General features: G+C 41.5%; 3 protein-coding genes and 3 pseudogenes across 12 annotated transcripts; 1 reads left to right on the top strand and 5 right to left on the bottom strand.

Moving 5' to 3' along the window:
* Window positions 1-32,540: 32,540 nt before the first annotated feature.
* Window positions 32,541-69,192, bottom strand: Tgs1 (trimethylguanosine synthase 1). 2 transcript variants are annotated; one of them, XM_041657027.1, is made up of 13 exons: window positions 68,844-69,192; window positions 59,672-59,736; window positions 58,194-58,363; window positions 57,035-57,851; window positions 56,013-56,130; window positions 53,959-54,045; window positions 51,228-51,402; window positions 49,783-50,083; window positions 47,381-47,539; window positions 45,331-45,474; window positions 42,902-43,118; window positions 41,971-42,049; window positions 32,541-33,596 (listed from the first exon to the last, which is right to left on the bottom strand). In XM_041657027.1, exons 1-13 carry the CDS (start codon window positions 68,945-68,947, stop codon window positions 33,459-33,461), a joined length of 2,574 nt encoding a protein of 857 aa, XP_041512961.1. In that variant the 5' UTR covers window positions 68,948-69,192; the 3' UTR covers window positions 32,541-33,458. The 2 variants fall into 2 exon arrangements, with proteins under 2 accessions (XP_041512961.1, XP_041512962.1); XM_041657028.1 differs by lacking the exon at window positions 68,844-69,192 and adding an exon at window positions 66,727-66,788.
* Window positions 69,129-91,011, top strand: Tmem68 (transmembrane protein 68). 6 transcript variants are annotated; one of them, XM_041657030.1, is made up of 9 exons: window positions 69,166-69,252; window positions 70,736-70,848; window positions 72,464-72,508; window positions 73,624-74,012; window positions 77,039-77,203; window positions 80,111-80,304; window positions 85,769-85,829; window positions 87,920-88,059; window positions 89,177-90,721. In XM_041657030.1, the coding sequence occupies exons 4-9, from the start codon at window positions 73,688-73,690 to the stop codon at window positions 89,279-89,281; spliced, it is 990 nt and encodes a 329-aa protein (XP_041512964.1). In that variant the 5' UTR covers window positions 69,166-69,252; window positions 70,736-70,848; window positions 72,464-72,508; window positions 73,624-73,687; the 3' UTR covers window positions 89,282-90,721. The 6 variants fall into 6 exon arrangements, with proteins under 6 accessions (XP_041512963.1, XP_041512969.1, XP_041512968.1 ...); XM_041657029.1 differs by lacking the exon at window positions 70,736-70,848 and having other exon boundaries at window positions 69,129-69,252; XM_041657031.1 differs by lacking the exons at window positions 69,166-69,252; window positions 70,736-70,848 and adding an exon at window positions 70,950-70,968.
* A 7,938-nt stretch (window positions 91,012-98,949) lies between these two features.
* LOC121451680 lies at window positions 98,950-102,575 on the bottom strand (annotated as a pseudogene).
* Window positions 102,576-107,097: 4,522 nt separating this feature from the next.
* Window positions 107,098-107,659, bottom strand: LOC121452000 (annotated as a pseudogene).
* Window positions 107,660-171,436: 63,777 nt separating this feature from the next.
* Xkr4 (XK related 4) lies at window positions 171,437-512,109 on the bottom strand. Of its 4 annotated transcripts, none has more exons than XM_041656917.1 (5): window positions 511,301-512,109; window positions 315,820-316,019; window positions 183,957-187,539; window positions 177,897-178,157; window positions 171,437-177,254 (listed from the first exon to the last, which is right to left on the bottom strand). In XM_041656917.1, the coding sequence occupies exons 1-3, from the start codon at window positions 512,095-512,097 to the stop codon at window positions 186,593-186,595; spliced, it is 1,944 nt and encodes a 647-aa protein (XP_041512851.1). In that variant the 5' UTR covers window positions 512,098-512,109; the 3' UTR covers window positions 171,437-177,254; window positions 177,897-178,157; window positions 183,957-186,592. The 4 variants fall into 4 exon arrangements, with proteins under 4 accessions (XP_041512851.1, XP_041512852.1, XP_041512850.1 ...); XM_041656918.1 differs by having other exon boundaries at window positions 177,910-178,157; XM_041656916.1 differs by having other exon boundaries at window positions 171,437-178,157.
* On the bottom strand, window positions 353,460-353,862 carry LOC121451641 (annotated as a pseudogene).
* Window positions 512,110-576,716: the final 64,607 nt, after the last annotated feature.

The following is a 576,716-nucleotide window of genomic DNA, read 5'->3' as shown; positions in this document are numbered from 1 at the left end:
ATGCTCTTAACCACTGAGCCATCTCTCCAGCCCCACGTGGAAAGACTTTAAATGATGCTCGTGTCAAATGATAAATGAGTGGAGGAGGAGGGAGGGCTTTCTCCTCAGAGTATGATTTAATTCTTCAATGAGTGTTCTAGGGCTATCATAACAAAATACCACCAACTGGGAGACCTAAACAAAACTGCGCTGTGTCATAACTCCAGAGAAGTCCCTGATCAAGACGATGGCCGGGTCGACAGAGTGTTAGTGTCTACTCCATGACCTTGTATGGTTGCCTGACATTTCGTCTGAGCTGGTCTATGTAGTGCAGATGGTACTGAGCCCTGCTGGGAGCTGAGACGACAATGGTCACTGTATTCCGCTTCTGTGGAGGCTTTCTCCCCTCACAGAACTGGAGATCAAGTCTCGAGACCCATTCCCCACAAATCAAAGGGTCTCTCGAGAGCTACCCTGTGAACCTTCCTGGAGCATCAACTACGAGTGTGCCGCGTCATGGTTCCATCCCATGTGCACAGCAAACACCAAGCCAAAGGACAGGAGAGACTGAGGGTAGCGTGGTGCCAGCAGCCCTGTGATAGAGAAGACACCTCGAAAAGGGGAACAGATCCTTTCTACCTGATTGACATGCAGCTGCAGAGACCACCAACACAGGGTTTTCTAACCTCTCTCCAGAGTGGCGCTGTGTGGTATTCTGTGTATATGCCACAATACTTAAAAATTTGCTTCCCTTGAATGTTTGTTTTCAACTCTATTTTTTTTGGGGGGGGGGGGTTCGAGACAGAGTTTCTCTGTGGCTTTGGAGCCTGTCCTGGAACTAGCTCTGTAGACCAGGCTGGTCTCGACTAACAGAGATCCACCTGCCTCTGCCTCCCGAGTGCTGTGATTAAAGGCGTGCACCACCATCGCCAGGCTTGTTTTCAACTTTGTTCAAGAGTACCGCGGTGAGCGTCACGTCTACCTTAGCCTGTCTTTTTATTGTTTTTGTTTGTTGATTTTGAGACACTGTCTCTCTCTGTAGCCCTGCTAAGTCATTCTTAACATGCAGGCCACAAAAAGAAGGTGAATGGTGAGCGTGGCTCATAGGCTGTTGTTCGCTAAACTCTTACTAGAACTGGAAAATTTCACATGCTCACATTGTCCTCTGGGCAGTTACAGGAAACTGAAAATCAGCTGCCCGCTTAGACAGCGGTAAGATATGCTGCGTTGGCCGGGTCAAGACTCTTTCCAAGGCTTCTAGAGACCGGCAGTAGCTGCAGCTCATCTTTAAAGGCTGGGTCCTGGGCTTGCACTGCACCTGTTGCATGGTGGCTTCCAACAAGGGTCACAATATGTTTTGAAGCAAGCAACAAAAAACAACCCACCTACTTAACAACGCCGACGAAAGGGCAGAAAGCACATCACAGGAGGCTTTCCCATCCTGCCAGGCTTGTCTGGTAGAGACACTGAGAATCAGAGACGTGTACTGATGAGCCCTTTTTCCCACGTCTCCTTGAAGGCCCCACACGGTCACTATCTGGGGATGTGTATATCCTGTGTGGCAGAACCCAAGAAACTTCCTGCAAGTGGCCTGCAGCATAGACAACTCACTTCATTTGGATTCCATGCTCTTTCCCTTTCCTCTCTTTCCCTCTCTTCCTCCCCCTTTCTCTCTCTCCTCTTTCATTCTTTTTCCTCCCCTTCCTTTTCTTTACACCCTGCCCTCCTTCCCTCCTTCCTCTATTTTTGAGACAGGACCCTGTTATATTGTTCAGATGGCTGGGAATTCCCTATGCAGCTCAGGCTAGCAGGAACTCCATCTTTCTGATGTAGCTGACTGTGCTGGCTAGTTTTGTGCCAACTTGAGACAAGCTAGGGTCATCTGGAAAGAGGGAATCTCAGTTGAGAAAATGCTTTCATACACTTTGGCTATAGGACATTTTTTTTTAAATTAGTGATTGATGGGGGAGGGCCTAGCCCATGGTGGATGGTGCCACCCCTGGGCTGGTGGTCCTGAATGTTATAAGAAAACAGGCTGAGCAAGCCAGTAAGCAGGACTCCTCCGTGGCCTCTGCTTCAGCTCCTGCTTCCAGGTTCCTGCCCTGTTTGAGTTCCTGTCCTAACTTCTTTCAGTGATGGATTAAGATGTGGAATTGCAAGCCAAATAAACCCTTTCCTCACAAGCTTGCTTGGGCCATGGCGTTTCTTCCCAGCAATTGTAACACTAAGATGTGAACTATGTGGTGGCATCACAGGCATGGGACAGCGTGGACTCAACTGAGTCTCACTTCTTGAAAGATTTACTTGGGAAGGAACAGAAATGAGAACTTGCATTTTCTTCCTAACACTGGAAGGACACCACAGCACTGCTGTTGTCAGAATCCTCCAAATAGTTCTTCAGTTTTGAGGGTCTGCAAAGGGTTCTCGGCCCGGCGAACGCGGCAAACGACATCCATTTTTTCACTAGGGTCAGGGAGATGCCAGCTTCAAACACTGGTGTGAATGACTCTAGGGGGTTTGGAAACCATTACGCTACAGGGACTCTTCACTCGCCTTCCTGGTAATTTTAAAACGCAGGAATGGTTGTTTACATTTTAATAAGGAAAATGTCAGTCAGGAGTGTAGGCACACGTGTGTATAACCCCGGCACGTGGGAATCAGTTACAGGAGGTTCGCTAGTTCAGAGGAAGTCTGAGCTACATAGTGAGTTCTAGGCTACCTGAGGCTGCAGTCTCAGCTGTCTCTTTCTAAAATACCCTAAAAGAAAACGTGACAGAGACATCAAGTGACTTGCCTAGCATTAGGTTGTGCCCAGGCCAAGTCACCATTTGGGGCTGGGATGCAGCTGAGTGCTACAGTGTGCACCTGGCAGGAGGCTCCAGGGTCGGTTCCTAACATTGTAACATAAAAATGAAGAAAATTAGTAATAACCAACACTCTTCTGTGCTCAGCCCCAGCCTCCACTTTTCTTTTTCCCGGTTAAAATAATGTGATCATGAAGATAACAAAAATTATGTGAAGAAAAAAAATTGCTTATTTTCTGGCCTATTATTGGTTCATCTGCCAAAGCAAGGATAAATGAAATGTATCTTCTATAAAGAAGTGCAGGGTTTGTTATTAGCACTCCAGCAGCCATCACCAACCCTCATTTGTTCTTAAACCTAATGGTGCTTTTCATGACCATCCTGGAAGATAAACAACAGTGTGGTCTTCAATTTTCAAATAGGCCAACAGAGGTACACACCAGTAGTGTAGGGTTCCCAACGTGTTTGTTTCTGTTTGAGCAGAAGAACACAGTGCTCTGGAGACAGCTTAGCTTCTAATCCTGGCTACCCCATTTCCCAGTGTGTTTATAACTTAAATTAACCCATTTTTATCAATCTACGGGCTGTCACATGTTGTCCATACTGCTTTTTCTGCATCTTTTCGTGTCTCCTGCGCACTTAGATTCCTCCTCCTCTTCCTTTCTTTCCCTAGAGATCCCGCCTATCCCTCCTGCCTAGCTGTCCCACAACAATAGTTTAAAGAAGTCGTTTCATCTCAGTTTCACAATCCATAGCTAAACAGCTCCATTGCTTTGGGCATGCAACAAGGCAGAACACTGGCAACGGGACTCTGGCGTAGGCCCTGTTCAACCTCATGGCAGCTAGATAGCAGAGAGAATTAGGAAGGGGTTGGGATAAGAAAAGTGTTCCAGGGTGTGTCCCAATAATGCCCTGCCTCACTACTATTCCCTTTTAATGCTAGTATATCACGGATACACCCAAAAGATGAATTCCTTGACTAAGGCAGAACCCTCACACAAAACTATGTATATGTATGTTGTAAGTTAGGAATGCCGAGCCACAGCATAGATGAAAACACCCCGAGACAAACCTGCTCTTGACCTCCACTGAGATCTAAGGTATTTAAAAGTCTTCACTCTGTCTACACTACCACTCAGACAGGAACAGCGTTGGAAGTGAGTTAACGCCTGTGCTCCCTGCACTTGAGTTGTTGAAGTAAGGTCAACCTGGCTGTTACAGCAAGACCTGGTCTGCATTAATTTTTTCTTTGCTGCGGTAAGACTCGAACAAAGTGAATTGGGGGTGAGAAGGTTCCTTTCATGATTTTAGAGGACATGATCCATCAAGGTGAGGAAGGTAAGCTTGTCTATGGTTTCTGTGGTGAGGGATGCTTTTGGTGATTTGCCTATCTGTCCTTGGATTAGTAAGGGCTGCAAGGCTCTTCCCTCAAGGCCTGCCCCCCCCCAGCAACCTACTTCCTCCTCCTAAACTCTACTTCCCCAAGGTTCTCCAACCTCCCAAAACAGCATTGCCAATTGGGGACACCAAGTACTCAACTGCATGAGCCAGTGAGGACATTTTACACTCAGATCATGACACTGTCTAGAAAAATCCAAGGGGGGCCGGGCGGTGGTGGCGCACGCCTTTAATCCCAGCACTCGGGAGGCAGAGGCAGGCGGATCTCTGGGAGTTCGAGGCCAGCCTGGTCTACAAGAGCTAGTTCAGGGACAGGCACCAAAGCTACAGAGAAACCCTATCTCGAAAAACCAAAAAAAAAAAATCCAAGGGGTAAAAGAAAAGGAAAGAAATGGTGAAGGCTAAAGAAGCTCCATTTTATACCAGGCATTCATCTTGGTACCCACCAGCCATTTGTCTCTGACTCCAGTCCCTGGAAGATAAGTTCCCAGTAACCCTGACTCAGGGACCCCCACCCAAAAATGTATAGCATGACTATCTTGTTATATGATTAACTGATTTTTTTTCTCTAACTTGCTTACACAGATACCCCAAAATTGTTTTGAGTTGCCTTACCCACTTAACTTGGCTTAACAGGACAGTTTTGGTTAGCTTGCATAGATATTAAGGTCATCATGTGGTTTTCCCCTTTAAAAGTCCTTCCCACACCCCTCCTTCCCAGCAATCTCAAATTTGGTTCAGAGATTATTTGTCCTGCTGACAGCTGATCAATCAATCTTTAATTATAATTGGATTGAGTTTATGGTCTTTTCCCAGGTATCACAACTCCATAACATTTGGGGGCCCCAGCAAGATCCCTGGGAGACCCCAGACTTAGGGCCAAGGCTCTGGGATAGGCCCTAGAGGAAGCAGGTCCAAAGTGGGCTTGATATGTCATAGGGATCCCAGACCCAAATTTGCAAATCTGAAGTCAAAACTGCCAGCCAATGTGCTTCTGAAGCTTGGACTTACCGGTGAGCTGTTGTATTTTGTTTTGAAATCGGGACATATAGAGAGACAAAAGGTGAGATCTAAGGAGATTGTAGGCCCAGTTTCAGGGGCAGAGGGGACCCCCTACTGTCCTTCTGGTCTTGGTGTATGACTGAAGGTGGCCACCATGTGGCTGAGTCTGTATGGTTTTTTCCTGGTTGAGTTGTTATACCGTCTTTTCCCATTGTTCCCTGTTGTCTATTGGATTTGTGTCTTCGAGATTTGTTGCAGAGATGGGAACTGAACTCAACACAGCCAAATTGCCCTGAGCTACATGCTACATTTTTGGGATTTTTGAGAGGTAGGCTGCTCCTGGCTGCCTCTATCCTACCTTTCCCTACTGAGCTTGCTCCTCCTCGCTTGCTCCATCTCCCGTCCGTCTCATGGGCTCACTGCAGCCTGCTGTCTAAGTCCCAGGAACACCAGGCATTTCTCTACACCTTCCCGTTTGTAGTCTGTGCTCTATGTGCTAGACCCCAGTTCATGAGCTTTGGGAAAGGGGCTGGAGGTTGAGAATACAGATGTAGAGACAGACCGACACGCAGACCTTTTAAACACTGATTCAGAAAGCCCCAAGAATGCCCCCTTTATTGTGTTCAGGGGCAGATTATATAGAGATAGCCACGCCCCAGCCAAACCCACCAGAAACCACTCTCCTGCCATCAGGAACTCCTGAAGGTCTCGTGCTCAGAGCAGCTGTAGGCCCTCAGATCAGGGGAAAACAAGTTGTTTACAAAAAATCCAGGATCTGGGGTCTCACTGCTCCCAACAGTAGTCTTTCCCCTAGCTCTGCTTCTGAAGAATGTCTGTTTTTCCTACCTGCTCTATCTCCCAGATGGCATCTGTCTCTGACCACGGAGCTCTGACTGCAGCCACTCCCTGCCGCTGGGCTGGGGTGAGGTGGGTGCTTCTGTTGTGCAGCCTTGGTGGGCACCTAGGTCTCTGCTCCACTGCCTGCTGCTCGTTATGCACTGCAGCTGGCCTACACTCAGAATTTCTCTCTAAGCCTCCTTTCTTCTCTGGTTGCTCTGGTCACTGGATTCGGTTTTTCAGAGATTGTCTTTTGAGCATGGTCAATATTAAGATATTGTTTTATGCTGTTCTACTTTATTAAAAGCTGGCTCTGGATTTGGGATATGACCTCCATCTTCTGACCCAAGCCTGGCTGTTTAAAACTTGCCTCCACAATCTCTTTCCTATGTCAGAAGGCCATCTGAGTCTAGGACAAAGAGAAAACCAAAAACAGCCCAAGAAAGACTCTGTGCTTTAAAACAGCTAAAATATTAAACCTCTGTGTCTCAGGATTCGTACACTTACTGGAAATGGATGTGAAACCCTGTAAAACAAAAATCCATAAAGAAAACAAAAACAAGCTGATGCCAGCATTTTCTGTGTTCCTATAGATGTCTGGATCTTACAATTTCCTGTTTGATGGCCTCTAGGTACAGACTCTTACATTATTCTATAACTTCATGACTTTATAAGATAAAGAATATGTACTAAGCTTTTCAGGTTGTCAGCCTCCATCTGTAGAGAGACAGAATCTGGTTAGAAAATAAAATCTAGCCGGGCATGGTAGCAAACGCCTTTAATCCCAACACTGGGGAGGCAGAGGTGGGGGAAATCTCTGGGAGTTTGAGGCCAGCCTGGTCAATAGAGCAAGTTCCAGAATAGCCAGGGCAACACAGAGAACCCCTGTCTTGAAAAACCATAAAAAAAGAAAATCTGTCTAAAACCCCTCAATTACTCTAGATATGCTTGCTTAGAATAATCAGAGCTGGACTTGTCAAAAGGTAATATTCTTTCCAAAGAAGGAGACAAGCAAGGCCACTGGACCTAAGTAAGAATCCAGTTACTCTTTCCAGCTGGTTGGATGCAATGAGGCCCTTATTGCATGACACCTTAAGGATTTCTGGCTAAAAACTAAGCTAAAACCAGGCTAAAAACTAACCCTAAAGTATATTCAAAGAATAAGACAGAAAAAACCCCTAAAAACTAAGAATAAAATACATACATCCAGGTTAAAAACTAAGAATAAGAATGGGGTCCACCTTGGCAACAATTGGAGAGCTGTTTAAATACACTGGATGAGGGACCCAGATGCTGTCCAACAACCCTGGATAAGGCCCCAGATACTGCCACACACCCCAGGATAAAGGCTCCAGATACTGTCACACACCCCAGGATAAAGACTCCAGATACTGTCACACACCCTTAGGAAAAAGGCCTCAGATACGGTCAGACACCCCCAGGTAGGGGCCCCAGATACTGTCAGACACCCCAGGTAAAGGCCCCAGATTTTGTTCAACACCCTCTTAGGAAAAACTTCCTGCAATAGATGGTAAATTTGTCTGTTACTATTATGTCTCATGCTATTTCAAGGACTTATATAAACATTAGGGTGGGTAAATGTAATTAAAAATGTTTAGCTCTTTGTCTCCCCCCCCCCTTAGCTCTTGATCACAGAAATTGTTCCTTTATTCAAGGTCATGTATCTTCAAAACTTTTGGTAAAATGTAAACTTTCTCTTAGGATCTGTAAGATTGGGAATGAACATGGGAAACCTATAAAATTCCAAGCAAAAAAAATTAATTTAAAACTTCTAATATAGGGGGCTGGAGAGATGGTTTTAGTGATTGAGAGCACTGGCTGCTCTTCCAGAGGTCCTGAGTTCAATTCCCAGCAACTACATGGTGGCTCACAACCATCTGTAATGCAGTTTAGTGCCCTCTTCTGGCCTGCAGGCATACATGCAGGCAGAACATTGTATACATAATAAATAAATCTTTAAAAAAACTTCTAATAAAATGCTAACAATTAAAAGCCTATAATAGGTGATCTTAATTTGCTACTGTATGCTTACATGTAACTTGAAATCATCTCTGGTTATCATCTCCTTTTTAGACTAAGAAGACAACAGGTCCCTAATATATTTCAGATTAAGACAGATTTTAAGATGACTTTTAATTCTAAAATTTTAAAAACAAAGAACAATGTATGCTTAATAAATAAAATATATTTAATAAATAAAGTTTATAAATTCCTAAGGTCTACTCAGAGTAACAATATCTGACTTGGGAAGACAACCAGAGGCCACAGCCAGAGGCCAGCCTACGGCTGCTCAATGTGGGCGGAAGATAGCCATAGTGCCACTATGATGAGCAAGTATATGGGGGAGAGATGGGAGAGAGAGAGAAGCAGAGTGGGCCGGTGCGCTGTGAAGAGAGGCTGGAGGTGCGACACTGGTGAGACCCACCTGAATTCATGGTGATGTCCAGGCATGCTGCCACCGAGGGCTATGTCTGGGTCCATGGTTCTACCGTGGCAGGGTCTGTGTTGAGGTCCATGGCCCTTGTTACCGCTGAAGGCCACGTGGTTGTTAGTGGTCTCTACTGCAGCCTGAAGCCATGTTGACGACTGAGGCCCGTGCTGAATTGGCTCTGCCCCTTACTAGCCACCTCACAGTGGTTCCAGCAGAGATGTGGGTGAAGGACAGCTGGTTCCACCCCTCACCTGGGTAGTAGGGGAGATTTGGCCCTCATGGAATGGGCACGGGAAAGCCAGCCATGCCCCTTGCCCGGGTGTGAGAGAGCTGGCCCCGATGGCGTGGACGTGGGGCAGCTGGTGTGTCGACCAACTCAGCCACCACCCAGACCCAGATTAAAGGCTTTAAGTTGTCCCGCCCCAACATCTACCCCATCTAAGAACTGCTGGATCACGCGAAGGGGCTGCTCCAGCAGAAACAAAGCTGCAGGACCCCCATAACTCAAGAGTAACAGCGGGATATCCAAAAGGAGTTTCGGTGAGGGTCCGGTACTGATAACATAGCGGAAGTCAGAGACCGTGAACCAGACCAAGTGTTCATTGCAATGAACACTTGCAAGTAAAGCTGTTTGGACGAAGGGTCTACTGCATGGCACACCGCAGCTTCCAATACCTCTGAAATGAGTGGGCCTGATATGACATTCCCAAAGATTCAATAAAAAAATTACGTTTAAAAAAGAAACAACGTGCTATTTCAGCTGAGAAGCAGGTACAGAGGAGACCACATCACCTCTTCTCATTAGCAAAAGGTTGGAATGTTAGGTTAGAGGAAAAACAGTTCTTTTCCACCAAAGGAATCATTTCTGTATCATTGTCAGAAGAGAAATGACTGTCTACGGTGCCTTTAGCAGGCCAAAGTCATGCTGCCCCCGAGGCCCTGTCAGTGCTACAAACACCTGTTAAAACCAGAGAGTTAACAGAAGGGTTAATGATGAGGGCTGGGGATCTCTTCGAATAACTTCTTTAAAACATTAACCTTTACTCTTACATAAATTTGAATCGATGATTTGGTTCATATAATCTAGAGACAGAAATGTCATGGCTAAAGAAGCTTCATTTTATGCCAGGCCTCCATCTTGGTGCCCAACAGCCGTTTGTTTATGACTCCAGTCCTGGAAGATAAATTCCCAGAAATTCTGACTCAGTGACTCCTACCCAGAAATGTACAATTGTAGCTATCTACTTGTTATGACATGACTAACCCGTTTCTTTTCTTTTGCTCAGTAACTTGCTTACACAGATACCCAGAGATTGTTCTGACCTCCCTTAACCACTTGCCTTAGTTTAAGAGGACAGTTTTAGCTAGCTTGCATAGATATTAAGGTCTTCGTGTAGTTTTCCTCTTCAAAAGTCCTTCCCCACACCCCTCCTTCACAGTGAGCTCTAATTTGGCTCCAAGTTTGTCCTGCTAACAGCTAATCAATCAATCTTTTGATTATAATTGGACTGAGTCTCTTCTCAGAGGTCACAAACTCCATCACAGAAACTCGTGAACTTGGCTGAGACACAGCGCTTGCCTGGTATGCACAAAGCCTTGTCCTTCAGCCATGAAAACCAGGGCTGAACATTCAAGTTGTGGCTCCGGACGCATCTTGGTTTTATTCTGTAGTATGAAGCACAGAACTCATGGCACCTGCACACACTAGGGCTATACCAACACCGCCCCCAGCCTGTGGCTCCTGTTTCTGTGAGAACTTGTGCTTCAAGCTGACCCTAGGGCCCATTGCTAGAGAGAGCACCACGGAGCACCAACACAAGGACATTCAAAGACTCACTCTATTCCAACACAAGGACATTCAAAGACTCACTCTATGTGGTCCCCATTTGTGCTTTCGTAGGGACGTCCCGATTCTTTCTCTGTCCGTCTCTGTTTAGGATATGGGTGTTCATATTGAAAGACCCCCCCGCCCAGCTTGTTAAACAACTTAGCCCGGTAACGCCATTTTACAAGGCTTGTACTGAATATTCAGGGTTTGAACAAAGGGCAGTTTAAAAGCTGCCAAAACTAGCTAGAGACACCTGTGGCTGGGCTGGGGGAGGAACGGGAATACCGAGAATGTGGCTAGGCGCTGTCTGTCCCAGGCGGGGAGGAACGGTGAAGTCTGCCCTAGATAAGAGCCAAGGCAGCCCATATCTGAATTCTCGGGAACTAGAGACCTTGTCCCAACCTGAACTCGGCCACATTCAAACTGACCAATGAAAACCCTGTAACTACGCTTCTTGCTTCTGTACCATGCTTTTTGCTTCCAAAACATATATAAACCCATTACCCCGACCTGGAGGCGCACAAGTCCTCTGAGAGACTTTGTCGCCCCAGGTACCTGTGTATCTGAATAAACCTCTTGCTGTTTGCATCCGTACAAGTGGTCTCGCTGTTCCTTGGGAAGGGTCTCCCCAGAGGAAAGACACTCTTGGAGGGTCTTTCAATATCCATTATGATTCTTGTGAGACAGTTGTGCAAAATACATAGAACCATGATAACCCACATAACCATTCACTGCAACAACACACAGGTGTTGCTGTAAATACTCTCGGGATGGGGGCTGGAGAGGTGGCTCAGAGGTTAAGAGCACTGACTGCTCTTCCAGAGGTCCTGAGTTCAATTCCCAGCAACCACATGGTGGCTCACAACCATCTATAATGAGATCTGGTGCCCTCTTCTGGCATGCGGGCATACATGGAAGCTGAACACTGTGTACACAATAAATACATCTTTTTAAAAAAAAATACTCTCGGGATGGGGAGGACTGTTTTGTCGGGACCATTTGGAGTCTTGGCCTCCAGCTGCTCTTCCCTGTAGAGATCTTTCCTTCTGATTTGAGTTACTGAAAGCTGTGTCAAAGTTGTTGACCAGCTCTGCTGCATGAGCACGTGTTGCCTTGCCTTCAGGATCAGAGGATAAGGTTTTCACCTGTTGGCCCACCTGACTGTGTTAGCCTCCGTGGTGCTATTGAATAAGGGGCTTTTTACCAGTGACTAGAGGTCCGTGTCTCTGTCTCTCTGTTTCTGTGTCTCTGTGTGTCTTTGTGTGTTTCAACCTCCAGCCCCTTGCCCGAAGCTTGCGAACTGTATGGTAGCGCATAGAGCACAGACAGGCGTTGTGTGCTGCACTGTTTCATGGGTTTTGTTTTTTCCAAGTATCCAAATAGCTCATGAGCACGCTATGCCTGAAACATAGACAAGCAAATCTGTGTTCCCATAATGTCAGAATTCACTGAATAAGGACAAATAGACAAGGTTTAGATCTCTCTACCACATAAGTTGTTGGCTGCCTACCTTGGTACCCTGACTCGGGTGAACACAGGTTCCTTCATTCCAGGGTTAATTATTGGTGTCACTCCTGTCACATGTCACAAAGCACACAGTAAACACAGTTATACGCTGCTAGTTCCACAAATGTGAGGAGGAATACCACTGATCCAAATCATGGCCAAATTAATTAAAGCAAGCTTTTTTTTTTTTTAAATTCAAGTACATGGGTTGTCTTTCCCTAAGGGTTGGTGTTCAAGAGATCAGCATTGGACATTTTATAGTTCAGGAGTAGGGGGTTTCCAAATAGGGGATTTGGCAGACAAGTAGGCAAGGTTACAGAAGCAGAACAGAAGCATAACAAGGTGGTCGTAACAACTTTTTTTTTTTTTCTTTCCCCGAGACAGGGTTTCTCTGTAGCTTTGGAGCCTGTCCTGGAACTAGCTCTTGTAGACCAGGCTTAGTCTCAAACTCACAGAGAACTACCTGCCTCTGCCTCCCAAGTGCTGGGATTAAAGGCGTGTGCCACCACCTTGAAACAAAGATGTGGTTGCTGTTTCCTGGTTACAAATGGCGGGCATAGCCCAATCCTTGAGAAACAGATTTATTTACAAACAGGAATGAATCTAGTTTGTTTTAATTATAAGATGACTTCCAAGTCTAAGATGGAGGCAGGCTGGCTTATCAATGCACATATATTATCAATGCATATACATGGATAACAGAACGAATCCACATCTAGAGACTGCAGCCGGGTTCAAGAGGCTGTAGAAGTGGTTGGAGAAAGCGTCTGTAGATGAGATGAACTAGACCAGTGACGGCAGGGGGCTGCTGCTGGCTGGAAATGCCAGAGTCAGGGTTTTAGCATGAAGTGGTTCCAGCTCCGAGTGGAAGACTGAGAGCAGGAAATAGTCAATTCAGGTTCAGGTCCAGATGGGAGAACTGGAGACAGGCAGTCAGTGAGACAGGATTAGACACCAGCAGGGAAACAGGCTGAGCCAGAGCACCAAGGACAGTGGGTGAGTCCTCAGGGCACACAGTGGTGTCAGATGACAACAGTAGGGGACCATGCCATTGTAGAATAGTCTTAGGACCCATCACTTCATGGGTCCAGATGGAGGAGTTTTATACCTTTCCCTTGGTCTGGTGTGTCAGAAAAGTAGGTTTTAATATATCCGTGTGCCCCTACAGACTCAATGCACCCAATAAATGTATATATTGGCTCCCTTCCTCCTTCCGGCCAGAAGTCATTCATCAGCTGTGCTGGATGAGTGGCCCCTGAGACTGAGGTTTAGGTGTCTACCAGGGTACGCAGCCCCAGGGCACGCGGCCAGCCCTCTCCTCAAACCAATATCAAAATCTACTTGTAAAATAGAGTCTGAGCATGCAGTTTTATACAAAACGGAACAACTTGGAGCAGAGCACAGTCCAAACGTAACAGTTTCAATTTCGTTTCCTGGAAGGTGGCTTCATCTTTTCAGCGGGAGCAGGTCACTTTCTTCTAAAGAAAACAAGGGGGACAATAGTAAAAGTTCCTTCGTGGTGGCCATCTAAACAGACAAAAACTGAAAAAGAAGGCCAGATACTGGACATGCCTTTAATCTAAGGGCGGGGAGACCTCTGTGAGTTCAAGACCAGTCTGCTCTAACAGACAGTTCCTGGGTGGCCAGGATGACATAATGACCAACTAAACAAAACAAACAAAAAACCACCTGAAAAAGAAATTACCTAAAATTATAAAAAACAAATTTAATACATTTTTAGAAAATTTGAAAGCAGTAAACAATAAAACTTGATCTCTTGGGTTATTTTTTTCATGAGAGTGAAAAGCCTGACTGAAAGAGGCTGGAGAGCAAGCTCAGAGTTGTTGCTTGAGCCACTGCCAGGCCGTCACCTCCTCCTACTGCCATGTCGTCATCTCCAATGCCATGTCATCATCTCCACTGCCATGTCATCATCTCCACTGCCATGTCATCATCTCCACTGCCATGTCATCGTCATCTCCAATGCCATGTCATCATCTCCACTGCCATGTCATCATCTCCACTGCCATGTCGTCATCTCCACTGCCATGTCATCATCTCAACCGCCATGTCATCATCTCCACTGCCATGTCGTCATCTCCACTGCCATGTCCTCATCTCACTGCCATGTCATCATCTCCACTGCCATGTCATCGTCATCTCCACTGCCATGTCATCATCTCAACCGCCATGTCATCATCTCCACTGCCATGTCGTCATCTCCACTGCCATGTCCTCATCTCCACTGCCATGTCATCATCTCCACTGCCATGTCATCGTCATCTCCACTGCCATGTCATCATCTCCACCGCCATGTCATCATCTCCACCGCCATGTCCTCATCATCTCCACTGCCATGTCCTCATCATCTCCACTGCCATGTCATCATCTCCACTGCCATGTCATCATCATCTCCACTGCCATGTTGTCATCTCCACTGCCATGTCATCATCTCCACTGCCATGTCGTCATCATCTCCACTGCCATGTCGTCATCTCCACTGCCACGTCGTCAGCTCCACTGCCATGTCATCATCATCTCCACTGCCATGTCGTCATCTCCACTGCCATGTCGTCATCATCTATACTGGCATGTCATCATCTCCACTGCCATGTCGTCATCATCTCCACTGCCATGTCGTCATCTCCACTGCCATGTCATCATCTCCACTGCCATGTCATCATCTCCACTGCCATGTCGTCATCTCCACTGCCATGTCGTCATCTCCACTGCCATGTCATCATCATCTCCACTGCCATGTCATCATCTCCACTGCCATGTCATCATCTCCACTGCCATGTCATCATCTCCACTGCCATGTCATCATCATCTCCACTGCCATGTCATCATCTCCACTGCCATGTCGTCATCATCTCTACTGCCATGTCGTCATCATCTCCACTGCCATGTCGTCATCATCTCCACTGCCATGTCGTCATCATCTCCACTGCCATGTCGTCATCATCTCCACTGCCATGTCATCATCTCCACTACCATGTCATCATCTCCACTGCCATGTCGTCATCTCCCACTGCCATGTCATCATCTCCACTGCCATGTCATCATCATCTCCACTGCCATGTCATCATCTCCACTGCCATGTCATCATCTCCACTGCCATGTCATCATCTCCACTGCCATGTCGTCATCTCCACTGCCATGTCGTCATCATCTCCACTGGCATGTCATCATCTCCACTGGCATGTCATCATCTCCACTGCCATGTCGTCATCTCCACTGCCATGTCATCATCTCCACTGCCATGTCGTCATCATCTCCACTGCCATGTCGTCATCATCTGCACTGCCATGTCGTCATCATCTCCACTGCCATGTCATCATCATCTCCACTGCCATGTCATCATCTCCACTGCCATGTCATCATCATCTCCACTGCCATGTCATCATCTCCACTGCCATGTCATCATCATCTCCACTGCCATGTCATCATCATCTCCACTGGCATGTCATCATCTCCACTGTCATGTCGTCATCTCCACTGCCATGTCATCATCTCCACTGCCATGACATCATCTCCACTGCCATGTCGTCATCATCTCCACTGCCATGTCGTCATCTCCCACTGCCATGTCATCATCTCCTCTGCCATGTCGTCATCATCTCCCACTGCCATGTCATCATCTCCACTGCCATGTCATCATCTCCACTGCCATGTCGTCATCTCCACTGCCATGTCGTCATCTCCCACTGCCATGTCATCATCTCCTCTGCCATGTCGTCATCATCTCCACTGCCATGTCATCATCATCTCCACTGCCATGTCATCATCTCCACTGCCATGTCATCATCTCCACTGCCATGTCATCATCATCTCCACTGCCATGTCATCATCTCCACTGCCATGTCATCATCTCCACTGCCATGTCATCATCTCCACTGCCATATCGTCATCTCCACTGCCATGTCGTCATCTCCAATGCCATGTCTTCATCATCTCCACTGCCATGCCGTCATCATCTCCACTGCCATGTCATCATCTCCACTGCCATGTCATCATCTCCACTGCCATGTCATCATCTCCACTGCCATGTCATCATCATCTCCACTGCCATGTCGTCATCTCCACTGCCATGTGGTCATCATCTCCACTGCCATGTCATCATCATCTCCACTGCCATGTCGTCATCTCCACTGCCATGTCATCGTCATCTCCACTGCCATGTCGTCATCTCCACTGCCATGTCATCATCTCCACTGCCATGTCGTCATCATCTCCACTGCCATGTCGTCATCTCCATTGCCATGTCATCATCTCCACTGCCATGTCATCATCTCCTCTGCCATGTATTCATCATCTCCACTTCCATGTCGTCATCTCCACTGCCATGTCGTCATCTCCACTGCCATGTCATCATCATCTCCACTGCCATGTCATCATCTCCACTGCCATGTCATCATCTCCACTGCCATGTCGTCATCTCCACTGCCATGTCCTCATCTCCACTGCCATGTCATCATCTCCACTGCCATGTCGTCATCTCCACTGCCATGTCATCATCTCCACTGCCATGTCATCATCATCTCCACTGCCATGTCATCATCTCCACTGCCAAGTCATCATCTCCACTGCCATGTCATCATCTCCACTGCCATGTCATCATCTCCACTGCCATGTCGTCATCTCCACTCCCATGTCGTCATCTCCACTGCCATGTAATCATCATCTCCACTGCCATGTCATCATCATCTCCAATGCCATGTCATCATCTCCACTGCCATGTCGTCATCTCCACTGCCATGTCATCATCTCCACTGCCATGTCATCATCATCTCCACTGCCATGTTGTCATCTTCTCCACTACCATGTCGTCATCATCTCAACTGCCATGTCATAATCATCTCCACTGCCATGTCGTCATCATCTCCACTGCCATGTCGTCATCATCTCCACTGCCATGTCATCAGCTCCACTGCCATGTCATCAGCTCCACTGCCATGTCATCATCATCTCCACTGCCATGTCCTCATCTCCACTGCCATGTCATCATCTCCACTGCCATGTCATCATCTCCACTGCCATGTCCTCATCTCCACTGCCATGTCGTCATCTCCACTGCCATGTCGTCATCAACTCCACTGCCATGTCATCATCTCCAGTGCCATGTCATCATCTCCACTGCCATGTCGTCATCATCTCCACTGCCATGCCGTCATCATCTCCACTGCCATGTCATCATCTCCACTGCCATGTCGTCATCTCCACTGCTATGTCGTCATCATCTCCACTGCCATGTCGTCATCATCTGCACTGCCATGTCATCATCATCTCCACTGCCATGTCATCATCATCTCCACTGCCATGTCATCATCTCCACTGCCATGCCGTCATCATCTCCACTGCCATGTCATCATCTCCACTGCCATGTCATCATCATCTCCACTGCCATGTCATCATCATCTCCACTGCCATGTCATCATCTCTACTGCCATATCGTCATCTCCACTGCCATGTCATGATCTCCACTGCCATGACATCATCTCCACTGCCATGTCGTCATCATCTCCACTGCCATGTCGTCATCTCCCACTGCCATGTCATCATCTCCTCTTCCATGTCGTCATCATCTCCACTGCCATGTCATCATCATCTCCACTGCCATGTCATCATCTCCACTGCCATGTCATCATCTCCACTGCCATGTCATCATCATCTCCACTGCCATGTCATCATCATCTCCACTGCCATGTCATCATCTCCACTGCCATGTCATCATCTCCACTGCCATGTCATCATCATCTCCACTGCCATGTCCTCATCATCTCCACTGCCATGTCGTCATCATCTCCACTGCCATGTCGTCATCATCTCCACTGCCATGTCATCATCTCCACTGCCATGTCATCAGCTCCACTGCCATGTCATCATCATCTCCACTGCCATGTCGTCATCTCCACTGCCATTTCGTCAACTCCACTGCCATGTCGTCATCTCCACTGCCATGTCGTCATCTCCACTGCCATGTCGTCATCTCCACTTCCATGTCGTCATCTCCACTGCCATGTCGTCATCTGCACTGCCATGTCGTCATCTCCACAGCCATGTCGTCATCTCCACTGCCATGTCGTCATCTCCACTGCCATGTCGTCATCTCCACTGCCATGTCATCATCTCCACTGCCATGTCGTCATCATCTCCACTGCCATGCCGTCATCATCTCCACTGCCATGTCATCATCTCCACTGCCATGTCGTCATCATCTCCACTGCCATGTCGTCATCATCTGCACTGCCATGTCGTCATCATCTCCACTGCCATGTCATCATCATCTCCACTGCCATGTCATCATCTCCACTGCCATGTCATCATCATCTCCACTGCCATGTCATCATCTCCACTGCCATGTCATCATCTCCACTGCCATGTCATCATCATCTCCACTGCCATGTCATCATCTACACTGCCATGTCGTCATCTCCACTGCCATGTCATCATCTCTACTGCCATGACATCATCTCCACTGCCATGTCGTCATCATCTCCACTGCCATGTCGTCATCTCCACTGCCATGTCATCATCTCCTCTGCCATGTCGTCATCATCTCCACTGCCATGTCATCATCATCTCCACTGCCATGTCATCATCTCCACTGCCATGTCATCATCTCCACTGCCATGTCATCATCTCCACTGCCATGTCATCATCATCTCCACTGCCATGTCATCATCATCTCCACTGCCATGTCATCATCTCCACTGCCATGTCATCATCTCCACTGCTATGTCATCATCTCCACTGCCATGTCATCATCTCCACTGCCATGTCGTCATCTCCACTGCCATGTCGTCATCTCCACTGCCATGTCATCATCATCTCCACTGCCATGTCATCATCATCTCCACTGCCATGTCATCATCTCCACTGCCATGTCGTCATCTCCACTGCCATGTCATCATCACCACTGCCATGTCATCATCATCTCCACTGCCATGTCGTCATCTTCTCCACTGCCATGTCGTCATCATCTCCACTGCCATGTCATCAGCTCCACTGCCATGTCATCAGCTCCACTGCCATGTCATCATCATCTCCACTGCCATGTCGTCATCTCCACTGCCATATCTTCATCTCTACTGCCATGTCGTCATCTCCACTGCCATGTCCTCATCATCTCCACTGCCATGTCGTCATCATCTCCACTGCCATGTCGTCATCATCTCCACTGCCATGTCATCATCTCCACTGCCATGTCATCAGCTCCACTGCCATGTCATCATCATCTCCACTGCCATGTCGTCATCTCCACTGCCATTTCGTCAACTCCACTGCCATGTCGTCATCTCCACTGCCATGTCGTCATCTCCACTGCCATGTCGTCATCTCCACTTCCATGTCGTCATCTCCACTGCCATGTCGTCATCTGCACTGCCATGTCGTCATCTCCACAGCCATGTCGTCATCTCCACTGCCATGTCGTCATCTCCACTGCCATGTCGTCATCTCCACTGCCATGTCATCATCTCCACTGCCATGTCGTCATCATCTCCACTGCCATGCCGTCATCATCTCCACTGCCATGTCATCATCTCCACTGCCATGTCGTCATCATCTCCACTGCCATGTCGTCATCATCTGCACTGCCATGTCGTCATCATCTCCACTGCCATGTCATCATCATCTCCACTGCCATGTCATCATCTCCACTGCCATGTCATCATCATCTCCACTGCCATGTCATCATCTCCACTGCCATGTCATCATCATCTCCACTGCCATGTCATCATCATCTCCACTGGCATGTCATCATCTCCACTGTCATGTCGTCATCTCCACTGCCATGTCATCATCTCCACTGCCATGACATCATCTCCACTGCCATGTCGTCATCATCTCCACTGCCATGTCGTCATCTCCCACTGCCATGTCATCATCTCCTCTGCCATGTCGTCATCATCTCCCACTGCCATGTCATCATCTCCACTGCCATGTCATCATCTCCACTGCCATGTCGTCATCTCCACTGCCATGTCGTCATCTCCCACTGCCATGTCATCATCTCCTCTGCCATGTCGTCATCATCTCCACTGCCATGTCATCATCATCTCCACTGCCATGTCATCATCTCCACTGCCATGTCATCATCTCCACTGCCATGTCATCATCATCTCCACTGCCATGTCATCATCTCCACTGCCATGTCATCATCTCCACTGCCATGTCATCATCTCCACTGCCATATCGTCATCTCCACTGCCATGTCGTCATCTCCAATGCCATGTCTTCATCATCTCCACTGCCATGCCGTCATCATCTCCACTGCCATGTCATCATCTCCACTGCCATGTCATCATCTCCACTGCCATGTCATCATCTCCACTGCCATGTCATCATCATCTCCACTGCCATGTCGTCATCTCCACTGCCATGTGGTCATCATCTCCACTGCCATGTCATCATCATCTCCACTGCCATGTCGTCATCTCCACTGCCATGTCATCGTCATCTCCACTGCCATGTCGTCATCTCCACTGCCATGTCATCATCTCCACTGCCATGTCGTCATCATCTCCACTGCCATGTCGTCATCTCCATTGCCATGTCATCATCTCCACTGCCATGTCATCATCTCCTCTGCCATGTATTCATCATCTCCACTTCCATGTCGTCATCTCCACTGCCATGTCGTCATCTCCACTGCCATGTCATCATCATCTCCACTGCCATGTCATCATCTCCACTGCCATGTCATCATCTCCACTGCCATGTCGTCATCTCCACTGCCATGTCCTCATCTCCACTGCCATGTCATCATCTCCACTGCCATGTCGTCATCTCCACTGCCATGTCATCATCTCCACTGCCATGTCATCATCATCTCCACTGCCATGTCATCATCTCCACTGCCAAGTCATCATCTCCACTGCCATGTCATCATCTCCACTGCCATGTCATCATCTCCACTGCCATGTCGTCATCTCCACTCCCATGTCGTCATCTCCACTGCCATGTAATCATCATCTCCACTGCCATGTCATCATCATCTCCAATGCCATGTCATCATCTCCACTGCCATGTCGTCATCTCCACTGCCATGTCATCATCTCCACTGCCATGTCATCATCATCTCCACTGCCATGTTGTCATCTTCTCCACTACCATGTCGTCATCATCTCAACTGCCATGTCATAATCATCTCCACTGCCATGTCGTCATCATCTCCACTGCCATGTCGTCATCATCTCCACTGCCATGTCATCAGCTCCACTGCCATGTCATCAGCTCCACTGCCATGTCATCATCATCTCCACTGCCATGTCCTCATCTCCACTGCCATGTCATCATCTCCACTGCCATGTCATCATCTCCACTGCCATGTCCTCATCTCCACTGCCATGTCGTCATCTCCACTGCCATGTCGTCATCAACTCCACTGCCATGTCATCATCTCCAGTGCCATGTCATCATCTCCACTGCCATGTCGTCATCATCTCCACTGCCATGCCGTCATCATCTCCACTGCCATGTCATCATCTCCACTGCCATGTCGTCATCTCCACTGCTATGTCGTCATCATCTCCACTGCCATGTCGTCATCATCTGCACTGCCATGTCATCATCATCTCCACTGCCATGTCATCATCATCTCCACTGCCATGTCATCATCTCCACTGCCATGCCGTCATCATCTCCACTGCCATGTCATCATCTCCACTGCCATGTCATCATCATCTCCACTGCCATGTCATCATCATCTCCACTGCCATGTCATCATCTCTACTGCCATATCGTCATCTCCACTGCCATGTCATGATCTCCACTGCCATGACATCATCTCCACTGCCATGTCGTCATCATCTCCACTGCCATGTCGTCATCTCCCACTGCCATGTCATCATCTCCTCTTCCATGTCGTCATCATCTCCACTGCCATGTCATCATCATCTCCACTGCCATGTCATCATCTCCACTGCCATGTCATCATCTCCACTGCCATGTCATCATCATCTCCACTGCCATGTCATCATCATCTCCACTGCCATGTCATCATCTCCACTGCCATGTCATCATCTCCACTGCCATGTCATCATCATCTCCACTGCCATGTCCTCATCATCTCCACTGCCATGTCGTCATCATCTCCACTGCCATGTCGTCATCATCTCCACTGCCATGTCATCATCTCCACTGCCATGTCATCAGCTCCACTGCCATGTCATCATCATCTCCACTGCCATGTCGTCATCTCCACTGCCATTTCGTCAACTCCACTGCCATGTCGTCATCTCCACTGCCATGTCGTCATCTCCACTGCCATGTCGTCATCTCCACTTCCATGTCGTCATCTCCACTGCCATGTCGTCATCTGCACTGCCATGTCGTCATCTCCACAGCCATGTCGTCATCTCCACTGCCATGTCGTCATCTCCACTGCCATGTCGTCATCTCCACTGCCATGTCATCATCTCCACTGCCATGTCGTCATCATCTCCACTGCCATGCCGTCATCATCTCCACTGCCATGTCATCATCTCCACTGCCATGTCGTCATCATCTCCACTGCCATGTCGTCATCATCTGCACTGCCATGTCGTCATCATCTCCACTGCCATGTCATCATCATCTCCACTGCCATGTCATCATCTCCACTGCCATGTCATCATCATCTCCACTGCCATGTCATCATCTCCACTGCCATGTCATCATCTCCACTGCCATGTCATCATCATCTCCACTGCCATGTCATCATCTACACTGCCATGTCGTCATCTCCACTGCCATGTCATCATCTCTACTGCCATGACATCATCTCCACTGCCATGTCGTCATCATCTCCACTGCCATGTCGTCATCTCCACTGCCATGTCATCATCTCCTCTGCCATGTCGTCATCATCTCCACTGCCATGTCATCATCATCTCCACTGCCATGTCATCATCTCCACTGCCATGTCATCATCTCCACTGCCATGTCATCATCTCCACTGCCATGTCATCATCATCTCCACTGCCATGTCATCATCATCTCCACTGCCATGTCATCATCTCCACTGCCATGTCATCATCTCCACTGCTATGTCATCATCTCCACTGCCATGTCATCATCTCCACTGCCATGTCGTCATCTCCACTGCCATGTCGTCATCTCCACTGCCATGTCATCATCATCTCCACTGCCATGTCATCATCATCTCCACTGCCATGTCATCATCTCCACTGCCATGTCGTCATCTCCACTGCCATGTCATCATCACCACTGCCATGTCATCATCATCTCCACTGCCATGTCGTCATCTTCTCCACTGCCATGTCGTCATCATCTCCACTGCCATGTCATCAGCTCCACTGCCATGTCATCAGCTCCACTGCCATGTCATCATCATCTCCACTGCCATGTCGTCATCTCCACTGCCATATCTTCATCTCTACTGCCATGTCGTCATCTCCACTGCCATGTCCTCATCATCTCCACTGCCATGTCGTCATCATCTCCACTGCCATGTCGTCATCATCTCCACTGCCATGTCATCATCTCCACTGCCATGTCATCAGCTCCACTGCCATGTCCTCATCATCTCCACTGCCATGTCGTCATCTCCACTGCCATTTCGTCAACTCCACTGCCATGTCGTCATCTCCACTGCCATGTCGTCATCTCCACTGCCATGTCGTCATCTCCACTTCCATGTCGTCATCTCCACTGCCATGTCGTCATCTGCACTGCCATGTCGTCATCTCCACAGCCATGTCGTCATCTCCACTGCCATGTCGTCATCTCCACTGCCATGTCGTCATCTCCACTGCCATGTCATCATCTCCACTGCCATGTCGTCATCATCTCCACTGCCATGCCGTCATCATCTCCACTGCCATGTCATCATCTCCACTGCCATGTCGTCATCATCTCCACTGCCATGTCGTCATCATCTGCACTGCCATGTCGTCATCATCTCCACTGCCATGTCATCATCATCTCCACTGCCATGTCATCATCTCCACTGCCATGTCATCATCATCTCCACTGCCATGTCATCATCTCCACTGCCATGTCATCATCTCCACTGCCATGTCATCATCATCTCCACTGCCATGTCATCATCTACACTGCCATGTCGTCATCTCCACTGCCATGTCATCATCTCTACTGCCATGACATCATCTCCACTGCCATGTCGTCATCATCTCCACTGCCATGTCGTCATCTCCACTGCCATGTCATCATCTCCTCTGCCATGTCGTCATCATCTCCACTGCCATGTCATCATCATCTCCACTGCCATGTCATCATCTCCACTGCCATGTCATCATCTCCACTGCCATGTCATCATCTCCACTGCCATGTCATCATCATCTCCACTGCCATGTCATCATCATCTCCACTGCCATGTCATCATCTCCACTGCCATGTCATCATCTCCACTGCTATGTCATCATCTCCACTGCCATGTCATCATCTCCACTGCCATGTCGTCATCTCCACTGCCATGTCGTCATCTCCACTGCCATGTCATCATCATCTCCACTGCCATGTCATCATCATCTCCACTGCCATGTCATCATCTCCACTGCCATGTCGTCATCTCCACTGCCATGTCATCATCACCACTGCCATGTCATCATCATCTCCACTGCCATGTCGTCATCTTCTCCACTGCCATGTCGTCATCATCTCCACTGCCATGTCATCAGCTCCACTGCCATGTCATCAGCTCCACTGCCATGTCATCATCATCTCCACTGCCATGTCGTCATCTCCACTGCCATATCTTCATCTCTACTGCCATGTCGTCATCTCCACTGCCATGTCATCATCTCCACTGCCATGTCGTCATCTCCACTGCCATGTCGTCATCTCCACTGCCATATCGTCATCATCTCCACTGCCATGTCATCATCTCCACTGCCATGTCTTCATCTCCACCGCCATGTCGTCATCTCCACTGCCATGTCGTCATCTCCACTGCCATGTCGTCATCTCCACTGCCATGTCGTCATCTCCACTGCCATGTCGTCATCTCCACTGCCATGTCGTCATCTCCACAGCCATGTCGTCATCTCCACTGCCATGTCGTCATCTCCCACTGCCATGTCATCATCTCCTCTGCCATGTCGTCATCATCTCCACTGCCATGTCATCATCATCTCCACTGCCATGTCATCATCTCCACTGCCATGTCATCATCTCCACTGCCATGTCATCATCATCTCCACTGCCATGTCATCATCTCCACTGCCATGTCATCATCTCCACTGCCATGTCATCATCTCCACTGCCATATCGTCATCTCCACTGCCATGTCGTCATCTCCACTGCCATGTCGTCATCATCTCCACTGCCATGCCGTCATCATCTCCACTGCCATGTCATCATCTCCACTGCCATGTCATCATCTCCACTGCCATGTCATCATCTCCACTGCCATGTCATCATCATCTCCACTGCCATGTCGTCATCTCCACTGCCATGTCATCATCATCTCCACTGCCATGTCGTCATCTCCACTGCCATGTCATCGTCATCTCCACTGCCATGTCGTCATCTCCACTGCCATGTCATCATCTCCACTGCCATGTCGTCATCATCTCCACTGCCATGTCGTCATCTCCATTGCCATGTCGTCATCTCCACTGCCATGTCATCATCTCCTCTGCCATGTCTTCATCATCTCCACTTCCATGTCGTCATCTCCACTGCCATGTCGTCATCTCCACTGCCATGTCATCATCATATCCACTGCCATGTCATCATCTCCACTGCCATGTCATCATCTCCACTGCCATGTCGTCATCTCCACTGCCATGTCCACATCTCCACTGCCATGTCATCATCTCCACTGCCATGTCGTCATCTCCACTGCCATGTCATCATCTCCACTGCCATGTCATCATCATCTCCACTGCCATGTCATCATCTCCACTGCCATGTCATCATCTCCACTGCCATGTCATCATCTCCACTGGCATGTCGTCATCTCCACTGCCATGTCGTCATCTCCACTCCCATGTCGTCATCTCCACTGCCATGTCATCATCATCTCCACTGTCATGTCATCATCATCTCCACTGCCATGTCGTCATCTCCACTGCCATGTCGTCATCTCCACTGCCATGTCATCATCTCCACTGCCATGTCATCATCATCTCCACTGCCATGTCGTCATCTTCTCCACTGCCATGTCGTCATCATCTCCACTGCCATGTCGTCATCATCTGCACTGCCATGTCATCATCATCTCCATTGCCATGTCATCATCATCTCCACTGCCATGTCATCATCTCCACTGCCATGCCGTCATCATCTCCACTGACATGTCATCATCTCCACTGCCATGTCGTCATCTCCACTGCCATGTCCTCATCTCCACTGCCATGTCATCATCTCCACTGCCATGTCGTCATCATCTCCACTGCCATGTCGTCATCTCCACTGCCATGTCGTCATCTCCACTGCCATGTCATCATCTCCACTGCCATGCCATCATCTCCACTGCCATGTCGTCATCATCTCCACTGCCATGTCATCATCTCCACTGCCATGTCATCATCTTCTCTACCATGTCGTCATCTCCACTGCCATGTCGTCATCTCCACTGCCATGTCATCATCATCTCCACTGCCATGTCATCATCTCCACTGCCATGTCATCATCTCCACTGCCATGTCATCATCTCCACTGCCATGTCATCATCTCCACTGCCATGTCGTCATCTCCACTGCCATGTCGTCATCTCCACTGCCATGTCATCATCATCTCCACTTCCATGTCATCATCTCCACTGCCATGCCATCATCTCCACTGCCATGTCATCATCTCCACTGCCATGTCATCATCTCTACTGCCATGTCGTCATCTCCACTGCCATGTCATCATCTCCACTGCCATGTCACCATCTCCACTGCCATGTCATCATCATCTCCACTGCCATGTCGTCATCTCCCACTGCCATGTCGTCATCATCTCCACTGCCATGTCGTCATCTCCCACTGCCATGTCATCATCTCCTCTGCCATGTCGTCATCTCCACTGCCATGTCATCATCTCCACTGCCATGTCGTCATCATCTCCACTGCCATGTCGTCATCTCCACTGCCATGTCGTCATCATCTCCCACTGCCATGTCGTCATCATCTCCACTGCCATGTCGTCATCTCCCACTGCCTTGTCGTCATCTCCACTGCCATGTCGTCATCTCCCACTGGCAGGCCTAGCTCCAGATACAGCAAGCTATGTCCTTGGGTAACCCGCAGCCACATAATTGGACTAAAGGTCCCCTCAATAAAAGGCAGTTTGTGCCTGGTGCCACAAATGTAGTCCCACTACCTGTGCCTGGTGAGATCGTGGGTCTGAGGAAAGAACCGACTACTGCCATTTGTCAACCAATGTAATTTCTCACTATGATCTAAACACTCATCTTTATACCCACAGGGAAGGGCAGCTTTCACGCCTCCTCAAAGGGGCTATTTTTTTTTTTTTGTAGCAGACAGAGATCATTACAGATCACCACCACGGCTAGTCAAAAAACAGAGATCAGCTGACCATGGAGTGTCCAGCCCCATCTGATAAATATACAACACAGCTTTCACACCTCAGGCTCAGGGACCATGTGGAAGATGAAGTGAAGTGTGCGAGCCAGGGGACCAGGAAGTCTATGGTGAGACAGGGACTTTCTCAAATGATGGGGGGGGGGTACTATGACGCTTATGAAATCTCAATAATATGGCTGCCTACAGAAGACCTGAAAAATGATGACCCCAACTGAAATGCCAATATGAGTGGGGGACGTATCACAAGGTCCCATCCTAGACGAAGAGATATAGGCAATTGATGACGGCTGAGTCTTCCCAGGGAGGGTCCCTGTTGCGTTATCCATCCCAAGCAGTCAGCTGTAAAGAATACATATATGAGTAGCACTAAATGGTTTTACGATTGTGTGTGTGTGTGTATGAGAACAATAATAAAGACTAAGAGGCCATGAGTGTTGAGGAGGGTGGAGGCCGTAGGAGGAGTTGGCAGGAGGGGAGGGAGAGAGAAAATGATGTAAATAAGTACTTAGATATAAAATCTCATAAGTTAATTAAATAAAAGTTATTGCTTGAACACTAGCCACAGGTGACAGGAAACACTGACCTTTATCATAGATGGAACAAGAAAAGTTCCTTTAAGAGTTCTTATGGGTTTGAATTTTAGGTCTGGTTAAATGTTCACGTAGTCTCCTGAGCAGAGGTATCTAGAACGAACATACCCGGGGTTTGGTGATGCCAGATGTGTGTTGCCTTCCTCATATGCAGAAAGGAGAACTCGATGGATGTGTGAGCTTGTGTGGGGAAAGGAAGTGGTCCTAAGAGCTCCAGGGAGAAGGCAGATTAAAGAATCGTGTCTGTTAGCTAGAAGTGGTGCATGCCTTTAATCCCAGCAGGTAGAGGCGGGAGGATCAGGCCAGTCACATCTGCAGAATGAGTTCCAGAACAGTCAAGGCTATATAGAGAAACCTTGTCTTTACCACCTCCCCTCAAGTACCCCAAAAAAGAATTATGTGTGGCTTCTTGATTTTGAAACTCACTGGTCATGTGATTGTTGGGCAATCTCAGTTTCGCTGAACCGAGCACGTGCACGGTACCACAGTCCCTCACTTGCCATGTGTTTAATGGAGTAACTCACTCTGCTGTGTTAGGAAAGACACAGGGCACTGGCACTGTCTGTAGCTGAATCTGTGAACCGTGGTCACTAATGAAGGGTTTTCACTTTTTAGCAGACATTTTCTGCCCAAAGCTTCAACACAAAGGATAAAACTCCATAAACTGCCTCAAGACAGACACGTGAGGTTCTGATGGTGGCTAGTGCAGGGTATCCCAGGAGAGAAGGGAGGGGTGACTTCCCAGGGATCTCCACAGGGGCCTGTCTGGAAGGACCAGGGCTTGAGCTGAGACTTAAAGGCTAAGCTGGTTTTAGTGTGGTGCAGCACATAGAACCTTCCAGTCAAGAGACGGCTTATGCCGAGGCCGAGAGGAACTGACAGCAGCAGTTTCGGGGGAAGAGGGCAAGGCAGGGGAGGCCCAGAGAGGGAATTTACACTAAACCAACAAGGCACTTTTGAGGGAGGGCTCCAGAATGATACTGTAGATTTTTCCTCAAAGATAGATGGAGCAACTATTATTTTAAGATTGGTTTTTATTTTTAATTATGTGTAGGTGTGTGTGTGTGTCTGTATGTGTGTGTGTCTGTGAGTGTATGTGTGTGTGTTTGTGAGTTATGTGCATGTGGGTGTGTATATGTGTGTGTGTAGGCGTGTGTGTAGGTGTATGTGTGTGTCTGTGTGTATAGGTGTGTGTGACTGTGTAGGTGTATGTATGTATGTATATGTGCATGTGTAGGTGTGTGTCTGTGTATGTGTCTGTAGGTATGTGTGTAGGCATGTGTCTGTGTGCATCTGCGTCTGTGTGTATGTAGGTGTGTGTGTCTGTGAGTGGGTATTTGCATGTGCATGGTGTTGCCCATGGAGTCCAGAGGCACTGGGTTTTCTGGAGCTGGAGTTAGAGATGGTGGGAAGCTGAGAAGGGTGCTAGGAACCAAACTCGGGTCCTCTGGAAGAGTGCTAAGTGCTCTTAGTCACGGAGCCATCTCCTTAGCTGTCAAGAGAGTTTTTCTTGTTTATTTCTGCTGTGGTTTGAAGACAGGACTCATTCCTGCTGAGCTCAGTAGTACATACCCATCCAGCTGAACCACCCCCCCTCCAGTTGTGCTGGATGAAGGGCTGGGAGACAGACAGGGAATAGCCCGTAGTTAGGAGGCCTGGTCGAAACTGAAGCTAGAGATGAGATGGCCTACATCTCTGTGAATGGAGGGGAGAAAGATGCTTTGCCAGTTGCTGACCATTAACTCCATAGGTAAGACACCAGGGTGTAGCGAGAGACTCCACTGACCCATTGCATCTGGCTTGGCTTCTGGAATGAGAGCGCCCAGGCTCCAGGTGTTTATATGGTAGACTACATCGATAGATTTTAGTATGCTGAACCATCCCTACATCTCTGGGATTAAGCCTACTTGGTCGTAGTGAACCTTTTTGATGTGTTCTTGAATTCAGTTTGCCAGTATTTTATTATTTTTGCATCAATGCTAATGAGTAAAATTGGTCTGTAATTTTCTTTGTTGACTCTTTGTGTGATTTGGGTATAAGGGTGATTGTGCCCTCATAAAAAGCAATTGTTTATGTTCCTCTGTTTCTATTTTGTGGGATAATTTGAGGTGTATCACTGTTAGTACTTCTTTTAACGTCTGGTATAATTCTGCATTAAGATCGTCTGGTCCTGGGCGTTTTTGGTTGGGAAACACTTATTTACTGTTTCTATTTCCTTAGGGGTTATGTCTATTTCACTTGTTTATTTTATCTTGATTTTAGTATGTGGTACCTATCAAGAAAATTGTCCATTTTTTTTTTAGATTTTCAAATTTTGTGGAGTACAAGTTTTTGAAGTATGACATGATGATTATCTGGATTTCCTCGTCTGTAATGTCCCCTTTTTGTTTCTGATTTTGTGAACTTGGATATTCTGCCTTTTAGTTAGTATGCATAAGGGTTTGTCTATTTTGTTGATTTTTCTCAAAGAATCAACTCTTTTATTTCATTATTTCTTTGTATTAGTCTCTTTATTTCTATTTTATTGATTTCAGCTCTCAATTTGATTATTTTCTGCCATCTGATCCTCTTGGGTGTGTTTCACTTTCTCCTATATCTTTCAGGGGTGCTGTTAAATTACTAGAGGTCTCTCTAAATTGTTCATGAAGGCACTTAGTGCTGTGGACTTCCTCTTAGCACCATTTTCATTGTGTCCCACAGTTTGGGTATGTTATGAATTCATTTTCATTGAATTCTAGGAAGTCTTTAATTTCTTTATTTCTTCCTTGACCCACGTTACTCAGAGTTATTCAGTTTCCAAGAGGTTATAGGCTTTCTGTTGTTGAAATCCAGCTTTAATCCATGGTGGTCAAATAGGAGACGGGGGTTATTTTCAAAGAAAAATAAAAATTTCTTTGTATCTGATGAGACTTGCTTTGTGGCAGAGTATATAGTCAATTTTGGAGAAAGCTGCATGAGGGGCTGACAGGAAGGCTTATTCTTTTGCATTTGGGTGAAATGTTCTGTAGATATGTATTAGGTTCATTTGAGTCATAATGTCTGTTAGTTCTATTATTTCTTTATTGACTTTCTGTCTGCCAGACCTGTTCATCAGTGAGAACAGGTGTTGAAGTTTCCAACTACTAGAGTGTGGAGGTCAATGTGTGATTTAAGCTTTAGTAATGTTTCTTTTACAAATGTGGGTGCTGTTACATTTGGGGCATCGATGTTCAGAACTGAGACATCGTTCAGGGACCTGGGTGCTGGAAAGTGAACTTAGGTCTCTGTGAGAACAGTCCTGACTCCTAACCACTGAGCCACCCTTTCTTCCTCAATGCTAACTGATTCTCTAGCTGCAGCTGTATCTGGCTGGGCTTCTTCATCTTGACCCTTTGTTCTCATGCTGCCCCAGCATCTGCAGCCCTCTCACTCCTGCTGTGCATTTCTCAAGAGCTTCCTCCAGTTCTGTCTTTGGAATATGTTCCTTACCCTAATATTTCTGCTTCGCTGGGTCTCATGGAGGCACACTGTAGATTGAGGCACCCATTTTAGGGGTTCACAATCACTTGTAACTCCTATTCCAGGAGATCTGACACCTTTTGACTCCTGAGGGCACCTGGACAAGTGGCATCCATTTAGAAAGTCACAAATTTGAGGTCATGTATGCACACATACACAAAAGCCTTTAAGAAGAGATTCTAGTTAAAGCAAAGATATGAAAACAAACTGAGATAAATAAGCCTTAATGCAAGTTCAACTTTATTGAAGCAACCTGGCTGTATTTGTCAAGACTTAACTGTACATATAGACCTGTGGCCTCACTGCTAGAAACTGAAATACTTGTTCAACAGCATACACTGTAAGGAAACACAGCATATACGTCAGTAGTGGTATAACCATGCAAACTGCTTGGGTGCCTCTGCAGGGAACTACTTTATACACACAGGTGATGGGATACAGGACAGCCATTTAAAGCATGAGGTAGACTGACATGTGTGACATGGATGGACTGAAATGGAATGGCCTCCAAGATAAACTGATAAGCCAGATGTGGTAGGTGGAGGCAAGAGGATCAGGAACTCAAAATCATCTTCAACTACACAAAAATCTGAGGCTGGTCTGGATAATATGAGATTTCTGTAAAAACAAAGCATACCAAAACAGGAAAGTAAAAACATTGATTGAGTTAATCAAAGCATCTTGGGATGGACGACCAGAAGACCCAAGTGCATTTCCTAGTACCCATATTGAGTAGCTCACAACCAGTAACCCCAGCTCCAAGGGATCCAACCCCTTCCCTGGATTCTGTGGGAACAGGCACACACATAGTCATAGAGGTAAGGGCAGGCGTGCACACACACACTCACTCTAAAAACGGTATCTATTTTATTTAATAAAATATACATTAAGTATCTCAAAAGGGAAGGCACTGGATGAACGGCGTATGAAAGGATACTGTAATTCAGTCTTTTCTTTAGAAGAATTAACATGGGGATCAGTGGGATGGTTCGCAGGTAAAGGCTCTTGCCATAACTTTAGCCTGATAACCTGAACTTGATTCCCAAGAACTCACAGGGCAGAAATGGAGAACGGATTTCTGCAAGTTGTTCTGACCTCTATGCACACACAGGAAATAAAAATTCAATAAAAAAGTAAAACACAAAACACTGTTAACTGTGATTATATTTAGACAGTTGAATATAAAAAATAGGTAAGGTAGTGGGAGAGTTCTACCTTTCTTGTTATAGCATTAAATTGGTAACATTATTTCACCAGAGGTTAAACGTGCAGGCAGAACTGCTTTTCATTTTTCTTTGCATTTTAAAAAAGCATTTACACACACACACACACACACACACACACACACACACCAAAACATAGTTAAAGAACAGAAACATACAAATATACACAGATGCACTTAATTTAAGCACGGGGTCATTTTTGAGGCCAGTCCTCATGTAACTCAGGCTGGCCTTGAATTTATGCAGTACAGGATGACCTTGAACCTCCGAAGTGCTGGGACCATAATAGGTATCTACGATCACCTGGCCCTGATGCTTACCGCTTTAGAGTACTGAACACAGCTCAGTTAGCATTCCCTGAAAATCACAAACCACTTCACTAGCATTCGAGACCAGCCTGGTCTACAGAGCGAGTTCCAGGACAGGCTCCAAAGCCACAGAGAAACCCTGTCTCAAAAAAAAAAAAAAAAAAAAACTCAAAGGTTTCCATATCACACGTTCATAATATTAAGGAGCTGAGAAGACCTTCCCAAGTGTCTCATTCAAATGCCACTCTCATTCCGCATGATCTTGCTATCAGTACAAGGCAGAACAGCTCTTAAAGAGAGAGTAGGTGGAGTCAAGGAGATGCCAGGTGGCTGCCGAAGGGGAAAGATGCCAGAACATTACCATTAATCCACAGCCTCGTGGCGATACACAGATTAACAGAATGGGTTAATTTAAGATATAAGAGCTAGTCAGGAAGACACCTGAGCCGCTGGCCAAACAGTGCTGTAATTAATGTAGTTACTGTGAGATTATTTGGGTCTGGGTGGCTGGGAAACCAAAGCGCAATCTGTCTTCAGTTATCCTCCACTTCTGCTTCGGAGGCTGGTCTTCTGATCAAGTCACCAAAATATGCAGTGATTGTCTTTAATTTGTTGTTAAGAAAGTTCTGCTCTATTTCCACTTGCCCTCCAGGCCCAGCCAAGGATGCCACCTGCCAGGAAGAACACAATAATAAAGCATGCTTGCAGGACTTTTTTTTTCCCTTGAGACATGGTCAGATTAAGTAGTTCTGGCCAGTTTACTCACTCTGTAGACCAGGCTGTCCTCAAATGCAGACATCATGCCTCTGCCTCCTGAGATTAAAGGTGTTCACTGTCATGCCCAGCAAACATAATTTTCAAAACAGTTTTTATTCCCCCAACCTAAACTATCAGTAAGAGAAAGGCTGCCTTTTTCTGTTAAGTTCTTCATAGCAACACACTACTGCTTGCCAGGTTATGTATTAATGCAGTATCTGGTGTAGAAACCTGACAGTTGACTTGAGTCAGATCACTGTGCTATGCTGTTCTAAGATGCTGTCTTTCCACTGCCACAAATGAAGGATTCAGACGAAGAGAAAATGAACAAACCCTGCACATGTCACGTCTATTTTAGCACAGACATTAGGAACTCACTTTCCTAAAAAGCTCAATTTTAATTTTTTTCTTTTTATGTGGCAGCCAGAAGTCAACTTGTACGGGTGAGCTCTCTCCTTCCACCATGTGGGTCATCAGGTGTGGTGGTGGGCACTGTTATATGCTGAGCACTGCCACCTACTCCTAAGAAACCTTTTTACTCACCCCACTGTGCTCATGTTACTCTCTCGATCGCTCAACAAGCTTCACTGGCCTTTGAGTAGAGCCTGCACTTTTCTATTTATCTCGATTTTCTTAGATCTCTATGTCTGATTACTCCCTTTATCTACTGTTCTTTTGTGTTATTTTAAATTTAATATTTATATGCATCTGTATTACTGATTTTTAGGTCTACTAGAACATAGCTACTGACTCAAGGAGATAAAAGCATTCCTTCTTCCAGAGTTAATATCAAGGACTAGCTGCAAAGAGTCCTTTGCTCTGACAACACTCACATTGGTCTTTGCAGCATTTTATTTTATTTTATTTTTTACGTTTATTTATTTATTTATTTATTTATTTATGTATTTATTTATACTATGTCCCAGGTACTGGGGTACATATTTTATTTTATTTTTTTTATATTTAAATTTATTTATTTATTAAGGATTTCTGCCTCATCCCCGCAACCGCTTCCCATTTCCCCCCTCCTCCCCCGATCAAGTTCCCCTCCCTCATCTGCTCAAAGAGCAATCAGGGTTCCCTGACCTGTGGGAAGCCCAAGGACTGCCCACCTCTATCCAGCATTTTAAACCAGCAAATTTCTTTCCCTTCCTTCCTCTGCTTCCTTTTTTCTACCCTGGCTGTCTTAGACCTTACTCTGTAGACCATGCTTGCCTATAACTCAAGAGATTCACCTGCCTCTGTCTCCTGAGTGCTGGGATTAAAGGCATCAGTTCTTACGCTGATAAAGTATCCAATTAGCACCCCCAACATTTTAAGAGATTTATTAACTGGGAAATCTCTGTCTTCTAACACTATCTTATTCATCAATTAGATTGTAAGACTGGTAAAATCGGGGGCATGAAGAATGTAGTGGACAGGCCCACCAACCAGAACAGGAGTCACACAGTAAAGACACAGAAGCCCCAAGTTCTAGGGGCAGGCAAACTATGCCTTGGTAGCTGCCATCGGCAAAACTAAGTTGTGTATTTTGTAAATAAAGGTTCTAAATTTAATCTGGATTCAAAAGCTGACAGAACCTGATCTCACACCACAGATATCTGGTGGACAGGGAGAATGATTGCATTACTGGTGAGCATAATTTAAAGTGATTATTTTACCTCCCTGTTAGGAAACAACTCTGATATAAAAACAGATATCGAAACACATCATTCTATGATATGCTTCACCTTCCACACCCACCTCTGGTCCTACAGACAGAATTCAGGGCTCTACACATGCTAAGCAAACTCTCTACTGTAGGTCCAAATCCGTATGCAATGCTCTTAAAAGCCAGGTCTATAACTATAATCCCAACCCTCAGCAGGCTGAGGGAGGAGGGATGCTGTGAGCTCCGGTCAACCTTGGATATGAGATGGCTCTTCAGGGGAAGCATTTGCTGTCCAATGTGGTGATCTGAACTTCACCAGAGCTGGCCTGACGAGCATCTCCAGTCTATGGGAACAGGAGACAGAGAGTAGACTGTCTCTAGTAGTCCAGGGCCAGACATGCAAAGGTTGTGCTCTGATTTCTGCACAGGTGACCATATCCCCCACCCTAAACAAACACACTGCTACAAAATTAAATAAAAAGTTGTTCAATTAACATCCTCAAACCTCCTCCCCAAATTAAAGGCACTAAAATAATTCCTGTTTCTCATATAAGCCATAAACAGCAATGTTAAGATGAAGTAGTGCTTTCCCTTCCCCGTGCCTTTTAGGGTTCGTCCACGGGGGAACTGGTACAAGAAAGAGTAGATATGGGAGTTTCCTGAGAGCAGTAGCAGGACTTCCCACGTCACTCAACAACGACTAATCAAGAGCGGGGCAGTTTCTGTGCAGAAGAGAGCTAAACAGCAGCTTGCCTGCAGGGATGCTCAACAATCCAGCCACTCTGGTATGTTCCCAGCACTGAATCAACATGCAGGCCCAGAGTGGGAAAACTGATCTACACAGCATAGACAAGGAAGATCTAAGTCAACATGCACTTTCAAGTATTCTCACTAAAACCGATTTCTAACCTTAGACTTTCTTGGTTTTCCACCACACATATATTAAAGGCTAAATGAGTCAGACAAAATTTATACTCAAGTGAATAGATACTTTGCTTCAAACAAACTAATGCTGTCAATTTTGAGCTGTCCTTATTTTTCATTAGCAGGTTTAACTGACAAAAATTTCTTAAATTTTAATGGATTGAGAGCATGAATGTACAGCAAAGACAGGCAAGACGGGAAAGGCAGGAGAATGGAAGGTGGCAAATGAACTCAAGACCACATTCTATGCTTCTAGCACATTACCTAAATGCTAGCCTTATCAAGGGCAATACCAGGTGTAAATGGGCCCCAGGCCTTAGCACAGCTGACTCCACAATGGAAATGCCATTCAGGCCATAAACTCAGCAAAGACAGCACTGCCTGCTAAAACTAACACAAATACCTAATCCGTCAAAGTCCATAGTTCTCCGAAAGTTTCAAAACGTACTAACCTTGTTTTTTTAGCTTCTGTTGTTCCGCTTCTAGCTAACTGTTCTTGTTAATTGAAGTATGTCAACACAGGACATGCATGGCTTTTGTGCTTAAAAGCTCACCCTGAGGAAGGCTTGGGCTACAATGGGACCACAAGCACCCAGTGTAGTCGCTAGTTGGTTAATAAAGACTGTCTATTGGCTTAAACCCATGTCCAAACAGTGTTCTCTGGTGAATGCCTTGCAACACCAGGGGCAGGAGAGATGGCTCAGAGGACATTAGTTCACACAAGCTGAGTGGTTTACAACTACCTATAACTCCAGTTCCAAAGGATCTGACAGCATAGCACCTGCACCTGCACATGTGTCTGTCTGCCTCTCTAACACACAAAGACAATTCCAGTTCATTTGGACTACAATTATAACTAAGAACTGGGTGATTATTACTAACATATTATTTGAGGCAATAGTAGGAAGAGAAAAAAAGTCAAAATGAAGACAACTGAAGACAAACGATGTTTAGATAGGTTTAAAATAAACTGCAAATGAATTACTACAAAAACAAAACAAAACAAAACAAAAAACAAAACAAAACAAAAAAAAACTTGTGCTTAAGGCTGTATTTGATGCCTACCATTACCAAAGAGATAGAGATGACCAGGATAGGCAACCTTCATTTTAGGTCAGAATCCACAGGCAGCTGGGCCAAACCAAGGCCTTCCTCACTAGTCCCGACTGTCTCTTTGTTACAGACAACTAATAACTACATCTAACCAGAAGCACGAGTGCGGAGTGCTGAAGAAGGAAACACTTTATCTTTAGGCAAAATTCAAACTTAAAATCAGCTCCATTTTTCTGCACATAGTAAGCAGGAATGAGATTTCGATACTTGAATCTTTGCATTACAGATAGCTTTGTAATATTATCAAGCTCTGATTAAAATAAATGCAATTTTAAAGAGCCCCCATCATCAACTGACCTCATCTATGCTGGCTTCTAGGTGACTGATAACCAGGTCTACAGCTTGGCCCCTTAGCATTGATCACAATTTCATCCTGGACACATCCACAAAGGTTACTCTTGAGTTCAACAAGTTACACAAGGCACAACAGACCAAACCATCAGGAATCCCGAATCTGTGAAGAATTTTGAGGCCCTTCAGTTCTAGTCTTTCTGCATAAAGATCACAGCGCAGAGACATACTACACTGCTCCGATTGCCTAGCAGAAAATTCACCAAAGACAAAAGGGTCAATAAAGATGACCAAAGTAGCCATGGTTATCTGCACAGCAACAGTTAATCTAGACACCCGGGTGTCCGCAAGAGGAAGCACAAGAGCAAACTGACAGGGAAGGCCCAGCAACTGCCCTCTACTTGGTTCTATTTCTTAGCCCTCTATTGTCTTTTTCAAACAGGAACTGACTTAGCAGATTTTTTAAAAATTGAAACTACATCAATTATTACTTGTGTGTGGCTGCAGGGGCCATGGTCAGAGGACCACTTGTGGAAGTCTCTTTTCTTCTTCCACCATGCGGGTTCAGGGCAAACTCAACTGCAACTGCCTTTACCTGCTGAGCTATTCTGAAAACCCTTTTATAATCTCCTTTGTGTGCCTTGGCACTTCACTTCCTAATTATTACTCCCAACTACTCAGGTCATGGATGAGTGTTTTTCTCAGCAGTAAATGTTTGGCTCATGGGAGGCAGCAAGGTGCTAAGCTGCTGATGGCCACTGTGTGGCAAAATAGCTAGGCTTCCCCAGAGATCAGGGGGTAACCTCACACGCATACTCTAGAGCATAGGGATTATCCAAAAAATGTGCAGGAAGAGACTTACAATACACAGGGTGCCATCCGCCAAGCTGCCACGTTGTAAACTGGTTATTTTCAAGTTTAGCAGTCTCAAGTCTACAATTCCTCCATATACCGGAACAGCTAATCCTATCTTTTGCCCTCTTTTACGCTTCTGGTTTCTGGGCCTGGTGTTAAGGGTCTTCCACCTGCTGGAATGACTTTACAGTATTTACCACATGGATAGCATTTAAGATATATTTCTCTGTTAATTTAATTACGAATAATTGATAGGATCTTTCGTTAATTCTAACATTCAGAAACTAGTAATATTCCACTTAAAAAAAAACAAATATTATAATTACTCAGTACTAATACTTTGATAAAAACTGGTAAAAGTTTATTTAATTTAACCTAAACCACTAAAAAATGCTAATCTACTCAATTTAGTTATATTCAAAGTATAAATTTATAAATCTAAAAAAGTCAAGGAAGATTGAGTTATGTTAGAGAAGGGTCAGGAATTGCCTGGTAGAAAGCTATGGGCTTATCTTATTTTTAAGTATATGGGTATTTTGCCTGAATGTCTGTATACCACATATGTGGCCTGCAGAGGCCAGAACAGGGTGTCAGATGCTCTGGGACTGGAGTTACAGCCAGTTGTGAGCACGTGAGTGCTGGGAATCAAACCCCAGTCACCTAAGGAACAGCCTTACTTGCTGAGCTATCTTTCTGGCCCCCAAGTTTACTTTAACACAAGTCTAGGGATGCTGCCTAGGGTCACCTTGTTATATGAACTTGCATGAACGTGACCCAGGTGCTTAATTTGAACTGAAAAGTGTAAATGCTCCACAGATTCTCAGGTTACATGTTTTGTGTAGTTCTGAAAGCAAAAATGGGCTGGGAGGCTTGCTCTCGTTGTTCTCATGCCTGGTAAGAACCAAGACTCTTCATGTTAGGAGAGTCCATGCACAAGGATTTCATATAAAAGTGGTACCTGAAACTGCTGCATGCAGCTACCATTAGATGACTAAGGTGTTCAGAGGCTTCTATCTCTACTACATAGGCTTACTCTTCAAAAGAAGTTTCCATGTTTGCAAAGCATAGTGAATCCAAAGCTAGTGCTGCCAGGACTTCTAGAATGTTAAGAAAAGAAATGAAGGCTAACAATAAGGATAGGAACTAAGCAGCAAGATACATTTCCAACCGTGGTTTCTCCGAATCAAACCCAAGTCTTGATGAGTTTCCAAAGTAATCTCAGAGAGATACCTTATTTCCAAAGAGCCTCTCACAAAAAGATGTTTTTAATGAATGAGTTCTGGTTTTACAGTGAGAGTTTGGATAGCAGGGATACGTGTTCTAGAATAACTCCAAAAGAAAAAGGGAATGAATGGGAGGTCAAGGACAAGGGACCCAGAAGAATATTTCACCGGCTACAAAAACTGATGGGCATCATTTCCTACATGGAGCAGCTTCTAGGACTGGCTGTACAACCAATTTAGCAGAATGAATAGAATGTAACATAACCTCTCTGAACTGGAAATTAAAAGTTTGCTACAGACAAATTTATAGGAAAAATGCAGCCAGAATTCCAAACAGACTCATAGTCAATGCCTTATACTCTTTCAACCTGCATTACTATTTCATTTTAAAAGTATCACATTTGGATACATTTTTAGTTAAAAAACCAAAAACCAACCCCCCCCCCCCCCCGCATGCTTCCCCTGCAGCTTATTTCATACCAAGCGGTTTCCTTTATCATTTTTAGTGTCAGTGCTCCCTCTAGAGGCAGAAAACATGAAGGAACTACCAAGTCTACCACTGTGTTTGTAAATGGTGTCTACAGAGGAACTTGCCCACAGGTGAGATTGAGTGCAGGTGAACCGTGGCGTGCAGAGGACGGTGCCAGGTGCCTTCCTTTCCTAGGCTACTCCTCATCTATTTTCTTTACCAAATGAACCGTCTCCCTACTCCTTACAGATTTAACTCTCACAGGTTCCGAGGATAAAAACAAAAGTAAAAAGCAAGCTAAATTTTTTTTGTGTGTGTTAAAAAAAAGTTAATCCTGAAACTTTCATGATAAAAAGTGGCTTTCCAGCCTTTTATCCCAGCACTTGGGAGGCAGAGGCAAGAGAATCTATGAGTTCGAGGCCAGCCTGGTCTACAGAGCGAGCTCCAAGGATAGCTAAGGCTGTTACACAGAAAAACCCTGTCTCAAAAAACCGAGGGAAAAAAAAGCGGCTTTCCTATTGCTACTGAGATACCCAAATGAGTTTGTCTATATGTACTATCAAGGACCATGGCTTAGCCTATGAAGATTATGTAGCTGTTTAGCAGATAGTTTTGGAGTATCACGGCAGCCCAAGTCTAGAAAGCAGTTACACAAGTAACAGGTAATAGGTTCAACACGAAGGCTGACCTAAGACTCTCACAACCCTAAAAAATGTGAGTGACATCACACATACTATCATGGAAGGCTTAATGTTTGGTCAAGTAGACCGTAAATAAATGACAGAAGACTCAAAGTTTTACTCCCCCCCCACCCCCCGCATTTTGGTTTTTCGAGACAAGGTTTCTCTGTGTCTTTGGAGCTCACTCTGTAGACCAGGCTGGCCTTGAACTCAGAGATCTGCCTGCCTCTGCTTCCTGAGTGCGTGAGTCACCACCACCCGGCTAATTTATCCTTTTTTATAGCCCAGAGAACCTCAACTGTGGAGCACATTATAATTACGTGAGGAGCAATTTATACTTGGGCCTCATCCCAGAAAATAAAACAGAGGATCTTTTTTAGTGGATCAGGGTTTTTCAGTGGTTGGAGAAATCTATTCAGTCCAGACTACTGATAAGACAAAGAAACCCATATAGGAGTTGAAGGGGCAGACCGAAATGATCTTGAGATGGAAAAAGGAAAGTCTAAATCACTAAACTACACCAGGGGCCAACAAGAGTAACTGCTGCTCCAGCAAAAGGACAAGAGATGGTGAGGAGGTGGATCTCCGTGTGTTCAAAGCCAGCATGGCCTACAGAGCTAGTTCTAAGACAGCCAGAGCTACAGAGAAAAATCCTATCTTGAAAAACAAAACAAAAACCCAAACAAACAAACAAGATGGCAAGGCTAGTTAGAACTGTTCCTGGCCAAATTAAAGGCAGTTGTTTCCTTCTCTGTCTTCCAACTCACAGCTACCTTCCTGTCTTGCTCTACACCTTGGTAAGGTCTTATCTCTTCAGCTGGGTTCAGTACGGTGGGCCTCAGAGTGTTGCCACAAAGCACCTGTAACATGGTATCACATGTTATCCTATCACTCATCTGCATAGAACCCCAGGAAACATCGGCTGCATATCGGGCATGCTCAGAAACCGCGGAGGTGGAAGACAAGCCAGGGACTTCTCACAAGCAGGTTCTCTGGTAAGGAAACAACTCTTATCCTTTTCTGCCCATTGTTTCTAACAGTAAGTAAGTAGAGGTGCAAAGAATTTCCTCAGCAATGGCTTACCTGGTCAACGTCAGCATTTCTTGGAAGAAAATACACAATATTATTAGTGATCTTCTGGGAAAGCCTAAAAATTTCAAAGGTGAAAAAGAGTTAAGGATAAAAAGGCAATTTCTGAGCAGAGAGATGTTCATCATGTGTCACAGATCAGTGCATCTTGGTAAGTGCCAACAAGGCACAGATTAAACCCAGAGAATTAGAGACAAGATAGCACAGATGGGTTAGAATATCTGGCTGCTTTAGCATAAGGCAGTGTGAGCTGAAGATCACAGCCCACAGACCTGCGGTTTTAAGAAATCTTCAATCTGTACCAATTCCAATTCCACACAGTGAACACATCTCTTTAGTCTCAAGGCAGGTTCCGTAGAGGCAGACCCAGACCTTGGGCAGTTCAGCTATGCAGCTTCTGTATCAGTCAGTCACATCCTCAATCCTTCTTCACAAAACCCTAGCAAACACCACTGTTGTGTCCATTTCTCAGGAGCTACAGCTGGGCTCCTGTTTCATAACGGTGGAATTAAACACTAACAGGGGAACCGTATCTATAGATCAACCAACACATAGTTTTTACATTGCATGTCTTAAAAGTTTTAGTTATTATTATTAAAGTGTGTGTACAGACAGAACTTCCTCGGTGTACCAGAGGACAATTCTCTTCTTTCTCTTGCCTTTCCCTGGGTTCTGGGTCTCACACTCAGGTTGCCAGGTTTGTGTAGCAAGCGCTTTTACCAGTTGAGCCATCTGGTTGGCTCCACACAAACTGTTTTCTGTGTAAAATACAATGGAATTATCAAATGTGGATTAGCTAATACATTTCCTCTACATGCACACACACACACGCACACACACGCACGCACACACACACACACACACGCACACACACTTTTCCTCTCTATAAGCATTTATATAGACTGTTAGGACTTCCAAAGGATATCCATCAGGAAACATCATCGTCCTAATGTCGAAGGTCTCTGCAGTAGCATAATCTGGTCCCCCCCAAGGCGGGCTTAGAAACACAACATCAGCCTTTAAACAGGGAGCCAAGAGTAGGAAATCTCCACAGATAAACTCTATGTTATTCGCTATTCCATAAACTTCAGCATTATTACGAGCAAGATCAATCTTAACTGGGTCAATATCAATGGCAATCACTAAAAATCGAGAAAAAAAAAAGTCAGTTGACACTGAGAGTTCATCATTCTAGAAATCTGGTTTTCTGAATAAAATACCCAAAACAAGAATTAACCATGATCTACAGAACAGGTTTTCATGCTGTCTTGCCTAGCCATCATCCAAAGCAAGTGGCAGCAGCTGCCACAAAACATGGAGGTCTTAGGGGGTGAGAGCTATATATACACAGTTGGAACAGTAAATTCTTACAAATGTTACTACTTGCATGCAAAGCCCAATGCTGACATTCAGAAAAGACCAATGTCCTTAAGATGGTTCCACATTTCCAGCTCCACAGGGCAGAGTCTAGGTCATCAGAGCATCAGGAAGACCCAGTAGTGACCATTTGTTTTCCTTTCTTCTCAGGGGCTGGTCACTTGTGAGGGTGAGTGATAAAATGACACCAAGAGGTTGTAGAGCAGTGGTTCTCGACTTCCTAACGCTGCAACCCTTTCACACACTTCCTCATGCTGTGGTGACCCCCACATAAAGTTATTTCATTGCTATTTCATAACTGGAATTTTGCTACTGTTATAAATTATAAAGTGAATATCTGATGTGGTATCCCTGAGAACTGCTGCCACAAAGGGCGTAGACAATGAGAGCGCAGCACTAGCCTTCCTTTAGGACCCACACTGACATCATCCTCTATCAAAAGCACGGTAAGGTACACAACTTGGCCACAAACCTCCATTAAGAAATTAATGTATGATATGCATGCCTCCCATGATATTTAAAGAAAATTTCCAGACTTTATTTATTATGGTGCAGATATATTAACCATCTTATGACAAAATGCTATAAAGGAATGAGTTTGATAACTCTGGAGGAAAAATATCTTCCATGAAACATACATGTGGTTTATCTAAAAATAATCTGAGAATTTTGAAATACCGACTTAGTGGAAGACAGAGTTATTATTATCTGGTAAATGTGAGAACTGCTTTTATCTGGGTTACTGGAAGACCAACCATGTGAAGCTGGCAGATGTCATGCATGCCAAGAGCACTAGAGTAACAAAATCAAGTCACAGCACATCACTCTTATCTTAAAACCAATGGGCAAATACACCTTGTCATTTTCTGACTTCTATATTCTGCTCCCAGATTACTATTTTGCTTTCCTAATTAACATTAAAAAGTTCAAACCAATTAATGAGGTTCTGCCAAAATCCACTAAAATGAAAGCCACAAGTACTAGTGGGTATAATATGATGTGTGAAAAGTATCTTAGAATATGATTTGGCTCTTTTATCTCCAAAGCGCTACACTATAATAGGAGCCACAAACCCAGTGCACTGCAGGCAAGGGCTACGTCTTCAGTCCATCAAAAAAAAAAAAGGGAAGGGGGAGGGTGGTGGGGAGAAGAGGAGAGAAGCATGGTCTCCTGTAGCTCATTCCAGTCTCAAACTTGCAACCCACCTTTCTGTGTCCCAAGTGCTAATATGCATCACCATGTTGCGTGAGAACATTACATTAATTTTTATAAGTGTTAATTTATTTATGTGCACGGAGGCAAAAGTCCTTGCCCACCAAGGAACCTCACTACCAAACAGTCCATTTTTAAACAAAGCCTTTGTTTCCTGAGAAAAAGAACATCACACATCTGATAGTAATTGGCAGATAATATGGTGGAGATTTTTTTCTCCTGGTTCCATGGTCAAATAACCATGAGGATGGCATACTATTTAAAGAATTTTTGGAGCTTTGGGATTTTAAAGTTGCAAAGCATCACAAGACTATGTGAATTTAACATGACCTTCAAAGCCAAACAATGTCAAGTCATAAAGCTCCCAAGTCAGAGCTGAAGCTTGGTCCCCCTACATTGTTCTTTGATTCTAAAGAACCACAACATATTTTTGTTTTTACAGAGTGCTAGAATCTTGGCTCCAGAGATTAGCAGGTGTTTGCAAAATCCTGTGCAATTATTTATCTTTTTACATTTTAATCAATCTGTGAAATGAGAGACTGACTATAAGACATAATTTATGACTGCTGACTAAATATTCACAAATTAAGCGCTTATTAAACATATTATGCAAGATGAACAATAAACGATTAACTATTGCTTTAAATATTCAGCATGAAATTATCAATTATATGTTAAATCTCAGCAAAGAAATGAAAAAAGTAAACATATTCTAAGTATAAGTTGGAAATAAAAACAATTCTCTGCCACGAATGACCAGATTACCTCTCTTCCCCGTTAAGGCGAACTGAATGGTATTTCCTCCAACCCCACAGAAAGCATCCACTACAATGTCACATTTGAAGGACTGACTGACACGGCCAGCAATGTGCTCAGCAATCTTCTCAGGGGTAACTGAAAACCAGCCCTCTGCAAAGGGAGAACACGTTTAGAAAAACATTCATTTCCAAGACTTCAAGCGTGGAAAAGAAAACATTGCTCATGTTAAAGCACCTTTTTGGATCTGGAGAAATTGCTTATGAGCTTGGTTAAATCTTGTACGGCTCTTGTAAAGGGACCTGTTGGTTTTACATCCACGTTGGGTCGGTCACAATCACCTTTAGCCTCAGCTCTACCAAATCTGAACTCTCTTCTGTCTGCACACAAGTGAAGGTGCGCACCCACAAGTACTCATAAAAAAACAAAACAAAACAAAACAAAACTTAGTTTCTCCTTGCAAAAACTACTAATTACATAGCATAAGAGAAAGGTTCTAAAAAATTGCTAATTCCCGACTCATTGGTAAGATATCCACATTCCTCTAGCAGTCTATTTGAGGCACACCTACTACTCATCAGCTATGGAGAACAGCAAGTTCTAACTGGTAAGTTTCTCAGTTATTTTATTCACAATGGAGATTTATATTGACATTTTGAGAACATTTACATGTTTTCAAATTTTTAAAATGATTCTATGAATGCTTTGCCTTCATGTATGTCTGTGTATAGCATGCACGACAAATTTATATGCTCTTTTTTAAAAAAGCATCTATCTATCTATCTATCTATCTATCTATCAATCTATCTATTATGTATACAGTGTTAGTTTCCATGTCTGCCTGCAGGCCAGAAGAGGGCACCAGATCTCATTACAGATGGCTGTGAGCCACCATGTGGTTGCTGGGAATTGAACTCAGGACCTCTGGAAGAGCAGTGTTCTTAACCTCTGAGCCATCATCTCTCCAGCCTTTACATGCTCTTTAGTGTCAGAAAAAACAAAGAATGGTAGCCAATGACCAGGAGGCTGCTTTAGCACAGCAGGAAATAGTAGAAACCTTCAGAATGAATCTACACTCACCTGGAGGAAAGAAAATACCTGCCTCCCTTTCTACCAAAAGACCCTTCTTTTTGAGATAGAGATTGAAAGTTTCTTGTTCCCACTACATAAAACTTTAAATGGCTCTTCAGTACTTTAAGAATTCTAAACTCCTTTTAACATTGTATCCATCTTTTTCCGAGCGTTTTTTGCCTAATAAAATTCCTGCATACTTTTCTGTACCACACACTATTTACAAACAGTATAAGGGGCACAGAATCATCTACACTCCACAGCAGACCTCTTGATTTGGATACTTAACAGAGACAGTCTCAATATGAAAATGAGTGTCAGTCTGTGAGACTGTTAAGATCAGAAAGAAAATTCAATGAAGAATTCAAGTTTTCAGTGCTAATTCATTCAATTATAACTTTCTGCATTAGGTGTATCTTCATCAGATGTTTTTTAATCACCTATATACTTTTGCTACTTTGCATAAGATGCTACAAATACAGGTTAAACCTGAAGTTAAAACAAAGATAGCTGTATGGATGTAATCGAGTGATACTGCACAGAACAACCGACCGTCATTCTTTGAAAGACGTCAAAATGTGCTGGAGGAGTGAGTGCCGCAGAGGTGGAGTACTTGCCTGGCAGAGGTGAAGCCCTGGGCATGGGAGGCTGAGGAACCATTACAAATCAAAGGAAGCTAAGGAGACACGATAGTATATGGGTTATAGAGATAACCGTCTTTGTTTTGTTTTCTTGTGGTACTGTTGACTGATCCCAAGACTTTGATTATTAGAGAAGAACATCCTGTTCTTAGCAAATGCACACTAAGTTAGTAATGGGAGGTACCATGATACACGCAACTGATCAGAAAACGACAGCAGACTCATTGTAAATGTTGGAAATAGCTGAATCCAGGTAAAAAGGATGTTGCAATTTTGTTTTGCAACTTTTCTGTAATTTTTAAGTGGCTTCTAAATAAAGCTAAACAACACACACATATTTTATTTACCTTTGTCCAACTTGATCCCATCATCAAAACGAGAAAAGAGCCTGTACCTCTGGGCCCAGTATTTTGCCAGCTCAGGAACAGAGGCTATTTCGGGTGGCAGACCATTTAATTTTTTGCTCTTGTTTTTCTTCTTATTTTTCTTCTTCTTCTTCATTTCAACTAAAATAAGATGCAGACAATACATATCAGACCACGAGAACAGAACAAAGCAGTTCACAGAGTTCACAAGAAGCAGTCACATCAAACTATCACAATTTTGGCCTGTCACAGACATATATACAGTGACACTCTCAGAGAAGCATAAGAGCAAGACAAAACACCAGCACTTCAGGTCCTCGCCGGCTGTCATCGACTGGCTTGAGAACTTGGCTTCTATGCTCTAATATCTTACTCCTCCAATAGGAATGGATGGATGAATGCATAGTATCGTGCTAACTTCACTTATAGCAAAGATGGAAGATAAAGGCTGAACATCCAAAATCCCCCAAAACCAGAACCTGGAAATACATCTGGTCCTCGCCATGTCATATACAGGACACGCAATCCACATACGAAAGCACTAGCACAGGTCTAAACATTATCTGTAGCACAACAATGATTTAGCTGGTGACTTACAGAAAATATAGCCCCCTCTTTTTTTTTTTTTACTTCTTTTGTTGCTGCTGTCCTAGGGAATTGAACTCAGAACCTTGTGGTAGGCAAACACACTGACAGAGCTACATGCTTAAAAATCTTTCTTTTTAATTTCTATTTTGAGTCCAGGTCTGGGTAATTTAATTTGACCAGGCTAATGCTGAACTTTTGGTCCTCCTGCTTTAGACTGCTGAGAAGCAGAGGTTGTAGATGTGTGTGTGTTTAGCTCTTTTTCTTTAGGACAAAAATTTTTTCAAGGCCCACTGAGTTCTAGCTATATAAATTCTAGAGAATACAAGATGCCTCAGAAGTATGGTCAGGTTCCAGCTGATAATTATTTAAAACAATGAGTAGTTGATGATTAGGTTCCAGTCTTCAGAAGATCAGAAGCAGCAATGCCTACAGACGGAAAGCACCGCCACAGATCGTAGCAGACAAAGACTAAAGCTACTGCCTAGAGTGTCAAGGATCTTAAGGAACCGTCCATGCAAACAGCTGCAAACAGCTGAAGTGTTAGGACACCCCCCTCAGCAGGCTACTTGAGAGGTCAAGAACAAAGCCTCTCCAAGTAGCACATGCACGTCAGCTGTCACCACACTGGTAAGGAAAAGCCATAATGCCTGAAGCCTACAATTAAGAAGGTAGGAGACAGGTGACATGAGATTTAGGGCTCTGTTTACCCACACAAAAGCAAGGAATCAACTAGGCACGCTGGTAGTTTTATGTCAGCTTGACACAAGCTGGAGTCATCTCAGAGGGGGGACCTCAACTGAGAAACTGCCTGCAGAAGATGGGGCTGTGGGCAAGCTGTAGGTAATTTTCTTAATTACTGATTGATGTGTTAGGACCCAGCCCATCGTGGGTGCTGCCAGCCCTGGGTTGACGGTTCTGAATGCTATAAGAAAGCAGGCTGAGTAAGGCAGTAAGCAGCAATCTATCAATTCCTGCCCTGTTTGAGCTCCTTCCTGCCTTGGCTTCTCTCAAAGCACTGTGACTCAGGACAAGTAGCCTAAATCAACCCTTCCCTCCCCTACTTGTTTCCGCTTTGTTGTTCCAACAAGGGAACAGTAACCATCACTAAGACACTAAGTACTCTAATAAACAGTAAAGAAGAGTCATAATAAAGATAGTTGTTTCAGAAGGACAGATGTGAACACCAGACTAAGTAAAAATGTTTACCTGCCATGTTTCATCAAATACTTTCTTTATAAAAGGTCTTCATGAAAATGTTAGTTTTCATATTAGCGCCAACTAGTATAAATGTTTCGTTAATGTTCCATCAAAAAGTCCCAAATCATTACAAAAAAATAACTGTTAAGAAGAAAATGCGTGCCTCCCTAATTTCAGGAGGAAAATGCCACTGCCAACCAGGGACAGAGTGGCAGCGAAGCTCAAAGTGAAAAACACTCACAGTGCCAAACCATAGCCAATTAGCTCATTCACACTAACAGGCCTCCTCTCCACTTAAAAGTGTTTAAAACAAATCTGGAGGCATAGATGCTATGAAAGAGAACAAATGAAACATAAAAAAGGCCTTAACTAGCCGGGCGGTGGTGGTGCACGCCTTTAATCCCAGCACTCGGGAGGCAGAGGCAGGAGGATCTCTGTGAGTTCGAGGTCAGCCTGAGCTAGTTCCAGGACAGGAACCAAAAGCTACAGAGAAACCCTGTCTCGAAAATCAAAAAAAAAAAAAAAAATCAAAAAAAAATAATAAAAAAAAAAAGGGCCTTAATCGGGCAGAGCTGCAAGGAAAGGGTACTGATTCTTACCTCCTGTTTCCGCTTGGGGAGAGTCAGCCATTTCTTCAGGTACACAGTCCTGCTTCTCTGGAGCAGTTGTGGAAGCTCCTTCACTCTTTTCTGCTTCAGGTTCGCTGGCTGAAGAGATGGCCTGACATGTGTCAGGTTCTGGATCTCTGGCCTCCATCAGGTCGTCGGCTTTCTCCAAGGGCATGTCTTGCTCCTCAGAGTCACTGCTTGTGCAAGTGTCTTGTATCTTGTTATGAGGAAGCGACTCCTGGGATGGCTCCTCATCCACTGGTTCATGAACCCATTTTAGGAATTTCTCCACCTGCAATGTGAAGATCCCATAACAAATACCAACTAGGTGTAAGGAAGAGAATCTTTCCCTTTTAGCCACGTGTGATCTGATTAACAAGCAGTCCTAACTATTAGCTCAGAGAAGTACAACGTATCAAACAAGTTACAAGTACTTCAGGCTATTTGGAATTCAGGAGAACACCTAATGACCTTACAAAGAATTCCTTTAAAAGATTAAGAACTCTTAAAAATAGAGCCATGCTAGGAAATTATCATCACAAATATACCTACTCAGTTATTCACTGGTTTTTACATTTTTAAGAGCTTTCTGCAATGGCCCAGCTGCAAACCATGTCCCATGTTACATAATATCAACAGAATAGTGCCAACTTGTCTTAAAATCAGAGGCAGGAGAGATGGGTGAGGATGAGATGCTCAGTAGCTAAGAGCACATGCCGCTCTTGCAGATGTAAGAAAGGGCCATTAAAATATTCACTAAAGTATCACCAGCACTGATCAATCTGAAATATAATAATAATGATGATGATGGAACTATTTATCAACTTGTAGAATGCTTTGTCAGAATGCTGAAGTCAGAAAGTATAATACACCCTGAGACTACTACAAAGACCTTCAGAAGCCTGAGATTGTGCTCCCTGCCCTTAAAGGGTGACAACATCTAAGACATGAAGTCTCTGCTCATCATCAATGGCCCCTCCCCAGGGAAGAACTCATCAGTCACATGATTCTCTAACTTGTTTTCTATTTCTTGATAGCAAAGACCAGGAGGGATCTTGAACTTTGCAGTTACAGTGAGAATCAAATATGTGGGCTTGTATGCAACACTCTTGGGTCAAGCCTGACTTCTAAGTGTGACCAATCTTGGATGAGTTCAGATTCCACTTTGTGTGATACAGGTCAAAAAACTTCCCCTTGTCCTTGCCTGTACTACACGGGCAAAACAATCCAGCTGGCTTACCTTCCTAGGTGCTCTAATGTCGCAGTTTCAAACACCTTTCTTCATATTACCTCGATTTCCTCCCCGCTCCCAATCCAGTCTATGTAATATATACCTTCATAAAGCCAGAGAACAACAATAGAGGTACCCCTCGATTTTGAAGGAGGAGCCAAGTTACAAACTGTGATTGTGTCAGCCAGGGCAAGCGTGTGCACACCTTATTTCGCACTTTACTCTTCTTGAGAAGGGGTTTCCCCAACTCTTCTGTGAACCGGATGTGTTTGTTCTTCACAGTCATCTGCTTGCGCATATCCAGGTACTTTGACTTGTATTTCAAGTTCTTCTCTAGATATCTGACCTGCCGATGACTGAAATTTTGGATTCCACCATATCTGGATCAGACCAAAAGAAGTGACTCACATGTTAAATTCTAGAAAAACTTTCCCATATAGAAAAGCACACAACAAAACCCCCAAAATCAAATTAACCAAAATTAATGATTTTCATTAGTATTTGCTTGTTTTAAGCACCATTTTAATCTTCATAAATTTTGAAAATGAGATCACATATTACTTACAATTTCTTACACTAATGATTAGACTAGCAAGCCGATTTTTTTTCTGTTTGAGATAGGGTTATATGATGTAGCCCAGGTTTGTCTTAAATTCTTGATTCTCTTGCCTGAAATTCTTGAAAGCTGGGATTATAAGTGTACACCACCATAACTAAAATACATTTCTACTGTAGATTATAAAGTAGAAACTCTAGCCGACTGCAAAAATAAAACAAAAATGCATTTCCTTGTTAGGGAAACTTTCCTTATAGTGATGACAAAGGCTTTTGCAGTGGCATTTCATTTGTATTTTAATAAAGATTGCCTGAAGATCAGAGAGTAAAACAGCCCCACCAGTCAGTCTTGCAGACCAGACAGTGGTGACACACACCTCTAATCCCAGTAGCCACACTAGTTTGCCACTGAAACTGGGCAGTAGTGGTGCACACCTTAATCCCAGTCCTACAGAGGAATATAAGGGGATGTGGGGGAAACAGCTCTCAGACACAGTCTCATTCTGAAGTACCTGGAGGCAGGATTGCCATTTCGGGCTGAAATAGAGGTAAGAGCAAAAGGCTGGCTGTTTTGCTTTTCTGACCTTCAGGATGAACCCCAATATCTGTCTCTGTGTTTTTATTAATTGTGCTACAGGCTTCAAAACATATTTGGAGATGTTCCAATTAATGTAAAGATTCCCCTCTCTATGTTGTGAATAGCACTGGTTAATAAAAAAAACTGCTTTGTCCCTATAGCAGGGCAGAACAGAACTAGGTGGGGAAAACTAAATTAAATGCTGGGAGAAAGAAGGGTAGAGTCAAGAGAGAAGCCATGTAGCCCCACTGGAGGCAGACGCTGAAACTTTACCCTGTAAGCCAGTCACGTGGTGATACACAGATTAATAGAAATAGGTTAAATTAAGATGTATGAGTTAGCCAATAAGAAGCTAGAGCTAATGGGTCTAGCAGTGATTTAATTAATATAATTTCTGTGTGGTTATTTTGGGGCTGAGCAGCCAGGTACAAGGGGCCTCCATACAACAAAGAACAGCTTAGTCTAGAGAAGATCTGATTCCATTGTTGAGATTTTATCTGTTGGCCGCAGTTTTCATTGATGTATCAAGTCCCACAAAATTTCCTCAAGTCATCACAAAATAATCTTTCTCTTTTAAATAGAATTCTATTTCTAAATAGAAGAGACAAAAGTTAACTCCCAGGCAATAAAATTTACCTCTGTAAGTGTATACTACCAAGAGCTAAACAGAAGTTTAAACTAATTTTATATGCATTGTAAAACTGCACCCTCTTTAGCCTAATGTGACTATACAAGCTACTACTGTCTTTTGTACCTAAGAGGTAACTTTAGAAGTGATTTACTGATTTTAGTTTTAAGTATGTATATTTGAACTAATCTGGAGTCAATTTATACACTGATCACGAAGCCATTCTCATTTTCTTTCCCTGCAGAATTCATGATACACAGGTTATTTCCTAACACATATGTGACTCTAAGTCTGAACCCTTAGAAACATGTAATCAAAAGAACAGGAAAAGCTGACTTCCACAGTACATACTGAGGCTGTCTTACCCACTCAGCTAAGTCTTGCTGTCATGAGATAAAATCAGTTATTTCGCTTTAACATCTGGGCACTGAAACCTAGAGAAAACTTAGGTTTCTAGACACAAATTTTCACAGCTATTACACATTTTGTTTATGTGTAATAGCATAAGATAAGCAACAACCCAAATGCCCTTTAAAAGGCAAATGACTGAACAAATTTTGGTATGGCCACACAATGTACTGACCTTGCCATCAAGGAGAGAACAATGGGATGCATGGGTAATAGACATCATGCTTTGATCTTAGGGAATAACCTGGATGGTACTACTGTGGATGGAGAATTGAATACGATACATTCACTAAAAGGATGAGGTATAAATGCTGTGTGTGTCAGAAAGAAAGGGAAAACAGCATCAGCTGTGCAAAGCAAGCTGTGAACTATGCATTAGGCATCCTACTTTAAGTAACCTATGTACCCAGTTATGAAACATCGGAATTTTCATCTATTGGCTACATGGTATGCTTCCTAGTCTTTAGAAGCACAGAGGGGTAGTGCAACAAGATGCCAGGTGGGAACCTTAATTAGAAATTCTAACATCTGAGCTTAAGCCCTTTGTGAAATGTGATCTAGATTGGACAAAATGTCTGTGACCTCCAGCTGCTTATCTGTGAAACAGAGAATACATCAAATATATAATACGATTTTTACTGTTAATCTTCTAACAGAAGTTGGTGTTGTATTGTATTATTTGCAATGTTATCAATACAGTTCACACACACACACACTTGACATGAATATCAAAGAGAAGTTATTAGGATTTCTAGAGACAGCTCTTACTTTTGTCCTGAGCCATGCTTGAATCCTAGAAGGAAACCATTGTCATCAACTTCTGTATCTGGGTTTTCATCAATGTCCAATTCATGGCTAAAAAAGCAAAAATAAAAACAAAAATAGTGATAAGCCACCCCTTTCAGAGTGAACAGTATCACACAAACCTGGAGGTCTGGAGAAGGTACTCAATGTACTCGGCAGTGTTTGAAGCATACTAACAAGCATCATACCCTTTCAACTTAGAGATTTTATTTACAATCGCATGCATGTGTATCTATCTATGTAGGTGTGTGTGCATGTGAATACAGGTGCCTATGGAGGCAGAGAGTAGGCTCAGGTGCTCTGAAGCTGTTGTGAGCTGTCTGATACTTAGGGTGCTTGGGACCTAACTCAGGTCCTTCGGAAAAGCAGCAAGTGCTCTTAACTACAGAACACCTCTCCAGTCCCCGGTCCTAAAGTCTTTAAGTATTCTACCTCTAATCCTGAAGATGGTATAAATATGTATTTCTTGGGTTGCCTTTGGAAAAACCCCAGCAAAAGCTGAAGCCTGACATTAATTTTCTGTAGCGAAAATTAAAAAAAAAAGTTGTGAAGTATCAATTGGGCCAATTTTTTTTAAATAGAAGAAATGTTACTAGGAATACGATGGGGGCTCAGAGGTTAAGAGCACTTACAGCTCTCAGAAGACCAATGTTGTTTCCAGCACCCACACTGAGAAAATCACAACCACCTGGGACTCTAACGCCAAGGAATTTGATGCCCTCTTCTGGCCTCCTTGGGTACCTCACGCACCACCTTCTGAATATACACATAAATGGAACTAGAAAGCAATTTTTTTTTAAAGTTTTTTTTTTTTAACATTTATTTATTATGTATACAATATTCTGTCTGCATGTATGCCTGTTGTCCAGAAGAGGGCACCAGACCTCATTACAGATGGTTGTGAGCCACCATGTGGTTGCTGGGAATTGAACTCAGGACCTTTGGAAGAGCAGGCAATGCTCTTAACCGCTGAGCCATCTCTCCAGCCCCCTAGAAAGCAATTTTTAAGTAAGGCTGTGGTGCAGGCGCTAAGTGGCTGCACTTAGGAGACTCTACCACTTGGGCCTGTGATGGTAAATCTTTACTTTCGACTTTATTAACTTGGAACATTTAGAAAACATACCTCTGTCTATGTCTATGAGGGGTTTCCTAGAGTTCTGACAGGGAGGGAAGAACCACTCCAAATGGGATCTCAGACAGGAGAAAAAAAGAAAAAGAAAAAAAAAGAACTAGTTCTTATCTCTCTCTGCTTATCAATGCAATGCAAACAGCTCAGGTGTCTACAGTCAAAACCCCACCGAGTTGCTTCCATCGATATGCCTCCCCTGCTATGATGGGGCTGTACTCAAACCCCTAGTCCAAACAAGCCTTTTTGCCAAGCTTTTTTCATCACAGAATCAACAAGTGCCTTAAACAGGTGCCTTTATTAGAAACCCTGATTACATGACTCATAGATAGCATCAAGCAGAACACAGCAAGAAATGACTGTTTGTTTTCCAAGTGAGCCAAACTCATTACTTTATTGAGTACCTACTAAATATAAGCACAAAGTTCCCCTAGGAACTGGTACCAAATAGCGGACAATTAATAAGCGAAGTTTACTAGGTGAGGTAAGGCAGCAGTAGCAGTGGCATGCTTTCTGAACGAAGTTACTCAGACTTCAGAGTTTGCACATCACTGTTCTAGATGCTATCTGGAAGGAAAGTCTTATGTGGAACACGACAAAGAAATGCAATATCTCCAACTAATGCTCCAATTCTGTAGTGATCTATCCATTTCTTCTATCTACAGTGCCTGCACTTGTACATACTGGACTTTACAGTATGAACTTCAATAATTACTGTCACACACTGTGGAGAGCTCCAGGCAACCTAGCAGTCTCATTTTATAGATGAGGAACTAATAAATTTAGAGTTATGATGGGCAGAATTAGGATACGACTGTGTCTAAAAGCCTGACCCATAGATCCCCCTTTTGTTTACAGTACAGAGTTGCAGGCTAGGTCATGGGTAACTTACCCTCTCTTCACTCTGCTGGGCTTCTGCTCAGGTGGATCATCATCACTCTCATTACCATCAGCCCTGTTAGGGTATGCTGGATCTTTGCCTGTGTCTGGTCCTGAAGACTCCTTCAACTCTAAGGAGAGAGATTATAGTGTATCTTCCTTGAGGCCTGGCAATTTTTCTATTATCTCCAAAGGAGTAATTATAGCTATGCCTGGTAAGATTAAAGGCTTCATGATCTAACTACATAGTCAGGTATTTTCAGTCTATAAGGCACTGTGTATTTGAACAGTCAATGGTGGTTTCACGTGATCTCATCACAACTCAACTCATTTTAGCGTCCTCTGCTGTATACAGAGCATGAGATCACCTGGTAAGAAAGCACCCAGAACTTCATCTCCCTACCTAAATGAAGCACAGCTGTGCTTTAAAAAGCAAACTAAAACTACTTTGTTCAGATCTATACAAAGCACTCTACAGGCTACAACCTTACCTTTCTGGTAACTGCTGGCAGGTATATTCATTTTCCTAAAAAATCAATTAATCTGAATGGGTGGGATGGGGAGGAAGTATGCATGACCTGAGTGTTGAGGTCACAGGACAACCTGTAGGAGTAGGTCCTCCAACTATGTGGATTCTGGAGCTCACACTCAGGTTGCTAGGCAAGTGCCTTTACCTGCTGGGCCCTCCCACTGACCTGGCAGGCACATTTCTTAAGGTCAACAGTAGGGAGATATTGGAACATCTTCCAAGAGTCTTGGAACGTATTTCCATGCTCCTCCCAGATGTAGCAGATAGGAGTTTATTTCAGATTATTCATTACAACTGGCTATTATTATCTTTTTATGCGCCTATGGAAAACCACGTTTTTTGCTACCTGCACCTTGTCCTTGTGATACACTTTGCTCAAGTGACTCTCTTTTATTCCTCAGAGTATAAACTGTCTAATACTCTAAATAAAGCTGGCTATTGCATGAGACTTAGTAGACTGCTTGATAACCATTACCTGAAAGAGAAAGTCTGGACAGCCAGCCTACCTTGAGCTGGTTGGTCTGTGCTTCTGTCCCCAGATGCATTACTTTCCTTGGGTGTTCCATTACTGGGGTCATGTCCTCCAGAGGCAGGACACTCTTTGCCGCTGCTACTCTCACTCAGCTGCTGCTTGTCACAGTGTATGGAGGACTCTAACTGGCTCTGTTCTACTTCCTCAGAACTCAGAATTATATTGTTAATTCCAGCAAGTATGTCATCATGATCTTTATCGTTTGAGCCAGAGCTTTCATCATCAGCGGTGTTAGGTGAAGACGAATGAGTCAGTAAATCCACTTTCATGCCGCTCTCGTCTCTTCTGTCAGCTTCTGTTTGAGCATCAGCATCTAGACCACTGTCTTGTGAGGCTGCAAAAGTCCAACCCTGAGCTTCCCAATACCGAAACTGTTCCAGATAATACCAATAAAGCTGACTATAATGTTGCTCCCATTCTTCCTTTGTATCGGGGAGGTTCCAAGGTTCAGAAGATTGTGTCTGATCTGGATGCTTTTCCTGCCAGCTTTGCCACAACAGCCCTTCTCCATATACATTCCAATACCTTTCCCAGTTCTCTGTGACCTCTAGCTTTGGTGACGGTGTAGTTTCAACGGCAAGGTTTTCTGTCTCGGTATCTGTTTTGCTCTGGAGTTCACATGTTCTGCTGCTGTCACAGTGCTCAACTGATGGTGGGTCATCTGACACTACAGCATCATCGTCTTCACAGTCATCTCTCCACGACTCTTGGATCATTTCATCCAAGTACTTCTTCTGGTGCTTTCTCCTTTTCTGCTTCACTTTAAATTTATTTTTAGTATTCATAGACACCTACATCAGAGCAAGGATAACATGCCTGAGTCCACTATAACTATTTCTAGTATTCACAGACACTTACATCAGAGCAAAGATAACAAGCCTGAGTCTATTCGAAGAGTAATATAACCAAAACCGCACCCAAACTCCCAGGTGGGTCTTTAATACACAAGCGATTCTTATGAAGAATTCAAGTTACACATGGGATCTATCCCAACTTGCCATTTAGTTATAATATATATGAGTAAAATGTTCTAACAATGAATGAATTTGATTGTAAATAAAAACAGAATATGTTACACTGTTTTTTTTTTTTTTGAAAAGCAAGACATAGAAATAGTAAAAATAGATTAATACCTCAAAACTCTTATGGGCAGACACTCTTCCAAACTGAATTGGCAATCCCATACTTCTCATGAGTTTGGCCTCTGAATCAAGTTCACTTTCATCTGGGCTCATGTCTTTGCTGTGTGATTCTGTGGCGCCAAGGGAATGATCATCTTCCTCTTCTTCTGTAGCTTGGTCTCCTACAGACAGCATCTGTTAGCTTCATTGTAGGGAAAATGGAAAAGCAGCCTTTCTTATCCCCATTTCAGGATCTGAGATCCAGAACACTTACATGATTTGCCCACACTTGTTTTACATATTAAAAAAACCAAAAACTCAAAAATAAACAAAGTTTCAGGCCAGCTGATCTATATATAGTGACTCTGCCTCAAAAAACAACACAAAGCACACAAAAAACCCACATACACACACATTTTCGACTCAATAAAAAAGAAAAATACTCCAACTTCAGAATTCAGACAACAGAAATAGACATCAATAAAGAAATCTCATGTATGAAATTCTACCAAAGAGCTTCTTCACTGAGAAAAAAAAAGACACCTAGCTAAGCAGTGAAGGGTATTCCACTAACTACTCCATCTAACAAAATTGCGAAAGTCCAGGCCAGCACAGATCTACTAATTCTGTGGTCCTCTCATGAGAACACATCTTGTCAGGTTCAGTCGCAGTCTAGTGCTCACAGAACCCTTATTTCCACAGCACAGGAAGAAGCCTTGCTCCATCTTTGAGAAAGTATTGGAAGGCAACTCTGACAGACCACGCTGGGCGGTCTGGCTTTAACTTGTGCTGCAGTTCTGCTCACTCTGAGAAACCTAAGGTTATGTGGGAGGAGAAACGGACTAGGGAAGTCTGAGAAGGTATAACGTGAAGTCACAGTACTTCAGGCAAACGGCTAGGTGGAGATGGTTGCTAGGGATTCATCCTAATCTACCTTTACTGTAGAAATCAGACAGAGGACTTCATGTTTTCTGCTTTTCTAAACTTCAAATTCAGGCTGGAGACATGGCTCAGTGGACTGGCTGCTCTCCTGGGGGGTCAGGGCTGGGTTCTCAACCCCAAATGGTAGCCCACACCACCTGGGATTACAGATCGGGGGACTGGTGCCTTCTCATTTCTAAGGGTGCTCCATGCTTGCAGCACACTTACATACACGCAGGCAAAATACCAGTATCATAAAGTTAAAAAAAAAAAAAAAAGAAAGGCTTAAAAACGTTTCACATTCCAGGCTAATAGTTACAAATCAGGAAGGAATGGCGGAAAAAGGAAAGTCTAAGCCAAGCCAATACGAGCTACAGGAAAAGAAAAGACAGCTTTGACGGGGATCTAAAATGTGTACGCACGCAAGTGTGAAGGCAGGGTCTACAATTACAGATTTGCTTACTACTCATGCTATTCACCACTTTATGCCAGCAAGCACAACATATCGGCACAAGTTATATACATAAATATATATAAATAAAAGGGCCGTGCAGTCTTCTTTACATTACCTGCATTATTGTCACTGCTTCTGACATAGTAGCCTTTTAACCCCAAGTTGTATAGTTTTCGATCCCTGTGAAGCAAAATAAATAGTCCATTGGAATAAGTTAACTATAAACCCGGAAAGAAGAATGGGTTAACAGTCAAAAGATTAGCTAATAAAATGGTTAAAAAAAAATAGAATAGTAACCTGCTAAAGCATTTTTTTTAAAAAAATATTTATTTGTTATGTATACAGTATTCTATCTGTGTGTATGCCTGCAGGCCAGAAGAGGGCACCAGACCGCATTACAGATGGTTGTGAGCCACCATGTGGTTTCTGGGAATTGAACTCAGGATCTTTGGAAGAGCAGGCAATGCTCTTAACCAGTGAGCCATCTCTCCAACCCCTGCTAATGCATTTTTATTACCTACATAGAGGCAATAATGTCTCTCACGGAGTTGTAAAAATTGACTATATAAAACATATGATAGCACTTAGAATTACTGACCTTTAAAATCACCTGGAATTTCTCCTGGATATTGGGGGAAAATATGGTTTTTGGTAACATCTAAATATATTCCAATAGTGGAAAGGTTGAGCTTACCCATATAAAGCTGTATGCATACTGCAATGTACTTATAATAGGAGGAATATCTATTACACAATTCTTACTCAGCTTTTTCTCAGCACACCTATTTCTAAGTTTTTTAATTACTATAACTGGAATTTCATTACTAAAATAAACCTACAGAACACTATATAAACATGTACTACACATTGTAGCTGAAAACTACCTCCTCCGGTCTCCTTTCTTTGATAGGGTCTCACCATAGGACCACCCCCTTTGAGTATTACAACTGCTAGGATTATAGGTATGAATGACAATGCCTGGCATTGATACTAATTTCTGGTGAACTTACAATAAACTTCATAAAATAAAACTCTTGTGTGCTTGCTATGAAATATAAGGTAGATAGCTACTCACAGAACAGTGAACAGGAAGGAGATAAAGTGCAAATGCTAGTCCCACTATCCACCAGGAACACAAGCACTGTGGGTAAGGAAAGGAGTGGGAGCCTCACACAGGCATTAGTGTTTGTTTTGTCTACTGGCACCCACAGATATGGAGTGTCAGTATGATTACCATTATGGCTAAAATGAACAAATAGGGGAACATATTGAGGAAGACAGCTAAGAATTGCCTTGTTAAACGAGGTCAGCTAAGAATATATTGAATACAAGACATTATTTGGAAACCTGAAAGGCTGTGAAGAACCCAAGATATTGGTTCAGTATTATAAACTCATGGCATTACATACACAGCAAGTATAGAAGCAGTTTAAAATGTTGAATGTGTACATATATGCAAACACACACATTCCTATATATACTACAGTTCATATGGATACTGTGTACCTGTACTGAGAAGACACAGGAACAACAAACACAACGAACACACAGGTATTAGTTTTAAAGTTCTGGGACGGTTCTTTAATCGGCAATCTGACACGATTCAGAACCCCTGGAAGGACCCATATTTGTAAGGGTTATCTTAATTGCATTAACTGATGTAGGAGGCCTACCCACAAGGGGGTGGCATCATTCCCCAGCACGTCTGATCTTGGGCATTCTGAAGTTTGAAAATGGACAGAATAGCATGCATGCATTCATACTGCCTTTCCCTTCCAACTGTGGCCTGAATGAGATCTGCGATACTAGCCCACTTGGGCATTGTCTCTTATATATAAATGCAGCTGTAAAGCCTGTGTTCGCTCTCTTGCTTCCAGCTCTCACTTCTGGCTGTTAGAATCTGTTCCTGCTCCCCCTTCGTGCAGAGGACTGTGATCTAGGACAGTGATCCATAAGTCTCCCCTAAATAAATAGCCTTTTATTATACATAATTCTGAACTAATGTGGGATTATTTTGTATCTTCTGCCATCAGACTGAACCCTGGAGCTGAGAGCTGGAATGAACCCTTTCTCCTCTAAGTTGCAAATATTCCAGTCCATTTTCATCACAATAATGGAAAAAAACTCAAGGCAAGTACTGCTACCTACTAAAAGAACCAACTTGCCTGGACAGAAAAGTCTGGGCTATCTGTGTCAAGGGCATGTCATGTCATGTGGGCAATAACAGCCACTCCAAAAGGTCTCTCACTGGGAACATTAAAGATCGTATGAAAAGAAGTATCAACAACGGCAATGGACTATAACTTTCAATGAACTAAATGTCAGGCTAGGTAGAGTGTCACACATCTATAATCCCAGTATCCTGGAGGCTGAGGCAGGAAGAATACACAGGTTTGAGGTGAGGCTAACTTGGGATACATAGTGAGAATCTATCTTAGAAAAAAAATCTACACCAACATTAAGAAATATGAATATACAGAAATAGAAGGAAAAGCACTCCTTACAACGTGCTGATAAACCACAACCTTTAGAAATAGCTGTTGGAGGGGTAAGGTGTTAATGAAGGCTAAGGCTTGCAGGCCTTATTCTAAGCACACAATCTTACATCATAGTATAGATATTTTGTATTCTGATGAATGGCTCTTGTCCTTTATATGCTTTTCCCTTACTTTACTCTTCTCAATCCAATCCCCAGAGCTACTCATCCCCTCCCCCCATCCCTTTTCTATTGCCGTTTCTAATTTTAAAAATTGTGTTGTGATATGGTCTTACTATAAAGCCTATACTGGGCTAGCGATGTGGGATTCCCCTCTGTATGCTGTGAATATCACTGGTTAAAAAAGGAACTGCTTTGGGCCTATAGCAGAGCTATAGGGGAACAGAGCTAGGCAGGGAAAACTAAGCTGATACTGGGAAAAAGAAGGAGGGAGTCAGAGGAAGCCATGTAGGTCCGCAGCAGACAGACACTGAAACTTTAACTGGTAAGCCACAGCCTTGTGGTGATACACAGATTAATAGAAATGGGTTAAATTAATATGTAAGAGTTAGCCAATAAGAAGCTAGAGCTAAGGGGCCAAGCAGTGATTTAAATAATACAGTTTCTGTGTAATTATTTTGGTTCTGGGCAGTCGGAATCAACAAGCAGCCCTCCTCCCAACAGGCTAGAAACTACTATATTCTCTTCCCCACTCTAAGTTTGAGTGGTCCTTCTATAAACCAGCTGAATCTTTTAAAAATGTTAATGTAATGGCTGGGGCAAACTGATACAACCATTTCATTCTCCTGCTTAAAGTTTTCTTCTCTGGGGCTTTATTATTTTTGTTTTATTAGTGCTACAAAGATTCACTAGTAAATTTTCTGCATTTTAATGCTTTCTTTTAAAAAGTTTTATTAGCATAATCATTGCACACTGATGGATTTCAAATCTACCATCTACTTTCACCACTAATGTCCCCCCATTATCTTTTGCTCCCCTCCCTGCCACCCACTTTCCTTTTCTCTAGCTGTCCCCAACCTGGAAGCTACAGTGGTACAGTATTGGCACACATATTGTACCATGCACCAAATACTCCACATTTCTAATGTTGTGTAGATCCTATATGTGCACACATACATAAAATCTAGACTCCACATCTGAGAGAAAATGATTATCCACAGTTCATTTGCTTTCAAGGGACAACTTCATTTTCTTTATAGACCACAGCTGATTTACCTGTTCATCTGTTCAAGGATACCTAGACTGACTCCTAACTTGGTTATTGTGACTAGTACTACCACAATATACATAATAAGCAGTTACTTTATAGTACGTGAACTTAGATTCCTTTGGCTCTATTACCAGAAGTGGTCTATCTGGATTACCAGGTAGCTTTGTTTTTTTTTGATGATTTTCATAATGGATGATTCCATCCAATAGTTCCATAGCTTTTCTCACTCAATTCTAGAGAACTGCTAGGACTGTTATTTGTTTTCTTAAGAACAATTATTCCAGAGTAGGATGGAATCTCTAAGTAGTTTGGGTTTTAAATTTCCCTTACGTCTAAGGATGAACATTTTCCCATGCATTTATTGATAATTTGTATCTAATCTTTTGAGAAATGTCTTATGTGTCCATTTACTGATTAGGTTATTTTGTGTTAATTTCTCGACGTTTTAGTAGAATTGTAAAGTTCTACACTGTCTTTGAGATACTTCTTAGTTCTGCTGCTGTCAAGGGACACCACGACCAAGGCAACTCTTATAAAATGAAGCATTAGTTGTGGGTTTGCTTAGTCTATGACCATTATGGCAGGAAGCAGATGGGAATGTGGCTGGAGAGTTCTACATTCTGATTCTCAGGCAGCAGGTAGGGGGACGGGGACCCAACACATCATGACACACAACACAGATAAGTAGACTGATTCTGACCAGGCCTGGTGTGGGTGTCTGAAACCTCAAAGTTCACCCCCAGTGACACACCTAATGCTTCCCAAATAGTTCCAGTGACTGGATTCAAACATATGGGGCCATCCTCATTCAAACCACAATATTGTAGCCAAATTGGGTAGGTAGAGAAACAAAGAAATCAGCTCCAGCTAAGAACCCCTGCTGTGCATGCCTGTCACTCCAGGGTTTGGCAAGGACGGTCAATGGCCAGTCAGTCAGTCTGGCCAAAACAGCAAGCTGTGGGTTTCAGTGACAGACTCCATCTGAAAGGAATAAGGCAGAGAGGGACAGAAGAGAGCAGTAGGCATTCTCCTCTGGCCCCCTCAAGCAGACAGTGTGTGCACCCATTCATATATAAGCTCTGTATACACATATACAACACAAACCCAAACAGAGGTCATGAGCCTGTGGGTGCCACAAAGCTGTGGTTCAATGATCAATGTCCTCTATAGGCTCAGGTATTTGAAAACTGGTCCCCAGGTAGGGGCACTGTTTAGGAAGGTGGTGCATACTTGCTGGACAAAATGTATCACTTGGGGCAGGATTTAGCCATGCCCACCTCTAGACTGCGTTCCTGTGGTTTCCTGCTGCTGTGGTTTCCTGCTGCCGGGCCTTCCATTACGGGCACTGTTCCTCTGGAAAAGTACTCCAAAATAAACTCTTGCAAGTTGCTTTTGGTCATGGTGTTCTATTGCAGCAGCAACAAAGTAACTAATATAACTATTGCAGAAGGCATAGCAGACACTTGTGAGAAGCACAATCCCAAGTTCTTGGTGTGTTTCCTTTTCATAAGCAGTCTTCTTTCTAGGAATATTCATGCTTAACCTCTGTGTTAAAATCTTCTAACCTCCAACCCAGCTTCCTAAGATTCTTTCTTGCTTTTAAGTTAAACACTCTGTCTTCATCTAAGTAGCTGTCTCTAAGTAGCCTCTGGGTGTTGCTGGTAACACAGAGTTGTTTTTGCACTTTCTGACTCACTGAAACTGACATAAACTTTCTCTACAGACAGATTTCTTTGGAGAAATGGCCTTGGCGAGAGGTCTACAAGAAACAAATGGGGTAAGTGTGAAAAGGAAGAAGCTGTCCTAGCAACCTGAACTCTGAGTAAAGCCTACAGGGAATAAAAGGCAGCCTACGAAGCCGAAGGAAAACGGTCGAAAAAGAGGAGACAGAGAGGGAAGTAGGCAGGGGGTCCAAATATATAGGATGGTGTAGAAGCCTAGACTGTCTCTAATCTACAATTGTGGTTTAATTTAATTTTTTTTAAAGATTTTATTTATTATGTATACAACATTCTTCCTCCATGTATGCCTGCAGGCCAGAAGAGGGTGCCAGATCTCATTACAGATGGTTGTGAGCCACCATGTGGTTACTGGGAATTGAACTCAGGTCCTCTGAACCACTGAGCCATCTCTCCTGCCCGTGGCTCAATTTTATGACATGAAATGAATACCCACATTCAGTAGAAACCAAAGTTGAGATTTTGAATTTAAACTATAGTTCATATTTTAGATTTTTGTGACTCAAGACAAATCTCTTAACTGTACCCACCTTGCGAAATCAATAACCAAGCTATATACTTGCAATACAGAGTGGCACAGAAAGAAAAATGGGGCACAGTGAGGAAACAATGGACCAAAGCAAGACTGTAGGTCCATGTCCTGTGCCTTGAATTTTTAATTTCAAAGGGGGCTTAGATGGCTCAGTCCTCCACTTCCTTGCTGACTGCAACATCCACCTCTTGTGCTATTTCCAGACCCTGCATTAAGTCTTGGCAGATGTTTCATGGCTCTAGCATCTTCATTAACTGGGGTCTCCACTAAGGATTCATTTTCACTACAGGCAATAGCTTTTTAGGGCCTTCACTTTATACAGTGATTCCAGCCATGTAACAAATTGCCTGGCTTCTCTCAGAGGCTCTCTGAAACCATTCAGGAAGAATCCAGGACCCCGCTCTCTCACACCTTTCATGACTCCAAAGCTACCACCACATAGAGAACTGCCGCGCTTTGCTGCTTGGCTGGGATAGATCATGGGCTCCTGGGATCACAACTGCAGCAGCTTTTGTGAGCAGCTGCTTTTCAGGAGCAGAAACCTGAAACCCTTCTCTCTTACAAGCTAGGAGCTGGCTAGGTGAAGCCTATGGCACTCTACTTGTCCTGGTGCAGAGCAGGAGGCTCCCCTAACTGTGCTAACCTCATTAACTGTTATCGCCTCTCTCCCACCACAGCCTGGGCTGTAACATAAGCTGTCCAGCGATCCCTTTCTCTCCAAACTACATTTTCTATTTCCTTTTTCCCCACTGCTCTCTTTTTTTATTATCGACCTGGGTAAGGGCAATCAGTATCAATCACATCAGACTCAATGTCATGTACTCCTGAAGGTTTCTCTGCAAAAGAAATGAATCCAACTCAGGACACAGGCAGGAAATAGCTAGATTTTAACAAAACATCATAGGATTGGCTGAGTTAGTATTACAGTCCCTGTTTCCCTCGAGCCGGGCCTCCACAGTCTGCCTTACTCTCAACACTACAGCCAAACTCTTCTTATAGCACTCAACCTCTTATCTAGTCAAAGTCCCAAAGTCTTCCACATCACCCCGAAACAAAGCCAAACCCAACACGGCCAGGTTCTTCACAGCGACAGCCCACTCTCTGACACCAACTTCTGTCCCAATTACTTTCTGCTGCCGTGGTAAAACAGCACAACCAAAAGCAACGTAGGGAAGAGTTTATTTTGGCTTACGATTCCAGTGGGAGAGTCCATAATGGCAGGGGAGACAAGACAGCAGGCAACGGGAACAGGAAGTGGAGAGATCACGTCTTCAACTGAAAACATGAAGCAGAGAGAATGCAAACCAGAAGTGACAGTTATGAACTCTCAAAGCCTGCCCAAGTGATGTACCATCTTCCCAAATAGTGCCACTAGATGAGAACCAATGGTTCAAAGACCTCATCTTTGGGGGTTCATTCCTCAGTTGAACACATCAGCCATGTTTCTGGTGGCTTCTGGTGCTCTATCTCAGAGGGTCATTAAGAAATTTAGATAAGATTACAGAGCGGCTTCAGATGGTATAGGATTATAGCTAGGGCAGCGGTTCAGGTTGGTGTAAAATAAAAAAACAGATATTTACATTATGATTCATAACAGCACCAAAACTGCAGTTATAAAGTAGTACAAGGTAGTGTAAAGTTATAAATGAAAATAACTTTATAGCTGGGAGGTCACCATGAGGAACTGTATTAATGGGTCACAGCATTAGGAAGGTTGAGAATGACTGGTCTAGGGGAATTAAGATTTTTTACTGTAAGTAAAATTTCAGTCTTGGGTGCCATTCCTAGAAAGTATTTGGGAACTAGGAAGACCATAAATGCTTTTGCTTAAACATGGCTATTATTTTAGCATTCTCTTAGGAAAAATATGTACAGCACGGCGTGGTGGCACACACCTTTAATCCTAGTATTGGGAGGCAGAGGCAGGCAGAGCTCTGGGAGTTTGAAGCCAGCCTGACCTAAAAAGTGAGTTTCAGGCTAGCCAGAGTCACTTGGTAAGACCATGTCTTAAACTTTTGGGGTTGATTCCTCCCACCATGTGGGTCCTGGGGATTGAACTCGGGTCCTCAGTATTACAGGGGGTAAAGGCCTTTACTCATTGAGCCATCTCACTGCCCAGCAAGTTTTGTTAAAAATGCTGGCATTCTTGACTTTGACTTGACATAGTCTTCAAGAAGACCCTAGATGGAGGAGTTCTTTTCCCTTCCCAAGGCTGCATAATTTCCACTCTCAATCCTGCCACAGATTCATAGCAGAGCACCACAGGCCTGTTTCATAGCCATAACTAATTGCATAACTGTGTAGATAACTATCTTAATACAATATTGATCTCCTTTGCTTAGGAAGTAAATCCGTGTAGCCCGGTTCAGTCTCATAATTGCCCATTAGCACATCTAATAGGAGTACACACAAAAAAAAAACAAAACAAAAACCTTCACTGAATTAAATGCACACCCAACTACAATAAGGACACTATTTTTAGATAATAGATTTAACATGGTGTTTTATTTTGAGGAACTTTCAGAGTTCTTCCCCGAGTACATAATGAAAGAGCACCCATCAACTTAAAATCTTAAGCTATAAATTCACTTCCATAAAGATCTGAATTTATTGAGAAGCACGTGACACTGGGGTAAAAACACATTTTCTAGGGATAAACAAACAAACAAAAAACCGACTTAGGTGGCTTAATTCATATTATTAACATAATGAAAAGAATGTCTAGGTCCGAATTTTCTTTTCGGTGCTTTTACTACCAGTCGGTTCGTCCCACTCAGGCAATTTTTAACAAACATGTCCCCCACCACTGCTGTCAACAGACTTAAGGCTTTCATCTCAAATAATCTGTGAATTTCTGTTGGAAAAGATTTTACAGTTTGAAAAGGGGGCTCTGCCTCGAACTTTCGCCTCATTATGCTACAGCTTTTGGTTTACACTTCACACCTCTATCTTACTCGTGTAGCTGAAGCTGGTCTCAAGCCCCCCTCCTGATCCTGCCTCTGCTACTGAGGTGCTGTGATTACAGGCCCGGTCCACCTCGTCCAACCCACTCAACTTTGAGACTGGCCTTAGTTTATAAGTGTGAAATAACATATGAAAGCCACCACACGTTAAAAATCTCAGAACTAATCTTTCCTTTAGCAATGGCAGTAGGAGAGCACCCCGTCACGACTGAGGGGCTTCGAGTTTCCGTAGCCACCACTAAGGCCTAGAAGCAGGTCATCTGGCTTTCAGGAAAGCCTCACTCGACCTCAGCGACACCCCGAGTCCCGAGCAAGGAGAAAAAGGAAGAGGCCAGTCACGACTTACTCCACAAACGCCCGGGAACAGAGGCAATGGATCGTGTCCTCCTCGTCGCGGTTTTCAATGAAGAGCAGCATTTCGGCCACGTGGCTCCACTTCTCGCAGCACATTTTGTTCTCCGGGGTGGCTCTCCTGTCCCCGGCGGGGCTGGGCCTCTGCTCGGTTGCTGGAGACAGAGATCAGACTCAGCGGCCGGGGCGGAGGAGCCGGAACGCACCCGGGAACGCTCGAGCCCGGAGCCCGCCAGGCACAACGGAAGCAGCAACTGCGACTACCGGAAGGGGCGGGGAGAGGGCGGTGTCACTGCCAAGGTGGCCCGGGCTTCTTCCTCACAGGTGCTTAAGGGGAGCTCGCCGCGCGGAGTAGCTGCCGACGTCGCTGAGGACTGTCTGGCTTTCCGTGCCTCCCGCGGCAGGTGCGTGACCCCATCCCGGACCTCCCCGCGCTGCTCCAGCTTGTGGCAGGCGGGGTCGCGGGACGGGGAACGGAAAGGCGGGCTGGTCCCCTGGGCTGCGCTTCTCCGGCGGGGAGCGGAGTTACTGTCACACCCGTCACCCGCGGGCTTTCAGAGACCCGTGCGCATCCTCTCTGCTCCCGGACCTTCCCGCAGCTTCTCTTGTGAGGCTGGGCTTCTCTAGCGTCTGGTGATGGAGCTGGAGGGAAGCGTGAGGCTCTAGGGACGAGGATGGATGGGGTGCCGACCGTGCAGGCTTGGGATCCTAGTTTGTGCTCTTTAGTACCGTGTGACCTGGCGAGTGATTTGGCCCTTTCTGAACAGCATCTGATCATCTATAAAAAGGGGCCGAATAGCAATAATTACCCCGTGAGGTTGCGGACAGGATCAAAGGAAGCAACCCTTATAAACTTTTATATTTGCAAATTCGAGTCGGCCCAGACCTTGTAGATGCTGCGTTGCTTTGGTCGCTGGGTTTTCCAATCCAGTAAACATTTAGTAAGAAATAATAGTACATACATTGGATATAGAAAACTTAGAGTTGTGCTGTATTTGGAGAGAAAACAAGACATTTAGTGCTAGGTGCTGCTTGAGACTGACCAACAGCTCCTTCAAAAACAAAACAAGCTTATGCTCTAAGGTTGTTGGATCGTTGAGGACTTAGTTTATGCTACTAACTATTTCTGGGCTATAAAAGAACTGAAATGAAATCTAGATATTTAGAATGCTCATTTGTATTCGAGCCGCGTTTGTGAATCTATGGAGATGCTTTAATTTTGAAAGGAAATGTTTATTACCACTTTACTAACACTGGTTTATTTTAGGTCAGAAATAGATTTAGGGGTTAGGAAGGAAGAAGTACTGCACATGCAGGCACACCAGTCTAGATGTGTATTTTAGCGGGGCATGGTTGCACATACCTTGAATCTCAGATTTAGGAAGCAGATGGAGACAGATTTCTATGAGTTCAAGGCCTGCTTGGTCGCGAAACAAGTCAGGGCCACACAGACTCTGGCTCAAAGTAAATAGAAAGATAGATGACAGATAAGTAGATAGATAAATGAATGTATTACAGCATTATTGGCATGAGTGATTATACTTAGAATATACTGTAGCATAGAACAGCAGTTATCAAAAGAGTGGAAGATTTTAGCCAAAAGTAGAACATTTTTTTTCCCCCGAGACAGGGTTTCTCTAGCTTTGGAGCCTGTGTTGGAACTGTGGACCACACTGGCCTTGAACTCACAGAGATTCTGCCTGCCTGCCTCTGGAGTGCTGGGATTAAAGGCGTGTGCTACCACTGCTCGGCTAGAAGAGTATTTTTTATATTTAAAAAACAAAATCCTTGAAATGTAATGTATGTCAGAACCTGGAGAGAGAAGCTTGAACTCGCAATTTGTTTTCCCCTTTTCTTGTTAAATGCCACCTGGACACGGGGGAGAAGGCTTACTGGTTAAAGGTGCGTGCTGCAAAGCATGAACTGACTCATGAAAGTTGTCCTCCACTTCCACATCAACATGGAACATGCTCAGTCACGCACCCTCCCTATAGGGTCAGGTAATAATTTTTTTTTTTTTTAGACAGGGTTTCTCTGTAACCTTGGAGCCTGTTCTGGAACTAGCTCTTGTACACTAGGCTGGCCTTGAACACACAGAGATCCATCTGCTGGGATTGAAGGTGTGCAGCACCAACACCTGGCCAGACTGTGCTTTATTAGCTGTTTTGGGGTAGTCATTTTGTGAGAAACAGTTTTCCTACTAGACTTTCAAAGTTAACTCTTGCTTTTGGCTGTGTCCTCTACCCATTAGATCATCCTGTCTCTATCCTTCCTCCCCTGCTCTTGTCCTGGGCTATAGTAACCACTATTCTTTTTGTTTGTTTGTTTTGTTTTCCAAACAGGGTTTCTCTGTGTAGCCCTAGTTGTCCTGGAACTCACTTTGTAGAACAGCTCTCCTCAAACTTACAGTGATCCACCTGCCTCTGCGTCTTTGCGTGGTTGAGTGCTGAGATTAAAGGCGGGTACCACCACCCAGCACACTATTCTTTATCTTTGAGACTGATTTCGTGTATTAGAGCATGAGATGGTACCATCGAATTTAGCGTGAGACTTCCCACCTCAGTTAACATAGCCCTAAAGAAAAATCCTCACAGACCTTCACAGAGATTTGCTTCTTAGGCGGTCGACAGCCAGGAGTAGCTACAGAGCGATGCTGAGTATTTTTCTTCTGCTTGTTGGTCACTTGTATTATCTCCTGAGAAGTGACTATTCAAATCATTAGCCTTCTGTTTTTAATGGGATTATTTATACTTTTTGTTGTTGTTGTTGAACCTTTTGAGGGCTAAGTACAATCTAGAAATAGCCTGCTGTGGGGGAAACTTTAGTGTGTAGCTGTTTTTCCCGTTGTCACTTTTTTACTTTTGATGTTTGTGCTTTGGGGGGCACAGTTTTCCCTGTGTCTTTTTTTTTCTAGTAACTTTAAACCATAAAGTCTAATATTGCTGCTTTTGTTGAAAATAAAAGTTATGCTGTGTTCATCCTCTGTGAACAGAATAGACCTGGTTTTCTCACAGATAAATGCTATTGGTTACAAGGAAATCAGACCTAATACCCTGTTAGTTCAAGTGTGTACTGTCATAAAGCTAGCAAGGTAATCTTGATAACAAGACAATATGTAATTGCTCTTGTGCGAGGGTCTGGTTTAGTACCTCTCTTTTATTCCTTTCCTGACTCTCACAAAGAATCTGAGAGGACTTTCTTAAGATTATGCAATATGAAATGATAGTTAAACTGTTTAGATCAGACTTTGAACCAGTGAAAATATGAAAGAAAGAAGGAAACCTTGTGTAGATAATTATATAAGATTAATATCGTTGTATTGTCCAATATATTTAGCAATTTGAGTGACAGCCATTGAGACACCCTACATTTCTGTGTCCCCCTTATAGATGCAAATGCAGGTTCATGTGAGCTTTGGTAGAATAGTGTAATGTATAATCAGCAGTCTTCAGCTACGCAGAGGTGTCCTGAGTGTGACTAACCTGTGACACACCTAGGACTATCATTATTTGTCAGATTTGTGCCTGCCTCCTGCCACTTAGTCCATGGAAATGTAAACTTAGCTGTAATGATTTTTATTTAATGATATATTTCATTTGTTTACTGTGTTTTCAGAGCACTTATATTGAAGCTAAAGACAAGATATTTGTATAATTTCTGGTAAGTCAAGTACTTGTTTTAGACGATGACTTCATACAAAACTTGTAGCTATGTTTTTAGTTATTTATGTTTTAATAGAAATTTTAGTGACTGTAAAATAAATGATATATGTATAATTTTTAAAATTCTGTGTATCAGAAGAGCAGACAGGCTCCTATGAAACCTGTTTCTCCATAAAGAAAATATCCAAGCCGGGCGGTGGTGGCACACGTTTTTAATCTTAGCACTTGGGAGTCAGAGGCAGGTGGATCTCTGTGAGTTCGAGGCCAGCCTGGTCTATAAGAGCTAGTTCCAGGACAGGAACCAAAAGCTACCGAGAAACCCTGTCTCGAAAATCTAAAAAAAAAAAAAAAAAAAAAAAGAAAGAAAATATCCATACATGTATGTTATCATTTCCTAAAGCTTTGGGTTGCTTTACTGAAAGTACTGATGTTTTCCTTTGTGAGGGACACAGTTGGTCTCAGTGTAAAGTGGAAAATGGTGTGCATGATCCACGGAAGTTGAGCTGGAGTAACATCCGAGCTGTGCTCACTCTGCATTAGTTATCCATGGAAGATGAGCTAGAGTAACATCTGAGCTGTTTTCCTGTCTCAGTCACAGCTTAGGGGTTACTTTATTTTATTTTATTTTTTTTTTTTGGTTTTTCGAGACAGGGTTTCTCTGTGGTTTTGGAGCCTGTCCTGGAACTAGCTCTTGTAGACCAGGCTGGTCTCGAACTCACAGAGATCCGCCTGCCTCTGCCTCCCAAGTGCTGGGATTAAAGGCGTGCGCCACCACCGCCCGGCTTAGGGGTTCCTTTAGAAGCTATTCCCTGCCAGGTATGGTGGCGCATGCCTTTCATCCCAGCACAGGGGGGGGGGGGCAGAGGCAAGTGGATCTCTGTGAGTTCAAGGCTAGCCTGCTATACACACTAAGTTGCTGGACAGCCAGGGCTTCACAGAGAAAGCCTGTCTCGGAAACAAAACAAAACCAAAAAGCTAAACCCAACACTTTTCATAATTTCGTAGACAAAATGTTATCCTTGTCACATTAAAAATCTATCATCTTTTATGCAGACTAAAATATTTAACTTTGTGTATGTGTGAAGAGTGTAACTGAATTATTTTCCCTTCTAGTGTTGAGATTAAAACATATGGCAATGAAGAAAGAGACAGAATCTGGGGTTTTCATCTGAAGAAAATGACAGACAACAACCAAACCTGTGCTGCAGGCCAGGCCTCCGTGCCCTACATGACTTGTTTGATTCACGTGCTTGAGCAGTGGCTGGGTGTGGAGCAGTTGGAGGACTATTTGAATTTTGCAAGCCATCTCTTGTGGGTTTTTACCCCACTGATACTTTTAATACTCCCTTACTTTACCATCTTTCTTCTCTATCTTACTGTGGTTTTTCTGCACATCTATAAGAGGAAGAATGTGTTAAAGGAAGCCTACTCTCATAATTTATGGAATGGCGCAAGGAAAACAGTGGCCACTCTGTGGGATGGACACGCAGCGGTTTGGCATGGTAAGCAGGGATACCGTGGTATCTGTTGCCATGGTAAGCAGGGATACCGTGGTATCTGTTGCCATGGTGTGGAGCACTGACACCATGTTTCTGTTTCTTGATTGGGAAGTTACTAAAAAATAGGATGGAAAGGATATTTACAATTCCTTGTTAATCTGTTTACATGTATTGTGTATATGTATGTCTTTAAATGATGTTTCCTAAACACATTTGTTTCTGTTGAAGAATTACATAGCTCTCTCTCTCTCTCTCTCTCTCTCTCTTTTGTTTGTTTTTCGAGACAGGGTTTCTCTGTGTAGCTCTGGTACCTGTCCTGAAACTAGCTCTTATAGACTAAGCTGGCCTCAAACTCACAGGGATCTGCCTGCCTTTGCCTGCTGAGTGCTGGGATTAAAGGTGTGCACCACCACCACCCGACAGCGCTGTCAATTACAATGAACTGAAATATGAAAATTGATGCTTAAAGCATCTATAAAAACTACTTAAAATTGTCAAAATTTCTTCTTTTCTTACCACACAGAGTAATAGCTTTTCTTGTGACATTTTCATATGTATCTGTTGTTATACTTTGTTCTTCTTCATGGCCAGTTCCTTTTCCTCTCCCCATCCCCACCTCCTTTTTATCCCTCCTGCTTTAAGCAGTCCTTCTGCTTTTATTTCACATATATCCCATAACTGTCTTTTGTTCCCTTGTTCCTTTTCCCCTCAGGCCTCTTTCTCTCCTTACTGACCTCTTTCTACTTCATAGAAACTGCTTTTTCTTGTTGTTTTAAAATATTTATTTATTCTGATTGTGTGTGTATGTGTACGTGTGGGCGACTGTGCTGGTAGAGGCCGGAGGAGGATGTCAGATCCCTTGGAGCTGGAGCTGTGGGCTTTTGTGAGCCCCATCAATGGCTGTTGGAGACTGAACTCTGGTCCTCTGCGACAGCAGCAAGTCTGCCGAGCTGTCTTTGCAGCCACACCTGGTTTTATTTTTTGAGATGTGAAGAAGGTAGGCGGGGCGCAGGTGGGGGAGCGCAGGCAGGACGGTCTTGCTATGTAGTCTAGCCAGCCTGGAATTTTTAGTCCTCCTTTCGCTTCCTGAATATTATTGGGGTTATAGCCAGTGCCACCTTACTTGACTAGATTTTTTTTTTCCTTTTCCTTTTTCTTTTTCTTTTCCTTTTTTTTTTTTTTTTTTTTTAAGTTTTACTTCTTAGAGACAGGGTTTCTATGTAGCCCTGACTATCCTGGAACTTTGTGTAGAACAAACTGGCTTTGAACTCACAGAGATCCACATGCCTCTGCTTCCCAAGTGCTGGGATTAAAGGCGTGTGCTACTGTTATTCTGTTGAGAGTAAATTTGATTCTACCAGTGTGACATTTTTTAAAGAATGAACTATTATATCATAGTAGTAAACATAAATATAAGTTGTATAGTGGTGTTTACTTGTTTGTCACTTGATCATCTAAGAAGTTGGCGTGTCTCCCCAGATAAGTGAGGTGGGAGTCCACTTCTTTCTTGCTAATCCGGAGAAGCTGTGACACCGTGCATTTAGTGACCAGTGGCTCAGCTTTTGTCCGCCGTGAAAACTGCCTCCAGTTGTCTGCTTCCAAGGGCTTGTGCCTTCCTCTTTTACTTCATTTTCCACCAGTCCCTTATTTATAGGTGGGATGCATTTGGACTTTATAGAAGTGCCAAAGGTTCGATCTATATGTGCCACAGTCCCTGTCGTTTCCATAACAGAATACCTGAAATTGGGTAATTTGTAAATGGCTCAATTCTAAATGTTTTAAGAGCATAGGCGGATACCTTTGGTTCCTGGTGAAAGTCTCAGGTGGCTTCATGCATAGCGTAAAAGTGGAAGGGCAAGCAGGCGCCTAAAGAAAAAACATAAAGGGTAACTTTGCTTTATAAAAGCCTGCTGTCTTAAAAAATAGTTTCTAACACATATTAGCACTACAGTGGGGATTCGCTGAAAGATTCCCACGCATGCTTACATTGTGCGTTCATGTTGTCCATTTACCCCTCTATTTCACCCCTCCTTGTCCAGTCTCTAGTGACCGTTGTTCTATACTGGACTTTGGTAAATTCTGATTTGATGAATGGCTCAGCATTTGGAGTACCTGTTACTACTGCAGAGGACCCAGGTTTGCGTCCTGGTACCCACCACCGATCGCCTCTTTGGCTAACGTGTTGTGATAATAATATATTCATATTAAAATATCTGTAAATCCTTTTTCTTTTGAGTGCTCTAAACACTGGTAAATACTTTTATCCACTTTTACTTCTTTAAACCTTGTATTCTGATAGATGAAGTTTATATTCTACCTCTGTTTTGCTCCTCAGGAAACAGTTTCAAGCAGGGGTCTATACCCCTTTGTCCAAGACTGTACCCTCACTCTGCTTCCTAGTGTACCTCGGAAATAACTTCCCTGAACCTCTGTGCGATAGCCTAAGGTTCTTTCATGCTTCATACATTCCCGAAGCATGTACACTGTTGGACAGAAAAGATCCCTAAATATATTCATAGTAGAATCCTACTTATGTTAAATAGACATCAGAAGAAAATGTAGGTACCATCCACACTAGGCGGCGAGTCACGGGGAAGCTAAGGCAGTTTGCGAGGGATCCCTGATGGCTGTCGACTGCAGGCAGCCCTAGCCTAGCATAAGCTCCTCCACACTTGGCTCTAACCTCTGCTACCAGCCCATGCTGGGGTGGATTCTGCCCTTGTTTCACTCCCGCCCGCCCGTGCTGTATTTGTGCTGTCTGTCCTCCACTCCCTTCCTTTTCCCCAGCACCCATCACGTGGGCTACACTTCCCTGCTGAGGGCTCCCTCTCCTGAGCCACCCTTGCTGGTGACTCTGAGCCACTCGAGTGCCATGTTCATTCTGTCACACTGTAAGACCATAGAACCAAATTATTCTGTGTCCAAAATTCTGGGAAAGGGGAAGAACTATCCAAAAGAAGCGAACAGGGCAGCAGAGACCTATTTTAATTTACTGCATTTTATGTATCAGCAACTTGTCTTCCCAACAGGTTACGAAGTTCATGGGATGGAAAAGATACCGGAAGGACCAGCGCTTATCATTTTTTATCATGGAGCGATTCCCATAGACTTTTACTACTTCATGGCTAAGATTTTCATCCACAAGGGCAGAACATGCCGAGTAGTAGCTGACCACTTTGTCTTTAAAATCCCAGGTAAAACAACTGTGTGTAATGATCAGATTGTGTGGTAGTGTGACCTTAGTGTTGTTTAGAGTGTTTGCCAAGCCAGGCAGTGGTGGCACACGCCTTTAATCCCAGCACTCGGGAAGCCGAGGCAGGTGGATCTGAGTTTGAGGCCAGCCTGGTCCACAGAGCGAGTCACGGGACAGGCTCCAAAATAACACAAAGAAACCCTGTCTCAAAAAACCAAAAAAAGAAAAAATAAAGGCGTGTTTGCCTCCTAAGGATAACAGATTTGAAAACATCTAATTATCCAGTTTAAGAAGCCTGACCTGACTTGAGTGGTAACCCTTCCTTAGCTGCTCTAGAGTCCTGGATTTCTAGGTGTGGCCACCACTGCTGGCTCTAATTATCCCTGCTTCTTCCTCCCTTTCTTCCACACTGACTCCGATTATTCTCTTCCTTCTTCCTCCTCTCTTTTTGCTTTGCTTTTGGCTCTCCTGGGGATTGACCCCTGGGGATGAACTAGGAGGCAAACCTTCTCCCACTAAAGTGCAGCCCTCCGGTCCTATTTCCTGCTGGTTACCCAGCCTGGCTTTCAGCCTGGTTTCTCGAGTAAGCCTTCTGCCTCAGTCCACCAGGCAGGCGGACTGCAAACATTTGTGCCCCAAGGACAGGCTTAAGTCTTGAATTTTGTTTCTTTATTATGATGGTGCAGATGGGACATGAGGTACCTGCTCTGTATTCAGCTATATCCCTAACCCAAATCTTGAATTTTCAAGTAGAATTTTTAAGAAAAGATATATAATTTTGTATACAAGGTAGTTAAAATTTCATATTTTTTGTAAGATAATTTTTTCTTGTTTAATTCTGTTAAAGTTTAGTAGCAAATCAAAATTAGAGAAAAAGTATACAGGCTGTGTTTGTCCTCACTGTCCTAAAGAGTATGCCCATATATCATGTCTCATCTAGTCTGAGCTGCCTCAGGGACTCATGCTCTTCAGGATGAGCACTGCATTTTAAGTCTACTCATAATAGCTTTATAGTTTTTAAAAGTTACTCAGATTGTTTAAGATAAACTAGTTCTTTTTTTTTTTTTAAAAAAAAATAACAACTCATTGAATGATCTTACTGAAGATAAATCTTATTTTCTTTCATCACTAAATCATTAGAAACAAGCCAGGAGAGTTGATAGTATGCTCTCTGGAATGCTAAAGGCAGAGCTGGCCCAGCAAGCAGACTCAAGCCCAGCAGCAAGTTAAGGACCAGCCTACTCCAGTGCCTTCCATATATATGGTTAGTGTGTTAGTCTGTGCCGGAACCCCCATTTCTACTTTGTGTATACGCTAAATCAGATGAGGCTTTCCTCCAGAAAGAATGCGATGACGTTCTGCAGATTGGGACCAGAGGGTATTAGAATCGCACCATAACTAGTTATTTTGATTTCTTTAAGTGACATTTTCACATACTTACAATTTTGTGGGTTTTATGCTCCCAAAAGATTTAATGGTAAGCATTACTGTCTTACAGTGCCTTCTATACTTGTCCGCTTCTGGAGGTTAAAGCTAGGGCCCTTCCACATGCTAGCCAAGCAGTCGTACCTCTGAACCACACCCCAGCCAAGGACAGTTTTAATATCTGGTTCAAGTGTTGGCTTCACTATTGTTCTGTTACAGAGCATGGGTTTGCGTTTAGCTTTCCATTTTCCTAAATAAGAAAACTGAACATTTTTAGGTTTTTCAAAACATTTTTTCCTCTATCCCCATACTATATTTGACACTGATTTACCTTTAGTCATTTATTTTAATTCTTAGTGCAAGAGAGAAATTTTGTGTTCTACCTTCCCTTAGTTCCCTATGACATCTATAATGTTGGTTCTGCTCAGTAGGGCACTGGGAAGCAATGTTAGCCTGCCCAGTTCTAGGACCCATCCATGTCCTCGGTCTCAAGCAGGAAAATACGGAGATCACATGAAGGTCCACTGTAGGGTTTTTATTAAAGTACTTTTCATTGACAGGATGTCTTTCATGCAGGGAAGTCATAGTGTGAAAGGTTCTATGATGCTAAGGTTTGGAATTATTAGCTCTTCCTGGGTCAAATACCCTTCCTCAGTTGATTCAAGTTCTCAACGATACTTATTTGCTGTTGTTATAAAAATTTAATTGTAGGATTAGCATCATCTAACTTTATTTCAATAGATTTGATTATAGTCTTAGCTAATTTTAGTATGTCTGAATGTAGTCAGATTTACATTTTCTCAGGTGGTTCTTTGTTGCAGGGTTAGTGGGAGATTAGATTTGAGTTGCTGCCGGGCGGCAGTGGCGCACGCCTTTAATCCCAGCACTCGGGTGGCAGAGGCAGGCAGATTTCTGTGAGTTCGAGGCCAGCCTGGTCTACAAGAGCTAGTTCCAGGACAGGAACCAAAAAGCTACGGAGAAACCCTGTCTTGAAAAATCCAAAAAGAAAAAAAAAAGATTTGAGTTGCTGATGAGACATCATCTCTGATTGTTTTAACAGTACGTGAGACTGTATGTGGCCTGAAAGTCAGTGGCAGGTACTTAGGACTGGACATAGCACAGTGGGAAAGTCTATTGTGTGACTTGGAATACACTACTTAGCCTTTAAGCCTGGCTTTTGTCATCTGTAAAATGGGGAGAACGATCTCTGTTTTTCATGATAAGGTTTTAATTAAGAATTTGAAAATGTAAGGTAACCATAGTAAGGAGGTGATCAGGCAGAAAATAATCAATAGTAGATGATCAGTAAGATATATATTACTTCATAAGTGAAACAGGTCTTGTACCTTAAGAGCTAGTGGCTTAAAAAAGTTTATAAAAGTCTAGCTAGTAAATAGCATAGATCGTGATGAGTTTTGCTCTTAAATGAATCAAACGAGATAAAGATATATCTTTGTGCTTATGGTTTTTTTTTTTTTTACAGGGTTCAGTTTATTACTAGACGTATTTTGTGCTCTTCATGGGCCAAGAGAAAAATGTGTTGAAATCCTGAGGAGTGGCCACTTGCTGGCTATTTCACCAGGAGGAGTCCGAGAAGCCTTGCTCAGTGATGAAACCTACAGCATCATCTGGGGTAGCCGGAAAGGCTTTGCGCAGGTCGCCATTGATGCGCAAGTGGTGAGTCACACCGACGTCCTTGTCCAAGCAGATGCTTAAAGGTGGGCTGACGTGTACGAAGCCAGCATCTTTCCTCGTAATAAAGTCGCTGTATATAGCAATTTATAGGGATATAGCAAAAGAACACTATTCCTTATGCATAAGAAGCCTTCTTTAAAACCAAAAAAGTGATCTGGAAGTTTAGAAAGTATCCAACAAGGTTTTATTTTTTTCAGTTGTAAATTTCACTTTCTTTATTAGATTTGTAATTTTGTACACAGTCCCACCATTCTTTCAGTTATTATTATTTTTTAAATGACATAGTCTGCTCATCCTGTGTGTTTTAAACCTGTGGTAACTTTGGCACGATGACTTAGTGTGTTTCTTTGATGAATTTGGTTTGATAGTTATTTTTTGTATAATCACTTTTTATAACAAGTGCTGGCCGATTAATGTCATTTTTCATTAAAAACGACCAGCTATTTATAGTATAATGATAGGAAATGGATGGTGGTGTAATTTAGACATTTTAAAAGCACTTTTCAAATGAATTCAGCAATAAAATTAAATGGACTTGAGAGACCCCTGTAATTACTGTACTTCCCAGATAGTGGTGTGGATGTGCTATTGGTGTTTTCTTTAGCCTTTGGAAAGGATTCCTTAGTCTTTTGCTCTCCTTGGCCTGAGGAGCTGTATCCTGAGGAGTGCTTTCTGTCAGACGGGGGTATTGCTGCCCCTCACTGGACTCTTGTTCTTTTCTCCAAGCCAGGAGGTTGAGCCAGCTTCAGTAACTTAGCTTTTCAGGTTGCTGTCGTTAGGAAGGCCAGCCTGCATCTTTGGTCTGACTCTGAATCATGTCAGTGTAGACTGTTGGTCAAAAAAGAAAGATTGTGGGTGATTCATTCTAACTAAAGAAAAGTATCAAAGGAGAATGGATAGTTTATATTTGAATTACAAAGTTTACAGCAAAACAAAATACTCCAAAGCACTCTCTTCTCTCCTGTATCTACGCACCTGCTTATGGGTGGCTCCTGGAAGTCATTGCTATAGTGCTCTACTGTGGTCTCCTAGTTCAAATAAATCTACTTCCTAACTTTTTAAATAACACAGTTGTTCAGTAGATAAGTTCTTTAAATAACATAACTTTCTATTTAAATCAGTAGTGCAGTGGCCTACTTTGAGTAGGCTTTAAGTATTTGTGGAATTAACTGTTTCTTCTTTAAACACAGATTACTCAACTCAGCAAAAAGCTTTTTAATTTACTCATGCATTTGTCGCTAGTAATAAAGAAAATGGACTGATTGTACCCATTTCCTAAAGTTTGTAGGCACAGATGTGGAAACCAGAGTGGTAGACTGTGAGTTATACGGAACACAGAAGGCTGCCTGCAGCTGTGGGAAACTAAGATAATCAGTGAAATGTAGTATAGCAAGAATAAAATCCTAATTTAAAGCAAGACATTGACTTTTTTACATTTATATTTTGGAAGCTTTTTTTTAAAAAAATATATTTCAGATAAAGATAACAAAATAGTTTGAGTCTTGCAAGTTTATCTTGAATTCTAATTCTTCATCCTTGTGTTTACACTTTGAAGCAGGCTATTGCTTAGGAGACCTGGAAAGGAGGAATGACAGAAGAGCTGCTTAGATTCTTAAGTCTCCTGGTGACTTTTTATGATAAGCTAGATAATTCAATTAAGACTTTTTTGTAAAATTCCAAATATTGAGGAAGAGCCTTTATATAAATTTAAATAAATGCAATGTTTTAATGCTGTTAATTTACCAATAACATAAGTCCTATAAATAGTTTGCAGCACTTTTGAGGTCTCTATAGAGTCAGGATGTAACTCGTAATATTCTAATGCTGTAGTTCTCAATGTGTGGGTTGCAACCTCTTTGGGGGTTGAACAACCCTTTCTCAGGGGTTGCTTAAGACCATGGGAAACCACAGATATTTGCATTATGATTTGTAACAGTAACAAAATTACACTTATGAAGTTATCAACGAAACTAATTTTATGGCTTGGGGTCACCACAACATGAGGAACTGTATTAAAGTGTCACAGCATTAGAAAGATTGAGAACACTGCGGAAAAGGGTCTTAGCATTAGGGAGGCAACTGTATTAAAGGGCCTCAGTGTTAGGGAGGCTGAGGACCATTGTGTTAGAGGGCCTCAGTGTTAGGGAGGCTGAGGATCACTGTGGTAAAGAGTCTCAGTTTTAGGGAGGCTGAGAACCACTGGTTTCATGTTACAGGTGAGAGTCAGGCACAGGGGGAGGATGGGAGGATGTGGTCCCAGCAAGGCAGTGGCAGAACAGAGCCAGAGCAGAACACAGTTCAGGCAGCAGTGTTCTTGCCATCCCGACTGCATGTCACAGTGAGTGTGGACATCTGAGATTGAAGGGGCCTTCTAGAGATGTGAGGAAAACTTCAAAAAAACTTAAACAGTTGAAAATGATAATTATCGCTTAATAGACCAAACCAAATTTCCAAAAATGCAAGAAAACACTTAAAAATATGGAAGTATGGTTAGCTGTGTTTAAAAAGGAACCACTGGAAAAACACTTGTTTATTGTGTGCCAGGCTTGGAAGATTCCCCAACAATGCCCTTCACCCAAAGTAATTTAAAAAGTAAGCTGGACCTGCTTTAAGAAATAAAAGGGGAATCCAATTGCAGTTCACAAAACATCAGCAGAAGATATCTAAAGGTCATTTGAATGGGACAGACTTTTTATTTTTTTATTCTTCTCTCATATATTTCATCCCAACCGCAGTTTCCCCTTCTTCCTCGCCGCCTACCACCTCCCTTCTCCCCAAGATTCACTTCTCTGTCTCTCTTTTCTCAGAAAAGGGCAGTCTGGGACAGATTCTTTCTTTTTTTTTTTTCTTTTTGGTTTTTCAAGACAGGGTTTCTCTGTGTAACAGCCATAACTGTCCTGGGACTAGCTATTGTAGACCAGGCTGGCCTCGACCTCTCCCAGAGATCCGCTTCCTGAGTGTTAGGATCACCACCACTGCCTGGCTTCTGGGACAGACTCTTATTTGTACCATATAACTCTTATTTTGTGGATTCCTGAAAGTATTTAGGGAGTTCCACATCTAGGTTGGGAAAAATTACTTTAATTAGTTGGAAATAAATAACAAATATAAAAGAAAGGAAAGGAATATTGTATTTAAAAATTATTTGTGTTATTTCACTTTATTCATAAAAATTTTTGAGATAAAGGTAATTATAATTCTCCCCACTCTTCACATGAAGAAAGTAAGGCTTAGATTTGATAATCAACTTGTTTAGTGTTTGCTCTATTCTTAGTAGCCGAAGTAGGACTCTGTAATCATGCTAAATTGATGTTCCAAAAATAGTTTTACAAATCTGTACACTTGTGTACATACATAGGGAGTGATGTGGGCACAGAAATTATAAATTCTCTATTTTGTATGCAGCTGTCCTGTGTACAGATATGCACAAGGAAAGGGTTAAATGACTGTACACAATCAAGTTGATATAAGTTAGTGCTGTATCTTTAAGGATTGAAGTTTGATGCACTTAAAAACCATAGGTCCAAATTAACATGGAAGACTGAGCCAGTTGTAAGGCAAGCGTTCTTCTATGAAGTGGCTTCTAGAATGTTTTTCTGCAGAAGTTTAGCTATTTCGGAAATGGTGTTGAACTTAATCATGTTCATGAAGTGCACACTTTAATACAGGCTTTGAGGACCATGCCTGTCTGTAGATACTGCCAGCAGTTTCAGTCATGGGAGAAAACAGTATCTGTGAGCTGGAAGGGTTTCTGTTCCTTCCGTGCATCCTAAATTCTCAATTCTGGGAATGTAACTTTTAAAACACTAGGATTTCAGCCATTTCATTTTACAAAACTTGTCATCTTAGATAGTAGCGGGTTTTTTTTACAAAAGAATTCAGTGTTCATTATCATCTCTATGCAGTGGTTTCATGAATTAACCTCATTTTACAGTTTGACAGCTGTGCCTGCTTGTTGGCATCGCTGCTGCCTGTCTCTGACGTCTGTGTGACGTCAGGAGCATCGTTTTTCTGTATGTGCTCATTCCTTCCTTAGTTCTTCCATAACTTCCTTTTATCTCATCTGTTCCAGGTGCTTTTCTAAGTGCGAGGGACACAGCAGTGAACAAAGCTTGCATTAGGTGTCCCTGAACTATGTTAGATGTCGTCCCTCTGCTGAGAGGGACAGCAGGTGATGAGCTAGTTCATTGTGAGGACAAGTTGTGTGACGTTTATCCTTGTGTTTTCTTCTGCCCAGTGAAGTGAGTGACAAAGACTTAGAAGATCGTTATCTTTATCTAAGACCCTGCTTGTAACGGTGTGGAGTTCTACAGATAATGTGGAACTTCATGAACATGTGCACATACACATGTATATGTAGTCTTATCTATTCTAAACATTCAGCTCAGTGCATTTGTTTATATATGAAAGTATTTTATCCAATTTTGATATATTTTGCTGTTTACAATAGCATGACCTTCCTATATGATGCTTTATGATATTGCATTATTTTATGACATTGATCTAGTATTTCCATTATCAAATATCACATTTAACCACTGATGTTCATGGACTATCCTATAAATTTGTTATCTAAAATTCTTCAATTTATACACTTTTTAAAAATTTTTACACATACTTTTTGTTAATACTGAACAGTTTAGATTTGGCGGGCTCAGAAAAAAATGTATTACTAATTTCATGAGAACATCTTGCTGAAACCTATCCTTTAAATTGATACAAACTTTCCCTTTGTCTTAGTTACTTTTTTGTTTCTGTGACCAAATGCCATGATGAAGGTAACTTATAAAAGAGAACATTTGATTTGGGACTCATGCTTCCTGAGGGTTACAGTCCATGACCATCAGGGCAGGGAGCATGGCAGCAGGCAGGGAGGCATGGTGCTGGAGAAGGAGCTGAGAGTTCACATCTGATCTATAAGCTGGAAACAGAAAGCTCCAAGTCCACCCCCAGTGACACACCTCCTCCAACAAGATCACACCTCCTAATCCCTCCAATGCAGCTCCATTCACTGGAGACCAAGGATTCAAATATCCGAGCCTGTGGGGCCCTGTCTAACTGTCACCACACTCTTCAAAGTGTCTTCATCTCGTAGCTTCCCTAATGACATATTAGTTAGGAATGAGTTAAACTAATCTACCACATTCACTTTACTTAATGGAACTAGTGAGTATGATAGTCCTCGTGAGTTTCAAGGGTTTATATATAAGCCAAATCAGTAGATAAAATATTGCATGTTGCAACTGAATAGTCTTTCCAATTTATATTCTTATAAATTATGAAGTCAAATTTAGTCTGATAAATCATACCACCTTAGATATGCCTCTGGTTTCAAAATCTATTTTTAGTATTTCAAATGTGCCTTCAAAAAAGTTGCCTTAGTGATTCAATGGAGACCTTAAGTGTATTTATTTATTTACTTTTCAATTCAAATTCTTTTCTTTAGCCCATTATTCCTATGTTTACACAAAATATTCGAGAAGGATTTAGATCACTTGGAGGAACAAGTAAGTTCTCATTCCTATGGTTTTTTAATTATAGTAATTATAGTATAATCTTTAAAACATTAGGCGTTTTGAACACTATTAGGAAAACTTTTGATTTTTTTTTTGGGGGGGGGGACAGGTTCTCACTGTGTAGTTCTGGCTGTCCTACAACTCCCTAGACCAGGCTGGCTCCAAACTCAGAGAGTTCCATCTGTCTCTGGACCTCCCAAGTACAGGAATTAAAGGCATTGCTACTATGCCTGGTGACTTTTGATTTATTAATTTTAGAAAATGAGTATTTAGATAACTGTTCTCCATAAACTCTGAGTGATAGTTGGTTCCGAGTAGTGGCAGTTATTATTCTGCACGGACTGGGGACTGAGACTGGATCTTACCATGTAGCCAGGCTGGCCTCAAATTTGTGATTTTCATGCTTCAGCCTCCTGAGTTTCTGGTAGACAGTATGCTTTTGATAGGTGTATTATAAACATATTAAAGTTTATTTGAATGGGCTTTTAAAAACTTCAAAGCGATTCATCTAATATATTGTGTTAAATTATGTTGATAAGATTTAGAAAACATTTATATACTAGCAACCAAAGAAACTAGTTTTAAAATGGAACGAACTACATATTAAACTAAGATTGCCCTCAGAGGAAATGGGGATGTCATTTGCTTTGGTTTATCTTATTACTTAAAAAAATGATAAACTATATGTTTGTATTGATACTTTCTTTTATCTGTCTGTAGTTTACTAATTAAAAATTCACTTTTAATATAGTTGTAATAATAAAAATTAGGTTCTTTTTTCTTTAAACTGTCTCTTATTTTGGAATGTTCAGCTTGTTTTTGGCTTGTGATTCATATATTATGTTCAGTTGAATACAGTTTTGTAACTGTTGCTGTTCCTAGCCACATAAAAACCCCTTAGCAAGCCTTCAATTGCTGTTGTTTTAATGCATTTCTTATATTTAACTTTAGATATTATTTCTAATTTTTTGTTAATCTTTTCAAATAGCAAATCAGAATTTATTACAGAAATTCTGTTTCTTCAATTATGAGTTATTTTCAAAATTTTATTGACTGCTTTTCAGCTTCACTTAAAGTTCAGTATCTCTAAATTAAATGTCTATTGTCTTTTATTTTTCCTTCCTTCCTTCCTTCCTTCTTTTCTTCCCTCCCTCCTTCCCTCTTTCCATTCTTTCTTAGCTATTTATTTATTTTTGAGGCACAGTTTCACTGTGGCTGGCCTGAACTTATTAATAGGCTAGGCTAACCTTGACCTTACAGAGATCCACCTGCTTCTGTCCTCCTCCCCACTGGTGCTGGAATTATAAGCATACATCATCATACCTAGCTAATTTTAATTTTTTTTGAGTTTTAGTTTGGGTGTGACAGTAATTTTTCTGTTAGTGTATGTAATTAGTGTTTCAGTACATAACTGTATTTTGTGAAACTTACCTTTTTGGATTCCATTGTTGCTGTTTTTTAACCTCTCTTACTCATCTTTAATACCTTTAAATTCAGTCCTGCTGAGTTAGATATAGCTATCTCTAGAAGGCCAGTGTGAGGTGTCTGCATGGCTGGGCCTTCACTCCCTGGCCTTTGTCTTTGGTACTTGTCAGTGTCTCATTCTTTGTCCCTGAACGTTTCCAGGTCTGCTGGCGCCCGTCAGCCTTTGTTCTGCAGTGATAGTAACCTGTTTGTCTTTTGAGATTCTTAAATCTTTAAAACGTTTCTTGGTTTTTTAATGAACTGTTTAATTTTCCCTTTTATTTTTAAATTTATAGAAAAAACTGAGTACAAAGTACAGAAATTCTTGTATGTTGCTTCAGCGGTCTCTAGACTCAGTCCTCATGAGCACATTGCACCAGTACGTGATGAAAAGCTTCCCTTTAGGAGAGGCTCTGCTGGTTATGTAGCTTATTTACTAATATGTGGATGTGTGAGGACTGGATTCAGCCCCCAGCTTCAGAAATACACACACACACACACACACACACACACACTGCTATGAATTGTAGCAAGTCTTGTGTAATTAATTAGAAAGTTTACAGTTATATGCATAGCACATTTGTCCAATAAAAACGATTTTGCTTACTTTGAAACAGGATTATTTAAGTGGCTTTATGAAAAATTCCGCTTTCCATTTGCTCCAATGTATGGAGGTTTTCCTGTAAAGTTGCGGACCTTCTTAGGTGATCCCATTCCATATGACCCAAAGATAACTGCCGAAGAATTAGCTGAAAAGGTAATTTGTGTGTTCTTTCTTAGTCTTAGGGCAGATTTTGTTTTAATTATTTGAATGTCATTGTTTATGTATTATATGCCAGAAGTTCTCAAACAGTGATTTTGCCCCATTGGAGACATCTGGCAAGGCCCAGTGACATTTTACTCACATGAAAAAGTGGGGGTGGGGGCGACTATAGTCATTTAGTGTTCAGAAGCCAGGGATATATTTATAGGCACCTGCAGGATGACATGTTTCTGTATCTCAATCTTTAATAGTAAGAATGAGAAAAGGCCAGAAGTGATGCTAAAGACGTAGAATTCTGTCAGGTGCTATGTGTGACTGGAAGCCTTGAGGAACAAGCAGAGAGGTAAGCAAACACGATTTGAGTAGCATAAGTTAGTGAGGATTCTTCAAATGTTGGAGTGATCAGTTGTCTAGCAAGCAGATGAAGAGTCATGAGGATGAGAAAAGACTACTCAGCTTGGAATTTAGCATTGAAAGAGTCTTAAAATTATGAAAAAGGAGCCATAAGCTGGCCTGGCTCCTGCTAGGCAAACCCTCTACCACTGGACTACATCCCTTGCTATGTGTGCGTTTTGATTATAAATTTAGTACCAACCAATAAATACTATAGTAGTGAGGTGAGGTTCATTTAAAGCATTTTGAACTATGATGGAAACAATATAGATTTGCCGGGTATGGTGCTACACCATTAATATGATATTAACTACAGCTCTGGGGGGGAAGGGAGAGAGGCTAGTGAAACTCTGTGAGTTTGTAACCAACCTGGTCAAAACAAGATGAAATTAAACAAAACTAAAATAGATATACTTATAATTTAGTTCTGTTAAATACATCCATGTTGTTGAACAGAAGTGATCTTGAGGATTTTTACCATGAAAAGCTGGGTCTGTTCCCCCTGAGCACCATCTTCCCATTTCTCCCTCTGCTAAGTCACCGACAAGGCCCTGAAACCTGAAACACTAAAATTGCTAGAAGAAAGCATAGGCAGGGGCCTGCAAGATACGTGTGGGAGAGAAGTTCCTTTGCAAGTAGTATGGCATGGAGATTCTACAGGATGATTGGTGTGTACTGAGGCTGAACCAACAGCGGCTTTTCTTTGTTTTTTAACTAGACCAAGACCGCCCTTCAGGCTTTGATTGATAAGCACCAAAGGATACCGGGCAACATCAGGAGTGCTCTGCTGGACCGCTTCCATAGCGAGCAGAAGGCCGATTGAGAGGCAGTGTAGTGAGTCTCTAGTGACGAGCTCACAGCTGCAGTGCTGTCTTAAATTTTGTAGGTTGTATAATAGTGTTTTTAAAGCTTCATGTTAATAAGTATCTTTCTTAGAACTTGTTTAATTTATATTGTTAACCTTGTCCTTTCAATCAGTTGTGTCAAATTTATACGTAACTCATTACTTGCCTGACTCAGAAAGTGATCATGTTGCATTTGCAATCTTTAGTAGTATATGATAAGCATAGAGTCTTAGTGTTAAGTCTTTCTTGATATCAGCAGGTTAAGCAGACTTTTCTAAATTATGTCTGCCGTGCTGATCTGAACATTAGGGGCGCATGCATTAGGTGTAGCACTGAATTTAGGTGAGAGGTGCCTGTGTCTGTCTGTCTTCATTCCATTCACAGCTGCGGGTAAGTTGTGGAATGCTTTTGTACCTCAGTGATGTAAGCATGATAATATTGTGGTGATGAACATGACTTTGAGCTGCTTATGTCCACTGTGCTATCTGTAGTGTGAGAGATATAACTGAACTGATTCCTGAACCCTGAAGGAGTTAGATACATTTTTTTTGTCCATTGAGTGTAACAATTTCTTCAGGTGTGATGTCCAGTTGCCAAGCACATTGAACGAGCTGTACTGTTTTATAAATCAAGACATTGTTATTTCTTTAGTATTTATTTTAAACAAGTATCTAAGTAAACATATAGACTAAGTTGTCAGCATGGTGTTTTATGGGGTAAGGATAGAATCACGGTCACATTCCGCAGTTGGCGTTAGAAGCTGATTCTAGGCTGAGGAATAAGAACAAGAAAGCCCTGATTTTGCTTAATATCCTGGTTTATTTTGCTGTGCTCTGCAGCCAGTCATGTGGCTTACTATTTCAGTAAAATGTACTTGAATGATGAATTTCTGTAAACACGGAGCTCTCTGAAAATGTAATGGCATTTGATTTGTTGTCTCCCTAAAAACTGATTTTAAAAGTATTTAAACAGCAAAGTATCATAAATCCTCTGCAGTATGTCTCTTTCCATCTTTGTAGTACTTGGGTTTTATATGAACTTTTTAATCACAAGTGTATATTTATGATATATATATATATAAAAATATATAAAATGTATATAGAAATGATGTAAAAAATAAAGGTGAATTTTAAATCATTCTCTTGTGAAATTGTCTGTGAGACATCATTGCCACTAAGTTTACATTCAATCCTGGGGACCCACATGGTAGAAGGAAAAATCCAAAACCTGCACGTTGTTCTCTGACCACCATTCATGTTTACTGTCATTTGTGTTTGCCCACACATATACACAGTAAATCAATTAATTTTAAAAATTCAAGTTTTGCTGGGTGGTGGTGGCGCACGCCTTTTAACCCAGCACTTGGGAGGCAGAGGCAGGCAGATCTCTGAGTTCAAGGCCAGCCTGGTCTAAAAGAGCTGGTTCCAGGACAGGCCCCAAAGCTATAGAGAAACCCTGTCTCGAAAAACCGAAACAAAACAAAACAAAACCCAAAACTCAAGTTTCATTAGTTCTTCACAGTAATGGTTATACCAGATTCTCTTTGTGCTCCATCCTCCACAGGAGACTCACACGCTGTGTTTAGTTTTCCTGCCTCTTTAGTCTGTTTGTAATCTGGAGTAATTTCTCAGCCCTAGTTTGTCTTTAATAATACTGAGAATTTGTAATGGAAAGAATAACTTTCCTAGTTAAGCCTTTAATTTATTTTATTTTTCTGATTCTTTATCATGATTTGATTTAGGGTATGTGAGCCAAACCTGTGACGTCAATGATGTGGGTTTTATGTACACATTACAAGGAGGTGCATGTTGATTTGTGTCATTTGTAATGGTAGCTAACTGGTCACTTAAGACAGTGTGCACCATTCTTTCCTGAGAGTCATTGTCCTTTTAATTAGTAAGTATATGGACACTCTGAAAACATCCGTATCTCTGATCTACCATATTGTTGTGGAGATTAAACTCCAGTCAGTCAGCCTTGGCAGCAAGTGTCTTTACCTGCTAAACCACTCACAGATCCCATAATGATTATTGCTCAAAAATATGTTTTGTTTTCTTTTTGTAAAATATACATAGCTTCAAGTTTTATTGTTTGACCTTTTCAAATATTACTGGCGTGATGTGGGATTTCCTTTTGTATGCTATGAATGTGTTTTGTTACCATTGGTTAATGAATAAAGCTGTTTTGGCCTATGACAGGGAAGAATAGAGCAAGGTGGGAATTCCACCAGAGATAGAGGAGAAAGTAGGTGGAGTCAAGGAGATGCCATGTCAAAGGAGACAGATGCCCTGGAACCTTACTGGTTGGTCACAGTCACATGGCAATACACAAATGAATAGAAATGGGTTAATTTAAGACGTAAATGTAAGTTAATAAGAAACCCGAGCTAACAGGCCAAGCAGTGTTTTAATTAATAATAGTTTCTGTGTGATTATTTTGGATCTGGGCGACTGGAAAACGAACAAGCAGTCTCCACCTACACTGGTGTGCATTCACCCAACTGTGGGACCGTTGCTTCTAATAATGTTCCAGAACTCTCGTCATCTCAGAGATCCTGCAACAACTGAAAATCAGCTCTATCCCCCAACCCCTGAACACATGCTCAGTCCCAAGCACTTTTTCCAGTTTTTGTTTGAATATATTTGTCCACTCTGCTTAGCTCAAATAAATGGAATCAACCTGTTGTCCTCGTGTCTTATTTTACTTTGCATTGGTACTTGGTGCCCCCCCCCCCTACTGTCATGTCTAGTTTTTATGTGCATTTGACATGGGCTGGAGACATTGGGGAAGAAGTGCCTCAGCTGAGAAAATGTCCCCACCAAATTGGCCTATGGGAAAGCCTGTGTGTTATTTTCATAGTGATTGATGTGGGTGGCCCATCCCACAGGAAGTGGTGCCCCCTCTGGTTGGGTGGTCCCTAATGGTGTCAGAGAGCAGGAGCAAGCCAGTAAGCAGGCTTCTGCTTCAGTTCCTGACTCCAGGTTCCTAGCCAGCTTGAGTACCTGCCCTGATCTCCCTCAGTGATAGAACACAAGGTGTAAGATGAAGTAAACACTTTCTTGCCCAAGCTGCTTTTGGTTATGGTGTTTTATCAAAGCATTAAAAACCCTAATATACCTTAAAAACAGCTTCCTAGTCTACAAATTTAATTGACACCAACATCAAGATGTGAATACAGATCTCACCATGTGATGGCTCCTTCCCTTTATACTACCCCTACTTCAGATGCCAGACACAATTGTGGTCCCCCATGTACCCTTTTGTCTGTGCAATAACTCACTTAAAGGTTTTCACAACTTTCCTAGAGCAGCTCACAGAACTCAGGAAGTGGCTATATTGATTTCATTATAAAGGAAGCCATGCTGGAAATCAAGATGGAAGAGTACACTGAGAATTGGGTTGCAGAGCCTACAAGTCCTCTCGGTGTTCTAGCTGTCCAGTACACCCCTGTCCACACCAGTCTGGATCCCCCAGACTTCATGATGGAGTTACTGAGCTACAGGCTATACATGATTGAAATCTCCTTACAACCCTGTCCGTCTGCTGAGGTCGGGATGGATGAAAAGTACTTACTCTCATGATTGTCCTTTTCAATCTTCCTGGAGCTCGGTATGGATCCTCTGCTATGAGTTGGCTCATTACAGGCAAGAGGTATTTCTGTTTAGGAAATTCTTAGTGCTTTGAAAGTTCTGAGTTAGGTGTGGGGGTGCATACCTGTAATCCCAGGACCTAAGAGGTTGAGGCAAAATGAAAACGAAATGAGGCGAGCCTAGTTTACATTAGGCTCTGTCCCCCAAATTGAAAATACACACACATATCAAACTAACAAAGATTATATACGTATGTTTATATATTTATATGTGTGTATGTGTAAATATATAGATATGTAAGTGTATTTCCTGTAACATCAAAATGTTTTCATGTCTCATCCATGTTATGGCATGTTAAATTTTTCCTGTCTTATGGCTTAAATATCCATTGTCTGTGTATCCTATATCTTATTCATCTGTTGGTATACATTTGGACTGTTTTAGCCTGTCAGTGACTGAATACTATGTGTGAATGTTGCTATACAGGCTTGATTCTCTACCTTTAATTCATTTAGGCTAATACTGTTCCTAGAACAATAGTGACACGATGTCATGGGAATGAAAGTACTTAGCAGAGGATGGAGGATACGACTCAGTGGTAGATGACTTGTCTAGCATGTACAAGGCACAGTCTACAGTAGCAGGAGGGTGCTATGCTAGCTTGAATGAGAAAGGCTCCCACAGCTTCACATATTGGAACGCTTGGTTCCCATTTGGTGGAACTGTTTGGGAAGGATTGGAAGGTGTGTAAACTTGGTGGAGGAGGTATGTTACTGGGGGGACTCTGAGGTTTCACAAGGCCACACCAGTCCCAGTTAGCTCTCTCTACCTCCTGCTCGGAGATGGAGATGTGAACTCGCCACTCCTTCTCTGTTGGTATGTCAACATACCTGTCTACCGCCGTGCTCCCCAACATGACAGTCGTGCACACATCACCGTGCCTAACTTTCATTGTTGGCTCTTAGGAATCACATTCTGGTCCTTGTGCTTTTGTGACACGCAGTTTATCAACTGATCTGTCTCCTTGCCTCAGTTTTCTTTTTTTCCCCCTTTTCCACCGTTTTAATGAAACACCATGATAAAGGCACAGCGCTTAAATTGGGGCTCACGGTTCCCCGAAAGAAGATGGATGCTCAAAGAAAAACCTCCACCTGGAACTTGCTTTGAATGTGGCAGCGCCAGCCACTGAGCAAAAACTGACTTTAACCTTAACTGCTGCAGAGACCCCCTTTAGCTTGTGGACACCAGAATGCTAAGGAACGGATTGCTTGGAGTTGCCTAGACAAAGGTAGGCTGGTCTCCCACACGTTCCCAGTCCGCAAGAAGTCTGTTGAACCTTCTGGGCCCCGGTAGGCAGAGACCTTTCAGCTGAAGATTGATGTGGCCCCAAGACCTCTGTCCTCAAAGACTATGGAGAACCCTGGGGTAGCTGTCTAGGTAGCCAGCAAGTAAGTCTCTGTCATTTTCATCGCTAACTCAGGTGAAATTTATCTTAGAACTCTGAAGCTGTTTGAGGACTAGGCTAGAGGTAGCTTTGTCAGTTTCACAGCAGCAAGCAAGGCTTTAGCTTCCTTCTCAGTTCTCTGTAAGATTCAGGTCACAGGCCCCACTCTCCTAGAACTATTGAAACAGTTTACTTCATTACCAGACTCAGAAAAGAGATAAACTCACACAACAAATTTCAGTGCAACTTCTTACCAATCCCTTGCTTTGCAGTGAATGTTCTCAGTGGTCAGCCTCCTGTATCTCCTGGTGAATTAGAAGGCACTTTAAGGTGGTTTATGTGAAGATAGGAAAACTTACTTGGTGATAAGGAGAAAGTGATTTGAGATGTATATAAAAGAATGAAACGTACTTCAGATTCCTCTTTCTCGCTGTCTATAACTTAAACACTGACCGATAGAATTCTGCTAGGCTGTTAATTTAGCTCTGAGAGTACTACCCGCTATACCATACCACTGTATTATCACAGCCACAAGCTCAGGATCTCAAATTCCCTTTGGTTGCTTTTTAATGTGTCTAAAACGTATCTCTTTTTGTAAACCTAGAAATCCTTGAAGGTCCAGGGAATCAACTTGGATCCACCCTAACAAGTCAGATTCCCTGGTCTTGGGACTCCCCTCCCTCAATTACCAGGACCTAAAAATGTTTCCCCTAAACTTAACTTTATCCTCTGCTCTGCCAGCATCTTGCCAGGCCCAAGAGGCATCGGACTGTTTAATAGAGCCCGGATAGCAGTGCAGCAACAAGCTACCCCAGGAAGTGTCCAGCATCCCAGTTTTCTCAGGTCCCACAGGTCAGCAGGAAGCAGTTTCAAGAGGGAGATGCTTAGGGTCAGCCAGCCAGGCAGGCAGCTACCAGCTAGCCAGACACGGAGTAGGACATACAGAATGAAATAAAGGTAAAAAACCCCCAAGGCAAAACATAGACAAAGAGAAACAGGTTAAATTAAGTTATAAGAACTAGCAAGAAACAAGCCTGAGCTAAGGCAGAGCATGTGTAACTAATGATAAGTCTGTGTATGATTTGAAAACTGGTTGGTGGCCCAAAAGAAGTCTGCTACAGTAGCTGCTATCACAAAGGACTCTACCAGAACTACAGTCTTTCATAAAAACCACTGCAACTGTACACACACACACACACACACACACGCACGCACGCACACACGCACACACGCACACACCCCACGCCTAGAAACTATCATTCAACTTTAGACTGATTCTACTCTTATTACTAATTCTTGCAGCCAAGGATTATTATTTAAAAACTTCATGTGCAGCTCTTCTCATTTTTGTCTTTAAAGTTTTTCTTTTGCCTCAGCTTCCTTGACTATGCATAGACTCTATTGAGGAGTGTGTTCGTATTGCAAGTCTAGTCAATTCTCAAACCAATATCATGCTTCTGGGAATCTCGCCGATTATTATTTAGAACGACAGAATAGATATGAACTCTTATATCTTTCATATTGCACAAATTGACGACTTGCAGATATCATGCTGCCTTGTGGTGCTGGGGCTATTTCGACATTCCGGGTGGCTTTATGGTTTTATTTTAGATGCTAGTTCAGTATCTGTGATGCATTTCTTCAGCATTTGCATCCCGTTTAGATGCTAGTTCAGTGTTGGGAGCAGTGAGACCCCAGATCCTGAATTTCTTGTAAGCAACTTGTTTCCCCCTGATCTGAGTGCCTACAGCTGCTCTGAGCACGAGACCTTCAGGAGTTCCTGATGGCAGGAGAGTGGTTTCTGGTGGGTTTGGCGGGGGCGTGGCTATCTCTATATAAGCTGCCCCTGAACGTACTAAAGGGGGCATTCTTGGGGAATTCAAGGATGACTCGTGTCTCTGTTTCTCTCTCTCTCTCTTTTTCTCTGTGTCGGTCTGTCTCTGCGTCTGTATTCTCAACCTCCAGTCCCTTGCCCAAATCTCGCGAACTGGGGTCTAGCGCACCAAAAGCAGACACGAGGCAATTGGAGGTCCACACCGAGATATTGGCAACTGGAGGTCCCAGCCGAGATATCGGGAACTAGGGAATGCTGAGAGGTCACTCTCAGAAGGTGAGGGTGGATTGGGGTATGTGTTAATCCTAACATCCTTCACTCGGTTTGGCAGCAAGTGGAAGTCAACAGAGAAAGAGGGGTAAACGAACAGGGTTGTCCCCGGCTGGAGGGGACGTATGTATTGGGAAAAGATTGAATGTATATAGCTTAAAAAGATAAATGTGTACAGATGTATGATATGTTGATCGTGTTGTCTTTTGTGTTCTGGACTGGAGAAAGAAATTTGATTCTAGGAACTGCTAAGAAAAAGGTATCTTGACTTTAAAATATGGGCTTAAGAATTTGATGTTTTTGAAAGGAGGTTCTGTTTTTGTCTTCACAGATGATGAAAGCCTAAGGATTTATTCGATATTCATGTGGTTTGAATCCCCGAGACCTCTTGAAATGTTGCAGTGGAGTGTGAGTGGCTCCAAGGCCGAGTGGCTCCAGGCGGCAGGCACTGAGGGGCTGCGAGGTGTGCAAACCCTGGGACCTGTCTCGAGGACCAACGAGGCAAGAACGCTAGGCCTGCTTCCAGCGCGGGCCTCAGGGCGCAGAAGCGCAGCACGATGGCAACAAAGCCTTTTGGCCTCCCGTTGGCCTGGACCTCTGTCCGGGGCATCCGGCCGGGATGGGATCCGCCCAACCCCGAAGGGGTTTGGCCCGCCGCTCCACCCTGCGGCACCTCCACCTTCCAGCTGCCTCTCCCTCTTCGCGTCTGAGTGGAACGTCTGAGTAAATTGCAGTAAATACCCTTAAGAATGCAGCGTCCCCGCTCAGCAGGCAGTAGCCAGATTGACGAAGCCCAAATTCCCTAAAAGATTAAGTAGGGCCCCTTCAGTGGTTCCAGAGCAGCAAGCCTGCTTCCCTGAGTTCCGCTCCACTCAGGCACCAGTTTGGACCCAGAACGAAAGCAGCTGGGGCAGAAGGCAGCTGGAACAGAGCTTTGCTAGGTGGCTGTGGTGGAAGGCACATTGCCTCAGCCCAGTCAGTGCCTAGCCCGGCGGATGCCACAGCAGTGCCAAGAGTATCAGCAAACGCAATGACACGTGCTGGAGCTGAGACAAGCTGGAGCACAGACCCCACTGGGCTGCCCGAGAACACAGCAGAGGGGCAAGGAGAAGGCAGTGGCAGTTCCAGGCTCTGCATGCCAAAAGAGTCAGTGGCAGAGCATGGATTTATGGATTATTCCATTTGTATGACATCTGTTAATACCGCTAATGCCTCTCACGTGGTGAAACAACTCAATGGTTACTTGAATAGCCCTTGGAGTGTTACAATTAGCAATCCAGATTATAACTGTTTAGCCAAAGGGGATGGTTGAATACCATAGCTCAAATGGGAGGCTGGGTCCAGTGGTGATTGGAGACCCTGCTGCTGGCAATCTTAACGCCTGTTGCCATGGGCATTCATATACTGTACAAACTATGAAGACGACTCTGCAGACAGGCATTCTACAGAAGAGGGCCTCCCAAAGACGTGGTAAGGGTTTACTCTTCTGAGATGACCTAAGACAGGAGGGTCTTCTGTTTTATAAAAAATTTAGGGGGTATGGCACCTGAGGTATGTTATTTAGGGGACTGCTGAAGGAGCAGTGGTTTCTGACTGCTCCTGGGGTCATGACAAAGCCACTCCTAAAAGTCCCAAGTCTGATATGGTCACATACCTCTGTTCACTTGAGGGGAAAAGGGTGTGTGGGAGATAGTATGAGGAACCAACAGTCTTACAGGCTTAAGTTGCTCTCTTGTGTTCCCTAAAAGCCACTATTCTCCTGAGGAGGTGCTGTCACTCTCTCCTGAGTACAGGTTCAATAGAGTGCTGGCCTAGTGAATCTAGGTGCAGTAGAGACCAAAAGGCTGTGTGGTCAGGAGGGTCTTCTGCTTTATAAAAAATTTAGGGGGGGGGGGAGATATGTTGGGAGTAGTGAGACTCCAGATCCTGAATTTCTTGTAAGCGACTTGTTTTCCCTTGATCGGAGTGCCTACAGCTGCTCTGAGCACGAGACCTTCAGGAGTTCCTGATGGCAGGAGAGTGGTTTCTGGTGGGTTTGGCTGGGGCATGGCTATATAAGCTGCCCCTGGACACAATAAAGGGGGCATTCTTGGGGCTTTTGTATCAGTGTTAAAAAGGTCTGTGTGTGTCGGTCTGTCTCTGTATTCTCAACCTCCAGCCCCTTGCCCGAAGCTCGCGAAGTGGGGTCTAGCGCACCTAATGCAGACACGGGGGCACGGTGCGCGGCAATTGGAGGTCCACACAGAGATATCGGAAGTTCAGTATCTGTGTTGCATTTTTTTCAGCATTTGCATCCCGTTTAGATGCTAGTTCAGTATCTGTGTTGCATTTTTTTCAGCATTTGCATCCTGTTTAGTTCTCGGGCGGGGCTTTGTGAGTGACATCACCGGCTTCCTCAGTGTGTTTGAGCCACAGGCTGGGGTCATCCGGACTGCTGTGTGGCAACTGCTGTCAGATGAGCAGGCCCCACGAGGCAGAAGCTGCTCCTGCATCATGTCAACCAGTACATCACTGCTGAGGATTCAAGAAGAAGAGGCTTGCAAGCAGGCCGCTTCTTCTTGAATCCTGCCTGGGCTGGTAGATCTTACTAAGGTCACACTGAAGCTTGTGCGTGGTGGTCTTGTGGCAGGCGATATGCACCGGCTTCGGGTTCTCGGCCATGAAGAGCAGGCTGTAGAAGTACTCCCAGTTCACCTGCCTCCCATCCTGGACTGCTTCCACCAGCGTGGGCACCACGGTGCGCTTCTTCTCTATTCTGGCAGGAGGAACCAGCCTTCCGGAGTACAGAGCCGGTCGCACCTCGGTCAAAGTAGCTGCCATTGTACTTCTGGGATGTGAGCTTCTGGCACATGGAGCTGAGGACAATCTCGCATTCTTCCCGGGCCTCTGCATCCACCGCAGAGGTGTGAGCACTCACCTCTCTCAGGTAGCCCCGGATCCTGCTCTCACAGCTATATCTCAGGTAGCCAGACTTATTCCTGAATTGAGACTCCAAACCTTCAAACCAGGACGGGTCCTGCTCCTGGGTCTCAGCAGTGATGTTCTGGTTGACATGATGCAGGAGGTCAGCCAGCAGCTCCTGCCTCGTGGGGCCTGCTCATCTGACAGCAGTTGCCACACAGCCAGGATGACCCCAGCCTGTGGCTCATTAAACACACTGAGGAAGCCGGTGATGTCACTCACAAAGCCCTGCCAGGTCTGGCCAGCAGTGAGCAGCAGGAGTTCGGCGTTGTGGTTGGGGAGCCCCGGGAAATAGTCATCAGTCACCTCCGTGCCATCTTCGTACAAGCACAGCCGGGAGCTGGACACCGGGAGCTGGAGAACAGGAAGAGTAGCTTGTCCTGCCCACAGGCAGTCCTCACAGGGTGCCACCTGTCTACAGGAGCCCAGCGCCCGTCCAAGTCCCTAATATTTTAAAAGTGTAGAGCATAGTCGAATGTGATGGTCACATGTGTTCATCTGGCTTAAATTTTCTTAGCTTGTTTTTATCAGATTTTAATCACTTCTATTTTAGCTTCATAGAACTGATAAGTGAGCCTTTACTTTGGAGGGATTTTTATATTATTTTGGTATGTCTCCCTTAAAACAAGTAGGAAAAATCACTAGTTGGGTCATCTGCTCTAGGAGTTCTTTGTGGATTTTATTTTTTCTGTAATAGGTGCAATTGTTTGTCTTGGTAAGATTCTGAATTTTTGCATTCTTTATAAGTTTTGATTATATATATCAAGAAATTTGTTTTTCTAAAATTTAAAGTTTATTGCCATTAAAATGGTTCCTGTTCTGTAGACTTTGTAGTGAAACAGCCCCTCTTGTAGCTGGGATTGATAGTCTATGTATTTCCACTGTACCTTTCAATGTCTACCCTGCCTGTCCTTTTTTTTTCTCTGCTTCTGTCTTGATACACAGAACAGGGTTCTCTATCTTTATTTAGAATCAATGTATTCCTTCATAGTAACAAATTGTAGATTTTATAGGCTGCAAACCACTCCTAACAGATATAGCGAGTTTCAAATTCTATAGACTTTTGGGTCATGCATTTTTCATTCTTCAAGTTTTTAATCACTTGGTAGTTTTAAAATGTGTATTATGGCCAGGTGGTGGTGACATGGGCCATGGACGTCAACACAAATCCCAGCTGCAGAAGTATCATGGACCCAGGTATAGCCTTCAGCAACAGCTTGACCTGGATAGCACCATGACTGGTGTAGCATAGGCCACCCAGATCTGTATGGCCCTGCTGGCAACATGGCTCTCAGACACCAACATGGTCTTGAGTAGCTGACCAGATGTCAGGCATCCCCCCGGCCTTTGGTAGCAGGAGGCACTGACATCAACTCAGACCCTACTTGCTGTATGCCCATGGGCCCAGACACTGCCCTTGGCAGCAGGCCAGGCCTGGATGACACCATGGCCCCTGGTGGCAGCACAGGCCACTCGAGGTCATCATGCCCCCGTGGTGGCACGGCCCCTGGACACCAGCATGGCCACAGGTTTCAGCCTAGACCCCAGGCATCCATGTGGCCTTTGGTGACAACATGGGCCACAGATATGAACTTCTCTATTCTTATATACATATTTAAAATCATTGTTCCTCTTGAGACCTAAGCATGAGTTCTACCGGGGAGCTCCCCAGCCCCCAAGTCATCCTTTAAAGCATTCAACTGAAAATTGTATTTTTATTTCCTTTAGTGCTGCCAAGGTAACAGAAGTGCATTGCTTAGTTTCCAAGCATTTAAATTAATTTGATTATTTTGTTTGCAGTTGGTTTCTAGCCCAATTACTCTGTGATCAGTGAATGTAATTGAATGACTTAAATCATATTAAATTTGCATAGTAATCTGGCACAAGTTCCATGAGCACTTCCAAAGAAAGTGTTTGATATATGTACTATTTAGCTCAACTTTGGTATTTGGTAGTTGCTGTTCATGTCTCTTGTATGTTAGTGGACTTTTTGTTTCTCATTTTCCTCCATTTTTTTGCCTAACATATTTGGGAGTTTTTTATTTATTCATTTATTAATTTTATATGTATACTTGTTTGCCTGTGTAAGTTTATATGCACACCATGCATACAGGAGTTCACAATGGCCAGAAGAGGGCATCTGATCTTAGAAGGAGAGTTACAGATCGTTGGAAGCTGCTATGTTGGGGCTAGGAACTGAGTCTCTGCAAGAGGCTCTCCACTAGGGGGCAGTACATACGCTTAACCACAGAGTCATCTCTCAAGTCCCAGAAATTTTACTGGAAATCCATATGCACTGAGGATTTCATACCTTCCTGATAAATTGATGATTTTTATCCTTGTGGGATATCACTATCTCAAGTGGCAATTCTTCCCTTAAAATGGAGTTTGTTTCTAGTATACCTAATTTCTTTTGGCTAATGTTTACTTTTCATACTTTTGACATTTAATTATTCTATCTTTGCACTTTATATGTGTTATAAGCAACTTTATAAAATAAAAATTAGAAAATAATTGCCTGACAATCTTTAGAAAACTGGTATATTTCAATCCATTCTCATTTATTTTTGTATATATGTGTGTGTGCACATGTGTGTATGTAACTTGTGGAGGTCAGAGGACAATTTACAGGACTTGGTTTTCCTTCCACCATTTGGGTCTAGGGATTGAGCTCAGATTGTCAGACTTGGTGTTGTTGTCTTTGCATCTCTCCAGCTTTATTTCATTCTTCTAATGAAACAAATTACTGGTATACTTACTGGGCCTTATACCCATGAATCAATTTAATTAAAAAGTTTCTACCCTGTTTTATAGTCCTTAATCTCCTTTCTCTAGTCATTTCTTAGATTAACAAACCTTTTTCATTAGTCTGATTTCCCCACCCCTTTCTCCCTTGTCATTGACTTTCATCTCCAAACGACTAGATCTAAGCTGGAGACCTTGTGACTCAGCTCTCTAGTTGGCTTATTTCCCTTTGATATTTTCTGCCTTTATTTCTCTCACTTTTGAATAGGTCTTAGATATGTGATATAGTTTTATTGATTGCTGTTTTAGTTTATTCTGCTGTTTGATATAGTAGCTGAGTTGACAGATTCCACGTCAGCGTTGGTTTATTGGAATCACCATGCTGGGAACCCCCTCACCTGAAAAACAGCTACCCTCGGTTCCTCCATCTTCCTTTTCCTTCCTCCTCCTTCACTTCTCTCTCAGCCCTACATCATCCTCCCTTGCTCTTTCTCCTCTTCCTCCTTTTCTTCTTCCTCCTTCTCTTTCCTCCTTTTCTCTTTCTTCCTTATCGGCCTCTCTCAAGTGCTATCACACTGAACTCTGAAGTTTTCCTAAGAGTCTGGTCCTGCTGTGCACTTACTGCTCTACCCCAACAGTTATGAATTGGTCCAATTTTACCCTTGAGAGGACGTTTAACTCAGCCTGGAAGTATTTTGGCCTGCCATGCTGGGGAAGGGAAGGAAGAAGTTTATCTTCTTGTACAGGCCAAGGATGCTCACACAGATCTTGTGGTGCGTAAAATGTCACAGAATGAATTGCCTGGCCCAGTCCTGCCAAGCTCAGACTCCTACATCAGTTTTTTGGAGATCTATGCTTTTTAGTTTGAGCTTATACATTTTGGAACTTTGTATATGAGGCATTCTGAGAGGTCTGGTTTAAGTTTGTTTTCTAATGGATTTTTAATATCTGCCAGTTGCCTAGGGATTCTTTTTATTTTTTATTGAAAAAACATTTCCACTTCCTCCCAGCCTCCCATTTCCCTCCCTCTCCTCCCACTCCTCTCCCCCTCCCTCCACTTCTTCCTCCCCCTCCCCCTCCAGTCCGAAGAGCAGTCAGGGTTCCCTGCCCTGTGGAAAGTCCAAGGTCCTCCCCACTCCATCCAGGTCTAGGAAGGTTAGTATCCAGACTGGCTAGGCTCCCACTAAGCCAGCACATTACGTAGGTTCAAAACCCCGTGCCATTGTCCTTGGGTTCTCATCAGCCCTCATTGTTCGCCATGTTCAGAGAGTCCGGTTTTATCCCATGCTTTTTCAGTCACAGTCCAGCTGGCCTTGGTGAGCTCCCAATAGATCAGCCCCACTGTCTCAATGGGTGGGTGCACCCCTCACGGTCCTGACTTCCTTGCTCATGTTCTTCCTCCTCCTCATTGGGACCTTGGGAGCTCATTCCAGTGCTCCATTGTGGGTCTCTGTCTCTATCTCCATCTATCGCCAGATGAAGGTTCCATGGTGATATGCAAGATATTCATCAGTATGGCTATAGGATAGGGCCATTTCAGGTTCCCTATCTTCAGCTGCCCAAGGAACTAACTGGGGACATCGCCCTGGGCACCTGGGAGCCCCTCTAGGAGCCCTCTAGGTTCAAGTCTCTTGCCAACCCTAAGATGGCTCACTTAATTAAGATATGTGCTTCCCTGCTCCCCTATCCACCCTTCCTTTATCCCAATCATCCCGTTTCCCCAAGTTGCCCCCATCCTCCCCTTCTCACTTTTCTCTCCCCATCTCCCCTTACCCCCATCCCACCTTACTCCCAAGATCCCAATTTTTTTCTTGGACACTGTCACTAAGACAAAAAGGCAACCTACTGACTGGGAGAAGATCTTCACCAACCCCTATCATATGACAAGGGCATTTGTTCAACTATGTTCATAACAGCATTATTTGTAATAGCCAGAACCTGGAAACAACCTAGATGCCCTTCAATGGAAGAATGGATGAAGAAAGTGTGGAATATCTACACATTAGAGTACTACGCTGCGGTAAAAAACAATGACTTCTCGAATTTTGCATGCAAATGGATGGAAATAGAAAACACTATCCTGAGTGAGGTAACCCAGACCCAAAAAGATGAACATGGGATGTACTCACTCATAATTGGTTTCTAGCCATAAATAAAGGTCATTGAGTTTATAATTTGTGATCCTAAAGAAGCTAAATAAGGTGAACCCAAAGAAAAACATAGTTATCTTCCTGGATATGGGCAGTAGACAAGATTGCATGGCAAAAAATTGCCTAGGGATTCTATCATCAAGAATATGCTAATGTCTCCACCTGAGAATTATTGTTGACTTCTTTTTCTGAAAACATGATTGTTTATTTTCTCACCAGTCAGGAGTTGTCTTGGTTTTATAAAAATGAATACTTTTTAATGGTGATATTGGTGTCTGATAGAATATTACTTCTTTGGGGTCATAGTTTATTCTTCTTTAGTATACTCTACTGCTTTCATACTTAAGAGGTTCTTAGCAACTTTGTAGGATTGTTGTTAAGACTTGAAATTCAGATCGGAATGTACTTGTCACATACTATGAGGTGAAAATTCTGGTGGCTGGGCTGTGAATGCTTTTTCACAGGAGCAGACTCCTGATAGCCAGATCCACCCAGCCTCCTTCCTCTCCTTTGTGTGCACTCTTGCCCTTGGACATTCTGTTAGGGGTGATGTAGTACACAGACCCACTGTAGATTCTGATGCCAGATGTTTGGACTTCTCAGCTTCTGCAACCACAATCCCAGGAAAACTCTATGAAGTATGCTGTCTCAGGCAGAAAACAACCTACAATGGTTTTAAGGAGTTCAAAATCGAAATATGTAAAGTGCTTGAAAACCGTCCCTGGCATGTGGATATGTGACACCTGGTATGTGTCAACAGATGTGGGCTGTTGACACTGCATGGACCAATGCTCATCCACAGTGTTGATCATTGAAACTTACAGCATCGTCAGGTTTCTAGATAAGTTCCCTAGGTCTTGATAAAGAGCATAAATTGACAAGGTAGGTCTGACTGCTGGCCACTAAGGTAGTCATTGAATGGAGGGGAGACAGTTATAAATGGGTCTCATTAGCGGAACCCGACTCTGCAGCAGACTGCACACAGCTACAGGCCATCAGTGATGGAGAGTCATGTGCTACGATGTCTCGTTAGAGATGTATTGATTATAGGACTAGTGGTTTTAGGTGTGGCTTTTATTTCACCTTCTTCCTGGAGCTATTGCTTTTGGATGACTTTTCTTTTGCTTAACAACATAAGTATTTCTGTGTTGACAAAAGCATGACCTTGTGTTTTTATTAACTTAATAGTTCCAGGGGAAGACAGGTTTTCCCTTGGCAATGGGGTCTCTTCTTAGCCATTGTTGCGGAACTGCGGAGTTCAATAGTTTTTTTCCCAGGAAAGCCAAAATGAAATTTTATTTGACATTGATTGAAACTGTATAAAACTTTACATTTTCCCACATTATTGCTTCTGAATTCAATGGAATATTTCTTACCCCTAAATCAGATTCTACTGGTGTGTGTAACCGAAGTTTATGTTCTTTGAAGTAAAGCAAAATGATTGTTTGAAATTGTTTTAAATCCAGACAGAAGTGTATGGCTTCATTATTAACATTCTGTTTAGTTATGATCTCTATCAGCCAGCACCAGTTTACGAAGATGAATTTCTTAACCTCGCTGTGATCAGCTGGAAAAAAGCAAGAAAGTAACAACTCAGAAATAACTAGAATTTCTGCAGCATATTCAACCATGCAGTAACCACAATATATATGTATATATATGTATATATATACAAGGATTCCAAACAGTCCATGCTACACATATATTAATTTTAAAAATTTTCACCAGTATTCTGTATATTTTGACAATTTAATGTCAAACAATTTCTATTTTAATGTTTGCACAGATTAATTTTCAAATATTAACTATAATGAGTATTTCAAATTGTTTCGTTACCCAATTTGAAAAAATACAAAGGTTTCTGATTACTCATTTTGTATGGCATTTGATTTCAAGCATAACATGTACAGAAAATGTATGCTATAAGATGTTTAGAAATTACATTTTAAAACCAGTTTTACGCATTTCTGAATATGCCAAGCCATTATTTACCCTTTAAGTTTTTTTTTTACAGAAAAATAAAGCTACAGAATTATTATCAGAACTGAAGATTGTGATAATTCTACAGTCTAAAGATGGACTAAGGTGCTGTTCTTTGAAGTATGTAAGCCTAAGTCACATTTGGTTTCTTTTCAGATTACCTAGGTTTGAAATACCATATGTCTGTGATTCAGAGTGTCAAAATATAGTCTATATAGACAGGTTTTTATGGCAGAGGCAATATTGGTCTTCCCTGGAAGATCAAGAACCTTTTTTGTTGTTTTGTGAGAGGAGAAAAAAAATACAAGGAAAACAAAAACTTGGTCCCCTATAAAAGAGGAACTGAAGAAAATGTTTATTTTTCTTTTCTGACACTTGCTAGCATTGTCCCTGGTATCAGGGAGAATGTAATACAATCTAATTCTTGTGTGTTACAGTCACATATACGTGAATACACCTATAAAATACAGACCCTGCACGGTGACTAAACAGTGTGGAGTGGAGCCGTATTCACTCACAGCATAGCAAGTCACACACAGATATCTCAGCAGCTTGTTAGACCTCAACAGATTCTCAGGAGCACACTAGTCACTTTCAAATGATGTAATAAAACTCTGGTCGTGGTATTTTATTTTGCTGAATTAATTTGAAAAAAAGAAGCTCGCTGCATCTCTTCATCTACTTTAATCCCAGTATATTCTGGATTGTATAAAACAGATGTATGTTAAACTTAAAACTTAAAACTTAAAAGGATCATTTCCCATGAGGGAGACATCATTTAGTCTGTACCATTGGTATATATTTGAAAAATATTTTAATACTGCAAACATTAGAAGCTTTACGATCAGGCAAGGGAAGGGTTCATACTCTACTACGGTGCTGCTGGTGAGCATCTACACAAGGCCTCTTAGTGACGTCAATCAACTGGAGGTAGGAGTTTATCAATGAACTGCTTGACATCCATCATTTCCTGCTGACATGAGTTGTGCTTCATGCTTTTGTCATGGCTGCTTTGCCAATGCTTTTAGTTTCTCAATAGTAAGAGACACAGACATCAGGGGAAAAGGGTCACAATCTCCATGGAACAGGAGAACTGAAATGTTTGCTCTCAGTGATGTTGCTAGGACGGCGAAGTCCTGCAGGGGAAGTCTGTACTGAGTGCAGCGATAGCCGCCTTTCTGTTGTGTGGTGAGAGGCGTGCTTAAAGAAATGATGTCTCCCGGAGACAATCCGCCCCAAATAACTGTTAGGAGTCATGCCATTCTTCCCTTCTCTCAAGGCTTTTATATTTCCTGCTGCCTGTCTAATTCCTGATTCATCATCCTGGTTATCTGGTGAAAATCTTGGTGAATATCACACCAAGATGGCATAGGCATATTCATATTTAATGCAGCAGCCATAATGGGCACACGTGGGCAGACATATTGGAACTTTTGGCACCTTCAAGACTTTGGCCCAGCTGTGCCCAGAATCTCCCGACCCACGAAGAAAAAACCAACTGTGGCAGTGGCCTTCTGGTGAGCCCCAAGGTGGGCAGAGGGGCAGATAGGTCATTCTGAACATTCTCCAGCTGGCGGACAGCACTTTAGAACTTAAATTCAGTATTTTAATATTTGTCTTCACATTCATATGATTAATAGCTCCTGAATTATTTGCTGACTTTGTGACATTTTCACCCTCTGCGACTGTCAGTGGAAGTATCTGTTAAGATTGCCACACTCACGTGTGCGGAAGTGAAGATGTTCCTGTCTTTCAAGTTCGACACACCCACCTGTACTTAGCTTTTATCTGCAAGCTTCTCCTAGCATAGATGACTGTCCAATGAGTTACTAAGTAACTTATTTAATAAGCTAAAAGGTGTAAGAGTATATATTTTTATCAAAGATTAAACTTCAGTTAACAATAAACCAGGTCATGTACTAAAAATTTCTGTGTTTCAAAATGCTACTAGGGGCCAGGTCCTAGTTTGGAAAATGCAGCCTTCAGAAGACAGCTGTCTTACGTGCAAGCATGTGTGCTTGAATCTATTTGTGCATGTGTGAGGAGAGAGGCAAAGGTGCTTTTGCACACAGGGAAGTCAGGAGGTTGTGCCTCAGTTTCCCAGGCTCACAGAGGGTGTTGCTAAGGAAGAATGCACTTTTCTCTTGGGTACCATTGAACCATTCCACTACAAAGCATATTTTTGTTTTTGCATTTTAGAAGTCTGTTAGGGTTTCAATCAGAAAATTATTTTAACCCAAACCAGAATGTCCTTGCCCTAAGAACTCTTATTTTATCTTACATCTATATAAAAATCAAAGAACATCCAAGGGAAAGGGGTTCTGAGCCACACCAGGCTGTGTGTGTACAATTTTTTTTCTCTTTTGGAGATGGGGTTCTTGCTATGTTGCCCAGGTTGTTCTCAAACTCGCGAGTGTGAGTGTTCCTCCTGCCTTAAGTTTCAAAGCAGCTGGGACTTTATGTGTCCACCCCCTGTCTGCCTCTATTTTGTTTTTTGCATAGGGTCCATCAAGGTCAGGCCTCCTGAGGGTTCCTTCCCCAGAACGACATCATCTCTTTTCCAGGGCATGCGCATCCTCTGTTAAAACATTTTCTGAGTTCTCAGTATTCCTCATTGTCCGCTATGTTCAACTAGTCCGGATTTGTCCCATGCTTTTTCAGACCCAGGCCAGCTGGCCTTGGTGAGTTCCCGATAGAACATCCCCATTGTCTCAGTGTGTGGGTGCACCCCTCGCGGTCCTGAGTTCCTTGCTCGTGCTCCTGATTTGGACCTTGAGATTTCTGTCCGGTGCTCCAATGTGGCATTCGAGCAGATGAGGGAGGGGGACTTGATCGGAGGAGGGGGAGGGAAATGGGAGGCGGTGGCGGGGAGGAGGCAGAAATCTTATTAAATAAATTAAAAAAAAACAAAAAACATTTTCTGTGGCCCTGCTGATGGCAATTCTTGCGCGTTTGTGCCCAGTCCCCACATAGCCTCTTCATAATTGACCTTGGCCTTCCGTAAATCTCTGGATCCTAGATTAAGACCTGGACCAGACACCGATCCTTTACAGTTTTACCCAAGTCAGAGTTCAAAGCCATCACATGCTTGAGTAAGATAGACCGCTGTCTGGGTAGCTGCCTCCAGCAGCACAGGCTTTGGCAGGAATCCGCGGAGTCGGAGAGGCTGAATTTTTCTATCTGAGGGGTTAGGGAAAAAGGCATTCATAAGCCCTCTTGATGGGCTCCTTCTTTATTCTTAGTTCTCTTTATTCCTTCCCTGTTCTCTCTCCTCTAGCTCATGTTGTCACACAGCTTTTATGCCCCAACAGACTCTTGCAGGCAGCACAGGAGCCCAAACAGTTACATTCCGTTTCTCAAGTGAATGATTATAGGAAAAACATGTTTTTATCTCCCTCACTTGATTAAGCATTTTATGTGTTACAGGTGAAAAACAAATTATCCCAAGAACCCACACACATTTATACCCAAGCAACTTGTTACAGATTAACCGTGTGGCAAGCAAGGTGTTCTTGTTAGGTCTCTTACTGGCTGGCTGCATTTTGCAATTACAAAGAAAGGGCCAATTACTTTATTACTTATCTTGAAAGGTAATCTTATAAAGAATCTTTAAAAAAAAATCACAAACCTAAAAAAGAATCAGTCAGCTCTACTTTAAATCTTTAGGGTACATATCCATTCATTGATAAGTTTTTATATCAGGAGATTGAGGGCTTACATGGGTGTAAGGAATTAATCATCACCTTTGGTCATCAACCAAACCTAGCAAGGAGAGCACGTCAGCCAGTAATTGGGCTGTTTTGTTCTTGTTCCCTGACCTTAAAGAGTTCCACATTCAACTCTGCCTTTCTAAAACTTTAGGTTGTCTTCTTTGTTTTTTAATTTCAGAGTTTTTAACAAAAACATCTTGGTCTAACTTTGCTATTTTCAAAGCTTTGTTTCAGCTGTGATGCACTCTGAAACCTGCAAACACATCTCCCAACATTATGGTTAACAGAATTTAAACTAGCTGGGCTACTGGGACTCAACTGTTACTCATTAACTTGAGCTATGATCCATGCAGCTTTTTAGGTGAGACTCACAGACCCTGGCTATGAAACATATCCTTGTATTTCTTTTTATCATCAAAACTCTGTATAGGCTATCATTATTATTATCAAATTAGACAGTACAGCTTAGGGAGGGGTCTTCTTCTTGACAACCCACAGGTAAAAGTGCCCAGTAGAATGGGATGTTTGCTAGAGATAAACACACACCATATTACAGGCAGTGAAGATTCTCCCACATCCACTGACACCAGGCTACATATCAGAGAAAGAGAGCCGCTGCAAACATGTAAGGGCACACACAGCAGAAGTCTGTAGTCCCGTGGCCTTGGCTAAACGAGATTGGCCCATCAGTGGATTCTCTTCCGGTGAGATGACACTGGGAACTTCAGTTGCAACCCGCTGCTCCTCTGGCATGGCCCAGGGCAAAGACCATGTGCTCACTCTTGCCCAGAACAAGAGCAAGTAGGATACCTCGTTTCTGAGTGTTTTTCTTCACCAGACTCCCCAAATTCCAGTTCCTTCTTCCTTTAGTCTGGCTATTGCTCTGAGGGCCCAGATGAGGCTGCGGCCAACAATCTTTATATCACAGTACCCTTTCCTCTTCTTCATTTCCTGTCTGCATGTACTCTGCAAGCCTCTCCGGTGGTTGGATGTGATCAGATGACAGCTGGCCATGGGGATGTAAGCTAATAACTGGGAAATTCCAAAAAAATCTTCTAAGCCTGTCTTTCTACTAAAGACGACTCTACATGGCTAAACCTTAAACCATGTTGTGAACTGTAATCTCATTCTGGAGTCAGCAACGGATCACAGCTGAAAGATCTCAGACATGGGCTTCACGGAAGTGAAACGGCAATAAGCCTGTGATGTTTTGAAGCCACTGCTGTCCTAACCCCAAAGATACATTCTGAGGCTTCAAATCCTGTAAGATGATTATTCATTATGCAGGCTCCCTTCTTTCCTTTCCCTGCTTCCTTTCCTCTTTCTTTGTTCCTTTGTGATGCTGAGGATGTTCCTGACGATGCTAGACAGATGCTCTGTCTTTGAGCTGTGCCCTAGCCCTCTCTGAATGCTGGATTAGTATGGTTTTCTCCCTTCTGTTTCCTCATGGATGCTGACTCACGAATCCTGTTGAAACAAGTCTATCATGATTCATATGTGTTTTCTTTGCCACCAGGCCAATATTTAAAGTGCAAACTGTTTGATGAATAAAGAGAAAGACTTAGTAATACATAAAGCGAAGCGTAAGAAAGCAAAACAGGAAATGCTGCAGAGGGGCTGCTTCTGCCCATTCAAGGCGGGCACAGAGTTGAGGTGTACAGAGAAGAAGCTGTAGATGCCGGGGAAGATACTGAGAATGTTCTCTGCATGCAAACTCCTCTTCCTAGTTCATGCAAATGTGTCTGGACTGCTATTCTGTGTCTTCATGATGTCTTAAAGGCTGACGCCAGGAGGTCTCTGCTAGAAGCAAGTGCCTCTGAGGAAACTACCCTGGAGAGTGGGAGCATGGTTCTTAGTAGCAAAGGCGATAGTGTGGGGCCAGTGTGGAGCTTACAGCAGCGTGTGTCCATCAAACAAAGAGCCGGGATGCTTCAGTCTTCTTATTCAAACCGCTAAGTCAGGAAAACATTTTCACAACCAAGAGGCATATCAAGAAGTGGAATTAGTAAATGAAATTTTAATAAAGATCTAGTAACTCAAACCACCTTGTTACTTAATTGAGTACATAGATCACTTTGACTTTATGATGGAATGAAAACAATGGATACTACAAATGTTTAATTTTGATCATTTCCCAAGCTCAATACTCCCTCATGACCACTGGGTGGCAGCAGTGCCACAACAGGCGTCCTTTCTTGAAAATAAACCAACAGTTGAGATTCAAGTGTGTTGTGTAGCAAATGGTGAGACGGAGTTAAATGAAAATTCTTTTAAACGTATGATGGATGTATAGGTTGTAACCCCATCAGTAGCGCAACTGAGTCTGGAGATGCAAGCTAGGAATCCTAACTCTCAGAAGGTGGAGGAGAGAAGGTGGCCCACGGGAGGCAATTTGGGCTTTAGAGCAAGTTTAGACCAGCTTGAGTATTCATTCAGCAAGCCCTTTCTCAAGCTCTACCTCCCCCCAGCTATAAGAACACCATTTTGATAACTTTTTTTTTTTTTTTTTTGGTTTTTCGAGACAGGGTTTCTCTGTGGCTTTGGAGCCTGTCCTGGAACTAGCTCTGTAGACCAGGCTGGTCTCGAACTCACAGAGATCCGCCAGCCTCTGCCTCCCGAGTGCTGGGATTAAAGGCGTGCGCCACCATCGCCCGGCTTTGATAACTTTTCAATTTGTCACTAGAAGGACTGAAATGTTAAATTAAAATTATAAAAATATTCAAGGAAGTGCAAACATGCACAAAGGCCTCGTTTAGGGCCACACCAACCCCAGAAGGTTCTGTGTGACAAGTTCCACAGACGGAGGCGTTAGACTCCAAAGGGAGGCGGTCTCCTGGAACCGGCTGTGGAACTCTGTAGCCGGAGAGAAATATCGAGCCGTAGTTCTCATGGCAGTTTGTCTGCTTTTTCTTCTTCTATTCCTCTTCTATATTTACGAGATGTTCCTCATAGCCTGGGCGGAGATTCTAAGCGAGAAAATTGGGTAAGAAGCCACCCCTTGAAATGGGGCCACTGGCCATGTATCTGAGAGATTCAACGCAAAGCTTTGCTTCATAATCATTTACATAATCACATAATCATACTTTGATAGAATATCCTCAAAAGTATATGAACTTGTATGGCTGTGCGTGTGTCGATGAGGTTGGCTCTGACATTGTGGTGTAGAAAGCATTGTTTAAATATAGCTTTAAATCGAACGTTGAGAATTTTTAATAAGACAAAAACTAGATTTTAAGTAAGGATTACTCATGGAAATTTATTAACTTGATCAGGACCTAAGAGTCATAACCTAGAGCCCTTAAAGACTTTTTTAAATTCGCTCTTAAAAGTTTGCCATTAACTGTAAATGATTTTCCTGTTTTGATCTGTTTAGTGATTATGACGTTATCTGTTTCATTCATAATTGATTCTTTAAATTCACTGTTCAGAAAATATAATACCTGATTGATTTTGTGCTTTCTTGTGCTAGGTGATTATGATAATTAGTCTTCGTGACTGCTTCACTGGACACCTCTTTTAAAATCGTAATACCTGTTTTTCTTGTACGGAAACCCCTGCTTGAGGGCTGCAAAATACACGCAGATTCAAACTGCCTCTGTGTTCATTTCTGTTTGTCAGCGCCAAATCCTTACCCACCTAGTCTTCAAGGAACCACACCCCAAGAAACCCCATACCCAGCTGGGATGGCCATGTGACTTTGAATTAGAGTGAGGTCCTGTGTTATAACCACAGGTCACAAGCCACCCTGTGCATTATCACTCTCTTTTCCTTTGCCCCGACCACTAGGTTTTAGCCACGAGAATCTACTTTTACCAGTGTATGCTAACTGCATAAAATAATGGGTTTCTGTATATTCTACACGTAAACAATGCACTCAGATTGTAGCAGGTGATTTTTCAGCATCCCCATACTTTGTATCCGATTTTCTCTTTAGACTTGTCTAGGACGGATACAATGTCATGTCTATGGTAGTCAGCTCTGCTTTCTTGCGAGGTTAGACCTTAGGTTCTTTCTACTTCATGGAAATCCTTGCAGTCCCAGAGGCTCTATGGAGAATGGCTGTCTGCCTGCTTCCTAGAGCCGACCTCATTGAGGCTGACTGTTCCTGCTTCTTTAGCACTGACATCATCCTCGTATGTCTCAAGTTCCGGAGGAGATGCTGGTGTTAACCGCCAGCTGAGTGGTCTTGTGCAATGACAGACGCACAAGCTTAGCACTATGCCTGACACACACACGGGATAAGTACTAGATCTTACGAATATTAATTAAGGGACTGCTGTTCCTTTGGCTTCATTCTAGATATTTACCAAATTGTGGATAGTTGCTCCAAAAATGGACAAACAAGATGTAGATAGAATTAAAACATTTTATTATGCTAAATTTTTAACAGAATTTATATAAAAAGCAACTTAATTGATTCATAAAGTGTGCCAGTGTACATAAATCTCAAACAACAAGCCCTACAAGTGAGGAAATTAGAATCAGTTAAAAATCCTTTTTTATTTTTTTATTTTTGGCGATAAATCAGAGGAACTCAATTTCCCTGAAGATCAATGTTTAGGGCTACAGTGATCCAGAGCTCTCTGTCTGCAATGCATCGCATCGAGTTTTCTGTGAATTGAATTTAGGATTTGAATTCTATTGATTAGTTCTGCCATCATGCAATGTAATAAAGAGGTTTATGGTTGGCATTCCAGGACACGTCTGGACTGATTTCACAGCACCCATGTGAATAAGCACTAGAAAGAACAGGGCACGGCATGGCTGTATTCACACGTGATCAAGTCCGATAAAGAGTACTTTTCATTTGAGGTAACAAACAAAAGATTTTCTTTTAATACATTCGGCTAGTCTGTGCCCTTTTTTTGACCTGTGTTTTCCTGAGTTGGTTTTGTTCAATGTCGTGTGTAAGAGGGACAAGCAGTGGATTTAACTTCAGCAGCAGTCTCGGTGTGCCCCAGTCCGTGTGTGTGTGTGTGTGTGTAGCTGCAAGGCATTGTTTGATCATTCCAAAGACCTCAGCTAGCCCCCACACTCTGTGCTAGCTTTCTTCTGTTTTCTCAGAAGCACGGTCTCCTGCTTTCCAATGTCCATGCACAGCTTCGTGCAGCTGGGTGCTAATTTATGTCATTTCGCGGTAGCTTCTGCCTGCCTCCCTGCAGAGCTCTCACCTGCCTAATAAGATCATTTGAAGAGCTTGCCTCTTGCAGGAAACGAGATTCTTGTGTATTATGACACATTACATTTCAGAAAACGAAATCCGATTACACAATTCTGCCCTCATTTCCTGTTTTTATTTGTTTTCTTGTGGTGTGATTTTGCTGTCAATAATTAACAGAAAACCAAGCTTTGTGAAGCTATCATGCCATTAAAAAGAAATAGCATGATCTAACATTGAAAAAGCTGATGACCGCGTGCAATGTGAACCACTCCTGTATCTGATGCATTTTGCTCTTTGCTCTTCCAGGTGATAGTGATTTCTGGGTTTTGGCACAAGAATGTTTTTCTCTCTTTTCTTCTTTAGTTACTTGGATGAACACCCTCATTATTGATCTCATCATCACTCTTTCTGAGTGAATTTATTGGTGGAAACATCTGCAGATATATCGGTGGAATGCTTCTAAGAAAATGCCACATCTGGGTAATGCTAAAGATGAACTTTCAATAATTACAGCAACAGTATGATTTATTGAACAGTTTGAGTTCTAGGCATAATGACAATAGTAACATGCATGATCATATTAAATCCCTACATCAAAGTCCCCGTGACATGTTCACATTCCCCTTTTACAGATGAGAGACAGGTTTATGTATATAAGAGGTAAGTAACTCCCCAAGATCACAAATTGGGAAGTAGCAGAGTTGAAATTTAAGACCAAGAGTGCCACCAACTCAACGATTAGCAATCTAAGCACAAGAACATGTCACCTCATTTTCCAGCTGAACATGACTTTCCCCAGAGCAAAAAGAACCAAGGAAAAAGTTCCAGCACTGTTCATGGGGTTATCCCAGTGACTTCTTCTAGGTTCAGAATCTCGTGTGTATGAGGAATAAGAACTTTGGAGTATGAGGAATAAGAACTAGGCAGCTCTGGAGACACAGATTATTTGGTTATAGTTTTTCAGTGCTGGAATACTCTGGGAACAAATGCTTGGGGCAGTAACTGAGATGAGCATTGGGATTACATAACACAGGGAGAAAGTCTGACACATTGCTCTGTGGTTGATTGTTAGCAGAAGGAGTGGGTGTATGCCACGGACGACTTATTTTGTTAACTTTACACCTTGATATTCTCTGAAAGAGAAAAAAATAAATCATGGTACTTTTGGCAAAGTGTTTATTCTAATTTAGGGGCTGGAGTATATGAGAAAACATTAGGTTCCCAAAGAGAGTAATTACTGTTCTCTTACCGAGTAAGTGATAGGCCCTTGAAAGTTCCTTTTCACCTTTGCTCTCTGTTCTGAGGCAGATGAACAAGTAATAGAATAGGATAGTAATATGGTGAGAAAAGACAAATGACCCTCAGATCCTTCTGCATCTCTTCCAACTACTGCACACTGCCAGACTTCCACATCTCCCGCATCTAGCCACTGAATCACCCTGATCGCCAGGTCCACACCTTCTCTTCCACCTGCTAGATCCAGCCCCACTTCTACTGCCCCAGCCTAGTCTGGCCATCTCTGCCTGCACTGCTGTCATCACAGATTCCCACCACATTGCCCCACTTGCAACAACCCACAGGTCTCTTCTGTTCTACTTCCAAGCACCGCACACAGCCAAACTTCCCACATTCTCCTCCAAGACAGGCTCTAGCCTGGTGAGTTTCCCTCACCTACTCATCCATTCCATCTCCAGGTCTAGCCCAGTTTCACATCCAGTGTACCAGCCTAACCTGTCAATCCCGGCCTGTGCTTCAGCAACCTCTAGGCTTCAGTCAGGACCTGCCTTCCCTGCAACTGCCCACAGATTCCTTCTGTGCTGCTTCTAACCATCCCAACCAGCCAGACTTCCAACTTCTCCCTTCAAGGTCAAATCTGTTGTGGATCTCTGACCTCTTCATCCATGCCTTCTTCCTAACTCCTCAGATCTAGCCTGGATTCCATCTACATGCCCCAGCCGAGCCTGGCATCACCTGCCATCACTGCTAACCTCTAGGCTTCAGTCAGGATACTTCCTAATCATCGTAGAGCTTACAGGAGGCTTCTTGCCATATCCAATTTCCCCAACAGGTCTACATGCACACTTGAGCTTGGACCAGGAAGCACGCCAGCCGCCTCCCCACTGTCCACTGAACTTCATTCCATTCAAGTCATTCTCAACATTCCCACATATCTTCTGTCCCACCCTAACCTGCTCTGTCTATATCAGACTTAGAACTAAGAAAAGACATCTTATGCCCAACTTTGATCTAAAAATATCAACGATATGAAATAGCAAGTCAGTATCTTCTCTTTAAAAACTATCAGTTTTATAGAAATATTTGCCAATAAGAACCACCTAGGTAAACCCCAGGACCCAGAATCTAAAAGAACAATCATAAGCTTTGTCAAAGAATTCAAGGAGTTTAAAGAATACACAAACAGCTCAATGAAATCAAGAAAATAGCATAAGGAGAAAAAAATGTTTGGAATACAGAAGGAAACACAAAGAAGGGTAAAAAAATGATAAAGACCTCGATAATGAAATCCAGTAAGGAGATAGAAATATTGGAATAAAAACAAAAAAAAAAAACCCCAAACAAAAGGAAAGCCTTTTAAGTAGAATGCATCAACAGACGAGAACACACACTGCTCCCTCTAAGAGGCAAGGACAACCTAACAAAGACCCCAATATCATGCATAAGTCCTGCTTTAAGTTTTTAGACAGAGCTGTCCATGAGTGATCCAAAACATGCAACCTATTGCTATTGCTCTTGATTGTTCCCCAGAGGATGAGAGTAAGTTCCTATTCATGAAGACCCTATGCATTTCACACAAAGAGCTCAGAGTCCCCTCAGCCGGAATCACCTGAAAACCTACTCCCTGAAGATGAACTTTCATGGTACCAGAAGGTGCTATACAAACTTCCAAGAAAAGGATGGAACCAATAGTCCTACCTAGCTATGACGCCTATGAACTGCAACAAAGACCAGTGTGGCACAATAACCCTAAGGGTATACTCGTGGCATCCATGCCTTGGTAGTAAGCAATAGCCCTCTGATTGGATTTATAATCCAATCAACAAAAGATATTTCCAACCATATACAAAGGATCATCGTCCATATATGTGAAATTCCAAGCATTTATCAGCTGACAAACATGTAAATACCACATGGTTCCTACACACAGTGAGAGAATAGCCGGCCTGAAAGTGACTGATTTTGACCCCCGTTACATGATGCCGTGATACTATACAATTTTGAGGCTATGGTGCTAAATGAAATAAATCAATGGTACCTAGAGTAATCCAGTTATAGCAAGTAGAAAGCCAAGAGGTGGTTACCAGGGGGCGGAGGCTAGAAGGAATGGGGAGTTACTGTTTAGTGGGTAGAGTTTCAGAAGGAGAAAATGAAAGGGTTCTGGGGATAGGTGGTGGTGATGTGTTCAGCAATGGTAAAAATGTACCTAGAACACTGAATTGTATACATTCATGTTATGTACACAGTACTAAAATCTAAAAGTTACTAGTGTTGTTAGTGAAGGGTACAGGGAACATTGATAAATGACAAATTAATCATCAAAAGAAAATGATTGGAGTAAATTTACATATATATCAAGCTATCTTCAGACTTATAAGGTTAAGATACCAAAAATCCCCCCTTTAAAAAAAAATCACTGTTGTGTGGGGGTAGGACTAGCTCATCACTTTGAAATCTTATAATAAAAAAATTTGTGTAAGATAAAATATCATTTTGTCTAGCTTGAAGGATCTGTCTTTCTGTTCTTCTTGTTATGGTATTTATTTTCATGGAACTGGTTATTATTGTGTGTGGAACTTTTCCTTGATTATCAGATGAGATTAGATGGGGTCATTAAAAAGCAAAACAGTAAAACATCAAATATATTTGTTGTGGAATAAGAATATCAGCCAGGAATACTAAATGACCCTTTCCCTTGATGTGCAGTTCTAGCTGCTGAGACAATATCATATTATTTTCCTTGTCTGATTTTCTGAAAATGAAATTTGGAACTCCAAAGTTAGAAACATGTTAAGTTGGAATATAAGTAGTCTTATACAAATATGCATATATTTCCCATTTATTCTAAGGTTTTGCCTACATTTTCTGTAAAACTTTATTGTATGAATGTTGGCTGCATTCTTCTGCACGGACAAAATCACCCCAGACAGCAAAGAACACTATGAACCACTTCAATTGTTTTTCACGTCAGTTTTATTCATATCATTTTATATATACTCCAGCTGTCTATAACAAGCTGTCTATCACAAGCCCTTAAGTACTTGCGTGTTTTGTGAAATAAATAAATCCAAATTTATACATTTTAAAAGTTAAATCACCCAATATTCCAGTACTGATTGCAATCTTACTTAATCCAACTCCCGTTAAATAAAACCACAAATTATTATTGCGGCGCACCATGCCCATCTGTGTTCTATGCGCTACCGTACAGTTAGTGAACTGGGCAAGGGGCTGGAGATTGAAACACACAAAGACTCACAGACAGAGACACGGGTCATCCTTGAATTCCCCAAGAATGCCCCCTTTATTGTGTTCAGGGGCAGCTTATATAGGGATAGCCACGCCCCAGCCAAACGCACCAGAAACCACTGTCCTGCCATCAGGAACTCCTGAAGGTCTCGTGCTCAGAGCAGCTGTAGGTACTCAGATCAGGGGAAAACAAGTTGTTTACAAGAAATTCAGGATCTGGGGGGTCACAGCTCCCAACAGTTATAGCTACTCTTTCACATACCTTTAAAAAAGAGGACGTAGAAGTGTAATGAATAATTATAAAACTGATTATACCCGCTGATACTAGGATGAAATAGTTTATTTAGAATATCTTTCAGCAGTCATCTGCAGACATTTTTATAAGGAATGGGCTGGAGATGCAGAAGCCTGACTCTTTTTTCTAGTAATTCAGTTTCTCTTTTTAATTAAAGGCTTTTAACTCCATGTCTTTCAGGAGGCTTTTTAGTTATTTAAGTTTTTTTTTTGTATTTCGGATGATCCATCTCAAAGTGTATATTGTCTATTATTGTTATTGGGAATTGTGAGTGTCTTGCCCTATATCTGGCAAGGCCACCCAAAGTTTTTATTTTCAAGTGATTGAAGGGTTATTCTCCTCTTTGAGATTTAGGCTGTCACAGTGTAAGAAATTTTATGTGAGTACAAGCACTGAGAAATTGCATTTTTCATTTACATGGGAGGGCTCACAGTTCTCTGAGGTTCTTTGTAAAAGCATCCTCCCTCCTTTTTTTTCAGATTGAAGATTTCTATTTTTACTTCTTTGTTTATTTTTGACATTTTGAATCCTCTCAAGTTTAACTAATGAATTCCAAATGTCAAGTATTAAACTCTCAGACCCCAAGTTCCCTCCTCCTCCTCCTCCTCTTTTCCTTCTCCTTTTCCTTCTCCTTCTTCCTGTGCTTCTTCTCCTTCTTCCTCTTCCTCTTCTTTAAAAGTTTTGGCATTTTCCCCGTCTCTTCTGAGATTTTCTCTTTGCATTAATGATGAATGCATTTTCCTGTGTGCTGAGGACAGTCTTTGTGACTGCGTTGGAATCCTCATTTACTAACATCAGCCTCTGCATCATCTTAGAATTAATGTGTGGTCATTTTCTTTTAAATATGCATCACAGGTCTCATTTGCTTGTCAATCAATTCTGGAGTGTGTTTTGAATATTGCGAATGATCTTTTATGTGTTTTCTGGATTCTGGTCTCATTCTTAAAGTACTTATGTGCTCTCTGGGTCAGCAGCCTGTGCAGTGTGTAGGTGCTGACTGGCTGCTCTGTATTAGCCTGGGCTTGTGGTGGGCAAATGAGACTCGGAGGTTGGTACGGTGTGTGAGGTGTGTGTGTGTGTGTGTGTGTATGTGTGTGTGAGTGTGTGTGAATGTTTACAGGTGGAATTACTTTCTCTGGTGCTCTCCTTTCTGAGCCGTATCCTCCACCTTCCAGATACTTCTTAATCTTAGTTCTGTTATTCTTCAGGTCAGTGTGCATTAGAACCTTCCCTCAAGGCTGTAACCATAGGAACAGAAAACTCAGTGTCTCAAGGATGTTATTCTTTTATTGTGTTTTCAGGTGGTTGTCCTTACAGTTTATCCAGAATTTAATAGGTATTGCCTGCATGAAGATTAGTCCCATAGGAACCATTGTTGCTGCTAGCTCATCTTCGTAGGTTCAAGAGTTCAGCCTAACCTCCCTGATTCAGCATGATATGTGTTTCTTTAATTTTACATTTTAAAGTTTTATTATTTATTAATACTTCACTCTTATATCAGAAGTCATTGCAAGAGAAAGAATTTCTCTAAAAACAAGTTACTAATGCAGATGGCCAAGTCGTGTATAGATGTGCTCCTATATTATTTCGTAAGAAGTCCTGGTTGATACACCTCAGTTAACAAGGACAGTCAGCTAGAAGCAGAACTACAGAAGTCAAAAAGCAAGGTTAGTACATTTAGAGATACTCAGAGCTGTGGACTTTTCTTGTCGGAGGCTACTTGTTTGTTCCCAGCCACCCAGATCCAAAATCACCACACAGAAATTGTATTAATTAAAACACTGCTTGGCCCATTAGCTTAGGCATACTCCTGGCTAACTCTTATATTTTAAATCAACCCATTTCTATTAGTCTGTGTATCTTCACATGGTTGTAGCCTACTGGTAAAGTCCTGTCCGGTGTCCGGCTTCTGTCTCCTGTGGTGGCTACATGGCTTCTCTCTGACTCCACCTACTCTCTCTATATATATCTCTTCCAGCCTGGCTATATTCTGTTAAGCCATTGACTGAAAGCAGCTTCTTTATTAACCAATGGCAATAAATATATTCATAGCATACAGAGGGGAATCCCACTCAGACTTTGACAGATTGGCCTTTGTTTAAGTTTTAGTAGATGATGCTGTCTATTTGCTGAGTTTTACAGCCTGAACGACACTTCCATCATGGAGTCAGTTGTGCTAAGGTCTCGGGGTCTACTAAAGTCTGGGATGCTATTATATGACTTCATTAAATGTTCAGTGTCACAGGGGCTGGTGGAAATACTACCACTTTTCCTCAAGCTCTTGCTCTCCTGTCTTCAAAGGCTGTCATCAGAAGGGCAAGGCACTTTTGACTTCACCAGGTGGCAGTCTATTCTGACATGAATCTGGGTTGTTTGACTAATAATGTGTGAAGCGTTGATTCCCCAAACAGAGGCAGTTGAGACATAAACTTTGTAAGAGGCCTTGAAATCAGGGTTGACGTAGTCCCACAAAAATAGGTTGGTTCTGAAGCTGGGCTGTTCTGAAGAGAGCAGGGCGTGCCCTGCCCTCTCACACACCTGTTGCATCTCACACACATGTCTCCTTTTAACTTCTTGTAGCCTCTAGAATAATGAGCTGAAAGAAACCTCTGTAATTACCTGTTCTCAGATTGTCTCTTCTATTTTTGGTTATGAGCCCAGCCTTTAATGGCTGGGTTATCTCCCCAGACTCAGGTATTTTCTTTAGCAACAGAAAATAGACTAAAACAAAAATGGATGTTGTTTCTAGAGTTATGTTCCTCAAATTTCCATTTAGCTTTAAGCGTAGTTTTACTAATGTTGCAAAGCAAACACACGGATTCTACTGTATGCACCTGGAAACTAATGTATTACTCTGCAGGGTTGGCAGGACTGGAATGGGGCTCATGAACAAGGTGTTCTGTGTCTGTCAGTCATGATGTCAATACGTCTGTAAGCTCTATTAATCCAGAAGTACTTTCCTGGGTTAGAAAGGAGGAAAATGAAGATAATTGTTACAATAATAGCAGCAAAACTTGCTCTTTTCTGAGTAGGCACCTTTTATTTAAACTTATTTTTGACAGAAAACTTGCAAAGAATATAATACAGTTCCTATTCTAGAGTTAATGAAGCTGGGATGCAGACTCTCTAAACACCCTTTCTGTTTTCCAGTCAGGGTTTGAGTCAGAGTTTCCCTTTGAAACTTACACTGGACTTGAACTCGTTGTGCAGTTGAGGGTGACTTTTATCTCCTGGCCATTCTTCCTCCATCTCCCAAATACTAGGATTACAAACTCACCATCACACTTGACTTTAGGCTTCAAACACTCTGTTAATGATTCCTGGGGGGAAAATGGAAACACTTTGCAGCATGTTGTGAGATGAGATGAACCGTTCCTTCTTACATGATAAATGCAGGAGCTCTGGTGGTAGGGATACTTATGTTCACAAATACAGTATCTGTGTTACAAAAACAATTTCTGTGTATTTAACAGTCCTGGATAAAAAAAAAAAAAAACCTTCTACTCAAAAGCCTTTGCTGTCTAGGCTCCATGCTGACTGGTTCTCAGTTTTATTCTATTTCTTTCCCAACTGAGCCTGTTACCATCCATTTATTAATTAATCCCTCCTCCTCTGTAGCTCCAATTGCCTTCAAACTTGAGATTCTCTTTTCTTAGTTTCTACAGTTCTGGAATTAAAGCCCCACCACGTCCAACACTGTTAGTTCCATCACCATTTTGTCTGTGTGCATGCATGTGTGTGTGCACATGCATGTGTGGGCGTGTACATGGTGTGCACATATAGAGGACAGCTCATAGAACTTGATTCTCTCCTTTTTCTAAGTGGGTCCTGGGAACTGCAATCAGGTCATCAGGCTTAGAAGGGAGCTTTCACTGGCTCGGTTAGTTTCATAACATTATGTACAAAATCCTTTTCAGCTGGAGTGAATGAATACCCCTATTGAGAGTCACATGCAATTTGTTGAGTCAGTGTTGCCATGAGAGTCACATGCAATTGTGATAAGCCTATGGGATGCTACAAGCCCACAGGACTGTACAGCCAACAAATCTCTAGACTAAATCACGGGAGTATTCCAGAAGAGGAGACCGGATTTGCAAAACTTCGGGAATAACAGTCTTTTGAATAATTGCTGTCATTTCTGTAAAACCCTTGTGAGGCCATAGTGTCCCCCCTTTTCCATAGAGGGATTCATCCCAAAATATCCTCAGCGGTGTATTAATCATTTAGCGAGCATAACCCCTTTCCGTACTGGTAACTGGATGATCCTTTTCCACACTATAGGGCCCTGGTGTGGAAGTATTCACTCAGCCAAAGAAGCCTTTGTTCTCAGAGTCAAATCTACATAAAGGTAGATTCCATAAGCATCTTTTGTGCCAGGACATCTGGTAAGGAGAGAAGCCTTTCAAGCAGACCACGTAGAACCTCAAAAGACAGGCACTGAGTAGGAGAGACAGCACATCTGCCCTTACTGATAAGCAGGACCCGATGGCCCTGAATTCTCTAACAGCCAACTCAGGTAAGTGCGGTCTACTGGTCCTTGCTCTACCCTAACAAACTATTAATATTCTGTACCTATGCTCACCTCAGTTTCATTTCAAGATCTTACAGTAGGAAATTAACTGTTTGTGCCTTTACTCCCAGAGAGATAGGAAAAAAGTTTAGATGGCTAAACCAGCTCCAGAGAAAGGAATTCCTTCTCACCTGGCACCAGCAGGTGCAGCTCCCTATTGCTTAGCCCAGGACAGGAAGTGGCCGTCTCAGGGTTTTACATAGCTGCAACTTTCCAGTTAGACCTAGTATAAAGAAATTCCCTTTAATTCAACTAGCGAAAATGCCTATGCAAATCAGGTGCCTTCTGCTTTCCTCCTGAGGCTTATGCTGGTTGCTGTGGTTACCACAACGCTGTATTCCCAGCCCTAGTGGAAGGAAACAGAAGTGCTCAGAGAGTGTTGCGTTTTTCTTCCTTTTTTCAATATTTATGAATTACAAACTTCTAGCTTAACTAGTCACACTTAAGAAATGTAGTTAGTACACAAAAACCCTCTTTTTCCTCTTCTTAGAATTCTGTACTTTTTTAAAGCCCCATCATTAATCCTCCAGCCAAGGAGCTTCACAGCCGGGCACCCTCTGAGACACAGAAAGACAACAGGTGCCCAGTTGGTCAGACTTAGCTGTCTTTGTGACCCTGTGAAATGTTTGTTGATATCACTGCTATTGCCTAAAGAATTGCTCATTGTGTGTGTATGTGTATATAAACAGGCAGCCTTGTGGGAAGTGGGAACTTTTTTTTTTGAAGAATAAACAGACACGAGAAGGAAACGTGTTTGAGCTTTATTTGTTCATCCTCAGACTCTTTAAGCCAGTGTTCGCTTGCTGTAAGTGTCTTGTTCTGAACCCCGAGGGGGTGTTGAGGCTGGAACTCAGAGACCCCTATTAGTGGGGTTCTGTGAAACACTAATGATCTTACTCCCCAAAAGTCTGTATTCTCATTGTATATTTGTTTTTTAATTCTAACTTTTATTCATTCATTTATTTTTTGAAACAAGGTCTCATATACCCGAGGCTGACCTCAGAATCACCAGACAGCCTAGGGTGTCCTTGAACTCCTGATCCTCTGGCCTCTACCTCTTCGTTAAGGAGAGTACAGGTGTGTACTGTTATACTTGGTTTCTGTGATTCTGGAAACTGAAGCCAAGGCTTTGTGTATGCTGGGTAAGCAGTCTGCCAATGGAGTCACATCCCCAACCCAAGCCCGTTAATTAAAAAAAAAATTCTTTTTTTGCATATCATTTAGTACTTACTGAAGGAATGTGGGAGAAAACTGATTTTTTTTAATTAGTTGTCTTTATGTTTAAAACACGACTGTGCTTGTTAGGAATATGTCCTACCACTAAACTACAACCCCAGCAAGGTCTGAGTTGGTGGTTAATGTGTACACAGGAGAAGCTGCTGCGTCGTCTGCCGACCCCCTTTCTGATGGTGGCCAGCCAGTGAAGGAGCGCGGAGCGCGTCTGCAGTGGAGACAAGCGAGGGTGATCATCGTTTTTATTCTGGCGATTGCTTTCTGCTTTTCCAGGGTTTAAGGTAGTAACTTAGAAGAGAAGGCACTGGTGACACTTTGGGCTCATCCTTTTACCGCTCGTGGTTGCATCTTGGCAGAGATTCCTTTCAAAAGTGTGGGTGAGAAGAAAAGTTTGAGAGTCACAGAGAGCTGCAGACAGATCCGTCACTCCGGGGCTTTCCCAGTCATGTTTTTGCAGGCGAGATGATCCCAGTCCTCGGCCTCTGTCAGCGGTTCTGTGCGGAGAGCGCAGACGAATACCCTCTGTGCTGACAGTTCTTTTTATTTATGCTCCTGCTTGGAAACCCGGGAATTTGTCATAGTCCCCAGGCTTGTCCCCAGGGAATGTTTAGAAAGACACATCAGACAATTGAAAGTCACATTCCCTTCTTCACAAAAGAAGAAATCTGTTCCAGAAAGGAGGCTTTCCACACAGCTGCCCCAGGCATGGAGGCTGGCACAAGGCTTAGAGTCCCCAAGGAGGTTTGTGTGAGGTCGAAGTCCCCGGTACTACTCATGGTGTCCGTCTTCAGGAAAGATTTGCCCCTTGTACTAGCGCGCGCGTGCGCGCGCACACACACACACACACACACACACACACACACTCACAAACGTTCTCTGTGATCTTGCAGATTCTTACTCTCACAAGGTTTAGACTCTGTCTTAAAACCTGCCTTTTTTTTTTTTTTTTTTACCTGTGGTGACAAAGCTGGGATTGAGGAATAGGTGGAGGCCACAAGCTAAGGCATCGTTAAATCATGGCAAGACAGCATCTTCAGTGATGACCTCAAATTAGCTGTATTTTCTTTCTTTTTTTTACATTCTTGTTATAGGAGCCCCAACTCCTAGTTAGCTGTAGTTTCATATTTGACTGGTCCAGGTAGCCGAAATCAGCTGTAATCCACAAATATTAAGCAAAAATTTCCAGAAATAAACAATTCACAAATTTGGAATTGTGCATCGTTCTAAGGTGCATCCTGAAATCTTTCCCTATCCCACCAAATCTGCTCTGGGCATGAATCACCCTGCATCTAGTACACTATGAAAACTAATGCCCCATGGCAGATACTAGGCTCCGGACTAACACAACGTCTATTACAGTGTATTGCTATCATTGTTCTAGTTTATAGTGAACTATTGGGAACAATCTTGTTTAGCGTTCATCATTGGTAAGTGTGGATTTGTAGTGTTTGCAGTCTTGAGCATCCATTGTTGTAATTTGGAGCAGCAGGGCTGCGTCCCCAGCACCCCGGCCGCCTGCTAGCTTATGCCCCGAAATAACAACACACAAATTGTATTCATTTAAACACTGCTTGGCCCTTTAGCTCTAGCCCTTACTGGCTAATTCTGATATCCCGATCAACCCATCTCTAATAATCTGTGAGCACCGGTCTTACTGGGAAGATTCTAGCCCACGTCCATCCTGGGTCGGAGCTTCATTGCGTGTGCCTCAGAGAGCAGAGCTATCCCCGCGTCAGCCCAGGAGAGGGGAGCATGGCATCTCTCTCGGAGGCGTCTGCTCCCAAGAGGAGAGCTGTCGAGTCTGAGCTCACTTCCTCTTCCTCCCAGCATTCTGTTCTGTTTACTCCTCCTACCTATGTTTTAACCTATGAGGGCCAAGCAGTTTCTTTATTGCTTAACCAATGAAATCAACAGATTGATATATGACATTCCCACATCAATCCATGGCATTCCTGGACCATATCCTCCACGATAAGGAGAGACAAAACTGACACATCAGACTTAAATGATGGAGGGGTGACTGGTCTTTCATTTGGGGGCCAACTAACCTTACAAATAGCACATAGCATGGCTAGAAACACCTTTGTCCTCTAAACCCACAAGCCCATCCCATGCCCACCCCATTCATTCAGGCCCTTGTAGTCCAGAACATCATCTCAGTGCCCTGAGTTTAAAGAATGTCCTGATTCTCTGGATTTCTCCTGTGTCTGTTGTTATGCCCCTTTTCATTTCTCATTTTATTAGTTTGGATATTCTCTCTCTGCCTTTTAGTTAATTCAGATAGAGGTTTATAGAGCTTGTTGAATTTTCCTAACCAACTTTTTGTTTCATTGACTCTTTGTTTCTATTTTATTGATTTCAGTCTTCAGTTTGATTACTTCTTTAAGGGATTTATTAATTTACTCTTAAAAACCTCAATCATGTTTTTACCGACAGTTTTAAGGTCTTTTTCTTGTGTTTCAGCTATGTTGGAATGTTCGGGCCCTCTGTGGTAGGATAGCTGGACTCTAGAGAAGACATATACACTGACTATTATTGACTGTGCTCCTATGCTGGTGTCTGGCTTTAGATGATTATAGTTCTAGGTGCTGATTTCTAGCTTTGCTTTTATGGGTGGATGTTTTGTTACTTGGTTTCTCTTTTTCTCTGTGGATTTTAGGAAAGGGGATGACTGTGTGCTGTCTGGTAGGAAATCTTCTGTGGACCCGATAGGTCTGGCTGCTGGGGACTCCAGGTAAGTTGTGTTTCTGGGTATTAGAACTGACACGTAGGGATGGGAATAGGTCAGGCATCTGGATATATTCTCAGGAGGGAGGAAGCAAAGTGTTCAACAAGGATCTGATTTAATCTCCTTGGAATGGGGGTAGGCAGGGAAGTCACTCCAGAAGGTCTGCGTTGTTTGTTGTTGTCGTTGTGTTTTTCTGAGACAGAGTTTCTCTGTGTTGCTTAGGAGCCTGTCTTGGAATTTGTTCTGTAGACCAGGAGAGCCTCGAATTCACAGAGATCTACCTGCCTCTGCCTCCCAAGTGCTGGGGTTAAAGGCGTGCACCACTATTATCCAGTAGTCTGTGTTGTTTGATTTTTAATTTTATCACCATTTCTGTTTATGTGAGCACATACATGTGTTCTCTCTCTTTCTTGCTCTGTTATCTAACTTGAACAGAAAATATTAAGAACCAGAAGATCACTTGCTTTCATTTATTTAAAAATAGTTATATAAATTCACAATACACCTAATTATTCCATGCCTTCAATGCTGTGTTTCTTTGGTTTTATTTTGGTTAGGAGATCTGCTCCATCCCTTGTCTGCCTTCCTTACTCTCCCACTCGATCCCATTTCTTTCAACAAAAATTGTTGATTAATTTGATCAATTGTTGCTTAGAGTAAAGGATCAGTGGTATTCAGAGATTATTCTAGTGTTTTCACAGAGTTTAATTTTTTAGTTATCAAAGTCCTTAGGACTTTAATCTAGGATCTTCTTTTGGGGCTACTAAAATTCTAAATGTGTTTCTGTTCTTCTCTCAGCATCCGCGCATAGTGTTAGAACTTAATTTCCACACACTTATTGGTTATTAATTGTGTGATAGGTATGGTCATGGTTTCAGAGTTCAGGGAAAGGCAAGGCATGAGAAAGTTGGATAAAATTATAATAAAAAAGGGATGTCTTTTTTTCAAAGAATTCTAAAAGTCTCCATCTCTGCTTTCTTTGTGTCAGTTAATCCCACACACACCATCTACTGCAATCAGGAAGTGCCATGGTTGTCATTTCATAGTTCACAAAAAGGAGATATGCCCACAAGCCCACAAGGTGCTTACACTTACATGAACTCTCAGCAGGTCACTAGCTTCAAAAGGACCATTTAGGCTGGAGTTTTTGAGAAGTAGCACATAAAAAGACACAGGTTAACAAAAACAGGATCCATCCTTTTGCATCATACAAGAAACATACCTCAACTTTAAAGATGGACATTTCCTCAGAGTGAAGAGTTGGGAAAAGACTTTTCAATCAAACGGACCAAAGAAGCACGCTGGTATAGCTATCTTAATATCTAACAAAATAGATTATAAGCTAAAGGTAATCAAAATAGATGAAGAAGGTCATTTAATATTCATCACAGGAAAAATTAATCAAGATGAAGTCTCAATTATGAACATATATGCCCCAAACACAAGGGTACCCACATTTGTTTTTTTTTAAATATTTATTTATTTATTATGTATACATTATTCTGTCTGTGTGCATGTCTGCAGGCCAGAAGAGGGCACCAGACCTCTTTATAGATGGTTGTGAGCCACCATGTGGTTGCCGGGAATTGAACTCAGGACCTTTGGAAGAGCAGGCAATGCTCTTAACCACTGAGCCATCTCTCCAGTCCGGGGTACCCACATTTGTAAAAGAAATATTACTAAAGCTTAAATCACATATCAAGCTCAGCACACTAATACTGGTAGACTTCAACACCCCACTCTCACCGCCAGATAGGTCTGCCAGACAGAAACTTACTGGAGAAACAGGGAACTAATAGATGTTATGACTCAAATGAGTCAACAGACATCTACAGAATATTTCACCCAAACATAAAGGAATATACCTTCTTCTCAGCACCTCATGGATTCTTCTCTAAAATCAGCCACATACTCAGTAACAAAGCAAACCTCAGCATATACAAAAAGTTGAAATAACCCCCTGTATCTTATTGGATCACCATGGCTTAAAGTTAACTACAACACAAATCCCCAAAAGCCTACACACTCCTGGAAACTGAATAATGCTCAAATGAATCACCCCTGGGTCAAGGAAGAAATAAAGAAAGAAATAAAAGACATCCTAGAATTTAATGAAAATGAAGGTAGAACATACCCAAATTTATGAAACACCTTGAGAGTAATACTAAGAGGAAAGTTCACAACACTAAATGTCTACATAAAGAGGTTGGAGAAAACCCACAGTAATGAATTAACAGAACACCTGAAAACAAAAAGAAGCAAACTCCCCCAGGAGGACAGACACCAGAAAATAATCAAATTGAGTGCTGAAATCAATAAAATTGAAACAAAGAGAACAATACAAAGAATCAATGAAACCAAGAGTTGGCTCTTTGAGAAAATCAGCTACATAGAGAAACACTTATCCAGACTAGCCATAAGGCAGAGAGAGAATATCCAAATTAATACAATCAGAAATGAAAAGTTTCATAACCACAGACACTGAGGAAATATAGAGAATCATCAGATCATACTTGAAAAACCTGTACTCCATAAAAATGGAAAACGTAAAAGATATAGGCAACTTTCTGGATAGGTTCTACATAGCAAAATTAAATCAAGACCAGATAAAAATTTAAATAGATCTATAATCTCCAAGGAAATGGAAGCAGTCATTAAAAGTCTCCCAACCAAAAGAAGTCCAGGACCAGATGGTTTCAGTGCAGAATTCTACCTGAATTTCAAAGAAGAGCTAATTTTTCTCAGCAGGCCACGCTATAATTTGTGTCTTGTAATCTAGGCCAGTCCTCTTTATACATTCTACAGCCGTAGACTCCACCTTTTAGCCCTGGTGCACCTCCAGCAAGGGGCTGGGCACCGTGACTGACAGGGACACTGAGAGAATGAAGTGCATGATGGTTCAAGAAGTCTGCTAGCTTCCCTCCCCCTTACCGTTAGGAAACAGTTACTATGGAATTGTGGACAGTACTGCAAATAATCACAGTCGTAGCACTGACACAATGTTGGAGCCAACAAGAGAGAACAGATGTGGACTAGTTTTGCCTTCTTCAGAGGCGATATCCCGAGCGTTTCCCAGCATCCATGACAGGCACAAAAGTTTCTCCACTCCGAGATTGCCACCTTTAAACTGTTCAGTTCACTGCGAGTTCAACCTGAATGTGCTTAATGAAGGGAATGGAGAACAGACGAAAGCGCAACAGGTCGGAGGATAATTGTGTACTTGCTGCGATGCTCTCACTAATTAGAGCGCAGTTCAGCGAACTCGGCTTTGGGATTGCTCCTGTGGTAACGAGGAGGCACATCTGTTTGGTACCAATCTGCATATTTGCTCCTTTGCCAAAAATGTAAAGTAGAGCCCTGAATAACTTCAGCTCACTCAATCATGTTGAGGCTGAAGAATCAGCTGAACTGGCAGAATGCTTCCCCTCCCTCCACCCAGCTGCATTTCATCTCCACGAGAACATTCCAAAGAGGCAACGTGACTGCAGGTTGTCTGGAATGGAGAAGCGTGGGGATGCTTGTAGCCATGGAGGTGTGGATTACTCCCACTTATCCGGATAGGAGCTGGACGCGGACGTCGAAGAGAAGACAGATAAAAAGCTTTGTATTTACAGAGTGCAAAACTTGTATTTTTTTTTTTTTTTTTTTTGGTTTTTCGAGACAGGGTTTCTCTGTAGCTTTGGAGCTTGTCCTGGAACTAGCTCTTGTACACCAGGCTGGCCTCGAAATCATAGAGATCTGCCTGCCTCTCCCCATTGCTGGGATTAAAAGCGTGCTCCACCACCACCCAGAAAAACTGGTATTTTCTTGAAGGAAGAGTCCTAAATCTTCTTACCAATGCGTGCTCTAATAGACGAGGGCTTCATGGGCCCTAGAGTTGTGATATTCCAGCAGAATTCAAGTTGAACCTTCATTAGGCTCAGTGGTTTGCTCTCTAAAGTAACTTGCCATAATACTTTAATGCTGTGTTCATTTCATTTTATTATAGCTCTAAAACCACATTAATACTACGGTCATTTAGACTCACTGTAAACAATGGAACAATTTCATAATTGTGTTATGCTTGGTACACTCAGACCATCTTTAAATGTTCTGCATATCAGCCCCCCTGCAGCACGCACTTCGTGGAGGGATCCACATATCCCCCCCCTCCCTGCAGCGCGCACTCCGTGGAGGGATCCACATATCCCTCCCTCACCTCCCTGTAGTGAGCACTCTGTGGACCAGTCCGCATATCTGTCTACCAGCAACGTGCACTCTGTGGACGGGTCCGCATATCTGACTACCTGCAGCATGCATGCACTCTGTGGACGGGTCCATCTATCAGCCCTTCTGCAGCACGCACTCTACATCGCAATGTTATGAAGAAAGGGTTTGAGTTTCCTCTCCCAATTCAGATAGAGTGATTCACAGTGCTTCTGTTGGTAAACACATCAATGGCAGAGCACGTGGAACTCCAAGTTACTGAATTACCTTTTAGGCTAAAAGATCAGTTCTGGTAAATGTCTTCACGAGCTAAACTAGTTCTGTTTGGGTTAGCAGGGGCTAGAAAAAGAACTTGGTTCACCATATATGCAAAAGATGAGGGGGCAGGAAGCATAAGGAAGTGGTGGGGAGCCAGGGCTGGGGCAAGCGGCAGGGAGGGAGCTGTTTTACTTTCTTATGAAAGCACAGTTTTACACTCACTATCACTTTACCTGAAGTACTCTTCTCCTGGGTCCTATCAAGACTGGAACCTTTCCGTCTTCAGCTTCAAGTTAAATGGTGTCGCTTCAGTGAGGCCTTCCCAGAGCACCAGCCATTCTCTTGGATTATTTCTAGGTTTGCTTCCCAACAAAAGGCAGACACAGCATTTGTCTCTGTATTCTTAGATGCGGTTTGTGTTGCATCCTGGTAGGTTCATCATGTTGTACATGTTTCCTACTCCAGGAAGATACAGCCACCAAAAGAAGGTAAATAGTAGCCAAGGGGAGGGGGATGCCTACGGATGGTCTGCTACCATCTGTCTGGTGGGAAACAGAGACATAGGCACAGGAGGGATTTGCCTGAGAGGAATGGGGTGGCAGTGGGTCCAGGTAATGTACTCCTCACAAACCTGCTAGATTGCTATTGTTAAAGGCACAGCACAAATAATATTTCTATGATGTTTTGCCTGATCACATTTGATTGCTAGCCCCACGGGTGGCACATGTTGTGTACCATGTTGCTGTACCCTTGTCCACGCCAGTGACTGGAGGGCATCTGACCCCTCTGACATATATATACCTGTGTCCTTCTTTGCAGTGTGAGATTGTCTGTTTTTCTCATTTCGCCTTTGGAGTGCACCTGTCCAAAATGTGTTTGTTATCAACGAGTAAACAAATGAAGGTTGTGTCGTAAATACAGCTCTACCAAAGCAACACAAAATATTGACTGCAAACAAGCGTCGGTAGCAAATAGCGCATATCCTAACTGAAGGATGCTGAGGAAAAGAGAGGGGTGTGTTCCTAAGTGAAAGTCCAAGCACAAAGAACTAAGGACCAGCTGGGCAGTAGTGACGCTTGCCTTTAATCCTAGCACTTGGGAGGCGGAGGCAGGTGGGTAGCTGTGAGCTGGAGGCCGGCCTCATCTAGACAGTGAGTTCCAGGACAGCCAAGGCTACACAGAAACCTTGTCTCGAGAAACAAAAAACAAAAACAAAGAACAAAACAAAACAAAAAGAGAACACCACTCATCTAGGACTTCTAGTCCCAGCTGCACAGGCATTTTATTTTCCTCTGCTTTTGGACACAGCAGGTGGAGGACAGCGTGTCTGAAACCTTTCCATGAAATGGTTTCATTTTATAGCGGTTGGCCTTCACAGTTTTTTGTTTGTTTTTGCTCTAGCGTCCATCTGAAATGTGTTTCAACAACTCTGCCTTCAGAATTTTGCACGATATTCTAACAAAATAGAGAATTTTCTCTGGAGTTTAAAACTGCTGTAACGACTCAAGGCCATGATGATGTCCAGACCCCAATCTGTTTTGTGTTCTCGAAGATGCGGGAGGCTACTGCAGACTCTGCTCTGACCTAAGGGCAGGACCAAAATAGCTGTTCTTTGAATAAAATCTTAAAATAATTTGGTTTCCTCATAACCTGAACTTTCTCCCCAAAAGTCATAAGCCATAAACAATTCTGAGATCTTTATGCTGTGCTTCTGGTTAATCAAGGTCTACTGTCTGCTTTAAATTTAGTGCCAAGCGACACCCAGCGATCCTTCTTTGTTTAGAGAATTACAAGCATCAGGGCACTTAAATTTGTTACCTGGTGACATATGTACTCATTCTGAGGAGTCAGTTCATAACCCCCACGTTGTCATTAATTTCCTCACTGCTGCTGGGGGACCTGCAAGTCGAATCCTGATGAAAACTGGCTATTTCTTAATTATACCTCATGTTCTTGGGGTGGGGTGCTGTGCAGCAGTGGCTCTCTAGATTGTATCCTCCATTACTAGGTGCCAGGATGATCAAAAATGGTCAAAGCCAAAGATGAAACACCACCAGAGGCATCTCCTTTGCCCATCCACAACCCTAATCATGACAGAGCACTCCCAGGGATACATTACTGTGTCCACGGCAATAGCCGCAAATAGAACTGAGTCGAAGACCCGGATATCAATCCACATGCCTATCAGCACCTGATTTTTGACAAAGAAGCAAAAAAATATAAAATGGAAAAAGAAAGCATATTCAACAAATGGTGCTGGTATAACTGGATATCAACATGTAGAAGAATGGAAACAGATCCATATCTATCGCATTGTTTGTCATAACCAGAACCGGGAAACAACCTAAATGCCCCTTAACTAAAGAATGGATAAGGAAAATGTGGTACATATGCACAACGGAGTACTACACAGCAGAAAAAATAATGACGTTGTGAAATTTGCTGTTAAATGGATGGAGCTAGAAAACATCATATTGAGTAAGGTAACCCAGGGTCCAGAAAGACAGATATCATATGTACTAACTCATGTAGCTTTTAGACATAAAGCAAAGAAAAACCAGCCTACAATTCCCAATCACAGAGAACCTAGATAACAAAGAGGACCTTAAGAGAGACATACATGGGAAGTAGAAAAAGACAAGATCTCCTGAGTAAATTGGAAGCATGGGGGTCATGGCAGAGGGTCAAAAGTGTGGGGAGAGGACAGGAGGGAACAAAGAAAAATATATGGCTCAATAAAAACAGTAAATACAAAATATATAAAGAAAAAATAGCAGAATTAAGAAGGATGCCACAACCACAGCAGGGTACTTTAATATGTCCTCTGTAAGTAGAAAACAAGAATCAGCAACAATTGAAAACATCCAAAGCAACAGCAATTTAACAGAGCGAGATCACCAACAACTGTAAAAACTCATTCTTCTCAAGTGTCTCTGGATTGATCACTAAGATATGTGCTGTGGTATAGGGTTGAATCTATATAATATGCTCTTTCACTACAACAAACTAAATTAGAAGCTAATTTAAATAGTATATCTTAAAATTATCTCCACATTTGGAAATTTAATACTACATGTCAAAACAATTCATGAGTAGAGAATAAATCATAACAAAATTAGATATTAGTCTCAGTTAAATGATAGTAAAATGATTGCCTTTTCATAATCCCAGGTATTAAATTTCCAGAAAACAAAGCACAATGACAACAAAAACAATTCCAGTAAAAGAATAAAATGATAAATCAGTAAATTCCCTGAAGAGATGAATGAAATTGATCAACATAGTTGATATTAAAATGAGCCAGTTGAGGTGGCACATGCCTGAAATCCCAGCGCTCTAGAGGATGAGGCAGCATTGTGAGATTAAGGTCAACCATAGGGCTGTATGGCAAGCATAAAGCCAGCCAGTCTCCACGATGAGAATGCATCAAAATCCCAAAGGACACACAAGGAAGAGACACCGGAGATACAAATCAGCAAATGCCAAACATGAAAGGGAGACAACACTGCAGAGGCCAAAGACAGTAGGTGCTGTCTCCTGAACACTTGTGTCTCATTGAAAATCCAAACTTATCATCAAGGTGATGTTATTAAAAAATGAGCTTTTATGTGGCCTCCAAGCCATGAAGACTTTGCTATCATGAGTAGATTTGTGTATTATATAAGACTTTGAGTGAGCAAATGTGCCTCTTCTGTGTCTTATCACATGTGAAGACAGTGCTTTTCCTCTGTGGATGACACAGAGCCCAGCTGCCTGGCATCTTGAAAGCAGAGAGAGCAGTTTCCCACCAAGAACTCAAACTGTCAGTGCCTCGGTCTCGAATTTCTTCACCTCTGTCATTTTGAGAAATTAATTTTATTATTTATAAATACTCCAGTCTCAGGCATTTTGTTGTAGAATTGCAAAGATATCAGACGGTGAGAAAATGTTAAATAAACTTTAACATGTAATGGAAAAGGTTCTTGAAAGATACAAGCCGTCAAAGGTCATCAGGATGAAACTGAATTAGTTAGGTAGACAGCGCTTGTTATGCAAAGCGTGAAGATCCACTTTGAATCCCTATCAGCCAGGAACACAAGGAGTGGTGGGGCACATCTGTAATGTTAGTGTAGGGTAGGGTGAAAGGTAGGCAGGCCTGTTTGAGGAATTCTGTAGTGACTGATGTAAAAATACAAACAGTATAACTAAAAATTGATGGATTCAGTATTGATTGAATTGATTGATAGATTCCTTTTAATTCCAATTTAAAACATCTAAGCATATATTTTTTGGAAAAGAAGGTAGGAAAGAAATCATGCTCTGATCCTAATAATGTAACAAGAAACAAAATCATTTTTGAAAAAGAAAATTGAAAGGCCCTAACTGCTAGGCTTTAAGAACTAAGTATAAAAATATGCGTGAAATGAAATCCAGAAGCAGATACACACACACACAGTCAACTGATCTTCAGCAATGGAGCTGAGACAGCTAGGTGTGGAAAAGGATATTCTTCAACAGTTAGAAATAGCCTAATTGAATTTTTAAAAAGTGATACAACACTTACCTCACACTATGTACGAAATTAATTTGAAGTATATCGTTGCTCTAAATGTAGAAATTAAAACAAAAAAATAGAAAAAAATGTTCATGATCTTGGAATGGTCAAATGTTTCTTTTAGGTATAAAGCACTAGCAATAAATGAAAAATTATAAGTTGGAGTCCACCCAAATTTAGAAAAACTACTCTTGAAAATATACTATTAAGTCTAGGAAATACCAAACCACATGCTGGAAGAAAATATTCACAAAGCATCAGTGACAACCTTCCTTCACCTACAGCAAAAATAATAAGATAAAGCATTCTGTTTGGAAAAGGATGAAATACTTGAACAGATACATAAGAAACCAAGACTATAAACGTTCACCAAGCATATAGAACACAATCAACAGCCCTCACTACCTGCGAAGCACAAGCAGAACCACAGCAAGGCAACCCCTTCACTCAACTGTTCAACACTGACAGTCCCAAATGTTGTCAGGTGTGTGGAATGACCTGGATTTCCAGTTACCACTAAGAAGGATAGAGTCGTACAACCATGCAGCCACTTATGAAGATCATATCATACATTTGGATTTAACACATTCGATGACCCAGCCATTCCACTTAAGTTAGGCATTCACTTGAAGGGAATGAAAGCTGGGTCCATGAAAAGACTTCTACCCCAAATTTCTTAACATTAGCTTAATTCATGACAATCCCAACCTTGAGACAACCTAAAAATATTTATTGCTAAAATAATACCGAAACAATATATCCAGTATATAAGCAACGGCAGAGTCCATATGATACATGTTTCGGAATACCTCTGAGTCACTGCAGGGCCTTCGATCATTGCTTCTTTGGAGGTGTGATTGGTGAAGTCTACCTCTTCGTGGCTCCCAGAGGCCTTAGTAGAGATTCTATCAGACAGGAGACAGAATACGAGAAAGAAAAAAAAACTTCCTTACTTATGTCTCCCTTACTCTCAAGGGGCCTCTCAGTTCTCCCACAGCTGAAAAAGATCAATTAATAGGCAATAGATTATTATAAATAGGAATGCAGTGCTGATAGAAATTACAACACGGATCCTTGGAAATATTTCAGGTGAATGAAGCCAAACACAACCGGTTGATTTTATTTACACGAAATACTCAGAATAGGCAATTCCATAGAAATAGGAGGTACCCTGGTAGCTGCTAGGAGTTGCTAGCAGGGCAGTGGGAAGAGGGAAGCCACTACTCAAGAGTCTGTGTTTTTTTTTTTTCTAGATGCTAAAATATTCTGGAATTACATTGTACTATTAGGTACACAACCTTGTGACCATAGTGCAGATGAATTTTAATCAGGAAAATTTTATGTGATATGGATGATCTGAGTAAAAATCTCAATGGCTATTTCATTATATGTTCCCCCCGGGTAGCGTTTTTCATTCTTATCATGCTCTCTGTCTTCATTTATTTCTCTTTTGCCTTGTGACAGCGTATTCTGATCTTCTCTTTATTTCTCAGAATTTTCCCTTTTGGTTTCCATCGGCTATTCTGTATTCTGGTTTATTCCTTAAAACGACATTGTGGTTCCACAAGGCTCCTTGTTAGGTCCCTTCTCTTCCTAAGCATCTTACCCCTAGCACTCTAGTTGCTCTTTTTATGATTATTGACTGTAGGTTTCCACGCGGCACATGGAGCATGGCTGTTAGCATTATTCCCCCGGCCCTGCCCCAAGTTAGCTATTCCTTAGGTTCCCACTCTCAACTTTTTTTTTTACACACTTAAAGTAATATTCCACAACATAAACAAAAGTAACATAACTTTACAGTTAATGTAATATTCCACAGAATAACAAAAGTAACACATCTTTACACAGTTAATGTAATATTCCACAGAATAAACAAAAGTAACATACCTTTACAGAGTTAAAAATTACATAGCATAAACAAAAGTAACACATCTTTCATAGTTAAAGTAATATTCCACATTATGGACAAAAGTAACACACCTTTCCACAGTTAATGTAATATTCCACAGCAAAACAAGTAACAAACATTTACACAGTTAAAGTAATATTCCACAGCATAAACAAAAGTAAAACAAAGTTACACAGTTAATATTCTACAAGATAAACAAAAGTCACACACCTTTATACAGTTAAATATTCTACAAGATAAACAAAAGCAACACACCTTTATACAGTTAAATATTCTACAAGATAAACAAAAGCAACACACCTTTACATAAATATTCTACAAGATAAACAAAAGTAACACACCTTTATACAGTTAAATATTCTACAAGATAAACAAAAGTAACACACGTTTACATAGTTAAATATTCTACAAGATAAACAAAAGCAACACACCTTTACATAAATATTCTACAAGATAAACAAAAGTAACACACGTTTACATAGTTAAAGTAACATTCCACAGCAAAAACAAAACTAACATACCTTTATACAGGTAAATATTCCACAGCATAAACATAGTAAGACATCTTTCACAGTTAATGTAATATTCCAAAGCTTAAAAAAAGAGTAACACACCTTTACACAGTTAAAATAATATTCCACAGCATAAACAAAGGTAACACACCTTTATACAGTTAAATATTCCACCGCATAAACAAAAGTAACACATCTTTATATAGTTAAGTAATATTCCACAGCATAAACAAAGGTAACACACCTTTATACAGTTAAATATTCCACCGCATAAACAAAAGTAACACATCTTTATATAGTTAAGTAATATTCCACAGCATAAACAAACGTAACACACCTTTACACAGTTCTACATTAACATTCTACAGCATCACCTAATGCTACTTCTTCTGTTCTTCAAAGCCTGAGCTTTCCACATGATCAGACCATACTCTTGCTAAGGATTATCTGTCTGTCAGGCTCCTGGGTGCGTGGGGCAAACCAATTCACTCATTTTAACTACTGTAGCCGTCTTCAAACTGAAGTATCATACTGTACTTTGAGTTTTCTAGCTATTGTGACATAATTCTCAGACTGTAGAAACGTAAGTAAGCGGGGAAGGATTCCCAGTCTCAACTTTGTGCTGAGCACTTTACCTTTGTCCCAAACTCTCTTTTTTAGTCTTGTTGTTTTTATTATCCCAGGAATCCTGGGATCACCTTTGAAACGTTCGCTGCCCTCAGGATAGTCTCTCAGACTAGCTGTTAGCTTCCAGCCCGTTAATAAAAACTTAGTCTTACAGCATTTGATTCTTCCACAGCACCCAGGTGGCAGAAGAGGCCTAGAAGTCACTGTTCAGTGTATTATCCAACTGCACAATGGATGCAGGGCATTCTTCATCTGAATGATCAACTTGATTGGTTTGAGAGATTCTGAGATTAGTGAAGCACACTTCTGAGCATGTCTCTGGGGGCTTTCCCAGAGATGACTGGCATGTGGCACTCAACTGGAAACGTGTGGATTGACTGTGAAGATGGGCACCACCGTCCTGTAAGCTGGGCTTGCATGGAAGAAAAGCAGAAAGTAGCCCACTGGCATAGGTCCATGCCAGGGTTCACCACCCCCTTCTTGTTCACTTACGTCCTCTCTCCCTGTTTTCCCTGGATGACATGAGTTGGCGGTAAACAGCTTGCCTCTGCCATGTCCTGACCCCACATGTTCTGCCTCATGCCTGTAACAATGCAATTGAGCCAGCAAGCCACGGGCTGAAACCTTGGGAGCTGGGAACCACAGTGAATCTTTCCTGCTTTATGTTTCCTGTCTCAGATATTTGACACAGCGATAGAATGATGAAAACATCTAATACAACAGGTCCAGTTGTCATTGCCCCTCTCAGAAAGAATTTCAAAGAAAGGTAAGAAATAATATAGAAAATATCTTGCTTTTGTGGTTTATTTTTAATTTTGTGTTTGTTTGTATGTATGTCTGTGTGGGGGTATGCGCACTTAAATGTTGGTGCTGGTGGAAGCCAGAAGAAGGTTCTGATCTTTTGAAGGAGCAGGAGTCAGTCACCTGACATGGGTGCTGGGCACCTAGCTTGGGTCATCTGAAAGCATGATCTCTTGTCAGCAGATCTGCAGAAATGACTGTCTTGAACCAGGAGAAAAAGTTATTTTTAAATCGGTAAAGGAGGGCGAGGATCATGAAGACAGAAAAATTGTCCAAAATAGCGATATGATTTTAACCCAGTTTCTCTCATATTGCCTCATGGACATGGCTCATAGAATTCCCAAATGATCTCAGAAAGAAAGTACAAGCTATTTTTGCTAGGAAATATCATCTTCGTCTAGTCCAGTCATCATTTCAAGTGACAAAGTGAAACTGTGTCTGTCTACCCGTGAAATGAGTTAGAGAAACCTAACTATAGAAAGAGAGTACCAGTGTTTATAATGGCAGCGTGATAGAGCTGTAGAAAGCCATCTGGCCAGGATCAACTTTGTGAACGTATTGGATGCTTCCAAAATACCAAAGGACAGCAAAGCAGGAGACACTCAGGAAAGTGATCAACAGCAGGGGAAGAGTGAGTTAGAGTTCCAAGAACCAAAAGCTAATATCTCAGGGAGGTCTCTATAAGGGCTTTTCCAAGTATCTGCACACAATATACATAAAAGACAACATACCTTCCACAAAGTGGCCTTCAAGAACTTATTTCTGTTTATAAAGAAAATTTTTAATGCCTTGTAAGATGTCTTTCAGGCGGCCCCTGAAGCCCCCTAAAAATAAAGGTTCCCTTGGTTGTTCACAGAACTAGATGGTAAGACCCCATTGATAAAGATACTACACACATTGGTTGTAGGACATAAAAAAAATTCCAGCTGGAACTTGTTTTGCTACTCAGTAGGCCTCATAGTACCAGAAAGTACTATCCAGGCTGTTGGGAGAGAATGCTCATCACTAATCTTATTCAGTCATGGAATCTGTATATGCAACAATAAAAATTATACAGGGATGATAAGGCCATTGGCACAATCATGGTAACTGACTGCTTTCTGGTTGGATTTGATGCCTGCTCTGAAGAAATTCATATCTGGCGCTACAAACCATATCAGAAGCTTGTGGCTTGGGAGGTCATAGGTCTTAGTGGGGAATCTGCTGCTGTTTTGCTAAATGGCCATGATATGCCCGTCAGATTGCTACCCACACAATCATGCTTCTGCCCGTAGGACAGTGCTGCTGTCAGCTTTGGTCAGAAAGACTTCTTTCATAGTGGCTTCAGAGACTCATAAGTTGTCAAAGTATTGAGAATAACAACATGTTGACTTTCCAGTCATAAATAGGGCATCTATATCACCACCTCCAAGGCCAGAGAGGATCATGGAAGAGGGAGGAAAAGGAACGTAGGAGATGGGGGATGTAGGGATAGGTGGAGAATGCTGACATCTTGGCATGTGGGTACCTCTCTTATGAACTTCTAGGGGTGGAAATTACCAACACAGGATCTACATAAGTTCTGGGAAAGGGCTGCTCTGTCAATATTTAGTATGTGATTACTGACATTTATTTACATGTTTTTCTCATTATGTTTTTCTGAACTTAAACAACTTTCTCTGGACCATTGCTTTCTTTGCTTCATCCATGTATAAAGTACCCTGGAACTGAAGTCAGGCTGTCTGCAGCATGTGACTGCCGTCTGCCCCATTCTTTCAGGTCCTCAGATCCCAGGTCCAGCAGACAAGATCTGCATAGCTCAACTGAAAAGTTGACAGTGGCTTATTCTCCAATTGTCAACTATTTGTCTCTGGAGGTTTCTTAACTTCTCAGCAAGGTGTGACATTGGCTTTCCCCTGCTCTCAGAAGTAGCTGCCACAGGGTAGAACTGCAATTAATTGAAGACTGTGGGTGATGAAACCCTCGTAGCCACTGCACAGCCGTGAGCATTCTCCATCCAGTAGTGTCACCTGAAGCCCCAAGGGCAGCCTTGCAGGAGGAGCTGCTGATCTCTGAATTGTAGAGATAGAGAACTTGAGTCTCAGAGGCTGAGAAGTAAGAAGGCCGTGCGTCTACTTGAACCCTACCACAATTCTGTTATTTTGTTCTACTCAGGAGTCGTGGACTTAAAACTGTAATTTCCTTTATGGCATCGTGTGCTTTTTTCCCCCCTATGCGAACATTTGAAAATCCAATCAAACCCCTTCTCCTCGTACAGGAAGAGGCTTCCAGATTTGAGCTCCTTCAACTTTACAGCATCTCTTTGCTCTCTCCAGATTTCCTTGAATCCTTTTCTCAAGGTGTATTTTATTACTTTCCTTCTTTTCACAGAAGATACCAACTGAGACATCCCAGACAAGCAGAGTTTATTTTCATGCAAAATGAAAGCTAGCGAACAATTCCTCTTCCCCTTTTTCCTTCTCGTTTATTCTGTGACCTAGTGCAGTACAAAGCCAGTGTTCCCCTGCACTGGCTGGGCATGTCAGGGTGGAGGAAGATTCCTGGGCCCATTCCCACACCTATTCCTCCATCAATACTCTTTGTTACCCTCTATTTTGTAACGAATTTAACTCCTCAGGATGGAATTAAATCTGTTCCCTTCACTGATCTTTGTCTTCGAACCCTTGTCCTTGCTGTTTTCATAACTCTCCTCCACAGTTCTTTTCTAAAACTTGACTTTATAGAATGGCCTCGATGTGTGCGTGCTGGACACACAAATCATTCCTTTGGTGTTTTTGGACAAAGGAATTTGCAAGCTGCTGAAAAGTGGGAAACACACCTTGAATTCCATCATCTGGCACAGAGCCGGGAAAGCTGGCAGGGAAGGATAAATGTGAACGAAATGAGGGCTGAGATCTATGTTCTCTCAGAGACATTGAAATGTGAACCCCTAATGAGGCAGTGTTAGGTGGGGACTTTTGTGTGAGGGGTAGGATTAGACTGTGAAGGTTGAGCTTTTTTAATGGAATTAATGTCCTTATAAAAAGACCTGTGTCTTTTGCTCCTTCTGCTATGAGAGGACATAGGAAGATGCCCATTCAGGACTCTGAACTAGTCATCATATCTGCCTGTTCACTGACCTTGAATGTCCCAGATTCTAGAACCATGAAAAAGAAACATTTGTTGCTTGAAAGACCTAGCCTGGGGCTGAAGGGACAGCTCAACCATTAAGAGCACTTGCTGTTCTTTCAAAAGACCTGGATGTGGTTTCCAAAGCCCCTACGGTGGTTCACATCCATTTATATCTGGTGCCAGAGGATCCGAAGCCTTCCTCTATGTCCATGGGCACCAGACTTGTACGTGCACATACATATGTGAAGGCAAGCACTCATACTCATCAGCTTAAATTATGCAAATAATTCTAGAGATACCTAAACCATGGAATTTTGCTTCAGCAATCTGAGCGAAGATCAGGGGGATGCACGCCAGTACTGTTTGACTTTCCCCACGGGAATGAGAACAGCGTCCAGTCATCCCACATACGGCACCAATGTTATGATTCCACTCAAGTCTAGCTTGGTGAACTAATGAGGTATTGGAGAATTTATAAGAGCTTGGCTGAAGGTCACTTACAGGATCGGGGAGGGGGATTTCACCAAAGGGGAAGATGAGCTGAGAAGCCCACTCTAGGATGAGTGACAACTCACACTGGCTGCATACCTGAAGCTCTCTGCTCAATTTTCAAGCAGCTCCATCTAAGAATTCTCATCTCTCCAGCATTGTTTATTGCTTCTATAATCTTGGGGAGGAGGCATTGTGAACTGCATTAATTTTCTGAGTTTCCTGAGTCTTAGGAGCTTCCACCTCCTTGGGGTGGAAAAAGCTATATAACACTGGGGCACAAGATCTGATATCTGGACAGTCGATTATGAGAGCTAGGAGCTGTGCAAATGGCTCAGTGATACACCATATGATTAACATGCACAAGGCCCTTCTGCCTGATGCTAAAAACATTGAGTTGGATTTTCAAGATTAACTTGTGGCTTTAAGATGAGGAAACAGCGTTGGACAGTTAAGGACCTGACTACAGTCGGACAGCTAGGGAGTGAACTGTGAGTGAAGACCAGCCTCCGTTTCTCAGTTGTAGTTTTTATCTGCCACATCACAATTTGTAGAGTCCTTAGCAGCACAGTTTTTGGTTTTGAAATGAGTGCGGGAGACTTCAGTTCTTTTTAATCCCTTTCTGTCAAACTTTTCACTAAAGGTCCACACTAAAGGAAAGGAAGATATATGGAACTGAGGGTTCTGACATATTCTGTTTTCATCTAAAACCTATAACGAAAGTTGGCAAGGGTTGAGCAAAAGCAATGGGCTTAATGTCGCTGTCTCTCTGTGTGTGTGTCTCTCTTTCTGTGTGTCTCTCTGTCTGTGTGTCTCTCTCTTTCTGTTGTTTGTCTTTTGAATCAGAATCTTGCTCTGTAGCTCTGGCTGGGCTTAAACTCACAAGTAACCCAGACGAGCCTTGGACTTGCAGTGACTGGGGCTACAGATGGTATTTACCATGTCCAGCTGAGAATGTATTTTGTTTATGCAACTAGCAAGAGCAGTTCACATAGTCATAGGTACACTCTATGTCTCTTTTTTTGGCTTTTCATTTCTTTTCCATTGATAAACTATCTCTTCCCATCTGGAGAAAGAGCTTGAGCTTGGCTGTGTATCCTTTAGCAGCAATAACACTCTTGGAGGAGAAGGGAGGAGAATGAGATGTCCCGGGGAAAATTGGTTTCTTAGCCACTGGCTGCCAGTTCTAGAGATAACTCTGTTTGTTTCCGCAGTGATGGAGCAGAAGTCTGCAAGAGAATCCCCTGAGGGTTTGCTTGGATAACAAACCTTAAACATTATGGATTCCAAATGCATGCTTACTTACTGCCAAAAATCTGAATAATATTTCCAGACAAGTAAGAGGAGACGGATATTTTCTAAATTAAAATGGGTGAGGATTAACCGTGGGTCAAATGCAGAGCCCCGCTTTATTTTCCAAGGGTTAAATCTGAATAAAAATATCTCTGCCATGTCATGTTTATTACTTGTGATATGTATCTGTGTTAATTACTTTCCATTTGTGTGAAAGACAGCTTGAAATGCGCTAAAATGTGAAACAAGTGCGTCTAGCTTTCCTTCGTTTTCGTAGCCAAGACTTTATATCCTATTTTCCAAAAATACATTTCTTCCAGGAAGAAGTCAACCTATGCGGCCAGAGATGCTGAGAGTCTGAGCCGCGTGCCTATTTATAAAGTGCGGTGTGTGTGTCTGCCATCTGCTCTCCACACGCATCCCTTCCGTGTCCTTCTTTTCCTAAAATTCTGGTTGTGGCTCAGGAGGGAATTGCAAGTCTTTCTTCCTTTTCTTTTTCCCCTGTTTAAGCTTAGATCCCTTTAGCCTATCTGAGATCATACAAAAACTGTCTAATGAAGCTGTATGCACCCTATCCAGCTTTGAACTTTATACTTGACCTTTAATTTGTTACCTTTTGCCATTCCATTGGATCAGCAACATATATCTGCAAACTTTCCTTTTTCTTTCCTTCTTTCAATACTTCTAATGGCTGCCACAGGCCTCCGTTTGAGCTGGGGCACCACTGGGATGCCCTTTGAACTCCTCTTGCCAATGAAGGTCTTGTTGCCTGTTCCTGGGCTCATCTCTTCTCCCCCCAGGAATTTGTTTAATCAACTATGAATCCATTTTAAACCACTGACTATTAGATCAACATGATCTTTTTGTTGTTACAGAAAGCAATTGCCTCATTTTATTTGACTGTAGAAAGTAATATTCATGGTAAATGGTTTTTATAAAGGTACATGAGTACTAATAGAATACAATTAGCTAATAGATTATTACCCATTTTGGTGCTGAATTTAGGACAAGAAAGAGGAAAGAAAAAAGGATATTAAAAAGACTTAAAAAACTGCAAAAGCAATAATACTTTTAAAATAGTCAACTCTACTAGTCCCATGATAATTGTGTAGTAATTTTCCCTGCCTGTCATAATAAGATACTATAGACAGGTATATTTAAGCAATAGAATTCTTTAAATGTAAGGACTGGAGATGCAGAGGCAAGAAGAAATTTAAGTCTACAAATTTAAGGCAAGCTTGGGTTACATAACAAAAGTCCATTCACAGAACAAGGAGACTGAGGAGAGGGCTCAGTAAGTTGGAGCTCTTGCTATAGGCATATAAGTGAACGAGTTTGAATCTTCAGAACTTGTGGAAAAAGCTGAGAGTCACCAGGAATGTGGAGACGGAATGACTGGGGGAGCTTGCTGAGTGCCAGCCAAGCTCTGGTTGAATGAGAGAACCTGCCACAAAGGAATAAGGCAGAGAGTGATATTCTGGTTTTCATGTGTCCACAGGTACATGTATTCATACACATGTGGCTGCATACAGACACCACACATACACACACAGTCACACACAGACACACAGAAACACTCACAAATAAAAAGGAAAACAAAATAAATCAAATACACAAGAAACACTTAATAACAAATCCTAAAATTTCTTTTTAATGTATTTTTTATTATTTTGAGATTATAAGATAAGTATATTATTCTCACTCTTATTCCTTCCATCCAAACCCTCTCATGTACCCTCCTTTGTTTGTTTTCTTGCATATCCATGGCCTATTTTTTCTGTATATATATATATATATATATATATATATATATATACTCTTAAGTACACAAACACAACCTCCTTAGTCTGTATAACGTTACTTGCATGTATATGTTTTTAGGGCTGAACTTTTGGTATTGGACAAGCATTTGGTGTTCTCTTCCTTGGGGGAGATCCCACTCTTAGCATTTCTTGGTTGCCTGTAGTTCTGTGTCTTAGATTGAGGCCTCTGTACTTTTCCCCTGCCCATGTTAGCCATGTCTATTGCTCCCATCCTTATTTAGGTCATGTTTAGAAAGCCATATTGGTGAGACTTTATGAGTATAGTTTCTGATATTTCTGGGGGACAGAATCTCAAAGCAAACTCCTTGTTCTTCTGACCTTTAACAAACATTCCACTCCCTCTTCCCCAGTGAATTCTGTGCCTTACATTAGGGAATTGTTTTGTAGATGTATTAATTGGTATTAGGTTCCACAACACTGCATCTTGATTAGTTGTATTTTTATGCAAATATTCTGTATTTCTCTCTCTGTTGCAAAGAGAAGTTTCCTGGGTGTGGGGTGAGAAGTACACTCACCTGTTTGTATAATGACAAATATTTATAATATAGTTAGGGAGTAAGATGGTGTAGTAGCATGGTGGTGATAGGTTCTCTTCCATGTTCTATGATTTCCCTAGCCTTGGGTATTTGACTCTGTTTCCAATACCAGGCATAATTCCCCTTTTTATTGATTAGGTTGTAAGTTCAGTTATAGAGTGGTTAGGTATCACCAAATTTTGCATGCTGCTACTACAGTCTTAGGGTTATCATGTCATGCTGGCTTTTAGGTGTCATAGCTGGATAGGACAAAAATTTCTTGGAAATTAATGAAAACAAAAACACAATTCAACAAAATGTCTGGGACACAGTGAAGTAGTCCAATGAGGGAAATTTATAGCTCTAGGGGCCTCTATTAAAAAGCCAAAAAGAGCACAAACAGATGATTTAATGATACAACTAAAAACTTGGAAAAACAATTAGAAACAAAATGCAATCCCCATCAATAGCAAGAAATAATAAAAATCAGAGCAGAGATGAATGAAGTAGAAATAGGGAAAAGAATACAAGAATCAATGAATTTAAGAAATGGTTCTTTGAGAAGATTGACAGACCAAAAAAGAAAGAGAGGACCCAAGTTAGCATAATCAGAAAGTAACAAGGAAACATTATAATAGATACTCAAGAAATTCACAATTAGAAAGGAGTACTTAAAAAAAATGGTGCTTAATTTGGAAAACCTAAAGAAATAAATAAATTTCTAGATTCAGCTAAAACACAAAAAATAAACCAAGAAACCAATAACCTAAATAGACCCATAATAAATGAGTTTGAAACAATAATAAAGTGCTTGCCATCTAAAAAAAAGTTTGAGGTCAGGTGAATTTTCAGCAGAAAACCAGATATCCAAGGAAGATCTACACCCAATCCTTCTTACACTATTAAAAAGAAATAAAAGCAGAAGTACCCCAAACTCCTTATATGAAGCCAGTATCACTACAATATGAGGAAAAGATAAACAAACAAACAGAGGTCTATAGGCAAATATCCCTGGTGAACATAGATTAAAAGTGCTTAATAAAATTCTTACAAACTGAATTCCAGACATATATCAAAAAAACTTATCTCCCATCACCAAGTTGGCTTTACTCCTGAAATACAGGGTTGATTCAACACACACAAGTCATTAAACGTCATTAACCACAGAAATGGACTGGAAGACAAAGGTGACACAAGAGACACAGGAAAAGCTAACAAGCCTTTTTAGTAAAAGTCCCAGAGAAAGAAGGACTAGAGATTCCCTCAACATAATAAAAGCTATATGTTAGAGAACCATAGCTCACATCACAAAACCGCAAAATGGTTCAAGGATTAAAAAAAAAAAACCCACTATTTTGTGAACAAAAGGAAAGTAAAACTTTTGAGAAAAACAAAAACTTGCTCTTGAAATTAGGACTGTCTGATGGCATCTCAAAACTCAATACTCAGATGTCATTTATCCCATAATATCTAAAGGCCTGTGATAAGAACAGCGAATTGGAAGCCTCATATGAGGAGAGGGCATTTTGCCCAGAATTGCTTTATCAACCCGGGGCTCCACCTGATGGTCTCCAGGAGACTTCTCCATCCTTCTTGCTGAATGATTTAAGGGCCTGATCTCATACTTCTATCATTTATCTCCTCTTTGCTATTGCATTCTTTTACCTTTGATTGCTCTCTACTTACTAAATTCATCCAAAATCCAGAACACAGATGTCATGGACCATGCTGTGTAGGGAGTCAGGGAAACGAGTCCTACGCCAGGGTACCACAGAATACGTACTGACAGGGCTGTGAGAGATAGGATTTGGTAAAACCAGGATCATCAGGGTGGCCTTATTCTAATGCAGCTGATGTCCTGGTAAAAGGAAAAAACAGGGTGCACAGACACCAAGGATACTCATACAAAGAGAAAGCCATATAAGGGCACAGGGCGTGGCCAAGTACAAGCCAAAGGGGGCTAATTCTTCCAATGCCTCAATTCTATCCTTCTGCAAGACTGAGCAGAAAAAGGTAACAACTTTTCATTGGAACCAGAGGAGATTGCTACATTTCTGAAGGGGCTTCTTTTTCTTTAGCAGAGTGTAGCAGAAGAAGTGAACAGCTCTGCTAGAACAGTCCCTTAGTGGGACAGAAGAGAGTCCAGATGTAATGGCTCTCTCTAAAAGAGGAGCAGAATTGCTATATTCTATGGAGAGACCATCTTCCACTGTACTCCTGCTTTAGGTATCACCTGGCTTACCAAGTCAGGATACCTGTCCATCCAAGGCTAAGCTGTCCTATTGAGGCTCCAGCCTCCAGAGCTGTCCTATTGCGGCTCTAGGTATAGCCTGGCTTCCTGATAAGACAGGATACGGTTGCAGCTCCAGAGCTGTAAGGCTCACATTGGCTCACTGTCACTGTCAGCAGGATTGTTACTGTAAGACAATGTCAGTGAAACTGCAAAAGAAAAAGTCTAAGAAGGGCCCTTTCCACAGCGACAGGAAAGTGAAATTTTAATGCCTACTGAGGGTCTCAACTTGGGCACATTATAAACTCATGCAAGGTGAAAAAAAATGCCCCAAATTTACAGTGATAGCAAGTGTTTTTAAAAAAGATTTGTTCACTTTTACTTTTTGTGTATGAGTGTTTAGCCAGCACATATGTATGTATATGCGTGTGAACGGGGCTCATAGAGGCCAGAAGAGGATGTAGGATTCCCTGAAACTGGAGTTACAGAGGGTTGTGAGCTGCCAGATAGTGCTGGGACTCAAACCTGGGTCCTCTGTAAGAGCAACAAGTGTCCAAGTCATCTTTCCAACTCCACATTATAATATAAAAATAACAGCAAATTCATTTTCTCTGATAATTTTCCAGTCATTCAGTGAGTAAGAAAACACATCAATGTTTTAAGCCCTTACGTCCTTACTTTGAATGATTAACAAGCCACAGAATAAAATGTAAACTCATGCTGGGCTAGAGCTGTCAATGACAACGAGATGGAAGTACATTATTCTCCAAAGTAAAGCAGGGGGATACCAAGTGTGCCGCATTTAATGACAAGAGTCTGGAAAAGCAGCCTTTCTATCTTTAAAAAATTGTGCCAAGTCTTTGAGAATTTCGTACACGATTGCAATGTCCTCTGCTCTACCTTCATCCTTCCACCGAAATATCCTCCCATTATTCCTCCTTTCCATCTTCATATTGCCTGTGTTCTTTCATACTCCTTCCTTGATGACCATTCTTCTCTCTTCCCGTAAATGATCCAGCTCTGGTTTCCTGGATACACAAGTACTTCAAATCAAACACAAATCTCAAGCTAGGATCCACCCATGAGTAAGAACATACAATCATTGCTCTTCTAAGTCTGGGTTTCTACTCTCAGTACGACGTGTTCCAGTTTCATCCATTTTCTTGCAAACCCAAGATTTTGGTTTTCTTCAGAGTCCTTTTTAGGAGAATTCCACTGTGTGTTGGCAACACATTCATTATCTGTTCATTAGGGTCATGTTTTTATGTCCTAGGCTTTGTGACTCAAGAAACTGTAAACAGATGAGCTAGTGTCCTTTAGCCTATGTCCAGGAGTTATATCTGTGTATATGGTAGAGCTATTCTAGAGTCTGCAGGAACACCCACACTGATTTCCATAGTTGGGGCCCTACTTTGCACATACCATCTTTGCATGAAGGGATTCCTTTCCCAGAACCTTTGACCTTTGTCAGTATTTTTGTTTTTATGAGTTCTTCCTTTTACTTCTTTCCTTCCTTTCTTCCTTCCTCCCCCTCTCTTTCTTTCTCCCTTCTTTTTTCCTCCCTTCTGTCCTTCCTTCCTTTCTTCTTTCCTTTTTCTCTCTCTGTCTTCCTTTCTTTTTCTTTTTTTTTTTTTTGAGACAGAGTTTCTCTATACAGCCCTAGTTGTCCTGTAACTCACTGTGTAGACCAGGCTGTTCTCAAACTCTGAGAAATCTGCCTGTCTCTGTCTTCTAAGTGCCGGGATTAAAGTTGTTTTCTTAATGTTAGCCATGGTGATATGAAATCTCATTGCATTTCTCTGATGGCTAAGGATGGTGAACACTTTTAAGGATATTTCTTATCTATTTTTATTTGTTCTGAGAACTTTGTTTTATTCCATAGCCCAATTTTTACGCTAGATGTTTAGATGCAAGGCCCTGGGTCCAGTACCTAGAACTGCACAAGAGAACAGAATGTTAGACCTATGGTTTTTGCACAGAAGCAGTGTCTTCTAAGGTAATGGCATTATCTAAGTTCTACCACTAACCTCGAATGTGTTCCTCCTCATTCCCCAGACCACACTCAGTAAGATAGTCACAGTTCTGAACCCAGGTGCAGCTTTTATATGCTGTACAATAGTTAAGTATGGAAAGCAAGATGAAAAATTCCACAGCACGCAGGTTTTCCTGCAGCTGTGAACTTGTCAAAACACTGACTGAATGCCTCAAACAATGGCGGCTGATTAATGAGAACTGCTAGCGCAGGTCTTTCTAAAAAGGAGAGAGAGAGAGAGAGAGAGAGAGAGAGAGAGAGAGACAGAGACACAGAGAGAGAGAGAGAGACAGACAGACTGACAGAGAGAGAGAGAGAAAGAGAGGCACAGAAACTTATGCCCAAGTAGCATACACTTATTGCATTACTAATATGGTGTCCTGGTGATGAAATAACCACAGGGAGCTGTGCACAAATGGGATGTTTTTAATAAAGGTGAAGAGTGTGCACAGTAGACGGTGTACTCCTGGTCTCAGCTGATGTGATGTTGGTGTTGGACTGCCAGGATGTGTCAGCCTGTAGAGATTAGACCCAGCCCTTGGAACCTGTAACCATAACCTCAACATTTATGAAGGGTGCGGTTTTGGGGAGGAATGATTATGTCTTGTTTTGTTGGCCAAGTATTTCCAGTTATCGATAAGTGTGTCCATCCAGTGGGACTGAATCACGAATACTTATGTGTGGTGATCCTCTCTTGCACAAATTGCCTAGAATTCCTAGGAAAATCAATGCCTCTACATGAAAGTACTGGGGAGGCCATGTGTAGGAGGAGTTTTCAAGTATCGTTCTTTTTTTTCTTTTTATTATTAAATTTATTTTTTGAAAACAATCTTATCTCATTTTTACATGCCTTCCCAGTTCCCACTTGCTCCCCTCCTTCTACTCTCCCCACCTTCCCCCTACCCCAGCCTGCTATCCACTCCTCTGAGAGGGTAAATCTTCCCAAGTGGAGTCAACAAAGTCTTTGGCATCACTTTGAGGCAGGACTGAGGCCATAACCCTCTATTTAGGTTGAACAAGGTATCCCTCCAAAAAGAATGGGCTCCAAAACACCAGTTCAAGCACTAGGGATAAATCCTGGCCCCACTGCCAGTGGTCCCACAGACTGCACAAGCCACTCAACTGTCACCCAGTGATAGATTCAGTGGGCATAGTTTGGTCCTATGCAGGTTCCCCACCTATCAGTCCAGAGTTGATGAGTTCTCACTAACTCAGGCCAGCTGTTTCTGTGGGAGTCCCCACTATGGTCATGAACCCTTCGCTCCTCCCTCTGTTGGACGGCTCTCCAGAACCTCGGCCCAGTGCTTTGCTGTGGATCTCTGCATCTGCTTCTATCAGCTGCTGAATGAAGGTTCTATGACAATTAAGGTAGTCATCAATCTAATTATAGGGAAAGGGCAGTTCAGGCACCCTCTCCACTACTGCCTAAGGTCTTAGCTGGGGTCATCCTTGTAGATGCCTGGGATTTTCCCTAGTGGCAGATTTCTCGCTAGCCTTATAATGACTCTCTCAATCAAGGTATCTCTTTCCTTGCTCTCATGTCTGTCCTTCCCCATCTACACTATCTTGTTCCCTCATGTTGTTTTCCACCCTCCCCTTCTTCTCCCCCTCCCCTTCTGCCCTCCCTTCTCTTCCCCCACCACTCCCAATTTTCTCAGGAGATATTGTCTAATTCCCCTTTCTGATTGGATCCACGTATGTCTCTGTCAGGGTTCTCCTTGTTACTTAGCTTCTCTGGGTTGAGACTCTATTTCAGCCAAGTAGTGATGGCACACAGCTTTAATCCCAGAACTTGGGAGGCAGACACAGGTGGATCTCTGTGAGTTTGAGGCCAGCCTGTTCCATGGAGCGAGTTCTAGGAAAGCCAGAGCTGTTACATAGAGAAACCCTGTTGCCGGGAGGTGGTGGCGCACGTCTTTAATCCCAGCACTCGGGAGGCAGAGGCAGGCAGATCTCTGTGAGTTCGAGACCAGCCTGGTCTACAAGAGCTAGTTCCAGGACAGGCTCCAAAACCACAAAGAAACCCTGTCTCGAAAAACCAAAAAAAAAAAAAAAAAAAAAAGAAAAAAGAAAAAAGAGTGAGATACTTGTGATTTAATTTACATTTCTCCCTTTCCTTTCTTCCCTTCAAACTATCTCATATGTCTCTCCCTGCCTCTTCAAATTAATGCCCTTTTTTCATCAATTGTTATGGGATGCATATATGTATACACATATATATCCCTTAGGGGTATGTCCTAGTGGGATATACTGGGACTTTATCCCTCTCTCTGCTGTATACTGGTCACCATGAGGTTCGCCATTTTTTCTTACCATGTCTTTCCATGATGAAGTTTCTGCTTTCCCTGCTCTTGAAAGCAATGGTGTCAGCCAGCCAACCCCAGACAGAAATCTCTGAAACCTTCCACCAACATTTCTCTCCCCGGTTCAGGTACAGCTGACAAAAAGAACATCTTTGTTGGGAAGAATGGAGGCAATTCTTGAAAATTGCCTCTAATTCCATCACTGCAAGATGAAGTGTCTGACATTCACCCCCTTGTACGGCTTCTACTGGACACACTTCTCCATACTAATTAGAAATTATTAATAAGTTCATTGCCAAAAATGTAGCTTGGTTTATTTTATTCGATAGGAACTGGCTGCCTCTCTCTATCACCTGAGCACCGTGCAATTAAATGCTGTAACAATTAAATGTGGGTGAGAGGCCACAGTAGTGACATTTCATTTGTATTTTAATAAATAAAGCTTGCCTGAAGACCATAAAGTAAAACAGCCACACTAGTCTGCCATGCAGGTCGAAAGAGGTGGCACACACCTTTAATCCCAGCAGCTACACTAGTTCACCATAGAAGCTAGGTGGTGGTGGTGCACCGCTTTATTCTCGGCACTGAAGAGTCATATAAGGAAGGATGAGACAGGAACTCACTCTCTTTTTAGTCTAAAGAGTTCATAGAGGTAAGAACTCTAGTGACTGAGCTGCTCTGCTTTTTGGATCTTTAAGTTGAACCCCAATACCTATCTTTCAGTTTTCATTATTTATGCTACAATTGGCACCTTACGTTTGCGGTAAACATTTACAAAAAAGCAGATTTTTTTTTTTTCCTCTCTCCTGGCAGGCTCTCCCTGAACTCGCTCTTGGGCTGTTACCAATCTAGGTACTGCTTGGAAATCCAGTAAGACTTCCACTGTTCTCTGCAGCAGCAATAAGCCTTATATCTTTATTAACATTGTCGCCAGATTTGGTAAGACAATTGGAAGTTCTTAAAGTTAAAAGGAAGAATTTTCACCACATTTAAAAATGGAAAAACACCATTAAAATGGAAAGATTTGGGTCTTTGTATGATAATATGCTAGACAGTTTGAAAATGGAGTGATTAAGTGAAAGGATCTCTAGTTTATATGGGATTTATATGTAATGACAATTGTAAACATTATTAGCTTTATCATTTTTGTCTTATCACTAAAGGAGTTGGTTAATCTGAGTGCTAAAATACAGTTCTTAGAAAAACTTAATAAAACAGATCACAGAGATATTCAAAACCAGACAGAGGAATTTAATGGAGAACCAATTTCACTATTGCATTATAAGAATAGAAAAGAACAGCCTAAGATTTTCAAACATCTGACCTTAATATATCCAATAACCTTATGGGTTATCTTTTCAAGGTGCCAAAGTTGTATTTCTCTTTTAAAGATATTTCTTTGACTAGAGGCCCTGTATCTAAACAATACACCTTTCTGTCAGTCTGTCCCAGCCCCCTGTCATCCTGAGTTTTCTTCTCTGTTCTGTTTGTCAGCGTCTTTACAGCACCACATCCTGGCATGTTCACTTTAGATTGCCTGGTTTATCTTGCAAGATTCTGAACGTTCATATCTGCATATCTCCATGATACTTGTCTCGAAATGGAGGCTTGTAGGTAGGAAATCCTGTGTAAATGGTGTTCCCTAATTTCCCAGAAGTTAAAATGGGGACAGTACCATCAGTAACTGAGGACAAAGCTGTAATCTTCAGAAATACCATATGAGAAAGGATTACAAGGGTCTGTACAGTTAACTGAACATCACACACATGGGGACGCTTGGAAATGTCCTCGTTATGAGTCATTGCCCAGGTCATACTCCTGAATATAAGCCGGCAGCAGCTGCCTCCTGGGCCTTCCGCATTTTTCCCTAAGAAAAGACTGAAATTGTTCCCTGGGTTTAGGAGGAGGGTGTTAGTTGTTACTTATGTAGATTTTTTTTTTTCTCGAGTCAGGGTTTCTCTGTGGTTTTGGAGCCTGTCCTGGAACTAGCTCTTGTAGACCAGGCTGGTCTCGAACTCACAGAGATCCGCCTGCCTCTGCCTCCCGAGTGCTTATGTAGATTTAATCAATCTAAAACACAGGTTACTTATCAATGTTGGAAAATATGGCCTTGACTTTACCTCCTTATTCTCATGGAACTAGAGGAAAATGATTTAATTCATCGTGTCTAAACGAGTCTGGGAAAGAGAACCCTCTTGGAGACCGAAGTGTACTGGCACCTGTTCCCAATCAAGTGTGTCTGTGGTTACCCTGGAACCTGTAAATATGTTGCCTTATTTTGCAAAGAGCATGTTGCAGGTCTGGTTAAGGATTTTGGGATTTTTCCGGAAGGATGCAATCACAAGGGTCTTTATAAGAAGTATGCAGGAAACCAGAGTCAGTGAAGAGATACACTGATGGGGTCAAGAGGTGGGATGACGTACAGGAGACTCTGGGTTAAGGAGTATAGTCAGCTTCTGGATGCTGGCAGAGGGGAGGGGTCCAGTTTCTCTACTGCAGCCTCCAGAATGACCCAGTGCTGATACTTATTCTGTCTTTGGATCTGTAGAACTTCAGAAAATAAATTTAAAGTGTTTGAAGTCATCGGGAATATGGTAATTTGGTCTGGAAGCCACAGGAAATGATTATGGAAACTGCTTACAACAGCATCTATCTCCAGCACATCTGGTGATCTACTAAGCTGCCATGTAATTTCGCACATCCATCTGATATTTCGTGTTACGTTCCATTGAGTGAAATTCATGGGGGTGAAGCATAGGAAAATAATCATCCACAAATAAGCGAGCTTGGGCTTTGCTTTAAAGGCTAGCGTGACATGGAAGTGGGACACGCCCAGGAAGAGTGGGAAAGAATTCTTTCTCTGGCCCAGGTCTGCTTTCAGCCTGGCAGCAGTTTCTCCATCTGTGATGCACACACTCCTGCTGCCGCTGGGAAAGTGATGCTTGATTATGAGTTTCGCTCCTGAAATCGTCAGGAGCTACTTGGAGTGATTGTGATGTAATTGACCAGAGGGGGCAGTTTGCATCTCCAAAACAATTGTGTTTTCTTCAGCTATTTTGGTTGCAAACCACATCGATTCAATCAAAGTTACTTTATAGAATTAAGTTTTTATTGTAAATGGAAGATGTTTGTAAACACAGACATAATTTTGATTCATAGTATTGGGGAAAAAACTAAATAAATATTTTTTTTTGTAAGTGAAATAGATTTGGCCCCCACTTTGTGGAGTTGCTGAGCTGTTCATAATTTGTCATGTTTGGGACCTCCCTTTCCCCTTCCCATGACATTAGGTGTGTTCTAAGGGTACAAGCTACACTGTGCACAATTGCCTCTCCTTGATTCAAACTGCTGTTCTGCTGGCCACAATCCAAATACAAGAGAGATCTCACTCATTTCATTGTCTCCCCTCCACCTCATTCAATCACTATTATATGGATTGATTGATCTCCATGGGGAAATCTCTGTGGGACAGTGAAAGGCAGGCTGGGCACTGACTTTATTGTGAGAGGCTTGGATCTGAAACCTAAATTTGAATACTTCTCATGTTCTTGTATAGTCCAAGGTGGGAACCCAGTGTCCCACTACGGAAGTCTTCCCTGTTTTCCCTGGAGGATAATTCCTGTGGCTCCCCAGTGAATGGCTGAGATGGGGGATGGCTTCTAAACCTTGTACTTACTATTTATTTTCTTGTATGGGCTAAGAGTAGAGCATATTCTTAGGAAAGAAAAGAATGTAAAAAAAACCAAAACCTACTTATTTTTAGACTCTCAATGAAGTATCTAAGCCAAGGACAGAATTAACTATTGCATGTCCAAATGCCAAACAGAATATAAGAAGAATATTTTACGAGCTCATATTGACTGAACCGAGATGACTAGGACTCTGAATCTTAATTCCAAGTATTGGAAAATGCAGGATAAGTTTACAAGAAACCAAGAACCAATTATCCGTGAGAAAAGACCAGTGTTTTATCATTATTTCAGAGTTTCTTTCAGTTTTATCTGAAGTATGAGATAGGAAAATTCCACGTCTTGTCTCTTTTAGTGCTCACAGTTGGAGAAACAGTAGCTTTATCAATTTAATAAACAAAATAATCCATATCTAAGTGGCAAAATAGATGTGGGTTAGTGTGGTTGAAATTATTGAGTTCGGAGAACTTTGTTCTGGTGCTTTAAAGCTGAGGCCTTGGCAACACAGTCCTGTGTAGTTATAGTAGTGTTTAATTTCTTAATTTGGAAAAATGCATAATATCAGATGGAATTTATGAAAATAAAAAGCTCTAGAAAGGCGTTTGAGAGTGTGTCAATACAGGAAGAGTACACACACCGAAATAAACAGGACACAGGTTTCTAGGGAAACACTATAATAACTACACAGGACTATGTTCCAGGTCACAGAAACTCAACATAAAACAAAATATCTGAAAGCATTTTAGATGGGATTTGAAAGGAAGGATTTAGTGACATGTTATCTTAGTTAGAGTTTCTATTGCTGTGAAGAGATACCATGCCAATAACGCTTATAAAGGAAAACAATTAGGGTGGCTTAATTGTTAGAAGTTTAGTCCGCTCTTGTCCTGGTGGGAAGCATGGCAGCAGGCAGGTGGATATGGTGCTAGAGAAGGAGCTGAGAGTTCTACGTCTTGATCAACAGGCGTCAGGAAGAGGCTGGCATGCCACACTAAGCCTGGCTTGAGCTTCTGAGACCTCAAAGCCCACTCGCAGTGACACACCTCCTCCAAGGCCACACCCCCTAATAGTGCCCCTCCCTATGGCCTATGGGGGCATTTTTATTCAAAGCACCACGCGTGCCTAGAGTTTAGATCTTAGCTTCTTCTTACTACTTTTCTCGTAGACATCCGCCTCATTCTTCATAACCCATGGTATTGTCTAATATAATGTATTCATCTAAATAAGTTCACAGTTCGACCAACTTTCAAATGCTTTTCTTTAAAAATTATTTATTTCCTCTGTATGTTTATGTCTCCCCATTTTGTTTATTATCCCAGTAACATCCAGGTTTTTATGAACCGAATATTTCTATATTCTTAAAATTCATATGACAAAGCCGTACTTCCTACTGTAATAGTATTTGAAGGTGGACCTGTGGGATATAAATAGATTTATCTGAGGTCATGAGGGTAAACCTCTTTCCCCTCAGTAGGATTAAAGTCCTTATAAGAAGGGAAGAGGACCAAAGTTTTTTTTCTTCTCCAGGGAAGGCGGCAACTAAAAGGTAATGTCTGCAAATAAAGGAAAGGGCTCTTGGTCTCAGACTTGACAGCCTCTCAAGCTCTGAGAAGTCAGAGTCCGCAACTTAAATTACCCAGCCGATGCCATTTTGTGACAGCAGGTTTTGTCTTTATGGTTTTGAGGAGTTTATTAGCTTCTCCTGATATATGGAGTGTAAGGGAAAATGTTAGGCTGTTGTCCTGCAGGCAGGTGAGGACCATCCACAATCACCACAGAGGAGTAAAGAGGTAAACATTGGAAATATTTTTTGATAAAAACACTAGCAGGTTCTAGAAATAGCATATCAAAAGCCACGGCAGTTTTCTTGAAATGAGTTATGTGACTATACTGGTATTATAGTCATGGTTGTCTCATATATTTATATGATGGATTATTTATATGATATTAATTAATGCCATAATTTTATTATGTACACTTAAAAGTTATCATACTTATTACATAAATAAGCTTCCATATGAGAACATCTGTTTTGTTAGTCACACATTTTATTAAACATTAATTTTATGAACTTATAGCATTATTTCCTTGTTACTTCAGTGCCATTCTTTAGGGTCTGGAGAACTTAAGTCTATATAAACTCCTCGTTCACCCTGTCTGTCTCTTGACTCACAAGGTTCGGGGTCAGCTGTGTTGAGCTACTGTGTACATTTGAGGCAGATGTATTGATTTCAATTGTCCCGAAATCCATCTTAAGAATGAAGACAGGCAATCAAAGAACAATTATTAAATTGTCAGTAATTCTGGTCTCCCAGAGAGTGACCTGGCTGCAGTCCCCTTTGGATTGTTGCAGGGTTTGCCACTTAATGTTATCGGTTTGTGTTGATAAATAAGTTCCAACCAGTATTTTCCTTTTTGATTTAAACACTTGTCCCTGAAGAGATGATCTATGGGAAAGGCAGGCTTTCCAGTTGCAAAATTCCTGTAGATGCAATTTGAACAGAGTCTCTAGTTTGTGCAAAAATGATGCATGCCAACCACAGAGTAAGCCCTCAGGGCTGGATGGAGAAACGAAAGTAGAAAAATCACCTTCAGACATAATTTGTTACTGATGCACTGGGAAGAAAGTCTTTGAAATCGTGTGAACAATTCTCAAGGAGGTAATATGAATATTATTGGTCTAATTAATGATGACATTTATTATTATCAAGATAGGAGTGTGGTATGGCGTAAGGAGATTAGAAAAGAAAGAATGACAAATAAGAATTGTTCAGTATTTCTTGAATATAGCATAGTTTCAGTGCTTTCGGAAGACACATTTTCTCTAATCTGGGAATAAAAATTGATCACGAAGCAGTAGATCTTCCTGGTAACACTGCATTTTGGTTTGGAAATTGAAAGCTTGGTGTATGATAGAGCTCCCCTGTGAACACGTAGCCAAAATCAACAGAGAGCCGCTTAGGGGGAGAGCTCCGAGGGGCTGCTCGGGAGCAGGGCAAGTTTCATGTGGTGGCTGCGGAGGGACAGTTTACAAGGGCCAGAGCCTGTGCTGTCGGCTCTGCGATCCCTGTGTTTTCAACCATGGTGATTTTATCTTTGAATTTGTGTGTTGTACACGAAGTCTGAAAGGACATCAGAGCTAGGCTAAAGGCTGCAAGCTACCTCTTCAGTCCTTTCTGTATTGCTGGTCTTTCTGCACGTCCATTTCTTTGCCTCTGGCAATCCATCAAAACAAAAACAAATAACCAAGAGGCATTCCTACCAGCATTTAAAAATTTTAATTTAAACGCAGTCACACGATTTCCCTGTTCCCTCTCTTCTCTTCAAACCCCCTCTCAAATTTATGGTGTGCTGTCTGTCTGTCTGTCTGTCTCTGTCTGTCTCTCTTTATATAACAACAATAATATATATGTGTGTATATAAATAAATATATAAATGCAACCTGCAGGGTCTGTTTAATGCTGTGTGGACCACTTGGTATTGGGTAAGCATCTAGGGGCTCTTCCCTAAGGAAAAATAGTTTACTTTCAGTAGACAACTAATAACAAGTCAGATAAGCAGTACTTATGAAGAATAAGAATGTCTCAAATATATTTATCTGAAGTTCAAACTTAGGGAAGAGTCCATATTTTAACAAGACGCAGGGCAGTCTGCGTCAAGGACAGGAAAGATCTGTCTGAGAGGACTTGGCCTTGATGGATCCAAGACTGGAGTAGTTAGAGTTGGGTGAGAACCAACCCATCACCCACTTCTCCTTTGTGGGTCTCTCACTCCTGGAGGACAGCTTGGGAGCACAGTGGCCCTATGTGGGACTGAGGAATGCTGGGCTCAAGACCAGAGCTGTAGGTCAGTTGAGCTGGGGCTCTTGTCTAGGTAAGCTGCTCTATAAAGTTACATATAAAGTTTTCTGGCTGGTCCTAACATTATTTAATAAAGGTCTGTGATGTGCTTAGGGTTTTTGAGAAGCAGAACCTCAACAGTGGCAGAGATCTCAGCCTTTTCTCTGATTCTACATAAACTCTGACCCCAAGAGTCACCTAAGGGGAAACGGCCAGTGTGAATGGGTTAGGATGCAGTGTGAATGCTCCACGTTGGGTGGTGTGACTCTCCTTGACCAGTCACATACTGTGACGAAAAACTGCTGCACAGACTGTACAGTGAACTGTATCCTGACCATGAGAGTGAGCGCTAAGGGCTGGAAGCCACCTGATGTCAATGAGAGATTGCTTCCTTTTTCTACAGTAATTGGATTCCCCTGTATTTAGTTAGTATTACTCTCTCTCCTAGGACTTAAAAAAAACAAACAAGACTTCTGAACTGCTTCAAAACTATTTTTTTTTGTTTTTTTCGAGACAAGGTTTCTCTGTAGCTTTGGTGCCTGTCCTGGAACTAGCTCTTGTAGACCAGGCTGGTCTCGAACTCACAGAGATCCACCTGCCTCTGCTTCCCAAGTTCTGGGATTAAAGGTGTGCATCACCACTGCCTGGCTCAAAACTAACAAACATACAAGTATAATGATCTTAACCATTCTGACAGGTATAAGATGGTATCTCAGAGTTGTTTTGATTTGCATTTTCCTGATGGATAAGGATTTTGAACATTTCCTTAAGTGTCTTTCAACCATTTGAAATTCTTCTGTTGAGAATTCTCTGTTTAGATCTGTACCCCATTTTTAAATTGGATTATTTGATATTTTGACGACTAATATCTTAAGTTCTTTATATATTTTGGAGATGAGTCCTCTGATGTGGAGTTGGTGAAGATCTTTTCCCATTCAGTAGGCTGCCTTTTTGTCTTATTGACTGTGTCATTTGCTTTAAGAAGATTCTCAGTTTCAGGAGGTCCCATTTCTTTTTTGCTGCTCTCAGTGTCTGTGCTACTGGTGTTGAATTTAGGAAGTATTCTCCTGTGCCCATGCATTGAAGGCTGCTTCCCATTTTCTCTTCTATCAGGGTCAGTGTGACTCTATTTATATTGAGGTCTTTGATTCATTTGAACTTGAATTTTGTGCATGGGAATATGTATACATCTCTTTGCATTCTTCTACAGGTCTCTCTTGGCCCACTCTCTTTGTTGGCTATGTATTGATACTGAGAGAGATCAATGATCAATGATTGTTAATTCCTGTTACTTTCTTGTAGTCTGTAGTATTGTGTCTGTGTTTATTTTCCTTGGGTTTTGTTGGCATGAAATTATTTATTGTCTGTATTTTCATGAATATAGTTAACCTGCTTGGGTTGAAATTTCCCTTCTAACAGCATCTGTAGGGCTGGATTTGTGTAGGGAGACTGTTTGAAATTGATTTTTCATGGAACATCTTGTTTTCCCCATCTGTGGTGATTGAAATTTTTTCTTGGTACAGTAGTCTGAGCTAGCATATGTGGGCTCTTAGAATCTTCAGGAGGTCTTCAAGGCTTTTCTGGTTGGGTGCAATTCTAATAGGTCTGCTTTTATATGTTACTTGGCCTTTTCCCCCATAGATTTTTTTTTTTAAATATTCTTTCTGGGGCTGGAGAGATGGCTCAGAGGTTAAGAGCATTGCCTGCTCTTCCAAAGGTCCTGAGTTCAATTCCCAGCAACCACATGGTGGCTCACAACCATCTGTAATGAGACCGCACCACTGTAATGGTGCCCTCTTCTGGCCTGCAGGCATACACACAGACAAAATATTGTATACATAATAAATAAATAAATAAATATTAAAAAATTCTTTCTTTGTTCCGTGTGTTTAGTGTTTAATTATTATGTGGTAAGGGGACTTTTTTCTAGTCCAATCAATTTGGTGTTTTGTAAGCTTCTTTCACCTTTATGGTTAGGAAAATTTTCTTCTATGATTTTGTTAAAAAATATTTTCTAAATCTTTGAGCTGGGAGTCTTCTCCTTCTTCTATCCTATTATTTTTAGATTTGATCTTTTCATAGTGTCCCAGATTTCCTGGATGTCTTGTGTCAGAATTTCTTTAGATTTAAAGTTTCCTTTGAATATGAATTTATTTCTTCTATCATATCCTCAGCTCCCAAGATTCTGTCTTCCCTCTCTTGTATTCTGTTGGTGATGCTTGTGTCTGCAGTTCCTGCTTGCTCACCTATGTTTTCCATTCTAGAATTCCCCCAGTTTGTGTTTTCTTTATTGCTTCTATTTACATTTTCAGGTATTGAACAGTTTTATTACTTTCATTCAATTGTTTGTTTTTCTTGGCTTTCTTAAAGGAATTTATTAATTTCCTCTAATGTTTTGTTTGTCTTTTCCTCAATTTCTTTAAGGGATTCATTCATTTCCTCTTACGGGATCTCTATCATCTTTATGGTTTTATGGTCATTTTCTTGTGTATCAGCTGTGTTGGAATATTCAGGGAGAATATCTGGGTTCAGGTGATGACATATCACACCCTGGCTTTTGTTGATTGTGTTCTTACAGTAGAATCTAGGCACCTGGGTTTGGGGTGATTATAAGTCTGGGTGATGATTTCTGAGGTTGTCTTTATTGGACAGATGTTTTGTTCCTCAGTCACTATTTCCTCTTTGTTCTTCTGGTTGGATTGTCCTGTGGTTGAGTGAAAAGTTTCCATCTGAGTTGGGGGCTGGACTTCTGATGTCTGAGGTGACCTCTGGTTGGCTAGGGGGTTTCTTTCTGATTTGGGGCCTATCGTTCTGGTAGCCATTGTGGCCTCTGATGGATCAGGGGGCTTACACTGGAGATGTAGTCCAGGATAGAGAAGAGGAGGGACTCTTGAAGTTATCCTGGGAAGACACTCAGCATAGGGGAAGGCATCATAGGAATAGAAAGATACAGGGAGAAAAAGAGAAGCAAGAAACAAGAGATTCATCTTGTCCTCTGATAATGGCACCTACTCATGAGGGTGGAACCTGCATGTTCTAAAAGTCCAACCTTTAAGTACCATCACAAGGACAGTGACAATTCAGCAAGGGCTTAGGTGGTAACCTATGTTAAAACAGTAGCAGAGGCTTTGAAAATCGGCAGTAGTTCCATGGATGGTTTCGTTTATCCCTAGCTTCAAATTCTCTTACAGGTCATCAGAGACCCCTTGTGGACATTCTGTGCTGACATACTTGAGTCATGTTGACTAACCAACCCAGAGGGACTTCTCCCACATCGCCAGCAGGCCCAGTGTCTTGTCCAAGATGACTCTCATCTCTTATCACTTCCTTTTGTTTTTAGTTTGATTTTCTTTCGAGTGTATGAGTGTTTATCTGAATGTGGGCATGTGCATTATAAGCATGCAGTGCCTATGGATGTAAGAAGAGGACTTCCGGTCCTCTGGAGCTGGAGTTAGAGATGGTTGGAAGCCATCATGTGGGTGTTGGGAATAGAATCCTGGTCACTTGTAAGAGCATCAGGTGCTCTCTTAACCGCCGACCCATCTCTCCAGCCCCTCTTACCTTTTCTTGTATGTATTTAGTCTGAAAAACATTCTGACGTGTCCTCTAGTTACTCTCATGGACTTTATAAAACAGTACTGCGTACAAATCATTTATGTAAATCTGCGAGTTATCCTACAAGGTTTCCTTCCCTTAAAAAAGTCTGTCAAGAGGCGTCTGTTCACACCTAACATGGTTGTGAGCCCCTTACACTGGTACTGTGTGTCAGACGACATGACTCCTAGGCAGTTGTGTGCTTAGTGCCAGCCAGCTGTCTTCTTAGCAGTACTCTTCTCACTAAGTGGGCATTTGCTTGATACACTATAAACTTACTGTATTGTGTTTTGTTGATACTGTGTCATTATTTGTGGTTTAACCAAGAATAGCAACCCTTTACTTTCAAAATGTATTTTTAACAGTTAACATTCCTGTTTATTGGAACCATGTTACCGTGACAGTATTTGCTCCTGTTGTTTTGCCTCTCCCTGTAAGAGCAGCCATAGGTTTAGTTTCTTGTTGTTTACAGTTGTTCTCAGCTTTCCCTGTAAAGGACCTCTGTGTACTTGGCTTAGGACATCTGTTCAAGCAAAGGAGGTACAACAGCACCGTCACTTGTTTCCCGGACATCTGTGTTTAAAGAACTTTAAGGGAAGAGAAAGAAATCATTGTTCATATTTTCTCTTGCGTTTCATATGAAACTTGGAAGATAGTTTTCATTTTAAGACAATATAAGTACATCATTTTAGTAGCTGTATTTCCCACAGTATTTGGTTTGTATTTTTTTGTGCTTATAGTGTCTGCTTATGGATTTTGTACCCCAGATTGGAAGGGAAGGGATCCATCATGTCCTTATCTTAAGACAGCTGACCGTTCTGGGATGCTTACCTTGTCAAGCATTATAACACAACGCTGGTGCATTGTTTGGAGTTAAGTTTATAGATAACTCAGGAAGTTGCATTGCGTATTAAAGTGTCTCATTCAGAACTGTGGTGTGTTTTCTTTTTTAAAAAAATCTCCCTTCAAATATAAACCTAACTTATGTATTGTAATAGCAGTTCTTACTCTTTGTTGTAAGCACGAAACAGCATTAATATATATCCACTTCTCTTCACCTGTGGCTCTCAGACAGTGAATGCTGAGGTAATCATGTTAGTTTGTCTTTTTTGCACACTGTAGGTCCAAGGGCAACAGAAGCCAGGAATGACTGTGTCTATGCACATCATAGTGCCCATTGAGGGCCTACCAGGGTCAGGGATGCTGCTCTCCTCTGACTTGAAGATCCAGGCTCCTCTACACTGTAACTTTCATTGCACACCTTGACCTCTTGCAGACTGTGTTTAATGGTGTCAGAAAGTTCTGCTCATCTGTGCTGCTTTTACATCGATAGTCATACTTTGTATATCTTGCTTACTTTCCCTTCCAGGCTACATTCCTTAAGAATAAAGTGGTTTTATTTACACTTGTAACCTTCGTAGAATGCACCACACATGATTGTTCTAAAATTTGTCGAATCAACAGAGTGAAAAGCATCAATGCTTGCAAAAAATTTGAATGAACTCGTCAATCAAAATTGTAGGTTTCAAGTAATTTTATATTTAGCATATGCTACTATAATAATTGAGAAAAAAGGAAAATCTAAAAGTTACTCTAAAAATAAGCAAGGTTCCAGCAGGGAAGGATGTTTCCTCTGTAAGCCTGACACCAGAATGTGGTTTTGGAACTCATGCAAAAGCAGGGGAGAAGTGAGTCTATAAAGTTTCCCCCTACCCTTCATCCAGGCTGTGACAGGAGTGCTCCAATACACTGTCAGTGATGATGACAGGAGTGTTCCCATACACTGTCAGTGATGATGACAGGAGTGCTCCCATACACTGTCAGTGATGATGACAGTGACAGGAGTGCTCCCATATACTGTCAGTGATGATGACAGTGACAGGAGTGCTCCCATATACTGTCAGTGATGATGACAGTGACAGGAGTGCTCCCAGACACTGTCAGTGATGATGACAGTGACAGGAGTGCTCCCATATACTGTCAGTGATGATGACAGGAGTGCTCCCATACACTGTCAGTGATGATGACAGTGACAGGAGTGCTCCCAGACACTGTCATTGATGATGACAGTGACAGGAGTGCTCCCAGACACTGTCAGTGATGATGACAGTGACAGGAGTGCTCCCATACACTGTCAGTGATGATGACAGTGACAGGAGTGTTCCCATATACTGTCAGTGATGATGACAGTGACAGGAGTGTTCCCGTATACTGTCAGTGATGATGACAGTGACAGGAGTGCTCCCATATACTGTCAGTGATGATGACAGGAGTGCTCCCATACACTGTCAGTGATGATGACAGTGACAGGAGTGCTCCCATATACTGTCAGTGATGATGACAGTGACAGGAGTGTTCCCATATACTGTCAGTGATGATGACAGTGACAGGAGTGCTCCCATATACTGTCAGTGATGATGACAGTGACAGGAGTGCTCCCATACACTGTCAGTGATGATGACAGTGACAGGAGTGCTCCCATACACTGTCAGTGATGATGACAGTGACAGGAGTGCTCCCATATACTGTCAGTGATGATGACAGTGACAGGAGTGTTCCCATATACTGTCAGTGATGATGACAGTGACAGGAGTGCTCCCATACACTGTCAGTGATGATGACAGTGACAGGAGTGCTCCCATATACTGTCAGTGATGATGACAGTGACAGGAGTGCTCCCAGACACTGTCAGTGATGATGACAGTGACAGGAGTGCTCCCATATACTGTCAGTGATGATGACAGTGACAGGAGTGCTCCCATACACTGTCAGTGATGATGACAGTGACAGGAGTGCTCCCATATACTGTCAGTGATGATGACAGTGACAGGAGTGTTCCCATATACTGTCAGTGATGATGACAGTGACAGGAGTGCTCCCATACACTGTCAGTGATGATGGTGATGGTGACAGGAGTGCTCCCAGACATTGTCAGTGATGATGGTGATGGTGACAGGAGTGTTCCCGGACACTATCAGTGATGATGATGGTGGTGACAGTGATGGCAATGGTGGTGATGTTGTACACATTTTTAAAAACAAGCATTTTTGAGACTTTGTCATGTAGTCCAGGCTGGCCATGAATGTTCAGTGTAGCCAAGGGTGACCTTGATTTTCTGGTGTTGCCTTTATCTCTCAAATGTTGCCTTTTGGGCACTGGCTACCATACCTTATTGAAACAAGCAAATCTTGAAAACATTTTCTTACTTCTCTTACATCTAAACTTTTTCTTATCTGTTTCTAGTATCTCTACTTAAAATAATATTTCTGTGTGTATGTTTGTGTATGTATGTGTTTTTCTGTGTATGATATATATATCTTTGTCAAAATGACTGCAGTGTGTGCACTGTGTGTATATATGTGTGTATATGTCTGTGTCTCTCTGTATAAAGTATGTGTGTGTTTCTCTGTGTGTGCATGATACGTGTGTATTTGTTTCTGTGTGTGTCTCTCTCTGTGTGATATATACATATATATCTGTGTTAAAATGACTGAAGTGTATATGTGTGTGTTTCTGTGTGTATGTGCATAATGTGTGTATGTGTCTGCTCTTCTTCACTTTGGGTGAATAAGGGACAGACTCCTGTTAAAATGACTCATTTTGTGTATGTGTGTATATAAATGGAACTGGAGTAAAGTAGTTGTAAGCTGCTTAATGTGTATGCTGGGATCTGAACTCTGGTTCCCACAGTAATACAGCAAGTACTCCTTGTGCTGATCTGAACTCTGGTTTCTATGGTAACAGAGCAAGTACTCCTGGTACTGATCTGAACTCTGGTTCCCACGGTAACACAGCAAGTACTGCTTGTGCTATCTGACTCTGGTTCCCATGGTAACACAGCAAGTACTCCTGGTGCTGAGACCACCCAAGCCCATTTCTCATCTTTATCGATGGACATTTCCACACATGCAATTCCCTCTTCTGTTACCAATTCACTCAAACTTAGAGTGCTCTGTAAACCTGTAGGACTCATACTGTTTTTAGAACAGAGAAATTCTTCAAAAATAGACCAAAGAAAAAGAATTACATGAGATGTAAGACTAATATGTAGGAAAAGGAAATAGACACATCATAGTTTTGAAAGGACATTGTTTGTGGGAAATTTTTCTCACTTAAAGTCAAGCAATTTAGTTTCCTTTTTAAGTTTCTGTGGTTACAAACATTTCTTTCTAGTTTTTGTATTGGTTCTAGGATAATATTCTTTAAAGCTTCTAACAAATACAGTCAGTGAAATAAGCATTTAAAAAATGAAGCTGTGCATAGTGTGATATATCTGGAACTCCAGTGATTTGCTGCTCCAAAGGCTAAGTGAGGCAGGATGGTCTCAAGTTTCAACTTGGGCAACATAGTAAGCTATTTCCCTACAGAAAGGGAAAAAGAAAAATAGTGATATAGTTTCGTGTCTCAAATGTGTCAGAACTCAGGTTTGCTTATTTATGGCTTTGGGTCCTACTGTCTTGAAAATAAGTCTGATGTCCCTGACCATCACCTACACTAACTGTACTCTGTTCTTCTGGACTCGGAAAGAATGAGGAACAGACTTCTGTTAAAATGACCACAGTGTACTTTATTTAATGATTTTGGTACCTTGTGTTGGAATAAAATAAAAAAAATCTACAAAATCCAAATATATAAAATTTCAAGTTTTCTTTTTTTTAAAGTTTTACAAGAAAAAAAATCAGATAACCCAGGAGATTTATTCATTATGAAGCACTACTTTCCACTTCATGTCATCACAAATTGCAACTTGCTTAACTGACCAAAATAACTATAGTACCGCAGTAGATCAAATACTCCACGCACTGTGCTTTGAGCTAGGGCACTCGGGGCCACTGCCCAGGGCAGCAGCTCCTGCTGAGAAAGACATACGTATAATCAGAATGCTAAAGGAATGTCTGGCTATGCGGGGTTGGAATATGTATATCTCTCTCTATATATTTACAGGAAGGAATTTAATAACTCATTTAACTCTTTTTTTTGTTTTCCAAATAAAATTCCAAATACATTTGTACAATGTTTACAAAGTAAGAGCACAGGACCGGCAGGTTTGTATCCGAGGCCAGGCACCGCGCTGTCCAGGGGAAGTGTCTTCACGTTGCCTGCACACACCTTATTTCTGAAATGGAGAGAGAAACACAAAAATGGCGACTGTGGATCAGAATACTATGTAAGCTGAAGTTGGGAGCTGAGAACCCAGTGTCTGTTCTCTTCAGGTCGTTCTTCATCTACCAGCACTGTTTTTTTTTTTTTTTCAGAGATAAATTTAGAAAAAATAAATGGACAGAGGAAAAAACCCACAACATATTTAAGGCAAATTAAGTAAATATATACAACCTCTCTTTATGCTGGGTGGAAGTGGTTTTTATTTTTAATTCCAAACTATGCTTAGAAAGAAACCAAAAACAGTTGAACTGGCGGATGTCGAGCTGTTTATGCCTTTTTAAAACTTCTGAAAATTGTTTCACACCAAATAACATTTTGATATTTTCCATGAAATAATTTCATAATGGCGAAGTGAACGGTGTTTCTAAATCAGACATCAGTAGCTGAGGTAGTTGCATGTGAAACTTACAGGACAAAATCATGAGCGAATGAAGAGCCTATGTCAGCAGTCCAAACCCTTGTCATTTGGAAGCAGGTTCACCTTGTACGATGGCTTCATACACAGCAAAGCGGTTGTCCTCATGGATACCCTTGGTTCATTCAGACTGTCAGCGTGACTGGTGCTTTCCCAAGCCCTTGCTTGGATGTAAATACAGAGGAAGCAACCTTCCCAGTCTTCTCATTTGTAGCTAACTCTTTCACAATACATACATTGAAGTCATCATACAAAGTAACTTTATTTATCATTACTGGAAATTTCAACCCTAACTGCAAAAGAATGAGAGAGAGTGGTAACCAAAAGGAGAGACAGTATTCTCTCACATTAGCTCTAAATTCAGGGTACTGCTTGGCTTCAAAGAGGACAGACATTTTGGTTTCCTATTGACTCTCTTCCTTCTGAGAAGAGGAAGCCATATTCCCATCTATCACCGGGTCCTTTTGAGGCTACTGAGCTATCTGGCTATGGAGAAGAAAAGCAGGATTTTTTTCTTTTCTTTTCTTTTCTTTTCTTCTCTTCTCTTCTCTTCTCTCTCTCTCTCTCTCTCTCTCTCTCTCTCTCTTTCTTTCTTTTTATCAGAAGCAAGATTCCCATTCTTCCATTTTGCCCCACTGATGAGGGAAAGCGAGGCTTAAATAAACAGTTGACCAAAGAGTGGATGAGAAAGCTTTGTGAAGTTAATATATTAGTGATATAGTTGATATAAATAAACTGGGAGATTTTTCTTTTAAGCAGACGAGAATTTATCTCTGTGTGCCTGGGTTTATCACTTGTTCATTGAAAAGAATGTTAGCCAGATGCAGCCATAGAACTTGGCAGTTGTACTTACAAACAATCAGATATGTGGCGCTTGCCGAATGATGGGCCTGGAGTGAGTAATCACATGCATCTGTGCTAAAGGACGCGTTGTTGGCACTGTGCTTTTCTCTGCTGGTGAAAACCCTAAGCCATTGCTTCCCAGAGCTGTCCAGCCCTGGCATGCTTAGGTTCTGTGTTGCACTTGGTGATAAAACCTCTCCGTCTCATGTTCTCTCCACTGCCTCCTGCTAATCCCAGAAAACCCACCTGAAATTCAACCGAATAGTTGACTTCAGGTTTCTGTATAAAACTGAATAAAAACTGATCTTTAGTTTCATGATAGAAAGGATACACTTTTGCATTTTGAGTAGGAAAATATTGATATCGGAAGGGGATAGAAATTGAGGAATATTCAAATTACTTTTGACTCATGCCTGGTGCTTTACATGACCAGTCTGTGCTAACAGTTTTTTCTGGCAGTGCAGATAGTTTGAAGGTGTCACACAATTTTCTATGATATAATCATGCTGCAGAAAGCCTAATGTCATGCATTAGAAATGTTTAACCAATTTGAAAATTTAAATCTTTGATTAAGTCCAATGGAAAATAAATTTTAGAGTCCAGAAGAGATTATATCGGATGTCAACATAGTATGTAATTCAAGTGCAGTATGATTTTGAATTCATTCCTCAAGGGAAAATTTGGAAACTATTTCAATTTTTAAGACATAAAATTTATTTTGTAGATGAATATAATTGTTAAACAAGGGTACCCAAAGGAGCCACATCCTTAAAATATTACCCCCATTTTCTAGCATAGTTCCATGGGTATATTCTTACTTCACAGTATTGCCCCTATGACTCAAAACTTGCAAATGTTTATAGCCCCAACTCATATTATATACATTTAGTTCTGGTTAAGTTTAGTCATTAAAGCAAGGGGACACATTGCTTTGGTAGAGGTGTCCAGGATTTCACTGGGGCTGTTTTTCCTACATCTTCCTGCCTTTTTAAATCTTTCATAGGACTCACTTCTGTGTATTGCATTTATGTAGGTCCACTCATTTCAATATATTGCTGAAACTATTGTACAAGCACTTCTCTGAAATGTTTGAAATACATTTCTAACATGAAGCCAAATCAGCTCAAGAGTTCTAAACAGGAAGGGGGCTCCACATTCTTCTGTGGCAAAGGTGTTAGGAATGAAACACAAACCCAGTTAAATCATTTCAAATCAAATCTTTATAATATAGCCATCCAGGACTCGGTTCTAGAATTTCAGTTGGAATCACCAGTACTGCGTTAGACTGTACCTGGTTCTAAAAAAATGGGGGCGGCCATGCAACTCCTGAGGTATCAGAGAGGGCCAGGTTTTCTAGATGTATTTTTGAACACTTAGTACAATTCGATGTGATTAAGAAGAAAGAGGTCTATCTACCTGGAGACACTCCAGGTCTATATGAGAGCTGCTTATTCTCATTAAAGGCTTGTAATTTCTACCTAGACCTCTAAGGGAAAAGTTTCTTGTGTTAACTGGAACAGCTGCTATTTCTCAGACAATTGCGGTACCCATTCTTCTTAGCTCTGTGGCGCACACGGTTCTCCACGCTCCTGCTACTTAGCGTGGTACTCTCTAACCCAAGTCTTTGCCAGCTCTTGCATTCTTTAAAACGCCCTATGAGGTAGGTAAACAAATATCCTCACTCTTTTATATGGGATCAATGAGGCCAAAGTAAGTGTTGAGGTAAAGAGCTAGAGTAGGGGTCAGGACCCAGGTGTGGACAGATTCCTGGTTTCTTTACTGCTGTCTCTGCCACAAGCCCTCATGCCTGTACCCAGAATGGAATACACGCCATAGCGTAAAAAGATATTGTTTCATTTAATATCTTTAAACATGTGTAAGACAGTCACAATGTTCAACACAGGGATTTCTGCTTTTCAACTAACTTATAAATTTCACATCAATCTCCTCATAATCAAATATCATCAAGGAAACTGCTTTTCTGTGTGCAACTTCCAATCAATTGCTCGTTTTTTGTTGTAATATCACCTGTAACACAGGTGCAGAGACTGATGACTTAAAATCCCAAGAGAAAAAGGAAAGCCAAACCTTCAGGGTCATGTAAGCAGTGTTTGGGCGGTGGGGGTTGTGGGCACCTCAGCTGTGGCCACAGCTGTGTTCAGGGTAGGGTACAAAACAGCCGAGTAGCAGTGGACAAACATGGCTTAGTGGTGAGGTTTAGGTGTTCTAAACCTAAAGAAAGGAGAGACTCAAGAAGAAATTTTGTCATCTGCTCATGATGTTATTCTTGACTCTGAACGTAGGATTTCACACAATCAAAACCCTCCCTAGGTCCTTGGGAACCTTTGCTCTGTCTTTGGAAATCTTTCAAGATGTTTTCATAGCCAAATTCTTCTTCAAGATCTTTGTTCACCTACAACAAGGGCCTCAGAGTACACTGAGCCACTGAAGAGCTCTTAAAGGGAAATAGGTCAGACAGGTTGTGTGTTTTGCTGCCAAACTTCACTCGACTTGAGGACATTCGCATCTTCACCACCCAGCAGCTCAGAAAGAGCGGGATCAATTCCCCAAGTTACCAGGAATCAACACACCTGGGTCAGTGTTAAGGCGCGAAGCCCTCCTTCTGGAAGGCGGCTTTCCTTTGCAGTCAGCATGTCTGTTTCCCGCTCCTGGAGAAACGTGGCAGGGATTAACTAGGGAAACCCTCACGTTACAATATTCACAGTAAGCAGCGAGCACTTGTGAACTGGAATGACATCAGCAAACCGAATCCCAATGTTAGACAACTTGTTTGATTTGGGGAAAAAAGCCTTTCTCCTACAACTGTAGTCATAACATTCACCATGAAGTAATTCTATCAAACAATTTAAACAATTTTAGCTTCAAGAGATTATAAGTGACACGTAAAATAAAAAGTTGTATTTGAACAATAAAAAGTTAAAAATTTTGTATTTTCCTTAAACCATTCTGTTCGGTAGATTTTGTAAATGTTTAAGGTTTACAAACAGCAGAATAATGATAAAATAATAAAACATAATTCTAGCGAAGGCTAAAAGAAGTTTCCTTGTGTAGGAAAGCTGCTGCAAGGCCTCGAAGAACAGCCATGTTCAGGAGGTCCTCACGCAGTTGTGTTTAGCCACCCGACCCCTTCCACCCACACGCCTTCAGAAAGAAAATAAAAGTAGGCCACAATTGCTCTGCACGATTTATTTCTCTTTGCACAGCAAAGAGAACCATTAGCAGTAGAATGTCTCCAACAAAAGATTCCTACACCAGAAAGTTAAGTTCCACCGGCCACGCCTGAGCAGTTTGTCCGTGTGCACGCCAGACAACAGGATGGGAAACCATAGGCTTGGAACTTCTGGACTCTTGCAGAGAGTTTCCAGATACATGCCACGACAAAACCATAGGTGCTGCTTGAGCGGCCGACTTCTTGATTACTCCTAGGGGTATTTGCATTCAGGTGGACAGTCTTTACTTTTAAAGAACGCTACAGTGTCTACTTTGGTTTGGTGAAAATTGCTCGGTAATCATCTGGAAAATTCAAAGAAGCCAGTCATGAGGAACAGTCAGACCTTTGGGGTGATCAACAGTCTAGTGTATTTTGTCTCGGTGGGAAAATTACCTAACTGTCCTTTTGTTTTCTTCTGTTGTTCTGAAAATGACTTGCACAGACTTAGGAGTCTCGGAATAGGTGCACAGATCAGGTGGCTGACTGATGGACTCAAGATCCAAACTGTGTTGTGAGAGGATGATACTGGCTGAACTGGGTTGTGTGTGTTTGAACACAGACCTGTTGTGACTGACATATTTACAATGGGATGATGAGTAAGGCCATGGTAACCCTGAATCTCATTGTTATTAACAGAGGGATAATTAAATACTTTATGTATAATACGTAAGGGCGATTTATAATCTCTTGTTTTATTATTCACCAGCAGCTCTTGATGTACAGAGCATTACAGGATCACTAATCAAGGAAAACCACCAGAGCTAAGGTTTTCTTAGAAAGAGCCAGTCTTGAAATGGAGCTTCCTATATGACTCCCATCCTCCCACATTAGCCAGGCCTTGTTCCTTTATAAGAGGACATGTGCATTGCCATAATTACAGAATGGCAGAATTAGTTTATGTGGCTACTTTTAAAAAAAACTTAAGTGTTCCTAACAAGAGATGGACAGGTTTTTCTTGGCTCTGTACCTTGTTAGAAACCTTCTATCCTGGTACCCAACACTATTATGGTCACATGTACTCCTGAGCCTTATTAGGGAGCACTGTTATTGTTCCTATGTCCCCACAGTTAACCAGTTCATGGTACACTACACAGGAGGGTGTAGGGTTAGAAAACAAACATATTTCAGCATGTTAACCTGTGACGGTTACCTTTCTACCATTCAATTTTAATGGTTACATCCAGAGATCACTCTCAAAATAACTTGCCTGGGTACCAGCATGGATTCCTAGGAGTGCTCTCAGAAGCTCTGGGAACATCCTGCTAGAGCCACCAAAGTGCTTCTATGGGGACACAGCGATCCGCACTCCATCTTCTTCTTTCAAAGCGCTTAATGGACACACTTGACGACTTTTACTCTTTTATCTAGATCTACCTTCTAAAACCGAAGCCAAAAGAGTATAAGGAAAGTTTAATGAGGCCACACGCATATCACACTCTCGCATACTCTATAACTGAACTCTGACAACTTCATTTTCACCTTTATTTGAAAAAGAGAAATGAAAGAAATCACGGTTGTAAATTCTTTGTCTGCCTGTCTTCTTGTAAATGAAAATGTTGGCATTAATGCCATTTGGTTGGTCACCTTTCAGGTCATAACCGAGATTGTATGTGATCTGAGAAGCCATAGGCTAGTTGATTCCTTGTTGAAATGGATACTGGCTTGGAACTGATAATGTTACCACTTAGGAAGGCAGGCATCAAATTACTCTGTAACTACCCCTTTAAGTTCAAACTGCAGATTTCACCTCTGAAACTGAATTATCAACGAAAGCTTTACACATTGGTTATTATCATGCTGACATGGAACAAACCAAAAGCAGCGATGGTACTCAAGATCACTTATTAAAAGATAACAGACTCTTTTCATTTCCAAGTGGGTTTCCATCCCCTTGAAGCAAGTCCCTTTGACCCATATATCCATCTCTCTGAGCTATACAAGCCCCCAGGAATTCCTTGGCTTATTTTTTTTTTTTTAAAGCAGTTCTTACTAGAAAAGGTAAAGAAAGAGGATGGATACCACGGACACTGACGGCATTTGTGGTGAGAGACCAGGTAGCACGATTTCCTCAGCTCTGCTTCTCAGAGGTCGTTCTCTTCAGGCGTGGACACGTCAGGGCACAGCACTGAACAAGTGCCCCTCTGCCATCTGCTGATTCGTGTTCTCTCCTAGTAGTTTGATTATAATAGTACAAGTCAAGAATTTCCAAGGTTTAAGTGTCTGTTAGATTAATGAACTGCAATTCATCTCCAGTAAAACTTGACAAGTTCCAAGGTGTTTCTGTAAAAAAAGAAGGGGACCCAAGCATGAATAGTCTGAGCTATGTGGCAGCTTTGGCTGTGTCTGAGGGTCCTGGCTCGTTCCACTCCTTAGTTCTCTTCACAGAGCTCCATGACTCTAATTCTGACCAAGGACAATGCTTCCCCTTACGCCTTTGTAACCAACTCTGGAGACCTAGCCCTTATTATGCACAGCACTTTCGAAGGGTTCGCAAGGGAAGCTGAGTATGTCAGTGTTGTGAAAGCAAGTTCTAATTCTTTCACCAGCTGGCTGGTGTCCTCTGGTTACAGGGTGGGGCCCCATTTTTCCTGTTTTTGAGGAGAATAAAAAAAATAATCATGGGGGCTCCACAGAAAACCACAGGTCAACGTTTAATTGCCGTGTGAACTTCATGGTACTCAACACACTCAAATCAAGTGCTGGCTTGGGTTGCAGTGTGAGTGTGCGTTAGGACACTTTGCAAGTTTGGGATAAAAACAGAAATTACTTCCAGTGATGGAAGCTCAAAATGTATTTTCCACACACTTAGGGTATCTTAGAACTTACTGAGAATGAACTAATTTGAAATAATTAGGTGTTGATTGGCTACAACTCCATACCAGAATGCCACTACAGTAGTTAAATTAAATTAGCTCAAACCCAACATCTCCATTTGTTCCCATTTGCAACACTTGAAGTAAGAATGTGATTAATTCCATTTTAATGCAAATTAAGCAGTAGAGAAAGGAAAGGGCAAACCGGTTTAATCTGGTAGATCCAAGTATAATAAAAACACAAGACCTCGCATTTTCTGAAACTCTAATAACAGAGTAGGTGGCAGGTTTCAGTACTAGCACAAAAGAAAATTTTGTGTTGTACCATGTTGCTAATATTTGCTTATTATTTTAATTAATTAATTTGATGTTAAATGAGGTCTTTGTTCTGCAAGCATCTCATCCACAACTATACGCTTCTATTGTGTGCCTAAATGTCTAAAAAGTGATGACCTGGGGTTGGATGTAATGATGATGGCTTGAAGCTCTGCGGCCAGGATGTGGTATCACTGTTCCCTTCTCTTCCTTTGAGCAATGACGTAGGGCTCACAGTTATGTAGATGCTGCATGTCTGTCGGTGTGTGCCAATTGCTTATGGGTAGTTAGAGGGAAATCCTAGAAAAGTTCCTGTTTCTTTACTGTTCACTGTAGAGTTAAGTATAGATGGTGGTGAGGGCAGCATCAGTGTGCTAGAGCAGAAAAGGGTAGGAGATGAGGCCTGGGAACCAGCTGAGCAGCGGAAAACCTACTGTCAGTTGCTAGGACAAATGCTGCCTTGTACCTGTTTGCTGTCTAGGGGCTGTGGTCACAAGGGTCAGACTTGCTGAGTAAATGACCAAGGGAATCAATAAGGGTCTTCTACATGACCCTGATTGCAAAGCTTTCCTGATTCCAGTTGTTTTATCTACAAAACAATGGGAATTTCCTTTAATATTCTATTAAAATTACTGAGCTCTGATTTAACAGCATTTCTCCAAGATCTGCTTAACTTAAAGCAGGAGGATAGATACTGCTTCGCATTTGCCATTGAAACTGACCCTTGCGAGAATTTTAAAAACCAAAAGCATATTGGGAAATGATTTGGTTTATTATCTGTTCCTTTTACAGCATCTGATCAAGCTACACACACAGTTCCTATGTAATGCACGTTCTGAAGTAAGGGCCTCGATGGGCAGATTAGCCATGCCCCTTCTAGTTCACTGCCTCTAAACTGGAGGGGCGGGGAAAGAACATGCCAAATGTTTTAGAATTCAGCAACTATTTAATAAACATCGGTATAGTCTTTGAATCTAATTCTTCAACCTAAGATGATGTTTCTAGATTAGTGCTAATGCTTTAAAAATCCTCTTAAACTCTTGTCACATAAGATAGTAAACAAAATTTAATAAAAAATAAGCCAATGGGAATAAATTACTTTATAGCATGAAAATGATGTCATCTCAGAGTCTCTTTCACTAAGTAGATTTGATAACTTATTTTTTTAGTCTCCCTAATTGGGTAATGATGTGAGACATATGTAGACTATGAGGAAAGAAGTCCCAGGTTACTTTATATTTCCCAATTTTTTAGTGCAGATCAGGGTCATGGACTGGGAACTACTGCCTAAATGGAAAAACAACACTGATTCACACATAAGGAGTCAGAGTTGAAGTAGTATTCAGGTTCATGTGATAGAGACTTTTATTTCTTACCATCGGTAGTTCTTTGAGGTTTTCATTTTGGTAGACTTCCTTGAGTTTTATGAAATGTTCCTCGAAAAAATTGGGACATGATTTTGGTTTTCTGTTCGACTTGCTGAATCAAAAGTAGGCTTGGTGAGGTTGCCACAATTCTTAAAAATCTTTTAGTTGGTAGAAGTTGGGCCTAACTTTTATTTCTAGGTTTCCCTAGCCTAGTTGTGGTGCCTTTGGCAAGCCACTTACTGTCTCTGAGCTGAAGCTGTGTCATACAAAAATGCTATCATTCACCATTGGTTGTGAGGTGTTCATGCAACCCCAGAGGTAAGGGTTGTCAGCACAGCACCAGCATACAGTGAATTCTTCAAAATGATACTCTCATATGCTATGGAAATCAAACAGCAAGGAAAGCTACAGGCAAACAAGCTAGCCAAAGCAGCATTAACTTAGTTTGTTTTTGTGCTTGTGTTTGTCAGTATAATATGCAGACCTTTTACCCAATTGATTAGATAAGTCAAAGGCAGCAAGCCTCCTTGAGTAGCAAAGCCTGGGCTATCCAGTTTTCTAAGTTTTGCATTTTGGGGCAGGGTTACTGCATGCAATAAACAAGAGTCTAATTATTGCTTCCTTGTGGAATCCAGGGAAAATGTCAGGTAGAGGGTGAGGTTGCTGAATGCCTTGACCACCCTCTGGAGAGTTTCTGAGCCCCTCATTTCTGTGGGCACATGGCTGCTTGCCATGTCTTCCATTTGGCTCTCTGCGGTGGGAGCTGCTTGTGAGTAGCCTAATTGCTACAATTAGCAAAATTAAATGACTCATTATGTTTTTATCCAATTCCACCCACATGCAGCAGTTTTCCTTTCAAATGGCTAATGATCCCATTGAGGCTGTCCGTCACAAGAAAGAATCCAGAATCTTGCAGTGGGCCTATTTTCAGAATAGCAACTGGACAAGACCTGTTGGCAGAGAGCTCTGTCATTATCTGATGCTAACATAGGTGTCTGAGAGAGGAGAAAGGATGTCGTCTAGTGATTAGGTCATCTCCCGTTTGGATATACAGGCTGGGGAAAGAGGCTCAGCAATGGGAACTAAAGTGAAACCACCAATTCCTAGTCACATAGAAGCATCAAATGTTGGGTAGCAGAGGGCTGCCACGAGTCAAAGTTGGCAGATGTGACAACTTTGTTTATAAAAGTGTCACTGGATTACTAGTCAAAGGAGTGGGAAATGATTTGTGTCCATCAATAAACTGATAACAAGGTCCACCTCAATGCTGCTGTGTTGTCAGCTTCCGGCTCCCCCGTTCTCCCAGAGCTGGATTCTGATAGACAGTTGGAACTATTTTAATTCTCCTTGAAAACCTAAAAATGCAGGCATCTACTCCAAGCTTTATATAGAAACAGTCATGGCTAATGGCAAAGATTTGTGGGGAAGGCAAGGGAGTACGTATTTAGTCTGGAAAGTGGATCATTAGAAACAAATTCTCTGGAGTCTTGTCTAAACATTGTGTCAGAACTTGCATCTCCCCAGTAGCATCAGCTGCATTTGAAAGTGACTGCACAGCCATGCTCAACCGTGTGTGAACATACAGGCTTTCCTTGGCTTAGTCCAATGGATTCCATGAACTTTGGGGTGATACAGAAGTTCTTAGTCAAGCCACTTAAGTGATGAGAAGCTTAAGGAGGGTAAAGTTCACCCAAGCTAAAAAGCAAGGAATTGCATGTTTTATAGGCCTGGACCGTAAGGACAGTTGATTTAAAAAAAATGCATAGAAGATTCTTGTCTAAAAGGTTACATGTCAATAACATACCATTTCCTAGGCATTGAAGAACAGAATGTACTTTATTCTTGTCATCTATATGTTAGCAATAAGGGATTTCAAAGAGTCATGGAGATTTAGGCTACTCCATGAATTTCTAAATTTATGTGTGTGTGTGTATTTGTGTGTGTATACTAATATGATATGAGTGTCTGTCTTTCTGTCTGTGTCTGTGTATATATTACATGTGTGTGAAAGGACATGTGTGCTATGGTGTGTATGTGGCGGTCAAAGGACAACCTTGTAGAGTTACTTCTCTTCTTTCAACTTTACATGGGTTTTAGGGTTCAAACTGAGGTCAGGTTTACACCATTGTGCACTGACAAGTTTTATTACTGAGTCATCTTATAGGCACAAAATTTCAAAAATCTATTATCTATCTATCTATCTATCTATCTATCTATCTATTATCTATCTATCTATCTATCTATCTATCTATCTATTATCTATCTATCTATCTATCTATCTATCTATCTATCTATCTATTATCTATCTCTATCTATCTATCTATCTATCTATCTATCTATCTATCTATCTATCTATTTAATGTATATGTGTGTGGGCAATCACCTGCCATGACATGTATGTGGAGAGTAACTTGACAGTTAGCTCTCCCTTCTACCATGTGGGTTCTGGGGGACTGAACCCATACTATCAGGATTAGAGGCACCTTGGCCTGCTAAACCACATGGTTAGCCCATATTCACTTATGCATAAAATAAACTGTGTGCCTAGAGATTCACTGTTTTTCATTTATCCTCAGAGTTCAGTCATCTCCCAATTACCTGTGTAACTTGCCTGTTGCTGACACTTGAGTTACAGAATCTTAAGCTCTTAGTCAGGGAATTTATTTCATTTGTTGTGTCAGTGGGATTCATCACAGATGAGCTGTCCCAGAGGGTCTGAAAAGGTGGTTGCTGGACTGGACAAGACCCAGGGAAGCAAGATGATGTAAGTATCTAGGGAATGCCCAGGACATCGTTCTTGGGCAGCAGAGAGGCATGGGAAACTGCTTTTCTTCCACATGAATGAACTCTCAGCATGGTTAAGATGTATATCTGTGTGTTCTTTAAGTACGGATTAATTCAGAAACGCTAGTTAGGGAGATTTTCTTTCTGTTTAGAAAACATCACCATCCCATGCAAACAATGATTGCCATGAGATAGCAAGATTATCCTTTTAAGTGAATGGAAGTAGAGTCCGCCGAGGCAGTATTATCAGCCTCAGACAGAGCCCCTCGTTTCCACCTGGATGCCAGCCATTGCGCACCCTTTCTGGTTATTTTCCAGCTACTCTGTGCAGAGCTTCATGTCAGAGGAGAATACAATTTTAGGAAGAATTAAAATTGCTCATTTGTGGATTGATGCTGCCTCACTGCATCCCGCCTCGTAACTCTGGAGCCTGAGTTTATGTTCTACAGCAGTCTGAGCTCAGTGTCTGCTCTCTGAACTGGCAGAACGAGATTAAGTCCTGTTGGAGTGATATTATGATGGTTGCTTGCTTTTCTTACATTGGAGAGCCACAACTGTAACACGGCAGATAACTTGTGTTTTCAACAAGACTCCATCATTCACTGAAATGTCATGATCCTCCCACAAGTCAGACCCACGAATATTTACTGTATTTGGGGAATGACTGGAAATTCAAGCTTTTTACACCTATATTGCCACTGAGACAAAGTCCAGCACATTTTTTCCTATTTATACTACAGCTCTTTTAACCCTTAGCATGCTGCACATGAGATGAAGTTGAGAAGGAAGTTAGAACTTACGTGATCCAAGAGCGGGTGCTCCCATTGGCTTGTTTGGCTGGTCACTATGGTGACGTTAATGGCTGTACACTCACAATCAGAGCTGTAGATCCCTTGGGAAAGGCAGACTCCAAAGCTCATCAGTGAAAAGTTGTCTTGGAACTAATAAAGTTGATAGCGCATGGTTCTGCACACCGGTGGAGAACTGCCCAAATTGATCGTGATTTCCTTCTACACTGGAACAGGATAATGTCCACCATTTGCCTAGAAGACGAGGGTCCTCCTTGAAGCTTTACTGGCAGCAAGGGAATTTTCTCCATTCCAACAAAAGATTAGTGAATTGTAGTGGAAATCTTGCTTGAAGGGTCAAATCATTGAGTATTAGGAAATTTGTCTGATAAAAATTGTCTGTCTTAAAAAATTACTTTGAGCCCTCTGTCCTTTCCTGTGGATGTTACTTTGGGGACCACAGTCTTTGGATGACTCATTTATTATGGGTGGTGGCTCTAGATCTTGACTATTTCCAGTGAAGAGTTAAATGAAACTGACTTTCTTCCTTTTTTTTATTTTTGATGACTTGACTAATCTTTAATATATCAGTTGGGTTAGTATAAAACCAGGGAAGAAAGTTTAAGACATCTTCCACTGTGGTCAGATTGTTCTAATGGATGGATGAACAAAATCACTTCCATCTTTGATTTCCTGGGAGACACTGATCAGTCTTCGCAAGCCCTTTCTAATTAGGCCACTTCCCTCTATACTTGATGCTCTGATAGCACCCTGGTCAGATTCCTGGGCCGTCAAATTGCAAAAAGGAAGGTGATGTCTCCAGGGCCAAGTGTTTTCAATCTGTTGAGGCAGGCTGATGAATCTGTTGACTGGATTCTGACATTCCAAGTGAAGATGACATTTAATGTATTTTAAATAATTCCAAGTCTATAAAAAAAGCAACAATGCCTATATGTACACCCTATATTTTTATTACAAAAATATTGAAATAATCCATGAGTTATTCCACTCTGCACCAACTATAAAAAAATACTATCAAAGTTTGACCGGCACTTTTAATGCAACGCAAAGCACCATGACCAAGGACACTGAGAACAGAAAGCGGGAATGTTTACTTGCTGGACGGAGGTATTTAAAACTCAGAAGCTTGTGGTAAGAGCAAGACTTTACAGATGATTTGAGTACACATCTTAGCTGATGGAGTGGTACGCCCTCAAGCAGTCCAGGCCGTCTCCTTAAAGCATCCACACTGCATCTGTGTGCTCACGCCTGCTAAAAGGTTTCCCAAAGTCTCAAGGAGACACGTCACTTTGACCTTGAGTGGGAGAGGGTAAGTCTGTACAGAGTTGGACAACCTGATTATTCTTCTCTTGTCTGCTTTGGGATGCCACTTCTTCTCTGTTTTGGGGGATTCCATGTCAGTTCTGCGGACTGGACACAGTTTGACACTAGGAGGACGTGGCATGTGGTTTCCAGAATCACACCAGCTCGCCATGCTCACTCTGTACCTGGAAACAGCCCTCCCTCTCCTGCGGCTCTGTGGGTGCATTCTGATACCAACTGCACACACCTGAGAATCTGACTCTCCTCCTGCCCCTCTCCCAACTGCTCTTTGCATATAAACTGTATTTTTGCAATTGAATACTGAATCATGACTATAATTTAATTTCCATTATGGATTTGAGCTACTTGGTCTCTTCCAAAGCCACACATGGGCTGCATAGAGTTTCTGTCATAAAAGATGCCCTCAACTGCAAAACCTAGAGTAAGAACCAAATCCTGTAATGTGCAGAAAGAGATCCATTCGATCAATGCTAGTGTGTGTGTAAACACTTGAGTTTGCCATCCCCTGCACAGGCTTCGCCACATACGCTACTGGCTTCCAATGAGAAAATGGTTTATGACATCTTTCTAAGCACTGTTGCTTCCTTCCCAGAGTCTGTTGTGAACTTTACATCAAGGAAATCACCTAAGCTCTTATTTTTGAGATTTAATTTGATTTTACGTGTCTGGGTATTTTGCCTGCATATATGTTTGTGCACCATGTGTGTGCAGTGCCGGAGGAGACCAACAGTGGGCATTGGAGCTCCGGGAACTGGAGTTTCAGGCAGTTATGAGCCACCAAGTGGGTGCTGAGAACCAAACCTGGCTCCTTTGGAAGAGCAGTCAGTGCTCTTAACTACTGGGTCATCTCTCCAGCTTCACTTCAACTCTTGATAGAGCGCTGGTGGTGCTGGTGGTCATAGTGGTGATGGTGGTGGTGGTGGAGGTGTGTGTGTGTGTACGTATGAACATATTTATGCAAACATCAGTAAACTCCATCAAAATACCTTAATGATTAGAGGCAACATGTTTTTCATAATAATGGTACCTTCCGGTGAATGTGCTCCAAGCCTGTGCTGGAGGAATTTGGTAACAACAGTCATATTAGGCTGGCATTGCCCCTTTAGGTGGAGTAAGAGACTCTCAGCACTGCCCGCTTGAATGGGACACCAGCCACAGGCAGTCAGCTAATGGAAGATCAAACCATACCATGACAATGTTTGGACTAAGAACACATAGCTCGTTGCCCTACTCTTTGATGAAGGGTCACTATTGCCACAGCCCTGCTGTCATCTCTTCATGGGGACCTTGTGGCTTCTTCTGTTTTATAAAGTGGTTTCATACTCCAGCCTCTCCTGAATAAGGGCATCGTCCTTGTACTGCAGCCTTGGAGGAGATGGGGAACATTCAAATGCTAAAATGGCCTTTCTCAGGCTCCGGTCCAACACGTGTCTCTCCCACGCCGGGTACCTATTCCTGAACAGGTCAATTTTAATGACTGATTCTTCAATCCGTGGCGGTCGAGATGACGGTGTGGGCGGTGCCGTTGGTCTCACCTGAAACACAGGGACGCATCCATCCCGCTCTGAAAACTTCTGGTCGCGGTCGCCAGCAACACTGCGGTTGTTGGAGATGGACCGTAGTGTGCTTGTGGCCACTTCTGGAGGCAGAGAGAAGGCAGTAGCAGGGTCGTCACAAGCACAACTTGGTGACTGCCCAAATCTGGGCCCGTTGGGGTGGAAGAAGGCATAGTACATCAGCATAAAAACAACGCCTGTTAAAAAGCTGCTGAAAACCACGCACAGTGCCGGGATGGCAAAGGCGTCCGCAATCTGGGGAGCTTTGTAGAGGTACCAGAGGGCACTCAAGGCTGTGTTTTCCAAAAGGATTACAAAATAGTAAATGAACAGCCTGCAGCGTGTCCTGCCTTCCTTGACATTGAACCAACTGAAGATGTAGATGATGCCCACTACCATGTCAAACACAATCTCTTCCCATTTGGTGATGCAGAACTCCGTCTCACAGTGGACGATCCAGAAGGTCATGATGCACCAGTGGAGCACGATGAAGATCCCGAAGTAGAGCTGGAACACCGAGGCGAAGAGGGCGAACGTGATGACCCTGGCTGCGATGGTGAAGAAGTGCCAGCAGAACTGGATGGTGACGGCCATGTAGCTGATGGGCTTTTTGTCGTCTCGGGAGTCCCGCAGAGCCTTCTGGTAGGAGGCTAGGGCCCAAGCCAAAGATACAAGGGAGGCTGCCGCTGTGAAACCTGCAATGGCAAACAGGAAGACAGTTGTCAAAAGTGAGAGGCAGTGATGGTAGAGGAAGTCAAGGCACGTGGGCCTGGTGTCTTGGGATGGGCTAGCTAGACTGCATCAGATGCTATGAATGTCTGAGTTTTACTGGACTAAACAACCACATGGAAGTCCTAGAAGTTTTCTACGAAATGACAGAATTCTGAAAAGGTCTGAGTTAATGGGACCACAAAGCTGGCACAAGGTCTGAGATTGGGAAATGTCGTGGAACTAGCTTGTGTGTAAGCCGACCAAGGACCCTGCTTTGTTTAGTGGGGAAACAGCCATGGGCTGCTGCTCCAGCTTAAAAAAAAAAGTCTTGCATTCATATGTGACTGTTGCCTGTTTTTGAAACCAATATCCTTGTTTAAAAGTGCTGATCCCTTTCAGCTTGGAGTGCCTTTCTTTGTTTAAGAGGGACAGCGGTGGAAGAAGCCAGACGCACTAACAGTTGGTTTCCTTTCCTACCTCCAAGCAAGAATGATATGTAGCCCATTCCCAAAGGTGGTTCACTCCTTCTTTATGATAAAGACTTTTCCATGGGACAAATTTGTTTTTATTTTTTGTGACACCTGGGGTGTTGCTCCTCTGAACGTCACCCAGTATTCTCCCCGAAGGTTTTGTACCTGCCTACTGCCTTATCCTTGAAGAAAGAAATGTCTGCTCCCTGGCCTTTCACTCTTTGCTTTTCATAAATTAATAGTTGCTTGGAAATCACTTTCGTGACTTTGTCATCAGCTCTGTCTGGCTGATAGTCTCTCAGAAAGCAGGATCTTTCCATTCCACTTTATCATCAGCTCTGTGTGGCTGATAGTCTCTCAGAAAGCAGGATCTTTTCATTGCTTTCCTACACTCTAGCGCTACCCAGTGTCTCTCAAAGTTCACGTGTATGGTCCAGATGCGGACACTGTTAACCTGCAAACATGAACCTCTCTGGAAGACTTCTTTGGGAGAATTGTGTTTTGTCAGTCTGTGTGGCAGCTGGTTTGCTTCAGGAACAATGACATTTTTTTTTTCCTCCGAGACTAAGAAGGTCTCATGGCTTGTAAAGTTCATCTGACTTTTCCCTTCCCAGACCTCTCACCAATCATAGCTGGGCTGCACCATTCTTTTTTTTTTCTTATTTGGAAACAGATGAAATAGATACTTTTCTTTAAAAGTATTTTGTTGAAGAAACCTTGCTTGCTCCCACTAATGAGAAATGAATTTTAAAGAGCAGTTATGAAGGAAAAGAGTAAAACTGACTGGAACGACCACCACTTCTTACCAATCTTCTTTGAATGCCCCTAAGTATTCATAAATAATAGTTCCCAGCAGGCACTTCTACCTTGCCCCCCAGGAATCAAGCAGGAAACCTGTTCCTTTTTGTCAGTATGGAGACAGACCTTCAGATGATTTTCCAGCAAGCATGCACATTGCTAATGCTAGAAGTCTTCCTCAGCTCTGCATGTCCAGAGACCACCACACAAAGGAGTTTATGATAATTCTATTCCTGCACCATGGAAAGTATCAGTTACAGAAAATTCAGGAATGAAAACCGAAGAAAGAGTATAAAAAACAAGCAAGCAAACAAAGAAACAAACATCAAACAAGCAAACCAGAGAGAGAGAATGGGAAACCAAAGGTGACAAGATAATCTATGTGATGAATTTGATCACATTCTGATGACTTTATGATCAAAGATGGTGTCATTTTAATCTCAACATCTGTACTGCACAGCCTAGGGAGCTGTTCATCTTCTCTCTGTATCTGCACTTTTTGCAGACTTACAGCCTGCATCGCCCTTTTCTGGAGATGGTCCCACATAGGCTAGCCCTGAGTTCCAATCCTCATGCCTCATTCCTGACCACTGGGGTGACTGTGTGCTGTAAACAGCCTCTTGAGAAAGTTGTACTCTATGTATTGAAGGTGATTCCTGTTGCTGGGCTGTGAAGCCTCTGCTCTTTCTGCATGCTCCCTTTCTTCAGAAAACCCCAAGTGGAGAACACCTGGGAAAGACAATTGTTTAACGCCAGGTTTCCACAGACCAAAGATGGCTTTGATTTGACCAGGGAAGCTGTTACTAAAGTAACAGTAGCTTCTGTTTTCTGTATTGAACATCCTTAATCCAAAAAAGGAAAAAAATCCTAAAGGCTCCTAAATCCCTAAGTTTTGTGTGCTTACATGACATTGCAGGTAGAAAGTTCCCTACCTGGCCTCATGGGATTGGCTTACAGTCAAAATGCAGTTGCACTAAAAATACTGTGCAGAGTGACTTTTAGAGCATGCGTGCAAGTTTATGCGACACAAATGAACACGTTTGATCTAAATCTCATATTTAAGAATGTATAAGCAGAGCAAAACAGTTATTCTGAATTCTTGCACCATAATTCAAAATTTGAAATATTTCTGGTTCTAAATATTTTAGATAAAGTCTCAACTTGTAGTAGCTGAAGGACATGTCATCATAAAGGTTCCTGTTACCAAATGCAGAAAAATAGAAAATTAATTGCTTCCAAACTTCCCTGCAATCTTTATGAGCAAGTCTACCCATCTGACACACTGGGGATTGAAGATGACAGGCTGGAAGTACAAAAAAAAATGGAACCCTCTGACTTTTGCTTTGACTTCTGCACACGTGACTTACAATTAAGAGGATCTATACTGGAGAGAAATTCATGTCAACCTTGGCTCTTTTAGCCACGAGTGGGTTTCTCTTTTTTGTTTTTTGCTATTGATTAATACATTAATTTTTCACTCTTTAAAAAATGTGCTAACTGAAATAGAATTAAGTCACTTTCTTCCCCTTTCCTCCCTCCAGCCCCTCCCTGATACCCTCCCTTGAACCCTTCTCATGACTCCCCTACTCTCAAGTTGATAGCCTTTTTCATTATTGTTACATTCATATGTATGTATGCATATATGCAAGTATTTGTGTGCATAAATATATTACATATTTATTCACTTAGTAGTAAACTATTACAAGATAAATACAGATCTAATCAGAAGTTCATGACCATTTTAGAATTAAGCTACCTAGTGTTAATTTCTTTTCCTAAATATATCGTCAATAGCCCAGCTTCATTTCTTACAAATTACAATCGATCGCTTAGAAATTCACACCTGCCGTGGAGTGCTTCAAGTATAGGATTTTTATGCAAATACCATCAGTTTGGCTGTCTGCAGTGCTAAAGTAGACTCGTGCACCTCCCCCATAAATCCTGTGGGTTGTACATCCTTACCCTAAGGATGCCAGTGCTCACTTTCTCCAGTGGGGATATTTTCTTCCATTATTGCAGGAAATCTATCATCTTCAGCCAATTCCACATCAATACAATACATTTTACTCACTTCCCAGGGGTTTCCCACTTCTGTCAGGCGACCTAAACGGTGTCCACTCTAGGCTGAATCTAGGAAAAGGTTTTACATCCCGTAGCTCCCTCAATTTAGTTTTCTTTTGTATGGAATGATCCTTTCCCTTATCAGGACACTGGTCTATCCTGAAGATCGCAATACCTCAGGCAAGGACAGCACTATTCTTCATTTGGACTTTACTTTTCTTCCCTTATAATTACATCTGGGTTATACATTTCAGTTAGGAATTCAAGAATGATACAGAGCAATGCAGTTTTTCCACATTAGACAACTAAATAGAAAGATTCTTTCTACAGCCAGCCTCTGTGTGTCCATTTCAAAGCAATGCACGGCAGATATTTCTTATGGAAACTTTATTCTAATGGTGAAAATGAACTTAAGGGGTTTACATTATTCCTTAATGTGTTAAGATAGACCTCTGAGCTTTCCCAGCCACTATGGGTCTCATTCTGTAGAGAAGAAACTGAGCCTGACTTTGAACAGGTGTTTATCTCCTCGCCTTCATCTACCTCAGCGCTAATTCTTGCTTTCTCAAGAACAGCTGTTGCTATTATGTCATTTTTCTCTGTTTTCTATTCTTCTATTAATCTCTCGATGCGCTCCTTTCCTGGGCCTCCACCATCTTAGGGAAACACTACTCACTGGACCGCCACTTTTTTATTTCACATGCGCTTCCTGCTGCTTTTGTCTTTCTGCAGATCTTTGAGCGACTGACTTGGGGAAGAAACCTTGGGACAATTTCCCTTCCTGGCCTGAGTCATTCCATATCCTATAATGCCTCAAACCCAACGCTCTCCTGACCACACACATGTCTGCTTATCTGAGACCTCATCTCGAAGCAGCCTGGCTTTTTGGTGACAGCCTTTGCTCTTTCTTGGAAAGAACATGACTCCCCCCGTCATCCTCCATGCTGGTCAGTATTCTCAGAAGGAAAGAGAACGCGAATCAGGCAGGCTGCTGCAGTTCTAAGAACAGGGTCCGTGCACAGCTTGAGTGAAATGCCATGTTGCAAAGCCACCCAAAGTCATGTGTTCCCATGCAGTCTTAAGCACCCAGTCAGGCCATGTCCACCTGATCTAAGAGCTTGGCTTTGTCTTATTGTACTGCTGTCCAGAAACCAGTCTGGACTTTGAATAAAATGATCCCAAGGTTGGAATGACAGCTAACTCCATCATTCAAAGTTGGTAGAGATGGATAGAAAGACAGGTGGATGGGTGACAGTTAGAGATCGGTGCAGACTTTTTGCCTTTTGACTAGAGTTGATAAAGGTATGGCAGCCTTGGAAATACTGCTTCCTCAGTGTTTTAGTTTTAGCTCCCCAGGTCAAGAGAGGTCTGCTTGGGGACCTCCAGTTTGTGCCTTTAATACTGAAGAGTTTAGTAAGCCAAGGCAAAAATTGTTTAGAAGTTGGTCTATTTTGCATGAAGAGCTTCCGGATAATTGAATGTGTTTAATACTAATGCGACTCAGTGACCTGGTGTTGTTTCTGCCAGGCACTCGTCAGTGCACAGCAATTGTACTTCTCTTCCATCTTTCCCTTTGCTTCTTAAGAGATCTCTTTCCTTGGGCCTGCTTTCTCTTCCCTCTGTCCATCTCTTGATCTTTTCTCCCTTTCCTTGATTCTACTTTTATCATTCTTTCCTCCTGATTTGGGTTGCTATTGAATGTAACTTGGAATTGCAGTATCTAAAAATCAATCATTTTATTAGTGAAGTAAGTTTTAATGTGCCCATCCCTAACTTCAAAATTTCTCTCAAAACTTAAAAAAAAATGTATTTTTAAAAATCTGTGCAATGGTTGGTTGTAGTTTGAGCCTCAAAATTCTTGATTTTGAATCTTGGTTGCCAGTGTGTTGTTGGTGATAGGGTGGAAACTATAAGAGGCGGGGCCTGGTGGGGAAGTGATGAGGAGCCCCACCCTCATGAATAGATTAATGCTCATTCTTAGGGATGAGTCAGGTCTCTCCCACCAGAATGCATTGTTGTGAGTCTAGCAATTTTACACATGCCTTTTGTTACATGGACACACACACACACACACACACACACACACACACTCCTACCACTGTGATGCCAGCTGGCCTGAAGCTTCCTCCAGAAGAAAGTTGTTGAAGGCAGGCTGCTCCAGCGCTTTTCCCAGCGCTTTTCCCTAGGTCTTGATGTCTGGAGAAGGAACACAGTTCTTTTTGCTAAAACCGGGAACATGCTTGAGAGAGCCAGTCATGGCCTGGGGCCAGGGCCTTGGGTGAACTGTGACTTCAGGTCCTGAGAACACCTTCTCTTCCCACCTGTTAGTTATTGTTATCAGTCCCAACGGCCCCTGTGCGCTCAGTCCGTGATGTTCTTGTGATGCCTCATGTTCCCCTCGTGTAACATTGATTGATTAGTTTGCTGATGTCTTCCCAGTGTGTGGTAGTGGCTATGGATCTTTTCCCATTTTCACTTTCAGAAAACTCGTAAATAAGATGTTGTACTTTTTCTTTTCTTAGGACCCCGTCACTGACGAACCATCTGCTATTCCAGGTCGGGTGCTGTCACCTTGCTCCTCTTGAACCCCACAACCAAACCAAACCAAACCAAACCAAACCAAACCAAACCGAACCGAACCAAACCAAACCGACTCTTTATAAAGGCTACAGCTTCGGGTGTATTGCTACACTGAGAGAAACTAATAAAGAGAGAGCTTCCTGTGTTACTTCCCCACCCCTCCGTGTCCCAACTGTATTCCATGGCTTTGCTCCAAATCCTGATCCGCTTTCAAGGCTTCCCCTGGCTCCCATCCAAAGGACACAGCACTGTGAACCTTTGCTTTTTATCCCAAGTAACCTGTGCTTAAATAATCTCCCTGAGATTTGTGTCTCCGTGCAGCTTTAATGAGCAGTACAGGCAATTGTTTGTATTAGGATTTAAAAAGATGACAGTTTGAACTCTGCCTCACAGAGATGGAGAGTTGCAGCCCTGCCATCTTAACTTAAATCTTTCCTCTTGGAAATAATGAATATGGAACTGGGACCCTTGGGAATGTAATTGAACGGTCCCTTGATTTTGTAGTCTCTAGACTATGAAGGGGCTCTTCCTAGCTTTTAGCTGTAAATTGGGCTCTTTTCCCTGGGTGCTTTTCCATGTCAGTCACTGCCCAGTTTATAATTATGTTTGTTGTGTTTGTTCAGTTATTGTGGCTTCTGTTAGAGGAAGCTTTTAAGCCCTATATCACCATCTTGTTAACTGATTCTCCAGCCCTCAGTGCATCACACGTAATCGGAAGGAGTGAGCTAGGGAGGCAGAGAAAGCCTACGCCAAATGCAAAGTCAGACCACGGAGCACACAAGAGGTTCAGAAGGGTTGCACAGTGCTTTCTTGCCCCCTCCCCTAATCCTGCTCTATTGAGATTTCATTTTGGCTTGCAAATGTCCCACACACTATGGAAGCAAACCTGACTCTTTGTTTGTGGTCTGGCTGTAAACTAGCTTTGTGGAAAACCCTAGAGACTGCTTCATAGAAGTGATAGCCTGATTCCCTAGATGGAGGAGGCTCAAGGGAATTGAATCAAGACAATTCTTTGATTCTTCAACAAAGGGAATGGACCTGTATCCTCCTCCTAGGGGAGAAGAACACAAAATATTTTCCTGCACTGGGCATGCCAAAATTTGTGGTGTCTTTCATCTAGCCGCCAGCTGATCTATAACTATTCTAGCAGTAGTAATAAACAGACAGGAAATCAAACTAATCCTCAACACTTTGAAAGATGTTGCTGTGAAAAAGCTTTAAATATATACAAAATTGTAGAGGATGATCACAGTATTGCCTTCTTGTGGAATCAGTTAAAGATTTATAAAGCCCTGGCTATTCTTTCTTCTCTAGGGCAGGGCTGAACTAACTCACTGCTTCATTGCTAAGGAGAATTCCGGCACCGAGGCTTGCTAAGAAACTTTATAGTTTCCCCTAGAGTGTTTACAGCTCAGTTCACAAACACAGGCAAGAAATCCAAAACCACAGAAAGTGAAGGGGCCCAAAATTGTCGCCATATACATGTTGGAGTAGTTAGGATGGGACACAGAAAATGGCTGTAAGGTCTTGACTCTCCCATAAGCAAGATACAAGGGCTATCCACGTGACCAAGAGGTCCTATAATTAGTGCCACCTTCTTAGGCACCGGACTTCTTTTTTTAAAAAATTTATTTATTTATTAAAGATTTCTGTCTCTTTTCCACCACCGCCTCCCATTTCCCTCCCCCTCCCCCAATTAAGTCCCCCCTCCTCAGCCCGAAGAGCAATCAGGGTTCCCTGCCCTGTGTGAAGTCCAAGGAACCCCCACCTCCATCCAGGTCTAGTAAGTTGAGCATCCAAACTGCCTAGGCTCCCACAAAGCCAGTACGTGCAGTAGGATCAGAAATCCATTGCCATTGTTCTTGAGTTCTCAGTAGTCCTCATTGTCCACTATGTTCAGAGAGTCTGGTTTCATCCCAGGCTTTTTCAGACCCAGGCCAGCTGGCCTTGGTGAGTTCCCAATAGAACATCCCCATTGTCTCAGTGTGTGGGTGCACCCCTCGTGGTCCTGAGTTCCATGCTCGTGCTCTCTCTCCTTCTGCTCCTGATTTGGACCTTGAGATTTATGTCCGGTGCTCCAATATGGGTCTCTGTCTCTGTCTCCTTTCATTGTCTGATGAAGGTTAATATTCAGGAGGATGCCTATATGTTTTTCTTTGGGTTCTCCTTATTTAGCTTCTCTAGGAACACTAATTATAGGCTCAATGTCCTTTGTTTATGGCTAGAAACCAAATATGAGTGAATACATCACATGCTCCTCTTTTTGGGTCTGGCTTACCTCACTCAGGATAGTGTTTTCTATTTCCATCCATTTGCATGCAAAATTCAAGAAGCCCTTGTTTTTTACTGCTGAGTAGTACTCTAATATGTATATATTCCATACTTTCTTCATCCATTCTTCCATTGAAGGGCATCTAGGTTGTTTCCAGGTTCTGGCTATTACAAACTATGCTGCTATGAACATCGTAGAGCATATACTTTTGTTGTATGATAAGGCCTCTCTTGGATATATTCCCAAGAGTGGTATTGCTGGGTCCAGGGGTAAGTTGATCCTGAATTTCCTGAGAAACCGCCACACTGCTTTCCAAAGTGGTTGCACAAGTTTGCATTCCCACCAGCAATGGATGAGTGTACCCCTTTCTCCACAACCTCTCCAGCAAAGGCTATCATTGGTGTTTTTTATTTTAGCCATTCTGACAGGTGTAAGATGGTATCTTAAAGTTGTCTTGATTTGCATTTCCCTGATCGCTAAGGAAGTTGAGCATGACCTTAAGTGTCTTTTGGCCATTTGAAGTTCTTCTGTTGAGAATTCTCTGTTCAGCTCAGTGCCCCATTTTATAATTGGGTTGATCAGCCTTTTACGGTCTAGTTTCTTGAGTTCTTTATATATTTTAAAGATCAGACCTTTGTCAGTTGCGGGGTTGGTGAAGATCTTCTCCCAATCAGTGGGTTGCCTTTGTGTCTTAGCGACAGTGTCCTTTGCGTTACAGAAGCTTCTCAGTATCAGGAGGTCCCATTTATTTAATGAGGTCCTTAATGTCTGTGCTGCTGGGGTTATACGTAGGAAGTGGTCTCCTGTACCCATGTGTTGTAGAGTACTTCCCACATTCTCTTCTATCAGGTTCAGTGTGTTCGGACTGATATTGAGGTCTTTAATCCATTTGGACTTGAGTTTTGTGCATGGTGATAGATATGGATCTATTTTCATTCTTCTACAGGTTGACATCCAGTTTTGCCAACACAATTTGTTGAAGATGCTCTCTTTTTTCCATTGTATGCTTTTAGCTCCGTTATTGAAAATCAGGTGTTCATAGGTTTGTGGGTTAATGTCAGGGTCTTCTATTCAATTCCATTGGTCGACTTCTCTGTTTTTATGCCAATACCACACTGTTTTCAATACTGTAGCTCTATAGTAGAGTTTGAAGTCAGGGATGGTAATGCCTCTAGACGATCCTTTGTTGTATAAGATTGTTTTGGCTATCCTGGGTTTTTTGTTTTTCCATATAAAGCTGATTATTGTCTTCTCCAGATCTGTGAAGAATTTTGATGGGATTTTGATGGGGATTGCATTGAATCTATGGATTGCTTTTGGTAGAATTGCCATTTTTACTATGTTGATCCTCCCAATCCAGGAGCAAGGGAGATCCATCCATTTTCTGGTGTCCTCTTCAATTTCTTTCTTCAAAGACTTAAAGTTCTTGTCAAATAGATCTTTCACATCCTTGATCAGAGTTACCCCAAGATATTTTATGCTATTTGTGACTATCGTGAAAGGTGATGCTTCTCTAATTTCCCTCTCTGTTTCCTTATCCTTAGTGTATAGGAAGGCCACTGATTTTTTGGAGTTGATCTTGTATCCTGCCACATTACTAAAGGTGTTTATCAGCTGTAGGAGTTCTTTGGTAGAGTTTTTGGGGTCGCTTATGTATACTATCATATCATCTGCAAATAATGAGAGCTTAACTTCTTCTTTTCCGATACGAATCCCCTTGATCCCCTTATGTTGTCTTATTGCTATTGCTAGAACTTCAAGCACTATATTGAAGAGGTATGGAGAGAGTGCACATCCTTGTCGTGTTCCTGATTTTAGTGGGATGGCTTTGAGTTTTTCTCCATTTAATTTAATGTTAGCTGTTGGCTTGCTGTAAATAGCTTTTATTATATTTAGGTATGACCCTTGTATCCCTAATCTCTCCAAGACTTTCATCATAAAGGAGTGTTGAATTTTGTCAAATGCTTTTTCAGCATCTAATGAAATGATCATATGGTTTTTTTCTTTCAGTTTATTTATATGGTGGATTACATTGATACATTTTCGTATGTTGAACCAGCCCTGCATCTCTGGGATGAAGCCTACTTGATCATGATGGATAATTTTTCTAATGTGTTCTTGGATTCAGTTTGCCAGTATTTTATTGAGAATTTTTGCATCGATATTCATGAGTGAGATAGGCCTGTAATTCTCTTTCTTGGTTGGGTCTTTGTGTGGTTTTGGTATCAGGGTAACTGTAGCTTCATAAAAGGAATTTGGCAATGACTCTTCTGTTTCTATATTGTGAAATACATTAAGGAGTATAGGTATTAGGTCTTCTTGGAAGTTCTGGTAGAATTCTGCATTGAAACCATCTGGTCCTCGGCTATTTTTGGAAGGGAGGTTTTTGATAACGGTTTCTAGTTCTTGGTGACTAACAGGTCTATTTAGATCGTTCACCTGGTCTTGGTTTAGCTTTGGTATATGGTACTTATCTAAAAAAAATGTCCAATTCTTTTGCATTTTCTAGTTTTGTGGCATACAGGCTTTTGTAGTAAGATCTAATGATTCTCTGAATTTCCTCTGTGTCTGTGGTTATGTCCCACTTTTCATTTCTTATCTTATTTATTTGCGTGTTCTCTCTCTGTCGTTTATTTAGTTTGGATAGGGGTTTGTCGATCTTGTTGATTTTCTCCAAGAACCAACTTTTTGTTTCATTGATTCTTTGGACTGTTTTCTGTTTTTTTATTTTGTTGATTTCCGCCCTCATTTTGATTATTTCCTGTCTTCTACTCCTCCTGGGCGCGTCTGCTTCTTTTTTTTTTTTCTAAAGCTTTCAGGTGTGCTGTTAAGTCTCCGATGTATGCTTTCTCTGTTTTCTTTAAGTGGGCACTTAGTGCTATGATCTTTCCTGTTAGCACTGCTTTTATAGTGTCCCATAGGTTTGAGTATGTTGTCCCTTTATTTTCATTAAATTCAAGGAAGACTTTAATTTCTTTCTTGATTTCTTCCTTGACCCAGGTGTAGTTTAGTAGTTGACTGTTCAGTTTCCATGAGTTTGTTGGCTTTCTGGAGGTAGGATTGTTGTTGAATTCTAACTTTAATCCATGGTGATCTGATAAGACACAGGTGGACACTGATATTTTTTTGTATCTGTGGAGGTTTCCTTTGTTTCCGAGTATGTGGTCAATTTTCGAGAAGGTTCCATGAGCTGCAGAGAAGAAGATATATTCTTTCCTATTTGGGTGGAATGTTCTATAGATGTCTGTTAAGTCCATTTGCTTCATTACCTCCAGTAGTTCTCTTACTTCTCTATTAGGTTTCTGTCTGATTGACCTATCCATTGCTGAGAGAGTTGTAATGAAGTCTCCTACTACTAGTGTGTGTGGTTTGATGTCTGCCTTGAGTTTTAGTAACCTTTCTTTTACATAAGTGGGTGCTTTTATATTAGGGGCATAGATATTCAGGATTGAGACGTCATCCTGACAAATTGTTCCTGTTATGAGTATAAAGTGTCCATCTCCATCTCTTCTGATTGATTTTAGTTTGAAGTCAATTTTGTTAGAAATTAATATGGCCACACCTGCTTTTTTCTTAGGACCATTTGCTTGAAAGACCTTTTTCCAACCCTTTACTCTGAGTAGATGCCTGTCTTTGTGGTTGAGATGTGTTTCTTGCAAACAGCAGAATGTTGGATCCTGTTTTCGTATCCAATCTCTTAGCCTGTGCCTTTTTATAGGTGAATTGAGACCATTAATATTAAGTGATATTAATGACCAGTGGTTGTTTACTCCGGATATTCTTATTGTCTTTGGAAGTAGAATTTGTGTGTCTCCCTTCTTTGAGTTGTGCTAGTGAAGGGTTGCTAGATACCTCAGTTATTGTAGGCAGTGTTGGCAATGTTGGATTCCTTGGGTTGCGATTTTCCTTCTATTACTTTCTGTAGGGCTGGATTCGTGGCTACGTATTGTTTAAATTTGTTCTTATCCTGGAATGTCTTGTTTTCTCCATTTATAGTGAACGAAAGCTTGGCTGGGTATAGTAGTCTGGGCTTGCATCCATGGTCTCTTAGCTTCTGCAGTACTTCTATCCAGGACCTTCTGGCTTTCATTGTTTCCATAGAGAAATCAGGTGTAAGTCTGATGGGTTTACCTTTAGAAGTTACTTGGCCTTTTTCCTTTGCAGCTCTTAATATTCTTTCTTTAACCTGTATATTTTGTGTTTTGATTATTATATGGTGAGGGGATGTTTTTCTTTGATTCAGTCTGTTTGGTGTTCTGTATGCTTCTTGAATATTCAAAGGAATATCTTTCTTTATGTTGGGAAAGTTTTCTTCCATAATTTTGTTAAAAATATTTTCTGGGCCTTTGAGCTGTGACTCTTCTTCTTCTATTCCTATTATTCTTCGGTTTGGTCTTTTTATTGTGTCCCATAATTCCTGAATGATTTGTGATGAGAATTTGTTGGCATTGCAGTTTTCTTTGATCAGTGCGTTTAGTTTCTCTATGGTGTCCTCAGAATCTGAGATTCTTTCTTCTATTTCTTGTATTCTATTGATTATGCTTGTTTCTGTAGGCTCTGCTCGTTGACCTTGATTTTCCATATCCAGCTGGTCCTCAGTTTGTGTTTTCTTCCTTGCTTCCATTTCAGTTTTCAATTCTTGAACTGTTTCCATTACCTGTTTGATTGTTCTTTCTTGGTTTCCCTGGGTATTATGTACGTATTTACTCATTTCTTCAAATTTTTGGTTATACTTCTCATCCATTTCTATAAGGGCATTTTTCACATGTTGTTTAAGGGACTCTATTGCTTTCATAAAGTCATTTTTTTCCACTTCTGTGTTAGGGTGTTGAAGACCTTCTGTTGTAAGATCATTAGGTTCTGGTGTTTTCATGCTGTTTTTCAGATTATTGGGTGAATTCTTGCCTTGGCGCCTGCCCATCTCCTCCTATCGATGCTATCTAAGGGGTCTGTTAAAACTGGTTCAGGTTTCCCTGCTGGCCAGGGGCTCCTCTTACAAAATGCCCTCACTCTGTTTCCTGGTTCCTGCCGGGGGCCAAGATCCCTCTCACCTCTCAGAAGGGTCTTCAGGAATAGGACCTGGCTCCTCCTTTGCCAGGGACCTCCCCAACCAAAGGCCTACCTCTTTGATTTAATTGTAGTGGGGCGATCTGCTCTTGGTGTTGCGCGCAGTCCCTGCAGCCTGCTTCTGCTGTCACAAAGGTTCCCGCCGCCTGCGGCCTGTGTCCTCTGCTGCTGCTCCAGTCCCCGCCGGTCCCCGCCGGTCCCCGCTGGTCCCCGTTGGTCCCCGCTGGCCGCGGAGGGCATCCTCCATTCCAGCCACCTCAGCTGTCCGGGTTCTGGCCGCCTCCGCCCGGCACCAGACTTCTAAGGCTAAATTAGACTTCACCTGCTAGTCTCAGCCCAGAGCATCCGTGTTTGTACCTGGTCAAAGGTTCCCGTTTGAATTTCTTTTCATGAAAGGGATCTTAAGCTCAGGTCTCAGGGAGAAAAGCTTTCTTTTCTCTTTTTGCTTTCTGATTTATTAATATCACTCACTCAGTCTCCTTTAATTTCCATCTGAGGGAAAATATTGTTCAATCTGAGTGGAAACATGTGTTCCAAGAGTAGAAGACCACAGCATGTGAGGGTTGAGAACCAGAATGGTGTCCAATTCCTTGACATGTTTAGAGCATTCTTTAGCGTTGAAAGTCAGGTATAAATTCACCTTGTTAACCTGATTGTAATTGGAAAGTACAAAGTTTTCAGTTCTCTGACCTTTGCTGGGTAGGCACTCTGACAGTTAAGAAAATAATTCGAGGTTACCCGGCTCTAGCTCTCTTCCCTTTCCCTTCTTCATATGCAGAAGCCCACTTAATCTTTACTTTGAACCTTGTAGTAGTTCTGATTAAAGTATTCGAGTGTTCTAGTAAGTTTGTGTTGTAAGGAAGCCGCTTGTTCCTTTCCCAGCTGCCCAGACTCCCAAAATAACCACACAGAAACTTTATTATTTAAAACACTGCTTGGCCCATTAGCTCTAGCTTTTTATTGGCTAACACTTATATATTAATTTAACTCATTTCTAGTAATCTGTGTATCACCATGTGGCTGTGGCTTACAGGGTAATGTTCTGGCGTCTGTCTCTGGTGGGGGCTACATGGCTTCTCCCTGACTCTGCTTTCTCTCAGCCTTCAGTTTAGTTTTCCCTGTCTACCTAAGCTCTGCCCTATCAACAGGCTAAGGCAGTTTCTTTATTCACCGATGGTATTCACAGCATACAGAGGGGGAATCCCACATCAAGTTTAGCTTTGCTGGGGATACACATGCATTTTGTAAGCCATCCGAGGATTTCATCTTCTCTGCAATGTGAATTGTAGGGCTGTTGTGCTATAAAAATAGAAAGAGCAGCATGGCTGTGTTTTAATGGCCAAGGAGTTGAAGAAACTTGTGGGAAAAGGCAAGGTATCTCTCTTTCTAAAGGATGAAAATTCATTTCCCTTAAGTCAACTCTAAGAGAAATAAACTTTTCCTTAGAGCTCAGATGCATAATTTGAGCTTTGTAAGATACATGGCTCTCTTTCATGACCATTTAGATTAATAGGGAAAGGCAGCCACAGACACTATGCGCATGGGAAAAGAGGCAGTGATTTGGGTGCAACACTCATCAACACTCATGCTTTAGTGTCCTGCCTTCCCATCTTACGCTGGGCCATGCGTCTTATCAGCGGGACCACATGGTCAGCATCCATAGATTCTTACAATTTTTATTTTTCAATGTCCCTCTTCATAAATAGGAAAATTTGGGCAATTACAAAAACCAAAGACTTTGAGAAGATATTACATATGGCTATATCATGGTTTCTGATGGTATCTGCCAGCTTGGAAATTCAGAAGCCTTGTGTTCATCCGGCTAGCTAACTCAGCTACAGCAAATGTTTCAGATCCGCTTCATCCCACACACAGGCTGGAGTTGGAGTTGGTAGAGAGGGCTGCCTCTCCATCCCTATTGGGATCTAGGAAGGAGCACAGGGTGCGCAGTTCTGTAAACGTGCTAATTTTTAGGGAAGTGGGTAGGAACTTACTAAGTGAAAGGACTAGATAGCCCCTGGGCTCCAGCTGCCTTGTCACATGTCATATGCTCCATTCTGTACCCTGCTTTCTGGGAGGTGAGCTCCTTTTCTCAGCCTGGCCCCTGAATGCGCTAGTAACATGTCGGATGGGAGCTTTATGCTCCTTCTTACCAATGGCTCCCAAGGTGCCCTTGAACTCTGCCATGCGTGTCACCCACATGTTGCAGATCATATACAAATGTTAGCAGTATTAATGATTACTGCGTTGCTCTTGCTGGCACAGGGCCAATTTCACCGACTAGATTTATGCACTAGACATCCACACACTGAGGACCAGTGGGATAAATTTACCAAATCTATGGAAAGACTGAGCAAACAAACCCCAAGGAAGGTAGAGTAAAAAAATTAGCAGATAAGCTAGGCTTGGTGGCAGAGCACACTTGGAGCCCCAGTACCAGGGAAGCAGAAACAGGAAATTCCTGGATTTGAGACCAACGTGGCTGACATAAAATGTTCAAGGCCAGACTTCTGGGGTCATAGTTCAGTGATAGAGCACATTTCAGCCACGCAGCGAGCTCAAGGCGCTAGGTGTATCCCTAGTAAAGAAAGTTGATCTAGGAATTAAGACTCCCTCAGGACGTGTGAGCTCATTGGTAGATTTGGGAGAGTGTTTAAGAAGAACAGGATAAGCAGTACAAGAGATCTGCCTGGATTTTAACGCTGCCATTCTTAGCAAACATTTCCGTGTCCCCGCAGCTGGGTACTCTTCAGCTTTGGGCAGATATGAAGATTCAGCTGGATGCGCTGGCCTGGCCATTGTCACTCTCTCCTGTAGTTCTGGGAAACATGTTTGGATACTTTATAAAAACGTATGCGTAGCTCATCTAAGTGGATTGCTTTTAGGAAAATGGACTTCATTAAGATAGATGGAGAATCTAGGCGAATTATTCTTTATCAGGATCTTTACTCAATGCTAAAAGCTGACAATTCAAGGAGGAATTCTCATTCTGGATGCTTTAGAAGAATTTACATAAGCAAATAAATTTTTTACTTATGCCCATAAAAAAGAAGAGAAAGGCAAAAAAAAAAGGCATAAAGGAACTTAATGAAGCTTAAGTGTTATACTTGTTACACTGGAAGTTTCTGTTATGTTTTTGGCTGCTCCAAATCAGTCTCTTAAGGCAACACAGGTAGTGATTAGGCACAGCAGAAATAACCACTGAGAAGTGTGGCCAGGCTGGAGAACCACCAGGAGCTCAGTGTAGTAAGCTAAGGACCTGTTACGGTCAATCTTTCTTGAGTCTCGTTGCTATTGTCAGGGTACATCGTGCTGAGTCGCAAACAGAAACTCGTCAGTTCACCCTCAAGCTACTTATACTTCTCGTGTTCCTTTACACTTACATGTGCAATCAACAAACACTGGGTGCCTGGACTGGCTCCAGAACGCTCAGGGAGACCGTCTGTCTGCACCTGCACTGACCCTTTGGAATTCTCTGGCCTTGAATTTCCATTTTGCACCTTCAGTTCACACTCTGGGCAGATTGTTCACTGATATGCCATGAGCCATGTCCTCTAGGAATTCATCATTTCCTACCCCTCTGATACTGAAGCCCCCTCTTCTGTGTTCCCTTATGTTCCCTGTATGTTTAAATCTGGGATTCAACTATTTATTTATCAATCTTCCTTGCCTGTGGAATTCATGGAGGTAGGAATCGACTTCTATCTGTTGCTGTGTTCCCAGAGACTCGGAAAAGCCTTAGTGCTTTTGATAATTACTTGATAAATTGCACTGGGTTGAATTGAGTGGAATTTGGAGATGTTCTAAATTGAAGTATTTGCTTGGGTGTCATTCTTGCTCACAGTAAAGACACAAATGATCTGGCTCTGGGACTGTTTATTAGTGTCCCTGGGGATGAATTGGCCCTTGGGGACATCATCTAAAACACAAATCATCAGGAATCCAATGTGCATTTATTACCTGATGAAGACACACTGCTAATAGGGAAGAAGGGAATTAAAAGCATGCCACCAGCAAGGGCAAAAGTTTTTCAATTAGGATACTGTACGCTAGTGAGTGGCAAAGGAGCAATAATTTCCCAAGACAGAGGCCTCTGTGTGAAACTGATCAACTCCAGATTCAAGGCTCTTGCCACCCCCTGAATATGTGAGAACAGGTTACAGAAACTCTTCAAATGTGTGTGAGGATGGTTTTCAGAGAGCTGTGTCTGGATTATCCTTGTCTCAGAATTTGGAGGTTCATAAAGTGCAGTGAATTGTACATATGATTTAAACACACACACATACTTATGGCAATGGCATGTTCATTCTGAGTCAAATGTCACTATTATGTCTGTTTCGAATAATGAACTTGTAAGAAAGACTTGAGGCCGTTAACTGTAAAAGAGAAACAGAAAATAGCAAAAAAGTAATATCAGATTTCTAGACTGTTTTCCTTTTAGCTGGGCACTCAATTTAAGCCTGAGGCTCCAGAAAGCCAAGATGAAGGGAAAAATCATTGGTTAAATAATTTCCTCATTGTATAAAAGCAAGTAGTACTGGGTTTGGTAGACTATGCAAGCCACAGTGATTAACCACGGTCACCATCGCTGCCCCATTCTTAAATAACACAATGAGGGGGTGAGCAGAGTGTTGCTTGCATAAGGCATGGGCAGAATAAACTAAATCCATTCCCATTCATGGGTTTTCCACCTATGCAGATGAGATGTAAAGCAGGTAGAATGAGCCCAGCATCTAAGTCAAGAAAACAGAAAATCTGCTTTTATCAGATACTTAACTGGGGAGGGGACTGTTGATCTTGGACAGTTGGCTGGCATGTCGTCTATATTTCTAGCAATAGATTCTAAAACGAAGCTAGGCAGAGAATGCACGCTGACAGCCTGAGGGATTCAGCCAGTTCTTCATGAGACACTGAGAGAGAGCGAGTCACAGCTGAAGATATGCTTCCGAGAGCTGTGGCAGGGAGAGGCACTGCGGCCACACCTACTGTGTGCACTGACACACAACTGCGCTTTCTGGCAGTGGCCTTGATTGGCAGCGCTTGAGGCTAAAGAGAATTCTCCAGAAGTTTTTTAGGCACAGACCCAGGAGGTCGCTCCCCACATCATCCACCACCCTCACCTCTCTAAGTGTATCCTCGTGTGCCAGGAACCATGTGACTTCTTTGAGGGCTAAGGCCTGAGAATAGCATGAACGGGTTCTCCTTTTGACAGGGCCTTGAAGAATTTAGCCCATTTTTGACAAGGCTGATGGGTAGTTTGCTGTGTAATTCTGGACTTGACCCCAGAAGCGTATGTGTTACCTACTCCTCTTGCTTTCCTTCCGCAAATTATTGACGGTTGCCTTTAGTTTAACTCTTTTAGAGCCAAACATGAAATGACTGTTCTGTTAGGAAACCTTTCCCTTGATGATTCTCCTCTGGGTGAGTGAGCCAGAGGGGATGTTGTTAAAAATATACAGTGGATCTGAATCAGCCCCTCATGTCTTTGATGTTTCAGGTGTGACCAGGAATTCAGGATTCTCATGAACAGGACGTTGCCTTTCCAATGCACCTTGTGACTGGCCCGAAAGAGTCACAGAAGTTCATAACAATAGTACAGATTTGCATAATTATCCTGGAGAGAATGATTTTAACCACAAGAGTCTATGAGAAATGTTAATAAGTAGATGATATCAAGAGTTAATGGGAACCATCTGGAACAGGGAACGGAGCAGAATCATAGAAACCCACAATCATAGAAACCCTCATAGAAACCCTCATCTCTATAGCTGTACCAGCAGTGCAGGAAACGGAAAGAGACATGAGAGCCAGAGATAAGCAGTGCCAACTATTAAGAGTAAGTTTTTAAGTTATGTAGTTTACAGGATGATAGGAGAAAATCTGGTATATCCCCTATGGGAAATAGAGTAATACAGAATGAAGAATGGATTGGTTTAGGCTTGGCTGATGAGTTGACTGTGAGAGTTTAGATTTGACCAGAGGCAAACTTTAAGTTCTAGAGGCAAAACTTTCTTTCCCTTTGCATGATGCTGTAACCGCAAATGCTGCCAACTGGGTATGCTGTTCCACCTGCAGGTGTGCCTGGTTAGAAAACTTCCTTTGCTGCTTGCTGTACTGCTTATGCTTCTAATATCTAGGCTACAAATCAAGCTGGTAGTGATTACCGGTGGGGAAGCTGAGGGACAAAAAGGGAAGGAGATGAGAAAACCAACTGGCAGTTATTGTAACTGTTATTAGAAACTTAAGGAAACAAATACGATTGCAAAACTCTTCATGCAAACTATTGAAAGCGTGTAAATAAAAACAGCTCAGGCTACCCGAAGCCACCTGTTTGAAACAGGTGGTCAGACTTTTCTTCGTTTTGCTGACTTCACACAGCCATCCCAGGTCACCGGACGTGCTAACAGCAAGGCTCTCAGCACTTGTGTTCTGTGGGCTGTCAGAAAAAAACGAGTTGAGTGGTTTTGATTTTGAATCTCTATCAGGATACATGCCATGTGGTGGGAAGAACATAGTACTGTGTCTTTCTGTCTCACATATAAACGGGTGCCTGCTTCTTTGTTGAAAGTAAAAATAGCCCCTAAAACCCATATTGGTTTGTTCACAATTACCACTAAATCTGATAGCCCTCCTCTAATGTTTGAACATGCGTGTTTTTGCATGGCATGACGGTGTAATGATGATTTTAGAACAGATTATTTCAAGTATCCTCTTGTCTGATTGCTTTTCCCGAAGATTTTCTTAATATATTAGACATTAATGATAAAGAAAACTGGTAAGGAACCAGGAATAAAATGAGAATATCGACCAACTAAAGGGCATTGTTTGAGCTGGAGCAGTGTAGCCACACACAAGCTCTAAAGTGGTAGCGAGATTGAAAGTATACACAGGCACACACACACACACACCCCAATAATTATAGAGGCCATGGACTTGAAAGACACCAGAGGAGGGGTATATGATAGAGGTTGAAGGTAGGAAAAGGAAGGCAGGAAAATAATATAATTCTATTATAATCTCAAAAACTTAAAAAACCTCTCAGAAAAAAATATAAAGTACAAATTCATGCTTAAATAAAATGAATGACCCCTGGCAGATACGTGGGGGTTAAGTGACACTAAGGAGCCAGTAGGATAAAGCAGAAATTGCAAGGAAAACAGAAAATAACATAAAAAAGCATCGGATTATCAAGAACAATGAGGCACTAAAACAGCAACCTAATTTCATAGTGCAGGGACTGGGATTGTGAGAGAAATGTGTCCACAGCTACAGCACAAGGCACTGGGAAGGCTGAGAAGCTGGAGCAGAGGGCAGGGAAAACCAGGCCAGCAGAATCGCGGGTGGCACCGGATGTATCGGCTGTGGGTATAAATAATCAACAGAACTGGCTGATCTTTAGCTACATTGACTAGAAGAGAAGAAAGCACTCAAGCTGTTAAAATTAGAAACGAAAGTGACAATTCATGTGGCTTCATGATGAACGAAGGGAGTAGAAGAGTACAGCCGTCAGTCGTGACCCTGATGCTTGGAATCTAGAAGACATAAATATATCCCTTGTCACACACATCGCCAGGATTGAGTCATGAACGAATAAAGAACGTAAACAAATTTATAACTTGTGGGTTACTGTTAACGAAGAATAGTCAAGAGACCTGACCTAGTCACTGGGTGAATTCTGCCAAGCATTCAAGGAATAATCAGCAACAATATTTTGCAAACACTACCAGAAATTTGAAGAGAGTTGGTTGCTTTTGACTAATTCCATGAAGGCAACATTAGTCTGATACCCAAGGCAAACACTGTGAGAAAAGCATGCATCTAAATCACCAACAAGCGTTGAAGCAAAAGTGTTCAAAGTACTAGCAAGGGCAATAGAACAAAACAAAGCAATAGAACAAAACAAGGAAATAGAACAAAAGGTTTACATTCTGGGACCAAATGATGAAACGTGGGGCCAAGCAAACAGTCAGTGAGCCAGCTTGTCTGGTATGGCATGTGAGATCCTGCTTAGCTTTAATCCCTGGGATTTAGAACAAACAACAATGAAACAGAACAAATACCCAGTACATAAAAGCAAACTGATTTGGTACAACACACACTGACAGGATGTGGAGTGGAAATAATTATCCCAATAAACAAAAATCATGGGTAATGAAATTCAACAGAAATATTACTACTACTACTACTAAGCTCTTCCAACTGGGATAGAGGGAAATTCTTTTTTTTTTTTTTAGATTTATTTATTTATTAAGTATACAGGCCAGAAGAGGGCACCAGATCTCATTACAGGTGGTTGTGAGCCACCATGTGGTTGCTGGGAATTGAACTCAGGACCTTTGGAAGAGCAGGCAGTGCTCTTAACCACTGAGCCATCTCTCCAGCCCTAGAGGGAAATTCTTTACCACACTAAAGGCTGTATGTGAAAGGCTTGCAGTTGAGAGAACCACCAATGCTCAAAAACTGAAGGCTTTTCATTTTAAGTCCTTGTTAAAAACATGAGCTGGCAAATTGGTATTTAATAGAGACAGAATTTCAGTTTGAGAAGATGAGATTTTCTTTAGATGGTAGTAATAGTTTTGGAACAGTGGCACTCAGCCAGTGGATTGTTTCCCTTTGAGAGGTTGAACAACCCTTTCAGAAGGGTCTCATATCAGATATCCTGTGTATCAGATATTTACATTATGATTCATAACAAGCAAAATTACAATTATGAAGTAGTAACTAATATAATTTTATGGTTGGGGGCTCAGCACTGTCGGGACCATCTGGAGTCCTGGCCTCCAGCTGCTCTTCCCTGCTAGAGATCTTTACTTTCCTTCTGATTTGAGTTACTAAAGCTGTGTCAAAGTTGTTTACCAGCTCTGCTTCACGAGCGCGTGCTGCCTTGCCTTGAGGATCAGAGGATAAGGTTTTCACCTGTTGGCCCACCTGACTGTTGGGTATATAAGCCTCCATGGTGCTATTGAACAAAGAGCTTCTTACCAGTGACTAGAGGTTTGTGTCTCTGTCTCTCTGTCTCTCTGTCTCTCTGTCTCTCTGTCTCTCTGTCTCTCTGTCTCTCTGTCTCTGTGTGTTTCAACTTCCAGCCCCTTGCCTGAAGCTCGCGAACTGTATGGTAGCACATAGAGTGCAGACAGGCGTTGTGCCCTGCACAGCACAGCACAGCACAGCACGAGGAACTGCATTGAAGCTCACAGCATTAGGAAGGCTGAGAACCACTGTTTTAGAACGAGGTAAATGTGATCAATTTTGTGCCACTCACCTAACGTTTGTTAACATACTATAGACATTTTGTGCTATTTAAACTTTGGCCACAGTAAAAAATAATCAAATATTATTCCTCATTATATTTGGTTAAGTTAGAGGCTCACTAAATACGCAATTTGTCACAAGATGTGCCTAAATTTCTACAAAAATAAATCAAATTTGTTGCTTTAGACTGACTAGTCAGCTAGTCAGTTCCAACATTCTTGTCAAGACTATACCTTGCCTGCTTCTCTTAGCTCATTGCCTTCCAACACTCCAATATTCACAGGTCTGAAACCCATGTAATTCCCCTTCACCTTGCCAACTTCTATCATCCTTCCACCGTGAGTCTGCTGTGCGGAGATACCCTCAGTTACACACAGAAATAAAACGGCATCGAGAGGCTGGGTTGTCCTGTGACTTTAGATTTGAATTAGGCTCTGCTCTTATCAGGCCAGCACACAGACCTCAGTTTCCTCATCTGTAAAGTGGGAATGGCATCAGTCACTCAGAGCACTGAGAAGACAGAAGGAGGCCACAAGCACTTAGCGCCTGGCACTTGCTAGCAGTCTCTTGAGGCTCAACAAGGGTCAGCCTCCTAGTAACTGTGCCATATTTTGACACACAGAGAAAGGGGGACGCAGAGAAAGGTGGTTTAGTAGCTCATCTGGGGAGCTGACAAAATACAGCCATGTTAGACCTCAAGTCAAGAGGCAACGCAGACATGGCTCTCCTCATGCCAGAGGTGGGAGTAAATGCTTAGAAAATGTTACATTTTGCCAGCGTGATAAACTAAGTATCAAATGATATTTAGTCAGCTTTACTGACGGATCTCAGGGAGAAGAAAGTTGCCACAGGGACCTTTGTGAATACAATATGGTTTAGATATCGTTACAAATATTTTAGTGTGCAGAATAATGAGTTCATTATGATATTTTAATGTTAATATATCACTGTACTCTGCTCTTATTTGATACCACATAGCTTTCTCCCGTTCCTTCTCCCTTGTTCTTCCTCCTTTTTGGAGGTTCCCCTTGTCTTTCCACTTATTTGTAAAAGTTTAAAATTGTTGGTGTGTATGTGTGTGTACGTGTGTGTGTGTATAAGTGCACATGCATGCGGTGATGAGCTGGCATTGGGTATGTTCCTAGATTGCCCTCCATCTCACTTTCTGAGACATGTTCTTTCACTGAAGATGATGCTTATTGGTTCAGGTAAGCTGGTTGGCCACATAGCTTCAGGGACCTGCCTGTCTCCACCTCACTCCTAGGTTAGGGTGCCAGGCTATCATACTCAGGTTTTCGTGTGGGTGCTGGGGTCTCACGCTTGGGCAGCAGGCACGTTATTATGGAGGGGTCATCTTGCCAACCCCTTCTTCTGATTTTATGTCATATATGCATTTATGTGTATATATATACATGTATATATGTATATATATCTAAGTAGAGATACCACATATGAGAGAAAACACATTATGTTCTTGGTCCCTCCCTCTAGTTTCTTCCTTTAGACTCCTTTCTTCCCCGTTACAACTGTGTTTCTACTTCTTGTCATATATGTGTATGTGTGTATATATACTATCAAATGAGACACATGCACATATTCCTTATTTGGGAGAAAGCATGATGTTTGCCTTTCTGAATTTGGCTTAGGATGTGCCTTTAAATACTGGTAAAGATAAGGCCGATGTTTCCAGAAATCTAGATGAAAATTAATGCCAGCTAAAAGAACTTGTGGATGCTCACTTTCCTCTTGTTGTTGCTGTGTTTGTATTAGGTTTCTTAGCTGAGGGAGAAAATGTTTTCCCCAGAACTCTGGTTAATTTGCACCTAGGTGCTGGCTCTTTCTATGACACACAGAGCATCCCAGAGGAGATGCTGTGGTTAGGAAAACATCCCACCCAACTCTAGGGAAGAAAGATGGAAGAAATAAGAACAAAAGAGAGTATTACCAATGTCTTCCCTCTCTCTGACCTTCAAGGCCCACTAATGCTCTAGTTCCTACAGACACAGGAAGACACTCGTGCAGATGGGTAATTTCATTATCTGGAAGGAATCTCTAGGCTTTGTACTGAATTCTGACTTCAACACAAAGTAAAACAAGAACAGGAAAATGTGAGCTGAAGACAGAGCAACAGCTGAATCTTCAGTGGAAGATCATCCCACCAATCTCTACCTCTAAATCCTCTGGAGACAACCAAGGTATGCCACACGGCAGGTGGAAAGGCTTTTCAAGTGGGACCGAGAGCCCTGTAGCTGGCCCGAGTAGGCAGCACATTAGTCACTGATTTTCTTTAAAGGAACCAATATATATTTCAAGCACTTGAAATAAGACCAGCACCTTGATCTTAAATTTGAGCGTGTTTGCTCGCATGTTGTCTCAGTAGGTTTGATACAGCACACTCTCAGTTTTTGACTTTGGTGTCTATAGTGTCTTTAATCGTGAGGAGGGAAAGCCCTACTGAATGGAGCTGAGGTCCTTAGGGAAACAGGTGGTGCACTGGTCTAAGCTGCCCCTGGCTTGTGAACTTCTTCACTTTGAATGCCAGATGCTCAAAGTATGGTGCAGTTTTTCAGACTTCTCCCAGTTCTGTAGACACCTCAACTGCTTGGCGCACCCTTTTCTTGAATAATTTACTGCAAACGCAGATGCACTCACATGCGCCCCTGGTCTTTCTCCCCTCCAGCAGATGCTTCCCACTGACTCCTGACTGCCCAGCGTCTGCCTGAAGAGGCCCAAATATTTCTGCTGGCGCACACGTAATCCATGCCACCTGAATTTAGTGCCTCCCAGGTCCCTACTCTTCAAAAGACAGCCTGCTCATCTTGTGGGCGTTCAGTTCAAATTTACGAACATTATACCACTTTCTTCTGAATTTCAGAGATAGTTTTTCATCTAACTAAATAAAATTGACGGCCCTTCATCTTTTGTCTGAATCAAATGCCCACAAACAAATCGGCTTAACCTGTGTCTGGTGAAGACATTGCCTACTCCAGTATCAGCCCTTGTCAAAGCAGTGGCCTTCAGGCCAATAGCCTGTGAATTAGTCCTGGTGAGTAAGTTCCTCCATACTGCAGATGCCTGTTAATTAACCGTGAGATCCAATGTTAAGGGCATGGGACGAAGGAAACGAGCAAACCTGAATGGCCCGTGACCTGGGGTTGCAAGGGAGTGAAGACATCAAGAAAGCATCTGTGAGAGTGAAGGATTTCTGAAGAGTCTGATGAAGAATAATTGGAAAAATAATAGTGAGAACTAGCTCTTCCAATTAGGCAGAAAGTCCCAGGTAGGAGGGGGTGACATGGGCTCTGAGGAGCCATCTGTCCAGGATCATTAGCGAGAAACGGGGCATGTGCATGGAGAACACTTTGGTAAGTCAGTCCCCTGATCATGAGGCAGGTGGGATGAAACATTTATTTACCTTTCAGGTGGAAGGTGGGAGGGACTCTGACAAGTCCCGTTTTTCAGGTGGGGGTCACTGAAGAAGGGACAGATTGGGGAGACAGACACTTAAGTATTTTCCATATGGCTTTCTGTTCTATCAGAGAAGCCTGATTTGCCGGACAGTCTTTCCTATGATGTGATGATAGTTCATGAGAACACTTCAACTAGGTGGGCAAGTGTCAAAGGAAGAAAATCAATTTCCTGTTTTACTCAGAATATTTGCTATCATTTGAGATGCATCCACAGTGCACATTACACAAAAATATTCAGCCATAAAGCAACAACAGTACCTAGATGCTCCCTTTGTTTCCTGGGTCTACCTTTTGGCTGTTGTCCCATATGGAGGATAATTAGTTCACAACTTCCTCTAACTGTGGTTTGGTTTGACAGTCACCATGCCCATGGTTTATGTGAGAAGTGCTCTGTAACTGAGGTGTTGTTATCGTTGATCTTCATTTTTAAAAGGTAAACTGAAGCTCAGAGAATTTGTTGTTTTAAGGTCAAACATGTAAGGTACAAACCATAATCACTTAACACCTCAAAATAATGATGTCCTTAGAAAGCAATGTATAAGTTGTTGCTGTTGATCACTACCTGGAGATGTCCATATAGTCAACCCCTAGTCCAGGACTTGGCTCAGATACAGGGTAAGAGAAAGCAAGGCTGTTGGTAGGAAAGGTTCTAGAGTCTCTATTCTGTCCACTAGGCATCATTAGAAGCGTTTGCCTTCCCCTGGACATCTCCACCCACTCTGGTTTGTACACACTTATTGCCTGCTACCATTGCTTAATGTATGTCAATGCCTGTGTGTTGCGGAGTATTATTTTAACTTGGCAAATATGTGTGCCATTTGTTTATGCTGTGGAATATTACTTTAACTGTGTAAAGGTGTGTCCCATGTGTTTACGCTGTGGAATATTACTTTAACTGTGTAAAGGTGTGTTACATGTGTTTCTGCTTCATTTGTTTAACAATGCAAGAATGTGTATTTAAAGATGTGTTTGCTTCACCTAAAGCACCTGACTGGCCTGATAAAAAGCTAAACAGTCACTAGTTAGGCAGAGCAAGAACAGATGGGGCTAGTAGGCAGAGATAACAAGTAGGAGAAAAGAAAGGAGAAGAGGAGGGAAAAAGAGATATGCTTGGGGCCAGAAACCATGTAGCCACCAGCCACTGGAGAAAGCGGGAAAGTAAGACATACAGAAGTAAAGATGAAAGGCCCTGAGGCAAAAGGTAGATAAACAGGTTAATTTAAGAGAGCTATCCTGAAATGAGCTCAAGCTAGGTGGAGCATTCATAGCTAGTAAGTCTCTGTGTCGTGATTTGGGAGCTGGTTGGTGACCCAAAAAGAAGAAGCTTGGTATACTTGTGTGTCATGGTCTCCTTACAAAACACACGTCAAAGTCTTCCAAGCTCCAGAGAAACTTCTGGAAGACCAGCAGGGAGTCCTTGATTGAAAGACTGAATTGATCCCTAAAGAAACATTTCTGAGTACACAGCCTTAATCTAGTTTGACCTCAGTGTTATATCTGGGGCAGCTCTAAAGTCTTTCTCGTACGATGCCTTTGAGGGGTATGAATATGAGTTTTTGGTAAAGGACTTCATTCACTGTGAATATGCAGATACAAAAGTGATTACTTATGCAGTGTTTCAGGGCCACAAGCAATTAATAACCTGGTGGGCAGGAAAATCGGCATACTCTATTAAATTCCTGAGCTGGAAAAATGGGTGCTGTCCTGGATAGGTAGCACAGCTGGGTGATGTATATGGCCCTCTGTAGCCACACAAGCTGTACAGATGGACTTCATTCTACTGGTTACTCGTGACAAATGGCAAAAGCCGCCGTCATTTATCAAGAGCTTCTGACATGCTAGACAGTTACAAAGTTAAGTCTTTAAGTCCACAGTTCCATTCATTGTCACGATAACCCTATGAGGTACGGATTATGGCCACGGCTATTTTACGGATGGGAACACCGGATCTTAGTTCACAGAGTAGCTGGCCTCAGAAACTGTGCCAAGTGATGCTGTTGATTCGGTCCCGTGATTGATGTTTTCCACTCTCCTCTAAAATACCATGGCTGGAAAACTGTGAACTTCATTTTCCAGATTCTCTGCTCCGCTGGGATCTGTTGCTGGTGCTGGGAAGCACTCACAGCAAATAAATGTGGGAAGAAAATGGAAACAACCTGTCCTGGTAGTGGACAGTGTCCACAGTTACAGTATCCACAGAGGGAGGCATGGATAGCTTCGAGATAACCGACAGCAAAGCTGGATCTTCTGGAGCCTGGAGCCTGTTCACAGTACGAGGAGTGGTGTGTGTGTTGTGTGTGTGTGTGCGCATGTGCATGCTTGGTGACATCACTCTTGTTTGGCTTTCTTATGTCTGGGTGCCAACATTTCCTAGATTTGCTCTAGGGCCTGAAGAGACTGACATTTTTTTTTTTTTTGAGGGCAGCAACATCGTATCCAGTTGACTTGAACTACTTCTGAAGCCTACTTAGTCCAGTCCACAGGGATAGGCAAGATCCTTTCTCCAGTCCTGAAAAGAGTTTCCTATCACGATCACCACTGCCTTGTTACCGCGGTTCCATTGGAGGGGTGTGTGCACAACCCTTCAGGCCAAGTATAATGCTTGTGAGTTCCCAGAGCTATGCCAACAGAACAGGCTCAGATGAACAGCTATCAGCATGACAAAGCCACGTGAGAAGTCAAAACTTGAGCAGAACAAAAATATATCACCTGTAAGTTTTGAAAATGAAAAATTTACTGGTCAATAAGACATAAAGGTGTGTGTGTATGTTTGTGAGTGTGTGTGTTTGTGTGTGTGTGTCTGTCTTAGGAATGAAAAGACTTCCAGGTCTAATGAACTGGTTATCTGAGTAGGGTTCAGACTTTGACTAGAGGGATGAATTTAGGCAATGTGCTTATTTTAAATCCAGAGAAGACAACTTAACCGTGTTTCTTTTGAGTTACGTTATCATTTATGTGGTAATTACAAATGGGACCCAGCAAGTCCACTTAGGACCCATATTGTGGTTGAGTTCTGTTAACTAGGATAGTTACTGCCTGTCTTAATGGATGAGAATCTGCAATATCAGTAAGGTTGAAGATTAAGTATAGCAAAAGGTAAGGGAAGTAAGGTTGTGGCATTAGGGTTGTGGGTAAGAAATGAATTTTTATGAAATCTTGCCCATGAGAAGGCCAGTCTTAAGTTACTACTAGATTTATAGACATTGAAAAAATGGCTCCGCATTTTTTTCTTCCCTAAATATACAGATATGCAGACAAAGCATTTTAGAAACTGATAGTTCATGCAATAAGACAGCTCTGGGGTCTGGATCATAGGCAGAGAGGAAACCAGTCGAGACCAGCAGTTTCCCCTGTGTTTTGGCATAGGAAGAGGAGCTTGTGGGGCACTGCTCAGGAAGAGAATGATGCTGATGCTTTGGAGACTGAGGGATTGGAGTGTGTGAGGGGAAGCACTGGAGAGGAGGGGCTTATGCAGAGAAAGAGCTTCAGATATCTGCCATCTAGACTATTGCTGAACATTGTAGCAAGCACATGAGTAAATCAGACAGGAATCAATCACTGTGCACTAAGCTGAGCAATCCTGGAGCTTACAAGCAGCAGGGACACTGTGAGTTCTGAAAAACAGTGTTTAGAATATTGAGAAAAGACTCCAGAGTTGTAGGACATGGCAGCATATACTTGTAATCCCAGCATTTAAGAAGAGGAGACAGAAGGATCACCAGTTCTAGGCCAGTCTGGACTACATAGTATGTTTGAGGTTAGCTTAACCTATGTGACAAGATACTGCCTCAAACAGTCCTTCCCTAAAACCTGAAACCAACACATATACCCAACCACACACCTGACATGAAAGCAAGCAAGTTGTAAAGATCCTTTCCTAGACAGGCCTGAGAGTTAAGGATCTCTCAGAATTGTCCCAGTATCGCTTTAAATAAGTTCTTAAACTGCCAAGCTTATTCACAAGCAAGTTAGCTTCCTGCCAGGACAAAACTCAGCATCGTTCAGTTTGAAAGAAGAGAAAAATCAGATTCACAATGCCCAAACAGGAACCACTCACATGTATAGATGTTGAAAATAATAATTAAGTATGAGAAAAACACCAGTCGACATGAACAGAACCTCAAGGAACGAATATGATGCAACCACACCCTTGCTTTCTTACTCTCAGCTAGCTTTCTCCTGGTATATGCTGAGGACACCTTGCCTAGGCAATAGTGTAGCTTATAACTGGCTAATTGGCTAGGCCTTCAAATATCAACATATGTCAATAAACAAAACAAAAACCTATATACACACCCATAGGCTAACCTGATCTAAAGAAGCCCCTGTTATGACCCTCTTCCCAGGGGACTCTAGGCTGTGATAGGTTAACAGTTAAAGTCAAGCAGCACACGAGCCCCAAAATTTTCTTCTTTCCAAAACTGGTGGTCAAATCTAGGGCCTGTGAATAACAACCTACCTGACGCTCAAGGGGGGAAAACCTTATGACAACCCATCTGCAGATGGCAGAGGCCCACATAGAGCAAACACAAACAAGCAACTGTTCAAGACCTGAAAGTGGAAATAGGATGGAGGAAAAACTAAATTGAAGGAATTCTGGAAATGAAAAATTTGGAAATTCAAACAGGACCTAAAATACAGGCTTCCCCAAGAGATACAAGAAAGAACCTTAGGTGTTGAAGACATGCCAGAAAAAAATGGATACATCAGTCAAAGAAAATTTTAAATCTAAAAAACTTCTGCTATAAAACATTCAGGAAATCTCCAAACATAAAAATATAATAGGGAATAGAAGGAGCATATTCTCATCACAAAGCCCAGAAAACATCAACAAAATCATAGAAAAAATTAGAATTCTGTCTTTGAAATGTTAGTTTTTGGAGCTGCAGTAGGGAGCGTAAGGGATTCCAATGCCTTCCTGCTCCACTCTCACTTACCACCGACACCGAACATTTATTCCACTTGAAGGGCTGCCATGGATGCCTTATTGAATGCAGCCTTGCTATGTATTAGCATTCTGTTTCCTTTGTATATTTTATGGGCTTGGATGGATGTTCACTGTATTGTATTGTGTGTGTGTATGTGTGTGTATGTATATATATATATATATATATATATATATATATATATATATATATAATAGAATAGGTTCTGTGCTGCAAACAGTGTCCCACTTCCTCATTCCTCCCTCCATTTCTGCTAATCTTTGATTTTTTTTTCTTGTCTGTATACTATTGCTTTTCCAGGATGTTGTTTTGTTGTTGTTACCCACAGGCCAGTCCCACCTAGATTGTTCCTCAGACGAGGCTTTTCCTCTCAGATGTCTCTAGGCTGTGCCATGTTGACAATTAGACTAACCAGGACTCCTTGAAGGGAGAGATCAACCTCATAATCAACAAGGCCTATAGCACTACATTTTGGAAGGCAGAATAGTGTACAAATAAAGTTATCTAAAGTCGCCAAACTGTGGCAGAGGAGGAGGGATGCTTAACACTGGAGGCCCAGACACTGCACATAGTGTAGCACCAGAGTCAGAGAAAACAATGGATACTGAAGGGAGGGCTCCCGCCAAGCCGAACTCGTGGCCGACAGCCGAGTGGGGAAAGGAGAGGTTCTAAAACCAAACGTTGGGCGCCAAATGAAGGCGTAAGTCACAAACAATGCCACACCAATTTGGAATTATGATTAATAGGGTGGTATTTATTTAAAGGGGAAAAAACTTACAGATCGCCGTCCCAGACAACAGCCCTCTACACAACCAGGAAGGGAGTCTAGTAGCAGGTGCAGCAGGAAGTGAAGAGAGAGAGGAGAGGGAAGTGGCCGCTTTTTTAAAGGGAGAGAGACCACGCCCCAATGGGCTGGTATCTCAGCAGCTATAGGCTGGAGGAGTGGGAGGACCTCCTGCAACAGGATACTACGTGCTACAAATGATAAAAGTATAAAACGCCGGAATTCCCCAGGGTTTGTGCAAAAAATGCACAGGCTGGTTCTCTAGATCCACTGAGCACAATATGCAACATCATGACCAAAAACAACTTAAGGACTTGAAGTTCCAGAGGGATAGATGTCCATAATGCCAGGAAAGGCAAGGCAGTAGGGCAGAAAACCGAGAGATTGCATCTCAACCACACACACACACACACACACACGGAGCCAAGGGCAAGCAGAAAATGGGTCAAGGCTATAAACGCTCAAAGCCTGTTCCCAGTGACATACTTCCTCCAGCCAGCCAGCCTGCCCCTCCTGTAACCTGCCCAGACAGCACCAACAGCTGGGACCAACTGTTCAAACATGTGAGCCCATTAGGGACATTTCTCATGCAAACCACCACAAAGGCCTTAAGAGAAACTTTAATAAAAGATACAAATGATTTTAACAAGCACATGAAAAGCTGCCTGCCATCAGGAACTTAATATTGAGCTAATAAATGGCCAAATCAAAACACTGCCAGCACCTAAGTGTAACAAGGTAGAGCATTCACTGCTGGCGGGAATGCAGAGTGGAGCAGCTAGTTTGGAAGGTAGTGTAGTGGCTTGTTATGAAACTGATACTTCTTTCCCCTTATAATCCAGCATAGGCACTCTCCACACAAAAATGTGTATGACGATGGGACTTACCAGTGGTGTATTTCCAATTGCCACAGGTTAGAAGCAGCTGACAAGTCCGTTGGTAAGGGAACAGATAAGTAAATTGTGCTGCATCCAGATAACAAACTGTACACTAAAAAGGCTATCAAGCAATAGGGGCTGGAAGAAGCTTGGAAGGCATAACAGGAAGCAGGGCAGACAAAACTGAGGACCATGCTGCACATGATGGGTAGCCTTGACTGTCATCTTGGCAGAATCTGAGGTCACTTGGGGAAGACGGGCCTTGGAATGTCTGCAGGGAACTGTCATTAAGTTAGCTATGTGGGAAGACCTGACCTCTGCAGGTGGCAGCATTTTCTGGCTAGGCTGACTGCGCACAAGGAGAAGGGGAACTGAGTAGCAGTGTTCATTTATTGACCCTGCCACTCTGAGTTCCCTGTCATGGGGGACCGTACCTTTGAACAAATCAGATGGAATACCTGCTAGCCTTTAGAAAACCAGTTACTATTGTTATTAAAGTGTAATTATTTTAAGGAGTCAGCACAATTATGAAGCCCTATGAAGCAGAAATACCAACAGTCCAAGTTCCCATATAATTTGAAGTTTAAATGGAAGAGAAAACTGATATTCCCACACAGCATCAATGGATAGCAACACTCCCTTACTACACCTTAGAGTCAGTCTGTTCTTCAGTGGATTGAACTGGGGAGGGCAACTGCTTTGTTCAGCCTAATGATTCAAATGTTAATCTTATCAAGAAATACCCTTACGGACATGCCCAGAACAATATCCAGTCAAGGAACTGGTCACATTATTGTCCATTCAACTTGACATATAAAATTAGATAATTTTCTCCTTTTGCATGTCATTCAGGTGATTATATTGATTGGTTTTCTGATAGGAAGCCAGACCTGTATCCTTGGATTAAACCAGGGTTTAATATAAGCCAGAGTTTAACATGGTCATGATAAAGAATTCTGTTTAACATATTGCCCAACACTGGATGTTAATGTTCCATCAAGGGTGTTTTGCTGCTGTGCTCATGAGGAATATTGGTTTGAAGTTCCTTAGCCCCATATTGCTTTGGAATTAAGATGATAGCAGCTTCATAAAGTGAAGTTGGAATGTTCCTCCTTTGTTGCTGTGGGAGGGTCTCAAGCTCCAGTGTGAATTCCTGGGAGATGAACTAGAATTTCCAGTAAAGCCATCTTAACCTGGAGAGGTTCTTTTCCCTTCCCTCTATCCATCCTTCTTTCCTTCCGTCCTCCCTCCCTCTCTCCTTCCCTCCCTCCCTCCCTCCCTCCTTCCCTTTCTTTCTTAGTCTTAATGTTACCAATTCAGTATTATTCATAGATATAGGCCTAGCCAGATAATATACTTTATATGGTTTGAGTTGGGGTAGTTTTAGAAGAATTGATAATTTCATCGGAGATGTCAAAACTTGAGTGCAAAATGGCATTCCCAGTATTCCCTTATTTTCCTTTGGAGGCTGCAGAGTCTGTAGTGCTGTTCTATGTCATTCTTAACACGGCCTCTCTCTTAGCTAGTATTGCTGGGGATTTGTCAGTTTGTTGGTCTCTTAGAAGGTCTTTTGTTTTATCATTTTTTTCCTGTTTTTAACTACATTACCCCTTTGCTATGTTCTTCCCTTTATGACTTTAATTTTGTCCTTCCTCCTCATTATTTTTGACTTTATTTTGTTCTCCTAGGTTTATGTTCTTCTTATTTAATTAATTGATTTTATTTTTTAGGCAAGAGACCCTGAACCTCCTCAGCATTGCTGCAGTCACCTATAGGTTTTTACGTGCTGTATCTATATCTGGCTCAGTGAAATTGTTAAAAATAAACCTTAGAGTTCATTTTATACAGTGCATCATTTTGAAGTCTGTTTAGTTTTTAGCTGATTTTATGAGGCCTCTACTGATTACCCATGTACTTGGAGAGCTGCTGGGATCTTAAACACCACAGATCTGCCTCGATCTGTTTTATACTTCTGTTTACTACCGCTGCTTTCAACAGAAAGTTCATTTCCAGGCACATTCAATGTTTCATACCATGCTCTGAATATTCCCTGCTTGAGAACTTCTTGACTTCTCATTTTCGTTTATACCTGGAACTCTTTGACTATCAAGTTTTCATTTCATAAGCAACATTTGCAAAGAAGGAAATGCATGCTGAGCTCTGTCTGTTCAGAACAACCCTGTAGCTGACAGAAACAGAAGAGTGATGGTTCTTGGGAAAAACATGGTCTGGAAAGAGAAATCAGGTTAGTAGGCAGGACATTTTCCTGTCTATGAATATCAATTATTTGTACATAGCAGGGAACACTTGCTGGTCTTAGCAGCATGTGACCTGTCACCAACCTGACAGGTTAAGTCTGTAATCAGTTTGCACTCATGTTCTTTGGCTTTGAGAAGTTGAAAAAGTTTCTCATGTTTTCTGACTTTTTTTTTCTGAACAGAACTGATTACTATTCACTAGCAAAATGCCTGGAATAAGAAAATCTCGTGTCTGCAAAGTTTAAAAAATATATAATTAATAACAGTATGGCATGCAATTTCACAGAATATGATTATAGTCTTTAGCCCGAGAGAACAAATATATCTAATTGAGGCCTGCTGAAGAATAAAGAATAGAAATTCATTTTTAGAAAATACATTCCAGGAAAATTACTAGGTAGTAAATCTAATGCAAACAATCATCTTTTATTATAACCCTTTGAATTTATATTGTGCTCCTTTCTAAGTTCAGTGAGTTTAATTAAATGAATTTTTTGGTTAGTAAATGAATCATAAAATAATACTTTCCATGCAGGCTAGTACATGTGTTTATGACTTCTATTGAATGTGAAATTCACCAGCTAAAGTAGCATCTGCTTCTTGCCTTGAGTGGCTTCTCGACCTTTGGTGGGGTCCTTACAGGATCTCCATCCCCCTCTTTGTGTTGCTATCAACAGCAGAGCTGTGCCTACAGCCTCTTGACTGTTTTCACCTTTGTGCCCACACAGGCTGGCCTTGGGACAGTACCCTAGGTGGTGGCCTTCACATGGGGATCCCTGAACTAGCTCTGTCCTTGGGACAGTACCCTAGGTGGTGGCCTTCACATGGGGATCCCTGAACTAGCTCTGTCCTTGGGACAGTACCCTAGGTGATGGCCTTCACATGGGGATCCCTGAACTAGCTCTGGCCTTGGGAACAGTGAGAACCGTTTTCCAGTCTCTAAGTGCTGTTTGTATCAGTTGTTGAGCATGGGCATCATCGGTTGACTCTTCCTCTTGTCAGCTTTTTACGCACTGCCTTGATGCTCAGTCTTAGTACCACTGCTCACGTGGTATTGGTGTGTTATTTTGCATGTGTTCTTAGCTGCATAACCCATATGCATATTTTGTCTCTTCAGCCATGTTTTAAATTCCTCACAGACGGAGAGAATGACTTGTTTCTTTAGTATTCGGGACCAGGGCCTTGCTTAGGCCTCTGAAGCCAGCAGGTGTTCATCAAATGCATTTCAGTGGACTGGTTTTCCGCATATACACTGAGTTTCAGAAGTGTGGCCTTGCCTGGGGAGCACTATGTGATGCTGGGCCTGGATACCCACGTATAGACTACCTAATAAGACACACAGCGACAGCAGAGCGTGCAGGGCTCATTTGGCACTTTATGTGAGCAAAGGGACCCTTTGGATACAACCTTATTGGCGTCCAATAGGGACCTAGCTTAATTGAAAGCATTAGCGAGCACTGGTGTCTGAGAGGAGGAGGAAACGTTGCGTGGTGTCTACTGTGATTATTTCCTAAATGCCCCTCAGAGTTTGGTCTGTTCCAGTTCTCTATAAATACATCTGTTTGAGGAACATAGAATGACAGATGTCACTTCCCTTAAGCCAGTCATTTCTTGAAATCTCAGTTCTTCAGATTCTTTTCCTTTTGTGGTTTCCGGGTACACACGTACACAGGTATTTGTGCACCGGCGGAGATATGTAGATACTTAGAAAGGCTGCCTGACTTTTAGATCCCTGAAGAGCTAGCAGACTGCATTAATCTATGCTATTCAATGCACCGAGTTTAGTCACATGTGTGAACATTAAGATCTAACGCAGGATCCAAGGTTTCCCATTCCTGTGGCGGCTAGCCACCAAGTGATCATCCCATGAGGGGGTTTGGGCTTGCACGGCAAAGGCTGTTTTCACTCAAGGGCTCCTCCGGAATTTTCTCCAAAAGAAAGTAGGAAGAAGGCACCGGCCTTGTTTAGGGAAATGCCGTCTCTATGAAGAGGAGAACTTGAAGGCAGCTTTGGAACTTAGGCAAGGATGTACTTTGGCTCCTTCCTGAAATCAGGAACTGCATAATTGACAGTGTCTGTCTTTTTGTTTGTCTGCCAAAACACGGAGAGCTACATTTAAAGCTCGGTAATGCCAGTGTTGTAGCAGCGTAGCAGTTAAGTGTCTGTCATGTGCTTCTGGCATTCCACTCAGTATTTCTCAGGTGCCTCCTGTCTAAAGTCATCCATGAAGAACTACAGAGCGAATCCGTGAGTACAGTAGAGAGATGGGTGCTTGCTTTGCCATGTGGGGCAGGCGAAGATCTTGGACAAGTCACGGAACCTCAGTTTTTACCTGCAAAACAAGTATTGCTCCCCCCCCCCCCCCCCCGTATCACAGGCGTGCAAAATGGATTTAGGCCCCTTCATTTGTAAGGAACTATACGATTCATGTTTGTGGAAAGGTCCCAGCTGTAAAGATGGAGGCAGTTTGGCTCTAGGGATTCAGAATCATCCCTACTGGGTGGGCAAAGATGGAGGTCTCTGTCCATGAAAGGCAGAGAACAGCCCTGGGAAGAATTCCGCCCTAGAAAAAGGAAGGCATTATGAGCAACGTTTTTTAGAGGCTGGAGGTCAGTGGGGCAAATGATGCTATCTGTGACCTGCTGGCCCTTCCTGCCATACTGATGGCCAGGGTCCCTTGGGCGAGAAGTCCAGAAGCCAGGAGAACAGTTTCACTGCATCCCCAGCGAGACACTGAAATCGGAAGGCTACAAACAGCTAAGGCACTCTGTGAGAGAAAACCCGCTCTTGCTGCCTGCCTTTCCTCCCCTCCCCCTATTCTTCAGACAGCTGAGTCTCTCTGCTCTGGATTGATTGGCCACCCTGTCCCTCAGCATCTCCAGAGATTTCATTAACAAAGTCTAATGATGGCCTTTTAATAGCCAGGTCCAACATCTCATTGCATCAATTTCTTTGGAGTCTGGCAGGGTTCGCCGGGCATTCTGTGAATTCTTTGGGCTTGCAGCACTCCGCCCTCTCAGACTGGTCCTTCTCTTCCCTCTTGCCGGTCCCTGTACTTTTGCCCATCCCCCCGATACCAGGGAACACCAGGTTTCACCTTGCACCTGTTCCTTCTCTTTGTAACAATGCACTTTAGAATTACATGTATTTTCTTGACACATTATAAATGCTAATAATAGAAAAACAGTGCATGTTAATTATCTAGTTTTTAAAGTAGAATACATTCACAGCTATCTGACTGAATGTACATTTTGAGAGTCCTCTCAGAATAAGTGGAAAGAGGAATTGAAGTTGGAGAACTGCATGTAAGTCTAGATGAACCCCAGCCTCTATTGACACATGGTTTTATCCCAGTAGTCTAAAGGATTCAGGGCTCCCTAGCCCATCCATACCTGGCTATGGCCGTCTGGAAACACTAAAGATTCAACTCTACCTCAGAATTTTCCTTAGCTCTCGGGGGTGACAGTTCTAACTGGATCATGATAATAAATATCCCCTGGGAATTCAAACTCAAACTTTTCCCCTCTCACGTTTCTTCTTTTCTATTTAACAGCCTTTCTGGGAGTATTCTAGATAAATTTTTCTCTCCACACCACTTGTGTGGCCTAAAACTTACCTACGTATCCATGCTTTATTTTGTAAGTCTTTCTCCAAGTCCACGCCCCTGCGACTGCCAGCATCTTCTGTGGAGTGCCCTACAGCACAGATGAGCAGGCCTTAGCCCCAGGGGCCCCACCTGGCATGCTGGGGGGGGGGTCATTGAGAACATGCATTTCTAACAAGTATTAAAGTAACATTGAAGCTTGAGGCCCAAAACTTCTTGTGACAATGGACTTGTTCCTCCTGTACCACTCTGGTCCTCAGCTACTAGACACACGTGGCTACTGAGACATTTCAAGGTGACAAAGGCAGCCAGGATCTCAGTGATTTTCACTGTGGCTGGTGGATACAGTACTGTATAGAGGACTCTATGACTCTGTCCCATTGGCAGACTGTTCAGGAAAAGGATTCGTCCAGATTTCCCCTCCATTTAACAATCTCTGGTTCTCCCAGACTGAAGATGGATTACAGACTGAGTTAGGGTCAGCTCTGGGGTGAGTACATGGAGATAAAGTACTTAACGGAAATATTGCTTTCACTTGCTTCTCAGCCTCCTTCTCTGCCAACGTAAAGCATTCTTCAGAGAGATCACAGAAAGTGATCGACAGAACTCTTTAACTCTATAGTTACAATAATTTCTAAATATCTTTGTAAGATTTTCAAATCCCTTCTTAATAGGTGACAGTCTTTATTTCTAACCAAAAAGTTGTTTTGTCTTTTACAGTAACTTCTTAATTCTCCGAAACATTAGCATTTCCCACAGAGACTTCAGTCTCATGCACACTTTCCTGCCCTTGGCAGTATTGGTCCCTTGATGGTCCACCCAAAGGATTGTTCATTAAACGCTGTCTGCTTTTCCTGTACATCGGGTACAGTCAATGCATTGTCCCTGTCACCTACACTGTCACCGTTATCCACACTGATCTTTCGCTAGAACGTACTGAAGCAGAAGAGGACCCTCCTTCAGTTTTCTTGTCAGGACCCATTACTTCACGGTTGCTGAATGCTCAGAAGGTGGATTTAATTGTTCCCTGACCAGAGGAAAAGCATTCATACCTCTGCTTCAATATTGTTCTAATTAGCTATGTGACCTCCAGTGAGCCACCCCACTGTGACATCACAGCAGTCAGCCCAGTGTGACCTCACGTCAGCCCGCCCAGTGTGACCTCATATCAGCCAGCCCACTGTGACCTCACGTCATCCCGCCCAGTGTGACCTCACATCAGCCCGCCCACTGTGACCTCACGTCAGCCCGCCCACTGTGACCTCACGTCATCCCGCCCAGTGTGACCTCATGTCAGCAAGTCCACTCTTCTATCCTCACAGAAAGCAATTAGGGTCTCAAAAGTTTATTTACCTTTTCACAAACTTTGTATAGTCTTTTTTAATTTTTAAAATGTTATGAGATTATCTTATTATTTCTTCCTTTTCTTCCTTACAAACCCTGGGCTCCACGAGTCTGCATTTTGAATAGTTGTAGTTTCCTGTGTCTTGTCAGTTTCAAAGAGAAGTTTCTGTGGAGGGTGTGCAGAGATGTTTTTAAGATCATCCCTCCATTTCCTCTGATTCTGTGTTTATGGTTGACCAATTGCAAATAGAAAATATTTGGGGGAAATTTGCATCTGCACTGAGCACAGACTTTTTATTGTCATGATGCTCTAACCAGTGCAGCGTAAAATCTTCAACATTTTCACTGAACTCCACTTTAGAAGTAGATCAAGATGAGTTAGTTATGGGATAAAGAACATAGGTTCTATGCAAATATATTACTGTAAGTATGAACTTAAGCAGCCTTAGGGTTTTCCTTTGTTTTGTCTTTGTTTTGTTTTAAACTTCAGAGGATTCTGGACCCAATCTCATGAATGTCAAAGAATGGGCTACATTGTTTTTTATCCCATATTAATTATTGAGATTTATTTTTAAAGTAAGGGTTTTTAGTTTTAAGTCAAATATTCTCAAATATTTACAGAAATGTGAAACACTGAAAATTAGACTTCAAACACAAAGCTAAAAGTCAAATAACTGGCAAACATAGAGCGTGTTGAGGCAAGAGCAGGTATTTAGGAGGCTAGCATGTAGGCACCCTCCCGAGAGAAGACATCAGAATTTAGAAAACAAGGATTACCCGTACTGTGCAAGAGCTTTATTGCTGGGAGCTGCAGTTTGTTCTTATTTGGCAGGAAATAGGGAACAGCAGGAATGCTAAGGTGGTCCTAGTGTTTTGGAGTAATCCTATTAGGAGAGGCAAAAGAGATACAGAAATCTCAACACCATTCTCAGGACACTGAAAGTCTAAATTGATGTCACGGGAAGAATTGCAAGGAAGTTAAGGAGACAGAAGTTATTGTAGTGGGCAAAAAGTAGGGTGAGGAAAAGAAGGACACCAAGGAGGACTATGGTATAAATGCCGGGACTGTGGAGACCAAAGGGACAGAGGGGAGAGCCTTGTGGAATCCTCAGCTAAATCAAATAAGGAAAAATGGCAGAAAACCATGAGCCAAGGCCAAGTAGCGTTAGGATAGGAGGTTACTGGTGTTATCTCCTGTTTTATAGGTGGGGCAGATAAGGACCTTCAACCCTTTCATTGTGATTTCATCACCTGGGAATGAAGGAGGAATCTGAGACAACTTTAATGGAGAATTCATAAAGTGGTTAGTTAATGTTGCTTTTGGGAAAACACTTCATTATTATTTTGAGCACCCCCGGAGAGAAGTGATCTTGTCTGAACGCCATGCCTGTTGGGCTCATCCAAAGGTTTTTGTCTGTTTGTTTTTGTAACATGTGTTAGATCACAGATTAACATGAAAATGCAACAAGAAATAGTTATCCGGAAATGGAGAGAAGACTACAGCTCAAAGCAAAACCACTTTAGAAGACACAGCTTTATCTCTCTGTTCTCAAATACCCGGAGCCATAATTTGATAACCCAAAGCCAAGAATTAGACACAATTGGAGGTGACATCTGGGTCTGGAATGTTTACTGAGTGATGTGATGTATTTCCCGTCTCTCTGGCTGGGTACTTCAGGCTAAGAATTGGCTTATGTAACAGAAGCCCGGAGGACACATCTATGCCCGTTCCTTTCCACCCATCATCCTGACCATGGCCTTCTGAGATGGAAACTGGCATCCTCACTTGACTTGTAGAAACAAAAAGCTCAGAAAAACATGTCAAGCATAAAAAGTCTTGCGTGAGCACATTTTGGGAAGACGTCCGGGAATGGAGTTGCTCGTCATGCGTTAACTACACGCTTCATTTTCAAGAGACCACCACGCCGCTTCCCAAGTGAGCTGGCTATATTTTGCCGGCACTGACAAGGGGTATAAAGTCTTTGATGACTGCATTTGTACCAACACCTGACACCACCGGTCTCTCAGAGTGAAGCCATTCTGCTGGGTAATAGGGTTTAATTCCCACCTCCCCACCCCCAATTACTGAGATGTTGAATGTTGTTTCGTGAACTGACTGTCTTGCCACTAGATGGCGCTGCGGTGCAGAGCTCAGTCATCCGCTGGCCTCTCGCTGAGTTGCTTGGGCTGGAAGAGTGATTTAGCTCTTAGTACAAGTTTGATTTTACAGTGCAGTTTTAAAGTACTCTATCCCAGCCTACAGCTTCTAATCTCATTTCCATACAGCTGTCTTCTGGAAATGAGAAATTTATCATTTTTGTGAAATTTAATTTTCAGTTATGCTTTGTAGATGAGGCTTCTGGTTTCACATTCAATAAAAATTTGCCTAAATAACAGTTTTCCCCCTTCTGTTATCCGAAGTTTTTTACTTTCAGATCTTATATCAGGTTTATGTTCTATTTTGAGATTATTTTCATGTTTGACACGAACCAAAGGTTCCTGATGACTATTCTATTCTCCAAGCAGTTGCTTTGCCTAGTTTGCTTTGGCCCTTGTCAAGAATAAATTGGTCATAAAGGTGAGAGTTTATTTCTGGACTCTGAAGCTGTCCTGACCCCTTGTGCTTGTGACAGTATAATTATATTCTCCTAGCTTATTGTAGTCTTATGGTTAGTTTTGAAATTAGTTAAGGTATGTCCAACTAAATATGTGTTTATTACTCAATGTTTGGCTCTTCTAAACTTTATGCTGTACCTATAAACTTTTAGGATCATTTTGTCAACATTTCTGACAGAAATCCTTGGTCAGGTTTCCTAGAATTAATGAAAAGATGCAGATCATCAGTCCCAGGAGCAAGGATGCTTTACAGTTCATGACCATGGTGGACCCTGTTCCATGCACGTGTGTGGACACATGAGTGTGTGTGTGTGTGTGTGTGTGTGTGCGCGTGAGTACATGTGTGCGTGCATGCACAAGCATATTGGGGTGAGATTCTGCCGTTAGATGTCTCCCTCAGTTGTGCTGCATTTTCTTTACCCAAGCAGGTTCTCTCCTTGAACACAGAGCTTACAATCTGGTTAGCGTACCAGCTGTCTTGACTGGGAATCCTCTGCCTCTGTCTTAGGAAGCAGGGAAGAGAGGAACTGTTATTCATGCCTAACTTTTATTTGAATGCTGGGTTCTAGACACCAGTCCTCACCCTTGAGTGGCCTGTACTTTATCCACTGGGTATCCCTCTTAAAATAAAAAAAATCCCATGTCCTTCATACATGTGTGTATCTGTATTTTTCTTCCAGTCACCCATCATCCTCCCCTTATATCTTCTACTCCCACTGACCACCTTCTTCCTAAGAAGCTTCCTCTTTTTCTCTCTCTCTCTCTCTCTCTCTCTCTCTCTCTCTCTTTCTCTCTCTCTCTCTCTCTCTCTCTATCCCTCTTGTGACTCGAGCAGGTTTCAAGAATGTGTGTACGTGTGTGTGTCTGTTGGGGGGTTGTAGCGTGCCTAAGACTTATAGCTAGTTTCCTTTTATCTTTAGGAGGATTCTGAGTGTTTTTCATTCACAGACAGGCTCTTCTCCACTCCTCTTTCTACTTTCTTTTCGCAACTTCTATTTCCTGTATGTTGTTATGGTTACTATTTCCTCACACTTTGGGGTTGTTTTTATTTATTAGATACTTGTACGTATGTTTTCAATGGAGATAATTTCTATTCATCTGTCTTTCCATTCACTGCTGGGGATTTTATATCAAGACTGCTGATGAACATAGGCAAAGTCATCACGTTGTTATTGATTTTCAGTTCAATAATTATCATTTGATTCTCTTTTATTTTTAAATGTTTGGTTCGGTCTCATTATAGAAAGTCCCTGTTGGCTGGGCCACATCACTCCCACCTCACTTCTTTGTTGAGTTCCCATCAGGGTCTACTCAGAGTTATCGCTTTGGCTACATTTGTTTTTCTCCTTGGTAATTGTTCCACGTTCCTGATGCTCTGCATGCTTAAGTCATTCTCTTTGTTAATGGCAACTCTGAACTCTGGTTGATTTTTCTGACGATTTTTGCTGATACTACTTAAGTAACTTGCATATATTTAAACTGATCAATATTTCTCCCCTATGGCTCACAGCTCCTGGGGTTGCCTGGATACATAAGTGATACATTTGGGACAGTTTTCTCAAGCAGCTCCGGCCAACAGCTTCTTCCCACAGCTGCCTGATGGTGACATTTTTGAGCTCTATCACCCTCAGGTCGCCTTGGCATCAGCTACCTGCCAGGTCCCCAAGCATCCCTTCTGCAGATCAGGACTGCGTGGGTCCCTCTCTTCTAGTGCAGCCCTGGGTGGTAGTTTGAATGGGAAACACCCCGAAAGGCGCACATATTTAAACATCTAGTCCAGGTTGGTGGTGCTGCTTGGGGGAGATAACGGAGCCTTTAGGAGGTGCAGCCAGGCTGGAAGGAGATTCATTGGAGAGAATTTGAGGGCCTGCTATAAGCAAGCACACTGTTCTCTCTGCTTCCTTCAAGTGGATGAAGATGTGGTAAGCCAGCTTCCAGCTCCTGCCTCTGTGACATACTTCTCCTGCAGTGACGAATGGGCACTGTCCTCTGGAACTGTGAATTCAAATAAACCCTTTCTTCTGTGCTTTTCATTTGGTCTGGGTATTTCGACACGGTAATGGGATGGTTGCTAAAGCGTTCTGCTTACTCCGTCACTGTTCCCCTACACCTGCCATAACTGCACCGATGGTCTTGGCCTGGCTTGACTGCTGAACCTCTGGAAAAACTAGAAGTCTTATTTTGTTTTCTAATGGGTTTGTTACTGACAGTCGATAAAGCAGTGATTTTTTTTTACTCATTTCCTAACTGTGACAGCCCATGCCACCGATTCCAAGTCTAATTTCAGTTGGGAACAACTGTTCCTGCTGACTGAGTTGGGAGGAGAGATGTTTGGGTTTTGTGCAGAAAACCACAGGCTTCCGCTGTCCTCACCTGAAGCTCGACACAGTCTTTGCTCATAAAGATAGATCAATTCATATGTTGGTCAGTTTTGGACCAATTTCATACTTTAAAAAGATGAGAATTTACTATTTAACAGCAGCTGGGGTAGAAGCTACATTGTTTATATAATAAAGAACTATCACATGATTTACTGGAAAAGTCCAAGGAGAAGCCCTGTTTCCAGTGGACAGAGAGCCACCAGCACACACGTGGCCTTTGCGGCTGTCCTGGCTGCTTCACTGTGGCTCCCTATGATGCCACCAAACGTGAGACACATGCTCTGTCTCTAGCTTCCTCCTGTGCCAAGAAATAAAATGCTGGCCCACAGGCTGACCGTGCTGTATTTCACCAGTAACACCACGTGGGAGATCTCTAGCTGTGGCTGAGATGAGTAGTGAATAAGAAGCCCAAAATTCAAGAACTATGTGACTTTATAAAATAGCAGGGGCCAAATAAGAGAGCACTTAATAAGATGTAGTACTTAATAAACTCCGTGTAGAGCCTATTCCTCAAACCATGTCCTTTCCTCTGGATAAAAAAATCTAACCTGAGAGTTAGACATTACATAGGCAGGCAGATTTCTGTCTAATATATCAAAAGCTGGTAGCATGAGCTTGCTGGTTTCCTATGGATAGCTAGGACCCCTTCCATCATGATTGCTGAAAGAAATGTTTCCATTTCTCAAAGTAAGTTTTATTTCATATGAACTACCCTTCGTGTGAGTGACTGGCCACTGTTCATCCTGTATCCTGTGTCCTCTGACTGGAAGCCTGGCTGTAGAGGAAGGTGGCAATTTTATTGAGTTACTCTTTCCACAGCTGTTAATACTTTATACAAAGAGGATGGTGCTTAGTCAAATGTCTGGTAACACTGCGCTTGTGAACAGGAATGTAGGGAACAAGGAAGAGAAAATCAATTCCTGATCTCCTAAAAATAACCAAAAGATGGAAAGAAACTACAAAACCAGGGAAACGTGCCTGCTCTTTTTAGCAAACTTGACAGGCATCTTGCCTGCAGGGACTCTGTCACTGGGCCTTAGTCTTCAGAGCGAGGCAGGCGGCTGAATGTCTTTCACTCCCTGACTGATAGCGTACATCTTACCTCGAGTGTCTGACAGGAAGACTCCATTTACTGAGAGGTTGGTATTACCTGCTTCAAAACAGAGAGTTTAAGAAACCAAGTGCCTAAGTCAGGTTAAAGAAGCCTCAAATTCCCTGGTCTCGGGCTCCCATTTCTTTAGCTCCAGAGAAAGTGCAGGTGGAAGCAAGTGGAGCTCCTTAGCCACCCTGAAAACCCTAGGGCATTCCAATGGTAAGGGCCTCAGGTAAAACATCCTGCCTGAATTATATTGCAAGCTGACATGATTGATGGCCACCAGTAGTCCTTTTTTCTGCGGAGGGCAGCCTCTGGGCTATCTGCTAGACAGTGTGGGCAGGAACCCTTTTCCAGCACCCTTTTTTAAAGGAAAGAAACACGGTTAAGGAACACTCTGGCACTAGTGATGTAGTAAACACACTGTCAGAGCCTAACAGACCTTGCAGGTGGAGCTGTTAGTCCTGCACCTGTTACCATAGGGTTTTTTTCCCCTCTCCTTAGTCAACTGTTTCATTTATGCTGTTCTAACTGCTCTGTGTGGTGCTATCTTGTTTGTGATCTAACAAATAAAGCTTGCCTGAAGATCAGAGTGTAGCTAGCCACTAGTTAGCTGTAGAGGCCAGGCAGTGGTGGTACACACCTTTAATCCCAGCACTTGGGAGGCAGAGGAAGATGCTGAGGTCAAGGCCACTCTGGGCTACACTAGATTGATCCAGTCTCAAAAAGAAACAGAGACAGACTGTGGTGGTTCACACTTTAATCCTAGTACTTGGGTGTCACACGGCTTTAATCCCAACGCTAGGGAGGTGGGGACAGGAAGGGATATGCCTGGGCAGAGAAAGGATTATACGACTGGAGTAGACCAGAGAGCTCAGTCCTTTTGGTCTGAGGACTTGTAGAGACAGGGTACCCCTTACAGTCTGAGGATTTCTTTGAGGTAGAAACTAGTGACTGGCTGCTCTGCTTCTGTATTCTCTCAGCTTTCACACCCTAATATCTGACTTCAGGTTTTTATTATTAAGACCAATTAAATTTGCATTATAGCTCTGGGTGAAGAGCCCAGAGGCCTTTGGACGTCAACCTTGGGATGAGCCAAGAACTTAATCCTCAGCCTCTTCCCACTCGTGGATGTGAGCTGGTTTGTTTGACCTTTCAAGTGTCGGTTTTTCCTGGGTGGATCACTCTGTGGCCGGCTCTGAGTCCTGGGCTGTCAGGGTAAATAGCCTTCAGTGGACAGAAATAACTGCCTCAACCAGCTCGAGAGGTCTGCACTTTCGTAGGTAGCTACTTTCCGTCCCTCTCCCATCACTGGTCCTAGCTGTTCACCAGACATGCAGGCTACTCTAGCAATGAAAAAAAGAGGTAGAAGTAAGACTTTATTTCACTCTGATGCTAATGAGTCTTTTTCCTGTCCAAATTTTCCCTGAGGAATTGATGATTTAAAAAACAATAAAAGTGCCAGCGGTAGTGGCACACACCTTTAATCCCAGCACTTGGAGGGCATGGCTTTTGAAGGTTACAGAAGTCTCAGAATAGGCATGCTGGTTAAGACACTAAACCATTATCTCCAAACTTTATTAGGAAAATGCATTACAATGTAATGCAATAAGCACCAATCTCCTCTTAAAGCTGTTTGGCTCCAACATCACTTTTGAGTAACCCCCCAGTTACTCAAAATCTTGGAAGAGTGGCTGAGCCTCATAAGCAGAGCCCCATGGTGACTTAATCTTCAAGAGTGGCTAATCAGAAATCAAGCACCTTGATGTGACTCTTGGATCAGGCCTTCAACACACATGTTCTCTGCAGATCCATAGTGGGCATGGCTCGGTACTGGGGTGAGAAGGTAAAGCCTAGCAATATGGAAACTGCAGGCTGACACATTAATAACTAACAACGTTCTGAGCTCAGGAAGCACATAGAAACTTGTTCTGAGCTTTGCATAATAATATGCATATATTATATTACATATAACACACATATAATATATACATATAATAATATATAGCATATAGTATATAATATATATAATACACAATATATAGTATATACATATATAATAATATGTATATACGATATAAAAATGTGTGTGTGGCTTGCTCATACAGGTCAGAGAACATTTGTGGGAATCAGTTCTCCTTCTACCCATGAGTCTGGGGACTGGAACTCAGCCCAGTTTTCTTTAGATGTCTGGAGCCCTTCCTGGTAGGCAGTGTGGGTTTTGTACCCCTACCTCCATCCCCTGCAGAGCAGGGAGCCTGTTTTACTAGCTGCACAGGAATGTGACCAGGAGCCACCACTGCTCCATCTGGAGAAACAGCCTGTCATGTAGGTATTTCTCTTCTTCTCCTAAGGGGTGTGGTGGGGGGGGGGGGACATACAGATCATGTCTTCTGTTCTCAGAGTGGTCATTGTCAAGGGGAATTCCATCTTTTCCCCAGACTGGGTTGCTCTGAGAAACCACTTATTTTCTCTTGTTCTGATCTAAATATACATCTTGGAAGGGTATTTTCAGCCAGAGGGTTGAATCTGGGATTTCAGCTACATTCTCTGCTAATTACCCCTACAAGTCAATGTCATTTTGTTTTGTTTTGTGACCCACAGAGCTTAATCAGGGCTGTCTGTGTGACCATAAGTTTGGAGCTGATTTTTGGCCACGCCTATATAACTGAAGACAATGAATGCCTATCCCTTAGAATCCAACAGTAGCCAAGAGTTCAACAATGAGGGACAGGGCTGTGTGTGGTCTTCCCTGGTCCCTGACTGACTAATGACAGGCCTAGTCTTACGCAGGCCTCAGAGGAGGCAACTTCAGCTGATATGGGAATGTGTTTGTGTCACGCACAGAATGTACCACCTTCTGACCTCTACTTTTGGCTTGGATAGTCTTCTTGTTATCTAGTACCTTGTGCTCCTAAGTCTTACAGGGGGTGGGATAAATGTCTAGTTTAGGTCTGAACCCTCAACCAGCACTTTTTCCTTAGAACTTGAAGCAGCATGCGTCGACTTCCACAATTATTTGCTGCTTAGAGAAGCGTATCTAACTAAGGCTGAGAGTAACATTTGTCTATGGGTACAAATGTAGATATTTAGAAGGAAATTTGGGTCCATGGCATGTTACCAAGATAAAAAAAATAAGTTCCTTCATAGATCTGAAGTTCTCCGTAGCCATAGATTTAGGACTGGGTTTATAGTACCAGGCATGAATTCCTTCCTGTTGAGTATGCTCTAAGTCTGACTGGTTGGTTATCTCCATAACGGTCATGTCACTATTGCCCAGGTGGGTATATCTTGTCTTTCAGATTGGCATTAAAGTTTGTAAAATATATAGCTGATTAAGTCTGTTGATGCCTTTTCTCTCCCAGCAGCCCAAATGGTCCTTCCAGCACTATGAAAGCTAGTCAGCAGGGAGGAAGCTTCCAGCTCATTTCCAGCCTAATTTCTTCATGACTTACAACTAAAGCATATGTTCTTCAGCAATTTTGTCTTATTATTTAGTTCTGATGGCCAACCAAGAAGAATGTAAACCCCTGTGTTGTTTTGGGGGGCTTTTAGGGATTCCCTAACTAAAAACTTTCATAAAACTGGCAAGATACAAAATTACTCTACAAAAAAATCAATGCCAAATGCCAAACACACACACACACACACACACACACACACACACACACACACACACACACAGAAAAAAATCCATTCACAGTCACCTTAAGAAATACATTGGAGTAAATCTAATCAAGGTGGCAAAGGACTTCCACAAGGAAAACTTTAAAACTCAGGTCCCCCTTATTGTGTAGAAAGTGCTTTACCCACAGAGCCAGTTTTCCAACAGCTATTGCTTCTTTCTGGAGAAAAGCCTGACAGTTCTTACTTAGTAACTGCTGGTAACATGCTTCGTAATTGCTGTCCCCTCTTCATCTCAAGTTTGTTTTAGAAACAGAGTCTTATGTAGCATGGGCTGCTGGAGCGTGGAGTGTGGCCTGCTCTGACCTTGAGCTCTTCACTGCCTTCTCCTTCTGAGCGCAGATCTCACAGGTGGAAATCATAGCATGAGTGCTTTGCTTTTTACTCCTCTTGCCACTATTTTTATCAGACAATTTCTCTTTCCTCATTTGTTGTAAGGGTTTCTGTTCTGCCCAGTTCCCACAATCGTTAAGTCCCAAAGAAATCACACAGAGGTCTACATTAGTTATAAACTGATTGGCCCATTAGCTCGGGCTTCTTATTAACCCTTATAACTTATATTAGCCCATTATTCTTGTCTATGCTAGCCATGTGGCTCGGTACCTTATTCAGCGAGGCAGTCACATCTTACTTCTTTTGTGGCTGGGTCACGACTGCAGACTAGGACTTCCTTCTTCCCAGAATTCTCCTGTTCTCATTAACTGGCCTCTACTTCCTGTCTGGTTGTCCCACCTCTACTTCCTGCCTGGCTACTGTCCAATCAGCATTTATTAAAATATAATTGACAGGGTATAGACCATTGTCCTACAGCAACCATTCCATTTGAGGCTAGCTTAGAGGCCACCAGCTTTATTCTTATAGCTTGTCTTAGAAATCATCACCTGAATGCCTTGACCCAAAGTCAGAATCTGAATCTTTGTCTCCCTCCTACTTATCCACCAGACTGGGACTTTGCTCAAATCTATTTACTCTATACACACTTGCTTGCTATTCTTTTTACAGGATTTAAATAATTTTATCTTGAAATTTAAGTCCCACAAATAAGACTTTTTTTTTTTTTTTACTGTTCAGTATCATCATTGTATGCTTAAGTTTACCTGCATAGTAATCTCCTCCTGCCTTCTGCCTCATTACTTCCGGCAGATCGTGCTTTTTTTTACTGACTAGTTCTTCTATCTAAAGAACAACTGTTTTATAAGCTTCCTTAGTGTCTGTGTGTTCATGTTAAGTAGTCTTAGTTTTGCTTTTGCATCATAAGATGAAAACACACACACACACACACACACACACACACACTTCCGGGTTGATAAATTTCCCCTTCTCCTCCTTTTGCTCCTCCTCCCCCTCTTCATTCTTCCCCTCAGCGTCACACTTGGAAGACATTACCCTAAAACAATATGGCTTCTGTCTCTCTTATTGAGAGCTAGCACTTAGTCTAAAATATATTTGTTCTCAAGAACCTGGCTTCAGAGACAAATGTATTTGGTCAAACAGATTTTGAGTTTTTGAGCCAGAGGCTAAGTTTATCTCTGTAAGCCTTGTTTTCAGGAGCGAAAGACTGCTGGCTACTCAGCATTGATTTTGGCAGGTTAATTTCTTGGCATCTTCTTTATTAGATTTCCTTTTCATCCTGTCTCTGTGATCTGCTTCCCTTGTCTACAATTCATTTACCTTCTGGTGCGGGGAGCCTGCTTTGGCACACTGCTCACTGGGCATCGAGGCTATTCTGGTGCAGGGTGGCGGGTGGTCCCCTTTGGATTGAGCTCAGACTGAGTTAACTGGTCTCCCCTGCTTCTACGTCTCAGGGGGCTTCTCTCACTGAGGCGTTTTGTATCCAGGTCCTCTCTTGCAGTCACTCTGGCTAAATCATTTTCTCTTTTGGCTGTGCCCAGTGTACCTTCAACTTTTGCTCATTCATCTCACTTCTACTCCTGACTTTATTTACAGAAGACCTTACAAGTTCTTCATTGCTACTGTTTTGCAAGTCACTTAGTATTTCCTTTTAAAAGATTTTCCTGTTCTGATTATTTATACACGCAAACGGTCACCATCAGGCCTATCTGAAAGCCACATACAAAGCAATTTTTACCGAGTCATGCATTTTTAACAAATACAAACCTATTATTTATTAGTTTTCCTTCTATTTTCCAGATCTTCCTTAAAGACCACGTAGCATCGTGTCATTTAATCCTTGCAATCATCTCCTAAAGTAGATCATTGTTTTAAAAAAATCCTAGTTGTAGAGATGAGGAATTGAAGCTCAGGTGGTTAATACTATGTTTTCTTGCTAAGTCAATACTGTGGGTGGAGTTACCTAGACAGTGTGGTTTCAGTGACACAGCGTACTCTGTGCAGAATGGCGTTTGTCTGAAGTAATGGCTGTTAGCAGGTCACAGAGGAGTATTTGGCCAAGGCTGTCCCTCCACTGTCATCACAATCTTAAGTCTAGGATTTTGAGTGGTGTTTACCTTTTAACCACTGAGTCCTCAAGTTCACCATGTACGGGTTCATGAGCATCACCACGAGGAGCTCGGGAGGCTGCCACCAGCCCTGAGAGATCAGAATCTCTGGACAGGCGGCTGCTTTGCTACTTATGCCCAACTCAAGAATCATAGGTGAACTTCTAAATCTGATTTGGGTTAGAAACCTCCCACTTTAATATAGCAAATTTAATAAGCTCTTTGCTAAAATTATTTGTGGATTTGGTTTGGATAGTAGAATCTTGTTATCAATGCCTTTATGTTCAACATACTGCCTTAACAAAAACATTTTTTTTTCTCTTTTCTGTGACGAACTCATATTCAATCTGTGTTGAATGTTAGAACAGCAAAATCTCATAACTTTTTATACCACTGATTTCTTTTCTTTGTTTAAAAGGCCAGATAGAGAAGAACTAGCTGGAAAAGTGAAACAATCCTAGGAACAGACACAGACTCTGAGAGCCCCCAGACACACAGTCTATGGCATCAGGTACTCTGCCCGGAGCGTCTATGATATTTGGATCAATGAATTTTCCTGACACTCAGTCTCGGGGATCAGGTACCCTGCCCAGAGCTTCTATGGCATTTGGATCAATGAACCTGTGAAGCCTGAAAGGCCCATAAAGATAATCAATTCCAGCACCTTTACTCTGCAGAAGGGACATGGAGAGAGGTGGTTTGCACCATGGCCACCCTTAAACTCTACCCTGAACTCTGCAGATCCTATTACAGAGACATGAGATAAAGCCATACTTGATGACATGTACTTGGCAATAAATTGTCAATATCTGAGGCCGGAGGTCAAAAGACCATGGAAAGGAAAGGCTTCCTTGAGTTATAAGAGAAAGCACTGGCCAAGGAAGCAGAGTGCCTTTCTGAAGCCATGCAAAGGACTTCTGAGGTCAGAGCCGAACACAGCTCAGGAATTTTCCAGGATAGACATCAACTTTTGCTCAACACCATTCTAATTCCACTGTGGTAAATATAGGCTTCTGATCAGCAGCTTGTCAAATGCATTTATTTTTAAATCCCTCCTTCCTTAAAAACACATCTGCAGACGAGTCGCACCCGAGCTGCAGAGTCAGTGGGCTGCTCTTCCCTTCAGTGGAGGTGCTGGTGATGGATGGGCCAGAGTTACATCTTGGCTGTCTAAATATTGCCACTAAAAATAGAGTCGCGGTAAAGCTGAGCACCTAGACATTCCTTGGGAGTTGAGAACCTGGTAAATTGTCTGACTAAGAAAAACAGTTCTGATTGAATGTCTCAAGCAGCTCAAATAAAAATCCCACCCATAGCAGGATGTGTTCATTAGCGATTACCACAGAGCGAGAAAGGCTTGCATATGCGGGGGAAATGGTGTGCTTGATTAGCATGTAGCAATGGGGAAAGTACGCTATATTGAAAATGGTTTGTAGTAAGGTGCCCTGTTTGGGCCAGTTCGACAAGCACACAGTTTTGCAGAGCGTCCGTTGCATGCTCCATCCCTAAGCAGAATGCTGATATCTGCCAACTGTCACTGAGAAGATGCCAGGACCATGTAACTTATCTCTAGCATATTCCTTAACAGAAGACTCAGTGAGGGTTATAGGGTGCCCATTTGAACGACGTTATTGGGAAATCCATGAGATGGGCAAAATTTGCCTCCAAGTTCCATTCTTTTGGGCCACAGTGATGAGGCAGAGGCTTCATGCTGGTCTATGCATTGCCCTTTTGATATTCGCCGTGTTTGAGGGATGTACTGAGCCCCCAAAGTGTGTCTTCTTCTCTACCATTTGGTTGTTTTCCTCCACTGAACTCAGTTCTACAGAAGGAGACTCCTCTATCCTAAGGCACAATGGGTAACAATGAGCAGGCTTTCAAATTCATCCTGTTCAGTGGGTCATCAGATTAACGCACTGGCCTTAGAGACTGGCTGAATATTGGAGTCCTGAGCAGTTGAAACCAATGCTGGGACAGCTACAGACTCTGGTAGATGGTGGGGAGGAGCATATTTGGAGTGGCCAAGAACCCTGGTACCACTGTGAATGTGTGAGCGGCCTTGTTCACTAATCCTGGATATTCAAGGTGACTTTAGCATGTTTAAGTGTGTATAGTGAGCTCCAAACCAAAGCACTGCTGATTTTTGGGAGGTTATAATGGGCCCCCAGACCTTTGCACAACAGACTTCATCATTGAAGCACCATTTAGGCCATAAAACTTAGCACATAGATAGCTCCACCTGCCAAAATGACAACAAAGACCAGATCCATCCAAGTCCATAGTTCTGGCAAAGTCCCCGAATGACTAAGCTTGCTTTTTTTGCTTTTGGAATTTTGATTCTGGCTAAGTGAGGTGTATCAACACAGGACATTTTTTAAAATTTATTTATTTATTAAAAATTTCTGTCTCTTCCCCGCCACCGCCTCCCATTCCTCCCCCTCCCCCAATTAAGCCCCCCCCCCCCTCAGCCCGAAGAGCAATCAGGGTTCCCTGTCCTGTGGGAAGTCCAAGGAACCCCCACCTCTATCCAGGTGTAGTAAGTTGAGCATCCAAACTGCCTAGGCTCCCACAAAGCCAGTATGTGCAGTAGGATCAGAAACCCATTGTCATTGTTCTTGAGTTCTCAGAAGTCCTTATTGTCCACTATGTTCAGAGAGTCCGGTTTTATCCCAGGCTTTTTCAGACCCAGGCCAGCTGTTCCCAATAGAACATCCCCATTGTCTCAGTTTTTTTTTTTTTTTTTTTTTTTGTACTTAAAAGTTCATCCTAAGAAAGGCTTGGGCTGGTGACTGAAGTATAATCACCAGTCAGCTAATAAAGACTTCTATTGACTTCAGCCCATGTTTGATCAGTCTTCTTTGGTAGATACCCTACAACAGGATAAGGTGTTGTACATGAGGCTAGAGGGACTCTCAATCTTCGTATTCTTAAGACTTATTTATTTTTGCTTTAAGCATGTAAGTGTCTGTTTGGGTAGATGTCATATATCATGAGCGTGCAGTGTCCATAGAGCCAGATGAGCATGGATCTCCTGAAACTCAAGTTATGGACATTTGTAAGTCGGCCACCATGTAGGTTCTTGAGGGACAATATTAATCAGGTATACAGGAGCTGGCATGTGTGTCCACGCTGACTTTGAAGACAGACACATATCATGCCACGGGCAGCTGCAGCATTCGTGTGCAGCTGTGTGTCTTTTAATTTAGATTGTTTTCTCACGTAACAAATGTAAAAGCCCCACAATAAAAAGGCAGTGGAGATAATCTTCATGCTGAGCCCAAGGAGATGCAATTTCTACTAACAGAGTTGCAGGGACCAGTCTAGCGTATCCACGGCAGACTGTGTTTGCAAACACTGTATGAGGGCCATCGAGGACAGACCCCAGGTCTGCTGCCTGGTTCTCTGCATGCTGACAAAGCTCAGCTTTGTCTCCATGTCGCCAACCCTGTGAGGTGATCTCTGCTTTTCAACGTCACGTGGATGTAACAACTAGATTTCATCCAGTTCACGCATGTTGTTATGTCCTTTTTATATACATTTTTTCTGACTATTAAGCATGAGTAGAAATTTAATATCAAGGCAGAATAATGGAAAAAAGAAGATTTTCATGCTTATATAAAGTTCTTTTTGAAATATTTTTGAAAGCTACATTTATATATTTTTTTTCAGCTAGTGGGACTATTTAAATAGGCAAAAAGGCTCAACCAGGAAAAGTCCGTGCACAGCTTTTGAAGCAGAGGGAGGGTAGCACGTGATGATGCATGCTGGGATGCTCACAATGGGGAGGTCCAGGTGTGAGGCGTAGGGGCTCAAGGTCACCCTCAACTCAGAACTACACAATAAGATCAAGGTCAATATAATTAGTGATCCTAGAGAAGCTAAATAAGGAGAACCCAAAGAAAAACATATAGGTCCTCCTGAATATTAACCTTCAGCAAGCGATGAAAGGAGACAGAGACAGAGACCCACATTGGAGCACAGGACTGAAATCTCAAGGTCCAAATCAGGAGCAGAAGGAGAGAGAGCACGAGCAAGGAACTCAGGACCGCGAGCGGTGCACCCACACACTGAGACAATGGGGATGTTCTACTGGGAACTCACCAAGGCCAGCTGGCCTGGGTCTGAAAAAGCCTGGGATAAAACCAGACTCGCTGAACATAGCGGACAATGAGGACTACTGAGAACTCAAGAACAATGGCAATGGGTTTCTGATCCTACTGCACTCACTGGCTTTGTGGGAGCCTAGGCAGTTTGGATGCTCAACTTGCTAGACCTGGATGGAGGTGGGGGTTCCTTGGACTTCCCACAGGACAGGGAACCCTGATTGCTTTTCGGGCTGAGGGGGGGGACTTAATTGGGGGAGGGGGAGGGAAATGGGAGGCGGTGGCGGGGAAGAGACAGAAATCTTTAATAAATAAATATATTAAAAAAAAGAATCTAAACATGCAAAAAAAAAGATCAAGGTCAGCCTAGCTTAAAGAAGAGACCACATTTCAAAGAGAGAGAGAGAGAGAGAGAGAGAGAGAGAGAGAGAGACTAGGGAAAAAATGCTGTAATATTGTGGGTCACTGTTAAATTTACATAATAAATTGACTATATTTCACATTTTTGTGTATACATGTTTCTTATTTTGTAAAAAAAGTGTGTGTGTGTGTGTGTGTGTGTGTGTGTGTGTGTGTGTGTACTTTTGGGACTTGGTTCTCACTAATTATCTAGGCTGGATGGCCAGCAAGCCCCAGCATTCTTCCTGTCTCTCCATGTTTAGTGCTGGGATTACAAGTAGGCTTCTCTATGCCTGGCTATTTTCACGTGTGCTAGGGATAGAGGTCAGGTCCTTGTGCTGTCGTGGCAAGCTCTGTAGCTGTTATGCTGCTCCCCAGCTGCTGGTACATACATGTGGTGCTTTATGTTTCTAAGTATAAGATGTAGAGAGGGGAAGAAGAACAGGTCAACAGAAGGTGACTGAGGACCGACTGCAGGTAACAGACAGTTGTGTCATGAAAGAGAACAGGAGCCTATTGTTCTTCTAGTTTTAATTCTTACATGGATTTTTCTTTTCTTTTCATTTCTTTTTTTCTTTTCTTCCTTTTTTTGAGACAGATAAGTACTAAATTGTAAATAGTGAAAATGTAAAATTCAATTAGAAATTCCATAGGTTGGGAATTACTGTTTTCATTTCTCTTCTTTGGTTCCAGTTAGTTTCACTAAATGATAATTTTTTTTTTTTTTGAGACAGGGTTTCTCTGTGTAATAGCCCTGGCTGGTCCTGGACTAGTGAAACTATCTCTGTAGACCAGGCCGGCCTCGAACTCACAGAGATCCGCCTGCCTCTGCCTCCCGAGTACTGGTATTAAAGGTGAGTGCTACCACTGCCCAGTCTGAAGGATAATTTTTATTTGCAAGTAATTAATAATAAAGTTTTTAACAAATTAAAAAAGAAAATAAAAGGTTATGCACGCTATATTGAAGCTGGTTTCTTCTGGCAATTGCCAATCATTTAAAGAATGGAATTCCTGTGCTCGGCGCCTCTTTCCCATTCTCCCTTCAGCAAACACTGAGCTTGTATCTGTTCTGCAGCACACAGATCCTATCTTCATTTCTTCTGAATTAACTCATTCTTAAAGGTTTTGTCTGTTTAAGGGACAAACCCCACCCCACCCCACAGAGGATAGCGCCTTTTCCTCTGGGGTAGATTAGATTCTAGAAACTCATTTACAAATGCCAGTGGAGTCATAAGAGAGCTGTTCACTCAAACCAAGACCCAGTGCCCACGGAAATGAGAGCACAAAAAAGTAAGTAAAGCCCGCACGGATTATTTGCCCCTTTTGTCAGTTACTGTCACAGCTCTGCTAAAGGAAGCTGGACTCTGTGCAGTCCTTAGGTTGGCTTCTATGTGGATTCGTTTTTACTCTGTGCCACTGTCTCTGAGGCTGCAAGCCAAAGACAGCTCCTGTGTTAACTTGTTTAGGAAAGTACAGGCCTATCGGACTTAGGCATTGCTTCCTCTCTGTGATTCATTATTGAATAGGAAGAAAGAGTTCTTGGGCTGGAGAAGAAAACACAGCGTGAGAAGAGAGTGCCATGCAGATAAAAAAGTAAAATTGAACTCACAACTTCAAGTATTTAAAGCAGAGCAGATTTAAAGGACTCAAATTTAGCTCAACGGAAGCAATCTCCTGCAAGAGCTAGGTCTCTCTCCTTGTGGCAGAACAGGCTCAGGGAGGGAGTTGTGGCTGAAGGCCCAGAGAGGCTGGGCTGCCCACAGAAAGTCCCGTGCTGGCGAGAGCACTCGCAGCCATTCTCTTTTTTGTTTTGCCAAGGTCAGAAAACCTAAGTGAGGGCAAGCTTTGGTTTCAGAGGGTGAAATGTGACCCTGTCTTGGTAAAGGACCTGAAAACAAGAAAGCTTTCTCAAATGAAGGGAACAGTAAGAGTACAGCTAACAACATGTCTCTGTTGATTAGAATTTTTTTTCAGAACTTGGGATTTCTTCTGAAAAATTTTATCATATTCACAATGGATGGAGAAACTCATCCATTGCTGGTGGGAGTACAAACTTGCAAAGCTGCTATGGAAATCAGCATGGTGGTTTCTCTGAAAGCTGAGAATCGATTTGTCTCAAGATCTAGCTAGACCACTGTTGAGCATATGCCCAAAGGGCATTCCATCCTACCTTAAGGACACTTGCTCAATTATGTTAGTTGCTGCTCTATTCATAATAGCTAGAAACTGGAAACAATCTAGATACCCTTCAACTGAAAATGTATAAAGAAAATGTGGTATATTTATACAATGGAATATTACCTGGTTGTTAAAAATGACATCATGAAATTTGTAGGCAAATGGATGGAACTAGAAAAATTATCCTGAGTAGGTGACCCAGACTCAGAAAGATAAATATAGTGTGCATTCACTTTTATTAGAATTTGTCTATTAAATAAATTATAACTAAGCTAAAGCCCATAGACCCAGAGTAGATAGGCATAGAAGAAGCGAATGGGGGACACATGGATCGAAGGGAATGGGGGACACATGGATCTCCCTGGGAAGGAGAAATAGAATAGATTTTTATAGGTGAACTGGGGGTAGGGGAAAGGAACAGGAGAATTAGGTGGGAATGGGAAAGGGAAGTGGGACTGACAGAGGAAATGAGGGGAGAGATAGTTGAAATTGGGGAGGGGGCATTTGAGGGATGATATAGGAATTAGTGCAGTGGCAACTTCCTAAAATATATGAAGGTGATCATAAACCAAAAAAACAGTCAAAGTTATTTTTTTTCTAGATGATATGTAGGATACAGAAGTGATCCTAAAATTTCCACCAGGGAACACCTATAACTGACAAGCACTTTCAGCAAAGTAGTTGGATATAAGATTAACTCACAAAAATCAATTTTCCTATTTATAAATGCCAAAGGAACTGAGAAAAAAATCAAGTTAAACAACACCTTTCATGATAGCCTCAAAAACTATAAAATATCCTAGGGTATCAGATAGAAGGCTAATATCCAAAATATATAAAGAACTAAAAAACTGAACATCAAGAAAGTAAATAACTCAGTTAAAAACTGTGGAACAGATCTAGATAGAAAGTTATCAAGAGAGAACCCAGATGACTGGGAAACACTTAAAGAAATGTTCAACAGCCTTAGTCAGCAGGGATATGAAAATCAAAGGTACTTTGAGATTTCATCTGTCAACCACCAGAATGGCAGTAAAACTAGTAACAGCTTACGCTGACAAGGATCTGGAGCAAGGGGAACAGTCATTCATTGCTGGTGGGAGTGAATAGCTGTATGGCCTTTATGGAAATCAGTGTAGTAGTTCCTCAGGAAGATGGAAACTGATCTTCATCAAGATCCAGCTAGACCATTCTTGGGCATACACCCAAATGATGCTCCATCCTACCACAGAGCCACTTGCTCATCCATTTTTATTGCTGTTTTATTCATAATAGCAAAACATCAGAAGCAAACTCAATGTCCCTCATCAGAAGATATGGTACATCCCCAGAGTGAAGTGTTACTCAGCTGCTTAAAAAAATAAAATCATGAAAGTTGCAGGTAGGTAGATGGAACTAGGAAAAAAAAAACCCATCCTGAGTGAGGCAACCTAGACACAGAAAGACAAATATGGTATGTATTCACTCGTATGTGGATATTGGCTGCTAAGTCAGTGATAAGAAAACTACAATGGAAAAGCCATAGAGGTTGGGTATAGAGTAAGGGGTTGGGGATATAGATAAATCTCCTTAGGAAAGGGAAATAGGATAGATAGCTGTGGATGAATTGGGTGGGAAGTACAGCTGGAATGTGAGCAGAATGGCAATGGAAGAGAGGATGATGAGGGAGGAAATACAAGGAGGTACTGCTAAAATTAAGGGCCATTTGAGGGTAGTATGGAAACCCAACACAGTAGAAACTTCCTAAAATATCTACATATATGAAGGGGATTATGGTCGTTTGAAAGAAAATGGCCCCCAAAGGAAATGGCAGTTTTAAGAGGCATGGCTTTGTTTAAGTAGATGTGACCTTCTTGGAGGAAGTGTGTCTCTGTTGGGACAGGCTTTGAGGTCTTCTATACTCAAGATACTACCCAGTGAGGCAGTCTTCTTCCTGCTGCCTGCAAGATGTAGGATTCCCAGCTGCTTCTCCAGCACTATGTCTGCCGGTATGCCAACACGTGACATCATGGTGATGATGATAGGCTAAACCTCAAAGGTACAAGCAAGCCACTCCAGTGAAATGTTTTCCTTCATAAGAGTTGCCATGGTCATGGTGTCTCTTCACAGCAATAGAAGTCCTAACTAAGACAGGGATCTAAATGAAATCGTCAAATCATAGAGAGACAGAGCCCGAGGTGAACATCTCTTATCGCCAAATGAAGTTTCCAGTAGTGGGAATGAATTATATCTAACTGAGTTGTGGGTCTAAGGGGTCCGATGGGAATTTAGAAATGACTCAGAATGTTACCAAGACGACAGGTTGTTCTCCACAAACTTATGGCAAGACCCATTGCTAAAGACAACATTTGCATAGCTCATTGAACATGGAAAAGTTGAGCTGTTGCCTACTTTCACCCTTCCAAACTAACACCTTTGATAGAAAAAGGCACTCTACAAGCTACTAAAGAAATGTAAACACCACCACAGCTACAAACTCTGTGATATACGATGGTGTCCTGCCTGCAAGGCATGATTGCACAATGATGGCACAAAGTTATGGGAATAACCAGCCAATATCCAATTTGACTAAAGCCCACTCAGGAGATTGAGTCCATATCCAATGCTGCTTGAGGAACTAAAACCTGACACTAGATAGCACGGGGACCTATGGTAAAACAGAAAACTACAATTCTACTAAAAGATCATAGCAATAAAATGACTCTGATTGACATTCTGCTAACTCAGAACAGTCCTTGCTCAGCCATCATTAGGGAGGCTTCCTCCTATAGCAGCTGGGAGCAAACACAGTGAGCCAATATGAAGAGAATGAGAGACCTTGAAATACTCAGCCCTAAATGAGATGTCTCCATAAAATTCCTCCCTCCAGGGAATAGGGAACCCCGAGGAAGAGGAGGTAGAAAGAGTAACAGCCAGAGGATGTGGAGGACACCAAGAAAACAAGGTCTGGCAGAACTGGACCAATGCATGTATGAGCTCACAGAGCCTTAAGTAGCACGCACAGGGTCTGCATGGGTCTGCACCAGATGGGGTCCCAGGGCTCAATGGAGAAGTAGACATATATCCCATCCCTAGTCCAGAACCTATCTTTAAGTGGTAGCCACTTGCAAATGAAATTTTAGCTTTTCCCAAGGTAATCTCACTAGGGAAACAAACTATTCTTAAGGGCCAGCAGTAGAAGGCCAACAGAAGATGAACTCAGGGGCATCTTTGGAGGTTCCAGCTTCATACTGTCTTGTCAGAACTTTTTGCTTTTCAAATTTTTAAAATATTTTATCCTTTTGTTTTTTATTTCTATTTGTTTTCTTTCTATCTTTCTATCTCTCTCTCTTTCCCCTTCTTTTCCTTACCCTCCAGGTCTTTTGTGTGTATATCATGACTTTCAGTTTTGTGTTTTTTAAAAAATATTTATTTATTTACTATGGATACAATATTCTGTTTTGCATATATGCCTGCTAGAAGAGGACACCAGACCTCATTACAGATGTGGTTGCTGGGAATCAAACTTGGGTCCTTTGGAAGAGCATGCAATGCTCTTAACTGCTGAGCCATCTCTCCAGCCACAGTTTTGTGTTTTTATAGGATGCCCAAGTATGCAAATGAGTTGGTCTTTGCATCTCTATCTCTTTTTGTGTGTGTGTGTGTGTGTCTTTTTTTTGTGTGTGTGTGTGTGGGAGTTCTTTTCCTTCTGTTTGTTTTGTCCTATTCCAGTGTGTTTGTTTTTATGTTATTATATTATATTTTATTATTATCCTTTAGAAGCCTTTTTGCATTCTAGTAAGAAGCAGAAAGTGGGAGAATCTGAACGGGAGGGGATGTGGGAGAGACTGGGAGGAGCAAAGGGTAGGGAAGTTGTAATCAGGATATATCATATGAAAAAGAAATCTATTTTCATAAAAGAAAAATGATTTGCATAAAGGTAATAGTAATTTATTACCTTTATTTTTTATACTTTTTACTTTTTATATTCCATGAAAAAATATCTGTATCTATCCATAAAAAATATTAAAAATAGAGAGAAATTGTCAAAGAACTGAATTTTTAAAATAGTGACCCTAACAAAATAGTGACACAGACAAAATATTTAACTGTTTTAATGATAACGAATTGCCAAATTAAGACAAAAAGATCACAGTAAAAGCAAAAAACCAGCTCCCATTTCGCCAAGCTCTGTGGGCTGAGGTAATTGATCTTCAGCGGTAGCCTGGCTCTCAGTAAACACTGGCATTTAAACCACTTGAACTTTGATGTTGAACAACTTTTAACTGAAGTGAATTTACAGTCTATCTACACACAGCCCAACGTTTGAAGAAATAAAGAACTGTCCAGTGAAACCACAAGAGGCTTCTCCAAATAAAGCCGAGGACTGGGTAGTTTTTCTCTCCTTTGGAACCATTCTGCCTTGTCTCATGGAGGAGACCACACGTATGTGAGCACATTCTAATTATTTCTCTGTTTAATCAAGGTCCAGACTTTTCCAGGACATCTGAATTATTGATCAAATTCCTTTACTAATACTTTTAACTGGGGTTTCCATTTTGAGATATTATGGTTCAGATGCAGTTGTAAGAAACAATACAGAGAGATCTATGAACTATTTGTTCAGTCCCTCCCAGCCTCATGCTAAAGCTCTTGATGAATCAGACTGAACCATGTGCCAACACTCCACAGATCAGATGCTGAAGTCTTTGTGCCCAGATAACTCGAACATTATGGTGGCTGAAGACAGGATCTTTAACGAGGCCATGGGATGAAATTCAGTCATTACTGTGAGCCTGACTGCAATGTCACTGGTATAGAGAAAACCACATTGGGGACAGGAAAGAAGAGCTAAGAAAAGGAGAGAATCCTTAGCGGAAACCAACTCTGCCTACAGCTTGACCTCACATATCCACATTTGGCTGTGGGAAATGCATCTCCGCTGCTTAAGTCTGAAATCTATGATACTGTCACTGCTGTCTTGACATGGACACAACAGCATGTTACAGAATTATAACGTCACTGCACAGCCCCAGGCCTGAATGTTGGCACAGCTGAGTAGAATATTTCTCCATCACCAGAGCTCTTCCTGCGGCTCCTCATTGGCCTATCCACCTCCTCCGGCCTCTCCCCATCTCTACCCTGAGGGAACAAGTCATTCTCCTTTCTTCTTTCCCCTCCTCTTTCCCTCCCCTCCCCTCTCCTCCTCTTCCCTTCCATTTCCTTCCCTTTCTTTTCCTTCCTTCCCTTCTTGATTTTCTGTCTGTTTCCTCCAGCAGTGCGCGGGACTGAGTCCAAAACCTTGTATATACTTGGCGAGCCATGCTGCCACTCAGAGGTATACTCTTGTTCTCTTAATAATGTGTTATAGATGCAATCTTATAATCTGCAACTTTTTACAAAAGTGGTGGGATTTTGTTTGCTTATTTGTTTATCTTTATCACTTGTTTCTAGCTCATTTAGGAAAAAATGTTATGAATATTGGTCTATCATGCTTTTTGCGAACATGAAATTTAGTTTTTCAAACATCTATCTAAGAATGCAATGGCTGAGTAATATAATACAGGGACACTTAGCTTTTCATGAGCTTGCTAAACTGTTCTCTGGATGGGGTTCTTTATCTTCTACCTATCGTCTCTGCATGAGGAAGCGTTTCTTTGCATCCTCATAGGCATTTGGCATTGCCACCATCTTTTAGTTTAGCTCTCCAGAAAGGTACAATGAATTTAAAGCAGACAAAAATCCCAGCACAGAGGAAGAATGTGGACATGAAGCCCCACTCCTAGCCAAGAAGCTATCAGCAGTTGACAGTTGCCTAGAAAGGGAAAATCAGTTTTCATCAGTGGTGCGACACTGGTTATATTGACCACACTCTTGGATGGGCTTCATGCTCAGGAGTAGCCAGTCAACACAAATGTAAATTGGCCTCTATTTTTTTAAAGAGAAACAAACAAACAAAATGAACATCATTTTGGGTAAAAAGGTGAGGGACCTGGGAGGAGTTGGGGTGGTAATATGATCAAAATATACTGAATGAAACTATCAAACAATATATAGCAGCATTATTTTTACAAAGGTGTCTCCATGCAGTTGAAGTTCCACCTTGTGATGGCTGGTGACGCTGTGCATCTCCTCTCATGTGCATTGTACGTACATATTCTCTTTGGTGATGCATCTTTTTACAACCTTTGCCCATAGTTTCCATGGACTGGGTTTGAGTGTTACATTTTGAGAGTTCCTTGAGTTTTCTAACTACTGGTCTTTGTAAGCTGTGTGATTTATGAATATTTTCCACCAATCCACAATTTTTTTAGCCTCTTTAATAGAGTCTTTTTTAATAGAGGCAACATTTTTGATTTTGATTTAAATTTATAGTTTTTTTTCTTTTAATGTTTTTTGCTTTTGGTCCATCTAACTCTAGACACCAACGATTTTCTTATGTGTGTCTTCTAAATGTTTTGGGGCTTCAAGCTGTGCATTGAAGTCTGTGACCCATTTTAAAAGAATTCTGATTGCAGATGCATCTTCTCACTTGTTCTGTTTTCTTGCAACACCATCTGTTGCAAGACCATCTTTATTTATCTTTATTTATTGTCCTTCACATTATTTTGCAAAAAGAGAATAATTTGGGTACAGTTTTGTGTGTGTTCTGTGCTAGCTCCATCTACCTCTTTACCTCCCAAACAAACCCATGTAATCTGTATTATTATCACTGCCTTGCAATTGGATAGTCTAAGCAAGTCCTCCATGTTTCTTCTCCTTCCAAATTGAGACAGTCTCATTTCCTTCTAAATGAAGGTTTAAAAACATTATCTATATCTAGAAAGTACATGGCTGAGATTTTTAGGAACTTTACTCATCCTGTATTGATTAAGTAGAATTGCTGTTTTTATCACTTTCAGTCTTAAAATTAATAAACATGGTACATCTCTATTTATCCAATAATTTGGATTTTTCTTTCATTTATGTAACTAGGCCCATAATTTTTAACATAAGCAATACCATAATTGCATGCTTTGCTGGATTTATAATGATGTGGAAGGGTTGGAGTCCCATGTCCTCATAGGTCTCTGCTAACACAGGGAAGGCTTGTACAAAGTGATTCATTATCACCTGGTAGGGATGGAAAGCTCATGCCCCCTTTCCAGCACTACCCCAATGGAATTTGGGACATTATACCACAGCCTGGACAGTTTGGGCCCTGAACCTGGGTTTTTATTTGTTTGATTGTTTGATAGTATTTACCAAGGCATACTAGCTGTTGTCTTAAAGCTCTCTGTCTTGTTAGGAGTGGTTTTCCCTGGTCATTTTCTTTCCAGGGAGAGTAAGGTGGTGGGAGGGTGCATTGGATAGCTCTTTGATCTGTGCTTACTGGCATTGTGATGTTCCACTTTTGAGCTCTGTGGTGCATGAGGTAAAAATGAAATTTTGAGAACTAACCTCTATGATGCTCTGCTTACTGGCACTGAAGGCTCCTCCCTGGTCTAGATGGCTTCTCTATCTTTCTGGGCCTTCAAAAATGTTTATAGTGTCCATCTTTTTGTCTTACTTTGATGTGGGAGTCCCCTCTGTGTGTTGCTTTTCTTGGTTAATGAATAAAGAAACTGCCTTGGCCTGTTGATAGGGCAGAACTTAGGTAGGTGGGGAGACAGAGCTGAATGCTGGGAGGCAGGAGGCAGGGTCAGAGGAACGCCATGGAGCCGCCAGAGACAGATGTTGGGAATTTTACCCGGTAAGCCACAGCCATGTGGCAATACACAGATTAATAGAAATGGGTTAAATTAATATAAGAGTTAACCAATAAAAAGCTAGAGCTAATGGACAAAACAGTGTTTTAATGAATATGGTTTCTGTATGATTATTTTGGGGCTAAGCGAGTTAGGCAGCTGGGTAGAACAAGCGGGCCCTCCCCCTGCAACCTTACTTAGTGTGAGCAATAGGGGCAGATGGTGTATTTTATTGTCCTGGAAGTGGATGTGCTACAAGTATTTAGATATGTTACAAGTTATACAAACTACACAAGCTCTCTGTGAGTTGGAAATAGTCTCAATACTATTTATTGTTACTTTATATAACTCTTTGAGGTATCAGGGGTCAAAGCCAAGAACTCTACCCCACAGCTGCATCCCTGGTCCAGGCAGGATTAGTTCAGACAAATGCCAGTCTGCACCAAGCAACAACTGCACACTGCAAAACAGTGGACACCAAGCCTCCTTCCATCATTCTAGATTTGGAGAACGTAGTGGGGTAACACACACATATTGGATAAATACACTAATGGTATGCCTTTCTGAAGGAAGATATTTGTTCAAAAGCATTTGTACTTAAATATAGGAGAACCTGCCATTTAGTTCAGAAGACTTGGTTTCTAAACCTAAATATGATAACTTCACAGGGAAGCTTATATATAATGCATATATAGACTTTTCTATTTTAAAGGTTTGTATAGGAATAGTGCTAAATTTGTTCACATTGTGCCGAATTCTTGCCTGTTGGCTATAGTTTTAATACGAATTGGTTCAAATTAACATCATAAACTACAGTTCTAATATTCATGTCCAACTGAAAAATATTACATTATTATTAACATATCCTTTTATTTGTACCATCCTGGCAATAACCATCATATATACTTTTCTATGAGAACATCTCTTTCCATTATTAGATATTACTTCTATCATGGCAGAACATCATTTATTTAAACTGAAATGTTTTCAGATTACTACTGAATATCAAATTCATTAATGTTGTTATTCCCTGAAAACACAGTATTATAGTAATAATCTAAAAGGACTTTTATTTACAACTCCCATATTTTATATTCAGCAGTGACTTAATTTGCTTTTACTACTTGAAAATTCTGGTAAATAGTTCGCTGTGAATAGTCACTGTGGTAGGAAATCATTATTCCACAGAGGTTATTACATCATCCACGAACTTACAGAAAGTTAGTCAATATTTAAAGAGAGATTTATTTCTGCGACAGAGGGAGTCTATTCCTTTGTGTTCACATACTAAACATTTATACAATAAAGAGAAGATTTGACTGTTTAACCTTTTTAGTATGTCTTGGACTGGTTTCCTGATTTCAGATCTTTGGTTGACTTGATTATAATGCAATTTAGTCTACATTTCTGAGTCTAATTTTAGTGTCTGACTCAAGTACAAGTTTCTGATGTCAAAATTTGCTCGTTCATTCATTCTCTCATTAGTCTTTTGTGACTGACTCTAGGGATCAACGAAGAATAATACACTCTGATTTTCCAGAATATGTAAGTTCAGTAGAGGCAGGAATGTAAAAAGATGATGTGTAGATGTTTGCTAAGCCTGGTAACAAAGGACAACAGGGTTTGGAAGGTGGCTCAGTGGGCACAGTGCTTGTTGGGCAAACATGAAGATGTAAGTTCAGATCCCCAGAATCCATGTGAAGCATGAGTGGGTGCTGTAACCCACTATAATCCCAGTGCCTTGGGCAAGCTGGCTAACAAAGATAGCCAAATTAGCAAGATTTTGCTCACTATAAAGAGCTGTGTCAGTCGACAAGTTAGAGAGTTATTGAAAAAGACATTGGATGTCATCTGATGGCCTATCCACACACATGCAAACACACACACACACACATGATACACACATACATACATAGGCAAGAAGAAGAAAGACATGGATATAAAAATGTAGGGGGACTCTGTTAATAATGGGGGACAGGAGTGGACATTATAAATTTTAGGAAATTTTTCCAGAAGAAGATTCTACCTGAGCAGAACCTTAAACACTGAGCATCAGTGAGCTGGGCACAGAACACAAGGGAAAGGGACAGTGCACTGTAGAGCAAAACAAAGTGTGCAGCAGTCCACATCTAACTTTGAAAAGTCCAGATCTGTCCAAAGTAATAATAGATCTCCATTTCTGTGCTCCTCTCCTTTACAGAATTCTTCTCTAGTGATGTGTGTATGTGCGTGTGTGTATGTGTGTATGTATATGTGTGTGAATGCATGTGTATGTGCATGTGTGTATATGTGTACCTGTATGTGCATGTGTGTGATGTGGGATTCCCCTTTGTATGCTATGAATATGCTTTATTACCATTGGTTAATGAATAAAGCTGTTTTGGCCGATGGCTTAGCAAAGCAAAGCCAGGCAGAAAATCTGAACAGAGATATAGAGAAAAAGTATGCAGAATCAAGGAGATGTCATGTAGTTGCCAAAGGAGACAGACACCAGATCCTTACCAGTAAGACACAGCCTCAGGATAGAAATGGGTTAAATTAAGATGTAAGAGTTAGTTTAGAAGAAGCCTGAGCTAATAGAGCAAACAGTGTTGTAATTAACATAGTTTCAATGTGATTATTGGAGTCTGGGCAGCAGGGAACGAATGAGTGATCTCTGGCTACATGTGTGTTCGTGTGTCTGTGTGTATGTGTGTGTGCATGCATGAGTGAGTATGTGTGTGGATGTGTGTGCATGTGTGTGTATATCTGAGTGAGTGTATGCATATGTGTATGCCAGTGTGTATCATACAAATGGCTGTACTATGACCTCATATACTTGCGCTGCTTCATTTGGCTTTTATAATCAGGGTTCTGGGAATCTGAGCTCAGATCTGTTATCAGATCTGTGCTGCAAATGATATTACCCACCGAGCCATCTCTTCAGCTCTGGAATTTTATGTAAAAACATCCTACCATTTTGATCTTGGTATCTAGATTTAAAATTCTACTCTGGGACCCATGGGAAATTTGTTTTAGATGTTTACTGTCTGTGGTCTGCTACTTTGAGCTCTGCGATAGGTACCTTGGGTTGGAATAGTTGAGAGTACTGTTGAAGGCCAAGAAGTAATGATCATACTACATCCATCGGGGATTATTTATTGTATTCCCAGTGTGTGCCAGGTCCAAGAAACTTATTAGGAAATACAAGGAAAAAAATTCCATAAAATGCAATCCATAAAATACTTTTTCCCACTTGTAGTTATTCTCCTGGTGGTATTGATGTGTACTTGCTATAAACCTTTGTGTTTTTGGAGGAAGAATCACGTGGCCCTTGGCTACTTGAACCCTTAGGTTCATAATTAGTTCTTTACTTATCGGACATCACACACTCAATTTTATAACTATTAGATATACCTCAGAATGTTATGAATTTCTTTGGGCTTTTTTATGTCTTGCCTGTAAAATAAACATCATGAATAGCCACTGATAAATTATTTTGATAAAGTATGCTAATGTCTGTAAGGCATTAAACAAGTGCTTCGGCTGATACCAACTGGAGAAGTTTAGCTATAGCAATTATGAGGGTGACTGACTTGGCAACCTGCATATCTGTCACTAGAGGTTTTTCTAGTGCTGAGAAGTTGTAAATGTGATTTTTGATTATGGAACCATGAATAAGCATTTGAGAGACCAGCCGAAGATGCAAAAACTATAAAGACATTGACTTCAGGGTAATATCCTGAGGTGATATGAGGCAGGTGAAAAGTAGATTAATGGCAATCGGTTGCATACCATATGCTCGTACAAACAAGATTGCTCAGCTAAGCTCCTGGGAGAGGCTAATGTACATTCAGATGCCATAGGAATGGATGACGGGGCTGTTCTTAACAACAGGGTTGTTCCGTGAAAGAACCCAATGTTCCCACTACTACAAATTTTGTCTTCGAAGGAAGAGATTCATGAAAACTCCACTATCGTGGTGACTTGTAAGCGTCAGTAAAACGCACAGGTTCTGTCACATGCAATCAGTTTGATTGGAGCTTACAAAAAGCATGCAACTCAAAAATCTATCAGCATAAAGTATTTACATTGTTATAAATGCTAGATTAAAAAAAGGTCTTGGGTATACTCCTAGTTTTCATGAAGCTTATAGGTTAAAGAGGAAATCAAGACATTAAGAAAGCACTCACAGATGTTGAGGGTCCTAGGTAGTACATGGAATGAACATTGAACTTGAAGAATAGCAATAGTTTCCAAACAGAAGTGATCTGGAAAGTCGCTGTGAGCCACAAGCATTATACAGCAAAAGAACGGCTGACAGACCATTAGACAAACTCAGGGGAGTGGATTCCATCCAATGAGAAACTCGATTTGCAGACTTTCAGAAACACCTGTCTTTTGAATAGTTCCTGTCAATTATGTAAAAATCTTGTGAAATCATAGTCTTCCTCTTTTTCATAGTGGAATTCATCCTAAAACAACCCAGCAGTGTATAAATCATTTTTTAAACATGACCTTTGCTGTATTGGCAATTGGATGGCCTTCTCCCACACTGTAGAGCATTCACTCAGCCAAAGCTTTGTTCTAACAGTCAAATCTGTATGAAGATAGCCCCCACCATTATCCTTACTGACAGGACTTTCGACACAGAAAGGATCCTTGAAAATATGTGGTCACGTAAGAACCTCAATAGTGACAGGCTTTGAGTAGGGGAGACAGTATGTCTGCTCTTACTGATAAACAGGTCTGGGTGGCCCTGAATTCTTTAGTAGCCGACTCAGGAGGGTGTAATCTACTGTTCTTTGCTCTACCCTAACAAGCTATTACTTTTCTGTATTTACCCTTCACCTTGGTTTCAATTAACATAGCCCAGGAGATTATCTGTTTAGACCTTTACCCCTAGAGTTACAGGAAAAAAAAAAAAAAAAAAAAAAAAAAAAAAAGCTTGGGCAGCTAAACCGGCCTGAGAGAAAGGAATCCCTTCTTACCTGGGTGCCCGCAGATACAGCTCCCTGATGCTCAACCCAAGGGGTTCATGCACCATCCTAATCATCCTGGTATCTACAGGGGAGCTTCACAACCATGCCCCTTCTGAAACATAAGGCACCGACGTTGTCAGTCTCCATCCTCCTTGTTAGCCTTAAGAAATGCTTGCATGGTACCATTGTTATCACTAATGGAAGTTTAACTATGTCTGTATGGGTATACAAACTAGAAACTTTCTGGGAGGGAGGAACATCAAGAGGGAACATTGAAAGGGGACAGCAAGGAACAGTGAGGAATACTGAAAGGGAAATATCAAGAGAGCATTGCAGAGAGCATAGAAAGAATAAATGGGACATGATAAAAAGATTTATGTGAGCTAATTTGTTTACCCTCAGATCTATTCAGTCAGTTTTTGCTTGCTATTGCAGTTCTTCTGATTCCTCAGAGACTTATGGGGGCTGTTACCCCAACATAAACCTTGATAAAAAGTGGCATTTAAAGTCGAGTAACTGAGAAAGCCATATGAAGAAAGGTGATGAGGGCCTGAAGAAAAGCAGAAACAAGTATTTACTGTGTAGTCCAGGTACATAGACCACCTTTATTCTCAGCTGGCCACCATGTTTAAATACTTAAATTATGTATCAAATTTGGTATTAGAACGGGTTTCAAGGTGAGTGTTGTTGTTCAATGGATTAGGTTATTAAATTACATGTTGTCTTGAACCTAATTCCATTATAAATGAGCACACATGTGATGTGGGATTCCCCTCTGCATGCTATCAACATGCTTTATTACCACAAGCTGCTGGCTGAAAGACACTTAAGAAAATGCTCAACATCCTTAGCCATCAGAGAAATGCAAATCAAAACGACTCTGAGATTCCATCTTATACCTGTCAGAATGGCCAAAATCAAAAACATTGATGACAGCTTATGCTGGAGAGGATGTGGGGAAAAGGGAACACTCCTCCATTGCTGGTAGGAGTGTAAACTGGTACAGCTGCTTTCAAAATCAGTATAGCAATTTCTCAGACAATTATGAAACAACCTGCCTCAAGACCCAGCAATGCCACTTTTGGGTATATATCCAAAGGATGTTCAATAATACCACAAGGACATGTGCTCAGCTATGTTCATAACAGTATTATTTGTCATAGCCAGAACCTGGAAACAACCTAAATGTCCCTCGACTGAAGAATGGATAAAGAAGATGTGGTACATTTACACAATGGAGTAATACACAGCAGAAAAAAATAATGATATCTTGAAATTTGAAGTCAAGTGGATGGATCTAGAAAACATCATCTTGAGTGAAGTACCCCAGACCCAGAAAGACAAATATAATAAGTATTTTATGGCTTTTAGAATAAAGCAAACAAAAAAAAACAGCCTTCAATTCACAATCCCAGAAAACCTAGATAACAATGAGGACCCTAAGAGAGACATAAATGTTCTGTTTACATGGGAAATAGAAAAAAGACAAGATCTCCTGAGTAAACTGGGAGAGTGGGGATCATGGGAGAGGGCAGAAGGGGAGGGGAACAGAGAAAAATATATAGCTCAATAAAAAACACTTAGCAAAAAGTTACACTGCAATACAATTAAAGCTGTAAAATGACAATAAAAAGTAAAGACGCTGCTTCGCCCTATGGCGGGAAGAATATAGGTGGGAGGGAAAACTAAACTGAATGCTGGGAGAAAGAAGACAGAGTCAGGCAAAATGCCATGGAGCTTCTGAAGGAGAAAGATGCCAGCACCTTACCAGTAAGCCCCAGCCTCGTGGCAATTCACAGATCAATAGACATGGGTTAATTTAAGATATAAGAGTTAGCCAATAATTTGTCTGAGCTGTTGACAAAACAGTGTTGTAATTAGTATAGTTTCTGTATGATTATTTGGGTCTGGGCAGCTGGGAAACATAAGCCAATCTCAGTTTAAACACATGCTGTTCATTCTACACATCCCAAAAACATTCATGTATGTGTTGGTGTTACAGAGACAAGCAATTATTCTCTTATTTTCCTTTTTCTCTCCCACCACCACCACTCTTATTTAGAGCTTGCCACCTTTTATTTAACTAATGTAATACTGTCTTCATAGATTTCCTTACCTCAAGGTGTGTTTTCCTACTCCAATTTCTTTTAAGCTATGCTGCAAAATTGTCTCATGGACTATAATATTGACTCTATCATTCTTGTTTCCTTGGTCTGAGTTGCTAGTAACTATCCAATCACCCTGGCATTCAAAACCTCCTGTATGATCCCATCCTGCATTCTCAGTTGATTCTGTGCCACTCTTCCTGGGAGTCCGTGTATAATACTGAATCTTTTGTTGCTCTCTTGTTTCCTTAGATTAACCTTCGGTTTCAGAAGGATTTAGTTCTCTAGCTAGAATATGTTGACATATCCACCTCATGGATACCTATTCAAATATTCTTCTACTTGTGAAACTCTCCTTTGGCCTATTGAATTCACTTTGTATTCTCTCTGTCCCTTAATTTTGGGGTCCTGTACCCATACACAAACACAGTATTATGTGTATCATTGGTATTTCACTGGAAAGATACTCTGATGCACTGGAGATAGATCTCACATGACTCCATATTGTGTTTTGATATATTTTAGCTCAACCTTTTTCACATTGTAGATGATCAAGATTTACTGACATCTCTCAATTCTATAGCTTTTTCCCATAATTTATTTTATTTATAAATTGAGAGCCCTAATTGTATACTTCTTTTTTATTTTGTATGGTCTCACATAGGAAACCATTACTTTAAAGAGTTGCATATGTTATATGATATAGATTATAGGTAATTCTGTATTCATCCTTTTATTTAGTCCTGAGGCCCATGGGATATTACTATTTGCATCAATACAGAACCAGTGAAAGCACAGATAAAGAAAGACACAGTAGCTTTCAGAGATCATAGACTTGGTGAGTAGCAGAGTAGAGAGATTAGAACCAAGTTCTGCTCTGAGTTCTGTCACCATCTACAACTGTTTTTCCCTAAAGTTTCCTTCTGTCTTCTGAAGATTTACTTCAGTGTAAGTACCACTGCTGAGAGCAATGCTTTCATAGCATACACAAATTCTAATCAAAATTAAACATGGATGCCATAGCAAATTGAAAAGAGGGAGTACAATTAGCTTGTGTAGTTGGTGTAGGACTACTTTAAGATTAATAATTTTTAATTCTGTTGCATGTATGTCTATTTCCTAAGAATAGATTGAGAGAGGAGGGAGAGAAAGAGGGAGAAAGACAGTGAGAGGGACAGGGACAGGGACAGAAAGAAGGAGAGGGTTTAGATTTGAGTAGGAAGTGATTAGAAGGTCTGATACTTGTAAGTTACCCTGTGGCCCATTGGGTAGACTAGGAGTCTCTCTGTTTCTCTCTCTCTCTCTCTCTCTCTCTCTCTCTCTCTCTCTCTCTCTCTCTCTCTGTGTGTGTGTGTCTGTCTGTCTGTCTGTCTGTCTGTCTCTGTCTCTTATCTTCATAAACCATTTGGTAAGGTAGGAAGATTCCTAGACTTAAATCTCATAGCAAGCTTTTGTGTTTCATCTGGCTTCTCCTCAAGTTGTTTTGTGACCCCTGGAAAATTGCCTAAAATATCAAGGTTTTCGTGCCTTAATCTCTAAACAAAGTAAGTGAGAGAATCAAATAGGATAATATAGAGGAAACACTTGATAAACATCAAAGCTCTTCAGTAAAGTGAAGTGTTATTAAAGGTGTTATTGTTATTAGAAGAGGAAAATAAAGCATGAGCTTGAATTCAATCCTTTCTAAAGCCCCAATTCAAAGTCTAATTATTTGCTTATTACTGCCTTAGAGAAGCATTCTATAAAGTCAAGATAGTAGGGCACTTGCTGGGTTGTTCTGTGTATTTGTAAGAGCTTTATAATGCTCAATTTTATTAATTGTATTTGTAATTGCACCATGGGATATGATCCTTCATAATCTGTAGAGAAAATAAAAACTTAAAAATTTTAAACATATGGTTTAGCACACTGTCTGAAGAATAGCTAAAAGATACTGACAAATACCTTTATGGATATTTCTTGCTCTAGATTTCAGAAATGAATATCTTGTATTTTTGTGTAATATTTTTGAGAGTAGTTTACTTGACTCATTGTTTGCCTTCTTAGAAAAACCTATTTAATCCAATATGTAAAACAGCAATAAATTCCAAACAAAACCCAAATCACAACACAACAAAACAGGTTTCCTTTTTGATTGGAGATGCTGAGCTCTTTACTAGAATTATCTTGATCCTTTGTTCCCAAATCCTAGCAGGACCCACTTGGGACTTCACAGGGGCTTTGTGTTAAGAGCTGGATGTAGAAGAAAGCAATTGTAAGACATGAAAAAACAGGGAGTTAGTTTCTACCCTTCTCTCCAATTTCTCTGGGCACCCTGAGGAAAGATCAAGACAAACCCAAACAAAAACGTTCTTGACTCTATTTAAGATGAAGCGACCAACCAGCTACTGATGAAAATGAGTATCTTGACAGTCCTGAAGGACAAATCAATTCATTATTCATTTGATAAGTAGCAGGATCATAACTAGGCCCAGGATATCATCTGTTGATTCCTCATCTACTTAATAATGCACCATTCTGTTTAAAAGCCTCAGGGAGCTAGACCAATTATGTCATGCAGTAAAATATTTGGATACCATCAGTCTGGTAATAAAACATTAAAATAAAAATTGTTAGAACTCATGGAGGAGATTGGACCATGGAGCCTAGAACCATTAGACTAAAGCTGAGTCTAATACATTTGAATGACAAACCTCTAAGGTTTGCAATTCCCTGTTCTCTTCTTAGGTTTCATCTTAAATAACTGAGCTTGCACCGCATGCTACACACTGCAGTGGATGTTTGGAGATATTTAAAGTGCTCCCAAACTCTGTGTATCTGACAGCCTCTTCGGAAAGACAGTCAATCAACACATGTAAAATCAGAGGTGTAAGTCTGGTGGAAACAAAATACTAACGAGACAAGTAGGACAAGACCTTCTTCATGAGCACAAGAGGGAAGTGTGGACTGTGGCTCTTCCTAACGTGACGTTTTATTTAATGCCCAAAGAAGTGAAATAACTGGCCGTGGGTTGGGGCAGGGCCTTTGGCAAAGCACACAGCCGTGGCCACAAAGTCTGTGGGCAGACCATACCTGGGCCGAAGCTGAGGTAGTGGTTTTAGTCAGGGAGGGTTCAGGAAAACCCGAGAAGACACAGAACAGTGGTGATCTTGCTTTCCTTTTTCATAAGGTCAGTTTGGCTGCTGTGCCAAAAGTAGGGAGACAAAAGCAGAAGAAGAGAGACAAGTTAGACCATCAACCCAGGCTAAGCCAGGCTGTGCAGACCCTGAATCAGTCAGGCTTGTGAAGTGCAGGAGGCTGCAGAATTAGGGATCTCTTTTAAGTTAAAAACAATGGGCTTTGTTGAGGGCAGAGGAGTCCCTCCCTCCTTTCCTCCATTTGTGTGTGTGTGTGTGTGTGTGTGTGTGTGTGAAAATGGTATGTTATTATGGAGAGCAAGGCTTTCAATGGCAACACCTGGAAGAATAAATTTGCCATTAAGTGACATGAGAGAGTGTGAAGATCCCCAGATGCAGGGAGAGCCATCAGGCGCCCCATAACACACCAAGTGTATGCCTCCTGGTGGGCAGCTTGTATCCAATGCAAAGGCAGAAATTTCCTTAATGAGGGGCAACTTGAAGCCTCCACCTTCAGAGGCATGGCTGAGGTTTTTTTTTTTTTTTTTTTTTTTTTTTTTTTTTTTTTGACAATGTCATCTATGAAGCTCCCCTCCTGGCAAGTCCTGCCACCTCCACCCTTCATAGATCATTTCTGGAGCTCACGCTAGTAATGTTTCTGCTTTCAAATATCAGTCTGTTTTCCTTGGAGTCCACCTTTTCCCCAGGAGTCCACCTTAAGACACCTGCTTTGAGGACCCCAAGGAGAAAAAGGTTTTTTTTTTCTTAGCATAGAAGATGTTCTTCCCATTCTGTTTCACATCGTTTCTGGAGGGCCACAGTGACCTGACCCGGATTTGAACATGCTAAATCCTTCTTGGTATGTTCAGTAAGTATAGATGAACATTGGCTACAAAATCAACACATAGCTGATGTTTCTGGAGAGAAACAAAAGATGAGAAACTGAAGATGGAAAGCATCACTTAAAGTGACCCAGAGGCCGTTTCCCTCTTGACTCACACACATCAAGAAAAATCCTAACAAAGTTTAGCTAATTCTTTTCCTTCCTTCCTTCCTTCCTTCCTTCCTTCCTTCCTTCCTTCCTTTCTGTTTTTGATTTGAGGTTTTTATCTCCTTCTGGTACTGTGTTGACATCTTTGTAGTTATTTTTCCCCTTAGGCCTACAACCCATAATTGGATTTGTATTCTGCAAAGTATGAAAGTGGAAACATTTAAACAATCATCAGCAACTGCTCTGTTCATAGCATGCAGAGAACTCTAGTTCTGAGCGTGTCCTTCTGAGCGGACTGACCTGTGAACTAATTCATCACTGTGTGAGATGCTTAGCCACTTATTGAGCCTGGGAAGGGAACAGAAAGGCTGCATCTCTCATCAGCCTGTCCACTGAGTGCAGAATAAATAGAAAACTTCCCTGCATCCACTCTCAGACAGTGCACCAAGGACATGCCCAAAGGACTGCTAAAAGCTATAATTAGGAGAGAGGGGTCTGTGATTTACTGTTTACCAAGGGCTGGAAACTCATAGGACCCCCTCGCCCCGATTTCTATCTCTCTCTGTAGTGCTACATCTCTGGCCCATAGTGTATGTAGTCATTTCATTTTCATTTAGGGGTTCCTTTTCTGAACTCCATTATTACCCTCCAAAGCAATGGCTGTCAACCTCGGCTGCGGGGATTCAGGTACCGAGATGCCTTGTGCCTGGGCCCTCAACCAGAAACTCTGGTGCAATCAGTTTGCATATGACTTGGATGTAGAAATTTTCCCAGGTGACTTTGATGTGCACACCAGTTTGAGATCCTCTGCTCTTTGAAGTTAATTGTTTCCTTAACTAAATAGAAAACATTTAACTAGATACAATATAGTGAAAAGTTGTTGGTGCAATCAAGTTGCCTGATAGTTTCTGGTCATTGTCCTCTGACATATCCTACCTCTAGTCACCCCTTGGTCACTATCCTACAGCTGTGCTAGCCCCTCCAGCAGGCCCAGCTCGCACAGCTGCCCAGGATTATCTGCTCCAGACTGCTGAGCACACTGAAGAAGAACGCCCTCTCTGTCAACAGAACTTATCTCCGCCAAATCATAGACAGCCAGATCCCTGTGTGTGCTGCAGTCCTCCTCCTCCAGCAAGTGAAACTGCAGGCTAAGTAACTGGCAGAATAGGCAAGAGATGGGCATGGGTTCGCACTCACAACTGAAGCATCCTGAGAAGAGCTGGTGAAGAGCTCTCTTCTGTAATGTAGCCTAAAGAGAGAATCACAACCACGTGCCCACGCAGGAGTCTTTCTTAGCTTTCTCTTTTCCATATGTTTTTGCTTTGTTTCTTCCTGGCTTTTCTTAATGGCTGCATTTTGCAGCTCTTCGATCTCTTTGAGTGCCTTCCTATGGCGCTCTCTCCCAGCTCTGCATATTCATTCAACTTGTGACACTCCAGTCCAGGCCTTTAATTATAAATTAAAAAATTACGGTGAGAGTGTAAACATAATAATGTCGTATTGCTTGGTGCTCTGCCTGTTCCTAAAGGCACATCAAACACTCTGTGTCTGTGGCCTCAGCTTTGGCCTTGCCAGTACTTCAAACTACAGGCTGTGATGTTACTATGGTTTCTATCAGTACGATTATTATTGATAATTATAATGGCTTCTGTTTATTACTGGGTTATTTGAGCCGGGTACCAATGTAGAGGATGTGATTCAATTTTAACAACTACAATTTGTGTATGTAAGTATTGGTGTGTATGCACAGATATGCATGCAGGTGAGTGTGCTTCCATGCATGAATATGTGTCCAGGGCAGAGGTCTATGTCAGGTGTCTTCCTCAATCATGCGCTACCTTAGTTTTTGAGACAGAGTCTCTCAATGAAACCTGGTGATTCAAATAGACTGGCTGCCTAGCGAGTCCCATATCCAACCTCTACCTCCCCAGCACTGGAATGACAGGTTTGCATGTACATATCTAACTCTACTGTGGGTCTTAGAGAATTGAAATCAGGTCCTCATACTTGGCTGTAAGCAAATTGCCCACTGTCACCTCCTGAGCCCAAACGACTAGGCTTTGCCTGTTCCACCACAATCTCTGTCTCTGACTGCATAATCTATGAACTTCACTGCAGGCTCTCAACTATTTCCTAATGAAATCTTTATGAACTCTCTTTTACTTGCGATGAGATCTCACTCTGTAGCTCAGGCTGGCTTAGAACCTACTATATAGCTCAAACTAGCCTTGAACTCATGGCAATCCTGCTGCTTCAGTTTCTAGATCCTCCTGCTTCAGTTTCCAGAGTACTGAGTTACAGGTACTAGTCACTATATCGGGAGTCTTAATAAAGTATAATTTGTCTTAATATTAGAAAATAACATTATGTAAATTTGACTTTCTTCTTCAGTAGTGGCCTTTGAAGGAGCCTAATGGTTTACAAATACCAAAGGTGTCCCTAGTGTTCTGTAACAATAAATTGTAGACTTATATTCAGAGTTTCTTCTTCTTTTTTAAATCCCTGGTCTTAGTACAAGGAGCTCAATAAATGTTTACTGAGAGCAAGGCATGGGCTGAGGGACTTATTTCTTTTCCTGTACTACATGAGAGTAACTAAGATGTGGGTGGATTGAGGTTCTGACATAACTGTGATTCTTTACAGCAGAGTTTGTATATTCTTTGTTCTACTTCCTCTCCGTGTCTCGGTGTGACCTTCTTCAGTTCAGAATCAATGCCTTTGCTGCCTCCCGCAAACTGAACAAGGTAATCAGAAGCTCTGAAGGGCAGAACTTTCCCAGTACCTGAACTGCATAATCTTGGATATAAGCAGGGCATTTTAAAGGCAGTACGCACTGTTGTCTGGCACGTCATTGTCAAGCTGTCTTTAAGATTTCAGAGTTTTTTTTTTTTCCTGGATGATCGCAGACTATTGATAGCAATGTAAGATGTACTCTGCCTGTTTTGACAGGACTAAATGTTCTGAATGGGAAACAAGGAGAACAGAATATCGCTATCCTGGGTATCTCTCCTTAGTCTCTAGCCTGCAGGTGTTGAAATACCATACACTTTTCTTGGTGCTGGCTGGAAAAATAACATTTCCTTTAATAACATGTCGGAGGCACAGGAGGACACTTGGTGCTTTTGCCTTCTTCCCAGACCCTTGGCAGACTTATGACATGAGCTGTTTTTTTTAAATTTATTTATTTATTAAAGATTTCTGTCTCTTCCCCACCACCACCTCCCATTTCCCTCCCCCTCTCCCAATCAAGTCTCCCTCCATCCTCAGCCCGAAGAGCAATCAGGGTTCCCTGCCCTGTGGGAAGTCCAAGGAACCCCCACCTCCATCCAGGTCTAGTAAGGTGGGCATCCAAACTGCCTAGGCTCCCACAAAGCCAGTACGTGCAGTAGGATCAGAAACCCATTGCCATTATTCTTGAGTTGTCAGTAGTCCTCATTGTCCGCTATGTTCAGCGAGTCCGGTTTTATCCCAGGCTTTTTCAGACCCAGGCCATCTGACCTTGAAAGCTAGAAGGTCCTGGATAGAAGTACTGCAGAAGCTAAGAGACCATGGATGCAAGACATGAGCTGTTTTTAAAATAGCATGGGTCATGGCAGTGCATCCTGTTGTCCTGTCTTGGCATTTGAATAGAAAAGACAGTATATCTGTGTCAGGATTTTCTCTTACAGCCTTTGATGACCCCCAGCCTCTGGCCTTCATGAACTTGTGTAAGGCTCTCTTCCTGAGCACACAATGGCCTTAACACAAAGCATATGATGGAAAGGAGATTGGTTTATTAAACTCCATGCAGTGGCTTCTATCTTGGGAGCTCTTTCTTAGACTATTTAGCATGGAGATTTTCCTTTGAGAAACCCACAAGAAGAGCACTAAAGCGGGCTATCAGATGTGTTTGAGAGTATGGAAACAGACAATCCCTCCCTACTTTTGATGGCTAATCACCATTGCTAAATTAACAGGATTTGGAAACACCTAGGAGACACACTTCTAGGCCTGTCTTTGAGAGCATTTACAGAAAGATTTGAAGGAGAGAAGAGCTGCCCTGAAGGATGGTGACCCTGTAGGCTGGAGATTGGAATGAATGGAAAGAAGAAAGCGAAGTGAGCCCCAGCATCCATCCCTTTCTACTCTCAGATGGAGGGTGCATCTGGATCACTGTTCATGAAGAAAAACCACTGTTTTTGTTTTGGGGGCAGATCCTTTTTTATGTCCTTCCTTCATTCTTTTATTTTTTATTTTTTGGAGGCAGTATCTCTCTAGGTAGCCCAGTCTTGCCTGGGAATCAAAGTGTTTAGACTCTAGGGTGGTAATATTACAAGCATGCACCACAAAACCCAGCCTGATTGATTTTTACAGGTCTTAAGTACAACCAGGATTATTTTTATTATTTTTTGGTAAACAAAGTATTTGTTTCTATTCAAGGATATTTAAGGGATACCATTTTGCTACCATCACAAAAGTCAGCAGTAAAAAAGAGAGTTAAGCAAATCTAAGTAAAGTTTGTCACATATTTTTTTTTTGCCATGGAGTCAGTACAGAAGCTGATGTGTTTTTATTTGCTCTTATAGTGAAGGGGAAGCAGTTAGAATTGTGTCTGTGACCTTTTATGCACACAGTGTGGTGTGTGTGTATGTGGTATATGTGTGTGTGTGTGTATGTATGTTTCTGGACAAAATATTATTAACCCCCCAAAAAGGAGTGAATGCCAATAAGAAATGCAGGAGAGATGCAGTTTTGTCTCCTAATCCCACCCTTCCTCACAGATTTCTGTCAGGGACATCGTCATCTGACTCAAAAACGGGAATGATTCTGCCAGTGGCTTTAATTACTTTTCCATCAAAGTCCCCTTGAGCAGTTCCAGAAATTTCATCTTTGCTTCCGGGGACGCTTTAAAGGACAAATGATTCTCTGGACTCAGTTGCTCATCAGCAACGGCAAGAAATCACTTGGTTTTGCTTCCCTCCGTCAGGGTATTTGGGACTTGTACATACGCTATGGGAGAAACCTTGGGAGGGTTGGGCCATGTCTTTTCACATCTTTGATGTGTCTGGTTCTTACAGAATCAGGCTTCTCTGACTCAAATCAGATCAAACAGAGAGAAGGTACTTAAATAATCTTTCTTTCAAGTATCTTTGTTTCTAAGTGAAACATTCAAGTATCTCGGTTTCATTTTTTTTTTTTTATGGCCCATGTGACACGTACTTGGGGGAGGAAGGTCCTGATACACAGCCCTTGGCTGCTGGTCTGGATGGCTTAGATCTTCTCTTGCAGCTTTAAGGATTTTGCTGCTGTTGCGGTTTTGTTTTTTCTCTGCTTCCCCCTCTTCCTTTCCCTCCTTCTTCTCTGCTGCTGCAGCTGCGGCTTTGACATGTTGTTCTTTTTCTTTTCCTACTTAGGGGTAGGCACTGAAATCACAGTCTAATGAAACTTTCTAATCATAAAGCTATCCCCTCTCCACCCAGTTTAACAGAGCAGTGAATTCCATTTTCCGGGTTGATCACTGAAGCTCAGATTCAGCAAGAATTGGCTGGGGCCTTCATCCATAAACCACATGACATCTTCTTTGTCTGTTTTTCTTACTCATTAGCCAGACAAGGGAGTCACACACAACTCCACGGGCTTCTACATGGGCCCCGAGGTTCCTTTCCTGCCTCTAACTGAAGATGTATGTTTTCTCCAGTCGGTGAGCCTTATGGAACTCCCCGCTGCCTTTGAGATGCTGGAGTGGGGCACAGTTATCCTGGGTCCATTCCCATTTCTGACTTGAAGATACTAAGTTCGCGTTTGCTCAGGTGAGCAACGTTAAAGACTGGCTTTTCAGAGAAGCATAGGCAGGTCCAGTAGGTGACAATGTGTCTTGCCATTGATTTTCATGTACACCCAGCTCAGTGATGCCAGGAGTTCTAGGCCCGAGGGACCAGGTAGACGGTGTGCCCCTTATGTCTGCAGCTGGGCTATTTCCCTAGGTGGGGTGAGGGAAGCCTTCTAGCTATTTTGTTTCCCTCAGCTTGAGGGTGGTCGCTGGACGTCAGGAAAGGGGAGTGTTTGCCTCCTTCATTAACTGCCCAATTCCCTCAGAGCCAAGGTGCAGGGGCTTCAGTTTCTAGCTTGCTTTTTCAATTTTGAGTTTTGGGCATCAGTAGGTAAATGTGGAATAAATTAAGAACTAACAAACTTTCCAAGTATTCCCTGTCTTTTGATTAACTGCATGTATCCCGGGGTTCCAAATTAAACAGTTTTTTTTTGGATATATTTAGTTCTGACAGTTCACTACTTACTGTTCTAAATATACCACTAAATAATAATAAAAATTTTAGAAAATCAAAATGTATTTACTGAGTACATGTAATAGGCCAGGCTCTATGCTAAACAGTTTACAGGTTTTGTGCTATTCTATCCTGAAAAGAACTTGACAAGGGAGTGTCAGTTATAATCCTGATAATGAGGGTGGGTAACCAGTCTTTATAGCTTTCCTTCTTCGGCCACTGGAGTGGTAATATTACAGGCATGTGTCACAAAAAAGAGATGAGGTAGAAGCCTTAAATTTCTAGACACAGGGACAGCTTACATATAAGAGGAAGGATAGAGACAGAGAGCCCTTGTCACCAGCATAGGTGGCAGAAGGCTGGTGGAAGCTCTGGTCCAGGAAAGAAGACCCAGGGTAAGACCGACGATGGGAGCTTCATCAGATCAAGGGGTGCGATCCACTTGTAGCCTCAGTACATGTGAACGAATGAGACCCCACAGATCCCTGATGTGGGGGTATCAGTGTTTGCCCAATGGAGTCTCAAAGTCTGAAAGAAATCAATGCTGGGATGATTCAGGAAGACGATTTACAAAGTCAACATTGTGGGTCAATGGAAGAAGAAGAGACAGGTAAGAGCGGGTTGGCAGACACTTTTACCGCATTGAACAGAATTGATTCCAGAGAGATGACATATGTTTCCTTGTCACTGAAAAAAGGGAAGCTCCCTGCTCCCCACTTCTCAGCAGTCAGCATTGCTTTGTACACAGTATTTGCTGGCTGCTCGAGTTAAATGGGAAGTCTCATTTCTTACACAGGTTGATGTTTAAGAGAGATCCCAGTGCCATAGATTGTAACTATAATAGATTTTAAATGTTTTTAACTGATGTTTAACAGTGTTACACATCTGCAGGCATAATGCTACCATTACTAGCACGCTCACATGCGCGATATGGAATCTGGGCATTTAGCATCCCCCTTGCTTGGCGTATTTGTCAATTTTGTGATAAAGACATTTTAAATCTCCAGCTTTATCTATTTTGAAATATCCAATATACTATTAGTAGCTTCAGTCACACTACTATTTATGCTGTCCTGATGGAGGAAGGTCATTGGCTAATAAAGGCACTGCCCTGGCCCATTTTATTGGTTAGAGGATAGGTGGGAGGAGTAAAGAGAACAAAATGCTGGGAGGAAGAGGAAGTGAGCTCAGAGACTCGACCGCTTTGCTCTCGGGAACAGACGCCTCAGGGAGACGCCATACTCCCAGCTCCCAGACAGACACACGCCATGAAGCTCGACCCAGGATGGACTAGGCTAGAATCTTCCCGGTAAGACCGGTGCTCACCGATTATTAGAGATGGGTTGATCGGGATATCAGAATTAGCCAGTAAGGGCTAGGGCAGAAGGGCCAAGCAGTGATTAAATGAATACAGTGTCCGTGTAATTATTTCGGGGCATAAGCTAGCCGCCAAGCAGGCAGCCGGGGTGCTGGGGACGCAGCCCCGCTGCCCTTATTACTATACTGTCCGTGCCCTCTATATATGAACACCCTCTATATATGAACAGCAGGACTGTGTGCTGTTAACCTGAAGCATGCCCGAAAAGCTCACACCTCTCTCCCAATCCATGGATGAGTAAATCGCAGGTCCAAGTTCTCTTGATATCAACTCTTAAGAGTCGGGTGACTTCAAAAGCACTTTTATAGTTGCTGACTCATGATTGGTTGACACGCAGGAGTCATGTTGGTTTCGTTGATTCCCTCTACTGTCTCAGACACTCCAAATAGAAGCCACTGTCACGCTGCCTCTTCTTATCACCATTGGAAGGGACTCTGGTAAAATGACTTACCCAAGATCTTAGAGTTAGAAATTCCTGGGCATCACTTGTAAAACTCAGCAACTGCCTGCCACTGGTCTGCTGCCTCTCAGAGATGTCACCTCACTGCTTAGCTAGGTGAAGTTTTGTTCAGGAAAACGAGACTTAAAGAGAGTTGGAGCCATAGTCTGTGATGCCTTCCTGACACCAAGTTTATTCATATTGTCCACCTTATTCTTGTGGGTCAGTCCCCTTGCAATGGCATCAGGTACAGCACGTGGGTGGCTGCTTTATTTCTGGGGCTCAGTTTCTATTGTGGCCTTTGTCTATGTTATCATCTACTGGTCATCAGAAGTTACTTCTTTCCTCATCCTCTCCCAAATCTTAGTGCTGCCCACCTATCTATCTATGTATTGTGTGTCTATGGCTAGTTCCAGGAGTCCTGCCACATTCCTATAGCTTATAATCATGGACTGCATTCTCCAGTTGCCAAACTGCCCATCTGCCAGGAATCCTGAGGGCTCCTTCAGGACAGAGAGCCTAGACACTAAGATCTCTTTCTGCCTGATACTCTTAATCCTTGGGCCTTTTTGTAGTGTGTATGTGTTTTTAGGGACCTGCACTATCCAAAAGAGGGGACAGTTTTCTGGGTCCCAGACATGTACTTCTTAGTGCCCCAAACATGACCTGAGCCAGGACAAAGGAGGACAAAACTCCTAAGAACCCAGCATTCTTTTATCATGTCAGACTTTTTTGTTCATTTTCTACATGGTCTGAGTCTACCATTTGTATGTATGTAGGCATTTTGGAGGGAGTCATATTCCTATTGGAAGAAGAATTAATTACAATATCCCCCATGTGTGGCTAGGAGGATTAATGAGACAAAAGAGATCATGGCATATACTTGATCTTAAAAATTGTTTTATCTACTCCCACCCCGCAAAACTGCTGCTTCTTATCACACCATTTTCCCATTGGTAACGGGCTTCACCCCTGCAGCAACTGATGCAGGGGGACTGAGAGCTGCATTCACAGACAACCAGCTATGGGAGAAGCAATACATTCAGACCTTACGTTCGGCTTGCTCCGAAAGCAATCTATCAAAAAGCAAGAACCTAGAAAAGCAGTGGGGTGCTTTAGAATGAAGGAATCATATCTTCCTATTTTACTCAATGTTGAGAGCAGTGAGACCCCAGATCCTGAATTTCTTGTAAACAACTTGTTTTCCCCTGATCTGAGTGCCTACAGCTGTTATGAGCACGAGACCTTCAGGAGTTCCTGATGGCAGGACAGTGGTTTCTGGTGGTTTGGCTGGGGCGTGGCTATCTCTATATAATCTGCCCCTGAACACAATAAAGGGGGCATTCTTGGGGCTTTCTGAATCAGTGTTAAAAGGTCTGCGTGTCGGTCTATCTCTGCGTCTGTATTCTCAACCTCCAGCCCCTTTTCCCGAGGCTCCCGAACTGGGTTCAAGTGCACAGAGTGCAGACATGGGGGCGCGGTGCGCAGCAACTCAGTACATGGGCACCGGATAAAAGCATCATCAAATGGAAAGAGTTGGTCTTAGTTTCAAGGTCCCTCCAAGGCATTTCTCAGCCCACGATTTCTCCTATGGGAGAAGAGACCATAGTGATCCTTCTCTATGACAGAAGAAAGGCAGCAATCTCCACATGATGTGAAATCCTGGGAGTCCTCTCCAAGGATGCTTCCACAGAGGTGAGCTGCTGTGCAGAGCCCTGGGCTCTTTGGGCAGCTGAGTTACTGAGCACTGGCTGGCAACCATGCTCCATCTCCAAAAACCTTACTTATTCCCCCAAATTCTGAAGGCGGGAGTTTAACAACACTTTTAGGAAGGGGGCATTGAGTCTCAGAGAAGTTCTTTCCTGGGTGTCACAGGACGGAGTTCTAGGGTGGTGCTGGACTCTAAGCTTAGCACATTTGCTGCAGAGGCTCACCTGACACTGCCTATGCTGATGCCTGCTAGGTAATCATGGTCATGGATGGGCATGTGGTGATAGTGACATCCATGGATAGTGGATAAGAGGCCCTCAGGTGAGTTTGAAGCTCTTTTAAGCTAGTGACTGTCAGGTGGCTCACCTTGCTGATTAATGGACCTCCATAATCTTAGAGTTCCTTCCTTTATACTGGTCATGATTCAGGGGATAATAATCAGAAGGTCTCCACGAATCCCAGGGATCTCCTCTTTCCTGGAGACTCCCCTGGCTTAGATCAGATTGTGAGTAAGACAAAAGGTCCAGCCTCTTTCTGTGTGGGCCTTTCTGCTGTAGTCTGGCTGAGACAAGTGCCATCCCCTGGTGCCTCCCAGGTTCCCCCCCGGGTTGAAGATGTCGGCTAGAGTTCCGCAGTCTCCTCTGATCATCACAGAATGGGAACCCCCAGGTGTTAGTGATGTGGTGCTTGTTGATCAGAAAGCTTGCACAGGGAACCCATCTTCCTGCTTCCAGGTTCCAAGAAATCTGTTTAATTAATTATAAAATATTGTAAATAAAAATTCTAGACCTCCCCCTTTAGGCTGTCCCAGATTTTCTCTTCTGGCTTTGTGTGAGCAGCAGACACCTAGAAACACTTTCTACCTGGGACCTCCGGAGGCCACACTGGACTGGGATTAAGGTCTTTTTCTGCCCTTCACTGTGATCCCTTCAGTCTCCCCTGAAGTCAGGCAGCAGCCCACTTGCGGGTGACCCTCCTCTTATCACACTTCCAACTTCTAGGGGAGCTTACCACTTGGTGTAGATAGGCTCTCTCTAGCCCTGTTCCACAGCCTCCCTCAGACTTTTTCTCCTAGCCCATCTCTAGTCCAATCTCTAGCAGGAACTCACCCACCACACTTTCCTATCCAATGTCCTTCTACACAGCGAGAGTAGCCACTTGTGATGAAAGCTATGAAACATCACATTGGATTTTACACTTTCACTATCAAATAATTTTTATGGACTCATCGACTGCCACAAATGAAAAATCCATGACGGAATTAGAACACAAAAGCCAATTAGCTTTATTCCCTTCTTTTACAACTCGAGTTTATTACCTTCCTTGTTCCCTAATATTTAGCCTTTCTTGTGCTCTTTCTAAATGTTAAATGGTACTACATATTCATTAACTTCCTCTCAGCTTGTCCATTTAGGCTGCAGGCTCAATTCCTTGCTAGACATTTCCAATTTGACCATTATAATACTGACACCTTGACTTCATAAGGATAGGAAAAGTTTATTCCTCTTTCCAATGAGTGCTAAGACAGCCAGGAGAGTGCTGACAGCTAAGCCAACTTCTCCATGTTTCCAGGAAGTATAGAAGCACTTTAAAAGAAATGTCTAAATCATCTGGTCTATTAAGGCATCAAATTTTTGCACAAATTGTACCAGACATTTTTTCATTGTGGAGAAACCGGGACTTTGCAAAGATGTCAAACCACATAAGGCAGCAGGCACAACACAGCATCAAGACATAATTTGTGCTTGTCGTCCTGTGAGGCAGGAGTTACTAGGAATGTACCCAGCGAATGAAGCAAAATACAAGCACCGTGCGTTGCTCTGCCGTGATGGACAGGAAGATGCCTCGGCAAGAGTTACTGTGGTGCCTGCTACACCTGTTTATCTATTTTTTTCTTTCTCATGTACAGAGCAAGACAGGCAAAAATCAAGAGAGCTCTAGTCAAAGGCTTACACTGAGAAGTAGTATGTGTTTGGACTGGACAAATTATAACATGCAAACTACTGAACTTGTTATGTATTAATTATGGAGATTAGAGTAGCAAAACAGGTTAGGAGGATAAGAACACAGGGAACTTTCAGTGATCAGCATGGAAATCATATGCACTTATTCTTTCTTCCTGATATGACTCAACCGCAAGACACAGTAGAGTTCAACATTCAGGGACACTCAACAAGCATTCCTGATAATCTTTATTACTGGATACAACTTCAGTCTAATTTCGCAACCTCAATTAAAGAATGAAGGGCTTCTAATCTGAGGATTCTTATTTTAGAGACTGACAGCAGAGCATGGTGCTGCATACCTGCAACCTGCGCTTTAAGATTGTGGAAACAGTAGGATTATGAGTCCGTGGTCAGCTTGAGGAACACAGCAAGTTTCAGACTATAGGAAAAGATGTTGTCTCAAAAAATATTGTAGTGGTTGAGTGTGATTATCAGTTCATGTATCCATCTGTGTTTGCATCCATCCATCCATCCATCTATCCATCCATCCATCCATCCATCCATCCACTCAATTCTATCTATAATAAGTTATGTACTTAGGATCATTCTGTAATACCAACAGATATGTAGAGAAATTGCATATCACTATCTGGAAGCAATATGAGGACAGAGGTCTTTATTGATTCCAATCACTTTTTTGCTTTTGTAGTTTTGTGTGTTTTCTTAGTTTTTTTGTTTAATAATGATTGTAACCTGGTTTATGTTTTCCTTGTAATATCTTGGATATGTTTATCTTTCTCTTCAGTTTAAAGGATCCCCTCCCGAATCCTTTGTGATGCTGGTTTGGTTATGAATTTATTTGGTCTGACTTCGCTATGGAAAGTTTTTCTTTGTCTTCGATTATGATACTATTGCTGGATATATTAGGCTGGGTTGGCAAATGGATCTTCAGAATTTGAAAAATATCTTTCTAAGACCTCTGAATCTTAAAGATTCCATTAAAATTCCATTCTGCTATTCTGATGGGTTTGCCTTTAAAGGTGATCAAGCCCTTCTTTCTTGCAGGTTTTTAATATACTTTCTTCTTCCCATATATTTTGGTATTTTCAGTAATATATGGGTAAGGGATTCTTTTTCCAGTTCTGTATTTTTGGTGTTCTGTGAGCCTCTTGTGTCTGAACAGACACTTCTTTTCTTAAGTTTGAGGTATTTTCTCCTGTTATTTTATTGAAATTATTTTCTATTTCATTGGCATGGAATTTTTCTCCTTCTTGAGCCTACAGTTTATAAGTTTTGCCTTTTTCATGAGGTCCCAATGATTCCAAGTGTTCCATTCATAAGCTTTTTAAAATTTATCATTGACCTTCACCAAGTGCTGTCTGGAAATTCTGTCATCTACATGATTCACCTTCTTGGTGTGACTTTCTTTTGCACTTTTTCTTTGTCCGTCTGCATTTTTCATTCCCATCATCATTTCAGTTTTACTTTTCTTCAGCATGTCATTCCCTTTATTGAATTTTATTTCATATCCTGATTTGACTTACTGCTTGTGGATTTTAGGAATATATTTGTGTTCTCTTTGGGATGCTTGAAGATACTTATAATTTTTCTTTTGAATTGCATGTCTGGAATTTTATCTACGTTGTTTTCATTGGGGGCCATTTCTATGGGATTAGTAATTTTTTTGAGGAAATTAGTTGTCTTGGTTCTTCTTGTCCCTGATGTTTTTTAAAAGTACTGGAACCTGGTCATCAGGGGTCAGATCACTGCTTAATATTTTTGTTTTCATTTTTCCTTAAGACCATATTTATATTTTAATGGAGGTATTTTCAGGGTTTAGGAGAGTCCAAGTTGTAATAAGGATGACGTGAAATTTTTCCTCTTTAAATTGTTCTTCAGGACATCAGGCTCTGACACCAGACCTTTACTGACAGTTGAGCACTGTCTGAAACTATAGTAAATTTCCCAGTAGTAAATACACTGTGAAAATAGGGTCAGTTTACCACTGGGCAGTACCTTAAGTACCAACCATTTGGTGGAGAAAAGGGATGCTCGTACTGTACATATAATTAAAATGGTTAGTGTTGGTACGCGTGTAGAAAAATAAAAAGAAAGAAGAAAAGCATCTTAGTGGGACTAGGTTGCGAGAAGCATAGAAAGGAGAGGAGGCAGCAGACACAAAAGGAGGAGCGGAAGAATCAAAGAGAAAAGGTGGTGGTGGGGGGCGGTAGATGGGCATTTTGGCTAAAAGGTAGACTGAGAAGGATATACACTTAAATAACAAAAGAGTCTCATCTCTCAGGTATATGAGTCATAGAGATTCTGTAAACCAGGGCACCGCATCTGCTCTGTGAGTGGCAAAAGAAACAATAGGGTACAGAGAAAAAGAAAAAAAAAAGATGGGAACAGTGAGGGATGAGGTGGCCTGCTACACTGACCTTGTCTATTCCACAAATAAAGAACAACTAAAAAGGGAATCAGAAGGTGGATGGAGAATGATGTGAGGTCCCAGCCTTAACCCTTACCTGCTAGGGAGGCCTGCAGTGGGAAAGAAAGCCTCAAGCACTTGCTAACTTAGTGATCAGTGTCTGGACTGCAGTTCCGGTACTTCCTATCTCCAGGAGCAACCTACAGCTGGGACAGGAGCATAGGCATGGTCGTTAATCTCAAAGTTTTGCTCACTGTCTTGCCCATAACACAAGGAGTTCCAGGTTACACTGTGAAAATGGAGAGAGAGAGAGAGAGAGAGAGAGAGAGAGAGAGAGAGAGAATGTGTGGCTTTGGATTATCCTAAATGCCTCTAACAATTTTGAACATGAGCTGCATCCCTAACTCCAAGAAACTGAAATCTTAAATTCTCCAAACTTTAAAAACTTTTGAGCAACCACATGACGGCACCAGTGGAAAATTCCCTACTTGGCCTCAAAATGCAGGTTCACCCAAAATACTTTATAAAATAACCTCCAGGCTATCTATATTTGGACATTTTTCACTCATCTTGTGATTTATCCACTGGAATTTTAAATTCATTTAGTTTTGTCAAATTTTTTTTTGGGGGGGGGGGCTCATGTAGCCCAGGCTCACCTCGAACTCATTATTCAGATAAGGATTAAATTTCTGATTCTCCTTCATCCACTTCCCAAGTGATGGATTACAGGCACATACCCATGCCTGGCTAGCCATTAGGATTTTGTAAAGGCTACATAATGCTCTCAATTAATATAGTAGAGAAGAATATGTTATGTTATTGATCAGATGTGCAGTTTTAGAAATATAAAAAATATCATTTGCAATTGACTTCTTTGTAAAACAACTTTTGTTAACATGTAAATATTAACTTTATCATTGATTTAAAATAATTTGATAATTCTGTATTTAAATTTTTGGTTTAAATTTTAGTAAGGACACACACAAACACGTATGGATTATTTCTTTACTTATCAAATCAATACAGACAAAGGCCCTTTTCAGTCCTCAATAATCCCTTTTCTTTCTTTCTTTCTTTCTTTCTTTCTTTCTTTCTTTCTTTTCTTTCTTAAAGATTTCTGTCTCTTCCCCGCCTCCCATTCCCCCCCCCCCAATCAAGTCCCCCTCCCTTGTCAGCCCAAAGAGCAATCAGGGTTCCCTGCCCTGTGGGAAGTCCAAGGACCACCCACCTCCATCCAGATCTAGTAAGGTGAGCATCCAAACTGCCTAGGCTCCCACAATGGAAGGAGAATGCTACATACAAAAACCATGTAAATTGCTTGTCCCAGTGGAGAGCCACAGACCTGGGTGTTAATTCTGACACACCCCTAAGCATGAAGGACGTTGCAAGCTACTCTTCATTGTCTCCATCTTTGGATGTGGCTACCGCTCATGTCAAGAGCAATTCTGCAGGTTTGATAAGGTAGGAAAGCTAAGATGCCAAGCATCAGTAAAAACTGTGGGTACAATTGTTTGGTTGTTGGCCTGGCAGCTTTCTTCAGCTCTAGTAACTACCGGGTAGAGGTCAGGGGTTGCTTCAGTTTCTTTGTTCCCTGCTAGGTGAAAAGAGGCTGCCTTTGTGTCTTTCAGGGACATGACGTTTGCAGGAGCCTTCTCTTTACCTCTTTTATCTATGCTCTCTGGAAGCTCCATGGTAATCATGATACCTCCCACTTGGTCTATGCTCTGAGATGCCAGATGGAAAGAAATGGACCATTTCCCTCACAAAGGGAACTGTCCTCAGGATAGGCACAATAAACATCAGCACAGCCACTATGTCTTGTCAGTTCAGAGAAGAAAGTAGAGCATAAAGTACTTGGATAATATTTCCAGTACCAGAGTTGAGAGCACATTCCTGTATATTCTCTCTCTCTCTCTCTCTCTCCCTCTCCACACACACACAGAGAGACTTCTCACAAGTCTGTAGACAACAGGCATTTGGATGGAATGAATTGATATATATATATATATATATATATATATATATATATAGTGTAATATCTTATGATGGTACTTAAATACAAATTTTTTTTGTTACCTATATATCTTATGCAGTGAATGGAAAGACAGTCTTACAATGTAGTTTAAGTGTGCCTGCACATTGACTGAAATTGACACGAGGTCAGTCAGGTGTAGGTTTCCACCTGTGCTACCTCTTCTGGTACTATGGTTGTTCAAGTCTAGGAACAGTCAACTTCTACCTGGGGAATCCTTTAATCTCTGGGAGATTTCAAGGAAGTAGGGAATGCCATTGTTCTTCTGTCCACTCAAAAGCACATATGCAATTGGTGAGCATTTCAGGGAGTCATATCTATTTATGCTATTAAAATGTATGTTTCTAATCCAATTCCCCAAGTATGTCTATCTAAGTGGGACTAGAGGATGTCTTCTGGTACTAACTTTCTATTTTCTCTGTTATCTATCTATCTATCTATCTATCTACCTATCTACCTATCTCTGTCATCTCTCTCTCTGTATCTCTCTATATCTATACTCTTACATAACTATGCATGTTATAAAAATATATGCATATATTATATATTATTGTTATCTATGCAATTTATAGAATATATGTATTATAGAAAACATACTTACCTATAAACATAACTACTTTCTTTGTACCATATTACCTTAAAATTGACTAGATATGTTTCCCTATTACTGAGGACAGATGGAGTTGGACCAGTGTCAGACAGGATTGCAATAGGCACACAGACTTCAGTGTAACAGTACCCCAGGTGGCTTAATGGGAAGTCCTCAAGGTGGGTCTGACCCTTAGGAATGAGTAGCAGCAGGCATCTGCCCAGTGGCTCACTACTCATAGGATCCACTAATGTCTCAGTGGAGTGATTCCGCTTGTTATAGTGTCTGAGACAAGAAGGCATTGGGGCTCTTAAGGACCTTCCGTGAAGCTGGAGCCTGTTGGTGACAGGCTTAGTTGAAAACCCACTGGTTGTGACATGGGATGGAGACTACACACGGGAGTTGTGAAGCATGCAAGTGGGATGTCTGTGTTATGTGTGTGTACTGTGTATATGAACATTTGGAAGAGACAAGGGCAGAAGTAGGCCCTGAGAGGAGAAAAAAGTTACTGCTCCTCACTGGCCCAGTCCGGATGGGGCAAAGCCATGTCTGTTAGCTACACTGTATTGACTGTATTTGGTCCTGACTCTATCCCTGGGCCGTATACTCCTTTCTGTTCACATCCTCCCACATTCCACATTAACCCATTGTACACCCCTTCAAGAATTAGCCCGGGTTTGCTATAAATAGGTGAGTGTTGGCAGGCTGTCAAACACAAGAGCGAAAAGCTCACCCATCTTTCCTGAATGTTTTCCTGGAAGCCTTTCCAATGAGAGGACACAATTGAGGGAAGAGTTACCACGGAAACATTACATTTAAGTACAAGTTGCATTATTTAAACATGTGCAGTGTCTACTTAAGGAGTAAAGTAAGGACCCACAATTTTTAAGAACTGTTTACTTGAGAAGAAGAGAATAACTAAGAGAAGAAGCTAATTTTGTTCTGAGTTATGTGGACCATTGCTTTGCTTCACTTTTCTTTAAATATGAAGATAGAGAATTAGTCAATCAATCGCTGGGAAATATGGAGAAAGACTGACTTTCACATTGAAAAACCAGACTTTCAGGCTGAAGAGGGGGTGAAGTTGGCAAAGTGTGTTCGACTCCCTGCATCATATGAAAAGCTGGATGTCATGGTAGTACTTCTAATCCCAGAACAGCTGTGGTAGAGACAGGAGGATCCCTGGACCTCACTAATCAGACATCCCTGGGCAACCACCGAGCTTCAGATTCATTGAGAGACCTTGTCCCCAAAATAAGGTAAAAACCATAAAGGAAGATACACTGGACTGGCCTTTGACCTCCACGTGTGTGTACTTGTATGGCATTCAGGATAAATTCTTCTCTGAAGAAACTACGACAAAGTAATTGTAGTTTCTCTTTGCCTTCTTCTCTGTTTTAGTTTTTGCTTGGAATGCCATTCACAGTTCTGTGTCAAAGGTCTGACACCCACTTTCTTCTCCAGCCTCTGACAGTACTGAAAGACGATAGGACCTCTAGGAGGTGGGCCAGCAGGAAGAAGTTGGATCACTGGGGGTGGCCATATTGAGATACTGGCCCCTTTGACATGACTCTCTTAACTTCCTAGCCACTGTAACTAATATAACATGCTCTTACCATGATATGAATGGAAACTCAGTAGTCAAGACAAGCCATTACTGTTTATTTTCTCAGGAATTTTTTCATAGTAGCAGAAAATGAAAATTAACTCAGGGAGAAATTCTGGTTCTAAGGTACTGTGATACAGACAGACATTTTATTGGTGATGCTTTGGCCCTTCAGCTAGACCGTGCTCTCAAATGGGCCCCAATTGCCCTGAGTTTTCCTTCACATCGGTCTTTATCCTTTACAGAGACCCTCCCTTTTGAACATTTCGAGCAGATTATTTTGCTAGGCATGTGTCCAACTCAGTGATACTCACAGGAGTATGAAGCCCAGCTTTGCTACCCCTCACCAGTTACACGTGTGTGTGTGTGTGTGTGTGTGTGTGAGTGTGTGTGTGTGTGTGTGTGTGTATATATATATATATATATATATATAAAGATGTGAGTCCTGAAAAGACTAGTAATGCAAAAGGTTAGCATTGTACACGATGCCCAGTAGAAGATGGTGTAGGAAATGACACGCTATGACTTTTTCTTCTTTTCTTCTTGTTTTGCCTGCACTGTGCCTTCCTCTCGTCTCTGCTTGCAGAATATCAATGTTCTTGCTTCGGAGGGAGTCCACTGGGACCCCTTACGCAGGTGACTCCAACTCCCATGACTCTTCCTCAGTGGCTCCCCTGGGAAGAAGAGTATGCCTTCATCGTGTGAGGTGCTTGCTCAAGTTGTGCCTAACCCTTCTGCCACAACTCCCAAACCACTTCCCAGAGCTCCATTGGTGATCTGACACCTCTCAGAGGCAGAGATATTTCACACAATTCCTTTGATTTTTACAAGGAAGATTTCATTATCACAACCGATAATTACATTACTCTCCACAGGAGTGAAATAGCACTGAGAGAGTGACCATTTATAAAATTATTTTTGTAAGTCACACCCTACCTGATCCGCACTAGCATCTATATGGGCAGTTTATCTCCATCAGTCTTGCTAATTTTTAAAGGACAATTCGGTGCAAAGTGATTTAAAAGTAAAAGTGAGCATCGGGGGGAAGGGAGACCATAATCAGAATATATTGTATAAAAAAATCCATTTTCAATAAAAGGCAAATGGGGGAAAAGGAAGCAAAAACAAGGAAATGTCCTTGCAGACTTTCTGATGTTGGGGAATATCAAACCACACACACAAAAAAGGACGGTAGCATATAAGGGACAGATAACTGATGTAGAGCAGACTGAGCAGCATGGTAGATGTTCCCAGAAAGAATGATGGAAAAGCAGCTGAGCCAGAGAGGATTATGGGAAAGCTGGTAAAAACCTGTGTGTATTTTCAATAGCTCGCCATGACCATGCTGAGAACATCAGATGTGTTACATGTTACATCATGTTATCATATGTAATTGGTAAGATACACCTTTACACTCCATCAAAAATGTGTAAGTCTTTCTTCTATGAGTCAGTGCACAACAAAAGTCCAAGACATGTCTTATTGAACATAATCAAGCAAATTCATTTTAGTGGTGCTTGGCTGTATTTCTCAAGATAAAGATAATAGCTGTTTTATGATGAATGAGAACCATTCTAACGGGTTCCCTTTGGGCAGCAAGTTCCCTCAGATAGTAAGGGTTGTTCTATAGTTAGTGCTAGAGTTTCTAAATACTGTAGTGGATGGCAAGCACAGAGCAGTTACAAACTACTTCTTCATTCTAATATCCGTAGGATGCAGTCAGCATCCAAGGGAGAGCGGATGAAAGGAGTTAAAATTATAGTGAATGCAAACCCCGGTTGGATTTCTTTTGCTCGGGGGTTCTCTTAACTTCAGAAAAGCAGTCTATTTTTGTCATCTTGACTACCAAACTGAGAGGTTATTTTTGCCCAATCCATGCATCTATTTCTTACATTTGTTCTGTGTACTCGCAAAAGCAGTCATGGGTGGGGGTAGGGGATGCTTTTTATTCTTCAAATTCCACTATGCTCACAATGGCAAAGTTCTGAAGCTCTAGCTGCTCACTAAGTTGCTTGAGAATTAATATGGAGAGGCCCACAGGCACCACCTCCATGTGTCTGAAGAAAGTTTCTAGGACTGATTTACCTAGAAAAAGGGAAGCATCCATAGAGTACAGGCAGTGCTTAAAGACAGCTCCATTTCCTTAAAGCGGATATTTGTTTATTCTTACCAGCCAAGCTTCTATGCTTGAGAGATTTAGCTGAAACTGTCATTTTGTTTGCTTTTGTCTAACATTTACCCTCTTGCCAATTATAGCTTTTCTACAGTTGTGTTATGAAGAGCAAAGCAGGTCAAAATAGCTCCAAGGCTTTTATATACTGTGGAACAAAACATACCCTTAACTTTTTTATAAAAAGGGATTTTAAATGAAAACAAGCAGCTAGTATAACTTTTCCTATATTTATCATAGATAGACTCAACAATATTTTGCCACAATTGATTCTCCTATTGCTCTTCCTTCCTCCCTTTCCCTCCCTCTTTTCTTCTTTCTGCCATTTCTTTGAGAAGTATTTTTTTCAGTCACATGTCATTCTGCCTTTAAATGTTTCAGGAGGAATAGGACCATTTATCCTTTAGCAACCTCAGGCTGTAGAATGCCCTGCACCTTTAACCTGATTACAATTTTGTTCTTTTAAAACATGAGCCTGGTGATGTGCCTGCCTCTCCCAGTCTGTTATTTTGGGGGAATCACAGTGTCTTGCTGTCTGACTTTTCAGATTCTATCAATTTTCTTCAGAAGTTTCCATCCCCTTATTGATCTTTGCTGAATCGGTTGTCCATTGGTGTTTTATAATCTTGTCTATACTTCTAAACACCCTCAGACTTGTTAGGTAAAGTTCATTTTCTTGTTAGAATTTCACTCAACCCCTGGGGCATCTGATAATTTTGAAATGCGGTTCTTTTTGGAAAGTCAAGACAAATACTTCGTTCATATTTATAGTCAACTGTGAAATAAAAAAGTGATATTCTTGTCATTTCAAAGTTGTACTTCCCATAATTTTTCAAATAGTATTTCAAATTTATTTTTCAAAATAGTAAAACAAATATATTTTCTTTTTTCAAATAAATTTTGTATATTCAACATGTTTCTGTCGATGCACCTATTATTTTTATAACTAAACTCATCTTATTTTTGCCTTGCTCTCTATGACTTCCTTTTAAACAGGATCTCAGGACCCTCAAAAGTGCCATATTCTCATCTCCCCAGTATGCTTCCTCCATGGCCTGGAGTAACTCTTCCTTCAAGGACCCTCTGCTGGTGGCAAATGATGGGTAGAGACTGGCAGGCTCTCACAGTGACTCACTGCAGTTAGGTTGCTTTGTCTTCCTTTTATCTTAGTACACATAAATTAAAATATACATAGTTTAAAAATTCATTAGCTGAGTCGGGCGGTGGTGGCGCATGCCTTTAGTCGCAGCACTCGGGAGGCAGAGGCAGGCGGATCTCTGGGAGTTCGAGGCCAGCCTCGTCTACAAGAGCTAGTTCCAGGACAGGAACCAAAAAGCTACAGAGAAACCCTGTCTCGAAAAACCAAAAAACCAAAAAAAAAAAAAAATCATTAGCTGATGTTTTAAATTTGAATTATAAATAATTTCTTATTTATTTTCTTGGTTTTTAACTTAGAACGGTTTTACGCTTTTCAGCACTCTCTTTAAGTGTTTTTCAGCCATTTGAGATTCCATTGTTGTGAATTTTCTATTTATATCTGTGCCCCACTTTTAAATTGTACTATTTGGGTTTTCTAAATCTAGTTTGTTGATTTCTTTATATATTTCGGATATTTACTCTCTATCAGATATGAAGCTGGTAAAAATCTTTCCAGTTCTATAGGTTGCCGCTTTGTCTGAATGATGGGGTCCTTTTTTTAAATTTTTACAGAGCTTTTGAGTTTCATGAGGTCCCATTTATTCATTGTTCTCTTGGTGCCTGCACAATCAGTTACTCCTGCGCCATGAGTTCAAGACTATGCCCATCTTCTCTCCTATCAAGTCCAGTGTATCTGAGGTTTGCTTTTTAGTATAAAACATAAAACAAAACAAAACAAACCATAAACCCACTTTGGCTATGCCAATGTATTTTTAAGTTTATCAATCAGGAAGAAAATAATTCCAGGTTCCTCTCTTTCACCTATCAGTCTTTTGGGGGAAGGGGTTCTCCTTCAGTTCATTCAATTTCCCAGCATATCAAGCAATATATGATGGGCAAAACCATTCTCAGGGCTATGACCGCGATGCAAGGGGATGAGTGGCCTGCTCCTTGCCCCTCAGATCAAGGTCAAAGGTGAGCAGCAGAGGAAGAGCACAAGACGCTCAAGCATGTGTGTGAGAAAGTGGTGCAGGCCCACATACACGAGTACCCCATCCTGAGCTGCAGTGAACAGAGATTTTTCTCTCCAGTAGTCTCACCAGAAGAGTGAGAATATTCCCCAAAGATAATTCAACAGCTATCTGTAACATCAGATAGGAAAGATGTAATCCTCAGTTTGTAAAACCTTTTATTAGGACCTACTAATAAAAGAGTAAAACACATAGTACAAATAATTGTAATTTCTTTCTGGTATTAAAAAATGTATTTCTTATTACACTTTCTGTTGCTAACCATGTGTTCAATTGAAACTGACAAATTATACCCTTATTTAAGATACTCAGGCATCCATTGTGATTTACACAAACATCAGGAGAAGCCTAAGGCCAGTAAGTTAACTGGAGATAAATGCTTGGCTTTTGTTTGGGCTTTTAAATCTATCTTAGCCAGAAGCCTTCATCTGATCACAGATGAGTGGCTAAATTTATCTCTGGCCTTGAAGCCAACCTTTCTGCAAGCTTCAATAATCATGGACAGGTTGCTGCTTGTTATAGTTTTGTTTTTGCCCTTAGCATTTTTGTCCTACAATCAAAGTTTCTTTTAGGAGGTTCTGTACAACTTAAACACAACAATTAGAACATAAGAAACATCCCTGGTCAAGGATGTAGACCCTGAGCCTTGCATCAGAAGAACTATGAGCTGGATGAGCTTTCACAGGCAATAAGAACCCGAGGATATGGTTGTGTTTCCAAGGAACTGGAAACAGCAGTAACCAAGCAGAGGAGAGTGTTGCCATGGACGTAAAGATACTCTTTCAACTTCACTTTATTTTAGTAGACATTTAGTAAGCACTGGGACTGGAAGAGCCTGGTAAACCAGGGGTTCTCAGTAAATACTCACTAAATGAGTAAATGATTCAAACCCTGGAATAGACTCTCTAGGCAGATAAAAATCTAGTACCAACTGTATCTTTTCTTTCACAGGGGGTACACCATATTTCTTTTTGACTAATTGTCAGCAGATTTATTCCATCTTTTCTGGAAAATTCATATTAAAACGCACCCTTCCAATGCATTTCTTTTTTAAAAAAATTATTATGTATACAATATTCTGTCTTTGTGTATGTCTGCAGGCCAGAAGAGGGCACCAGACTTCATTACAGATGGTTGTGAGCCACCATGTAGTTGCCGGGAATTGAACTCAGGACCTTTGGAAGAGCAGGCAATGCTCTTAACCACTGAGCCATCTCTCCAGCCTCTCCAATGCATTTCCTGATGGATTCCCTGAGACAAACAGAATCCACTACTCACTATGCCTACTTTATTGTATTTCACATTTTATTTTAAAGAGTCAGTTTCATAGTGATCTGAAGTCCCCTGAACATGACAGAGGTTCTGAGCAGGTTACAGAGATTTGGGGATAACATGCCAGATATCAAGAATCATTTTTTATTACCATGCTCCAGTCAGGATAAACCTGTGTCCACGAGTCCTTATTCAATGACTCTGTGAAAAATAAACATAAAAGCACAAAGCTCCCACTTAAAATTGATATTTCTTGTCCTAACTTCCAATTCTTGACTGTTTTTCCCCCTTGACTATATCAGTGCATGGACCAAGGCTGAGTTTGTAGCTCACTTGGCAGAGCACTTGCAGGGGGTTGTAGTGCTGATCTCCAGCACTTTAGAAAGCCTACATGTTGGTAATGCTGGCATGGAGGAGGTTATGGCAGGAGGTCTGGAAGGTCAAGGTCATCCTTGGCTATATCAGGAGTTTGGGGCAACCTGTCTCTAGAAGCAAAAGGAAGAAAGAGAAAGAAACACATACACACACACACACACACACACACACACACCTCAGCAGTCCAAATGTAATCTACAAACATACTGTTTCTAGAACACCCTGCATCCCTACTCCAACCCTATAGACATGATCTGACAAGTTCAAAGTATATTAAATAAAGAAATACAAAATAAACAATACACATGCTGCTCTACACATTTATCCCAGCATGTATTCACCTTATCTTCTGACAAGTGATAAAGAGTTTTCCCTGGGGCTTGTTATCTGGAGCCTATGTATCAGTTAAGGAAGCCTGGTGCCTTTCTGCTTCTAATCCTGCCTGGAAGGATGAGTGTGACTCTTCCCAAGATTCTATCTGTTGTCCCAAAACAATGCCATGACACTAAAGACTTGTGGGAGAGAGCTCTAAATTCTCACTGGATGCCTACCTCACTAGTCACCCTTTATATCAAAGCTGAAATGTGAGACAGATTAATTAGTGTTGTCTCTGCGACCACATTTCCTGACTATCAACGTGGATTTTGCTTGCCTTCTTCCTAAAACGTTATACAAGATGCTTTTTATAAATGACATTGGGATCTCAAAATACCTTCAAAATTTTCTTATTCAATTCAAATTTATGCAATATGGATAATAATAAAACTTGGTAGGTTTTGGGAAGACCAAATAAATATATCAATCATATTGTAAGTAACAGAAACATAGGGATGATTCCTGAAATTTTCACTAAGCATGATCTTACTAAATCTCACATTACATTTCTAAAGTTCCTATAGTAAAAAGTCAGCTAAACCAAAAAATTAAAAACCCACACTGAAAGCTCTTGTTCATCCCAAAATGAAGAATAAATACACAAAGTACCTCCACATCCCTTTCTGTTGAGTGATTTAGCCTCCTTGTCCCTCTCCTGGACATGTCCGGTGCTTTTAGCCTCTGCTGTGTGAACCAAGGATCCAGACGCATCCTAGAGATTTGTGATTTATTTATAAAGCATTTCTTCAGGCCACAGCTTCCATAGGGCCGATCAAAGGTTGGGTGGACAGGCTTGCTTTTCCAGACTGTTTTAGTTGAACACTTGTCCAGCATTTGTCCTAGTCTGGGGTTTATATTTCTACCCATCTTGTTTCTCCTCATGACTCAACAAAGCTGAAATCATTTGGCAATGAACGAGTCCATATACCTAAGACCCAAATGTTGAATAAAAGAGATACTTTGTAAAAAGAATGAAAATCCCATTACTGGTGTAAACACATGAAACCGCAAGCCATTATGTCACATGACCAGCCAGACAGAGAAAGGCATGGACGCTATGGTCTTACTCATGTGGAAGCTTAAAAAGCTGATTTCAACAGAAATATCAGAACAGTTTTCACTAGGGCCTAAGAAAGGAGATTGGAAGGGTATTGGGCGATGGGTGCCAACTCCCTAGGCCCCGTCACAAAGGAGGAGTAAGGTCTAATGTTGTACAACACTGTGGGTGCTTATCTCACAAGAACATATATTTTAGAAGGAGTAAGAACCGTTCAAAATTCCAAACACATGGAAGTTTTCTTTTCTTTCCATTTCAGGTTTTGAGACTCTCGACATAGTGCTCTTTCCCGTCATCTCCCTGTCCTGCCACCTCCACCTTCTGTGTCCCTCTTATCCCCTCCCAAACTCATAACCTCATAAGAGCCAGAAGACCAGGCTAGCCTCCGCTCGACATGTCCTAGACGTGTGACAGAAAAGCCCTATTCAGGAAATCTCAACAGTGCAGTCACCTAAACAAATCAATATAATCACAATACCAGTTGACAAGCCAGTGTAGATAGGGGGAATCTCCCAAGGAAACACCCACAAATTAAGAGCTATCGGCAATGAATGGTCTGAAAAGCGAGAGCTAGTCTCTGCAGGGACAAGCCCCTGGGAGGGCTAGGTTATCCCTGAATAGATGCAGGAATAACGCTAAGTGGAACTTGCAAATATTTAAGGATATGGAATGATAACTATGCTGATTTGATCATTACATATTGTGGATCACACTGGAGCCCATGAGTACACAGAATTCTTATACATTTACGTAAAAGAAATAAATCATCGAGAAGAAGGATGCTTGCTCAGGACATACGCTGATGAAACTTGGTATTAGCTGGTTATCCAAATTATCCAAACTACCTAACTGACGTCTTCCAGAGCTAAAGTCCTGACTTCCATCTGCCCTTTCTTTCTCCTTCCTTTAATAAAAGTGCTGCGGTGGCCCTGGTGCCATTAAGAATCATCCAACTACCTTTATTGCTATACTGTCCAGAACGAACGGCCCCAGACAAATCAGCCAGAGGATATTCACCCTTCAGTGACTCAGGATCATCTTTATTCTGCTTTTCAAAAAACCCACTAGCTTGCATTTTATTCCTTGGGATAAATTCATAACTGCTTTAAAAACACGACCACCTGAAGATAAATGCTATCCCTTGTGTAATGGTGTCATGTTCAAAGTGATCTTATTCCAGGTCAGTGGCTTCCTCCATTGGAAGGAGGAATCCCATTAAAAACCGCGTTGGAATTCCATCAAAGACAAGCCATCGTTTAAGTCCTCCTAAAACATCAAACCTCAGCATCAGACAGGCAATCACTGCCTCCCTGGTAGTCTAGGATGAGGCTCATTGACAGAGGCAGCCCCAGGAAGATGTGCAGAGTAGCTCTCTCCTTTATGAGGGGCATTCGGAATTTGCATGCTGTTTGTATACTATTTACATTTTTGAGGTACTTTGCAAAAGAAATAACTCCTAGCAGGAAGCACGGTTTTTATTGCTGACTCTGATTTGAACTTTCCCTTTGTTCTGCTGTCTAATTTTCTGAGTCTCAGCTTTCATTTGGAAGGGGGGCAGGGACAAGAACCTGTAATACTCATGTGCTAGGAAGATAGATGTGGGGAACAAGTAGAAAGCTTCAAAGAAATGGTCCCATAAAGCATTTGTGACACCAGCCATAGTTAGAAATCAAAGATACCCTATTAATTATTCCAAATTTCTTTCATTTGTCTTGGTAACAAAATGTAAGATTTCTAAGTTGAGAGAGCAACAAAGGAAGATAATTCAGAAAAAAATAATAAGAATGTAAAATGAAAATCTAAGATCTGAAATACACCATATCCAGAATAATTTATCCTTTTCATTTACCTAGTGAGACCTTACAGTTAATTTTCCTTAGGTAGATATAGGATTGCTTTAAAGGTGGATAGTATTAAAATTAGATTCACCAAAAATAACAAATGAACAGAATATTGGTAAAGTTTAGTAGGCTTTCTCTTTTGGGCAACCAATGAGCTCCTAAATCATGACTCAGAGACTTATTATTATTAGTAATGAATGCTTGGCCTTAGCCTATGTTCCTTTATTGATACCTCATAACATGTCTCTCTTCATCTACCTTTTGCCTCAGGGACTTTTACCTTTCTTTCGTTCTGTATGTCTTACTTTCATGTTTCTTCCATGTCTGTCTGTCTGCCTATCTAGCAACTGCCTGGCTTCTGGCCTAGGCACCTCCCTCTTTCCCCTGTTCTCTTTTCTCTTTCATGCCTCAAGCCTAGGTTTGTCCTTACTCTCTCTGCCCACCAACCTCTCCTAGTCCTCCTCTGCCTAGCTATCAACCATTCAGCTTTTTATTAAACCAATAAGGTGCCTTAGGCAGGCAAGGTAAAACAGCAACACATCCTTCCACAATTCAAAACCCATAGCATAAACAAATGTAGCACACCTTTACCCAATTAAAGTAAAACTCCTCAATGTAAACACATGTAACAGATCTTTGTAGAGACAGGATAATATTCCACATTGGTAAAGCGCTTTATGGCTTGAAGTCAACATCATTTTACTTGTTTAGAAGACAGGGCTTAAAAATGACCTAGTTGGGCCGTTCTATCAAATGTGTGTATTTAGTCGAGCATCTACTGTGTGCATCAGTAGCAGGTGCAGGGGTGTGGCTAACAAAGGTGCACTGTGAGGTCAGCATCAGCAAGTGGGCAGAGGACTGGGCTTTCCTTTTAGTGACACAGTTTCATTTCTCTGTTAATTTGAGCTTCGACCATGCCTAGTGTCCCACAATAAATTACTTAGCAATTGTGTTAATAAAGTAAAAACATTAAAAATCATAAGTGAGTAAAATGCTCAGATATCTTCTATGTGTATACGGGTTTGTGGAAAAAAGATACCACAGAATTTACTTTGTTTACTGAAGGAATTTTTATGTCTTGATGGTTTTGACTATTACAAGGCTAGTTTGTATTACTTGTATGTTAGTATAGATATTTTGCAAGTTTTTCTCATTATCCCTTAAGTTTCCACTCAAGAAAGTTGGAGTAACAAGTGTCAAAATCACTTTCAACCAGGGTTTTGGTAACATCAGGCCTTTGATTCTCTTTTCCAAGATGCCACAATGGATTTAGGGTCAAGCATTCTTCCATTCCATTTAAAAGCATGGTGCCTTTCATTATCCCATAAGGATGCTTGGACATATTCACAGAGAAATGAGGTTTCCAGCATCCCTCCGTCAGGATCTCCGCAAAGCAAATGGAATGTTAAGGCAGCAGTGAGGGGGCATAGTTCCTCTACACACATTTTCCACTGAAACTGTTACCTGAGCAGCAGCATGATGCCCGAATAGTGGCAGCTGAGTCTGGTTAGGCTTGTTGTGGTTAGAGCTTTATGGTGCAAGACATGGTCACAGGCTACCATGGTGCTCATAATATTTGAGCAATTTTGGATTTTGGCAGCTCCGGAGAGCATGAGCAATTCGCTTCACTTTTCAGTTTGATGCTCAGTGTTAGGTCTCTCTCAGTAGGGAGAAAGTGAGGAACTGAGTGAATGTAGAAGGACTGTTTCTGGACTTCAGGGGCGTGAGAAAAATAGCAAGGATGGACAGTTAAGATTGCATGAGATTAAAAACCATCTATATAGCAAGTGAAACGCTGAGGAGTGCGAGGAGAAATATAGATCGAAACCACACTGAGTGCCCATCTCTCCCCAGTCACAAGGGCAAAGATCAAGAAAACAAGCGAGTGTTGGTGAGCATGAGGAGGGAACTTGCACACTGTTGGTGCAAATGTTACTCAGTGAAGCTACTGTGGAGTGCGGTGTGACGAATACCTCAAAGAACTAAAGAATCATACTGCCACATGGCCTGACTAGGTCCTGCCTTGGTACTTAATACAAAGAGGCCAAGTCAATAATAAACAGATACCTGCATGCCTGCTTATGGCAGCAGAGATAATGGTCAAAGTCTGAATCAGCGTAGGTGTCCATCAACAGATGGATGGGTGAAGAGAACGGTGTGCACACATATACAGGAGTACTCATCAGACATTAAAAATGAGATGATGTCATTTGTAGGAAAATGGATGGAATGATGAGCAACATATTATGTGAAATAAGCCAGATTCGGAAACATAAATACATCATGTGTTTTATTCATATGCAGGATTTAGAATTTAAAAAATAGAAGAGACACTGAGAAGAGGAACAGGAGGCTGAGTATGGTAAGGGGAAGGCAGAAGAGGATAATGGGGGAGTGGATGGAATTGAAGTACCATATATATATTGGACCTCATTAGCTAGAACAATGACATATGCTAATAAAATGAATAACACAATGGAAAGAACAAAAACATGAAACAAAATAGACATTTACCACATCTTGATGTAGAGAAGGAATGTTTCTGCAAAGCAGTTCCAAGGGATTTCGTGATGAACCTAGCCAGATAACTGTAATTCTTTCTCTGGTAATAGGGGCCGGGGTGGAAGGTCCAATGCCCGACTTCATCAGAGGCACATTGGATGAGCATGAAGCAGGATGCCTCGTGAATATATTATATACTGCTCTTTTACATTCAGAGAAGGTGAAAAAACCATTGACAGAGAGCTGGAACGTTGGCAACAGACACTCCCTCTGACTCCTTGGCTGTAAGCCCTCTTGATGACTTATAATGTCACACCATTGGAGGAATCTCTGTATGTCTGCTCAGCCAACAGTGAGGGTTCCTATGGAAGGTTTATCTGGAACAGGAGACTAAATCATGCAATGAATCATTAGATGATACCTGTCAGGGATTTTGTTTGGTTTGGTGTTGTGTGCTGAAAAGACCACTTGTCCAAAAATTAGTATAGCGTTGTTGTATTGGCACTTTTCAAGCTAGAAGGAAGACTCTCTGAGACTCTGGTGGTAGCATGCCTTCCCTTCACCAGTGAAAATGCAGGCATCTTCCATGGTAAAGGATGCTCACTCAGCAGCTTCGTCCTGCTGAGACTTGCATCCATTGCCTGCAGTCTGGTTATTGCCATATTCTACTTCCTCTCTGTCTCTTCTTAAGTCAGTTTTATTGAGATGAGTAGCAACAAGGTCTACATGGAGGCCCAAGAAAAATAAATACAATCTCCTTCAACTTAAGGAACTGAACATTACTGATATCTGGGAGGCCCTTCCTCCCTCCTTCTCTGTCCCTGGGTGGTTTTACTTCCTTGAATTTCATATTAATCATTCCCTTGTTTTGTCTATAGCAAGCCACTTCTCTTGATTTTCAATATTTCTTTTATTATGAGAGCCAAATGCACAGATGTTCCCCGAAGCACAATGGATAGTTTATAGCACTAATATAAAAAGAGAATACTCAAGCTGTAAAAACAGCCCAATTAGGCTTTCAGATCAATCTTGCTCCTGATCTGCCCATTTCACCACGAAGTGTCTCCGGCTCTGAGATGACACCACCGATTGTGACCATTAACACTTGCTTTCTGGCTTGTCCACCTTGCTTGATAATGTAAATGTGTAAAAATAATGAACTCCTCTGGGAAATTCTGTTTTTTTCCCTCTACACTTCGAACATTCTTTTGTACCCTACATTTTAACACACTGTTGTTCCAAAACCAGAACACAGTAACAACAAAAATCCTGTGCAAGCATTAACACTGCTTGTAGGGACAAACAAAACCGTGTGTACTCCAACGCTGTCGGGTTTAATTTCTATTCCCCGGTGAAGACAAAAATCTGATTGGTACCATGGCAACATGTTGCCTCAAGCATTGAGCAGGTATTCCTCCACGTAATCGCCCTCACAAATTCTCTTTATAAGTGTTCAGAGAGGTGTGATCTGCTCCTGGAACTCACTAAATTAAAAAAGGCTGGAGAAAATCTAATTAGTGTTTCCAGAAGTGCATATCTGGGTCTGGCAATATCAGATTGCGGCTTCACTTTCTGCCCCCTGGGTCCACAAGGTGTAAGAACGACTGGGAAGTGTTCCAGTCCCAAAAGAAGAGTGGAAGTCCCCCCCCCCCCCGGGCAGCAGCCAGGGGCAAAGACACAAGCAAAGCTGGGGTTTTATTTGTCTTGTCTTTGCATACTACATGGTCTTAAGGAGTTTGGTTTTTATTTATATTTTAATATATTATTTAATTTATTTGTATTTTAATACTCCTCCCTGTCTTTCGTCCTCTTTGCTCTGAGGAAGCAGTAGTGACATGCCCCTGACTCCGCTTTGATAGTGCAGTCTGGGGTCTGAGGTGGACACTTTGACTTCTGAGCAGACTGTGTCTGGGATCCCGATTGATACATCAGAGCCCAGCATTCTCCGTGTGATCAAGAGGAAAGAAGAAGTCCCGATTACTTGTCGTGTGTCAGGGTGACACATGGTACTTGCCTCTCACTTGACTGCAGTAATTCCTCCCGGATGCCTGCCTATGGGGTGCACCTTGGTCTCTCACCGCTCCAAAGAGGAAACACACACAGGGTTGGAGGGAAACCGAGGTTCCCAACAAGGTCTTTTGACTGTGAATTTGCTTTCCATGACAAGTGGAGGAGGGAAAGTAGAATCCTCTCTCTCATTCTCCACGGTGCAGTGGGGGTGGGGGCAAGTGCCCTTGTCATCCTGTATATTGACTATCATGGTTTATGGTTTATGTTACAACTTTTCTGTTCTAATAAATGCATTTTTTTTTTCAGAAAGCATTAAGGCTAAACTATTTGGTGCTAAGAATTTATGTCAGCTGCTAAGTTCTCAGGAACATTTCTGTGGTTTTGCAAACCCTGTGGGATAATTTGGGTTAAAAGGATGAGATCACAACAAAGGCAGGCCAGACGGAAGAAGCTCTGGGGAAGGCCAGTTAATATTTCACCTAGTTAATCAAAAGGAATTTAAATTTGTGTACATGTGCTTAACAGAAATAAAATGTGAATTAAGAAATTTGTTGCTTGATAAATTCAGAAACATACTGAGGGCTCTCTTCCACTGAAGCTAGAGAGAACGAAAAGCGACACAGGTGGTGACGTTTCCGGGTATGAAAATGGTTCACAAAGTACACAACGAAGCCCACTTCAAGAGTATTATTAACAGAGGGAGAGGGAGGGGGGAAAGAGGGAAGTGAGCAGGCTCACAGCATGGTGAGAGATAGGGAGATGGAGCTGGCGAGTCTGCTTTTAAATGTTGTCTAGTGCATGTGCACAGGGGTTAACATAGCTGCGTCATGCGTAGATTACGTGACCACGCTGTGTGTAGATTACATGGGGGTGGCCAGGCAGTCTGCTTGAATGCTGATGTGCTTCGCGAAGCGCCTGGGGTGACTACACAGTTTGCCTGAATCCTGAGACCCAGTGGGGGCTCTGGATGTGATGGGAGATACCAATAAGTAGAAAGGGCAGCTTCCAGCCGTCAGCATGCGTAGATTCTTCTTCAGCAGTTGGCAGTATTACTTGTTCCCCATTATAGATGGTGCAGATGTGCGGAGTCCAGTCCCAATGGATACATCTACAAAACACTCCTGTATCTAAGGCTCAGGGAACAGTTCCAAAAACTGTAAAAGCCATAGGACCAGGAAGCTTGCTGTGAGACGATGTCTCCTAGTAACAGGAGAAGCTACACCCATGAAGCCTTACCATGACTGGCCAAATGTGAGCTGAACAGGGATGGCACCAATAGATGTGTCAAACTGGATGAGGCCTCAACCCTCCACGAAGGACTGAGTAAAACAGGGAGCAGGAGAGGTGCTCTCCCACAGGGAAGAGCACACCACTGGGCTGTCCAGTGCCAAGTGGTCAGCCCTGAAAACACACATGCAAGTAACATTTTACAGACGGAACAGGTCGTATTTAGGAATACATACGTATATGCATATACATATGTAAATACAATAACAATCAGTGAAAAACGAAGACATGTATCTGAAGGAGAGCAAGGAAGGGGTGTATACATACAGGAGGTCCAGAGAGAGAAAAAGAAGGAAGAAATGTGATTATATTATAATCTCAAAGAATTCTAAAATGACATGAAAATAAACACTATAAAATCCCCATTTAATTATCACAGGTGCACAGGTCAACAAAACTGAGTTCATCCATATTTTGTGTACCCGTCACCACCACCTACTTCTAGCAATCTTCATTCTGCCAAACTGAGATCACCCACTAAGGACCCCCCCCCACACCTCCTGCTGACTGGGGAAACCACTGTTTTTCTTTCTACTTTCAATGAATTTGGCTCCTCTAAGTACTTTCTATGAATGTGATAGTGCAATTATTGTCTGTTGTGATTGGCTGACATTTAGCACAGTCTGCAGAGGTCCTCCAGGTTGTGTGTATAAGGGTTCCCATGCCTTCAGTGGTGCCAAAGCTTGCGTTCAGGCTCAGCACTCTCTCTGCCTGAGCCACAGCTCTGCACCTTTTGGTTTTATGGTTGACTTGCTTTTCATTGTGTGCACACTGCACATGTTGCTTATCCTTCATCTGCCAGTGGGGGTTTGGGTTGCTACAAATTTGGACGACTGCAAATCTTTCTGGTATGAAAATGATTGTGCACATGGCTTTTCCAGACCTCATTTTTAAGTTTTTGGACAAATGACCAGAGGCAGCCTTGTTTGATCATATTGTAACTGTACTTTTAATTTCTCCATGTCATGCAATATAAATTTCTACAGTGTCTGCACCATTTTATATTCCTATGAACTGTGTATCAGTGCATCAAGTCCTTAACTTGCTTCTATGTGAGACATGTACTTGTCTGTTTTTGAGAGTATCCGTCCTACCACTCTCGGGGTAAGGTGTATCCTGTTGTGGTTCTAACCTCCTTTCCCCTGCTGTCTGATGCTACTGAACATTTTTCATGAGCTTATTGGCCTTGTTTGTTTGTTTTTTTCTGTTTGGTTTTGTTTTTTGAGACAAGATTTCTCTGTAGCTTTGGAGCCTGTCCTGGCACTAGATCTGTAGACCAGGCTGACTTTGAACTCTGAGAGATCTGTTTGCCTCTGTCTCTGTGCCACCACAAACTAAAAAACCAAAACCAAACCAAAACAAAAAAAGATCTCCTAAATCAGGCCCTAATTAAACACCTTTGTAAGAAGTGTTGCTGGACCCATCAAACAGAGTGGTTTATAGGACACTTGAACTTCTTCGGGATCAGAGTCAAGGTTTCCTGCCTCCTAGGTGAGTAGAGAGAAAACACTGGATCCTGCTAAGGGCAGGCAGGCTCCCAGGACTCTGCTCATCAGGCTTCTCTCCACACAATTTTTTATTTGAATTACATCACTTATTCCATGGGTCCAAGATTCCCACTTGACCGAAAGTCTCTGGCCTCAATTGTTTTGAAGCACAGATCTCCTGTGTTCACAAAGCGTTTACACTGTGAAATCTGCTCCACGTGACTTGTGAAATTTCACTTTCACTTTTCTAGATTTATATTTGTCTTTGAAGTAGTGTTTGGGATTTATTTATCCCAAAGATTTGTGTTAAAAATATTTGCTTTCCGCTTATGTTTAAGAGCTGTGTTCTAGTTGGTTCAAACGTGAATTTTAACTCAAGCTTTTAGTTAACCTCAACAGTGAAACCTGGAAGGACCAGCCTTGGCTTAAACCTTGTGATATGTGTTAAGTAAAATTAATAAGAAAGAGGCAGCTCTGTCAGCGCAAATAATCCAATTAGGTCAAATCAAACCAAATCAAAATGCCCTTCTTTTTATTAAGTAAGACACTCTTGGGTGGCCAAGTGCATGGCAGGGAGATTGGACAGCAGGGAGCCCATGCAGACCAGAAAACCACCTGTTTCGCCTTTGGGAGGCCATTTAAATACCCTGTGGGAGTGGTCCTGACCCTCCCCAGGGAGGGGTCAGGATCTGGCATGCTGGGATTTGAAGTCCAGACCAAAACAACTCCTAGGCCAGGGGGCTGGGATGGATGCCAGGGGCAGGGGGCTACACTCCCAACTTAACACTAAGGTTTGAATGTGTCCCCCCCCCCCCCAGGCCTGTAAGTCCAAGGCTTTCCTCAGCCTCGTGCTGACAGGAGTTGCTCTAACTTAATGGTAGTGCCTCATGGTAGGTCACTGGAGATGTGGAAATTCAATTTCCTTTTCGCTTCAATTTCCGGTCACCAAGAGCTGAACTAGGAACCTTCTCCTTGGCGTTCTGCTACCTTGTCGTGGGTTCAAAGCATTGAGGTCAAATGACCAGGACTGTAAGCTTCAGTAGCATAAATTCAAGTAAATCTTTATTCTTCTAAAGTTAAGCTATTTGATTACCGTAACGGAAAGCTGCCTAACATATCTCCAGGCTGGACTCTCAGATGCTTCCACTCTGCAGCTCTATAGCATTCTCCCAGTGTTTGAGCCGATGATATTATGGATGCGTAGGAGCTTTTGGAATTTTCAAGTTTCCTCAGTCTTATAGACTCTTAGACTTCCCCTACAGCTGAGCTGGAAGCTGTGGAAATTGAGGATTATAATGAAAAAACGCTGACAAAACCTTAGTCAGGCAGCACTCAGCAGGCCTGTCCCTCCGCAATCAGAGGCTCATTGTGAGCGCTGAAGAGCAAAGCTCCATGGGATTTATTCTGACGCTCGGTTCCCATATTGACTGAATCAGTTGCTTTCCTCAGTCTTTGATTCCCCCACCTCCTCTATCAGCAAGAAGTTTTTTTTTTTTCTTAAATTTTTTCTATGCCAATCAGGAAATTATCCTTATTATTTTATCATGAGCGGGGCGCTTTATTTCTGTTGAGTCAGCAGAATGGTATCCATGCACAAAGAACCGCGGTCTAACGTCAATCTATTGAATAAACAGAAAATGCATTTCTCTACAGGAATTTAGATTTTATGATGAAGCAGCTAGGAATTTGTGGGAGCTTCCTTCACCGACCCACCCTATCAGAGTTTGGTTAAAAAAAAAATCATGATCATACAACTGCCTGCAGTTTCATTTTTTAAAAACCTCTTGAATAGATAATCTAGCAAAATACGTTCGGATTTCTTATTAGGTTGACCTCCCCTGTCTTCCTTTTGTCCTCACTCAGCAAACATTTTGATTGCTATCTCAATGGTTACTTTCAGTGTTCAGAGGATGTAAGTATGGCCCATGGGTATTCATCTGAAACAAGCATCAGCCCTAAGCTTGAACACCGATTAAAGGTCAGGTAAACGGAACATAAAAGTGGGATCCCGCTTCCTTGAGAGTGCAAAGGGCTGACATGCTCTTGCAATTTGGGGGGGGGGGGGGGTTAGCCTTGACCCGGGAAGTCATCCCTGGGAAAGCCAGGGTCAGGAGGGCTTACGCACAGCCCATGCCCATGGCTTCCGGGCACCTCCTCTTTGCCCCAGCAAGGCTGAAACTGCAGGACAGACACTTCTTCCAGGATCTTTCTCCATCAGCACAGCCCGCGCGCCTAACCACGTTGCCCACCACCGCTCAGCCTTTCACCCTGCACCCGCACACATGGATTTGCTCAGGTACTCGAAGCAGGGAGAGAAAGAGGAGAGGAGGAACAGAGAGCGGAAAAATACCAAGAGTTGCACTTGATTATTGGAGGTAATTAAGAGAACCTAAAAATAGTCAGGCCTCTTATTTCATTTTCTGCTGAAAATGATTCAAATTCAGAGCTATTCACAGCTGTGCTGGGGGCTGATCAACCACCCAGAGCTGATTTGAAGCACTTGCATCAGTGATAAGCAGATGCAGCCTCTCTCTGTTCTGCTAAGTATAACTCGGGCTGGTACCATGACTCAGACACTATGGAGTGTGATACAGAGATCAATAACATCATTACCGGTCCTTTATTCTGCCAATACATTTAAGCAGAGTAGAAAGAAATGGCCCCAAGACCACACACACTTTGTAAGACTCTCCTTGCAAAGTGGTTGTTGGTGAGTCTTTGAATCTGGAATCAATCCATGAATGGATTGATTGAACAGACGAGTAGCTCACGATTTTGTTGATTTATTTTCTGATATCTCCAAAATATCTGTAGGTATTGCACAATGAAAAATTACTAATTCAAAAATGCACGGGGCTATGGATATACCTCAGTGACAGAGGACGGGCCCAGCATGTACAAGACTCTGAGTTTGGTCTTCAGAAACACGATATAAATAGATATTAAACAGGACAAGAAAATAGTTTCTGGGGGATGAGCACCGCTCTTAGACAGATATGTCAAATGTTAGAAACCAATCCAATTTTGTGCAATGAACTTCTTTCATCTTTGTTACTCAGAGGAGGCTATTATCACCCACAGACACAGATCTGTACCAAATCCATGACTTCTCTCTCTAGTTTTCTACAGTCTGCCAATTTTTCCTTATAGGACTTTTTTTTTGCCCTATAACTTCATCATAAAAAATGTATTAGGTATTCTGCAACCCAGGTAGAAGTCTGCTCTTGTCATGAAAACTTCTGCAACTCTGACAGCATTCTCTGAAACTTCCTTTATATGAATGGAGCTGCAATAGTTTTCTACTTTCTAGCAAAATAAATAAATGAAAAATAAGATAGCCTTATTGAACATGGTCAACACCTGCCAGGATCCTTCAAGCCAATACATTTTGAGTGCCCTTGGTGTTTAGGCTTTTCTCTATAGGTTCTTAAGTCCATGGAGCGTGCCCTTAGGTGCAGGTGAGAATATGAGAGAGTATTAATAACACACAAAGATAGGGAAAAAGTTCCAAACGGCTGTGGAGAAAGCATTGTGGCATCTATTGGTGAGAAAAGAAACTATGTGTTTTCAATGTGACTGTTGAGCTCCGTGCTGAATGAGGAAAGAAGGCCAAGGGAAGATACAGGGGAGTAGCAGGGGAAAGGACTAGCTAATGGGAAGCCTCCACCGAGGTAGTAGACGAGGTCTGTCTAAGGAACAGTACATTGCTAGTGCTGCTGGACATAGGTGACTATGAGGAGCAAGACAGAGTTTGGACCAGAGCATCTTGTCACACATTCATCTGATTTCCAGTTGCTTGTGTGACAATGAGGAGACATCAGGAGTTTAAGCAAGGGGTGGTAAAGGGACGTGAATACCCAGGGCTTCTGTGTGGCATCAGAGTGAGGGCAAAGCTGGTTTCGTAGAGCACAGTGGGGCTGTGTTTGGGACTACAGTATTATTGATGGTGATAGTGAAGGGAGTCACAGCTAGATTTTTATTTCGAATGTGGAACAGACACAGTTTTCAAAAGGAATAGATTAAAGGGTAAGTGAAGAACAAAGAAGAATCATTTCCTTTAAAGTAAATTAAAATAAGATTGAGATACTTCTCATTAAGAAACCTCGCAATGTCAAACTTTGTAGAGGATTTGAAATAATCTCATACACAGGTTCCTGTTGCTGCTGGGAATACAAATGCTCACTCTCACTGTGTAAAATGTGTTGGCATTGTCTGCTAACGCTTGGCACATACCTGATGACTCAGCCGATTCACTTTTGAGTATTAGCCCAACAGAAACATGCAAACAAATGCATAAAGACATAAAAAACCTCTAGGAGGAATTATCATAATACCTCTGAAGTTAAGAAAGACTTCAACAACTATTGAATGGATAAATAGAGGCTGATTCTTACAGTGAGTCATTATAGGATGGTAAAAATGAGTAACTACTATCACATACTATCATAGCTCATGAAAATATTTTGAATGATGGAGTCCAAATATCTATATATCTGCACATACATGCAAATACACACACACACATATTTATAAAAGTTGAAAATACCTTTTCAGAGTAATGATCCTATTTATAAAAGGCGCCATGACTTCAGGCAAGGCGAAAGCAGAGTTTCTGTGACATTGTTCACATCCTTTTCACGTTGGTAGTAGCTGCTTATCATTGCATATCCTGCTGTACACTATGCTAGCCTGTGTCTATGTCTTATGCATATTGTTTATAATGCTCAAAATTATTAGGCAATAAAGAAAGAATGTGAGTAGTGAGGAAGAGGAGCTGGAGAATGCAGAGAGAGCATTTAAGGAGTTTTTCTGACAATCAGAGAAAAGCTACACAATGATAAGTGATATGTCTGGCTCCACTTTTCTCTTTAATAAAAATGAAAATTATTTGCCTATATATTTGTATGTTGATGAAAATGATGCAGTCTATTTTTCCTAAATGGGTAACAAAAGAAAGAAGGAAGGGAGGGAAGAAGGAGAAGAAGAGGAGAAGGAGGAGGAGGAGGAGGAATAAGAGAGACTTATTGAATAATATGTGAACAGAAGATAGGAGCTGGAATCCAGTGAGGAGGAGGAGGAATAAGAGAGACTTATTGGATAACGTGTGAACAGAAGAGAGGAGCTGGAATCCAGTGAGGAGGAGGAGGAGGAGGAGGCACAGACCTGGAGTCACAGCACATATATGCTTGGTCCTCTCAGCAAAAGAGGAGTGGGGTAGACATAATGGCGAAAACTAAATAGCTTGTATTTTATCACTGCTGCTGTGTGACCTGAGTAAAGAGGATGTCCGCCTTTTTAGAGTGATGGAAGTTGGCTATAGTGTGAGGTCACAGGAAATAGTCAAGAAGCAAGAAACTCGATCTCAAGGAGAGATAAGGAAGGATTTCCGGATAATGCTGAGTGGTCGCTCGAGCTCTCTGGGTGTATTCTTAAGGAGAGACATGCTGTGTGTCCCCTCCGCCCCTGGGAGGTTGTACCTGCTGCCTCATACAGTCCTTATCAGGGAAACATTTCCTCTGAAATTGCATTGCAGACTTGGCTATGGTGCTTGTAAGCTGGGAGGAGGCACACAGACAGAATGAGGCTGATGGAGGCTCTGTGCACGACATTTTCCAGACTCCTTGTCAGGGTGTCTGTTGGGTTCTGTGAATACGTGTCCCTAGTGGGAGGGTGCAAGGTGGGTGGCAAGCCCTTCTTTATTCTGGCTTCCAGTTTAGCTAGAACCCTGGTATTCAGACCCAAAAGGCATTGCCTTTAGTCTTCAGCTTTTGTCACCCTGACAAGAGAGCCTCTACTTCCGGGCAAGAACATAACAGGTGTGTGTGCAGATTGCTGAGAGTCTCTTTGTGTTTGATACGAATACAGGACAGATAGATGTGTCAGGTCCCAGATCCTACTCTTATGACAAGTAGCTCAATATCAAGTCATTACAAGCAGCCCACCACTCAAACCAGGCCTTTTACCTTTCCTTTCCTTCTTCAGGCATAAGATGTAACTAATTAATTGGGCCATCTTTACCTCCCTTAGGTTTTCTTGGTGTTACTTGCTTTCCTACAGCTGGGAGTGTAAGTTGACATTGTGATCACACACAGAACTTTGTAACATTTTAGGGCCAGCATGCTGCCTGCTTCAAAGATAAAAAATAAAACCAACTGAAATCTGCAGAAACAGATTTTCTGTATTTTTTCTCTTTTCACATATGCAATATTCTTGTGTTGTCTGACTTGGTGGTCACATGGTATTGAGATCTGGTTTCCTTGGTCATCCAGAATTTGCCTTTGTGTGCCCTTTTTTATTACTCTGAGAATCTTCTTGGGCCCAGGCCTGAAGCAGGCACACCTTCCTCTAGGCATTCATCTCTTGTTTCCCCGAGCTGTGCTTCTCATTTTTCCTTGTTTCCAGCACTGGTATATATGATTGCCTGAAGTGATGTCTTCATTTTGAAATATCTGACATGCTTGTCATTCTCAGGGGGAGAAGGTCCTCTAATTATCACATTATCACAAAAGGAAAAATCCAGCACCAAGATATCTTAGATTCTGTAGCGACAATGACAGTGGCTCGGGGCTGATGCCACTCTGCAGACTGCTCTTCTTCAGTGCTGTGTAGGACAGGGCAGGCAGCACAGAGCATGCTGAAGGGTGGGGCCAGAGGTGCGGTGCAGCCTTCACCATTCATTGCATGGGAGGGAACACAAACCCTCCACCCAGGGCTCTAAAATAAGGAATTTCCTACTCTTCCCAGTCTTACTCAACCTTTCCAAGGCTGTCAAAATTCTGTTTTCTCATCTTTCATCTATCAGTTTATGTGTTCCTAATAAAACTACTTTAACCATGCCACACAACAAGAACTAGTTGGAGTTTAAAATACAAAGAACATGAAAACAAACAGTTCCAGGAGCCAAAGGAGCCAAACTTTGGTTGATTATTCAGCTCAACCTCGGGAGGACTCTGGTAATGGGCTAGAGGGAACATGCTGGGTACTTCTTGCATTAGGAGTGTAAGGTAGAGCACTGCAGGGAGGAAGACACCCTGTGAACTCTTACTGTCTCAGTTACAATGCTTAACCGCCATTCTGTGCAGATTGTGGACCTGGGGTTAAATACAGTAAGTAAAGGAAGATGTGATCAAACACGTATATTGGATGATTCCTTTTAAAGTCTGGAATCTGTCCACATTGTTTGAGAATAAGCCAAGGGCTCCTCAGACAGTTTAAGAATAGATAAACAAACCGTGGGTAGTTAGTGGTTGATGGGGAGAGAGACATTTTTCTTCAGTGGTGCAGTCATTAGTAAGTCTCCCTGTACATGATCCTTTGCCCATACTCATGAAGGCAACCCTATCTCAACTCAGTGGGTCATTAAATAGAGAAAGAGAGAGAGAGACAGAGACACACACACACACACACACACACACACACACACACACACAGAGATCCTAGTAGAGGGGACTTCTATAGAAGAAGGGGAATCAGTAAAAGTGGGAGAAAAGATAATGGGGTGATTACAATCTGATTAAAACACATATACATTGATAAAATGTCATTATAAAACCTATTCTTATGCATAATAAAACAAATCTCTCTCTCTCTCTCACACACACATACACACACACACACACACACACACACACACACACACACGTTGAGGCTCCTCCTGCACTTGCATCCAGAAAACAAAACTATGCTTTCTAGAACACATACAGACATATTGTGTGTTCCTAAATATGTTTTTCTATGTAGTTTGTCGTGCTGTATTATAAACTTTTAACACAATGTGAAGTTTTGAGGCAAATTTTACATAGTTTTACACACCATTAATGACACACTCCTAGACATTCAATAAATGTGCCAATGAACTAACTGAAATGGAAACTACAAAGCAGTAGGTCTAGGGACTGGGATGGCAGTCCACTCCCAGATTGGCATCTGTCCTGTGCTTTGCTTCTTCTGCAGAAATACAGATGTGGAACTGGCAGGTTAAGAAGACAGTGGCAAGTGCTGGGGGCAGAAGGAATGGCAAAGAACAGGTTTCCATCTGTTTCACTGTAACTTAGAACAAACCCTGAGATTTAGGCCCTGAGGCCCATTATTAGGCTATGACAAATGAGGTGGCTTTCATAGTGCAGAAAATTCTTAGTCACTGGTGACTAGAATTTTCTGGATGTTTTAGGAAAGCCCTTAATTGCTGACTTCTCCAGTAGACTTGCTTGATACAAGAAAGGAAAAGAAACCCTAGGCCCTAGGACCTCCACTTTGATATAGGGTACAGTGCTGACCTCACTTGCTATTCTAAGAATAACCTCAAATTTCTGATTCTCCTGCCTCCAGCTCTCAAGAAAAGAATCCTTTCACTCATTGTCTTGGATGGAATTCAGGCTTTCTTCATGCTAGACAAGGACTCTACTGACTGAGGGACATCCTGTCCCCTTCTCTTGTCACAGAGTACTCAGGACAAACTGCAGGTGAAGAGGGCAATTGCAAATGCACACAAGGACATCTGGAATATGAGCAACCATGAGTAGAAGCTGGTATATGTGATTTGCTTTGGTTTAGAAAAGCTTTCCTGTAGCTTAGGGACAGTATTTCTCCATGCATCAGCTTTATCATCAACAAAGCATTAGGTTGTAAAGATGATAGTCTCTTTTGGCTTTCAATCTTGAAAGTTTTGGTCTATGGCTGATTGGTCAAAATGGTTCGGGTGGTGAGGAAATTCCTGGTAGAAGATGCTGTTCATGTCACAGCATCTGGAGACAGAGCAAGAGGAGGCATCTCAATTCCCCTTTCAAAGACACACCCTCCATGCCTAAGCGTCTTCTGCTAAGTCCCCTCTCACAGTTTCTGCCATCTTTCAACGGCACTGTGTGCCTTTGGGAGACATTTTATATTCAAAACACAGAAGTCAGTAACTCATTTGGCATACTACAACTAAATATACTTGAAAGATAGAATGCCATCTTTCCAACCATGACAGGCAAAGTCAGAAATTAAAAATGAAGGATTAAAACCATTTGGAAAACATGGGGATGTCTGGGTTGGTAGATTGGCACTGGCCCAATCTAGCAAGCCCTGATTTTGTTTGCTTAACCTACACGGTGCCTATGAGGAACACGGCTTTTGGATGTAGCCAGGTGTGGACCTGGCTGTCAGAGCCTAGCACTGCCCTGTGTTTGTGCTTGGTTGTCGCACAGGAACGGTCATTGCAAATGTTACATAGTACAATGTGGTCCTACATGACAGTCCTGGGGCTGTTGTATGGGGTATGCAATTTTAACACAGGAATTCTGATGCTGAGCAATACCCTTCTGCTGAGGAAGGTCTGCAGACAACAGTCTGACATGAGTCGATTCTGAAGGATGTCTATAAACAAACTAAACCTTAGGACTTCCTACATGTGTCAAATGTGTAGTTTCACATCGAAAATAAAATGGAGTAGTATATCCACACCTACACACATTTTTTTATGTTCCTCAAATCACTGCTGTATTGCTTATGATACCTCATATAGATGCTTTGTAAATCATCAGGATTAGAACATAAAGACAAGAAAAAACAATAGGCAAGCTCTGATCAGATGTACTTAAGGCCCAAAACCTTTTTCCTGCATATTTGTGTTAATTGAATTTATAGATGTGAACCCATGCACACGAGGCCTCACTACAGCCAGAAAATCACTGTCACAAAGTTGAAAGTGACTTCAGAGACGCTTTACCTAGCTTGTCACTTTACCAATTTCTTAATAGGTCATGTGGGTATAAGCCTGACCTTTGGCCTGCACTTTCACTATTACAAATGGAACCAAAAGTCCTTAGTTTTTGGTCACTTTTTCCAAGTCCTACTATCCCTTGTGTTCGTAAGATTTTCTAATTTCTTGTCTTTTGACATCTCAGAACGAATGTTTAAATACTGGCTGTTCTGGAAGACCTGCTGTTTCCTTTTAGTCAGGTTCTGGCTATTCCTGCCTGGGGCTTTGTTCTTTTCATGCATGTCAAAGGGTCTGGTCATTCTTCACGAAATTTCTTGTACTTTCTTTTCAAAGCAGACCCATTAATTTGCACCTAAAATTTGGACCTCTTCTTTCTAATTTCACATGCTGTTATTTTCCTGCTTTAAAACATCAGGCTTCCACCTAAGACTCACTCACTCGGAACTTTTACTTTAGCCAAAGTCTCAAGTAGATAGACGACGTGCACATTACAGACCAGGAAACGCGGCTGCCTTTGCCAAGCACTCTGCCTCCACTCTCTCATGTAATCTCAACTGTCTAGTGACTTAGGTACCATTTTTATCCTCCCGCACACACAGGCAGATAGAGGCTTAGCCATGATGTGAGATCTGCCTACAGAGCCTTGGCTGAGGTTCAGGATACTGTGAGGAAATACTAAGCAGGCCACAAACACTGGAATAGGCAGCAGGCCTGACTGAGGAGTCTGCACTGTGTTCTAGAGCACAGGCGTGGAGGTACCAGGCTGGGGCACAGCGGGGAGCTAGTTAACGTCTGAGGCAAGGTTAACACCTGTGTACGGGCTCCAGAAAGGGAAGAAAACGGCAACATCCTCAAAGTAGAAAGGACGAGGATGTCATGACCACCGAAGAAAATCTGGTGACACAGTGACCTTGGGGACTTGCTCTGGAATTGAAGTTTCAATGAATGCCAACAGAAGGGCTGAGTATCTTTGTAACTGCAACAGGATCTGAAGATGTCTGTGAGAAGCACAAGGATAATGGGAGAAGAGGAGAGGGGTGAGCGTGAAGTGGTAGACTTGGTTTTAAGGGTGGAGTTTGTTTGCCAAGGGAAATGAGAGCCCACAGTCCACCTCTGCTTGTAAGTTCCTGGTCGCTGCTTGCCTGCCTTCTCTCTCTCTCTCTCTCTCTCTCTCTCTCTCTCTCTCTCTCTCTCTCATCTCCGGGGATATGGTACGGATATGGGGATATGGGGATACTCTGGCCCCGGGAAGCATACGGCACACTGACGACCTTGTCTTTCATCGCTGGACCTCCTTACACATTCTTTACACACAGGAGAGTTGGACCCAGACACGCTTCGCCTCCGGAGAAGGAGCCGCAAACTAGCTGCTGCAAACTAGCTCTCATCATCCCAACTCAGCTGCCACCGAGGATGAAAAGCACTGGCTGCTCAGGTTTGAGACACAGCACTATCCTGATTCATGGTCTCAGTACAGCAGTCAGGCTGTCTTCCTGGACCAGGAGGAACTGAAGGAGGATTACCTTTGCCAGCTCTCCCCTAAGCCTGTCAGCCTTCCGCCCAGAAGGCAGCATTGACTTAAGGACTCAATAAGCGAGGACAGAGAAAGGATTTTCACAGTTAACAGAGTTTTGGGCTTTTCACAAGGAGAATTCAATTTTGAACCTTTGTTTTCAAAATGCCATGTTTCTTGTTTGATTTTCTTTTTGGTTCCAAGTGTCCTTCAGAGGGGAGATGGTTGAAATCGGGGAAGAAAAGCAAGTTTCTTTTTATGGTATAATAGGACTTTTAATCAGAGTCACGTGACGTGCCTCCCAGACTTAGGATGATTCTCAGCCCGCTAAATAAGAAAGGTTTGAGATTCTAATTGAGAGCTATTTGGAAATCCCTCACAGGTTTCCTGCCTGTTGGTTATCTGCTTAAAGGACAGTGCTTTTATCCTCCAATCCCAAGAATTTCATTGCCAAAGATGCATGAAATGCGCATCAAGCTAAGGCCTTTTATCGGATTGGCTCCTTTTGCTTTCCAGAGGGAAAAGACTGTTCTTATAACCTGTATCAGTTTCCTTCATCAGCTGGTCCATTGTAAGAGATCATCTGTGGGCAGACGTGCCTCCTGGTGATAGATGTCCTTTTCCAGCAAGGAGTCGGTGAGAAGCCTGAACTGGCCTCCAGCTGCAGAGGGTTTGTGTGAGACCCTCTTGTTTGCTTAGTGTGCTTTCATTCTTTTGTCTTGTAATAGCATCCTAGCTCCTTCACTGTTAAAAATCAACAATAATAAAGATCAACCTCATGGGTTTATTTGCCATCTGTATTCAGTGGCTGCCCCAATTCTACTCATAGTTTGGGTCACTGTGCCCACTGATCACCTGGGGAACAACACAGGGCCTGGTTCCCCTGCAATACTCTGAAACTTGATCGAAAGCTTTTTTTTTTTTTTTTTTTTGGCCAACACTGAGGTCCAGTGTATAAGCTCAGAGTATGTCTTGCATAGTGGATAAAGGGAAAGGAAGCTGTCAGTGAAGAGACGCAATTTAAAGAAATCCAAACTTTGGTTGCTTCATTTAGGATAAATAATCGGAGAAGACTAAGCCCTGGGCCAAGCATGGTAAGACACATGTGTAACTTGAGTACTTGGAGGTCATGGGTTCAAGTTTCTTTGAGGCTGTAGAGTGAGACTGTGATCTCAGAACACCAAAACCCAAAGTGATCAGTGCACTAAGGGTTGCCTTTGCCTTAGTGTATATGTGTGTGTGTGTGTGTGTGAGAGAGAGAGAGAGAGAGAGAGAGAGAGAGAAGAGAAGAGAAGAGAAAGAGAAGAGAAGGAAAGCACCCTGTGTTCTCAGAGGGTATTTATTTATGTTTGAATTGGCTTTGATTTTACTCGTGTCTTTACTCGCAGGACACTAAGCATTTACATAGCATTCTCTACCTACTAGGCATCTACTCACTAGAAGAAATGCCAGAGCTGTCAGAGAGTTGAAGATTGTCCCCGTTTGTTTGTTTGCTTGTTTGTGTTTGTTTTATGTTTTTCTGAGGGGAGGATTCATGCAGCCCAATCTGGCTCAAATTCACCCTGTAACTGAAGCTGGCCTTGAACTCCTAATCCCCCTGCCTCTATCCCAAAAGTACTGGGATTAAGTACAATACCCAGCTCAAGATTGTCTGAGACACCAGACAACTTGCGCAGTGTCTGTGTGGAGCTCTGCGGGCCAGCTTACTGTCCACCCCCAGCGGGCTTCGCTCCCAGCTACCTACAGCAAACATACATGGCCTCCCTTTCCTGGGGCTTTTCTCTGTTGCTTCTGTGCAGATGTCCATTTTCTCTTCCTCCCAGCTTGCTTTCTAGCCCCCGAGAACCATACCTTATGTTGTGTTTGTCCTTTTTTCTCACCTAATTGAAATTGTTTTCATACAATATATTTTTATCATATTCCTTCCCCTCCCTTACTCCTTCCAGATCTGCCCCACATCTCTACCCTCCTAAGTTCATGTGCTCTCTCTCTCTCTAGCTCTCTTCTCAAAAAAAAAAAAAAAATTAACGAGAAGAGTGAAAAGCAAAACTAAAACCATCCAATAGCACAACAAGACCTATACAAGTTTAGACCAGACAAAATTCCATTATGGAGAAGGGAAGGTGGATACAAAGTCCCACTCCTTACCAAGAAGCTATTTTCAGTTGATACCTGCTGGGAAAGGGAAAGCCAGCCTTGCTTAGTACAATAACACTGGGTGTATTAAAAGCCCCAAGAGCAGCTGGTCAACAGAAAATGGACTACATGTTTTTTTGTGGGCTTTATTTATTTATTCATTTATTTATTTGCTTCTGAAAGCAAGGCTGGTTACTGTGACATCAGGATTGGTTTGGGAATCTCTGAAGTGAAGGAACATTCACTACTAGGGCTCTATGAGCTGAATAAAATTCTCTCAAACAACCATATTCTTTAAAGGTCTGCAAACAGCTCAACCTTGACTGAGCAAAACCTTGTGAATACAGAAAAGGGCAACATGATTTTGGGCTCTCCTTAGTATGTCATTACCAGCTGCTGCAGGAGACATGGAGCCTCTTACCTTTTGGAAACTTCCCGAAGGTTGCCGCAGTGATCCTCTGACAAACTTGCAGCTGAGAATACAACAAGGATGTGATCCAAGCCCCCTGCCTGTCTATAGCTCGCTGGCCCAGTGACCTTCGTATGCGTTCGATAAAAACACCAGATCATGTATTTTCTTTTCTGTGACTGTAAAAGTTCCTGTGAAGCTGGGCATGATGTCAGACATCTGTAACTCCACACCTGAGCTGTGGAGGCAGGGGGATAAAGAGCTCAAGTCCAGCCTCTGCTGCATAGCAAATCCGAGAGTAGCCTGTGCTATGTTCATTTCTGTTTATAAAAAAATCCTATAAAAGTCTGAGGGGTCAAGGGCGTCACAAGAAAACCCAGAGAATCAACTAACCTGGGCTCATAGAGGCTCACAGAGTCTGAACTGGCAACCAGGGAGCCTGCATGGGTCTGAACTAGGCCCTCGACATACATAACAGTTGTATATCTTGGTCTACTTGCAGAAATCCTAACAGTGGGAACAGGAGCTGACCCTTAGGGCTTTGACTGACTTTGGGGAACTGATTCCTCAAACCGGGTTCCCTTGCCCAGGCTTAATACAGGAGAGGTGCTTAGTCCTACCCCAACTTAACATGCCATGTTTTATTGATATCTATCAGAGACCTGCCCTTTCTGAACAGAAATGAAGGAGTGGATGTGGGGGCAGGGTGGAGAAATTGGGAGGAGGAGAGAGGAGGGAGGAGACACTGAGGTCAGGATGTAAAATAAATAAATAAATAAATAATTTATCTAATAAGTAAATAATAAATTATTTAATTAATGATAAAATCCATTAAAAGCTATAAACAAATAGCAACAAAATAGCAAGCTTTCCCATGGTGTAACATGCCATTTATAACCGAGTCTCTGCTTCCAAGTCATAATCACTCACATTTAGCTCAGAATAAACAGACAAAGCCCAGACGGCATTTTCATCTCGGCAGCACCTTCTCTATTTCTTTTCCAGTCATATTCACCCTGGCCTTTCTCTCTAATTGAAAACGCCCAGACAAATTTAACATGCTCTTCCCATAACAGCTACAAAGACCCTGGAGTTTCCAAACACCATTCAGAGCAAGTCTGTAGCTGGAGCATGACAGAGCATGGCCATGATGTGTGTTACTCGGGCAGCTCTGCTGAGGAGGAAACAGCATGCATGCTCCACCATGCTGTTCATGAGACACTACCAGCCTGCTTATAGGAGTGACAAACGCACCAGGAAACACACGCATTAGAGGTGTCCCGTACCCACCATGCCAGTTCATTCACCTCTCTAGCCATGGTCACCACCTTATCTTCTTCATGCCTTGTTCTAGAATGGTTCTGAGCACCAGTCCCCAAAGAAATACCACGGAGGCTTATTATAAATGTAACAGTCTTGCTGATCTTATGATAAAACATTGAATAGATAATTATCTATATTACATAAGGTCTATAGTATAGAAATATATTTTTAAATATTCGGAACATTTTCCAGATGATTTCTTTTCATCAAGATAGCATTTCTTTTTCATCTTTACCTTTCCATTTCTTAATGTTAAAGGCAATGGTATGGATTACACACACACACACACACACACACACACACACACACATATGTAGATGTATGTGTATATGTATACATATTAAACAGAGAATAATAGTTATCGTTGTCTTTGTAACTTTCGTAAATACCATAAAAACCAGAAGGCTTTGGCTCTATGCCCATAGGGAGCAAGTGCAAAATCATAATTCAAATTTTTTTCTTCTAAAAAGATAGCTGAAGGGATGGTCTTCATATTAGTTAACCATGACAGAAAGGGTTCAGGAAATATCACGCATAATTCACAAATCACGTGCACAAAAGCAGACATGCAAGAGGCCTGTGTCAATGAAGGACAGTCAGTCATCCCTGGGTCGTGACCAAAGTAGCCAATCTCTCCTTCAATTCAGAAACCAGACTGCGAACCCTTACCTTGGAGGGCCTGTAAGCTGTGAGTCTGTACGATGATGCAGAGCTGCAGGACCAACTGCGGAGCGCTCTCCAGAAAGGTGGCGAGCAGGTGCAGCATGCTCACATCGGCGTACTCGTACACCATCCTCCAGTAGAACCGCCACCGGCCGCTATCCCCGCTCTGCCGACTCCGAATGCCCAAGTAGATCGTGTGCAAATACCTGAAAGGGAGCAGAGAGAGAAGAAGATAGAGATGAGCGACAACTTGAATTTCCTTTGGTACAAGCCGCCATATTCAAACATGGTCGCAAAAGGGCATGCCCAGTCTTCCGCGTTCAGTTCGGGAGAGCACAGCCTGTTTGTTCCCTTCTCAGGCATCCCATTGAGTCGTATGTTCTCATCTCACTGAATGGCAAGAATACACAGTCATCCATCTTGCAATGGATGGGAACAAGATTTCGTGGGCAATGCTTCCTGCAACAGGAAATGTAATCTGGCCTGGCTGGTTGCAGAACCCATCACAGGGAAGACTTTCAGCATAAGCCAGTGTGAGGAAAGTCGAAAAAAAGTGACAAGCAGAGAATAAGTACACCCTCGGGGGTGGTTGGGGTGTGGTTGGAAGATAAAGATGCACGGACATACTCAACAATAGCTGCACACAGGACTTGATGGCTTTTGCGGCAGTTAGGTATTTGTTTTGTGTGCTGCTGGGAACTGGGCCTAGGGTCTTACGTAATCTAGACTAGCACTCTACCCCCAAATGACATCCACAAGCTTAATCTTCTGGGGTTTGAATTAGGTTGTTTAAAGGGGCTTTAATTTACAAGCAGATTCAAAGATTAAGCAAAGTTTAAAAATCTGTGGAGTTTTAAAATTAATTAAGACCTAAAAACTGTTGTTTGTTTCTCTCATAGAATAAACCTTTGCAGATGAAATCATAACATATCAGGAGGTTTAGGTTCACGAAGACAGGAGTGTCGTTGATGTGGATGCTGAGGCTGTACGACACACGTTTTAGATTAAGCATGGCTTGTGAGCTGCTTTAAATGCACTTGTCTGAGCTGTCCCCCAGAGAAGGGAGGATGACCTCACTTTAGTCCGCTAAAAGTCTTGGCTATCTGAGCTGGGGTCTATCCTAAAGACTTCAGGGATATCTTTTGCGATTTGAGAAACCAAATTAATGGATAAACACACAACTGCATTGAAATTATCTTTTTAACTTCCACTGAGGGCTCCCTGAGTTACTTTATGTCTGGGTCCCTCTGGGAGGAAATCATGTATATTCATGACATTTTGCTGCCATGGGCTTAAAGGCTACAAACAGCTTTGTGGTTCATGGGCTTCAAGGACAGATACTCCTGGCACAAGGAACCATTATTTCCTAGCACTTTGAACACACAGTAAGCCTAATAATATGGGCAGGATTCCAGAAAGCAAGTATTTGGTGCATTGGAGTTTCACATGGATGAGACCTAAAATGAAGCCTTCCAACAACACACATACGGAATCCAAACACTTCAAAGCCAAGAAGGGTGAGGCAAGTTACAACACATCTTAGGTAGTTTTCCTAGACTTCTTTTTTTTTTAGTGCGCTAAGAATAAGTAACACCGAGTTTAGCACCTTAACCATTTTATGTGATCAGCTCGATAACATCAGTACATTCATACTGCTGCACATCTGTACTCCCCACCTATCCACAGAAGTCCTTTCCTCTCACAAAACAAAGCTCCCGTGCTGATTCACAGACAGCTCCTGGCTCTGACACCCTCCTCCACTGCCCCTGGCCTCTGGCCACTTCCAATCTCCTTCCTGTGAATATCTTTCTCCCAGCACTTAAGTTTCACTGTACAGTATCTGTCTAGTGATTTGTTTATTTCAATTATTATAACACCCTTAAGGCTTATCCATCAGTGGTGGGTGTCAAATTCCATTCTAGATAGGAAGTTTTTGGATGCACGGATTTTTACAATAGACAATGTGAAGCGTCTAGCTTACAAAGAATGAGATGAAAGAAAATTTCCTAAGAAGGTTTCCTCTATTGTTGCCTAGAGGTCTTCCTCTATGAGACAGGGGCAGAGGTGGTCATGGGAAGTACCAAGATAGAGATACACTTGTGCTGCTTATCTTAAAAAGTAGCTACAGGTTAGGAACGTGCATAAGCACTTCACTAAAAATTAATTAAAAATACAGTATGATATTATGCATAGAACAAGAGGGATTCAAGTTTAAGTTTTCAACGGGGTGTGAATCAGTTTACAGTCCATTAACTCATTGTACCTTAGGAGGACAGGTTCAAGGACTCCCTTTAGATACCCAAGTCTTCGGATGTTCAAATCCCTTATAGAAAGCCTATGCACATCCTCCCCCATCTGAACATAATCTCCAGATTACTCATAACATTTAATATAAAGCAAACAGAAATAGGCGTCATACTGTGTTGCTCAGCAAGTAATGTCAAGAAAAGTTGTGACCCCCACAAGGACATGTGATCAACTATGTTCATAGCAGCATTATTTGTAATTGCCCAAATCTGGAAACAACCTAGATATTCCTCAAGCAAAGAATGAATAAAGAAGGCGCTGGAGAGATGGCTCAGAGGTTAAGAGCACTGGCTGCTTTTCCAGAGGTCCTCAGTTCAATTCCCAGCAACCACATGGTGGCTCACAGCCATCTGTGATGAGATCTGGTGCCTCTTCTGGACTGTAAGCATACATATAGACAGAACATTGTATACATAATAAATAAATAAATCTATTTTCAATAAGTAGGAAAAAATTAAAAAGAAAAATGTAAACATTTGGAAAATAAAAATATCACCAATAAAAAAGAAAAAGAAATTTTAAGAAAAAGAAAAAAAGAAGAGAAAAGATGTGTACACATCCAGCTCAGATGTGATTTCTTCTGTTTTGGATCCACTATGGGTTAAATCTGCAGGAACTTTTCTAGCTTTCCCGAGATTTCTCATTTGCATATGACTGCTTCTGTCTGTTCTTGTGACTCGATGATTTCCCCACAGATCATTTTTCCTACTGACATGTGCATTTTTAAAGGGCTAATCCTCCATTTGGCTTCTAATATGGGCCATGGTAGCTAATTCATAACCACCATTTCGTGTTTTTTACCACAGCATTATAGCCTAGACTAATGTGATGAATACGATAGAGGGATTTACAGATCAGTTGCCAGGGCTACAGGACTGAGAAATGGAGATTGGATCCAGATCTTAGGTATGCTGATGCCAAGGCCTATAATCTTTTATCATGCCCATTTGGCTTTAGTAATTCTGGAATTTACCACATATAAGACACATACAGAATTGACTACATTTTTCCTGTCCTCTGTATGCTTTTGCTGTTACAGCTGAGAAAAAAAGAAATGTGTCCAGGTGAAGAATTTTAGGTCTAGATAGGACTTGGATTGCAGTACTAGTTTTCTGTGGAATAGTAATTGAAGACGTGTTACATTTGTTTATGCTGTGGAACATTTGTTTAACGATGCAAGGATGTGTGGCATTCTTTTATGTTGCATTTGTTTAACTCTGTGAAGCTGAGTTACTGTGCCTGTCTACAACACCTGATTGGTCTAATGAAGAGCTGAATGGCCAATTGAAGTCAGGAGAGAGAATAACTAGGAGGAGATATCTGGGAGGAGAAGATTGAGGAGCAAGAAAAGAAGGGGCCTGTTACCTAGCTAGCCAGCCAGCCATGGAGTAAGAGTGAAAGTGAGATTATAGAAGTAAGAAAAAGAAAAATCTCAGGGGCAAAAGGTAGATTGTATAATTTAAGATAAGAAAATTTGTCTGGAAATAAGCCTACCTAAGGCCAGGCATTTATAAGTAACAAGTCTCCACGTGTGCTTTATTTGGCAGTTGTGTGGTAGTTTTCTCAAAAGAGCAAAGACCCAAAAGAATACAAAACAAAACAAACAAACTAAACTAAAAAACAAGACAAAAACAAACATGAGATTATATGTATAAATTATCTAGTGAGCATTTAGTAATGTCAGATGTCATTTAGAATAAATCTGTCTCTCTCAGAAGTTAATTATAGAATATCGAAGACACCCTTTGGATTTTCTTTTCAGTTATCTGATACTCAAGTTATCATGTGACTTAAGGATGTGTGAGGGCCACCTTCTCTCAGGTGTTGGAAATCCAATTGACAGTCATAGCTCTGTCTCAATCTCCTATCTTTTCCTTGGTGTCATATATAACCATCCATCAATTTATCAATTTCTTATCTATCTATTTATCTATCTATCATCTATCTATCTGTCTATCTATTATCTATGTATGTATGTATGTATGTATCTATCTATCTATCTATCTATCTGTCTATCTATTATCTAATCTATCTATCATCTATTCATCCATCCATCCTCTACCTATACATCTATATCTACCTACCCACCATTTATCTATTTATTTAATCTATCATCTATAATCACTATCATCACCATTAGTCATTATCTGGTCAGTTGAGATGCTGCAGACTACATTATAACTATATATTTATGGTGGGAAAGAAAGATGGATAACGGCCAGTGTTTAGAAGATAGCCTTTGTACATTTCAAAACAAAACAGAACAAACCTTTGTTCCTATTTCATCTGAGCTAGTATGACTCTTCTGGAAATGTGTATGTGTCCTGCACTTTAACCTGGAGTTCCTATAGATGAAATTATGAAGGATAATATCTCCCCCAAAATTGTTGTAGATGACAAACTGTTTTCACACTGGTTTCTCATTTATTTTCCAAGTATGTGATCCAAAGGACAAGAACTCTTCTATCATGAAAAAAGTCATGGTGAAACTTTGCTGGGCATCAATATGTTATGGATATATATACATATATAAACACACATACGTACATATGTGTGTATATTTTATACATACAGACACACACACATATATTTGATATATCTCCTTAATAGGTATAGGTGACATTTTGTTTTCATTTCTTACAAGAAATTTGCTTGTGGTTATGCTTATTCAACAGTGAATTCTCACAGTGTTTCTGGTATGGTGTATCCTTTTGATGTTCTTCCAAAAGTGAAGAGCTTTCCAGTTACCATCCCACCAAGAGAAACAGTATGCTCTAGGTTTCCTAAGCATTTGATAATTTAAGCTGAGGTTCAAGTCAATTGGAGTAGGGGAGCTCAGTACATTTCTGGTTTTGAGATTAAATTTCTGGTCCCTTGTTGGTTAAGAATATACCTCCTAGAGGACAGTGGTGACCAGGGACAGTCATAGTCATGGAAGCTTCAGTTCTTTTTTGATACTTACACTATGGCTGGAGGGGGAAGGACTCACAAAAATCTTACTTATGGCTAAAACTTATTTGGCATAACTACCAAAGAGCACCATTCTAGAAGGAAAAAGAAGTTTGAAAGCTTTGCCAAGGTTGAAGTTCTTCGGAACCTGAGTAGATTAAACAGCATGGGTCTTTTGTCACTGCCACGGAAGAATGCCCCTCATAAAGCCCTCTTTGAAATGTAACTGTGTTGCCCACCTCTTTGGAAGCAAAACCACGGACAACGGCATTTGCCTTCCTTACATCAGAACTCCAGTAACGTAGCTATTATTACTTATTCCTAGGGGAAGCATGTTATTGGAGAGCATAGTTTTTTTACACTATCAAAGGCCACCAGGCACTCTGCCTCAGTTTTCTTAACACAATCTCAAACCAGCAATATTTCACTTTCCTAATTTTATTAGGGTTGTTGAAGATGTATCCAAAAACACACGAATACAGCCCTTACCATGCGACGTACACAGACATGTGTATGTAACCTACTCCTACCACAACACAGATGTTGTCAAATCACCAGGCATTCTGAAGATAGAAGTCACTTTAGAATTCCTAGCTCCTTTTGATCAACACTGAGATTCTCAAGTGAACAAAGCTCACTGAGCCAGGAATGGTGTCGAAGGTCCATAACCTTCTTCCTTCTACCCAGGAGACGGAGGCAGCAGCATCTCAACTTCAACTCTTACTGTGGCTACACACTAAGTTCAAAGCATCCTGGGTAAGTCAGCCAGTTCCTTTCTCAGAAAATACAGTTTAAAAAAAAGAGAGTTGGGGTATAACTCAGTGGTAGATTTAGTCCCCATTACTGGGAAAATAGTGTAACCTAGACTCAAGTCACAAACTTTAGACAGAAACATAATACAGTACCTTGACAAACAGGGACATGGGGTTGTCCCAACTGTTTGGTTTGTGAAGCATTACTTGGATAATATGTGTTTCATTTAAAGTTGAACGAGGTTGAGTGTAATTTGTATGTAAATCATGTTTCAGGTAGTTCATATATAAGGTTTGATCCAGTGTCCTATTAACTTCTGAGCTACGCATGGCTGAATCAGAAATAGCTCTGAAGCTATACACATACATTCCAATACTGAATTCTCTTTCATTGGCTTGTAGCGCATCAAACAATTTAGGTGTTAGCAGCTGTTATTTTATTGTTTGCAAAATAGAGTAAAAACTTGCAGAAAGGCATTAGATAGACAACATTAATAGACAGTGATCCCAGAAAATGCTATTTTCTTCTGTCACCCGACTGCAAAGTTTTACTAAGAAGAGTATGTTTCTGAGATCTCTACGGCCCAGCCCGTACACTCATTTGCTATCACACCAAGTTCTCCATGGGCCATGCTAATCCACAACCACACCTTGTATGATTGTATGTTACATGCCAGTACTCCTAGTTGCTCAGGAAGCTGAAGGGGTGGAGGTCTCTGAGCACATGAGTTCAAGACCAGCCTGGGCAACATAGGAAAGTTCAGTCCCACAACCACCCTAAAAATAACCAGTCATACCATAGCATCACCTGATTTAATGCTGGTGTGTCGGGCGGCCATCATGTCCATTTCATGCCCTGAAATGGTGAAACTGACTTGAGATTCTGTCTTGCATTTCTGTTAGAAACTTGTGGACTGACTGTTATTTAAAGAATAGACTCTAGTTCCCATTAATCATCAGAAGGGAAAATTATGCATTTGCTGAAAGGGAGAAAAATGAATGAGTTGACCAACCCTTTGACACCAACATTAGGATCCCAGTCCTACAAGGACAGAAGGGACTGTTCCTCTCACCTCCATGGAACGAGAAAGATCTCTGGCCCAGACTTGGACTCCTGACACTATTCCTTCCCAGTTGTGACTGTCACAATGCCTGGCTGCTGCACCTTTCAGCAGCACAAACCCCTCCCCACATACTCAGCTGTTGGCAGTGTCCTTCTCAGAGGGCAGGCTGTGAATATTCACAGGACGGTGACACAGGAAAACAGCTTCAGGACCTTCCTGGAAATCCTTGCATCCCTCCTCTTCCTACCTGCATTTTTCTCCTCTCCCTACCTGCGTTTTCTCTCATAGAGGGCTACAGTGCCTCTCCAAGTACCCCAGCTTCTGTTCTCTCTGCATATGATCACCCCCTAGGCTGTATTTCAGTTTCTTCCTTTTCCCAAAAGATAGAAAGTAGTCAAAATTTTAATTTGGATTTCAAAGAAGAACATGGATCTAATAAAAGCTATGCTTTGTGGTGTGCAGCCTGTTCTGCTTGGACAATACTGGCATTTTGCATTAGATAGGGGCTATTTTTTATTGATTTCAAATGTGTTTCATGAAAATACAATTCATCTATGGGACATGGTTATTTTTGCTTTGTTTGATTTTCAGGTATACCTCCTACATGAAGATACCAGTTATAAAAATAGTTCCCTTTCATGAATTCCCCAAGACTACAAACAAAAATAATGAGATTTTCCTCTGCTAAGTAATTTCTCCTTGTAGTGGGCAGTATGGTTACAGTGTGTGGGGTAGCTAGGAAAATCCAGCAGAGATAGCAGAAGAAATTCCTGAATGTGGAAGGGAGGTTCTACATTCACACACTTCATGATGATTTTAGCTATCCCTTGGATAATAAACAAAATTTCTTTAATTATCATTTTTATTGTTGCTGAGGCAAATTCCTATTATGTAGCCCAGCCTAGCCTCAGATTTGAAATCCTCCTCTCTTCAGCTTCCAACATACAGTGGTTGTAAATATGGACACCATGTCGGTTCCAAAGTCAATCTTTTCTCTCAAGTGCTGCTATGTAATGATATATTAATAGAAAAATATATATATTAAAAGAGAATCCTGAAACAAATACATCAGTGACTGTTGTCTGTGTTGGCATCATAGCTGTTGTCATCCAAGCCCTCAAATGATTATGATAATTGCCAGAAATACTTAACTGCTTTTTAAAATGGGAACTAACCAAATTTATTGATAGAATCAGAACCTTCATCCTAAGCCTGGTTTGACAGATTTTATGGCAACCAGAAAAGATTCTGTCTTTCTGTCTATCTCCCCATTTCTCTCTCTCTCTCTCTCTCTCTCTCTCTCTCTCTCTCAAATTATATATAGTGCTTTCCTCCTTTAAAAATTTAAGATTTATTTATATTTACTCAGTGAATGTTAAAGGTCTTGATACTTGATGACTTTTAATTAATAGGTAACAAAGAAATTTTCTTGTGAAATCTGACTCTGATCCATTGCAGGTAACTGCTGAGGATTCTGGGGTAGCCACAGAGCTCCCAAGGATTAGGGAGAGCACCACCCATTGATGAGAAGGAACATTTACAGTGACAAGAACAACTTTACACCATACATCACGTAAGCAGAGTGGAAAATACACTTCTGTTGGCTAGCTTATCACAGGTTCATGGGTATACATTGAACTATAAAGGGTTTCAAACCTTTTCTTCGTATTCAGACTTCCCTGAGAACCCTCCTTCCTTTTGTGTCGTCTGCGTTTTATTATCAACCTGCACATACTCAGTGATTTTCTTTTTTTTATTTTATTTTTTTTAATTTATTTATTTATTAAAGATTTCTGTCTCTTCCCCGCCACCGCCTCCCATTTCCCTCCCCCTCTCCCAATTAAGTCCCCCCCCCTCCTCAGCCCGAAAAGCAATCAGGGTTCCCTGTCCTGTGGGAAGTCCAAGGAACCCCCACCTCCATCCAGGTCTAGCAAGTTGAGCATCCAAACTGCCTAGGCTCCCACAAAGCCAGTACGTGCAGTAGGATCAGAAACCCATTGCCATTGTTCTTGAGTTCTCAGTATTTGTCATTGTCTGCTATGTTCAGCGAGTCCGGTTTTATCCCAGGCTTTTCCAGACCCAGGCCAGCTGGCCTTGGTGAGTTCCCAGACATTGAGCCTATAATTAGTGATCCTAGAGAAGCTAAATAAGGAGAATACAAAGAAAAACATATAGGCATCCTCCTGAATATTAACCTTCAGCAGGCGATGAAGGGAGACAGAGACAGAGACCCACATTGGAGCACCGGACATAAATCTCAAGGTCCAAATCAGGAGCAGAAGGAGAGAACTCAGGACCGCGAGGGGTGCACCCACACACTGAGACAATGGGGATGTTCTACTGGGAACTCAGTGATTTTCTTTAGCCTTACAAAGTCAAGGCAAAAAGAAGGGCGGTGAACATGGGTCCTTTCAGGATGGAGTCTGAACGGTTCCCCTCACTTGTGTCGTGTTTGGCATTGTGCTGTGGATTCAGTTTATCAGCATCATTTAAGACCTGATTTCGTTTTGGATATGATAAAGGGAAATCCACTTGGTTTAGTAGATGGCTTTGATTAATCAAAATATAATATCAAAAATTTGATGCACTCGAGTTTTTTTTCCCCCTGAACTTCTGTTGTAGATTTTGGAAAAGTGACTCATGGTGATGTGTTAAATATTAAAATTAATGTAAGATTAATTTAAATTTACAGGGCAGCATCTCTTAATTTTCTGTCTAGCACATAATTTTTAGAAAGCTGTATAAATAACAAAGACTGCCCACATCCTTCTGTTGTTTCGCTGTGGCCCAGTATATTAAGATTATACTTGCTGAAATTTTCAAAAATTAAGTTACCATACCTCTCAGAGCTAGACATCAGGTTGGCATAGAATGGCAGCTGAGTGGAGCCCCAGGAACTCATCTGAACAGTGTGTGTACCTGGACAGTCTCAGTGTTTGCCCGGTCACGCAGCTCTCCAGATGAACACATATGATCAAGTGTTGGGAATGTACACACGGTAACGTGCTGCCTAACACATAGATGTGGAAATGCTTTCTGTCATTCCTTGTCTGCCTCTCAGAAGCATTGTGAAGATGGTGTAATCCAGTCCCTCTGATTTATGAGGCACCATCAACATGGTAGAGTCAGGTCATGTATGAAGGTCACAGTAGGTTCATGCTACCTGCACATAGCCGGGCCCAATTCTGCATCCCACTACACTCTGAAATTCATGGTTCCAGTTCAGGAAACTGTGCATTACCCTTGTCCAAACAGGCACTTTTCCTTCTTCCATTGAAACTGAGTTTGGATGCATACCATCTTGCTTCCAGCTTAAGCTGGATACACCGGATAGTTCAGAGGCACGTTTCAAATGCTGATTTCAGGACAGCAAGGTTGTAACTGGGCTATGGGTCCTAATAACAAGGTGCCTCCTAGGCAGTGGCTTGGGAGACATCTTACTTCATGTGTAGCTCAGCTTTATCTTAAGCATCATCTGAGGAACCTCAGCTTTGGAATCCAATAACAATCAAGGATGACTTTTCTAAAACAAACCACAGAGTGTAGCTATGTCATACTTTTTACTGTACTTCATCATGCTTCCCAGCACCTCCCTGTGCCCCTGCCATCTGTCCCAGCCATTTGCCCGGTTTTGCAGAGATGTCATCAAACAGCGTCTTGGCACAGGGGTCTCTTCGGCTCTTTAGTCTGAGGATTTCTCAGAAACAAGGTGTTTCTGAGTTACCCAGTTATTGACGCATGGGGGTGAGAGGAATTATTCTTGCCTCTCTCTGCTGAAGGTCTCCTCAGTTTCTCACCGTGATGCCCAGGTGGGCTGCTGTCCCTCCCCACTTTTCCTCTGCACTTTTGCTTTTGTCTGGCTCCTGCTTTGCGGGGACACAGGCTAAGACGTCTACTACTAGTGAACCCACAGCTTCATTTTCTCAAGAGATTTATGGGAGGGATAATGAGGAAAACAACAGTCGCCCATGTTTAAGATGCATATTAAAAAAAATTGGGCGGGGGACATCAGCATTTAGAAAACAAGATTCCTTTTTATTTTCAAAGGCAAATATCTCCCACATCCTTGTGACTTTCTTTTATTCTCTATGCCTTCACATTTTTTAAACTTCTGCTCAGCTAACTGTACCGGACTGTGCATGTCAAGTTCTACCATGTTCTGAGGCTCACCTTTGTTTGCTAGCTGTGTGGGTGGGAGAAAAACCAGGAGATGCGCTGATCATAGCAAAAGGAAGATGTCTCCTATTGCACACGGCAGTGAGGCATCCGATATCACCTGTCAGACTATCTCACAACACAGTAAGATAAATAGCGGCTCTTTTCCGTCAACAGTAATAATAATAACAGCAATAAATTCTTTTCCTCCACCTCACATATTTCGTCAATGGTTTTGGAACAGGCAAACATTTTACAAGCCCTCTCTTCTATCCACCCATTTTCCTCCCCCTGTCCCCCACTCTATGTCATTTCTTTCTCCCTCCTCTCTACCCGATTTTACCTCCGTTTCGTGGCCTTCTCTCCCCCGACCTCCACCGCCTCAAATTTTAATGCGACCTGACTAGATATTTTCAATGATCCCAAGGCAGTCGAGAAAGCTGAAGACATTATGCAAACACTGTTTAATTACTGGTGACATTTTGAGACAACTGGAGACAGCAGGCTCTTTGATGACAGCCACCACTCTTTCCGTTGTCACTATGTGCTGTCCCAGAGATGATGGCTTTGAACTTGAAGCCTACATTTGACAGACTCAGCGTGCAGAAACTGGAAGACATGTGCCCCTAAGGTTTGGATGATACCATGGCCGCACCGTGCTTGCTTTTCTAGAACAAAGCTGTGTCTCATTTTCTGCTGCTGGAAACCCTATGACTTTGGCAATTGGCGCCCTATTTTTTGCTGACTCAAAGGTCAGGCATACTTACTTTTCTCTATTTAAAATGTCACAGAAGTGAAAGTTATTCTGGGAAATGTTTGTTTTCACTCACATGTTTTGCTATAGTCCTATGTCAAACACGACTCTTTATGTCTAAAGACCGCGAATTTAAGATGTACACAATCACCAAAAAGGCATTCTGCTGCTTTTATATTTATTAAAGAAAACAGTTCTATGTGATTTCCAGGTCTTGCTGAAGAATGGTTCTGGTGAAGGATAACCTTCAGGCTATTCACACCGACGATAACCTTAATCACGATGCCCTGTAGAAGTCCAGTGTGACCTCCCAGCCATCTCCAGCAATGAACAGATGATGCTGTTGGTTAGAAATTGAAGCGGGTACTCTCCTAAACACAATGCTTTATCACTGATTCTCTTAAGGATACCTCTTTTCCTTCATTCCTTTGACTCAGGGGCAGTAGAAAAGAGGCCTTTAAAATCAAGAAATAGATTTCTGTTTTGTTTTCTTTAAAGCAAGAAGATGGATATTTGGAAAATATTGTACACATTTTAATTGTTTTCTAAATGGGAGAAAAAATGTAGCAAGTTCAATAAAATCACCCTGACATAGAGTCTACACTTAGATGAGGGTGCTAATGATGCCCATGGTCATCTCTTTTATCTCCTGCCTTAGTCTGCTCTCTGTTGCTACAACAGAATTCCCAAGACTAGTTAATTTGGAAAACAAAAGTCTTATTTTGTCTTATGGCTGGAGACTAGCTAGGGTGTCTGAAATCTCTCCATCACATCTAGTAAGGACTGTTTCATTGTGGGATGCAGAAATCAGCAAGTACATGTAGATGAGACCAAACATTAGGATGAGCTTTCTGACAGTCCACTCTGGTCACAGCAAATCCAGTCCTGAATAAATATGGACCTGGCAAGTGTCCATGCTCCTGGACAGTGTTTCATAAAGCTTGCTTCAGATTTGTCTCAAAAATTGTAGAAGTATCCTTATGCTCACACAGTGGGATCAGCACAACAAAGCCCCAAATACTTGAGATTTGATTTATAACCTTGCTGATGGAGTCACAGAGACAATGCAGGCATGCCCATGGCCATGTGCCTTAACTAGTGAATGCCTTGAACAGGATGGGTACCACAGTGAAACAGATACACGTAGGATTACTGCACGTTGAAGACCAAGTAATTACATTCATAAGCAAGACTGAGGTTAAGACTTGGACATATAGCATTAAATGATTAAAGCATGTTGAGAAAAAAATACTTGGAAACCTGATTGTGTCAATGGCGAGGGACAGACACTCAGTTCGATATGAGCCTCAGTAACCTGAGGACTTTTTCTAATCCTTCAGGGATTTTAACACAGGCCAAACACAGTATCTGTGGCTTCAGTGCAAAAAGCATTTCTGTACTAAGCAGTTTGAAGCAGAACATGAATTATTATTAAAGCCACTTTCATATAGACTTAAGAGAGTTAAGAGAAAGAGAAGCACTCACAGAGGAAGACACACCTAGGTAGTTCTGCATCCTTCCTGAGGAACGGTAGAGGAGAGACACACCCAACTGTGGAACAGTCTCCTCAAGGTAGAGAATAATTGATTGTCTTAGCATAAGAAGTGCCATATCAAAACATTGCTAAGAAACCATTTTCCCTTTTCTTTGGGTAAGTGATATCATAGGGTGGCTATAGAGATGTCTTGGATGGAATTATTACCCGATAAAATAAAGGTCATGAACCATTAGGGCTGCAAATGGTGGAAACCGAAAGTTTATGTCTGAGAAGGGAGGTGGGCCTTGAAGAGGCATTAATTGTGCTGGAGTTCTTGCATCCCTGTTGGGCAGAGGATTGAACTGTATTCCTGAGAGAGGATCTTTCCTCCCTTTTTATGTCAGTGCAATTTCCCAGATTTCCCCACTTGCATTTCATTCATACAAAGCTCAAAAAATGTTTAAATTAGCTAATCAATTGCTTTTCTCAGAGAGACAACACATGATAAAATCGGATGACTGGTACAGGAATAAAGGACAGCTAACTTAGAAAAGAAGTTATAATTGTAGGGAAAAGCAGTCTGGGATTGGAGAAAGAAGAGATTTTAAGATCACAAGAATAGCTTTTAATAGGCCAACTTAACACAATAAAAGTCATCTAGAGAGAAGAAATCTTTACCAAGAGAACACCTTCACAGAAGTGACCCACAGAAGTGCTGGAGGCGATTTCCTGATGGATGGATGATTTAGGAGGGCCCAGCCTGTTGTGAACAGTGCCACCCTGAGAAGGAGACTGTAAAGTGTGTAAGAAAAACAAACAGGGCTGAAGAGATGGCTCAGTAGCTAGAAAGGGCCTTACTATTCCCACAGAGGACCCAGGTTTTGTTCCCAGCACCTATGTCAGCAGCGCCCACGTGTGGCAGCTCATAGCTGCCTACATAGCTCTATATAGCTCTAGATCTAGGGATCTGATACTTCCTGCTAGCCTCCCTCCACACCAGCATTCATTTGTGCATGCTCTCAACCTCACACATATAACAAAAAAATGACAGTAGTGATGGGTGAAGAGAGAAGAATGAGAGTAAAAAAAGACAATTGTGAGGAGAAAGAGTGGGTATCACTCTCTCAAATGCAGCCTTAAATGCATGCAGATGAAGACAGACAGTTCTCACAAAGTTTCCTGCAAGGAACTCACTGGTTTCTTTGTAGTGAAAACTGCTTGGATAAAGTTGATAGTAGAGGCAGCACATGGAGCAGAAAGAGAAAGCAGAGTTAGGAAACAGAGCCAAGGAGTAAAGCAAACACTATCGTGAGGGTGTACTCTGAAGATGACTAGAGAGAGTTGGGGAGGGAGAAGATCAATATGCTCTTGGGGAAAGATTGGTTGGTTATTCTGAAGAGAAAGAAATGAGCTTTTATTTGAATCTGAGAAGGAAACTGTTCAAATACTCAAACCTACAGAATGGCAGGGGGATAATCTGTGTAGAGGTTTTACGAAACGGTAGGCAAATGAAGCCAGGTAGAAGAACTGGACCCCGTGGAAAGGGGTCATCCCCTCCACCCCACTACCAGGGGACAAGGAAGCTAAGGGAGTGAAAAGAGACGCTCAATGGAAGTCACAGGATTCCGATCTGACCCTAATCGTGCAGGGTGTTTTCATGAACACAATTCCTGTGCACGTGGAGTTGACTTGGTCAAAGGCTACAGCAGTCTAGTTTATGCTGACAGTCACATGAAGTAGTGGCCTGGATTGCTACCAGAGCTCTTTATCCTGCTAGAAGCATTCTGATGCTCAGTGGTGCCCACTTGCTCTGGTTCTCCTTAGGAGTTGGGGTCATACAGGATGGAGACTTGCCAGTTGCAGGTGTCCAAGGGAGTGTCTGGAGTGTCTCGGAGGGCGGAGATCCTGAGGTGTTTGAGGGTAAGAAAGAAGAGTGTGGGTTGCTAGTTCTTTTATTCAAAGAGCTTGTGGCTACCTTATTTTTATAGTATTTCAACATAACCAACTTCGACTGCTCAGTAGTTGACACTGAGTGTTTGTTGTTTGTAAACGCTTTTCTCTTCCAGCTTTGCCTGTGTATTAATGCATTGTGCATCATGTCCCTGCCAACCCTCTTTGAATCTCCCTTTCCCAGCCAGTCATTTCTGCTTTCATGTCTTTTTTTCATGTGTGCACTTAATCTCTTTGTGCCTCTTGGGCTCGGAAGGTAGCAGGAAGACAATCAAGTGGTTTGGCTTTCTCCCCAACTGAAATTGCTCGTTGTTTGAGTAGACCATTAGATCTGTTGTTTTGCACAGGTAAAGCACAGCTTTTCAGCCACTGTGTTTTCAATCAATGACTAATAAGGCTCTCTCGTCTGCCTAGCCTGATAGAACCCATTGAATGCCTTGGTTGCTGGGCTATTAAGCCCTCGCATTCTGCAGTAGACAGCACAAGATTGAGTGCTCAGATGAATGTGGAGAGGAGAGAAGTCAAGTTTCATCATTTCAGCAAGATATTGAGCATGGGGGTGTGTACATAATGACCCCTGTTAGAGTTCTTCTTTGTTCTGCTCCGGCAGTGGATATTACTTCCTCCTGGTTATCATGCTTAGCTGGGAAGAACTGATTCTACATTGTGAGACCACAGAGACGTGGCATTTAACTCCATCACTGCCTAGCTTGAGAAACCAGGCGATTATATTTTGGTCTAAAAAGTGAGAAATTTCATAGGATTATAAAGATAAAAGAAATCAAAGCAGTTCTGCCGAATACAGGTGTTTGGTACTTTGTCATGTGTGTTACATATGTGCAGATGTTGCTGTGTTTCCATGGAACATATTTTTCAGGGCGTTTGCTAGATACCCAAATCCATGAATGCTGAAGTCTCATCTATAAAATAGCATTGTATTTGAGTAAAACTTATAAACATCCTCCAGTACACTTTTAAGTCAACTCTAGGTAGTTTACATGCCTAGCACAGTGTAAATGCCTTTTAAACACTCATTATTTTAGTAAGGGAATAAGGGCCAGTAAAGACATCAGTCTATGTCCGGTGTAGATAGATGTTGTTTTCCGATATTCTTGATTGGTTGGATTTGTTGACATGGAACTCACGGTATGAAGAAACAGTTGTGTTTTATATAGCTTGAATTTCAGTGCAATGCACTCCAGCAGTCTGTACGCTCCTTGCGGGGAGGAATCACAACTTAACTTTCTTTGGAAAGCAGCGACGCATATTACAATTTCTTGCCCAGGAACAAACATAAACAGGAGAGGTATTATCTCATACTATTATAAGAGAATGGCCCAAGGGGAACATGGCAAACGACTTTAGCATATGACTTGTTTGCTGCTGAACAGCGCATGTACCAAAAGAGCGGCCCATCTCGTGTGTACAATGACTACTTAGCTTTCATGATGGATCATGCTAATGGTCAAATAGCACTTTTGATTTTCACAGTAAAACGAAAATTCACCAAAGGATATGAGATGGCGAAGTGTTCCTTTCTCCTCAGGATACAGCTGATGTTTCTAGGTGTGGGTTTTACTATTTTTTAGAAGTGTTCTTATAAAAACACCAGAGAAAAACCAGCTTATATAAGAGTTCCTTTAATCTAACTTGATTATGAGTCTTCCTAATGCAGCTCTCTCTCCCTTTCTCTAGTATTCGGTGTCACCATGACCTTAATGGTTTAATATGGAAAAGAATCAGTTGCAGAGAGAGCAAGTTGCCACAAAAAGAAAAAAGAACAAAAATCAGACAACTTAACAATTTCCTAAGAATCCCTGATCTCCTGCTCCAACAAAATGTACTATGCTAGAACGCCCCAATCCTATGATATTAATTTTAATTTTGAAACCAAATATTTCATCTTCAAATGTTCTTCGTTGCTTTGGATCTGGGTTGTCCTACTACCGAATTTGTCATATTTGATAAGAGAGAAACTTCTTGTAAGTCTGGTAGCAGCAGTTCTGAACTGCTAGTGCAGAGATAGGAACACAGATAAAATGCTCCTGCCTCAGTTGGTCTCCGTGGGGTGTGTCTTCCTGTGTGCACTGGAAGCTGCTTCAGGACAGTAACAGTTATGTGTTCGTCTTTGCACCAAGCTCTCCAGCACAGTGTCATGTTCGGTGCACAGCAGGATCTCAGTGAGCACCTTCAGATAGCAAGAGCAAACCCCTAATGAAGTGCTTCTCACTTGACAGCGCAGCACGCAAATCCTTTGTCATCATGTTGTGCCTGATGCTTTTTTTGTTTCATAATGTTAGTTCAATCATTCATTTTTATTATTATTGATTTTATTGAGTTATACATTTTTTTCTGCTCCCCTTCCTGCCTCTCCCCTCCCCTTCAAACCTCTCCCATGGTTCCCCCGCTCCCAATTTACTCAGGAGATCTTGTGTTTTTCTACTTCCCACGTAGATTAGATCTATTTATGTCTCTCAGAGGGTCCTCATTAGTTTCTAGGTTCTCTGGGATCATGAATTGTAGGCTGGTTTTCTTTTCTTTATGTCTAAAAGCCACTTATGAGTGAGTAATATGATATTTGCCTTTTTGGGTCTGGGTTATCTTACTCAATATGATGTTTTCTAGACCCATCCATTTGCCTGCAAATATCAAGATGTCATCATTTTTTCTGCTGTGTAGTACTCCATTGTGTAAATTACCACATTTTCCTTATCCATGCTTCGGTTGAGGGGCATGTAGGTCGCCTGCTCTTTGATTTGGGGCTGTAAACTGGTTCAGGGTGAGGCAAAGTGCTAAAGGAATCAGAATAGTCATTGAGGTCAAATCATTTTGTTTGCACAATCAAACTTTCCTTCACTTTCCCCAGCCGAATTGTGTGTGTGTATGTGTGTGTGTGTGTGTGTGTGTGTGTGTGTGTGTGTGTGTAGCCCTTGTCTAAAATCCATGGGCAATATTTGAAATCATATTGCTTTATGCTCTCAGTTTGAGAATATTTGCACATATATAATGAACTCTTCTAGAGATTCAAATGTAAAGTTTGGTTACATTTTTTTTTGTATAACTTAAAACACAGGCCAAAGATATATATTGTTATCAAACAAAACCACTTTGCTGTTTTGAGACAGTCTCACTCATGTCCAGCTTGGTCTTGGATTCATTATACATTATAGGTTGGCCTCAAACTCATAGAAATCCCTCTGACTTTAATTTCTCCAGTGCTGAGGTTATTGGCATGAACCACCACTCCCAGCTTGAAGACAACTTTACACACCATTTGAGTGTGCTCGTATTTTGACAGTGACATATCACATGAGGCCAGTTGTGCAAACCTCCCACTTCTGGTGTCTGAAGGTCTCTCAAAAAGTTTTAAATTTTGGAGAAATTCAGGCTTTCATGTGTGGAATGTTCCAGTTGCATTCTGCAGCAGCCACAGTCCACAGCAGCCGCAGTCCACAGCAGACCCTTAGTGATGCTTGAGGTGTTTGTAGTGTCACGTCTGCCTTCGCTGACCTCAGGGTTGTCCACTCTCTTGATAGCTATGTGTTGTGATTCAAATAAAATGACAAAAGATAGGCTAATCTTGTTTCAGTTTAGTCCGGGTAACCTTTAAATGCTCCTTTGTTTATACTCGTATCTAAAAAGGGTTGTAATATAATACTGATGAACATTCAGTATTAGAAACAATTCAAAAAACAAGTCTTTAAATTTTTTGAAGAACACAGAAGCATTAAAACAATGGTTAATAGAAAGCAGAGCAGGAAGAAAAAGCATTAGCTACCGTGTTCCTTTTCATTAAATAGCAATATCCCCAGAGAGGAATCAAATCAACTAGGAATCTTCATCTAGCAAATTTCACAAACACATAACAAAGTAATATAAACAAAGGATAGTATTGTGTTTTAATTATATTTTTTACTAAGCCACTTTATCTTCCTCATACTCAGTACAGAGACATAAAACATAATCTGAAGAAAATTATGTCTTCATAATAATAGTAGAACCTATTCTCTTTGGATGGATAGATACAGCAGGGAGGGCCTTGGACCCTCTCCAAAGCAATGTGCCTTATCCTCTCTGAGGAGTGGATGGGGAGTGGGGTAGGGGGTAGGTGAAGGGGAGGGGAGGAGGGAAGGGAGTGGGAACTGGGACTGGTACGTAAAATGAAAAAAGATAGTTTGTTTTCTTTAAAAAAAAAAAAAGTAAATTAGAAAAAAACTTCCCGGTGATGCCAATGAGCCATGCACAGACTACCAGCTTCTGCTAACTGGTCTTCCTGAAACCATTTCCTTGAGAAACCAGCTATGGATGCAAATCACCAAACAAGCACTTCTCCCAGATCAAGGAGGAAATGAAGTGTTTAAGTACACCAGCAAGATCAATCAATTCTGGGGTATACTCCTCCCATGACATCTTACCATGCTTCGCCCACTGTTCTGCCAGCCTTAATTTTAATCCATAGAAAAATAAACGTTTATTAAAAGCTTCCCAGCCAGAGAGTCCTTTCGATTAGCAGTTCTCTTAAAATATGATACCCATGTTATTCCCCTAAGAACTATTTTGGCTGCAGTTTACATCAAATATTGAATTTGCACTGGGGAAATTCATTAGACACAAAGCGTGTAAGCTTTCCTTTCCACTGTTGTCCTTTTAATTCCATCTAAACCACCCTGGCTCTGAGTCATACTGAATGCATTTGTGTGTTGAAGCGGAGTGAAACCAGAGTAAGGAATGAAAGGGAGGAGGAATTGGGGCTTGAGATGGATTAGCTACAAAGCAGAGGTGGGGTCTAACCACCCAGAACACAAGAGCGAAGAAAAGAAGGAGGAAACGCTTATCAAGAGGGCGAGCTGCCATACGAGCCCTCACAACCCTGAGTTCTGTGAGTTGTGGTGCTACATCACAGTCAGCATGGCTGTTTTCTAATGCCACCTGTCACATACGCTTTTTGGTACTTTCCATTTCAAGGCATGTGAATCTGTGCCAGGACCAGCGTGGGAAAGGAGGGTTTATCTAGACACACCATGACTTTAATTCTGAAACCAAGATGCCTGTTCTGTGCTGGGACCTGGAGTGAGGAATGTCGAATGGATGGGTGAGAGGCAGCAGCAGAGACCTACAACTCAGCAGCGGTTAGGCTACACAACATTCCTTCATTGGGGACCACATGTCTGTTCTCCAAGCAACTGGCACTGTAGAAGAAACTACCCTCTCTTCTTGATCCACGTCATCCTTGCCATTTTCTGGATAAAAAAGAAAAAAATAAATCTCTGTTCAGAGTTAAAGAAATCTCCCTTGTTGGATGAGGAGGGTGTTGGTCTTCAGAATCCAATCAGTTGTAACCAATTCTCTCTCCCTGTCCCTCTTGCCTACTTTACCCCCTTCTCCCTCTCCAAATTACCTTACATTCTTTTCATTGTTACTGCTTTGCAAGGATAGCTTAGGAACAGAGGTTTATCATCACTAAGAACAAGCAAACAGAAACTCTGTAAACTTTTCAACATATAATTTACATATTTTCCCATATTATTATGAAGACATCATAGATAAAATGTTTTAATTTTTTAACTGAAGAAAAGAAAACTTGGTCTTGTTTATTTTTAACTGTACTCGAATGTCATTTTATAAACATCATTTTAAGCTCTATACTCACTATCTTATAAAATAACTATCTTTAGTGTAGAATTTTATTACCTGAAAGGTCTTGCCATAAAGACAACTAAATAATTATGGTAATAATTAATAATAAGTAGTAGTACTTTAAAAGCAGAATTTTTTTAATGCTAAAAGGCAAATATTATGGTTAAAAAAGTCTGTACCTCAAAGAAAACTATTTTCATTTCAAGATCTCACAGGAATACGAGCGGCCCTCTAGGATTCTGTTGTAACTGTGGCAAGGCAAACGGGACCTTCACAGACATTCATCTCAGTGTGAGGATGTCCTAGTAAGCTGAAGGTCAGGAGGACTGGCGACAGCTGCAGCTACTCCCTAGTTCCTTGCCTCCCGGGGATGGATGTTTGAGGCGAGATGGGTGTACCAGGGTGCCTTCAGACAGCGAAGAGTTATTACGACTCTCAGCTCTCCCGGGGTTTGACCTGCATGCCTAGGGCTGGATGTAATTGAATTACCTCTGGTAGGAGGAGCAATATTCCTGACCTAAATTCAGGGTATCTGCCTGCCAGCATTTGTCATGAAGCTGGCTTATAATGCGAGTCACACTGAAAGATCTTAATTGCTGTCATCATCAGGTCTGCCAAGTTTGCCAGTTGGCTAAGGTCCTAGAAGAATTCTAACCAAAAGATGGAATTTCCACCTGGTGTTGGCTGAGTCGGGAGACGTGGCTGCTGCCTGGACACATTTATTTTAGGACATCCTACTACATGTTTAGTCTGCTAATCGTCAGTCATAACTTACTGTCATCTCTGGTAGTCATGACTGACAGCGATTAATCTATTCTTTGGAAAGGTAGAGAACTGCAGGTGTCCAGGCTGTAAATGCCAGGCGAGGATAACTTGCAATAATATTACAGTGGAACGAGCCCCAGGCCTTATCCCAGCTACCATCCATCATGCTGTGTGCACTGGCTTCGGAGAATGATCCACTCCAGCACAATGCCAGTGGTCTCAGGGTGAGATGTAACGGTGATCCTTCACAAACACATCACTGGGAACAGTTGCTGGCTGGGCTGACCTTAAAGTTTTTATTAATATTCTGTAGAAGAATGGCCTTGAACAGTATGGAATGAGCCCTCCATGCAACTCTTGTTTCTTTAGGTTTATTTTTATTACATGCATGAGTGTTTTACCTGCATGTACATCTGTGTGCCACATGTGTGCCTGATGCCTAAAGAAGTGGCGTCCATGTGGGTGCTGGGAATCAAACCTGGGTCCTTTGCAACCAAGCACTCTTAACTGCCTTGATCCTCTATGGCAGCTTGTGTGTGGGCTACTTGATCAGACTAAATAAGTAGATACCCCCATCTAGTGGTTTTGACAGTACCCTGCTTCTCATGGGTTCTTGGGTCTCTTCTGCCTGAAGATTATGTTGTCACTGTTAGCTTGTTTTCTAGAGACAGAGAGCATGTCAGGAAGCCCAAACACGACTTTGGTATTTTCCTCGGGTGAATTTTAACAAATTAGCCCTTCCTAATAGTATCCTCCGAAAGGGCTGGACATGAAGCTTGTGCAAATCAATGTTATATAGCTCCTTGCCAATTACTGTTTAGCCTATCCGAAAATATTCCTCCTACTCGTGATAATAACATCGTAAAAAGAACACAATGTATATAGCAATTTTATTTTGAAGAGTGAATTAAGAAATCTATCAAAACACTAACAGACTGGGAAATGCATACTAATAACACTTTACTTCTATGGTTGTATCCACCAAGGGAATTGGGCATGTTTTATATAAAACACAGGATTAAAACAGCAATTAAAATGCTATAAACCCAGAGAAAGGAAGCAGAATAATGTAACCAAACAACTGTGTTATGTGAAACTCTTTAGAGAAAAAGCTAATCAAAAGCACCATTGTATTTAAAGAATCTAAATGGAGAACTATCCACAAAGATTCTGTTTAGATAATCTCACAACTAATTCCCCAGTCCTCTTGCTCTGGTCATTTTTGGAAATCATATCTACACAAGCCACACTCAGTGGACTTGGAAGGTTGTACTTGAATACATATATATGTACCTGAATATATACATACATATGTGTGTGTGTGTGCAAAAATAATAAGCAAAGAAAAACAGGCCATCAATTTGAGAAGTGAAGGGGAGTAAAAGAGGGAGTTTAGAGGAGGAGAAATGGAAGGGGATGGAGGAAGCAAAGAGAAAGGGGAGTGAGGTAGTTATATTTTAATGTTAAATTTTTAATTAAAAATAGGGGGAAATGCAGATTCCACACAGATATCCACTAATTTGAGCTAGTCTCTTCACTATTCGTCCCATTCACAGGTGGAAGATGGCCAGATGAGCACGCTTGGAATTCGAGTGGCTAGAACTCTGTCAAAAAGAGGGAAAATGACACCGTGTCCTGGTATTTGAGTCTCCTTTGTCCCTGACCAAATTCATTTTGAGACTTGTTGCTAAATTACTGAGTGTGGCTGTCTTCTCTGCGAGGAACTGTTAATATGTTAACATGTTATGTTAATATGAAGCATCATGCCTTTGCCGACAGTCACGTTGACAAAACACGGTGACAGCCTGATAAAGGTGATCATAAGGAGGCTGTTGGTATTCTCCCACATGGTGGTGGTGGTGGGGGGGGTGGAGGTGGTCGTCACATGCACACCTGACATTCTTGCTAAGATTCCCTTCTGGGCCCAGCTGTGCATGGTCTTGGATTCTGTTAGAAGACAGGAGAGGTAGAAGGTTGAGTGTGGGGTGAGACTTTTTCATGATGAAGCTGCCACGAGTCACCCATGCCCCTGCGAGAAATCTGAGTAAATTTCCTGGTTCTAAGTGGGGCTTGGTCTGTTGGTGCACTATCTGCAGTGAAGAAATCTTTTTATGTCTCTGCAGGAAAAGTCCTTCACGGCCAGTGTATTAGTGTTGAGAGGGGCTGGAGTTTCTGAGGGGGTGTATAGGGTCTCCCGAAATCCATTGCATGAAGGGATTTATGCTTTTCCCCCATTCATATGGAAGTTCTTGCTTCCCTAGCATTTGGGGTAAACTTCCAGGAAGTAGGCTACTGTAAGGGAAGCTTGGGTTCCCCACCTTGCTCTTATTTCCCCTCTGGGACACTGGGTCTTTTATACCTACTTATTGCCTTCTGTATTCCACCCTGCTGCTTTCCACCTTGACTTTCAGAACAATGAGCCCCCCCCCCCCCACTTCTTTTGTTAATTATACAGCTTTAGGCATTTTTGTTCGGGTTCTAGCAACAGAAAGTAGACCAAGGCATTTGTTACACTGTATAAAAAATAATCTTCAGAAATCTATGGAAACAATGCTGCTATGAACATCATAGAGCATATACTTTTGTTGTATGATAAGGCATCTCTTGGGTATATTCCCAAGAGTGGTATTGCTGGGTCCAGGGGTAGGTTGATCCCGAATTTCCTGAGAAACCACCACACTGCTTTCCAAAGTGGTTGCACAAGTTTGCATTCCCACGAACAATGGATGAGTGTACCCCTTACTCCACAACCTCTCCAGCAAAGGCTATCATTGGTGTTTTTTATTTTAGCCATCCTGACAGGTGTTAAGATGGTATCTTAAAGTTGTCATGATTTGCATTTCCCTGATCGCTAAGGAAGTTGAGCATGACCTTAAGTGTCTTTTGGCCATTTGAACTTCTTCTGTTGAGAGTTCTCTGTTCAGCTCAGTGCCCCATTTTATAATTGGGTTGATTAGCCTTTTACGGTCTAGTTTCTTGAGTTCTTTATATATTTTGGAGATTAGACCTTTGTCAGTTGCGGGATTGGTGAAGATCTTCTCCCAGTCAGTGGGTTGCCTTTTTGTCTTAGTGACAGTGTCCTTTGCTTTACAGAAGCTTCTCAGTCTCAGGAGGTCCCATTTATTCAATGAGGCCCTTAATGTCTGTGCTGCTGGGGTTATACGTAGGAAGTGGTCTCCTGTGCCCATGTGTTGCAGAGTACTTCCCACTTTCTCTTCTATCAGGTTCAGTGTGTTCGGACTGATATTGAGGTCTTTAATCCATTTGGACTTGAGTTTTGTGCATGGTGACAGCACATGAATGATATGTTCATGGCAGAATTGTTTGTAATAGCCAGAACCTGGAAACAACCTAGATGCCCTTCAATGGAAGAATGGATGAAGAAAGTATGGAATATATACATATTAGAGTACTACTCAGCAGTAAAAAACAAGGACTTCTTGAATTTTGCATGCAAATGGATGGAAATAGAAAACACTATACTGAGTGAGGTAAGCCAGACCCAAAAAGAGGAACATGGGATGTACTCACTCATATTTGATTTCTAGCCATTAATAAAGGACACTGAGCCTATAATTAGTGATCCTAGAGAAGCTAAATAAGAAGGAGAACCCAAAGAAAAACATATAGGCATCCTCCTGAATATTAACCTTCATCAGGCGATGAAAGGAGACAGAGACAGAGACCCACATTGGAGCACCAGACAGAAATCTCAAGGTCCAAATCAGGAGCAGAAGGAGAGAGAGCACGAGCAAGGAACTCAGGACCGCGAGGGGTGCACCCACACACTGAGACAATGGACATGTTCTATCGGGAACTCACCAAGGCCAGCTGGCCTGGGTCTGAAAAAGCCTGAGATAAAACCAGACTCGCTGAACATAGTGGACAATGAGGACTACTGAGAACTCAACAACAATGGCAATGGGTTTTTGATCCTACTGCACATACTGGCTTTATGGGAGCCTAGGCAGTTTGGATGCTCACCTTACTAGACCTGGATGGAGGTGGGTGGTCCTTGGACTTCCCACAGGGCAGGGAACCCTGATTGCTCTTTGGGCTGATGAGGGAGGGCGACTTGATTGTGGGAGGGGGAGGGAAGTGGGAGGCGGTGGCGGGGAAGAGACAGAAATCTTTAATAAATAAATAAATAAATAAAAAAGAAATCTATGGAAAAAGAATATATCTAAATAAGGTCCTTAAGGGTTAATAACATTAAAGATGGGCTATTGTTCCAATATTCTAACATAAAAATATTGATGATAAGATTAAATTCCAATGATCATACCCTAAAGTGCTTGCAAAATTGACAATTTACAGACGAATTGTTCAAATCCTTAGCTGTTGGAGTCCTTCCTAAATAGGGATCTCAGAGGTGGCAGAGAAGCTGTAGCTAGAGGCCATCAACTTATTAGACAAGCAATGCAATTATAATGCTGGTGTAACTAACTGGTCATAGAAAGAGATGGAGTAGACAACAAGTTTATTATTAAAAGTCTCACTTGAAAAAAGGCAATTAATTTTTTATCCATTTGCATGTGTCATAGATTGTAAAGGTATTAATTGTTGGTGTTACCCCTAACTACTTTGAGAAGATAGTGTAGGAACTGAAGTAGCAGACACTCACTGGGCTAGTCCCCCATTTTCAAATGGAAATATCTGATCTTTCTAGTTGAAAAGAAAGAAAATAAACAAACAGAATGGAAAACAAGTCATCGTAAGCGAGGGCCAATTCTTTCTTGAATCTGTGCCTAAAAACTACAGCATGGGTTTAGAACTGGCTGCATATTGCTCTAAAAGAGAAAAAAAGTCACAAGAGGAACAGGGCTGAAAGCCTTTTGGAATAATTATCCCCATCTGACCATGAAATTAAATTGTGCTAGAACAGGCTGTTTCTGAACACATCTGCAGCAGAATCTACTTTAGTGGATGGTGGACGACTCTGGTAAATGGGAAACCCAGAGCGTTGTGGGTACAGAACCATGGACCCTCTTCTTTCTTTGTAAAAGCTACATCACAGAGATGGGTTTAGTTATCATGGTCCTTATATGATTTTTTTCTTTTACCATCCAGTATGCAAGGAAAATGAAAAGGTGCTTAAACCTTCCTAAGATGAACTCTTTCACAGAGAGCTCACGTCCCTGGTGCCTGTCTTTGTCATGTGGGGACTTAATGGGAGGCATCTTCTCTTAGGCTGAGAAGCTGGAGTTCTATTTCTGGCTGTGGTTCATCTCTACCAAACTCAGCTTGACCCCTAACTAGCAATTCCTGCAATTTAATTAGCGCCTGGATTCCACATCCTTCACAGCCTCATCCCCAGTGGCTATCTCTCCTCTGATCTGGTCAAACTGAGTTTCTTTTAGTTCCCCCACGCCATGTTCTCTGTATTTGACTAGACCATTTTCTCTGTTTTCCCAAATCCTTCCCCCTTCCTTCACCTAATGACGAAAGTCCTGTAACTCAGCCGCTGCACTAGTTACTCTCCTCCGTGGTCTTTAACCTCCACATGGCTACCTTTTTCTAACTGGTAAGGGGAAAGTTAATGGCATACATGCACAGCTTTCTAGTAAATATGCACATAGCTTATTCCTCCTTGTAAACACGGTCTTGCCTTCTCTAGTGTTGGAACCTGTAGTTTGTCCCCTCCTTCACCCAGTCCTTCCAGTTTCACTTATTAGTGTTTGGACCATGCTCAGAATCTATACCACATATCCATTTACAATTCAGACACATTCATACCCTTTTACTCTTGTTATATCGACCATTAATTTATACTTTAACATTTTGTGGTACAAGGTATAAATACAAATTGTATTTGTTCTGGGGAGTGCATGATAAAAGAACCATACCCTCTATATCTGGATCAGACTGTGATTTTCTTGACAGTAATTTGAGGGACTGTTGAGTTAGGTTGATCACAAAACAAGGTTGTTGAAGCCCATCAGGCTCCTTTCCACATAGTACTGGCGTTAGTCACAAGCTTGTATTAGTCACAAGTCACTGCATTTGATGTTTGGTGATAATTATTTTTGCACAATATTTAAAATTTATACCCTCATGACTATTGTGAGGTATTGCATCCAATTTGGGGTAAATAAGGTCTGAAAACTGGAGTTGCTAAATGACATACCCTAAGCACAAATTCAGCATCTCCAGTACCAAACCATAGAGCTGTGCATTGTCTAGTCATGGTTATACTTTCTGAGAGATTCTCTATTAGCTGACTTTGTGGTCCATGATACAGAGTGCATTTTTATGAGCAACAATGGCTATGATAACCCCGGAGATAAAATTTTATGGGACTGCATCATACATGCAGTCCATTAGTGATCAGGTCATTGTTCTGAGTCATAGACTTTTCAAGCTAATTTGGAAGAGATGAGAAACTCTCAGCAAAGCTGTTCTGACTGTATCATCTCTAGATTCTCTAGAACATGGACATTTCCGGAAATCCTCACTCCAGGAGCATCAGGCCCCAATCTGCCCAGGTCAGTGTTCTTGCTCTGGGGCCACACTCCTTCACAAGTGAAAAGCCTTAAGTCTATGCAGCCCAGCATGGTGGCAGATTGTGTGCGGCCACTTAAAGACTCAACATGGCATGGTGGGAGTAGAATTTTACTTCCACTGTGCTATATATGAATATCTGGGGCTAGATCCTCTCCTTGACTCCCTGTCTTTATTAGCTGATTAGAATTTGACCACCTCTTCACTTTGCACTTTTTCTGATCTTATTCCTTACCAAAATGAAAATATTTTAAATTTTATTAACTTTAAGTATTTAATAATCTCCCTTTTGTTATTCCTGACATTATAAGTATAGTCCTGTCTCTGTTAGTGAAACATTGATGAGAAAGTGGGAGAAGATTTTGGACCCCATCTCATCACAATTATTCTTAAAGTGTGATCTTAGCCTCGTTGGTGTCAACCTTTCCTTGCCCATTTTCTCCTCCTACAATATCATTGACCTCTGGAAGTCTTATTCTCCTGGAAGTTCTTGAGTGAAGGTGGTATCATCCTTGTTGTATGGGAGGTCACTATGCTGTCTTGACTTTTGTCTTGTAGGCTCTCAGGAGAAAACATTTCTTTACCCCGCACTGGTGAATGCCACGTGGAAGACAGCCCAGCATCTCTCCCCTCTTTTCAGAAATGTCCACACACGAATGCCACTCTACCACCTCTTTCAATGATACATTGAACTCTTTGGTTACTGGTTCATAGATGTCCTTTTATTCCGAAATTCTTCACTGTCCAACATTTTTATCACTATTGCCGTAAATTGTTTTATATGGCTGTAACAGGATGCCCGAGACCGAGAAATTTATAAAGAATAGGCAAAACCCAAGGGTTGACTCTATAACAAGAGCATCTTTGTGACAGTAGAACCACACCTCCCTCTTTCAAAGTTTCTACCTCATTCAATACCATTCCAGAGGAGATCACATTTAACATGAATTTAGAGAAAAAAAGCCATATCCAAACTGTGGTCATACTCAATTTATTTCATCTTGCAATTTATGCCACTCCACTTGAGCTAGCTATCCCCAAACTAGACAGAAAAGTCTACTCAAGAAATCCGGATGCTACATGTATCCCATTCTCTGATTCAGATCTTCTATAAGCAACACCCTCATTGTTATTCAAGCATAGTTCCTGATACTTTTGTTTGACTCATAGAGCTTCCCAGAACTCATTGTTCAGTTTCCGTCTCCATATCTTACCCCTCCTTTGCAGCCTAGAGTCTGCTCTCCATCATTTAAGTTGTTCATTGACTAATGGTTTCAATTCCTTCCCTTTGTTGAGCCCCGCCTTTCACTTGGCTGACCTCCAGCCCAAAGCAATTGATTTGCCTTGTTCCCTCTTACAGAGCTATAATGTACTGCTGGAAAACCGATCCCATCAACTGTGGGTGGCCACAAACCTGTGGCTACTTAAGTTCCCAGACGATCAAAACTGCTAGCACTGCTGGTTTCCCCAGTCTCCAGTTCTCTTCTCCAGCAAGTCGCTCTTCTGGAGGATCTCCTCTTGCTCAGTTTCCCAGTAGCTGGGAGATCATGATGACTCATGATGACTAACTCAGTCCCTCGGGTTCAAATCCCTCTCCTTAGGCACCCCCATTTTCCCCATATACCCTTCAAAAACATATCTACTTGGTTTGAATGAGAAACGTCCCCCAGAAGCTCATGGATTTGGACATTTGGTCACCATTGGGTGGTGGAGAGAGTATGAAACTTTTAAAATATGGAGACTTACTGCAGGAAGTATGTCACTAGGGATGGGCTTTGAGGGTTGATAGGCACACCCCCACTTCCGGTTTGTTCTTTCTGCTCCTTGCATGTGCGGCTGAGCTACAGCCTTTCAGCTTCCCATTCCTGTTTCTATGTCTGCCAACCATGGGAAACTTTTACCCCTTAGGAAACTTAAGCAAAAATAAACACTTTCATATCAAAGTTTCTTTTGGCTATCGTCTTTGATCACAGGAGCAGAAAAGTAACAGATACAATGTCCACAACCGTTTCCAGTCTCTTCTGCCACCAAATGCTTCCTGTGTGTTCCCAGGCTTGGTAGATTATGAATCTGACTGTTTGCTCATGGGGTTATTCCTGAAGTCACAAGGGTCACCTCTATTCATTACTCATTGTCCTTCTAATTTCCTCCTACATTCTCCCCAGTGTGCTCCATCTTTCTGTCCTAACCAGGTCAGTCCACATTTATTTAATCTGAACTCTGGTGTCATTAGCTGTACTCTCTCATTTCTAGGTACTGAGCTATCTTTAAGGCATTTGCTTCTTAGAAACAAAAACTACCGTATCCATAACTGATGTTCCTTAGTGATTCCCTTCCCTTTCACGATCAAGCTTACGTTCTGATCACTTTGGCCTCTGGAGGAGGTAACTCTCAGTCTCAAGGCTTGAACCTCACTGTGTCCTTTACCTCCTTAAATGACAATCAGGGCACACTCAGCCTCCATCATCTCCTCATTTGTGACAAGGCTATTTTTCTTTCTTTGTCTTGTGCTGTTCATGATGCCAGGAGTATTTTTATCCTCTATTTTTTTCCCAGTGGGTACTTATTAGCACCTACTTATTAAAATTAGCAGAGCCAGACAAATCTGTTTTGAGAATCATTCTGTAAAATCACTGACTGGTGCTTTCCAACATGTCAGGAATGAAAGAGAGGGAGAGAAGCCTGTTTTAGATGGAAGAAATGTGAGGACTGAATGCAGTAAGTGGGTATAGGCTGGACAGCATCCTACACAAGCGAAGATGCTGCAGGACTTGTGTGACTGAGGAACACAGAATGATAGGTGGGGAAGATCACGATGGACTTGGATCAGTGTTAATTTCTTGGAATCCTGTCACATTGGAGCACAGCACTTTTCCTTAGAATACCCACCAAGTACTAAAGGATTAAGGTTCATGACATCTCAAATCTATGGCATGGCAAAATAAATTTTATGTACATGAATGTGTATGTATATACAGTTATATGATGCTAAATATGTTTATACTATGTTAATGTATACATAAATGTGAATACATAAATATGAAGGGAGTGTGAGAGCCGGAGCAAGAACAAAGAAGAGAGAAAAAGAGTAATAACCAGGGTTAATTTTGTCGAATTTGGGGGAAAAGACATAAGGGATCCATCTATTCTGGTGACTTTTCTATGAGACTAAAATTATTTTTATAAAAATTAAAAGAGGAGTTCTAGGATTCTTTGACTCCAGCGTTGTAATGTTGGCTGAGTAGATGTTCTCAGCATTATTTTTAGCATATACGTGCTAACATTGAAGGTGCTATAGAATTCCTACAGTATAAATATTTTATTGAAAGAGTTTCTGGGTGATGCACTTCCATCAGCACTTCTTTTTTTTTTTTTTTTTTTTTTTTTTTTTTTTTTTTTTTTTTTTTTTTGGTTTTTTCGAGACAAGGTTTCTCTGTGGTTTTGGAGCCTGTCCTGGAACTAGCTCTGTAGACCAGGCTGGTCTCGAACTCACAGAGATCCGCCTGCCTCTGCCTCCCGAGTGCTGGGATTACAGGCGTGCGCCACCACCGCCCGGCTCCATCAGCACTTCTTGACCCTGGGAAGAAACACTACGCTGGGCAGAGGGTGGGCCTCGGCACTTGTGTTAGTTGTCCAAGGTTCCATCCCTAGCACCATCAACAGAATTATGATAAAGAATAACTTTGAATAAGTCACAAGATAGACTCCAGAAATGTTGGAGCTCCAGATGACTATCTATTCTGAGATGTGGCCTTTGGTGTCTTTTTCTCTCTCAATGCTCTGCTTCCACCCCTCTCCGCAGGACCGGTGTGGTGAACATACGAACAAATCGTGACTGCACACTCATGAGTTCCAAATTGTGCTCTAAAAACAAAGCAGAAACCTAATGTGGGGGAAAGGATTGAATATTTCTGTTCTCTGAAAAGAGCCGTTTTGTATTTTGCTTTCTATTAAATTCATTTAGTTTAAGAAATGCTTCTGGATAAAAGCCAGAAAATTATGCTATAAACATGAAGATAAAGAAAAGAAAGCTTGTACCCAAGAGGTCTGGCTGGAGATCTCTGAGGGATAAAAATCATCCAGACAAAGCCCTCTTGAGAGATGTTTTAGATTATTTGATTGCCCATATATCTAAAGAGGCTGATCTTGCATTTTTTAAAGAGAAAGAACTATCCACAAAATTTTAAAGTTTGAAAAGTCTTGACAATTCTCCATTTCTTCTTTCTTTATTTTCATCAGTTTCTCAGTAAAATGGCAATCCTAGTCTTTTCTCTATAAGGACATGATTCTGTAATTCACAACTACATTACATAATCCTCTATGCTAAATCTCAAAGTCCTAAATCCAGAGTTCTCTATAGCAGCAGTGTGTTGTTGTAGAGGCTTTAAGGGCAAGAGTCTTCCTGGTCCAACCTTGGCTAAGTATCAGGCACAGATTGATTTTTAACAAATACGTTGTGTAGCTGTACATCATGGCATTCCATCTTGCCTTAACTGAATATGTTATTCTCCCTAAAAATTGATTGCAAATGTTAGTTTAATGTTGGACTTGTCTTCATTTGTAAAATTGGAGTCTATACTGCTTTTTCATCACATTTGTTGTTTTTACAGTCCCTATTAAGTATGTTTCACAGAACTCAGAGCCTTTTTCTCTCTTGCCTTGATTAGAATATTGCAGTAATCCTGCCACTATTATGAGACCATTCCAAACTCCAATCCAAGACTGGAGGAGCTTTTCGAAGCACTGATATCTTATGTACCTCAATCCAGAAGATGCTTCAAAAGACATTTTCTCTTTCTTCCCTCACAGATGAGGAAATTGATAGCCTAGAAATTGATAGCATAGCTCAGGGGCATATAACTAAAAGTTGAAGGATGGAGAACTTAGAATTATTAGTGGAACAATTCCATTGTTATTTTTATATATACTTGTGTTCTTTCTTTTAAAACATTAACTTTAATTTTTAATTATGCGTTTATATGTGCACATGAGATGAAGGTTCCCACTGGAGACCAAAGATGACAAATTCTTTTGGAGCTGGAGTTAGGGCTAATTATGAGTCACCTGACACTTGTGCTGGGAGCCTAACTCAGGTTCTTTGCAAAAACAGAATGCAGTCGTAACCTCTAGCCATCTCTCCAGTATAAGCCGTGTTCTTTCTTTAAGTATCTCCCACCTGTCTCCATAAACAGATATTTGACACCAAGCAAAAGCTGCAGTGAGTGTGAGAATTGCTGGCTCCCTTTCAGTTTTGTTCTTAATATTTTCCCAGTTTTGGGGTCTCCAATGATATTATATGGTGTTCAGGAATTTCTAATTAAAGGTGTAGTATATATCTCCTGATGATATCAGGACATAGAGTTTAGTAATTTCAGTCAAGGAAGAGTCACTGTTGTCCATTAATTCTCTAAATTTTCAAAGGAAGTGGGTTCCATCAATGACCTTTTAGGTTTCAACTTCATTTGTTTCAAAGGAAGTGGGTTCCATCAATGGCCTTTTAGGTTTCAACTTCATTTGTTTCCTCCACAAGGAAAATAACATCCAGGCATTGGAAAGGATATGAAAGTCTGTGATCTCTGAAATGAGTTGTTTAGGGTTTTAACAAGTAATTATAGCCAAGCCATTAGGTTCTGCCCAATAACTTACCTACACTTCCCTGTTCATAGTGGGAAGGCAGTTTAGCTGTTCCAGTGGATGTTAAAAGACACTTCTGGTAGTGGAGAGGGTGCCGAACTGGCTTTCCCCTGTCATCAGATTGATGACCACTTTAATTGTTATCATTGAACCTTCATCCAGCAACTGATGGAAGCAGATGCAGAGATTCACAGCTAACTCCTGGGCCAAGCTCCAGGAGTCCAGTCGAAGAAAGGGAGGATGCAAAGGGGTCAAGATCATGATAGGGAAACCCATAGAAACAGCTGCCCGAGCTATTGGGAGCTCACTGAGTCTGGACTGACAGCTGGGGAACTTGCATTGGATCGAACTATATCCTTTGAATGTGGGTGACAGTTCTGTGACTTGGGCAGTCTGTGGGGACACTGGCAATGGGACCAGGATTTATCGCTAGTGTATGAACTGGCTTTTTGGAACCCATTCCCTATGGAGGGTTACCTTGCTCAGCCTTGATACAGGGGAGGAGGGGCTTGATCCTGTCTCCACTTGATATGCCAGACTTTGTTCACTTCCCAGGGGAGGGAGGCCTTACCCTTTCTGAGGAGTAAATGGAGGGTTGGGTTGGGGAAGAGGGGAGAGTGGAAGGAGGTGAGGGAGAGGGAACTGTATTGGTAAGTAAAATTAAAAACACTTTTAAATAAAAAAGACATTTCTGCAGAAAAGAGAAGAAACAATAACTGGCCCCTAATTTTATACTATCCCCACAGATTGTACCCCAGCAGATGGTATAATCATTAAGTAGTCAATGTATAGAGAATAAGATACTTTCCAGTGCTCAACTCTGTACTACACCCGACCTCAGAGATCATCGTGGAAGAGGGGCAAACCTTTGTCAGAGCCAGAGGGAGTGGATATCCACAGGGGGAAACTATTGTTGGATAGGACAGAGTTGATGCATGCATGAACTTATAAAATCTATGACTATATGCACAAGATCTATACAAGATCAAGACAGCTGAAATCCCAACGTAAAAGGAGGGGCTCCTGATGCTCCACCCCTAGCTGAAGAGCTATTGGGAATTGATGGCTACTGGAGGGGAGGAGGGACGTTTTCTTCAGGGATGTGGGTCCTGAGAGATTATCAATGTTCCAGTGGATAGTCCTACATCCATAAACACACATGCTATGCTCCGTGGAGCTGGTGTGTTTTTAAAAAGGGAGATAAGTTGTGGAAAGGAAATCATAGTGGGGAGGGGAGATAGGAAAGGGATTAGAAGGGAAGGACTAGATGTAGATTTGACCAAAGAATTCTATTTATTTATGAAATTCTCAGCAAAATATAATAAAGAATGAGAACAGGTGTCATGATGAAAAGAAAAGGAATGAAGTCTGACACCTGGATGTCATGAACCATATGAGAACCTCCCGTAACTCACTCACATGGACTATAATTTGAAAATCCTATAATTGTTTAAAAAAACAAATTTGTCATTTAAACTACGATTTTGAGGATAACTTTAGATCATGTATGGCAATCCTTCCAGTATTACTCTTTTTGCTCCAGGATTGCTTTGGCTATCTGGGGTCTTTTGTGATTCCATATCAATTTTAAGATATTTGTCTTTCCTGTTTCTGTGAAGAAATCTTTGTGGTTCAGAACCTTTCTGGTTCATTTTGTAACACTGCTGTTACCTTATTACAAAACTAGGGCAAGCTAGAACACACAGAAATCAAATTACAGGTCAATATGCATTTTAAGCATAGACTCAAATTCTTTAGCAAAATATTGACAAGTAGAAATAAGTAGCACAGAAAATGCATCATAATCAGTAGAGATTATTCTAGAGAGGTAATATTGTTTTATATTTGAATATTAATATAATCAATTTAATAGTCTAAGGATAGGGAATCATAAAATCATATCAACTACATGAGAAAAATAATCTGTAAAAACCAACATCAATCCTTAATAGGGAAGGAAAAGACAGCAACAGTAGAGTAGAAGACACTTCTGCAACTTGATCTGAGCATCTACAAACCTATCTACTGGGTCCCTATTTGTAGGCAACACATTCGTTTTCTTAGTGAGATGTCTCACTGAACCTAAAATGAATACTAAAACACAATCTTTCTTGCGTTCTGAGGTCAGTTCTCCTGGCTGCAGAGCAGAGGGAAGTAGTGTTCCCACTGGGCAACAATGAATACCGGATGCTGAATCCAGCCTCTCACAACCATTCACATGGGGCGAAGCACCTAGGTGTGTATCAATGATGACAACCTGAAAGCCTTTAGGTCTTCATGGTCCTAGTAAGAACAGTGTTCTCAGCAACGTGGGAGGCTGACAACTGCATGGCATTAGAAGACATGCATGGTAAAGATGGCAATTTCCCCCAAATTGACATATGGGTTTAAACATGTCTGCAGCTATCCCTGCAAAACTGTTTGTGGCTGAGACGGGATCACCCTAACATTTAGAAGGACAGGCAAAGTAAGGAGACTAGCTGGACACTGTTCTAACAGAGAACAGCCGTTCCAGTCTGCTGACTCGGTTCCTCGGCTTAGCATTAGTAATCATTTGGTTACCACTAGAAAGAGTCATTGGCGGTGCAGCACACGGAACCATACACTTAGGCCCAGTGAGTACTGAGAAAAGAAACAAAGGAAATGCAGCAAAGTAAAACCCACTCCAGCCCATACATCACATTTCAACATTTACAAACAAATCCATTTGAAATGCACCTGAATGTGAACACGATGTTCTCAAAATTGTAATGAACAAAGGAGATTTTTTTCTTGGATTTAGAAGTAGGCAAACGTTGGTTCGTAAATTTGATACCAAAGATGTGAACCACAAAGGAAGATTAATGAAGTAATTTGCATAAAACTACAAATTTTACTCTTCAAAGAACCCACAATGTAGGAGACTAGTTATGATGAGCTGTTGGGTGGCTTAGCAATACTGACTAAGTCTGATCATCCTAGTTCTGTTCCCAGGGTCCACACAGTGGACCAAACTCATTTCTTCAAGCTGTCATCTCATCTCCACCAGCACACAGTGGAGGTCAAATCAATCAATGAATATAAAATCTAAAATAAAGTATTTACAAACTAAATATCTGGCTAAGGACTAATATCTAGAATATACATGATAAAAATAATATAGATAGAATTAGCAAAAATGAAAAGACTTTCAACCTGTATGGATATAAAAATGCCAAATAAGTATGAGAAAAGGTGTCCCTCACCATTAAGCTGTTAGAGAAACATAAACCAAACTCACTTGGCCGTAGAAAGATCAGATTGCTGACACGCGCCGCGACTTGGCTGGATCTCTAGATAACTAGCCTGGTGAAAAGAAATAGATCAAGTCTCAAAAGTTATAAGCTATGTGCCTTTATTTGTACACTGAGCCTGTGGTGTGCACATGCATACATGCTCACCTGCATGCACAAGAGCCTGTGGGTGTGAATGCATGTGTATGCATTGCTTGTGGCCGCCAAAGGCTGGTAAGGGCTATCTCCCTCAATGTCTGTCCACATTCTGTTTTGGGCCAAGGTATCTCACTGATATGGAACTCACCAGTTTGGCTGGACCAACTGCCCAGTCAGCCCCAGTGATCTTCCTGTGTCTGCCTCCACAAGTTTGAATTCCAGGCATATGGCAAGCATGCAGCTCTTTTTTTTTTGTTCCTAAATTTTATTTATGAATTAATACAAAACATTTCAGACCAATGCGTCGTAATCCTTTTCCTCCTCTTCATCCTGGTTAGTCTGGAAGTGATGCAGCTCATAGCTCTCTTTGCTGTTGGCAACAACACACAACCAGTCTCGGAAATTGTTCTTCTTCAGATATTTTTTGGTGAGATATTTCAAATACCTTTTGGAGAAAGGCACCTCGTCAGTGACAGTGATCTTGCTCTTGCTCCGATCGATGGTCACTACCCCTCGGCCGAGATTCCCAGCTTTGCCGTTCATCTTGATTCTCTCCTGGAGGAACTGCTCGAAATTAGCAGCGTCCATGATCCCATCTTCTACAGGATGAGTGCAATCAAGGGTGAACTTCAAAACCTGCTTCTTTTTTTTTTTTTTTTTCCCCTCTTCCCACAAGCTTTTTCACGGGTGCCATGGTGGCAAAGGAGGCAGAAAAACAAAGCTTGCAGCTCTTTCTACAATTGTTGGGGATAGATGGGAATAGGAACTCAGTTTCTTATGTTTGAGCAGCAAGTGCTCCACAGGCAGAGCCATGTCTCCTGCCATTCAATGTGTTTTGCGTGAAGAATGGAGTAGTTGCCACAATTAAAACTGTGAGTGACAAGTGGGGACTGAGAGTGGCTGCAAGGACAGCACGAGGACTCCTGTTCAGATATCATAATCAAGCTTTTCAGGATTTGACCACTGGGACCAACAGAATCAAAGGAATGAGAATTTCTCGCTACTATTTCTTACAGCCGCACGTCAATTTGCAACTTTCTTCAAATGAAAAGTGGAGTTAAAAATACAATAGACAAAAACGGTGCAGTTGGAGGAACCAACGGATGTCTACTTTAAGAGATTTTGCTCTATATTCAGTGTTGCTCCCACTCCTCCAGCCTATAGCTGCTGAGATACCAGCCCATTGGGGCGTGGTCTCTCTCCCTTTAAAAAAGCGGCCACTTCCCTCTCCTCTCTCTCTTCACTTCCTGCTCCACCGGCGACTAGACTCCCTTCCTGGTTGCATAGAGGGCTGTTGCCTGGGACAGTGATCTGTAAGTTTTTTCCACTTTAAATAAATACCACCCTATTAATCATAATTCCAAACTGGTGTGGCATTGTTTGTGACTTACGCCTTCAATTCAGCTTAAATTTTCTCCAACTATAAAATTCATTATTATTTGGCACAACGTGAGGGTGAGGCTGAAATTACTTTTACAAGTGAATTAAAATATCTGGTTTCATTCCAGAGAGCACCTTCAGGAGCCATTATAGAAGTGCTACTTTGGAAAATTTGAGCATAAAGTTCTTAAGTGAATTAAATGAATTTTACATCCCTTCCTTTTCTTGGCAACACGTTTGGCTATTATTTTTTTAATTAACTGCAAAACAGCAACGCCTACAATTAAGTCACCAGGCATTGAGTTCTTCACATATGGCAGAGCTCTTTCCCTCCCTCAGCCCTTGCAAGCTGAATTGCAGCCTTTGTGTGGGGCTGAATGCCGAGCATTCCCTTGGAGAGGACACAGTGCCCGGAGAACAGACAGCGATTCCCCTTCATCTTCTTGGATATACAAGAAGAAAGAGCAACTGTGGGGGTGCTCTTTGCTCTGTGCAGTGCTCTCCAGTTTTCTAGCTTGGTTTGGAGGTGGGAAGCCTTTGGGGAGAGCAAAGATGATAAGGGGAGGAAACCCCAGCAGGTCATTGTCCAGAGCTACCAAGGGATGCCACAGCTCACCAGCATGGAGGCCTCTGGGGAGCATAGGGCCCAGCTGGATGTCCCTTTTCCTTTTGTTTGTTGCCTAGAATCCCAGGGCTTTCTCAGAAGTCGAGGGATCTTGGGTGTGAGGTTGCTGAAGCCTGCATGCATATCAGAATGAGTCCACAGATTGGAGGTCCCTAGCACTGTAGTACACCCAGATCTAAAGCATTTCCAAGTCTGACCTTGAACTTCATACCCCGCAGCACCTGATCAACTAAACATGCAGATTGAGCTCCCACATCTGCCTTTCTAATCTGCTTCTCTATATTTCAATTTATTTTTTGTTAAAAGTAATGGGCTTTTTTAAAAATATATTTTACAATGTCTAAATTTTTCTGTGTCGTTAGAGAGGCCCATCTCTGCTTCATCTGGATAAATCTGGTGGCCAGGTATCTTTACTAGCTTTGCTGGTTTGTTCTCTTCGGGCTCACTGTAGGCTCTCCCGGTAAGACACAACCTCTAGGTTACCCTTGGAGCAAAGCCTTAGGTGGACTCCTGCTTTTGACACTTAGAGTAGAAAAATAAGAGCATGGACCCTCCTGCTGTCGGGTAGCAGCCTTGGAGATGAAGCAGGCAAGGGTGATTAGTGTGAACTGTCCACTTGGCTGAATGATTGGGGGATGGGCCTTTAGACGGGAGTGTGGCTATTCCCTTGGTCCGGTTAAGGGATGTAGGAAGACCCATCTTAGTTGTGGGTGGGGCTCTTCCCTGGGCAGGGGCTCTTGAACTCTATGAAATGGAGAACGTGAGCTGAGGAGCAGCAGACGTGTATTGCTCTCTGTCCCTAACTGTGTACATAACATGACCAGCACTTTCAAGCTTCTGCTCCCCTGACTGCCCTTCCATTCTGAGCTGAAATTAACCCTTTATACTGGTTCTTTCATCATGGCTTTCTAACACAGGAACAGGAGCACCTACTGAGACACGTGTTCCAGGGCTCTTGACTGACCCACTTCCTGTTTCTATGAACTCCATGTTTGCTTTCATAGGCAATTCTACTCTCCCTGTCTCCAAGCCCTCTAAGACACTCTTGGTGGGGATGACTGCTCTCTCCTATTCTGTCCTTTCGCCTTTCAGAATCATCCATTCCACAGTTGCTGCCTAAGGTGCAGAGCCTGGGGATAATCGGACAACATCGGTAGGGATTCATTCTCATAGAAACAAACACCATAGCTCTTCCTGACCTAGGTGAGCAGGGCTCTCTGCAGCACCTGTTGGAGGCACAGAGTCAGCAGTAATTCAGGAATTTCTAGAGCCTCCATTAATTCCACCAGAAGATAAGTGTCCAGACTTGTCATTGTCCAAATGAAGATGTGCTTGCCTTGTATGAGAGAGGGGCTGAATTCAAACCCTCATACTGCTGTGAAGGACAGTGAGGACTAACCATGGCCCCATAGATGTCCTATATGCAGTGACTTGCTCTTAAGAATGGAACGGGGCTAAAGGGTTGTTATGAGTCTCATCTGACACCACTACACCACATGACCAGGTCACAAAAATTGCTGCTAATCCCACTGGTCATGGTTTGGGAGAAGCTAACTGAAATGCTCTGAAGATATTTAAACAGCCATATAGCAAAGAGGTCAATAGTGTTCGGAGAGATGAGCTCTGTCAATAGCCTTCTAAGTGAAGTCGTCAAGAAATGGATTCTGTAATTCAGTCAAGCCTTTGAATGGTTGTAGTCCTAGGTTCTCTGCAATCTCGCGGCTCTTTCAGCCAGAAACCACTCTGCTATGCTAATTTTGAATTTCTGAGCCATGGAAATTAGGATAAAAGAAATATTTGTTTTAAAAACCATACCAGCCGATTATCAAAATTTAAGATAATGTTTATAGATGCTGATGAGATGTCATATTATAAAAGTTAGCATATTTATAGGCATGATTCCTGTACTTTTTCTCTTATCTTGTCATGACTAAAAATCTCTATATATCTTATGAGAGAAGTCAGGGATAGATTATTCTCCAGTCATCAATATGAGATGGAAAAAAAAAAGGAGTATATGTTTGCACCTATAAGGTGCTTGTATTCAACTTCTGTTCCCAGCCAGTCTTCACTGAGGAATAACAGTGGGGTTGGTAGGGAGGAGATTCAGCCCCAAAGAGGCACCATTTGGATTTATCACATTACAAACTGATAGAGGCAACCCTTGGTGTTGTCCCGTTTCTCTTTCTTAGTAATGTCTCAGTATCACCAGCTGTGAACTAGGCTGGCCTTACTCCTGACCCAAGGCCGATAAGCAGGAGTTGTGTGCAAACTTTAAGTACAGCACCTACAAATACATAAATACACACACACACACACACACACACACACACACACACACACACGCATGTTCCAATCGCAGAAATGTGTCTTGCTAATTATAAGTCTACTAGAGCTTAATTATGAAAAAGAAGGGTCTGCAATGTCTTTTAACTAGAGGAAAATATAAGTGACATTTCTACTCCAGGAACATACATGACATCTGCTCCCTGACTGTTGGGGTGGTAGCTTAGATTCCAGAGCTCATTTACTAGATACTTTTAATCAAAGTCACAGCTAACATATGCACAGCCCTTTACAGTTTGTAAAGCACTTTCACACACACTAGGGGGTTTGTCATCCGCCTTGCAGACTTGTAAGGAAATGTTGACTTGTAAAGTTGACAGACAGGATTCTGGGTTTAGAACAGCTTCTGCCTCAGCACAGTGGGTGGCAGACCAAAGGGGGCCTTAAACTCTGTGAATTCTGAGGTCTTCTCTAGGTCTCCCCACTGTCGGGCAGGTGAAGCTCTCAGCCACACACTGAGTTTGTAAAGGCAACACAAGTCATTATCATGAGCATTAAAGGAACAGAAGCGGTGCCATGGCGCTAGCCTCTTTCACTAGAGTGGAGCCAGCAGCTTCACAGAGCTGGTGGTAGAAAGCTGCTGGCTCTGCCCACCTCCTGGGGAGAATCATTTAGTCAAGGAAGAGCCAAAAGGAGCTCCAAAGTTCCTTAGCCAGATTGGTTTTGGAATATTCAGTGCTATGCACGAGATCATACAGAGTTGCTTGTCCACACAGGCTTCACGTTTCAGGACACATACTGAAGATGCTTGTTGGGAAGGTTTTGGCAGAACAAGCCAATACTCCACAACATGGAAAGAGAAGGGACTTCACACATCTCATAGATAAACATTTTCTGTTCCCCCCAAGTCAGGAACGAGTCTTGACAAGTCTATATTCCTTTTTCCTTTCTACACGCCAGCGAAATAACACCGACCACAATGCTTATGGTTCACGACAGGGAGCTTTCTAAAGTTTCCATCCGAGTAAGCATTTGTGCCATCTAAGTTTCAACTGTAGGAGTTTCCCACATCCTATTTTAGATCTCCAGTTCCTCCTCTGCCATCTTCCTGGGCACGCATCTTCCTTTACATTGCTGCTAAGTCACCAGTCACTTTATTGAATAAAAGAGCTAATGTCTTTTAATGGGCATGAGTGTCTATTTGATGAGTAAATTAATTTTGTCAACAGAAATCAATTGAGATCTTTAGATTATAATTTAGGTCAAATTACTATTTCCACAAACTAATAATTGATGTAAAAATATAAAATTACTTAATTTAAAAATATTCTTAGGAAAGATAATAGCCAGATGCTAAGAGAGGGTAAGAATAAAACCCAAAGAAATTCTATAATTTCTCCTAGAGGCAAATAAAGGTTGCATTTTCTATTGTACCCATTGTCATTTAAAATCATGGACTCTGCTGAACAGTGATGACACACGCCTTTAATCCCAGCACTTGGGAGGCAGAGGCAGGCAGATCTCTTGTGAGTTTGAGGCCATCCTGGTCTGTAAGAGCTAGTTTCAGGACAGGCTCCAAAGCTACAGAGAAACCTTGTTTCAAAAAACAGAAAACAGAAAAACAAAAAAAGAAAAAAAAGGAAAAGAAAGAGAAACAAACAAACAAAAAGCATGGACTTCCTGAAAGACCTGTTTTCTTCCTCAAGTAAATCAGAAGGTGGTAGACCAAGATACTTTTTGTATAGTATAGTTTGACAAAACTTTTAGTTCAAATTTAGAATAAAATCTTTTGGGACCAACTTAGAGCTGTTCATTGGAAGATTTCAGTTTGATCTTCACTGGGAAATGGATAGAGACTTTAGTGAACAATTTTGGAGTCTTTAGACCTAAATGAATGGTAATATTTTATCTAGTAGAGTGATTATTACTATTTTCCAGTTTTACTTTTATTTTCAATAAAGCCATAGTTCACATAATGGCATCTGAGTAACTGTTGTTTTTACATCTCAAATCAAATACTTTTTTTGAAAAAAATTCAGACATCCTATGGGTTCAAAGTGATCTAACTCCTTATGAACTGACAGGCCAAAGTGCAGCATTAGGACTCTTGTAGTCTAGGCTGCTCACTTGTTTCCCTGCCGCCCAGACCTGAAATAATCACACTGAAACTATATTAATTGCAACACTGTTGGCCAATGACTCTAATGTTTTCCTTACTAGCTCTTACATCTTAAATTAACCCATTTCTATTAATCCATGTATCACCACATGGTTGTGACCTACAGGAAAGTTCTGTCTGGCGTTCAGTGTCTGTCTCCTCTGGTAGCTACAGGGCTTTTCTCTGACTCTGCCTACTTTCTCCTCCTCTATCTGCTTAGAATTTCCACCTTGCCCTATTCTGTGCTGCAATAGGTCCAAAGCAGTTTCTTTACTAGCCAATGGTATTCACAGCATACGGAGGGGAATTGTATATCAGTAGTCATATGGTATAAGTGCTTTATCTCAGCAGGCTGAAGGGTTGGTCTCCAGGCTGAGGTTCTGTTGAGAGGTGAAAGGACACAGTGGAGGAAGTAGGTCACTGCAGGCATGCCTGTGAGGGGACAATGGGAAACCAGCTTTCTGATGTAGTGTGCCTCTCCATGATATTCTGCCTCACCACAGACCTGATGCAGTATGATGAAGTAATGGATTGAAACCTCTGACACTGTATGGCCCTAAGTTTTTACTTTCTTCTTTAAAAGCTGATTATTTCAGGTATTCTGTCACAACAATGAATGTTAACACATACAGAGCAGTCAAGGAAGCTGTTAGCTAAAGTGGTGCCTTTTAGTGATTTCAATGTCACAAAAAAGTAAGGAGAGCGGAGCTAAGGACTGTAACCTGTAACTTGAGGACATGAGAACGAGAAAGAGAGAGAGAGAGAGAGAGAGAGAGAGAGAGAGAGAGAGAAACTCTGCTTTTGTAACCTGGACATGGGTGAACTAAATAACAGCAGGACCTTTAGTAACCAAACATTTGTGTTTAGGACAATCTGGATTGAGTGAGTTTACCTAGTGGATTTTTTCCCATTTGTAAATTTGCTCAGTACTGACAGCATAGCCAGGTGTGAGTCTGAGGCCTTAGTGTCCAGAGAGAAAACTTCACTGGGGTCAGAAGAAAGGAGGAACATGGATCCCACAAGCACACAAATGTTAGCTAATTTTCCCCAGAGCTCCCGATGCAACACTCAAGGAGGATGCTGCTACGCTCATTGCCATGTTCCTGATACAGGATTCCAAAACATGGCCTTAATATTAGGTAACTTGGACAGAACAAAAACACAGTACAAAGCCAGGGAAAAATACTTGGCTCTTAGTAATAATGTTGCTACCTTTATACATTTGATGCATTGCTTCAGAAACAGATTTAAAAATTGTGATGGTCATATGGTCTCATTGGCAGGAAAACATGAGGGGGTGGAAAGAATGCACACATGAAAAGGGGGTCACAGGGGAAGCATTTCCTACTGTAACAATGTATACTTCATGTTCACTTTGCCATTGGTTCACACTGATAAAGGAGAAAAAGGTGACTTTTTTTTTTGGTGGAAAAGTACAACCGCTCACACCTGTTTTACTCATCTAATTATTTGCTGGTTTGCAAAAGGTGAGTCTCTCAGGGAACCAGATGCCACGCAACTGTCACCTCTCTGAAGGAAGCCAATATGTCTTCACCATTTGCATGGCTGCTCTAGCAAGAAAACAAAGGCTCTTTCCATACGAGGACGTCTCTCAAATTGGCAAACCATGACAGTTGGGTTAAGTATATTTAATCAATAGATGACAATCCCAATTAGTCCAAAGATCTGAAATCCCAAATACTCCAGAATCAGGAAGGGACTATTGATATAATACCATAAGCGGAAAATTTTATGTCTGGCTTCAAATAATAGGCTATAGTTAAAACTACTAAAAATATATTAAATACCCTCTGTCTATGTCAATAATGTGTTTTTGAAAAATAAATTATGAATTCAGACTTAGGTCCCACCTCCAAGATATTTCATTATCAATGTGCATATATTTCAAAACAAAAATCATCTCAAATTGAAAACTATTCTGGCCCCAAGGATCTCCAATAAGAGATACAAAGTTACACTAGATTATATGATTTGAGTTGGGGATACAGATTAGTGATAGGGTGCCTGTTAAGCATTCATGAGTAGCCCTGACTTCCATCCCAAACACCCCTAACAGTGAAACAATATCATTTGCTTCTGAGGGGGACAAAAATCTCTCACTCTCCCTAGAACTCCTATATGTGTGTAGTAAAGATGCTCTCTGAAACACAAACTAGAAGAGACAGTTAGGCAGATTAAACAACCTGTGTTATGCTTATCGTGGTGAATAACTCAGTAGCCTAAAATCCTTGCTGAGACAGCAGACTAACAATGAACAGCAAGTCCAAGAACACTGACACAATCGAAAGAGTAATTCTTATTTTGCGGAGCTGGGAAAATGGGAAACAGAAACTAATGAAGTAAAATTGCCTTCAGGTTTCTCTGGCATCTGCTGCTGTCTTCTCTGGGCAAAAGGTAACGATCTTCAGGAGAAGAGGATTAGCTTTCTGCCTTGGAACAGATAAAGACAAGGAGCCTCCACTACTCAACTCTACTACCTGACTCTCCTCTCCACCCATTTTTATCTCAGCTTCACAATCTTCAATAATTTAGAGACAGATACTTTGTCCCCATTCCTACTCTTCACAGCTCTGGTATATCACACTATAGCAGAGCAAATCATAGGTTTAGTTTGACAATAGCTGGAGACCTTACAAGAGAACCAACAGAGTCCATCACAGTTGAGCTAATTCTGCTACATTCTGCCAAAGAAAGAGGAGAGCACTTGAGAGTGTCTCTGCCTCAGTCCTCTGGGTGAATTTACAGATACTTTGCAGGTCAGGAGTGCAGTTGGTGCTTTACAGAGCCGTGGATGTGGAAGTTGGATGAGACTTCATGATTTTCAAGTGTTCTTATAGTGCCTGTGTTGTACCCAAGATAGGAGATCATGGGGCGATACCTTGAAGGTTTGTGCTATAATGTCCTTGGAGGTGGATGCTGCTTAATGTGTGAGGAGAAGTTAAACGGTGAAACTGATTAAGCAAGAGAAAGGAAAACAAGAGTCTTGAAGTCTTCTGAGAAGGAGTGAGAACAAGGAGTTCCTAAATAAACATCATTTCTCAGCAGTGACCAACGGTCCAGTTCTCATGTTCCAATTTGTGCTTCCTTGAGGTATCTACAAGTTAGACTAAATCTCTGAGAATTACCCCCAGGAAGCTCAGACATTGTAAACATTAGGCAGTGGATCCAGCAATCCTTTCCAGAAGCAGTAATTGAAATATGCTTTATGAAGAGGTTAAGCATAGAGGTAGGAACTAGGAAAGAAACATAGATCTTCCTGGGAAGGGGAAATAGTATAGATTTCATGGATGAGCTAAAACTGGAGGACCAGGTGGGAAGGGTGAAGGAATATGGGGAGAGACAGCTGGAGTTGAGGGATATTTGAGGGGTTCTGTGGAAACAGTGCAGTGGAAACTTCCTAAAATATACGAAGATGATCATAAGGAAGTCTCCAACTAATGGGAAGTAGGGTCCCAACTGGCCATCTCTTATCACCAAATGAAACTTCCAATTCTGGGGCTGGGTTACATCCAGTTGAGTTGTTGTCCAAAGGGAGTCCCCTGGAAATTCTCAAACAACCCAGGTGATGTGGGATTCCCCTCTGTATGCTGTGATTACCATTAATGAATAGAGAAACTGCTTTGGACCTATAGCAGGACAGAACTTAGTTAGGCAGGGAAAACCAAACTGAATGCTGGGAAAAAGAAGGGCAGAGCAAGGAGAAGCCATGTAGCCCCACCAGACACAGACACCAGAACTTTACCAGGTAAGCAACTGCCACTTTGTGATACACAGATTCATGGAGATGGGTTAAATTTATATGTAAGGGTTAGTCAATAAGAAGCTAGAGCTAAGGGCCAAGAAGTGTTTTAAATAATATAGTTTCTGTGTGATTATTTTGGGGCTGAGCAGCTGGGAACCAACAAGTGGCCCTCCTCCAACACCCAGGCTTTTGCTAGGAAAGTCAGTTGCTCTCTACAAATTGACAGCCAAGCCCCATTGCTGAAAGCCCATACAACTCATTGACACAGAGAAGTTGAGCTGGAACCTACATAGAACTTACACATTTATGTTCTAGTGTCTTTGGTAAGGAAATTACTCTGCAGACTCCCAAGAGAAATGTACACAGCAACCCAGCCATCCAGTCTTTGATTTATAGGCTGTCCTGCCTGCAAAATATGAAAGGGCAATGGTGGCACAAAGCTTCTGGAATAACCAATGATGTCTAATTAGACTTGAGACCTGCTCCACGATATGAAACCTACACCAAACACTGCTTGGGTGACCAAGAACCAGAGACTAGATAACCCAAAGACCTATGATAAAACCAAATGCTACTGGTCTTAAAAAATAGTGATAAAATGGTGTACTTCTAGTGGTACTCTGCTATACTCATGGATCAGTGTCTTATCCAGTCATCATCAGAGAGGCTTCCTCCTATAGCAGATAGGAACAAATACAGAGACCCACAGCCAGACATTAGAAAGAGGGAGGCAGATGCTGAAGCTTGGGATTCTCAGCTCTAAATGGGATGTCCCTATCAAATCCCTCCCTTCAGAACTCAGAGAACCCCAAGGAAAAAGAGGAAGAAATAGATATAAGGTCCAGAGGGGATGAGGGACATCCAGAGAATAAGATCCTCTGTATCAATTGAGCCAGGCTCAGATGAACTCACAGAGAATAAAACAGCACAAGGTTCATCTGAGTCTGCACAAGGTCCTCTGTGTAAATATATATATTTACACAGTAACACACACACACACACACACATTAACAGATTCCAGTTTAGTGTTTTTATGGGATTACTGAGCATGAGGATGAGTGGGTCTCTGATTCTTGTGTCATCTCCTGAGCTCTTTCCCTTCTGTTGGTTCTCCTCGAATAACTTGGAAGTGAGGCTTTTTGTTTTCCCTTGGCATATTTTATTTTGCTTTGCTTTGTTATTATCTCTTAGAAGCCTGTAGTAATAGGAGCGGCGGGTTTCTCTGTGGTTTTGGAGCCTGTCCTGGAACTAGCTCTTGTAGACCAGGCTGGTCTCGAACTCACAGAGATCCGCCTGCCTCTGCCTTCCAAGTGCTGGGATTAAAGGCGTGCGCCACCACCGCCCGGCTTTTTTTTTTGAAAGATAATATTTTTAAATAATATATAATAACATGTGAATTATGTCTGACTTATTACTTAGCAATTACTTCTGATTTGAAGTTTAATGTTCAATCCTGTGCATTATTAATTAAACTCAATATTGACTCTGATATTTCCCCGACTTTATTCACTTGTAAACCATATAGTTAATCTTTCTGTGCATTTTTATTTTGTTTTGAAGGTTTGGAGGCATTTTCAGCAAGGTCAGAGGATGAACATAGTAGGACATATTTATCTGATCAATTTGTAAACTTTATGTATGGCTTAAAAATATGTAGACATGATGGGGTGGTGAGGTGATGCAACAGTTAACAAATACTTGCTGTTCTATCAGAGGGCCAGAGTCTATCCCAGGACCAACAATAGGAGACTCATAAAATCACTCTAACTCAGCTCAAAGGGATCTGAAGTCTGATTTGCTGTGAGCAGCACCCCCCATTCTGGACCCCTGCTCCCACACATGTAAAGAAAACGAATCTTTAAGACCTATTTAGATATGATTGATTAGCCTCCCTGGGTATTGTCCTACAACCTAAAATGTCATAGACTGTGTGTGTATGTAAGTATGCATTTGTACTCACACCCTGTCTTTGTTATCAATACACTAGTGGTGTGCTTCTCTATTTTATTAAATATTCATTTAACACACTTATTAATAGCAACGTGGCATATCAACTTCATAAAGGATAAGGCAGTCATTGCACAATAACTGTTTTGAAGATCACACATCTGTAGTTCAAGCTGACTTCAGTGCGGTCTCCATGTTCTCCAGCCAGGATGTGTTGCTCTATACACCCAAGCCAGAGCATTCCATCAAGGAGGCTCAATACTCCATTGCCACGTTGCCTCTGCATGGGCTTCCTCTGCACGCTGTCCATCTCAGCAATTCACAAAGACAGGCGCTGATACCTGATTGTTACTCTTAAACCCCCCCATAAACAGCTTCAAAACAATATATGTTCCTGGAAATACTAAAACTTTGCATGGGTCTGTCTAAATGTTATTTATTAGTATTATTTTTTTTCTGTTGTCTCATTGGCTTTATTCTGTTGTTTTCTTTCCTGTTCAGATATGGGATATTGATACTTTTCTGGAATATGCAAATAAAATAAAATAAAATTGCCCTCTTTTTTTTTACACATTATTGAGAAAATTATATTTGTGTGTTCAGCTGCAGGCATAGACACAAAAACAAAATCAAATCACCAAAGTATTTCAAACCCTAAGCATATCAGTTTTTGTAAAACCCATTGTATATTGGGTAAAACAGTGCAAAAACCACATAATTATTCACTTACACACTCCAAGCCAGTTTTAAAATGAGCTCACACAGCACTAAACTATTGCCGTAGCTTTTCTCTTTTGTTTGTTGGGTTAGCATACAAAGAATGGGGTTTGCTTGTCACAGTTTGTACATATCATTGTACTTAGCCCATCTTTGCCCTTCCAGTCCTTCCCCCACAACCCTTCTCATCCAGCTTGTCCCTTTACTTCCTCCAAATAAGAGTTTCTTTCTACTTTCATTTTACATACATTTCGTGATGCCATCTTATTCAACAATCCCACCTCCTTTAAGACTTCTCTCCTCTGTCACCCCAAAGTAAATAAAAAGGAAATAGATTACAATGTAAACATTGCCAGGCATTAACAAAATTTTTATTTTCTCTTTTGTTAAATAATGCCATTCTTGTGTGGTTAAAAAAAAAAAGAGTGGATTTGAAAGAATCATCTTTTGTATATTCATAAATAAAAAATGTCTCTTGATAGTCTCAAGAGCTATAAACAGTATCTGACAGCAGCCACTTAATGTCTGTTTTAGGAGGAAAGCACTAATGTCCTCCTGCATTGTAAGGCTGCTTTTGTGGTAAAAGTGAGCAAGGTCACTACAATATTAAATTGCCCTCTTCTAATGATTGCGTAACAGAACAATAGATAATGATTTGTTTCTGTCTTGAAAATTCAAAAACAACAATTAATGTGTTTAATATTTATCAAAATAGTGTAAGTCAAATTTTATCTCACTATTTTAAAAACTAAAAAAAAAAAAATGGCTCATTCCTATCATTGGACTCTCCAAATCTGTAGGCTTCAAAGGACTTCTTAATAAATGGAAATAAATACAGATTTTATCATTAGATGTCTTGAAGTCACCACAAGGAACTGAACTTCACTCTGCCAGTGTTCAAGCTGTCTTTTGCAGACGTCGATGATGGAGAGGGTACTTAGTGATTTCTGCAAAAGCTCTCTTTTCTTCACTGTTTTTATTCTGTGATGTTTAGTCCTATGCTGCATACTGGAGCACAGGGGATAAAAAGGGCACATAATCTTTGCAGACCACTGGACCAACTCCCAGAACCTTCTATGTCATAAAATATGTAATGTATTGCTGAGAAGCTTGGTAAAAGTACTGTTGACTTTACATTATTCATTACCATAGCAACACCAGCAAAGAGTACACCGATGATGTCGTGTAAATACGACCCCAGAGACCCAGAAAAATAGTGACACTTTACAGTGAGAGGTGAAGTTCAGTTAGTAGGGATGCACCATGTGAATGATTTTGATTTTTCAAAACAAAAAGATTTGTTTTAACTTTTTGAAAACATTTTTTTTTTTTAAAAAAAATCAGTTTTCCAGAGTCCTTAAAAAACCCCATTTTGAGAAACACTATTAAGAGAGGCTTGGAAGAGTTGATGTTCAAGGGAAGCGTGAAAACGCTAATGGAACATCTGCTAGATTTTTATTTTAATGAACAAAAAAAGGCAGCAGATGTCCCACCCAGAGGTGGACAGTTGTGAGAAAAAGTTAGTTCATGGGGATGCCTTGACCAATGATGCTCCAGTGAGCATGGAGTACTCTAAGCAGAATGTGAAAAAGAAACACATTTCCCTGTTTCACTTTGGCTGTATCTTATCTTAGTTACATCGAACACAAAATGTTGTTCATCTCTAAATGAATATGTTTATTATATAATATTAAAAGAGTCAAGGATATATACATGATATCAATTTTCTTCCCCTGTGTAATTAAACAGCAAGTTAGATTCTATATTCCCTTTTATTTCAATTGTTTAATTTGAATTATCATCTACATTTGCTATTATAAAATTAGGTTGCACTTTATAGCAATAGCATGGGGGCGGCTGATGACAATATCATGTTCTTAGAGATCACTTGCTTGTGTATGTGTGTGCATATGTGTGTGTATGGTGTACATGTGCATATGGATATGTGTGTATGGTATTTGGGTGCATGTGTGTTTGAGAGAGAGCACACGCTGTGTAAATTCAGATGCACATGTGTGTGCACAAATGGTGGAAGTCAGAAAGTGGCCTTGCTATCTTCCTTGGTTACTCTATACTTTATTTTTGGGACAGAATCTCTCCTTAAGCCTGGAGCTCACCGATTTGGCTAGACTGGCGTGAGAGAGAAATCCAGAGATCCACATTATTCCACCTCTCCAGCTCTGGGATTATAGGCAGGTACTGCCACATGAGCCTTTTTACATGGGTACTTGGATCCGAGCTCAGGTCCTCACAGTTGTGCAGCAAGCAGATTCCAGAATGAACTATCTTTCAAGGCATTCAAAATCACCTGCTTTAAAAGTGCCATTGGATAATTATTTCCATTTGGTATCTTAAAACAGAGATTTGGAGCGATCAATATTTTCACTTTTTAAATTGCAATGATTTTCTTCAGAATGAAAACATCACACTATTTTCAAAATATTTATACAGATGATTTAGTAGCAATGATTTTTGTGCAAAGTATATAAAAGTCTTGATGAATTTAAAGTAAGATTTTAAAATTCCAATTTTCTAATCTTTCCCTAGGAAAAACGATGTAGTTTAAGATTAGTATTTTATATTGGAATACTATTTTTTACCCCAGGCACACAAGAAAAGAACATGCTCATACTGGGATTTGTATTTGCTATGGATTGAAATTTGCAAATCATTAATCCCCAAATTAGGTACCGCCAACACATCAGACAAGACTCAAAATGGATATAGGGTCTTCAGTGAGGGCAATTACATTTAAGTCTATGTGGTGGTCTCCAATCTGATATGACTGATGTCCATTGGAAATAGAAGTGTGGCAAATAGTGCATGTGTGGAGAAGTGATCTTTGAGCACAGGGGTCAGCATCAGCAAGGCCCCCAAAAGAAGCCTCACCTGTCAATACCTTGATGTTAGTCTCATAGATCCCAGAACTGCAAGAGAAGAGATTGCCTTGCTCAAGCCACCCAGTCTATGGCATTCTCAGGGGAGTCTTAGTGACAAATATTCTCAAGGAAAACACTGCTGCTGCCCATAAGTCCTGAGTGTGTCCAGGGTCTTCATGTCAGTGGCTGGGAATATGCATGGGTGGAGAGAAGTAAATGGCTCTGAGTAAATAAGGACTTTCCTCTGTTTTTTATGGTTTTGCTTGTTTGTTTTTCAGCTAGGATCTTGCTACATACCCTAGACTGTACTTGAAATAGCTATACAGGCTATGTTGTATTAAAACTCCCATCCTCACGCTTCAGCTTCCTCAGTGCTGAGACAAAAACATGTGCCACACACCCATTATATAATTGTCAGAATAAGGCAACAATACAGAATTAAATGGTGCTCACATCCTTCCCCTCTTTGATGTCCACAACATGGTGCTACTGACTCATAAGGAATTTAACAATGACATGCTTTATTGTAGTTATGGCACCACATAGATGCATATAGCCACACATGCACATACATGTCCACCCATCGCACCCCATACATGTATCCTTCTTTTGCTAATATATGTTACTATGGTTATGAGCTAGCCACATTGACTCTGGGAAAATGAAGCTAATGTGTACTGACCTGTTTTCTTCCATGGAATGGAATTATACTACCACTTCACACCATTCAAGGAAGGCGGAGGAATTCTAGACATTTTAATAAAAAATTTAAATAACTGCCAAAGGGGGCAGTGGTATTTATCAGAAGAGTTTACACCCTATAGCTTACATATTTCCAGACATAATTAATTAGAGGAAAGTAAGTCATTCCACTGCTAATTAAAATTTACTCTGACACATAATTCTTGGAATTATTCTTTAAAGAGCAGAATAGATTAATTAACTATTTTCCATAATAGCAGCTGTATAGAGACACACCATCTGGAGCAAATCTGAGGGCATGAGAATATTTACTATGTACAGACTAATGCTGGTTGGGTAGGCTGGTGGAGCCTTGTTTGAGGTTAGAAGAGATTGAAACCAAGGTGCATTTGGGTTAATGTTGAATTAGTCAGCGTCACAGATGGAGTAAGAGCTGGTTCAGCCCAGGCAGAGCTGGAAGCTGGAAAAGAAAACAAAGCAAGAATCTTGAATGGAATGCTACTGTGGGATAATGCTTTTGTACACTGTACAGATTTGTCACTCATACTGGTTTAATAAAAGGCTGATTGCCTTTGTGTCTTAGCGACAGTGTCCTTTGCTTTACAGAAGCTTCTCAGTCTCAGGAGGTCCCATTTATTCAATGAGGTCCTTAATGTCTGTGCTGCTGGGGTTGTACGTAAGAAGTGGTCTCCTGTGCCCATGTGTTGTAGAGTACTTCCCACTTTCTCTTCTAGCAGGTTCAGTGTGTTCGGTCCTAATCAGGAGCAGAAGGAGAGAGAGCACGAGCAAGGAACTCAGGACTGCGAGGGGTGCACCCACATGCTGAGACAATGGGGATGTTCTACTGGGAACTCACCAAGACCAGCTGGCCTGGGTCTGGAAAAGCCTGGGATAAAACCAGACTCTCTGAACATAGCGGACAATGAGGACTACTAAGAACTCAAGAACAATGGCAATGGGTTTTTGATCCTACTGCACGCACTGGCTTTGTGGGAGCCTAGGCAGTTTGGATGCTCAACTTACTAGACCTGGATGGAGGTGGGGGTTCCTTGGACTTCCCACAGGACAGGGAACCCTGATTGCTTTTCGGGCTGAGGGGGGGGGACTTATTTGGGGGAGGGGGAGGGAAATGGGAGGCGGTGGCGGGGAAGGGACAGAAATCTTTAATAAATAAATAAATTAAAAAAAAAGAAACTAAAAATAAAAAAAAAAGGCTGATTGGCCAGTAGCCAGGCAGGAAGTATAGGTGGGGCAACCAGACTAAGAGAATTCTGGGAAGAGGAAAGTCAGTCACCAGTCAGATGCAGAGGAAGCAAGACGGGAATGCCTTACTGAGAAAAGGTACCAAGCCATGTGTCTAAACATAGACAAGAATTATGGGTTAATTTAAGTTGTAAGAGCTAGTTAATAATAAGCCTGAGCTAATAGGCCAAATAGTTTATAATTAATATAAGACTCTGTTCATTTCTTTTGCAAAGAACCCCAACATTGCCAGCATTACTTTTTTTCAAGCATTAAAAGTTTTTCTTTTTTTAAAAATTTTTTTATTAAATTTTTTTAATTAAAAATTTCCGCCTCCTCCCCACCTCACCAACCCCACAACAAACAAAGGTCTGATCTCCAAAATATATAAAGAACTCAAGAAACTAGACCGTAAAAGGCTAATTAACCCAATTAAAAAATGGGGCACTGAACTTAACAGAGAATTCTCAACAGAAGAAGTTCAAATGGCCAAAAGACACTTAAGGTCATGCTCAACCTCCTTAGCAATCAGGGAAATGCAAATCAAAACAACTTAGAGATGCCAGCATTACTTTTAAGGTTCTCCTATTATATAGTTACTTTCCTGGGGAACATCTACAATGCAGAGCTTGCCCAGTTTGACACTTCACTTACTACCCAGCTGCCTTTCCACCTCAGCTTCCCACTGAACCCTGAACTTTTCTTTCCTTCCTCCCCTTCTCTTTTAAAGATCAAAAGCCTTCAGCTGTGTGCTATCTCTGACAACAGAAGCACTTGATCTTTTCCCAGACGAAATGCCTGCAGACACCATGGAAACTGCTTGCCATGGACAGTAGCACGTTAGTTAAGATTTTTAAAAATTGTTTTATGTGCTTGGGTTTTCAGCCTGCCCATATGTGTGTGTCATTTCTGTACCTAGTGCCTGAAAAGGATGTAAGAGGCTACTACATCCTTTAGAAGAAGAATTACAAACAGCTGTGAGCTGCTAGGTGGGCACTGGGAATCAAACCTGGGTTCTCTAGAAGAGCATCAAGTGCTCTTGGCCACCAAGCTACCTCTCCAGCTCCCAGGACATTATCTTTTAGTCTTCATTCTTTTAACATTTGCTTCTCTTAGGGTCTTGCTACACCTACACATCTGTATATTCAACTCTCTTCTATCCATTGTGACCACCACTCTCATGCAAAATTGTAGGCACCAAAGGCAAACTGCTAGCCCCACCTGCCCAAGGACCAGGTAAATTCCTAGAATTCTGCGAGTTGTAGTTCTTGGAAATGAACAAAGGTACATGAGAAATACTGTGGTCATAGAGTTTTTTCCTTGAAAAGTCCTTGTAACAAGTGAATATTCGCCACTTGCTGGGATTCTTGGGAGTGGACCTGGTCATCTACCTGGCCACTCACTCCTTAATATTTAATTAAAGATTGCTTCAAATTTGCCTCAAAATTGTGGAACTAGTTTTTCTCTTGCAAATCTCAGGATTGACACAAACCTGCAAACTCTGTTCAAATCTTTATCTTGAGAGATGGGGTAGGCATACAAACTGAAAATGACAGGGCCATGTTACTAATAGGATTTTTGGCTCCTAACCCAGAAATTTTGCCATGAACCCTACCTCCCTGGTAGGAAATACAGCACAGAAGGATAGCCTGTGTTTTAGCTGCACTCAGGAGGCCAGATTTCTATCTCCATTCATAGTCAGAGAAACCACCCAGGGACTTCAGTAACAATTACCCACATGGTCTGATCTTGATTTACAACCGTTTCCCTAATCTAGTCTCCTGTTTTCAATTTATATAAATTAGCTGAAGTCAAAATGCACTCTAAGCACTACACAGCTCTCTTCATTCAGATAATTTCCAGCAGCTTCCACATGTTAATAACCTCCAATCATAGCTCACCTAGAGTGCCCTTTCCCTAGCACAAAGCCTCCCGACTCCTGCTGGCTGGCTAACGAGTCTCTATCATTTACAGTGACCCAGCTGACCAAGTACTCTGCCACACTCAGAATCAGCAGTCTTTACTTTTACACTTGGTTGAATTGCCTTAGTTCAAAGATTTTCCTCCCACCATTCCTCTCTCCATTGTTTCTTGCAGGAACTCTCACAATCAAAATAGCAACAACAACAATAAAATCACTGAAGGATAAACTGACTTACCTTTATTATCCATAATCTTATTTTCCAATTAGGGTCTGTCTCAGCTACGGTTTATATTGCTGTAAAGAGACACCATGCCCACAGTAACTCTCACAAAAGAAAAACATTTAATTGGGATAGTTTATTCAATCCATTATTTTCATTACAGAAAGTATGGCAATGTGCAGGCAGACATAGTGCCGGAGAAGGAGCTGAGAGTTCTACATCTTAATCCACAGCCAACAAGTAGTGAACTGTGCCCTTGGCTGTACATTTAGCATAGGAGACCTCAAAGTCCACCCTTCAGTGATACACTTCTCTGACAAGGCTACACTTACTCCAACAAGGCCACACCTTCTAATAGTGTCACTCCCTATGGGCTAAGCATTCAAACACTTGAGTCTATGGAGGCCAATCTACCCAAACCACCACAGGGTAAAAATGTATTTCATAGTAGTTTTTATTGCTACTCTGCACTCTACTTTTCTCATTACCTTACATTTATGTGAATTAATGATGAACCTTAAGACATCATGTTCTCTCTTAATCTAAGAAGGGAACAGTAGATAAGGAAAGGGAATTTCATGTATCAACATTACCTAAAGATGTACAGGTTTAATACAATTCTATTAAAAATACCAAGACATGGGAAAGGTTAGATGAAGGGGGGGAAAGGAGAAAATGATGCAATTTTAAAAGAGTCAAAAAGTATATAAAGAAAAAAATAAATTTGAAGTTTGGAATTTGCTTTTAAAGTAAACATAAATCAAAAGACAAAACAAGACAAAAACAAAAAATGAGACTTTTTTTCATAGAACTAGAACTAGACTGGATCCTAAAAATCATATGGAAACAATATTGACCCCATGACACCAAAATAATTCTAAATAAAAAAACAAAGGTGGAGACATCACATGCCTGAATCCAAGTTCTAGAGCAGAGTTGTAGTATATCAAATAGCATGGCACTAACATGAAAAGAGACACAAAGACAGATCATGAAGCCTTGGGTAAGAGGTTTTTGCAAAGATTCCATAGCACACAGTAGAGGAGAGACAGTCTCCTCAACATACAGGGCGGGGAAAATGAGATAGTCCCATACAAAAGGATGAAACTTGATGCTTACCCCTGTGATAGTTTAAAGAAAATGGGAGAAGAATGTTAGTATGTGGCCCCGAGACTGGCCTTGTGATATTTTGGTGAAGAATGTGCTTAATGCCCTTATCTAAAAAGTTTGCCTGAGGCTAAGGTGAAGGATTTTTTAATTAATTCTGTTGGCGGAGGAATTCTCAAAACAGCGTAGCATCGACTCTGTCATGTGATTGTTAGTGTTAACTCGACTGAAGATTTATAATGAAAAGAAGCAGGCTAAGAAAGGAAAAGTACAAAATGTACAATTTGAGGAGAAAGAGGCTCCAGGAAGTGAAATGGAGCTAAGTCCTGCGTTCGAGGAAATAAATAGATTAAGAAATGGAGTAAAAGGAGTGGGGACCTCAGGGCAAGATCTCCCTCAGCTAAGTTTGGAAAGGAGTTAAAGAAAAGCTTAGGCCCGGGCTTGGAGGCACATATCTTTAGTCCCAGTACTCCAGAGGCAGAGGTAGGCAGACCTCTGAATGTGAAACCAGCCCGGCATACAGAGCAAGTTCCAGGACAGCCATGCTTAGGCAATGAAAGTAACCACTGAAAACAGAAATCTGGTGAAGATGTATTGAACAAAGGGGCCATGTTCCAGCCCCAGCAAAGCAGCAGGACTTGGCAACTTTGGCTATGTGGTTTTGCTTTTAGAGTCAAGGAAACAAAAAAGGGGCTTTAGAATCTTCCTCCAGGACTAAGGAAAGCCACTGACGCCAGGTATTTGGCAGGCATGTCCCCAAATGTAGGCCCAGAGAGGCAATTATGTGAAACTGTGAAGGTGAAGCCTGGATTGCTCCTTGAGAGGTGTTGGAGATGTCAGAGTCATGGGCTACCTGCCATGGAGAGCTGCTAACAGGGAGTGGAAACAGCCCAGAATAAAGAAGTGTGTTGTAGTTAGCAAAGCTGAAAGCACTTGGGAATTTGAAGAGTATTTTGACATCAGACATGAAGATGCACAGTTTGGAGTTTACTGGGCTGATTTTGATCCTGCTTTGGTCCAGTATTTCCTTACCATGTTCCCTGCCCTGCATTTTGGGATGGTAATGTAGATCCTGTGCCATTATATGTTGGAAGTATGTGATCTGTTTTTTGACTTTGATTTTACGGGGGATGACAGTTAAGAGATTGCATGAATCTCAGAAGAGACTATGAACTTTAGATTTTTAAAAAAAACTTTGAGATTGTTACAGACTATGGGGACTTTTTAAGTTTAACTGAGTGCAGTTTTGCATTATGATATGGTAACAAGTGTAATGTGGTGTTTTGAAAGAAAATGGCCCCCAAAAGGAATGGCTCTATTAAGAGATGTGACCTTACTGGAGGAAGTGTATCACTGTGGAGGTAGGCTTTGGTGTCTCCTTTGCTTAAGCTATGTTCAGTGAGGTAGGCAGTTCACTTCCTGTTGCCTATGGATCAGGATGTAGACCTCTTAACTCCTTCTACAGCACCATGTCTGCCTGCATGCTGCTGTGTCCTATCATGATGATAATGTACTAAACCTCTGAAATTGTAAGCAAGCCACATTAACTAAATGTTTTTCTTCATACGAATTGCCATGATCATGGTGTTTTTTTTTTTCACATCAATAGAAATCGTAACTAAGAAAATCCCCCTGCCTCTATAAATATTAATTGAAAATGGATTAAGTATCCACATTGTAAGTTCTGAAATTACTAAATCACTAGGAGAAAGCATTTTGGTATACTTTAAGACAATGGAATAGGCAAGGAGATTTTAATATGACCCCTAACACACAGAAAACAAAAGGAAATACAGACAAAGGAATTATGTAAAACTAAAAACCTGAGAAAATACCTAAAACAACCTGCAGCATGAGAGAAAATGTTTGCTGATTATTTATTTTTAACTGTCAAATAATCCAATTTTATATAGAATAAATGATTTTAAACTATACTGCTTTGGTATTCTTTTTTTACAGGTGTGTGTGTGTGTGTGTGTGTGTGTGCGCGCGCGCGTGTGCACTTGGTGATTGTTCATGTGTGAGCTTGCTCTCATGCCACAGTGTGTACATGGAGGTCAGAGGACAACCTTTGGGTGTCACCTTTGCTTTCCTACCATGTATAGGACAGTGTCTTTCCCCCAGTGAGTCAGCCATGCTACCTGGCTGTGAACTTTTGAAGATTCTCATGTTTCCAACTTCCTGTGGGGACACAATGAAATTACAGGTGCTTGGACTACTGTGACCAGCTTTCACATGAGTTCTACCCAAGTGAAACTCAGGTGATTAGAGTTTCTCAGCAAGTCCTTTCGCCCAGTGAACCATCTCCCCATAACCACAAGAGCAAAATCTTAAAAGAAGAAGTAAAAACAACACATATGTACAAAAATGCTCAGTAACTCTATATCAAAACCATGATGGGCTATCATCTCATCCCTATTAAAATGAATGTTATAAATAAGTAGATAATTAGGTATAAATACCATAAATATGAAGAATGGAGAATTTGTGGCAATGAACATTAGTGCAGTAGTTGTTGAGAGGAATATGGAATTTCCTGATAAAACTGAAAATGAATGCATATGATTCTGCTATTTTACTTCTGAGTACATATCTGTGGGAAGAGAACTCAGCATTCCAAAAGGTCAGCTTTATGCCTAAAGTTAACACAGCGCTAAACAGCTAATCAATATTGGAGCCCATCAGTGGATACATGGATAATGTTGGCCTGGTCTGGTCCTGTCCAGTGCTGTGTGGTGTAGTCCTGTGAAATCTGCTGTGGTCTGGTGCAGTGCAGTACAGTCTGACCCAGTAGGGTCCAGTTGAGTCAAAACAAGGAAGCCAATCCAAGATATGAAAACAGATTTTTTTTTTAAAAATATAGATTTTTCTGAAGAGAAACCAAATTAAATTGATGATTGAAATAAAAAAATCAAGAAGCCAATTTTATAAAATAAACACTACTCAATGGAAAGCCACATGTTAACTTCAGCACAATGATGTGGGTGACATCAGTACCCAACACTCACCCAGAGACAGCTTATCCAACCAAAAAATAAACAGAGAAGTGTTGGTATAAAATAACATCATTAAATCAAAAGGACCTAACAGACACGTATGGAACATTTCATCTAAGAAAGGAAGAACATGCACACTTTGTGGCAGTCTATGGGACTTTCACCACAAGAGATCCCCTATTAGGAACACAAAGCAAATGTCAACAAATATAGGAGAACTAAAATCATATCACATATTCTATCTGATCACCATGAGAAATAATTAGATGTCAACAGCCACAGAAATATAAAAATGTATAAAAACTCATGAAGACTAAACAGCATACTACTGAATGATTTATGAGTCACTAAGACATCAAGAAGGAAATTAAAACATTACTAGAGTTGGATGAAAATGAAGACCAAACAAGTCAAAATCTATTGAACACAACAGTGACAATTGCAAGAGGAAATTTTAGGTGCCTACATGAAAAAATTTGAGAGATTTCAAATAAACAAGCTAATGATGCACTTTAAGGTCTTTGAAAAATGAAAAAAAAAAAAAAACAAAAAACAAAACAGTAGATTGAAATAAATGCTCAAAATCAGGGCAGAAATTAATGAGAAAGGAAGAAACAAATTACAAATTAATGAGACAAAGAGTTGGTTCTTTGAAAAGATGAAGAAAATTGAAATATTCTCAGCTAAATTGACCAAACAAAAGAGAAAGAAGAATAAAACCTAATAAAATTGGCAATGAAAAGGGAGCTATTAATAATACAACAAATACCAATGAAATCCATAAAATCATGAGGATATTTTAGATTACTACTTCACTAAGTTGGAAAAACTTCAAAGAAATGGATGAAGTTCTAGACGCATATAATATATAAAATTAAACCAAGCTGAAACAAATAATTTACATAGATCTATATGAGCAATGAGGTTGAAGCAATAATAAAAGTCTGCTTACTAAGAAAACCCAAAACCACATGCAGAATTTTACCAGAACTTCAAAGAGAACATCAAAAGTATTCAAATTAATCCATTCAATAGAAGAACAAGAATGGTTTCCACACCCCCTTTATGAAGCCAATATTACCCTGTAACCAAAGCCAGACAAAAACAAAAATAAAAGTTGCTAACTTATCTTTACAATATAAAAATTCTCAACAAATTCTTGAAAACCAAATTCAAGATCAGATTAAAAAGAGTGTTCATCATGACCAGGTTGATTTTAATGTAGTTACCAGGAATTACTTAGCATATATGAATCAATAAACACAACTCATTTCTTAGGTGTTCTTAAAATTACACAATAATCTTAATAGACACAGAAAAAGCCTTTGAAACATGCAACATCTTGAAATGATAAATTCACGTTGATGCAAGAGATAGAGGGAGTATAACATAATATTATATATGACAATTTTGTAGCCATTATCAAATTAGTTGGAAAAATGTCAACATCTACATCTCCCCTGGAACGTGGAGAAGTCAAGCCTTCATCCCTTGTTGACTAATATTTATGTTGCTACAAGGAGGTACTCTGGACTCTACTAGAGGAGACACATAAGCATGAACCCAGCTACGAACCCTGTGATCTGCAATGGTGATCTGCCTGCATTAATGCTGAGGTAACTGTGACACAACTACCCATCCACTCTCTGATTGGATTTAAGGCTCATGCCGTGACATGGAACTTGGATTAGCCATGGACCTAGGAAAACGAAATACTCTTGTTCTGAGAAAGGAACATGTAATAGAAAGACTACCAATGACGTTCTGCTGTACCCATAAACCAGTGTCTCACTTTGCCATCATCAAAGAAGCTTTCTCTTGTAGTAGATAGGGATTAACAGATGCATAATGGACAATGTGCAGAGAATGAGAGACTTTGGAATACTCTAGATCACTTAAGGCTTCCTATTAAAGCAGTGTCTCCAACATTTTCTTTTTTTTATAAATTTATTTATTTATTAAAGATTTCTGTCTCTTCCCCGCCACCGCCTCCCATTTATCTCCCCCTCCCCCAATCAAGTCCCCCTCCCTCATCAGCCCAAAGAACAATCAGGGTTCCCTGCCCTGTGGGAAGTCCAAGGAACCCCCACCTCCATCCAGGTCCAGGAAGGTGAGCATCCAAACTGTCTAGGCTCCCACAAAGCCAGTGCGTGCAGTAGGATCAGAAACCCATTGCCATTGTTCTTGAGTTCTCAGTAGTCGTCATTGTCTGCTATGTTCAGCGAGTCTGGTTTTATCCCAGGCTTTTTCAGACCCAGGCCAGCTGGCCTTGGTGAGTTCCCAATAGAACATCCCCATTGTCTCAGTGTGTGGGTGCACCCCTCGCGGTCCTGAGTGCAGATGGAGAGAGAGCTCGAGCAAGGATCTCCAACATTTTCTAATGCGGATGCATTTTACTATTTTGTTGTTCCCCAGTGACCATGGAGGTCAGTTCTAGAATGGGTTCCCTTGGATCATCAAGTTCCTTACGGAAAATGACATAGAATTTACACAAAATCCACACAGTCCTCTTAGAGATTTCAGATTACCTATAGATTTCTTATGATGCCTACTGCAATACAAATGATGTATAAGTAATTATAGTGTCTTATTTAAGAACTATAATTATAAGATGAAATATGTACATATCAGCATAGGTATCAAGTTGTCCTGAATATTTCATTCATAGTTGGTTGAATCTTCTAGAGATTCAGAGTCAGAGCAGTCAGAGACCTCATTGTTCTCTTGGGAAGGAACACACCCAAGGTCAAACAATATCACCTGAGTTCTGTAACGTCACAGACACTCTATTAAAATGCAGGGACATAAGTCTGATCAATACATGACACCCCTTGTGGGCGATCCCTGGTGGCCAGCGCCAGATGGCAGCAACAGGATACCACCAATGCTCCAGTAAAACTGAATCAAATACATTGAGGTAGAACATGAGGAAATACTTAACTCTTCTGGGACAACTGTGCTGAGACTTTGAGTTGTCACCCAACAGATAATTAGGCAGTTGCCAAGCAGCCAAGACCTCAGCAGAATGAAAGGGAGCAACCAAGAGCTAGAGAGAGAGAGAGAGAGAGAGAGAGAGAGAGAGAGAGAGAGAGAGAGAATACCCCTACACTCCCATAAACTTATGGGCTAAGGCAGGATGACCAGTAGAATGCAGGAGTTTGAGTTGGCCTGAAAAGTTCAGCATGTCCTCATTTCTAAAGGAAGAAAGGGAGGGAGGAATTAAAAGTATAGGAAACCACAGCTGAGTTAAAGTATTCAAGGTAAAGATAGGAATGTTCATGGAAGTCAAACTTCAAAAATGATTTTATCCACGCAACTGATGCCCAGACCCCTCATTAACCTTGTGGCATCCGTTCTCCTGAAGCTCCAGGCAGGAGGTGGCACACTGCCCCAAGGAAGGTTCTCTGTCCTGTTAAAAATACCAAAATGTGGGGCATTTGAAGTAAAATAGGGTAAAAGAAGAACAATTACTAGATATTGATTTATTGGTTTACTTTATTGGCTTATTTAAAGCACTGAATGTACTGCCCATTTCTAAGCATCATTTTGATTGCTATTTGGAATAGACCAGCTGAAACAATGGGCCATTGCCCTTAACATCCTGACCACAAAGTTTACACCTGCCAACTCTAATAGATGCACTTAAAATGTCAGTTCTCAACCTGTGGGTCACAGCATGGGTGTTGAAGTGCTAATTCCAGGAAGACGCCTACAGCACATTTCCATTTATACTCAATTAAAGCAAGGGGTTGGTGATGTAGTGAGAGGGATGGATTCGGAGTTGGCCCACAGTTGTCAGTGTGGAGGGAAGGAACCCTGGAACCCTGTTACGTAAGTGTCATAAAACGAGTTGACTCAAAGGTCCAGGAGAGTCTCACTGAGGCAGCTTGGTGGTGCAATGGTATTGTTTGGAAAGTGTTGTTTGGGAGTTATTTGGCATCCTTAACCTTTTTCGAGAAAGGGTCTTACTGAGTTGCTGAGGATGTTCTCGAACTCGCCATCTTTCTATTCCAGCCTCCTAAGTACTTGGAACTACAGGCATGTGTTTTCACCTGATGTGTCTGGTTATTTTAAAATGTGTTATTAAATTGTACTTTAGAGTAGTTCATTGTGGTCCCAACTGGACTGTGGGACATTAGAGCTGACTCATCCACTGAAAGCTACAATGTTGATTAGATAGAATGGAGTAGAATAAAAGTGCCTGACAGGGCCGGGGAGAGAGAGGTGGGGGACTGGATGGAAGGTGGCTATGGGTGCCAGTACAGTCTTTATTTCAGTCCTGTCTCTTTCCATTGAAATGTAGTTACCTGTGTGAAAAAAGATCAAGTTAGCCCAGAACTGGAGCCACGGTATCCTCTCATCAGATGGCATCATCTGTGAGATCCTTGCTGCTTTGGTCTGCGTATGTGTGTTGATCTGTGATGCTCACATGACACCAAAATCACTAAGCATGAACTCTAAACATGTTTCCTTGGTCAGCCTTCTGGTAGGGGAGCATTTACCCACCTTCTTCAACGCTGGGCACACTGTGCACATAAAAGTACATACATGTTTTTGTCTTGAAGGCTAACATTGACTGAGGGCTCTAACAGGCCCAACATGGTGACTTTGGATCCTCCCCTCCCTCTTTCTTTCATTTGCTAAACCACTAGACTCGCTTTTTGGGCCACTCTCTCATTCCTGAGGCTGACTACCAGGGTCCAGCTACCAAAATTCCTTATTTGACACTAAACAATACATCCAATCAGTATGTACCAACTAGCAAGGACTTCCCCTTTTTTCTCCTTAAAAACCTCTCCTGCAGAGCCTTCTGCTGTTGCTCTGTCTGATTCAGATTCAGCCACCTTGTCTCTGTATGTTGAATATCAAAGGATGTGCTGGGAATTCTTGGTGTTTGGGTGTAGTCTGTATCTAATCTGTGTCCAAAAAAGAGCACCCCGCGGTGCAGGGGGGGGGTCCCTGCTCTGACAGCGAGGTCTCAGTTTAAACTTTTGACAAATTATACAGAAGTTACCAATCCTAAGGGAACTTAGGTGCAAACATTGCTTAGTTTCTCTTGGCAGTGCATCCCGCAGCATCCTCTTTCTCAGGATTGAATACCTCAGAACAGAACACAAAATAGAGAGCACCTCAGGTAATCAAGGGTCAAAAGCTCCAGAGCAACCCCAAACAGTTGGTTTCAAAGATGTTACTGGAGGACTGGAAGATGGTTCAGCAGGTTCAGATCCCAACGACCCCCACAAAAACTGGGGGCATGCACCTGTAACCTCAGTGCTAAGAGACAGGTAGTGCATCTGGGGGCCAAACTGTGAGCTATGGGCTCATTACATTTACATACGGAGGGAAATGGCAAAGACCTCTGGTCTCTACATAAGTACATGCATGCACAGCTCACCCCCATATAACACCACACACACACACACACACACACACACACACACACACACATTAGAGGCAATTCATCTGGGTTTTCATTCAGAAACAGTTCTTTTATTTTTTCATATGTTCTTGTCTCATTTCTCAGAGAAGATGCTATAACCTTCAATCACCGAATTTCAAAGCAACAGAACCGCGAGGATTTTGTTCTCACAGTTCTACTGTTTGTGCCTAAGTTTGATCAAGATGATTAAAATACATCGAACTACTCAGAACAAAATGTGTTGGAAAAGCAAGAACCTCTAACATTTCAGAACCAGGCGCTACCCCAGCATACCTTCAGCGACTCACAGCAGCCGTATCACCACCAGCAGCCAAATGCGACACATCTTCACTGTAGTCTAGAGTGTGTACCCTGGATACGGCCCCTATCATCACGGATCATCCTTCTCCACTTTCTCCCTCTCCTACCCCTGCTCAGAGGGTCCTCCAAACCCCCATCGAACAATGCTCTCCGGTGAGGTCTGCTGGGTGGTGTGTTCTCTGTGGCATTCCTTGGCCTTCACTTCTCTGGGACTTCACTCAATCAGAACTCCTTTCTAGCTGGCAGAGCCACCTATCCATGGGAGTACCATCTCCACCTGGGCAGGATGGGTCCCAGGCAGCAGGCACGACCCTGGGGAAACGAGGCAGTGTGAGGTTAATGCAATAGACACACTCCATGTGCACAGCCTATATTGAGCAAGCTGTTACAGTTGCTGTTAGCCTCGTTTCCCTAGCCAGCCCTCCCTCTTCTTCAGCATTTTGTTGTTGGACCGGGACCTAAGCCAGCGCTCTTCCTGTATTACCTTTCCAGCCTCAAACTCCTTTTCAATGGCAAGAACTACACACTGAAATTCTCCTTTATGTCTGAAACTATTTAGAAGGGGGGCTTGCTTTTGGTATAGTTGTGTTACACTATTTGTATCATCTCTTAACTTTAAAAATGGATTTTCTAATATAGCAGTTGTGCCTAACAAATATTAAAGTATGTGTGCCAGCACAATTTCCACAACATTGTACCTTCCGGCTAACATTGATATCACTACACCTATTTATTCTTGAGCTGGAAATAAATTCCTTTTAGAATAATTACCTTGGAAAGTTCTCATCTGCTAGATCTCAATTAAAATGCTAATAATATTGTATCCTTTTTAAATCTCAAAAAGAAAATGAACGACTTTAATTTATGGAGAATGTTGTTATTCTCTCTATCCATTTCAGTTTCTCGAAGGGAGGAGCGCAATGTGCTCACGATGGGCAAATCAATACACGTGTGTGCTGTTTCCACAATGTCTTTCCACCATTATATATTTCCATTAGTTGGTGTAACGAACACACCAAGCAAGGCAGAGGCAAATGGTTCTGGGTGTTTTCTTCGATTAACCTTTCATTTCCATTCATTCCCTAACGTCTTCTTCCATTCCTTGGTTAGGATTCTTCTTCTAAATTAATATTTTCTAATAGGAAATTAAGGTTGTCTCAGTTAAAGTTGTGAGCTATCTCGTAAGACCCATAAAATTATATAGAATTCATTATTTTCCAGCTGACCTCTTCCAGAAGCCTGTGGAATAATGCCCATGAGACACACCGAGAGAGGGAAGCTCCAGATTGGCCTACCCTTCCGTTCAGAGTGGTAAGATCTTCCACTGAACTGGTCATGCGTCATCATTCATAATATGATAGTCATTATAAAATAATAAAACTGCATTATAAAAATAGAAAATGTAAAAGGACCAGAATCCCTAAGCTCACCAAAATGTCTCAACTATTGTTAATATGATACTTACAGGCATTTGTTTATTTACTGCAAAAATATGTCTTGTCAACCCCGTTGCCTGGATCTTGTTTCATCAACCTGTGTGTATTATTCTAATTAATGATGGTGCTGTACCTTCAAGGCAATCACTGAAGTTTCTGGGTCTTAATTGTTCACCTGTGAAGTGGGAATAATAATACCAAACTAACCACAGAGTGGCTAGGAAACTGAGGTTCACAACTTGCACAGATGTTCATTATAAAGTAAATGAAGTCTCATAAATATTAATTACTATTATTAGACTCCTTGAAGGGTGGAACATCACTTTAGTTGCCATACCCAATAGAGAAACAATACATATTATAACCTGAGATAACTCAGATATTTTCTATTTTGAACAATCCCAGCTGTCTTAAATTTTTGTCTAAGCTCCTAAATTAATCTTACGGATCTTGTGATAACTGCCTTTCCCATCCGCATTTTATACTCTAACCTCTCAAGTCCTGGATATACTAAAACCTGGAAAATGTTCCTACCTCAATACCACTGGAGTTTTCCATCTTTCTTTGTTTTAGAACTTCCTAAAGTTTCTCTAAGTTCTGATACATCCCCTGTATGTCGGTAGAAGAGACAGAAACTTCACGTTGGAAATCCCTGTTTATGTGCACAAGCTCCATATTCTTTACCCAGCTCATATGATGTTCAGTTTGTCCCATAGGCATGGTGATGCTAAATATGGTAACTCAGGGTTTGTTAATTTTCCCTCAGTGATTTCTACTTTCTTGTAATTAGAAGAGGAAGAGGTCATGTCTTTTAAGAGGACCACAGCCCCCGACCAAGCACGGGAAGTAGAGAGCTGCTTGTCATAAATCCGTTTTCTGGTGCTCGAGTAACAATGTACAGTCACACCCTCCAGAAAGTCACAGAACCTTTCATTTCTCTATTTCTCTTCTCTTGTTTGAGCATTTTTTTTTTTTTTTTTTGCTTTTTTCGAGACAGGGTTTCTCTGTGGCTTTGGAGCCTGTCCTGGAACTAGCTCTTGTAGACCAGGCTGGTCTCGAACTCACAGAGATCCGCCTGCCTCTGCCTCCCGAGTGCTGGGATTAAAGGCGTGCGCCACCATCGCCCGGCGTTCCTGTACCTCTTGTATTTAATACTGGATCGTCTCTTATCACTTTTTAAAAGGCGTATTGAATTTCTCTCCTTCTATCTGAAAGTACCAAAAATTCCTCCCTTCTTTGTACCTTATCATCAGCAATGTCTGCTCTATTATGCTACTTTTTGGATGAAGTCTGGGTCTACCCTTCTGTAGACTTTAAGTCAGGCCTGCCTGTCTCGGGCCAAGATATAGTCTAAGATAGGGACGTAGCTGAGAACACTGGCCTCTGAGAACATATGAATGCCTTGTGTCTCGCCCTGAGTTGTTCTGACTACTCTGACCCAACTCTTCACTGTATACACTCATGGATACCCTGTCTCTAGAATCTGACTTTGAAGTTTTCTTTTCTTGTTTGTAGCTTGAATGTGGTTTTTACACTTTTACCTGTTCTCTTCCCTCTCTATATCAGGTATTTTCTCATAAGTTGAACAACAGCAAAATGGGTTGTTGGCTAGTGATCCCTCTGATGGTCAAAATTCATAGAGGACTATTTTTTCTCTGTGGGATTAAATGGACCAGCAATAAAGAAATTCTGCAGTCTCACCCTTTTGTGGCAATGTTCTCTGCTTGTCTGGATCTTAGCTGCATGGGAGCTGACAATAGAATATAGAAGCAGATGTTCTGTGGTGATTGGGAACAGAGTGGTCAAATGAAATGCATCAAAGTCATAATTGAAGACAATGCAGATAGCCTGTGGAATTCTGGGAAACAGCTGTAACAGAAAGAACCATCTGGCATCTAGCAGTTGGAAGAGACTTTCCATTTGGTTTGGTTTAGAAAGTCTTTGAAATTGTTGACGTATACCACATATATCACAACTATATTACTGTTGTGTTTTCAGAAGCAGCTGCAAAGCTTTAATGTGATGTATGTGCTGTACAGATTTAGTGTGTCTCAGATGCCATGGAGGCCGAGGCAACCATGGGCAGAAAAGGAATTGTAACTGATGGCATTTGGGTCCAGTAGCTCATCACTCCGGTTTATCCTCTGTCTGCATGGCAGTTAAAAGTTTTTGCTTAATGAAGCTGTCTCTCTTTATGGGACTATTTAGTTAAAATTACATAGCATGAATAACGAATAATAAAAACTCAGAGACAGATATTGGGGTTCAGCCTGAAGATCAGAAAAGCAAAGCAGCCAAGCACTAGAGAGTTCTTACCTCTATGAAATCTTCAGGCTGGAAAGAGTGATTTCCTGTCTCATTCTGCCTTATATTCCTCTCTAGTGCTGGGATTAAAGGCCTGCAGCATCACTGGCCTGTATGGAGGACAAGTGTGACTGTTTCGCATTCTGATCTTCAGGTATGCTTTATGTATTAAAACACAAATGGAATATCTCTACCAAACTACAAGCCGTATGAAACCTCAAACATATCTGTACTCACTGCAGCTGAAACAGCGAGTGTAACCCTTTAGTGTGGAGAACAGCCGCAGCTGTACAGAATCATGCTGATTACCTTTGTCCACAGATATTAGCCAAGGCAGTTGCTCTGCCACTTGTCTGCTCGTTCATTTTACCTTTCAGGCATTTTCTTTGGGAGTGGCAGATAGAGAACCCAAATCTGTGTTCACACTCAAGGTGTAACATGAGAAAGACAAAAATAATAATCCAATAAAAAGTCTGCCCTGTGTCGAAAAGGGTGAAATAAAATATAATATAATATGAGGGAAGCTGAGGTTCTTTAGAGACACTGCTTTGAACTCAATCAGAAGGAGGGAGCTGGGGTCACACGTGAGAAGGCTCTGCAGCCGGTCAGTTCCCACAGGTCCTGGGTGTACAGTGGACCTGGTAGTGAGTCAAACAGGCACAGAAGGCAAAGCGAGAGAGTGAGTGAAGGCATATGACAAATACCATAGTTAGAAGGAGAAGACCATGCTCTTAAAACAACCATGCATGGAGGTTCTGCAACCTTCAATGCCCTCGTGGTAATCATTAACCTAGTTTCAATCAGCAATATTAGAAGTGGCATTGATGGATATGCAATACATTTCCGCAAACCCAAATGCAGACTGATGAAATGCCTCTAGACCCCCAGATGTTTCTGTCACCTGTGACACACTTCAGTCTACATCAAGAAAGGCATCGCCTCTGCATGTGGTCCCTTTGTTAACGCAACAAATTACCACAGCATCATTTGGTAGATGGATGGGGGTTGGAAAAAGATTTATGGTTGAAAACAAATATGGACAGAATAATCTATTGATGAATGGAGACTATTTGTGAACTGCTTTGCCATTTGGGGTGAAAAAAATACTGTGTAAAAAAACTTAAGACATGTCTTAGGTATTAAGAGCACTGGCTGTTCTTCCAAAGGACCTGGGTTCAATTTCTAGAACCTACATACGATCCCAATCATTTATAAATCCAGTTCCAGGGAATCTAACATCCTCTTCTGACCTCTGTAAGCATGCATATGGTGCAGACAAACATGAAGGCTAAACACCTGTACTTATATAAAATAAAAATAAAAAGTAAATCTTTAATAAAAAACATGTCTTATAAATAGTATTACAGTGATTAATTTACATATGCATCATTTATATTTGCATACATTCTTAGCTACAAAATCTATTGTATTGTGTTTATTTCTTGATTTATTCCTAGAAAAGCCTACTTGCAACCTAGACATACATTTGGTATGTATTCACAAATAACTGGATATTGGATATAAAACAAAGGATAACCAGGCTACATTCCACAATCCCAGAGAAGCTAGGTTAAAAAAAAGGAGCCTAAGAGGGATGATGTGGGAGTGATTTCTTATTAATAAAGAAACTGCCTAGACCCATTTGATAGGCCAACCCTTAGGTAGGCGGAGTAAACAGAACACAGAACGGAATGCTGGGAGAAAGAAGCTGAGTCAGGGAGTCACCATGATTCTCCCACTCCAGACAGACGCAGGTTAAGATCATTCCTGGTAAGCCAGCTCTTGGGCTACACAGATTAATAGAAATGGGTTAGATCAATATGTAAAAGCTAGCCAATAAGAAACTGAAACTAATGGGTCAGGCAGTGTTTAAAAGAATACAGTTTCCGTGTAATTATTTCGGGTAAAGCTAGCTGGGTGGCGGGACACAGCCCGCCGCTCCGTATTTCAACAGAGTGGCCCCAACAACAGAGGGACACACATGGAGGGCCCCAGGAAGGAAATTAGTTAAGATTCCCTGGGTAAACTGGGAGGGGTTGTATAAAGGAGGGGATGGAGGATGGGAACATGAGGGATCATGAAGACTGAGTTGAAGGAGGGACGGAGGGGGAGAGTTATTATAGAGCATTGTCTGCACCATACAGCATGGACCTCATCAGCATGGACGAGGCAAGCTTCCCCTGCCAGCTCTGGCACTTATTTTGGGCTCCTATAATAAAGTACCCAGACCTTGTGAGCTGACTCATAGACATTGATGTTTCTAAGTTCTGAAGGCTAGAAAGTCCAAGATAAAGATGCTAAAGACTATATTTCTGGGGACAGCTCCTGGCTTGTATACAATCACACTCTTGAAGTATTTTAGATGGCATATTTTCTGTCTCTGTGTGGGCCAGAGGTGGCCCTGGTCCTTCTTTCTTCTTCACCATAAGGGCTTATTTCATGGAACCTACTTAGTTCTCCAAAGCTTCATCTTATAAGCCCATCACATTTGGGGCTGATGCCTCAACGTATGAATTTTTGCAGACACAGCTCTTGTGCTAATTTAGGCAAATTTCTGAGCTTCAGGAAGGTTATTTTTTTCATGAGTTTGATGGGCAAACAATATCTCCCTCAAATATCTAGTGCATGGGTTATTTTTGGCAATTTCCATGAAGAACTTGTTCAACGAAGGTTAATCTATGTCAAAGTCATTCTGCTTAACATTTTAAATAACAAATTCATTTATCAGTATCCTGTCTATCTGCTAATGAACACAAAATATTTATATTTTTATCCAATCCTACCCAAAGTAAAAGTTGTTTTCAAGTTTATCTGAGACACCTTTCAGATGATATCTGGGGATCCCAATGTTCAACTAAGTTTTTCAAGTCACTGCTTTATAACTTCTCATCTTATTAAAACTAACAATCTTCTTTTTTAAAGGCTCTAGATACTGATTATAGCCTAAAAGTGACAATTAGTCTGGCTGTAGTTTAAAAAGAAAAGACAAACCACAAACAAAAACCCATGGTTTCATTTCCTCTAAGGGAAAGAACTTGATACCAGCAGCAATGTTAGGAAGAGTGGCTCTTTGGCCTGTAAATCACCAGAACCTATTTTAAAATTCTTTGTGTTTCCCACGCCCTATGAAGAGCTTCTTCAGCTGCCCATTTCCAAATTCCTAGTAGTCAAAAGCCAGTTTTAATCCAAAGTCAGCTTGAAGCTTATTTTGCATGAGCCTAGAGAACAAATTTAAAAGACTGACACAAAGGCCACCTTCCATCAATTTTGAAAATCCTGACAGTTTATTTTTATTAATCTTTAGAAAAATAAAGGGTTAGGTGCAACGGTTTAAAATATAAAAGATCTTTTAGCTAAACCTTGAGGCTAGTGTCTGCACAAGGACCACAATTCCTTTGGTTTCTCTCTGTCTTTCACACACAAACACACACACAGTGCATGGGGAGAGACAGGAAGAGAGAGGGGAAGGGAGGGAGAGGAAGAGAAAACCTGAATAGTATTTTGATATTACAAAATGTTAAATTAAAGTCGTGCTTATTTTTATTATTTCAGGAGTATGGGTAATTTGTTTGTGTGTATGTTTGTGCACCACTTGCATGGCTGGTGCTCTTGGAGGTCAGAAGCACGTGTTGAGTTAACGAGTATCCTGTAACAGAAGTTACAGGTAGTTAAGGCCCCCATGTGGATGATGTAAAGCAAACCTGGTCTTCTAAAAGAGTGATTAGTGCTCTCAGCTGCTGAGCTGTCTCTCCAGTCACCACCACATCCTGAGATAGAACATTAGAGCTGATCAGACTTACTAATGGATAGACCTAGAATGGGAATGCTTTGGGGAGACCCTTTCCAAGAAAGAAACTTGGTTCATTGCTTTTCCAAGGTCACATGGTTAGTAGCCACCAGATAGTGATTCTCCACATTCTCTGTCTACTGTTCTTCCTCCTGCATGTATCTTCTTCTCCTCTCCTTGCCCCTTTCACTGTTATATGATTTCTCTAATATCTCATCCTGCAGATAGGATAATATGTCAGGACCAGCCTGTCGAATGTGCCTGAAAAGGGGAGTGAGGATTGAGAAAATAAAGAGACAAGAGACAGAAAATAGAGTCAGGAGGCTTCTCAGTGAATACTGTAGCAGTCTTGAATTTATTTCTTACACCCTTATATACCCAAAGCAAAAGGGGAGGGCAAAAGACCTTATCATGGCTCAAGGAACAAGTAAGTGCAATCACCTCTTTAAGTCTCAAAACATCTAGTAACTACGCCTTTTGCCAAACATCCTGTTATTTGGCCTTGAGGAACAAGATATCTAGTGACCTGCACCTTTGGCCAAACATCCTATTAATTGGTCCTGTGTGGCAAGAACAAGCTTGAACGCTCTGACCTTAAGTCAAGATGGACTAGAGTCACTATGGGCTCCCACCATAATTGAAATGTTAAATAATCTTGTTCCATCAAATAATTTACACATCACTAAAAAAACCCAGATCTGTGATATTTACTTGTTGAACTGACATCATAATGATTAACAGAGCAGAGACAGAACACCAGGAAGACTAGAAGCTCACTATAAAAATAGTGGATTCTTAATCAGTTGGGAAAGTTGGATTCTATAGTCAAGGCAGAAGAAAGAGTGAACAGATGCAAAGGCATCTTTTCTGCATTCATTCTGGATCTGCTTTAAGTGTTGACACAGCAGGTGCAAGTATGTGCATAGCCCTGCAGGACTTACATTCCAGAAGAGGAGAAATCAAGCAAGGAAAATGGATAAAGTAGTGAATCCTAGATGCTGAAAGGCGCTAAAGGGACACATGAGGAAAAGCAGGGCATTGGGTTTTTAAAACACTGAAGGTACGTATGTGTGCATGCCCATGTGTTTTCTGAAACACTAGATGGAATAACTGGAATGTGGCTCAGAGAAGCACTATTTGAATATAGGCCAGAAGGGAATTAGGTTCAATTATGTTTAATAGTAGTTTCCTATTTCTAAGTGTCAGACAGCCTGTTAGAATCCAGATTGATTAATTAGTATTTGTGTTCGTGTTCTGCACTGAAATGTGTCACCAAAACAATCAAACAGGAAGATCGATAGGACTAATGATTTACAGCTCACATTCTCAACTGCCTGGACATTTCATCCTCATCTCCCGAGTGGGACTCCTCATACATTTAAAATCGTGCTTCCCTGGCCTTGGGGAGTGGGCTCCGAGGTTACAGATACTTGAAAACAAACCCTGGCCTCACTTATTTCTGAACAGATCTGTTGCTGTGGCAGTCTTCATTCAAACACTGCACTTAAAAAGACTAAACCAGCTTATATACAATGTTTAAAAACTGCACAGCATGAAGTGTCTTACTTTTGCATATTATTTAATCTTCTCAACTGGGACTCAGCATTCTCACCACCATCTCACATATGAAAGTGAAGAGACAGACAAATTAATGTTCTAAAAGGACCTGAATCCTGAGTCAGGATCTGAAGCCCTGAGGTTTTTCTCAGTCACACTGCCATCAGCTAGTCTGTCTATGGGTACAGCAGCATCAAAGGATGTACAGCTGCAAGGGTACTTGGTCAACATTACCTCCATCTGTTTCCTCCCTGTTCACTGCAGCAGTGAGTGCAATTGCTTAAAGAATATCAGAAGTTTCCCAAGTGTGCCTCTTCATTGAGCAGAGCACCAGAGACTTAATGAACTAAAGTTCCCAAGAAGCCAGTGTATACTCATCATGAAAAACCTAAGTAATGGGCCCATCAACCTGCAGGGAGATCCTCATGTTCACACAAGCACTGTTAGTACCAGTACAAGAACATATGAGATCAGTCAAAGGGTCAATGCTCCTGCTCAATGTTCCCAACAGTCTTGACTCTGAGCTAGAAAACAATGAGGATCTAAGGTTATAAGAAGGGCTTGTATTGACTTCAAATGCTCTGTACAACTCAGAGTTCAAAGGATCAGATGAATTGTTGGCTTTCTACAATCCTAGAATTCAGCTGAAAGCAAATGTTATTTGAACATGTGAATGTAAGATTCTGCTTTGCATCAAAATGGGAAAGAAGTGGGGAAAGACTGAGGGAGGAAGAAAATGTCTGGAGAGGCTGATGGAGATGTCATCAAGACAGGAGAGGTCCTGTCCCCTGGTGGCTGTGTCTCAGCACACAGAGGATACTTAGTAAATTCTTCAGATAAATCACTTGCTGTTTCCTTGAGTCCACACAGAAGTTAACTGTGGTTTTAGGCTATGTCTGCCTCCCAGTTATAAATCTATTTCCATAAAGTGTGGGTCCTGCCATACGGAGTACAATGCCAGACGTGTACAACCTCCCCTGCTAAAGCTCCTTTTTAGAAAGGTTATTCATGTCTTCCTAAGCAGTCTGCGAGAAACCAACTTCTTTATGTCCCAAATAAAGCCCTGAAAAGCCATAAGGAGATCTTTTCATGGATAAAATTTGTCACGGAAATTATAATGAACAGATTGTACTGGCCCAGGACTCATACGAGGGGAATGAATAGCAATTCCTTCTCCAGCTGCAGCCAGGTAGGACTCAGAAAGCACAATGACTGACAGTCTATCGTGGGAAAACCCCCAAATCTATGGCAACAAGGAAACTTGGTGCTGCAAACTTGCAAACTAAGAAGAAAGCCGATTTATAAGGTAACCTCATTTATTAATTTCTCTAAGACAGATAACTGATGACTTCATAAACTTAAACACAGAGGCTTTTCATAACAACTGAAGATTAAATACGTCCTGTTCTTACCGTTCTCATTAAGTGGTTCATTCTTATGTCTCATTAGGAATCCTGTGTGTATATAATGCACAACTGTAATTACTGTTTAACATTATTTACATTTGCTCATTCATTCATTCATTCAATAAACATATTCTGATTTCTGCTTTGAATCATACACACCACTGTAGCTGGTGAGACTCTAAAGACCAAGCATTCAGTCTCTGCCCTCAGGAACATGATAGTACAAGTTTGGTGGTTAGTGTTAGCATTTATCTGACACCATCTACAATCCCCTGAGAAAGGAGTCTCAGCGAATCACTGTCGAGATTAGCTTGGCCTGTTAGTGTGTCTGTAGAAAACTGTCATGCTTAGTGGGAAGACCCACCCACTGGGAGGGGTACCATTCCCTGGGAAGCTTGTTATGTCAGGTTTTCTGACTGCATGACAAAAAATGATATAGCACTATATGCCAGGAACTGTGCGACAACTGAGAGCGGTAGTTCATAAATAATACCTAGCTGTTTTTGAAAGTGTTGCAGGCCTTGAGTGTTCAAAACGTACCAAGTAGAGTTACAAGCACTTAATATATGTCTTCAGTTCTTCCTAAGGGCACTGAGAAGTAAAATAATTCATGAAAGGTCACACAGCTGGAAAAATATCAAGCAGAGTGTTAAATTTAAAAAGCCAGGACTTTCTATGTCTGGAGGAAGGCAAAAGAACATCTACACAGGTCAGTTTCTCTTCAAAGTTCAGCAATGCCTGAGGCACAGGGGTCTATTGCCGTATTCCATTTGCGCTCATGGGAGTTTTGAAGAATGATTAAAAATCTACTCATTTGCTTTGCTTGAGACCAATTTACAGAAAGCGGGATGGTACTGGGTGCCTCTTGGCTCCCGGAAGCTTGGGTTGACTGCCATGTATGACATCCACTAATAAAAGGGAAGGCTAAGACTTCAGAAACAAAATTTGCTGTTATAATGAATGCTTCCACTTGAGGGGCTCCTATGTTAGGAAGAAACATCAGAAGGGGTATTAGTCAGTCAGGAAGTTTTTAGCCAGGAAGTATGGGTACCGAGATGTCTAGGAGATCCATTCCTTGGTCCAGGGAACAGCATGCAATAATAGAATGATTCTCAGGACTCATGGACATAGTCTGTGGACAATTATGGTGTTGGTGATTTGATTATAAAATCATAAACATTCCTTTGCATTTTAGGAAAGAATAGCTATTCTTATAAGATCATAAGGCAAGACATAGAATGGGGAATTTACTGATTCATGGGCATGGTCCGGAGGAAGAGAAACCCCTGAAGTTTTGCTTCCTTTGGGCTGTGACCCACTCTGAGAACTATAGACAAGAGCGATTGATAATTTGGTTGGAATAAACTGTTACCGTGTTTTGAAATTTTTCGGGTTTTATTGTAGTAGACACTGTGTGGGTAAGGAATGACTTTTCCTATTTGGAGAGGAAAACAATCATTCTGAGAACAGAAATCATAACTCACCCCTCTTGCCCAACTATGTCTTCTTGGAATGACACAACAAGAAAGAGAGGCTTGATTGAAAAACTTGTGTGTGTGTGTACATGTCTCTCTGTGTGTGTGTTTGTGTGTGTGGTGATCAATAAACACAAGATAAGCTTTGAGAGGGAGAGTGGCCCAATAATACCGTGTCATAAAGACAATAAAGATCTTTCAGTCCTGTGATTTGATCCTTTGTAGACTAAGAAATGACTCGATGCTTACATGAAGAATCATCAGAACCCCAGCTTAAGTTAAGATCTTGGAATCTGGCACAACCTAGGCTGTCCTGGAAAACAAACATGACTGTGCTGGCCTTTGAATTTTCATAGTGGCTAGTCTGAAAAAAAAAAAAAAACCCCACAGGATTGGAAACCAGCCTAGTGTGACTTAAATTATAACAATATAAGTAAGCTTGCAAAAAATGTAAATTAAAATTACCCACAAGTATAGTCTCTGTCTGATAAAACAAATCTGATCCACCATCTCGGGGCTACACCATGGTAGAACACCACTACTGACTTTCATTTGGTGCCCATGAGGGGGAGATGTTTTAGGGGCGGTTTTCAACTTCCATGGATCCAAGGAAGGAAGTGAATCTTTATACAGGAAGGAACAGTGTAGTATAGAAGCTAAAATAAGGCAACTGAAAGATTCCATTTTCTGCAAATATATTCTGTTTCAGTTCGCTGAACTTCCCAACTCTTAAAATCAAGCAAACTTACTTGGTTCCTGTTCTCCCTTCTTGACTTTTTCTCTCCCATTTTCTTTTTTGTATCATATTCTAGTTGCTGTGATTTTAGGAAACCCGGAGTCAGGATGATTTCATCCTCTTCTGTCCTCCACCTAAATTTAGTATGAGACAGGGCAAGCCAGAGGCAGGGAACTCCAGAAATAGCTGCATATCTCTTCTGTGCTCTCGGCAATTCCTGCTTTTGACCCAAACTCTCTTCATCATGTTATCTACTGCCGGACTCCCATTGTGAGTAAGCTGAACTCCAGTTCTACACAACAGCCCATTAGCAAGCAAAGCCCAACAAACTTTCTGACATAAACAAGACATGAATATTTCCACTTTTATCTGCTCTTAAGGCAATTCACCCTTGTCTGTTTATGCCTAAGAATGTGTCCAGGTGATTCTTATAGAATTTGCAAGGTATCCTGATGTTCTGCCTACAGAAATAATGGAGGTCACCCATCCCATTTACACAGCCCCTCCCCCACGAGCCCGCTACTCCCATCTTCAGCAATGCTTCAGTACCTGCTGGTTTTAAAACACAGGCAGTGAAAATGCAATGAGAACTAAAAACAATCCTTGCCTTTTAGGATGCACATTTGAGAGCAAACAGTTTTTGCAATTTCCCATCTGCACTTTGAAGTTTTAAGTCAGAGGTTTAAGCAGATATTGCCATTATGCTTTCAAGAATTTAAGCAAAACTAAGTCATCGCTGCCATCAGACAATTGGCTTTTACATGCTCAGTGTGCAGTTGCTACCACTGAAGGGTCCTCTGTCATAATCACTGGGACAAGATCTGTACAGAGTATTCTCCAAATGCACTTGATTTAAATCTGTTGACCAAGGTGTGGCATTTTTACCAAGTTTTAGCCATCCTTGTCCAATATAAGGCAAATATGGATTTCCCATCTGGGAGGAAGATGCCGCTTGTATTGGAGTCCAAAACCTCTGGTTTTCAAGGGATCAACAGTTAGTAGGGTGTGTTTTGAAAAATGATTGGCTTCAACAACAACGACACACAGAGTGAGCCTATGATATGGAAATTCACCAGACCGTGGGAAAGGCGTCTTTGAGGATGAGAAGGGAAGAGATGCTTAACTGTGCTGCCTTAGATCTGTGAAGTCCCTGCAGTGGTGTGAATGTTCTCTAGCAAGCCCTCACTGCTGCAGCTGAGAGGCAGCTCAGGAAATAAGAGACCGAGAACACATGGTCTTCATTCATTCTCGTCCTCCAATCTTACAGTGTTAAAATCGAACAAGAGACAACAGGCTTTCTGCAGTTTATAGATTTAGTCTTAACAGGTTCTAAAAGTATTCAGAGCTTTTATTCAACATGCTTCCAGACCATTCATAAGAAAAATCTTACTGTCTCTCCAAGTTAGGTGGATCTATAGAACGTATATATAATAAGCTGTCAAATTGCCCCAGTTTCTACAAGGACATATAGTTCTTTTTGAAACTATACATGTAAATACATTTTAAAAGATATAAAATATCTACCTAAAATATGTGGATTAGTAATTAAACAAATTTGATGTCTAATACGAGAACATTCAATTTCTCTTCTTGAATGCTTTAACTGTTTTTAGATTTATTTTCATATTCCCACTCACTGTATTAGCTATTAGAGAACCAGAATTGACAGACAGACAGACCACACATGATTTGATTTATTAAATTGGCTTGTACAATATGTCTAAAATAGTCCAACAACAGCTGTCTCATGCCTGACGTGCCCAAACCTGGGTAGTTGCTTATTCCTTGAGCTAGAATATCTCAGAAATCTCAGTGTGGTACCGAAGGCCTCTAGAGTTTTGGAAGCCCTGAGACTTGGTCAACTTGGAACCTGAAAAACTGCAAACTTCAGTATCAGTCAAGGAACCATAAAACTAACACAAGTATGAGAGAAAGCCAATCAAGCAAAGTTCCACAATATTCCAGAAGTGTCTCCCTCATCTGGGGGTGAATCTTTCTTATACTGAGGGTGGCAATCAAAACAATTTCCCACAAATACCCCACAGGGAAACATGTTGTAAACAGTTCCTTAACTGAGGCTCCCTGCTTAGGTGGTTTTAAGCTGTGTCAAGTTGACTTTATAACCAACCACCATCACACCCATGTTCCTTGCTATTTGATGAATGGTTGAAGGTGAGAGGTCACTAAGAAAAGAGCCTGCTTGATCCAGTTTCAAGTTGCCTGCAGCCTTCATACCAACCACGTTTTTGGATTTTTGCATTGTTGGTCAGAAACCGGAACCCAACCCCACCTCAACTCTCTCATGTTTGGAGGAAGACAGGAACATGTACACACTCAGCCAGACTCTGAGTGCTGCAGGCTGACAGGTCTGTACATCAGTAGGAACTATATTTATCCTCGCTGTGAATCAGAAGTACACTGGAAAATGGCTTGCTTTCAGAGAGTGGTCTTGAAGTGCCAACTTCCAGGGAACTAGGGTACAGGATTCAGTTTCTCAGTGCTGAAGGATGGAGGGGGAGTTTAGACACAAAGACTCAAGGAAGGCAATCGAAAGATAATTTTGCCAGGAGGGGTGAAGACTAGATGGAGAAATTTGGAAAATTTTCCAAACTCCTGAAATACTGGGAGTGAGAAAGAAGCATTCTAGGTGAGAGTGTGCAGGAAGGGCCACAGGGAAAGAATGGAGAGGAAGGGGAAGGAGATGAACTCCGTAGGTGCCAGGGAAGGGGACACAGCATCCAGCCCAGGCTAACCAAGATGCATCCCAGCTCCGCAGAGCCAGCTGCCAGCACAAACGTGCTGCTGGGTCTTAGTGAACAAGCGTCATGGTAAAAGACTCTGGGCTGCAGGCACCATGCCTTTTGGATATAAAATGTCATACACAAGAGCATGGAATTTATTGATATTGATCTTTTGACTTTTTATTGTATCTGAACACAATTCATACTCTCACTCTTGAGCAAACAAGGTGTTTCAAGTAAAAAAGTGACATAAATTCATGACCGTCTACCCAACATGGAATAGTAAAGTTAGTCATCCCCCAAGTCCTAATAGCCTAAAAATCTATTGATTAACCAAATACCTCTGAACTAATAGTCTATCATCCTAAAAGAGAATGCAAAAAACACAGCCCCAGTTATTACCATTTTCTGTATCATAATACGAAGAAGTCTGTTAGCTCTCCGCAGAAACTAAGATCACCTTAGAATTGACTCCCTGAAATATAATGAACACTGCCCTATGAGGAAAGAGAGGCATCAAAGTCAGGCTTAGGCCTGAGTCCTAAGTATACCACTGAGCTGCTTTCTGCATTAGGCCTGGCTCTCTTGGAGCCTGATGGTAGAAGCATGGCCCCTGAAGGCAAGAGGCAGAAAGAACCTTCACTAACTGAAATGGTATCAGCATTCAGAGTATGGACAGTCACCCACCCACCAAAGCTTCCTGAAGAGAATAAGGCAGACACAGGTTTCTTTTCCTGTAAATTCTGTGGCTCCAGAGGAGGAATAAGGAGGAGGGAGGAGGAGAAGGAGGAAGAGGAGGAAGAGGAGGAGAAGGAGAAAAAGGAGGAAGAGGAGGAGAAGGAGGAGAAGAAGAAGAAGAAGAAGAGGAAGAGGAAGAGGAAGAAGAAGAAGAAGAAGAAGAAGAAGAAGAAGAAGAAGAAGAAGAAGAAGCTCTTGGACTTGAGCTTGAGAGAATGAATAATTACAGGAAGACATTAAAGCGAGTGCCTTCCTGACCACAAGTGTGCATGTCTCAACAGCAGATGGCCAAGACTTTGGCATGAGTCTTTCAGAGCAGGGTCATTAAGAGCAGCAGCCACTGTAGGTGCGACTAGACAGAGTATAGACAGGTCAGCTAAGGGGTGTCTTGCTTTCTGCCAACCCTTCTCTGGAGCATTCTCTGAGATACGAAACTCTTAACACCCAAGCTTCTGCTTTGAAGAAAAACAGCAGTATTCCAGGTGCAATGTAGCAGAGACAGTTACAAAAAAATCAACCAGACAACAGCAAAACGAAAACAAAAACCCAAAAAAACAAAGCTAAACAAAAAAACTAGAAAAAGCAAACAACGAGAAAAGGATGTTTAATGGATGATCAGGGGAAGGGAGCACTGAGAGGAGGTGGGGGTGGAAGTATGGACAGGAGCTTTGCTCCATGGAAGCACTGTATTGATTTTCACCAGTCAATGACGGTCACCCACAATTTGGGGACAAGGCTTCATATTATCATTCAGTATTTGCTCTATGTGTCAGCCACTTGACTGCTTTTCGTGTGGACAGTAGGAGCAGGTGGCTCCCTTCCATCTGCCTTTGGAAAGGTCTCCAGCCCCATCTGGACAGCACTGGAGCAACATCAAATTGATTATCTCTGCAGAGTAAAGTGCCCGTTCGTGTAGACTGGGAGCCGCAAGGCGGGGTGTGCTGCAAGCCAGGATAGCGACAGAGCAGCTGCAGCACCCAAAGCTTTACCCCTGACCTTCACAGCACCTCTCACACAGAAGTGAGAATAGAGAAGAGCTCCAACTGATCACTAGCTAGCTGATAATTAGGTAGCTGCTTAGGCCCCTCTATGTCCCATGATGGACTGTGTCCTCCTAGAAATACATCACACTGCGTGACCAGTACAAACCAGGTCTGTGGGTGACATCAGTGACATGAGTCTATAGTGAGTCAAGTAGTTGGGGGGCTTAAAATATGGTTCAAGCACAGCTCTGAACATTTTATCACAAGCCCAAGCTGGTTCACCATGGAGCCAAATTCAATATGAAAAGGCATAGCCCAAAGCTCAACCAGAGACAATTTAATTAAAATGAGCTGGTGATCTAGGCCCAATAAGGCTTGCCAATTTGCAACTTGGCAACCTTTAGCCATGAGGGTTTTTTATTTTTATTTTTTGAATTCTGGGTTCCCTGTCACCTAGAACAAGAATATACATTGGCTTGGCTCACTTTCTCTTGGCTACTGCTGTGATATCATTTCGTATTAAGGTTTCCCTTCAGTTTCTGACTTAAAAAAATAAACAGACAAACAAAAAACATGGAGGGCATTATGGCTGAGCAGGACAAGGAGACCTACACACATACCTAGGGCAACCTGCCCCAGAAAACAAGGGTTTTATTATGGTGAGCAAAAGTATGGTGTGGAAGGAGAGAGAGAGAGAGAGAGAGAGAGAGAGAGAGAGAGAGAGAGAGAGATATGAAGTGAGGCTGAGGTAGGTGGCTTCCTTATCACCTGGGGCCATGGCCTTACTGCAGCTGCAGTCTGTGTCGATGTCTTTGACCCCTGATACCACTGAAGGCAAAGAGGACAGGGATGCCCAGAGGTGGCCCCATGCCTCACCAGCTGAAACATTAGAGAGAGCTGGTCCTGCACCTCACTGGCCACAGTAGTAGGAAGAGAGTCCTATACCTTGCCTGGGCAGCACAATAGAACTGAGCATATTCAGAAAGAACTGAGTGTGTTCACAAAGGCGTGGGTGAGCTGACTCTGAGGACAGCAATGGGAGAACAGGTCCTGTCCCTCCCATCTGCCATATGGTGGCCCGGATGATGAGAGAAATGCCCTACCTGTCTCTGCCTGTGACAGTTGGGAGAGCTGGCCTTGCGGTCCTAAGAGGAGGAGAGCTGTCCCTGCACCTCATCAGCTGCAGCATTTGGGGAGCATGGGCCCTGCACCTCACCTGGACAACACAATAGAGTTGTAGGTGAGCTGACCCTGAGGGCGTGAAAGAAGGAGAATTGATTGTGCCCCTTGCTCATTGCTGCACATGGTGAAACTGGCCAGAGCAAGGCTGGAGAATTCACCCTGTTGGTGAGGATGGGTGACAGCTGTCAGATTGACAAACTCCTACAACTAACCAGGCCCAGAACCAGGGCTATGAGTTGTCCCAACCCAATGTCTGCCTCATCTCTGATGTGCTTGAGCACATGAAGGGGCCAGTCCTACAACCTTAAAACTGCAGGATCTCCACAACATCGTAGAGAAACAGGATATCCAAGAGAGTACCAGAGAGGGACCAGTATAAAGATGTAGTAGAAACCAGATGAACACTTGCAAGTAAAGATGAATTGGAGAAGAATGGGATCGAGATGCATGATGTAAAAGACACAAAGAGTAAATAAGTAGGTAAGTAAGTAAATAAATAAACAAACATGGAGGGTTGTAGGTAAAGGGGAGAGGGAGAGAAATGGCTGGTGCTTGAGGGACAGATGATACGTCTAAAAACGAACTGGCAATGGTTGCACAACAGAAACAAATTGACATGGATTCTGCAAAGTTGATCTTTCAACTGCTATCATTAATGCCTAGGGTGCAAGCACATGGGCACACACGCACACACACACACACACACACACACACACTGCTTACCATACACCAAACCCTGTTCTAAGCACTGTTAATGAATACTCTTTCATTTTAACTCACCCACTTTATATAACTTGTATGGCAGCCATAGAAAGATAATGCAGCAGCCGGAGGCTCTCGCCCAAAGACATGACATCAAACAAGCTCTTTGACTCCATATCCCTGGGCTTTCTGCTGTGTCTCCTCTGCAATGGAAGGACAGCTGTGCCTGGGTCGCCCCTGTCATCTAGGCATTTGCTTGTTACAGGCTTAATGATAAGATGTTCTATAACATCCTCCACTAAAATATTTTTATATTGGCTTCTCTGGCTGCCAGGTTACAATACTTAGTGAAATAAATATATTTCAGTTACATTAAAGTTTCTCAACATTGCCAGTGTTCCTACTATATAAAACTACTTGGACAAGGCAAGTTTTAATAAGGCTTTAAATTTGGAGATGATAAGGCTTCGTGAGAGGTAATGTCCAGTGGTTTCAGTATAAGACAGTGATTCATGTCTGGTTGAGACTAAAATGTCGCAGTTCAAAAACAGTTCTCAGATTTAGCCCATAAATACATACTCGATACGCAGTGACTTAGAGAACACTCCAGCTTCTGTTTTATTAACCGTTTTAAGTCAACATTCACGTTCATCCTTAATGAGAAATATTTTCAAGGTTGCTAGACGCTGACAAGAGTGGAAAACGAATTTTCTTTTCCAAAAATAAAAATTGACTTCGCATAGTTTTGAATGCATTAGAGGTGATACAGTGTCAAAGAAGATCCAAACCCCTGGGTCCACTAGAAGGCTGGGGTGGGGGTGCAAGAGACAGCTGGGCTGTGTGTAAGGCTGGAAGCTGGGGGTGGGTGGGGTGTAGACGACTGGGCTGTGTGTGAAGCTGGCAGCAGTTGTGAGCCTGTGCAGCCCCTGGCTGTTAAAGTTACTGCAGTGTGAAACTGAAAGCTGCCTGTGTGGGAACGAAGGCTTCTCTCTCTCCGGTCCAGAGGAATTACATTTTCCTAACGTCAATCTTGACCACAAGTTCCTAAGTCCAGTGTGCCCTTAATTTGGACCTCTGGGGATCGATAATGAATTGACTCAGATACACATCCCTGTGCTCTTTCTGGCTCTGACCCACATTTTCCAGGTTTCCTATGTGGGGCAAGTTTTGTTACATGATGTTTATATTTCATCTGTCAGTCCTCAAATGCAATACCTACATCCTGCAGAATGCCATCTTCTACTGCCGAAGTTTTCATAAGCCCACTGTGCGCAGTAGGCTTGGAACAAGTATACGCTTGTTGCATTTTCTTGGTGCAATATTAAAGCAGGGTGTTTGTGTTGGGTTAAAGAGATAAAACTAATGTCCGATTTCATAGTGTTGTAAGTTTCTCTTATAGTTGTAGTTCAGGCGTCGGCATACATGGGGCACTCTGTGACTGAAGAACCTGGTACACAGCAGTGTAGCAAGATCATGGCTTCTGGCCATAATCATATATGTTCCATCTGGGTAGCATGCCTACACCTGCTCAAGGGCCGCCACTCCTTCTCAATTCTGTGGAATGCTTGTACACATGAGGCCACTTGCTGCCTAATGAGACCAAATGTGATTCTTCTGAGCTGAGGACAGCTACCGACAGACTGGGTCTAGCTCTAGCCTGGTGACAAGAAGCTGGCATGGGCCACGTTCTCTTCCTTGCAGAGGATAAGAAACTAAGTTGGTAGCAACCAGAAAAACAGAAAATGCAAGGAATACTGACAAGTTCGATTCATGGCGGAAATATAGTGTGCGATTGTAAACCATGGCTGCAAAGGTCAGCAAACATGGGCTGCTTCCTGCCTTTTCTGGTGCAGGTGTTGCACCCTTCTGGATTTCTACAAAGGACTTCTACATCCTTTTGGTGAACTACCATTTTCAACTGAGCATATTATAGTCATCGCCTGCGTGGGACCTAGACTATAAAGTGCCCTCAACACAATCAGTTCATACCTCCAAATACCCTCTTCCCTTTTCATTCATTCATTGCCCTACTGCCAGCCCAAAGGGCAGCAGAGACAGATAGATGCAGCTTTAAAAGGATGTGGGTGCAGTGAAGGTAGTGAAGGACTGGACCAAAACAGAGCGAGCAAAGGAGACCAAGATGTATGAAACACAGAGAATCAAGGCCTAGAAGGAGGGTCCAGTAGCCAAAAGAAGGCACACAAGAGGCTTCCCCTAATTTCATTAGAAATGCCTGAGTCAATGAGACCACAGACCTGGAAGACAAAACCTGCTATCTTCTGAATAGGGATTGGGGTCATGGTCCTAAGATATCGAAATATTGTTATTATATTGTTTTATTTGCTTGCAGCAACTTTTTAGAGTATAGGTTTGCATTTAACAAAAAAATCTTGTCATGGGTAAAACATATTATGGGTATACAAGCAACTTCCAAAGTGATTATTTCTGTATATTCACAATGATTAAAAACAAAACTGTATGATTTCTACGCAACCTCACATAAACGAATGTCTGGAAAATAACTGCATTTCCCTTTTTCTTTTACCTTTTCTGTGTCGTCTTAAGAATTAAAACACCACAGTGAGCAAAGAGGGAAATTCATCTCTCATGCTTCCCAAGCCATCCGCAGTATACAGAGAGAAGTGCCATTTCTAGGTTGTGAATATATAGGGTGCTCCACATTTTAAACCCTGCCTGGCAGCTGGGTGCTAATGGCTTCTTCCCAGCAATGCACCAGCTAATGGCTTCTTCCTGGCACTCAGTCAAGCATCACTAATGGCTAGCAAGTTGCCTGCCCACTCCTAAAGTGAGAATGACACTTTCATATTTGCAGACAGCCACCTAGCAGACCCTCCACTTGGCCACAGAAGCCAAGGGACTTGGATCCACAGTGCACTAGAAAATGACATTGTCAAGGCCAGATGTGATATGTGGTCAGCATGGAGACGCTGAGATGGAATTCTATTTTGAACTCGAAATGACTTGTCAGAGAGATGTAAAGCAGGAAAGGACAAAGGCTTCCTGTTATGAGCCCATCTGTCAGTTTCATAGTGTTGTCATTATCAAAGAAGTATCTGGGAAATTCTCAGTTATGACGGGATGTATCTGAGATGGTGATTGACTGTCAGGTAAGGGAAATGGATGTGGGTCCTTCGCAGTCTAGTATATGAAGCTCTCTCATCTCGTCACGTACACACAATGGAGTCTCTCAGAGTGAGGAACTTGGGTGAGTTTGTAAGTGATACTCTGGAGGTAAGGCTTTCCAGGTGTTTGTGTTTCTCTGCTCTTGTTTTCATTTGGCTTCTCCTGGGTGGTCTTCCAAGTCTCCACCTCTGACTCACCAGATCGTGTCCATCCCCCGCAGATGCACAATCCCAAGCTTGATAAATTTCATCGTAAAAACAAACCAACCACTAAAATAAAGTGATAAGATCAAGTGATTATTCGTGGACTCCTCTGTCTTGGTTATGTCTATTTGAATTCTACTTCGAGGCAAGAAGGATAGGTATAGTTTGTGATGAATAAATCCAAGACCAATGGGATCCAAACCAGCAGCATTTTATAGCTAACTCAAACCTAAGGGCAGGTACTCTCTTATGTCCCCCAGCACACACCCAATTGTTGAGTGTGAAGCAGGAGGTTTTGTTACCCTGTTCTGCTTTATTCCCTGCAGGTGTCAAGCTAACCAGGAGGCAATAAAAAGAATTTGGGCTGTATTCTTTGAGTTATCCCTCTCGCTCCGACGACAAAAAGCCTGCCTCTAATCCTCAGCGTTTTAAATTGAGTTTATGAAACAGAAAGCCCAATTTAAATGAACAACAGTTCCTACCATTGAGCAAGTCAGTCAGCCAATAGCCCTGGAAAGAACGTCCCGATTGGCTTCCACCTACTCATCGGACAGTGGAGGATTCTGAAAAAGTTGAGCAACATGCATCTTGCTTCTGAAGCAAGTTTACCCAGAGCTCAGCCATGGTTGGAATCAGAAGCTAAATGGCTGGAGAGACACTTAAGGCTGTGGAAGCTCCCTGCAGCTCACTTCTCTCCCGAGCCAGAGGCTCAGCAGGAAATCTTGTGATTTCTTAGTCTGAGGAGCATGGAGATAATTGGGACCACCATTTAAGCTTTCCCTTAGAGGTACTTTACCCTGAGTGATATTGTTTCATTGTTTCAGATTGTGTTCTATTCTGAGTTATCACTTATACATTTTAGGATTAGACTGCCATTTTCAAAAGGCAAAGATGGCCATTTGGAAAAATATATTATTCATATTCTATATGAATATTAAGTGATTTACCTTCTTAATTGTTTTCTAGTTTTGATTTTTTTAATTGCCTTATTTACTGCTCTGTCATATCTAACATTCTGGGAAGCCACTGCTTTAAGCCATAACAAGGCACCAGAGATTTTTAAAATGGGGACTAACATGAGAAGAGAAGCAATTTAGTAAAATTAATTGTGCTTTAGTGGATAGCATCAACTTTAGTGGGAAGAAAATGCAGTCGTGAAGTCTGCTTACAAATTCAGGGCAACCCAAGCTATGTAGAGTGAGAGGAAAGAACCAGCAGGGAGACAGCAGGGCCTGAAACAAGAGCAGGGTGTCAAGGAAAACACACGAATGATTCAGTGGTACTACGTCCAGCCACCCAAAGGGTCTGTGGTTTACATAGGGATGGCAGAAGTCTGGCTAAATTAAGAATAAGATTCATTTGGGTGTGGCTATCTTTGCTTTGAGAATGGTAGCAACAGAAGAAAACCCAATTGAAGTTGGCAATGCAAAACTGATCTTCTGCAGGTGTCAGAGGATCCTCAAGAGAAACACAGGAGGGCATCATATACAAAGGATGATTTCTGTCAGATGTGCACAGCCAGGTTCCCATCCTGAACTTCCATGATCTGTGAGGCCCCCAGAGGTCCTTGCTTAAATCCGCTCTGACTATGATACATCTTGGATAGAAGCCTGTCTTAGATGATAAAAGGGACAGTTGACCGTTGGCACTTACTTTCTACATCTTCGTGACTTTGGATCAACTCTGATCCGTGCTCCCAGGTAAGAGCAGATCTTACAGACCTGAAAAAGCCAGATGGTGAAGCCAGATGGTGGTGGTGCACGCCTTTAATACCAGCATTCCAGGGGCAGAGGCTGGAGGATCTCTGTGAGATCAAGGTCAGCCTGGTGTATATATAGTGAGTTCCAGGAAACCCGGGGCTACACAGTGAAACCCTGTCTCAAATTCTACTGTCCCCATTGTTCCACAAAATCAAAGGGAGACAGTGGATAAAGGAGAGAGGTGGGCAATCCGGGACAGAAGTGGCTGCCTTGTTCTTTCACAAAGTCAGGACTGTTGTAAGATCCTCAGAGAAAACTGAAAAAGTGAGAAACAGAATGTCTGATAAGAAAAATGGTTTTTCTGTAACCCAACATTACTTGGATGTGAAAAAGCCCAATTAGTTGGGCTGTTTGGTGGCCCCAATGGTTAATCTCAACTGTCCAGTTCCTGAGATCTACTATCACCTGGGCAGCAGACCTCTGGGATTCCTGTGGGAGGCTGTCTTGGTCAGGATGACTGAGCCAGGAAGACTGGTTCACTATGGGCAGCACCATTCCCTAGCACGGTGTCCTGGATTGTACTTAAAGGAGACTGATGTGGAAGCAAGCGTTCATCACATCCTGCTGAAACAAGAGCAGGTGCTGCAGATAGGAGGCAAATGACTCTGTGATCCTAAGTCCAGCTCCCCAAAGGGACTGTGATTTACACAGGGATGAACAAACCTTACTTTGTGAATGAGGACGCGGCATGACCATGGGCTTCCACACAGTCTTTCTAGGGTTTGCCGCCATCATCACAAATGCTCTTTCAGTGTGAAATAAAATTAATCCCTGTAAACATCTTGTCAGATATTTTACACAGCAACAGGAAAAGAAGAAATAGGCATTTCCGTTTAATAATATTCCAATCTAGAATCACAGTCTAAATCCAGAATGAGAAATAACACATATGCATTTTGTGTTGCTGATGTATATATACTCGAATTTGATATAGATGTATGCTATCATGCATAAATACATACACATGTACAAGCACTAAAATATGTAAAGAAATACACACAAAGAAAACAGTGTAAGTGCGGCATCACTGCGCTACAAAGAATACATATTTAATGTTCTTGTATAAAGACTAACAAGGGGACCAGGTCGGTCTCTGCATTCTGTAGACCACAATAGAAGCTTTATTAAATTCTGTAGGTTTTACATTTGTTAAGTAATTTCTTCAACAAGATTTCAAAAACTAATGTTGCATTATATTTTTCCTTTATGAGAATTTTAACTATTACATTTAATTATTTAATTTCTATTTCACATGTGTACTTTTGGCCTTTGAGAAATGAAGACTTTTTATGTGTAAATAATACACATTAAACAAAAGTTTCCCAAATTATGCTCGGTCTAAATTTGGTCTTCTTTTAATAGTTACCATTTCCTATAGGTTCATCCCTTTTGATGATGAACATTTATTTTTTAGAAGTCATTCTTTTTGATATCAGAATTGCCATGTTGTAAGATCCACCATATTGTGAGCCACATGGGCCTTCTGTGTCTGCCTGCGACTGCCTCCATTTTCACAGGGTAGAGCTGCTTTTAGCAGAGATATGGCATTATGTAGTATATACAGATCCAGTGAAAGGAAGCCCCTAAAGAAGGCTCCCAGCCTGTTTCTGTGAAGGTTGAGAGGAGCTGCTGCCTGAGGAAAACTGGGCTGGAGGTGTGGTGGCCAATGCTCTCTCTTCCTCCATCTGTCTCTGCAGGGTCCCAGGCTGTTCTGCAGAAGTGCCACCAAAACTGGTCCTTGTGTGACCCTTCTATAGCTTCTAAGCTCAGAACTAACTTTGCTCCCCTGTTTTACAGAGGTGACATTGATCAGCCTCAATCAGAGGTGACCTGAGTGGAGGTTTAAACTCCAGCAGACTTGGGGGGGGGGTCACCGATTCCCTTCTTAGGTTGGGTGAGGTCTCTATTGTTTCACCTAAGGAAGGGAAGAACATTTTAACCATGAAATCCCTCTGGGAGTGGGAGAGCAAATGTATATGCTTCCTTTAGTCCTGTTCTCATGGTGGCTTCTCACTGGTCATTGGCTGAATAAAACCATGCTCTGGAAATCATACCTGTGAAATAAGTGAGGGGGGTATTTCAGGTGTGTATAGAGCAGGAAGTGTGACTATTGCACCATTCATATGTAATAATACTGTCAGTAGCTGGCAAGGCCACCAAATGGCAGAGCTACTCATGGGCAAGGGAAGAGCACAGATAAGAACAGAGACAGTTGTGGTTATACGCATCTGATGCCGTGAGAACATTACACGGGATGCCCTAGAAGTAGGTAGAGAGCTCCTATTACACACTGAAGGGCACACAATGCTGTCCGTTTCATATGGGCTTCTTGATGCCAGACAGTGATATCTGAGACTTCCCAAAGATAAATGAGCAACAATATATGTGAGGCCCATTGTATTAAGTGGCCAGAAGAGGAACAAGGCAATATATATCCTCACATGTCTTGTTCTGGTCCATCACTCACACCTTTAGAGTGACAGATTGCCAGGGCCCGAGTATCAACATGATGGCATCAGATTCATATTTTAGAAAGATCACTGTGTCTACCAAACGAGAGATGTCAAAACGAAATGATCCTTCACACGTGTAGTAATAAGGGCGGCGGGGCTGCGTTTCCAGCACCCCGGCCGCCTGCTCAGCTAGCTTATGCCCCGAAATAACAACACACAAACTGTATTCATTTAAACACTGCTTGGCCCATTCTCTTCTAGGCTAATTCTCACATATTAATTTAGCCCATTTCTAATCATCTGTGTGTAGCACCCCAAGGGGCGCTTACCGGGGAGATTCTAGCCTAGTCCATCCTGGGTCAGAGCTTCATCCCGGGAGCGGGGCATGGCGTCTCTCTCAGGCGTCTCCTCCCAAGAGGAGAGCTGTCGAGACTGACCTCACTTCCTCTTCCTCCCGGCATTCTGTTCTGTTTACTCCACCTACCTATGTCCTAACCAATAAAATGGGCCAAGGCAGTTCCTTTATTAGCCAATGACCTTCATCCATCACACACGCTGCCTCCAGTGTCACTGCTGGTCTCTGTATTAGGAACAGAAGAGCTATATTTTGTGAGGAGGCAACCGCCCCTATGTCACAGGCTGGAGAAATGTCCTCCTTTGTCGTTCTTTAAACTAACACCTAGCAGAACTTGTGCTTTAGTCTAATTTCATGTTCCCTGTGCACACACATTCTCCCTCCTGTGCACACACATTCTCCCTTCTGTGCACACACATTCTCCCTCCTGTGCACACACATTCTCCCTCCTGTGAGTTAAAACAGAAGCTACACTCCGTGCTCTTACCCCACAGGTCATTAAACCACAGCTCTCCAGTCTCCTTTGTGCTTTTGGAATCTCAGGGAAAAAATTCTACCTATTAATGTTTGCATATAAAGATATTACTGACCTCCTTCTCTCAGGCTTTGGGCTGTGTGGATATATTTTCAAGGGTGCTGACCCATTTATTGCTTTGTCTTTGGCATCTGAGCACTGCGTAAACTACAGTTCCTTCCAGACGCAGAGTGGATGGTTGCCGTGGATGGCAGAGGCGTCGGACTGTAGGAAAGTATGGGTCCTATAAATTTGTTTTTTCTTCTACCTATTCTAGTCACACAATGTCTCCTGTAAAACAGCCGTCCCCCTCTTAAATAGTAAACAAACTAACACACTTGAGATGTACGGACAACAAGACATTTGATGTGGATAGTTAAGTTTCACTAATTGTTTAAGCATGTAGAAAACATTTGTCAGCCCCATGCATGTGGCCCCATGATCACAAGGACTGTGTATGACAACTTCATGTGCACACGTAAATGTGGGCATTGGATACAGCGTTGCAGTTTCCTGTACACTGCAGCTTTTGCTGTGGAAGAATTACTACTAAATGGAAAGAGGAACAGATAGGTCATTGGTAAACCTGCCATCTGTCTCCAAGAGAGAGAATGGCTCCATAGACTTTTCAAGAGTAAAATATCATCAAGGTGCATATTTGCTGCAAAGCACCGCGTTGTGGTCAGTGATGACAATGGTCCCCTCATGAGGCTGTATGAACTGTAAATGACCAAGAGGCGGGACATCACAAGGCTCATTATGCACTATAGACCTCCTACGGTGTAGGTTCTAATGTGACAAACAACACCACACATGCTGGTGTGGGGAGTTAATCATTATCTTGTTTACTGTACACGGTGAGTGAAATACTACCTCACTGAAGTTAAAATAGCCAAATGAGAAATACAAGAGCCACAACAGCTGTGGGCTCTGGAATTTAAGTCACAGAGCAGAGCTTCCTGCTGCGCAAGTACCAAACATCAGATAACATCACAGGAACAGATCAAGGGAGGCTCAGCAACACACAGCACTGAGGTGGAAGACATCTGTGAAGTAAGCTTTATTCTACATTCTACCGGAATATAACATAGTGATGAATATTAGAATTATCTCACTAGTAGAATGCTTTACCCCAAAACCAAGATAGGCATTAGTCATAATACTAAATTATGTATTATAATTTATGATACATAAATCAGCATCGGCAAATTCCCTTTATTTCCCCCCAAATAAATTTATAGTTAACATGGTGCTTTTGAAAACACGATGCAAATGTCACCATTAGAAATAGTTGCTTTTGCAGAACTGGATAATGTAGCATTTGGCAAAACAGTTGCCAAATATTCTTTGTAAAAAAATAGAAAGTGCAGCTAAGTAAGTTTCGAAGGTTTTACATATTACATGTTCTCTTCATGAATACCATGCATTTGAGAAATGAAATCTGTTAAATCTGTGTAACCTAGTATTCCCTTCATATATCATGTTCTCTCGTAATGTAAAATTAAATTTTCATGATGACGTAGCTGAATATAGTGTACCGTGAAAAGTGTATTTCTAAGGGAGTTTAGAATCCAGGTCAACTGGAGAGTTAATAGTAAAAGCAAAAGTTGAGAGTCAATAAACTCCTACAATAAAACCACTGAGGATCTTAAAGACTGCTCAGGAACAAATTCCACTCCAATTTCTACCGCAGTATTTCAACTTACATGTTTTCAAACTGATAATAAGCAAACCTAATGTAACACAACCATAATGTTGATGGTCTTTATTTGGGAATTGTCTATAGATAGAATCCATAATTTGCTAAATTGAAGTTAATTTCGTGTGATATAAAGTCACTATGATTGAACAAATGAAGACTGATATTAGATGAAGAGAGAGTGTGCTCAGTACAGCACAGAAAAAAAGAAACCCCCAGGAAAAAATAAAGATGAAGGGGGAGAGGAGAAGAGGAGTGAAGAAAATGAGAAGAAACAAACAGGTAAATTTATAAAAACACAGGAATGTAATGTACTTACTAAATATGATAAAAGTGGACGTAAATAATTTTATTTCTGAACTTTATCTTTTAGTGCTTTGCCTCTCCTTGTATTTCTTCATTGCATTGTTGGGAAATGTATAGACCCGGCATCAGACGTGAAGTGTGGAGGAAGATCAAGAAGCCCTACTATACCAATTCCAGAATTCAGCCATCAACCCTGGGAACTAGAAACCCATGTTCCCCAAGTAAAAGTATTATCTGTTCATGAGCATTTGATGGAAGTTCGGCTTTGCCTGAACACCCCCTTCCTCTGTACCCATGAGTTAGCTCACTTAATAGCTCAAGCAATGGTTTGGGGATGTTTGCAGTAAAGGTTAAATGTTTTACTATAACTAATGCAAAGATTTAAAGAAATTTCAGCGTTTTTCTAGAGGTCCATTGGGAAGCTATCGTGTATTTCTAGAAATAAATAATGAAATTGTAATAATAAGTTTCAGCAAAGTTTAGTACAATGCTCCAATTCCATCAGTTCCTCCTAGTGTCACTGCCCTTCCTCGCAGTCAGACTGTGACAGGGAAGGAATTTCAAGATCTCATTTTTATTATTTAAGCTTTCACAGTATCCCATACATTACTGAATAAAAATGGTTCAGTTTTAAATGATTTTAGGGTATATGGATTCACCGTTAATAACAATAATACAAAAACAGAGAAAATGGGAGGAGCTCTGTGGGGACCTGTTGGGTGCCTGTATTTTGGGGGTCAAAGGGCTTAGAAGCCTATGCAGGACAAACTGTGTTTCTTGCCCTGCATCATTCTCCTGTTTGCTCCCACTAGAACAGCAAGAACGGTAAAGCTACATAAAATGAACATCCATTAGTCCTGCCTGCTCATCTGTGCCTGTGGTCACGGTGTAATATGCTGCCTTTGAGGAACTAAACATGCTTCCTTCAAAGATTGCAGGTCTGTTACATGGAACTAGGTGCTACTAAACCAGACAGAGAAATTCTTATCCTTTTAAGGATTGTGTTGCTTTTGTTTGTTTTTTTTTCAGGCTAGTAGCTTGGGACTCACTCTGCATCCTCCTGCCTCAGCCTACTGAGCACTGTTAATAGATGGTACCACACTTGGGTTCTTTCAGTTCTAGGCCGTGAACATTAAATACTTATGTTCATTTTCTTTGGTATTGCCATGTTTGTTTACCTTGCTTAATGTTTAAGAAAGTTTATAAGTTTCCTTTCCCTTGTATTTTCCAAGTACTTACACTTGCTACACCAAACACTTGTTTACCATATTTATTTGACTATATAAACCAAGATCTAAAAGTTAAAGTTGTCAAAATGTACACCTTTTTATTTTTAATCATCAAACTAAATTGTTGGGTATATATTTATAGAGTAAAATACACCATTTATCCTCTATACATATACACAGCAAGGAGATCCCTGTGTGTCCACACAAGGAACCGCATAGACACCCACACCTGCATATGTGGGGGACCAGATACAGGCAGCCACTGTGCCTCTACCCAAGTAACTGACGACTTAGAGAAGCCCTTAACTGTTCCTAGTAAGTGAACACAGGCAGACTACATCTCTGCCCATTTCTTCAACCTGCATGTTTATACTCTCTCTATATAAAGTATACATTTTATACTTATCATATGCAAACTTAGTTTCAATTTAGTAAACCAACTTTCACCTTCCTGTTATCCTTTTCCCTTTGTGTATTATTATTATTATTATTATTATTATTATTATTATTATTATTTTGCTTCTTCCAAAGGACCCGGAGTTAGGGGTCTCCCTGCCTGAGTCTTCTAAGCACTTAGAGTTTGCTTGTGTTTTGTCAATTGCATTGCTTTTTCTCTACATTCTGCATTTGGCTAAAGCTGACTCATCTTTTCCCTTCCTCATCATTGTCCCACTTTCTGTGTATTTTCACTTCTAGTTCTTCCTCTTGCTCAGTACTAATCAACAGTCTTCTTTTCTTTGCATTTCTACCCTTGGTATATAATAGTTTACAAACATTGCATAATACCTGTTTATTTACACCAATCCCTACCAGTTACTGGATTTGAAGAAGCAACTATTGTTAAGTTGGAAATCATTGCATTTCCGTCTTGAGTCCATCAGTCAGTTGTGGTCGCTGCTGCAGTTAATGCTTCCGGAGCTGCCAGACATCAAGTCTTTTGTTCTGAGCCTCAAGACTGAGGTTCAACCTAGGCGACAGCAACAGGTGAGTAGATAAAGAATGCATATCTGTACATTGTTAAAACATGGGCACGCATACATCACCTAACCAAGAAAAAGAGTGAAATTGTTTTTCCTGGAAAATAAATGCAACTGGAAATCATTGTATTAGGCAAAGGAATCCACACTCTGAAAAAAATCATTTGTGGATCCTACATTGTATAGAGACACACAACTCACATGCACACACACACTCCTTCTCTATGTGTGTAGACACATGTAGGGAAGCAGAAAGGAGATGGAGGAAGCAAAGAAGCTGGGGAAAAGAGGATGGGACGAGAGAGGGAGAGCATGAGGCGTAAATAAGGTCCTCATATGTCATACACTTAAGAAAGATTATGGAAATCAGCACTATGCACACTGAGTACACGCCCGTAAAACTTTAACTAATAGGGCGAGAGAGATGGCTCTATGGTTAAGAGCAGGCATTTCTCAGTTCTGAGGAGAGTTCCCAGATAGACATCAACATGCTTGGAGACTGGGTGTCCCCCAGACACCAGTAACTTCAGGTCCCCTGCCAGGGGAGAATCCTTGCTGAGCACAAGCCCACCTTGCAGGAGGAAAGCTTGCCTTAAGTGAACAGGTGGTGACGAGGTAGGGTACACACCACCCTCTTCTGGCCTCTACATGTATCCTCACAGGTGCACAGCCCATATATGTCCACACGCGCATATCCACATGTGCATTCTTATAAACACATGCACATACATGGGAACACCCCCACAAAACCACCCATGTGCACACACACACATGCGTGTACTTGTACACACAAATTTTAAAATGGAAAAAATATTTTCTAAAAAAATGTTAAATAAAAAAACCAAAATCCTACATTTTGGAGTGTGGACATCTTAAAAATGTATAGATAAACAACAAAAAAAGGAAAATTGTAATTTTCCTTTTTCCTTGAGGTTCCCCCAGAGACAAGGGGGTAAGAATTTCATTTTAGTGCACTTGCCATTCACAGAAAAAAAGCAGCGAAAGAAATTTCTTAGAAAAGTGAAGTCGTTGAGGGGTTTACACTCCTCTGCGCCTCTCATTGGGCTTCTTCAAAGGACGTGTACTTGAGAGGGATTTGGTACTCAGATGGGCTCTGAGAGCTTACAGGTTTGCAAGTTTAGGGTTCTGATGTTGTCTGGTTTCCCCGAAAGTGACTGAAGAGAGGCCATTTATCATTCATTCTACAAACACAGATATCCTTTCCAGCGTCCAGCCAAAATAACTGAGATATTTTGATTTTTCTGAGTCTTTTGTTACGCAGATCAATTTTGAGAAAGCCTGGAAAATGAAAAACAGTGAGGCCCACATGCTCCACTCCGCTGCTTTGGCTGACTACGCTTCCCTCTGATCTCAGCTGCAGGGGAGCTGTGCAATCCAAGTCTTAGGGGGTTCTCTGCCAATGATTCGCTGCTCAGCATGAACCACAATCATCCGAAATTAAATGAGGACAGATTCTGAATGGGAAAGGGACAAGGACCCATGGTAAGACCATGAGTAAAAGGGCTAGCACTTACTGCATAAAAACCCAGGGAAACAACAGTGCCTTTGACAGGCACCTTAGATACCTCCTCCTGGGATTGCTTGAGAGGATGGGAACTCTTGAGTGCTCAAGAAGCAGCTTGAAGAATTCCAGACTGTAACAGGGACTTCACAGCTTTCCTGCTTTGCAAACCTCATGCCAGAATAGTAGCCCGTTTGTCTACAGAGAAAGAGATTGATTCCTTCTACTCGGATACGTGCTTTCCAGTTTTGCTAGGTGGATCTACCATCTTTAAGATTAGTGTGTCTTTGAATGTGGAGTGTTTTAAAACCTGTGTCCTAGAAGTAAAATGCATTTCTCTACAGTCCTAAAAGATCCTCAATAAGCCATGCCAGGACTCTGGGCATGGAAGAAGGATACTTCTTTCTATAAGAATGTAATACCTTAAAATTATGGAACTATCACCTTTTTGTTCAAATTCTCAACTGCATCAAAATTATATGATGACTTACATAAAAATGTCTTGCAACTGAAAATGGAAATGTTCCGAATGAAGATTCACCTAATGAAGCCATGCAGCACTTATGACCAGGACAATGGGTATTATTTGAAAACCTGTTTTGAAACAGATGTGCAATTTTCCTGCTCCTATCATCAAAAGGTGATGGTTTTGATAACCCCTTACATTTTAGGTCATCTTATACTGTTTAGTTTCTTGATAAAAGCTGGGCAGAATTCTTCTTCTTAGAAGATGTCCTTTTACCTTAAAAGACATTTTGTGGCAGAACTATATAACTTGTTACTAAAATGGACTTTCATAGACACATGAACCCAAACCTTCATTACACTATTTCAAAGCTATGAGACACTGTCCTAATTACATTTTCATGGCTCTGATTTTTTGTCTTGAGAGAAAGTAAAGTAACATACAGCTTCCTGGACCTCCTGAGAAGTAAATGCTGTTATACTGTTGAGCACAGACTCATAGTTCCATTTCTGCGCTTCCTGATGCTTTTCGGGAGAAAAGAGTTTGAAAATAGCTGATGCAAAAGAAAAGGAAAGAGGTAGGGAAGAGTTAGTATGGCTGTGTGTTGTCTGTTTCTATTCTTCACACACCCTGTAAAAAATCTTTCATGTTCGTCTTTGCTCCATCGCATTACATCTCCACGAAGTCACAGCTCACCAAAGATTCTTGTCCATTTGTCTTTGCAAGTCTTCGTCCAGCAAACATCAAGCTAAGAACCATGCCTTTACCCCATGGACGAAAATGCAGCAGACAGAAACACAGATGGACAGATAGGTCAGTGGATGGATGGATAGATGGATGGATGGATGGATGGTGTAGGTGTGTGTGCTATACATATATAGGTAAGCACAATCTCAGAAGACTCTTCTCTCAAGGATATCTGAAAATCCCCAAAGAAAACTAAAAAATTATATAATTTAATATCCTCTGGATTAAAACAGAAGAATTCAGGTGATACTGAGTCCTGGGAGAGATTTGAGCTATAATCCCTTACCACCAGTGGTATGTAAGTTAGCTCCAGTATTGTTATAAATTAATACAACAATATCTTCTAAAACTGAGCCCATGGGTGTGTCTGAACTAGTCTATTCCTGAGTGGATATTTAATACATGGGTATCATGGAATTTTGTAAGATATTCCAAACAATAGATTATTGATCAAAGAAAATGAATCACTAATGACTATAAGCAAATGAATCACAACTACAAACTAGCTACAGAAATTGATGCAAACATGATTATGTTTTTAGACAAAACACCATAGATGATAGAGTCTTAGCTTTGTGATTCCGCATTTGCTTTTGGAGGCAGGGTCTCATTTCGCAGTCCAGGGTGTCCTGAAACTCACTGTGTAGCCTAGGGTAATCTTAAAGTTCATGGCAGTCTTCTTACCTTAGCCTCCCGATGGCTGGCATTCCAGGCAAGAACCACTCCACTAGTTTCAATCCTATCAATTATTTTTGAGGGCTGTTTTGGATTAATCATCACCTCAAAAGCATTCTTTCTTCCTTCTTCTTCTTCTTCTTCTTCTTCTTCTTCTTCTTCTTCTTCTTCTTCTTCTTCTTCTTTAAATTTTTATAATTTTATTCTATTTTTAAAACAATCTTTTTTATTTCACATACCAATCTCAGTTCCCCTCCCTCCTCTTCTCCTGTTCCCTCGTTTCTCCCCACATCCCCCATCCACTCCTCAGAAAGGGTGAGACCTCCAGTGGGCATCAACGAAGCTGACACATCACCTTGAGGCAGGACCAAGGCCCTTTCCCCTGTAGTACCATCAACACTATTGGATATTTTGTTTTGGTTTTAAAGGAAGTATTTCTAACATTTTACTATTAGGAAAATGTTGTAGATTTTTAGTAAATGCCCTTAACAAGATAATGTGGAACGTTTTTGTGCTTATTAGAGATTTTTTAAATAATGATTAGTTGTTGAACATAATACATTTTTATACTCTATAAGATTATTAAATAAAGGTTTTAAAACTAGAAATCCAAGAATCAGACTTTTTAAAACTCCATTGTCTGTCATTAGAGTAAGTTATATTTGTAGATTTCCTAACATTAATTTTTCCATGTTCTAAGATGAATCCAATTTCTGTAAGATATGGTTTGCAAATATTCAGTAAAGTAACCTTACATGTATATTAGTGAGTATAATTTGGCCATAACATTTTGATCTTGTCCAATTTCAATATTATAGATTGGATTAGGAGTGTGATCACTTGTTACCCTTCAATAGAAAAAATGTAAGATTGACATAATACTTCTCTGCTAATTCTAGAGAAAACATTCATTCTGTAATACCTCAAGAATGCCACTGGCCCAGAATAAATTATAATCCCTTTATATGTTTTAAACATTATAGAATCAATTTTAATTTTTAAAAGATGACTGAGTTCTGATCTATCCCATGAGATACTCCTGCCACTTGAATAAAGAATAAGTGAACTAAGAAGGTTGGCCTTGGAGTTGAGAATCTTATTATTATATCATACTCCAACCAGTTAGTATAACAGTTCAATAAAAGAATGTTAGAAGTCATAATATAGGAAGTATACACAGACAGTGAATTACAATGTACTCTGTTTTGCTACTGAAGAAACAGCCTGGAGGAATCATGACTGGCATTCTTCTCTCACATTTGGTTCTAAAATATGTGTACTTCATGAATTCAATTCTCACAGATAATAGGAAAAATGACTTATCAATAAATGATGCTTTGCTATATTTTCATATTTTTCCTAGTGAAAAGCACTAACAGTTAGAAGCAGGCGGACAGGGCCTTCACGACTCCACCCTTCAGCTCATCAGTATATAAAAACCTGAAGATCAGTGTGATTGCATTGCTTGCTTACTTAATTATAGATTTTTAAAATGAAAACCCACCAGGTCTCCATATAAATCATACATAAATACTCTATTAAGTGAGAATTTGATTATATCTAAGTCCAGTCAAATAAAGAAGTTAGATATGGCAATATTGTTGCGTCTGAATAGTTTAGAAGCAATCTTGCCTTTAACATGTGCAATGGTCAGTATTTTTCAAGTTGGCTCACTATGTAGAAAACACGAAGTCCTGAGACCATCAGACATGGGAAGTACTCTGGGCCTAGTGAGGACTTCAGGGCCAAGTGAAGAGATAGCATGAGTTTAGAGGTGATGGTCAAGGTGGGGAGTCACCACTGCATAGTAACTTGAAAGGATCAACTCTCCATAGGAACCAGTTGTACAATGGCAATTTACAAAATAGCAAAAAAAAAAATCATGATATTCTAGGACTGGCAACGACTGTAGAAAAACAGGAAACCCCACATCAGGCTCTGGAAATAAGAAATGAATAAGAAAAGACTTGCAAAACTGGAATGTCAACATGTATTAGTTTCTTCTGAGACCAATTATATATATATATATATATATATTTTTTTTTTCTACACAGCTTTAATGGATATTCTTTATTGTTTTCAACACATAAAATAACAAATAATTTGTATCTTATAATATGCAATCATTTTCAGAAAATTGTACTTTAGTATTCCAACATTCTTTAATAAATTACTCTCATAACCTTTAATATTTCAGTATTTCCTAGTAATCATGATACTCTTTAGTAGTTTAGCTATTGTTAAAATCTAATATAATTACTGGATGAGTAGCAGGTAGCAATTGCATCCAAAGGTTGGAGCTCACATGAAACAAGCCACCACCTTTGCACAATGTTGCTTTAATGAGACTTCCTCCTATATGAATGTTATGAGTAGTGCTTATATTGGCATTTGGATGTATAAAGCTAACATAACAAGGCAGCAAGGAATGCTTGTGGGGATATATACCTTTCTGCTCGGTACCCGAGACCACTGATATTTGACTGAGTGGGGCATACTTCAAACCCAGTTCTGTGTGACTGTACTGAACTTACTGCAAAAAGGGAAGTGAAACTTTTAAATACAGAGAACGACTGTTCCAATTCTTTCACATTATCAAATGAACCAAATTATCAAAGGAAATTCTTTTATTACTAATTATCAAAAGAAAGAGACGGTTCTTTTTGAAACTGAAGCTGATCTAATGGGGACGGCATGATGTGCAGTCACGCTGCTCACTTCCTTCCCCCAGACATCATGACAGGCACCTGCTGAAGAGGCTGCATCTAGGCTCTCCATCTATAAAATGGTCATTTTGAAAATAAAAAAATCATTTGGTCTAAAGTAGTTAACTAACTCACAAGCCTAGATCTAATTTAGAAGGTTCAATCAAATCTTCATCTTCTATGAAAGACATAAGGGGCAAAATTATAACCGTTCAAAGAATAAAAGTGGATGCACATTGAGCTTAGTTCTATAAGGACTCCTGTATCCTGCCAAAGTAAGTTGTCTAATTAATTAATACTTTAAAAACCAAATCTAGAGAGATGGCTCATCAGTTAAGAGCCCCAACTGCTTTTCCAGAGGATCTCAGTTCAAGTCTCAGCACCCATATGGCAGCTAAAAACTCTGTAACTCCAAGACCTGACACTCTCACATAGACATACATGCAGGCAAAACACCAATGCACATAGGATGAAAATAAATAGATTATTTTAAAAAAACCCAAACTGGGGGCTAGAGAGATGGTTCAGCAGTTAAAAGCACTGACTGCTCTTCTAGAGGTCCTGAGTTTTATTCCCAGCAACCACATGGTGGCTCACAACTACCTAGAATGAGATCTGGTGCCCGCTTCTTTAAGTGGTCTCCCCAGTCATTGCAAATGCTCAAAACTTCAGGGTAACTATGCCACCTCAGATTTGCTGCTGAGGCTGTCTTGTAAAGGGGAGGGAGCAAGCAGCTCCATTCTGAAGCCCTTTCAGAATTTGGAAATCTTTATCTCCTGCGCTTACTCTGTTGGATTTTATAAGAATTGACAAATGGAATTACATGCAATTGAAAACTTTCTGCACGGCAAGAGAAACGCTGAGACAGAAAGACAGAACATTTCCAGGTGAGCCGGGAAGTATGTTAAAGGAGTTCATTAGTAGGCTAAAAAGCTGAGCAAAGGTCAGGGGTGCAACTCCCCAAGTTCCATCCCCCTCTGACAAAAAAGGAGAAAGTTCTGAGCAGCAAATCAATGGTCCAGAGAAGCATAAAAGGTCTATTCCTGTAACACTCGGAATTTTCACTGTTGACCCAGTCACCGAAGCAGCATTGAAAGGGAATGAAATCTGTGACGAGGTCTCTGGGGGCATTGGCCCAGCCTCAAATCTGCAGTTTTGAGCCTTTGCTTCTAGTTCTTTTGAGGAAATTCTGAGTTTTTCTTAGTAGACGCTTGGCTCAGGCCCTATAAATCATCCACTTCCAGAAAGGCTGTGGACCAGTTGGTTGAAATGAATAGTAAATCTTGGAATTCTCATGTCCATGGCAAACTCTTTATGTCTTAGGTTTTACAAAATGTAGTCATTTTTATTTTATGTGTATCAGTGTTTTCTCTGCATGTGCATGCAGTGCCTTCAGAAGCTAGAAGAGGCTGCTGGAATCCTTGGAACTAAAGTGACCTAGGTTTGTGAGTCCCCATGTGCTTCCTGGGAACCAAAGCTGGGCCCTCCACAAGAACAGCAAGTGTTCTTGATGTAAACTATCTCTTCGGCCCCATGTAATGAAGAGCACCAGAAAGGTTAAGTCCCGCTTATCAATGTCCTGTACATTCAGAGCCAATTCTTTCGTGAGGGTTTCATCTTTGGGAGAATCTGAAGAGTTCTGGGCACCAGATCTTTCTTCACCTCACTATTTGTCTAGGTGCGGAAATTTCGTGAGTGTTATTGTCTCATGCAGCCAGTACGGAGTGAAACAAAACCATCAAATCTTATAAATAAAGAAACTGTGGCTCAGTTTTAGCAGACAGAGATCAATAATGCCCTGTTGACTAGATGACTTTTTATTAATCACTCAAGCAACATGCATAAGACCTTAAGGTAATGACTGGAATACATCTCCCGACAAATGTCTTTACTGGAGGCAGCAAGAGTCTAGATGGATTGACTTGTCATACATGGCTATTGTGGAGCCTCTTCTGCCCTGCCTCCCCCCCCCCCCAAAAAAAAACACTGGCTTTGAATATGGCTCCACCACTGTCCTTCCTTCCATTGTACTGGGTCTCTACTGAAAACCATGTCTATTGCTTAAAGGTGTCTCCTGACAGTGTCACAAACTGACATCATGGAAACAGCAAGCTAAAGAGAGACTGCACACAGGACAGGCTAGAAGGGCTGTGCAGTGGTGTGCTTATTGCTATTTTCATTATTATTATTACAAGAATTCCTAGAAATGCTGAGACAAGTGACGGCTTTTATTTCTCTGAAATCCAGAGAGGACAGCAGTACTTAAACATAACATAGCATTCTTCTCAGTGCTCAGGTTAAACCACGCTTCATTATCACAGCGGGGCTCTACCGACATAGCAATTGTTGACAGAGAAGCATGGCGGTGATGTGACAGTCTTCCAGCTGCATTATCTTTTTAATTTGACTGCAGCCAGGACTACTTTTTGATTCCTTTTTTATTTGTCTTCACTGTCTGGAGGTAACTGTTGAAAATACAGAGAGAGTACAAATCGTAGTTTCTTCAAGGCTTTGGCCCAAGAGATCTAAAGTCAGCTTCATTAATTTGATTTATATGAAAATGAATGTTTGTCTCATTGCCTTCGTTGGAGTCAATGCAAATCATTGAAAGAGCAGCAACAATAGAATCTCTAAAGAGTCATGGCCTGTTGCATTCTCTAGGAAATGACATCCAATAGTAAGTCACTAGTGAATACACACTAATCAAATGTTTGGCTAAGTCTGCTGTTTGCTGTTGACTTTTGACTGGGATTCAATACTGGCAGAGTTTACAGGAAGTTCGGAATATAAAGTTCAGTCTGAATTTTCCACCTCATATTTAACCGGTTTAGCTATTTCTAAAACATGAAAACATTCTTGTTCCTGCTGATATGTGCCCTGGAAACAGATAGGTAACATTCAGGTGCAGAGATAACTATGCCACACACACCTGTCACACACAACACTGTTTCCTTTTAATAGTGAAATCCCATACTGAGCCATGCCACTGTGCCTACATATCGCAAATATGAATTAGAAAAGGAAATGGATTTATTGGCTAGGTAAAATAATTTAGTCTACAAGCCTGGAGTGCTGGGAAAAGCCATGGTTGCTTCTATTTCCAGAAAAATTTATACTGATATTTTCATATTTAAATTTCTTGCTAATTTGATCAAGTATAAACTGCTGGGTTGTCTCAATTCCACACCAAGGGCTTGGAGCAACTTGTACTTGATTTTCTGGCTGCCTTTCTCAGCTGAAACAGGATTTTAGAGTTCTTATCCACTCAAAACTGTCTACTTGAACCAACACAGAAGAAACACCCCGGAATGAGGCACTGTGTTTGATACAAGCTTCTGTGGTTTGTCTGCCATAGGACTTCAGGCAAGTAATGTAACCTTCTCAAACTTCAGTTTCTTAATGAGAAAAATGCAGGATGCAGGTACTAACATCTACCTCAAACCCACATCATGAAAATTAAAGAGCAATGTCTGTGAATGTTTGATACAATATATACCACAAGCTAAGTACAAGAGAAATGTTAGATGTTGTTTTCCAATGGCTCTCTTTGTCCAGAAATTATCCATTGATTCAGTGAGAGGAAATTTTGTTTGTTTCTCCAGTATTACTGATCCACTGCTACGATATGGAAACCTGAATCAAAACAGGCCACCAGATTCAGAGTCTTGTGATTATTGTGATCCCTCACTAACTGCAGCTCATCAGTGTCTCTGAGCCCCTTTCCTTCTCAGCACAATGGAAACGAGACATGCAAACAGGTCCAGGGTAGCGATGACATAAAACAACATGCACAAGAGTGTTTCACAAAATTGCACAGCACCCTAGAGGTAGACATTGCTATCAATGAACATTTAAAATAAATGGGTACGATGAAGTTGATAGTGACAGTGAGCAGATTACTCACTGTTTTCTGTAAGGCAGATATAGTGCTGAGTACTTTAGGTGCGTGACCTTCTACTCCTAAGTGTAACTGAGAAGAGAAATTCTCTGGTTTTGCAGTCTGAACTGCTAATTGATGTTTTGAAACTGTCTTCACTTGCCTTCTAAGCCTCGTAACCAGTCTACAGCAGTTTGGAGAGAAGCTGTGGGCCTTGTGTCCTCCGGCTCTAGCGCCATAAACGTCATTCTTCGCAAATGTGTCAGAAGCGGTGCTATGAATGAACAAACTGCAAAGTCCCAAAGCCCACATTTTGTCACAGCGCTTTAAGAGCTGAGGATACTTCTTATCAAATGGTATTGATATGCCAGCAAGGTCTCATCTAGGGAGGAGTCTGTGGATAGACACACCCGTCGAAAATCTCACAGAGCACCAGAGAATCCGACTTAAGACATCTGAAAGTGACTGAGGCGGTGACTGAACTGGATCAGCAGTCACAATGCCTGTACCTCAGTCACCCGGAAGTCATACATAACATCATGTATGTATTTACAGCAGGGAAATCCACAAGCCAGTCGTCAGAAGTACTGATCTACTGAGCTGCATCTCATGCATACACATGCACACACATGTACGCAAACACACAGGCGCACACACCTCTATCATGGGCAATGATACTTGTCTTGCATCCAGTGCTGACTTCATCTGGACATTCTCACTGATCCTGCACTACCTGTCTTCTGGGTAACCATATCATTTACTTTGTGCAAGGAGAAATGGGCACTGGAGAAAGCCAGACCCACCCTCCTTCCTCGCACTCTCTGCAGTAGTCTGTGGTGTGGAGGGGTGGAATCTTTAAGAGGGAGGGTTTATTTCAAGGCCAGTTAGGTCTTTGGAAGCTTCTAGAGGGATTAATGCTAGTCTCATTTGGTTAGCTGTCTCCAGGACACATTGCTATAAGAGAGCAGGACTGTCCCTTTTCCAGTCTGTCTTCCTGTATCACGAAATGATCTCTTCGTCTCCTTATGTGTCACAGTGATGGCATCACCATGTTATGGAATAGCTGAGAGGGGATTCATGAGAAACCAAATAGATGAGGCAATGGATCTTAGACTCTTAGCTCCAAAACAGTGAACCAAATCAGCATCTTTTTAAAACACTTAGACCTGGGTGTGTTGTTTTAGCAATTATATAGAATATATTGCCATAAGCAATATTTTATTTCATTCAGGTTCTCTCTCTTTCTCTCTCTCTCTTTCTGTACATGTACCCTCATAACTATAAAGCCCTCTCTCCAGGATCATAATGTCCATTTAATACAAAGGAAAATTAGATCTGGACAACGCCTTTTCTTCTTTTCAATTGTTTGCTTCTTTGGCAGAGGGTCTCATGCTCGTAGTAAGCTCATAGAAATTACTATGCAGCTCGGTTTGGTTTTTAACACACAATAATCTCCTACTTCATTTTTCTAAGTCTTGGGATTTCAAGTTGCACCATACATGGCTTCTTCTGATTAATTAAGTTCAGATGTTTTCATAATTTTTTCCCAGCACTTCAATTATTTAATTTAATAATATCTGATTCCTCTCATGACATTTGCTTATACTCTGTTTGAAGTTTTGAATGTTGCAGGGAAATAGTTCAGTGTTTAAAATGTATTCAGCTTGGCCTGGCGGTGGTGGCGCACGCCTATAATCCCAGCACTCGGGAGGCAGAGGCAGGCGGATCTCTGTGAGTTCGAGACCAGCCTGGTCTACAAGAGCTAGTTCCAGGACAGGCTCCAAAACCACAGAGAAACCCTGTCTCGAAAAACCAAATAAATAAATAAATAAAAATAAATAAAATGTATTCAGCTATGAAGTAAAAGAGCAGATTCAAACACTATAATGAAAGTACACGTGGGAGGTACTATGTTCTCTGAAGAGAAGTAGGAGCCCACTGCCTCTGCAGCCCCTTGCTGATGCACCTGGAATGCTCTGTCAAACCATAGATTCTAGGCTGCTCAGGGAGAAGCTCTGTTTAGGCAGGTTTGGGGGTGTTACCTAAGCTTTCGACTAGCACAATGGAAGTGTAGCTCTAGGTAGCGTTGGAGGAAAGCGTGCTGGCTAGTTTCCTGCCAACTCATCACAAATTGGAGTTATATTGGCAGAGAAATTCTCATTTGGAAAATGCCCTCACCAGACTGTTCTGGTGAAAAGCCTGTGGGAATTTTATTGGTGATCGATGCGGGAGGGCTCAGTGCATTGTGAGTGGTGCCCCTTGGGGAGGGAGTCAAGCTATGGAAGAAAGGTGACTGAGCAATGGGAGGCAAGCAAGCGAACAGCATTCCTCTCTGCTTCTGCTTTAGCTCCAGCCTGCAGTTTCTGCCCTGACTTGGATGATGGACTATAAGCTGTAAAATAAAATAAACCTTTTCCTTCCCAACAGTGGATTTGGCCACGGTGTTTTATCACAATAATAGAAACTCTAATTAAAGTAGAAATTGATACAAAGTCGTGGGGTAGTTTTGCGACAGACCTGACCAAGTGTTTTTTGGGGGGAAGAAGAGGGAAGTACTATGGTAGTATTTGATCATTGAACTAGAGCACGTAATGAGTGCTAAATTCTTTTTTTTTTTTTTTTATCAAATTTGCCCAGATTAAATACAGGCTAGGAAGGAAAGGGAAGTGTGGAGATGCAGAGCAGGAACACCCGCCCTCTTTCCTAGGACCTCACGCCACACACTGCCAGACACTCTGATGTTGGGACTGAAACCTGAGACTCCTCAGTGGAGCGGGCGTGGGGCGGGAATCAGAAGTGCTGTCTTAAATGCGTGCCTCTGCACCCAGATTCACATGGCATAGAACGGGAGAGAGAAACAGACAAACAGGCAGCTGGGTTTGCTCGCATCCGCTCTCCACTCTTGCTGGATAGACCAAGTGGGCAGAAAGTAAAGAGGGGGAGAGATGAACGAGTGGCCGCAACTGCACCAAGCTGACATTTATAGAACATTCCGCCTGAGAGAGCAGAATAACCAATCCTCTCGAGTGCACTCAGAACAGCCCCGCAACAAGGCAGGGTGGGAAGCACACACAAACTTGACAAGTTTAAAAGGAGAATACAGTGTGTGCTCTCCCATCACAACAGAATTAAATTCCATATCAATAACAAAAAGACACAAAATTCCCAACTATTCTCCAAATAACTAGGGAACAAAGAAGAATATTTCGAAATAAATTTAAATGTGCTCTGAACTGAGTGAAAAATGAATATCCAACATAAAATTGTGGGGCTGAGTGAAAGCAGAAAGTTACAGTTGTTTTGTTTTTACTCTTTTGGCTTTTTAATTTGGCCCACCTTCCAGCTCCCAAATAAATCACACATGGAGGCTTATTATTACTTATAAAAGCCCGGCCCTATCTTGGCTTATTTCTAGCCCGTTTTCCTTAATATAAATTATCCTGTCTGTCATTTTCCTCTGGGCCTTTTCCTTTCCTTACTTCGATGTATCTTAACTTTTGCTCTTACTCCATGGCTGGCTGTGTGACTGGGTGGCTGCCTCTGAGCCTCCTCCTCTCCTTTCTCTCTTGCTCCTTCATCCTCACAGATTTCTCCTCCTATTTATTCTCTCTGCCTGCCAGCCCTGCCTACCCTTTTCTGCCAAGTGATTGACTGTTCAGCTCTATATTAAACCAATCAGGTGTTTTAGAAAGGTAAAGTAACACACCTTCACCGAGTGAAACAAATGCAACATGAAAGAATGCAACACATCTTTGCACCATTAAACAAATGTTTCGCATCATAAACAAATGTAGCACATCTTAAAATAATATTCTACAACATAAAGTACAGGTGGGTCTGAAGATGGAAGGTTACCTTCAAATAGAAGTCTCAAAAATTTTTTAATTGATTTTTATTGAACTCTACATTTTTCTCTGCTCCCCTCCCTGCCTCTCCCCTCCCCCCTTCAAACCTCCCCCATGGTCCCCATGCTCCCAATTTACTCAGGAGAGCTTGCTTTTTCTACTTTCTACTTCCCATGTAGATTAGATCCACGTACGTCTCTCTTAGTGTCCTCATTGTTGTCCAAGTTCTCTGGGATCGTGGTTTGTAGGCTGGCTTTCTTTGCTTTATGTTTAAAAAGCATGTATGAGTGAGTACATGTGATATAGAAGTCTAAAATTTTTAACCTGCATTTTCTTCCAAAAATTCAGGCAAAAACATCAATTTAAATGGAAAGTATGTGGAAGAAAGATAACAATAATTATTAGAGTAGAAATCAATGAAACTAAAAATAGATAATTTCGGAAATCCATGATACAGCACCAATTCATAAAACTAAAGAAAGATTGAACAAGGAGGATGAGAGGAAACACAATTGCTAATACTGGAAATGAAAAAGGAAATGTGTATTGATTTTTGTAGACATTTAAAGTATCCTTTTAATAGTAATAAAATGGGATACTCAGAGCAACTCCATCTTCAAAAATTGGACAACCTGGGTGGAAGCACTCAATTCCTCAAAGACACAAACTTCCAAAAGTCATTGAAAGAGAAAAGATAATGTGAATATCCTTCACGTATTGTAACTGAATTTGGGTCAAAGATCTTTTTAAAAAAATCTTTTCAAGTGGCTCTACTGGTCTACCACAGCCCAGTAAGAGGGTTTATCAAAGTCACAGAATATAAGGTTAATATTTTAACATTAACTTTATTTCTAAATGCCAGCAATGAGTAACTGGGATGGGTAGGGAACATGGCCTCCTTCTAAATAACTAAGGGCCAGCACAAAATCCTTCAGGCACAAGAAGGAAATCTAAGAAAGAGCTACCCACATATACTTTGTTTTCTAAATTAATCTAAAGACTATATATAATCCCAATAGAAGCCTAGCAGCTTGCTTGAGGGATATTTACAAGTTTATTTTAAATTTATGTGGAAGTTAAAGAATAGCTAAACCAATATTTCAAAAACAATAAAGACGAGGCACTTGGATTACATAATTTTACCATGTCCTATACATCCACAATAATCAAGGTTGTGTGGTGTTGATCAAAACTCAGGCACACATATATCTGGAACAGTATATTTCCCCAAAATTACAAAAAAATGGCAAAAATGTAGATATGTTTATGGACCTGCATTAACATGGAGCTGATCATCGGTATCTATAGATTACACAATTACTAATTCAATCACGATTGACTTTTGGAAAACAGCTGTATAGACCACTTCTTCTTGTCACTATTTCCTGCACAATACATTATAATAAATTATATAGCATTTATATACATTAGTGGGCAAATAAGTAAGCTAGAGATTTACAGGAGAATATATGAAGTGTACCAGTTAAGGGACTTGAACATCTATGTGTTTTGGCATCCACATTGATGTGGAATCAATTCCTTGTGGCTACTGAGGAATAGTTAAGTATACATATATTTTCTGATTGTTACAAGAGTGAAAAGACTACTAATTGCAAAAACAAGCCAATGGCCAAAGCTAGAAAAATTGTAGCGATAAAATAAATAACAAGGTTATAGCCATGCATCACTTAAGCAATGGGATGCATCAGAATAGATACATCTGTGGGCCATTGTGTTCTTGCACTGATACAGATTGGATGCCCACAACCTGGATGGTCTGTTGTACCACACAGGTAGGCTCTGGGGTGTAGTTTACTGCTTCTAAGCTGCAAAACTGCACAGCATGGCACTGAACTGGATGATGCAGGCAACTGAAATACGGGGATCTTTGCATATATAACCACATCTAAACACAGAGGAGTGAGCACAATATATGCTATGAAATATCTACCTCTGTTGTAATCTTATCAGACTTCATCATGTATTCATTCAGTCTATCATAAACTGATTCATGATATTTTAAATAAACTCAATAAAGTAAATAGAATCTGCACAGATAGGAGTAATAAGCAAATGGAAGAGAAAGGCTGCGTGTTCTTTACATAAAAATTCGATTCTAACCAATAAATGAAAAATAAGTAGAAGAGACAAAATATGCTTTAAATAATTATGACAATACTTACTGTAAAAATGTATTGGCAAATTAAAATTAGTTGCAAAGCTTTTGAGTTAATCTAAAACACTTGCACAGCTTCGTAGTATCACCTTCAAACTGGGACTTATTTCTACGATGGTTTTAATGCATGCCCATAAATCCTCAGAATTTAAATCCCCTTCCCTTAAGGAGGAGCTGTATTTAGTTATTTCTATCACAAAGGATATAGATTGAAAAGAGGGAGAAAATGAGCTTTTTCAGGTACATAAGAAACCTGGTACAAATAATCTGGGTTAAGTGGTCAGGTTAACGTCATGGTAAAAAGGTATCATAATGAACATGCACACTAGTATCAGATGATGAACCCCTGTGCTATTCTTCCTTGGAATGCAGGATCTTGACCTAATTAGAGAAATGTCAGGTAAAGCCAAACTGAGGTACTTGGTCAGCACCAATCCTAAAGTGAAGATTGAGGGACTGAGAGAGCGTGGAGGGAGCCAACATAACACTGAAACCAATCAGCAATATCCTTTCTTGGATCTTGAAATAAAAAAGGATATTGGTGAGAAAACTTGGAAAAACATTAATAAAACTCTGAGTTTTATTGAATAGCTTTTATATAAAGCATTTATTAATTACATTAACTAGTTATATACTAATATTTTATTGTTTGTTTTAAAATTTTTAGGACTAAACTATGGACACGCAACATGTTAACAGAGGAGGGCTCTAATGTGTGTGCTATACAAATCCCTATACTATCTTTTCAACTCAGCTAGATGTCCATAATGATTTTTCTAATAAATTATAAACTATTTGAGAAATTCTGATGCACCCTGCATGGCAGCATGAAACCTTCAGCGTGGACTGTATTTCACACTCTCTCAGAAAAGCATGACTGGAACACACAGCCTTGAACTGGAATCACATTGCCTGGAGTCTGTCTGTGACTCACTCCCTGACGCCATCAGTGTGGGCAGCATTGCATCATATCTGGCTTCAGCCTTTGTCATAGCCTGCTGAAATTCTACAGAAATAAGGAATTTCCATGTAAGGTGATGTCACTGCACTCAAGAGAGGAGAGACTTGAGTGTGGACTGGAAAGATTCCCAGGAAGAAGGTGTCAAAGTTTGCTGGATCTTAAACCACCCAGAAGACAAGTTCTTATTCTCACGGGGCTTACTGTGTTTATAAACAGCAACTCTTCCACAAAATCCCAAGTGCAACGCCTTTCAACTTCACATTCAACTTTTCTGTTCATCTTTTTCCACCTCTCTATCCACAAAACCATTGCAATTACCTTCTGCCTGTAGGGATGAGGCATGTTTCTGGGCTCCTTGTAACTTTATGTTAATGCCAAGGTGAACATTTTAAAATGACCCAGGAATTCACACATTTGTTCCCAGCACCTATCAGTACAGGTTTACAAGTGCTTTTCAGGGTGGGTGAGTGGAAGAAGGGCAGAAAGGAGGAAGGGAGCGGAGGAGGAGATATGGGCTATAAAGTGCAGGTTAACAGATGAAAGGGCTCTATGGTTTTTCAGGACAGTCATTAGAGGAAATCACACATAAGACGCAAGAGACATGAACAGAGATGCTGGTGGTGGAGGATTTAGGTCATGGTGAGATGTACGAGAAAGAAAGAAGAACAGATGGAGAAAAAGAGGGAAGGAGGAAGACAAGGAGAGATGGAGGAGAAGGGGAAGAGAGAACTCTGGTAAATATAACAATTTGTCCAAGGATGATCTGTAAAAATTAAGATGATTATTTGACAATGAAACCTAGACAACCTCAGAACTTAGGGAAGATACCTCACACTTAGTTCATGACTATGGGATTACAAATTTGACCCTTGAGACAGTAAGAACTGAGATGTTTTAACAGAAGACTTGCCAATAGGAAATAGGATACTAAGTCCAAATGTATTTCAAGGTGTTTAGACAATAGACTCAAGCAACTTGCATTGCTAACACAAGACACTGTCGTTTATTGCTACTTCGGCAAGTTTGTGGTACTGTACCAGGTACCTGCTCAATATTTGAGAGCTAAATTAATATCCTTTTTTGCACACAAGAGAGGCTAAGGAGACAGAAATAATTACATAAAAATACATAGTATTTTGTAAAAATACACACTAGAAAAATAACTCCTAAGGAGGTACCCATCATTATATTGCCGAAATGAACATTAATTTTTTTCTTAGCTAAGACTTGCATATACACCCTACCAGCCTTGTTTCCTGGCTAAGTATAATCATGTATCTCTCTATGGAGCCATGCCCATATAAATAATTTCAAGCCAAAAAGCCAAAAAATGCTGAACTATTTTATTCAATTAACGGTCCTTGCAGAGTACCTTTTTCCTGACATCCAACCAAAGATGATTCAGGTTATCTGAACCAGTACACAATTCAATTATAAAGGTTTATAATCCATGTATTGATATTAATATGTAGCCCACTGTGTACATAGTCATAATAAAGTTTTATTAAAACATTACTACCTCAAAGAATGATTACACTCAAGGTCTTCCAGGAGAACTGGCTATCCTAGCATCAGCTAAGGAAAGGATGGAACTCTCCTTGAAAGACCTCTCAAAATTTATAGCTCTAATTGAAGAGAATTATGAACATTATACAATTTTATTATAATGATATCAATGGGAGTATGACAAATGACAACTAAAAAGAACAAGTATGAGAGACTTCCTACAGCATTCCATGATTCTGGCCACTCTTCATCATTCATTACATCCATTCTCAAAGCTATGGCGGACCATGACATCATTAAGATTGAGCTCTGTTACCCCTAAGGACCTAAAAATGAAGTCATTGAATGGAATAACAATGCTATGTGCTTTGTAGCCATGTTGCTTCTTACCTTGAGTCCATCTTTATACACACAGCACAAAAATCTACACAACCTTGATTAAAAATCAATCAGCATTTCAAAACTGCTTGCGGTGATTTCTTCTCCCTAGAAATTGCTGTTCTTAAAGGGTTAAGTCTTCAAAGAGGTTTGTCCCAGACTGCCGCTGCCATGTAGTGAATATCACCAAATGAGCGAATGCTGGACATGATAAGACACTAATCCCTTGGGGTCTGTATGGTTCTCAATGGGTCAAGAGCATTTGAGAAAAAAAGGGACTAAAATTGAGCAAAAAATTTTTAGACATTACATCATCAATAAAAAAATCTTTTAAGTGGTGGTACATGTCTAAAATTCTAGTGCTTAAGAAGTTGGGACAGAAGGGACAAGAAGTGCAAGGCATGGGAATGGAGAGGAGGCTCAGCAGTGAAGGAACGTGCTGCTCTCACAGAAGACTTGAGTTTGGTTCCCGGCACCCATTCTGGGCAGCTCATAGCTACTTGCAATTCCAGTTCCAGTGAATCCTATCTCCTCTTCTGACCTCTGTAAGTAACTATACATACATGGCACACAGAAGCACACATGCACAAGTATACCCACATACACACTGGAGAAGAGAGAAGAGAGAGAGAGAGAGAGAGAGAGAGAGAGAGAGAGAGAGAAAAGTCATAAGAAGAAAAGAAAAGAATGAAGAATGTAAGGTCAGCCTTTGCCACAAAGCAAGTTCAAGGTAAGCCTGGGCTGGATGAATCACTGTCTCAATAAACAAATATAAACAAATAAATAAACAATAAGAAAATGAAAAAAAGACAATCATTTTAAGTCCACAGTAGCTATGCTTTAAAACTTAATCCTCAGAAAGAGCAGTAATGTGATATTTAAACTTCAGGAGCATGAGACCCTGCAGGTGGTGCCTGTGGATGCTAACTACAAGGCTGATAAGAGAATATGTCTCTAAGCAGGCCTGCATGCTTTGCGATCTATGGTTCCAACTTGAGTTGGGACCTCTGTGCATGGGTCATATAGGACAAAATTTAAAGCTGAACCAGGGACCCTATGACAGGCCAGCATTCTCCTGGGCTAGTGAACTCTGATTATTCCCCTCTGGGTTCAGCTCTACATTTGTATTAGGGGTATCAGTAGGAATGTTAGTGTCAAGGTCTTATGTGGGGGTGGGAAGATTGTAAGAGACAGAGGAGCAGCACACCATCTGTGAGATAGCAACTTCTTGTCCACAACAGGGAAGCTACATCCGTGAAATCTCAACAATATGGTTTCTCAAATATGACCCACATAAGGACTATATCAGCTGATGTGCCAGTGTGGGCAGGGAAAATATCACACATTTCCACCCCTAAGTGAAGGTTCACTGGGTTCTGAGAGAAGGAAACATTAGCTTCAGAGCACAGACACCACACACACACGTGCACATGCACACACACACAGCACACATGCTCATGACAGTTCCTCCCATTGTGAATAGGCTTTGCCTTTAAAACCTGCAGTTTCCTAAAGCAGAGGCTGGGGCTGCTGCTGACACAAAGCTCTCATAACTCGACCCCATGAACTCTCAGGGACAAAGAAACAATTCTCTTTTCCAGCAGTGGCCACACCCCATCCTGAGATGATGTGATTCTTATCTTCACTCCTTGAAATATGACATAGTATGAATTCCACATGGCACACTTTGCCCTTTGGTTCTGAATACAAATCTACAATTTTGCCATCCAGCTGCACACATAGAGATTATTTCCTTCATTTGGTAACTTAGGGGAAAGATTTTTCATCCTTCCAAGAGAGACTCAATTTCATATTTGCTGAGTAAAAAAAAAGAAAAAAAACCCTCACTCTTTGTAGCTACAGAGAATTTCATTCTACGGAGTTTGAAGTAGGTATGTGATAACCCATTTCTCCTAGTTATAGGAACTAGCAAGAAGGGAACACACACACACACACTCACAAATATCCAAATATTCACTTTCCTCGAAATTTATGTCTCATTTACATAATGAATATATGCTAATTTTATGTGCAGTTAAATATTTTTACATGTTAGTACAGTCTTTCTTATCTACCAGTGACTCAAAGACAGACCACGTCTTTATAAATAGAACCTAATGTAGACCTTAAGCAAACATAATGCTTTATTCTTGTTTTGACAGAACTGATAGTCTCTGGTGTGCCAATTTGCTCAGCGTTGACACAGCCATCTAGAGAGCTGAAAACCTGGTTAGGATGTGATTTCTTTGTGGAATCAGCGTAGTGATATAATTCTTGGTGTGTTATTAAAGTGCCTACAAAAGGCTTCTTGAGTCATTGAGTGGCCAAACATGAATCTTGATTGCATCCGCAAGTATTGCCAGTTGCAAAACTGGACATTTAAAAATGGAGTCAACAATCGTGTCAATAGCAACATCTCTCAAACCTGGCACCATGTCACTGGAAGCCAAACCTTGTGTTATTATTTTATTATACATAATCTGCTTAAATAGACTCCAAATAATAAAATATTCAACCCAAATCTTCCTCCTGACAAAGGCAATTTCTGTGAAAGTTTTGAGTTGCAAACTCCAAACCTCTCATAAAAATAACTTAGGTAGGTCTATAAAAAAAGTCAGAAAATTTGGCTTACGTCTCTCATTATTCCTGGCAGATCACAATCTCCTTGGAATTTCGCCAAATCTCATAAAGATGATGGTAGTATTTAAAATTCCATTTTTAGCATGTTCTTAGCAGAATGCAATGGCGTCTTATCATCTGCTATTTTGAATTTCACCATTGTTCATTAATGAGTGTATATGTGAAAATCTTAACTATATTAAATCAGCAATTAATATACTCCCCCCATATTATCACTAAAAAAATCATATTATCTTAGTTACCTTGGTCTTTATTCATCTTCTATTCAGAGGTGAAAACTAAGACTCCTAATGAGATCCAGGGGAAGAAACAGAGATAAACAGGCCATGACACGGGATCAGTATCTCCATCCTGTCTTAAGCACCATTACTAAAAAAAGCATCCCTGAGTTACCCTTCCCTGTCATCTGAGATGGCCTGGAGACGCATACTTACTCCTTTAACTACCTGACAAAATAGGATTGAATGAGGTCAAAGCCCCAGGCCTTTCCGTCTTTAAATATGTACTGACCAACACTTTATAATAAGAACCTGTTTGGCCACAGAAGGAAGGTGGTAGGAACTGATTTTTTATTTCAGAAGTAAATAAAAAAGAATTTCCAAGTGTCTTGTGCCCAGCACTGAACAAAGTTGTAGACATATGTAAGAAATGCATCCCCAACCATCTGTAAAGCAAGCATCTTCCTTGTTTTCTGAGAACCACACGGGATGAAATCCAGTCAGTTTTGTCCTTCTTTGAGGTGAAAGCATGCGTCATTTGCCCCAGTGCTAGCATCATAAATGCTGATGTCCCATTAAAGCTGGGTGGATGACATTTTAGCATAATGAGATAATTTACAAAAACCCCTAAATGTCCCCACTGTTAATTCAAGAAAACCTACCATGAAAGATGAAACCTGTTATAGAATCAAGCATTGTCTGCATGTCTGTTTTAGGTATTGTCCCCTGAGCCAAACATTCTGGGGAAAATATTATTATCCTTTTCATGACAAAATGTAAGTTGCACAGAGTTAGAGTTTCCTGGCAATATTTCCATACAAGCATAAAATATAACATACTCAGTTCTATCCACTCTATCATCTGCCTTTTACCCTTTCCACATCCAGAGTAGTTTTCTGCTTATTTGCATGTCTCTCTTTCTTTGTCCTACCTGGAGTCTACAAAACAAGGAAACACGTGATGCTTGTCTCTCTGCATCAGGTTTATTGCACTCAACAGGATGATCTTCGGCAAGATGCCTTTTTTTTGAAATGGTATAATCCAATTCTTCATAGCTAAAATTTCGTAGTGCATTTTCTACACTTTCTTTATCCATTCATCCCTCATTGAGCTCCCAGGCTTATTCCATGATTTGCTATTGTGAATGGGGATATGAATGTCACTGTCTCTATGGTAACCTGATTATATGCTTTTGGAGGATATTCTCAGCAGCAAACACCACACACACACACACACACACACACACACACACACACGTTAGGCAAGGAAGGAAGCCCTATAAGAAGAGAAGTCAGTCTGTTCATGAATTAACAGAGAAAGTTGGATAAAGAGTAGGGAAATGTGGTCCCAGAAGAGAAGACAGAAGAACAATCAAGGTGTCAAGCATGAAGTAATACCATACATTCTAAAGATGAACACATTCAGCTGTTGATGGTAAACAGAGCAAAAGATAATAGAGGAAAGAGAATGCTTAGAAGCCAAGCATTGGAATAAAAATAGGGTTGCTATGATTTGTGTATGCCCCGTAGAGTTCACACGTTGGAGACAGTACTCAGCGGGACAATGTTAAAAAGTGGGAATTGTACAAAGTGCTTAGGTCAGCAGGGATCCAGGTGAATTGGCTCTTTAATTGGAGTGCTTTAATGATTGTGAGAAAGAATTGCTAACAAAGGTGAGTTTGGTATCTCTCCTCCTTCTCCCTGTTATACATGCCATTCCACCACAGCATCAGTGAATAAGTAAAATGTCTTCGGCCAATGGTAGGCTCTTTAACTCTGTACTTTTCTACTTGTTTTGTAAAAATTACTCAGTCTCAAGCCGGGAAGTGGTGGCGCATGCCTTTAATCCCAGCACTCGGGAGGCAGAGGCAGGTGGATCTCTGTGAGTTCGAGGCCAGCCTGATCTACAAGAGCTAGTTCCAGGACAGGAACCAAAAAGCTACAGAGAAACCCTGTCTCGAAAATTAAAAAAAAAAAAAAATTACTCAGTCTCTAGATAGCCCCGAGACCTAGGGTAAAACCAAATAATACAGGCTTAAAAATTGACCCCTAGTGACATTTTGCCATACTCATAGATCAATGTCTTGCTCAGCTATCATCAGAGAAGCTGCCTCCTGCACCATATGGGAAAAAGACCCACAGCCAGACATGAGAGAGAGAGAGAGAGAGAGAGAGAGAGAGAGAGAGAGAGAGAGAGAAGAGACCTGGGAACACTCAGTCCTAAATAAAATGTCTATCAAATCCCTATCCTTAGGCTTGGGGTAAAGGAAAGTAGGGATAAAGATTGTAAGAGTCATAGGGATGGAGGACACCAAGAAAATAAGGCCCTCCAAATCAACATAATCAAAGTGCATATGAACTTAGAGAGACTGAGGAAGGATGCACAGCATCTGCACGGATCTGCTCCAGGTCCTCTCTGGATATATTATGGTTTCTAGTTTAGTACTTTTATTGTTTAATAGGATTCCTGAGTGTGCAAATGAGTAGGTCTCTGATTCTTTTTTTTTTTAAATTTTCACTTTTGTCATTTTTATTTATTTATTTTTAATTAGAATACAATTATATCATTTCTTTCTCCCCCCTTCCAACCCCATTACTCCCTTTCAGATTCATGGCTTCTTCTTCTATAATTATTGTTGTGGTCTATATTGCTCTGTGTGTGCACAAATATAAAAATGCAGCATTCTCAATCTGTTTAGTTTTGCCGGTGTGTATCTGATTTCATAACTGACCACTTTTTATTGGGTAACCATTAGAGACCTATCCCTAAGGGAGATTAATTCTCCCTATTTGAGTAGCCATTAGCTGCTTTTAGTTCTTTATCTAGGGGTGGGGTGACATATAGGGAATCTTAACTCAAGAATGATGGCATATAACAGAAAATGTCATTCTGGAGACTGAGTATCAATATTACCTGTTACAGTACTAGCATGAGAAGTAGGGAAGCAGGAAGGGCTAGTTGAGGGTATGGGGGTGATTGCGTGTAAAGATTGTCAGGTCCAAACAGAAGTAGGCAAAGCAAAGAAAGAGGGAAGAGAGAAGAGGTTCATCTTGGAAAAGTGGTTGGCTGCCCCGGGAGCATCTAGATAAAGAATGGAGTCACACCAGAGTTTAAAATAAAAAGACACACAGAGATAAGACGATGAAAGGCAAGGGGCCCTGTGCTGTAAGACCCATGCCACTTCTCAAGTGCAGCTGCAGAGCCTTGAACTCCTGGTAAACTTTTTTGAGGGTCCATTGTTAAGTATTAGGAGTTGATCACCCGTCTCAATTCCATTCATTATCCCATTCTTCCTTCAATTACATGCTTCAGTAGATGATGGCAAAGATACACCTGCTATTGAAAACCTCATTATTAAACAAAACGCCTGTGTTATCACTTGCCAAACAATTTCAGTCATTCAGAAATGCATTTTCATTTTCTTAATTATAACTTCAAAAATCGCCTTTGCAGTTTTAAAGCAAGTTTTTAAGCTCTCTGTTTAATACATAAACCTTGACCTATTTTCATCCCTTACATAAAGGAAATACACAATTTATTAAGTAAACATTAATTTCCCGCATGTGCATAATGATGCGATACCAAAACCTCTACAGAAGAACTGGCAGGCTGTTATCATGCTAACAGGAAGAAGGAAGTTCATTGTTAGGGAAGGGTTGAGAGTCTTTGACCTCCTGCATTCTGACAGACAAACAAGCTGTTCATTTTGCCCTTTGCTGGCCACATGGCTGTTGGCAACAAACATGTTGGAAAGCCAAGAAACCCAAGTGTTCTGGCTAATGTCTAGGAAGAGCAACGTCAATTGAAAAATGCTCCCATCATGTTGCCTGTAGTCAAGACCGCAGGACATTATCTTGATGGATTATTGATGGAGGAAGCTCAGCCTATAGGCAGATGGTACCACCCTTGGGGCATGTAGTGCTAGATGCTATAGCAAAGTAGGCTGAGCAAGCCACAAGAAAAAGCCAGTGAGCAGTGTTCCTCCATGGCCTCTGCTTCAGTTCCTGCTTCCAATTTCTGAACTGCTGGAGCTCCTGCCCTGACTTTCCTCTGGGATAGAGGGTTACCTGGAAGCAAAGATGAAACACACCCTTTCCTTCCCAAGCTGCTTTTGGTCATGGTGTTTTATAAAAGCAATAGAAACCCTGACTAAGACACCAACCTATGGGGGAGCAGAGTTATTTCAAATCAGCTGTTTCTGCTAAGTGATCAAAATGCTTCCATAGAGCCGGTTCATGGCTATTGAGAGTGCAATCAGTGGGCATTAAAAACGAGTGCACATGCCACAGAGGTGTTTTCTTTTTTTTTTTCTTTTTCTTTTTTTGGATTTTCGAGACAGGGTTTCTCCATAGCTTTTTGGTTCCTGTCCTGGAACTAGCTCTTGTAGACCAGGCTGGCCTCGAACTCACAGAGATCCGCCTGCCTCTGCCTCCCGAGTGCTGGGATTAAAGGCGTGAGCCTCCACCGCCCGGCTCAGAGGTGTCCTCTTAAATTTCCTATCATTGCTGTCAAATGTTATCACAAACAGGGACTTAAGCAATCATCTTTATTTTCTCACAGTTCTCTGAATCAGTAGTCTGGTATAATAACTGGATGTAAATCAAGATGTCAGCATTGTTGTGTCTCCTCTACAGACTCAGGGAAGGAATTGGATTCCTTTCTTTCCACCCATATTTCCTGATTAGAGGTTCTGATCCTCCATCTCCAAAGCCTGCTTGCTGCATAGTATCTCTCTGACATCCACTTCTGTCTATGTTTCTACTCTAAAAAGAAAACATACAAACAAACACATTTTCATTTTCTTAAGATAGGGCCTTGGTATGTAGTTTAGGATAGCCTTGAACTCATAGCCATACCCCTGTCTCAACCTTCCAAGTTCCAGAGTTACAAACATGTGTCCCACACCCACTTGCTCTAATATTTTTCAATTGAGTCTACACTGGATAGCTCAGAGTAATTTCCCTGCAGTGGAATCAGCTGATGGGTAACTTTCATTTCATCAGTGTAGTTAGGCTCCCTTTGCTTTGAAGCCAAATCTCATCACCCATTCCAGTGATGACCATGTGGACACCGTTCTGGGGAGAGAACACACTGGTCATTCTGCCCAGGAGACTGTTTGCACACCAACTGTTTAAACGTTCATAACCCAAGAGGTCAGGCTGGGATATGCTGTAACCTGTGCTTGGATAATAAAGAATCCAGACGAATTCAAAGGAGAGGAACAAGCATTCTATTGGGATGTAAGAGGATTGCCTGCTGCAACAAGCCGAGACTTGCACGGCATTGTAAAATACCAGATTAACGTAAGTTAAACTGGAGTCAAGACAAGTTAGATAATGGTGACTCCTCTTGTAAGAAGCTGTATTGGTTAGAGCACAGCAGGAAATCCTTGCACGAAATGGCTTCCTTTCATCTAACCTGATGTTATTTAGATATCCTCATGTCATGCATGTAGAATGCAAACAGGCCAAGTAAGAGCACCTCATGGCAGCGCATCAGTCTCCAGTCTTGAGCTGGTTGACAAGAGTTTACCACCACTGACCTCGAGTCAACAGAGCAGTGAGACAGAACACGGGGAAATATGGATGATTTTTGTGCACTTGTTTCTCTGGTCACAAAAAAGAGGTATTTTCCTGGCCTGGATGCCCTGCCCATTAGATCCTGAAGATTTGGTGGGATTGACAACCTGAGAGTGGAGCCTCTTCCACCTGCTATTATGCTGGAAATGGGGCATAAAATGCAGAGGGTTTTGAGAAAGTAACAAGCCAGTGGCCTTCTGTGACCCCGAATTGATGACTTTCATATTGGCTTTGGCATTTACTGCTCAAATTTGATCTTTATAAAGGGATAAAACCTCTGATGGGCATTTTTTTTTTGTCATTTCCCCTCCTTCCTTCCCTTTAGAATTCTGTGGAATAGACTTGCTAGAATCCAATATTAGCAGAAAGGCTCGGAAAGCTACGAAACCATCCCCAGGACAGAGATAATGGGAAATAATAAAGATGAGCTACTCTTGCCTTTATTTTAGAATTTTTGGGGGGACGGGGAAGGTAAGACATAGTCTTACTGTGTAACTCCTGGCTGGCATGGGAGTCATGATATAAACTAAGACATCCTTGAACTTGCAGTGATCTTCCTACCTCTACTTCCTGATTGCTAAGGTTAAAGGTCTGTGCCACTATCCACTATCATCTCATCTCAACCCAATGGGTGTGGCTTATATCTCATCTTACATATAAAGACATTAATAACTGGCTGTTGCTACTAGAGCTTTGCTATTACCAATGTGTCAGAGCACATGTTAAAAATCCAGTTACTTTTTAAAATTTTACTGATAATGTATATGTAGAAATAATAAAGAATGCACCAACATATTTTTGAAAGAACTACTCATTTCTGAAATGTTCATTGACAAATGGCTTACAAAAGGTGACGTGCACATTCATAGGTCTGCAGCTCACTTCAACTTGTCTACTGTATCACAGTCGACTGGATACAGATAAAGGTCAGACTCAGCATCCTCAGTACAAGCCCTCTGGGCTATACTATCCTGCTTTTATTTGTAAAATATGAGTGAAAATCCCTGGGTTGTCTTATGCGTTACAGAGAAGAGGATGATCATCACAGAAAGCTGAGAAAAATATGAAACGTCTCATAAGTGTCCCTCCAGTATATTCTAGAATGATGTTGACTTTGAAAAGAGTTCTAATTTAATTTTTATTTATGAGCTTGTGTATACATCTCTGTGCATACACATGTGTCCCTGCTAAGGCCAGAAAAGGATACCGAATGCCATAAACCTGCAGTTACAGACAACTGTGAATGCTGGAATCAAACTCCAGTCTTTCACAATAACAATAGGTGCTCTTAACTTCTGAGACACCTCTCCAACTTTCGCAGTCTTGATTTTGCTATATGATACTTAGGACCTGACAACAAAATACTAGACAAAACTAAAGCAGACAGATAAGATGAGACAAGAAAAGTGACAGCAGGGAAATGTGTCTTCCTAATGAAGGTCAAGATCACCCATAGACGCAGAGGAGACAGCTTAGTCAATATACACTAGCTATATAAGCATAAGGACAAGAATTTGATTCCTAAAACCCACACAAACAAAAAGAGGTGTTTAAAAAGACAAATGTATCACTGTACACTTGTGATTTCGGCACTAGAGATGTTACAGGCAAATCTCTGGAACTAGCTGGCCAGCCAGCCTTGTCAAGTGAGTTCCAAGCCAAGGAAAGTTCGGTGTCAAAAAATAAAAACTAACTAACTAACTAACTAACTAACTAACTAACTAGCAAAGTAAGGTGGACAGAGCCTGAAGAATGACACCAGATGTTGATCTCTGACCTCCACACACACATACATGTGCACGCATGTGCACGCACAATGCAAACCTCATTAAATATATATTAAAAATTAAATTGGAAGGTTTACTAAGATCTATTAGTAAATTCATTATAATTCTCAGAGCAACATTTTCTAAACAGAGTATCTGGACTAGGAAACAGAGTGCAGCCAAGCAAGAAAGGGCACAGAAGTGGAAAAACAGGTACATTTTACAAAGTGTTAGAAATCATTTTGTGGACTTAATCTACTATATCTCATATGACTTAAAGTGAAACAAGAGAGCATGATAAATTCATTCTACGATGGAGCAACTTGCCCTACTCTCCCATTTGAAACACGTACTTGCCCTACTCTCCCATTTGAAACACGTCGTCTGTTTTCTATGTTCTCAATGACACAAAATAACAAGGAAAATGACAGCACCCCTTCCTTGAAAGTTCTAAGGTGGCAAGGTGTTGCAGTGAAAAAGGATGTTTGCCGTCAAGCCTGACAGAATGTGCCTGAGAGAAACAATTATTACAAGTCATGTTCTGACCACCACATGCATGCCATGGTATTAGGCACACACACACACACACACACACACACACACACACACGAAAAAACAAGATTGTTTAGGCTGTCTTGGGTAATTTGTGGTTTCTTATAGATTTTAGGGCAGCTATTTCTAGTTCTGTGAAGAATGAGGTGGGAATTTTGATTGAGATTGGGCTTGAATTGAGCCTGTAAATAGCTTTTTGTAAAACTGTCATTTTCATCACATTAAATCTACCAACCCATGGGCATGGATTTTCTTTCCATTTTCTGTTATCACTCACTATCTCTTTAGAGGTTTGAGGTTTTCATTGCAAAGGTCCTTCTCTTCATTAGGTTTATTCCTAGATCTTTTCTTTTCTTTGAGGTGGAGAATGAGACTGTGTCCATGATCTCCTTCTCTCTGTGATTGTTATTGATATATAGAAAAGTTATTGATTTGTGCAAGTTGATGGTGCATTCTGCCAGACTGCTGAATTTCCTCATGACTTCTACAAGTTTTCTGGTAAAGTTTGGGAGATCTCCAATGTATAATATCATGCCATTGAAAGGGATAGTTTGAGTTCTTTCTCTATTTACATTCCTTTAATTTCCTCCCCTTGCTTTATTGAGCCAACTAGTATTTCTAGCACAATATTGAAATGGGGATAATGCATGTTCTTGTCTTTCTTCTGACTTTGGTGGAATTTCTTCAAGCTTTTCCCTGTTTAGGGTGATGCTGACTATGGGTTTCTCATATATAGCTTGTATTAGATTGAGGTATGTTCCCTCTTGTCCTACATTCTCTGTTTCATTTATCATGAAGTCATATTGGATTATGTCAAAGGCTTTTGCTACATCTGTTGATCCAGAGGTAGAATGTAAGTATCTATTGTTAAAGACAGTATACACTTCAGGCTCAGGTTCCAGGGGCCCCCAAGCTGGCACTGACCTTAATGCCTCCTCCCTGAGGACTAGCTTTACATATATTAATAGAAATGGACTAATTTAATATGTAAGAGCTTGCTAGGAATATGTTAGAATCGTTGGCCAAGCAGTGTTTTAAATAATACAGCTTCTGTGATTATTTCAGTTCTGGGCAGCCAGGAAATGAACAAACAAGCAGCCTCCGACTACATTTCAGGGTACTAGAAATTGCCATGCAAGCTTCCAAAGGAGGGAACCAACAGTCCTGGCAGGTTATGACCCCAATGACAACCAGCAGGGTAACAATAACCTTAGAGGTCATTATGGCACTCAGTCTTTGACTGTAACTAGTGGTTCTCTAATTGTACTTAAGACTCATTTAACAAGAAGGAGAAACTGTGTGGGGTACTAGAAACATAAACAGCTACCCAGGGATAGTGAAGTTGTGGGTCTTTGAGAAGAACATCTAACCACCACTAAACCAGCTTAATTACTAACCATGTTCTAAATATTTGTCCTTAATACCCACAGATAATTACAGTCCTTACTCCTCATCAAGGAGACTTCTATTGTTCATTACTTAAAGATATCATTACAGAAAACCACAACCAATCAAAATGCAGAGTTGTGGAGCCCAATCCCGAAGGATACACCTACAAGACAATTCCCACACCTATGACTCAGCATTATTGAAGGAAGTGTGGAAAATACTGCAGGAGTCAGAGGATCAGGAAGTTTTCTGTGATTTTAGGTCTCCGAGGAATATCAGAAGCTCCACCCATAAGTCTCACCAGCATGGCTGCCTATACATGAGCTGAAGAAGGACAACAGTAATAGACATGCTAACATGACCAGGGTAAAGTTCAAAGAGACTCTGCCATACAGAAAGAACTACAGGCAGCTAAGGAATGCTGGGAGTGGGAGACTTGTCTTCTTCAGGGGAAAGCACACCAACTGGATTTCCAACACCAAATGATCTGCTCCGAAAACATATGAACATATGTACAAGTAACTCTACACAGACTGAGCAGGTTATAATTAGAAATATACATGTGTAGCATATGGACACACATATATGTGCACGAATATAATAAAAATTAATGAAAAAGGCTACGTATTTGAAAGGGGGCAAGGAAAGGCATATGGGAGAGGTTGGATGAAGGAACAAGAAGGGCAAGAAGATATAATCATGTTACAATTCCCCAAATAAAAAAAATAATAAACCAACCAACTAACACCCCAGAAAGTCACACTTGGTCATTATTGAAGAAGGAAGTTTGTGCCCACTTGAGGAGACACAGACTCAGATAGCAAACGAGAAATTAATTTCTCACTGAATTCAGAGGAACTCCTCTTAAGTATAAATCTTAAATAAAAATTGAATATTACTTTTTAAAAGTTCTAGAGTTTACGGTTCTTAGGTATGTAGTACATTCTGTGGTAGACTTATTTCACACAGAGGACCCTTAATGAAATGGTCAAGATTTTAGCTTTCTTAAACAACCAGCTTCATTCTCCTCAAACGTTCAGCCCATTCTGCTGTGAATCATCCTAGATATCACTCCTCGGAGCTCTCTTGCTTTAGTGGCCATGCCTGCTGACTATTTAAGACATCTTGGAACTTTTTGCTGCCCTTGGTCACACCTTCAAAGATCTACAAGTATAACCTACCTACTTGAAGTTTCTCAACATCATCCTCCAAAGAGACAAATCACTCCTCGTGACGTTCAGAAACCTTGTATGAGTCTTTCCTTAAGTTCTCTTCAGAGCATTCATCATTATTAACGCTATATGATTTTTGGTAGGATGATTCATTTATGTAAGTTTAATCTGCACTATTTGCCGATTAACATTTTTTCCTATATTTTTCTGTCGTTGTTGGGTTATATGCTGCTTTCATAAAGCCATGACCCAAACCGACTCAGGGCAGCATAGGATTTGTCTGGATTGCACTTCCACGGCACAGTCCATCACTGACAGAAGTCAAGGCAAGAATTCAATCAAGAAGCGGAGGTAGAAGATGATGTAGAGGCCATGGATAAACATTACTTACTGGCTTGCTTCTTCCCTTGGTTTCCTCAGTGACCTTTCTTATACAATCCATCCTAAGATGCTTAACAATTACAACAGACTCAGTGAGTTGGGACCACCACCTTAAAGAAAACGCAGCAACAGACTTCCCCACAGTCCAGTCTAATGGAGGTAGTTACTCAATTCGATGGCTCTCATTCCAGGTGGCTCTAGTTTATAACAAGTTGACAAAGACAAGCTCGTTTACTATCCACAGTGCTACAAGAGTGTTGAACACTGCTTGGTGGTGTATTTCTGAAATGAGCAAATGAAGCAGTTCCTTTTAAAAACACAGGCCTGTTCTTATTCCTCCCAGTCTCCTCATGAACAAATTACAGAATAAGGGAGCTGGAATACTGGTGTAGATTCAAGGTCTAATTGCCCCCAGGATTAACAAAGTTGTCCTGCATGGAGCAAAGGAGAAACAAAGATTGTTTATTGATTGGCCCACAGCCTCAGCAGCCCTAAGACTTCGCACCTTATTTGTTTGTATAAGAGCTAAATTCAACTTCCTACATGTCCCTATTCCCATTAATTTTTCTCATTGTAACCTCAAGTTATTTCTAAATATCTAACACTTGACTCATTGTTGACAAAACTGGATTGGATGGCCCCAAATGGAATACTCATGGGCATCATATTTTTCTGCAAATTTTGTTAATTATCAGTTACCTTGTATCAGGTAAATGTTTAGGTCACTTATATTTTGACATAAAAGTTTAATGTTTATTCATATATTGTGAACATTTTCTATATTATTTTTAATTTAGGTCTTTATTTAGACTTATTTCATGATATTTTCAGGTTTAGTGTTACCAAAACCTTATATAAACTATTCTGGCAATAATATCTTATTTGCTATTACTGCTGATTAATATTTTACAACACAGAAAAACTTAAAAATATATAATTATCATGAATACTAATGGTACATAATAAGGCTGAAGGTCATTACATGGTCGAGGAATGTCTTAAAATAGCTGGCATTTTGATTAGCCCTGATTCCTCCTTTATCTCCCTTTCCATGGGTTCATTAATATACCTCTAACATGTCATTAGCCCCACATTGAGACACTGTCACAAATCAGCACTCCAATTTCAAATAAAGACTAGTTAGCAATTCTGTCTCTTCATCACAAAAGGGCTCTTGGGAAGAACAAGCACACTGAATTTTCATTGTCTTCTCTTCTATAGACCTGTCCATTCTGCCTCCCGTGGTTCTCCCACTTTCTCCCTGCCACCAGGCTTTTTCTTTTCTCAATGTTTTGCCTTCAGACAATAAAAGACCACTTTGCCCTCATGTGAGTTCAGACACTGAACCTGGATTCCAAGCCTAAAGGATATGGAAGAAGGAGGTAATCAGCAAGTGCTCTATGGAGAATTTTAAAGAATCTATCACTTTAGCTTTCAAAAACATCATCCATCTTCCATCGGAAACACAGAGGACCATCTGCTAACTTCTGCTGAAATGCAATAAAGCATTTTGATCCTACTTCATGTTCTGGCTTTATGGGAGCCTAGCCAGTATGGATGTTCACCTTCCTAGACCTGGATGGAGGGGGGAGGACCTTGGACTTTCCACAGGGCAGGGAACCCTGACTGCTCTTTGGACTGGAGAGGGAGGGGGAGAGGAGTGGGGGGAGGAGGAGAAGAGTGGAAGGAGGGGGAGGGAAATGGGAGGCTGGGAGGAGGCGGGAATTTCTTTTTTTTTTCTTTCAATAAAAAAAAAGTAAGATAAATGTCATTTGGCTCACCTTTCCTTTTAGAAAATTTCTATTTCATGCTTATGAGTGTTTGCCCTGTATGCATATGTGTTATGTGTATGACTGGTGGCCACATAAATCAGAAAATGGTGTCAGGATCCCCTGAGACTAGAGCTGCTTGTGGTTCTGAGAGCCATGTGTGTGTCGGTAGTTAAATCCAGATCCTCCGGGAAAGCAGCCATGTGCTCTCAACCACTGAACCATCTCTCTAGGCCTCTTTTTCTCTTCTTAGTCCCCTCACTCTGGAAACTTCAAAAACAAGAAAAGAAAATTCTCTGCACCGTCCCATATCATGCCTAATGGTCCAGCTGTCTCAGGGATGGCCCAGTGGCCATTCACTTTGCTTGTATGTACATTTCTAAGCTAAAATAGGGCCCCAATGGTTCCGTAAAAAAGACCTTGTCAAAACATTGTTCTCGTACCAAGGAAGACTATCCACCTCTGCCTTCAAGGTATTTCCATTTTGCTTTTGAGTAAACCAGTGAACCAGGAGCATCAGCATGTGAAAGGCTAGATGCCCCATATGTACAAAAGCGGAATCACTTATATTCAGAGATCATCTCCCAGAACTGTGCAGGAGAATATTGAACAGGCATCATCAGAATGGATGCACAGAAGAGGTTGGGTCCGTAAGTCTATGGAAGCTGAACATTAGTAAGGGGACGCTGGTTCCCTGGGCGCACCAGAAGACAGGTCATTAGGGCAAGCCCCTCTAGTGAAGCTTCTCTGGGGCTGGGGCCTAAATAGAGAAAGGTTAGGATATTAGTGCAGGTCACAGATAGGGAGAAAGAGCCCCTTGAAGTCCATGCATGTGTGCATGCATGTGTGTATGCATACATGTGTGTGTATGACACATCTGACAATTCTCAGTTGATGCCTGAAGTCATGACCAGTGCCAAACCTATCTAGGCTTTTCAAACACATAGGTATTGTCTTCTAGCTTCAGTAAACACTTATCATGCACTGTGCTTATAGCTTCTGGCAGTTGAGATATGACAACAAAACTACCATGAGATTCTTTCACTTTTTCAAAATACCATGGGAAGACCTATTCTTTGTACGTGTGTGTGTGTGTGTGTGTGTGTGTGTGTGTGTGTGTGTGTGAGTGTGGAGAAGTATAAGGATATATGCAGATATGAAGTTCAGAGGTCAACATCATGTGTTGCGTCCCTGGACCAATCTAATTTATTTTAGACAAGGTCTCTCACTGACACAGAACTCACCTTTTAGCTAGTCTGGCTGGCCAGTGAGTCCCCGAAATTACCCTGTCTCTGAGTCCCCAGTCCTGGGGTTGCAAGTACATACCACCACACACAGGCTTTGAGATTTTCCTATGTGCTATACAGATTAAATTCTGATCCTTGCATTTCTGCAGAAGGCACTTCTTGATTTTGTTAGCTCCCAGCTTCCAAGGTTTCATTTGTTTGGTGATCCCAACAACCACAGCATGTGACTTTTTTTCTCTACTCATTAAGTCCATAACTTGTACTTGGCTTAAAGGAAACACTTGATAGCTCCTATTTAGCTAAGAATTTCCAGCATCGCTACTTACATGCTTCTGGGTCATGGTTAATTGTAACAAGATATCTTGAACACAAGTACATACCATTACTGTCCATCTAACAATGATGCTGTCCTGAGGGGCTTATGGCTGGCTGCTGTATACAGTATGTATACCCTGAAGCTGGGCAAATGGATAATTCAAGCCATGATCAGGTTGAAGTGGGAACATTAAGAAACTTTATAAGGTGTTAAATTCTGGAATTGTAATGTTCCTTGTAATGTGTCCAGACTGCTGGTAAGAGGAGTATGGGATGAAAGTGGCCAATGTGCACATACATGTCCCTATCCACCTGCAAGTAGATGTAGGCACAAGTAAAGTTTTGCTTTCTCACTCTACTTTAGTGAGAATAAATATTAATTTTAGTTAATTTAAATTCCTTATATAATATTTCTACTCACTTATTAAAATGCAGGTTATATAATGTAGTGACATAAGTTATGGATCCCAACGTCCAAAGGGACAAATTAAGAACCCACCTAAAATGATTGAGACTCTACCTGAAACCCCACAGGTCATCTTCCAAACAGGAGCTGTCCTTTGCATCATTAATTGTTCCTACATCTCCTCTTGGGCTCATAAGGTTAGGAGCTTTAATCTTCTTTCTCTAAAGTCTGAAGTAAATGGATTTATTATAATGGCCAGATCTGAAAGTTGCCACACCTAAAAGCTACCCACACAAAATAACAAAAGTCTTCTCCTTTTTCTGTGTTAGCAGACATTGGAGACTTTTGTTCACTAAACTTAAGCAATTAGTGGAGCTCCCCATGTCCCAGCAGGTCTGTAGACAGGGAGGTTATTTTAGGGAAAGGGACAATTCCACTATCACTGAAACTTCAGCACAAAGGCTCTCTCCTGGTAGCAGAATTAGAAATCCACGGGAATTTCAGAATCTTCATGAAAAACATGAAGCATCATTCAGCACCCTACAGGGCCAAGGTACAAACTTCGCAACACTTTGAAATTTGCCTTTTTATGATATTCTGAGAGGCACAGCACTAAGTCAAGAAATCTAGCTCAGAATGACAATTCTATGGGCATAGTTGATTGTATAGTTCAGATATTCCACAGGTTAGTTAAGAATAATAATTTCAAATGTGCAGATATAGTACACATTTTTCAGAAAAAAGTCTCGTGTAGAATCTGGCCAGTTTGATTGAGTAGATTAGCTATCCAATGACAACAATTCATACAGTCAAGTCTTACTCAGAAAAACACCAAATTGCTTTTTTAACTCTCAACAATAAATATTCTTTCTGTATTCTGAGATTGAATTTTTTTTCAATTACTTGTTTTCAAATTTCACTGCCTGGTTTCCTTTCCTTTGTTTACATGTTACTTTTTTTTATTATATATAGTTGCACATATTTATTGACTACAAAATGGTGTTATGTTTTCTTTGTGATACAATATCCAAATCAAGATAGTCAACCTATTTATAACCTGAAATATTGTACATCTTCTATGATGAAAGCATCAATGACCACAGATACAAGACAGTGACATACACAGAACTCAAGTGTCTGTGATATTCACTGCAACAGATAGAGAAGAAACAAAACAAAACATATGACCTATTCTGGGAAGGGGTTTTAGAGATCTGACACCCCCAAAATACAGCACATAAAGAAAAGTTAAATAGGATAAAAATCAAACTATAAACTTCTGTACAAAAAGAATAGAAATGTACAAAGTGGAGGGCTGATTTCCCAACGTGGAGAAAATCTTTTCAGAGGATACATCAGAAAAGGGATCAAGATCAAAACACATAAGCATAAGGAACTCTGCAGAAAGAAAACAAGTAACACAGTTAACAAATTGGCAATCTAAAAAGGCATTTCTCAAAACCATGGGGATACTACTTCATGACTGACTGCATGAAAAGTCCTGCCTTGTTTCTAGTAGGGAATTTCCACAGTAGTAAGAACAATCCTGGGTTTGAAGGTCAGATTTCAAAATAGTGATCCCATGCTATATGAAGAACTCAGTGTGAGAGAGCTTAGATAGTCTGATTTATTAAATCCCCACAGAGCTTTCATAGAGAAGACATCATTGTCTTGAGTTTGTTGATAAAAATTTGGTTGTCTTAAGAATTTCAGAAGCATAGTTCACTTACCACAGAAGTGTGTGAATGCTAAGTTCACACTCCATCAAAGGATTCATTAGCCCTTTTTAAATATTCATTTACCTATTATTTTGTGTAATGAAGAGGATGTGGAGATCAGAAGACAACTTTCAGAAGTTGATTCTTCCCTTCCCCATCTGGTCATCAGGCTTGATAGAATGCAAGAGTTCTTAACAAATGAACTATGTCACTAGTCCTAAATCACTTATTTTAATCGGCTCTGATAAGCACTTGTTTGTCTGTAACATGCTGGGAAACACTGGTGTTAGGATCCGAATAAATAAACATAGTGGTGGTTCATGTCCTTAAACTTCCAGTCCCTTGAGTCTGTTTCCCAGAACTGGAGTAGACTGTGCCAAGAGTCAGGAGAAGACAACAAACAAGGTTCTCTGAGAGCGATGTGTAGTAATATGGGCAGCGGGGCTGCGTTCCCAGCACCCCGGCCGCCTGGCTAGCTTAAGCTTATGCCCCGAAATAATTATACGGACACTGTATTCTTTTAATCACTGCTTGGCCCATTTCTATCTAGCCTCTTCTAGGCTAATTCTCACATATTAATTTAGCCCATTTCTAATCATCTGTGTAGCACCCCTAGGTGCGCTTACCGGGAAGATTCTAGCCTATGTCCATCCTGGGTCGAAGCTTCATCGCGTGCGTCTGCCTGGGAGCTGGGAGCATGGCATCTCTCTGAAGCGTCTGCTCCTGAGAGGAGAGCTGTGGAGTCTGAGCTCACTTCCTCTTCCTCCCAGCGTTCTGTTCTGTTTACTCCTCCCACCTATCTTCTAACCAATGAGGGCCAAGCAGTTTCTTTTTATTTAACCAATGACCTTCCTCCATCAGCGATGCATAAGTGACTGGCAGCAATATATAATGTAAATGCATAGGCTCTTCCCAATGTAAATCAGCTCATCTGTAGACCCAAGGTAGGGCAGAAGGTAGGAATGGAGAAGTGTAGACACCACATCATGAAAGCTTTTTGAGACCACTAAATACAGCAGAGTTTAAGGGGAAAATGTGACCAAAATGTTGCTTAGACCTTGACTATTAAATTTGCAGCATGTCAGTGATTAATGGCGAAAAGAGTGGGCAATGATAAAATGATGGTGTATATCAGTAGCTAATTCAGAGTAATTGATTGGCAGTAGCAAGTGCTTCCAAACTCTGTCCAGTGAATGCCTGCAATCATTATTGCAGCTTGGAAACATGGGCCTGTTCTACTCTGCAGCCATATGTATCAAATGAAAACATTTCAGTTCCTCCGTGCTGGGACAGCAAGCAGAGGTGGAGAAAGACTCGCTCTTGCCTTCCTCCAGATTTCATTCCAAGTCCAAGGGCTTTCCCATGGACTGCTTGGTTTGATGGTCAAGGGATTATTTCATCTATTATCTCTCCACATAGTATTTTAGTTAAGATGACAGAACAGTGAATTACCTACTAGCACAGCATAAGCCTTAAAGCATAATAAAATGATTTTACATATTTACTGAGTAGTTGTTTGGAAGGATATGTGATGCTTGTCTGTAAAGATCTTGCTGTGTGTTTTATGATCTGCAACTACATTTGGAATTCTAGGCTTCAGTAGTTGCTGTTGTGAACAGTCTTCTTGGGGACTGTTTTATACTGAACAATTACTTACTGTGTTGATACAGACCTTTGCAAGGTTGAAATCTACACCCTGACCTACAAAGGTATAACAAGATTTTGGCTCCCTGAACACTCTGGATAAGAATCATTTTCCTTTTTCTACATTTCTTTAATGATGTTTAAAGATTAATTTTAAAAAAATTAAGCCTTATCAGAAGACATACATAATGGGACAAAATCAAGCTCATGTTTCGTTATTTTCTAGCTTAGATGGTCAATCTTACTTTCAACTCCTTTTTGTTATTTCTTTTTTTTTTTTTTTTTTTTTGGTTTTTCGAGACAGGGTTTCTCTGTGGTTTTGGAGCCTGTCCTGGAACTAGCTCTTGTAGACCAGGCTGGTCTCGAACTCACAGAGATCCGCCTGCCTCTGCCTCCCGAGTGCTGGGATTAAAGGCGTGCGCCACCACCGCCCGGCCCTTTTTGTTATTTCTTAAAGCCCTTTCTCTGTACTATTGGATTTTATATGATTGATTGTCGATTGGAGAAGGTAAAGATTCCCTATCCCTTCCCTCACCTTCGCATGTGGACTATGTTATATATATATTCCATAAGTAGCATATACATCTATGATTCAATGTGCTATGATTACTAATGAGTCATTGTGCATTCATTTTAAGGTTTCTGTTACTTAATGCTGATGCAAACATTGACTGCTCCTCCTTTGAGATGAGGCATCTTTCAGTTTGACACTGAAGATTTATTATGGATTGTTATTCTGGTATTTAATAATGATTAGGTTGTGGATTTTATTATTAATTAAACTAAACATTTGGTGGTCCATTTAAAAATTTAGAATTCTGCACCCTTCACAATTTTATGTGGTATTTATTGAATATCTTGTGGTTTTATCTGTTTCTTCTTGGGGAGTTCAGTTCCTCATGCTAAGCTTTTTGAGATAATCATCAAAAATGCCTCCTTTCTCTTTCAGTTTTAATTTAATTTAGCTAATTAATTTTTTATCCTACGATATAGGAGACTCATGAGCTTGGTAAAAACAATTAACATCTTTTCTTTGTGTATCATCATCATTTTCTGATATTGATGCTACAATAGAATCAAACATTTATATTATAAGCACCACTTCAGATATACGTTTAATTTATTTTTTCTTTTAACTGTCTATTGTGTTTTCTTTAAGAAATCTCTTACATTTAAATAGCTTGTGTCTCTTGCTCAGAGTGAGAATATTTGACTTCTATTTAGCTTCACCAGTCTGCTCACCTCCTGCACCTGCTCCTTCCTTTCTCTGGGGTTGTTTCCCTTCTAAGGAATATCGATGGAGTCAGCCCACTGCAGACTCCCTGGAGGTGTGAGAGTGGGAGGCATGGGAGTCTCACAGACCAGTGAGCAGCTTAGTAGTCTGATTTTTTTTGTCCTCCACCTCAAAACCTGCTTTTCTTTGGACCTGCTGACCCAGGTCCCGAGGGATGAAATCCGTTTCTCTGGGGAATATGTTTCTGGTCTGCAGAGAGACTAAGAATGATAAGCCATTTGTCAATCTAGTATGGAAGAGAGAGGAGTTTCACTAGCCATCTTGAAGACGTGCCCATCCTCCCACGCTCACACTGAAGTTGTAGCTTGTACACTCGCAGCACCTTCTGAGCTATGAGAATGGAAATTTAACGGTGATGTTTCTCAGTCAATACATTCCCTTAAAATCTCTGCTTAATTTATCCCTTTCCTTCTCAATAACCAAGCTGCATTTTAATGAAGTATTATTGCATCTGACTGAAGTGTTTTAAGTGAGTTTAGGTTATCTGCTGCCACTAATGACTTAATGATGGAAATGGGTTTCTTACCTCTCTAAAGAGTGGTGTCTTCATGAATAGGACTCTGCCTCCAGTATATTTCTCCTGAAAGCATCCCTAGGAGATTTTGCTTAGCAACGTCAATATGCAAGGGATTATATCAGATCTGTAATCACAACATGAGAACTGGGAAGTGTTAAGAATATCCTACTGAATGGTTTGTTCATTTGGAGAGAACTTGTTATCTAATATTTCATTAATTTTTTCTGATGAATTTTTAATTTCTATAACCTGAAGAAATAGAAAGTAGAAAAAGTTTCACAATTATTCATGAACATTGAATTTGGCTGAGATTTACTTTTGTAACACACAATGGACATTATATATAGAAAACCTTACAACATAAAAATGATACCAAGCAATGATACCTTCTTGAAATGTATACAGTTCAAAACCATGACTTGCACTGTCATGTTTCAACAACAATATTAAATGTTTAAGGATAATGATAAACACATTTTTTGAAGTAATTACTGGACTGGGAACAGAATCTAAAAACAGAGTTACAAATCCAAGGCTATGTTATGGGTAGGGCAAAAATGCTACTACTTTCCCTATGTACAGAGAGAGAAATTCAACCCCCTTGTCATTAAGAGCCCTCAACACAATCAATGGCCATATACTCTTTATTAATCTGTGCCTGGAGCTGAACGAAATTCAAAAGAAACTGTGTTGGCAGATCAAGAACAATGAGTTTATCAATGTGTTTACCTTCCCTGGGAATACACTCTCATCAAATGTATACACTAAACCAACATGAACTGCCAGTTCCCCAGTATCATTGATTTGTCTGTAATATTAATATCTCCATGAATTAAAATGCGGCTTTCCTTTTTCTGAGTAGATTTACACAGAATTAAGAAAACACTGAACCAGCCAATTAGTGGCAAAGCAAATATTTGATCCATCTACATCAAGGACTTGATTCTTGTCTTCATGTTAAGAAGGGTATCAGACCTGGGCAGTTAGTGGGTATTTAAAATTTGGCATCAAAATAAATCTTTCGGGAAAGAGAAAGTGTTGCTAGCCCAGGTATGCTGCTTTTCTATGGAAACTTGTGGAATGTCCTCAGAATGTTCCATGCAATGTAGAGTCTAAACAAACAAGTGATTTCATTCAACTCACATGGTTTTCATTTTTACCACAAGAGTGTACACATATCAGCATAGACCGCTCTCTTAAGAACAGATGCTAATTGGCCTCTTCTCTGCCTAGGAGAGCAAGTGCTGATGTGCAGGCTTTTTGAAGGTACTCAGGGCACTGAATGGTCTTTGAATATTTCTCCCATTCAGGTTCCAGCATTCTGAGAAATAAAGAGCTAATTCGCCATCACTCAACCCCTCAGAAGAAAGGCCGTGAGGCGAGGACACTGAGAGAGTCCATTCTTTGAGGGCTTCTACACCACACTTGGACGAAGAATTGCTTGCAGGTTACTAAAACGCAAAGACACCACCCTCTTTTTAAACTGGGGGCATGGGAAGTGGATCCTGGAAAGGCCACTACTTTGATTCTATAATTTCAATTAAGACAGTCATGGTTCCTCTTCATGTGCACCTTGAGTTTTGATCATTCTCAATCATGTGAGCACAGAAAGATCAACCTAGCAGAAGCCTGGACTCTCTCAGGGAGGAGGGACAGAAAGAAAATTACTAGTTAAGAGACACCTCTAAAGAGGAGACTCTATGCTCTTACCTTTTCATCCCAAACCTCTGAGTTCACATTCTAAATAAGAGAAATCTGATTTCAAGGGGGAGCAACTGAAGCTGTAGCCCTAAAGTAACAGGCCTTGGATCAAATCTAGTTAGGAATGAGCTGGAACTGGATCTCAGTGTCAGTCACAAAATCTTCTCTCTAGTTCAGGCCTGAACATACGGCCTCATGCATTCTGGGAAAGAGCTCCACTACTGAGCTATACCTCCAGCCTCCTCTCCACTTCTTAGTAAATGATGCTGCTGGTTCCTGTTCATGCATCTTTTGTATTCATTTTCACTGTTTTGTTCAGTTAAGTACCATTATTAGATTTTATATGAAACTTGGACAGAATCAAAAAATAAGTCTTTGTTTTTCACAAGATAATTTTGAACGGGGTATGGTGGCATACACCATTAATCCCAGCACTTGGGAGGCAAACTAGGTGAATTTGAGGCCAGCCTGGTCTACAGAGTGAGTTCCAGGACAGTGAGGGCTATTAGAGAAATCCTGTCTCGAAAAACCAAACCAAACCAATCCAAACAAACAAACAAAAACTCAAAACACAAAAGAAATAAGTTTGGAGTCTAAATAATAACTGAGCATTCAATAGCCCTTCCTTACAAACAATACAGAATTTTCACAGCTGATGTATTAACTTCTTAGTTTTGACCTGACCCAAATATTTTGTTTAAAAACTGCCATTTGTTTCTTCAGAGGGAAGAGAAATGGTACTGAGTGAACATTTTACCAGATTTCAGACCGTGAAACTCTCTGGAGAGATAATAAAACAGCCTGGAAACCCCAACCCATTAACTTCTGGTGAGGCTGTGTTCTTGCTCAACAGTTCTTGGGAAAGCACCCGATTGTCTTATATTTCCTATTCACAAGAAGCTTTCCAGGTGATGTGAATGTCAAAACTACTTTTCTGTCATAAGAACGGAAATAATTTTTGTGTAAGTAGACATTGGTGCTATTAGAATACATTTGCGATAAGATGGGCAATTTGTCTCCCTCTCTCATGGGACCTTAGCAATCTTCGTATTCTGACCTAGTAATTATACTTCTGGGAATTTAGTTTTTAAAAAAGAAGACCTCTAGAAAGAATTATTCACAAAGTGCTTCATTGTATTTTGACAGGAAAAAATAGTGGAGGCATTTGGTACATGGTTAAATAAAACATGTCAAATTTGTGCACTGAAGCATCAAATGGGATTACGTCATGTTCCAGAGAACAACTTGATGATGTGAGCTGGAGCTCACAATGAACAGTGTGAACATTCAATGAGATGACGTCATGTTCCAGAGAACTACTTGATGATGTGACCTGGAGCTCACAATGAACAGTGTTAACATTCAATGGGATGACGCCATGGTCCAGAGAACTACTTGATGATGTGAACTGGAGCTCACAATGAACAGTGTGATCATTCAATGAGATGACATCATGTTCTAGAGAAATACTTGATGACGTGAGCTGGAGCTCACAATGAACCTTTAGGTGGGAGCAGTGGGGCTCAGAACCACTTAGAGTTTTGATGCTAATTCTTTTTATAACTCTTAATCTCCATCCTTGATGTGGGAGTGATTTCTTATTAATAAAGAAACTGCCTAGACCCATTTGATAGGCCAAGCCTTAGGTAGGCGGAGTAAACAGAACAGAATGCTGGGAGAAAGAAGCTGAGTCAAGGAGTCGCCATGGTTCTCCCACTCCAGACAGATGCAGGTTAAGATCTTTCCTGGTAAGCCAGCTTGTGGGCTACACAGATTAATAGAAATGGGTTAGATCAATATGTAAGAGCTAGCCAATAAGAAACTGAAACTAATGGGTCAGGCAGTGTTTAAAAGAATACAGTTTCCGTGTAATTATTTCAGGTAAAGCTAGCCGTGCGGGCGGCCAGGTGCCGGGGACGCAGCCTGCTGCTCGTACTACAACACATCCTTACGTTTCAATTTTAAAAAGGTACAAAACTAGTGATAATGAATACAGTGGGTTACAATTTCCTAAACTTCATGTTTATAAGAAATACATATTATGCTTATGAAAAATATACTATTTAAATGTGTTGTATGCATAACATACCAAATTGTTATGGTCTTATTTTTATCATGTATTGAGACACTTGTGCCAGAACTGCATTTGGTGTGGTGGCCGGATTATCGTAGTCACTGATCACTGTTTGGTCCAGGCACGTCTGAGACAGTGAGTAGACAGTTTGCAGTGTATCTCGCCTCTTGCTTCACATGTAACTGGTGGCAGGAATTCACCTCATAGCCCTAGTTCTCTTTCTCCAACCAATTATCTCTTATGGAATTTATCCAGGATATCAGAAATGGAGGTCGGAATTCTCCATGTAGGACAGTACCACGATCTTGCTCTCTAAATATTAATCTGTTGCTCATATTGCTTTGTACATCTGTCACTGGTAGTGGTATATATGACCTATGTTTTGAGAGATGATTGTTACATTAAGGAAAAAGCATTAATGAATGAATATTCTTAAGCTTCCTTTAAATACTGAATACAAGTTTAGTAATTTCTGTAGTGAGATTTATTCCCATCCAACAACACCTTATATAGAATATCTGTTCCTGGGAGATCTGAGGTGGACTGAGGAGGAAAGGGATACAAATAATACTATGATAATTTGATAATGATACTATGATCATTATAAAACTATGATACTATGATGATGATCATGATAACTTGGAGTGTGCTTAAGGCTATTTAATTTTGTTTTATAAGTAAAACTATATTTCCTATAAAATTTAAATTCATGAAAATCTAAAAGTATATGAATATATCAAAAGAGCAGTCAAAGAAACACACAGCAAGAAAGAGAATGAGAGAGGACTAGATCACAGCTCACAGACAAGCACACCATTGAGAGTCAGGCCACACCACACACTGGTGAGGATGCTGAGCTACGGGGCCTCTTGACCTTACTGACCACAAAGGAAACTGCAATCACACCCTTGGAGAGGACAAGGCACTCACTGCCTACAAATTAACTTTCACGTTGGATGTGCACTAGAGTACTCAGATGTCCAAAGATCACTGTTGTAGAATTTCTTAAAATGGGGAAAAAATAGAAAAATAAACTTGTTCTTATTGATAGGAAAGTAGGCAAAAAAAAAAAACTGTGGCAGATCCCCAAATGCAGTATTAGATAAAGCAATTAAAAAGCACATTATGGCATTATGTAAAATGTAAGCACAAAATAATTTGCTTTTTTTTCTTTGATAAAACACCATGACCAAAGTCAACTTTGGAAGGAAATGATTTATCTTTCTTATACCTCAGGACAGGAATTCAAGGCAGGAATCTAAAAGCAAGAACTGAAGAGCAAATGCCATGGAGGAATGCTCTTACCAGCATGCTGCTCGTGGTTTGCTCATCCTGCTTTCTTAAGACCTCCTGACTAGGGATTGTTCCATACACAGTGTTGGCCGTACCACATCAACCATCAATCAGGAAAATGCCCCACAGACTTGCTCACAAGTCTCCTGATGGAAGTCTTTTCTCAACTGAGAAGAGGTTCCTCAATAACTCAAACTGTGGCAAAGTTAATAAAGCCGAACCAGAACTAATGATCAGTAAAATTACTCCAAATGAACTGAATGGGAGATTAAAAATAAGTCAGCTATGATTACAAATTACACCATACAGGAATCTAACAAGGTGAAGTCCAAGAAGCTGACACTTAAGGATACATGTCAGGACTGGGGTGTAACTAACCCAGCCTAGCATGGCTGAGGCCCTAGGTTTAGTCACCAGCACCACATTCGGGAAAAAGAATCAATAAAAGGAATATAGGCCAAATGGCTCTATTTACAATAAGTTCTTCAGTAGCTAGGCAAGTGATTGCGCATAGGCATAGATTTTTGGTTACCAGGGGAAGGAGAATGAACCAAGAAATGAGGGGAGGAAAAAGGGGTTATAAACATGTTCTACTTGTCATTAAACTTAAAGTCTGCATATTTATTGTATGCACAATATTTATTATTCTTAATAAATATTATTTCAAAAATTAATAAACAAAAACCAAACAAAAAATGAAGTGTGTACATGAATTAGATCTCCAGGGGCATTTACTTCTGTGTTGGGAAGGAAAGAACTAGCTCCAATACAGGAGCTAAGGTCTTATTTCCTGCCCATGCCTGTGCATTCAGCCTGGTTATAAATACTCTAAAGAGCAGAGCTTGGGCACCTTCTGAAATGCTCTTCCAAGCTGAAGACCATTCTGAGAGCAGTAAGTCTAGTAGTTATCAAAAACGAGACTTGCATTGCTGTGAAACCCTGATGAGCATTATGTAATGTCTAAATTTAAACTTCTTCTCAAGTCCAAAGGCTCCTATCACTCCCCATGTAGCCCATGCCTTTGCTTCCATTTCTTTTTCTCTCTCACTTGTGTGCTAAGCCTTTTAAACAGACTGCCTCTCTGTCCTTGCATCCACCTTTGGTTCTAAAAGTTTCTTCCTTTACCAGAGGAGGCTCTTCCTGATAATACCACAATTTGTGTCCCACTAGCAGCTTTGAAAAGAAAGTTCACGGTCAACAGAGCACCAATTGGCAGAGGGAAGTGACAGAGGAAATAAGGAGGGTAAATGGACAATCAAGATACCTGGACAAGTCAAGTATGGTACGAATTCATCACAGACATTGAATGGTGTAGGCTCTACCCCAAAGCTGTCCTGTCTGGTACCCAAATAAAATCATTATGAGCCTGATTCTTGGAAAATAATTAAATATGGTTGCACTTTAGAGGTTAATAAATGAAGGATGAGAAATAAAAGGATAGTATGTTTCCAAAGGAGTAATTCTTGAGTGTCCCCTAGTTAATTCATATGGATTTGGCTAATTTGTACTCATATTATTTTAAAATATTTGAAATTTTAAATTCTGGTATTCTCTAATGAAAAGCATTAAATTCTATTCAATTAATTCATCTACATAATTATAATTTATAATTTATGCCTAAAACAAGTATATTTTCTCTTATTTTCCTTCATAATTAATGGCCACACCCAAGCTCATGAAGCGGTCTGTGAACTCATTACCCTCAATCTCAAGGACATATGGGTTAAGAGTCAAAAGGCAAAATATTAAAGGGAAACCCATTCCATGCTGGGTAATTTTTGCATGAAAGAGCCAAGGAAGTGGATAGTCAAACTCTGGAAAATAAAACGAACACAAACTTTGAGATGTGGACATGCAGCCTTTAGCTCTACCTAAAACCACAGACCACTTCATAAGTCTGGGTGTGGGCATTAACTGAGAATGGAAATAAGAGGAAATAAACTATTTCAGAGATAAATGATAAATTATAATTCTGCAGATAATTTAATTGAATAGAATTTGATGCTTGTTGATAAAGAATATTCAAGAGGCCAGAATGTTAAAATGTCTTATGCTATATGTCTCGATTTTTTTTGATGATTTAACAATGATCTGAAAGAGAAAAGCATACCTCCCTCACAGAGGACAGGGGCTCATCAGCTTCAAGCTAACCTAACCTGAGTTCATGATTAAGAATAGACATTATCTGCCTGCCTGGTAGTGTTTTCTCTGAAAATCTAGATGGTGGCACACGTGTGTAATCCTAACACTTGCAAGACAGAGAGTTCACAGTCAACCTGTCTTTGTATATCATTGCACAATCCATTGTGTACAACAAAGTGAGAACCTGTCTCAAAAGTGGATCAGTGAATGAGTGAATTAATGAATGAATGAAAGTAGGTATGAGAGATTTAGGATGTACGGAACTATCTGATTATTTGTTATCATACTTTAACATATAGCATAGGCTATATGAGCTGCCAATGAACCTAGCCCCTCTAACAGGTGGGGAAAATGAGAAATGAGCGTGAGAAGGCACACCTTTGTCCCTCTCCACACAAATACTGAGCATTGTCCTCCTGAATGGGGACTCCTGCAACTTCTCACAATATAGCTATATCCTTTCTCACACTTTTAGTGGCCTTGGTTGTACTGATTCATACCATTTTGGGGGTTAGGTTTTTTTCTTTCTTGGTACAATTTCATCCTTATGCCTGTGAATATACGTGTATATATATATATATATGTGTGTGTGTGTGTGTGTGTGTGTGTGTTTGTGCCCTGGCAATGCTGAAGCATGCTTGGGCTACCCATATATATTGGTTCTGCTGAACTTGTCCATATTGAGTTTCATGGTCTAAGTTGATGAGGACAACTGACCAGGTCTCTTTCTCAAGAGGGCACCAGCTCTCATTACAGATGGTTATGAGCCACCATGTGGTTGCTGGGAATTGAACTCAGGACCTTTGGAAGAGCAGGCCGTGCTCTTAACTGCAGAGCCATCATCTCTCATCTCATGTATGCATGTATGTGTGTATGTATGTATGTATGCTATGAGCTGCCAGGGAAACCAAGCCCCCTTTGACATGTAGGAAAACAAGAAATGAGGTCCATATATATGGGCCATAGTGTTAGTAGTTTGTTTTTTGCTTATTTTATGATAACTTATCCACTTGCTATCTCCTATTTTTGTTCACAGACAATTTCTCCAGCTCTAAACCCCAGTGTTCTATTAAAACTAACACTCTAACCAATGGGGACTGGGAAGTCACTGAGAATCCTTCCCTCTCTCACATGATGGGTGCTACCACTCTGGGAAGCCCATTGAAGAGAGTCCCTTGAGCCACATGTTCTTGCCAGTCCATGGGGAGTTACTTTATTGGAAATTTTGAGACTCTGAAGGTCATGTAAATTAGAATCTGAGTCATGGTATTCCGCACAAAATAGAATGCCCCTCATCAGAAGATGGTGATTATTGGAAGAGTTTATTAGCTACAGGCCATTAGCGCAGGAGAAACTGCCCTTTCTCCAGTGGGATTCCTGCATTCTCTAACTCATTCTTGAGGTGAAGTAACCAGTCACTGACTCCAGGTCTTTTTTCAAATCTTACAGGAGGACATTTCTTATATTATTTGATTGTTTATTTTGTTATTTTATGAAAAGTAATTTCCCCCCAAATGCTCCTTCAACCTGTTTAGTTTAGATCAGAGCTGAGCTTAATGAAGCTTGGTTTTCTTATATGCCTGGGTCTTATCACTAGGGAGATGCAAATACTTAAAAACAGATGCTTGGCTTTAGAGACCTGGAATCGCTGCTTTGATGAGCGTGACTGTTTAATGCTGCGACTTATGAGATGTGTTATTGTGACTTAAGACAATGCCCAAGTGATTTTTAAAAACAACATTCCCTTGAGTTGGATATTGTGTGCATTCTCTCTAAATTACATCTGCCCCAAAGACCAGCACTGACAGAAGCAGAAGCCACCAGTGGGCAGCCTGACAGTGGGCAGAGGACATACTGCTCTCTCCCTTGCTTCATGGTAGCTCTGCCTCACATTCCGAGCTCTGATGCCCTATTTCCTCCCAGGGAATCTTCACCTTGAAGCTGAAAAGTAAGTAAAGACATTGAAAATTTTTGATCTTTGATTCAAACAGAAGAACAAAAAGCATTCTGAGACCCCTCTAAAGACACAAATGGAGTCTCCTTCCCAGCACCATGCTGTTGAGTACAGGGGTCACAGCAGGTGACCTTTTATATCAAAGTTATTTTTTTTTAAAGTTCCTCATAGCTGCTGCATACACCATAAGTCAATGGTGCAGATAAATAGGTTGGACAGAACAGATCCCTCATCGCCAACTTTTACAATAGAAAGTTCTATTCTTGCAAATACATAATTTCACAATTGAATGGGACCGTCAAACTGGAAGCTTGTTTGAGCATTGTTGTAGTTATTACCTTCTATTACCACACAGTCTCTTTCATTTGAACTGGCCTTTCTGGGATTTTCTGATTACACTAACGGCTGCTGTTTAGCAGGGGTTCTGTAAAGTCTTGTGTAGTAATTGGCGCCCAGACGTGTGGACAACTGAACCCACTTAAAAAACCTGAGAAGACTTAAAAATAAGGGAGCGAGAGTTTAACACAGATTTTTGCTGTTTGTTGGTGGCGTGCTGTAGAGAGATTTCCTGATTCGGCAACAGTAGCAGAAAAAAACGCTGTGTCATTTTAAAGCGCGACTTCCTGGGGCTGTGCCGCCATTGCCATCTCTGTCTGGCTCCTGCGGGAGACAGAACTTTTGAATAGAGCATTTGGAGTAAAATGCTATGATTTGTTTGATGGCAACTAGACTCGCTGTGTTCTCGGGTCTACTCTGCTTGATAGAAGCAAGCAAGCGCCTCATCTAAGAGAGGCTTCCTGACTCAGCTTTAGCTGCAAAGCCTGCAGCTCATTAAGAGGTCCAGCCACGAAACTCTTAAATGGTGTTGACAAAAAGCTGAACGCATGCTTTTCGGTTTTCAGCCATAGCAGGAAAAAAGCTGCGCGGTTTAAAAATGCCGGCTTTCTGGGCTGTCCTGCCAGGGCTAACTCTGACTCTTTTACGCAGGCGGTTCGTGCAGTTTGCAAGCACAGGCTGCTGAAGCTCACTTGCTGGCAGGGACCTTGAAATGCCATACAGTTGTTGCAGTAAACATGGCTACAGCCTATATATCCGCCATGAGGCTGGAAAGCTAAGGAATGGACTGGATCTAGCTGGCAAAGCCACGCCTTTAGTCCTACTGAGATTGCTTGGTAAATTAAAGATTCATGTGGTCAGAAAAAGAGAGATATACAGTAAAGAGAGATTCAAAGACAGAGAAAATTTCTGAATGGTTTAAAGTGTGTTAAAAATATATGCAGACTAAAAGTTGAAGTTCTTAAAGTAAAAAACAAAAAAGGAAGAGAGTTGTTGTGTGTGGTAACACACGCCTTTAATCCCAGTGCCTAGAAGGCACAAACAGATCTCTGTGAGTTCAAGGTGTAGTAGTGTACACCTTTAATCCCGAATGCCTGGGAGGCAGAGACAGGCAGATCTCTGAGAGTTCAAAGACAGTCTGGTCTACAGAGTTACTTCAGGTCAAAGATACAGAGAACCTGTCTCAAAAAGCAAAGAGTTAAAAGTCAAAATAAACAAAATAGAGGTTAAAACAAAGCTGCACAAAGATGGAAAATACACAGAGAGTTTTGATACTGTATGCTATTATGCTCTCTTTGAATTATTTGAATGCTGAGGAAGAAGCAACAGTTGCTAAAAGATATTTATTTATAAATGCTGCTGAACTAATCCAACATAGATATTTTGAATTTGGATCTAAGGATATGATACTTTGTAGGGATAAGTCCCGCCCCTTAAGGGGCGTGTTCGCCTCGGGCTAATGTCTGCCTATAAATTTGGCAAGCAAGCTCCGAGCGCTCACTTCTGCTTTCCTGGTCTGCTTCTGCTTTCCTGGTCTCCGCGGGAACGGTGGTTCTGTAAGTCTATTTCTACATTAAAGCTATATATATAATTTTACACTCTGTCTGCATTCGTTTACGCCGCTACATTTTGGCGTCCAACGTCGGGCTATTTTGCCCCCGACTCAAGCGGGTAGCCCGCTAGCTAACACAGCACCCTCCCGGGTGCTGTTTTTCAGTTCGTGACTCCGGCCCCAGTGCCGAGTCCGAGACACACTCGGCGACACAGGCCCATTCTGCCTGCCTTGGCTAAGTTTTGCAGCGGAACCCCACTGCCTGAATTAGCAGAAGCTCAAGTACTTGCGGTTTTGCAACAAAAGCTGCCACAGTGTCAGATTTGGTCTGTTACAAAGTGACTTGGCCGGTTGTGGTGGCCCACGCCGGTAGGATTTGCTGAAGGAGGCAGAGGCAGGAGGATCACAAGTTTGAGGCTGGCCAGGCAGTGGTAGAGCACGCCTTTAATCCCAGCACTTGGGAAGCAGAGGCAGGCAGATCTCTGTGAGTTTGAGGCCTGCCAGGCCTTGGTAGTGCACGCCTTCAATCCCAGCACTTGGGAGGCAGAGACAGGCGGATCTCTGTGAGTTCAAGGCCAGCCTGGTCTACAAGAGCTAGTTCTAAGACAGGCTCCAAAAACACAGAGACCACCACTGGCAGGAACTGATCATTGCAGGTAAAAAAATTTTCTTTTATAAATAAAATGTCTGAACACATTACTGTTCAAGAATTTAATGATTTTTTTAATTGTACCATGTGGGAGATTTTACAAGAGGTGTCTATCACCCCACATATATGGATCCTTCTGGGATTCGTAGTTTTCATTGGCACCAAATGGTTTGATAATAGAAATATGATAAAGTCTTTACGAGACGAATCCAGGATTCTTAAGGTAGAGATTGAACGCTTAAAAACAATTGAGAATGACAACAATCTTCTCAAGAATCAGTTTGAAGTTCTCCAGGCTGATAACAATCTTCTCAAGAATCAGTTTGAAGTTCTCCAGGCTGATAACAATCTTCTCAAGAATCAGGTTGAAGTTCTCAGGACTGATAACAATCTTTTCGAGAATCAGTTTGAAGTTCTCCAGGCTGATAACAATCTTCTCAAGAATCAGGTTGAAGTTCTTCAGGCTGATGTTAAGGAGAAATTCATTACTATGGAAGAGGGAACAGCTGATCTGGACCATAAGATTCAGTCCCTTTCTGTAGGAAATGAAACATTAACTGAGAGAATCAAAACTGCTGAATGTGACAATCGGATTTTGTCTAAAGCTTATGACAGATTGACGGAAAGATTGTCAATACAAGAAGGCACGGTTTATGCCATAAAAATTATGTCCAAAGATGAGATGTTATCTCTAACGGACAAACTTCATACTTTAGAATCCTCAATGAAGGCTTTGGAACATAATTCTGGACAGGAGATTCAGACATTGCAGAAGGCAATGGTGAATAGAATTGAAAAGATTGAGGAATTTCTAAATTCTGATGAGGAAGAGCAAAGGGTAGAAAGGCAAATTTTAACTACATCTGTGGGTAAGTCTCTCCGGGACAATTTCCACAAAGCTCTACCTACAGCTCTACCTGCCTTTCCAGTAATAACAACAGAGAAGGTGATTGGTTCCAAAAACCCTAGGGTCATCAAGGAGGATACATGGGAGCCTGTGCGTATGAATGATCTCAAGGAAATAAAACAGGCTGTCATGACTTTTGGGATGCAAGCCTCTTTTGGTAAAGAGATGCTAAGATCTTGGGCCACGACAAGCAGAGCAACCCCCTCAGACTGGCTCCAGCTGAGCTCTGCGGTACTCGAGAGTGGACCGCAATTGAAATGGAAATGCTTATTCAGGCAAGAGGCTAGACTCTTCGAACATCAGGAAAAAGTAAAGGGAATTGACATTTCCCTAGATCAAATTCTAGGTGAAGGGCTCTTTTCCGATCCTCAGGAACAAGCTAATTTGGATGAAAACACACTCTCCATGTGTACTACAGCAGCCTTAAGGGCTTGGGACAGGGTACAAGACCCAGGACAGAGAATGGAATCATTTGTCAGAGTTAAACAGGGTCAGAGAGAACCCTTTAGTGACTTTTTACAAAGATTAACTAAGGCTGTACAAATAGGAATATCTGACCCAGAAGCAAGACGTATAATGATTGAGTCTTTGGCTTATGAAAATGCAAATGTGGAATGCAAAAGGATTTTGGGTCCTTTAAAGCTCAGATCAGCGCCGTTGGAAGAATGGGTCTTGCATACACTCAATGTTGATACATTTGATTATGGCACTGAAGCATGGGTAGAAGAAGCAATTTCCAATGGGAAAAGGAGACACCAGAATACCAAATGTTTTAATTGTGGAAAAATGGGTCATATGAAAAGGAATTGTAGACAACGGATTTTCAGAAATAATAATAATAATAATAATAATGCATCTTTCAGAAATAATAATAATAATGCATCTTCTAGAAATAACAGAAATAGGAGGACTCACCCTTCAGGTTTATGTAGAAGATGTGGAATGGGCAGACATTGGACGAATGAATGCAGGTCTACAAGAGATAGACAAGGCAACCTGATACAGCCGGGAAACGTGAGAGGGGGGGCCTCACAGGCCCCCATGGCAACCATGGTTCAGTCATATCCAGTTTCTGCAGAGAACGTGCCTCATCAGGACAATTAGGAAGTCCCATGCCTACTGTTACAAGCAATAATGATCAGAAAGATAAGTTACGTGTGTTTTGGCAAACTTCTATAAATGATCAAAGACCTAAACTGAGAGTGTGTGTAAATGGCATTTTTATTACTGGCCTGCTGGACACAGGTGCTGATGTAAGTATCATTACCCCAGTATCTTGGCATCCGTATTGGCCTCTTCAGAATGTAAATGTTCAGCTCCTGGGAATTGGAACCCTATCTCGAGTAAAGCAGAGCACGAAATGGGTTGAATGTATAGGGCCAGAGGGACAAATAGGAAAATTAAAGCCATATGTAGCCAATATCGCAATGAATTTATGGGGTCGTGACCTATTACAACAATGGAATACTGAAATTAACATTCCTGCTAAATCTAGAGTCTATATTTCTGAGAATAATATTAAAAGATATTACAAACTGAGAAAACCGGCCATTCGGGCTGTAAAAGAACAAGCAATTGATGTCCCTTCAGAGATACCAACAGCCTTGCCTCTAAAATGGTTGACTGAGAAACCAATATGGACAAAGCAATGGCCTTTAGCTGAGGAAAAGTTACAGGCTTTAGAACAGCTGGTACAAGAACAATTAGATGCTGGACATATAGAAGAATCTACCAGCCCTTGGAATTCTCCTGTATTTGTGGTTAAGAAAAAATCAGGTAAATGGAGAATGGTGACAGATCTCAGGGCCATCAACAAGGTTATTCAACCTATGGGCCCTCTGCAATCTGGAATTCCTTTGCCCTCTTTATTACCAAAAGGATGGCTTCTCATAGTTATTGATTTAAAGGATTGTTTTTTCACTATACCTTTGCAAAAAGAAGATAGAGAAAAATTTGCCTTCACAGTGCCTACTTATAACAATTCTCAACCTTTGAGGAGGTACCACTGGACCGTTCTCCCCCAGGGTATGTTAAATAGCCCCTCCCTGTGCCAATATTTTGTGAACCAACCATTGCAAGTAATACGCAAGAAATTTCCCAAATCTATAGTATACCATTACATGGACGACATCTTGTTATCCGATTCAAACATGGATACCTTGAATAGACTGTTTGAAGAAATAAAGATACTTTTACCTAAATGGGGATTGCAATTAGCTCCTGAAAAGATTCAGAAGGGAGATTCTGTTAATTATTTAGGTTATAAAATAGGTTTGCAAAAAATTAAGACACAAAAAGCACAAATTAGGAGAGATCGCCTACGGACTCTTAATGACTTTCAAAGGCTGTTAGGAGATATTTCCAGTCTACGACCAGCTATTGGAATAACACCTGATTTAATAATTCATTTGAACAAAACCTTGGATGGTGATAAAGATTTAAACAGTCCCAGAGAATTAACAGCTGAAGCAGAAAAGGAACTGACAATGATTGAGGAAAAATTACAACAGGCACATGTGGACAGGGTGAATCCAGAGCTCGATTGTATTCTCGTCATACTACCATCAAAAATTTCTCCTACAGGAATTTTAATGCAGAGAGATGATATTATTTTGGAATGGATCTTTTTACCACATAAACCAAGTAAGAAACTGAAAACTTATGTGGAAAAAGTCTCTGAGTTAATTATAAAAGGCAAGCTGAGACTTCGTCAACTAGCAGGCATAGACCCAGCAGAAATTATACTGCCTTTCACTGCTGATGAACTAAAGAAATTATGGGAAGATAACGAACCATGGCAAAGAGCTTGTGCTAATTTTTTGGGAGACATTAATAACAACTATCCAAAAAGCAAGAGGCTTAACTTCATAAAGAGAACCTCTTGGATTCTTCCTCGAATCGTCCGTGATGCTCCAATAACTGGAGCCCGTACATTCTATACTGATGCCAATAAATCAGGGAAGGCAGGTTACAAATCAGAAGACTTGGATAAGGTGGAACAAAGTCCGTATAATTCTGTCCAGAAGGCGGAATTATATGCCATTCTTATGGTGCTAAGGGATTTTAAAGAACCTATTAATATAGTTACAGATTCACAATACGCAGAAAGAGTTATTTTACATATTGAAACTGCTGAATTTATACCTGATGATACTGAACTAACCTCATTGTTCCTCCAGGTTCAAGATTTGATCAGGAACAGGCTTTGCCCTATGTACACAACACACATCCGATCCCATACGGGTCTGCGAGGTCCTCTAGCACAAGGTAATGCAGAAATTGATCAATTATTGATTGGTAGTGTGCTAGAAGCCTCTGAATTTCATAAAAAACATCATGTTAATAGCAAAGGTTTGAAGAAAGAGTTTTCAATTACATGGCAACAAGCTAAGGAGATTGTAAAGAAATGCCCTACTTGCTCTTTCTATAACCAAACGCCACTGCCTGCAGGGGCTAATCCAAAGGGCACCCAAAGGAATGAAATCTGGCAGATGGATGTGTTCCACTTTGCAGAATTTGGCAAATTAAAATATGTACACCACACCATAGACACATATTCAGGTTTTCAATGGGCTACTGCCCTGAGCTCAGAAAAGGCTGATTCAGTAATCACACATTTATTGGAAGTTATGGCCATCATGGGTATACCTGCGCAAATAAAGACAGATAATGGTCCAGCATATGTATCTAAGAAAATGAAACGCTTTTTTGATTATTATAATATAAAACACATTACAGGTATACCAAATAATCCTACAGGTCAGGCAGTTATAGAAAGATCAAGTCGTACTATAAAGGATATGCTGAACAAACAGAAAGGGACTGAAAATAACCCCAGAAATAGATTACATAATGCTTTATTAACCTTGAATTTTCTTAACGCTAATGAGAAAGGAACGACAGCAGCAGAAAGACATTGGATAATGGAAAAGTCTGCTGAACTAAATCAACCGATTTATTTCAAAGATGTGCTGACCTCTCAGTGGAAGCCAGGAGATGTGCTACGTTGGGGAAGGGGTTTTGCTCTTGTTTCCACAGGAGAAGAAAAATTGTGGATACCATCAAAATTAATAAAGTTTCGATTTGAAGAGGAGAAACCTCTTGGAAAGGAGAAATGACAACTCATCCACAACGATGATATTCATACAGGTGGTAAGAAAAACATATAGAATGGGGGCAGGGTTCTGTTCTTATCTCCACAGGAAAACACTCATCTTTGAGAAATTCAAGGGACCCTGGATGTTTGGATACTGACAGATGGAAAAATGCCTGCCCAATAGGAAATATCAAGAAAACTGAATGGGTTATGTAAGTAATATTAAACCATATTTCTAAATTTATAAAGCTGGTTTTGAAGTTGGACTCTGGCTCAGTCCCTCTCCAATTCCAAGCCTGTTAGTAAGAGAAAAACCCAGAGTTTCTGGAGTTTCTGTCTCATGTCAAGAGCCATGATATGGGACAGAAAGAAATATGAGTTTAGAAAACATCTTTGCTTTTCTTCATATCTATCATACTTTTCATTGAATATATCTATCATGTCTTTCATTGAATATATATATATATATATGTCTATATGATTAATGTTTAAGTTTTTCATAATGAACAATGAGTTTTTCCTGAAGTGACATTTGAAGTTTCCAGGAAGAAGATGGGGCCCCATAACAACAACTCCACCTGGTTGATATGACGTCATGATACTGACAGCGCTACTACAAGACCTGCTTTGGGTACCAGCTGCACAAGACAGTTCCAACTTGGTTAGCTGAAATGGTCCACCTCTTATACAACATTTTGGCCAGACCTGCACGAAAATACTCAGAGACTATTTGCAATTTTAAAAGACATTATCTTGAAATTTAACCATCATTTTACTTTCACAGGATCCCCCAGAAAGAACGTCGCCCCTATGACAGCTGGAAGTAATTCTAGAGAACGACGTCCCCTCTCCCAGTAAAGTTTGCCCTTGGGTTTAGGGACATCATTTAGGGGTTGATTATAATTAGTATATAATTGAGGGTTGGGGGAGGAATTTTATAAGCTCAGGGATCATTTAAAAAAAAAGAGGGATGATGGGATAATAGACAAATATATTGGTATAGATTCTTGTATATTGATACAAAGTTAAATTATATTGACTATTGTACGCATGCATGTTTCTACCTCTGTTTAAAACATTTTTATGTATTGACATATATTGTATTGATATATATATATATATTGTATATATTTACCACATTGCAGTGTACATTTCTACCTCTGATTAAGATACTTATATAATATTTGTGTATTGATATATATTTACCTACTGCAATGCATATTTGTACATTGTTTATATTTGGAGGTCATTGTCCTCATTTGTTTCACAGTCATTTATTGTCTTAGTCTTTAAGTTAGATAGATATTGAGAATTATATAGACTAATTGTCATCTAAGTTTGTCATTTATAATTAGACTAATCAGGTTCTTTAGATATATAGAGATTATACTCAGTATAGATAGATAATCTTCAACCTCTTCAAAGAGCTGTAGAAAATGGCCTTTAATCTAACTCAGAGTTTCGTGATAGTGAGACACAATTGCTCCTGGCAACACCGCTCTATTCCCGAGAGAATGTTGAGCACCAAAAACACTCCATCTGGAGCCTTTCTATTTGGCAGAACTGGCCTTTGGGCAAAGAAATGCCCATACCTCAACCACTGACACAGATACAGAGTGTGCATCAATGGATAAAACAGGACTGTCATATCCTGCCAAGACAGGGTAAGATAGTTTTGAAAAGTTCCTTGCCTTTAATAATGGTATGTCAGTTATGTTAGGCCTTAGCCAAAATTGGTTGACTCAACATTGCAAACGAGACTTTGGGTGATTGCCCAGGTAGTCAGTTGTCTCTGTCAATTGTTGCACATTTTGGATATATCTCGTTTGTTGAGTAGTGTTTATTCCCTTCTCAGATCTTTGACTGAGTTGAAGATTATATAATTGTAGTTACTCTTTACATTATTTGGACTTCTTGAGATAGAATGTTTAGCAAAGCTTTTGTTCTCAATATTGTTTGTTGTATTTATTATTTGTTGTTATTGTATGTAGTTGTATTTGGTTTAGTTCTGTCTTATTTAGACAAAAAGGGGAGATGTAGGGATAAGTCCCGCCCCTTAAGGGGCGTGTTCGCCTCGGGCTAATGTCTGCCTATAAATTTGGCAAGCAAGCTCCGAGCGCTCGCTTCTGCTTTCCTGGTCTGCTTCTGCTTTCCTGGTCTGCTTCTGCTTTCCTGGTCTCCGCGGGAACGGTGGTTCTGTAAGTCTATTTCTACATTAAAGCTATATATATAATTTTACACTCTGTCTGCATTCGTTTATGCCACTACAATACTTTGGAAAGGAGTTTCTTATTTTGTTTTCACAGAGAATGAGACACTGTTCATTTCTTCTATTTTGGTTTGGTATGATGTACCACGCCCTCCTGAAGGGTTGCAGTAAACATCTTCAGAAAATTGCTTCGCTCAACTGCCAACTGAGATGAAGCTAGCACACAGGTTATACCATGAAAGACCTAATTAACGACGCCCCCATTCAGCAGGAAGCAGTTTGGAGAGAAAAAACTGCGCCCATGTTCCCAAATATGGTTTATAAACGTTCTTTTACATTTAAAGGGGGATATGATATAGTTATGAATAATTTACATTAGTATAGATTTTGCTTTAAGGTCAATTTTGTTATATATATATAAGTGTTTCTGATTTTGATTAAGGTATTGTGATTGTGTAGTTCATTTAAATATGTACTGTATAATTAAGAAATATAGGTTGTTAATGGATAATCATCAATAATAGTAAAGCTTGTAGTCATGTTAGATTTTCTAGATATATAGAGATATATTTTAGATAGACATTCTTCATGTCTTTCAAAGATTACAGAATAGGACATTTAAATGTTTTAATAACTTAGGACTTTTCATGACAATGAGACACTCTGCTCCTGGCAGCACCAATCTACTTCAAGAGGAAGATGGGCATCGAAGAGGCTCGTTATGGAGTTTGATAGCCATTTGGGCAAGAAACTGCTCTTGCCTGGACTATTGCATAAACTGGACACAGAGAACCCACAGAGAGAGGACTACTGAACTTGCTTAAGGTGAGATGATCTTTTGGGGTTCCTGATTCATGAAAGAGTCTGCGAGACATTCTGCAGGACACAACAGATAGTGACTGAACTGACTTTGAATTTTCCTGCTTTATGGAAATGTCTGCTGGATACCATGGGCCTGAAGGCTGAATATGGATGCCCCAACGGTACAGAGGAACTTTGGGTGACTGTCCAGGCAGCAAGATGTCTCTGTCATTTCTCGAGTTTTAAAAGTTGTTTTTTTCTTGTTTGCTTAGGTAGTATTGTATCTTTCTGGAGTCTTTGATGGAGTTAAGAATAGTTAGTTATAGTTATAGTTTTCCTTAGTTATGATAAAGATTATTGTAACTTTTACTTGATAACTGTTTCGTTATATGTAATTTTGCTATGTTAAAGTTAAAGCTTTTTTTTTTTTTTGTTTAAACCGAAAAAAGGGAAATGATGGAGGAAGGTCATTGGCTAATAAAGGAACTGCCTTGGCCCATTGTATTGGTTAGAGGATAGGTGGGAGGAGTAAACAGAACAGGATACTGGGAGCAAGAGGAAGTGAGCTCAGAGACTCGACAGCTCTCCTCTCGGGAGCAGATGCCTGAGAGAGACGCCATGCCCCGCTCCTGGGATGAAGCTCCGACCCAGGATGGACATAGGCTAGAATCTTTCCGGTAAGCACACCTTGGGGTGCCATACACAGATGATTAGAAATGGGCTAAATTAATATGTGAGAATTAGCCTAGAAGAGAATGGGCCAAGCAGTGTTTAAATGAATACAGTTTGTGTGTTGTTATTTCAGGGCATAAGCTAAGCTAGTCGTACGGGCGGCTGGGGTTCTGGGAACGCAGCCCCGCCGCCCTTATTACTACAGTCTTGTCTTTTTTCAGAGTGGGTAAGGAAGGATGCACCAGACCTCTTTGAATACCCCTGGTTAAGTCACCATACAAATCATAAAAGTCTCATAGAAGCTTTGTGGTCTTACAACACATTCATGTGCACTGGCAGCTCTGGTTAATATCATTTCACAATTCCAAAGCAGCAGCTTTGCTTGATATATCAGGCAATGAGTGAAATCACCCAAGGTAATATTGCCATGAGTCAAAAGCATTCGTTCCCAATATGAATGGGTGCTAATATCTTGTCTTCAGAGATTCACCTGCTTGCCATAATGAAATTACACAAACTGCCTCATGAGACTCTGGAGTGAACTGATAACAACATGCATTCCTTCTGCATTTCCTATGCACAAAAATCATGCCAGAGAGAGACAGGCAACAATGAGAACTTCATAAGGAAAAGGTACTTTTATGATCATACATATAACTAAGGAAGTTAATTTTTTTCTTTTAAACGATTTTTTTTATTGAGAAAAGGAGAAAAAAAAACAAGTTTCCACCTCCTCCCAGCCTCCCATTTCCCTCCCCCTCCTCCCACCCTACGCCCCCTCCTCCCACCCTTCTCCCCCTCCCCCCACTCCTTTCCCCCTCCCTCTCCAGTCCAAAGAGCAGTCAGGGTTTTCTGCCCTGTGGTAAGGCCTAGGACCTCCCCCCTCCGTCCATATCTAGGAAGGTGAACATCCAAACTGGCTGGGCTCCCACAAAGCCATCACATTACGTAGGATCAGACCCCCGTGCCATTGTCCTTTGCGTCTCATCAGCCCTCATAGTTCGCCATGTTCAGACAGTCCAGTTTTATCCCATGCTAAAAAGCCATACTATTTAAATATCTTTTGGGTTTTTAAATAGCAAACAAAACATCTTGAGTTAAATTAAATATATATATATATATATTACACACACACACACATATATATGTACTATAAGTAAGCAATTACTTGCTAAAATGTTTTGATTGTCTTGATGTTCTGTAGATGCTATCGTATGGTTCATTTAAATCATGTAGGCAAACCAACCCTCTCTACAGTGTCCCAAATGGTAACAAATATTGCTGGGAGGAAGACTGCTACAAAAGGGACCTAAAGCATGAAAGCAAACAATACGATTTGGGCAATTAAATTAGACCATTAGCTGTATTTATTAGTGATATTACATATACCTATGTTAAGTATGGTCTGTTCAGAGAAAGAGTATTCAAGCTCATCACTCAATAGTTTACCTGGTTTCACAGGTAAGCATAACCATTACGTTGGCTCAGCATGCAGAAGAGAGGATTTAAATGGTAGCAGGGAACTTGAGAGGAGCTAGACTCTAAAATGAGCAAGGATGAACTCAGGCATGAGGGGACTCATTCCATGAAGGCATCAGGAGAGATGGCAGTGTGCCTAAATGAAATATATGTTGGGAGAATCGGAGGGGTCTTAACAGGGAAGGGGATAAAGAACTGAAGTCACCCTCTTGCTGTTATCTCCGGGAGAATTAGCACGGTTGGTTTTCTCCTTGTCAGTACATTAAGAGGAAAGTGAAATTTTCTCGTGAACTCTAAAATTAGAAAGAGAAAATATAGACCAAGAAGTCCCTAGATTTTTGAGAAAATAGAAACCATTATTTATATACTTAAAGGATTTTGCTAATTGCTAAACATGCAAAAGCCATTTTTATTTTTATTACCTGCCCCCTAGGTATTTAGTGTATGGCCCCTATTGAAGAAAACTGAGCAGAAGAGATGCGCTAAGAGCAATAAACTGCTGAGATACATCAGTGACAATGGAAGACACAGCTGAGGACAACAGCATCAGGCAACTGCAATCATTCAGTCCTGGACTGAGAAGGATGTGCATTAGAGAGGAACATTTAAAAACTCCATATTTCAAAACAGAAATCAAGAGAGAGTGAAGACACTTTGAGGCGATTTTTGGCTTTCATGTTGCACAGCAGACCTGAAGCTTTCCCTTAGGGAGAGCCCAGGAGGGGAAAACTAGGCCACTGAAAACCTCTGGGATGCCACATGAGACCCATAAAGAGTTGCGGGAAGGGAAATGGCCATTAACAAGGGTAAGAACAGAAGGATCATGGTCAGCCAGATGCCTAAGGAGAGCATCCTACTCCTCCCTCTGCAGTTTCCAGGGGAATGGAGATTTTCTGTACCTATGAGAAAAGGAGGAAGGGAGAAAGGAGAGCCCAAGAACCTCACTGATCAGTGGAGGAGCAACCTAAAAGATCAGTGCTAAGAATTCTAGGGTTCAGTGCTCTGAGGATTTTGAGGCAGGAGGAGAAAAGAGAAGAAAAGAAAAATGTTACTTCTCAGTAGTTGGAAAAGCCCTGGAAGTCTATAAGGCCAAAGAGACAGCAGGGGACCACTCAGGACAACCTATGGTGATCTTTTTACCCTTTGGCATGGAAGTTTAAAGGCAGCTTTAACCAAGAAGTCACCAGGGAGAGAGCCAGCTCCTGCAAGTGTAGTGAGTACTCAGACCACTCTACCTCTGTCTACTAGAGTTCAAAGATCCAAAGCCAAGTTTGGTTCAAACTGTTTTCTTAATTGTGAGCCTGTCATTGAGATTCTCAGATCTGAATGTCTTACAGACTGTATTGGGAACCACTGCTGACAGATTAGGGTAAGGAAACTAGAAAACTGCTGTGCTATGGATGGGGTAGAAAATTAACCAGAGGGTGAGGAAGAGGAAAAACCACGAGAAACAGAGATGAAGTAGGCCCATCAGGTTTAGCAGGTGACAGTTCTGCTCAAGGCCTGTAGTTAGGTTCCTCAGGTCTCCCCCACACTCTCCTTTAACTAATAGGTTTTGGGGTTCTTGATTTGTGTGACCCAAGAGCTGTTAAAGTAGAGATGACTTGACATTCCAGTGGATGTTGAGAGTAAGGACCAGAGTACAGAAGAGAAAATGGGCATTTCCAGTGTGGCAGGAACAGCAAAGCCAACATGGGGACCACAGGGATGAGGACAGAACAAAATGAAAGATGAAGAATGTGCACACAGAAGATGGAGGGGTTGGCGTCCGGCAAGGTGAGCACACCTAACAGCTGCTGGCCAGGGATGTGCTACCATAAGGTTAAAAATGAAACACTTTGTCACAAAACTTCGGGAGATAGACAGTGAATTAGCGGTTGCTATGTGCCAGACGGGTCTGGGTAGAAAAGGAATCCAGAAATCCAGACTGATTGCCCGTGAATAGTTAGGCTTTTTTTTCTGAAGGTACAAAAACAAGTTATCATGCTTTACAGCCTGTAAATTTACTGAAAAATAGTTATTATACATTTGAAGTGGATGACCTGTAAAATATACAGATTATATTTCAATAAGCTCTCTTAAAAATGTTTCCACAAGCCGGGCGGTAGTGGCGCACGCCTTTAATCCCAGCACTCGGGAGGCAGAGGCAGGTGGATCTCTGTGAGTTCGAGACCAGACTGATCTACAAGAGCTAGTTCCGGGACAGGCTCCAAAACCACAGCACACAGTGAAAACAGACAAATACACAGCTGCAGTTCACCTGGAAGGCCTGCTCTGGTGGCCTTGGGATCAGCACGCCATCCGTCTAATTGATGGAGAACAGGCTTGTGAAAACAGGCCATATCCCAGGGGGAAGCATCCCAGGCCATGCCAGTTGAGCCCACCTGGAGTCTAGTGGAGAAGTGGGGCATAGAGCTGGAAGGAGCAGAGGACCAGTCACGGCTGGATCCGTGTGGCAATGTCACTGATTCAGGCCATATTACCAATGCGTTCATTAAATGCACAGAACAAAAACAGCCTAAAAAAAAAAAACCCCTGCAGTTCCTGACCCACCCACAGGACTCTAGGGTAGGACAGTCCTGAAGGACTTAGTGCATTGTTTTCTAACTTAATAAATAAATGGATTAATAAATACACACATAAATAAATAAAACTTTAACTAGGTTATCTTAAAAATCGATTGCTAGCTAATTGAAGTGAAAAAAAATCAATGATTTGTAAATACACAAACTTCAGTGAGACATGATTTGGCAAATGAAGGGCACATGGTTAAAGGTGTACATACTTAATTAAATGAACAGATTTTTATCTTTGTAGTGATGCAGACGACAACAATGAGAGCTTCCTATTGCTGAGCTCTGAACGTCAGACACCCGGGAAATACTCAGAAAACAGCTGGGGAGAGCAACCACAATTGTTGCTGTTTTGCAAGCAAGTAACTGGATGTTTTAGGGAGCCGAATCCTGTGAAAGACCATCATACAAGACAATCCTCTTTTTAGCATTAGAACTTTTTAGAGATCTTTACTTAAGCATAGCATTGCTGTCAAGTATATTCTCCAAATAATTCAAGTTGAGCTTGTTTTTGTTAAGGCAAAACAGCAACAATTGTGGTTGCTCTCCCCAACAGTTTTCTGAGCATTTCCTGGGTATCTGTCGTTCAGAGCTCAGCAATAGTAAGCTCTCATATTAAACAATATGGGGTTCCTCAGAAACTAAAATTAAGGGTGAGCAGGTCAGCTTGCCCTATAATTTGGCAAAGCTCTGCTAGTTGTCGGTCCAAAGGTAATGAAGTCAGCGGGCCAGAGAGACCTGTGCACTGTGCTCATGGCCGCCCTCGTCACAACTGTCAAGACATGTAAACAACCTGTTCTGGGTCAGATGAGAGGACTTTAAAGTGGAATGAAATTCAGTTACAAAAGGAAGTCACAAATATCCTTCCTGCACAAAAAGACTGGTACTACAGAGTTCCCCTCATAGGCAACAACTGAAAGAGTCTACAGAATTCCCCTCATAGGTGAGGTATGACATATTTATCTCAGAGTTGAAAGCGAAGTGTTCAACTAACCACTGAGCAAAACCCACAGACAATATGCTCCCGTGCATCAAACCCAAGCTGGTCCAATGTGATGGAAGCTGTTCACACATGAGTCACATAAACACACGTGTGTACGTGTGTTCCTCTCTAAGAACAAGCAGCGAGTGTCTGTGGGTCTGGGAGGCGCAGAATAAGCAGCGGCAGAGGCTGGGGGAGGGGAATTGAACAGATGGCATCACGGCAAATGTACGGTCTGTCTTCTCGCAGCCCCTCTTCAGGTGTTTGCTTCTCCACTGAGTTCCTCTTCCCTACAGATTCACCTCATCCACTTGCTGAGCTTGTTCACAACTAACCTCAAATCCTCTCCATTTCCACAAAAATAAAAAAGTAGCAAAAACTAAAGGACCACTCTTTTATTTAACTCTGCATCCCAGCCAGAAAGTTTCCTGCTGCCTCTCCTTGAGCAGAGCCTGCACGCGGACTCTCGAGAACGTTTGTTGAACAAGGGGGACGCTGAACTTAAAGCCTTGTTTCATTAGAGAAAACATTGATGGTGACTTTCATGAGCAATATGCTCATTGCTCTGGTGGAACTCAGCATTAATTTTTAGATATCAGACTTTTGCAGCCATTGTTATTTAACGTATTTCTAGACCACCTAAGAAACACCTCATTTTAGTTATTATACCCTCATGCCGGAAGGGTACAACGTTCTGAGTATTTTCCTGAGTTGGCGTTCAAAGATTTTCCCATCTTCTCTGTCCAAACCCTTCTTCCCTGAGCCTGGGAGAAGCAGCAGGGATGGGGTTAAAGAGAAATAATTTATATAAAAAGCACACTTTCTATTCAGCTGCCATAAGAAGAGAATTGATTCTCTGCTTTAGGTCCTCTGCTAGCATGGGTGTAACATTGGGGCTCTAGAAAGGTAATGAGCCAGTTCTTCCTGTGTTAGCCTGTAAGATGGATAGGTAAACAGAGACCCTTGAAGGACACTACAAGCCCTTCTTAATATGAATACCACTGCACGTACTTCTATATGTAATCTTAGAATATTTGCCTAGTAAGTCCACCCAACTAATTTTGAGAAAATAAGAAAGAAAATATCTCACTTCAAATATCAATAACTATTCTGTGTTTTCCAGAACACCAAAATAGCTCAGGAATTTTTATCTCCATTATCTGAAATCATATAATCAGACAAAATTAATGAAGAATAATTATCTCTATCCATTTGTTCTATTTTAAAATTTACAACAGTTACAGAGAGAAGCAAACATCATTATTTAAGACTTTAACAATTTTTGTTAAGCTTTTAAATACAAATGCAAAGCAGTAGTCCTGCCATACTGATTTAACCTATTGCTATTCCCCAGACTCTGAGTATTAATTGTCTGGATAATCGCTAGTATCAATCATAATAAAAATCAATCATTCTGTTTATTCAGCCATGAGCTACCTCAGCACCAAGCTCTTATGTGTGACAGCTCGGTGCACGCTTCCCACTCATGAACTGTCGTTTCATCCTAACCTGACACGCTAACCACTGAGAAAAACCTACAGACAATATGCTCCCGTGCAATACACCCAACCTGGTCCAATGTGATGGAAGCTATTCACACATGAGTCAGTTAAAAACACGCGTGTATGCGTGTTCCTCTCTAAGAACGAGCAGCGATTGTCTGCGGGTCTGGATAGCGCAGAATAAGCAGCGGCAGCGTAGGCAATGGTACTGCTCTCTGCTCACCTCTTCTACATTTCTGGACACGCTTCATGCTAAATATTTTACAAATTCTATTTCATGTACTGTTGGGCATACCTCCCTAAAAGAACACGAAGTGCTCAAAATCTGAAATTTTAGGGCGCTGATATAACTCCCAAAGCCCAACAATTCAGCATATACAAACTTTATTTCTTATAAAAATCATTGAAAATATTGTATAAAATTTCTTTAAGGCTAGATGTATAATGAAGTATATATGAGACATATGTGAATTTTGGATTTATATGCCAGTTTCATCTCAAAACACTCTAATATATGTGTGAAAATATTTTTGACCATAAGCAAATGCCCAACACTTTCATGTCTAAGCATTTCAGACAAAGGGCATCCATCCTAATGCTCTGTGTCTTCATCTCTAAATTCTGGGATGTTTCCTCTTAACTGTCCCTATAGGAATAAGTACATATTTGGAGAAATTGAAGAAGTAAGCCATGCGAACCGTTTTTCCACTCAGGCAGACACATTTCTCACTTTTGTCCTATTTCAGGTCCTCAGGTGTACCCACCCTTACCTATTTTTCAAGGTCTGTCGGGCCACTTAGCCATTTCTTGTGTTCAGACTCAACCACGGCTCAGCAAGAACTTGTTATACTCTTCATGCTGTGCTCCTTTGTGTTCGACAGCCTTTCATATCATTGTACAAGACCGGGTACTCTATCTGATGTAAACTGTTCTACTTGGGCCTTCCTTTTCCCCTGGGTACAGTGCTAGCTCGACAATATCTTACATGTGTTATTGACCTCCTGCACCTGAGTGTTCCCCTCCCGGTTTCTTCATCAGGCAGGCAGGTGAGCTGTGGTCAGCAGTCAGAACTCCTTGTAATGAATGGTCTGAGGGTCTCCGTTCTGATAGGGGGTTCTAGCACAGAGCTTAACAGTGTTTCCATGGAGTCTGATTTACCTGGACTTGAAGGTTAGTTTTTTTTGTTTTTGGTTTTTGGTTTTGGTTTTTCGAGACAGGGTTTCTCTGTGGTTTTGGAGCCTATTCTGGGACTAGCTCTTGTAGACCAGGCTGGTCTCGAACTCACAGAGATCCGCCTGCCTCTGCCTCCCGAGTGCTGGGATTAAAGGCATGCGCCACCACCGCCCGGCCTGAAGGTTAGTTTTGTTTGTTAATTTTATGATGCTGGGCAGACCCTCAATTTCTCTCTCAACCTCTTTGAAAAATGGGATGGATAACAGTATATTGTAGGAATTATACAGATTAAAAACAATACATACAAAGCACAACGTGCAGGCACTCCAAGCCCAGGGAAACACATTGCTATCAATCCATGTCACTGCACTTGGTCCAATTACTTCTATAGCTTGGCCAATGACAAGGGTTTCTGTGTTTTGCCTGCCAAGTGAAACTGCCGTGCTGGGGCAGAGACATAGTCTTTCTTTATCCACAAAATGACTCTCATGAAGACTATGCACAAGGCCAGGCAAGAAGAGTCAGACTCCTACTGCACCGGATATCAGGGAGATTCTGGAAAACCTTGTGCGCAGCCTTTGGGGTAATTAATCAGGTAGCATGAGCTGTTTAGCTCCACTGAACTCAAGGGAAGTGAAAGGGAGTAGCTGGAGGAATGCAGGTTCCAAGGCCAGTCTTCTTATCTGGAAAGAAAAGGGGTCTGGATCTTGAAAGGACAGAGAAGATGAAAAGGCAATGATTTCCCATCACAGTAGCGATTAAATGATGCAAGCTCCCCTTTGGAGCAAAGTAATTATACAAATGATTCTACTTCTCTCAAAGAAAGTAGCAAAGACCTGTGAGAACCGCTTGCAGCAAGAAGGATCTCAGAGGAATGATCTTAAGCAAAGGGGAAAACCATTTTCTCTGAAGCTCTCAAGAGCAGGAATAGTCGGGTTTAAAGTATACACACACCACATGATGATTTAATTAACTTTTATCCTAAGGAATCTGCATATCTAACAAGCAGGTTAGAGCAGGCAGGGAGTAGCAAAGCCCAAAGGTCCTGGGTGACAGTACAAAGTCAACTATAGGTCATACCAGATTGCCAGGTCGCGACTTTGGTTTCTCTGTGCCATGAAACATTGTGCGGTGTCTCCATATAAACCCACACATGGATTTTATAAATTATGTGAATGCTGTTACTGGTGAAAGTTCAGCTGATCATTCAAACCTGCAAGTTTGGAGCAGAGACGCCAGACCCACAGGCATTGCAAATAAAGGTTCAATACAAAGGCAGTAGTATATGGTAAAACTAGAGAATGGATTCTTATAGGTTCTTATATCTGTCACTGTAGATAGCAGCAGCCCCTATAGCCTGTATGTGAGAGGATCTCTCTCATGCATAGGACTTGCATCTGTCCAACACAGCCAATGCCTTGACCAGCAGAGTACTGAAAGGTAGCCAACACTCACGAGAAGTCTACTGTTCATTGTCTCAATGCCACTAACCACCTACAGGTGGCCTCCTCAACACAACCAAGGCAGTTGTCCCTCAAGGCCATGAGGGATGGGCCCCAGACTATTCTACAATTAATTCTTCCTCTTTTCAACTCATTCCCTGATCAGCCTTGGTCCCCATCTCCAGCATCTTCTTCCAAACTCCTTCATTGCTTATTCTCTCAGTACTACTAACAGAAACCCACAGAAGAGTGACCTTCATTATCAGACTTTTATTGCCTCTGTCTATGCATGGGACGGACCCACTAAGTGCTCCTTCCTCTTCTCCACCACTCGTTGTCAGCGTCACAGCACACAGGCGTCTTCTCTCTTGCCAGCCGTCTACATCTCTCACTGCTCCCGGAACGCTTCTGCCTCGGGTACAGACACAGCTGCTGCCCTCACGCTCTCCGCATGTTTGCTCAATCGTCACCTATGGAACCTGTTACTCAGCATGGAATAGAATCCCTCTTCCCATTCTAGTTTCCTGACACTTTGTTTTTGTTTTCTTTTTAATACCAGATAATATCTAACATATCATGTATTTTTTTTTATCTTTTCAGCATTGTCTAATTTCCTTAGGATCCTATATCTTTGATTCCAATAGCGGCACATCATATACAAAAATATGATCGGAGCTGATACATGTCTAAATGAATGCATGTGAGAATCTGACTGCTGAAGAGAGAAAAAAAAAATCTCAAAAGTGCAATCCCAGAAATGTCACCAGATCAATGTCGCCGGACTCGGCCAAGTTCCTCACATTGATCTCACCACACTTCCCTGGTCACCTTGTTTTTCCAGTCTCTCCCACCATTTCCTCAAGACTGAATCTTTTTCTCACAACACCCACCCAAGCAGAAGGCTTTGTGTTAAATCACAAACAGGACAGAAGTTACAAGCCTGGAATCTGTGCCTCTCCTTCCCTCCTCACCTAAGAGTGACCATGTCCTCCTTGGGCTCCAAGCACCATTTAAGTTTGGTTCTTAGAAACTTCAGTTAATCCCAGTCTACAGCATCACCTTCTTGAATTTTACGACATCTCTTTCCCTCTCTGCTCTGGATTTAACAAGGTCTGTCCCTACAAAACTCATGCTGAAAATTAATCACTAGCATAAGACATCAAATGTAGGAGCAGGTGAGAGGTTTAAAATGTGACCAAGGCTCTTCCTTCGGAGTGAACTAACCAATTCATACAACGGATGGATTGGTGAATGAGTTATCTCAAGTGTGGGCCTGCTTGAAAGCCAGTTCCCTAGGTTCTTCACATTTCCTGCCTTTCACCATTTGTCCTGGTTACTTTTCCATTCCTGCGATAAGACATCATAACCAAGGCAACTTCTAAAACAAAGCATTTAATTTAGGGCTTACAGTTTCAGAGAGTTAGGGGTCCATCATGGCAGAGCAAAGGCATGGCAGTAGGAACAGTTGAGAGCTCATCTCTTGATCCAGAGGTTGGAGGTAGAGAAAGGCACTGGGAATGATACAAGTCTTTTGACATCACCATGCCCACCCACAGTGACTGATGTGGGATGTCCTTCTGTACAGTGAATATGTGTTGCTCTCATTGGTTGAAAAATAAAGCTAATGTGGCCTATAGTCAGGCAGTAATTAGCTAGGCAAGAAAGCCAAACTAAATTCAGGGAGAAAGACAGTAATGGGAGTCGCCAGCAGCCACCCAAGAAACAGCATGCCAGCAAACTGTTGAAAGCCACGGCCATGTGGCAATACATAGAAGAACAGAACTGGGTTAATTTCAAATAGGAGGGAGCTGGCAATAAACCTGAGCCATTGGCCAAGTATTTATAAGTAATATTAAGCCTCTGAGCATTTATTTGGGAACTGGCAGATGGGAGAGAAACCTCCAGCTATAAGTAAGTGACCCACGTCCTGAAATAAGGCCACACCTCCTGATCCTTTTCAGTTTCAACAACTTGAGACCAATTAATCAAATCTATGACTGGGGAGAACATTCTCATTTGAGCTGCTACATCATTATATACCCACTCTGCTTGAGGACTCAGAACAACAGCCAGGTGTAACCCTTTTTGGCTTAAGTGTAAGCTCTCTCCTATTCCCTTTGAGGTGACAGCTATGTTTTTATACTTGGTGCTCCCTTTACAGGACCACACACCATGCCTTATTTACATCCTCACGTCAAATCTTGCTCATGCTGCTCACTCACCTTTCCCCCCATCCCCTAACTTCTGTGTCCACCAACACCCATGGAAATATAGTTTTGGCATCAGCTGCAGTAAAACAGTTTGAGCTTGGGTCTCTAACAGTACATCATCAAGTCTCTACAGTCAATAAATATCTCACAGCCAAGAGATGAGTTAGGATCCCCACAAATGATGTGGCATGCTAGAGACATAATCCCCTGGGAGAACCCAAAAACCACTTCCCCCCACCGCATGTCCACAGGCATTCAGCCCCCCCCCCCCCCCCCCGCCCAAGAAACAGCATGGAACACAAGACAGTTCTGCTTCCTGGTATCAGATTTTCAAGAATGTGAGAGCATGGTAATATTTTCATCCGAATTTGCCCAGAGGGATAACTCCCTTGTGAGCATCCCGTCATCTTAGAAAGTCTTTTCCTGACTCAGAATATAGAATGACCAGACTTACAAGCCCAAAATGAAAAGTGTTTGTTTTCTTTTAAAATGGAGGCCATTTCTTCTTTCCATTGTCAGAGCTCAGAGGTATGTGTATCTTCCGAGGATTTTGATGAAAAGCGCTTTGCTTGACAAGAGGTTAATATTTCTGTATTTGAGCCCCAAAGCTCTGAAGTGTCCCTGGGCTGTACAGATACTTGTAAAAGCTTCTATTTCTCTTAGAATCATGTTGCTGAAGAAGCCAAGGAATTCTTTCATAGACGGGGCTGTTAGCCGCTAAGCAGACACATGTAGCATCCACTATCTATGTGTCCCAAGAGCTGCTGTTCATTTAAATGCCCGTCAATGCACCTTCAAAATCAATCAAGCATCTGCTTAGACCAAACCCTCTAGTGAAGCTTACCCAAAACTACCCACAATTTCCAATCGCCCTGATTGACCTTTTTAAAATGACCCAGAGTGAATTATGCTCATTATTATAGTGAATTTCCTATGTAGGGTAGGTCCCTCACACCAAATCTGAATATGTGATACCACCTCAAATTGAGCATGCTCAGGAAAGTGCCCTTATTGCTTGGATCAATGCTTCTTGCATGAATATGACTAATTTTCCCCACAAAAGCCCTTTGCTTTGAGAATCTTTGTATGGCTTTTACTTGTTGCAAGTAATAAACCCCTTTTCTCCTTTTTATGTCCTGGATGGACTTAGCGCCTTCCAGTCAACCCCCTGCATCGGGCTACAGTGAGCTAACCCTAAAGCAAATGCTGGCTGAGTGTATGTCTCTCAAACTTCAGCCTTCAATCCACCTCAGGATCAAGTGCACGTTTCAACATTCCTAAGAAAAGTAGCTACATGAATGACCATGACATCTTGACTGCCTACGTCATTACTTCTTGAAGGAGAATTCATTCATAAACTAGGAAGTCATCCAGTTGCTGCTCTGGTCAAAGGGGTCAGGAACCACCATCTACCTGGTTTAGCAGCCAGAGGGTTTCTCCACGCTGTGTTGCCAAGGCGGCTTCTTTTTTCTTTACTAATTTGACAAGGTTGAAATTAGTTGACAAATACAGTCACCTGAGGCAGCCCTAACCCCCTTCTCCTTGTTACAAAGACACATGATGCTCTCCAAAGATGAGATCACTTTGGTTTGCCTCTATGACAGGCTCTATTTCTGGCCCTCCAGTAGTCAGAGAAGTGGCATTTCTGACTGGAGTCAAGTCAGGGCTGTTGGTGCTATCCCAGCAGCTGCGTGGGTCTTTGAACACCATCATCTCTGGGGTGTGAGTACCACCATGCATATGAGAGTTAGGACTGAGGACTTCCAGGGGAACAACCACTCTGCTTAAGAGTAAGCAACACGTCTTTTTAATAAGAAAACTGGTTTAAAGTGGAAAAATGTTGCACTGTTACCCAGTCTCCCGTGTAGCCCACTGGTGGGGCTGCCACCATGATACACATGATGTAGGGCCAATCCAGTTTGCTCAAATGGATAGAATGTCCCTGAGGGAGAGAAGCTACAGAGTATCTCCTTACCTTATAAAGTGATTCCTATTAAAAACTAATCAATCACCAATTATTACTTGGATGTATATGGATATATACATACATACATATATGTTTTTTAAAGGCATGGTCTCTCTGTGTAGCTCTGAGTGTCCTAGAACTCACTGTGGAGACCAGAATGGCCTTAAACTCAGAGATCTGCCTTCTTCTGCTTCCCAAGTGCTGGGAATACAGGCATGTGCCACCACTGCCCAGCTGACTTTGTTTATTTTAAGCGGTGGTGGCGCACGCCTTTAATCCCAGCACTTGGGAGGCAGAGGCAGGCGGATCTCTGTGAGTTCGAGACCAGCCTGGTCTACAAGAGCTAGTTCCAGGACAGGCTCCAAAACCACAGAGAAACCCTGTCTCGAAAAACCAAAAAAAAAAAAGAAAGAAAGAAAGACATATCACATAAATGCAAGTATGCATGATTTCTGTAACTGTAGCTAATTTGAAAAAACATTGATGGACAGGTATTATTAGAACAAGTAAGTGAGCACCTAGAAAACAACACTATATGAGTTTTTTGGTGGAGAGACCTGAAATTAAATTTAGATTTAATTGATAAAAATCTCTCTTCTTTAGTAGTGAAGAGACTAGAACTGAAAATTAATGAACTTCTCTATATTTGATTTGGTTTGATTGTTAATGGACCTCTGTTGTTCCTACCACTGCTGGCATCTACCCTGTGCTAAAATACAGTTTTCTTGTTCAAATCCACTCCAACTGGCTTGCGTAGAGAAAGACTTAGTAACAGATATTTGGGGAGTGACCAAGGCATCAAGCACAGATGTCCTAAGGCCAGAAGGCATGCAGCTGGACACAGAGAGAACAGACACATCAGAGGCCTCACTAGCGTCTGCTGAACAGGAGAACCACAGAGACGGACAGGACACTGTAGTCTCTGTTAGTATCCCAGGAAGAGCAAGGCACAAGCTGGCACCGGAAGTATACATTGCATCATGGGTTTCCTCTTGGCAGCACTGGGATCTGAACTGTATGAAAAGCTTGAAGGTATTGCGTTCTCTCTCTCTCTCTCTCTCTCTCTCTCTCTCTCTTTTCTCTCCTTTTTTTCATAGCTTTCCAGGATCTGTCACCTAGAGATGAAAATTGGCCTGGGTGTTTGGGAGCCAACTGTGTTATCTTCTATATAAACGAAGCAATTTCAAAAAGCTTAAATACTTCATGGTCCACTTTAAGAACCTCAATCCAGTACAGCAGCCCAAGGCCATGTGTAGGCTAAAGGCTTTGTCCTGGCTTCACAACACCCGGAACAGACATTTTAAACACCAAGAAAACACACAGGACTTCAGACACAACAGTAGATTCCAGGTCTGTATTTTCTTTGTGAACTATTTCTGCATGTTCTTGGCTCATTATTATGGATTATAACTTGTCAGTTTTTCTGGTGTGTTGGTAAGAATTTCCTTGAGACAAAGTAGCTCTTGGAAATGTGTGCTCCAAAGTGTTTCTCTAGTTTTCCATTTGCCTTTGGCTGCTGCTGGTTTTTGTTTATATTTTGTAAAAGAATTTTATAATCTTAGAAGACAAACCAACTCAACCTATTTGTAATGGAATTTAAAAAAGAAACCCAAGAATTTGACAATTTGTAAGTCAACACTACAAATTGTGTCACCAGAAAAGAAAACAACAGAAAAAAAAAAAACTCTGCTAAATCAGATTTTTCTGAAAATTGCTGATTTGTGGTATATTTAGTTCCCACATCCACAGAACTTTCAGGAACTTCATTATAAAACCTACTTGAGTTTAAAATATCTTCCTAACATTAGCAGACCCAGGTGGCTGCTTAGCACTTGGCAGGACCTTTACAACTTCAATGAATGACTCAGGGCAATGTTTCAGACACAGAGTAACTGTGAGTTATAGAAAATGCCAGTGATCCTGTGATACATTTGGAAACCTCATGCAGGCTTCCCAGTTACAAAAGAAGGTCCTGAGAAAGGCTGCGAGGGCACAAGTATCCTGAGCAGGGGCAAAGCACAGCTGGACTTCCCTGCTGTTGGATACCTAGCTAGCATCAGAAACTGAGAGCTCCTTTCCAAGTTATGGAGATGAACACAAGGTAGTAAAAGTACCTGTAGCTTTAAACGTTCTTGAGAATGTGTGTCTAAAAGGTAAAAATCCAAAATGAAAAGAGACACCATTATACTCATAGAAACAGGTTAACAACTGCCTTTAAATCAAGCGACAGTCAAGTGTCAAAAGCAAATTAAAAGGAGTCAGAGATTGTCTCTTTGGCCCTGGCATGGGTGTGGGAGCATGCTGTTCCCTCTGGGACAGGGGATAACAGTGGAAGTGAAATTCTGTCAAGCCATCTTACAGGTAGAGCAGAGTGGACGGTGCAGTGATGGGAGGGGCCCAGGCAGCAAGTGCAAGTTAGTGACCAAGGACTCCAGCAGAATGACCACAGCAGCAGGCAGCTTTCCTGCTGTTTGGGCAAGTTGTACCCAGCACTGCAAGTCAGGCAGAGCCAAGTCAGGGGATTATAGCCCTGGGACTGGCAAGCTCTCTGGGTGGATAAAGGCACCCACTCCATGCCTCAAGACCTAGGTTGTTGGATCTGCAGTAGTAGGAAAGAACAGACTCCTGTGTGTTATTTTCCATCCCCCACAAGCTCGACATGGAACATGCATCTCTCCATCCATTCCCCATATGCACACACAGAGACACACAAAGTAAATTATAATGAAATTTAGTTTAAAAAAATATAGCGCTGAGTTGACGGGACCACAAAGGGAGAGACCATAGTTAAAAGAAGAGACTCCATGAGGCTGGGAAGATGGATCAGTGGTCAAGAGCATTCGTTGCTCTTACAAAGGACCAGAGCTCAGTTTTTAGCACTTACATGATAGCTCATAATAATCTATCACTCCAGGCCCAGGCATCTGACTGTAGGCCTTCTTCAGGTCTCCACAGGCACCTGTACACCTACAGTACCCATTCATACATACAGCAAAAACTGTCATGCGTATAAAAGAAAAATAAAACTTAAAACAGACAAAACACAAAACCCCATAAAATGTCACCTTGTTTTATAGACAGTCTCAAAGGGCAGAGGGATTGCTCTAAACTCTTGTTCCAGTGACAAGGGAACTAATGGAAAGAGGCTGGCTCAGCATTTTTATCCCTTAACCAAGCTGCAAGGGTAAAATGTAGTTTTAGAACCTCAAAGAAAGGCACACATTCTGTCATCTGCTCATTGTCACCCCACAAGGGAAAACATGAAAGGGACCACCAGCTGCAATTAATCATGGTGTCACTCTCTGCAAACATCTAGGCAGGAGCACGTTCTACACACAGGTCTCTGTGATGGAAGGTACTTAGTCTTCTCCGTGGCTGCTCCTGAGATGGTCTCAGAAAAAAAAAAAATGATAGGCAACCTCAGGTCAAGTAGGGCTCCCAAGACTGTGCCGCTGGTGGTGGTGCATGCCTTTAATCTCAGTACTTGGGAGGCAGAGGCAGGTGGATCTCTGTGAGTTTGAGGCGTTTGAGGTTAGCCTGGTCTACAGAGCTAGTTCCAAGACAGCTAGGACTGTTACACAGAGAGACCCTGTCTCTAAAAACAACAAAAATTAAAGAACTTAACAGGCATCAGGTGTAGCACTGAACACGCTTCATGGGGTTGGCCTGGGCATTGACATGTGCTACCATCCACCTGCACATGTCCTTCACACGTAAAGCAGAACATAGAGACATTGCGAATGGATTGTCAGGATGTGTGTAAAGTCCTCTAGTAGTTTAAATTTTAATCTCATCCCTTTAACCAACCGTTATGGCAACCATCATCAGACACTGTCTTAAATGCTGTGGACTATCATGAGCTACTCTGTCATTGTCCTGACAAAAAGACACATTTGAAAGAGTGGCAGCATTGAGGGATGTACTAATAAATGTGGGCCAGTTTGAGTAGCCAGCTCTGTCCTGTGAAAGGTGAGAGAGGCCCCTGAGCAAGTAAGCCCCGCATAAATACTAGATTCCAGGGAGCACACAGGAAATCTGCCCACAGACCTGGGGAACCTGGGCCACGGTCTCCTTTCTGCTTCCCTCCTAGTTTCTGTTTCGTATCTTTACACTTCTATAGGAAAATGCCTTCCTGTATCCAGTGTGGGACCACAGAAAATCCTCAGTGACTGTGGGTTTAATAGAGAAATAAAAAGGAAGGAAGGGAGGGAGGGAGGGAGGGAGGGAGGGAGGGAAGGAGGAATGGAAGGAGGGAGGGAGGGAGGGAGGGAGGGAGGGAGGGAGGGAGGGAGGCAGAGGGCAGAGGCAAGCAGGCAGGCAGGCAGGCAGGCAGGCAGGCATTTTACCACAGGTCACAACCATGAGATCAGACTCAGGTGTCGAGCAAATGGGATTCTTTACTCTTACTGCATCTCATGCTTGAACATGGATTTTCAGAGCGTTCACACCTCAGCCAGAGCTCTCTCCGGAAGCCCTGAAAAGCACTTCCTTGACTAATCTCTGGTAGCTTGTCCACAAGTGATTCCCTTTTAACCACATTCTTTCGCTGAAGAGAATCAAGGGTCTCAGTCCCTTTAAGAGCTAGGAGGCCTCCACCAGACGGGATGGCTACTTGTGTCTGATGAAATCTGTGGGGTGTTAATGTCTTTCCCAGACAGACAGCTACTTAATAATTGTCAGAAAACACCAAAACACTACCCAAAACTTCAGTTTTCTGAACAATCTGCCAACAATTTCAAACCTACCAACCCCTACAAATCTTAGAGGTGTGGGACTAACTTAGTAATTTAGAGTAGGATACGTGTCTGTTCATAATAAGAAAAGACACCAGACAACAACATTTAACATACAGTCTTTCTATCAAGCATGAAAATGAACTGGACAATACACAACTAAAGAACTAGGGCTGAAATTGTTCACATGATCATCATTTTTAATGTTCATCCAATTGAGAAAAATTGTGAGTCATTTTCTGCCGTTAAAAACTACAAAAAATAACTCATCTCAGTTATAGCTACAATTATAGCCAATTCAAATAAATACCCTAGTCAAACCTTTCAGTAGATAGGAAACTAATCTTCTGCCACTCATATGTATACAATTCCCATCGAGTCCATTTGAGTTAAAGCCTGGTGTAACAGAGGTAAATGAAGCAGGCCTGCCAGTATTAGAAGTTGCCTAAGTGTCTGACAGAAATTTAAAGTGTTTCAAAAGACGTGTGTAGGAAGATAAGGCCTACAAGGCCAAGAGACGAGACAAACTGGAGTCTGCCTGAGAGTCTAGCAACAGGCACTGCCAGAGGTCCTGATTGTGCCTAGCCAATGAGGGTCAACCATGCAATGTCACCTGATCAGAACACAGGCTGGGTGCTGCGTGGAGAGTATACAAGGCTCTCTCCCTATTGCTGAGTAAGCGAGTCGCTGTTTGTCTTTTACCTGACTACCAACCACTTCTGTGCCACTAACACCTTGCCTTCTCACTCCTCCCTCAAGGGAGACAAGAGGACAATAGTAAGAGGTGTGGGTGTGTTTGTGTGTGTGTGTGTGTGTGTGTGTGTGAGTGGTGTGTGTGTGTGGTGTGTGTGTGATATGTGATGTGGTGTGTGTGTGATGTGTGTTTGTGTGTGTTTTCACTGTACCATTTTGTCCAAAAAGGAAAAGCACTATTTACCTTGGGTTATTGATATTTGATTTACCTTGGGTTATTGGTTTTTGTTTCGAGACAAGGTATTATGTAGTCCAGGCTGGCCCTGAACTCCTGATTCTCTTGCCTCTACCTCCCAAGTGCTGGGGTTATTGGTATGTGTTAACCACCCTTGATTTATGTGGTGCTGGGTATTAGAATGTGAATATATTAGAACATGGGTATTTATACAACAGGTAAGCTGTACCAACTGAGCTATCTTGCCAGGCCATGGAGCTACATCTTAAAGTAATAATTACTAAGCAAGCTAATTTATCCAGAAAAATCATCAATTCCAAAAGTATATGGAAAAATTCTTCTAATAGTTTTTCTGTCACCCTGAAAGAACAGAATTGGTACTAGAACCCAATATCTTAGAATGATTTCATACAACTACCCAGAGGAACAGTATTCTAGTATCACTAGGATAATTTAGTTTTTCACTATTTTATAACTTCTTGTCAAGAATTAATTATGCCATTTCTATGATGCAGCATGGACCTAAGTAATAAATAGCTGCCTAGCTGTAGAGTGTCTACAACTGGAATGAGTGCAGAGCATCTGGATTCTTCGTTTGCTCCCCAGACAGATCTTGTCTGGCAGATGGGGCAAGTGCCCAAGCTTTGTCAAGTGAGGGGTGCAAGGCTGGGGTGGCCATTTTGGAACATGGTGCGCAGTTTCTTACAAAACCGACCATTACATTCCTATGTAATGCAGAGGTTGTGCTACTTGGAGTCAACAAAAATAAGATGAAAACGCATGCCCGAGAAAAACACTGCATATAAATATTTATAGCAGGGGTTTTCCCATAGTTGATACAAATTGGAAGCAATTGACATATCTTTTAATTGATCAATGGATAAACGAAGGATTAATCCATATAATGGAATATTATTCGGCAGTTTAAAGAGATTAGTTTTCAAGTCACTGAAAGATATGGAGGAACCCCCAAAGCATGCCGTCATCAAAGAACAATAGACAACAACATAGCAGCATGATGTCAACTGCAGGGCACTTTGGGGAAAGGCAAAGCTGTAGACAGTACAAACATCTGTGGGTTTGAACACCAGGGGTTTGTGTTGAAGGCAGAGAAGAAGGAAAGAGAGCAGAAGCTACTCTGTATAGTAATGTAATGGTGAATACATGTCTGTCCATAAACACTCCTTAAACCCGTAGAATATGCAGCTGTGGGCTTTTGTCCTACAACAACATGTCAATAATTGCACTACTTGGAACAAATGCACCATACTAACAAAAGAGGGGAACCTGAAAGTGGTATCTGGGGAAAGTTACAGGGACATTCTGTACTTTCCAGCCATTTTTTCCCCTGTAAATTTACTGCTTGAATGAGTATACAATGGAATAAACGGAGGAGGTCTCAGAAGTCCCTCCCTTAGAAGGTGGTTTACTGAGCTGTTTTTTGCTTATAATGTAAAACTATCAAAGGAAGCAGATCCATCACAGCCTTAGAGTCTGAATGGTTCACACCTTATAGCCTGAATGGTTCACACCTTATAGTCTGAATGAGGTGCCTGCACTTCATCGACACAGCTTTGTCTAGGCTGGAATTCACATTCCTGCACAGAAAACACAAGTTCACTTTTGAAAGTAAGAACGAGAAATCCAAATAAATCTTCTGACGCTGGATCCGGAGCAATAGACGAAGAGGGAATGGAATTCCGATCAAGCTCTTTCTAGCCTCAACCAGAGACCCATCAATAAATAACAAAGTTAGGCTTCTCTGACTCAGGAGGTGGGGCGCTCAAACAGGCTGGGCTCCACAAGGCTCTAAGTTCTTTGAAAATGTTCTAGCTAACTGGTGTAATCACGAAAGCCAGCCCCCTTTCTCATGCACATGTGTTAATCGCCATTGTGCAAGTTCAGGGTGGTTATTACCCAGTTGTCAGACGCCCATTAATTATCCACTACGCTGTATTTAGCCGTAGTCTGATAAATCTTTTTAATTGCCCAGGCTGCATTTACCAAGCATCTTTATTTAACATGTTCCCGACTCTGTTTATGTTTATGCCTTTTCCAATAACTCATTAAATAGAGTCTTTAACTGCTACTATACGACTCCTCGTGAAGACTCCGCCATGCCCACCCCCATGATGTCCTCTCCTTCCCTCATTATACAGTATTTGAAACTTCTCAGTCGTTTCTCAGCCCTCCCCCAGCCATGCTTCCATTTCCCTAATTCTGAAGAGCACACAGACACCTTCCTCAGTGTTAAACTGAGGGTGGAAGGCCGCTTTATGCAAATACGCAGCCAGACTGAGTCTCTCCACAACACTCATTCATGTGACTAAAAAAACTTAAAGCAAGTGCAGATCTTTTGGGAAGTCACTCATGGCACTGGTCACGTTAAGATCCAACTCCCCGTTCCAGCTACTGGCATTCTGGGCTTAGATCTCCTGTCAGCCCTTCAAAAACTTACTAAGTTCTTTTACACACCCATTCTTGGCTTTCTGCGTGGTATTCCTGTCGTTTCCACTCAGAAACTCCCATTTACCCTACTCTGTCAAACAGCCCTGTCTCTGACCTTTACGACACAAGCCATCTTTGAAGCATGAATTATTAGAAATAAGAGATAATTTTGTAAGTCAGGGAAATCCTTGAAACCCAGAACATGCTTGTTATTAATCTTGTGAGCATGGGGCCTGTGTGAAGAGTTCTTCATACTATTTATTGAATGAGTATTCTGAGATAAGGGAAATCATAGTCATTTTTTCCAGCATATTATACCCGACCAACCACTTGATCATGCATGTTTTCATGGAACAACATCAGAAAAAAGTAAGGAAGACATAGATAAGATTTTTTTTTCTTAAAGCATAAGACGTGGGATTTAAAAAATGTAAGTACATAAAAATTCATTTTCTGACATAAAGCATATTGGAAATCTAGTATCTATGGTAAATTATATGTTGCAAAAATGCCATTGAATTGTAAAGGAAAATGATCCTGGCCATGTAACTTGTTATGCCAGAAAAACAATAAAGTAGGCTCAGGCTGTAGCTAGAGAGCTCTATCAACTGAGTCGTTTCCACATTTAAGAGTTACCTTTTAAGTAGCAACAATGGACTTCTAATTATCAAATGTGTCCACTTGTGAAATTTTTTGGTTGTTTGCACTTAAGAACAAATCTAGCATTTGCATAATCTGCTCCTCTGAGATAGGTCTCAGGAGATGAGTGTCAAGTAGTGTCGCACACTGAAGAGAGAGTAAGGGAGGAAGAGAGAGGGATTTCTTCTGTGCCTGTGAGCTTTTGTGCCTGTGGTGGAGTTCTTAATTCATGGGATATAACATAAGCATATCTGAAATATTACTACCTTAAAATGAGAATATAAATACAGGCCAATTACATACTATTCACATGGGACTAGACCTTACACAGTATTCTTTTTTTAAAGCTTTCACAAAATATATACATGTATAAAAAGAGGTTTAATGGAGTTTTCCTACATTGGAGGAGATGACACTCTCAAATATGTACTCCCTGGTAGCAAATTAAAACCAAGACATGACACATTTGGATGACAGAACATGAAGACACTTGAATGTGGGTGCCTGGGGAGATCAGACATTTGGACCTCTTTTGATCTGTAGCTCCAGGCAGTTCTGAACCACCCAATAAGGATGTTGGGAAATGAAACCAGGCCTCTGGAAGAGCAGTGAGTACTCTTAAAGGCTGAGGCATCTCTCAAGTCTTTACTTAGTACTTTTTTGTGACAAATTTCTCAATGGAGACAAGATGTATTTTCTTCTCAGTAGGTATCAAATGAGCATGAGAGATTGATCCACAGTTTCTGTACTTGAAGTTTGATCTATCACATCAATATCAGTGACAGTTTATAAAAAAATATAATACAACTCAGGCCAATACAACAGATAGGCTTGCCTGGGTACATAAGTACTCGTAAGTACACAAGTACATGCAATAAGGTATATAATAAGCAGTTGTATGTTCAGTGTAGAGCTACAAGGGACATCGAAATTAATCCAACTTTCTCTCTCTTTCATTTTAAATTATAAAAGATAATAGCAAAGTCAAGAATTGGTGTGTCTCCTATTCTCATCAGAGAAAATTTTATAGTTAGACTTGACTAGTCTTCACTGGTGTTATAGTAAAAGCAAACCCCCTGAGGTCATCAGCAAGAGTGTGTGTGTGCCTGTGCGTGCATGTGTGTGTGTATACATGAATGCTTTGTGTATACTAAACATACAGCAAGCTACATGCCCTGTTTTTACATAAAATTACATATGTGGTTTACATTCTGTGTCTATTAGAAAATTCTAGGCTTGGGAATGTCAGAGCTTCTTGAGGAACAAGAGAGAAAGCTTGAAAGGTAGGGAAACACTTCTCCCACTCACTGTCTTGTATTAATCTTGGAACAGTAATACAGGAGGGAAGCGTGAGGCTTGGCAAAGCAATGCTGTAAGTGGGCACAGCTCTTGGCTCTTTGGTAGCACTGTGCACCCCAGCAAGTCTCTAGCCTTTTTCTGGACTCAGCTGGCTCATCTTCAGATGGGAATGCCAAGCAGGATGATGCTACAGTGGTGCTTGCAAAAATGCCATCCTTAATTGTCCTCATCAAATGATGTTTGCTGTATGCCGAAGAAGCCCACTATGCCATTAAGGATTAAGCATAAGAAAGGTAGGAACCACAATAAACTTTCACATAGAAGGGAATTTTGTCTCCCGAAGAGTTAGCATACATCAGTAGGTAATCTGTTTTATAACCTCCATTACTGACCTGACTAAAGGAGGGAAATACCACACGGTCCTTCCCCTGGTCACTTTCAGTAAAATCTTACTAGTTATTTGAAACACTTCATTTTAGACTTCTCTCTTTTTTTCTCAAGAAGATCTGACATTCTTAAACCTAGCAATGTCTAATAGAAACAGAATGTAAAACCCATGTGTAATTTTATGTAATAACTGTGCTGTAAAAACAGGAAAAAGAGGGCTGAGCTTGTAGTTTACTGTATGCTTAGCATACACAAAGCACTAATGTGTGTGTGTATATATATATTAAAATAAAACAAATGAAATTAATTTTAATCATATATTTTATTTAACATGATACACCTAAATCATCATAAATTTAACCTGTAACTACTGTGAAATGATTTGTAGACTTCTATTATTCCTTTTTCATACCAAGTCTTCAAAGCCCCCATGTGTCTGACACTCACTTCACATCTCAGTAGGAAGCAGATACATTTTAATTATCTGCAGATACATTTAATTATTTAATTAATTAAGTGATTGTTAGCCATGTGTCAATGGTAGCTAACCATCAAAAATTCATAGAAGTCCAGAGCCTAGGGGCATTACCACAACCTTCTTGATAAACAGCCGCTCTCCCAGTGAGGACTCAACAGTCATGTCCTAGAATCTGAGGGGTGGGGACCCTGGCACCTAAGCGATAAGACAGCCACACCACAGGTTGGGTGAAGAAGTCAGGAGAAAAGTACTTAGTAACATTTCTGGTATGGCCACATTTCTCTAGAATGCTAATGGAAGTGGAGAAAATGGATATGTACACAGGTATGGATGCACCAACTCATCATTCTTGCTATTATTTTATTCTAATGTACAGACACAGGGCAGGATAGAAGACTCGGGGAATACACAAGCTTTTGACCTGAGTTCAATCCCTGGAAGCCATATAAAGTAGGAAGGAGAGAACCAACTCTATAAAATTGTCCTCTGACCTCCATGGGCAACTTGTGGCATGCATGCCCTCCACCATCACACACACACACACACACACACACACACACACACACACACACTCAAGAAGTACTCTTAGTTTTTAAGCAAAAATCACTGCCATGTTAGATGAGTTAAGACAGTTACAATGACTGGATCTATTAATGTCCAGTTCCAATTAAGCTTTCCTGACCACATAATATGAGAGGCTCCTTCTCTGAAATAACAGGTGCTGCCTAATACTTCTTCAACTCCTTGTGCTCACTATCCACTCAAGGTCCTATTTCTGAGGCGGATTGCCATTCTTTATGTCCGGGGTGGAGCGGAGACTCTGTTTTCCTTAGAAGCTTCAATTTGACTTCATGAATACAATTATTCTAAAATACTGCATCAAATTACAATCAGGAATGTGTCTAAGGCACATTGGAAATACACAAGAATTCTGTGTTGGAACTTGGACCCTTTCCCTAAATTGTCTCATTGTGTATAGGCAAATATTCAGAACTCCACTTTAAAAGGGGAAATCTAAACCACTTTGGCTCTCTACGGAGTCTCTTAGATTAAGGGACTCTCAACTTTTACCACAAGTTTATGCCTGGCCCTTGTTCTATATTTTCTCCATTAATGTTGTATGTTGGCTGGACCTTCTGAAAAGTGACTTCTTGCCTTCTTCTGATAAGACAAAATCTCAACTTGGAGAACCTCAGAGCACAATGCCTGCTGGTGCTCTCAACAGCAAGTCCGTCTCATCAGCCTGAGTATGTTTACAACTACAACTTTGCTTGTTCTGCCAACAGAACACACTCCTCTGAGAGGAACTCGGCCAGACTGATGAAGTCCTGCTTCTAAGTTCCGTGCTCATATAGTTTATTCATGCCTTCACTATCACGTCCTCACTCCTGGTTCTAAGATTTGCAAAACAACCTAGTTATGAAATAAAATTCTCTGTTTTTATTTCTCTCATTACTAGTTTTTTTTCTTTCTCCAGCTAGTAGAAATGGATTTTATGAATAGCTCCTATATTACCTATTAGCAAACAAGAGAATGCAAGTCAGTGATATTTCTAAAGTTTCTGAGTCTGCCTATGCCTATCTGATAAAAACAAACCAGGCTCCTGCCTCTCTCTACTCAGGTGATTTTAACCTAAAGGAAAGTAAGTAATAGTATGTTAGCCGATTGTTGTTGGTGGTTGGTTTTCAAAATTTGAACACATCTAAAGTGCATACTCTAAATATTTGGTGCCAGGCTACTCTCTCAAGTCTAGCATACATTTTTAACCAGACCATCAATTTCTCAGCAAAACCCCCAGCAGGTTACCCGTGACTTCCGCTTCTAATAGTAGCATGTCCCCTGGAAATACAAAGCCCCGGGAGACACACTCCTCATTGTGCTAAGGTAACGGCTCCAGTGGTGATAAATGATTTGAGGGAAGCCTTTTTGAATTGACCTACATTTTTAAAATGATGGTTATTAATTGTACTTTTGCAAAACAGGAAATTAATTAACAAGCCGAAAGTCTATTAAAACAAAAGAAGCCTTTCCAAATTCTTTCCCCTGCCACCCTGAAAAATCATCTCTTCCTTATCGCTATCTCAATGGCACTGTGCCCGTGCCAGGAACTAATGATTGGCACAATGGGAGACTGCCTTGGGACCGTTATGCTCCAATGGCCTACTTGACTTTTACTCTCTGCTACTGGGTAGATAGAAGGCCTGGTTAGATAAAAGAATCGAGCCTCAAACTGAGGTCTCTATCATACCTATTGTCAAAGCTGCAAAGGAAAAAGGGAAGTCATGTTTTAACAGAAATGAAATCACTCACATTTGTATCTCAGATAGGTGACTTTGTCAATGCAAAGTCATCAAAAGACTTTTCAAGGCTTACTCCCGGTCTTTCTTACTTTTCTACATGTGGGTGATTCTGCTTGACTCATCCTCACACACCCCACACACTGCCCACTGTTGTGTTTGTACAAAGGAATCCCCTGGCAGGGAAATACAGCATGTGTGTAAACTGAGCAAAAGAAGTGGAGCCCGTTCAAACTGTCTATTTATGAACCCCAAAGACTAGAACACACAGCATAGTTTCACGTAATTCTCTCTTCAGAAAATCTTAAAATAGGGGCTTAAAGGTTTTGCGACTTTTCAAATCTCTAATGTTGGTATAGAATTAGAACTGACAATTCAGGCATGTAGGTACTTTCCATCCAAGAAAGGGTAATGCGCTGATCCTTTCCAGCAGAGGGCAACATGCCCTGGCATAAGCTTGGGTATGGTATCTTCACAGAGATCACACTATCAGAGACAGGATAACCCATGACACACTTTTAATTGTGAAGCAAATTGAGTTTTGGTGACAGTCTTCTTGCTGGCATTGCAGATAATTTTTTCGAAGCCCATGAAGCACTGTTCTGATTTGTTAATGACAGCGTTCCAGCTGTCCACACTATGTGTAGATGGCAATTTTGAATCCACAAGTCTGTATGGTATACATTTTGGAATTGGTGAATTTGGCATTTTAAGCATCCATTTCAAATACTGAAGTATGTGTTTTGATGGGAATAGTTTTATTTGATCGGAACTAAAATTTGAAAAGGACATAAAGTCAGGTGCTTTACGGTTTATGATTTCCTCTTTATGTGTAAGTCATTTCAGCTCATAGGAGTTCTAACACCATTACCATCAGCTCCTAAAAGATCACTGTAAATCTCTTGTGACTTACAGAAAGAAACAGAGTCTCTCTCAAGGGCCCTGAAGGAACTAATATGGGCTTCCTGGTATATACACTCTGGGTATCAGAAACAAAAGGATTTGTAGCAAGAACAGAATCAGAATTTTAGACCTGGAAAGAACCTTAGATAATATTTTGGATCAAGGGTATCCTTTACACCAGAAACTAAGAATAGGAAGGATGAACCCAAAGATCTAAGCTTTGAGCCATTATGGAAGCTGTGCTATGTCTCATGCAAAGAGTTACACATGTTCCCACATACATAGGTGGATTTTCAGCTTCTGTATGGCTAAACCATCTTATCTGAAGCCAAGTATAGTTAAAGAGGATAAATGTGTCTCTAAATATTCTTATCAGTGGCAATCTAACTATAAATTTATCCCTCTACTTGGGAGTTATATAAAAAAATCTAATAGTGTCAGTTTAGATCACCGACTTGTTTCTTGAGCCTCTCTTCGGGGTCCTTTGCCATCTGCATTTCTCTATGCATATTGTGCATATAAAATTATGCTTCATGTTAGGAAGGTTACAAATTCTGAAAAAGGGATTGAAAGCCCCCCAAGTGCCCAGCTAATTTCACATCAAGGCATATTATCAGTGAAATATACATAAGACAAATAAAAATATGAACCCCAAAGCTTGCCCTTGCTTACTGTTATGTCAGCAAGAAAAGAGCAGCAATCTGGTCTTGTAGATGCATTGCCCCCCTCAGAGAGTGACCATAAAAACGAAGCGTAGCCCCCCCTTCCCTAACACCAGCAATGTGAAAAAGAGGTAGGCTGATTTGTTCTATTCTTTCTAGAAAAATGCCGCACCTTTCCAATGCTCTCTACTGTTAGAAACCATAAAAACAAGCCGCAAGCTCAGTTACATACCCATAAGGAAAGGAGAAGCAGCCTGGGTTTTACCCACAGTTCATGATATGCCCAGTGAGGATGCCATGCTTTATGCTAATAAAGGTATCAGAGACACCTTTCTAGAATGAGCTCTTTGTAAAGGTGGTCAGATTCAAGAAGTAGCCTCAACAAACATATCAAGGGCACCTGAGAATTGTTGAACACGACCTAACAGCTCATCAAAACTGGAAACTCTGACCTGATAAACACGTTCTCATGAATGGTTCTGTCTGCTACCTCACACCTCACGCTGTAACATGACAGATTCTGTCTGAAATCCCAAGATCCAGTTAGTATGCCACGTGACTTTGTAAAACAAGCCAAAGAAATGGTTATTCTGATTAGGTAGTAAGTATGTAAAGACAAGCTATTGCATGGCTAAATAAGTCATCTGTATTATTTAGACTTCTGGACTCTGTAGTTTCTTACTTAGAATGCAAAATACAAAACACTTAATAGCAAATGCATTGGAAATAAATTTGGTCAATAAGATTTTTTAAAGTTTTATTCTATTTTATTTTATTATTTTATTTTATGTGTTGAGTGTTTGCATCTGAGCACGACATGCACACCTGGTGCCAGTAGAAGTAAGTCAGATCTCCCGAGACTGCAGTCACAGATAGTTGTGAGCTGCGTGGTGGATCCTGGGAACTGAACCCAGGTCCTCTGCAAGAGTAGCCAGTACTCTTAATACTGAGCCATCCCTCAAACTCCAGTAAAAAGATTTTTTTTTAAAAAAATAAGAGACTGATCAAAACCTTTCAAAGTTACTACTGCCCAAACAATTAGTGGATAATGTTCAAATCTGAGCATGCATACACTCCTATAAGAGCTATATTCAACTGCCATGCTAGGATACGCTGAGATGCTACAGAAGAATAACAAACCTAAGATTTTCACTCTCGTGAAGAAAATATAGTTCAAGGAAATGGAAAAAATTTTGGATGTTTCCTTTAGTTATCAAAAGGATACCACGTAGTTATATCCACCATATGGCTTATGTGTAAATCATTGCAACTCATACAGAGACCCAAGGAAATGCACAGGGAGCTACTAGCTCTCTGACTGTGTGTGGATTTAGAACCATCAGTTAACTCAGGGGCTACTCACCATCCTTGTAGGGATTTGTGAGACTCAAGGGAAGAAGACAGCTCTACAAGACAATAGCTTTTAAAGCATCACAATTACTGTATTTCAGGACAAGGACGTCTCCTTCCTTTACCTGTGGAAAGCAGAAGTTAGTCTGCTACATTTGGAGCTGAGTATAATGATAAAAATGGTCACAAAAGCTCATGCCTGGAAGATAAGCTTCCACTGCACCCCTCCACTGACAGTCAACGTATCTCAAGCCTGTCTTTAACTAGCTTTCTTGCCCATTGCTGAGGCACCCCAATAAGAGAGCCACTGCCTGTTTGTGACTATGTCAGATTACACAATTCCTTTGAAAATCTCTTTTAGTGACTCCCATTCTTTTTGTTTATCTGTCTGTTTTTTGTTTTATTGATATAGAGTCAAAAGCACTCTACCAAGAAGTCACATCTTTATCTGGTAGTCCTACACATTTTGCCAGAATGTCTCCATGAAATCCCAAGGCCTCGTTCCATCACAATCCTCAGCTCTCATCAGAGCAATCCCCTACTTCTCTGGTAACTACAATATTAGCCTCAACTTCATTGGTTATTTTTGGCTTGCTTCCCTCCCTCAACTGGGAATATTAAATTCTATGTTAGAATGTGCAAAACCATGTGACCTTCAGATAAAATTTATTATTTGTAAATTCAGATAAAATTTAGAGGTCTCTGTCTTAATTTCCATATATACAAAATGAAAGTGCTACGTCGAACATGAGTTAAGGATCGAATGAAAAATAGAACAGTTTTTTAGAGATTTTAAAGTCCTCGCAAACTCGCTCATAGCAGATCAGGAAATAGAAATTATATAGGGCAGCGTCCACTAAAGCCTAGGGAGGAGCTCTTAAAACAACAAAAATTACCCAAATACACTGTGCTCCAGAGTTTTCTTTTGTAGATTGTATAGGTGGAGTTAAACTGTCTGTTTCTCTGAGAAATAACTATTTTATTGGCTTTCTTTACATGTTCTTTACAATAATACCCCAAATCAAGCCCTGTGAGGTCCATGGATTTCATGAATGGAAGAAACATTGTTGAATCAGAGGAAAGGGTGACATCTCTTCTGAGACTTTCAATTGTGAACATTTGCTTTGAATAAAATGATGTTGTAACACGTTTGCAAACCACTGTTCTCTATAATCGTTCAGAGGTGACTCCTTGACTTCAGACTAAAATCTCATTCCTTTTCATTATCTAGCACAAAGAATTACTCAGTCTTGTTTCTGGCTTCTCCTCCCGACCATGTGTTTGGGTGCCCACAGTACACCCTGTTCACTTTCTGCCCCGAGCATTTGCGCTTTGCTGTACTCAAGGCTATAAAGTGAATCATAATGTTTTCTCATCATTTAAACCTTTATGTGGACATCTTCTTCTCCACATGAACCATCACAATTGCTTGAATTTCTCTTCCTGGACTTAGCCTTATTTTGATGTTATCTGTTTATATTCTGTCTTCCTCATGCGGGAGCAGATACCAAGAAGTATATTTTATTCATCTTGGGAAGATGTATCTGGAACAGTGCATTGCACACAGTAGGTACTTAATATAGGTTGAAAGAATTAAATAATAAACATGCACAAAGAAGGAACACAAATGTACAGAAAACAGTCATTCAGTATTGCCTAAACCACAACAGGATGCAGGATTAGTGTTGATGCAGTGAAGCAGATGTTTTACAGTGTGGCCTTCATTCTGCTTCCCACTTTGTCTTTCTCTCCAGGGCCAATATCATTTATTTACAAGCACTACCTGCATATTCACACACATTGTACCACCTAATCCAAAAAGCCACCACAGAATCATGCTATGCTGCCAAAACTCAATGCAACAACCACGTAAGGTAGCAAGAGTAGTGCTGGACTTGTCTGATGTGTGCCCACTGCGAAGAGTCCTCCACTGATCTGAACTTCAACTCCCTTTCTACCTTGCCAATCTTAATGCAGAAAATCATTGTTTTCACATATTTTTGTGAAATAACGGGAGTTAGCGAATGATCCAGAATGAACGTAAGCTTTAGAGTAAGATAAACCTGCTGCTGAATGCTAGATACTATGTTCAGTATCAGGGTGACCCTAGAAAACAGTTATTGTAAGCCAGTTTTCTTATACAGAAGGATACTAACCATTCCTGTCCAGTTTCCTGTAAATTTATGAGATTAAAAGCTGAGAATTTTAAGTTTCCTGATGACATTACCAGCACAGTTTTTACCCAACCTTAGAGATAGCATAGAGCAACTTTTCTTCGGAGATCACATTATTACAGGCCTAGTTAGTAGATGTGCCATTGTGATGCTCACTGGCTGACATGCATTCTTAGTCATTCTGGAATTATGTAAAGAGAATAATAAAGAGGCATGCTCTCCATCATTTGCAGGCACAGTTCCCTAAATCCATGGTTGCTCTTTCCACGTGCTAGCAAAAGCTCACTTCATTATTTTGCATGGCTCCTTCTCAGCACCACTTCCTATGACTTTAAAAGCTTCCATTAATTTCTCATTAGTAAACTTTAATTAAAATGAACATGTATCATTGCTTTTAGCAGTTGTATTCATAATGCATGTATAATACATGCAAATTTAGTTCACAGCATTTCAAATGGCTTATTTCAGAATAAACAAACACATGGATGTTATTTTTTAAAAAGATTTTTATCTACAGAAATATTTTAGACTCTGATCCTTTCCTACAATAACTAGTTTCATGACAATGCAATGAAAAGTTAGCAATCTTGATAAAAATCTATCTTATTCAAGACAGTAGCTGGTTAAAACATGAATAATGCCCTCTGAGCTTTAAACCATTGGTACCCTGGGGTTAGTGCAGTCTTTGGGTAGAATTCATTGAAAAGTAGAGTGGAGAGAGGCCAAGGGATACTTGTAATTGGAGGATCTATGGTGGTCTAACATACTATACTGTTTCTAATACAATCATCTTAGCTGTGTCCTTTTTATTACATATTATGAAAGGCACACCCTCCTCCACTAAAGTTCCATTTAATGTTTAGCACAGAGAAGTTGAAACATATTAGAAAGTATCTGAGCATTAAATTTCACAATTATTCTCATTCTTTATAGTTCTCTTCCTTATGTTCAAGAACTTAAAAGCATGTTTTCAGAAAACATCACAGTTCTACCAGATTACTATGGATTCCTCAAAATTTTTGATCAACAGAAAATAATGGGTTAAGTAACAATTCTGATTTGCATAGTGAACACGTCATTTGACCACAATGAAAAAGATCTGGAATTTCCAAAAAGAACAGTTCCACCCAGGTGAGCCTATTATCAAAATTAACCTCAAAGTCTCTCAGGATTTGCAGGGATGCATAATAAAACTGGAGTCATGTGTTCCTCCAAGGGCTGAGTCAGTTAGTGCACCTGTCTGACAGCCTGTCATTTCCTTTCTGCTCTCAAGCCTACCCTTTTGTCCCTCGTCCTCTCAGGGATTCTTCTAGACCCACTGACCCAGTGGCTGTTGTCTCAGTGTGACATTTGTGCCACTGTTTTCCTGCTTCTCACTTTCTGAATAAGATTTCCTGGAGAAACGAAACATTGTTTCCAGTTGGGAAAGTGTTTAAATTCGAAAGTCTAATAAACACTCTAATTGAAATTACTCTTCAGTTCACTGAGTTTGACACCACATGCTTTTCCGGAAATATCAATCTGTAGGAGACACGCACAGTTTATCAGTGACTATACCTAAGAAGTGTTGGCATGATTGATATAGAGATAGTTAAAAGGGAGTGATTTCAAAATGTTTTATAAAGTTACCAAATAGAATAGTAAACTCTCTGTAGCACACTGCTAGATTAAATTTGCTAACCATGTAATTCAAGCCATCAAATCATTTCAATAATTAAATAAGCCTTATAGTTCTTCCTCATAATGGAAGAATTCCCAACTCTGGGTCTTGCCCAAGTCCTCTGTGGGAAAGAGAGCTGCCACAGCTGCTGGTATTTTAGAAAGTCTCCTTGAGTTTCCACATCAATATGCCTGACAACACACTGTGCATCACGTTCCCAGAAGGTGTCTCCTCTACGTATTTTCCAAAGCAAGAGATTGGTATCTATGACCATGCTCACCCAGCTTTACAAATATGGGTCCTAAGAAATGCAGCGGAATTGTTACACTCACTCTGCTCAGGTGGAGAACCCTGCTGTTCACCAGAAAGAATAAGAAGTTAGTGAACCTATTCTACAGATGCTCTGAGCTGTTTCTTCATGGGATGCTTCATCATGTCAATGACCCCCGATGTACTTGATCTTAAAAAACAACTACAGGTGAAAATTTTAAAACACTGACCAGTGTCGGTGCACTTGGTGGGAAGTTCCCACACATTGCACTACACATTTACTAAGCCATCTTGAAACCAATGAATCTCTAGGGTATTAGTCTGTATGTTCTTTGACACACATACTTTCTATGCATTAAACATCGCTTTCCAAAAATTCTAAACACATGAAAGTCAAAGGAACACATTTCTGAGCATATTGTTCCGCTGCACTCCTAGGTCCATGCAGTGATGGCTGAGGGATGCCAACCCCACCCGCAAGGAGTTTAGTATTTTACTTGTACTTCAGTTTATAAGTGGAAGTGATAACTATGCAGAGACTTGGTAGAGGGAGTGATAAGCAGCAAGTCAACCAATGAAAACGCCAAGCGCAGTTAACGTTTACCCAGTGTGCTTACTACCCCTGTTCCAAAGGCTCTCAGTTACGTGTGGAAGTAGACATGGGGATACCACAAAGAAATCGGAAGTATTCTATATCAGTTCAGGTATCATAAAACCTGATCACTTGTACACGAACACACATATATACACATTACATAAAATGATTATATCTTGATTCATGTTATATATAAATATATGTTAAATCAGATATTAACACTACTTTGAGCATAGTACTTCTTTAGCAATCATTATTCAAGTGTGGGTCCCTTTGGGCAGTAATAATTCCTATTTAACTAAAATTAGTAATTTTACCCCCAGAACAAAGAAAAGCATACCAAGTGCAGCACACCACGAATGTGAGGTAAGGAATAATGGCTTTTAGAAAGTGTGACAGGAACCCCCTACTAATGAATTAGTGTGTCTACTGTCTGGGGAGAAGTTGTAGCATAGACAGAAAGCCAGCGAGCCCGTGAGAAGACAGAATGCATGAAAGACCTCAAGCATGTTCATGTCCATGCCCTTCTTTGATTTCTCTTTCCTCACCTAACCTGAATAGGTAGGTAGATAGAAAGGCTGGGAGGGAGAGAGGAAGGAAGAAGAGAAGGGAGGGAACACTTTAGAAAAGAAAGAAAGAAACCCAAAGAGAGACTAGGCTTACTACCAAAATCATCTTGGACGATTTCATGCGAAATCAGAGCAGTGGGCATATAGGAGAGGCAGTAGTTCCCATCGACCCCCATCCTGATACAGTACCTCCAGACTTGCCCGAGCTGCAAGATGTGGATGAGGGACTGCAGAAGCCAGATGCAGAAGGAACAGGAGGCAGACCTGTGTTTGCTGCTGGTCCGGGTGGCCTCGTTGCTGATGCTGCCACTGTTGGTGGCGGCGATGTTGCTCTTGCTGGCGTTGGATGCTTGCCTCTGCGGCGTAGAAGGGCGAGCCTCGCCTTCCCCAACTGCAGACCCACCGCTGACCACTGTCTTGCAGTCCTGTCCGGACTGCTGGCAGCTGGAGGCCATGGCCGTGGCGCTGTCCTCGGTGCTGAAATCGTGCACAAACCAGCGGAAGCTGAACACTTGCACAGAGAGCGAGCCCAGCACCACGAAAAAGAGCGTGAGCCCAAACCACCAGCGCTGACCGCGCAGGTAGTAGTCCACGGCGAGCCAGATGTCAGTTCCCACGTCCGCAAAGTACACAGCCACGGCAGCCAGGATCCAGAGGCAGTCCCACAGCGAGTAGCGCCGCTGCTCCCTTCCCAGGCGCAGGCACAGTGCCGCCGAGCCCGCCCCGCCGCCCGGGCCGCCGCCGCCCGAGCCGCCCGAACCCGCCGAGCCACCGCTCCCCGAGCAGCAGCAGCAGCAGCGCGAGCAGCCGCCGCCGTCCGGGCAGCAGCCGCCCCCAGCCGCCTCCGCGTCCTCGGCTCCGGGCCCCGACGGCAAGCCGGGAGCCAGTCCTTGCACCGAGCCCGAATTGTCCGAGTTCTGCAGCGGGGTGAACGCCACGTCGCTGCTCTTCTTCATCTTCAGCCTCCCGTCTGACTTAGCGGCCATGATGCCTCGGCAGCGAAGGAGAGCCCTCCTTTATTTGACACCTGTCCCTGCTGTCTCCTCCTCCCGCCACCTCCTCGCCTCGCCCCGGCTTCCCTCCCTGCTGCGCCGCTCTCCCGCGCCTGCTCCTGCGCCCGCTCGCCAGCCGCCGCCGCCGCCGCCGCCCGCGGGGCTGGGCGCTGGGCCCGGCTAGCCGCACGTTCGGGGCCCGCAGGAGCGCCGCCTGGCTGGCTGCGCCGAGCCCAGCTGCTCGCGCCGGCCCGCGCGCGCCTCTGCCAGCCGCCCGCGCTCCGCGCCGTCCCGGCCCCGCGGCTGCAGCACGAGCCGCCGCGGCCGCCAGCAGCAGGAGCAGCAGCGGCCGCCGCGGCGCTCCTCGGACATGCACATTCCTCTCCTCCCCTTGCGCGCGCTCCCTCCTCCCGCAGCCTCTCCTCCACCAGCTGACTCCGAGGGAGAGGATGACCTCATCCCTTCCCTTCCAGCTGCCGCCGCTCCCACCCCGGCTGGGGAGGGGCGAGAAGAAGGAGGGCCTGGAGGAGGGGCCGGGACCGAGGGGGAGCGGCTGGCGGCAGGGGGTTGGGGGGCTTCTTGGCCAGTGCTGGACGCGGAGGGCGGTGGAGCGGCAGTCGGAGGCCTGGGCTCGTGGGATTTCGGAGAGCGCTGGGTGGATTTGATCGACGCTGTGGGGGCGGCGGGGGAGTATCCGCGTCCGGCCACCACCGTGGGCAGGGGGTGGTGGACACGAGCGGGTGTGGCAGCGGCGAGGACCAGGAAAGGGCAGGCCTCTTTGTACTGCACCTGGAGTTTGGGCACCTGGCCGGGTTGTGGAGTGTCACTGGTGCCCGGGAGGGTGAATAGAGTGCTTTAACTTGGAAGCCTTGGTCCCCATGCCGGCAGCGATAGTGGGCGTGCCAGGCTTTGGAGATCCAGGGAGGCACAGGATCCTCAGGGCTGGATCACCCAAAGCAAAGCTGGCAGCGGAGGGCGTGCCCTCGGGGTAAGGAGAGGGCAGCACCAGGGATCGAGTGCTAGCAAACCCCACCCAGCCTGGGGAGATGCGAAGGCCCTCCTGCCCTATCCCTTTCAGGGGCCGGTACCCCCACCCCAAGCTTTAGGAGTCGGAGGCACCAGCGCTAGCAGACTAGGAGGTGGGGCCACTCCTAACCGCAGGTGCAGGTGGGAAACGCAGCACCCCTGGCGGCTGCCTGGAGCGCGGCGATGGGCGGAGGGACGCTGCTAGCAACCTGGAGAAACGAGGACCGGCCCCGCCCTCGGCCCCACGGGGAGTGGCAGGTCGCAAAGGTTGTGCCACCTCTCTTATTCCAAAACTGGAATTACCTTCCCCTAACCTTCCCTGAAACTATAAACGTACAGACTCGCCGTGTCGTCTCACAAGTACAGAAATGACTCAAATTTAATCTATCTTCAGACAGAATGTAAGAATAACACATGTTGCAGACGTTTTTAATCTTTCAGTCTTTAAATCCCAATAAAATATGGGATTTTCTTTACCGCTTTTAGACCAAGAAAGCCTGTGCTTTGGTTTGTCTCGCTTAGTTTTTGCAAATATAAGGGACAAAGAGGGTAATTCTTAAATTGCAGTGTGACTCACGGTTTGAATTCAGAGGAAAGTGGGGACCACTCTTACTGCAGCCAGGAAGTACACCGGTTAGTGTCTTCATGGACCTGGAGATAAAGGTTCGCATTCCGCAGCCCCTGCCCCCTCCCTGGGGCAGCACCAGGTGAGTTTGCACTAATTTATAGTGCCATTCTTGGCATCACGCGGTGAAAGTGCAGGAAATTCTTTGCATGTAAAAATGTTCGCTGCTGACACAGGCTACGGCACTGCTATTTTAGCTCCAGCCTGACCAGACTGACCAGAGTGGGATTCTTCTCAAGCATTAGTTTTTTTTTTTTTTTTTTTTTTTTTTGAGAAGACGCAGCCAATTGTCCTCAAAGTCAGAGGCCAGGGCCTCTGCTGCTTCAGCTTTGCCTGGCATCCTGGTAGAAGAATTTGTGGCCTTAGGGCCAGAAGTGCTTATATGGCACATGCTGAAGCAAATTTTCTAGAAAAAGACGGGTGGTGATTGAGGGACCACACAGCAATCACATGCCACATAGGGCCAGGCATTTTAAAATCCATCTTCCAAACTGGGCCATTTGGAATAGAAGTTGCCTGTTTGGAAAATACCCTGGTTCTTTTTCTCTAGAGTCCTGCTCTAAGATTCCATCCCCAGGGCTCTATGGCTGGTCATGCTTTGTGCCAAACCATCAGGGAGACGACTGATCTCTTAGGTAACAACGTCCCTCAGAGATAGCGTGTGTTCTAGACTAAATACTACGTCTTAAGTTGCACCAGGCTCGGAAAGCCCTGTGGAGCAGCTGAAGTGTTTGCTATGGGCAGCAGGCTGACACTTCACTGTAGAACTGGGGCAGGGATGGGGAGGGGTTCTTGTTAGATAGTATTTTCTGTCGCCAGCACAGCACTTGCACAGACTCTTTGCTCAGTAAATAATAGTGAAGTGAATGCATGGATTTCTGGAGAGAACATTCCATGGCAGGAAGAATGCAACATTCTGTGCTGACAAATGTTCCCATGGAAACCTAGGAATTAGGAGACTTTTTTTTCCTGTTAGATTCCGAAAAAGAAATAACTAGCAACAGTTTGCTTATTAGTATATTTATTCAAAGCCACTCTGAGTCTCCTTAAAGTTGCCTCGGTGCATCTCTGAGAAAGTGATGGCGACCCAGAGCTAGCAGAAGTAGTTGTAGAGAGGGCAGAGTGAGCTGCTTCACACGAGAACTCTGCGCATTCCTGGCCCCATGATCCTGCCAAATTACTTAACACACAGGATTAATACGAGGATTAGACGAGATCATGTATAGTGCTGGGCTTCTCACTCAATATTGTTTTCTACAGCCTCTAATCCCATAGATCCAGCATTCACATCTCAGAGCTAGTTGTTAATTTCACCTAGTCAATCATAATGGCTGCACCTGTCAAAACAGCTGGGCATGGTGGCTAAGAGATCAAAGTTCAGACTTAGAATGTTTCTTGGTCATGGTACTTAAACTCCCTTGCCCTGAATCTCATTCTTTCTAAAGTGGAGTTACTGGTCTCTGGTATCCAGTAATGTCAGGGTCACATTAAAAAAATTGCAAAAGAACAGTCCTATGTCATGTCTAGCACACTTTGTACATTATTTTGGCTATGTTCGCCCCATTTCTCCCACCCCTTCATGACTTCAGGCTTAACTAACACTTTTTGTGCAGCTATTTAGCTTCTTCAAAATTAGACCTTCAAACCCAATGATCACATCGTTTGCCTCGGAATCAACCGATGCTCAACACCGATTCCTGGTCTATCAGAAATGTGACCTCATCTCCAATAACATTAGCCTAGAGATGAATCACTATTGTCATAACCTAAACCTGTAATCACTCTGTAGCTTGATAGTCCCAGTTTTAAGCTTCCTGCTTTGATTACCCCCCTCTTCTATGGTCCTCTCTTTTCAGAAAGGACACTTGAATCTAGATTTTTCTCACTTTTATTTGTGTTACCATTTCTACTCACACATTACGATGTGCTTGCTTAATCTTATGCTTAGCATCTCTCAAATACATCTTCAGCTAGGAAGGTCTTTCTGATTGAGAAAACACTCCCTACAAGCATGCACGCATGCATGCGCGTGCACACGCATACACACACACACACACACACACACACACACACACACACACACACACCACTAGTTAAAGCTTGCTCTCCACTTCCTTCAGGTCTGAGCTAGGGGAGTTCACATTTCTGCACACCTGCTGAGCTGAGGCATAACTATTCTTAACTACATCCCTTTGAGCCCTTGACTGTCAACCCAAGGTGGAAACAGACCATTCGTAAGATCATCCCATCTTCTTAGTCTATTCACATTTCACTTTCTGAAATTAACTGTTTTTCTCTTAAACTCTACACATCTTCTTTATCATCCTTGCCCTTATTTTACTGAGGAAAAACAAAAACCATCCACATGTTTCATCATTTTCTTTGCCACCTGCAGGCATCTGCACCCACTTCTTCTGATCCACATTTCTAGCCACCTTGCTGTTTTTGAAGGTTTCCCCCAGCAAAATGTCCCTAGGCTTGCTTTTCTTTGCCACTCTTTGTCCCTTACATGTCCTCAGAAACATGGCAAACAGCTGCTCCCCAGGCACTGTCTTCCAAAGTCACCGATGGTCATGGATCCTCCATGCTGCAGTCCCTCACGAGGCTCAGTGCATTTGACATAGAAAACCATTCCTTTCTTCATGAAATCTCTTCTTCCCATACACTCTGATTTTGTTTGTTTCAGTGGCTTCTCTTTCTCTCCTAATTCTGTTCCTCTGTTAATTCTCCTTCATTTCCACTACTTTAAATAAGAGCAGTCCCTGAACCTACCTTTATATATATTATTTCTTAATAAGTGGAATAGCACAATAAAAACACCCCCGATGTACTGGTGACTCCTGTACATTTGCAAGCTTGGTGCCCTGTCTGCACATGGTGCTTCCTTTGCATTCTTACTTAGGTGTTCAACAGACATCTCAAATTTAGAAATTGTCCAGAACTGAACTCAGATCTCTCCATTTGTTCTTTCTTTTTCATTTCATCCGAGCTTTATTCTCAAAACACAAAAAGAAAGAAGAAAATAAGAAAATGAGTCCTCTTCAACTGCCTTTTTAGTAGGCCCCCAAGGCTATCCTGCCAGAAATATTTTAGTGCTACTTTCAAAATACATTTTATCTGGCCCTTTCTCCTGTCTTTTTTGGTCATCTGACTTGAGTCATATGATCACTCACCTGGATCTCCCCCCTTTTTTTTTACACTCTAGCTGTTTCTTCTTTGCTTTCCCAACATCAATGCCTCAGTCAGGGAAATTCCTTTACCAAGCAGGGCAGACTAAGGGGCATGGCATGGAGAAAGGGGTGGGCAGGACAATAGAAGGTTTGCTCAACATACTTGTATGAAAATATCTCTATGTAACATAATACCGTGTGCTGTGGGAACTCCTTCAGCCAATAGCAACAACCATGTACCAAGAATATAAGAAAAATTTTTAACAGGTTGAAGATGTAGAACTTAAGATGGTGGGTTAGAGGTGAGCAGCAGCTGCTCAGCAAACAGCTGGAGACAGGGAGGCACTGAGCTTTCACAGTGGACAAAGACATGGAGAAACCTAAACTGTGATAACAGAATAGACAGGCAGAGTACTGTGCAGAGCTGAGTACACTCGAGTTCAGAACGGCAGCAGAATGTATAGGTAACAGAAGAAAGGGGGAGCCACCATCAGGAAAAACTGGCAAAGATGCTGAAGAGAGCAGTTTGGGGTGAGCCATTCCAGGGCTGCACAGCTCAATGACTCCCACGGCAAGGAAACACTCTGATTTCTCAAGTGTGAGCTGGAGGGAAGGGTGAGAGCTATAACAATGATCTTGAGAAGGTATTTCCTCAGTGTGCTGCTTTGGGAAATGAGTTCCTGTATTTTTCTTTCCCTTGGAACTCAGAAGTATTGCCATATTACCCAGTCAGCATCTCCTAGGTAGTTCAGCCTACCCTGGTGAAACATGACAGAAGTGAGATCAACGAAAAACACATTCTATGGAATTTGGGTTGGAGACCCAGAAGAGAGTGGAGCCTAGATTCCCTTTCAGACTGCTGACTTCAGATGTCAGCAAGGGAGGACTTGGGGACTGAGCGAGCACACGGATGTTTTCAGCTCCTTAGCCTCGGAAACCAGGGTCAGAGGGATGCTAAGCGCACAGGTGGCCCCACCTCACCCAATACAGCATGGTGCGCACCCTTCCTTTTGGACTTCAGAGTTCCAGGGAGCTTGGCATTTAGTTGGAAGGATATCAGCAAGCATAGTTCCAGGAATCAATTGAGTTAATCTTTTGAGATAAATTTCAACCTAAAGAACTTTGGTCCTCTGCTACTTTTTAGTGGTGAGTAGAAAAAAAGAAAGCCATTCCAACCAGATCCAACACAAGCCTGGTCGCTTTCACTGACTGACTGGTGAAGGACACATAGAAAAGAAGGTGAAGTTTCCAGCCTTACACTCTTCAAGAGGCTTATAGCCCAAGGAGGAAGTACAGACTGACTGAAGTAGAGGTAATAAACATCCACACACGCGCTCACAACTATGCAGCCGGGCAATATTTTATTATTATTTAAAAAAATTAATGCAATGTTTTAAGGCATCGATTTACGTGAGCATATGTTTTTTTTTAATTTTTTCTCAGGTATTTTTATTTTTCTCTCCTTTCTCCTCTTGTCTCCCCTCCCAGGAACAACATTCTATCATCTATTTATTTGTCTGTCTGTGTAACTATGTATCTGTCTACATCTCTATCTATGTTATCTATCTATCTCATTATAATTATTACTATGTTTTTCCCGATTTCACTAGGAGCTCTGTTCCCTCTGGGTCTCTCCCAAAAGGGGAGAAAAATTTTTTTTAAAAAAGAGGCAGCACAATTTTCACTTTAAATCTTCTTTCTCTAGTCATTTTCTTCTCTTCTATTATTTATTTATTATATTTGAGATGCCTTGGCTATTTCTGCTCCTACAATTCCTGTTATTTCTGTGATAGTTCTAGATGTGATCATTGACATGGTTTTTTTTTTTACTTTATTTTGATTCCTTTTTACTGTTACTCATTGCTGACAATATTACATGCTTCTTTTTCTACATGGAACTGGAATGGCCAGTGTCAACTGTGTAGAAGTTCTGCCACTAACTAACAGCCTCAGCCCCAAAAGGAGGGGCAATAAAAAAAACCTTCAAGTCAACAACTAGGTTCCAAATAGATATGGCAAGTACATGGGAGTTCTGAAGACCCATTCCTGGACTTCTGTCCCTACCATGAGAGCAGAAAGAGCCAACAGGAAGTGCATGGACACCACATGTATGAGGGAATGCAGGACACATCCTTTCAAAGCATATATTGTTGATATAAAACAAGAGGAATAATTACAGGGGTACATCCTATAGATGGCACCATCTACAGAACATCTGCCTGATCTACTAGAAATCTTCTATTCTTATGAAACCTGCAAAAAAAGCAGCACTATCAAGTTTACATATATTGAAGAAATAATAGGTGTACAGTAAAAACTCCAACTGGAAACATAGTCTTGCAGACTACAAATTACTAGAGACCTTAGAATTATGTACATGAAATCATTGGGGATAATAAATAAATAAAAACTAAAAGCCCTGTAAAACTAGATAACTATTCCCAGCACCAATACCATGAAGATTAAGGAAGAAATAAAGCCAAGACAAGCACAATACAAAGCAGTTTACAATCAGGAGTCATCTTCATAAAAAATCTTAAAGAAATCTTGTGCACAGGGAAGGAAACAAATGAAATTTGAGAGCATGGAAAACATCCAAACTAAAAGTAAATAAGCCAGCAAGAACAAAGGAAGAGTCAAACTTTACTAAAATAATAACAGTAGTAGTAGTAGTGATTACCTATTAATTATAACTTTTATTGTAAATGGATTTCATTTTCCAATTTAAAGACAGATGGGATGATTTAAGAAGCAATAGTTGACTTTAAGAATAAACTTACAGTCATGGGCATATGTCTTCTTAAAAATGGTGGCAATACTCTAGAATCAAATGAAAGTGGAAGCATTGCATCAGACTCTTTTATCTTTTTTAAAATTTCATTTTATTTGTTTATTGTTAAAACAATTTTATTTTATATACCAATCCCAGTTTCCTCTCCTTTCTCTTTTTCCACTCTCTCCAACTTGTATTAAACTCTTAAGCAAAGAGAAGAGACACTTCTAACAAGGACGTTTATAGATATTAAATTTTGAAAACCTAGAAAAACAGTTAATAAATAATCTAATAATGCATCTCAGGACTTCACAAAAACAAGAACCAGGCGAACCTGAAATCAACATAAGGAAAGAAACAATAAAGACAGAGCTGAAATAAATGAAATATTGCCAAAAGGAACTATATGCATGATTAATGAAGCAAATAGAACTACTCCAAGGGTTGCAATGAATTTACAGAGAATAGTAAGAATTATTCTGAAAATGTATATTCTTATCTAGAAGAAATGGGTAGTGTGTGTGTGTGTGTGTGTGTGTGTGTGTGTGTGTGTGTATGTTAACGGAGATTGTGTTTAGTTTCCCGGCTGTCCAGACCCGAATAATCATGCTGAAACTATATGAATCACAACACTGCTTGGCAGATATCTCAGGCATTTCCCTAGCTCCCAATAGCTCAGGTAAGCTTTTTCAGTGGATGAACCCTTCATAGTCAGTGGAGTAGGGGGAACGCTTCCTGTACATGATTTCGGGTTTAGGTCTCTATCAATTTTCTGCAATGAAGCATGAGCATGTCTAACAGTGACCTTATACACTCGACCCATCTTGTACTCTGTTTTACCTGAGATAAAGTTCCAATCTCTAAAAGCTGAACATTCACCTCTTCAAGTGGCCAGTCTTGATGCCAAAATTCTCGTGCAATTATTGTTCCATCTGCACCTGTGTCTACTAGACATTCAATGACAATGTCATTTATTAACTTTTTACATTTTTGTCTTTGTTCATTTATAGAAGTTTGCCAAATTATTCACTTTATGGCTTCTCCTGAAATTTTTTTTTTTTTTTTTTGGTTTTTCAAGACAGGGTTTCTCTGTGGTTTTGGAGCCTGTCCTGGAACTAGCTCTTGTAGACCAGGCTGGTCTTGAACTCACAGAGATCTGCCTGCCTCTGCCTCCCAAGTGCTGGGATTAAAGGCATGCGCCACCACCGCCCGGCTCTCCTGAATTTTTTATTCTCTCTTCTATAGCTGTTCTATTATCCAGAACAGTATGGTTTCTTTTTTCTTTTCTTTTTTTCTTTTTTTTTTTTTGGTTTTTCGAGACAGGGTTTCTCTGTGGTTTTGGAGCCAGGCTGGTCTCGAACTCACAGAGATCCGCCTGCCTCTGCCTCCCGAGTGCTGGGATTAAAGGTGTGCGCCACCACCACCCGGCTAACAGTATGGTTTCTTACAATAGGCATACATTCTTTAATTGCTCTGGGAAAGTGTTCGTTCCATGATGACAGGAAACAACTGAACCAAATTTGACATGGGGTCCTTCAAGAGGCCCCTCAAAGTATTCCTCTATATCAAAGAGTTATCTTGATTGCCCCTTGTTGATCTATATTTATTATTTCAATGACTGCCTCTGCTGTACCTTCTGCATTATCAAGAAGGGAGAGAGGGGTGTTTATTTTAATTATGCATAGAGAAAATACATTGTTTCTAGAAATGCCCTGTTTATAATCCATTTTATGGTGACCTTGTTTGCCACAATTGAAACATCTGACATTCTGATGTTTCTTCAAACCTCTGGAAGTCACTTTTCCTATCCAAGCATTATCATGGTCATGAGATTTAATATTGATTGTATCTCAGATCCATTCCTTCAAGGGTACTGATCTTGCTTCAAATGGCCTAATTACCATTTTGCATTGTGAATTTGCATTTTAAATAGTCAGAGATTCAATTATTATTTGTCAGGTTTCTGAATTTGGTAATATTCTATTTACTGCTGAAGTCAGTCTCTGTATGAAATCCATGAAGGTTTCCTTTGGGCCTTGTATAACTTTAGTAAATAATTAAATTTTCTCTTATACTTCTCCAATTCTATCCAGCCTTGGGAATAGCTGTCATTTGGCAGTTGTTTCTACAAAGTGACTAGATTGGACAAGCAGGACACAAAAGAAAGGAACTTATCCAAGACAAATTTTGATAGCCTTTCAGAATATCCTGCTTCACAGTAAAGTCTGTCAGATATACTAAACCTCTATGTTTAACTAGTGGCTAGCTCTACCCTCTGATCTTCAGGCAAGTTTTATTGGTTAGAGTACAAAAGATATCACCACATCCTCTCCTCTTTCCCTCTCCCTTTTCCTTGCTCTCTCCACACTCCCTCCTTTCCACACTCCCCTTTCCACTCGCTCTGAAATAGTGAGGAGGCACATGTCTGTAGGCCACAAGAGAATTCTTACCAAGAGTTTATTTGATTGGCATGTCAATCAGAGGTCTCCAGAAATGTGAGATATTAACTGAGCTGAAGCTGCCTAGTTTATGATTTGTTGTGAAGCAGCTCAGATAGAACCATGTAAACTGCCTTTCCATGCTTGTACTTTTCTGCCTCAAACTCCTTTGTTTATATAAACAAAGCAGAATGTCCTATGTTGGTATCAGTGAAGTAAGGTAGTGTTACTAAGACAACTTCTCTCATTATCCAGTACTAAATATTCCAGAACATTTTCACTGAAGTCTACATAGAAACATTCCTAATATCAAACGTTTCACCTGAAGAGTTGGTTGTAATCCTAAGATGTTTCCAGGCCAAAGAGGCAGTCATTTCAAATCAGTACTAAGGCCTTATTGAGACTGGCTGAAACTGTATATGAGTCTTCTCAGAGAGGGTTTCTACCTGACATTTCTAGACTGGTTCACAGTGCCTCTCAATGTGTTTTTTCTTTTATCTTATTTATTTATTTATTTATTTTTGGTTTTTCGAGACAGGGTTTCTCTGTGGCTTTGGAGCCTGTCCTGGAACTAGCTCTGTAGACCAACCTGGTCTCGAACTCACAGAGATCCGCCTGCCTCTGCCTCCTGAGTACTGGGATTAAAGGCGTGTGCCACCATCGCCCGGCCTTTTTTCTTTTTTAAAATTCCAGAAAAACAACCTTTTTCTCTCTGTTTTCGACATCTGGAATCTTCTTTCCCCCATGCCACTCCAAGACTTAGTTTTATAATTAATACCAAACTATTCTTCAGAAGTTTATCTTAATCAATAGATTAACGAATAGTCTTTTAAATCCAATATAAAACTATGAAGATAGAGAAAAGAAAATTGTGTTAGGCTGATATTAAAACACAGCTGCCCCCTTAAGGCCTTGTGGCACAAGCAGATGAACCTGAATTCTTTATCAGAGCTTTTACTTTAAGTGAGAAAACAGATCAAGATGTTAAAATTTGAAGGACTGCTGAGTTTTGAAGCTCCATGGGACAATCTAAGAAGCTGTAACTGTGTTATGGTTTGGTTAGATTTGGGTCTCTTTGCCTTCATCATACCCTAAAGTCTATAAAACATTTAAAGAAGAGTTTATGAGTGATTTTGGGCTTTTTTTCCCAGAAGATTTTAATGCCTCTCCTTTGGGGCAGTCAAAATCACCCCGAAAGGTTGTCTGGCATTTAGGTATGGAAGTATATGGCCCAATATTGTGCTGGCTTAGGATACAAGGCACGTAAAAGTTGACGCTTAGACTCCCCTGGGCTGGAGATGGACAAAGGGTTAACAGGGCGTGGTTTAGAGGATGGGAAGGCTTGAGTTCTTGTTGGCAGAGATAGTTGGTCATGGATGAACCCTGAAGAACAGCGGGAGGTTCAAACCCTCAGGCTGGGCTGCAGCTGCTGTGGTGACCGCCATCTGCCCAGTTCAACAGTTCGCTGCTGTGAAACCACAGCTGGATCTCCCTCTGGGCACCCTCCACTGAATCGCTAGCATGAACGACATATCTGCTGATGTGAACACTGAAGTCTCCCCTGGTTGTCTCAGGGGCTGCCTCGGTATGTCAGTATGTCCTGTCATGGCCCTTGAGATGGGGACCACATAGCGCCCTTTCCAAACCTACAACATCTTCATCCCCACCAGCTTGAAGCTCTGCCCCTCAAAGCTGTATATCATAGTCCCCACTAGCCTCTGCTGCACCCCATTTGGCTTCATAGCAACCAGAGTACTCTCCTGGGACCAAGAAGGCCCTCCAGAACTGGAGCGCACCAGCAGTCCTGGAATGTGCGGCCTGCACAACAATGCCCACAGCACAGCATGCCCAAAGATGCTAGGGCTGGCGGGGCACAGAACACAGTGCATTCCAGCTGTGCTTGTAATAACCATCCTAGCAACAGAGAAGAAAATTAAAGGGAGACTTCATACAATCCACAATGGTTTATGATATTCCACTATTCTCCTATATCTTTTTATAGCCCTGATAAGGAAGTAGCACAATAATACAAAAAAGTAATGAAAATGATCAATAAAAATTACAGAAAGTTGAATTATCCCATTATTTTAATTTCCAAATTAGCATGACACAAAATACATAACTAAAATTTAAAAAGAGATAGTCTTGTAACTGAGGGCTCTCTCTGGACATAGCTGTGGGAGTGAGTACATCCATACCCTATAAAAAATTCAATTTCCCATAAGAACATGAAAAATGATGATTAAGTAAGGCAAAAATAATGTTTAACTATTTAACATAGTTTAAATATGTATCTATAGGTCAAAGTGCAAAACAAATTATTTCCATAACAATGCTAAGACAAAATCTTAGAATACTATAGGATTGAATAGATCTCCTGGGGAGCATGGGGATCATGGGAAAGGGCAGAAGGGGAGGGGAGTGGAAGGAAGGGGAGCAGAGAAAAATATATAGCTCAATAAAAACAATTTAAAAATGAAAGAACTTGGTTATTTTCAAAGTTGGGGCTGAGAGAAACATTTTAAAATTAAATGGCATAAAACCTCCTTCAATATAAGGAGCCGAATCCATCTCACCATCCTCTCAATGTCTCTGTGCTTAGGGAACTGCTACAGAGAATACAGGATGGGAATGTGGGACGAATTTTCTTTAGGGAAACCTGGCACACTCCCTTGGTTCCAGTAAAGGCAATATTAACAGTGACAAGTCATGTCCACAGTGGGTGGCTCGAGACTAGGAGACAAGGACCCTTGATTTCTGTAGGCTTGCCCTAACACAAACGTGACTAAATTAAAAGAGAAAAATGAAAACCGAGGGACATTCCACAAAACATCAGATCAATCATCCTGAATATAGCTGCTGTCACAAGGCACAAGGGAACTCTGAGATCCTCCCAGAGCCAGGAGGAACCTGGGAGGATTTGATGACTAAATGCTATGTAGCTAGTGTCCCCAATGGCAAACTGTAGCAAACATGGGGAAAAGCATGGAGAGAATAATCCATTGAAATACAAATTGACTCAACATTTTAAAAGTAGCACGACAAGGCTGGTATTTCTGCATGACAAAGCACTATATTAATTTAAGACGTTAATAAGGTGTTTGAGAGAACTGAGCCATTTTAGATTCTGTGAAACTCTTTGTGTTATTGGTGGTGGTGGTGGTAGTTTTTTGTTTGTTTGCTTTTGTTTTGTTATTTGATACAAGATTTCTCTCTGCAGCCTGGCTGTCCTGGAATTCACTTTGTAGACCAGGCTGGCCTTGAACTCAGATATCAACCAGCCTCTGCCTCCCTAGTACTGGGACTAAAGGTGTGTGCCACCACCACCCGACTTCTCTGAAACCTTTTGTAATCTAAAATCATTTTGAAATTTGTAAAAAAGAAATCTGTAAAAAAAAATCAGCATGTGTGACGGCTTTTAGAAGCGGATAAAGCTGATTGGAAGAATGGTTAAGGACAAGAGAAGCCAACATTTTATCTGTATCAGATATGAAAGAGAGGCCACCACTTTACGTATTACCAGCATTGGAAGGAGACTTAAGCACAGCATCACCATAATATCCAGCAAATGAAGTCATGGACACTTGTACAGAAGCTAAAAATTTTATGCTTACAAAATATGAAGGTTTATAGTAGCTGTATTCAGCATTGCCCCAGACTATAGACTGCCACATCTCTCTAAGCTGGAGGAGGTCAAACAGCCTCTGGCTAAGCCTATCCCATCAGTGAGCAGCATTCAGCAATTCAAAGGCACAAACGTGGGTAAGTCCCCAAAGAGTTTAACCATGAAAAAAAAGCATTACTCCCAAGAGGCTATAAAACATATGGCTTTTTTTTAGACGATTCTCCAAATAACAAAAGTCTAGAAGCAGAGAGTGGAGGTTGCCAGAGGTTAAGGATGGAGTAGGTAGTCACAAAAATTCTGTGGTTATGAGATGTTCTACGTGGCTGCTTGTGGATGCAATGTACTCACAAATAGGATCGGTTGGAGAAACTAAATGCACACATAGGTGCCGAGGAATTATTATCCGTAAGTTTCTGCAAGAACTCTTAGAAGCTTTTATAGAGTTATCATAAGAGAGTTGTCAAGTTTCTTTTGTATAATTCTTTCATACAGATGTTTTCATTTTTGTTCTCATGTGCCTCTCTCTCTCTCTCTCTCTCTCTCTCTCTCTCTGTGTGTGTGTGTGTGTGTGTGTGTGTGTGATTATACGTGCATGTTCACAGCTATGTGGGTACACCCACCCACACGTATATGTGTGGATGTCAGAGGCTGAAACTGGGTGTACTTCTTGAGACAAGTTCTCTTTCTTAACTTGGAACTCCCTGGTTTGGCTAAGTCACACAGGCTGGCCAGCAAACCCCATGATCCACTTCCCCTCTCTTGGTGCTGGGGTTACAGTAGGTACTGCTATGCTCAGATTTTGTATCAGGGTTCTAGAGATTGAAACATCTCATGAGTGTGCAGAAGTCACTTTATCCAATGACTCATTTCCCTAGCCCCTTTTTACATTATTTTTAAATGTTATACTTTTATTTTCTGTGTACACATACAGCTTCAGAAAGTCACTTCTTTCCATGCTATAATTCCTACATCTAAGCATCTATTTGTGACTATGAATTGATCACACATGAAGGGCACCTGTCTGCACCTTCAGTGCTCTGGACCTTGAGTGCCGCAGACAGCAAAGGATGAGGCTTGTCTATCCTCATCTAGAGGTGTCAATTTTTCTTACTATTTAGGAGAACGGATTCACAAATATGATTTTTAATATTAGACCCTGGCAAACAGAATAGCAGAATATTAGATTCTTATGGCCCAGGGTACAGGGCCTTTTGTCTAATACTAGTTCAAAACTTAATCTTCCCTTTCTTTGGCACGGTTGAATCACTAGCATTTTTAAAATTTGAGGCTTTGGGATTGTGGAGGGTTTTCTTCACTTCATGCCTGGCATCAAAGATTCATATAAAACCTAAGCATCATGTAACAATGAAGGCACAAATGATCTACAACAAGAGCATAGAGCACCAACTCTCAATTCTTATTAATAGAGAAGGAAATACAAAAAATTAAAAAGTAAAATTGTGCCTGGTAATTGAGAGCAGAGGGAATAAAGATGAACCGAGCCATCTGTTGGCTCCATGTCGTACTGGAGATTAAGAGTACGTTGAACTCTGGTCACAGGTCTCTCTGTATGGAACTTACTGCCAGTCACTTGTTTAAGGTAAGGTAAGGCAAGGCTTCTTAACTAACAGAATTCTCTGTGTGTGAAGATGAGGGCAATGTGTTCTGTGTTCTGCGAATCCATAATTTATACTCACTCAGCGCCTACTGTGGGAATGGACTCTGAGCAAAAGACAACGTAATCACTCCAGGGTCTATAATTCCTACATCTGAGCATCTATTTGTGACTGTGAATTGATCACACATGTTTGTTACAAATCACAAGTACCAGGAGGGATCGTAAGTTCTTTTAATAATTTGCCTCATTAATTCCATGAGAACGGATCGTATAATTTCCTGTAGCTGACTGCATGAATTAAGCTTTAAGTGATGCTGGAGTTTGAGATTAATGAACATGATTTCATTTTGGATTGGTATGTGACTTGCTGGTCTTGACTTTAAGCCTGAGTTTCCTTACCTGAAAATAGAAAGGGATGTGCGTATACTTTTTGCATGATAGGTATAAACCTATAAATACTAGGTAAAGAATTAGATGAGTTAGATAGTGGACAACAATTTTCCATATATATATTTACAGACAGTTAAATTAATACTTGAAAGTGAGGATAAAGTGTAAAGAAGACGTGAGTCATTCCTTAAAAAGATTTACTCCCCTCTGGTGAACAGATACAACTATCATAGCAGCTTGGGTTTATCATATTCAAAATTCTTGCAACCAAAGAATTTGTACTTCAGGAATTAAAAAATATTTTGGAGTATTTACATATACTTATAGCTACATATTAGAGGCAGAACCAAACTCTAAACACAAAATTATTTTTATGTATTTACTTACTTATTTATGTACATACACCATTTATACATACCCCAAAGGTAATTTATACAACATTTTAAATATACATGTATTTTCACTGCTGCTCATCTCTTAAGGTCAGATAAAATTTGTGTGATGTCATGTCAACACTCAAAAGATGTCAGATTCTGGAGTCTCTATTTGACTTTCTCCACTCTCTTAATACAGTTTGAAAAGTATATTAGCAATATAAATAAACTAGAGTACAGGTCCAAGTTCTGTATAATTAACCCTCTGGAGCCTGGACAGTTTTTGAGATAGGAAGGTGGTGAGACCTCCTGAAGCCCTGTAGTTTACTAAGAGTAAAACAAGGTGCATGCAGAGTCATTAGAATTTCTAAAAAGGAGTATGAGGCAACTTTACGAAACAGTGCACAATTAAATTACAGAAGAAGGCAGGTAACAAAGACTAGGGAAATCTCAAAGCAAAGATACTAACTCAATAGAACCAGTCTTGTGGAAATCTGCATTGTAATGGAGATGCTTCTGAGGTATTGTCAGCAAAGAAACCACTGGATCCCCAGTACCCTTAATCCTTCTCTATATTACCCCTGGGGCTTCCTTTCAAAGGAAGAGGAGACTGGAGTTCCCAGAGACCCAACCCTCACATCTCAGCACCCTCCCTTGGCTCTCCCTCCACACCAGAAACTCCTTTTGGCGTCTCAGCAAGAACTGGGCCTGGCTCCAGCCACTGCCAAACTTCTTAATTAAGTTTCCGAGCTCCTTGAGAAAGACTATTATAACAAATTGAGGTGGCTCATGCGTGCCTCAGAGCAAAATGAAGGTGTAGAAGGTGGTGGGAATGAAGCTCCCTATTGTTTGCCTAATACAAATGGAAGGCATTCAAAGCCCCAGCGGCTTTGCAGCCCAATTCTGCTTCATAAATTATAAATAGACTTAAATTGTTTTAATTATTCTGATAAGAAAGATGTAACTAAACATGCTTATTAAAATGTGGAATACAGAAATAATCCTCTTTTCTCTCATATCCAAACATATATTATACTTTAAAATAGGAAAAACAACAGTAACAAAAATAAGCAACAGAAACAAAATCATTCAACAACAGCCAGACAGAAATATAACAGGTACTTCAAGTTTTAATATTGTTACTGCCTCAAAACTGCTCCAGTGTGTCTTGCAGATAAATTGTGGAGCTATAATAAAGGACTTGTTGACTTATCACGAAGAGTAAAAGATGTGATAATCTTTTACATAGGCAATCAGGAGAATTTGAATTTCATTCAATTAAATTAAATATGACAATATTTAAAGTGATAGTAAACAAGTGTCAGCTAGTCAGGCACCCACCGAAATATACAGACATCACTGCAGTGCTGGAGATATCTTAAGGAATTGCATAAATACATTAGAAACGTACAGTGGATTAATGTGAACAATTAAATTAAAGAGCATAAAAAGACTAGCAAAGTAATTTCTCTACTAAAATGTGGTATTGTTTTCTAAATTTATGAAGGTTAAATGCAATTGTCTGTTTCACGCAGGAACAAGAACAAAGAGAAATGTTGTCTCTGGAAAAATAACTCACAGGAGTGGAGGCAGATGAGAGATTTGGCTGAACTAAGCATGCCGTAGATACATAATGGATGTCATGTGGACTTCCTATACAGAGCAGCCTCCCTAAGGAGTGCAACATCTCTGGAGCAAGTGAGCTAACGTCAGTCATGCATTCAGCACAAGCATAGTTTTGAATAGGCATATGAAGTCAGCATATGCTTTATCCGCAGAGGAGCTGCTTTCAGGAAAAAGAGGAAGCCTCTGTGTTCAAGTGTACAGAGGTCAGAAAGACTTGGTTCTCCTGAAAATAGGCTTAAAAGACATCCATTGCTTTTCTGACTCAGAAAACAATTGGGATCTTACTTTAGAGCTTAATCCCATGAATACAAAGTAGAGATGTAATTATAAGACATACCTCAAGGGAAAGAAGATGATCTTAGTTGGGTGAGGGTGAGACGAAGCTTGCTGGTCATCATTGCTGGGATTCTAGGGTTCAAAGAGAAGACTTGTAGTATGGCATAGATGCCTAAATACAGCTCACTCTAGGCCCATCCTCTGGTTTTGGTCATAGAAGATTGTACCACTTTTTAAAACAGAATGAGCTGAAGCTGTGGCCATATCCAGTTATTCTTGATAAAACTTCTTGGGATTGTATCGAAACACAGAAACTCGTTAGGGATGAAGGAGGTAGAAAAGAAGATACTGCTGTCACCCTGAAACACTGGGTACTTCAGTGACCTTTCAGCTGCTGTGGGTTGAAATTCCTCCACAAGATTTAGGTATATTCTCTCTGTCTTAGCCACCGATGGGAAGCCAAGAGAGTAGCAGCTCTAGCAGTATTTGGAACTGTGGATTCTCTTTATACCAAGGGAAACCTGACTAAGTGAAATGACTCTCTGCTGAGAACAAAGCTCTCAGAAGCACTATGTAGCTTATTGTATTGGAAACCAGCAAAAAAGGAACATGGGGGTTCCAGCATCATGGAGCCGATTGCTAACAGGTCTTTGAGTAATGTTCATTCTTGCCAAAGCATTAGCAGCTTTAACGGGTCCAAAGTGTATGTATTCAAATGAATGTTGTTGGGAAAGACCTAAGTGGAAAACCAGTAACTGTGGCACCCTTCCTGTTGTCTGATGGTGTAGACGATGGTGCTAAAATCTCCTTACATAGTTATGAGAAGACAGCAACAGTTACTCAAGTTAGAAGTTAGTTTATATATTGATATATTCTATTCTATTCTATTCTATTCTATTCTATTCTATTCTATTCTATTCTCTACCTTTTAATCTTAATGATTTTTAAAGTCAAAATGTTTTCCTGACTTATAACAACTTTTTAGAGTTAATTGATGCTCATAATGCTCACAGTAGTATATTAATGTGTGTGTATGTGTGTGTGGATGTATTTCTATGTGTCTGTGTGTGAGGGAGAGAAAAAAGAGAGATCTTATCCAGATTTAGACTATATAAAATGTTTGTCTGAAATCTTGGAAAATTTAAAAAGCAGAAAAAAAATGTTCTTTCAAATTTTTGTGGAAACTAAATATCCCATTATTCAGTTTGAGCCTTCTATTCTTAATTAAAACAAAAGTTTCTCTTCTTAGTTATTCATCCACTTTTTCCCCAGTACTCCATTCATAGAAGCAACTTGTAGTAATAAGGGCAGCAGGGCTGCATCCCCGGCACCCGGCCGCCCCCACGGCTAGCTTTACCCAAAATAATTACACGGACACTGTATTCTTTTAAGCACTGCTTGGCCCTTTAGCTCTAGCCCTTACTGGCTAATTCTGATATCCCGATCAACCCATCTCTAATAATCTGTGAGAACCGGTCTTACTGGGAAGATTCTAGCCTATGTCCATCCTGGGTCGAAGCTTCATGGCGTGTGTCTGCCCGGGAGCGGGGCATGGCGTCTCTCTCAGGTGTCTGCTCCTGAGAGGAGAGCTGTGGAGTCTGAGCTCACTTCCTCTTCCTCCCAGCGTTCTGTTCTGTTTACTCCTCCCACCTATCTTCTAACCAATGAGAGCCAAGCAGTTTCTTTTTATTTAACCAATGACCTTCCTTCATCAGCAACTTGGAAATTACTCTCCTTAAAAGCCTGGAACAGTTATCCCCAAGGAAAATCTCTAATATTAGAGAGGAAATTTGCCACCCACTCCTACTTGACCACAATGAAAACAGCCTGCTCTTGAGTGAATTGTAGGTCAAAAAGCATTTCCCATGCTCTTTCCTAATGGAAATGCACATGGATTCATAACTGCATGCAGTAAAACTGACTCCTCCACCTCCAGGGACCAACAAGGTTAGTAAAATAAAACATTTTTGTTTTATCACTAGAAGGAAACAAACAGATTAGACAGGGGTTATTTACCCACGAAAATCAAGTATAGCATTAAAGGAAAATTAATATAAGATACAATTAATGAAAGACAGTTAATCAAACAACATGCACAGCAGAAATCATAATAAAATGTGTTACTATAATTAATACTGAGCTTAGTAACCAAACTGCACTCCTGAGATTGGAGTTAGGAAACATTCCAGTCTCTACCATGGAACTTTAAGAAGAAATGATATTTATGAATGGCCAGGGTCATGCTGCTGGTTATCAACTTGAATCTTAATAAAAGTCATATTCATTGTTATAACAGACGCGGGGAAACAAAAATTGGCTTCTAAGGGGACCCTGAAGTTTTCTTTCAGAAGAAAGGTCAAACAGAAGTTGACCCATCGATATGACTGGTCAAAGCAGAATGGTCATCACAGCACACAACACCATCAGCTAAGGAAGTGACTGCCGTGAGATGGGCCAGCCTTTGGTCCAGAGAGAAACTAACAGAAGCTGGGTGGTGACACTGTGAGGTCCAGCGTATTTGAAATTTCCATGCCTGTACAGAATGAAGCCCTCTCAGGTATATTTTTTCTACTTAGCTTTCTCCAACCTCTAAACTTTTTATTTCTGATCATAGCAAGAGACAGATGCCAAAAACTCATAAGAGGCTGTTCACAGGGTATTTCTAGCCTGTCTGAAAATAGGAGGTGCTAGAAATTTCATAGGAAACTCCGTTCTTGTTAGCTTTTGATTCAATTTTTCAGACAAAAGTGATCTAGATAACTAAAGCCTTGGAAGGAGAATAGTGCAGTTATCATAAATGCACTCAGAGTCGATCTGAACAAGCTGTAGAATGCAATGAGGTCGCTGGGCCTTGGGATGAGGAATCAGGAGCAGATTTTTTCTCCACCTCAGAAATATACTGACAGACATGGAAAAATCACTTAATTCCTTAATCCTTATCAATTTTGCAAATCTCTTAGATGAGAAGGTTAGAAAAAACTAGTAATTTTCATACTTAACTACAGAATAGTTTCCTCAAAATAAAAATGTGGACATCAAAATTATAGAAACAGATAAAATTTGTGGCCCCCTTTGAAGAGAGACTATTACATAATATTCTAGTTTGCTTTTATTGCTGTCATAACCACCATGGCCAAAAGCAACACGGGGAGGAAAGGTTTCTCTTAGTCTGGTCACCCCACATATACTTCCTGCCTAGCTCTTGATCAATCAGCATTCTATTAAACTAATATGAGTGGCAAATATTTACATTGTGCAAGAGCATTATCCCACAGCAGTATTGAATCACGTTCTAAATGTATGTCTTTATACATATAGGCAACACTCAGCCATAATCAGAGTAGGCTTGCTTTCCAGTGACTGCAATGCAGGCTGAGACTCATGGCTACACCAGGTTCTGGGAATAAACAAGAGTTGAGAGATCAAGCCTCAACAATACCCTTATACCTTCACCTCTCAGTACTAGGGAACATTGAGGATGACGGACAGAAAGATTGTAAGAGCCAAAACATAAGGAAGAAGGAATTGGGAATGCTGTATTTCGGACAACAATCCTATTTGGACACATGGTGATGCAATCCTAAACTCACAGCAACTACCAGTTACTCCACTGGGCCTGCATGAGTCCTCAGCAGCCAGGATTTCCGACCCCTCACTGCTGAACCAGTTTTTCAGGTTTTCCCACACCTCACCACTGATTTGTTTCTTACTGTTAGATTCAGGGAAAAGTGGAGTCATTGCCTTCAGTTGTACCCATCAGTGACCCCACCTGGCTAAAATGAGTACTCTCAACCCAATGATCTAGTAGATGTCCTTGATTAAACTAAATGGTTTATACAATAAAACCAAAGTCTGAGAAAGGGACAGGTAGGAAAGAGTTGGCTCATAGAGGTGGAATGCAGGTAGGGGAAGGAGAATGGGGAGAGTAATAATAATGCATAAACTGGATTGGATATTTCAAATAACAAAATTAATAAAAAGAACTAAATTAGAAATAAAATAAAGGTTCATGAAGGGAAGAAACAATCATGTGGACATTATTGGCAAGATAGAAAGGCTAGATGTGAGATGGCTTGAATGTTTCAGAAATACAGATAAGAAATTCACAGCATGAATCTTCACTTGTTCCTTATTTATATATATTTCTAACAAAGCTACTTAGTATTGCCTATAAATAAATTACATATTAAAGAGTTTTAAGCTCTACAGTGTTATTAGTGCATTGTTTTGACATGCTTCATAAATAATTATGGTACTCTTGTAAATTCAAATGAAAAAGTCTGGGAAATAAAATTAGCATTTACTTGAGAAAGTGGGGGAAGTAAATGGAGAATAAATACTTAGAAAGAATAAAAGTAGATTCACAGGTGATACTTCAGAACAAGGAGCCTAGCATATCACACTTCATGCAGCTGTTGTGGAGGAGTGGCATACTTTCTCCAAGTATAACCCAATGCTTTCCAAGAGTGCAAATGATGTTCAATAGTTGTGGCTAATGAGCTACTTCTCACTTCATGCAAAATCCATTTAAAGTCCTAGTCATGCCTCCCATATAAAATAAAATGCTATTTCTATTGTTTATTTTTCAGAGCAGAAAAATAACTAATTTCATCCAAGACTCTTTGTAGTAATATGAGCGGCGGGGCTGCGTTCCCAGCACCCCGGCCGCCTGCTCGGCTAGCTTATGCTCCGAAATAAAAACATACAAACTGTATTCATTTAAACACTGCTTGGCCCTTTAGATCTAGCCCTTACTGGCTAATTCTGATATCCTGATCAACCCATCTCTAATAATCTGTGAGCACCGGTCTTACTGGGAAGATTCTAGCCTAGTCCATCCTGGGTCGGAGCTTCATGGCGTGTGTCTGACCGGGAGTGGGGCATGGCGTCTCTCTGAGGCGTCTGCTCCTGAGAGGAGAGATGTGGAGTCTGAGCTCATTTCCTCTTCCTCCCAGCGTTCTGTTCTGTTTACTCCTCCCACCTATCTTCTAACCAATGAGAGCCAAGTAGTTTCTTTTTATTTAACCAATGACCTTCCTCCATCATTTCCCCTTTTTCAGTTTAAACAAAAAAAAAGGCTTTAACTTTAACATAGCAAAATTACATATAACGAAACAGTTATCAAGTAAAAGTTACAATAATCTTTATCATAACTAAGGAAAACAATAACTATGACTAACTATTCTTAACTCCATCAAAGACTCCAGAAAGATACAATACTACCTAAGCAAACAAGAAAAAAGCAACTTTTAAAACTCTAGAAATAACAGAGACATCTCGCTGCCTGGACAGTCACCCAAAGTTCCTCTGTACCGTTGGGGCATCCATCTTCGGCCTAGAGGCCCTTAGTTTCCAGCAGACATTTCCACAAAGCAGGAAATTTCAAAGGCAGTCACTATCTGCTTGTCCTGAAGAATGTCTCGCAGACTCTTTCATGAATCAGGAACCCCAAAAGATCATCTCACCTTAGGCAAGTTCAGTAGTCCTCTCTCTGTGGGTTCTCTGTGTCCAGTTTATGCAATAGTCCAGGCAAGAGCAGTTTCTTGCCCAAATGGCTATCAAACTCCATAACGAGCCTCTTCGATGCCCATCTTCCTCTTGAAGTAGATTGGTGCTGCCAGGAGCAGAGTGTCTCATTGTCATGAAAAGTCCTCAGTTATTAAAACATTTAAAATGCTATATTCTATAATCTTTGAAAAATATGAAGAATGCCTATCTAAAATATATCTATGCACATCTAGAAAATATTAACTAACATGACTACAAACTTGACTATTATTTATGATTATCCATCAACAACCTATATTTCATAATTATACATTACATTTTAATAATGAACTACACAATCACAATACCTTAATCAATATCAGAAATACATATACATATAACAAAATTGACCGTAAATCTCTATCAATAAAGCAAAATCTATACTAATGCAAATTATTCATACCTATATCATATCCCCCTTTAAATGTAAAAGAACGTTTATAAACCATATTTGGGAACATGGGCGCAGTTTTTTCTCTCCAAACTGCTTCCTGCTGAATGGGGGCGTCGTTAATTAGGTCTTTCACGGTATAACCTGTGTGCTAGTTTCATCTCAGTTGGCAGTTGAGCGAAGCAATTTTCTGAAGGTGTTCACACCAACCCTTCAGGAGGGCGTGGTCCATCATACCAAATCAGAAAAGAAGAAATGAACAGGGTCTCATCCTCTGTGAAAACAAAATAAGAAACTCCTTTCCAAAGCATCATGTCTTTAGATCCAAATTTCAAAGTCAAGGCATCAAAATATCTATGTTGGATTAGTTCAGCAGCATTTATAAATGAATATCTTTTAGCATCTGTTGCTCCTTCCTCAGCATTTAAATAATTTAAAGAGAGCATAATAGCATACAGTATCAAAATTCTCTGTGTATTTTCCATCTTTGTGCAGCTTTGTTTTAACCTCTATTTTGTTTATTTTTACTTTTAACTCTTTCCTTTTTGAGACAGGTTCTCTGTATCTTTGACCTGAAGTAACTCTGTAGACCAGGCTGTCTTTGAACTCACAGAGATTTGCCTGTCTCTGCCTCCCGAGTGCTGGGATTAAAGGCGTGCACCACTACTGCCTGGCTGGTCTCGAACTCACAGAGATCCGCCTGCCTCTGCCTCCCAAGTGCTGGGATTAAAGGCCTGCGCTACCACTGCCTGGCAGGCCTCAAACTCACAGAGATCCCCCTGACTTTGCCTCCCAAGTGCTGGTATCAAAGGCGTGTGCCACCACCCCCCGGGCAAGTCACTTTGTATCAGACCAAATCTGCCACTGTGGCGGCTTTTGTTGCAAAACCGCAGGTACTTGAGTTTCTGCTAATTCAGGCAGTGGGGTTCTGCTCCAAACTTAGCCAAGGCAGGCAGGGAGGGGTTAATTGCTCTGGCAAGCAGGCAGGGCAGAATGGGCCTGTGTGGCTGAGTGTGTCTCGGACTCGGCACTGGGGCCTGAGTCACGAACTAAAAAACAGCACCCAGGAGGGTGCTGTGTTAGCTAGCGGGCTACCCGCTTGAGTCGGGGGCAAAATAGCCCACATTGGACGCCAACTCTTTCCAAACTCCATGTCATGTTACTACAAACCTAGTCTATGTTACCAGTTGTATTAGGTTCCTTATGAGAACATAATGATTTAAGAATTTTATGGTGTGTTTGTTTTGCAAACATTCACTCAGCATAATTTTTTTTTATATTTATTTATTTATTATGTATACAATGTTCTGTCTGTGTGTATGCCTGCAGGCCAGAAGAGGGCACCAGACCTCATTACAGATGGTTGTGAGCCACCATGTGGTTGCCGGGAATTGAACTCAGGACCTTTGGAAGAGCAGGCAATGCTCTTAACCACTGAGCCATCTCTCCAGCCCTCAGCATAAAATTTTGCAACAAGTAAATATCAGGATTTTTCGGGATATCAGTTTGAATATGAATAAAGCATATGTCTGTCTGTCTGTCTGTCTGTCTCTCTCTCTCTCTCTCTCTCTCACACACACACACACACATAAGACTATTATAATGAAATTTATCAGTTTTTGTACAATGACAATAAATTATAATAATAAAAAAAGAAAATACACCACCTTAGCTCATCATGAAGGTGAAAGAGAAGTAGTTGTTAAAAACTCCATGGCAACCAATATTTTACTATGGCTCAGAAGACTGAAGAAGAAAGTTATGGCTTGAGTTACAAGTGTAGACAGAATCTTTATACCAAAGACAGAGCCAGGCCCTTTGGTTGAGAAGTGTAACTGTGGGCTCATGAGTGCTGGGTAACCTTGGTGCTGACAAGCAAGTGGCTAGCAAAGTTCCTGCAGCCATAGCTTCCACTTTGTGACTAAAAGGGTGTAATCATTGCTGTTATACATTCTGACCTGAGAAGAACTTTCTAAATCTTTGATGAGTCTCTAACCTATTCTTTTTCTTTTTATCCAGACCACGGCATTGCTTTGCTCCATTCCTCTCACATCACCCCACCCCCTACACACACACACGCACACACACACACACACACACACACACACACACACACACACACACCTCCTCTCTCTCCAAGATCCATTGCTCCTCCATTTCCCTCCAGAAAAGAGCAGTTCTCATGAGGGTAGCAACCAAACATAACATAAAAAGATATAATAAGACTAGGCACAAACCCTCATATCAAGACTGGATAAGGTAGCTCAGTAGGAGAAAAAGAGTCCTGTATCTCTAGAATGAGGTCTTCTTGGTCATGATCCCTGATCTTTTCCATGTATTCTTGGTTTGTGAGTATTTTGTTGAGTATTATTGCATCTGTGTTCATAAGTGGAAATTGGTCTCTTTCTTTGTCAAATATTCCTGAGGTTTGGATATCAGGGTGACTGTTGCCTCATAAAATGAATTTGGCAATATTCCTTTTATTTCTATTTTGTTGAATAATTTGAGAAGTATTAGAGTCAGCTCTTCTTTGAAAGTGTGGTAGCATTTTACACTAAAACCATTTTTTCCCCTGATTGAGAGATTATAATGACTATTTCTATTTCCTTAGGGTTTATGGGTCTATTTAAATTGTTTATCTGATACTGATTTAACTTGGTAAGTAATATTAGTCAAGACAATTATCCATTTTTAAAAATTTTCTAATTTTGTGAAGTACAGGGTTTTAAATATGATCTGAAGATTATTTGACTTTCTAGGTGTCTGTTGCTATGTCTTTTTCTTTTATTCTGATTTTTAAAAGGTGAATATTCTCTCTCCTTCTGTTAGTTTGGATAAGGGTGAGTCTATCTTGATTTTCTCAAGAATAATTTTTTTTGTCTCTTGATTGTTTGTACTTTTTGTTTCTATTTTATATTTTAGCTATCAGATTGGTTTTTTTCTTATCATCTCCTCCTCTTGGGTGTGTTTACTTTTTTGTTCTAGAGTTTTCAGGTGTGTTGTTAATTTAATAGTATGAGATCTCTCCCTTGTTTTAATGTAGGCACTTAGCACTATAAACTTTCCACTTAACAATACTTTCATTGGGTCCCATAAGTTTGGGTATGCTGAACACTTATATTCATTGAATTCTGGAAAGAGTTTAATTTCTTTCTTTATTTCTGTTTTATCCTAGTATGAAGCTTTCCAGTTTTAGGAGTTTGTTTTGTTTCCATTGTTTTTGAAATCAAGTTTTATTTTGTGATCTGACGGGACATAGAGGGTTATTTCAGTTTTCTTGTATCTGGTGAGACTTGCTTTGTGACCAAGTATGTGATCAATTTTGGAGAAAGTTTCATGAGGTGGAGAGAAAAAGGTATATTATTCTGAGTTTGCATAAAATAGTCTGTAGATATCAGTTAGGTCCATTTGAGTCATAACATCTGGCAGTTCCATTATTTCTCTGTTTACTTTTTGTCTGGATGCTCTGTCCATTGGTGAGAGTGGGATATTGAAGTCTTCCACTATCAATGTGTGAGGGTCAATATGGGATTTAATCTTTAATAATATTTTCTTTACAATGCAGGTGCCCTTGTATTCAAGGCATAGATATTTAGTATTAAAATGCCATCTTGGTGGATTTTTCCTTTGATTGGTATGAAGTGTCCTTCCCTATCTTGTTTGATTAATTTTGGTTTGAAGTCTATTTTGTTAAATATTAGGATAGCTATATCAGCTTGCTTTTTAGTTCCATTTACTTAGAAAAAATTTTGCAGCTCTTTAAGGTAGTTTATCTTTGATGTTGAGATATGTTTTTGTATGAAGCAGAAAGATGGATCTCATTTTTGCATCTATTCTATTAGTCTGGGTCTTTTGGGGGGGTGGGGTGGGAAGAGAGTCTCCTGACACTGAGAGATAACGATGACCAATGACTCCTTGACCTGAGCTTTCCTTCTAGCGTCTTCTGAACTTGTAACTATATGCCGCTTAAACTTTACTTTATCATGGAATATCTGTAGTGATTGAAGGTTTCGCTAGGTATAGCATTCTGGGCTGGCATCTGTGATCTCTCACAGTCTGTAAGCCCCATCTATTTGGTGCTCTGTATGTCTCTTGCACCTTTATAGGCAACTCCTTCTTTAGGTTAGGAGAACTTTGTTGTATGATTTTGCTGAAAATATTTTCTGGTATTTTGAGCTGGGATTTCTCTCCTTCTGCTCCCAATATTTTTAAGTTTGGTCTTTTGAGTTTTCCAGATTTAATGTATGTTTTACATTATGATTTCTTTTTTAGATTTAACATTTTATTTAATCAGTGTCTCTATTTCTTCTATTGTATCTTCTCCCTTCCATCTCATGTATTCTGTGGGTGAAGTTTGCTTCTGTATTTCCTTTTTGTTTGCCAAGATTTTTTATTTCTAAAATTCTAATTTCTAATGTCTTTTATTTCTATCCTTAGATCTCAGACAGCTTTATTCACTTCCTGCAACTTTTCGGTTTCTTTCTTGCTTTCTGTGAGGGATTATTTATTTTCTCTATTTTTTGTTTGTTTTTTCCTTCCTTTCTATAAGGAATTTATTCAATTCCTCTTTAAGTATATCTTCATCTCCATGAAGTTTGTTTCAAGGTCTTTTTCTTGCACTTTAGTTTGTTGGAATATTCAGGTCTTGCTGTGGTGGGAAAACTGGGCTATGGTAGTGACATACTGCCCTGGCTGTTGTTGGTTGTGTTCTTATGCTTGTATCTAGACATCTGGATTTGGTGTGATTATAGGTGTAGGCTCCATTTCTGCATTTATTTTTGTTTGATAGGTGTTTTGTTCCTTAGTTTCTGTTTTCTCTCTGGTCTTCTGTCCTGTGGGGACTGTGATTGAGCAGGGGATTTAAGAAGGACACTTAAAAGAAATCCCACAGTAGCTCAAAATTGAGAATAATAGAGGTTTTTTTGTTTTTTTTTTTGTTTTTTTTTTTATTTAGGGGTAGACTCACAAATCACAATTGGAACGAGGAACAGTAACCAAATCCTGCAGCTGGAAAAGAGATCGGATGCGTGCTTCACATAGGCATAAACAGTGTAGGAAGCCACGCCCAAGTAGGCGGATAAAAAGAAGCCGATGTAAAATGCACGACTGACCTCTCTTCCAGCTGTGGGATTCAGTTGCTGTTCCCCGTTCTAGCAGAGGACTGTAATCTGTGAGTCTACCCCTAAATAAATAACTCACTATTATACTCAGTTCTGAGCTAGTGTGGGATTTATTTTAAGCATCCCTCTTCAGCCTGGTGACCTCTGATCCAGCACAGAGTCTTCCTGAGTTAGAGAGTGGGCCATGGCAAGAATGAGGAGGAGGGGGTGAGGGGGTTAGAGACAGTATGGTAGGCACTGAGAAAGTGAAGGAAGTCTTTGGGTGTATGGTCTACCTAGAATTCTGGTGGCCAGTTTGGTCTCTGGTCCAGCAGAAAAACTCTGCCTGAGCTGGGGGCTCTGAAACAGTGATGAGGAAGGGAAGACGCTTTGGAGATAATGTCAGAGGGGGTTGCTGAGAGAGTAGGTGAGGTAAGAAGGCAGGCAGCCTACGGAGTCTTCTGGCAGGTGTGACCTGTTGTTGGGTGTGGGAACCAAGAAAATGGGGAAGGTCCACCAGGACGCTCATCTATTCTAGGTGACTAAAATCACGTAGATTTTTATATTACAGTCCTAATGAAAACATCTTTGATAACACAAATGCCAATACTTGATCCTGGTCTGAGGCCACCATTCTGACTTCCCAATGAGGGGTTGAGATAAGCTACAAAATCTCCCTGAGTCTCACTTTTTTCATTTGTAAGTGAAGGCATCACTACGTCCTCTGCAGGATTTTTGTAGTTTTAAAATAAATTATGTCTAACATGTCTAGAATACAGTGTTTGGAAACAGGTACCCTCTTCCCTTTCCTCCTGTACACATATCACTCACACATAGATTCTTTTCTGATCTTGATCGAGTTGTGCCAGGGTATGGTGTGTGAAGTAAAGCTGAGGATAAAAGCTAAACAAAGAGCCTGCGTGAAGATTTACTATTTAATTCTGTGGGAAGGATTATTTGGATATTTCAGGACAAGAGAAAAATCCCTGCTTTATACTTCTTATAAATGAGACGGTTCTTGAGCTATATGCTTTATTCATGGTTCATAAACCTCTTTCATAACAGTCAGTGGTGATTTGAAGGCTGCTCTAGAGCTCGGGAGATGGCCACATTTCCTGCAAGAGCATCCGGAGTTTGAAGAGCATTTGTTTTTGTCCACACAGGGAGAACTACAGGAAAAAGTAAAACTGAACAATGTTCGTGAGAATTCAGGGTTGGATTTCACCATTTAAAATTCTAAAGTTTGCCTTTTTCAATACCAGGTCCCTCTCAAGTCCTATGGCTTCTGGGAGTCACAATGTGGGTTCCGGGACTCACAGGTCTTCTGCAAGAATAAGAATTCTTAACTGCTGAACCATCCCCCCAGACCCAGTCACATGACTTCTGCAAGATGCAGACTTGTAGCAGACAGGCAAGACTCTAAAGCCATATTGATTTAGTTATATTTCTTATTTTATTTGAGTGATCCTCGTTATGGATCCAGTGTTTTGCTTCTTGAAATCTCTGTTTGGACGCTCTGACTCCCCATACCTCGGTATTTGGAAATGGAGGTTTTAAGTGGTAATTAGAGTGGATGAAGTCATTAGTGTGAAGATCTGGTCTAATGGGATAACTGTCCTTGTAAGATAACCCTAGAGCAGTGGTTCTCAACCTTCCTAATGCCGCACCGCTTTAACACAGCTCCTCATATTGCGGTGACCCCCAACCATAAAATTATATTTGCTCCTACCTCATAACTGTAATTTTGACACTATTAAGAACCATAAAGTAAATGTCTGGCATGAAGGATATCTGATATGCGACTCCTGTGAAAGGGGTATTCAACCTCCCAAGGGTTCACGACCTATGCCTTGAGAACCGCTGCGCTAAAGTCTGTCCTGCTTGCTTTTCTGTCATCTTGCTTCACGCCACTTATATGTCTACCATGGAAAGGTATTGTGAACAGAAATAACAACAGCACAGAGTAGACTGACACCCCAGTTTCAGACACCAGTCGCTCTTCAAATACTAGACTTGTATTCCTCTTATTCAAACACAGAGTTGTGGCATTTCATTACGATAGTCAAATGGGTCAATTTTAGTGTATAAATTTGAAAACAGCTAAGACAAAAACATTCATTTCCTAAAATGTTTATGGTACAATTTGAGTTTTTTCTATTTTTTGAGAATTTACAATCACCAATTGATCTGTGATACCCAATCCCCTCCCTCACACAATCTCTCAGGCACATACAGATGGGGGAAGTCATATTGATAAATAGACAGATGGGTAGAAATACAAGTTGAAGATAGAAGCTGAAATATATTTTCCAGATGAGTCGGGGTGAATACCTTTGACTATATTCTGTGTTCCCCAGTTCTGTGTCCCCAATACCATAGTGAGCACAGAGTCAGAAAGTGATTAGGAAGCCCCAGGAGAATGAAGAAGAGAGAGGCAGAGAAGGTAAGAGGCACAACTGTTATAGAACTAGTCTCTCCAGTGATGATGGTCTATAGGGTGGGAAGAATCTCTTCCTCTATCCGCCTTAGGGTCTTTAGATGGGATCATGTAAATCATACTAGACAAAGGTGGGGTAGCTAGAGAGAGAAGAACAGACAAGTTCAATAACCTGTATATTCTACAGCTAACATAGGTCAATAGTCAGACATGTGTATGGTAAAGAAGATATTTATAATTTAGGCTTAGATTCTGTCTTAAGATAAAGAATGATTTGAGACTCTTTGATGACAGAGAGTTAACATGAAAAGCTGACTGGGAAAAGCAGAGCACATATTCTAGTTTAGACTTCTGTTGCTGTGAAAGCACTGACCAAAACTAACACGGGGAAGAAAATATTTATTTTACCTAACAGCTTTAAGGACAGACCATTCTTACAGCTGTAAATTTCTGTCCAAAGGGAAGTTAAGACAGATACTCAGAGTAGGAATTTGGAGACAGGGAACTGAAGCAGAGACCAGAGAAGAACACGGCTTGCAGGTTTGCTTCCCCTGGCCAAGCTCAGCTACCTTTTTTATACAGCCCAAAACCATCTGCCTAAGGGTGTTTTGATCTACTGTGGAATGAGATCTCCTATATCAATTAACAATGAAGAAAATGCACCAATAGTTTTGTGCACAGGCTGATCTGATGGAGGCAATTCCTCAAGTGAGCTTTCTTTCATCCCAGGTGACTTGAATGTGTGTCAAGTAGACAAAGACTAACCAGTACACTGCACACGGGCTGTTTTTGAGCTTTACCATACAGATTTAACACTGTACCTATCTTAATGAGAGTTACTAGAGCCCTTCTCTTTCTGGTTCATAAATGACAATTTTCTTTACTGCAATAAGAAAATCATGATGTCAGAATTTTTCTATCCATTTCTTGATTCTTAAGAGCCTTCAGCTCAAAATGATCCCTATGTTCAATAGGGATATCCAGGGACATAATCTTCGGGCCTTAGTACATTTTTTTTTCACTACCCTATTTATTTTCCCAGGTGTTTTCCACATATGTTTACTGAATTCCTGCCTAAGCTCTTTGTTGGGAAGGATTGGGAGTTAGTAATAATACATAATAACAAACACAAGTTGAGGTACAGGCTCTGAAGACAGAAAGGCCAGGGCAGGGAAATAGAAACAGGGACCATCATGAGGCAACGAGGCAGGCCTCTCCAATGAAGACATTTAAACAAATGTCTGAACAGAGAGAGAAGTGGTGACCACGCTAACAGAGGAGCAGTAGAGCAACATTCTAGGTGAGAGTGAGGCTCACAAATCCTTTGAAATCCTTTTTCTATTCTGTTTTTACATCCCATCTGCAGCTTCCCCTCCCTTCTCTCCTCCCAGCCCTTCTCCTCACCTTTTCCATTCCTTTTCTTCAGTTTCTCTTTATAAAAGGGCAGGCCTCCCATGGAGATCAACCAGCTGTGGCATATCAAGTTTCAGTGATCTGCTTTGCCAGCTGATCCCTGAATCTTAAAGGTTTCATAACCTTCCAAGACAAGCACCACTGGGAAATAAGCCTGGGAGGAAATTTCAGGTTCAAATCCTAGGAGTGAGTTTGGGGTTTGAGCCTTTGGAAGCGTGTTTGAGCACTTCCCGAAGCTCTGGCTTGTGTGTGCCTCTCCACCTGTGTGCACTCTTGCCTTCAAGGGAACTTAATGTAGGGAAAGAGAGAAAAGCTGATGTAGATCCTGTCTTGTCTGAATCCAAAGTTCCCTTTAGGCTTCCTAAGGACCCTAACCAACAAAATTCCTGGTTTGAGTTGAGTTAATTTTGGCCAAATTTACCCCCTTTCTTTAAACAGTATCTTGACCTAGATGAATAAATATTGTTAAGAAGGTTAGAAAACCCAGAACTGGGAAATCAAAACCTCTCAAGAATAAGACTTCACAAATCATAAATTTCCACTCAAAACAAAATGCAGATTTGTATGTACCCTTCACCAAGGACATTTTCTCCTTGGACATTTCTACTTAAAAACCCCAACAAACAACAGCCACAACCCACAGGAAAAACTACTCAAGTGCTGAAATGATTTAGAACATTACATGCTCTGGCCTACTTAAGGACACGCTGTTTCTATTCTTATGCTGTCCTGAAGTCTGAGAGGAACGTAGTACTATTCTTGCCACACACCAAAGTTATAGCACTAATTACTCTGCTCCTTTGAGAAAGTTGCTCAGCAGTGGTGAGGCAGAGGATAGCCTCAAAGCTTCGAAGGTGGTCTCCCATCTCACAGAAATCCAACCTAAACATCAGCGTAGCAGAGTTCATATCATTGATCATGCTGATACCTCAAAGTATCAGCGAGCAGTCACACACCTGGTCGCTTCGGCTTTCTAAGCTCTGTTTGTTCTCGCAGAGTAAGATGCTGTCAAAAGATATGGGCAGCATCCGGAGATGTGGGTCCTGATGCTGCAGCCAGAAAACACAGCCAGGCATGAGAGGTTTGTTCTTTGCTTTCTGTCTTCCGTCTTCTCCTGGTTACCTCCACTCCCAGAGATTTCTGAATAGAGCGGCTTACTGAGGAGAAGTTAGTTATGCATAGCCAGCATGCTTTGTATTTCCATTACCAAATGTAGTAACTTTATTACCAAGGTACCAAATTTGTTTGAATATTTCACACTCTTTGTATCTACTATTGGAGAGTAATTTTTGTGACCTAGACAGTATAATAGAAAGCTCAAGTGAAATGGCCAAAAATAACTCCCTTTGTGACCTTTGCCTCTTAGAGCTACTTTTATTTACAGTTTTTCCCTATGGCTCCATGAAGTTTTCACTCTGTACGAAGGTAAACCCTCACAGTGTCAAAGAATACACTGTATATTCATCTCAGGTGCATAGAGTCTGTTGATTCTTTAATGATTTTTCATCGTACTCTGGAATTTAATAAACATGAGTGGTTGTCTTCCTTAGCCTGAGTGACTGTGATAGTCTACCTGATTTGTGTCTATAGAATATAAGGAATATGCTTTACTAGAATTCTTCCAAAGGCAGAGGCTGGTATGTAATTTATTGAATTGACTTATGGCAAAACACATGAAGAATATAGTAACTCTGGCATATTTAAGCATATTTATAAATTCCTACTAAAATATAATTGAAATGTATGGTTTTCATCATAATAATATTCTAGGAATGATCACTGTGGAGAGCAATTGCAACCCAAAGATAGATTGTTGCTAAAATTTGAAAATGATGGGCAGGGAAGGACTACCTAAATGCACTAATTTCTTCTTGACCCTTAAGTTCCTTGGAAAGATACTAATTTCAAAGAAATCATTTTTATGACTACAGCCAGGAAGGGGAAATATAGACCATAAAATATAGGTTAAAATATATCAATATATTTGTAAATTTCCCAGGTATGGAAAGCTCATAGCCAGTTAAAACATTCTAAAATTCAAAGGTATGCATATTTTTTTATATGCTACTTACAGAATTATTTGCTTAAATAATACTTCCCAAAACTGAATAACTTACACAATTTACTTATTTATTGTTTTTTAGAGATAGCGTGTCTCTGTAGCTTTAGAGCCTGCCCAGGAACTAGCTCTTGTAGACCAGGCTGGTCTCAAACTCACAGAGATCCATCTGCCTTTGCCTCATGAGTGCTGGGATTAAAGGCATGCATCAGCGCCACCTGGCACTTATATAATTTATATACATTAAAAACTTCTTTCTAATAGCAATCTTGTGATACTGATAGGATTTTCCTGGCACTAGTGTTTAACTTAAGAAGACTGAAGAAGCAGGGCCTCTCCTCCCTGCATACCGCCTCTTTCTTCCTAGCCCACCCAACTTCCATCCAGAACCCTCCCCACTTCGGCCCCACCGCCCTCTTTCGGCACATAACATCACCCAGCCCAGCCTGTCTGGGCACTGGGTCCGAATCCTCGGGGCACCCAAGCGGGTGGGAGTTCCTTTGCTTCTATAGCCTGCCTGCACCAAGCAGGGTAGGCGCTTTGTTTGCAAGCTGCCGTATCAGCACGGAGGCCTGATCTCTCAGCACCAGGAGAGCCAGCGTTGGGGAGAGCCAGCGTTGGGGCACCAGGAGAGCCAGCGTTGGGGAGAGCCAACATTGGGGAGAGCCAGCGTTGGGTAGACAAGGAGACCTGATCCAGTAAAAGAAGATCCATCAGGGAGCATTTGGAAGAAGAGATGGGCAGACGCCAAGGCAAGAATTCGCCCAACAAGCTGAAAAGCAACATGAAGCCACCAGAAACCAGCGACCTCACAACGGGAGGACATGAACACCTTCATCAAGAAGAAGTAGAAAAGATTGACTAGGTCTGAAAAAGCATGGGATAAATCCGGACTAGCTGAACATAGCGGACAATGAGGAATACTGAGAATTCAAGAACAATTGCAGTGGGTTTTTGATCCTACTGCACGTACTGGCGTTGTGGGAGCCTAGGCAGTTTGGATGCCCACCATATGAGACCTGGATAGAGGTGGGCAGTCCTTGGGCTTCCCACAGGTCAGGGAACACTGATTGCTCTTCGAGCAGATGAGGGAGGGGGACTTGATCGGGGGAGGGGGAGAGAAATGGGAAGCGGTTGTGGGGACGAGGCAGAAATCCTTAATAAATAAATAAATTTAAATAAAAAAAAAGAAGTAGAAAAGATTGACTTCATGAACGTGATTGACGCCCTTCAACAGCATGTAAAAAACGCCCTTATAGAAATGGATGAGAAATATAACAGAAAGTTTGAAGAATTGAATAAATCAGTGAATGATACCCTAGAAAACCAAGGAAAAACAATCAAACAGATAATGGAAACGGTGCAAGACTTGAAAACTGAAATGGAGGCAAAGAAGAAAACAAAAACAGCGGGCCGGCTGGACATGGAAAATTTAAGTAAACAAACAGAGTCTAAAGAAACAAGCATAACCAACCGAATACAAGAGTTAGAAGAAAGAATCTCAAATTCTGAAGATAACATAGAGAAAATAAACAAACTGATCAAAAAAAACAGCAAGTCCAACAAACTCTCATCACAAAATATTCAGGATATATGGGACACAATAAAAAGACCAAACCTAAGAATAATAGGAGTAGAAGAAGGAGAAGAAGTGCAGCTCAATGGTCCAGAAAATATATTTAATAAAATTATAGAAGAAAACTTTCCCAACCTAAAGAAAGATATACCTATGAAGGTGCAAGAAGCATACAGAACACCGAATAGGCTGCATCAAAAAAAAAACATCCCCTCGCCATATAATTATCAAAACACAAAGCATACAGAATAAGGAAAGAATATTAAGAGCTGCAAAGGAAAAAGGCCAAATTACTTATGAAGGTAAACCTATCAGACTTACACCTGACTTCATCATGGAAACCATGAAAGCCAGAAGGTCCTGGATAGATGTACTGCAGAAACTGAGAGACCATGGATGCAAGCCCAGATTACTATACCCAGCCAAGCTTTCGTTCACTATAAATGGAGAAAATAAAATTTTCCACGATAAAAACAAATTTGAACAATACGCAGCCACAAATCCAGCCTTACAGAAAGTAATAGAAGGAAAATCACTAACCAAGGAGTCCAACAACCACCACAATAACTCAGACATCTAGAGACCCTTCACCAACACAAATCAAAGAAGGGAAACACACAAACTCTACGACTAAAAAAATGACCGGAGTTAACAACCACTGGTCATTAATATCACTTAATGTCAATGGACTCAACTCACCTATTAAAAGGCACAGGCTAAGAGATTGGATTCGAAAACAGGATCCAACATTCTGCTGTTTACAAGAAACACACCTCAACCACAAAGACAGGCACCTACTCAGAGTAAAGGGCTGGGAAAAGGCTTATCAAGCAAATGGACCTAAGAAACAAGCAGGTGTGGCCATACTAATCTCTAACAAAGTTGACTTCAAACTTAAATCAATCAGAAGAGATGAAGAGGGACATTTTATACTCTTAACAGGAACAGTTCATCAGGATGAAGTCTCAATCCTGAACATCTATGCCCCTAATATAAAAGCACCCACGTACATAAAAGAAACATTGCTAAAACTCAAGGCAGCCATCAAACTGCACACACTAATAGTAGGAGACTTCAACACTCCTCTCTCACCAATAGACAGGTCAATCAGACAGAAACCTAACAGAGAAATAAGAGAATTAAGGGAGGTAATAAATCAAATGGACTTAACAGACATCTATAGAACATTCCACCCAAATAGGAAAGAATATACCTTCTTCTCTGTAGCTCATGGAACCTTCTCAAAAATCGACCACATAGTCGGTAACAAAGCAAACATCCACAGTTACAAAAAAAAAAAAAATAGTAACCACCTGTGTCTTATCAGATCACCACGGATTAAAGTTAGAATTCAACAACAATGCTACCCCCAGAAAGCCTACAAATTCATGGAAACTGAACAGTCAACTACTGAACCATACCTGGATTAAGGAAGAAATAAAGAAAGAAATTAAAGTCTTCCTGGAATTCAATGAAAATAAAGAAACAAAATACTTAAACTTATGGGACACTATGAAAGCAGTCCTAAGAGGAAAGTTCATAACACTAAGTGCCCACTTAAAGACAACAGAGAAAGCCCACATTGGAGACTTAACAGCCCACCTGAAAGCTCTAGAAAAAAAAGAAGCAGACTCACCTAGGAGGAGTAGAAGACTGGAAATAATCAAACTGAGGGCTGAAATCAACAAAATAGAAACACAGAAAACAATACAAAGAATCAATGAAACAAAAAGCTGGTTCCTGGAGAAAATCAACAAGATTGACAAACCCCTATCCAAACTAATCAAACGGCAGAGAGAGAATTTGCAAATTAATAAGATCAGAAATGAAAAGGGGGACATAACCACAGACACAGAGGAAATTCAGAGAATCATTAGATCTTACTACAAAAGCCTGTATGCCACAAAACTGGAAAATGTAAAAGAAATGGACACTTTTTTAGATAAATACCATATACCAAAGTTAAACCAGGACCAGGTGAACAATCTAAATAGACCTGTTAGTCGCGAAGAATTAGAAGAGGTTATCAAAAACCTCCCTACCAAAAAAAGCCCAGGACCAGATGGTTTCAATGTGGAATTCTACCAGAACTTCCAAGAAGACATAATACCTATACTCCTTAATGTATTTCACAATATAGAAACAGAAGTTGCATTGCCAAATTCCTTTTATGAAGCTACAGTTACTATGATACCAAAACCACACAAAGACTCAACCAAGAAAGAGAACTATAGACCAATCTCACTCATGAACATCGATGCAAAAATCCTCAACAAAATACTGGCAAACCGAATCCAAGAACACATCAGAAAAATTATCCATTATGATCAAGTAGGCTTCATCCCAGGGATGCAGGGCTGGTTCAACATACGAATATCTATCAATGTAATCCATCATATAAATAAACTGAAAGAAAAAAACCATATGATCATCTCATTAGATGCTGAAAAGGCATTTGACAAAATTCAACATCCCTTTATGATAAAAGTATTGGAGAGATTAGGGATACAAGGGTCATACCTAAATATAATAAAAGCTATATACAGCAAGTCGACAGCTAACATCAAATTAAATGGAGAGAAACTCAAAGCCATCTCATTAAACTCAGGAACATGACAAGGCTGTCCACTCTCGCCATACCTCTTCAATATAGTGCTTGAAGTTCTAGCAATAGCAATAAGACAACATAAGGGGATCAAGGGGATTCGAATTGGAAAGGAAGAAGTTAAACTTTCGTTATTTGCAGATGATATGATAGTGTACATAAGCGACCCCCAAAACTCCACCAAAGAACTTTTACAGCTGATAAACAGCTTTAGTAATGTGGCAGGATACAAGATCAACTCCAAAAAATCAGTCGCCCTCTTATACACAAAGGATATGGAAGCAGAGAGGGAAATCAGAGAAGCTTCACCTTTCACGATAGCCACAAACAACACAAAATATCTTGGGGTAACTCTAACCAAGGAAGTGAAAGATCTATTTGACAAGAACTTTAAGGCATTGAAGAAAGAAACTGAGGAGTATACCAGAAATTGGAAGGACCTCCCTTGCTCTTGGATTGGGAGGATCAACATAGTAAAAATGGCAATTCTACCAAAGGCAATTTATAGATTCAATGCAATCCCCATCAAGGTCCCATCAAAATTCCTCACAGATCTTGAGAGGACAATAATCAACTTTATATGGAAAAAGAAAAAACCCAGGATAGCCAAAACAGTCCTATACAATAAAGGATTGTCTGGAGGCATTACCATCCCTGACTTCAAACTCTATTATAGAGCTACAGTGATGAAAACAGTGTGGTACTGGCATAAAAACAGAGAAGTCGACCAATGGAATCGTATAGAAGACCCGAATTTTAACCCACAAACCTATGAACACCCCATTTTTTATAAAGGAGCCAAAAGTATACAATGGAAGAAAGAAAGCATCTTCAACAAATGGTGCTGGCATAACTGGATGTCAACCTGTAGAAGAATGAAAATAGACCCATATCTATCACCATGCACAAAACTCAAGTCCAAATGGATTAAAGACCTCACTGTCAGTCAGAACACATTGAACCTAATAGAAGAGAAAGTGGGAAGTACCCTACAGGAGATGGGCACCGGAGATCGCTTCTTATGTGTAACCCCAACAGCACAGACATTAAGGGCAACATTGAATAAATGGGACCTACTAAAACTGAGAAGCTTCTGTAAAGCAAAGGACACTGTCACCTAGACAAAAAGGTAACCTACTGACTGGGAGAAAATCTTCACCAACCCCACAACAGACAAAGGTCTGATCTCCAAAATATATAGAGAACTCAGGAAACTAGACTTTAAAATGCTAATTAAGCCAATTAAAAAATGAGGCACTGAACTGAACAGAGAATTCTCAGCAGAGGAAGTTCAAATGGCCAAAAGACACTTAAGGTCATGCTCAACCTCCTTAGCGATCAGGGAAATGCAAATCAAAACAACATTGAGATATCATCTTACACCTGTCAGAATGGCTAAAATAAAAAACTCCAATGATAGCCTTTGCTGGAGAGGCTGTGGAGGAAGGGGTACCCTCATCCATTGCTGGTGGGAATGCAATCTTGTGCAACCACTTTGGAAATCAGTGTTTTGGTTTCTCAGGAAATTCGGGATCAACCTACCCCTGGACCCAGCAATACCACTCCTGGGAATATACCCAAGAGATGCCCTATCATATGACAAGAGCATTTGTTCAACCATGTTCATAGCAGTATTATTTGTAATACCCAGAACCTGGAAACAACCTAGAGGCCCCTCAATGGAAGAATGGATGAAGAAAGTATGGAATATATACACACTAGAGTACTACGCTGCGGTAAAAAACAATGACTTCTCAAATTTTGCATGCAAATGCATGGAAATAGAAAACACTATTCTGAGTGAGGTAACCCAGACCCAAAAAGATGAATATGGGATGTACTCACTCATAATTGGTTTCTAGCCATAAATAAGGGTCATGGAGTCTACAATTGGTGATCCTAAAGAAGCTAAGTAAGAAGTTGAACCAAAGGAAAAACATATAGTTGTCCTCTTGGCTATGGGAAGTAGACAAAATTGCCGGGGAGAAAATTGGGATCTTGGGGGTGGGGTGGGATGGGGGTAAGGGGAGATGGAGAGAGAAAAGGGAGAAGGAGAGGAAGGGGGGAACTTGGGGAAAAAGGAAGATTGGGATAAAGGAAGGTAGGCTAGGGGAGCACGGAAGCACAATTCTTAGTTAAGGGAGCCACTTTAGGGTTGGCAAGAGACTTGAACCTAGAGTGGCTCCCAGGAGCCCAAGCTGAGGTCCCCAGTTAGTTCCTTGGGCAGCTGAGGATAGGGAACCGGAAATGACCCTAGCCTATAGCAATACTGACGAATTTCTTGCATATCATCATAGAACCTTCATCTGGTGATGGATGGAGATAGAGACAGAGACCCACACTGGAGCACTGGACTGAGCTCCCAAGGTCCCAATGAGGAGCAGAAGGAGGGAGAACATGAGCAAGGAAGTCTGGACCACGAGGGGTGCACCCACCCATTGAGACAGTGGAGCTGATCTATTGGGAGCTCACCAAGGCCAGCTGGACTGTGACTGAAAAAGCATGGGTTAAACCTGGACTCTCTGAACATGGCGAACAATGAGAGCTGATGAGAAGCCAAGGACAATGGCACGGGGTTTTGATCCTACTTAATGTGCTGGCTTTGTGGGAGCCTAGCCAGTTTGGATGTTCACCTTCCTAGATATGGACAGAGGGGGGAGGACCTAGGACTTACCACAGGGCAGGGAACCCTGACTGCTCTTTGGACTGGAGAGGGAGAGGGAGAGGAGTGGGAGGAGGGGGAGAAGGGTGGGAGGAGGGGGAGGGAAATGGGAGGCTGGGAGGAGGTGGAAACTTGTTTTTTTTTTCTTCCTTTTCTCAATAAAAAGAAAAAGAGAAAAAAGAAAACAATCACATAATTCACATGTGAAACAAAACATTAAAAACTAGTAAAAGTAAAAGGGCTGGAGTGAGGGCTCAGCAGTTGAGTCCTTATTGCTTTTGCAGCCCTCATTTTGCTTTTTCCAGGTTCAGATCCCAGCAACCATACTTGGCTGCTCACAACTGTCTGTAGCACCAGCTTAATGGGGATCAGATACATATGGCCTCCATGAGCATCAGAACTCACATGTGTAAACCCAAACACACACACACACACACATACACACACCTTAAAATAATAAAATAAATCTTAAGAAATTAAAAAAAAAGAAGACTGAAGATGAATAGTTTGCAAAGGTCATAAGTTCATAGAGGATAGAGCTGAACCAATCTTGAATCCCAGCTTTATAGCCTCATAGCATTTGTACATGGTACCTCTCACTAGGAGAATGACACGGACCAGGCCTTACTTTGGGTGTCTTATGTCTTTCTGCTATATCATGTTCAGTATATATACCTTAAATGGATATTTTAGAAATTCTTAAATGAGCATTGTTTACGGAAAATATCCTACAGTGTCCTTGTTTTCTTACAGGGCGTACTTGGCAGGTAGAAGAACATTGCAACAGTGTGAAGTAGCAGTGAGAACATTTGGGATGCCTCGCTAAAGAGGTGTCACTGATGAACAAAGCATCCTAGGAGCACATAAAGGCACCGGTGGGCAAAAGGGCAGGGTCTTTTATGTCAGTAAATAGGGGTCAGAGGTATAACTAACTGGAGGCTGGAGCATTTATGAAGAACTGTGTTCTATTATTCAGCCAGCACAGTGACAGTGTGAGCAAGCTAGAGAAGAGCAGCTACAGATTCACCGGCACACAGTGCACGGTTTCTTTCACTAATGAAAGAAATGTGATTACATTTTGCTTCCTGAAGGGCAAGGTGGTGGCCAAGTCCATGTCAGGGCTGACAGATCAGACAAGTCAAGCTTTGGAAAGTGGGAACGCAGACAGGATGCTGGGACTCGCAGGCCTGTGGCCGGAAGACACAGATTATCTCAGATTTCACATGGATATTTCTGGGGGAATTTAGCTAGTGTTACTCAGGCGCCAGTATCTGAAAATAGATATGGGAACAAAAACATGAAGCCTTGGGATGCAGCCATGGAGCTGATGCTACTGAAACATGGCTTGCGACTTCTCTGCTGATCCAGATGTGAAACTGATGTACAGCTGTGATTAAGGAAGCAGCCACTGCAAGGAAGTGGACACAGAAAACGAGGAAACGTTGCCTGCTTTACAGTTGCAAGCCTGGGCAAGGCGGCCAGAGAGCAAGTTGGACGTGGGGCTATCAGGAAGTGTGTAACTTTTTGCTTTCCTTTTTCTTCTTTTTTAAAAAGGCTAAGTCAAAAATAGCAGCAATCTCAGCAAACAGTATCTACAGCTGCTAAGGAAAGAACAGCCTTCGTTCAAATGCACTCCAGAAAGGACAGCTGGTCTTTTCAGCCTTCCTTGTGCACACATTTAGCACACTCAGTGGCAGCTTCTTTGAGAATAAAAGACACTGATAGATATCTGGGATATCTCCAGTGCTGTTACATTTGCATTAAGAGAACTAATCAAGTCCCTTTCCATTATGTTCACAATCAACTCTCTCTAGTTATCCCCAATTCTTACTTTTAATACAGAATGCATTAGCCTTCAAAATAGAATGGGGTGGCTAATAAAATATAGAAGAGTCAGTATTAAAAGTCAAGGCCTAGACTGGGGCGGTCTTGTGACTGCACCAAGCAGATAAAGGCAGGGCGTTTCCTGTATTTGGTTAGCAGTTAACATTTTGCTCTGTAAACATGACAGCTACTCTTCCATTATATCAACCTACTGTTAACTCTTAAGTGGAATGGAAAAAGGGAAGGACATCTCCCAGTTACAGTTTGACAAAATGACCTCATAAACCAGGCACTAGTTTTCAAAGTGATGCAACCTCTAGGTTTATGACCCATAGATCACACACACACACACACACACACACACACACACACATCCACTTTCACACCGTAAAAGTGCCAAGACCATCACAAATAATGCTTAATACTAGGCATAGGGAATTAGGTACCCACAGTGGAAAATCCTATCCTGTGTTAAATGTCAATCTCTGGTCCTGGCCTCTGTCCTTGTCTGACCCATGACCTCCAGCCAAGCTTTCTTGGACATATTTGTGCTACTCTTAGGCCTCAGTTTCTCAGTTCATTCACTGAAGTTAGAATTTAAAAATGTCTCTAGCAGGTTAAGAGGTTCCTCACTAACCTTTGTTGCTGTCTTCCTTCAAGTCAACATACTCTTGCGAATGTGGCTCTACAGGTGATCATCTCTTGAAGGACTCTGGATTCAAATAAGAATAGAATGAAGGATGCAGACCAAGAAAATGGCTCCACTTCAGGGGACACTCACAGATTAGTTCTTATTCTGGCTAGTGGGGAAGGAATAATCTCACAAATGGACACAAGGGCAAAGCAAACTTATTTGACAAGTCAATTATGTTTTGCAAAACCAGTAGGTCAGAACCAAAACTGGGCTAACAAACACAATTGGCCAATGTGGACTCTGTCTTTTTTTTTATCCCTGACATAGGTAGTTGGTGTGGAAAGTCCTTCTATCTGTGTTGCTTTTACTGGTTGATGATTAAATCTTTTTTGGCCAGTGGCTTAGCAGAATAGAGCTAGGTGGGAAACTAACTGAACCCTGGGAGAAAGAAGGCTGAGTCAGAGAGACGCCATGGAGCCGCCAGAAAAAAAAGATGTGAGCTACCAGCTGGAAGCTTGCCAGTAGGCCATGAGACTCATGGTAAAATATAAAATTAATAGAAATGGGTTAATTTAAAACATAAGAGTTAACCAGAAATACACTTAAGCTATTAGCCAAACAGTATTGCAAATAACATAGTTTCTGTGTGATTATTTCTGGTCTGGGCATCCGGAAATGAATAAGCAGTCTCCGTCAATCTCGTGGGTAACTACATCCACATAAAAATCTGACAGAGCATGAGAAGGAATTCTAAACACACACAAAAAACAGAGTTTAACGCAGCTTCTTGCTCTATTTGCTGATAGCAATAGAAATGTGACTCCTTTAAGAGAGGTCTTCCTGCTTCAGTGGTAGAAAGAAAGAAAGAAAGAAAGGAAGGAAGAAAGAAAGCCCGTGTGTTTTTGAAACTGTGGCTTCCTGGGCCATGCTGCCAGCACTAACTCTGACTCTTTCAGGAGGTCTAGCTACCGAGCATTTAAACAGGTTTTGTGAACAGAGTGCTACAACTTGCTCAACGGCAACACAGACCTGCTGCAACCCAACCCTGGATCTGAGGCAAAGAGAATGGCTCTCAGAAGCAGCAAACATACCTCTACTATGTTGGACTGGGCAGAACAAGCAGGCAGGGCTGTGTTGGCCCTAGCCACACCCACTTAGCATTTTTTTTAAAATAGGGGAAGTCCTGCCTGTTCCTGTTAAGCTCATTAGGTCAGAAGTGCTAAGTCCAGTACTGGCTTGTGGATTTTCTGTCCAGTTAATCTATCTATAGTCAAATCTAGGAATTTTTGCATCTGTCTCCATTTCAGAAAACTACCACCCATGACGCAGGTAATTTGTCAGTTGACTTCAAACTCTTTGGTTGTTATAGCACAGGACTCTACATGAGCATTTTCTGCTTAAGTGATTTGACTGCTAGGTTCCCATTTGAAACTAATGAAAAATGTGTGAATGTGTGATACTTGCTCAGTTACGAGCATTTTGTCAAATTAAGCACTGTCATTGGAAGTTTCTTCAGTTCTTATCTGGGTCGCTTTATCCTAGTCAGCAGTGTAGCCACAGGGATGTGTGGAGGTGAACGCAGCACACTGTCTGCAGGAAATGTTTTCCCGCTCTACATTATTTGGGATATTCCCTTTGCTAAGATTGGTGGGTATTGTTATTATGAAAGGCTTTTTCCAGAAGGTGCACAACAAATCCACCTGTCTGTATTCTCCCCCTTTGAGAATACAGAGAAATGACCTTTGCTCCTATTTCACTTCCTCAGTTTTCCCTGAAGAGAACACTCGATGTCCCCAGGGGAGACTTAGCTTCTTCTCATCTGGCAAATGTCTAAGCCATTTTTCTGCCTGGCAGAGAAGATTTTCCTATTTCTAGAAATCTATATTGCATATATTTTCTTTCCACTCTACTAACTCATTTAAAAATACATTTGATTTATTAATATAGAAAGGAATATGATGCAGATTTGCTGCCTGAATTGCCTAAAGGGAGAAATACAAGAGCAACAACAAAAACATTCAAGATCATGATCATGCGGTTAAAAACAAAATTGGGAAAATAGTATTAAATCAGACAGCAGAAAAATGAATTCTGTTTTCTAAAGAGATAGAGGGGCACAAAGGCTGTCCATCTTTCTGCGGTTGGAGTTTCTGGCTAAACAGTAGGTCTGTGTGTCTTTAACGCTTTGGAGAGCAAAAGGTTTAAGGTGAGAATGAACCTTTAAAGTTAGAAAAATGTCTGGAAACCATATAATACAGAAGTCAAATTATAAGAAAGATAAGTGTGAGTTATGATTCCGAAAACAAATTATGAATTTGATTCCCAAATGTTGCTGCATTTTAATTTTAAAGGAACACATTCAGAGAATGTATGGCACCATAGAGTATATGTCTAGCATGTGCAAGCCCAACATTCCATTTTCAGCACCACAACATTTTATGATATATAATCGATAATATATTTTATATAATATTGGTACTTGAGAAAATTTTTATGAAAGAGCGACATGGGGCTGCTGAGATAGTTCAGTTGATAAAACACTGGCTGTGCAAACATGAGTATCTGAGTTCACTCTTTAGAATTCATGTTTAAACATTTTTATTTTAAATTTGGAAGGCTGGAGAGATGGCTCCACATTAAACACACTTGATGTTCATGCAGACTCCTGGATTTTGGTTCCCTGCACCACACCAAGCATCTCACAAGTACTACTAACCTTTGATGATGTCTTCTGATCTCTATGGGCATACAGCACATATGACATAAATACTCACACTCAGACATACAAACTTATACATAAAACAAAGTTTTTTAAAGGGCTGGGCATGGTGCTATACATTTACAATCTTAGTGCTTGGGAGTCAGAGACAGGTGGATCCCTGGGACTCACTGACTTGTGAGCCTAGTCTATCTGGAGAGTTCTAGGATTTTGAAAGAGTCAGCAAAATCAATATTGGACAGTGCCTTAAGGGCAATACCTAAACTTGTCATTTGGGCTCCAGATTAACAGACACACATACACAAGTACACACATGCGCACGCACACACACACACACACACACACACACACACACACACACACACAGTAGCGTGGTCTCTGTGCTTCTCTCCATAGGATGGTCTACTTCTGTGGTTGCACTGTGCCTCACTTATAAGTCACAATTTTTGCTACAACTTTAGTGATTGTAATATAGTCACAAAACCTAAACATGTTATGTCTTCTACATCTATTCTGTGCCTTCACTGGACTACAGGGGAATATTTATAGTGTATTAGATTCTGTAAGGTGTAAACAATTTTTTCTTTCACTAATATGTAGTTTGGTTCTTGGAGCTTTGGAGATCAAACATCTGAGATAAATTAGGAGAAACAAATGTTAGTTTAAAATTTAGCAATAGTATCCATTAAGTTATAAATTATAAATCTTATGTACTTTAATTCAGATGGCGAATGCTAATTAAACCCAAACTTCATGCTATACTCTGGGTTTGGTGCTAAACAATATGGGAATAGTAAGTTGATGCTAAATGTTGCTTTTGGGAGTTAAAAGCAATTAATAGCAATATAAACAATAATTCAACATGATTTGAAACAAAGTTAAACATGACCTTTTCCTATGGGCATCAATCTGGTGAGGAAGATACATAGTCAAGTGTAAGGTGAGTGACAGATTTTTCAGTGCTGGGTTATGTTATATTTTCCCAATGTAAGAACACTACTAGTGATATGCTAAAGGGTTGAATATGCTGCAATTAACCAGGATATTTGATAGGCATTAAAAACTAGAACTAGGAAACACAATATACTGTTTTTAAAACTTTGGCTGTGAAGCAGAAAGCCTCAAATATCAGTAGGTGTGAGTGCAATTCAAGGCAATGATGAAGAACCATGTTCACATGCTAAGGACAAGAGTCAGGAGAATGACTATGAGAATGACCTTGTAGGAACCATATGGTTTCTGGCACCGAGTGACTCACTTGATTCCATAAAGTGTGAGCACGATTTATGTAGGAGATACGCAGCAAATGTTTCTTGGACTGATATTAAAAATTCTGTAATTTTCTAATTTTTAAAATACCATGATATTCTCCAGGGGACGTAGCTGATGAAAACCATTCCCAGTGAAGAGTTTTACAGCTTTTCTGTTTAAAGAATTGAGGATGGAAGTTAGTAGTTGAAGAGGGCAAGAGAAACAATGAAACAGGAAGGGTTAACGGGTGGGGACAATAGGGAAGAACACAGGGGGAATATGCGAGGGATAAGTAACACTGAAGAAATTTGAAAATCCCATATGGAAACCTAGTACTGGTAAAGCACCCTATAAAACATATAGAGAAGTATTCACATGCAGTTACTCTATAAGTAGGGGACAATGCCTCCCCAGACACCACAAGCTATCAAATAAAATGCCCAGTTCTATGTATGAGTAACCTCTCTGAGTTGTTGGTCAGTGGGGTCTACAGACCACCCCAGATACTACAGCCTGTTGCTGTTGCTCCTGTATACTGTGATGGCTATTTTTCGTTGTCAATTTGACTATATCTGAAATGAACTATAATCTAGATATGGAGGGCACACCTGTGATCTGGAGTTTAAGACAGGAAAGCAACATGCCTTCCATCCAGATCTTGAGGCTGGAAAGCACAGGCTTTTGATCCAGCTCTTGAGGATGCAAGACACAGGCTTTTGATTGGATCATGAGGCTGGAAGGCGCATCTTTGATCTGGAAGCCGATAAAAGGACAGTGGAAGAAAAAGTTCATTCTTCACTTGCTTGCCCTTGCCTCATCAGCACATCTATTCCTTCATTGGTCTTGGAGCCCGCCTCTTAAGGATTCCAGCATATGCAGAAGACAAGCTGAGACACCCAGACCTAGAAAAGAACCTAGTACTATTATTCTTTTTTCTTTTTTATTGTTTTTATTGAGCTATACATTTTTCTTTACTCCCCTCTCTTCCTCCCCTCTCTTCTTGTACCACTTCCTATGACCCCATGATTCCAATTTACTCAGGAGATTTTGTCTTTTTCACCTTCCTATGTAGACCCATTTATGTCTCTCTTAGGGTCCTCTTTGCTGTCCAGGTTCTTTGGTGTTATAAATTGTAGGCCGGTATTTCTTGCTTTATGTCTAAAAGCCACTTATGAGTGAGTGTATATTATATTTTTCTTTCTGGGCCTGGGTTACCTCACTCAATATTTTTTTTCTAGATCCATCCATTAGCCTGCAAATTTCAAGATGTCATCTTTTACTGCTCTATAATACTCCATTGTGTGTATGTACCACATTTTATTTCTCCATTCTTCATTTGAGGGACTGGACATAGTAATAAACTACTCTTGAGTTCTTATATCATACTCATAGACTAATACATCTCTCAATCTTCATCATAGAAGCTTATTTCTACTGTAGGTGGTGATAAATACAGAGACCCATAACCGATCAACATGCAGACAAATATTGTTGTCAGGAGTCCTAATTGCTCTGTTCAGAGGATAGAGGAGCATAGGAAGCTAGGAGTCCTGAGTCAGTGAAATTCTGAGTGAATGTCTATTGGTGGAATGAGAATGGCCTATTGAGCAACCAAGACCTCAGGTCTAGCGAACATTGGCAAAGCCATTTCATTTATGGGTCAGGTTTAAGAAGAACGCCAAAGCTTTCCTCAGGAATTTGAGTGTGAATGTTTATGAATGATTGATCTGCGTGTGCAATGACTAACCACTGCCTCCTCCAGGATTCACTGAATGGCAAAGGAGATTGTCTTTCTATATGCAGCCATGGTGCATTTGAGATGATACAGGCAAAACTCCTGGTTGTCTGCCTGACTCATGGAAACCACTAAGTACATGATTATTCATATTATTTCTATACAAAGGTCTATATTTTTCATCTTGTTCTAGCAAGGTAACGTTCTCGAAAGTCTGCCATTGCTCAGTGCCAAGGGTGCAGATGAAATGGCTCTTGAAAGGCAATGCATCAGAGTTAGAGTAATGCTCATAGCAAAGTTGCCTGGGTAAGAACACACTGAGGCTCAATCAATAGCCCTAGCACCAGTACTTCCCCGTCATAACGTTCTACTTAAACAATCAATAGAGAAATAGGAAGGTCTTAATGATTTAGCATATAATTAGCATAATGCAGCGGCTGCTGGCAAAGCGACTTTGAACTGCAGCTGGAAGTTTCAAGCCCTGATTTTTGAAGGGCCACTCTGCTTTTTGGCAACTGTCCACTGACAGCATGTTACTTTTGCTTTCTTTGTCAAGCACAGAAAAACAGGAAGCACAAAATCAATTTGGAGTGGAGAGGAGGGGCTGGAGAGAGCAGGCCTTGTGGCTGCTATTGCTCACTGTAGGGGCGGAGCCACACCAAGCAACAAGAGGCCACTCTGTCCTGGGTTGGAGTCTCCTGCCAGGCTGCTCTTTTAAGCACTTTCAGATACTCAAAGAAATCCTCCTGCTCAGGTTGGGGTTCTGGCTTCTTTTCAGGCTGAAGATGTTTTCTTTTCTGGAGTCTGCTGCAGTATACCAGAGTAGCCGAGGAAGTCAGAAGCCAGGAGCCTGAATTTGGGCTGAGTCCCAGTTTTAAAATGAATTAGTCATATGAACATGGTAAGAGAATCTCTGCCCTCTCAACTGTAAGTGCAGGGAAAGGAAGGCACATTTCAGAGCAAAACTCCAGACAGTGTGTCCCAGGTAGCGCCGGAGCTAAGCAAAAGAAATCCAGCATCAAATTTCAATCCCATCAGGAAAAAAAGGAGCCACGATCCATGACAGAACATGACTTTGTCTGTCAACCCAAGACCTCTGTACTAGATAACATGGACAGTCTTTTCTAGTTCTCTGACCTGGCTTCTCTGGTGTCAGGGAGTAGTGCCCAAGGGTGACAAGGGTGTGGAAATAGATGTTTTGCCAAGTAGCATTCAGTTATGCTTAAAGGAAATGCCTGGCATGTAAAACAGGAAGGAAGAGAGGGAGGAAGGAAGGAAGAAAGGGAGAGAGGGAGCAAGGCAGGGAGGGAGGAAGTTGTTTCAATTTTACAAGTCCTCAAATAAATATGAAATGAATTTCAGCTTAATTAAAATTAAATCCAGGAATGAGAGATGTCTTTCTAGGAATGTTTAACCACGGAAAAAGTGCAGTGAGGAACTTGTCTATCAGACGGCATTAGCCTCCAGGGCCATTTATCATCCTCAGTGCAGCAAGATACATACCTACCAGACAGTTTCTCTTAATGGCTACTCAGTGGGGCTCGATCTATCTGTCTCCATTAGAAGGAAGAGGAAGCGTTTTATTTATAGAATGACTAAAAGTACCCATCGCTGCTTTCGTCTGTGCTTTAAAATAGGGAAGAACGCAGATCTGTGGCTTCCCAATCTCTTCGGCTCAAGTCGGATTTCATCAATTGTTCCCAAGTGAAAGGGGTGAGAGCTGAGAAGACAATGGCCTAAATTATCCCCTAATGAGCCCACTTCCTCCAGAAAAAAAGCCATATGTAACATAAATGGCCCCATGGTAGTGGAACAAGATTTTATCCACACATGCAAATAGCCAAATCTGATTTTTAAAAGCTGTTTTGAGCATAGCTTAGTGGTAGTACGTGCATTTAATATACGTGAGGTCAATAGGTTTGATCCCTCTCACTGTAAGAATTGCCTCAAAGCAGGATAGCAACACAAAAGGGGTCTGAGAACAATAGAACCATACGAAGATATCAGGAATAAAACCACGCAACTGCATTCATCTGGTTTCCAACAGAAGTCAGAAAACATGTTGGCACAAATGGTGCTGGGAAAACTGGATATTCATAAGTGGAAGGATGGAACTGTATCTCTTACCCTGGTCAGAATCAACTCCAAATGGAACCAAGCTTTAATATGAAACCTCAGTCTTTGAAACTACTAGGAGAAAATAGAAGTAGTCCAAGAGCTAGGCAGAAGCATTGGACTTTCTCAATTGAAATACAATAGCCCAGAAAATCATAGCAAAAACCAGGTGTAACTAAGAATAGGATGATCTGAAGTTACAGTGCCTCTACACAACAAAGGAGACAATTGGCAGAGGCAAAGGACACCCTACAGCATGAGAGACCATCTGCTGGCTACTCAACAGGGCAGGAATATTTAGGATACACAAAGAACTTAAAATCTTAATCCTCAAAACTAACCAAGAAATTGTGAATGAATTGAGAAGAAGGGCCCTGCATGAAACCAGCTCTGGAGGCCCCTAGCTGCTTCCCAGTGAACTGAGACCCACTTCCCAGAAGGGAATGCATGCCTTGTCACCTGGAAACGGTCAAAGGCCACAGGCAAGGGAAAGCCCAGTCCTATGGGGGAAATCTGCTATTGATGTCTTCCTAGATGAACATGTAGTCAAAATGACTTTTAAACATTTATGAGTCTATCCACAGACTAGTGTAGCTTTCGATCTTGGATGGAGAAGCCTCTTTTCACAGTGGGCAAAGGCCAGATGATAGACTCTTAACCTTTTAAAATGTAAAGAATGAGGAACTGCTGGGTACTAAGCAGTGGAAGCCTACGGAGCATCACTAAGTGTAGTCAGAAAGACTAGAAGAACCAGAGTGTGACAAAGAGTTACCATGAAATGCTATTATGTCGATATGACATGCTCAGTGCAATTGTGACCCACAGTTACTGTTTATCTGCACAAAATGTGGGTACATACACAGGCACACATACACAGACACACACACACGACATGAAAATAGGAAGGGGACTAGTTAAGGAGACAGAATCATCAGGAGATAGAGGCATAAAGGAAAGTGTAAATATGTACATTGTATACAAGTATGAAATTGTCAAAAAATTTAAAATTATTGAAAAAAATACAAGTGATGAATATATATATATATGATAAAGGATATTCAATATCCACAGCTATAAAAGAAAGGAATATAAAAATTACATTAAAATTATACCTCACCCCAATCAGAATGACTGTCATAAGTATTTTAAACGTAACTGCTGACAAAGATGCCGGAAAATGTACCCTTTCTACACGGCTGGTACAGCCACTGAGGAAAGCAGTAGGGCAGGTCTTCCTCTACCCTGAGGAAGGCAGTGTGGCAGGTTTTCCTCTATGCTGAGGAAGGCAGTGGGTCAGAACTTCAGACAACTGGAAATAGGACTGCCATTGTATCCACAACACTTACATAGAGGTTTAATCCATCTATAAAGAAGAAGGAGATGATATCATATGCAGGAAAAGGGAGGAACTGAAAGACCACCACATCAGGCAAATAGTCCCACATATGCGTAAGATAGATTTAAAAGAAGAAACAAGACATGAAGGGACTAAGTGAGAGAGGAGTGATGGGGGAAGAATAGGATTAAAGCACCTTATAAATGTGTGAAAATGTCATAGCAAAGTCCTTTCTTTTGTACAAGGAATGTGGGCTAATTTAAAAATTGTTTTGAAATGATTATATCTTCTCAGAAAGTTGCAAAGATATCACAAAGTGAAGCTGTGATTCTCTCAGCCAGTGTCTCTCACTGATTGTCTCTTCTCAGAAAGTGCATATGGAAATCTACACTAACTTAAAGCATGCACACAGTTCTACATCGCGTCCCTACAGGAACAGATCCTGTAACATTCTATAATCAAGATACAAAGCACGATGCCACAAATTCTCCCCGGTGGTACATTTTGTAGTCTGGTGTGTAGAAGGTGAGAAGAAAACCCAGTGCCTTCATAACCATGTTGACCTTGAGGTCCTAATGTCCTCGGCTATCTTCCCTCCACTTTCGGAGTTTTCTTGAGCTGTCTTATTTCCATCATCCAGGACTAAAGCTCTAGTCCTGTCGAGAATTCTGGGAAAATCTTGGCTTCCATTGTTCTTAAAGCATACACCCACTACTCTTGTTACACAGCTCACGTTCTTGTCTTTGCTTCACATTTCTCTCCTTTTGGCCTGATGTTTTGTCTAATTTTCTCACATAGTGTGTGTGTGTGTGTGTGAGTGTGTGTGTGTGTGTGTGTGAGTGTGTGAGTGTGTGTGTGTGAGTGTGTGTGTGTGTGTGTGTGTGTGTGTGAGTGTGTGAGTGCACACACACATACCATTCAATAAAATTACATGTTTTTCTTATAAGAACAGTGATAGTAAAAAACCATTTAAAAAATAAATGCTTCCACCTTCCCTGTGCTTTCTGTTTGCACTCATCTGTGCCAGGTACAGCCCAGGAGGCTTCTTTCTATCAATTATGCTTCTACTTTGAAGCAGACAGGCATTCAGTGTGATTGAGCTGGCTTAGAAAACCAATATATCTCTTTGGGATAATTTGCCAAAATTATAGCAGGAGTAACTTAAAACCAACAAAAAGTGGTTATAATAAATAAAAATGTGTCTTTTTGGCTGGCTAATACACTCTAAAGTTATTTTCATTTTTTGAGTAGCACAAAATGTAGGCTGCCTTTCTTGCAAAGGCAGTTTTCACAAACCCTCAACAGTTGACCCATGACTGGGTACAGGGCAGCTGGATGGCCAGGCCTCACTCAACTTCCATTATTGCTGTCTCCAAGGCCAGACATTTCAGCAATTTGATTTTCTGGATTAAATCAACTATTTGATTTAATTGAAAATGAGATGGAAATCCAAATTAATGTTTTAGCCAAACACTATCTAAATAATTGTGAGCGTATGTATTCATTTGTGATTAAATAGTTTTGTCCATTTCCACGAGGATTAAACTGAGAAGCCTATAGTGTAATCTTCCCCTTAGCTTTGCCTTCCTAGACAGTATGACCATGTACACTTCTTCGAACAGCTTCAGATTCAGACTTACCATGTTTTGTTTTATTTTATTTATTTATATCTCTTGCGCCATCATAGTTTGGATGTGTCTTACCTTTGATATCAAACTAACTGCCTAGGACAGGTCACACTGTGTATAATAACATGCAAGCTTTCTCTGATAATTCCGTGAGATAAGGTGCAGTAGGGAACCTGCTGTGTGTTTGTAGTTCACAAAGCTCTTGACACCATGGCTTGCAATATTTATTGTTCTTAAGAATTCAATGTTAAGTCTATTAAAGATTTTGAGTAACACACAATCTATGCTTAATTTTCTATAAGAAGATTCACTTCCTTCTAAATAAGGAAATAAACCTGAAGATTAGATAAACACAATAGGATGGTGATGTGGATACTAACAATAGTAGCAACACAGATTAGGGCCTCCTGGACACAATGCGAAGGACGCACCGAAAGGTTCCATAACAGAAAAAAAAAACTGTAAAATCCGCAAATGCTGAGCATTTTGCTGTTTATAACTTCAGGTCCTCCCTAGGGCCTTTTGAGAATAGTCATCAAGCAGATCTAATAAATTCACAGACTGTACCTTCTGGACTTTTCCTAATTAAAGAGGAAGAGCTGCAGGGCTGCTCTGACCATTACGCTGCATTTTGTGATACTTCACAAGCAGAGTCTTCCAATTAAACCTCATTTTTTTTTCCCTCAGTGAATACAGTTTAAACAATTCAGGCTTTGTTGCAGCTTCATTCTCTTCTTTTTCCAAAATCTTCCAGTAAGTCAAGTCTAAAATGGGAAAGCCAGTCCAATTCCGGGGCTTCAGGCTTGCCTGCTGTGTGGAAGCCAAAGCTCTTGTATTTGCTGGATGCTACCTCTGCTCACAGTGTATGTTGCAAGCACTAACAATGTTTGATTAAATCACAGCACAGGCAAAACTATTAGAAAATTCTGAACCAACAACTTTACGAGGAAAAGAGAAATATCCAAACACTGGAAAACTGCATCCCTAGCAAACATTTGGTTGTATTTCTGATCAGTTACGGGAGTTACTGTGTCAGTCAAAGCCTCGCTCCTTTTTCATCTAGTGTTTGAATAAAGAACGAAGACAACCGTTTCTCGGAGCTCACCCACCTGCCAGGGGTTACATCATGGTTCACAAGGTTGAAATCCCCAACTGCACTCAGGAAGGGGTGAGAAAACTTGGCTCTGGGAAAAGTCAGTGCTGACTGGGACTGAGTCATCCATTGTAGGTGCTTTTCTAGGAGAGGAGCTTGAAAGCTCACGCTAAGAATGTTTTCATGACTTGGATTTGCAAGCCTGTACACAGCCAATTCCCCCGCCTCTTCCCCAAATCAGAGTTCCTATGATTAATGCAAGAAGCCTTAGAAGAGGTACTTCCACAATCATTAAAACTACAATTCAGTCTGTGAATCTGTTGGTCGAACTTAGAATGTGCAAGTCACGTATTGTCTGAAGTAGAGAAATAAGCCCTCAGAGAGTTGGGGTTTTCCATTTAAACTTTCTTCTCAATGAGTCACTGACTCCAAAACACCACTTGGTTTATTTAAAGGAAGAAAAAGGGAAAGTGGAAAAGCATACATTGAACACCATTCTGAATATTTCTACTTTGCCAATGAATGGAGAGACTCACAGAGTTTAAATAATACGCTGACATTTAAAAATCTGGTAAGTGACACACGTAACAGAGAAAGGGAAACATTATTGTTCACTGTGGTCACTGTACAAGCTGATAGAGCACAGAGATGTATCCTTAGAACCTCCATGTACACTGACCAAATTCTTGCCACTGCTTCCGAATCTCTGATATCTGTTCTGGTATCTACATCTGAGAACAATATAAATAATTAGATTAATGTGGTTGTCATATGAGAAGTGATGTGTGAATATTATACTTGATGGACATACTAAGTCCCTGAATGTATCATTATACAGTATATATATGTATTCAACTATCACTCTGTAGCCTTGGGGGTGGGGAAACTCAGGGGGTACAGTTCTTGCTACACATGTGTGAGGATCTTAATCTGAATCACCAATACCCATGTTCAAAACAACAAGGACAACAAAAATTCCAGACATGGTGACTTGTGTCTGTAAGCCTGGAACTAGGGAGGTGACTGGAATATCCTCGGTTGGATAGCCAGTCTAGCCAACTGATGAGCTCCCGGGTTAGGATGAGATCCTGTCTCAAAATACATGGCGAGAAATGATAGAACAAGATATTCTATACCAGCCTGAAGAGAGTGTAAAAGCATCGTACCTACCCCTGCTTCTTCTTTCTCTATACACCTCTTTCATTTGTCTGTCTTTGTGCTGTGTCCTTCATAATTAATCAATAAGATTATGTCTTCGTCAGCTTCCATCATGGTCCTCTATCTGATACATCAATCATTCAGCTCCTTGACATCTTCCTGCAGAAGGCCTTTCATCCCCTTAGCCATTCTCTCTCCAGGTCACTGTGAGAAACCGAGCTACCCTGGGGGGTCCCATCTGCTTCCGAAGTTCATTGCCTCCCCGATATTTCACATTTTCCTCGTGTGTGGTATTCCAGGCTTGCTGGGGCTACTGCATGAGTTTGCAGTATCAACTAATCTATATATCCTTCTGTTTCCTTTGTTTCTTTATTTATCCAAATTTGATCTATAGTCTTTCAGTTTAGAGATGGTATGGTCAATACCCTGAATTATCTTTCTCCTGTTTTCCTCATATTCATCTGAAAACAAAACAAAATAAAGCAAAACAGACATTGAACCAGACCTTCTTCCTGCGTCATTCATACCCCTTTTCTGTCTCTGCACTCTCATGACATACAACTGGACCACCTTCCAGCTGCCTCCAATGGCCACCTCAAAGTGTCTTTGCTTCCTTCCATTTCTGCTGGACTGTTACTAACCAAAGGCAACTTTCTACCTCACAGAAACACAGTCATCAATATCCTTCGACTTCAAAACACATCACTCTACTTGAGTTCTTTTGAAAGTAGAGTTTGAGACATGGTCTCACTCTGTAGTCCAGGTTGACCTTAAACTCACTATAAAACCCAGGCTGGCCTCAATTCACAAGTCCCTCCTTTGTTACTACAGTTCTAGTGTAACAGACATGCACAGCTGTACCCAGTCTGTGAACACACCCACTCTGTACTTATTCTAATCTAGCAGTGTCCCTCCTATACAGGGTAACCCTTGTACCAGTGTTTTGAGTCTCAGGAATCCCAATTTACTACATATCCCATAGCTCTTGTTTTGTTGTGTATGGCTTGGTTTTGAAAATCTGACTGGGGTAAAACGAGGATGAAAGAAGGACAGATACACAGATACACATAAAGAAAAGCTGGGATCAGAGCTGGAATTAGGGGGTATGTGCTCAATCTGATGGAAAGCACTTACTACAAGAGTAATCTGGGATCTCAGTGCATTTTTTTTTTTTTTTGCATAGAACAGGAGGAGAATTAGCTTGCTCCCGTAAGGGGTTACTTTAGGGAAGCTGTCTCAGTCTGTTGGCATCTTGGAGGAGGAAGCTACCACTGGTAGCTTTTACAAACTGATCAGTCATTTATAAACACTACTACTTGGTCTAGATGAAGTCTTTGCCATCCCACTGAGGCTTACCTGAGGAAAACTTGGCCACTTTCACGGGACTGAGGCATTGGAGTGCTCCACAAAGCTGTGCTCATGTTGATGATACACATTCTCTAGGACTTTAACTGCTTATTACATGTTCACTCAGGGCTTCGTCCACGTCCCATCCTTTCCAGTGCAGTCATCCTGGTCTAACCATCAACCCCAATGATGTTGTCCTTTGAACTCTCTTGACCAAATATATTATAAACAATGATCTAAAGCTTATCTTCACGCACATCTCTGCTTGTCACTGACTTTTTTATTTTCTCATAACTTACAGAAAGTATCTGGGGAACAAGACGCCTGTGAAATGGAGATAGTTACAGCTTGTGTGTGAGTCCCTTGCTTTTCTCATCCATACTTTCTTTCCAGATAGTCTCATTCCCACCTTTAATGACATCTGAAAATAAAATGTTGCTTAAATAATTACAGCCCAGATCTCTCACCTACTCTTCAGCACTCACCCCAAACTGATGCAGATGATGTCTCGTGGGCACTTCAGACGCAACACAACCAGACAGAATGCATCGCTTTAGCCCCTAAATCCTGCTTTGCTTCTTGGTTTCCTATTGCATTTTACACATCTCCGCGTCATGCTTGTGGCATTCTCCATTTCCTTCTCTCTCCCTGCTAAACCTAATCCGTGCCAGATTGCTATTAACAGCTCCCGAGAAAGCTCAATTTCCCTCCTTTTTGCGTGCTTGGCTGCTGTCCCTGCCCCTAACAATCTTTCATTTTTGGAGTGAACTATCTTCAGGCTGCATCAAAACAATTCTTTTTTTATAACTGAAATCTGAACCTCAACCAGCCTCCAAATCAATGTTCAGGGGGGCCTTTCTGCCTCTCTCTCCAGTCTCATTGTGTGGCCTTCTGCCATTTTCCTCTTCAGTCACACTGAACCCTGTTGACTTCCTGAGCAACCCAGTCTGCAAGACCACATTACACACCCACCCTTCTCTCTCTGCCTTCACATTGTTCTTGTCCATTGAGAGACATTTTCACAAGTCTACCACAGAATCTCTCAGCAAATGCCATGTTTTTCCCCTCAGAACACTACTAGCTTCATTTTTATAACAATATACTCATTTGCATAATTGCTTTTATGAACACTTTCTGAGAATGTGGACTGTGTGGTTTTCCCCTCCACTGTATCCTGAGTCTAGAAAGCGTTGGCACATAGTAAGAGCTGACACACATTTTATGGAAATGATTATATTCTCAGCTAGTAGGAGACTATTGTTTTCGATGAGGGATTTTACTACTATTTTCCCATGTGCGCTGGAGAAAGTTAGGTGGAGAGTTTAGAAGATAAAGAGAGCAAGAGCGAAGAAAGAGAAGAGATCTAATCTGTACTTGAAGTGGGTTCAACAGCATGATAGTGGAGAAATTGCCAGTATGGAGCTCGCTGTGTTGACCCATGGCCAGGGATCTTTGGAAGTAGTGATATCTACTTTGCCTTTGCTCTCTTCTCTTGTTTAGAGACTCCTCGATGACACTGCTTTCTGACAGAGTAGGAAACTAGTAAGTCTTGTGTCCTTCTTGTTCTGGAGGTGGGAGCAGCCAGCTGAGGTGGAGGTGTGGAAACTAACACTGCACACAGTCCCTCCCTCCATTACTGTCTCCCCAGACTGACTCTTAGTCCTTCTTATAGGACCCCTCCTCCTCCACCTCCATCCCCAAGGGTCTTCCTTCCTTGCTGCTGACCCAAGGTCCCCATAGTCCTTTCCCGTTGTCACTTTCAGGCTTTCCTTCTAGTCCAGTTTCATTCCTCTGTGACTGCCATTGACGAGGGGAACAGTTCTCTAGGGACTCACGGTGGCCACACTAGGCTAACTAGGCTAAGACCCAGCCCAGTGCAAGCTTGGCCCTCACAAGACAAGCCTGTTCTTGTAGTAGATGGAAATTAATTTCGGGACCGCACCTGGACAATGTGCAGAATTAGGAGCACGCAGTCCCCTTCTCTTAAAACTTGGGGAACTATGTGGGGAAGGTGGAGAGATTGTAAGAGCCGGAGCTGGTGGAGGACTCCAAGGAGACAGCCTCTTATAGGCACAACGGGAACCATGTGAACTCACAGAGATTGCAACAGTTCCCAAAAGATCCATACAGGTTCAAACTAGACAAAATCCCAGCACTGAGAAGGATAAATGAACAGAAAGCTCCACCTCTGACCAAGAAGAGATTTACAATTGATGCCTGCTGGGAAGGAGAAAATCAGTTTTCTCTAATGGAGTTTCACTGGATATATTAAAAAGGATTCTTTAGGGGTTTTTTTTGGTGTGTGTGTGTGTGTGTGTTTGTGTGTACAGGAGTGCGTTTTATTTCATGCTGCTATATTTTGTCTTATTTGTTTAGTTTAGTTTTGGTTTTGCTTTTGTATTGAGAGAAAGAAAGAAAATGAAGTTGGGTGAATAAGGAAGAAAATATGGGAGAAGTTGGAGGAGGGGAAAATAGGATCAAAATACATTGTGTGAAAGAATATAAATAAAAGGAAAAACTAAATATAAGTAAATAGACCTCCATTCAGTAGTAGCCATAAGGTAGCCAGGCTCATCTGGGGCGGGAAGCATCTGTGAGTGGAAGTTGCAGTGAGAAACAGTCAACGAGATAGAGGAAAGGAAACAGAAATATCTGAGCAGTGACTGCAATGTCTAGAGCGGTGCCATATGGGAGCCGTCAAGTGTTTTATTTGGTTATTAAAAAGAAGATGCAGTGGACCAAGAGTTGAGAAGGACCCTTTCTTTTGATAACATGCTATTTGTTTTCTTTTTAAATGTTGCTTGTGTGCACATTTGTATGCAGGTATCTGCACGTGAGAAGGCTGGAGGAGGCTATCAAGTGAACCCTAATACTCTATGCAACATTGGCTTGTACCTGGAGTCCGCAGGTTTTCTGCTAAACTGGCCACAAGGAAGTCCGGGGATTCTCTGTTTTCTCTCACAACACTTCCTGGCCTGGGATACAGATACATACTACCACATCCAGGTTTTATATGAGTGGTGAGAGCTGAACTTAGGCTTCATGCTTGTCAGCAAGTGCTCTGTCCACTGAGTATTTTTTCCAACACCATCACACTTATTAAGATTCCCCAATCTTAAATTCCCTTTAAGTCCACTACACTGGATGAAACAGCATTATAGATCCTTTGTCAATTCTATTTCATCAAACGAGGAAAGGAAACATTGTACTCAGGAAACTCAATCCAGTCCAGCCTTTAGGTATTCTTCTGAGCAGCTTTGTAGAACTCTTGGTCCTTATTGAAGGACTCACTGCTACAACATGCATAAAAAGCAGTGGGGGAGAGCCTGTTACAGTTTCACATGAAAATGGCCTTTGCAAGAGCCACTTTGAATCCATTGTGTCCCTTCCTGTGGATATGTCATTAAACTGCACAGCTCGAAGACTGATGGGACAGGTGCCATCACCACAGGTGAAGCCAGAGGGCTCTAGGAAAAGGAAAACAAACCTGATTTCCTTCAGGTTATCTCTAAGGTTGAGACTCAGAAGGATTTTGATGACATCATACTGATTACTGTTCTGGCTTTCTCAGTTGTGATGACCAGACACTTGGGATGGGTCCTGGGGAAAGAAGATGATGTTGGCCGAGAAATGAGAGGAGTGGAGAGTTTCCCATGTCACCTGGTATTGGCACAAGTAGCCCTGATTACAAGGCCAAGGACTTGGATGCCTGTGGGTGGGAGATAAAGTTTGCAGCTAAAGCCACTGGAATCCTGGGAAACCAGAAGGCCATTAAACCATCCTTGATCCAGCAGGGCCTCCTCTTTACCTATCAGAAAATTCTTTGATTTTGATAGTCACCATGGATAAAAACCAACAAAAAAAAATCCTCCTCTGGGCTTCAGTCCAGCTGCAGTGAGGGGAGCTCTTCAGAAACAAGGAAAAGGCACAACCAGCTAGAAGCCTTAGGCTTTTCCTGAGAACTTGCACTGGCTGACTTATGGGGGAAGGGCACCTGAAAACAAGACTGTTCTTAACCAGGATGCATAAGAGCCACTCTGTACTTGGTAGACGCTGGTTATGCTGCCCCTCCGCAATTGTATTTGAAATTCTGAAAGCCATTATCTCTCCCCATTCTTTTCTAGAAGCATGTTCTCTATTTCCAGTGTAGCTTTGCAGAACCTAATTCCCTAGCATTCTGCTCATCAACTAGCGCCTTTGTGTGAGGCTGCTTCATTCCATAGATAGTCTTCATACCACTTAGAGACAGGACATCTTAAGACATATTTCTCCTGTGTATTTGCTCTTATTTGTATAGTTCATTATCATACATTTTTTCCCCAATGAAGTGAAATACCAAAAGGGCAAAGACACTGCCTGTCTTTTCATTCTTATATCTCCAGGGTATGAAAGAGTCTTGAACAAAAGGCGAGTCCTCACTAAGAACTTTTGGCTCCATGAACTCTCACCATCAGGTAAAAGTTCTGGCATAATATGGGCATGAAGAATCAAATTACATTATCTACAACTTACTATGGATAGAGCATGTAGTATAATCCTAGAACTCACCGTAAGTGGGATTTTTGAGAACTAAGCAGCCTTGTTGAGAATCAGGGAGCAACATGGATTTAGGAGAAGGCTCCTGAGTCTGGGGAACTCATTTATATCATCCTGCATCAGAGCCTTGGGGGAGGGAGGTGACAGTGACAGTGGGACCCATGACTGCCTTCCCTGTACAGTTAGCTTATATGTGCAGAAGATACATACTGCCCAGGCTGAACAAGATCTTCACTACCCTTCAGCTGACCCATACAACTCTTCCTCAGATCACTCATGTCCTACCTCACTAGTTTTTTTGTGCAGTGGTTACCATGGCACCGATCTGCCTGGTTGACGTCTAAATATAGTGATAAAAGATTTCATGTGCTCTCAACTTCCAAAAGACAAATCTGAGGAGCAAAGAAGAAAATGCGTGTTCCTGTGCTATTATTTTTTTCTTTGAAGAGATACATTTAATCCAATAAGAAGAACAGAATGATTTAGTTTTTATTTATAGTACAGAGGTCATGCTGCATTGTCATACTAGTGGTTTATTAAAATTTTATTTTAAAGATCATAAGCTTCATTTGTGGGAGAGAAAAATCAAAGAGCCATAGTTTAGGATGAATGTTGCCATAAATCTTGCACCAGACATGTACATAGAAATAATCCTGAGATGGATTGAGGGAGGAAAACCACAGTAAGAAAAAAATGATGAGAGTTTCCTGTCTGAAGTCACAACCTGAAAATAAAAGAGACTGTGAATTGCTTCACAGTCACAGACAACCCTCTGAGTATTAGGGACACATCACTTTAGGGAAAGCCATATTTGTTAAACTGTGCTTGTGGGCGTCTAGCCAGTTTGGATGTTCACCTTCCTAGATACGGACGGAGGGGGGAGGACCTTGGACTTTCCACAGGGCAGGGAACCCTGACTATTCTTTGGACTGGAAAGGGAGGAGGAAAGGAGTGAAGGGAGGGGGAGAAGGGTGGGAGAAGGGGGAGGGAAATGGGAGGTTGGGAGGAGGTGGAAACTTTTTTTTCATTGGCCTAAAAGCAATGGGGTTATTTGATCTTGAATAGAAACCCATGGAAGTGTGAGTCAAAAGAATATTTTCTCTTTGCATATTGATTATCTTGGATATTTATTATTGTGATTGAAAAACAATTAATCTAGAACTTGGGTGGTTTTTGACTCATCTTAAGTCTTGTAAAGTCTAGTGAATGTAACCCTAACTAGTAATCCTTATTCAAGTCTGTGTTTCTGTTTCTATCACAGCTTCTATGCCGCCACAGAGCTACTTTGATTTACATTAGTAATGATTTTTCCTTTAGAATTTATTAACATTTGCCCACTTCCTTTTTCAGTAGTGTCAATTATTGAGCCTGGAATGTCTCACCACATCCCAGGGAAGGTTCATGGTTCTCCAATTCTAGCTATTGCTTCCCAGTAGCCTGCCCACTGCTCCGTGATTAACACCAGGGTTGTGCCTGGAACAAAACAGAGTTTTGATAATGATATCCA

This window comes from Microtus oregoni, unplaced genomic scaffold (assembly GCF_018167655.1).
Source record: "Microtus oregoni isolate MIOR12 unplaced genomic scaffold, Mior012 000008F_ref0000371, whole genome shotgun sequence".
NCBI lineage: Eukaryota > Metazoa > Chordata > Mammalia > Rodentia > Cricetidae > Microtus > Microtus oregoni.
This window is presented reverse-complemented; position numbering and strand designations above follow the sequence as displayed.

Excerpts from the sequence above, each read along its gene's own strand:
- Tgs1 (XM_041657027.1), bottom strand. The coding sequence starts at position 68,947 with ATGTGCTGCGAGAAGTGGAGCCACGTGGCCGAAATGCTGCTCTTCATT. Across the intron at positions 57,852-58,193 it reads CTGCCCATAAGAGTTTTGAG|GTGTCTATGAATACTAAAAA; the intron begins GTATTAATCTAT and ends GCTCTGATGTAG. Across the intron at positions 56,131-57,034 it reads CACAGACCAACCAGCTCAAG|AGTTGAAGGAGTCTTCAGGA; the intron begins GTAGGCTGGCTG and ends CTCTCTCCTTAG.
- Tmem68 (XM_041657029.1), top strand. The coding sequence starts at position 73,688 with ATGACAGACAACAACCAAACCTGTGCTGCAGGCCAGGCCTCCGTGCCC. Across the intron at positions 77,204-80,110 it reads CTTTGTCTTTAAAATCCCAG|GGTTCAGTTTATTACTAGAC; the intron begins GTAAAACAACTG and ends TTTTTTTTACAG. Across the intron at positions 85,830-87,919 it reads TAGATCACTTGGAGGAACAA|GATTATTTAAGTGGCTTTAT; the intron begins GTAAGTTCTCAT and ends ACTTTGAAACAG.
- Xkr4 (XM_041656916.1), bottom strand. The coding sequence starts at position 512,097 with ATGGCCGCTAAGTCAGACGGGAGGCTGAAGATGAAGAAGAGCAGCGAC. Across the intron at positions 316,020-511,300 it reads CAGCTCGGGCAAGTCTGGAG|GTATTTGCACACGATCTACT; the intron begins GTACTGTATCAG and ends GCTCCCTTTCAG. Across the intron at positions 187,540-315,819 it reads CAGCTTACAGGCCCTCCAAG|GTTTCACAGCGGCAGCCTCC; the intron begins GTAAGGGTTCGC and ends TTGCCATTGCAG.